General features: G+C 39.2%; 23 protein-coding genes, 1 long non-coding RNA gene and 1 pseudogene across 55 annotated transcripts in view; 13 read left to right on the plus strand and 12 right to left on the minus strand.

The window, feature by feature from the left end:
• fig4a (FIG4 phosphoinositide 5-phosphatase a) overlaps positions 1-25267 on the minus strand; it is a 43658-nt gene extending 18391 nt beyond the window's left edge. For 3 of the 8 annotated variants that reach the window (XM_067481971.1, XM_067481970.1, XM_067481976.1), the window contains exons 1-17: positions 25097-25265; positions 24838-24973; positions 23132-23230; positions 21854-21977; positions 18861-19017; positions 18324-18374; positions 17602-17765; positions 16542-16670; positions 14838-14938; positions 13635-13797; positions 12040-12137; positions 8989-9122; positions 8474-8590; positions 5613-5658; positions 4956-5104; positions 4575-4741; positions 1-106 (exon numbers count right to left, since the gene is read on the minus strand). The exon at positions 1-106 is cut by the window's left edge and continues 33 nt beyond it. In XM_067481971.1, coding sequence (XP_067338072.1) covers positions 1-106; positions 4575-4741; positions 4956-5104; positions 5613-5658; positions 8474-8590; positions 8989-9122; positions 12040-12137; positions 13635-13797; positions 14838-14938; positions 16542-16670; positions 17602-17765; positions 18324-18374; positions 18861-19017; positions 21854-21977; positions 23132-23230; positions 24838-24900 — 1868 coding nt within the window. In that variant the 5' untranslated portion in view covers positions 24901-24973; positions 25097-25265. Of the gene's footprint in view, positions 107-4574; positions 4742-4955; positions 5105-5612; positions 5659-8473; positions 8591-8988; positions 9123-12039; positions 12138-13634; positions 13798-14837; positions 14939-16541; positions 16671-17601; positions 17766-18323; positions 18375-18860; positions 19018-21853; positions 21978-23131; positions 23231-24837; positions 24974-25096 lie in introns of all 8 variants that reach the window. The other 5 variants (XM_067481973.1, XM_067481972.1, XM_067481975.1 and 2 more) reach the window with 4 other exon arrangements.
• Positions 25268-25437: 170 nt separating this feature from the next.
• On the plus strand, positions 25438-39736 carry ak9 (adenylate kinase 9). Its single transcript, XM_067481978.1, has 36 exons — positions 25438-25718; positions 25862-25959; positions 26492-26555; positions 26656-26708; positions 26829-26925; positions 27149-27261; positions 27424-27570; positions 27745-27867; positions 28161-28235; positions 28504-28605; positions 28852-28991; positions 29083-29399; positions 29833-29951; positions 30218-30365; positions 30451-30538; positions 30652-30716; positions 30893-30952; positions 31118-31312; positions 31436-31572; positions 31744-31950; positions 32034-32306; positions 32441-32559; positions 32934-33153; positions 33231-33299; positions 33408-33617; positions 33806-34024; positions 34184-34400; positions 34486-34687; positions 34861-35007; positions 35141-35358; positions 35853-36049; positions 36143-36312; positions 36928-37026; positions 37222-37324; positions 37459-37573; positions 37715-39736. Exons 1-36 carry the CDS (start codon positions 25682-25684, stop codon positions 37936-37938), a joined length of 5187 nt encoding a protein of 1728 aa, XP_067338079.1. The 5' UTR covers positions 25438-25681; the 3' UTR covers positions 37939-39736.
• A 972-nt stretch (positions 39737-40708) lies between these two features.
• On the plus strand, positions 40709-60990 carry si:dkey-119f1.1 (Structural maintenance of chromosomes protein 6-like). Of its 2 annotated transcripts, none has more exons than XM_067482001.1 (27): positions 40709-40802; positions 41378-41519; positions 41646-41775; positions 42243-42348; positions 43001-43137; positions 43248-43309; positions 43443-43523; positions 44004-44105; positions 44590-44709; positions 45170-45268; positions 45688-45834; positions 47195-47283; positions 47369-47533; positions 48134-48312; positions 50758-50959; positions 51346-51460; positions 52547-52707; positions 54049-54184; positions 55640-55720; positions 55883-56053; positions 56780-56917; positions 57194-57339; positions 57941-58066; positions 59608-59713; positions 59952-60104; positions 60257-60354; positions 60610-60990. In XM_067482001.1, the coding sequence occupies exons 2-27, from the start codon at positions 41391-41393 to the stop codon at positions 60713-60715; spliced, it is 3285 nt and encodes a 1094-aa protein (XP_067338102.1). In that variant the 5' UTR covers positions 40709-40802; positions 41378-41390; the 3' UTR covers positions 60716-60990. The 2 variants fall into 2 exon arrangements, with proteins under 2 accessions (XP_067338102.1, XP_067338103.1); XM_067482002.1 differs by having other exon boundaries at positions 40715-40802; positions 41381-41519.
• A 557-nt stretch (positions 60991-61547) lies between these two features.
• LOC137102454 (uncharacterized) lies at positions 61548-64222 on the plus strand. Its single transcript, XR_010911232.1, has 3 exons — positions 61548-61689; positions 61816-62857; positions 64084-64222. It is a non-coding gene; the product is annotated as an uncharacterized lncRNA (long non-coding RNA).
• A 1768-nt stretch (positions 64223-65990) lies between these two features.
• Positions 65991-67967, plus strand: tmem18 (transmembrane protein 18). The gene is made up of 5 exons (XM_067482003.1): positions 65991-66173; positions 66376-66493; positions 67209-67263; positions 67388-67481; positions 67582-67967. Exons 1-5 carry the CDS (start codon positions 66081-66083, stop codon positions 67678-67680), a joined length of 459 nt encoding a protein of 152 aa, XP_067338104.1. The 5' UTR covers positions 65991-66080; the 3' UTR covers positions 67681-67967.
• A 25637-nt stretch (positions 67968-93604) lies between these two features.
• LOC137103069 (ALK and LTK ligand 2-like) lies at positions 93605-99481 on the plus strand. The gene is made up of 6 exons (XM_067483088.1): positions 93605-94851; positions 95340-95701; positions 95978-96031; positions 96230-96310; positions 96430-96502; positions 98597-99481. Exons 2-5 carry the CDS (start codon positions 95410-95412, stop codon positions 96492-96494), a joined length of 492 nt encoding a protein of 163 aa, XP_067339189.1. The 5' UTR covers positions 93605-94851; positions 95340-95409; the 3' UTR covers positions 96495-96502; positions 98597-99481.
• Positions 99482-102004: 2523 nt separating this feature from the next.
• Positions 102005-110879, minus strand: acp1 (acid phosphatase 1). Of its 2 annotated transcripts, none has more exons than XM_067482415.1 (6): positions 110773-110879; positions 109581-109654; positions 108651-108764; positions 105146-105207; positions 104307-104412; positions 102005-102287 (listed from the first exon to the last, which is right to left on the minus strand). In XM_067482415.1, the coding sequence occupies exons 1-6, from the start codon at positions 110813-110815 to the stop codon at positions 102210-102212; spliced, it is 477 nt and encodes a 158-aa protein (XP_067338516.1). In that variant the 5' UTR covers positions 110816-110879; the 3' UTR covers positions 102005-102209. The 2 variants fall into 2 exon arrangements, with proteins under 2 accessions (XP_067338516.1, XP_067338517.1); XM_067482416.1 differs by lacking the exon at positions 108651-108764 and adding an exon at positions 108828-108941.
• Positions 110880-117410: 6531 nt separating this feature from the next.
• Positions 117411-120296, plus strand: fam110c (family with sequence similarity 110 member C). Its single transcript, XM_067482417.1, has one exon. It carries the CDS (start codon positions 117549-117551, stop codon positions 118581-118583), a length of 1035 nt encoding a protein of 344 aa, XP_067338518.1. The 5' UTR covers positions 117411-117548; the 3' UTR covers positions 118584-120296.
• A 1199-nt stretch (positions 120297-121495) lies between these two features.
• fbxo25 (F-box protein 25) lies at positions 121496-132766 on the plus strand. Of its 2 annotated transcripts, XM_067482156.1 has the most exons (11): positions 121496-121634; positions 122456-122585; positions 126753-126856; positions 127163-127212; positions 127342-127434; positions 127519-127612; positions 128112-128296; positions 128653-128835; positions 129577-129720; positions 130717-130743; positions 131851-132766. In XM_067482156.1, the coding sequence occupies exons 2-11, from the start codon at positions 122461-122463 to the stop codon at positions 131935-131937; spliced, it is 1092 nt and encodes a 363-aa protein (XP_067338257.1). In that variant the 5' UTR covers positions 121496-121634; positions 122456-122460; the 3' UTR covers positions 131938-132766. The 2 variants fall into 2 exon arrangements, with proteins under 2 accessions (XP_067338257.1, XP_067338258.1); XM_067482157.1 differs by lacking the exon at positions 130717-130743.
• Positions 132767-134068: 1302 nt separating this feature from the next.
• Positions 134069-148544, minus strand: si:ch211-225h24.2 (uncharacterized protein LOC564539 homolog). 3 transcript variants are annotated; one of them, XM_067482158.1, is made up of 4 exons: positions 148170-148540; positions 143053-143109; positions 136984-137099; positions 134069-135782 (listed from the first exon to the last, which is right to left on the minus strand). In XM_067482158.1, the coding sequence occupies exons 1-4, from the start codon at positions 148254-148256 to the stop codon at positions 135344-135346; spliced, it is 699 nt and encodes a 232-aa protein (XP_067338259.1). In that variant the 5' UTR covers positions 148257-148540; the 3' UTR covers positions 134069-135343. The 3 variants fall into 3 exon arrangements, with proteins under 3 accessions (XP_067338259.1, XP_067338260.1, XP_067338261.1); XM_067482159.1 differs by lacking the exon at positions 143053-143109 and having other exon boundaries at positions 148170-148544; XM_067482160.1 differs by lacking the exons at positions 143053-143109; positions 148170-148540 and adding an exon at positions 140470-140763.
• Positions 148545-154343: 5799 nt separating this feature from the next.
• zgc:193593 (uncharacterized protein LOC564090 homolog) lies at positions 154344-158027 on the minus strand. The gene is made up of 2 exons (XM_067483133.1): positions 157703-158027; positions 154344-156564 (listed from the first exon to the last, which is right to left on the minus strand). Exons 1-2 carry the CDS (start codon positions 157751-157753, stop codon positions 156412-156414), a joined length of 204 nt encoding a protein of 67 aa, XP_067339234.1. The 5' UTR covers positions 157754-158027; the 3' UTR covers positions 154344-156411.
• A 1629-nt stretch (positions 158028-159656) lies between these two features.
• On the plus strand, positions 159657-172723 carry cmtr1 (cap methyltransferase 1). The gene is made up of 27 exons (XM_067483028.1): positions 159657-159833; positions 160735-160839; positions 161158-161312; positions 161454-161538; positions 161980-162084; positions 162703-162854; positions 162950-163108; positions 163220-163312; positions 164101-164172; positions 164380-164474; positions 165504-165576; positions 165699-165897; positions 165984-166102; positions 166253-166349; positions 167293-167425; positions 167692-167871; positions 167958-168014; positions 168113-168170; positions 168297-168365; positions 168809-168940; positions 169379-169504; positions 169773-169864; positions 170017-170085; positions 170466-170513; positions 171020-171132; positions 171343-171451; positions 171586-172723. The coding sequence occupies exons 2-27, from the start codon at positions 160740-160742 to the stop codon at positions 171719-171721; spliced, it is 2826 nt and encodes a 941-aa protein (XP_067339129.1). The 5' UTR covers positions 159657-159833; positions 160735-160739; the 3' UTR covers positions 171722-172723.
• Positions 172724-174634: 1911 nt separating this feature from the next.
• Positions 174635-178853, plus strand: hebp2 (heme binding protein 2). The gene is made up of 5 exons (XM_067483040.1): positions 174635-174747; positions 175044-175131; positions 175998-176133; positions 176590-176770; positions 176944-178853. The coding sequence occupies exons 2-5, from the start codon at positions 175057-175059 to the stop codon at positions 177131-177133; spliced, it is 582 nt and encodes a 193-aa protein (XP_067339141.1). The 5' UTR covers positions 174635-174747; positions 175044-175056; the 3' UTR covers positions 177134-178853.
• A 1609-nt stretch (positions 178854-180462) lies between these two features.
• On the minus strand, positions 180463-275751 carry nhsl1b (NHS-like 1b). 11 transcript variants are annotated; one of them, XM_067483030.1, is made up of 8 exons: positions 275191-275751; positions 201533-201685; positions 198199-198326; positions 195636-195840; positions 191642-191773; positions 186571-189876; positions 185483-185615; positions 180463-183034 (listed from the first exon to the last, which is right to left on the minus strand). In XM_067483030.1, the coding sequence occupies exons 1-8, from the start codon at positions 275507-275509 to the stop codon at positions 182374-182376; spliced, it is 5037 nt and encodes a 1678-aa protein (XP_067339131.1). In that variant the 5' UTR covers positions 275510-275751; the 3' UTR covers positions 180463-182373. The 11 variants fall into 11 exon arrangements, with proteins under 11 accessions (XP_067339131.1, XP_067339130.1, XP_067339133.1 ...); XM_067483029.1 differs by having other exon boundaries at positions 186571-189879; XM_067483032.1 differs by lacking the exon at positions 275191-275751 and adding an exon at positions 234683-235523 and having other exon boundaries at positions 186571-189879.
• A 1970-nt stretch (positions 275752-277721) lies between these two features.
• On the minus strand, positions 277722-287696 carry acbd3 (acyl-Coenzyme A binding domain containing 3). Its single transcript, XM_067482140.1, has 8 exons — positions 287381-287696; positions 285978-286119; positions 285397-285537; positions 283156-283314; positions 282671-282845; positions 282171-282414; positions 281203-281493; positions 277722-280446 (listed from the first exon to the last, which is right to left on the minus strand). Exons 1-8 carry the CDS (start codon positions 287646-287648, stop codon positions 280232-280234), a joined length of 1635 nt encoding a protein of 544 aa, XP_067338241.1. The 5' UTR covers positions 287649-287696; the 3' UTR covers positions 277722-280231.
• A 2986-nt stretch (positions 287697-290682) lies between these two features.
• Positions 290683-292251, plus strand: mixl1 (Mix paired-like homeobox). The gene is made up of 4 exons (XM_067482919.1): positions 290683-290779; positions 290967-291187; positions 291361-291487; positions 291674-292251. The coding sequence occupies exons 1-4, from the start codon at positions 290683-290685 to the stop codon at positions 292249-292251; spliced, it is 1023 nt and encodes a 340-aa protein (XP_067339020.1).
• Positions 292252-292383: 132 nt separating this feature from the next.
• On the minus strand, positions 292384-303276 carry lin9 (lin-9 DREAM MuvB core complex component). Its single transcript, XM_067482139.1, has 15 exons — positions 303166-303276; positions 301947-301979; positions 301367-301458; positions 298329-298442; positions 297605-297735; positions 297166-297291; positions 296842-296999; positions 296284-296417; positions 295179-295307; positions 294559-294660; positions 294384-294464; positions 294151-294276; positions 293832-294014; positions 293479-293576; positions 292384-293370 (listed from the first exon to the last, which is right to left on the minus strand). Exons 1-15 carry the CDS (start codon positions 303194-303196, stop codon positions 293265-293267), a joined length of 1644 nt encoding a protein of 547 aa, XP_067338240.1. The 5' UTR covers positions 303197-303276; the 3' UTR covers positions 292384-293264.
• Positions 303277-304277: 1001 nt separating this feature from the next.
• On the minus strand, positions 304278-314423 carry parp1 (poly (ADP-ribose) polymerase 1). Of its 2 annotated transcripts, none has more exons than XM_067482137.1 (23): positions 314185-314423; positions 313110-313269; positions 312617-312732; positions 312255-312469; positions 310240-310330; positions 310007-310123; positions 309706-309882; positions 309421-309583; positions 309063-309203; positions 308717-308956; positions 308538-308603; positions 308307-308439; positions 307987-308182; positions 307771-307899; positions 307123-307206; positions 306880-307002; positions 306626-306754; positions 306403-306501; positions 306145-306297; positions 305896-306023; positions 305752-305813; positions 305222-305336; positions 304278-305038 (listed from the first exon to the last, which is right to left on the minus strand). In XM_067482137.1, exons 1-23 carry the CDS (start codon positions 314305-314307, stop codon positions 304957-304959), a joined length of 3042 nt encoding a protein of 1013 aa, XP_067338238.1. In that variant the 5' UTR covers positions 314308-314423; the 3' UTR covers positions 304278-304956. The 2 variants fall into 2 exon arrangements, with proteins under 2 accessions (XP_067338238.1, XP_067338239.1); XM_067482138.1 differs by lacking the exon at positions 314185-314423 and adding an exon at positions 313908-314144.
• LOC137102879 (adenosine receptor A1 pseudogene) lies at positions 311034-312115 on the plus strand (annotated as a pseudogene).
• A 949-nt stretch (positions 314424-315372) lies between the features above and the next one.
• Positions 315373-328908, minus strand: si:dkey-206f10.1 (adenylate cyclase type 8). The gene is given in 22 exon segments (XM_067482852.1): positions 315373-316734; positions 317248-317447; positions 317653-317770; positions 317873-317953; positions 318403-318429; positions 318431-318589; positions 318670-318780; positions 319652-319789; positions 319792-319855; positions 320599-320605; positions 320732-320856; positions 320858-320929; positions 321156-321283; positions 321385-321432; positions 321434-321494; positions 321743-321870; positions 321959-322093; positions 322822-322993; positions 322995-323250; positions 323253-323406; positions 323409-323576; positions 325177-328908. Coding segments are annotated over 22 exon segments (2772 nt in total). The 5' UTR covers positions 325405-328908; the 3' UTR covers positions 315373-316542.
• A 148-nt stretch (positions 328909-329056) lies between these two features.
• On the plus strand, positions 329057-352367 carry LOC137102493 (protein EFR3 homolog B). Of its 5 annotated transcripts, none has more exons than XM_067482087.1 (24): positions 329057-329198; positions 329679-329817; positions 338163-338239; positions 339357-339484; positions 340208-340358; positions 341964-342085; positions 342411-342560; positions 344847-344981; positions 346278-346356; positions 346796-346931; positions 347068-347229; positions 347458-347569; positions 347822-347873; positions 348298-348470; positions 348581-348656; positions 348910-349071; positions 349458-349589; positions 349725-349792; positions 349924-350051; positions 350343-350434; positions 350614-350662; positions 350916-351022; positions 351131-351180; positions 351339-352366. In XM_067482087.1, the coding sequence occupies exons 2-24, from the start codon at positions 329811-329813 to the stop codon at positions 351442-351444; spliced, it is 2454 nt and encodes an 817-aa protein (XP_067338188.1). In that variant the 5' UTR covers positions 329057-329198; positions 329679-329810; the 3' UTR covers positions 351445-352366. The 5 variants fall into 5 exon arrangements, with proteins under 5 accessions (XP_067338188.1, XP_067338189.1, XP_067338187.1 ...); XM_067482088.1 differs by lacking the exon at positions 329057-329198 and adding an exon at positions 329264-329533; XM_067482086.1 differs by lacking the exons at positions 329057-329198; positions 329679-329817 and adding an exon at positions 330252-330914 and having other exon boundaries at positions 348584-348656; positions 351339-352367.
• Positions 352368-353817: 1450 nt separating this feature from the next.
• Positions 353818-360770, minus strand: LOC137102793 (pro-opiomelanocortin-like). The gene is made up of 3 exons (XM_067482659.1): positions 360559-360770; positions 357989-358118; positions 353818-357250 (listed from the first exon to the last, which is right to left on the minus strand). The coding sequence occupies exons 2-3, from the start codon at positions 358106-358108 to the stop codon at positions 356471-356473; spliced, it is 900 nt and encodes a 299-aa protein (XP_067338760.1). The 5' UTR covers positions 358109-358118; positions 360559-360770; the 3' UTR covers positions 353818-356470.
• Positions 360771-369555: 8785 nt separating this feature from the next.
• Positions 369556-403327, plus strand: LOC137102447 (tyrosine-protein phosphatase non-receptor type 14-like). Of its 2 annotated transcripts, none has more exons than XM_067481989.1 (20): positions 369556-369988; positions 378968-379383; positions 381846-382021; positions 389008-389105; positions 390131-390198; positions 390660-390730; positions 390847-390934; positions 391053-391141; positions 391310-391397; positions 391639-391721; positions 391896-391956; positions 392604-392682; positions 393574-394049; positions 394145-395467; positions 396757-396897; positions 397990-398208; positions 399617-399745; positions 399972-400206; positions 400749-400912; positions 401326-403327. In XM_067481989.1, exons 2-20 carry the CDS (start codon positions 379210-379212, stop codon positions 401452-401454), a joined length of 3891 nt encoding a protein of 1296 aa, XP_067338090.1. In that variant the 5' UTR covers positions 369556-369988; positions 378968-379209; the 3' UTR covers positions 401455-403327. The 2 variants fall into 2 exon arrangements, with proteins under 2 accessions (XP_067338090.1, XP_067338091.1); XM_067481990.1 differs by having other exon boundaries at positions 369557-369988; positions 393574-394043.
• Positions 403156-413477, minus strand: LOC137102448 (N-lysine methyltransferase SMYD2-B-like). The gene is made up of 12 exons (XM_067481991.1): positions 413214-413477; positions 410829-410892; positions 409291-409401; positions 409137-409197; positions 407708-407832; positions 407512-407579; positions 407011-407113; positions 405969-406079; positions 405721-405841; positions 405360-405534; positions 404881-404989; positions 403156-404567 (listed from the first exon to the last, which is right to left on the minus strand). The coding sequence occupies exons 1-12, from the start codon at positions 413381-413383 to the stop codon at positions 404487-404489; spliced, it is 1299 nt and encodes a 432-aa protein (XP_067338092.1). The 5' UTR covers positions 413384-413477; the 3' UTR covers positions 403156-404486.
• A 17982-nt stretch (positions 413478-431459) lies between these two features.
• LOC137102437 (prospero homeobox protein 1-like) lies at positions 431460-462689 on the minus strand. 4 transcript variants are annotated; one of them, XM_067481964.1, is made up of 6 exons: positions 462232-462689; positions 457421-459496; positions 453600-453707; positions 448491-448685; positions 435998-436179; positions 431460-431624 (listed from the first exon to the last, which is right to left on the minus strand). In XM_067481964.1, exons 2-6 carry the CDS (start codon positions 459428-459430, stop codon positions 431600-431602), a joined length of 2520 nt encoding a protein of 839 aa, XP_067338065.1. In that variant the 5' UTR covers positions 459431-459496; positions 462232-462689; the 3' UTR covers positions 431460-431599. The 4 variants fall into 4 exon arrangements, with proteins under 4 accessions (XP_067338065.1, XP_067338066.1, XP_067338067.1 ...); XM_067481965.1 differs by having other exon boundaries at positions 461946-462689; XM_067481966.1 differs by lacking the exon at positions 462232-462689 and adding an exon at positions 461294-461410.
• Positions 462690-495643: the final 32954 nt, after the last annotated feature.

A 495643-nucleotide genomic window follows, 5' to 3' on the forward strand; every position in this document is an offset into this window, starting at 1 on the left:
TTCTGATGCAGGTAGAAGTCAGTTGGTAGCTCCCACAGGTGCGGCTTGGATTCTGACGGCTGGTAGACTTGGAGAAACAGGTTGATGGCATCCTGTCTGTCGGCATCTAAAGGATTGAGATGGACACAATAAAGGCAAAGACATAATACAAAAAGTATACAAGAGAAAATTTCTACAGTACATACTGTATACTCTAATTGCACATTTCTATTTTTATAAATTGTATACAACCACAATTTATAAAAGTTGGGACAATGTGTAATTTTACACATGAAATTGAATGCAATGATTTGCAAATTTTATTAACCCATATTTTATTCACAATAGAACATAAACAACAAATCGGATGCTGAAGCTGCAAAATTTTATCATTTCATGCGAAATATTAGCTCATTTTGAGTTTAATGGCAACAACATATCTCAAAAAAGGTGGAATAGGGTGATGTTTACCACTTTTTTAACATCCCCTTTTCTTTTAACATCTGTCTGTAAACATCTTGGGAGTGAGGAGACCAGTTGCTGAAGTCTAGGAGAGGAATGTTGTCCCATTCTTGTCTGGTGTAGGATTCGGCTGTAGCTGCTCAAGAGTCCTGGGCCTTTGTTGCCAGATTTGTTGTTTTATGATGCACCAAATGTTTTCTATTGGTGAAAGGTCTGGACTGCTGGCAGGACAGTTCAGCACTTGGACTCTTTTCCTGCAAAGCCTTTTTGTTCTGATGGATGCAGTATGTGGTTTAGATAGTGCCTAAACTGCCCACACCTTAGGCACTAATGCACCCCCATACCATCAGAGATGCAGGCTTTTGAACTGTCTGCTGATAACAAGCTCTCCTCTTTAGTCCACAGGAGATGGCATTCATGGTTTCCAAAAAGAATTTTAGATTTTGATTCATCTGACCACACAAACGTTATCCATTTTGCCTCTGACACTTTTAAATGAGCTTTGGCCCAGAGAACACGGCAGCATTTCTGGGTCATGTTCACATATGGCTTCTTCTTTGCATGATACAGCTTTAACTTACATTTATGGATTGCATAGTGAACTGTGTTCACAGACAGTGATTTCTGGAAGTTTCAGAGCCCATGGAGTGATGGAGCCCAGTAGAGAACCATGGCTGTTTTTAATGCAGTGCCGCCTGAGGTCCCCAAAATCTAAATTGATGATATTATATACTGTAGATGGTAGGATCCTCAAAATCTTCGCAATTTTACATTGAGGAATATTTTTCTGAAATTGTTTTTAGACGCAGTTTTTTAGATGGAGTTTGTAACAGCTTGGTGAACCTCTGTCCATCTTTACATTTGAGGCTCTGCCTCCCTGAAATGCTCCTTTTATACTTAGTCATGTTACTGACCTGTTGCCAGTTAACCTAATTAGTTGTTAAATGCTCCTCCATTTGTTTTTAATTTGCAGTAATCACTTTGAGATGTGTTGCTGCCATTAAATTCAAAATGAGCAATATGAGGAATATTTTCCATTAAATGGTAAAATGTCTAAGTTTCAACATGTGATAAGTTGTTTATGTTCTATTGTGAATACAATATGGGTTGAGATTGCATTCTGTTGTCATTGCATTCTGATTTTATTTAGGTTTTACACATCGCCCCAACTTTTTTTGAATTGCGATTGTATATATTTTTATATTTCATGTTTTATTTAATTTCTGGTTAAAAAAGGGTTCTGGCTGAGCTTTTTTGTATAACAAAAGATTACACACTAATTGAGCCAAAACAACTTAATCAGTTAAACTATTTGTAAATAACTTAAGTAAAAATACCAATAATGTCAACTTTCTAGCTTATTAGGTTTTGATTATTGGCTACACAAATTACATCTGATTCCTGCAGCCAATACATGGTTGACTTACTTAACCAAATAAAATTATTATCATCATCATCATCATCATCATCATCATCATCCGGTTCAAGTAATTGTAACAAAGTCCATTTTTTATGCTTTTGTAGTGCTTTGAACTGTATCTCAACATCTTCATAAGTGGATCAGCTTAGCCGTTTACATTTTAGATAAATTTTGTTATATATTATATAAGTATAATGTTATCTAAGCTCCATAATTATGTCACATCCTTTAAAGATGATTTTGAAATCTATTCACAAAATGTCTTTCTAAAATCAAAAATGAACAGCACACTACGATATTCTCAGTGAGAGTTTGTGTGATCAGTATGTGGCACGTGTTTTGCATGTTGCCCAGTTTGGCGCCATTTAATCCATCCCCCAACTGGAAAGCCACGTGCATGCTGCTCCAACAGTCATGTCAGATAATTAGAGACTGAACTGGGTTCTATTAAATCCTGCTACCACAATTTTTCTCTAGGTAATTTTCAGCCTGGGACTCATCCAGTACATCACAAGATAAGAGTTATGGATGATCTGTGAGAAAAACAAGCACGTGCAACGGATGTCATTGACAAAAAGCCTGGTCTCAAAAGATGAATGAAATGCAGAGAGCAAAAATCAGTCAACACTTTACCTGCCTTTTCACCAGCCCCATCATAATGGGCACTGAAGTTTGCTCCCAACATTTAAGATGCAGCAAAACATCTTAGTGTGAACTGTACGTTTGTGTGTCTGAAATGTATTTGCTAGTCAGAGAAGCCAAAATAGTATTTCTAGTAAAGAAAAGGTTTTTTTTCTTAAACAAGCTAACAGACATTCACTTATTATGGAAGCGTAATAATGGGTTTTAACTGTTAATTAATCGAAATTATTTCTCGATTATCAGCTCGCACTATCTGTCGCCATCTGAAAGAAAAAGGGGCGCTATGGTAGGAGACCCAGGAGAATATCACTGCTGACACAAAAGGCATAAGAAAGCAAGCCTGGAGTCTGGACTGCCTTTAGTTTTGTTCAGAGCATTTTTGGGGTTCTGTGTGAAATTCTGTTTCACACAGAACCCTTCTGTTTTTTTTGTTGTTGTTGTTCCAATACAAACAAAAACAATAAGCACGTGAATACCAGAACATATGCAATTAGAACAATTTTCTGAGAGGAGGGTTACATTTTCTGACAGAATTGCAACGGTGCCAATATTTTTGGCCATGACTGTATAACAACAGTTTTTTCAGTAAGTAGTACAAAGAAAAGAGTTCAAAGAACACTTAAGATTACCCAGAGTAACCCGAACATTAATATTGTTTTCCATTTAGCTTTTGGGACTAAGTTTTATTAATATATATAATGCAAAAAGCGTTAGGTAATATAATCTTAAGTAGGTCTTATTATTTGAAAAGTTAGTACAAACCAAAATTACAATTTAGTATATGATACACGATTGCAAAGTTTTAAAAAGTACCATGAGGTCATTTCAGGGCATTTCAGCTCAGTAACATCACTGTGACTGAGGCAAGTCTGGTAGGACATTAAAAAAAAAAGAAAAAAAGAATCGTAGGTAAATGTATAAAAATGTTTGTGGTCTTGTAAAAGGATGGATTGGCAGCAGACACTAGCAAGTATTCAGACTATGCATTGTATGAACCTTAAATCCCTTGACATTTCAGCCTAAATAAACAATCTGCAACTTTACTGTTTCTGCTCTGCAACCATCCAATGATCGAAAAGGCAAAGACACATTGTCTACTTTGTAGGACAAGTAGTACAGCTCTATTGAATTCACTACACACAACCTCCCCCTTTATTTCTGGGTCTAGTTATGCCACCCTTCCATGTTAGACAGTCACCAGTGTCTCCTAAAACACTACCATGCATGCACATTGTCATAGAGAGACCATCAATCTAAAAACCAGGGCTTAATTTACAATTATTACAAAACAGACAGCAAGCATAGCAAAACCATTTTATCAGGCACAGATAGCAAATTAGATTCTGGCTACAAGTAAGAGGGGAGGTAAAAACATACCAGCCAACAATATCAGAAATCTCCACCAAATATCTCACTAGTGGCAGTTAAAAAAAAAAAAAGTGGTAGTCAGGGAGCTATGCTGATATGACAGTGTGCTGTGGATACTGAAATGGATATGTTCCCATTCTGTCATTTTAAAATCAGCCGGTAAATCACAAGCTGGAATAATAAAAGATTTGTATTTAGTCTTGCTTTTAGATTTTGTTAAGTTTAGAGTGTGTTATGTGCTGCTTCAGACTTGCAAAATTTCAAGTATTTTCAAGAAGTATATTAATTCCTCAGGGAGAAGGAGTAAAACCTGCAGTAACACCAGTCAGTCTTGCAAAACTGAACAGAGTGAGCATGATTACATGCTGCATATGAGAAAGGTTACATTAAAAAATATTTACTAGGAACGCATCACGGTCCCCCTTTTCTTGGAAATCTATATATTGTGTGTTTATTTAACTAAATGCATTACTTTAATTAAACTGTGCCATATGTTGAACCTACACTGATTAGCCACAAAATTAAAAGCAACTGCCTATTACTGTGTACTGTAAGCCCCCCGATGCCACTAAATTATGGGAATACATCAGAGTTAGAATTTAATGCAGCTGAAAAAACTAGATTAACCACAATACTCTAAACATGCTCTCTAGAATTACTTCTGAGGCTCAATATTATAAAATATTATATGTGTAACACAAACCTGAGAAAGCATTGCTGTAGTAGCGTGACAGTGTCTGCATGATGTCTTTAGAGTGCTGAGTCCAGGGGGCGATCTTTCGGTAGGTCTTGACCCTGTGGACTAACTGGGAACCGCCATACTGCAGAGACAATGTGTCCCCATGGTCCTCATACAGCTCCTCAAACAACCTGAAGTATACATACACATTTTTAGAGTTAAGTGTGGAGATATGCTCACAAGATCTCCAGCAGTCTGACAGCTGGCCTAACACAGCTGTGTACTTAATCCTGCGGTTGAAATATTGTATGTACCATCGCAAAAGCAACAACAAGGACACAATACAGAGTAAAACACACATAAACACATAATACACAAAACATTTGACAATGTAAGGAGCCTTACCTCACACAGTCAGTATCAAATTGCAATTTGGGCTTGTCAATCATTCCTAGTGCATAAAGCTGATAGGCCAGTGCACACTTCCCCACCATGAATTGGGCAGTATTGGTCCGATCCAGACAGTCCACACAGTTGGTCCGCAATACACCAGTCTACAATGAACAAGACTTACTGACAAAACCTCCTTCTACAAATATGTGTGTGTGTGTTTGCACAATACAGTAAGCAGATCACGAGTAGCATCACTAACTGGATTATTTTTATCAGTCTACACTCAGTACTTGGTGCCAATTCATATTACAGTATAGAGCTGAGATGATTCTTAGAATATTACTGTACTGACAACCAAGGCTTACATGAAAAAAAACATAAAATATCTCATTTTGCTCTTAGTGCACAGGCATCCCACTAGTTTTGAAGCTTACACTATGAACGCGTGGCATCTTAAAAAATAAAATAAAAAAATAAAAAGCTGTTCCCTTGGCCTAGATATCTCACTGCAATCAACTGATATGTAGGTTTATTACTTTCTATGGTTCAACTAATGAACAGTATCTTTTCATTTACTTTTTTTTTGCCCTTTTTAACATACATATATAAATCATTAAGAAAATACTTGAATGAAAATAGAATTGTGAGATTTAATAATTTTTTGCATACCTGGATTCGTCCACTGGTTGTGATGTGTCCACCCAAATCTCCCCACCTGAAATAAAGATTTAATCCTTATCCTTATTTGTTTTAGTGTACTGTACCTGAGCTGATTTATCCTTGAGTGCCTCAAAAACACAAATGACATACAGTCTGTGCAGGTCCGTGAACTCATCCCTAACACAGAGACTGCATGATCACAGTACTTTCTAAATGTAAAATACACACACACACACACACACACACACACACACACACACACACACACACACACACAGCAGAAAGCGAGAGATTTGCTTACAACAAGAAGAGAGGAAATATCCTGTGATATTGTTAATGCTTTGGGGGTGTCAGAGAAGCTGTCAATTTGCGGGAGATTCGTGGAACTTCAGGAAAAGGTAAGATGTAATTGAGCAGCACATTTCAACCAACTATTCTGTGAGGAACTTACGCACGCACGCACACAGACACACTTCAGCTGGTTGTTTATGATGGGCTCCTTTCACTTGTTAACACAAAGTGAGACATTTCGAATGTTCACATGAATTTCCTTGTCTGGACACTGATGAAAATGAACAAACTTATTTAAAAAAAGTCACTGTAGAAAATATTTGGCAGCTGCCTTAATAATGAGGCAATTGTGTCTCTGTAGTCAGTGTCTGTTTGCACTCAAAACGGGATCCTGCACGGGGCCAATTTGGCAAACCCACATTCTCTCTAGGCTATAATCAAATTAGCACTGGACCTGTTAATATAAGACGTGCAACCCGACTTATATCTGTAGAATAAGCAACCTTAAGTCAATACATACAACATTTAGCCACAATATTACCACACCCAGTGAGGTTAGTATTTTTGAAGACAGGGATCAGCATAGTGCCACACAGTACCTGCAGTCAGTAATAGGCACTTTGAGTGTTCTGCCAGACGTTGATCAGCATCAAATATTTCCCATGTTAATCCATGTCCACCACAACTTAAAACCACCAGCTGATGTTACTGCTGTGGCAGATTGGTGCACTCACTTTTAAAACTCATCCAGGCTCCTGCTGAGCCATCCACTAATCCCAGCATTGTTTGTTGAATTTCCCGGGTTCCCAGACCAGCTGCATAGCAACTTTCCCATTTGTGTGCGAGTATGTGTGTGATTGTGAGAGCAATTAAGTTTATGAGAAGCAGGACATCTCTAGTGCAGACATTATTCCTGACAACTACAATCAGTAAACATGCTTACACAAGTCAGAGTTTAATTTTAGTTTACCATTTTAAATTTTCGTCAATTAATTTGTTGTTGGGCATCTTTTAATTGTTTTCACTCACGTCTGATATCTGTTCTATGTTGTAGTCCATAAAAAATGGCATTTGAGTTCCTTGTAATCAGCCACAACTTTAGGCACACCGGTACAATCTAATGCAAAGAAATACAGCAGCTCTGCGAAGAATTCTATTTTGAGAAAGTCATAATTTCTCAGATTCTCTTTAATATAACTCACAGCTCCACCACTCACTATGACCTCAAAATTCAACACATAATAGAATTATTACCTTTCTGACAGTTTCAACTTTAATTGTCAGAAATTATATATATAGGCTCAAATTATGTTATGTATAGAAATGTCAGTGGTATCTAACTCTTGGGAAAAAAAGGTGTACATGTGCTAAGAGAAAAACATTGCTGCTTTAAAATTTAGGTTACAGAATGTAATATCCAAGAACAGTCCGTTACCAGACAAGGGGCACCTCAGGCTCTTAGTCCTTTTCTCCCCCCCCCAGTCCAATACACATCTCACTATTCATCACTTTCTATTTAAAGTGTTTTCCAAAACAAGCAGTAGGACAGGGAAAACGAAAAATCACTCTAAATTACTGAAGGAGCTTTGAAACTAAAATTAAATTGTTGTTAAATGGTGAGTTTTAAAGCAAAGTGGATGTCTACAAGGTATGAACTCATTGAACTGACTGAGACATATGAGCAACTCTGCCTCAAAATATAAAATATGTATGCGTTGGAGAAAATTATTTCTTAATGTAGAGACAATGTTAACAAACCTTTAATTATCATTAGTTATCAGCTAATTAGTGCATGTGATGAAGATTACAGGTACCAAAGTTTGTGCATCTACAAAAAAACCCTTGTTAAAATTATCTTTGTATGTACATGGGTGCATGGGAACTTTGTGCCTGAATGTGAAGTGAGAGTGTATTACAAAGAAAGTGAGGTACCATTAGGTAATGCAGAAGGAGGGGTAATAAATACAAGCCATAGCGTGGTCGTTGGGTTATGTAACAGAATGGTAATGTTGGGTGAAAGTGATTAACACATGCAGACTGTGGAAGAGCCATGCGCTGAGTACATGGATGGCAATCTACTCAGCTCATTAGCAGAAAACTCTCCACGACACTACTGCCATCAGGCATATTTTCCATTAGGAATTCAAATCTACAGAGTTGCCAAATTGAACAGTTCGATAAATGTATGATTCTGCATATGTATTACACAAAAATGGATGACACACTCACTTATACCGTAGGTCTTACTGTGCAAATGCAGAGAAGATGGTGGTGTGGTGTAGGCCAGTGTAACTAGTTTAACAAGTTTTTTTTTCCCTCGTCACTGCTTAATCTGCTGCTCCCTCTCATTTTAACACAGTGACTTGAAAGAGTTTAAACAATTATCTTTGTAAAAGCAAGTGTGCTAATAAGAGCCTAAACATGTTACTGTTTTTAAATGTGGTTTATATTAGTTTACTATAGAAGGTGTGTGTGTTTTATGCACAACAGCTGACCGAACAAAACTCAGAATCTGGTCCAAAGAGATTTCATAAAAACCACAACAGAAAAATTGCAGTGTAAGATATGAAACGGCTCACCTCTCATCTGGTCTGAGGGTGTGACAATAGAACTCAGATCGATTAATGAAGAAACCTGTTCTTTTGACCACATTCTCCGCTATCATACTCAGACGGTCCAGAACATTGCACAGCTTACTGGAGAAAAGAAAAGAAAAAGAAATTGGTAGGTCAAACTAGTATTTGCTTTAGACATAAAACCCTTTGTGTGTGTGTGGCTGAGTTTGTAATATGCTTTATTTAATTTTTAAACACAAAGGAAGATGAAATGCTGCTTTTTTTTTAATATGCTGATTCAGTTTTTCAGGTCAGTTGAATTTAACAGTAATCCCAAAATCACTCACCTGCTGAACACATGTTCAACGTGTTTCAAATATTAACAGAAAGCAGATATTATGGCAGAAATGTTTCTTTTTTACTGAAGATAATAATGGTAGACAAGCTGCCTAAAAATGCTGACTAAAAGCATTGGAATCACTTTTTAATGAGATATTGACAGTTTAAAAGGTGAAGATTTAAACCGATTACACTGGAACCTTTTGGTGTAGCGGGCCATGTCCCAGGCGATGTAATCGATGCAGTGATCTGGAGGGAGAAACTGATTTAAGTTGATCACCGCTGGGAAGAGCTCTTCACTCAGAATCTTCTCATGCTTTCTTTTTTCCCGTTTCTATAACAGAAAGAAACGAAGTGCATCACTTCAGACAAAATCTGAGCTGCAAAAACAATTGTACAGGGTCCAAGCAGTTCCCACTTTGCACACTTTACTGTATGCTGTGTTAAAGATTTTATTTTAATTAGATAATGATTGCCATTTTTGCACCAATCTACACACACCAATGCACAATGACAAAGAAAAAATCTTACTAATGTATTAAAAATATAAACGTCTCCTTTATAAAAGACTTAGGAAGTTTCTGTAGATAGAATTTGTGTTGATTCATAGATTAGGCCAATAATATACAATAAAATTCAAGCTTTAGTGTTATGAGGAGCATAGTCACCTCAATAATTGTGATGGAAGAAGTGTGGAAAAACTAGTTCTTCAGATATTTAACTATTAAGGCAAACTGAGTAACAATGAAAACCTTGATCAGGCAGGTGATCAGGAAGTCAATCTTAACAGAATTTTAGACATTCTATGCAGAGACAGGAGAACCAGGTAGACCCTCTCAGAAGCACTTAGTCAATCGGGTCTTCATCAATGAGTGGGTAGATGGAAGCCACTTTAAGTAAAAAGCCTTAGAGAGTGGTCGGGACAGGGAGACTGGTCACAAATCAGAAGAGAATTAAAGTAGCCAAATAGAAAGAAGTCCTGGGGAAAAAAAAAACAAACAGCTCGAGTAAATTCGACCCGAAACTGGGTCAACAGATAATCTTTCAGCAAGACAATGGCCAGAAGCAGACAGCCAATATATCGCTGGAGTGGTTCTGGTACAAGTCACTGACTGTACTTAGGGAGACTAAATAAAAGCTTAGACTCAAACCCAAAAGAGCACCTGTGGAGAGACTTGAACATGGTAGTTCAAAGATGTTTCCCAACCAAAATCACTGAGCTTAGGAAGAACTTTTTGATTTATATTGAAAACATGTTTTTGGAGAAAGTGAGTGAAAAAAAAAAAAACTTATGCTGCAAACATTTTATTAAAACAGTTATTGACTGATTATAAAACAAATATATGGGTCTAATAATAACTTATAGAAATATATTTTTATTTAAAAATGTAAATACAAACACAGTTTGTGATCTGTAGTCACACTGACCAAATGGTTTCTCTGCTTTACCCTCCACTGTGCATTTTGACAGACCACCCTTGGTCTTAATCAGCTTGGATGCATCATTTAGCAGCTAAGCACACATCTAACAGTAACAAAGCAACACATCAGCAGTCAAATTACCAATGCACTTCCACACACACACACACACACACACACACACACACACACACTAGAACATGCACAACACGTGCAGATATAAAAGCACACATTTCCTGTTTGCAGGCAGACACCAGTTAATAAATGGTTGTAGGAGTATAGAGGTGCAGTCACAAATCATGAACAAATGAATGACCAACAGTCACATGTTCATTCACGACAAGGCAGGTCATTGACAATTTAATAATGTAAATGTAATTAATTTAATGTACTGTATATAGTTGTGCAGAGGTAAAAGGGTGTTTAATGGATTGTTTCTTTCTTATCATTATAGCACTCTTTTTGTTTGATGGTCTGACAGGGGTTGCTGCCATTTTAAACAGGATTATCTAAAAGATTTCTTGTATTGTCTTTTGACAGGACTGTGATGACAGTAAATTAAGAAATAACACACTTTTAGAAAGTGTGAGGTATCTCCCAAAGATCTAATGGACTCTAATTAAGTTAGCTGGTTGGAAAAATGATTCACATGTTTAGCCATGTGCTCTCTTACTCCGTCACTCTGCCATTCCTAACGTACACACTAAGAAAACACACACCAACCCATGACACAACCATGCGCCCATCCCAAAGCTGACATGGCAACACAGACCTCACTCTCCACCACAGCAAAATTATCTTTTATGGTTTTATGGTTAATTGCCACATCTTCTTTCCTTCTCATTGGCATAAGAGAGAAGGTGTAGTGTATTAGCCAGGGGTCCCCTCCCCTACTCCCCACAGTCTGCAAATATCACATGGCTGTGGCTTGTGCGGACCTCTGAGGTCTGCGATTGGTCCCTGATCTCACGACTCCCTTGTGAGTGACAACGTGAGCGTGAAACCCAAGCTACAGAGTGTATGGCTGCGTGCCCAAGTGTGTCCATGAGTGTGCATGCAAAAAGGCAACACAACTGCTACTAGTAGAGTCCTGGCTCAGATGAGAAAATGTATCAACATTGCAAACAGGGATGAGGATAGCATAGAAATTAACACAAGTAGCTCATGCAGGCTTTTGTTTACTTTATAGTTTATACTTAAACATGAAATGAGTGAAGCATCTTATTAGTGTCATAGTTGCCAAAGTGTCAGTATTACCATTTTTGGAATTAATTTATTTATGAAACTATAATTGTTTTTCATAGTATAAAAGCAGTTTAATAACTAATGCTTATTTCTAAGCCTCATAAAGTGAAGGGACAAGTTAAAGGATGCTGTGTTTGTGTGTTAAAGGCAAGCAGTGAGAGGATTTTTAAGGTATCATTACAACTGCTAACAAACAGCAACCACATGGTAAATCTCGTGACTTGGAAGTTTCTGCAGAAACAACTGGCCCACAATATCCAATGAGTGCTCACACTGAAAGCCAATATTCAAGTATTTTGCAACACAGTTTTATAGAGTTGATTTAGATTATGGAATATCAGTTTCTCGTATATTGCTCCAATGCTCTTATGCAAAAACAGTCCTGAATAAATTCATTACAAGGTCTTTCACTAAAAGTACTGTATAACTTCTGCTTGTGTAAATCACAAGTTTAACTCTAAATGTGTAAGGTCAAGTATTATATTATGTTAACAGTTAAGCCCTTTAGCTAATTTAATTTTTTACTGGGATGGCTGGGATGTTATTTGCCACAGTGATGACCTAAAACAAGTGTTTGTGTGTGTTACCTTGACCAGGTTGAGGATGATGATTGGAGAGCCGAAACGCTGCAGCATCTGGTCAAAATGGAGGGCTGCTACATGGGCATATGGGTCAGCTTGGTCCACTAAAAGAAAAGTCAACAAAATATCTTTTATTTATCAGCTAAATTCAGGGAATGCTTAGCAAAATTAGAACTTTTGAAAGGGAGCTCTGAGCACATACTGAGGATTTGTTTGGGTATTGTGTGTGGACACATTACTGCCAATTCACTGTTAATTTCCATTATTCCATTCTTTCTTTAATTTTTTAAATCATATTTAATGCCACTTATGTCAGGTCCTGCACCTGCACCCTGCTATCAAATTGGACCAGTGAAGGAGCCAGAAAATAGATGAGAAATATTAGGTTAGATCGTGTTAGTACCATACTGTCACTCACAGGCATCGCAAAATTGACAGTACAAACACAGGCTCCAGCACAGTTCCCATTATTCAACCACTACTGTTCCCCCCAGCAGCTGCCCACTTTACCTCTCCTAAGGGCTTTGAGTGTTTATGTTTAAAATAAAGAGATGATTTCTGATAACACTGTTATTGTACACTTATGTAACAATGAGTTTTGACAGTTAGAGTGGAGGGGATCCATGGTGTCTCTTAGCCATGTCACTGACCTACATTTGTCTAATAGATGCTAGTTTAAGCAGCACAGTAAATGCAGCTACTGCATTGAACCTGGGTTGATTAGTTGTCTAATCTGCGATTTTGACGAGTTTTGAATTATTAAGGCTACATGTCAGTTTCACAGTACTGAAAAGTAGTCAAAAGCTGGGGAAAGTGGGGAATCAGCAGTGGACTATACAGTATGTCTGAGCTACAGGCAGTGTCAATGATATCAACCTTCGAGCAAAACTTTGGACAAGAAACAAATAAATGTACTTACAAAAATGTCTAGATATCTGTTTGGAAACTCAAACTGTCTAAACCACACACAGACACACACACACACACGATTAAAAGGTGTAAACTGGGCAACATTTGGGAAATGTCAGATAAGGACTGTCTTTAAGGATCAAAGTAGGGGTCTGATGATGAGGTAAGCTGATACAAAGAGGGATCTTAGGGACACGTTTGATATCTCTCTCTCACTCATGTAAATGTCATCCAAGGATGAATTAAAGGGCAAACTGAGGGGAAAAGATTACGGTTTAATACAGGCATTGTACACATGCAGGCACCAATGTCTTCAGGTGTATGCACGCAGAAACACACACACACACACACACAGCAGTCTCTAGTGACATCAGCCTCAGGCCCTGGTTTTATGTTTCTATCATGCTTATAATGAGATGGAGGGATACAAAGATGAAAACCAAGAGGGGGGGTGTCCTGCCTTCACCTGTTACCTTTTTACTTTTTCTATCTTTGTACCAGTGGTTGAGAAGAACAGTCCTGGTATAAAGCCAAGCTCACTCTTCCATTATAAAGCCAAGCCATGAAAAGGTCTTGGGTCAACATACAGTTTAACAGGTGATCTTTGATATCCTGAAGAAAATACTCTGATGTCAGACAGAGGCTGCTCATGTACAAAGTAACAGACATCCGCTAGATAACAGTAGTCTTACATCGTATAGGGGGTTTTGGCATCATGGTGGAAATGTCCTGGGACCAGTAGAGTGGGACTGAACCACGCACTTGGACATATGAGGAATAGCTTCCCGCTGTGAAAGACATCACTGAGGCATCATGGACAATTTGCTCTGTCTCCACTTCATTGGCTACATCCCCCTGGAAAAAAAAAAGAAAAAGAAAAAAAAACCCAAACAATGTTGATCAAAAGACAATGTTACAAGGTGGATTTAATAGCCTCACATGAAGCTTTTGTTTTTATTGCATATATGTTTCATTGGTTGTTGCATTTTGCTAAACTGTCATGGACTTATAAATGTTCCTCAGTTTGTTTTTTTTAGAGTACTTCAAGAAATTCCCATCTGTGTTGACTTTGGTGGTTCCAATCATGTGCATCTTCTGAAAATCATGTGACAAGATTCCACCTAGGGCTAAGAAAATACAGACTATAAAAGTGGGATACAGCCATTTAAATTGTTTAGTGTTCCAGACATTTTTATCATGAGCGTCTCCAACATATGGACATCATCAAAAGAGCTCAGAAAAAATGGAAATTTCTACAGCTCCGTGCAACTTGACACACACTAAGGAGCTGAAAATCATGTGAAAGCTCCAGAGCAGCTACGGACTGCTCGCTGCAGTGAGACTGGCTTTTCAGCTGTTGTTTCCAAGTCAAGAAAGATCTTTAAACCTAGAGCTTCTACAATGTTTTCATCACTTTTACCCTGTTGTGTAAAAATGTGTTCATATGACAGAGCAAGAAAACCACAGGTGTAGCCAATAATAATTATAATAGGCACAATCTAGCGTCACTACTTCCAGGGTCCAGAGTATGCTGGCTCACTGACCTACACTAAATGGAACACAGCCATTGTTAACAAAAGAATTACTACTGCTCTTACAAATATTGTAAACAAAAAAAAAATAAAAATAATAAAAATAAAAAAGTTACAACTATAAGCTATAATTTAAAAGTGGATAATTTAGCATAAAAAAGGTTACTTTGTTTGTGTAACAGGAAATCACACAAAGTTTCTTGCATCTTTCACCACACCCACACAGTGCACTTGTGCATACTCAAAGAAGCAGCGGGTCAAATTAACCCTCAGTGATGAACCTGAGTCATCTCAATCATCACGGTGGCCCTCAGCCCTAGTTCCACTATCTATTCTTTCCTGTTTCCCTGGCAACTGCTGTACCTCACAGTTGGCTCCTCTTTTGAGGAAGCGAGTCCCGGCAAATTTGCTGGAGCGCCTAGCAATGAGGGTGATGTGAACAGGTCGGCCATAGATCAGCAGCTCTGTAGTTGCTAGGTCAAGGAGGAACCACAATGACGGCATTACAAAATACCTTGTTTGTAAACACACAACTAATTTCTAAATGACTAAATGAGTATTAATATTATTAACAATATCTTTGCAATTATATGCACTGTATTACATGCTATTAGCCAATAAAAGCTTTACTTCTAAAACATTAGTTCAATAGATTAACCACCTAAAAGACCAACCCCATTGGATTTTTTTGGTGATTTCAACATCACTTTTATTTTTTACTGTAGAGTTAACACAAAACATAAAAACAGTTTTGAATCTTAAATTCTGTATTTATGTATGATAGAAATAAACTAAATAATGATGAGTCCCTTATAACTTTTGTTTCACCCATAATGTCTAATGTCTCTATTTCTCTCTTACCCCCATCTTCTCTTGTTGCACCAACTGGCCCTCTCATGCTCTCAAGCAAGCTACACTGAAGACTAAACCATTTCCAGCAATTGTCTAAACTCAATGCACCCGCACCATGTCACTGTGGCAGCAAGATGCCTGATAAATGATGACAGTGTAAAGTGCAGCTTTGCTTATTTACCTGTTGTTTTTTTGTGAAGCAGACAGGCATTAGGTGAAGTTAACATCCCAAAACCTTGCATTGAAATATTATTTTTAAAATCACTAATAAAATATAAAATATTACTTTTTTGAAACACAAAAGGCCAATAAGTTTATGCTGCTTATTATAAAGTTATGTAAAAGGGGGTTGATGGAAAATGGATTGGAATCTATAGGTAACCTAAGGCATACTTTTACCATAATAAATCAAACTGTTTATTCAGCTCCAGTCAAGCTTAAAGCCCCTCTGCAGCTAAAACCCATGCATCAATATTACAAAAGCTTATCAGAAATCCAGGAAATTATTCATGTTGCCCCCAACATAAATCCCTGGTATGCAGTTTGTGTCTAGTCAAAATGTCAAAGCAAATCCAACTGTACCACTCAAATACACATACAAAACACAAGATTTGTCTTTCATCCAAAAAGAAAAGCCATATATCTCATCTGATTGTGCACAGTTTTGCTGCTTTTTCCCCTGCAGATAACAGATGGGGGAGATTATGCAAGTGACAGTGTTTATATACCTGATAAGCATTGATTAACTGCTATCATACTTGTTTTGTTAGAGCCCTAAAAACAAACACAAATTGCATTTGCAGTTTGCTGGTGAATCACACGCCCTTGTTCCCAGTGTAATCCACGTGCTTTGACGGAGGCACAGTTAAGCAGGTGATGGTGAGAGATGAGGGGGAGTGTCGACAAATGATGACATTCAGAGAGATACAGCAGTCTTCTAGTGTTCACACACACACACTAGGGATGACAGATGTTAGGTATGGGCATTTAAATGATATTATTTAAGTATTTATACACATATGTCACAGCTTTCTGGGCAGCTCAGGAGCTACAGTGGGTTGTCCAGTCCCATCCCACACGTTGTGAAAATACTGAGTCAAGTTACCCCTGACTTGTGCATGTGTGTACATAAAAGCATATAGAATTATAGTAAATCAACAATTATGAGTTTACTTTAGCTTTAATACAATTGACTTAACAGTGCTCAAAGGATACTTGACTGGCCACAAAAGCCATGGATTATATACATGAGCCAGTCATGGTGCACTATGTCCTTCACACGCTCCAGCAGCCTTCCATTCCACACGTACTTGTAGTACGGCTCGTTCCGGAGGCCGAAAACCACTGTGGTGGAAGAATTGGAACACATAAAACCTGTGGATCACTATACAGACGCGGAATCAATCTCAACTATAAGTCGGAAAGCAACCAATGGAAAACACCAGATTAGGTGAAATGACGCAGGCTGTGGAAAATCAATATATTTAGAAGTATATGTATGAAGTTGCTGTAACTTAGATAAATCCTAAATCATTGTTAAAAACCACATGACACAACATCAGTTAAGGCACCCAAGCTATTTTGAACCATTTTAATAAGGCAAACCAGCAGCAGACTAAAACTGATCCTCTGACTCCAGCAAATCTATTAATGACTTTACAGTTTTTATGTTCATTGATACCAACAAAAAAGATCAGTTATGCCAATGGCATTTCTAATTTATTATGTGAAGAGACTTAGTCCCACGAAGATCAAAAACAACAACCAAAAGCACTAGTACAGGTACGTTTATGTTTAACATTGACCTAACGATCTGATTTTTTTAAAACATGGATTTAGATGGAAAATTATTACACCTTGAAAATTAATTATTTCTTAAGACAGCTTTTTACATTTTTAAGACTTGCAAAACAGAATATTAACAAGTAAAGCTAGGTAATGCCCTTTCTTGCTTATGTTAGCTCAAAAGATCTAACAGCAGGCAACACTTGATTGCACAAATTGTTGAACAATTTTATTGTTACATGACGCATTTGAGCCTGTAGCCTTCATGTCAGCTATAAGTAAAATTTCAACAATACCGCTGGCCAAAACTAAAGTCCAGTCACTCTGTTGACTCTACTACAGCTTCTACTCTCTCCTCCTGTACCTTACATTGTATCTCATCCATCCAAAACCTACCTACATGTGCTCTCCATTTTCTCTGACAGAGGTCTTCTCCAGCCAGCGGAACAATCATTAGGAATAAAAGGGCTTTTGATTAACTTCTACTCACCTTGTGTAGGCAAACCCTCATCTTCAAAGATGTCAAAGCTATTCTGCTTGCTTCTTGTGTGTACCTCTTCCTCAGCAGATGAAGCTTCTGATGACCACAGGTCATAAGGCCTCTGTAGTAAAGCCAGGTTGTACTGCAGTGAGTGGCTCAGGTCATAGCTGTAGCTGCAGGGGTTATTTAAACAAACACAACAATGTTTGATTTTTCCCAACAAAATTTTTTTTACTGTACAACCCGAAAGTGTATTGCATGGCAGACATAACTGAGTTGTCAACAAAATGTTGCATATGCAAAATAAAACAAAGGTTAATTTCCCTTCATTGTTAAAGCGATTAAAATAAAATACAATAAAAGTATGTAATCACATAAGTCACAAATATAAGTCATAAATCACCATTATTCAAAGCATTCAATAAAATTTTCTGGCGGTGTATGGACTCTTTGTGACAACCCAGAGCACATTTATCAGTTTCAAATTTCAGATATTTGTCCTATGTGGAGTCTGGACATTATAGCACATTGCAAGGCTTGGGGTGAGTTTATGACATATGATAAAACAAATTCAATAATGGAAAATTAATTAAGCAATTTCAATCAACTTGAAAGTATGCATAGTGAAGAGCTGTGTGCAAAGAAAAGGTTTTTACATATGACAGATCTTTTACACTCTATTCAATGTAACACTATGGGAAAACAGAAGTTGAACTGAGAATTTGTTTTACCTGAAGTAGAAGTTGCTGGAGAGGTCCACATTCTGAAAGATTCGCACATATCTATAAGGGGAAAACTCAGTTAGTAAAGCTCACGTTCAAAAAGGTTTTAGCTTGACAACAATATTTAAACTTAATATTCCACTTTAATGTGTTTTATCAAATTGACCAAAACTCATACAAATTTAGAACAAAAATACTTATAGGATGAATAAAATACCTTTTATAGTAAGGAAAATGTGGCATGTTGCTACTTGCACCAGTATAAAAAGAATTTTCAACACAAAAGAGAAAAGTTTCACTGACAAGGAATCAAAGCTTCAATTCTGTCTAAACATCAAATTCTATGTCCTTGAAGACAATAATAGGTTTGTTTGTGCGCAGACAAGGACACCCAGGAATATAACATTACATTTTTTCCTACACGTGTTCAGACAGGGATATTGTGTTCATTTTGAAAACACACACCCCATGAAAGTACAACGTGGAATATGTGGTATAAAAAAAGTCTATAAATGGAAGGGGAGAGCTGGGAAAACAAAACAATACCTTGCTTCATCCGGGTGTGCAACTCTCACTGAGTCATTAGGAATGTAGATCATGCTCGTGTCTTCAATTTTGTAGATGGAGTGGCCCCCGATGTCAGCCATCTTTCTGCGTTTAGTGATAAACACAATGTAGTACCCCTCAAGGAAACGTACAAACCCTATAAAAAAATAAAAATACTTACTTGAAGGGTTTCAGAATAAACTAAACTAATAAAAGGCAATTTTCGTTCAATTAACATTTTTCCCACATCACCATTACACAACCTGTGACAAGTCTGAAGTTTAGAAAAAAAAATTCTTACTCTTCCGAGTAAAAGTTAATTTGTAGGTCAAGATTTCTGCTGTGTGCAAATCAGCTAGAGCTCTGATAATATAACCAAGTAAACAACTCCATTTCCAGTGGCGGATCATGAGTGTTTGTGTGTCATCTTTCATTATATTACTTACGCACTCAGCTGAACAGTCTGCCACAGATGCAATTTTGCAACTGAATGAGAAACCGTTGTGCATGGAAACTATTCACAGATGACCCCGTACCTCTATGCTGTAAGCTGGCTAATTAACATGATGAAGTTATATTTGTTGTATATATATAAAAGTGCTACAAATGTCAATCTGCCGATCCATAAACAACAATTTGCAAAACTTAATTTTAGCACAAGGTTCAACACTAGTCCACGAAGGAAATATTTCAACCTCTGTAATTTCAAACTTCGTGTACAGTATGTGCCTGACTGCATGTCCTCCACTGAAACATGCTAAAATGAGAAGTCCATCATTTTTACATGATGAAGTCAACTGTGGCCTTGTTGACTGACAATTCCTATGCCGTGTGATCCTCACTTCCAGAAACAGGTCAGAGTGACAAAATCAAGGTGAATAAAAATATACTTAAAATAATGGTACTCTGCAACAAGAATGGTGCCACGTAAAGGGGCACTTGGGATACACTGTTCCCTTCCAGGCTGATTCAATCTGTTCTTCCTTGTTAAACAGTGACTTTGTCAAAAAGCAGCTTGTGAACAAAGGTGGCATTAGGGCATCAGAGAAAATAGAATCTAATTTATTTACGCAGATGTCAGAATCTGTCTGTGTCAGTGTGACCAATACATCTACCCTCAATGATGATGCAGAATTTAATCTTAAAATTATACTATTACATCCGGATCTTTGCAATTATGCACAGAAAAACCCTTGCTAATATTAATGAACAAGTACTGTGTTCTTTCTTAGTCAGAAATAGAGATGGATGCACACACACACACACGAAACTAAAGTTACAAAACTCTAGCCAGTTTTAAAATCAACAAAGAGACAACCGTATCATGTACAGATTAAATCATTTATAATATTTTAAATTATGGATTAAAAAGAAAAGAAATTTGTGTCAGTATAAATAACCTCAGACTCAGGTTGAGTCAGGATCAAAAAGGCCTTATGCTTTTTTCAGTTTTGGTATATACACTGTACCCAATACTAAATGATAACATTTAAAATAAAAACACAACCTGAGTAAACACAAAATACACATGGCCACTCCAAAACCTAAATTTGATTCATTCCCATAAACTCATTTGGATTATTGTCTAGCTACATAATTTTTCTCCCCTCATTTATGGCGAGTTGCTCAGGCCCTGACACAGTAAACATCCCTACGTCCCTGCTGGTGGTACTGCTCCATAACCATTCCATGACCGTAACCCAAATTCTGGGTTCAATAAATGCAGTTATTATTAGGGTAAAGGCATTTTTTTTTTTCAGACAGGGTTTGATTTCAATTCATTCTGGCTCATTAACATGGTTTGGCATTGGAATATCTTTGTAGAAGAGGGGCAGCATTTTTCACCAGGTTCACAAGCTGTTATTTTAGAAATGTACGTTTCACTGACATAAATTATTTAGCATGAATAAGAACTGGTCATGAAGAAATTACTAGGAAAGTTTATCAGGACTCAAACCCACTTGTGCAGGCTATATCAGAATGTGTGTAACGCAAAATGTCAAATGTGACATGACTCCGACAGCAACTAATTTCCACACAACCACTGGAAACGCTGTGGACAGGGTTGGCTACACGTGTAATCAGTTCTACAGACTTGTCACATAACAAAACCGAGGCTTTCATATACGGAGCAGACAAAGAAATTATTGACCTGAGAAAATTAAGGGGACCTGTGTTCCATGTTTTGGGTTAACAAAAGGCCAGAACAGAGATATTATAAATTGTAATTTATTCAACCTTATAATTGTGCAAACTGAATCAAGAACAACATGTTACACTGTAATTCAAGTCTGCAATTTCACAGAAACTAAATTAATTACATGTAATTTGTTTCCTCTGCAGCAGAGAGTATTTAATGTGGTTTTTGACACATTAACAGAAAAAAAAAATATGTTATGATTTGTAGGTTTTTAATCACATTTGGCAAATTGAAGAATAAGTTTAATTTGTTTAAGGTTAAATACTAGGATTCAGTGTTGGCAAGTTATGTTACCAACTGACTCACGCAGAGTAAGGCATTCATTTTTCTTATAAATCTTTTAAAAAGTAATATTACATAAAATGACATAATTTAGTACTCAGTATGGAGATTAATAAATTACTTTACCTATTATATTGCTTACTGCCCCTGGACCAAATGATGGGCAACACAACAGTCTACTTTAAAGTTAAACTGAAGACAAACTAAAAAAATACATCACAGTTTCAATATACACTGTATACAAGTATTAGTGATGTGTAACTCCCCCAAACAATATTGCCTCAGTAGTAAAGGTGGTAGCAGGGTTATATTGTAGCAAATTGCATTATACTCCCAGGTGCTCCTTTTATTAAATATCGTTTTCCATTTTCTGCAAATAAATGTAAAACCAGGTCAACAACAACAGCTGTAGAAATAATTCTTTAGAAATGAGGTACATGTTGCCATCATCGTGCCCCACAAAGGTTGTTGCTATGCCACTGAGAAAGAATCCTGAGAGATCTGAACTCACCCACAATGCCAAAGGCTGAGACGGCCCTGGAAAAGCCAGAGGAACCCTTTTGGGCAATTTTGGTACGGTTGCCCAGGTCCAGGCGGCCCAGCAACTCACGAACCTCTTGCTGGTTGTACACATGCTATTGACAAATACACATCATCAGGAGAAAAAAAAAAGGGCATGAGTACTGTATGTCATTTTTACTTAAAATATGCAGCTTTAAATGACAGGTTTTTGACTAATAGGTACAGTACATTATGAGTCAACAATAAATAAATAACTAACAGGCCTTGTTAATTTGATGTTGCCAAATTTTCGACAAGTGTTTAGACTGATCCCCAGCAATTAAGCTAAAAATAGATTCGCTGCTTTCCAAATTCTGTTTGCAGTGTTGTAATGACAAAACACTAAACATTGTTTTTCCAGTGTAAACAGACCAACAACATATATGACAAAGTAGTCATATGAACATCCACATTATCGAACTGATAAACCTCAACATTAATTCCACCTGATGGTGTTACTGTTGTGGTCGATGGGTCCACATGGGGGAAAATGTAATACTGGCCACGGTTAACAGGTGTCAGACACACAGGACATTTGCAGGACTGCAGGGCCACAGACCGGTTAGCGTGCCCATGCTGACAACAACATTAACACGACCACTTGGATTTATTGTTGTGGCTGATGGAGCTTTTACTGACTCGGTTATAGGCAATAACATTTTTGTGTGTACACTTGCTGCTTTTCTAATTATTTACAGTATAATCTTTATTAATCTAATCATACCTTTGTGAAGGCTTTTCATTTTTTATTGCAGCCAACATACAGTATATCTTATATGAACTGAGTGAAAATAAAATTACAGACTGTTTACAGCTTTAAAGGTTGCTCAACTACAAGTCTTCTTCACGTTCTCAAGCTCCCACACTGTTTATAAAATACTGTATTGTACATTCTACTATATCACACTATGCCAATCAAATAAACATGGTTTACCAAGGAGCAGCTTAATTTATTCAGGAATGAGCAGGTGGGGTGATGGATATTTTGTTATGGATGCTTCATAATAACAAACATCATAATCATAATCTACCAAAACACGAACAAACAAATCAACTTTCAGCTCATAGATCCTGGTAATGAGCAGTGGCGCAGAAAAGGAGGTGTCAACCACAACGCACTTGGGATAAGCTGAGTAATTGTACAGTTTCCCCCCAGGCGCACTGCACTGTATTACATAAGCATATATATTCACACTGTATTAATCCTAGTCGAAACTCTACTGCTTACCTTATCATCAATTATCACAAGGTCTTTGGGTTCGGTGCGGTCAATCTTCAACACTCTATGTTTAGTCTGGGCCTGATTGCTACCCACCAAAAAATACCTCTGCAAAGAAAAATAAAATTAGGACTGCACTGTAAGTTATAATCCATTCGGTACAGTTTAGTGATGTTTGCAAAGTCAGCTACGTAGATGTTCTGTTATTACAAGTTGGTTTTCTACAGTACAGTCCCAGTGTTTAAGTCTTACTTGCTTCAGGCGTTTTTTTCCTTACAGTGCAGTGTACATATAGGCAAAACCACAAGCTTACGTTGCTTATTGTTAAAATTTGTCTCTCTTGCATGTATTGGTCTTTCAAGTCATTATTTTTGACATTCTAGGTGGGAAGACAGCTAAGAAGCCTAAATTGGAACACCGTGTATCAGTACATTCGGAAACCATTACAGTCGATTTGTCCTGTTTCACACTTCCTAGTATCCTAGTGAGCTCTTGGTCCATGGTTGAGTAGAATGAGCTGACAGGTGACAAATGTCTTCTTGCCGTATATTCTAAATGTTTGTGACTAATTGTGCTGTAACAGCATTCTTTATTTCAATACTGATGTAATTTTTAAAAACAAAAAAACAGTGTTAACAACACTGTTTCACTGTCAAAACTGTATCACTGTCAAAACAATTGTGATTTGGGTTTCCTTGGCCATATTAAATTAAAGTAGATCAGTGGCTCAGTTGGTAGAGTGGCATGTTCTTCTTAACCACATGTCTAAGTGTCTCTGTGCAAGACACTGAACCCCAAACAGCCAACCCCCATCCCCAGTCGTGCAGTGCCGGTCCCAAGCCAGGTAGAAATTGGGGAGGTTTGCATCAGAAAGGGCACTGGATATAAAAACTGTGCCAAATGCAAACGCGCACAAATTATCCACTGTAGCCACCCTGAACTCACAGGATAAGCCAAAAAGACACACACACACACACACACACACACACACACACACACACACACACACACACACGGAGGTATATGAGGAGTAGCTAATAATCAGACACGCATTTGCTGCCATCTAGTGTTTGCTGACAAATACTAGAAATCATAGTTCCCCATCTTTCTTCAGCAATCTTTGGTTCAATTTTAGAATTTTCTAATGTAAAGAAATCATAGATTACGTCTTCATTCATAACTAGAAAACAAATCACAAAATCCCACATTTCTGCAGCAGTAATGGATGATTTTGATATCTGATGATCCCATTAAAGAGATGGGCTTGAATATCAGAGGTTTAAATACTCAGACCAACTGCAAGAAATGTGTTCTGATATTGTGTCTTGACAAAATTGAAGTTTCACTGTGCCCCTAAAGTGACACTTCCATCACAACTGGTTCTGCTGGTTAGTTCCTAGCTGCAGTTTGTAGATTCAAAGTGAGACTAAGAACCCTATGCATTCAAAGTTGTTGCTGCTAAAGTAGAGTCCGCTCTTTTTGGTTCAAAGAAGTGTCACATCAGTACACGGTTCAATGCACTTTTAGTAAAACCCCAAAAAGCAGTCCTACAAAGCTTTAACTGTGTTAGGAAAACAACAGTCATTTTGTTGGCTACTTACACCCTGTCCAGTGTATGTACAGACTCACTGGAGGTTTCGGGTGTTATGGTCAGATAATGACAATAACCAAAAAATAAATTTTTGTTTTTTTTTAAAAAGAAGAATCACACTTACAGCTCTAGTTTCATACAGAACCATCTTCTGGATCCCACTGATGACAGCCGCAGACTGGGGCATTTTTATTATTTCTGTATTCTTCTATATTCTTCTGTATTCAAATCTTCACAGCTCAGATGAGACAACCGTGGGGCTGCAGGATGCAAAAATATACGCAAAACAATTACTTAACCCTGATAAGGCAGGTTGTTAATTAACCCTATTACTTAAACTGTCTTATTTTGAACCATAGCATTTCCTAGCTAACGTTACTCACCTTTAATTTAGCTAGTTAGCTGCACTGACCAGAAACGATGCCCACTGTTTATAATATACATCTTCTCTAGCAGTCAAAACAACTGACGTTACGTTAAACGTTTTTAATAACGAAAATATGTCTACTGCCTGTTGTTGTCTGCCCGAGCACTGACGGCTAGCATAGCGGGCAACATGAATTTGTTTTAATCAGGTGACTGTCATGAATGGCTTCCCCCTCACGCATGTCAGCTGATACGGTGTCTCTCGCAGTCAAAAAGATGAAGCACGAGAATTTTAAATGAACGCAAACAGTTCTCGTTTTAACGGTGTCATTATTCTATTTTTTTTTTCATTCGCAGATAACCGCTAAAGAAATAGTAATTAAATGTAGAAACCTTTATAACAGAGATAATGCACATTTATTAAAACACCAAAGCACAAAGAGCTCGTGCTAATACAACGTAGAACTCCCCTAGCCCCGCTTCAGTTTATTAGTTGCTATGGTAACCAGTTGCAATAACTTTTGGAAGCCCAGCGTTAACGTTAGGGTAGCTCACAGCTACATAAGTTAAAGCTACGTCAACAAATAATGATAACCATTTAAATGAGTAAAATGGATAAAGTGTTGCCCCAAGGACACGGTGAGTCTTTTGAACTATGACAGCACCACCAAAAAATATTTAATAGGCCACATCAGCGGCCTCATACAAGCCAGCTCTCTAACGCTAACGGCAGTAAATGAAAGTAATGATGTTGTCCTGTCTGTGTACCAATATTTAAAAAGCTCACGCTGACCGTTTTGTGGACCACCTAATCGAAGATGAAGCTGAGAGAGAAACTCTTCTTGCTAAACCCACCTGCTTCCTCATAGTGGGTGGACCGGTAATATGTCTCTCTTTAACACAAACTTCAAATTGGTCTTAGTGGCACTTTACTATACACATAATTACACAATGTTTGGTCAGCATATGATATCCATACAATTTTCCTAACCCTTCATTTCTTAATTAATTAATAAATACTTTAAATATGCAGATATGCAGAATGCCAAGTCTGCTCCTCTTATTTTAAAATAAAGAAATAATGATCATGTGTGTTTCATCTCATGTTGTTAATTAACGCTGGACAAACATGCATGATCAAGGAAAAGGTTATCAAACATTTAACAGCGTCCTTCCAATACTATACAAAGAATTTAGAACCGAGTGAATTCTGAAATGATTAGGGTTGCTGGGGGCAAACTCAGCAAGTTTCAAGGTCTCAGGTTCCATATCTCAACTATAGATAGTTTATAGACTGCTGCCACTAAACCCCAAAATTGAAGCAACACACTCAAACTCTAGCAAATGCCATTTCACGTCATTATACCTACTGTAGTGATTTCATATCAATTTTGTGGAATTCTTTGTGGCAGGGTGTTGGCAAATCCACCTTGGGCAAAAAACTAGCAGAGTCCTGGAAATGTATCTTGGTTGATGGTAAGAACATTTTCAGTATCTTTTGTTCTTTAAAAATGGCCACTTGTTCATATGATTCTCTTGGTGCAAATATTTCACTTCTACTTTCACAATTTTTCAGATACAGATCTTCTCAACACACACATAAACAACAAAACAAAGCAAGGCATAGAGGTGAGTATTCTAGGGTTTGTGTCATCGTTTGGTGCAGAACAGTCAACTGTCTTTGTATGTCATGTGTTTTTATATGTTCCTCATAGCTGTTATGGCCTCTACTGTATCTGATCCTTTAAGCTCTTAGAGATCTTATCTGAAGGGAAGAGTATACCAGAAGACATGGTGCTGCAACTGATACTTGCTAGACTTAACTCACCAGATGTGGAGCACTATGGTAATTCATGCAATCAGTGTTTATATGATCAGACTGAGTTTAGTGATCATTTATGCAAAAAGAGCTGTGTATATTCGAATGTAGTTTGTGGAGTGTGATGAAGTTTAATACATACCACCAGCAACGATAGCACTGGAAGTTAATGCTATTATGTGTTTGTGAGTTCTGTCACTTTGAACTTTATTTATTTGTTGTTTACCTATATTTATTTGTTGTGATACAGGATATGTACTGAGCTGCCTGCCACTCATGTCAGAAGAATATTTGAAGGTTCATGAGCAGATTGAACTGATCAAAAACCTAAAGCTAACACCTGATTTCATCATTAATATCAAGGTTATCTTCGCATATCTATGTACTGCTTTTATAGTTTATGCCAGTAGTTTTGTTTCATTTTCTTTTTTTCAATTTTCAATCTGTTGTTTTTAATTAGATGTCTCAATGTGTCACTGGTTTAACTCTGTACCGCACTTTACCTAACTATTCCATCTTCACCAGTGTGCAGACAAGGACCTGGCCCATAGGCTGTCAGGTTTGAAGCAACACCCAGAGACAGGACAGCTGTACAACATGAAAGTGTCAAAGTCTGCAGAGTTGTACAAAAAGAGGAAAGACAGCATGGATGAGGAAGTTGAGGAGGAGCTGGTATGACTTAAAGGAAAAACACTATTATTTGATGCGGCTTTTGCATATTGAGGATAACAATTTCCCTTCTAACTAAACTTAACTTTTCCAACGGTTAAGTCTTGTCATATCCTGATGAAAACTGCCAATCTGTGACTTTCTCAGCATACCAACAAGACAAGATTTTGTTTGCAGGCTACAGAAAAGGAGCTCAGAAAGGATGCAATTGATCAGATGGTGTGGACACCAGAGAATCTGGTCAGAAATGCACTGCGTAGAATCAACATGTACAAGGACACTGTGCTCAGACCACTAGAGGTAAGTTACTTTGCATTGCAACGAACAACTCACACATTAACAAAACAGTTATTATGATTTTGCGCTTCATCAGTGATGCCATTTGAGATGTTGCTACTAATGTACTTATGGAGCAACAGATGAACACAGTCTAATTCTAAAATTTGGTGCTTACAGTCCCAGTTTAGTGTAACATTCTGTCCTAAATAAAATGAGAAGGTAATTAGTTTAATTACCTCTCAGATAAATGTAAAAACTCTTAACACTGAAACTTTTACTGTAGCATTGTCAGTGTTAATTACCCTTTTTTTCAGAACTACATTGTAGACCACAACCCACTTTACCTGTTGGAGTTAGATGGAAACAACACACCTGAAGAGTTGAATTTGGTAAATACACTTAAGACATATTCCGTAGTATTATGAACTAAAGTATACCACTGTATGATAAATAACAAAAGTTTGTACATTATCTGCCGTTGAATTGATTGTGTCACTCTAGTGTGTTTTAAAATAGCAGGTAAAGTTATTATGGTGCTGCCATGTGAGACATCAGGGCTGTCTGTGTGTGTGTGCTTGTTTAAGTATTATTTATGCATATTTAACTACCAATGTATCCTGTGGCCTGATTTTAGTTTTGTGATTGTTTTGACCATAGTCTGTGATGTCCCGTCTGGGATCCATGGCAATAAAACCTGTATCCATTCCAGTCCTCCTCCACCAGCCCGAAGATGAAGAATTACCTGAAGACATTGATACGGTCTGCCATTCATGGCCATGTTTATATATTTAATTTTTCTAACTGTGTGCATATTGCATTTGGAAACAATCTGCATTTTAGCTATGCATGTACATGTACAGGTAACAATAACGTAATCCTAAATCTTGGTACCGGACTGCCTGTTTTAATCATATACTAACAAGTATTTTAACAATCTTCTTTCCCTGAATTCACCGTTCAAAAATTAGAAGTAGTTTAATTCTTAGTCTATCAATTCTTTTTCAGGAGGACCTACTGAGAATCATGTCCTCCTGCGAGGTGGTGGCCCCTGGCTTTAGGTGGAGAAGAAGCCGGTGGGGCCGGACCTGTCCTGTTGCTCTGAAGGAAGGCAACGTCATTCCTGGCAAGCCTGGATTTTGTGTTGGGTGAGTGCACTTTAGTAGCCCATGGCCCACTCAGGAATTGGTCCAACAATTTAAAAGGGAAAAATTCTTTTTTTTTTCTACCTCTACACAGCTTCCAGGGCAAACTCTACATTCTTTCTTCTCATGAGGCTTACCTAAAATTCATTGCAAGCCCCAGATGGTATCTAATGCCTCCAATGCCCAGACCCCCTTGCAGGGTTGCCATTATTGGGCCTCCTAAGGCAGGGAAGACCACTCTGTGTAAGCTTCTAGCTCAGCACTACAACACATTAGTGCTTGACATGGAGGAACTGGTGAAACCAGTTCTGATGAAGCTGGAGCAGGAGAGGCTTGAGAAAATCAAAGGGGAGCCTACACAGGTCGATATTGAGAAAATTAGGATGGAGCAGCATGAAGAAGAGGGTTCAGGCAAGTCAAAAAATATATTCAAATAATGGATTTACTAGTAAAGTTGTATTGTATTTTTTATAAAAATAGGCACAAGGTCATAGTTTGTTTTAGATAGCTGTAATACAGTATGCCAAAATGTTTTACTAAAATGCGGTACTTCACACATTAGATCTTGAAAATACTATATGTTTTAAGCAGTTTACATAGTGAATATGTACTTTGTACTGTTTAATGAATCATCTGCAATTATTTTTTTATTAGATGAAAACTCTGACATAGAAGGTAAGTGGTCTTTTGTTTATGTGACAAAATGACATGAATGTCCCTTTTTTCCTATCTTTAACTGTATGACATCTAACTGTTTAACTGTCTACCTATGAATCTAATGGTGCCAGAAAAGATCCAGCTGAATGTCAGTGTGAATTTGCGTACTAATGTTTTCGGTTCTCAGTGACAGAAGATCATCCAGAGGTAAAAGCCATGGTGCTTAGTTCGCTAGAGGAAGCCAAACAACTGAGTATATCTCCCCTCAGCCTGTATGCAGAAGCACTGGAGAACTATATTAAAGAGGTATATTAAAGAAGTAAAACATGGCAACTGCATTTACACCATCATGTTCATTCTACTGTAATAAATTTTTGTGTACACATGTCAGTACTATACCTGACACACAATCATACAATACAAGCAAATACAAGAGAATCTAACAACAATTAGATCAGGCTCACTTAAACCCATTCAGACCAAACCAGATATAACACTCCAGTCATCCTCATTCTATGTTTTGGCTTACAATTTAGATCTAGTTTAAAAAGTAAAGTAAGTTGCTGTTACAGGCTGAAGAGGCAGATACTGATAATAAAGTCAAGACAGGCTGGATACTTGACAATTTTCCCAGCAATTTCTCACAAATGGATGCTTTGAAGCAAGCTGATATCCTGCCAGACATGCTCTTCTGTCTTACTAACAGTGATGGAAATGAAGGTAATACACACTATCAAAAGCATGTTGTACTTTAACATATATGAGTGAGTGTTCATGCTGTGTTGCATGTCAATATGTTGAACAGTACTGAAAAGATTGTATAAAATGAACAAGGAGAATTCTGACAAAGCAATAAAGAAGACTTCCCAGGAAGAAAAGTCTGAGAATGAAAAGTAAGTCTTGTGAGTAAATATAAAAGGATGCTGTAAAACAGTTTCAGTTTCTTATATCTTAGCAAGATTGTTTATCTACTGTTGTTTTTGTGTCTCATTTGCCTTCATTTTAGTAATGAAAAGGTGCTAGTATCAGAAGGGCTTTCAAATCTAGAAACATTTGTCGAACAGACTAATGGTATGTATTATGTGTCTGTAGAAAATGTTAAGTTGATGTCATGCCAAGTTAAATTTGAATTTTTATTCATTCATTCGCCATTTTGACAGGATACCCCTGCCTGTAATTTAAACAACTTTTTAGCCTCCTTGACCATATCAAATTTAATCAGGAATCTTTCTTTTTTCTTTTTGCAGAGAATTCCCAGCAATTTGACATCACTAGCTCTGCCCATCCTGGCATAAGTGAAAAGGAAGGTGAGACATTTTGATTACATGTTTTTTTTAAATGTAAATTGGTCTGGAAAAACAAGTCTTCATTCATCATAGCATTTACAAGCCACGAAAGGAGCATTATACTAAAAAAATATATTTTTCCCCCGTATGTGACTTTCGTTTCTTTTTCTCTCTTTGTTGCTCAAGCTTTGGAACTACCTGATTATTGTGAGTTTGGTTATCCAGACGGCCCAGAGATGAATGACTATAAACTGCAACTGGAGCAGTTTATGACAGAATGGGAGCAAATGCAGTCAGCTCTAACTCTCACTCATTCAGTACTGGAGATCGCCAAAAAATGCCCTGAAGACCTGCTTCAAGAGATGATACTTGAGATGGAAAGTCAGTGTAACTACTGTTATGACACGATTTGATATTAGAATATTAATGATGTTCTCAAAAATTTGACACACAACCGTATACCGTATAAAATTACAGTATTTGGTTAACATGCATGATCTACAGAACCATTCCAGTATATTTCCTGGGAGGTATCATCAGTGGATCAGGAAGAGGAGGCAGAGGATTATGAGGCCTTAGCAGAGCTGGAGAGAGCTGAGGAAGGCAGCAGTGACAATGATGCAGCAGAGGAGGAGAATGAAGTCAGTAAACAGAATTAGTAGCTCTTTTTACTTTATTAACTATAGAATACTATATAGTTTCTTACTGTTTAATTAAACTGACAGACATTACAGACCTTTTTACTTCTTTCCTGATAAATTAATTACTAAATAAATCTTGACAAATCTTAAGCATTTTCTTTCTCACAATAGCAGGGGGACATTACATCTAGGAGATTATTAGGCGATACCCATCATTTCTGCCCTGTGGCCTTAAAAATACATAACATCCTGTGGCCCTGTACGGATGAAATTGCAGCCAAGTACCGAGAGAAGACTTACTACTTCTCCAACACTGAAGCCAGAGACACCTTCCTTCAAAATCCTGCACAGTTTGTTGCACAGACTGAGCCGCTGAAGGTATAGGTTGACATGAAAGAGAAATAAAAAGTTGCAGTAAAAAAAAAAAATTCTAACATGTTTTCTAACCGCTTCTTTTCAAGCCTCCTGCCCTGCGTATCTTTTCGCTTGGCCCCCGTGGCTCCGGCAAAACCACTCATGGTGAGTGGCTCGCCCAACAGCTTGGCCTCTTCCATATTCAGTTCAGGGAGCAGCTGCAGATGCTCATCATGGCCAAGACAAAGAAGCGCGTGCCTTATCAGGATGAGGTAGAGCCTTCAGAGATGGCTCGTGAGGACTTGGAGGTCCTGATAAAGGAAGCTATGGGGGAGCAGGAGAAAACAGAGGATAGCTCTAACAGCATGGATGACATGGAGGTCAGCTTTTGTATTGTTTCTCTGTTGGAGTATTGTATTATAATGCATAATATTAATTAGGACTATAAAATGTTTCAGTTATGATTTTGACACAGTCAAAGTTTTATGCATTTGCTTTTGTGTGTCCGCAGCAGAAGGTGGAACTGACTGCTGAGGAAATGGCCATCAAAGCATATCTTTCTGATGGAGAACCACTAACTCCTGTGATCCTGAATATGCTTCTCACCCCATATTGGAAACAAGAGCCATACATGTAGTTATACATGCACACAGAAGCACTTGCATTCTCCTCCACCCAATGTCGTATTTTCTTACTTGCTGAGAAATGGCTGAAGAGATTGTTAGCACTATTAAATGTTCATACTTTACACCAGCAGATTGCTAACAAGGGGAAACAACTACACCATTTTTTGTCGAACTCTGCAAGAAATCAAAAAGCTCATGTCAAAAAATAACTTTCTTTTAACCGCTTTTTATACATTTATACAGTATATCTCACAGTTTCTTATGCATTCGTTTAACTTTGAAAACCCAGTCTCGTGCTGGTCATTTTATACCTTATTTATTTGCATTTAATCCATGTGCATTTTTATTACTTTAACATATAAAATTTAAATCCTTCACTAGGTCAACAGGCTTTATTTTGGAAGGCTTCCCATATCATCCTGATGAGGTGCAATACATGCTGCAGCAACAGCTTTTTCCTGACGTTGTTATAATTATGAAAGTAGATGTGGCAGATGTTCAGAAGCGCCTTTTGCCGACATACCTGGAGAACTGGCGTGAACACCACATTTGTCATGCAGCACAGCTGAGCCTCCTTCGTAATCTACGAATGAAGAACCGGGTAAGAATGTACAATATTTTTTTTTTTGCCATCTCTGCACTAGGGTAGACTGTGTGAATGTCCTTCCTTTGGTGCAGGAAGCAAAAATTGCCAGGAGAAGGGATGAACTTATGGCAGAGAAAGGCATTACAACAGCCAAAACAAAGGTTAGCAATCTTCATTAGCAATCATCATTACCATAGTCATCACTTTTCCATCAGTGTTTAAACCATTTTATTGCTTATCACCTAATTGAGCAGCTTACATTTCATTAGGATGAAGGAGACAATGAACAAGATGAAGGGAATGAAGATGCTGACAACACAGAGCATGAAATAGAGTCAATTCTGGAGCAGGAGTTTCCATTAGAAGAGAATAACGAAGACATTGGAAATATGGAGACTGAGGCCACAGCTGCTAGCAGGATAGCGATGGACATAGAAGAGCGTTTTGTGACAGATGAAAACAACCTTGTTACTTTGACGGTAGAAGAACACACAAACAGATTTAGATGCCCAACTAGCCAAACTATGTATCTTATTATTCAGTTGACACAGCCTTTTTCATTACTGTAATTATTTTATGTTTAGGACAAGTTCTACACTGCAAATCAAATGTACATTACTCATTCATACATAACATATTCTGCTCTGTTCTTCTCTGCATTAATCAGGATCTCCTGAGTGAGCAAAACATACCCAAGGTGTCAATCAATACATCTCGCAAAATGAGGATTGTGCGATATCAGCTGCTTCGTCAAATCCAGCCTTTGCTGACTAATAGGGAGTCACTCTTCCAAAGATCCAAACCCATTTCATACAGCCTGGCATATAAGCTGCTGTTTTCATCATACAAGTTCTACAGTGCCTTTGGCTGCTGGGATCCCATCAAGGTAGGTATAATTCACAAACATGATCATCTATAGGCTGAGGGTCTGAATGTTATTTATAGTACAACTTGTCTCTGCTAACATGTTAACGAGCAAAGCCCTGTCCAGTTTCATGAGCATGTTGTAACATGTTGTTTACCACAAACATTTCCACATCTACAGCAATATGAAGAGAGAGACGTAATCCAACCTCTGCAGTGGCCGCTCAGTAGCACTTACCCCCTGATTTTCCATCAGTATATCTACTTCTTTGCATCTAAGGAGAACCGCAGCACATTTATGCTTAACCCTCTGAAGTACCTTAGGCAGTCAAGGCCCACTCCACCCCTCCCTATTAAAATAGCTATTACTGGACCTCCCAAATCTGGAAAGACCACTGGTAAGGTTTAGTTTTTTAAAATTCTTATGTCTTGCCTCTTTTATATTTGTTCTTAGGTCCTCTCTTTTTGCTTTTGTCTCTCCAGTCGCACAAATGTTTGCTAAAAAATATGGCTTGATGTCGCTGTCCATTGGCAGTGCTATGCGTATGGTTCTTAACACTCGTGAAAACACTGAGCTGGCTGTCAAAATGAAAAAGCATCTCTCTCAGGGTCTAGTTGTGCCTGATGAGCTGGCCATTCAGTGTCTGGAAGTGGCATTCATGAGCTCAGCCTGCAGGAATCACGGGTGAGAGGAGTTGTGTTACAATTACAGTTTACATGTTTTAAGTTATTAAAATGAAAGATCCTAGTTTTTGTCTAAAATAACTAATATTTGCTTTTTCAAGTTGTTTCATGTTTTTACTTGAAAATTTCAAAAGGTCTTCACCTGCAGTACTTTTATGGTTGTGATCATCCTAGGTATGTGTTGGATGGCTTCCCAATGACACTTAAGCAGGCGCAGCTGATGGACTCTCACAGCATCATTCCCATGATAGTAGTTGAACTGGAACTTGACACAGTGGAGGTGCTGAAGAGAGGTCTTGTGGAAAAGTTAAAGCCCAACAAGTCAGAGAACACACTTAAAGAAGCATAAAAACAAACATTATTTTTTATATAGACAACATGTCATGTCTGAGAGCTATTTACAAAAAGTAGCCTCCCAAAACCCTTAAAACTGTTTCCCCTTCTTCCATTGTAGGCCTCACCTGTTGCATGACAACTCAGAGAATCTCTATATTCGTAACTCCTGTTACAAACAGGAAGTGGAGCATGTGAAGAAACACTTTCAAAAACAATATCAGAACTGGATTCTGCTCGATGCCTTAAAGAGTAAATTGTGGATTTGGAGTCAAATTAGAAAGGAGGTTAGCATCAGCATGAAATGTATCCACAATTATCTGGAGAGGACACGCAGAAGTAAGTACTACAAGCTTATCCAGCCATAAAAATAGTAAGGTTTTATGTCTGAAGAAAAATAATATGCTGAATACTGTATCACAGAAGAAAAAAAAACTGTAAACACAGAAATCTTTAATCCAAGATGATGCATTGATTGTTTAAATGCATTATGTACAGTACATCTTTCACTTGTTCATAGGAGTTTGCAAAAATAAACCACAGATGCACCTGCAGTAAAGAAATAAGAAAATGCAAAAGGAAAAAACAGGAGTTCCAAAACTTTTCCTTTAAAGGCTCCTAAATAGTGTTAGCTTTTGGCTGGTACCCCCTTTGCAAGACATCTTAAAAATCTAATAACAATACTAGGAGTGCCATTTAGAATTTTGCAAACTATATTTAATAATAACTCACATCATTGAATCTGTCCTTTCTCTTTCCTTTAATTTGCTGAGGCCCTCCTGAAAGCCCCCACAGAGACTGAATTTTCTTCCTGATGCCATTTTATTTTGCAGGTAACGCAGCCTGCATCAACAGACTGTGCATCACACCGAAGGAATTGCACGATCGACTTGGAGAGTTTGACCAGTATTGTGCTGTATGCCTGGCTCTTTATCGCCACTTGATGGACTGCTCAGAAAATACAGCCTTGACTTACATGGCTGAGTACAAAAGGAAATATTATAAGATGTGCAGTGAAGAACATTTAGAGGTCTGTGCAATGGAGCTGCACTTTTAAAAGACTTTGATCGCATCCTTTTCCTTTTTAAATTCTGACTTTTTGTTGTCATTCTCACAATCACAGAAGTTCCTAACCACCCCAGATGAGTTTGTGACTCCTGGCTGCCCACACACACTCCCACAACCCCACCTGCTACCAAAGAAACTCACAGAGCCTCAGGTGAAGAATAAGTTTCCACAGCAAGCTGAGATGAAGGGCTTCTGTCCTGTTTCTTATCTGGATGGAAGGCAGAGGTACATTATTCACTTTGGGGCAGCATAGTGTTGGAGTGGTTTGTGCTGCCGCCTCACAGCTAGAAGATCGCAGATTTGGATCTCCAGTTATCTGCAGCCTTACTCTCTGGAGTTTGCATGTTGTACCTGGGCTTGCTGGTTATTCGGGATTTCTCGTACAGTCCAAAGATATGTTGGACATGTGAGGTTAATTGGTTACTCTAAATTGCCCATAGGTGTGATTATTATTTTGAATGGTTGTCTTTCTATATTGTATATGTCTCTCTGTGTTGGCCCTGAGACAGACTGGCGAATGGTCCAGGGTGTGCCCTGCCTCCCTAATGGCATCTGGGGTAGGTGCCCCCTTCAGTGCCCCCATGACCATAAACAAGACAAGGGGTTATAGATAATGGATGGACGGAAGCATGGATGAATTATTCACTCTGTAACTAGACAAATTGTGGATAAGACTGTATATTTCTTTTATTTTTTAGTTCTACAATGCAACTCCACAGAAGAAGATTAAATCTAAGTCATATATAATAATGACTCTGTATCATGACTTGAAAATTAAAAGAATCCTAGGTTTTTTTGTAGTTTTATAGATTTTTTTCATGAACTTTTATTTTCCCTTAGGTATGAAGCTCTGGTTCGAGGAAATATTGAATATGCTGTTGAATATAGAGAACGGATTTACATATTTGAGACCAAGCAGAAACAGGACAAGTTTCTAAGGTGCAGAAAAATCTCTTTGTATATTTTCCACGTTTGTCAGTGACTTATGTTTCCTCTTTACAATACAGTACACTAGTCATTATGTGAGTTTTTTCACTACTGCTCACAAAACTGATAAAACAGTGTAATATTATTGTGCCTTGGAACATCTTAGTCTATCCAGTGAAACATTGTGTTCTTACATTATCTATGAAGGAGTCCTGACATGTACTGGGACCAGAAGCTGCCCAGCAAAGTTCCTCCTCTTTGTGCACCTATATCGCTCACCTCCCTTCCAACACTAGGCTACTTAGAACAGGTCAGACACATTTAAATACCCATGAAAAATAAATTGTAATAGTCAAGTGTTAAGAGTGATTTCAACATCATCATTTGATTTAGATACATTTTGAAGTATTTGTCTGGGGCACTGTGCCGACTCTGTTCTTTTAGGGTGTGGGAGTAGCAGTCATCAAGGCTATGACAGCTGTTGGGTGTCTAAAGCCAAAGTATCCCTTCCGCAGTATAGAAAGATCAGCCCACTTCTATGTGGCCCTCTACCTGAAAGGTAAACTACATGTCAGTGTTGCCTGAGGTTAAATAAAATAGCATCAGTGAACTGCTAAGAACTGTTTTATTAATCTATTTGCTATTGTTTCAGTAAAAAAATTAATAAAATCCAACTAATGATTAAAGTCTATTTTTCCAGCTTTCAACCCCAAGAGCACGGACTACACTCGCCAGATGTACAAAAAGAAACTGGCCTTGTTTGAAGAGAACTGTGCGCTCATTCCCTACCTGAGCTCAACAATGAGTGGGAACTACAAGTCTCCCTGTGAACGTCCTATTGACTTTGAGTTCAAACTGAAAAGGTTTCTGGCTTTGGGAGATTTTCAAGTAGCAGATCCGACTCTAGCCATTTTGGTGCCCTAGGTGAGATTATGGTTTGTTGCCTCCTCACCCCCCACCCTTCCGCGTGTACACAACCCCCCAAACATTAATGGACAACAACTGTATAACAAAGGTTTGATTGTTGAAATAACAATAAAACATAAATAACAATAAAAAATACTTAAATGAAATAACATAAATAAAACCAGAGTTCCTGTTTAGGTTTTGTGCAAGTCCTGACACCTCCCACAAGATGAATACTAAAAAGGTACTATGTTCAAACAATACAAAACAGTGCAATATAATATAAAAACGGAATTCAAAAGTTGCAGTGCAGGTTTAACTCAAAGTCAGTCCCAGTGACAGCAAATATTTTTCACTTTTTTTTTTCAACAACATAAATGGAAGTGGTGCTATGGTCAGTAAATACTTTGTACTAGTATTTGGTAACAATGGGTCTTGTAAACATTCCGCCTTACAGAATCCTCGTAACATCTATAGTATCATCAAATGATACCTGCCTAAAAATCTCATGAAAGCCATACCTGAGGGCTTGGATGGCCTTTTCATGATGACGATATCAATATAATAAATATAATATAAGATCAAACTTTATTGATCCCACAGCAGGGAAATCCACTCCTTAAGCAGATCACAGGAACGGTATAAAGCGCAAAAGGCATTTACAAAATTTAAAAAATTGGAATATACATTCTATGAACAAAATCATTTATAAATAAATAAACAAAACAAACTCACAGCCAAGAGAATTTACAGTCATTAAGCATGACCAGAAATATTCAGCTGAAGTGTTGAGTACTGAGTATTACAGCGGTGGGAATGAAAGACTTGTGGTAATGTTACTTCCTATGTTGAGGGTGCACAGCCTCCACTGTCCATAATGGATGTCAGCTTGGCTAACATCATCCTCTCACCCAATTCCTCCACCGAGACCAGCTGGTGGCCCAGGACAGAGCTGGTCCTCCTTGTTTAGAGTTTTCCTGTCAGTTTTGCCTGAACCCAAGTGATATGACTTGTTGACATTTGCAAATAGGAACCGCCAGCTGAGATGTGCCCCGATAACTCGTCTCATCCCCATCAATCAACGAAGGAAAAACAAGAGGAGGGGGGTTGGTTGTGTTTATTTTTTTTGTAATTGTTCATTTTTTATATTGAAGACAGGGCACGAGGAAATTGCGACAGTCAGCACATCAGCAGGGTTTGCAGCAGTTCCCCTATCAGCAGTTGGAGCCCTAGGCGGCCGCCTATAAGGCATCTATGCCACAACCAAGTGTTCTGTAGCAATAGCAGTTCTGTGTGCTGCTGTAGCAGTGTCTACTGTACCTTGAACCTGTCACTGTGCTTATATATGGCAATAACCATTTAAAGTATATATTCTAAAAAAAAAAAAAAGAGGAATCCATTTTTTATGTATACTTTATAAAAAGAAAAATAATCCTGGCAAAATTATAGAATCAATTGCGCAATGATCCTGTTAGGGTTCGTTCAAGTTATTTAATAATTGTTTCCTACATTAAATGTAATGTTTGCCTGTGTGTGTAATGTAATGTATGTTTATGTACTGATGATATCATTATTGACACCATATAGCTTTGATATTTTGCCTTTGATAGATGCCTTTGTAGTTTACCTTTAAAGTTTGTTGACCAATGGTCAAGGAAACAATGCAACGCTATATTATCAATATGTGATGAATTGCATTCCACATTGGCCTGTACTTATAAGGAGTTGTTTTTCTGCATTAAACTCTCTATCTGCTTTGATCTCTGTTTTCCAATAAATAGTGTGAACAAGGAAGAGCCCGGTGGAGTTTGCTGAGTTCAGGTGAAGTCTTAAGTCACTAAGACCCTGCCGGGCTCCCCTTGTGCAAGTAAAATACAAAAGTCGATTCTTGTGTGTTATTTTACTGTTGTTGAACTGTATTTCCAGGTGTAATCAGCGCTGTTGTGGTTGTCAGAACCCAACAGATCCCACGATGGTGGAACAAGTTACCAAACTCTGCACGCTCAGCAAACTCACTCCCAATATAAAAATGGAGACAAAAAGTAATCGTGACTAATACATTTGGAAACAGAGTGTTAACGTTGGGCATAATGGGCAGTAGACTAGAATCCAACTGTGTTTGGCATTGTGCGCTTTAATGATGACATACAACAACACACAAAGTATGTGTGCGACTTTGTCAGTGTAGAACGGTCGTGCACCAACCCCCCCCAGTTGCTGGTTCGATCCCCGGCTCCTTCAGTCACATGCCAATGTGTCCTTGAGTTAGGAAAGTGCAGAACATTTACCATTTACAAACAGGACAAACTGTAGCGGCTATAGCCCAGTGGCTGAGGCAGTCGTCCATGGTCCACAAGGTCAGTTGTTTCACGGTTGCTATGTGTTGAAGTGTTCTTGGGCAAGAAGCTAAACCCCAAGTTGTTCCTGGTGGGTCTGGTAAGCAGATAAGGGCTGTTAGGTTTACAGGTTTAAAATGTACATTATCTGCAGAATATTAAACGTTTTATATTTTATAGTGTACTGTTTTTCCGGTAAAGGTGTTAACAGTGGTACTCTTTTTTTTCTTTACAGAATTATAACCACAGCTGGCAATTATTTTCCGTAAAACAGTTTTTTTTTATTATTACTGTATTGGCATTGATAATCTGCAGTGTGTGGTTTTATTCACAACGACGTGGTTTTGTCCGTAAGGACAAATTACACATACATATTAAAAATATTTACATTTGCGTTTAGTGATATGATTAAGTCAGTAAAGTCCCCCCAAAAAAATGCTGCTCACGCGAGACTTCCTCGGGAAAGACTTAGCGCGAATTCGACGAGTTCCTGGTGATTCCTTTGACCATCAGATGTACAGTGTGCGGCTACGGGGAGGGAGGCAGGTAAAGCAGTCAGTTCCTAAAGCTATCGTATGAGCTGTCGCAATGTCTGATAACGATGTAAAACCAACCGCAAAATGCTAAACTTATTTTCTGTTTAGCATGTAGCGTTAGATAGCTAGCTAGCTAGCTAAGCTAGTTCTGCACTTGCATCTCGTGAACTGTGAACACTTTTCTGATAGGACTTTGCTTTGATGTTTTCACCGTGACTTAGATTTTTGCTGCCTTGTACCTCACTTGTAAGTCGCTTTGGATAAAAGCGTCTGCTAAATGACTAAATGTAAATGTAAATGTAAATGTTCTGTAACTTAACGTGGCTAACTGAAATTTCGTAGGAGAAGTAAAAACACTGTCGTTGTCACTGTTGTCCTTTAGTTGACTCACGGTCGCGACGCTGAAAATCGTTTGCACCTTTAGGTCGCTGAAAGACGCAACTTATTACAAGCTAAATAAATAACAGTATCGTTAGCGTTTTAGAAGGATAATAGCGGCCGCTGTCTAAAATTCAACTATCACTATTGACTCTATGCTAACAACTCATGTCTGCCCTTTCTTTCACTTTCATTTCTCCCCAAAAGTAGGTTGTTAAGGATGTCTAAAAGGAAAAGTAACTCCGTGAATGAAAACCCCCAAAAGCGGGCAAAGAAAGTCCTAGATGAAGAAGAGAGCGATGGGAGTTTTAGTGATGGTGGCCTGGCTGATCATCTACTAAGTGAACAGGTACTCGGTATTTACTGCCGGAGGTAGATCGAATGTTGTGGTGCATATTAAAGTTGGTTGTTATGTGGAATGTAGCATGTGTAGTATGAGAGTGAAATGACATAAATATCTTGTGTTTATGTGCAGAGTGCAAATGAGCCTGTGAGTGATGCAGGGATTGTCGAGAGTATCACACTGAAGAATTTTATGTGCCACTCTCTCCTTGGCCCTTTTGCTTTTGGTCCCAATGTCAACTTTGTAGTTGGTAACAATGGAAGTGAGTATAACCACATAACAGCTGTGCTATTACAGAAAGGAGAATGAGCAAAGTATTTGTGCTCTTGTAGAGAAAAAAAGTCATCATTTCCTATTCTAGAAACAAGGTTTACGGAGTATTCTGTTAGCTTTAAAACTGATGCCCATAACCTGCCTTTCCCTGTCTTTTCACCTTTCACACTCAACTCCCTATGGTGGGACTATGCTACTGTTACCAGTTTTTGATAGGACAGAAAGAGCATTTTCTCTGACTCTGCTCCCACTTTTTTTTATTAGTAAAAATGTTTGCTTGCTAAAAATCTTACACTTCTAAACGGGATTTTGATACTTCCATTAGGCAAATAATCTGTCACATAATTTCAGACTTACTGTTAGAGTTGAGTAGTAATATAATTAACTAATTAATCAGTACCAGCATTGTAAGTTTTGTTTTATCAACTTATTTTTTGTGTACAAACTGTGTGATAGGTGGAAAGAGTGCTGTCCTGACTGCCCTCATAGTTGCCTTAGGTGGGAATGCACAGGCCACAAACAGAGGATCATCTCTGAAAGGTTTTGTGAAGGAGGGCGAAAGGTAGACGATATTTTCATTATCATTTATCATTTCTTTTCAATCTGGCTGTAATTAATTTTTTTAAAGGGCTGCAATTTTAAGCAACATTCCTATGATGACATGTGGCTAAACCCCCTACTTGGCACTTTCCCAGATTTTTTTTCATTCACATCTGAGTGTTAGAAGTATCTAATGCCTTTTTCATTTGAGATTGAAATATAAGATGAATTTGAGACTTGCACTCTTCATTTGCCAATAAGGGAGCGGCTGTAGCTCAGTTGGTAAGGCAGTCGTGGTTCGATCCCCGGTCCCGGCTATATGTCGAAGTGTCTCTGGGCAAGAAACTGAACCCCCAACAGCCCCTTGCCATGTCTAGCTGTGCAGTTCTTGTCCAAGCTCGGTAGAAATTGGGGAGGGTTGCATCAGGAAGGGCATTCGGCTTAAATAAAAACTGTGCCAAATCAACATGCGGACAATGATCCGTTGTGGTGACCCTGAACTCACAGGATAAGCCAAAAGGACAAAAAAAACCCCCAACTCTTCATTTGCAAATAAAATGCTGTATAAAATGTCATATATTTGACTGAAACGCTCACACTCTAAAGCTGTGTTAATTATGTGAAGCATCACAAAGAAATTCTCAAACAAACAAACAAACTGCTTGTTTCCTCAGCTCAGCTGATGTATCGATCACTCTGCGTAACAAAGGAAGGGATGCTTACAAAGCTGAGGTCTATGGCTCAGTCATCACTGTAGACCTGAGAATAACACGTGAGGGGTTGAGAACCTATAAATTGAGAAGCCAATCAGGTAAAAAAAAAACGTGCTATAAAGTATGTCTCAATTTATTTTAAATAAGTATAGCACGACTTTAATAAATTATTCCAATATATTGTAGTATGTTTTTTTTCCTCTTCCAGGTCAGATTGTGTCATCCAAAAAGGAAGAGCTTATGTCAATCTTGGACAATTTTAATATTCAGGTAAGAGCTATGCAAGTATTGACCAGTACAATTTTGTTTAAACATTAACTATGACCAAAAGAAATTCTGCAACCCAAACCAGTTTCATTATCTTTCTAAGAAAGAGTTATTAATCATTTGTTGTCTTCTAAAGGTCAACAATCCTGTTTCAATTCTCACTCAAGAAATGAGCAAGTACTTCTTGCATTCCAAGGGAGAGGGGGACAAGTATAAGGTGTGTTGGAAGTAAATATATATGACAAAATTTAAAAATGTAAATGTTAAAAATGTATTTGTTCAGTATTTAAGTGTTCCCCCCGCTCAGAAGCTTTCACCTTCTGTTTTCTCTGCATGGATAACCAGAAAAACAACTCTCTTACATCAAAGTGAAAACAAATCTCTACAATGTAATATAGATTAATAAGTATAAAACCAAAAATAAATTATTCACCTCCTTAAAAGTAACTCACGTAAGCCATCGCACATGCAGCCAAGGTTTTAGAAAGTACATAATTCATTAGAGGTTACCTGTGTGTGTATACCTGTTACCAGTGAATGTGTTTCAAGGGATTGTAGGACAAATACACTTTCATCTGGAATGTTAAATTACTGCTGAAGAAGTATCCTGGCCAAAAGCTACATTATGATACATGTTCTTTTTTGCACATTGTACACATGCATATTATTTGTTTTCATTTTAACTTGTCTTGCTCAGTTCTTTATGAAAGCAACACAACTGGAGCAGATGAGAGAGGACTATGTCTACATCAAAAGCACTAAGCATGTCACAGAGGATAAAGTTGGTCAACACAGTGAGGTAAGAAATATACTGCCTGTTGTGTTTTTTTTTTTTTTTTTTAAATTACATTACAAGATGGTGGTATCTTTGAAGTCTTTGCAATTTTTTGTTAAACATTTTGCTGAAATTGTTCCACAATTTTTAGACACAGTTTGCCACAGAGTGGGGAACCTCTGCCCACCTTTACATTCGAGATGCACTGCCTCTCTAAATTTGGTCTTTTTATACTCAGTGATGTTACTGACCTGTTGCCAATTAACCTAATTAGTTGTCAAATCCTCCATTAGTGTATTTTTATTTGCAGCAATTACTTTTTTCCCTTTTGTTGCCCCTGCTCCCAACTTTTTTCAGATGTGTAAATGGTCTCATTTTCAACGTGTGATATGTTTATATTCTATTGTGAATAAAAATGGGTTAATGCGTTTTTAAAGTCATTGTATTTTGTTTTTATTCTTGTTTTGCACAGCTCAGTTAATTTCATATGACACTGTTTGTGTTTAAGTGTTTGAAAGAACTGAAGCGCAAGTACCTAGAAAAAGAAGACCGTTACAAGAGCCTGGCATCTCTTGATGAAATGCACACCAAACTGGAAGAGTTACAGAAGCAGATGGCCTGGGCTTTGGTGAATTTCTTTTCTTTTTTTAGTTATTATAACTATTATAACTATAACTTTAATTTCCCTATCCTATGTCCTTATGCACCTGTATTAGTGCAATGACAGGAAGGTGTAGGTGGGGAATCTCCATGAACACTGTGTTTTAATGAAATATGAACTTGAAACTTTGTAGTTTTCTTTTATTTTACTAATTAGCCTTTGTCGCGAACAAATCACAAATGTTTCTTTAAATGCTTAAATGAATTGCCATGTCATTAATTTTGCATTCCTAGATTAGACAAACTACTTTTGTTTGGAGGCACATAAAAATCGCACAGTTGTTTTTAGTTTCATTCTGCACTCAAAATGCAAAAATACTTTGGCTCTGTGCTTAAGACTATATATGTAAAGATAAACCTTGAATGAATTAAAAAACAAAATCAGTATTTGTAATAGATGATTATGAATTTGGGTTAAAATTTTGCAGGTGTCAGAGATGGAGAAAGAGTTGGAGCCATTGAAAGAGAAGCTGCGGTCAGACAAACATTCTACAGAGAAATATGATGAGAAAGTTGATGAATGGAAGGTAATCTGTACCTTTAAAACCATCCATTATCAACATCCATCCATTATCTTAGCTGCTTATCCTGGTCAGGGCACAGGGGGCCTGTCCCAGCTGTCAGGGGGTGAGAGTCAGGGCCCACTCTTGACAGATTGCCAGTCTGTCCCAGTCAGATAACCATTGATGTTGACATTCACACTTATGGTCAATTTAGAGTCACCAGTTAATCTTATCCGCATGTCTTTGGACTGGTGGATTTACACCAGGGACCATATATAGTTGTAGTAGGCAGCATCACTAAGAAGTTATGCTCTCACTATAACATCATAAAAGTATTACTTCTGTTTTAATAGCTCACAACAAAATGTATTACTGGTCCATGTTTAGTCATTCTTTGTTCTCTAACATTAATCTCACTGCTTGTATTGTATGTAATCATGCAGAACAAGGTTGAGGAGGCTGAAAGGAAATACAAGCAGACCCAGGAACAGTTGGAGGGACTCACCCAGCAAGTCCAGGAGCTTCAGCCCAAATGTGCTGAGCTTAAGGCCGAGGCTCAGAGACAAAACTCTCTTTACAAGTCCAGTGAGGTCAGGTTCTAAATATTTTGTACATTCACAGGGAAAAAATGGCACTGTTTGGTTATGATATGTTATCAGATTTCACAAATATCAACTAACACAATATTTTTAAGCTGTTAAAACACAATGGCTCAATCGTGATTTTGTCTTTCTTTAGTGAACACACTCATGCAGAATGCTTAATGAGGGGGGGGGGGGAATGAACCCAAGCTAAGGACATTAAGGATGCATTAGAGTTGTTCAACATCTCTGTTCACAAGTCAACCATACGTTACGGGCATACGGGCACAGTAATCATGCCAGGAAACAAGGGCAGAAGCCTTTCCTTTCCAAAAACAACATTGCAGTGCTCCTGAAGTTAGCCAAAATGGACCTTGACACTCCACTACAGTGCATGGTTAGACTTTAACTTTTACCTAGAGCAGGGGGTAGTCAATTATGATTTAAAGACATCCTTAAATCGTAATTTTAATTTAGACATACATTATAATTTATTTTATATAAATTGAAGTAGCGTTGTCATTGTACTAACATCTGCACTGTGTGAAGTCAATGACTCAAATCAAATGAAGAAAGCTTCATTCATTGCCATTTCAACCATATTTATGTACTGTGGAACAGTGGACTGCAGGGCTATGTATAAAAAATAAAATAATGAAACAACAAATAATAAAAATAAAACCAAAGTACATTTTACTTTCAATTGTGAATAAAGCAAGTAAATGCTATGATTGGAGAAGTCAGTAGAGTTTCCCAATAGTTTTTTTCCCAGTAGAGTTTTTATTTATGTGTGGCGCTCAACAACAAATTGGTTAAAATAATACATTAATGTAGTGCTGACAGACCAAACTCACTATATATTTTTGCATTCTTCATCAACAAAACTAAACATTCATAAAATTTATATATATATATATATATATATAAATTTGAAAAGTAGAGATTAAATTTTATGATTTCTGTGTTTAATGAAATACAGCCACTGTCAAAATCCTATTTTATCATCTAATAGGTCTACAGTTTGTATTTTTTTCAAATTGTTTCTAAGTTTGGTGATTGGACAAGTAAAACACCTCATTAGTGAAATGTTAAGAGATACACCTTGCCCTTCAGCCAAGTAGAGGCCAAGCCTTGGTTGCATTACGTTTTTCAGGATCACTTGGTATGTTTAATGAGCACGTTCAATAACAATTCCTGGACCTGAATTTTGTGACTATAGATCATTTTATGGCCAATTTATACAGAAATTCAGGAAATTGCAAACAATGCAATCATTTTTTTCTAGTAAGCACAAAATTTCTCAGTCAAGACGGTTACAGTGGAAAAAACCTGTGTATCTCCTAATGTTCTCATTTTATGTGCCCCATAGGTCCTTTTCCACCGATTCAAAGCTACCCTGAGAGACCTGGAAAAGGACAAGGTTCAGCTGTCCTCAAGGATAAATGATCTCAAGCTGAAGTACAACCTTTTCTTGTTTTCACGTCCTTTATGCGTTGCATTCAAACTGAAATATGTATTCATATCACCTCTTTCTTTCATCTAGCATCACTCAGACAACAGGAGCAGAGAATCAGGCCAGGACAACACGTATAGAGCAGATACAGACTGAGCTAGAAGACCTGAAACACCAAATATCCACTCTGGGTCAGCAGATTGACCAATATCAGCACGCAAGCAATCGTGCAAAGGATGAACAAGGAAAGATGAGGTAAAAAAAAAAAAGTAATCACAACGAAGAAATGAATGCATGCATGTAAGAGAGTCATTACACATACTTTAAGTGCAACTAAATAAGCTCTGTTTTTTCTTTTTTCTTTATTTTTTGTGTGTGTGTGATAAGAACCGGATCTGACCTTGATATGCTCCAACACAGCAAGTTTTAATCAAACAGTTAGTTGACAGCTCGTCTTCTTCGCAAATGCAGTGCTTTTTTTGAGGTGTATTCAGTATCTGCAGCAAAGGTGTCCTTGATTCATTGCCAACATAAATCACTATGGATATGAAGGTTTCAGAGCAAGTGATGGGAATATTCACCAGTACAGACAACAGTCTAACTCTTGTGCTAACTTTCTTGTTCTTGCCCCAGATCTGTTTAACCAAGAAGACAAGACAATTCTCATTTGAATTCTCATAAGGCATTTTGGTTTCTTTGGATTTGTCATTTGGACTGTTCTTTAATTTAAATTTCAGCTTATTGTCCATAAACATGGTTAACAGAATACAGATTGTTTTATACAGTCTCTTCTTCAGTAGCGCCTGAAAAGGTTTTGCTTATAGTATATTGACACACACCTCCTTTTGTCTTCAGAAGAGAGCAGGAAGTGCTCCAGAGATCTATTGATGCCAGCAAAAGGAACCTTAGGACTCTGGAGAACAGTCGCTCTAATCGGCTACAGCGTTTTGGAGAGCACATGCCTGCACTCCTCAACGCCATTCAGGAAACTTACCAAAAGGGCCAGTTCAAGCATAAACCGAGAGGACCTCTAGGTAAGTCTCGGTGCCCAAATGGGCACAAATGTAAATGTTCATGTCAAGGTTTTGATTCACTCCATATAAATACAAAATAATGGGACAGCATATTTTGCTATAATAAAATTAGTAAGAATTCTTCCTCTCTATTGTCTATGATTCCAAAAAAGTTGGCACACTGTACAAATTGTGAATAAAAAAGGAATGCAATAATTTACAAATCTCATAAACTTATATTTTATTCACAATAGAATATAGAGAACATATCAAATATTGAAAGTGAGAAATTTTGAAATGCCTTGCCAAATATTGGCTCATTTTGGATTTCATGAGAGCTGCACATTCCAAAAAAGTTGGGACAGGTAGCAATAAGAGGCGGGAAAAGTTAAATGTGCTGGAGGACCAATTTGTACCTTATTAGGTAAATTGGCAACATAACTGGGTATAAAAAGAGCCTCTCAGAGTCGCAGTATCTTTCAGATGTCAAGATGGGCAGAGGATCACCAATTCCCCCAATGCTGCGGCGAAAAATAGTGGAGCAATATCAGAAAGGAGTTTCTCAGAGAAAAATTGCAAAGAGTTTGAAGTTATCATCATCTACAGTGCATAATATCATCCAAAGATTCCGAGAATCTGGAACAATGTCTGTGCGTAAGGGTCTTGGCCGGAAAACCATATTGGATGCCCGTCATCTTTGGGCCCTTAGACAGCACTGCATCACATACAGGAATGCTACTGGAATGGAAATCACAACATGGGCTCAGGAATACTTCCAGAAAACATTGTCGGTGAACACAATCCACCGTGCCGTTTGCCGTTGCCGGCTAAAACTCTATAGGTCAAAAAAGAAGCCATATCTAAACGTGATCCAGAAGGGCAGGCGTTTTCTCTGGGCCAAGGCTCATTTAAATGGACTGTGGCAAAGTGGAAAACTGTTCTGTGGTCAGATGAATCAAAATTTGCAGTTCTTTTTGGAAAACTGGGACGCCATGTCATCCGGACTAAAGAGGACAAGGACAACCCAAGTTGTTATCAGCGCTCAGTTCAGAAGCCTGCATCTCTGATGGTATTGGTTGCATGAGTGTGTGTGGCATGGGCAGCTTACACATCTGGAAAGGCACCATCAGTCCTGAAAGGTATATCCTAGAACAACATATGCTCCCATCCAGACGTCTCTTTCAGGGAAGACCTTGCATTTTCCAACATGACAATGCCAGACCACATACTGCATCAATTACAACATCATGGCTGCATAAAAGAAGGATCCGGGTATTGAAATCGCCAGCCTGCAGTCCAGATCTTTCACCCATAGAAAACATTTGGCGCATCATAAAGAGGAAAATGCGACAAAGGAGACCTAAGACAGTTCAGCAATTAGAAGCCTGTTTTAGACAAGAATGGGACAACATTCCTATTCCTAAACTTGAGCAACTTGTCTCCTCAGTCCCCAGACGTTTGCAGACTGTTATAAAAAGAAAAAGGGATGCCACACAGTGGTAAACATGGCCTTGTCCCACCTTTTTTGAGATGTGTTGATGCCATGAAATTTAAAATCAACTTACTTTTCCCTTAAAATTATAATTTTTTTCAGTTTAAACATTTGATATGTCATCTATGTTGTATTCTGAGTTTATGATATTTGTAAACTATTGCATTCCTTTTTTGTTCACAATTTGTACAGTGTGCCAACCTTTTTGGAATCGGGTTTGTATATGCATTGAATAAGATTAAACTTTTCTTGATAATTACTTTTTACAATAGAAATTCAAATGAGTTTAATTATCCATTAATTATTAGGAAAAAGGTAGGCTATTTATGAACTACAATTACTAATTTTATTGTCAGTTTGAAAGTTTGTTGTTTGAAAATACCAGTAATGGAAGTGAAGCACAGCAGGAAAGGTTCTGGCAATAGTTTATTCGTTTGGTATTTTTGGCAAAAGTTAAACCCAAGTTTAAAGAATAACTTGTGTGATTTTCTATCACAGTAAAACAAACAATGCATTACTCCTAATCATTCGCCTCTGAGGTTAACTGTGTTTGTCTATGCTGTAAATCTTCAATGTTGTCCAAATACAGAAGAAGAAAAAACTACACATCAGCCAGACACACAGTTCCACTAGGTAGCATGTTTTGGTTTTTTGTTTTGTTTTCTGAAGCACTTGAACATAAAGTTGTTGGTCTAAAATAAGGAAGCAGCAATTGAGCATAAATCCCCATCATTTAATGTTATGGTAATCGTGGGACAATTGTTTTTTATTACTTTTTTTTTACTACTTAAACTTAACTTGGTGTTACTGGCTGATGTGTTAGTGTTTTTGGATAACAGCTGAGCTCTACAGCTTTATGCACAAGCTAACCCTAATTAAAGACTGACAGCCTGTGAGTAAAAGCATTTCAGTGTTGGTTTTAGTGCCTGTATGAGGTTTATTTAGAAAAATAAAGGTTTCCTTTACAATCACAGGTTACCTTATTAGCCTGAAGGACCCAGAGATGGCTCTAGCTATAGAAGTATGTCTTAAAGGCCAGCTGCTGGCCTTTACTTGTGACAACCATGAGGATGAGAGGGTGCTGCATGGCCTCATGGCCAAAGTGTTCAAAGGAGGACGGAGACCTACCATAATTACCAGCCAGTTCCTTCCACACGTCCATGATACCAGAAGAAAGTGGGTACATGTACATTACTACTATTGACTGATTTTTAATTTAGCCAAATTCCTCTTAAGCACAACAGACCTAAAGTAACAAATATAATAGGCATTGTGCATTTTTAGGCAAAGTAAGAGAGGACTCTGGAGGAGGGGGATTTCAAACGTTTTTTTAATTTTTTATTTTTAATGCTTTTAACCTACTTGGACAAATTCTTTCTATTGGAGTACATACAGTCCTGGCGGTGTCTGAACTGAATTCAAGCCAACCAAAGGTGGCAAGAGTCTGTGATAATTCATGTATACATATTTTTTTACTAGATACTCTCGTGCCTATAACAGCGCAACAGTATCTGAAGACGTCTAACCCATATTTTTCATGGTTTGTTTTGTCTTTGTGTCAGGGCCGTAAATCACCCTGAATACCCCTCTGTGCTTCAAGCTCTTGAAATTGAGGACCCAGCTGTGGCCAATTGCCTGATCGATCAAAAGAGTATAGAGAGCATTCTGATCATTAAGGTAAAGGGCACTTACGTCACAAAAAATATTACTGTAACGGAAGATACCCTGTGTTGCCATTTGATTACAGGTGGTACAAGGGCGAGTGTATGTCTAAGTTTATTGACAAGTTGGTCAGGCTTAAAATTGTTTTCATAAACCCAGACCACATCTCAAGCTGGCCAATGACAGAAGTGACAGGAAAATACTTTACTGAAATGCTAGAAGTTAGATACATTTATTTGATGGTATTAGCAAAATATGTTGTTGATGGTGTCTAGTTTTTTTTTTTTTTTTTTGTTTGATTTATTTATTTAGCAGCTATAGTCAGAGTCCTGCGCTAGGTGACTTCCAAAAAATAATTTTTAGTGAAAAATTATTAACATAAATTGCAGGCACACCAAAAATTGATTGGGTGGGCAGGTACCGGGTGAAATAAAGAATAGAATGAAAACAGAAGTGGGGGAAAATGTGTTCTTTAACTAGTACAGTTTTATCACATCTAATTCCATGACTATAATGCAGCTCCCTAACAGTAACCAGATATGTGGACAGATTATTAGCACAAGATTGGTTTTATTTGTGTCACGTTGCATTACATAAGCAACTGGAGTTCACTGTGCGAGTGTTTTGCACATGTGAATGGAACAGTTTTCTGAAACAAGCCAATCCTGGTTATAAATAGACACTAATGAGCCACAACAGTAACACAACATGGTGATTTATTGTTGTGGTGGAGAGAACTCAGCACATCCTAATGCTGACTGCTATTCACTGGTCAGAACACACCATGAAGCTTGTTGCATATGGAGCTGCATAGCTGCAGACTGGTCAGAATGTCCATAGCCCCATCTGTGTTATGGTTGATTACTGTATGTGTAAGTTTACCTTATGCTACAGCTTCGGGTATAAATATGATTTTCAGACTAGTGCACACGACGTGTCTGGAACCAAGCTTTTGCTAAATTGGACCCGTGCAGGACTCTGCCTTTGATCACAAAAGTTGTATACCAGAGAAAAGTTTATTTCCACTGTTTTAGTTGTGGTATATTGACATGGATTTGTGTGTGTGTGTGTGTGTGTGTGTGTGTGTGTGTGTGTGTGTAGAACCGCACAGAGGCTCGAAGAGTGATGCAAGGCAAACACCCTCCTCAAAACTGTTCCCAAGCCTTTTCTAAGGAGGGAGATCAGATTTTTACGAACCGCAATTATTCTGCTGATCAGTCCAGACCCAAGTACCTCTCGGGAGACGTTGAAGAGGAGATCAGGTTTGTGAGAATGTGCAAGTTTAACTACTCTGGGAACCTCACCTCTAGATACCGTTGGTCACCAAAGTCATCTTTAGCTGCTTTGGGCGTTGTAGTGTTTAAAAAAGAAAAAGGAATCCTTTGAAAGAGTAGATGGACAGCATTAAAAAAAGCTGGGCATTTCAGCTTTCTTTGTAAATTAATTACTACAGGAAGTGGTTGTATAAACCCAATGTTGCCCTAGACAGAAGTTAAATAGAGGTTTTGCATGCACACACAAAACAATTTTGGGTATTTATTTCTCATGGAACAACTTTGATTGGTAAATTCCATGTAAGGATCAAGTAAAGCAAAGTAAATAATAAGATTTATTTATTGCAAGCATATAATTTCTTCTGTATTGGGGGCCTCAATTAAAGCCCTCTGAGATGTTCCTCCTCTAACAGGCTGTTTATGCTGATGGCATATACAACAGAATATTCCTGCCAGTTATGAAAGATAATGTTTAACTGCTATTTTCATAAATATTGTTTGTTTTTGTTTTAAACTGAATTATAATAAAAATAAGTTTAACACATATGAGGCCAACAAACTGGAACTTTCCATGGGTAGTCTGATATATCAGATTCAAATGTAAGCATCCCATCAATATATTTTATCTCCCCTTATGTGTGAAATTGGTTTAACAGCACAAAATCATATTGTCAGACCAAATGTCACTGTTCTGCATTGTTCTGCATCCAGTTTCCGGTCGCACACGCGCACACACCCGCAGAACAAAGAGGCCACAGGGGAGCAGATGAAATATGTGCACTTCAGATGTGTTAATACAAAGTCCTTACTGCAGGGTTGTGTGGTGGTGTGCCCATGTTAGTTTGTGTTTCAAAACGTAACCGCTGTGGAACGATCGGAAAAAAACATTAGATTTCTCTGATTTAATTATTTGATATCGCTAACACCACGTCTCTATGTCACTCCACTGCTGCTCTCTCTCTCACTGAGCTGAGGAGGAGGGGACAAATGACAACAATCATACGGCTAGTTCTAATTCTTCAAGTAAAAAGGAGAGTGAAGTGGGTGCAGGAGAGGCAGTGAAATTTGGACACAACATTAACAAGAACGTCTCTCGGATACCTTCATATCTACCTGTGAGACATTAAAAAGAAGCGGATGGGTTGTGAATGTAACATCACTAGATATAAAAATATTTTTTCCCTGTCTTGTAAGCATGAATGGGGTCTTGTTGGCAAGGCAGGCTGGCATGCTTGTACCAAAGTATAGGAAACACTGAAACCTACGCCCTTATTTCCCTTATTACCTTTTACTTTTCTTTTCTGCTCTTGTTCATATTATTCCTCTCAGACACTTACAGAGGGAGATTGAGAACCAAACTGCTCAGGCAAATCGCTTCAAACAACAGATGAAGAAGTTAGATGATGACGTCAAACAGAACGAAGGGCTGCTGAGAAGAACCCACATAGAGCAAAGAACTACAAAGGTACCTTTTCCTCCAACAAATCAGTATTTACAGACATAGGCGAATATATTGCACGCTGCCAGGACAACTGGTCAATTTTGCATAGACTGTTTGTCGCACATTCAATTCACATAGTATTTAATTTTGCTGTCACTAAGCTGTGAGAACAAAGCATATTATCTGTGATACAACATGGTTGTTCACTACTGCCTGTAACTAATAATGCATAGCGTACAAAATATCTCTGTCATGATTTGACTATTTATCGGAGATACCTTTGGTCAGTGTCACTTAATCTGAGAGCAGATGTGTTTGAGGAGACAGAGTTTGGGGGGTGGATGTGCTAATTCTCTAATTCAACTAACAGTGAAGCTTGTGTGAGAGCGATGTCTATACAAATTATAAACCTTTTGGTCTACTGCTATTGGTGCAATTGGCCTCTAAACTATGCTAAATTTAATGGAATATTGGGAAATATATTAAGTGATAAATTCTTTGCCTTTTGGCCCTCTTCCTCTATTGCCCGTGCCACAGCTGCCCCGGTCTCATTCTCTCTCTCTTCTAAAACCTATTTTTTCTCCTCATTCTTAAGAAAAACAGTCGGGGAGTACTCCATGTCTTCTGAACCCTTTGCTTTTTCCTCACTAGGAGAAAAAGGTGGCAGTGAGTCATTATGGTGTGCTCCAAAACTTTAATATAACGCCTAATTTATAAATTAATATCAAACTGAATCTGGTCACGATTTCTTTCCCTGACAAACATCAGTTACTCTCTTCAATTCATCAAACGAAACCAAACCAAGTATGGCTAATTGAAGGCTAATTGTGTCCTCAGCCACTCAGCCGCTGTGAACAGGAGCTGCTGTAAGCAACTATGGGAGGGAGTTTCTACTCTCAGTTGGTTTCTGTTATACACATTGTCTCTTGCAAGCACACACTATATGTGCTTCTTGACCAAATTTTAAATAATGTAGCCCTTTTAGTAACTCATGGTTTGTAAAGACAGAAGAGAGGCAGCAGGTCTCCACACAGCACCAACTGCCTGAAATTTTTAAACTTAGACTCTTAATTAGACTTAGCCACTTAGCACAAATGCTTAAGCAAAACAATCTGTAACTGTTGTAACAATTCTACACACATTTACTAGTTACTGTAAACAATGTAATAATCCAGAACATACACAGGCGGATCATGGAATCAATGACTGTAAAATATAAAAAGATTGATAATAATAAGTGCTTTGACAGCAGTGGTAGGTGGAGGGGGTAGTATTACTAACTGCAGCGATTTCAACTCTGACACTAGCTTTTATTCTAAGGAGAACTGCAGGTTGGATTTTATGAGCCTAGTCTAGGATAAAACATGCCAATAGGGTGCTCACTGCATAATGGAGTGAAAAAAAAGTCTCTCACTCTGACCCCAGGAAAATGAAATGGTGAGAGTATGAATTTTCTCCTTATTTGTGTATTTGTTCCAGGATAAAGTCACAAAACTACAGCTGGAGCTCACAGACCTAAATAATGTGGAAGAACCTCAGTCAGAGGACCTTAGACCACTGGTTTGTACATGACCTCACCTGTACTCATCTCAGCACAATATGGCAGATATACAATGATGACATAGAACAAACAATCTTACATTAAATGTATTAAATGTTTTTGTAAATGTTATAACAATATTAGAACATTTGTCATTTCTTTCTGTCATCCTTTCACCACAGGAGGAGGACCTTCAAGAGATTGATAGTAAGATCTTGTCCGAGCGTGCTGAGTATGAGAAGGAACAGACTAAGATGGCCAAGCTTAAAGCTTCCTACGAAAAGGCAGATCAGGAATACAAGCAGCACAAAGAGAAGATTAGCAACATTGCTGAAGATGCTGATTCAATCAAGGTAATAATGTTGACAGCCATGCTGTCCGACCTCAGTTTATTGACAAAAGAGACATAGATTAGCTCCTAAGTTATTTACTGTACAGTGAGTCACAACTTTTCTGCCTCTCAGAAAAAAGCTTTTTGTGTTGTTATATGTTATATGTTACAAGTCTATGTGGTAAGTTGATGTTGATAATATATTTAAGCTTTTGAACAAGTACTTCTAAACGGTAGAAACATACAGGGTGGTGGGGTATGTACAATCCCAATTTACATTGTGTAAAAAACAGAATACCTTTGATTTTTGTAATTCAAATCTGAATACTCTGCATTCATTATTTCTGTGTAGAAAATGGCTGTGTTGTTCATGTTACACAGCAAATGTTGCATGTTGCATGTGTACCCTTGACGAGGTCGGAGCTACTCCAAAACTGCAGATCTTGTGGAATGTTTCTAGTCTGCAGTGATCAGAATGCACTGAACATAGTCAAAGGAAGGAGAATCGGTAAACCAGCGACACAGTCTTGGGTGGCCAAGGCTCATCAATGCATCTTACATTTCTATTAACATAAGATTATTTATTCTAAGATTCATATCACAAGGTAGTTAGCGAGTCTTAAGGTATACATCCAAACTAGATTAAGTTTTTCCTTGTGCCTCAAATTTGCAAGAGTTTCAACCCCTGACTAATTGGTGTGGTGCATGTTTTTATGCTTTGTGTGTTTGTCCTTTTGTCCAACAATAGGAGGAGCTGAGTAAAACTGACCAGGAGGTGATGAAGTGCAAGCATCACAAGAAACACTATGAGACCAAGCGCAGTGCACATGTCCAAAATATCAAGAGTCTAGAAGCCAACCTAGAAAACAAGATGAAGGAACTTGAGGTAGACAAGTAGAATATTTATCACTGACTAAAAGCAGAGTGTAGACATTATCTTTTTTTTTTTGTCTTTAGCTACAGAAACCAGAGAAGAACTTTCATGATATGTGTACAAGACAAAACAGTTCACACATTGTTTAGATTACACCATTTACAATTTACATTTTTTTAACTTGGCAGCAATAAGGCTATTTTCTATATTTTGCAGTGCTTTGAGTTTAAAAAAACATCATAATTTTACACACCGACCTCTCAAAAAATGTCTTATCTTGCGGTTCAGGCATCCGTGTCCAAGGCTAGAGAGATTTGTCCCGAGCGGCTGGAGGTCCGTCGTACAGCCAAAAGCCTAGACACTGAGATCAACCGCCTAAAGATTAAGATCACCAACCAGCAGGAACAACAAGGGGACCGTGAGGAGGTTGTGAGGTATGGTACTTTGTGGCATTCGGTGCCTTTAACCAGCAGCACCTTACGTCATACCATTCTCCCACGTAGTTAGGAATAACTATGCTGGCATTCCAAACAAAAATGGAACAGACCTACTTACTGCTAGGTAATGCTCAATTTCTCTATAGTAAGATTCTTAGCTTTGACTTTGAAAGTCTACTTTTGTTCATCCTGACAACCAAATCCTTCTTCATTGTTTCCTCCACCTCCCCATTCTGGGGATTTTGACCTGGGTTTTCAAACTGTAAATTGATTGTGTAAATATACTGTGCTAAATTGGAAATTCTTATCTTGCTTGTGGTTGTTTTAGCTTTTTAAATTCTGGTTATACAATGGGGTTTTGTTTGAACAAGGTTCCTTGTCATTGGCTTGTGGAATAGAATTTTTGTCAGACCACTGTAATAAATGATAGTAAAACAGCTGGCATGGCTAAAATACAACTGAATTTCCCTTTTACTGAAAGTTTACTGATAAGCTTTTCTGCACATTTTGACATAATTTAAGCCAAAACAACTAACTTACAGAGCAGCTAGCACAAAAAGCCTCAACTTTTTTCAACATGTCCTTTACCAACATTTAGGCAGTACCATGAGGCACTGGAGAACTACAAAAACATGGCACAGCAAATGAAGAACCTCAACAGCTTCATCAAAAGTCTGGACAGTGTTCTGAACCAAAGACTTCAGGCTTACGCTGATTTCAGGAGGCAAGTTGTAAAATTACAGCTCACTGTTCAACCCTGTTTCCAATACATGTCAAGCACTTTATTATGAAATAATTTAATCTCATATTTTATAATAAAGTCCAATCCTATCTTTATATTTGCAGTATCCATCCTTTTAATCTCTAAACACTTATCCTGTTAACACGTTGAAGGATACTAGACCCAACCACCGGTAGGGTCAAAGGGCAGGTACACCCTGGAAAGGTTGCTGATCTTTCTCATTACAAGAGATAAAATTGATATAGGGAAAAAAAGCAGATAATTGTTTCAAGTAATAACATAATAACTTATAGTGTTTATGTACAGACTTTCAGACTTTTCAAGATAATGAGAGAATAAGGATTACTGACAAAACAACTAAACAATCCAAAGCCAAACTATTTTTATTGCCTTTTTGATCGATCGATTAATTTATGCTTCTTCTAGATATCTGTGTACACATTGTCTGAATTTTGCATGCGATTAACACTTTTTTTCCTCCAAACTTCCTGTGTTTTTACATATCAGTTCATGTTTTCAAAAAGGTGAAGGCACAAAAATGGGTTTACCCATCATTTGTACACCTAGTCCCTGTACAAAAGTTAAAAGATCACCAATTCCATTCACTATAACACTTAAAAATGTATTAACACTTATTATAATCCGCTTAGTTAAAAATAAACATTGCGGGCAGTGTAATGTTTACTTCACTGTGTTGGCCAGTTTTATCATCTGTGACATGCTTTGATGGTTTTAATGTCGACAAAGTTTTCCGTTTTCAAGTGTTCCCTTGATAGAAAACAAATACAAACATCTGTCAAAGTTGACAAGATAATGATGAAACAGAAAATGACTTTTGTCAAAAAAAAGAGGGAAAAAACATCTCTATAAAATAATCCAAATGATCCTGATGGCATTTTTAGCCAGGATCCTTATTCACCAGTAATGGCTACTGCAAACTTTTACTCACGTTTAGTGCACTTCGTGATCTGCGTTTAACTTTCATTAGCATTATTTTACTCTACAAGACTTGCATAGCTCACACTTGAGTCTTCAGATTGCCCAAGATGGACGATGGCTCTTTTATTTTGGAGAAAACAATCTGACCTACAAAGAAAATATATAAATCCTTAGCGCTCAGAGATAATAGGGTCCTAAGCAGACTTGTGTGACTTACTTCTATCAAAGAATTTAGAAGCATTACACACCACAGCCTCCCTCTTTAACTGTTTAACTGTCTTTGGATTGTGGGAGGAAACCAAGCTACCTGGAAAGAAATCTATGCAGGCAAGGGTAGCACATACAAACGGCTACTGTGCAGCTGTCTGCAATGGCATTTGTTTAGTAAAGCATTCAGTTTTAAACAAGATACAATTTAGATTTACACCAAGCTTTAATGAGCTTTGGAATGTATTGAAATTTTGATTAAAAAAAACTGCCAGTAGTATCTTCTTATTAATCCCATGTCCTTCCTTTTATTCTCATTTCTTGTTTCCCCATCCTCTTCCCCTCCATCTGTACTTTTTTCTATGTATACGCTTTAGGTTCCTCTCAGCACGCTGTAAATACTACTTTGACAGCATGTTGGCCCAGAGAGGCTACACTGGAAGTATGAACTTTGACCACAAGAACGAAACCCTCTCCATCTCAGTAAGAACATTATTATATCTGTCAGATAATTCTTCAAGTAAATGTGCAAATATTACCTGAAATAAGTTATATTTTATAGCATAGCATTACATTGTATTTAAGCTTGTGATTATTTAAATGAATTATTAGTAACATGTGTAAGAATCCTTTACTAAACTATATTTCGTTATGTGTCACATTCCACAGCATATGTTTCTTTGTACAAACCTGACTTTCAGTCATTACATTTTCTTTTTAGGTACAGCCAGGCAAAGGAACCAGTGCAGACTCAAACGACATGCGCTCTCTGTCTGGAGGCGAGCGCTCTTTTTCCACTGTTTGCTTTGTTCTCTCTCTTTGGGCCATTACAGAGGCACCTTTCCGTTGCCTTGACGAGTTCGATGTTTACATGGTAAAGAGGATGTGTTATTACTGATTTTAAGTCTGGATACTAAATGCCTACAGTGTTGACTGAAGTCATCTCCAATCATAGCAACAAATACTAAAGGAATTACAAGAGGTAAGGGGAAATACATTTGAACCTTGGTTGTTTTGTTCAATTAGGACATGGTGAACAGGAGGATATCAATGGACATGATGCTGAAAGTTGCTGCTGCTCAGCGCTACAGACAGTTTGTTTTTCTCACACCACAGAGCATGGGGTAATCACTTACACAGTATCCTTTTTGTTTGAACATTTGTATCAAAGATGATAGACCACCCAGATGCTGATTTTTCACTTAGGTGCTAAATGTTAACATAATAAATGAGCTGTGATGCACTAATCCTTTCAGCAGTTAAGGGCATGTGATTTGTAGTCATGTTTTCCTGGAGGAAAAAAATCATCAATCAAGTCAGTTAAACTCAAAAATAAAGATAGTTTGTCATCTTTTTTTTCTTTTCTTTTTTTCCACCAGTTCTCTGCCAGTAAGCAAACTCATCTGCATCCACCGTCTGAAAGATCCAGACCGTGGCCAGAACAACTCAGATGTCACCACAAGGACCAGTAGTGCTGACAGCTGAAGTCACAATACTACTGTAGTTGCTAAAATCGTGCAGAAGTCTGACGGCAGGTCGAGTTAGAACTTACTTCTTCTCAGTCAAAATGAAAACATGTTTTGTACTTTCTACAAATGTTAATGTTAGTACTAATACGTGAAGGGGCCGTGTATAGCAAGCGGATATTTTATAATAATTGTAAAAATAAAATTTCTTTAATTACACATTTAAACATTTAATATTATTGTTAATGTAGGCAGTGGAGGATGTTCTTAAAAATAAACAACTTGAAAGACAAATTGTGTGTTGCTGGGTCTTTAAGGACATACTGTAGACTATAGTGGACTTTCTTTTTTCATGTTTGACTAGGTAAGGATTCAAGTTCTTTCTTTACAACATTGTTGATGTTTTTCATCTGTTTTGATTATTCATTGCTTAAAAACCATTTAGAATTGGCTCTGCAATGAAACATTTAAATTGAAATCCTGAGACCTGTTTAAGGTCACTCTCATGAGGAGGAAGCATTTGCAACTTTAAGGGCTCTGTGCCAAATCCCCACACAGGGCGGTCCACTGGAATGTACTTCCACTCATGCACATAACGTCTGTTGACAACATACCTGGCTTCCTGAGGAGAGTGGTGGTACTTTATTCAATCCATGAAAACTGAAACAACCAAACAACATGCAGCCTAAATCTCTTCCATCAAGGTTATTTGGAAGAAATTCAGCAGCAGCATCATGTGAAACACTAGGTGTACAAGCAGCAAAATATCAGAGGCAAGTAGACTGTGAGGATCATCTAGACGGTCAGGATCAGTCTGCCTATAATGACAACCAACAAGTGGGAGACGGCAGCAAACAAAGTAAGAAGTGCCACAAAGGAATACACTTTTTTGCAGCTGAGAAGTATGAGCCACTGTTGGATGACGAAGTGCAAGGCAAGGCAAAGGAAGAGAAGAAGAAAAGACGGAAAGAGAAGTACAAAAAAGTGAAAAAGGTTGGTGTGAATTTTCTTTGTGTTTATGTTAATATTTACTGTAATAATTAGGAATTTGCAAATGTGTATCAGTGCTGTAGCAGCCTAACCAGTTCCTAACAGTCTTTTCTTCCCTTTTTTTTGTAGCCTAAGGTTGGGTAAGTTGAAACGGAATTCATTATTTCCAATATGGCATAAATCAGCCTCAATCAAACTATTGTAGTAAATTGGAAATCATGTAAAAACTTGTCACTATCAGCATAAATTAAAATGATAAATGTGACCAAAAGTAAAAACATCAATCGAGGCAGTTGTGCGCTGCAATGCATCAGCCCTCATTTGCCCATAAAATCTTTGGTTGATAATTAATGTACTGTCAAAACATATTTTGATAGCTGTCTTGTTTACAGTTTCAGAGTTCACAGATCATGAAATTTTAAATGCGTGATCGTAGCTCAGATTAAAGCTTGCAACTGTTATCACTTATGTATTACAGTTGTATTCTTTCTAGCATCCAGCATATTTTTAATTGCTGGCCTAAGATCTGGTTTCAAGTTGAGCAAAACAAGAATAAAAACCAGATATTATTTTCACTATAGAGCTTCATATTTTACACCTCTCTGGCTTCTGTTTGCTGCTGCACAGCACACAGCAGAGGAGACAGAAGAAAATCCTGACAAACGATGCAAAAGTCAGAACATGCTGTTAAAAATGGCTTTTTCATTCTTTCCTGCTTGGTTATGCCTCGGTTTGTTTACAGTTATTTTCATTAAAGAGGAAAACAATACATATTGTAAAGTACAGGGTAAATATTATAATTATAAATAATATAATATTATAACCAATTTTCAGATGATTCATAGTACATTAAATGGCTAACAGACTAACCTTATCCAAATTTGCTACAATAAGTGATCGGACACATTTATTTATGGCAACAAACTCATATAAGTAGGTTCTGCCTGTTAATGTTTCCAGTATAGCATCTGGTAAACAAAGTGTATTATAAAAATAACCAGTTCCACTACTGAGTCTTAATGTATTTACAGAATCAAAAGGAAATTAGTATTATAAATATAATAAAGTAATTATTATTAACTTGCATATGCAGTTTGTGAATTGTTGCAATATGCTACTTTAGTAAAATCACATCTAATTGAAATTTTCTTCTCTTGTAGTCTCCCCACAGGTAAGTGGAAATAATGTACTGTAGATTTTTTCATATCAATCAGCTACATTCAGAGTTTTCTGATGCACACTTAATAAAAAAAAAATACAAAGTTAGAAGACTAATGATTTTTTTAAAAACTGTTGATTGAAAATACTTGTTCCAGGAACACTTTGGTTTTGATGAAAACTGATCAAATTAAATTACTAAACCAGCAATGTCATTATCACCTCTACTCTGCCAACCATCCTGAAATATTATGTGCGCACTGACTTATATTCCATGGACCCTGATTGCTACAATAGTTCTAACATTTGGCTAAAGTTTCTGATTATAAAAGTCACTGTAAAACTAAATAAGGTGAAGCTGAATTATTTCGTTTTACAGTGCAGCTTTAGATTGTCACCAATTACCACTTCATTGCTTCTGATGTAAGGGGAGCCTGGAGGGTCCCGAAAAGGAACGTAGAGTTTAGGATTTTCTGCTCAAAGATGTCCATCTGCATAAAGAAAAGCCTGTCTTCATTAAAACTTAATGTCAGTGAATGTGATTGTGATTCAGCTTTAGTTTATCTTTGTTACAGTCTGTATGAAAACATTTTCATGAACGATTGAATTGTTTTACTGGATTTATTGGATAAATTAACCTACATAATGCTGAGGAATACTTGCTTAACACATTTTAAATGTGGTGCAGTATACTGTTAGAATTTAGTGTGATAATAAAGTTATTTAGTGTATAATTATTATGATGCATACTAATGTGGATGGACAATCTAATAATCCGTTCAACTAGCAGATACATTAAGGATTTCTTTTGTTTCTTTTTTCCTTTTTTCTTTTTCTTTTTTTTTTTTTTTTTGGCTTATTTATATTTGACTTCCTGTATCCGGCCAGCCCTTTCCTGTTCAAAGAGCACAGGAGACAATACTGTTTATGGGACCCCTCAACCAGTACCTTTGCTCCTGCTGTGCTATTATTCTAGAGTATGATATATGCAGATTTCCTTGCAGCTTCTGCCTCAGATCATGTTATGACCTACTTCTTAAATCAGTGGTGTGTTAAATCTAATTAATGTGGGGATAAAAATTACAATAGCATTGTAGGGGGTTTCTTTGATAATTTTTAAGATTGGATTCCTGCTGATTTATCTTCTTCTGACAGATTTATGATCACATAGATTGCTATGTTATTGATAACAGTCATTGACTACAGGTTTAATTGTATATCTGTCTGTTTGTCTTTCAGAATATGGGCAAGGCCTTGCATGCTACCTGGAAGTGTCTAATGCTTGGTCTTTACAATTTTGCCCTTGGCTACAGTACTCCAATCACTGTAGCCACTACATTTGTCCCTGACTTTCACCCAGGCAGGAACCCAATCTGAGCAGAGACACAGACATCTCCTACAGTTAATTTACAATTGATACATACCAGTAAATGTGTAAACAATGACCAGAAGTTTTTGATCTTAATAATCTTTGTATATTTGTGGAATTACACTGTTGCCCATAAAGTTGGAATAATTTTGTTTTCAGACACATTCCTCTTTTTTGCAAAGATGAATTGTGGTTTATACTTTTAAACTGTAGTGATTTTGGAAGAGATTGATAAATAAAGTTTTGAGAAGATACAAACTTTATTTATTAAGAATAAATCACGTTGTTACAATAAATTTATGAGAAGAACTAAAAAATATTTCATTCTAACTTTATGAGCAACAGTGTATATGCCCAGAAGATTTAACCTCAAATATATTCATATGTTTGCTATACTGTAATCAAATAAGTTGTAAAATTATTATTTTTCTTTATTGTATACCCTTTTCACAAGAAATATTTTGACTTGTGTCAGAAAAGTGCACTTGTTACTGATAATATTAATGGCGGCTCACTTATATTCAGCTGTTCCATCCATCATTCATTTTATAATTACCTGCTTGTACATTCTCTGCTATGATGTGTTTTAGATCTTACAAAGTTTTTAATTTTTAAATCCTAATATCTTGTTGGTTGTATTCTAACATATATTCTCTTCACCCAGCTGATTTATAGAAATATACACTTATGAATAGGATTGTTAATTGCGATCACCCAGTACTTTCAATTTAATATATATATAATATATTTTCAACAGGTTCTACACACACACTATATATATATATATATATATATATATATATATATATATATATATATATATATATATATATATATATATATATATATATATATATATATATATATATATATATATATATATATATATATAAATATATAAAATTTATGTGCCTTTTTTGAAATTATTGAATTTAAGTGTTACAGCTAAAATGAACAGGAAGTAGTTTTAAAGAACTGGTTGGTGTTTGCATGTGTTTAAAGGGGCAGTGTGTGAATGTAGCACCCACAGCTGGACAGGAATGGCAGAAATAAAAAATGCTTCTTGAAGGGAAAAGATTAAGTGATTATCATTGAAATGCTTTAAAACAGAAGTTTAAAAAAAGTGTCAAATAATGTACATGTGCACAGTAAATAAGAAACATGTCCAATCCTTTGCAGGTAGCAGCAGCTAGACCAGTAATTAAAGTGTTTGTTTTAGTTCTGAAACACTGTAACTGCTTACTGATGATTAATGGTGGTGAAAGCTAAGGTTACATTACTATGGAGTATATATTTAGATGGATTTGCATGTAAAAGCAGGACTTTTTACAGTTGTGTTTGTGTGAGTTTTGCAAACCCTGAAATTTGTGAAGTAAAGTGTAAACATAATCAACATAATAAAATAGGCAGAGCAACACAACTAATTTCGAAACTTGTGGCCTTTGTTTGTGTCTTTGTAATTTTTGTGAATGTTCTAATTACCGACAACAGATATGCCATTGATTTACTGAATGGATATAGTCAAGGCAAGATGCCAAACAAAATTTGAACTGCACTTACCAGTTTTAAAAATCTATATGTATGAGTTAACTATTGGGATTTTTGATGTTTGCTGGTAATTTTTTTAAATTGTAGAATATCTAATTCATATAATAGTTTATAATAGTTATTTGTAATTCTGTTGATTATTCCACTCGGAACTACCGAGTGAAGTCAAAGCCTATAAAATTAATAAACGAGACTCATCCAGTGTAGTGACGTAATTCAACTGCGACAGTCCCACTTCCGTGTTCATCTTGTTTACATGCTAGTTTAGCTTCAGCTAAGCTACAGTTAGCGTTAGCGTTTAGTTTAGTTTTTTCTGAAGATGACAGACCCAAAAGCAATAAACGTTAGCTCTATCCCCATTGATGGATTCAGCAATTTAAGAATAACGTCGATATGGACATTTCTATTGTCTGTAAGTTCAGTTTTATACATTCATTATTAATCTGTGAAATGAGCGTAACGATAGCTGTCACAGCTAGCAGCTACAGTGACACTTTGTAATAAAGTTGTTACATTTACATGTACATTTACAAGTAACGGGTTCAGTAAAATGTTTTGCAAATGAGATTCCTTGGGTGTGTTTATTTGTTTTATTTTATTTATGTTTATTTTAGGTGCAGTGGTCTGAACCTTGGCTTATTGGTTTGTTGGTGTTTCATGTTGTGTGTGTGTGCCTGACCCTGGTTACCTGCAGGTTCTACAGAGCTCAGATCTGCCACTTCCTGCTCATGGGTACGTGGATAATAAAGTTTCCAAAAATTAGCTTAGCTTTTCATGAGAAATATGATCTACTTGTAAACATAGGTGAAAATTTACCAATTAACAGATTTTTGACATCATTTGACCTGATAAACCGACACCCTTTATAGCCTGTATTTATATCCTTGGTGCTCACTGCTTATCCTATTTTGGTTGCGAGGGTGCTGGAGCCTATCCCAGCTGTCATCTGGGAAGAGGCAGGGGTACACCCTGGACAGGTCGCCAGTCTATCTCAGGGTCACAGAGAGGCATAAAAAGACAGACAACCATTCGCAATTTTAGATTCACCAATTAACCTAACATGCATGTTTTTGAACTGTGGAAAAAAACATGCAAGCACCTCCCTGTAATGCACCTCCATGCACACTCCACACAGAATGGCCACTAACCACGCCACCACCGTGCTGCCCTAGAAACATAGATTTAGATCTAATATTTACGTGGACAACATAGAATCAAGTACATATGTCAATACATATACAACATACATAAGTCAATCAAAATCATATAACAGGCAACGTGTCCATTGTGTAGTTTTACACTGTTTCTACAACCTGTTTGGTCTTTTTGCAAATTATGCATTATAGACATATGTGTAAACACAACAGATCTACGTAAAAGCAGTTGAAGTTTGCATCCAGCATTCTTAACCACATGTTTTTCATGATACCACTTCTCTCTTTTACAGTTGGCCTGGTGTATAGTGCTGAATATCTGAATGAACAGGCTGCCATGAACTGGAGGTAAATATTAAGACCATCAGGTTTAAAATCTTCCATTAATGTAATGTGCATTAAGCTTTGTTTAGTGTGTTTATTACATATTAAACAATAAACACTTGCTCATGAAGCTACGTTTCTCTTGCAGGTCATTTTCTAATTTCCAGTACTTTGATTCCAAGGGCATGTTCATATCCTTGATCTTTTCAATCCCTCTTCTGCTCAATACGGTCATCATTGTGGTAAGTTTGGCTGATCATTCACTGTCTCGATTCAAAACAGATATTTAATAAAAAATACTCAACACCTGTTCTTTTGAATGTTTGTGTCACCTAACTACAGATGGTGTGGGTGTATAGGACATTTTCCACTATGACTGAGCTGAAGACACTACAGCTAAAGAGAAAGACTCGCAGAGAGAAAAGAGAGAAGAATGACTAATCCTTCTGCCTATGCATATTAATGGGTTTTACTGAGAATTGCTCTTGGCTAATACTGAATTGTGATATTAGAAAGCCGATTCCTGTTATTACAGATGACTTTAGAAAGAATTGTTAGTCGATGTCATGACCGAAAATCTGTAACCATTGGTGAGTGGTGCTGCTAAATATTCTGTACAGTATGAGATTTACAAGGATCAAAGGATATTGACTGTTTTGTGTTAGATGTGGTTTAACATGTGTTACAAGGTTCAAATATATTGAGATAAAGCATTTTTGATTACATTACATTATTGTGGTGTTTACTTACTCAAAGAGAGTATATATATATATATATATATATATATATATATATATATATATATATATATATATATATATATATATATATCATCTTGCCACTGGCAGAGATAATATGTACTTAGTCTTAGGGGAAGGTATAAGCTTGAGGCCTTCCGACACACAAAGATAGATGATGTCAAGAAAATATGTACAGTACTAAAATGCTATACTTTATGTCTTAATAAGTCAGGTTAAGCTGTCCCATTTTCAGAAAAAAACATTTAAGTATAGTGTAAGCCCTGGAGCAGAATATAAAAGTATAGTAATGTTCTCTTTTTGAGGATTAAATACATGCAACTTTTCCACAAGAGGGCAGCAGCAAATGGCTTGAAATAGGTGTTGGTGGTGTTGTTCTTTGAGAGAATTGTCCTCATTTTAATCTCAATTAAAACTTGTTTTAATTTATATTAGGCCTTATTTGTTTTTCCAAGATCAGATATACAGTATATTTTGCTTGCATTCATCTGTCTGAACCTGTGTGTGAAAATAAGGTAACTTGACTGCAGTCATGATTGGTAGTTCTCTCAGAGAGAGAGAGTTAAATGTGTGTGGGGATATTGGTCAAGGATCACTCTCTTGTGTAAGAGATTCTTTCAAAACACCGAGACTTGATCACCCCCTAAGGTATTGAACAAGGTGAAGTAGAGCAGGTAACACACACATACACTCACTGGTCACTTTATTAGGTAAACATGTACAATCTCTGCTTTCTGGTTTCTCAGTCTTTTTCTCAGTTTTTAAGGTGAAACTGTCAGAAAGGTGATAATTCTACTCTGTTTATTATTTAGGTCAAAGTGGGTAGTGGAGTTGTACTGGAGTGCGTTTTGAGAATAGGTGGTTCTAATGTTTTGGCCCCCACATTCAAAATGAATGAGGTGAGTGAGTATGGCAATAAGATTTTTCCACAAAGTGACATAAAGATGTACATATGTACACACACAGAGAGAGAAACATGCTCTGTCAGATGCCTTAGTAAATGGTATATCACCACTTTAATAGGTACCGTTAGTGTAAATTGATGCAATTGGGTCAACTTGTCCAGACGCCAGTCATGTCCCAGTGACGGATTAAGAATAAAAGTGCACAGCCATGTTTTCTCTTTTCAACAAACATTTAAAATGGATCCTATCTTCTGTTTAAATCTTCTGTTCTGATTGGTGCAAAATTTGCAGCCAAATCCCCCACTTCATATGTCTCAGATATGGCCTCGTTCCTTGGGTTTGTCATGCAGAACAGTGCATTGCACAACAACATCCAGTCAGCTGCAGTCCTGCGGGTGAAAACACTTTAGAGAGAAGGCAGTTACTGGACAAAATATAAAATACATTTCATGACACCCTAAGAAATATTTGGTGATCTCTGCCCAGAAACTGACATACTTATCAAAAATGCATAATTGCATGTGAGTTGAGGTTTACAGAGGTTATGTGCATTCAAAACTTCACAACTTGGGGAATGAGTCAGGTAGTTACACTGTGTGGTAAATGGTGGCATAATCTACCGATACATACAGTAATGAATGCATCTGATCTCTATGGATATGATAATTACCTCAATATTAACATGTTCAATATCAATACAGTCACATGGCACCCAGCTTTCCCCTTATTTACTTACTTTAAAAAGATATTAAAATCATCTGGTTCTCTTCTTGTTGCAGCCCGTCATTGAAGATATAACATGTTTTGTCTTTAGTGAAATATTCAGCACAATAAATGGTGATTTCAAGTTCTGTAGGTTTGAACAATGGTTGGCTCCACTGCATGAATTTCAGGCCAAACAACGAACCCACCAGTGAGATGCCGTTGGTTAAGGGATCATTTTATCCTGGATGATTTAAGATTGCATGCTGTAACAGATGTCAGTAAAATTGCAGTTGCTATCATCATTTTAGTATGAGTATACCCAATTTAAGAACTAAGCCATGGCATGATTATTTTAAGAGAAGATAAATGATGCCATTGAATCTTTGCCCAGCTCTTGTGTATACACAAATCACTTTACTTTTCAATTGGCATCAGATTTATGTATGAAAATAACTGAACCTCTGGACAATTGCTGCATTTGGAAGCGCAGATCAATCCCTAAATTGAACGTCATGGTTCTTATTCAAACCCATAAAACTCCCAGACATAGTGACATCCTGTTGCATGTCGGGCCAATTGGCTAGCAAGGCAAATCCTGAACGCATTTTTTCACTGCGTGTGAAAATATGAAAATAAACAGATGTTGTGTAGGTACTGTAAGAATGGTGTGTTTATATCATGAGTGCAAAAAGGAAATGAGCTCAAATAATGACAGTGTTTGCATCCTCTGTCACAATGTTCTCTTTCTATTTTTCTATGCAGTTTACGTTGGCTCCTACTGTGGTTTCCCACATCTGTGGTCTTCTAATCTAAGGGTAAAGACATTTGTCAGGACTTTGTGTTTATCATAATGTTATGCCAATTAAGAGCACTTTAACCGCTTTATACAATTCCTATACTACTTGTGAATATTAAGTATATTCCTCCACAACCACAGAGCCTGAGTACAGATAATTGTAAATATTTAAAGGTTAAAAAAAATTGGAACCGCTTCCATCCATCCATCTATCATCTTTTGGGGAGGGGGCTGAAATGGTATCAAACTGGGCGTGTAACAGTGTAACAGCAGTTGCATCTCTCCTGGTTGAGTCACACTGTGACTGGGCAAGCTCTGTAATGCAATAAAGAGAAACGAGGGAGCGAGAGGAACAACTGGAGTAACTGATACACAGTGATAGATGACTCACACACTGTGCACCTATAAATGAGTCACTGTGATACACATGATCATATAGATGAATTTTATTAGATGTATTTGCCATACTGGTGAGGTAATGCTGACTGTCCAATACAAATTAAAATAAAAGCACTAATAATCAATAATAAAAGTAGAACACACTTATACTCATGGCACATAATATATATACTTTTCAATTCAATGTGACATATATTAAATGTAAATTAATTTAACTTTCACTAATATCTTTTATGCTTTATCAAGTACCTCTAAAAGCTTGAACTTAGGACTCAGTGACGGTGTCTCAGATTCACTGAGTCATTAATCAATGTGTTGTAAATGCGACACAGTTCGCACAGAGGATGATCACCATCTTTAATCGTCATTTGTCTTTTGAGTAGCAGAAATCGGGAATTTGCCTCTCAAAGATCTTCAGCCAATTTTTTGTTATTGTGGTATTGATATTGAACACGCTCGGTGAAACCTTTCCTAAACACCTACTGGCATTCCCACACTGACCGAGTACTTTCTCTTCCAGGTATCCAGTGACAAGATTGCTGCCAGGTTTTACCCGTCTACGGTCCTTGTCAGAAGTATTACATCACCACAATAGGAATCACTTTCTGTCATGTGGGGACCTACAGACAGTAACAATAAGTGCATGAAGTAACTGATCAATAGCATTTGCAGTCGGTGTTCAATTGTCGATTTTAGCCAAATGTATGAGCTCTGTCTAAGATGCATGCAGTGTCAAGAAAATATGTGAAAGTTTCCAAAGCCGCTTAAAGCTTAACTGTCTGAACCTGGTCGCTATGTTTGATTGTGCACTTGCCAGTAGAAAATGTTATAGACCCACATTATAAAGCTTTAGCCTTTACTACTCTTGTGATGGAATGATTTGGGTGTTTCAAATTTGAATTCTCCTCTGATCCATCATCATCTATTGTCCTGGATCACCGTTTTTCTTTTCAAGTTTTCCACCAAATTCATCACAAAAAAAAAACTTCTTGTCTTTGACTTGAAGATTTGATTTATTGGCCTGTCTTGGAAAAGGGTTTGGTCCCATGGATGGAAGTCAAATCATAACCATCCCTCCCCAAACAATAGTCCTCCACAAAACAGGTGCTGGGAAGGGTAACGTGACTTGGCCAAAAAGAAACCAGAGGCCTTGAGGTGATGGTAAATAAGTGACAAAGAAACAGTATCTGGGAGGCAGTGCATGTTTGACATCCAAGAGAACACATAGATTTCATAAAACATTTCTAATTTTGATAGAAACTCAGGATATCAACATTTAGATATAAAGCTCACAGAGAAAGCAACGGCAGTCGCTCCTGGTTTAGCAGCGGGGTTAGATTACTCAAAAAATGAATATGTTCCCCAAAGAGATACTGCCAAGAGTCTTACACTCTCAACATAATGTGATAAATCCATGGGTGGACACATACAAACCCGGTTACATAAATGCACACAAATGTCTGTGGTCATTAACTGTACAGTATTTATCATAGAAAGATTGAAGACAGTCGACTTTACATGCAGTTCGGCTGAAGCCAGAAAGTAGTCGAATGCATAAAGATGGAGGATCTGCTGAATGAAATAAGCTTATTAATGTCCATTCTCACACATATCCGTCTGTCTGGACAACATGTACACTCTAGGGACAGTGTCTCTATTGTCACTTATGCCAATTTGGTGCTCCTATCTGGAATGCATGAATCACAGCCCATTACTGTGACAAATAAAAGAACTTTGGTACTTGGAGGGAAAAGCCTCATTTCCTCTGTGTGGCTGCAGTTTGCCATCAGTGCTCATAGACTGCAAATGAAAAACTATTTGTCATCCCAACATGTCATACCAGGCCAGTCACCAAAGATGTGCTGTGACGCTGAATAAGGCCAAGTAGGAAGATTCAGTAGCACTGTGGGTAGAAAGTCACCTGAGGTGGCATATAGTTGTGTGACACCTGTATACAGAGACCCCATCCTTTGTTATGCCGACATATGCTTATACCGTTTTTAATACTTTACTATTGTGTTGATCCATGTCAGCCGCGTGTTAGTCAAAGCAGGGGACGTCTCAAAGTAGCTATACTATAGCAAAGTCAGATATTATATTGTTAATTTTTTTTTCAAACCCTTTAAAACAACAATGGGTTGCAAGTGTGTTTTATAGTCATATAGAAATGTGTTCATGGAGTCAACAATCCAACCCACTTCCTGTGGTTTCCAATGTACAAACTATGTTTTCAAGTGACAGTTCCTGGACATAGAAGCCGGAGGTAATACTTTGTGTTGTACCCTACACATCGCAGCAGAGAAGAGTTCCTCTTTCCATCCGCAGTGTTCGTCAGCGTCTCTCAAGCTGTCTCCTCTGGTCTAAAGGTACACCAGAGTATTTTGTATAATGTCATGTGTGCTTTTAGGGCCTGTAAAGCCTGGGTGTTGTTTATGTGGCCAGAAAGGTAAACATGATATAAAGAGGGGGAAAAATCTCTGAAAACCCTCAACACGTTGTTTATCCAGGTAATAGCAATGCCCAAGTAAGTTCTTTACACTATCAAAGGTACTTTGAAACATTTAAATTGGTTCTTAAAAACAGCTGTAAAAGAAGGCAATGGCTTCATTAAAAGGCTCTTTACTCTGAATTCACAGTGACACTTTCATTCCGGCGCTGGCTCTTTAATTTAACACATAAACATTAAAGCGGGACAGCTGCGGCTCAGTCGGTGGAGCATCCACAAAGCGCAGCGTGTAATTCCCACTTCTTCTTGGTCACATGATGAAGCACCCTTGGACCAAACGATGAACCCCCAAGTAGTATCGCCGATCCTGTGATTTTTGGGGACCACAGATGACTTGACAAATGCCCTTTGAATATTATTATATTATAATCCAAATAAAATGCTTGGCTGGATAAAGTCTATGACATGCATACGATAACACTTGCTCTCCTGGTGATGGAGCCTGTGTGGTGTGTGAGGCCTCTCTTATGACCATCGTATAACATTTGGAAATACATTAGTTCCTACTAAGTTATTTTTAATTAGAAATTTCTTCATGTTCAGATACCTTTCATCTTCAAACTAAACATACCATATTTTTTTTATTTCTGAGTCGGAGACGTGTTTGATGTTGAAGAGCTGTTGCATGTGTATGTTTGTGTGAACAGACACACACAAACATACTGATGTGAGAATGTATTTATGTGTGTGTGTGTGTGTCAGTGTGTGTACGGGTGTGTACCACTTTCCAAATGTTGTTCCTCTATTGTTCAAATATCATTAAATTAATATTTCCACAAGGCAAGCCAAAATACACACCCGCTCTTACTAACGCATTGAACAATGTGAAAGATGAAAAGAAGAACACTGGGTGGCTGATTGTGATGCAGAGGATAACATCTGGCTGAGTAGGATGAAAAATAGAGAAAGAGAGGGTGGTGCAGAGGATGAAGATGATAGTTGAGCTGGGGGGTCAGAATGTGTCTGGGTTGCTATTAAAATGTAGAATTTTATGATCCCAAGTCTTTGTTCTTTGCCTTCCTCACTGAGAAATGTCCTCTGTGTCTGTCTAGACCCACTGAGTCATCTTCATATCCATCATGCTGTATGTCCACGATCCAGGTGTCACATCAGGAGGCTCCAACCAGCAAATTCTCACATAGCTTCAGCTCTGTGTATCGGTTCGCCATGTTCATGTCTGGTGGCATTTACAGATCAACTGTCAGTCTCATTGTGTTACATTAGATATGGATGGAAATCTACAACTATGTGCTTCTGCCTTTTCAGCAAAAAGCCTTTAAAATACACATGATACAGTACAAACAGAGGATATGGGGTGGTCACATCCATCAACAAAGATTACACACTCTGCTGTGGTTCATTGTGTGCTCTGATATTAAACGAACTCAAATCAATAAATTCCTTAGAAATACACTGAAATAGTAACATTTGTATTTGTATATTTTTTCACTATAAATGCAAAGAAAGAAAGAAATAGTCACAGCAAAACAAATTTGTTGCATGACAGCACTATGGTAAATTTTGCACGAGAGCACTACAATGTTCCTGTGTTTGTCAGTTACTGCCAGGTGCTTCACACTGCCCCCGTGCACCAACAGAACCACGTCTTCTGCAATGACCACAAACAGAATAATCAGTCAGTATGTTCAGACCACTTTAAAGCTGACTTTATCCCAAAGGACACAAATATCCCACACTGATCCTGTTCCCATGAATCATGTACATATACTGTACATGTGCCAAATGCGTTCATGTGGTAAAATGTGTGACATGAATGCGAAAATGCTGGTGACACAGTCTTTTTACTCTGCGCTTAACCCTATGATGGACTGATGTCAGAAGACTGAAGCCAGGATGCTCTTTCTCAGCGGGACTCCTCTTCCTCAGCATAGACTGAGCAGGCAGCTGGATCTTTGATCTTCTCTTCCCTAGAAAAGTGTAATGGTCATGCTTTCTCATTCTGTTCTTTGAGGTGTTTTTGTGAGTCTGTTGATTAAGAGCTAAAGTCTCCCTACTGATCACCAGGGGCAGCTGACATTAGCATTTCTTTTTTTAATTACTCCTGATTTATCCAGTGTGCCTCTAAACACCGTTTTAGGTTCACTGCAGCTGGTCACAAATACTACCTATGGACACACTATCCCGTCTAGTATTTGTGCTAAGCTAGGCCAACTATCACCTACATGTAGCTCCATATTTATGTTACTGAAATGATAGTGATATTAATCTTCCCATGGAAGTCTTTGCAAGAAAGGGTATAAATGTTTTTAAATTGTTTAATTTTACATGTACGCACACAGGACCACACTTTGGATTTTGTGCATAAGAAATGTGACATGTTATGAGTTATCTTTGGAGGCACTGGTGTTTTTATTTTTTTCATTTGGATATTTCTGGTCTCAATGCGGAGTTAAATGAAGCTTAGCATTAACCATTGGTTGGTTTCAGCTTTGTATTAACCACACCAGACAAGAGAGTGATTGAAATTACTTATTTAATTCTCCAACACCAAGTTCAAAACTTCATGTCCTAAAATTCAAAACTATGGCTTTAAGAAGTTGCAGTTTACTTTAGAAATACACAAATGTTTAATTGCTATTCTCTTCTGAGTTTTAGAAACAGAAACATATCTCAGGATCTGAGAAACGTTAACTCATACTAACTAATGCTTCTCTCCCAATCATTCTTTCGGTTTATTATCTTTTCTCTCCAGGTCAACCTCTGCTGGAGCCAGCCGCATCCAAGAAAACACCAGGCTGACACTGTGGCCACTTTGCCAGTCCATCACCAACAACGAGACAGACATTAATCACATATGTAGACGGTCACACCCACATAGGTCTGGGATGTCTGGGCACTGAGAGGACCACGGAGAGGTGAGAGAAATAATCATTCCAATCTCCTCTGTTAAAACTGTCACATTGCAAACTGTTAAGAATCAAATGACCCAACAAGCGATTCCTTCAAACTTTGGTCAGAAAATAATCATGAAGACCTGCCTTCCCCTCTGCTGACGCATTCCTGCGTCAGCAGCCATGTTTGCCGAGATTTCCTTCTGGGATGAGGATACTTTGTCTTCCTGACATTTCCCCCTGCTAAAACATTTCTGTCACAGGGGGTAATTTCCCACAACAAGACTTACTGCAAACAGCCATAACCTCCTGAAAGCACAAAGAGTGTGCACCCAGTGCAGGCAGAGATGAAAGGAGACATGAGGGAGGGATGCTGGGACCTCCAAGGCCAGAGAGAAAATACCATAACCTTTTTTTTTTCTAAAGAAACAATTGTTAATAATCAATAATAAGTCAGGGTGAGATGTTGTCTCCTTCCTCAAAAGATATCTACTAATTCTTCGGGCTCACACAGACACAGCACTTCAGTACATCCACAGAACAAGTATGCTGGCTGATGAATGGGGCTCATACATTGCACCTGATGTTCTGAGTCAGAGAAAAAAATTGGTTGTGTGCTTTACCCGTCCTGATACTATGATACAATTGAAACAATAATAGTATTTGTGGGAAAGCAGAGACCTTAACGTTATGTCCAATTTCAAATGAATGAATGCTGTAGGAATGATGTTATTGCTAATGCAATAAGCCAAAGCAGTTGTCTTAATACTATGGTGGCATAGGATGATTCAGAAACAATAAAAGAAAAAGAAATTTTGATTAAAGATAAAGAAAAACAACAACAAAAATACAATATCCATATAACTTAAAAGTCAGTTAACCATGTCACTGCCCTGTATCAGTAATGCATTATTGATGCATGAGAGCTTGCTGCTCATATAATTTCATTTACTGTCTCAATGTGCATTTTGTTACCTGTTCACCTGCTTTTAAATATCAAATGAGTGGACATGAATGGGTTTAATGGATATGAAGCACACTAAAGTAGAGTGTTGATTACTCTGAGCATTTTTTTTTACCTGTTGCTCACACTATGGAGCCTTTAATCATGGTCAACCTGCTTTTCCAGAGCTCCCCCAGATGACATCATCTGAACTCCCAACTTCATCCTTCATCTGGATGTTATATTTTAATATAGGGAAGTGAGAGGGAAGTTTAAAAGCATTAATGAACAGTTACACCCTGAACTAAAGCCATAGAAAGCAAGTTGAAAACTGATGAAGTCGCCCTTTAAGTTCCCCTTTTTCTGGGGAATGTATCATGCAAGAGTAAATCACTTAAAGTACTCGGAAAAAAGTAAATTTTAACATCTACAAAGCAGTCCACCCTATAATGATGAAAATTTGACAGAAAGCACAATAAAACATGGTAAATGTTTATCGTTATGAATGAAAAATTTGCAGCAAAGAGACGAACAGGCAACATCTTGTCAGATAGCAGCTTGTCTTTATGACAAGACACCGTCTCTGCTCTCAATGTCCGAAGCCTGTGCCTGCCTGGGTCTCTGATCTATGGGCATATAGTGACTCAGCTTATCTACAGAAGAGAAGGGGGAAAGAGACGTGACGAATGGATCTGTTGGAGAAGGGAAAATGTAGGGGATGAATCAAGAGGAAAATTCCAAAGAACAAAGAAATGTTAAAAGAAAGCTTTGACATGAAAAGAGAAACAATATCTTGTTTACTACTGACACAACTGCAGAAAATGTAACATTTTTAAATGACCAGACAACTTTTGTTTCAAAGTTCAGCTTTGGCTTCTTGATAAGTTGAAAAATAAATTATCTTCATTGTGTTTCATGCTGAAACCTTTATCTCAAACTGCATCTAGTCATGAGTCAGGTCACCAGTGTTTGACCCTAAAAACAAGACGTCACTTAAAAGAAGAGATGACACATTCTTCCTCTTAGAAATGAAAAATTACTGTTTGTAGGTAATGAAGTAAACCTTTGTTAAATTCCACAATATATTAGCGCATGGTTTGAAATGGGCTGTTAAGGCATTAATAACCTTACAGCAGACTGTCAACATGATGGAGCCACGATTTGGGGAGCGCTGCTAGGCTTGTTAGCATCTGTATAATATAATGTCATATGTAAAGAAACATACAGGATAGATTGCAAACTGTTCACTGTTATGATCAATTCCAACTTTATGACTCATTGGTCTAAAAGATTTGTACAAACTGTATAGACTACACTCAACACAATGGCTGGACAACTTAGGGATATATTTGTGTTTTTTGCATTGAATGTTTTATGTCTTTCTTGCTGCATTGACCTATTTATCTTGTCATAAAAGTTGCCATTTACCTGACTTCCTGGAATGAAATGTTTCTGTTCTCCCCTTTTTTAGTCCACGCCATGAATAAATAATGAGAAATTTAATTGAACTTGCACTAGTAGTGATTCCACTTCAGACTTTTGTTTTTCAACCATGTTGTCACAATATATTAAGAAATGTAAGTTTTAGCCAACTGTGTAAACACAAAAATATCACAGCTATAATAGTCATAAGAGTCGTGTGACATCGTAGCAATTAAATCTGGCCTTTTTCTTCTCTGCCATTATACTGTCACTTATTTTTAAACACGGTTCAGCAGTGCATTCATATTGTTTCTTTGGAACAGTAATAGTCCATTTGCTTGTTGTTGTCATGTGATAATTTGTGGTATCACACAAATCCCTAGGTTTGGGGTAAATTCTGTTTTGAGCAACCATGTACACTTTTACACCTCATTTGCATCTTTAAGAAACAGTTTGACACTAAAAGACAAACCAACTGAATTAGGAAAACATCAATAAAACCCTTTGACCGAACTAAAAAGATGCTATTTCCTTTGGAACATTTGGTTAAGACCAGCCAAAAAAAGAAATTATAAAATCATATTTCATCATATTTCATATTTCTGCAAGAGTTAAGACAAATTTCCTGGTTGGCAATTCTGACTACACTTAAACAGTTAAAATAAAATGTTGGCATTGATTCTGAAGGAGAGAGCCAATGCTTTGGTAACAGAGTATTTCATTTGCTGATACTTTAAAACCTAAGCAGCTTGGCCCCACACAAATGAGAGAATGAGTGTTAATGCATGGGCACTCTTTCACTTTGATGCCAGGACATTGATTTATGATTCAAGGACACACAAACTGTTTCACTCAATTCACTGTAAATGTCAATCCAAGGTAGTGTATGTCTTTATCTTTTATTTTAAATCTTTTATTCAAAATAAAACCTATCAGGCATCTAAAAGGCTGAAAATAGACCACTTTTATTTTTCAAATCATAGCTAGTTTGTGGTTGCTTTCTTTTGCTGAAAGTCTGTTTGAAGGTTGTTGATGTTAGTGGTCATTATCTCAGACAGAGAGAGATAGCAGTTGTATTGTCTGAGGTCAGACATTCAAACCTCTGGCTCAAGATGTTTCACCATATTTGGGTCACAAACTGCCTTTACACTCCCACTATCCCTTTTCACACAGCATTTTAGATGGTGTGAAAGACGTTCAAAGTTATAAGGTTGTAAGCACTTTTATCATTTGGTTTGTTTATTGTTGCGATCAACCAAGTTTTCTGTATTGAGGGGCTTTTATAATGATTTGGCCCCACAGTGCATTATTAATAGTGTGGCCAACACATTAGAACCACCTGCTCATGTAATGTGCCTCATATAACACTATCCCCCACTTTGACCTCAATAATAAACAGAGAGTAAAATTATCAACTTTCTGACAGTTTTAACTTAAAAACAAAAGACATTTTGTAAAAGTAAATTTTATTGTAGAGCTGCTGTTAGTTGTAGAGCTGCATTAGATTGTGCAGCTGTACCTAATGAAGTGGCCAGTGAGTGTAAAGGTGCTAATATCAGATTGGTTAATTGTGTTATTTGTTTAGCCATTCAACTGACTTTAACTGACTATTGACTTTAATATTTCCTAAGTTAACCAAATGTGTTTACTGCCCTAAAATATTGCATTGCCAAATAGGAAATACATTGTCAGTGAATACTGTGCATTTATCAATATGCACCTTGACAAATAAGTTAATCAAAGTGTTTCCTTAACATGTTAAAAAAATGGTGGTAGCATAATGTATCAATAACAATGCATTTGCTTCTGTGGGGTTCCTCAGAAATGCTGGCAATAAGGAATGAATGGTGTAGGACCATTAACGGGGAATTGCAGACATCCCCTAACACAAAGCTGTTCATGTGAAAAATCTTATTCTCACTGGGGAGCAATAATGACAGTCAGTGCTTGAATTGGAACAAAAAACAGCCTTTTTCGCGGAGAGGGGTTGCTATGGTCAGTGATCAGTCAGCTTACATAATGCCATAATTAATTAGTTGGACTACTGTGATACAATGCTCTTTCAGTTTTATATCTACACTACTGATGATGTAATATCCCACTGTGACAGTAGCAGCCTGCAACAATATTTGCACTGTACGGCATTTCAAGAATTGAACATGGATCATTGATAAAAATGTCAAGACAAGTGGAAACAAAGTCAGGAAGTACAGAGTTATTGTCTCACAGAAGGCCCGTAATAAAAAGAATACATGAGTTTAAAGGTGTGTGGTTATCTTGTAGCAATTTTTTTATATTTGCACTTTTTGATTTAATGAAGATAAACACAGTGGATGGTGACGTTAACCCGACTGCAGACTAGTGCATGTGTCCTGCTGCCAACATTGTGTCTATCAAGGTAGGATTTAGACTAAGCAAAGTTTGCAAGAAGGCATGTTGGGGTGGTCGATGGGTCACTTTCACAAAGGAGACTCGAGTGTGTGTTCAATGTGAAACAACTGTTGTTATTGTAAGTCATGTGATGCACAGATATATTCACCATTTTGTGCAAGTTCACCAGACGCCTGCCTCTGCATCAGGCGGTGCTATTTCAACTAAACAAATGGTTTAAGAGGTTAGATACAAAGGACCTCTGTCGGGGGATAAATTAATGCTTGGAATATATGTAACATATATTTAATATAATATTTCATTTGTTTATAAAAGTTTTAAAGTTTTAAGTATACTCCTTGGGATAGAGAAGACAGCCAGGCTTGCACACACAGTGCAAAGCATCATTTATAATCGTTAACTTCCAGAACAGATTTCAATAGACAGTAGACAGAGAAAATCAAAGAAATCCAAACCAACCTCTGGCTCAAACTCGCTTGAATCAAAGTACAAGTTACTGTTCCATGTGAGTACCTAACTAGGGGAAAAGTACTGAAATATGGGTCAATGTATAGAAAATATGATGCTAACTAAATGGAGATTTTCTTTACGTTCACAGTTCTTCTCTAACTAAAGTAAATAAACACCGCGATTCGTGTTACTCCCTAAAATTCCTGTCATTTTATTGCATGTGCTGGGTCAACTCCCTTTGATGATTATTCTTCCATGAATATGTCTTGATTCAGCATCCCTCGCGCAAAAAACACCTTTACTGGTGTGATGTCCTTTGATGCTGAGGAGTAGACAGGGCAGTGACACAGCAGAAATGTATGACTTGCTATGACTAACTTGTCTCTCATGAATTTTCTTTTTGACCTCCCACTAACCATAGCTACTAACACCGTGTGTGTGTGTGTGTGTGTGTGTGTGTGTGTGTGTGTGTGTGTGGGGGCGCCTTTTTTTTTGTCATTGAACAAAAGTTAGTTCAAAAGAGAATGTGTATATCATTGTCTGATAATGATCCATATTTCCTTAAATTACTTTTTGTTTGTTTCCAAGAAGAGCCTGTTCCACAACATAACAAAATGTGTTATAAAAATTGGTTAAGTTGTGGAACACGGCGATACAATATTTTGCAAGTTCAGAAGTGAAGCGCAATATGAAAATACATCTAATATGACTGGCATATAATATGATTGATCTTTCTGTGTCTCTGAAGAAAGACAAACGTAAATTTTTTTTAAAAAGAACTTATTTCAGGAAATTCTAGAACTACAGTATTTTGCAGCTGATAAACAGTGTAAACAATGTATCTTACTCGTCTTAAAATCAAAGAAGATGAATGAATCTTACCCACCGAGCTGCTTTGCAAGGTGCTCACCTGAGCCACCCGGAGTTCAGAGTTTTGCCCAAGGACAAAGACATGTAGCCAGGAGGGACTGGCAGTCGAACCACTGACCACGTAGTCCTTGGGAAACTTACCAACTGATATTTAGAGTTCTTCTCCTCCAAATATTTCAGAAGGAAACGGACGAAACAAATACTAAGCTCGGTAAATTATTCATAGTAATACAGACACAGGCTCCGAGCCCTCAAAAGTCATTCCTTACTCTGATTATGGTTGTGGTCTGGAGGCTGACTGAAGGTTGTCAACAGTAGGATATTAGGAAAGTGAGCAATATGAAAGTTGGTCAATTTATTTATTCCTTATTGTTCTTAAGTACTCCATTGACATGATGAAGTCATGGTGCAAGGGGGAAAAGTATTAAAAATAAACAACCCTGACCTTAGTAAAACTGTGACTAAACTAAATTTACAGCTGTGTAATGTGAAGGGAATGGGTGAGGAGTCGACGTGAGAGACACCACACTGACAGAGAAGCTGAAGCAAACTGACCCAAGACTATTTAAAAGAAACAAACATGAGGTAGAATTGTATTTGTCATTCCAATTTGTTTTTTAATGATTGTTCATGTCAGTTTCCTGGGGTTTTAGAATATATTTATTGGAAGGTTTGGCAGAACGGGTGGGTAAGTGTACATTGCTCTTGCATCCAAACCTATAAAAACTCCTCTAATACCATATTTCAAAGAAATTGTTTGAATGAAAGTTTGTGCCCTCACAGATTACGACGTATCACTTTCCAGGTTTTTTTTTTCACCTGCAACCACAGAACCTTTGTAATTTTTCAACTTTGGTTTTATCTTCCCAGATTTTTGCCTTTGAGTCTCAATTGAATCTCCACACAGCTGTTTAAGCTTCTGTAATCACAAAAATGCCTTTTCACCATCTGCCCTCATTCTGTCTTCCGCTTATCTTATTTTCTATCGGTGTTCATTATTTTTATGTTCTTTTGCAACATTTTTCCTTCTCCCATTTGTTGTTTTACAGTCTCTCTTTGGATTTTTGTCCACTTAACTGGGCAGTTTTCTTTGGAAACATAAAGCAAAAACGACATTTTGATTTGGCCAGTACGACAGCAGACAGAGTTCAGTGGAAAATAAAACGAGGCAACTTATATGTTGCATTTACTTTCTGTATCTGTGTGTGCATACAGTATTATTTATGAGTATGCCTTACACCTCACACTGATATCCTGTTTCATGTGAGGTCAGGTTATCCTGCTCTGTCACCAGAATAAGCAGATGTAACAGGAGCTCAGCATACCGTGGCCACGTGACTAAGGAGAACAGTACCCACAAAATGATAAGATGATGGGAATTGTGTATGTCTATGGAGGCTGGTGTCTTGATCAACCTGCTACTCCAGAACTCCCCCAAGATAATTGCACTGTTAGAAGAGTTATTTCAATGTAGGGAAGGCAGACAGCAGTTTAAAGCCAGTCACATGCAGTTTGAAAATTAGTGAAGTTAGCTTCAATTAAAAAGTTTTCAATTCAGCTCAATATTACCCAGATGTCGTTGCTGCAAGTGTTAGCCACCAATATGTTATTAGTAGTACAGAGTTGTTTACCATTTCATGCAGAACTTAAGGAAAATGCTAAGTTGGCTTAGCCTAACTCTGTTTTAGAGATGTCTGATCTGTCATGTGTTTGCCCTCTTACTTCTGTCAAGCGGACATGCCCATAATCTTAGAAAACTATGGTCAAGTCACTAACTGGACTCAGATTAGGTGAATAAATAATGACCAGAGCTACAAAACTTTGACTCACAAATTTTCTTTACCAGCTAACAGCCAACAGAGATGTACATTTTCAAAATAAAAGTAGAGTGTTACCTGCGGGTAACATAAACATAATCCGGGAACTCCGGGAAAAAATGTTGCTGAGCATTTTTGTGATTGCTGTGGCCTAAATTGCCTACATTTGGTATCAGCTTTCCTGAAAAATAGTTTTGTGTGTTGAGACGTTTTTATTGTAAAATTTGGTTAATACACTATTCTGCATGAAATTGTTTATAATGAATAGTAGTAGTATAATTTTATAATAAACCTACAACTAATGAAATCTTTGCAAAACACTAGTGCCCAGCTGTTGACCAGAAAAGAAATGTATTGCACCCTTACCTAAAGGCATATTAAATGTTATGGATTCATTAATTAGCAAAGAGTCTGCAAAGAGTTAAGTGGGTTGATCATGTTTTTGTGCTTTATAAAACCAAAAAGCTTTTTGTAATGCCTACAAGGAGGCATATAAGATGTCAAAGTAATAGTACACCCCCCTGATGTGTTAAGTAATTCCTGCACTGTTGTTTTATTTCTTCTATATCTAGTCCATATCTAAGATATGGATATAAAAGAACTCATCGCAGCAAAGTTGAGGATTAGCTTTCCTGATTGAATTTTCATAAAGTCTTTATGTATGTGTGGAGTACAAATAAAGTCATCTAGGAATCATGGAGTCTTACATAATGGTATAAGTACTACAGTTCTTCCAAGGAACTGACTCCAAGTCTGGCTGCAGCTACAGTAACTGATCCATGTCTGAGTGCATTTTCCGTACAGTGATGGTGAGGCCTTTTCTTGAGAATACACTGTTGTCAAGCAAGAGTCTTCTAGGAAAGAATTAATTTCTCAGATCTAATACCATATATAATACTAAATGCATTCCTCTGAGGTTTTCCTTCAATTTATGAACTGTTCCTGTACTGCGTATCTCTCACACTTTAACTGTCACTTACATGCTCAACATATGGATACATGCTTGCACAAGAAAGCACACTTTCCAGCGTAATCCAATACAAAACCATACCATTTATTGTCCCGGGGGAAATTACATTCACAAAGCTCTCACCCTCTCAAACATTTACAAACACTGAGCTGATGCAACCTCTTGCCTGTCTCTCTCTCACTTCATCCTTCCTTTGGTCTCTTTCTCTCACAAGCTTTTAGATCCCATGTCAGCATTGTTGAGTGGTTGGGGCCCTTCAGGAAAAGTGTGTTAGTATCAATGGCTCCCTTGGGGAACAACATCTGGGAAGTACTCCTTCACCTTTCAAACATACAGTACAGTGTAAGTTTAGCAACTGGATCCTGGACATGAAAGAAGGGCAGTATAGCTCTTCACACATCTTGCAGCAGAATATAACAGGCCAGCTAGGTGTCGTGACCTTCAGGAGTTGTTGGGTGATGATCAAAGACCTCTTGCACGGTTACCAAGAAGTGATACTGTATGACCGCTGAGATCAGGAGCTACCGCCAGGATGCTCTCAATGACACTATGGTATTTCACTGGTATTACCTCAGTACTGTTTTCTCGTATTGCTGTCATGTCTTCAAGTCTCTAAAATAAGTAAACACGGTAAATCCGCAGCCCCGGAAATTGAAAACTGGGAGACACTGGAGTATCTTGCCTAAATAAACAAATTCCACAGTGCTGTCTCATTTGTTGTGAAAGGCTCCACTACTAGGCCAACAAACTATACACTGCAGCTTTCACTCATCACTCTAATGCCCTGCAACATTTGCATTTAAAATGTGAAAGGCAATGGAAGTTTGGTATATGCAGGTTGTAAAAAGTAATCATCTAATAATAGCCGATAATAATATCTTACTGCAAACATACGCTTTTAAGTATTGGCCAAAGACAGGATCCCAATCATGTCTGCATGGCTGGAGGAGCGATCTAGGACTATTCACACACTGCACACAGTCTCACAGCAGGATAATAATCTGATAATTGGTACCATACTTTAAGAGTTATTTTGCATAGGTAGGAACGATGATTAAAGAAAAGACAGCCAACAGTGTGAGGAAGCAGAACAGAACCGGCACAGCCAGTGATTATTTTCTTCTTTGTAATGTTTTTGTTTAAAGCCTTCTGAGAGAATATCCGATCCAGACGTTTACTCACAGGCATTTTATAACAAGTAGACAAATTAAAATTATTGGTGTAATTACTCCTTTGTGACTAAAGGCCTACTGGGCTGGTTTGCATCAAACACTGACTGATTGCATTAACGAATTTATTTGAACTTTCTTCTGTGTAGATTCTCACTCAGAATTCATGGTTTATTTCATACAGCTAAATCAGGGGCAACATTGATAGCTTTAAATTTATAGTATTTATTGCACAAAACATAAACTGTGTTAAAACAAAATATAAATTAGCCTGTTAGCGATTGAGCTAACAATTAGCAAGCTTGTCAGCTGGGAGAGTTTTTTTTACCCACTCTTAATTAACTATTCATCATTCATTCAGTCATTCAAAGCATTTTATAAGCTGATTTTATTTGTTTTTTTTGTTAATTAATCTCTTGTACGTCTCAATTGCAGGTTACCGGCTTGACAGTCCTTTACTGGGGCAGCAACAGTGATCACAAATGATTCACTAACAATCGCCGTCATTTTCAAAATGGTTTGAGACATGTGCTTAGCACATTGCAGAGATTAAGAAATTTGCCAGAAACAAATCATATTTCTTAACTTTGCATAGTAGCCTACAAACACAGACACAAGTCAATGCATAACTTCCCAGACTATTTACTTACACAATATTTGTGTTGGTTTGTTGGTAAAGAAATTTAGAATTTTACTTATTTTACTTTTCTAATTTTACGTAAAGTAATGAACAGGATATTGTGCTCAATGAAAAAGTGTCATGTACTGTGGATGTAATACATGATAGATAGATATGTGTCATTAGGCAGACATATTTACTTTGTCACCTAACACACCAGATATGAAGACGTTTCTTTAAACTATTCATCCCTTTAAGTGGAAGACAGTAATCATCACTATCATGTAACTAATGAAGAAGACAGAGCTTTGAATACTTGCGAGTCATTAGGCTCACATATCCAAAACTGAAGTCAAATGACTCAACATGCCTTAATAGTATTACTGAGGGACAATCAAAGGAGCGAGATTTGTTTTCTTGTGTAAAACAAAGTTATTCAATAATACATACTTTAGCTTTGGCAGCAATGTAGCATTAAGATTCTTACCAGAAAAGCTTATTTATATTGGAGAACATTGAAGGAAACTGAATATATATAACATGTTCAGAGTTTCCTGTTCCAAATACTTCCTGAAACTATTTGCCAAAGCCGCCTTCCAAACTGGAGTCAACTTTTTGCTTTGAGTTGAAACAAGCCGAACAGTAGGAGCTTCATCAGGGTGCAAGTTTACTTTCACCAAAAGGACTGTTTTAATTTTATAATTTTATACAGCAAAAATCTGCTTAAATTAAAATGATGTAAGTAAATGTGCAGATAGGGGCGGCTATAGCTCAGTTGGTAAAGGCAGTTGCTTACGGACCACAGGGTGAGTGGTTCGATCCCCGGCCCTGGCTATATGTCGAAGTGTCTCTGGGCAAGACACTGAACCCCTAACAGCCCATTGCCCCCTCCCCAGCGATGCAGTGCCGGTCCAAGCCCGGTAGAAATTGGGGAGGGTTGCGTCAGGAAGGGCATCCGGCGTAAAAACTGTGCCAAATCAACATGCGGACAATGATCCGCTGTGGCGACCCTGAACTCACGGGATAAGCCGAAAGGAGAGTAGTAGTAAGTAAATGTGCAGATGTGTCCAGTGCACCGCATAAAAAGAGACAATGTTTGCATCTTTAGGAAATTGCATCACCCACTATTAGAGAGTATGGTGATGACTCATCTAACCACATCATTTTTCCCACATTGCTGTAGAACGTTTGTTTTTTTCACAACTGTTTTTTTTCTCAAGCTCTGTATTGCATCTGTAGATGTTTGGTACAAGCCCAAAACCTCAGAAAAATAACATCTGCATTGTTAGCAGCTGAGCCTCAGTTATAGTTTCACTAACTTACTAATAGTTTACTCACTGGAGCTGCTTCTTCCCATTGCTTTAATGTAACAGGAAGAACAGCAGCTAATGTCATAGGGGATAGAGATAGTACAGGCGATTTCCTAGATGCACAATTAATGCAGAGGTGTATTGACCTACTGTACACCTTTTCAATAAAACATCTGGTTAGAATGCATCTCATTAGGTGTTTTGAGCAAATGGCTTTCAGTCCTTCTGCATTCTGACAAGGATGTGCTTACACATTTTCTGGTGACAGCTATCAAATTTGATGCACAAAATGACTATGAGGGTCTCAATTGCAGCAGTTTTAATGCAGCACAAACTCGTCATAATGCTCCCCCCACATGATTGTCTTGCTGCCACATAACATTCAGGATCATACTGAAGTGCTGCTCTGTTTGCAGTGGAGATCCCACTGTTGGGGCTCTAGGCAAAAATGTATGCATCATGCCTGCTATGCTTAAGATATGGAAAATACAATTGAATACACACCATGCCACAATGCATCATAACGTACAGTTGTGATGTTGAAACGATGTGATACCAGTGGGAGTTCCTCTTTTTATGCTCCAAGAATCATAACTCCTCTTCATTTTCATCAGCTGGTTTTCATTGCTTCATTAAGCCTGTTTGTTTACACTGAATTTTGCACTACTTGCAATGGAGTAAGAGTCGGGGCCCTGTTAGGGAGGTCTGGGACTGGTAGTGTCATTGCAAACTTTGCGAACAGTGATGATCAGGGGGAGGGTTAGTCCTGGGCCGCTGCAACTGAGCACGCCGCCATTATAGGCCAAACTGACCTCATCCCTAACACACGTTTGTTGTGGTAGGGGAAACCGGAGCACCCGGAAGAAACCTACACAAACATGGGAAGAACATGCAAACCTCACATAGAAAGGCCCCGCACAGTCCGGGACTCAAACGCGGGACCTTCTCGTTGTGAGGCATGAGTGCTAACCACTCTTCCACTATGCTGTCCTATGGCATTGCTATTGGGTGCTCCAGGAATACACCTACTTGTTACCCTGGGAGCTTCTGATATTGACGCTACAGGAATACTTTGGCATTAGTATTGGACGCTCCAGGAGAGTCACCATTTGACATTGTGGGAGCGACTTTATATACACACAAATGCTGCGTTGGGATTAGGGAAAACAACTTCTGGTTAAGATTAAGTTAAGAGATGAATAACCTAAAAACAACCGCTGTGTCTTGTTGTATTATCCACCACCTCGTCCACCTCCCAACAAAACATTTTCATTTTATATTCTATGTCATTGCTTTGGATCAAATATTGAAGTGTTTCTGTTGAACTACGCTGAAACATTCGTGCATTGATCCCAGATGCATACCATTACCCTGAGCATCAAGACGTAACGTAGAAGGAACCAGACAAAGCAGCACTTTTTGATGCCTCTGGAATGAGAACAGTCTGTCTTCTCACATAGCATTGAACCAAATCAATGCAGAGTTGCAAGGTCACCATGATCATGCGAATGTGTAGTGAAAGGCCAGTATGTCTCCAGCCTAACACTAGCCAGGTGAGTGGCCTTTTTGACTAAAGCCCCTATTATTAATGCCCCACTATTAGGCCTGTAATAGCAGGAAGCGCACATGTGTATTTAATAACATTAATGATAGGAGCATTGACCTTCATCAGTGGCAGGTTTATTGGCTTGGCCTAATGAGCCACGATAATGGAATGGAGCCATCGTTAGTGTTATTATTCTCACCTGTGCTTTTCCTGCTACAAGTCAAAATGTTTCCTGGGAAAAAAGGGTTTGTTATGTTTCTTTACTCGTGTATCCAAGTTCTGTGACAAATTACAGAATTGGACTTAAAAAATTCTGGCACTCATATATTACCTCCTACTGTGTTTTTGAAAAGTAACAGAACAGTGCAATTTCTTCCCTTCACACCATATGACTGTCATACTAAACAACTCACTGACGCTTACCCCCCCCGCTTCTTGTCAGCAGACAATAAAAATGTCCAATGATCCCAAAAGGTGGTCTCCAACAACTAGTGTACTTCTCCATTGTGATGCCGAGGAAATACTAGTTAGTAAAATGGTACAGTGAAATAATAGCACTTAGAAGTTTACTCTTCATGTTCATTCCATGGTACTTTCACCTGTACGGATGTAGCTATTGCCTGGGGGTTTGTATCCCTCATCATGTGAGACCTGATTAAAATGAGAGATGTTTGTAGTGAGTTGACCTGAATTGCGCATCCAGTTGTACAGAGCACATGTGTTATACTTGCGGTAGGTAGTACACAGTTGGCGGAAGATTACAGCAAAGGTTTTGATCACGGCCCAGTCCAACCCTCAACTATTAAGATGCAACAGACAGGCGGGATTTGTCTGCAGACACAAAGAGTTAAGAGCATTATTTTCACTCTCCCTTCACCTTCCTTGACTCCAAACTTTAATAACAAACATGTGGGTCTAACATGGAGGGAAAATGCTCAAACATTCGTGGACTCTTTACAATCAGGAGGAAAGGAGTTGAAATGTTAAAAAAATCAGAAGACCATTCATCACAAAATACTGTATTTCATTGTGCCACACACCATTCCAAGTTGTTCCTATGATTACTTAGACGGAAGGGTTTGATACTTTCAAGAACCAAACCTTTTTTATAGAAGCAACTGAACTGATCTCCCAGTTAACAACTTTACAGTTTTGTTTTACTCCCACTGCTTGCTAAGTGTCATTTAAAGTAAAAACCAAGCACATGTTACCTGGTCAACAACATTTGTGTGGAAATGGATGGAAATTAAAAATGGAGTTGAAAGGAGTGGAAATATTGGATTTATATTCACAAGATGAAACACAACTCTAATGTTGCTCTGTACGGCATCTTGGTAAAAGGACAACACTTTGCTATTAAACAACACGCAGCTTTTGCCTGCTACAATGTCAAGCCATTGGAGGTTTAATTACATTGTCGTCGCTGACCCATGACCTACATGGGTGTAAAGGTTGAGGAACATGTTGCATTGTCTTCATTCAATGGTAGATAAAGGACATATTTCTTACTTGACTCAGCTGTGTTGAATCTGCAACCAATAATCTGCACTTTTACAATCAGAAAACAAGAACTCATTTTTCATTTTGACAGCGAAAGATAATGATGCTTCAAAGTTAAGTGAATATGACCAAACTCTGTAAAGTGCATGTTTGACAAGCAGAGGGAAAATCTCCAAGTGGAGACAACATTAATAATAGACCCAATTTCTTTTTGGAAGTGCAAGTCAAATCTGTTCAGGCTTTGCAAACTGTTTTGCAGTGTTTTCTACTTTATTGTGTAATCAAAAATATAAAGTAGTAACCTTTACTAGACTTCATATTTTCATCCTATATGCCTTTCTGACAACTATCAACTTTTGTTGTAGCTAAGGACACAGACACAGAAGTTTTATATGCTCACATCCTCACACATAAGACCCCTGCTCCCCACTGCCTTTACCAAAACACAACCTTATTGGTAAAGACTAGGAACATGTATTAAGCTCTAAAATACATATTTTTCCCTGCCGCTGTTTGTTTACTGTGCCACAGCCGTCAATATAAATGCTGATGCAGGATGACATGCAGCCAACCTTAGGCTCAAGAAAACCCAGCCAGCTGCTGATAGAATGACAGATGGGATATATACTGCAAATATATATAATGAGAGAACAAGAATCTAGAACATCTGGAGGCAAGACAGATCAGTTTTATCTACATAAGGGGAGAAAGTCTTCCTTGGATACCAGAGGCATAACAGTGATAAGTCATGTGTGGGTTAGAAAAAAGCAGATACCTGATTTCAGTTTCTGAGCTGGGCCTTCATTGCCAATCATGATTGTTTTTTCAAGAAATGCCAAAAACATGCAACCATTCCCTATTTTTACAGACTCTTAAATGTGTTTTGACTTTGCTTGCTTGCGTGTTTCTAACTTAAAGCCATAGGCAGGGTCTATTTACAAGAGCTTCACTTGGGAATATTCTTTCAACATCTTCAATTGCAGCAGAAGCTTCCCCCTTTGCTATGGCCAAGATCAGAGGAAAGCTCATTCTTTGGAAAAATTGAAAACATGCCCTTGAATAACACCTGTGGAGGTAAAACTTGGACAAGAAAGTTAGATATAAAGAGGCCCATTCACGTTCAGTTCAGGGGGAAAAGGGGAATGAAGCAATCAGGGTGTTGAAACAAGTGACCAAAACACTGTCTGTGAAGTTTACCGCATGTGGTTTACCAAAAATCCTATGAACATGACTCAATGGTTTACACATGTCTGACAGCAGAGTTTCACATGTGGCTCTATCAGAGTTTAGAAAGGTCATAAAAGTGTACGATAATTAAAAAGTAGATTAAACAAGGTTATAAGCCTGTGTGACCACTGATAACAGGTAAGGTCATAATTGCTGTTGTTGACATGAGACGTGACTACAGATCTGCAGTAAATAACAGCAGCTATGGAAAAACAACCCTCCGCAGTGAGAAGAGCAGTTGTTTTGTCTCACCTCACCTGCTTGCCAGACCATTAACAAGACAAGTATGAAAACATCCTCCTTCCTTTGTCTTTACTGGACATTTGAACCTTTAAATATGGTCACTTATTCTTTCCAAATTTTGCATGTCTAAAAATCTTGCATGTCTTCTAGGGTGTGAAGATGTGACCCATGAATATGATGCGTTCACACAAAAATGACAAATAAAATAGGTCAGTGCCTGTTATGGGAACTTCACTGGGACGATTTTGTGCAGTCACTGCAGAATGACGCCACCTACTGAAAGTGCTATACCTTTCATCTTATAATAAAAAAAATAAAGTTTTTAATCCTCAAATACATTTTCAAATGTGCATTTAATTAAAAGGAAAGAGCGGATTCCATTGACACATTAAAACAGAAGAAGCTGCTGTCAAGCATTAGACCTTCTGTCACTGTTTTCCTGCATTCACTTTAGTTTTCCACAGGCAGGATCCGTTCTTCATGTAGGTTCCCGCTGTGTTTCATGTGGTAAGGTGTCCCCCTCCTCTCCAATACTCCTACCTGCTCATTAGAAAGAAGCAAAAACCAGACCTTATCTGCGAACTTAAGATGTACAGTCAGTTTAACTTTTTACTTTAACCATCGAAAAGGTTTAATTCACTATTTATTTTATCATTAAAAGTAAATGTCATCCATACTTTTGTCATCATTTGGTCAGTAAAATGAATTAGAATGTTGTGCAACAGTGGAAATCTTTAATGATACCGGAAATCCAAAGACCACTTGCCGTTCAGGAAAGACAGGGGGCCTGGTGGCTCAGTGGTTGAGCATTGGGTTGGGGTGCAGAAGTCCCACCAGTTGTGGCCCCACCAGTTGTGGCCCCACCCAGCTCCACCCAGCCACCAAGAGCTACCTTGGGGCCGGTTCCGAGCACGGATAAGAATGGGAGGGTTGCGGCAGGAAGGGTATCCGGCGGAGAAACGCATGCCAAATCAACTTGCGGTACACGTTCCGCTGTGGCGACCCCTGAAGTCGTTGAACTTTTGACTTGCAGCTCAGGAAAGACTTTTAAAGCTGAGTGACAGTGCGCGCTGTCCTTTCAGCACCAGGCTTTTACGCACGGCCATAAGATACTCACCCGGAGACGCAGTGAAAACAAAAGGGTTTTCTAAGACCTAACAGCTAATGGCAACACATACATAATATGATATGATATGAAACACTGTGGGATACTGCCCGTTAAAATCGTTTTATAGACTTTAAAGTCGGGTTTCATTTGTTTTTGGGTGAGATTGCACTAGCTTTCCAAAACTTTTGTTTCCCCCTCATCTTATTTTCGTAATATGGTCTCACTAGTATCACTATCCTCCGTTTTAAGGGGGGGCACAGGAATTGCACGCCCCGACTTTAAAGAAAGCTAAACCAACTACAGAAGGCAACTACAAATTAATCACAGAAGCACAACCCCCCCTGTAAAACTCAGCTATGGCCTATAGTTTGTAGCTCTGACTAGAAGTGGCAATAGGTTTTAAAACCCGTGCGTAATTAATGTTCAAATAATCATCCTTAAACGGTAATTGTGTTTCGACTCCCTCGATGGATGTAAAGCCACAGTGTCTAAATGGAGTTATAAGTATCCCAAGAAGGATATTTCTGCTGAGATGCCGGTATCCGCGCCGTTTGCTGGCCTGATTACAAATTTCAGTGGAAGTATTACTATGGAAAACGCTTCCTGTAACCGCGCATCGCACAGATAAATGGAGTAACGGAAAGGAGGGGGGCGCAGAAAACTCAGCGTTCAACTGATGGTCAGCCAACTCAACTGGACTTTACGCGTCAGGAGTGCCAATAATGCGTCTTATTATTATCACAGACGCGGCGGAGTAGCCCACAGGGGACAGGTCACCAGGTCTGCGAGACAGAATAAAAAGTGAGTTTTTCTCCAGGGTGACCGAGCTGCTTCCCTAGCGAGGACGCACACGGATCCTTCAGCTGTTTCCCTCTCTCCCTACAGTCCGCCCGTGTTCAGAGGATGGCTACGGATGCTCCGCGACTGCTCTGACTTTACAAGTTTTGCTTATTCGACATAAGAGCAGATTTCAAAGGGAAAATATTTAGGACCGGACTGAAGCAAGGACCAGAAAGAAAGTTGTGCACAGTTCTTCATTTCGTTTTGCTGTTGGACGCACGGGACGTAATCATAAGAGGTTTAAAAGAGGCTACATAGGCTTGAAGGTACTAACATTTTTCTAAATCTGCGTTGCTGAAGATCTTTTGAGACTAACTTGCTTAATGTAAACTGTTTTCATGTCTATCTCGCAAAAGAATTCTTAATCCTGATGTCATTTCTAGCCGAATTCGATTTAGTTAAGCCACATTTAGGTAGCTAAAGCACTTCACACTGTTTCACAGCCAAAGCTGCTGCAAAACACTCAACGATCTGAATTTCAAACGGTTTCAGTAATGTGTGAAATCAATTGGCTTAATCACAACATAAAAACATCCCCATTAACAACAACAGGATGCTTGACATCCAAATTACAGTTGATTTAAACGATAAACAACTTTAGAGTCGTTGCACATATTGCTTGAATCAAAGATGGAGCAAAGAGTACAGTCAAAGTCAGATCCTTGTGTGTATTGTTTGTATTAGAAGCAGTGAAATACTCCTGTTTGTGTAAATGGGGTCTAGATTTGACATCCCTCCTCCATCTCTCTTGCAGGTGTCCAGTTGAGCTTTCTCTTAAAAGCTTTGGATACGCAGTTCACTCTTTTTGTCACTCCACGGAAGCTATGAGGGAATTGCGCAAGCACTTCACTATGGGACTGGTGCTACTGATGTGCGCTCTAACCGGCCACAGCAGCGAGAGCGCGCCCTCGGCAGCTCCCGAGACGCCGTTAACCTGCAGGGGCGTACAGCGGTATTTAAGGCGTGTGGTGGAGATTGTAAAACACGTGGAGGAGAGCCGAGGTCGCCACAGCGCGAGAACTGAAGCCCCGTTCACAATGCGAGCGAGGACGTCTCTGGTGGAGCCGAAGGATTTACGCCACTTGAAAATCAAAAACAAAGGGAAAGAGTCAGTCGGTGAGTGGCCGCTTGCCATCATCATGGGCGTGAACGCAGACTGCATCCCCTCATTATGGAGGTGGTTTGCAGCGGTACAGATGTTTGAACTTAAAACGGCTTGCATGATTAGACAGTCGATTAGTGATGTCAAAAAATGTTTTTCATTTAGGTGAATTTAGCTTCCTGTAAGTATGTGTTTTCAGATGGTTTGTGTGACTTAGGAAGTCATGAGAAAATCCACGTGAATAAGCAATGTAGTCAGTGACACTCCTTTCTCGTGTTCTCGTTCCACAGTCGTGATCCCCAGAGATGTCAAAAAGAAGGAGCCATTTATCAAACATATAACAGGTGAGGCATTATTACAAGCTGTGGTATGTAAGCATCTTTGTGTCAAATGTGTGAAAGTCAGAGCGAGAGAGAATGACCGAGGCGGCCAAAAACAAACGTCAGGTGAATCGCAGTCTTAAATGAAGGCTGTTAAAACACAGATCTGCAGGTGTCCACGGAGCTGGAAATGGTTTTAAAGCTTGTTCTCTTTTCTTTCAGGTCCGCTCTACTTCAGTCCAAAGTGCAGGAAGCATGTGTACAGACTGTATCACCACACCAGAGACTGCACGATACCTGCATGTAAGCTGCAATTACATGATCCCTTTTCAAAGCATACTGAGTGTCTCTTTGTGTTAGTTAGTCCCACGTCAGCACACTTCCACTCATGTGTAAATCTCTTTTTCATCTTCACTTCTCAGACTTCAAAAGATGCGCTCGGCTTCTCACTCGGCTAGCTGGCAGCCCGCAGTGCACAGAGGGGTAGCGCACAAGGTACTGTGACATTGTTCACCTTCAGTTTAAACATAAATGTTTATGTCTGTTTATTTTGAAGGCAAAATGAACAAGGTACAGGGTGCAGGTAGGCTAGATCCCAACAGCAAATTTGTGAAATTGTTCAATTCACAAAAGCAAGTGACAAAGTGGCAGCAGTGAGTATTTAGATCATTTGATTAAGTAAACGTAACAGCAGAACAGTAAATAAACTTTTACAAGTAAATTGATGTAATAAGAAGTATTGGATGCCAACCACATATTTCTTATTGGGGATTTCCATCATGTATGAGTAGCAGAAATGTAACATGAAAGAACAAGAATGTAGAGCATCTGGCTCATCATGTTTTTATGTAATATATGTTGTAGCAATGTGGTGTTGCAGTGCAGTAAAAAGTGAGAGGTACCCTCTGTATTAAGTTACAGTACAAGTGGGCACCAATCAGCCACTGGCACCTGTGGGATATTTTAAAAAGCCAGTGTCAATTATTGACCTTGGGAGTAAGAAAAATGGTATAAGTATAAGGATCCGACCAACTGTGACATAGGCCAATGGTGGCAGCACGACCGGGTCAGAGAGTCTCTAAAAAAAGCAGATCCTGATGGTGTTCCCAGTTTGCATTGGTCAGTACCTACCAAGAGTGGTCTAAGGACAGAGAACTGGGGTCATGGGGGGCCAAAGCCTATTGACGTGGGTGGGGAGAGCTACTGAAAGTGTTACTGTTGGCTGTGATCAGCAGGTTTCAGAACATTAGCATATGGTACTGTAGAACTACAACCTGGTCAAAGTACCCAATACTTAAAGTACATCAAGTAAATCAAATGTTTTAAGTATATTTAATTAGTACTTGGTTACATGTTGTACATTTGTGGCTTCTTCACTTTGCAGCAAACCTTGAATTTATTCCCACACTTGAAAATGGCAGAAATAAAATAAAAAAAATACGAGGCACTTGCATTTTACTTACGTATTTCCATTTTATTTTTATATATATTTTATATATATTTCAGGGATAAATATTTCTTGCACCCTTTCCCACTAGATTTACTGTTAATACATTTGACCCTGCATGAGGTGAACAGCCAGCTCTACCCTCCCAAGCTACAGCAGCCCCACTAAATATTTAAATATTGTAAAATTAATGCAGTGTTATGGATGAAACTACTCCAGAAATATACAAATAAGTTAAATGCTCCACCTCAGCCAGCTACAGTCTTAACATGCTACTTACACATTATTCTATAAGAACACTAAAAAATGGGATAATGTATACGATACAACGGTATTACTTTTGCTTAATTGGAAGATCTAGCTATTGAATATTGAATAAGACAAATATATATATATATATATATATATATATATATATATATATATATATATATATACATATATACACACATACATACATACATACATACATACATACATACATACATACATATATATATATATATATATATATATATATATATATATATATATATATATATATATATATATATATATATATAGTAAAAGATTAAAGTTAATTTGTGCAACTTAAGCTAATTCTAAATCAGTCCTCTCCCCTCTGCCCAGTACTCACTCTCTCTCTGCTCTGATACAGCTTTGCTTCACTCTTTTTGTTCTGCTCTGTTCTGCACAGCCCTTCAGATAGTTGTCATTATGAAATTAAATAAGAATTGATGCTCTTCTCTGATTGGTCAAAAAGGCAAGCCTCACTCAGAAAGCCTTTGCAAGCTAATGTCTCTGCATCACTGCCAGTGATGTTCAGAGTGTGGGCCATGGGAGGCTTTGATAGCACCTCTTCACATTAAGAAGTTATGAAAAAGAATATTGGAAAAATGTTGCCTATTGTACCTTTAAAACTGAATCCTTTGCAAATACAGGCAGTATTAACAATTGTTTACACTAGTGGTTAACTTGCTGTGTTGACACTCACAGGCCTTAGCAGCAGGCACAGCAAGAGCGGCAGATCGATGTCAAATCAAGTTTCTCATATTATTGTTTGTGGTGCTTTTTGGCAAAAGAAATGACCAAGTTCTGCCAAGTGGGAGACAGTGCTGAATTTCACTTCCTTTTCATTGCAGGTTGAAGCCAAACATGAGTTCTCCAATAGAAAAAAAAACTTGGGAAAAAAGTGCCTTGGACAATAAGAGGGAAGCCTAAAATACTCCAACCATCCCCGACTGATATTAGGCACAGTATTGTCCTTCACTGAGGCCTCTCCTGCTAAGGCGTGGATTACTGCCACTACCAGCTCTCACGTCGATGACTGGCTGTCACCACGAGGGAGCAACCCGGCAACAAATCCAGACCAAGAAAAAGGTGGTGAAACTGAAGAGTGGGAAAGGAAAAAGAAACAAGTGAACAAGGCTGAAAGACAAAACTCTAGGACATTTTTCTTTCTTGATGGCATCCAGAGATGTTGCTAAAACAAAAAAAAAGGGATTATGTTTTTTATTGTTGATTACTTTACGAAAAGAACAAAATCCAATTTAAATATGACTTGCCTTCTGCTACTGGTTTGCTCTGTATGAGTAATTCAGGTTGAGCCCATCTTTTCTACTGCAATACCTGTCACCCAGACGAAAACAGAGCCCCAGCTCGTTTTCATAGCATAGCGTCAACTACTCGTGCTCATGCTGAGGAAGAACTGTGACTAAATTATAGACTGCATGAACAACTGTCTGCGTCTTTGCAAGACATAAAAAAAAAAGTCACCGGCCTCACGTGGACGCTGAGTGGTACAGTTTATATTTGTATATATGAAGTATCACAAGGCTCCACTGTACTTAATGCAGGCCATGACCATTTAAAAAAGGAGTAACATGTACATACTATAAAGCAAACCATAAGAGGAGCCCACCTATTTACCATAAATTAAAGCCACTGGCATTTATCAAATGCGTGTTAAATGCACATACTGTATATATATTTAAAAATTGAATATATTTAAATAAATTATAAGATTAGTACATATGTTGTCTCCTGCATTATTTTGTTTTACATTCCCACCCTAGTTCTAGGACTACAGGTTTGATGAACCAAGACTGGAAACTGGAAAACAGCTGGCCTGAGCCAGACTGCTACGACCACAACTGTGTTTTTAAGAACTTAAGAACTTAAGAGCTTATTTGTGGGACAATTGTTTAGTTCTGTGTAGGAATCGGGAAACCAGTAGATACTACAGGAACTGGTCCTGGGCAAAGAAATAATCCAGGATCTTAGCCTCTGTAAAAAAAAAAAAAAAATCAAAAATCAATAAATTATTTTAAATATATTAATCTAGATTTAACATGCTAGGAAGTTGAAGATGCTGGTAAGTGAATCTAATTACTTTTAGGCTCAGGTATATACTGTACAGCGTGGATTCAGTAACTCTCATCTGATTCTCTGTGATACTGAAAAGCATATTTCCCAAAATGTCAAACTACTCCCTTAACCAACTTTGTAGCCATCATTTGTTATTTCTGTCAGTGAGGAACTTCTCTATGATGTGCTTTGTTTCAGGGTTAAATAAAGCACAGATTGGACCACACGGTTTCCAAAAGACATAAAACCACTTGCTTTATACATAGATTTCCACCGAAGTCTGAGAACTAGAGAAAGGGAACCCCATTAAACAAATGAAATATTAAAATGTAAACATTTATTTATTGTGGAAAATTCTCTTCAATATTAAATCAACTGTCTTTATTACAGAGCTTTCAATATTTGTGTGTGACAAGTGTACGAACGTGTGCCTTTATTAACTAGCAGGATCCAACTTTTACAAAAATATAACTAAATTAACCATTCCAATGACCGTCTATAAACACTGCACATCAGGTTGGAGGGATCCTAGCCAGGTTTCTTCTTTGAGGACAGACTCAGCTCAGGGACACTGTTTGGCTTCCTTTTATGAGCTGCTTGCTTCTGGTCTTTCAACAGCATTTCCACAAGATTTTTGTCAGCACTTTGAACAGGCCACTGTGACATTGCTAAATATTCAATTTCTGTTTTGTCTTTGGTAGAATAATGTGTGTGTTTAGGGTTGTTGTTTGCATGATAGACTTTAGTTCATGTATCGATAATTTCATAATTTCCTGTAGAAATTTGAAGAAGTTTGTACAGTTCATACAACTCAACTGTACAACCCAGAATTTATAGCTTCCTCAATAATGGAAAGAGGTCCTGGTCCAGAGGCAGCAAAGCCCAAATAGTCCACACGTCCTTAAGCAAACTTTGATGGGCAGTAAAGGTTTTTTGTTTTTGCATAGTATTGCTTTCCTCCCTGCAACTCTGCCAAGCACATTATTGTTGTTCAATGTTCTCCTGATGGTGGACTCAAAAACAATATTAGCCACTGCAGGAATGGCCTTTAGTTTCCTAAACATTACCATTGGGTTCCTTGTGACCTGCCAGACTCTTACACACTTTGCCTTTGGTCCAATCTTTGTTGGTTGACCAATCCTGGGGAGGGTAACAATGGTTTAGAAAGTTCAACATTTGATCTACGTGACAGTTCACTGGTAAAGTCCAGAGTTATTAGAAATTCTTGTAACCCTTTCCATCCTTGTGGGCATAAACAACTCTTCTAAGCTCTTCAAAAAGAGATTTCTGTTTGACCCATGACACACTTCTACACACCTTTGGTGCGAAGACCACATTTGACAGCGAAGACCCAGATTTAAATCAGAGAGGATCTCAATGGTCAGAGCATTGGGCTGCGATACAGAAGGCCGGGGGTTCAATTACCACCCCATCAGGTATGGCCGCACCCAGCCACCAAGGGCCACCTTGCTGCCAGTTCTGAGCTCGGACAAAAGATAAAAGAGCATCCGGCGTAACAACTCATGCCAAATCAACGTGCAGAATCCCTTGTAGCAACCCCTGAAGGGACAAGCCGAAAGCCGCTGCTCTTTAGAAGCTCCCAGACTCACACCTGGTTCTCATCCTTTCGATTCAAATGGCTGTAATATCCCCTTTAAATAAACTGATCATCCTAGAGGATCACATACTTTTGTCCCACAGAGTGTGTTTTTATATTATCTGTTTAACTGTGTTCCCTTCATATAGTTTGAGGTCTTAGAAACGTGATCACCTTTTAGTTCAGATTTATGTAGAAACAGAGAAAACTTTAGAGGGTTCATAGTCACCACTGTATATCTCCCATGGTCAAAACCTTACGGTGTCAAACTGTCTCACACACTGCTCACAGTTCAGGCCCTTTACAAATACAGTGTTGATATATAATATTTTACGCCTTGTGGTAATTTGCGAAGAAAATATCTGAAGCATCAATTGTTGAACAAAATAATCCTAGAGTGGTATTAGTGAGATTACAGAATCAATGCTTGCATTTAGACTGGCATTAACTTTGACCCCAGTGCCCACCTTTGACCTCAGAATTGTTCAGTCATGCATTAAAATCTGCAGGATATTGTCATTCCTATAAATGGTTAAACATATTCGCAAAGGTTAACATGAATGACTTTCGGAAATAAACGCTGTAATAGTCTTAAATCATTCATTTTATTAATCACCTGAATTTAGGTCTACGAACAGCATTGTTCTAAATGTACTGTGCAGTTTGTATAACATTTACAACACTGAAACAAAGTATTCTATTGATAAGTGCTTATGTGACACAGCCAATATATTTGGTTGATTATTTATGTTTATCCCACAAACTCAGGAAAATTTTCAGCTGGGGCGTCGTTAGGAGTTTGCCTCTAGAAATGCTTTGCAGCAACGTACACACTGTTCGTACACCTTTTCAAAGTCTTCATCATTTCCCTAAGAGACAAAAAAAAAAAAACAGAAATGAAAGCAAATTTAAGCACTCACAGCTGAATCATTAAACAAGTATGTTTGATTATTTTAATTCACTGACACAACATAAAATAAACTATTATCTGACACAACTGTAGAAATGTTTTCTCTGCTTTGTTTTAAAAATACAAAAACTATATATTGTGATGTTATTACTATTATTACTCCCCAAATGACTTAAAAATGTTAAACTGATGGAAAGGAAACAGGTCCCAGAATTATACTAACTACCATCAACTTGTTGTGTGCTAAAACCCACACGCACATTTGATAACACAGCAATAATAATGTTTCATAGATTTGTATGGGCAAACCTTTCACTCTCTTTGCTTTATTTTACTCCATTACTCCCATTATTACAACAATACGAAAAGTTAACTGTTTATATCAGTTGGTATCACAAAGTAGTGAATTCAAATGGGCAAAACTGTTAATTGTGTGTGGTAATAACAGAAATTGTATGGACAGGAAAAATGCATTGGCACCTTATTTGTGTCAATACATTTGCCTCCATTTACACCAACAGGGAGTGTATGGTGCTTTTGCTGCCAGACCATGTGGTTGCTGGCAACAGACCCCAGCCCAACTGTAAAAAGTATGTTCAAACAACTATTGGTTCATGCCACATCACAAATATTTTGACTTTTTTTCCTTCTAGCATCCTACCCCAGAAAACATAGAACAAGCTATATTACTCTTTGGTAATCAAGCATTTAAATACATTTTACAGTGATTTCAAAGTAATTAAATAACAGTTGTGTAAAATATTTTATTGTGATGCGTACTGAATTGGAAAGGCTGCATAGCGAAGTTCTAGGGTAACACATTGTTAATAATTAGGGCACAAAGAACTGACTTGCTGGCTTTACAGTCCACTGTCTTTTGTTTTGGAGCTGTTTATTATATTAAAAAATGCCTGGACATGATCCCATTTCTCCCTGTGGAGAATGAACTCTACAGAACTCCCACATACACCTGAAGACTGACATGTTCTGTCCAAAGTCATTGTCTTTAGGCCAGTGATCAAAATGTTGGGTTCTATTATCCTGTCTATAAAACCATGATAAATCGTGGTTTACACAGGTACTTGCATTCATTGGTAGCAGAGAACATTACAGTTTTCTCTGTTCCTTCTAGACCCAATTGGATTACTCACATTGACCTTTCATCATCAGTTTTAAGCCTAGTTTCAAAGGCCTGAACATCTTTTTTCTAATTTGTTTTCTTTTGTTTTTTTTTTATTATGGGGAATGAAACTTTTAGTCCTTGATGAAGTGTCTATGATCCAGTTAGAAACAGTGATGGGCTGTACTCCTAAGCGGCAACTGTTGCATAAAAATCCCAACGACACTGATAGGGGTTGCTCCTGCCACAGACCGTATTCACACAGTCCCGGTGAAGCTGATTAACAGAGGTTGTTGTCAACAAACCTCATTAAACTCCAAATAAGACATAAATATTTTTTAAAAAGAATGTTTAATTCTAAAAAAGGCTTTCTTTGAGCTCTCAAATCACCCAAACTAAAAGTGAATATATATGTTTAACAAATACTATTAAATATGCTAACAATCAATTTCTTTCATTTTTTACTAATTCAAAATAAGGACAAATACAAGAACAAAAAACACTTGCAAGCATTTTTATGTGACGTGACTCAGTTGGTGTCTGATGTGCCTAATGCCACTGACAGGTGATTCCTTGTCTGGCATAAACGGATGTTGCGCATTTGATGCTGCATTGGACATCAGTGGATATCTAACCTACACAGGCAGCTGACCTGTCCACTGCTTAAAGTTCAGTCTGAGTTTTCATTTCTTTGAGCTCTGTTTAGGAAACCAATGAGCTGCAAAGCATTGTGCTACCATAACAAACAGTAATGCCACCATTTTTAATATAGTGAAACAGTATTTAAAAACTAAATATATTACATCCAAATCATCCATCTTCTTTAGTATGTTTTTTGTAGTATATTTGACTACTTACATAATATGGGTCTTTGATGATCAGCTGCTTCTGAGGGTCATATGAACCAAGAAGCTCAATCTTTGCTCTATGGTTTTTCACAGAGTTTGCCTTCCTTTTCAATTCACTGTGAAGACAAGAGAAAACACATGACTACAAGACAGCAGAAAAGAACACACAGAACACAATAATGCGCAAAATGAGAATAACATCTCAACTTGTTTAAGTCAATATCGAAATGCAAGAGCAAACCTCAAGCTAAAAACACAGGTTTAAAAGTAAATGAAATTTCCATTTGACAACAATGTAATGACAACAATCAGCTCTGTTAAAAGAAAACTAAACATGGAAAGGGTACTCTGTCTAGGACAAGGTTGCATTTTCTCAGTCTGGTCAGCTTAACACTTGTGGAGAAAAAAAAAGTATGTGGGAGACAGAGGAAAAAACTCCAAAGACGAGGCATCCAAGGAACTCAGTAAGCTGATTACAGATCAGATCTGCCACAGGCATGTGATTTCAAAATTATCCCTAAACTTTCAAAGTAGCAAAAATATCCCTCCCCCTAACCTTTGGTAAGAGCTTAAGACAGGGCTTAGCAAGGATATTGCTCATTAAAGAGAGGCATTCACCTACACATTATAGCTCAACGCTACCACCAGAAGTTGCACATATCAGTATCAAGAACAGGACAGCAGGACAATCCAGTTTGACCCATATTCAAGGCAATGTTTTTTTTTTAACTAAAGACATTATAAGTAAGACAGGACATGTAACACACGACACCTGTGTTTTCAGCAACTGTGATACACATTCACAGAAAAAAAAACCCTCACTGCTGCTGTGGTCTGAAATTACTGTACCTCAAATTGCTCTCATCCATGCAGAGAATGTACTCAAAGCTCATGAAGTCTTCTCTGGTAACCTGGAGGAGGAGAAGAAATACAAAAAAAGAAAAGAAAATTACACTGGGCTCTTCAAATACAGTACAGCCTGCAGAGACTCCTGCTTCTTTAAAAAAAAAAAGAAAAAATTTTTGAAATCAATCTACAATACAGAAAACCGGATGTTACATTTAGAAGCAGCAACAAACAGAAATACAGAACTACCACATACACCTAATACATCTAATTTCTGTTGCTACAGTAACTATGGGCGTTGTCAAATCAATTAGGACTGAAAACTTAAGCATACAAACTTTAACATGACTCTGAACTCACAGAAAACTACGTTATAAAAAGGGGTTTAAGTGGCACATCTGTAAGCATCTGGATAAGTGTTGAACAAACAGCAATATAAAAAAAACTTTAAGGTTTATGAGGGTCAGTTTCTAGGAATAGGAATTTTTACAGTGGTACTAAATCCATCTCTGTATTCCCAGAGTGCCTAGTTTTGGCCACTAGAGTCTGATCACATTTTTTTCCATTTGAACACTGTCTGACAAAGGCGTGACATTAACCATTCAGGAATTACAGCCATCTTCATACACACAAGCACACTTTTGCTGGCTCACAAGTGAACAAACTAATATAATTACAAACATAAGGTTTGTCGTTAATACTTTGATGAAAATCTTTTTGACTGCCTGAAGTCTGGAACCCATGGACATGACCAAATGCTGAGTTTCATCCTTTGAGATGCTTTGCCAGGCCTTTACTGCAGCTGCCTTCAACTGCTGCTTGTTTGTGGGTCTTGTGCTATTTAAGTGAAAACCTACTCTATTGGGGTGCGACCAACTGGCTGACTTGGCCATTGAAGAATATCTAATTTCTATGCCTCTTGAGTAGCTTTCGCTGTATGTTTCGGGTCATTATCCATGTGTAATAAGATACAACATCCTATCAATTTTGCAGTTTTGCAATTTTGTTTGGTGGACAAGTTTGCCTCCACCATGTTTGACAGATGATCTGGTGCTGCTTTGGATTATGAGGTGTTTCTTTCCTTCTTTACACTTTTCTCTTCCCAACTGGTACAAGTTAAAGTTGGTTTCATCACTCTGAAGTATGTCATTCCAGGATTGGGCGGGCCTTTCTGTTATTGAGCCTTACCAGTTGTTTGCACCTTGTTGTTAAGCCCCTGTATACATACATATACAAGTACTTTGACTGTACTTTGATAATGACATGAATACCTCCTTTCTTCTTGACTTGACTAGATGCTGTGAAAGGTTCTTTTTCACCATGGACAGAACTCTGTGGTCATTCACTTTAGTTCTTTTCAGTGCTCTTTTCTGTCTTTTGCTGTTGCGAGTCTCCATTTAATTCCTACTTTTTAGACATGTTTCAAACTGTGGAACTGGCCACTCAAAATGTTTGTGCTATGTCACTGGTGGATTTATTTAATTTTTTTCAGCATATCCACTCAAATGCATAGACATCTCTTTAGACCCCATGTTCTGAGTTACAGTGAACAGCTATGAAATGCAAATTTAACTGTCAGAACCAACTTCTGGACCTTTCATCTGCTTGATCAGTGAGTAAAAAAGAAACATGTCATAACTGGCCATGAAACTACGTGTCAGCCATTTGTTCCATTATTTAAGAACCATTAAAAATGGGGTTGTATGTAAATAGATAGATGTAATTTCTGAATGGTTAATGCCACACTTTCGTCCAAGCTATTGAATTAAACCTGAAAATCTCAACTCGCTTAATGTGGTGGTGTCCAGAAACCAAATGCCAAAAATATCTATGACAGGTGAAATTAATGTAATTACAACATAATGGATTTTTGGCAAAAAGTACTCATTCTTAAAATGTTGATTCAATGATTATACATTGAGTGCAAAATTTAATTTCAACTCTCTTAAATGCAATACTTGGTTGGCAATTTTTGATAGGCCACTCCACAAAATATGTCATCTATCACTTTGGATAAAGTTGGCTTTGTAAAACAAACATGTTTGTTTTTTGGGGGGGATACCATGGTTTTTAAAAAACCTCTCAGTTGGCCTGCCCGCTTGGATACTGGCAGCAGCACAAGTTCAGTTCAGAGTAAAAACTTAACAGGTAAAAGAGGAAAGCAAAGACCAAAAGCCACTGAAGAAAATGACAAGGGTGATGAATGAGAAGTGGAATGACCAAAAGACTGTCACTGATAGATCTTGTTGGGTTTATGCCAAGGGTTGAACCTACCCATCCCTGCTTTGAGGAGATTAGATGAGGGTCTGACTGAGAGACAACCCAATGAGACAGCACATCTCAAGCACATAGGAACATAACGTGTTGTTATTTGGGACACAGGGGCGTGAGAGTTGCACTGAGGAGGAGCCAACACAACATAATGCCCTACATGGGCAAACATCTTGCTGTGATTTTAGGCCTGTGTAAGGATTTAAAACAAATGTTGCAAAAGTGATACAACATTTGTTCAAGTGGCTTCATTAATATTTTAAAGGCAGTATAGGCATAGCAGTAGAGCTGGCCAAAAGGTACTTTATCAATTTCACAAGAAAACAATGCATACAAATAAATAAAAAAACACTGCAACTGCTCAAACAGCATTTGCATTAAAGGCATATAGACACAAAGACAAGACTAAATACACAGTAGTATTGGCAAATGCCACCTATCTTATTTGGTGGCTGCAATTTAAGCCTGTATTGTCTGAAGTAAGTCACATGATCTTTTAAACTGTACTGTTGGGTCCTCAGAAGCTAAACCCAGCTGTTGTGCCCATCTACAATTCACCTAACAGTCACAAGAGGTCACTATATCTCATGTTCAAGCTAAACATGCTGTACACTGAACTTTACATTTACTGGTTAAATAATTTCACTAAGTATAGAAGTTTAGAACTTAGAATTTCTTTCACCGTATATGAAGGCTTGAAGGCAGCGGTCTGTTTGATGTAATGTAATGTAATTACATTAAAAAGCTGTCATGTCTGTCAATTACTCATTCAAGACAAAAGAACGTCCCTCAAAAAAGGAGTAATTTTAGTTAACTAGTCAGATGGAAGACATGAAATTCCGATCACATTAGTTATCAATAACAGTAAAAACTATTACAAAACAACAGTTTTATTTTGGGACATAAGCAAACGCAGATTCATGGGGGTTAATACTTTACTGACAGTTGCATATGATTTTAAGTAAAGTGCAAATAAACAGGAATTAACATTCTATGTGCTCTTGTATTGTAGGGTCCATTTGTTCTGCTATGAGATGCTGACATAAATAACAATAGATAGGCAATAGATAGGCGTTACAGGCTGTAAAAAAAATTATTATTATTAAAAAATTTATTAATTTACTTTTTAAAACTGTATTTATTGATTAATTGCTCAGGTAAATAAAGGAAATGAAACGTTTAATCAAAAATTACTGGTCAGATGAGGTGATAGTAGCCAAGGGACATCTGTTTGTACCTGTCGTGCCCTGTGGCTCGTCTCAATGTCATGCTTCCTTAAGCAGGCCAGACCGCGGCTGTCCGGTGAGCTGCCTATATTCCAGTCAGATGTGGCAGCACTGTCTATGACCCACTGCAACAACAGAGAACAAAAAAGGGGGCGCTAGCTACTGGGTGTAGAGGTGGGTGGTCGTACCTGCCTGGCAACATGCCTCATTGGCACGCCATGGCTCTTCATGCAGGCTTGACCGCGGTAGTCTGGAGGATTTCCTATCTCATAGGTGGAAGTGGCAGCACTGTCTATCCTCCACTAGGCAGAGCAGAGCACGGGGAACAACAACACAGCAAGAATGATTCACTCTCTCACACACATAGAGAAGCTGTAGGTGGTACAGCATTTCCACCAGCATTGTTCACTTTTGGACAGAATCAGGTGGGACTTCACAGGTAGATTTGTGGACAAATGCTCTTAACCAAATCCACTACTCATACATGATCATTAAAGGGTGCAGTGAGGGAAATATTTTGTATTATTAAACCATTTCAGACTCTCAGAATTTCTCTGAGACCTCACCGGTACTTCATGTATACATTTTGCCATAACAACAATAACAAAATATTGAATAAACATATCTTCACTATTTTGTGATTATCAGCCAATAAATTGCTATGGTTAAGAGTTTTAATGTGTAACCAATAATCATTTGGTTTCATGGGTTAATAATAACAACCAGTGGAAGATTCAAAATTACTTGGCAGTAAAGCAAAATTAATGTAATTATGTTTGTGACATACTGTCAAGGGTATTCTTGATAGCATGTCATTTAGTTGTACTGAATTGCACACTCTCGAGAATAAATATGCAAAATAATGACGTCCAATTCTAACATTTCAAAATGTAACATTGGAAAAAAACGATACCAATGTAATAATCACATAATGACATTACCTTGTCAACAACACCAGCATCTGTTGTCATCTTTCTGAATACCGCCTCAGCAATGGGAGAACGGCAAATATTTCCTGTTAAAAATCACAGCTTTATTGCATTTATCTATAAATCTAAAATGTTTTTTATTAAAAATCAAGAACTTTTATTTATTTTTTAGAGACCCACAGAAAATCTGTGAAAGGTTAAACAAACTTTCATAAAAACACACAACCCTGATGATGTAGCCGTGATTAATGGCAGAACAGAGGACATTGGAATAGGAACTTTTAAAAACAAAGTTCAAGTTTGCAGGGATATTCTAACAAATAAAACCTCAAAATATGCTAATTTGTCCTTTAAAAAACTGTGATTATGTTTTGGTATTGACATTTTATAGATCAAACCAGTATAACAGGTTCATGGAGAAACTAATCAGATATTAATGAATTGAAATAAAGCTCCTGGCCTAACTAAATTATCGATGGGATAAAATAACTTTATAAAATAAAAAAAAATAAAATAAAATTTGATGTTGTGTCTTAAAAAATGAATTCCAGTTTAGTATGCTTGTCTGCACAAGATTTGTAAACTGAAAAGAAAATAATATTATAGATGGTCTGACATCTTTGATTGATCTGTGATTTATGTCAGACAAACCCCGTCCATGGTAACGTTATTGCAGGTTCTACCTAAACTTAACTACAGCTTAAGTACTTGAATTATTCAGTTGAGCATACAAGGCTCTTGCTAAATTAAAGTACTGAGAGCATTAGCGCCAAGCACAACTGTAAGAAGGGCAATAACTAAGTAGCTTTCTCTGTGGACTATCATACCCGATAAATATATTATGAAACTTTCTGGACAACACGAAGAACCTGAACCCATTTATTTCTCTAAAACTAATCGAAGTAACGTTACTCAGCATCGCAGCAAAACACACTAATATGGCTTCCGGTCACACTTGAATATACAACAACTGTTTCACCAAATTTACCGGGACTTATATGTAGTTAACTTTCATTGTTACCATAACCATTCATGTAACAGAGCAACTTAGCTAGCGTTAGCTAAGACACTTTAACTAACGCTCGTATGTGATTCTAACAACGCTTAAATTAAATTACTATCATATTCTAAATTAATATATCGCTTAATATTTGCTGAATGATTGAGTCATTATATTATTTTTCATTTAAAAGATTTATCATACCCAAGCAGACGAACAAAACAGATTTCGTGTTGTTGGCCGCCATCTTGCTCTTAAAAGGTCCTGTGTTACGTCGTAAGAGGTGGCCAACTAGTGCCTGGATAAAAATGTAGCTTTTTAAGTACTTTTAAGACCATATTTTGTGCGAGGTTATTGAGATATGATGGAACTGCTGCTGATATGCTAATAGCCGTTATAAGTTCTAAAATCAAACATTCTCGCCTCCCATAACTTCTCAAAGCTTTTGACAAAATCTTAAACCACAAGACACTTGTTAAATGGTAACTACAGTAACTTTCATTTGCAGAAGACTAGGCAGAAAATCTTTCAGTTATTTAGATGCTCATTTACTGCCCTAGTTTGCATTTTGAGGTTTTAAACAATTATACTTTTGACCTTTTAAGACCAATAAACATAAGATTAAAAAACCTGGCAATTGTAAAGAAACTTTATCGCTTCACACATCCTGACAAAGGCATCAAGCCAGTTGTGTTGGTCTAGCAACGTTCTTTATGCTATAATTGTTGATGGATTTTGACCTCTTGATTTTGATTTCCTTTATTCATGCTCCTTGGCACTGGGTAAAGTTGTGCCAGAAACAGTTGTGCAGTTGACTTTTCACTTAGCCTACTGAGCTGAATATTTACTTGCTTGTTTTCTTAATCTACCCCAAGACAATTTGAGGCATATAATATACATATAACGTTGCTTTTATTTTACAGCTATAGCTATCAATTACAATGGAAATTCTTATACTAGACTAGTATAGTAGACTAGACTATGTTTAAAATGATTGGTCATAGCATTTAATGTATGATGCAATGTGTCACATGTACATAACATATACAACAACAGGGAATACACAATTAACCAGTATTACTAAAATGATACTTAGAAATATATGCATCTGTAACATAAATTTAGAACATTCCAAAGTGGCCCATTTGTCTTAAGAAGTAATTTTAACTCAATACAAGGGCATTTTGCTTATATTTATATCTTCATGTGTTTGCCAGACAGGAAAGAGCAAATTTTTGTTGATCTGAAACATGTGAATTTGGTTTACTGGTCTGTAACATTTTATTGCTATACAAGTCAACATTGGCTTTGAAGTGCTGATGATAAAAGCTGATGATAAAAGATAAAAAGATAAAAAGATGATAAAAGTAAAGTCACAGCGAAATAAAACAGACCTTTATTACCTCATCAAAGAAGTTCTCAGAACTCACATGTTAAATAGAGAGACAACTCGGCTACCGTTTATCCATTAAAAAGTGTAAATCAACAAAAGTAATTTACAGTTTTTGTATGACATCAGAATACACCATTAACAAATCTGAGCTTGAGCTCACCACAGATACAGCTGGGAGATCTGTGGGATCACTGAAATTCATCCTGTGGCCTTTATCAGACATTGGTCTCACTTTATGCTACGATGTTTGACCTTTGTGGGAGCAAAGGCCAAGACAAGCTAACTACAACTAACTACACAAAACACTTAAATGTTGTGATGTCATAATTATGTTTCCTTAACAGGAGATACTGGAAGGTCAATCTCCACCCACTGAAGAAAGTACAGTAGGACCCAACAAAAACCTTATAGTATGTTACCGCATACTATGTGTGTGGCATATAACATTGTTACTGTTACTGAATGTTTACTGTATTTCCTTTATTTTTTTAACCATTTTCTTACCTTAGAAGATACAGAAATGTTAATTCTGACAATTGATATGCAAAAAATTGAAATAAAAGACAAGATGTGGCTTTAGTATTACCATTTCTGTGGTGATGTCTATCATATGTAATCACAGCATCCTAATGCTCAGTGTATTTCGCAGAGAACAGGTCTAACAAGATCTGAAACGGAACTGAGTCCTAACTACAAAGCAGCTGTACCTGTTTCTCAGCCTTATGTTTGCTTTTTGTAACAAATTAACTTCCTGTATCCAGTACATTTAGCTTGTATGTGTTTTCTGCTTAAGTTTCCTGCACTGGGGACTTTTGGTTATTATAAACAATGAATATGAGAGACTCTAGGCTGGTGTGGTCAAGCACATTGTGAAATGATGCTCAAAATGTTTACAAATTAAAAAACAGACTTAAGCTAGTAGTACTGATAGAACTACTGTGTAAAAATAGTTTTGACAGTTTTGACCTCAATGGTTGAGTCTGTTCTTTTAAACGTTTTCTCAGATTATTTTTTTTCTGATGTCTCTGAGCTCTGACCTCTGAGAAATGGGATATTTTGTTTCCATAGCCTTATTTCTATGAGGAGAGAAAAAAGAGAAAAGAGAGTATGAGGATCTCCTTTAGATCCTCCTCCTCCTTGTCAACCATTTTTATAGACATAAATGGAAACAAGTAAATACATTTTTCTGATCTAAAACAAAATGATCTACATGAACCCAGAAGACTGATTTTACTTATTTTCAGTTCTTTTCTTAGCTGAGCATCAGCTTTATCTTAAGAAAATAAACTAGCAAATGACAGCTTTTCATTACTGGTCATACTCTCACTGAGTTCGTGTTCTCAACCCCCTTCTATGCAATTAGCACAACAGCATTATACGAGCCAAAATGTATTTCCTGCAACGGAAACTTACTGGATTCAATGAACACAATGTGTGACAGACAATGAAAAGAATGTGGCCCCTAGTTGAAACTTGTGTTTGTTTTACCCTGTAAAACGTATATATCTATGTTAGAAGATAAACTGTTTGGACCCATCCTGAATATTATAGTTATGTATTAATGACTTTGTCAGACTTTCTGAATATAATTATATAACTATAAACAAACAGTGTGCTAGGACCAAGTTACAGCCTATTTTCTAACACATACTATATGAAGATTTCTTTCTGGTCACTTAAGCCATGTGACCTTAAGTCCTTTTAGGTTTGGTTTAGTTTCCATGAAGGAGCAACTTGTCTCTTTAGCTGTTAAATGCATCAGTGTTTTCACTGGCTAGTCACTAACTTTGTCTGTCTGCCATTTGCTGCAGAACAGACAGCTCACAATGTTCATAACAGCATGTCAACTAAAACCAGCAGCCTACTGTGGCTGAAAACAAGTGATGATGAGAACAACGAATCCTAATGTTATAGGCTTTAAAACCAAATGAATTGTCCTCACTATGAGCAACAGCTTTTACATTAGTTATTTGAATCATTACGTAGTGAATAGTGAATTTTAGAAAGAAGCCCCATTTTATGTTGGTTTTATGAAGAAGCTGAATTCTATTTATTTTGTTTTTTTGTGCTTAGGCATAAAAAAATAAATAGAATTAATTCAGAATATTTGTTGTACCGTGAAAAAGCATTGCAGCAGTCACTCTTCAAACACAGTTTTCACAAATACAGTAAAATGAGCTTATGATAAATAGATCCTGACTAATTCAGTTGGAGGTGAAGGTGACCTTATATTCCTGGTAATTAGCGCATGCATGCATGATTAGCAATTATCAGTTACTTTACATAACACTGAAACAATAACTGTAAGAAAAGGATGGCTGCAGCAATTATATCTCATAATTTGTGAGTCATTTTTATTTGAGTCAGCCAGTTTCATTCACGTCTCAAGGATGGATGGTAATTATTGTGAATGAATCAATAGGAACACAATTAGCAGATGATGTCTCATATTAAAGTGTAGAATGTGTTTTTCCAACTAGCTGCGTAAGTTAAGAATTAAACAAAGGTGAGAAGGCTCAGGGGAAAAGAAACTAATGGTGTCAGTATTCATGTTTACTCTGCTGTCCTCTATCCCTGCTCCCTCTCTCTTTTATCCGATCAGGCAGAAATAGATCTCTTCTCATCTCATAAGTCAGACAACAAGCCATGTGTACCTATTAGCCAAGGAACAGAAAAAGATTGTACATAGAGGATTGTACATGTATCCTCGTGACACTGTGAGAATATTTTGGACAGGAATCACTTTGCCCGAATCTTCAAAATACTTTTTTAAAACATTTTTTTAGGTAATTTCATGCCTTTGTTAGAGAGTTCTTAGCACGATGAAAAGAAATGAGAGAAGAGAGAGCTAGAGCATAACATGAAAACGGTCTCCTGCCAGGATAAATAAGCAACAGAAGGAAAATTGCTATGAAATTATTAATTCAATATGGTTATTGGTCATTGCCCATTTTCAGAATAAACACTGCGGTAAATTTAACTGGCCAGAATCTCAAAATATACATGTATTACAAGGGACTCTTAATTCATATTCATCAACAATATCCACTGAATTCAAATAAATATATTAAAGCATTCTCATACATGCAAGGAGTAATTATTTATAGTTCTGCATACCTCTGTTTAGGCACATGAAGACACAATCTCAAGGAAATCACGATTAATTCTAAGCAGAGGTCAAGGAAGTTTAAAGCTCAAGTAAACACGAATGAATCCGCCGGTGGCGTGTTCAGTCTGACTTTAGGGAGCCAATCAAAATAAACACACAACTTAATGAATGCAAATACAATGAAAAACAGATGTGGGATTATATGAAACTGAAAAATATAAGTACTGTGTAAATCAAATTACTGAAGAGAAGTCCTGTTAGTCTTTGGTTTCTTTAAGTCACAAGGCCAGTTGTAGAATGTGACCTCTCCCCCCTGTGTTGATGATAGCAAAAGCTGCAGCAGCTCCTGACACCATTTACACGAACAAATACATTTTGTAAAATACTGTAATTGTTTTAGATTATTTCTGCCTACAGTATATTCAGTCAAAAAATAGTTGTAAAACCAAATAACCTTTCTAAATAGATTGTTAGGTCCTGAAAAGTAAAAACCAAAGCCTTCACAGGTTGGGTGGTGCAGCATGGGGGCAAGTGGAGGCAGAGCTTTAAAAATGGTCCCGATCCACCAAAGTGGTGTATGATGTGTTTGCTCTTAAAAGAGAGTCTTGAATCATTAATTAATTAAGCCGAAGTCATTGCAAGACTTTTACACTGTTCATTCTAGTGCTGCCCTCTGTCTTTTGAATGTGTAAACCTGGTGGTCTGGTATCAGTTTGTACACAGATGTTTCTGATTCTGTACCAGTGAATGGTTTTAATAACAAATGTAGGGAGAGAACAGTGAGTCAGTTCTTACCTCCCTAATTGCTGTTATGGGATTTGCAGTTGTTTTGCTTTTATTTTATTTAAATTAATTCAAACCTTGATATTGTGGCTATTAGAGGCCAAGAAAATTTCAACGCACTGGCTGAATGCTGTTGTCCCAGTGGAGATGTTTCAAGTTTAAAGTGGAAATTATAAAAAAATTCAATAAAATAAAAACGCTGTGTATTAGTATACAGGTTTGAATAAATTCATGCTCGTGCTGGTTTCTCTAAGTACACATCAGATTAAACTGCAAAATATAATCCATTAAGCTGTGGAAAATAACCAACTGAGCCTGTGGTCAAAATAGTAGCAAATTTAATCAAATACTCATCCAGTAACACTTGTTGGAAAGTGAGCTGTCTTAAAGTGGACCAGTGATCTATGAGTTGCTGCAACTTCTTCTGTTGGCAAAGTTTTTATTGTTGTTATATGTATGTTTTAACGTGTGTATTTAAAAATAGAAATATTGTCATTATTACCTCAGATCACCATGGTTTCTGCTGGCATTATTGTAGACACCTACTGATTTGTTAAAGGTTCCAGGTTCAAACCCATACTCACACTGCATTAAAAACAGTGTGGAGTTCACATGTTTTCCCCTTAATTAGTTCTCCCACAGTCCAAAGACATGCAGTCACGCTAACTGTGACTTCATTGCCCATAGGTATGGATGGTTGTCTGTCTCCATGCATCTCTCTTTGACAGACTGTAGACCTGTCCAAATTGCATCCCGTTTCTCAGCTTTTGCCAGCTAGTTCCTCAACAACCAGATAAGTGGATATAGCTAATGGACAAATGGATGGATGGATGGATGAATGGATGGATGGACGTTTTGTCGTTTCTGCAAACTGAAGCACATACTGAAATTAGGTCAAACTGGCATTGCTTGAATACACTGATATATGAGTGAGTAAACCATACCAGAGCCTGATTGCTCATTATACTGTACAATACAAAACAACGTTGCCCTGAATGGTTTACTGTGGAATCAGGATTTGTGTCATTATATGTGCTATGTGCTTACTATTAAAATGATTTCAATATTAATTATCATCTATGATAGAGTTAAAAACTAAATATTGATGCAAAAACCTATTAAAGCATTTCCTTTTGATTTTTTTTTTAGAATTGCATAATACTGCTTTAATGGCTTAGACAAATAACTACTCTATAATCTACCTGCCTTTAACAATCTCAGTATGACACATCATACTCACTGTGTAGGTTGGAGTAAACAACTGTGCAACATTACCACTGTAAAGAATGCCAAGCCTATTTCCTGAGTCTGTTTCTCTGAAAAAAGAGTCAGTAAAATAGTAATGACTAAAATAAAATCTGAAACTGGTTTTCTTGGAGGAGATAATGTAACGTTTTTGTTGGGCTACAAGGATAAAACAAGGATAAAAGAGTGTCAGCTTACAGGGCTCTTACTTATGATGGTATCAGGTGTACTTTGAACAGACGTGGGTTTGGTTAAAACTAGCCTTGCACAGGATGGGTGGGGTAAAATGATGTGTGTTTGAACAGACAAGGTGAATTCTCCTATTGTGATATGTGTTCAGGCAAAGAACAGGCTTGAATGGAATCTTTCACTTCAGAGAGACCACACACTACCACACTAGGATACCCAGTCTTTGGAAATAACTGATTTGGATTTTGATTTCAAACCACAATGGAGAAAACCAGTGGTACCACAAAAATCTTGGTGAAGGGTCCTGAATACCTTCGAAAGCAAATGGAACTTGAGAGTGAGACAAAAGGACGTGTCAGTGCTGTGGAGAGACTCGCTGCAAGTAAACTAAAATATGTCAAAAGCCACCAGGTGGTAAACTCAAGTCAGGAGCCAGTAATCAGTCTTGGATCAGCTTCTGTGAGCAGCACAGGATCTTCTAACCAGAGCTCAAAACATGGAGGTATTCTTGTCACAGCAACTAGCTCAACAGACGCTACAAGATGTGCTCAAATCTGCTCACCTGTACAGGTACGTCAGTCCAGCTCCAAAAAAAGACCAGACTCTCTACTACTTTACAGACAGAAATGTGACTTAGTAAAAGGTGCAGCAAATGCCAGGAAACACCCTATAGCTCGTAAGCTGCTGCTCAACTCTGTGAATATAAATGTTGTATTACCTGAGGGCGCAGATAAGGAGTGTGAGTCTAAAGGAAACCAGGAAAAAATCACCACACCTGAGGGAACAGCAAAGGAATGCAGCCTACATGTAGTTTTTTCTCAGTCAGAAAGAAGGAAGAATGGATTAGCAGAAAAGTACAGCACTGAACACAGTGATTCTGGGACAAAAATGACACCTGGTCTCTTAACTGTACCTGAGGTTGAAGGGAGGTCTGGAAAAGGGGTCAGCCGTTCTCACTCCGATATTAGCTCTAGGTACTCCAAAAACTTTGCAGACTTTGATGGTTTTTTTAAATACTGTGGGCTGGACAGTGAAGTCATTGACTCTTTGGGGAAAGAGAACTTCTCTGCACACTCAGATGAAATTGCAATAAACATTCGGAGTGTCAGCGTCTCCACATCAGACGGAGGCTTCTCCAAAAGCAGTGGCGACAGCGATAAACTGTTGGAAGATGATGTACAGGAAAAGATACGTCAGGGGACATCAGTTATTGAACGCAATGCACGGATTATTAAATGGCTATACAGCTGCAAGAATGCCGTAGAGACTGGGAAAACATTACGGGATCTACACTGAGATAACCATTTTTTTTCTACCAAACCCCTTACATAATACCAATTTTATGTATCACATATTGTTAACGACACATGAAAACACATTTTGTCACTCTGGACATCCTATTCCCAGTTTTGGGTTTCGAAAAAAATTAACTCTTGGGCTCATGTCTCTACTGTAATGTATAGTATGGGTTCTGTTTTAATCACATGCTACATGTCTGGTTGAGCCAATTCCAGCTAACACTTCTGATTACAAAATTCAGATTTAGCATGTTTGATTCTGTTCAAACCTGCACACATGACTGTGTTCTGTGTCACAGTGGGGTCAGGCAAGGACTTAGAAACACCTACACAAACAGTGGCAGATACAAACAAATGTATTTTCCCAGCATTTCTCATCCTGTGAACAATTTTTTACCTTTTGTCCACCACTCTAGCAAACTTTCTAGATCTGCCCCGAGTAAGGGGATGCAAGCTTAACCCCAAACCTAACATGATGATTGCACATTCAGATAGTACAAATGTTCTTTACTCGTCAAAAGAAATAAAAGTGGTAAAGGAGTGTATATAATAATGACAATTTAAAATGTTCAAACATCTGCGTCCCCCTTTATGATTAAAAAAATGACTTTAATTAATTTCGATGGAGAAACATTTGTAATAGCTAATTGTGCATTAAATATTATGTTGAGGGAAAAAATTATTTATTTTAGTCTTTTCTTTCAAAATAAGAGGGTGCTAACTTTTGCACTTGACTGTATATACAGGAGGCAACAGCTTGGGATACAAATGTCCATAGAAAGCTGTTGTCCTTATGTGCCTCACATATTATTCTGGTCAAGTGGTTCTTATTGGGAGTAAAGAAACTGGTTTAGTCATTTGATTTAACTGCAGCCAAATTGAAAGGCTTGTAAGACCTGATTATTTTCCAGGCAACTACTCAGTCAGTCCCTGAATCTTAAGTGAGAGGAATGTGCCTAATAATCTGATAGGCTTAAGTCCAATGAACCATTGTAACTGTATCTCCACTTCCCTTCCAATCTTTGTCTGCTTTGTCTTTTAATCACTTTCTCTCTCTTTTTAGCCAACTGCTGTTGCTGATTAAAGCTGAGAGGCTGTGATCAGTGATTAACACAAGTTGTACGAAGGCAAATTATAGACAGAGGGCAGATTATAGCAAACTTTACAAACAAAATTTTCAAAATGTACTACTGGTAAATATAATTGCCACCCACTCACACATGCAGAAACAATACACAGTATATGTCTCTGTATACACAACACTCTGTTACACGCATGGTGTGGACATGCCTTTTATGCTTCTAGAAACCCAAAAGACTGTTTCACTTTAGGGCAAGTTATGTCATGTCTCTGCTTGTCTGTAGCCAGAACTTGAACTTTCTTTTAAATGTTCGGTTGAAGTAAAAAAAAAAAAAACTCTTGTCTTACCAGTGGCCTGTGTAATTCAACCTGTACAGAAATGTAGTGGAGTGACTGAAAAAATGTACACTACTTGCATTTAAGCATTGGACCTGTTGCTTCTTGTTTTGGGATTGTATTGTGTCAAAGTGTTTCTATACTCGCAGACAGCTTTGCCATAGTCGGAAATTGCTGCAAAGTCAAATAACTTCCAACCAAAACCAGAGTTTATCCCTCGCTCAAGGATGGTTTTGCCATTTTTGGTGTTTTCTCCGAAGTATTGTAAACCTGTTACACAAATAAAGTTTTAAACAAATGTCTTACAATGTTATTGTTGCTTTTTTTAAAAAATTCATAATAACCATGTTGAATAGCTGTGTGCACATCATCTTACAATTAGGGCAGGTAGTAGGATAAAATTAGCTTTTGCTTAATGGATATCCAGCAGGCTTCCTTTTTCATTATAATAAAACTTTGGTGGGTTTAATATGAAAAAAACATTTGTAAAACCTTGCAAAAAACATTTACCTTAATCCCAATTGATTTTAATAATACATGTACATGTATACATAGTATGTGAACCAATAACAACTCTCTCTACAGTAAACAGTACTTCAGTGTCTGTAGTCACTGAAAATATTTTGAATTTACTGTATGGAGTCCAAAGGGGGGCAGCATCTAACAAGAAGACTGAACCTACTGACTATAATAATATAGGAATGTTGCTATGTTGCTGGACAGTCAAAGACAACAGATGAAACAACTATAATGAAACAACATACAAAAATACCCAGATGGACAATTACTACATACAAATCAGTCTGTGTGGATTTTTGATACACAGCTTAAGGCTTTTTTTTTCTTAATCTGAGAAAGGCAAGGCAGTTGTATTTATTATGCTTATTTTGTTATCCATCAGGAAAGTTGATATGTTTTACATTTAAAATAAGAGTCATAAAAACATGCAATGCAGTGGTACTGACACATCAAACAGACTTACCAATACCATCAAATGTTGTTATTTAGAACTTTAATTTATTATCTATCAATTGATCTTAAACCTAAATGTCTTCAGCACACATCAAAAAAGTAAATAAAAGAAATTGCTATTCCAACGGTCTTCTCACAGATGAGCATGCATAAAAACCAGAGCTGCAGACTTGAGCAAGTCAAGGAGTTCCCACAATAAAAAAAACCCGCAAGGTCATCTACAAAATTATCGATAATATCAATAATAATATGTTAATATTTATTAGTTTTAAGGCGTGCTCATATTAGTGATATTTTATTGTTTTAGAAATATTCCCTAATAACCATTTCTTCACTAACACAGTTGTCCAGTAGTCAAGTCCCCATCCCCCATCAAAATCAAAACACAAGTACATGTGCGCAGTTCTCTGTCACGTGTGGAAGAAAGTCCCAACTAAACAGAAAAGGATAATAAAAGAAAGTGATTGACACCCGATGGCATCCAATCACAGAACAAGACCCAGGGTAGCAACAAGATAAATTCTGACGTAACGTCCAATCAGAAAGCAGCAGGGGGTGTGAACGAATCCCCTAATATGCAGTGTGTTTACTTCCGTCAACGACAAGCAGGGAACAGAATAAGCAGACAGAGGATACACAAAGGAGTTGCTTGCCTATTAAGGTTTGTTTAGCCATTTTGCATAAACTCTCGTTAGTCTTATAATGACGAAGAGCTTCTTGAAAGTCTTTAGGACATAAATATATACGTAAAATCGATTGACAGCTTCATCTTACCATCATTTGGGACCGTTAAGTGTTGAAACAACTTGATGTCAAACGACGCTGTTATTGTTCAGATGTCCCCGGTAAATGCGCCATAGTCGTTGCTAGGTGTTATGGAAAAGCGCTTTGGCTTAGTCATTTTGCATATAATGAAATATATACAATTATCTATCTATCTATGTATCTCTATATTTATAGCACGTAACTGTTGGCCTAATGGCTTCTTGCTGTCATAGTTAATGTAGCTATGGAAACAATAAAAATTATTATTACTATTAAAGATTTTTTATTTTAATTCCAGGTGAACTGACATTACATCATTGACATTGACATTAGAATAAATACTTTACTTTAATTTTAAAGGCAGTTTCTATTGGTGCAAATTGTCCTGGGTTCCCAGTCACTCATTTGAGCTTCTCTGGGAATCAAATGACTGACTAAATGTTACCTGATTCATTTATTATTCTCAGCAGCAGGTTGTTCAACTTTGAATGTTTCGTTTTGAGGTTTGAATTTCTCCAATTCACCTTAAGTGGCCAGAATTTTTACATGAGGACATGAATGTGGTCAACAGAAAAATACGCTTTTTAGCTCTAAAGAATTAAGAATTACATTAGTAACTGTACTTTTCAGGTATTTAGATTCTTAACACATTATTTAGGTCTAAGATAGCCAAAGGACAGAAGGATACAAACCCTCTCTGCCTTTTGTCTTCCTCAGCTAAAATGCCATTCTTGGGTAAGGACTGGAGGTCGCCAGGATGGAGCTGGACAAAGACTGAGCATGGCTGGAAGAGGATTGTTTTATTTGGGCATGAGTTGGAGGACAACAGAGAGATCGACTTAGAAGTGTAAGAACATAACTTGTTGACTTGTCGCCTAAATCTGCCTTATATGGCATTGTTATACCAGCGGTAGTAAATGAGACACTGATTTACCATTTTAGGTTACAGTAAAACCTTAGGATTTCACAATCACGCTGATGTGCTCAAAACACATGATTGGTTAAATGATAAACCTCTATTAATGTGGTTTATTAAGGTAAACACAAAACTGTTCAAGACTTCTAAGGTTAACTAACTGCATAAGAAAATAAGTACTTTACAAGAAACAAAACTGTTCCCAAGGCTTTTTCGCTTATTCTAGAGAAGTGTTATGAGTCTTTCATTTACATTCGTAACTAAAATTCTTTGCAACTCTGTTCAAAAGCAGTCTGGTTAAAGCTGAGTGACTGCCAAGGTGCACTGTAAATATTGCCTTAGTTATATGATACTTTCTGTTTCGCATGAAAAACATATTTTTTTGTGGAATTTTTGGAGGACAGTAATGACTTAACAGGAAAATAAGAGATATAGATGGGGTTAGATGTGCAATAATGGGATTGTGTTGCCATTAGATGGTTAGTGTAATAAACACCTCAGTATAGGCCACCATGATACTCTGATGCTTGAGTAGTGAGTAGAGACCATCTTTGTTGATGAATTGTTGTTGCAGTTCAATGCATTTTAGTAAACTAGAGCTTGTATGAATGTCTGACTGTAAACCAGATTAAGCTGAAGTTCAAAAAATACAAACTGTTATTTAGCTCTGATATGTTTAATAAACCAGGAGAAAAAGGAGGAAGTGACTTAGTCTTAAGTGTGTAAATAATTAAGGTTTGGAACTAAAATTGCTCAGATAAGGCCACAGGTACATAATGACAGAGAGACAATAATTCATCCAACTCTTATCAGGGCCATAGCAGAGAGTCTTTGATGGGGTGATTAACATCCCACAATTGCGGCCTGTTGTTGATGCCAGAGGAGCATTATGGTTACAGAGTTTATTATAGGGTATGGTTGTGAAACTCGACAGTAATTTTACATGAGACCAACAAGTCAGTTTATCTGACTTAAAGATTCAATCCAAACAATATGTATGTTCACAATATCATTATGGAGAATGAAGTATTTGAGTTCACATATATGTTGTGTATTTTTCACCTCTCTTTAAATCCATATATGAATATCAGATGCTGTGTGTGTGTGTGTGTGTGTGTGTGTGTGTGTGTGTGTGTGTGTGTGTGTGTGTGTGTGTGTGTGTGTGTGTGTGTGTGTGTGTGTGTGTGTGTGTGTGTGTGTGTGTGTGTGTGTGTGTGTGTGTGTGTGTGTGTGTGTGTGTGTGTGTGTGTGTGTGTGTGTGTGTGTGAGCATTAGGTTAACTTAGTTGTGCAAACTATTCCATCATAAAAAATCACACATTATTGTTTCTGAACAAAAAAAATGTCCTGCAAGAAGATTTGTGCCTGATCGGCACCAATATGTATTGTTAGACTTTAAGTTCTTGCATGTTGAGTAGATACTTTTGATCATTTGCAGCTGGTGTGACACATCAATTCTGTTTCATAAGTGTTTGCTTGTACTTGTGTGATGAATGTTAACATACCAGTTCTTTTGACAGAGACACACAAGAATACCCTTCAAGTAAAACAATGTCTGTTGTGTGCTTTGATAATACTAATCATCCCTAAGGCGAATTGAAAGACTTTAATGACCCCTGGTTGTTGAGACCAGCTAAAGTAAAACACATTCTGCTATTTTAGTCTTTCTGGTCTGCACTGTGGGCAGGCTGGGTTTTCTCCCAGCTGGAGGACTCGCCTTTTTATCTACAGGAAACATAATGTTTTTAAGTTTGCCAACTGGTCATGAGTGGTCACATAATGCTTACTTCTTCTTCAAATAGTTTGTGTTGTTTTACTTGTTTTAGTATTTGTTTAAATTGAAAATGCTTAACATTTGGTTGAGCTATTTGCCTATCCTCACTCACCCTTTAATAGTTTCCAATGTTGACTTATTTTCCAGCTTAATATCAGCCATCTTAAAATGAACAAACTTTTGTTCTGAATAATTGCATTCCAAATTTATATATAACTCTCAAAAGGCTCAAAACTGTAATGCTGCTTAAAAGAAAGATCCACCTCTCAGTTCCTGACTAAGCCTCATTTACAGTGTTGTTCTTCTGCTGTTGAATTTGTTAAGAGTGGAATGGCAGCACCATCTCGGGATATCTCTCTCAAGGGCACATTGTTCCTTTTTTATTGATCAACCAGCAGTACCTCACAGTATCACATTTGTTTGTCTGCGGTTGTCTCACTAAAAAGAAAAGGACATGACAACAGACAATACACTATGACACAATCTCTTCAGATTGGCAGCTGTCCAAACCACAAACTCAAGACAGTATGGCCAATGACTTCATGTGGCTGAGGTTCATTCAAAGAAAGCAGACCATTATGATGGTCAATGACATTGTAATGTAATACCCATCAGTTGTTTTCTTCCTTGTTCATACTGACTTCCCTCTTTCTGCTTCTGCTTTCATGTATTTTGGGGGTATAGCTTAAACATCCACAAAGGCTTCTGAAGTTCCCTGCTGCTCCATCATGTCTTTTATTGGCTCTGAGGAGGTGGTGCACTGCGTGCAACCTGTGTAAAGCACCCAGGCTATTGCATTCCTCACTTGTAATTCAGTGTGACTGAGTCTTTGCAGTCAGAAAAGTAAAGCTATGTCTTCACTATTGCTGGAGAAATTCTAAAGTAGTTTCTTTACCCAATAGTATGTTTAGGTGAATATTTTATACAGCATCTGAATCTTATAAACAGAATATATCCATGGTATGCAAACTACTTTATTGATTCCATAGGGACATTTTGTTGTCTTGTTACTGATCTACTGATCAATAAGTAAGAAACAAACCCAGCTAGAGGCACTAGCTGGGTCAGCTGTGAAGCACTTTACTGTGATTGACTCAATCACTGGCTGAAAGTGCTCTTCTGTGCAGCCAGCATGCAATGGATTGGTTGGGAGGTATTGTCCAGTACTGAAAGGCATTTTAACAACATTCTCCTCTCAGTCACAGCTGGAGATGATTGTGCTCAAACCAGTTAAAAAAAGTGTCCACCACTAATTGATGCTCAGTGATATCTCCACCCTGGACACATCCAACAACCGCAGTGTCATCAGAAAACTTCTGAAGGTGGCAGGACTTGAGTTGTACATAAAGTCAGAGGTATACAGGGTGACGGGAAAAGGAGATAAACCTGTCCCTTGGGGAGCACCTGTGCTGCAGGTCACAGTGTCAGACAAACAGTTCTGCAGACGGACATACTGGGGTTGGTCAGTGAGGTAGTCGAAAATCCAGGCAACCATGGGGTTTCAACGAGCATGCTTTTCAATTTCTCCCCCTGCAGGAAAGGCTGGATTGTGTTAAAAGCACTTTAGCAGTTAAAGAACATAATCCTTGCAGACCCCCCAGGCTTGTCCAGGTGTGTGTAGATGTGGTAAGGTTCCACAGCAAAGAGAGAAATGAGCAGAGAGAGATTCTAAGTTTAGTGTCAAACTGACTTGCTTAGCTCCAGCACCACATCCATAAATATAGACAAAAAGACTGTTATGCCTAAACATACATAACATTTTTTGCTTCTGTTGATGTTGAGCCATTTAAAGCTTCCTATGTCAACATGTCAAACCTCAGGTCAGCTGCCAAAATGTCAAGATTCATTTTATGACAAACAACAAGGCCACCATCAAGCAACCAGGCCCAGAATGTCTTCCAGAAATAACATTAGATAGACATCTCATAATGTATCAAGATCTCAGAATGTTTTGCATGGGAAAATACTGTCTGAGTCACTTCTATAATTCTGCCTCTCAGACCCTGATATATGTCTGGCATCTGCCATGTTTCTTCCATTACAGCAGACACACTATGAAATACTATAACGTCACATTCTGGTTGGTCTGGGTCTCTTTCCATTTGTGGTAGGCTACAAATCATCACATCACTAGGTTTTGGGCCAAAGAACTTTACATTAACTCACACTCTTTACCACAAAATATAGTAGCATTTTGCGTTGGTGTTAATACAGGACTTCAGTAAAAAGTGGTTTCTAACATTGATATTGCTTGTTAGGTGCATTGGTCACATTCACATGAAGTTTTATTAACACATTTTTCTCGTGATTTTTCTGTCTAAACAGGCTCTGCAGCCACAACAAAGAAAATCTGTTTGTTGAAGATGTCTGTGAGCTCACCACAACAAAGAGGAAAAAAGACCTATACAACAATAACACCAAATCTCAGTGTGAGTTTGAGCAATGGACAATAATGTTGTTTTTGTGACTAGTTTGTGGTATGAAAACAGATACATTTCAGATTCAGATTCGACAATAAATACTTTCAAATAAATCACAAATGAACCCCTTTAATACACAGCTCTAACAAAATAGTACATAAAAGTATAGAATTTATAGTCATATTAACAAAGATCACATTTGCTCAAATTGTGTATTATTGGTTTGCATTAAATTGCAAAGGTACTTTTATTTGTCCCCTCATTATCCATTGTGTACATTTACAGTAAGTTATTGTGATTGTTTTCTTTCTCCAGTTGTTTTCACGGATAAATGGATTTACGTGCAAAAAGGGAGCACAAAAGAAGTAAGTGCTGGAGCAATTTCCAGAATGTTTGCATTAAAGGAGTTACTGGAAGTTGATTGAAACATCTTTGTTTATTGTCATTTTAAAACTTAAAACAGTAAGTGTGCATGTGTGCCTGTTTACTTGCAGAGACATGGTTACTGCACCCTTGGTGAAGCCCTCAACCGTCTAGACTTTTCCAGTGCTATTCAGGACTTGAGAAGATTCAACTATGTTGCAAAAGTGAGCGTTGATTAGCAAAAAGTTGAAAAATAATCTTTTTAAAAATGTGCTTCCTCTTATCGTGTGACTGTTTCTCTTTCACAGCTTTTCCAGCTTATAGCCAGATCTCAGCTGACATCTTTAAGCGGAGCTGCCCAGAAAAACTATTTTAATATACTGGAAAAGATTGTACGGAAGGGTAAGGGTTATATATAACATGTTTTCAGAGGCCTAAGCCTGTGATTAGTATTAGTTAATGAAGATTTGTATTTAACATAAAAATCACTTATTAACCAGAGGTTAACTCTTTTTATTTACTCCTTTGTCTCGTCAGTGTTACTGCATTGAATGTCTGACCACAAAACCTGTAGATCTAGTGTGCTCTGTCATTATGGGGTTGTGTTGCTTGCTGAAGCAGCGAACAGAACTCAGCTGAGGTTCAGTCTGCCACATGTACTGTATATGATGAAACAGGGTTTTAAATCCCCTTAAAATCTTACAGTGTTTTAACAAAACTATGGTTGTTAAGTACCTTAATCATTCTTTTCAGCAATGTTTTTGTGGTTTTTGTCAAAGTGGCTGTAAGACAAATAATAGCTACTTTCAGCACTGAACCTAATAAGTATTTATCTATAGGTTTGCTTCTTTTTGAAATGTCTATTTTCCATTGTTTATGTTTTTTGTGGGGGGGGATCTAGTCCTAGAAGATCATTACAATCCTCGCCTTGTCAAGGAACTACTGCAGGACCTGAGTTCCACTCTGCACAGCCTGACTGTCCATGTGGGCAGGTGTGTCCTCGTGGGTAACGTCAACATCTGGTTGTGCCGACTGGAGACCATCCTTAAATGGCAGCAACAGCTCAACAACCTCCAAATCCCCAAGGTAGAGAAATTGGATGTGTGTATGTTGAGAATATGCATGGGTGAACTGTACATGTGTGCATGTAATGTGGCTCAGGAGACAGTAGTTTATCAACTGACCGCAGGGTTGGTCACACAGTTGTTCGTTCAATCCCTGATTTCAGTCGTTCACACGTTAAATTGTCCTTGGATATGACACTAAAATCCAAGTTGCTCCTGTTGTGTATATTTGTGAATTGTTTTGAAAAGAAGTTTGTGTGTATGTGTACTGTTACATGTCAGCCTCAGGATAACATGACTATATATATCTTTACACTAAGTCAATTTACCTGTGCAGTTCAACTCTAATTTTGTTTATGATTTTTTTCATTATTGCAGCAAATTTGCAATGGCATGTTATTAAGTGACTTGCCACTGCACATGCAAAACAAAATCCTCTACAAGTTATCTGATGCTTATGACATTATCAACCTGGGACAGGCCACGCCAACCCTGCACATTCTCAGTGAGAACAGGACGCTGTGGAAGAAACTTTGCCACTTTCACTTCTCAGACAAACAGGTGAAATAACAACATATCACATCATAAAACATCATTAACATATAAGTGTGTTGCAGTTTGCAGCTCAACTTGTCATTTTAACAGTAATTTAAAAAAAATATGCACTCAACTTAAATTACAATTACAACCAAATTCATGGTTCTTATTAGAACCATGGATTTGGTTGGTGCTTTCGACACACTGATGACCTACACTCTGTAAAGTCCCATGCTGCTGACATATGGCTCACATTATGTCTTCTAAATACAAACAATGTTAATTTCTTAGCTTAAAACCAACCTGCACAAGGGATAAGTCCTCTTATGACAAGAACATAGTAAATGTCAGATTCCTGGGATGCTGTATTAAATACAGGAATCAGGGAGCTGCTCTTAATATGCTAGAGACCCCTATGTAATATACAAGAGTATAGTACATTAGAGTACAAACTATTCAGTTAAACATCAGTTAACATGTTGCACATGACTGACCCAGAAGGATCCTAGGTAGTTTAGTTATGAACCACTAGGGGGTAGGATTTTCACAGTTTATTCAAAGTTCACCTCTGACTTTCTTTCACTCACACACTGGGACACATGTACAAACAGTCACTCAGGTCTGGGTTAATTAGAAATTGTCCTTGATTATATTTAATTACTCATTGTTCCAGTTATAATTACATTCCCAAATATGCAAAGTGGTTTCAAACTGTTTCTTTCCATCTGTTTGTGTGTGTGCGTGTGCGTGTGCGTGTGCGTGTAGTTCTGTAGGGATTTGGTCCGTAACAAGGCTGATAATGTAGACTGGAAGCTGATGTACTTCACCTTGCAGAAACACTACCCAATGAAAGAGCAGTACGGAGATACCTTGCACTTCTGTAAACACTGTAGCATCCTCTTCTGGAAGGTAAACACACCTGCAACTCCATTATTATCATGTAGGAAGCACCAGTACTTGCAGTCAGTACCAGTTCTTTATAATGCTAGTGAATTACAAGTTGTACATTACATTGGAGGTAAATAATACCAGAAAAGCTCACTACAAATTCAACTGATTTAGTTTAGGTTTTGCTTTCATCCTTGTACAGAGGTCTATTCTGTAAAGTAGTAGAAGCAGACCTAATATCTATGTAATTGTATGTCGATGAGACATGAGGGTCAAATGAAGTTAGAAGTTGGTACCACTACACTTTGTATTGTCTTGGCCAAGGAGACAAAACACCCATTATCATTTGAAACACACAGTAAAATTTTGGTCCAGTCACACAGCTTCTTCCACACTGGTACCTGTCTGTGACAGCTAGTTAGTTAGTTGAATTGTAATTGAAATCCTACCTTTATACTTTAAATATTTAATAAAAAACATATTACCTTTCACTTAGATTAATTTCTGATCAGTTTACTCTTAATTCTTGAGAGCAGATTGTGACGTTGTTTTTCCAAAAAAGAAAAATACTGTTCTATTTACTCAAAGGCAAACAAACAAGTCACACATATAAGCACACGTCAGCACTGCTGATAATCCTGATAGTGCACCAATACAACGGATTCTGTGAGCTCATGAGCTCATACATGTATATGTAGCGGTCAGAGGTCAAACAAATGATTGGTTTTGCCCTCAGGGATGACAGCTCATCTTTATCCACGTGTACAACAAATATCACATTTTAGCAACTTTTAACTTTTGGGGACAATCTCGATGTGCAGTGATATACTGTCCTATTCCTATTTGTTATTTTTGCAATTTTTATTTACTACCCACAATCTTTTTATCCTCCTGAGCTGGGTCCCTATACTGTTTAACCTGTTTAACCTTTGCCCTTTTCTGCATCCCTCTCTTTGCTTGTTTCCCTTCCTTCCTGCCTATCCTCCTGACTTTCTCCTTTCTCCCTGATTCCTTAAGGATCTCCACCTGGCTTTGTTATTCAAGGTACTTCATGTCCCACTGTGCCTTGCTGTTTGCTCAGTCTTCAGTTTGTCTGATGTTTCCCAAATGATCTGATTTAAGACATCTATTTTTCCATGTGCTGAGCTTGGACTTACTGTTCTGTTTCGCTCGATGTTATCGTGTTTTGTAGTGTGTTTAGTAAACACTGTCTTTCTTTCTCTCTGCCTCTAACTACAAGTTCAGATCATAATCTCCTTTAAATGTTGAGCTCTTGTAAAATAAATATGTCAGTCTTCATTTAGTGTAGCACAAATGTTTCTCTATGCTTATAGTATTGTCTAGGCTCAGTTGCACAAAACATGTGTAAAACTATCACAATTTGTTATTCTTTCACTAACTACTGGCTAGTTTAGAATAATTGCATTACTAAATGAGGTTGCAAAATTAAAGCTGATATTAAATCTAAAGCACTTGAAAATTAAAGCAAAATATCTAATTATGCATCCTAAAAAGCCTCACTTAGTTCTTTTCTAATGTTTTTGTAGTTTGAAGTATTCTGTCATTCGCTAACCACATAACTGCTACCTATTTCAACAGTGGATCAACAGGCTACTTGCGTGTAATAGAAATTAACCTACAGAGATTTATCAATGGCCTCTGCAGTTTCCCATTATTATATTGATTTGTTTTATTTTGGTTCCACCTTAACAGTTTTAGCTTTGGCTGCAGCAGTAGCCCACAACCAAATGGCTGACAGAAAGTTAGTGACTAGCTGAAGCATTTAGCAGCTAAAAAGCAAGATATTTATCTCAAGAGGTAATGGAGAGCAAAAACTGCACAAAAAAAGGTTTGGACATAAGGTTTAGTAGATGATTCTAATGGATGGATGTGTTAATAAGTGATATCATCTTTAGAACGTGATGGTAGAACAGAGTTTATTTCCCAGCCTGTTAAAATAATCTCTGTGTAATTGATAGTTTGTAAGGTGCAGTTATTCTCACTCACTCACTTAGATCACAATTAGGCCAACTTTGAACTTACTAACAGCTGATGCAGCTAACTCCAGTGTCATATCTCTAATTGCTGTGTTTCAACATATACATGGCTTCTCTAATTTTTTTTAAAATATGGTTGTGGACTGTATTCCAGGACTGTGGGCACCCATGTACAGCCAACGATCCAGACAGTCTCATGCCGATCTCTCCGCAGCACTTTATCGACCTCTTCAAGTTCTGAACCTTCTCCGTGTTGTTCTCCAAGCGAAGCGTCCTTATCTTCATTCCACTCCCAGACTGTGTCTTGGACTTACCCAAATAAAAAGGGCTTCACGAGAAAGAATTAAAAAAAAAAAAAGTTTCTCTTTCTATACGCACAAATGTTTCCATAATACATAGGAGTAAATGTATATGTTTGCTGTTTTTAAGAATATTGGTGATGCTTAAACATAATGAAGTTTTACCTTTTTTTTCACAGGTTTTTGTCTTTTGGACAAAGAAAGGCTACTTCTCACAGAAAATGAAAAATAATATGTAAAATCAATATGATTATTTCAAAAGATTTATTTGTAAATTGAGTTTTAGTATGGTTATGATCAGTATGTGATAATAGGTAATGTGTAAAGGTTTAGGGCAAAAGGTGAACATTTATAGTTTGGTAAAATGAGATGACTCGTGTAATTGTATATTTAATCAGGTTAAACTATTCTGCATTTTGTTTTATTTTTGTGGTATTTCTCTGCAATAACTAAAAGCATGTCATGTTTGAGTCTCTGTTTACATACTATATGTCATCCTTTGTGAACTCTTGCTGTGCTGTGTGTACAATTAAGACGCAGAATGAAAATAATGTCACAAAAACTTCATTAGCTCTACATGTGTTTAGTACTTTTGTCAGAGGTGTCCAGGGACAGAGGAAATGTAAAACATTATTTATGACCAAAAAGAAGTTTTATATCTCTCCTCCAACTTTTGTAATATTCTTTTACTGTTCAAATACTCTTGTTATGTCATGACTTTTATGGGACAGGAACCAGCTATACAATAATTAAATATTTCTAAAAATCTGTCATGCAGTGTTCATTTACTACTGGTTTATTGGCAATAATTAGTGGGAGAGCTGTGCAACACAGTCGTTTTTTGGTCGCTTCTTCTACCTATCTTCTAGTTTGTCAGAGAAACTCGGTTCAACTTTCATAACAAAATGTAGGTCACTTTTAGTGCACGTGTGCTATTACTTTTCACTTTTGTTACTTTTTCTTTTCCCAGAATATGAATGAGAGGCACTTAAAACTTCCCTTAAACTTCCTGTATCGCCAAGCGGCATAAAAACTTTAATTTATAGATACTTTTAATTTGAGGTACTTTTCGGGTGATTTTTCATCTTCTCCATTAGTGTGTATAGCAAAATGTTGGTGAAGCTAAAGTGGGTGACATCGCACGCACTCTTAACTTCTCAGCTTCCAGTTTTATCAAATTTTTCTTCTTCAATTTTATTTTTAATAAACATATTATACATTTAAAACGTAGGTATTCTTGTGTTCTTCCAGGAAATGTCACTCATATATTGACCGAATTTAACAGTTCTTTCTGTGAGTGTCCAGAAGCAACTTACTCCTTTTTATCATCTTCTGTCTTTCTCCTTTGCTCCATATTTATCTCTCCTTGTCTTTTGCATCTCCTCAACATTTTCCTGTTTTCCTCCACGTTTGCAGTTTTTGAATGTGCACACTTCTCAACTCTCGGCAGCTTCTGCAGCTTAGCAGCTCTTCCACATAATTTCCTTAAAGTTGTCTTTACTACTCATTGAATCTGGATCGCAATGTCCACCGAAAACATTATTGAATATGGGCAAAGTAAATTTTGCAGTTTGTGCAGTTTTCTAAAGGCAGTTAAGTGCTGACTTGCTAGTTAAAACTAGTCTTACCAGTCTAAACTAGTTAAAATGTATTTAAAAAAAATGGTGCAGAGCTTTAAATGCTTGCAGATAAAGGAGAAACATAGAATGTTTTTGTTCTGAGAACTGGCCATCAACGGAAAGCATCTGAGTGTTGAAAGCAAAGTAAATCAAGTTGTGTATTTAAACCAGGCTGCAAAGATGTAGAGTGTAACAGTCTTTATTCTCCTTGAGCAAACGTGACCCAGCTTTTAAATGAATAAATACAGGATACAGGAATCCTTGGGAGTGGAATCAGTATCTGTGTACACTCCTGGCTGCCATGATGCAGTCTGCTCTTAGAGAAATCCAGTAAATTGATTAAACCAAAAGAAATAAGAGCAAAGTGAGCAGCAAAGTTATTCACCTAAAAAAAACACTGTAAAAATACAATCCCTCTTCATTGTCTCAATCCTATATGAAAGATGATCAAACGCAGCAGCAATGTTTTTTTATAATGCACCACACACAAACACTGCTCCTGCTAGTGAAGCTATGAACAAGGGTTTGTAAGTGAAATACGGATATATGCCAAAGCTAATGCAGCACAGGTTCATGCTGCTTTGACCCACCCACACCTGCAGGGATGTTGTGAGCACAAACACGGCAAGTTTGTGCTCAGAGGATGATATGATTTACAGCAAACACATGATGTCAATCTTTTGATTTGAAAGGCACTTGGCAAGTGCAAAAAGTCAATGCCTTTCTTAAGAAACAAGTATAGAGATTCTACATTTTTTCTCTCATCATTCTAATTTTTTTTATAAATATTACATATCAGATTTAAATATACCAATCTATGACACATAGAGATGGATTTTTAAAACATCTGTTTTTGTTACACTGCAATCCTGTCATATGGGGCAGGTTATACATTCAATGTGGGTTAGATTAAACTGAAAAAATGTATGTTTTACCAATGTAAATGGTACCAATGGCAATCATATTAGTTTTGGTTTTAAAGCACTATATAGTCATATCTCTCAGACTCAGTTTCCCAGTCATTATTACGACTTTGACGCTGTGACCACTGTTTATAATAACTCCAGTAATATGACACAAACATCGCATAACCCCTATATTCTCTCTATGCTAACGGACACGACTTTAATGCGTTAATTCAGTTATAGAAACAAGCACCCATGTCCACTCAAACTCTCACTTACTCTGTGAGGACACACATACACTCACACACACACGTATTCCAGACAACATTTCGTTTCCATGATTGTACAGCCCATTAACAGTGTGTATATTAAGACCTTAGCTTCCCATTCCTTGTTCTGATTTGGTAACTGCTAAAATAAGTGAATTATTTAAGTGATTAAGTGAAGTAAACACTGAGTTAAGTGAAAACTATACCTTCAGTGTGAGGTTAACACAGTCTCCATATATTCTCTACCAATGATAAACACAAAATTATATGTAAATTGCTTTTCTAATATGAGGGCAATATAAAATAAATGCCATGCCAATGGATATCCAAGGTGACATGGTACAGTAGATTAAGGCTCATTCATAAGTGATTCAAAAGTAAAGATGTATGATGACATGTATATTGTCTTTATAGAATTAAAAATAACAAAGAGAAACTTCATGTGTTATGAAGGGGGATTCTGTCAATACCAGCTGACAGTAAAATACACTTCATTGAGTACTAGACAACAGGGACATGCCGATTTTTGGTTCAGGTCTTCATCCTCCTTGGCTACTATTTAAACCCCTCCCATGCACTCTCTGACACAATCCCTCTGCTCAATCTGCTGATGCCAGCCAGTTTGACTTTGGCGCGGGCCGTCCACCTGACAGCAGATGTTGAATCGTTGGAGTCCAACAGGTTGGTATAGCGGGAGGAGTCCTCCTCTAGACCATGGCCTCCCCACGAAGCTAATTCCAAGGGGAGGCCTAAAGAGTTGTGGAAGGACCCCTGTGTGTCCTCTTTCTGGTTCTTCTCCTCTAGGACTTCATCAGTAACAGTCTCCGTTAGGTTTTCGAGTTTAGGTGGCTCCCATCCCTCCATCTTCTCTAGTTTTTTAGTAGGCGAGATCTGCCTCATCGTTGTAGTTACGCTATCCCAGAAACAGTGGCCTTTTTCTGGCTTGTCCTTCTTTTCCTTCTCCTTCTCATCATCTTTGATTTTCTTGTGAGACCTTTAGAGGAAAACAGAGAGAGGGATGGAGGTGCAAACCTTAAATCCACTGTTGTACAAAATGTGTACATATAAAACTCTAGGACGAACTAGCTGGACCACTCACTCAATCACTACAAATAGCCCTGACTGGGTGGGGAACAAATGTATGTGAGATATCTTAACACTGCAGACTCTCCCTATACAGCAACTCATTACATGGAGAATTCCCAGTTGTTTGTCACAGGGAGGTGATGGATTTAGATTTTCCTGAAAGTTAATAGCTGAAAGTTAATGGCTGCTGAAGCTCTGTCTGACATATAAGCAATTGGAGAAGACCCCATTATTCATAGTCAGGGTTGTAAATATTTGTGTTACACACACTTGAGCAATAATGTTAATGGACACTGATTAGATCTCTGTTAACACCATGTGACCTAGAAAAAATTGGAGCAGGACTGATACACACTTCAGCACATCATTCATCAAATACACCTAGCAGTTTTGGAAAGCATAAAACACACTTTTTCTTAAAGTGCGTTATCAAGGTTACCTGATCATTGGTCATCTAATTGTTTAGATACTACTGTATATCTCAAGTCTTTCCATTTGATGCTACTTTAAACCACTATTTCACAACATTTCAAAACAAAATAGATTTTTTGAAATGCAACATTCATTTCAGTAAAATTAACAATTGTTTTGCAGATTTACATGTTGTACACAAAACAACATTAGTTTAAATTAATGGTGCATTATTAAAGATTACACTGTATAATAAACAAATAAAATAAACTTCACCTGAATTAAACATCAAATATTTACATAATATATTACACAGTGTATAATATATTCTGACGTAATGAATTACGTGAGGTAAGGTATTAGGTGAGGTAATAACTCATACATAAACACATGGCTTTCAAAGTTATAACTTTCAATATTATGGCTTTTATATATATTTCTTTCACTACTGCTTCCAGGTACTTTAATGCACAGTAACGTATTATCTCATAATCTCAAATAATTACTACAATTAATGAAACAAATCTAAAATGCCGTAGATGTAGAAACCAAATGGAAATACTCAGATACTGAATATATATGTTGATACTGTCTTTATCATCCACTTCTGATTAAAATACCCTTAAGCACAATTACCAGATTTAGGTGTCTCTAGGATAGTTACTTGCAAGATGTAGGTATTGTGTGTGTAACCTCACCCTCTGCGGTCAGCCATCTTCACTCCGGTCAACAACATATGCTCGTCATCTTTGGAGGAGAACATTTTCTTTTCCTTCCTCTCTTTCTTAGACATCATCTTCTTCACCTTGGCCTCCTGACAGAAACCAGCAGACAACAGCATTTGATTTCATGGCTAAAATAAATGGCCTCATGTGGTGCCTGTTATTGTTAATGCCTATTTGGGGGAATTTATGCCCCCTGAACAGGCACAATTCATCAACTCAGCTTCACAGGAGTTTTGAAATGCAGCCATGTTCAAACTACTTAAATTTGCATTGTTTGTGTTTATGTCCTCATTGGATCTGGACTAGTAAAACATACCATTGTTCAAAACTAACAATCAATACAAACCCTTCAAAAACAAACCCTTCAAACACCTTCAAGTTTAAAAAAGGAAAAGTGAAGTTTTTTTTACACAAATCATAACCTATTTTCATATTTACCATACAGATGGCATCAAGCTAAGGGAAAAGTTAACCAGCCTCATTCCTAATGCAACAACAAAACTAACCTACAGACAATGCGAAAGTTCACTATTTAGCGCTTCATATTTCATATGGTTAATGTGTAGGAAAACGTGTACTGTAAAAACATTATTGTGATTGTGTGGAGGATTATGTGGTGGACTACTGCTGGTGAAATTGTTCCACCAATTTGCTATCCTGTATAAAAGGGGCAATACCAACATGTGGGTTCATTGCTATGGAGAGGCAGTGATTCTTAATGTCTGTAAATAGTACAGAGACATACAAAACTGGGTATTGGGGGTAAAGCGGTAGGAAGTTTTCATAAAGTTTTATTGTGAAACCAGCCCCCAGGGTTATTTTTCCTCAAAGACTCCTCTACATGAGCTGGAGGAGAAACAGCCTTTACAACACAATTCAGACTCAAGCAAAGTTGTTCAATGATAAATCATTAGTGATTACAATCAATTTTCATTCACATTCATTGGAAGAGCAACAAGTAGTCTCACAAAGGAATGCTACGACAAGCAAGAGGCTGGATGAAAGCAGCCTAAAGGGACAAGAGAACAGAGTTTCAGGCAAAGATCGCGGACTGCTGACTTGGTCAACAAGGAATCTATTTTAGCCAGAAGTTGTTGATCTCAGCAGAAGATGGACCTTAAGGCAAGGATTTGTAGGGTTAGGCAAAACCACTGTCCAAGGCAATCAAACCTCAGAAGCAATACCAAAATGCAATTTTCTGGTAAAAGTGTCTCAAGTCTCAAAGTGGGTGCTCAGCTACTTTTTGGTACCTAATGTGTTGTGATACCTAATCTGAGTTGAACGTTTTTCCAAACCCAATCGGTTACCTCTGCATGTTTGCCACATGCTGCTTGCAAAATAAAATAATTTATGGTCATGTTGTATTAATTAAAAAAAACAACAACACTTTGATTGAAGCTGGAATTAAGCTTCCCATCTAACTCTTGGTAAGAAAGCAAGTGTATTTCAACACTATTCCTTTAGAGCATTATCTTATTGCTGTTGGACAAATCCAAAGCAAGTGTATTTCAACACTATTCCTTTAGAGCATTATCTTATTGCTGTTGGACAAATCCAAAGCCTGAGTTGCACTGAGTAGGCAGTAATGTTTGGCACATTGGAGTGGAAGACCCACCACTCCCTCTGAGACTCCCTCAGACTCCCCCACCACATCAGAATTCCTCCCTGCCCTCGCAGCTTTCACAGATACCACCCTCCTCCTCAGTAATTGTGGAATAAACTTTTGGCTCAGCTTTTCTCCATCTGCCTGGGAAGAACTCCCAGTGTCAAGGTTATAACATCTACTCCTACTCACATCCGAGCCTGCCTTTGCTTTACTGTTATCAAAACTTTCTGCATTCACAACATGATTTGATGAATGTCTTTGTTACTTCTACGTTTTGCCTATCGAGGACCTGTGCTCAATCCAAAACCGAACACCAACACCATACGTTTTATCTTGTGTTGTTCATCCTCTGTACAAGAGACCAGAGGATGTGGGAGCAGCTACAACAAGCAAACAACTAGCTGCACATCAAAGCAGTCATCTCTCAGACCAAACAGGAACACAAACAATAATATCTGTCACCGTGTTTGAGATCAAGCTTCAGAATGCTGGAGTTCAGATGACCTTAAAAGAACACTGTGTCCTATGTGTGTACAGGCTACAGAAACTACATGTATTGTTTAACACACATGGGAACACTCGTGATTTCTTCTAATTTTTATAACTATATGCTATTTGATGGATTTGTAAAAAGATTACTCTGGCTTACTTACTTACTCTGGCTGGCTTATCTCAACCTCAAACTTCTCTCATCATTTTGAAAATTCCGGTGGAAAAAAATGCATCAATTTGAGTTTGAATTTGAGTTTATTATCATCAAAAATATTTACAGAATTTCACCTCAGCTGTTTCAACACCCTGGTTCTGCTCTCTCAGTCTCTCTTAACTTCCCTGCTTGTTTCCTGTGTGCTGTGAAGTGTAAACTATGGATCTGGTTTGCCCTGCTTTGAGAAACCAGAGATTTCAAAAGAGACTGACTCTATCTGTGTGTGTATATATATGCTTATGTGTGTATATATAATGTGTGTGTGTGTGTGTTTGTGTGTGTGTGTCCACGTGTACACATACAGAAACCTGCCTATTCACCATTCTTTTCAGCACTGACCTCTGGGCCACCAGATCCAAAGCAGCTCAGTGCCCAATAATCTCTCAGGCCAAAAACCAGGTAAACCAAGCAGCTCACTGTGGCTCGCTGTGTGGGGGAGCTTTACCTACAGCTCCATGCCTTGAAGAACAATAGAGCTTTTATTGGACCAAATTCTTCCATAACTCAGAGCTGTAAACCAGGATTAAAGAGCCATATAATTCTAGAAATATTGAATGAATTGGGAGTCATATAAAAGCCTTACCTTTGGTATATTTATTTAATTTTGGTGGCTCCCAAATATTAGGCATACTGTTTTGATCATTTACATCTTTTTCCCGTGTTTCTCTGCTTCATGTATTTGGGTTCCATCTAACAATATTTTCCACAATCAATTAACAGTTGGAATCTTTGCATGAGGAGTAGCTTAAAATCTGGGGGAATGCTCTTACTTTCATGCTGAAATTTAGATAAAAAATATGAAGCTACCTCGGCAAGCAGTTGTTTCAAAGACTTTATGTAAAAAACATTTTATGTATCATGTGATATAAAAAATTGTCAGATTATCGGATGCTCAACAAATAATCAGGTTTGTTTCATAAGCATATAAGTAAACAGCAGAAAGACCATTAATCATGTTCCTGCAAATACCTTGAGTCAGATTTAATAATGAAATTTTATTAAAAATTGTGCCCATGGGTAAATCACATTATGGCACAACATAGAAAGTGTGCAGTTTCCTTACAGCATCTATACAGGTGAAGAACTATGTGTTTGCAAAGGCATATTTATGTCTGAATTCATCAAGTAGTACATGAAAAATAGTTACATGATACTGAAGAGTGAAGCTGCCTTGTCCAGCTGAATGTAACCTCTTCATCAATCCATGTTGTGTGTCCTAATATGAACTAAACAACCTATGGTGGAAGAATCATCTACAGTGTCTAAACAGACTATGGTTATTTTGAGCCTTGTTTTTCTTCCACAGTCATTGTTCCCATCCAAATGGCCAAGCTCCTCGAAAGAATGCCGTGTTTCCTTCCTTTTGCTTTTCCAGCCAGCCATATCCTCACAAACAGATCAGTCCTGAATTGTGTCCTGTGAACTAAGCCGCCTACTGTAGCTATATACGTATACAGTAGGGAGGCAGCCAGAGGTTAAAGACAATACACTGAGAGGCTTACACACAAGCTTTAAGCAATCAGGAGAGCTCTAGCATGACCCCATCTATGTGTAATGGTCTCAGCACACATCAGAAGATGTTACATATGATACATGAACAAAGACGCTGCACATAATCTCATCTTAAGTCAACTGCACACACACACAAAGGATGCTTGACCTCACACCTGCATCATAAGACCATGATTTCCAAACGGAAAGCTTAAAGTGACGATGACAAAGTTTTCCTAGGGCTATGAAATGTTTTTCCTATCCTAAAGTGTTATTAGTGGATATAAAAGGACATTTTTTCTTTATTGATTTTAAAAAATGTTTCAGATGTAGGCGGGAAATCAAAGTCAAAGAACTTACTATATACAGTTCCGTGCATAAAAATATGAAGAATATGTGGATCAATTATTGTAAAGAAAGACAATTCCAAATTTAGACATTTATCTTATGGAACCTATGACACAGTCCAGTTCCGTTTAATGGTACTTTATAAAACAGTTTAAGAGAAGTGATGTTTTTAAATCCTGTGGAAATTACCATATATGGTTCCTTATTCGATAAAGGGTTAAACATACACTCTCTACATTTCTAATTCTGGACTCATCTGTTCTGGGTTTCAAACCATCATAATTTGGGTTTTAGAATTGGGTTAGGAGACTGCATGACGGACTGCAAAGATCTGAAATGTGACAAGCTCAAAAAAAATTGTAATCAAACAAATGTCTTAACCTGAAACCTGCAGCATCAAGAGCTACCAGGATTAGCAGTTTTAGGGGACAACTGATATTACAACCTAAACTGTCGACCTTTTGTAGATATAGAGTATTTTGTTTTACTGATTTCACTGACTGTACAAGCACGTGTAGACGACAACATTTCAGTGTTATTTTGTTCGTGGGTTTTTAGCTGGTGGGAAATATCTGATAACACTAGTCTCTCTAGTTTACAATGATGACATTAAGCATTTTGAACAAGTGTTAGGTCAGATACTGCACGTTTACCATATCCTATTTTTGCTCAATGTGTAATATACAATGATCAGTCAAAACATTAATACCGGTGGTCTTAATTATGGCATGGAGGACAAGGGTCACCAAGTCCACTCTAATCATTCTGCAGCTACACAGCCCTGTATGCAATAAAATAGAATATACAGTGTGCAGAGGTGGATGAAGTAAATAAACTCAATTCTCAAGTAAAAATGAAAGCAAAATAACATTGGCCTAAAAAAAAATCTCTTTTACAAGTATCACTTAAAATATTTTCTGAAGTAAAAGTACAAGTCAGAAAATCTACATTTGTCTTAAAGTACAAAGGTAAAAGTACTCCACTAAGAAAACAATTTATTTTAAACAATATATGATGACACATCAGCATTTAATTATATAAATCATATAATATTTTTTTAATAAAACCGCCAGGTTAATGTTGTGGCTGATCAGTGTAATTACAGGGTTTGTACTTATAGATCCTTATAGTTAAATATATACAATATATAAATATATTTTAATAAGTAGTCAAGTGACAATTGCTCAACACACAATAAAAAGGGTCTCCTTGTTTTGTTTTGTTTTTTTTTTAGTTAGTGTGTGTGCTTTAGTTTTTTTCCCTGTTTTCTTCCTCTATGAGTGTAATTCTTATTCTTTCATTTCTACCTTAAACTACAGTCCCAACAGCACCAACTGAAAGCTTGAACAAACTGACCTTATGCCACAGTTCCAAACAGGGAGTTTTGGATAATCATAAAGGTACCATATGAGCCATAACAACAAACAAGACATTTTTCGAGAGATAAGAGATAAGAGTTAGGAATAAAGCAGGGAATGATAGCTGAAGGCTGGTGTGTTTACAGATAAACACTGCAGCCTCAGCAGTCCTCTCTGAGTCTCCTACTTTACCTCAGTTGCACAGTGAAATGCTTTGTGGTCATCTGCCAAAGAGAGTATGTGTGACTGACTGTGTGACTGACTGTGTGTCTGACTGTGTGTCTGACTGACTGTGTGTGTATGTGTGTGTGTGGATGGACTCTTCTTGTGTTACCTTGGACGAATGTCATATGTGCAATGATGTACATTTACGAGTGCGTACAGTCAATGTGTGAGAAGATACTGATGGATAAGTACATATGTTTAGGGAGTAACTGTCAGAGGTAAAACTGTGTAAATTTAATATATGTTTGAAAGCAGACAGGGTGTTTCCATCTGTGTTATGTCCAAATTGCTGTGAAGTTGCTGCTTACCTTGGACACTCCACTGACAGCTTCCTCCTCCTCTTCCTCTCCTTCTATGTCCTTATCCTGAGACACACACACACACACACACACACACACACACACACACACACACACCAGTGAGTATATATAGCAACCCCCCAACACAAATACACACGCAGACCACACCAAAAAGTGGCGATGTGTGAGTGTGGATTGTGTGCAGGCTTTCCTGTATAACGGAGTCACACCTTTTCACAGCTGTAACATAAACACATATGTTTGGATGGTAAGATGGAAGGATGGATGGAGGACAAGGGGAAGTCACTTGGCTCAGAGGGCAGATTTAAACAAAAGAGAAACAAAACAAATCCACGACCTATTGCCTTAGCAGGACCATGTGGCTATGTAAGCACATCTATTTTAGTTTGGTTGTGCTTCAGTCTCCATATTCATTTTTCTACAGTCCTAGTAAAATATTTGTTTTACATTTTTTATTATTTAATTTGAATTATTTTGGTAAATGTGTTCCAATGGGTGCTATAAATCTGTTAATGATAAAGACAAATTAATATAAACTGCTGTAGGCCTGACACTCGTGGTTTATAAATTGAACTGACCTGGGCTTCTGTACAGTGTGGATATTAACAACACTGAACTATTTACTTTATATGTCTCTAAGGACTTTTTGTGCATATGTGTATTTATTAGACAGATGTAGTGGAGGAGATGTTATACACATATTTTGTGACAATAAAGTTTTATAATAAATTATATTATGAACCCATGGCTTACTGTAGAGTAAGTAAAGTCTCAGATCAGCTGCAGCTTTGCATCGTCCCACACACTGAATATATGTAAACTCATTCCAGTTATCGAAGAAACCAATAGTTTCCAAACCAAAAGAAATCCAATAGTGTATGGTGTACTGTTGTCATAGACTTGCAGTGTGCATTTAAAGACTTATTTAAATATAAAATGACAAGAAGAGGACAGCAGATGTGCAGCTGAACCTAAGATTACTGAAGTGGAGCCAGAATTCCTGTAAAATGATCAAAGGTGTATGACCTTCTAACAGTTATCAACTCCATGAGAGAGAAGGAGAATGGTGGTTAGACATGTCTGAGCAAAGACTGCTGGCTCTCTGCCATGCGAGGGGATCAAACACACACTCCTGCACCAACAGCCACACATACTGATTGCTGACTTCTGTTTTACAGCGTAAAAAGCATTAACCTGGAACAGAAGGAGAGAGTGAGTGGAGATGAGATTAAAGTGAGCAATGAGTTTCAAAAATGAAGACTTCTGCTTTCACACCTCGGAGGGGGTGGGGGTGGGGGTGGGGGGTGGGTGTCATTGTCTTCCTTCTCTGATTGCATCTGCATGTAAGAGTGTACATTTAACAATGTTGTCTTTAGAAAAAATTCTAGGAAATAAAGATGCACTGTGAATTTTAATACCAACACACTGATAGTATTTTCACAAAGGCTACAGCATAGCAAAAGTACTCCCCATTCTCCAAACATAGTGACTTTTTTTCTGCCGTTTCAGCTTAACTACACCCAACACATCAAATATATTCATTCAACATTTTGGGAAGAATTTATGTCTTTTATTCCATCAGTGAGCTCAAAAGATCCATACTACTGAGAGTTATATTCACCTTCTTGTCTAAATCTTAGGAACATCAACAACATTGGCATCATGTTAATTTGGTTTAAACTTCAAAGACAAACATCACAAACATTTGATTTCAATGATGTTAACTCTGTCCCTTTCAACAGATTATCCACAGAGCTTCACCTTTCTTTACCTCCTCACTGCTAATGATTTATGTGCGAGGTCATCTGAAGGTACTGCACAGACCTGATCCACGTCTCTTCCCAAAGTAGGCCCTGAATATTAGTGGTTTTATTGAAGTGTTCAGGTGAGTTACCGCTTTAAGCCATAGACAAACACACACATGCACCTCCTGCAAGCTTACAGCTGCTTCTTACAGCCTGTTGAACATCAATAGACGGTGAGTGAGGAGAGAACAACGCTGCTGCAGAGGGCCTGCTGTTACCCTAGAGCACTGTGGAGGAAGAAAAGATATTGACTTCAAATCCTGCATTTTCTCTTCTCCCCTCCCCCATTTTCCCCCTTTTTACCCCTGTGTGTCTGTGTAGAAGTTGTATCCCTCCATAATTATCTGTCTCTACCTGTCTACCTGCTTGTCTCTGATGTCCAGATTTGACCGACTCTATGAGAACAGCATGTAAACCATACGTTATGCCATGAAACTAAGCAGAGAAGGGATTTCTGGCACAGCTTCACCTCCTGAAGGTGTGTGGAGAAGGGGAAAGAATCTGAAGAGGTCCAAACTCCAGCACAGCACGCAGCGTTGAGAATAAACATTTTGTTGTTATGCTAATGTGCTTTGTGTTGTGGCCTTCATCGGGGTCGATGTAGATAAAGGCCACAAGTTGAAACGCGTCTGTCAAACAAAATGTTCTTTATAATTGCTGCTCCCATGAAATGTAAACATAGATAATATGGGGCAAAATCCAAAAGAATGACACCCATTGTGCTATGTTACAATGACAGTAAGAACACAAATCATTGCTATTGTTACTATACTTGAATATTATGTTGCATAGTCAGAGTCAGACAAAACAGTAGTAGCCTTAAGGTTACAGAAACTGGGAAGCGCTCAGGGTGCCCCAGAGAAAGGCCACCTATTGCCAGCTCCTCCAGTGGAGCAGCAAAGTAGTCAAGAGATCAGACTATGGTTGTAGAGAGTCTGAGCAGTTTCCTACACCACCCCGCCACAAAGGAGAAAGAAAACCTACGAATCAACAGACCCAGTCTCTACAAAACATCTAAATGTTTTTTAATGTAACGTTTATTTTGCTTTATTGCAATACAAAGTCAGGTGATATGTTTCACCAATTAATTACATTGTGTACATGTAGTTTTTCTTTTTAAGAAAACTTACCCATCACACCTCCTTTTCCCAGATAACAGAAACTAGTCTTCAGCATTCAGTAAAACTGAGGAAAAGTAAAGTGATGTCCCCTTTGTTTTAGTGGCCAATAAACAAAACCGCTAAAACAAGTTGCTCATTAACTTCATCAATTCAAATACATCAGGAGAAAATGAACTGTTCGAAATAGTGAACTGTACATACAGTCCATTAACTGAAACTTTGGGAAATTACAGGACAATAAGCCATTTTCTCCATTAATAACTAATTAAAAAGTTTTTTAAAACTCTGTTTTGATTCCTGCTTTCCCCTTACACCATGCAGCTTTAAAGTTGGTTAGCCAATATTTTTGAATATTTATATTATTTTGATTACTTGAAGGTCTCTGAAAGAAAACAGGCAAAACAGGTATCCATGTAATGTGATCATAACACGAACATAATCTATCTTTTGTTCTCTCCACTTCAATCTCTCTGATCAGAGGCAGCTCAGACAGTGCAGCTACTGTACCGTGATTTGAATAAAGGGAAGCAAAAGATTGCATGTCCAGACTCTGTTATACTTTTTTAACCCTGGTAAATCACTGGGATCACTGCTGAGTTAGATCTGCTTTTAACATTTTATGACCCAACCTCTGACCCCTAGATGTACTTCATTGCCATGGTGACATGAGGAGACCTCCCTGATGACTTTCCCAGCAATCCTAAGGGGATGTCTCCAGTCTAATCTCAGATCAACTCCAGCATTGCTGACCACCGGGGACAGAGTCAGAGACTGAACTCAAGCACACTCCTTCAGACGTAGATTAAGGCGCACAAGCATTGGTTCCCGGGGGGAAGTTAAGAATGGCAAATAAAACCCAGCCAAAGGTTACAGATCTCGACATTATCACAACAGCTGATGAAAAATGTTGGGAAACGGTGTCATATTCAATTTTGCCTGCTATATAATACATGTACACATTCATTGCTGCCTTAAGACGGATAGGACTACAGTCTGTGAATAAAATATGGCATTGGAATGGTTTATCACAAGTTCACAGTGTTAAACTATGATCTCTGAGTTATTTGAAAGTGTTAACTTTGTCTCCTCTCTTTGTTAATATGTAGTTCTAAAAATTCTAGTAATCAAATACATGTCCTATGACGTTCATGTATTCATGAAAACATATATATATCGAACAGTTCGTATACAACCCCCCTACACACACACACAAACAAGCACACACACACACACACACACACACACACACACACACACACACGCTTCATGAAAAAACACACGTCAAAACCTCTTAACCCTTAAAACTGATTGAATGAGAAATCGACACCTAACCTAATCTAAATTCCACAGATTGAAAAAAAAGTGGAAAGGATTTTACTCCTACAAGCTCAACAATAAGCTTCCTCACAAGGTTGCTACTTTTTAGGATCCAGTGGTGAAGGCCTTTTGCTCTTGGCCCCATACACCTTGACGCAGCCTAGCTGGTTGCAAGTGAAGTGCTGATACGTAAGACCTCACTACTGCTGCGGGAGCTGTGGGTTTGTACACATGAGCTTTGGGTTTGTGTGTGTGTTAGTGTTTCCTGTTCCCAGTGACTCAAACGATTGACTGAAAAAAGTAATTATAATAAACACAACAAACAGATGGCTGAGAGCTGGTGGCTCTTCAATGACTGCTAATCACAACCTGACCTGACCTTTACAGCTACAGTGACTTTTGTTACTTGTGTTCTCCTATTCTCTACTAATAACCCATGAATAATTCTTCCATGGTTCTTTCTGGGGAGGCAATGAACTGTCTCTACTTTTTCTCCTCAGCTGACATAAGTTTGAGCACTTGTTCTCCCTCTGCTCCACCATCATTAGCAGAATTAGGTATTATTGTTGCACTTTTTTGAAAGTTTAGTAGCTCTTATTGGAAAAAAAAGTTTTATATTACAAGAATAATTAAGAAATTTTGCCCAATTAATGATGCTTTACTTATATTATAATTTAATTTCTTACATATTTCTTACCTATAATGAGGCCCACTATAAAAATCTGTCTCCAGCTGATTTCTTTCCAAAGTAAAAACTGTCATTTTCTCCAAACCCAAAGCGGTTGTTGGTTTTGGGTTGAAAAACATGTGACATTAACAACATCAAACGCCATTGTTTCCTTTTCATCCTTCTCATGATTACCTTGTAGGAGTGATGATAATGCCAGGACATGTCCTCTTCCTCTGACGCATAATCCACCAGTACTTTACTCTTGCTTTTCTTAAACATATCTCCGCTAGTTGATCCGCTGCCTTGTCTTCTTTGAAAACACCTTAGGAGAAGTTTGCTGTTCCGTCCCTCTTTTCTGGAGACTTCGCAGCGACGCACCACCGAAGCGCGTTCCTCCTTTGTGATTACTTCTCCAGCAGCAAATGCAGAAGACTTTTTTTCCCTGAAAACAGCTTATTCATTCATGGAGGTGCCAGGAGCTGGGAGGGTCCAGCCTCGTTTACAGACGCTTACTATTCGTTCCGTAAGTGTTTGGCGTGTGTTTGATGCGTTTTTACGCAGACTCGGCCACCTGGATCCCAAACCGTCGCTCCTCCCATATCCCCCCCCCGCTCCGCTGCCATGAAGTTACCATGGCAGTGAGGGGAAGGGGTCATACGTCTCATCTCTGGCCAATGCAAGCACCGAGCTGCGCGTTCATGTTAAATAAGCTTTTTCACATTTAAATAAGATGGAAACTGAAAAAACAGGGAACCTGACATTTGGAAGTTCTTGTCATACACATAATAAAACACTTAACCTCTTCCGTTCATAGGTAGTGACATTTTACAAATACAGAAACCTGTTTTGTGTAATTAAGCTATGAATACACTCACCTATTTAATAGCGGAAGTATTTAGATCATTAACTTGCATAGGGTTAAATTTGGTCAAAATAATCCTTCACAAGTGAAATTTAATGGAAGTAGATGTAGCCACTATATAACTATTATTAACAAAAGTGAAACAGACTATCAGAATAAAAATACTTCACATATACAGTGATCATTTATTTATTCAGTTGTTGTTGGAACATCATGTTTACACATCTTTTATCTCCCAAACTTCAAATCAAACAAAATATGCTGCAACAATAATCAGTTCTTCAGTCTGTAGTTGTCATATCTTCTGTTGAGGAGTCCTTGCAATAAAAACAGCTGGGTCACAGGTTTGTTTTTCTAAAACTGATATCGTAAAGACAGACAGAGGTAATTTGTTCTATTACATAACAATCCACAGTTCTCTATTTAGTATCTACTAGTGACAAAATAACTGCAGGATGAGTGTGAATATGAAGTTTTATGAATGGAAAAGATTTTTTGGGGTTTGTGGTTTTGTATTTATTCAAAAATGAAATCCCTCTCGCTCCCTCTCTCCCTCTCAGAGACCACTGACGCCAGGGGAAACAAATGACACATTATGCTAGTGGGCTGACCTCTTAAAATAGCCGCAGTAGCTCTGGTTAAGCCACTCACCTGATTCAAGGGTTCTAAATTCCCATTTCAATCTCCACATTATACAGCAATATAGCTAGTCAGTAAAAGTGTGATAACTTACAGGAAAACCAAGTATGAGTTTTGTTTCTTTTTCCCAAAAAAGTAAGTATTTTGAGACAGTGGTGTTTATAGTAACTTAAGGTTACTTGTGTAATGTAGTTTGATCTGAATTTGATCATTTCTTTCCTGGAGCTCAGTGGTAAATTTCCTTAAGTCTTAGATAAAACACCCAGTTTTAGGTGGTGCTGTGACCTTGTTATGAAGCTATTCGTATGGATACATTTTGATCTTGGTTTTCTAGTGTTTGTGAGTAACTGCTGCTGCACAGTTTTAGGTCGGCGCATTAGAGCCAGCTGATACAGGCCATCGGTGTAAGGACATGTAGATTGCCTGTCAACAAGGAGGTCAGTGACCTTTAACACTGAGGGTCATCACTGGGTCAATTGTTCATTTGAGACCCTTTCTTGACCACAAAATCTCTATAGAGGCGATTTACAGTCCCTCCCTAATCAATCGATTGTCTTTCTCCTCAGAATGAGCAGGATTTACAAAATTCAAACATTTGTTTTAGAATTCATAGATAATATATTATAGACTGACATGTACTAAAAAGAATAAATTATGCATTAGTTATTGACCTGACTATACTTGATAACTATTCCATATTGGGATGTTTTTCACAATCATATTGGAGATGGACTAAAACCTGAGCAGTAAAAACAAAACCAAAAAAATGCTTAGTAGATGCTATTTTATTATTTATTCTCAGTGCTAATGGTTTGTAGTAATATTAAGAATTTCAATTTTCTGGTGGTTGTAGTATATTCTAAAAATGATATTTTAGGGTAGTTATTGATTATTGACAGTATTTCTTACCTGATGAAGACAGGTGTCTTTTATTTGTTAGCTGCGAAGTTGTTGACAAATGCTGCAGTTTGTATTAAAAGTGTATAAAGAACTATAAACCATGAATTAAATATTCACATACTGCACATAAATGTTGATTAGTGGTTAAAATAAAATGCTAGAGTCGCTACAAACTTATCACTAAAGAGCAGCAGGGGACCCTATCCATTATATTTTCCCCCTGAGGCCCTCTAGTGGCTAAAGGCTAAGGATGACTATTAGGTTCGATGTGAATGAGCTAAAATCAGGTTGTGAATTCACACAAGTTAGTGAGTAGACACAATTCAATGTTGGTTTTAGTCTTTTATATCTGATTTGGTGACAATTATGCAAACAAATAGAAAATCACTGGCATTTTCATTTAGACTACAGCCCCTTTACTATGGCCCCATAAGTTCTGGGGAGCTTTGGGATCTTTAGGTTCATTATTTAGATTTTACGCTCAGCAGCTTTAATGTTTTGATTCAACCTGATGGAGTTGTTTTCAGCTGCACCAGGCAGTAGAGGATTTGGGTTACAAGGTTCTTCAAGGCTTCTATTAGTAAATTAATAAAATATGAAGACATCAGTTACCTATTTTTTATTTAGCTATGAAATATGAGGGTCATTTAAAGATTTTGGCCTTTATATAGAACATGTTAATATGTTCGTGTCTCTAATAGGAATCTGTTTTACTTCCGGCCAGTTGTTGGCAATTGTAAGGAGCCAGCTGAGATTAACTGTGACTCAGCAACTATCCAATGAGATCCGCAGGTCACAGGGTTCCCCAGCACAAACCCATAGGACCACATCAAAACTTGTTAGCCAGAAAGAGAGATTAAAGCTTTAATCATGTTCACAGGCCAAAGATGCTCCTTAGAGACTCTTTGCTCGATGGTGCCTCAATGTACAGTTATCATCTAAAAAGTGAGTTAAGAGTTCCTGGCTAATTTTCTTTATTTTATTAGCAGTTGATTTAAATTTAAGGCTTCTTGTTTTTTTTTTTTTATTTTGATTCACAGATACAGAATATGTTCAGGCAAGTTAGAGTAAGAAAGGTATCTTTATGAAAAACATTTAGTAGAAAAAAAAACAAGTTTCAACAGGAGGCTGTTAATGCCCCTAAACCATTTAATAGTCATGCACAGCAAATATTAAAGGTTGCAGCACCTAACTCTTTAATTACAAACCAGAGGGTCATTGTTATTCTCGCTCAATGCTATTCAAAATTTAAAAAAACAACATTTATCATTAATGTCATAATGGTGAAAAAGTAACATTATGGTCTTAAGCCTGCAGGAAGGTAGTTTGAGTGTTTGACACCCATGTATTTGAAGTGCTAAACGATTAGCACAGCTTTAGTATAAAAGCCTGGAAAATACGTGCTTTTTCTTCATGTAGTTGGGTTTTATTGTAATTATAACCTAAGATGTCTTTTCCGTTCCTTCCTTAGGTAATTATGAAAGATTCTTTATACTGTATATCATAGGCTTTAAATTATCCATTTGATCCATTAACTTGCCAGAGGACATTTTTAAACAGCATTATCAGCGACTTATAATTGGCTACTTATGCACAAATGTCACACCTCATTCGTTTTCCACGCTGGGCCTAAAATAGACTGAATGTGTGTTGGCATACACACCTCCTTGTGTTTTGTAACAAGCTGCCAGGTAACATTACCCATCCAAACAGCTGCTATTTCCTCTGCCAGTATATAAATCAGTGCATGACACAACACACAAACAATTACAATGGCAAACGTTATGCATTGTAAGATTTTTAGGTTATTTGCCTGTATCTTAATTACACAAATGTTTATTTTCTGTCTTTGTGCATGATGGCATACTTTTGTGTTAGCATGGAATATACTAAAAAAAATTTGCTTATGTACATTTTAATGAGCTAAAGGTAGCCAACGCATATAAAACAAAGATTAACTCTTCCGCTGTTTAACCCATTTAAAGGAAGGAAGAATAGCCTGCATCACTGAGGACTCACACATACATGCACAAACAGAAAACACACTAATTCACCAAGTTAAAAAAGGAAATGTCCTTTATTATTAAGAAGTCAATCGATAAAGTATGTTTGTCAGAGGCATTTTTGCCATGAGTATATTTTTATTCTTTGAAATCTAAATGCAGACACAAGAATAAATAAATAAAATTAAAAGTCAAAGTAATATTTTAGATGCTATAGCCTGAAGAAAAAACAATTAAAAGACCAAATCTAATGCAATATCTACTGCTCTAGATTACAGGCTAGATGCAGTAATGACAATACTGAAAATATTACACAGAGACATACGGTACAGTTGGATGCAAATGTCTGCACCCCCTTATTTTGAAATGGCAAAATAAGCAAATCAGACATTAATAATAGATACTGTTACTTAGCAGGATAAGTCATTTTGAAATCTAATACTTAAAATATATAATTTGATATGACAACATATTCTGTGACCCCTGAGTTAAGAGCATGTCTCTTTTTACAGGCCCTGTATATCATCATCTTAAGTGAAGGCTTGACATCAAAGAGCCATACTCCAGTATCAAGATTCAAGGTCTTGGTTGAGGACACATCACTAAGGTGTTTGCTAGAGATTTGCCACCATAGAAACTGAACCTGGGAACCTGGAAAGACAGCAATGCATGTTTCCCACCTTGTATGTCAGCTGAAATGGATTTTTCCTACACTGACTGATCATATTTGTGCTCTCTCACTGTTTTATAAGCATTGATTTATAAGGTTTTTATTGAGGCAACCAAACACAGATGAAGATGCAAATGATACACAGGTACTGTATAGGCTGCTCTTCGTATTTGCTACATGTATGATACTGTAAAGAGACATAACCTTGCAAAACCTCCTGTCAATCATTCTTTCTCATCGGTGGCAAAGACATTCAGCTCTTTATCATTGGATGTAGGAGAAGGTAAAAAGAGCCTCCTGGAGACAGGGCTAAAACAGACACAGACACACAATAGACCCCTGTGTGTGTGTGTGTGTGTGTGTGTGTGTGTGTGTGTGTGTGTGTGTGTGTGTGTGTGTGTGTGTGTGTGTGTGTGTGTGAGAAAGGAAATTTGGTCTGCCTGTCTCTGACTCCTGACTCCTCTCTTCCCTGAGGCTGGGAACCTAATAAAAACAAACACAGACAAACAGGTGTGTCTTCCTGCTCAAAACGCCTTTGAAACATACAGCAACATTTTCGATGTTTAGCATGTCCCAAAAGTTACCAGACCCATGTTAATTACTGCAGGTACTGTTAAACTCCCACATTAAATATAGACTAACACAATCTGACTGGCTCCTAGTGTGCTAGATTTGGGCTTTTTCCCAAAGCAATTAGACGCATAACTAGGTCAGAACTCTGTGTCATAGACTTGACCGTGAGTTGCCTACAGCTTACAGCTAACAACAGTAACTGTCTGATAACCAGATTAACTTGCTAAGCTGAACAAGCCTTAATAGGCAAGAATAAACCTATTTCGAGTAGAGAGTGACAAACCATAACCCTCAAATGTGAGACAAAGACTTGGAAATTCACTGATTTTTCCAGGAAACAGGGTGAAAATGTTCTTAAACATTTTTCTGGGCAATTGCGGAGTTTACCCTGTGTTTGAAAAATGTTGAGCAAGATAAAGTTGGCAGGATTGCTGTAGAGTTGAACTAATAACTCCTGTTCTTTCCTGGGATTTGTTTTGTGCTTGTGTGGGGATCAGTCAGGTAATTTCCTGGTAATTTCCTTCAATCACACTTTGCCCATTTGCTCAGAGACTTCCTGCCACAGTGAAAATGAATGAAATCTATGCTGACATCTAGTGAATGAAGAAGGTATTTTACTGTATTTTATTATGCGACAGTAAGCTTTTATTCCTTACCGCAGTTTTAAGAAAGGCGACACAAAATATATTAGAGGGTTTATTAATCTAATGATGCACAGACATAATTACATAATAAAAAAACACATGTTATAAGGTGCTTTGCAATGCATTTATAATGCCTCTGGATACTAAATGTAAATAGTGGAGTTGAATTTAACCCACAATAAAAATTTCTAAAAAAAAATTTGAAAAAGACACAATAGCCTTCGGTATATATGGACATAATACAACTGAACTATACATTAGACAATTTCAAATCAGCCTATTTCTAAGATAAGCACAAAGCCATGTAAAATTGTTCTTTAAATGGGTATTTGAGACATTTTTTAATTTATTTAAACCACAATGTTATAAAGAAAAGTGACAAATAGGCCTATGTTTTTCCAAACCAACCTTCCATTATGTGTGCCGCATGTTCATTTGAAATCTCTTCTTCATTTAGAATATAGTCACAAGCTTAAAAAAATGATCATAAAAGCGTCTGTGAGGGCTCACAGTATCACGGCACTTTCCTTCAGATCTACATGCGAGTCTTTTTTCATAAACCTCAATCTCTCTTTGCTTAAACTACGAGATAGCAACACAATCATCTTTACAAATACAGTTTAACTGCTAATCGCCATTCCTTGTCAATAAAACATTCATAAGCTGTCAAAGTAATATTTTTTCATCAAACAGCAAAGATAACTTCTATCTATGTTATGAGACCACTGCGGTCATTCATCTACATTCATCTTGTCTGACAGTGGTGTGCAACTGGGAGAGATCCAGGAGGATTAACATGTTGGTTCAGGTGTTATCCAGGGTGGCTGTCCTGGTCCCTCTGCCTGACAACACAGTGTAACTGTCTGTCAATCCAGCCAGATGTCACCCAGTCCAGCTCACAACACAAGCTGGGAGCACTTCATGTCAAGTTCTACTAATCTCATTCTGCATCAAAATGATATGTACACCATGTGTACAATTTATAATGTACACAAACAAGTGCAAAGTAGCATTGGTCACACATGAAAAGTCATACATTCCTTATGTTTCTGCTTTCAGAGTATTTTTTCTGTGGACCTTCAGGACTTTAATGCACTCAATTTTTTTGTGCAGTCCCTTGTTTGCTCCTCTGGTCTGCTGTATGACATATCTGAAAGTCCAGAACTCATACTATCAACTCCAGAATCAAGACTGACATCCAATCAGTTGTAGACTTAATTCCCTGAGCACAAGATATTTCTGATGCGATTTCTCTCTCTGTTTCTTGTTTGGTCTTACAAGACCAAAAAGAGCAAACGGGTCAATTCATTACAACGCTGGCTTTTCTTTAAAAGAGGAGTGACCTGTAAGCTTAGTGTTACGTCATGGAAATTTCCAAAATGCCAGATGAAACGTAATGGTGATTAAAGGACTGAGGAATTTGGAAGAGACATCTGCCAGCTTAACCCCACTGCATTTGGAAAAGTGTCCAATATATTTGAAAAAGTACTTTTAAGTACACTTTAGCCTGTGAATACATTTTGAAGATTTTGACTTCTCCCATGATAAAGCACGGGAAATAGACGGAGAATTTGGTTCAAGTTCAACGTCAACCAAGTTTACCAGAAACATCAGCTGCTTTTCTCTTTCACTGCATATCACACACGAGAGAAAAAACTGCATTGTAATTAGAAGGAGAGGTAGGTTCCAAAAGGGGGCTTTTTACTCTTTACTACATTGAGAGAGCCTTTTGGCAACATGTCAAACACAACGAAGTCATAATAAAGCAAGAACAAGGATGACATTAAACTTGAACCACGGGGCGGTTAATATTAGTATGGATACACAGAGAAAAACAAAACAGAAACATAGTATCTGTTAAATTGTTTCCTTCAGTTTTTTGGTTTAATATGTTGACATTAAATGAATAGTTTAACATTTTTTGAAATAAATGTTTTTGGTTTCTGGTGGCACAAATTGGTGCAACTCTTTGTCTTTTCAGTCTAGTTGCTGGTTTGATTCGCTTAGGACAAAGAGGGCAAACGGGGAGAAGCTGCTCATGTGGTTCTGACAATCTGTAATGACCAGAACCTTTGAAGCTTATAATGTGAAAGTAATATGTGTGGGTGTGTGTGTAGCTTGTGTCAATGGTCTTTCATCCGTCTCATCTAAACAGGTGACTTGACGGCTTGTAGTGAAGTGCGAGTTGGCGGGAGCTGTAGCCAGACATGCCGATTCCCATGAGACCTAGCAGGATGGCCATACGCGGCATTGCAGGACCCTCCTGGCTCTGCAGCACAGTCTGGGCTGCCTGAGTCTGAAAGAAAGAGCAGGGGTCACCACTATTCGCACCATCGCCTCCACCACCCATGCAACCACAACATTTCCCACCAGGTACAGACGTCATCAAGGACGATGATGACAATGGCTGTGGACTGTTAACGTTCTTCCTGGTTCTGGCTGCAGTAGCATCTTTAAACAGGTGGCTTTGGTCAAACACCTGTCGCATTCCGGCGATGGTCTTAGCATATGGGAAGAGCCGCAATACAAACTCCATTTTTGTCAAGTTTCAATGCATATTCATCCAAGCCTTGTAGTCCTCTGCAGGTGTGGGGACATTTCAGAATTTTAAGCCAATCTAAGACATGTCCTTAAGTCATATACAGTTATTTTCTGAGTTCATCATCTAAACCATAAATAAACCATCATATGACAAACACAAAGTTAAACAGGACTATTCTGTAGCTTTGTTGTTATCACAGCACAGTAACAATGTAAGCGTGTTCTGTATACAGAAATATATACTTATTTTATGGCACTGAACAATGACCTACAATAACATCTTATGCGCTAAGACACTGATAAAGAGGCTTTCCAAATAAATAAAAACCACACAAGTCCAGCGGCAGGTCTCCAAAACACCCACTAGCATTACTGGGAACATTCCCCTGGAGATCCAATTAAAGGGCATTTACCTGACCTCTAAGGTATCTGATCCAAATCCAGTCAAAGACAGGCTATTGTAATCCTCTCTTCTAAATCCTGTCATGAGATACACACAGATGGGAACTGTGTGCAAAGTGATGAGTCAGTGGTATTGGTTAGCAATAAATTAGCTTCAATTCAAGACAAAATCATTATTATAATTAATTATTATTTTCTGATAATGCTAACTTTTTCGGATAGATTAATTCAATCTCTTTGAATATGAAATACACACCAAAAACATCAGGATGTTTAAAATCTGCACACTTCATATCTATTCAATTTAATAGAAAACTATTGTTAATCAAAGCACCAGAAAACAGGAAGGACCTGAACTCCTAGCTCACCAGTTGTTCACTGTTGTGCAGCGGCATAAGTTGTGTACTTGTGCCGCTGCAGATGTCCCTTGATGTCCAATACTAATAATTAATCTATTAAGAAAGAAAATTGCCCTAAAGCATCTTACACACCTGGAGGTATCTAATATATCCAGGGGTCAGTCGAGGGATGCGAAAAAACATTGTTGTTGTTCTCTCCAGTGCTTCACAGCTGAGACCACAAATACCCCACTGCAACCAACCCTTGAGGCTTTCTGTTAGGCAACTTTATCACAGTCAATCCCTCTCCTCCCTCGCTCCCCGTGTGTCTCTCTGGCCTTTGTCTTCTCACCAGTCGGAATGTGGGAGCAGCAGCAGCTCTACTCTGTGTCTAAACACACACACACACACACACACACACACACACACACACACAGAGAGACACACACGGCTCACTCTCTCAGTCAGATACACCAAAACACACCTGCACTGTGATGATCTACCCTGAGGGAGACCAGCACCTGTTGGTAGTTTATAAAGCCTTAGCTTCATTGCGTAAGCTGGTCACATGGTCACTTTGTTTGTGTATGTGCCTTTGTGTCTGTGGGAGATTAGCGAGAACACTGGAGTTGTGTGGATTATTATATCAAGAGAAAGATGTTCCAAGACCAATAGCAGTCAGTTGTTAAGGGAAGAAACATACGGCCCCATTGACGAATGACAACGCTACAGTGACGTCTACAAAGGTCAATGACAGGCAGTTCAACAATTAGGTACAATTAAATGACAAATTGCATTAAGGCAATGAACCAACTGATGCTGGCACTGGTGCCTGTAGGAATTAAAAACAAAAGAACAAATGTTATGTCTAATTATTCATCCATCTATCCATCATCTTGACCTCTTATGCTTTTTGGGGTTGTGAGGGCTGGAGCCTTTCCCAGCTGTCATTGGGTGAGAGGCGTGGTACACCCTAAGTTACACAGAGACCTACACAGTGAAGTAAACAATGGAATAAAGTTACTTTCTTAAGTTATGCAGAAGAATTGGATAATTTGATGCTGTATGATCATAAATTCTGTTAGTCAAACAGCTATTCCAATGGAGTGGAAGAGCCAGAAGGGTGGCACCCCCTGCCAGGGTGAGAAGGTGGTGCCTGCTGTAGAAAAATGTCTAGATCAGATACTTGATGCATTATTATACATTTAATCAGCGTGAGAAAAAAAATTGAATGTTTCATGTCTACAGCCATAAAAGTTATGCTGATGTGCTCCTGCATGTCTTTTCCCACTTCTGACAGGAAATTAAAGTGACCTGTTTTCTTGAACTGTAGCAAAGTACCGTTGGAAACAACTTAATTGTTTTGATGGACAGTTTAAGATCCCTTAATGCACATGCCAAGGACAGATTAGCCCAATCTAAGAGACATGCAAGACTGTTTTAAAGGAAATCTAATCAGTTAATCACTTAGAAAGCAGCACAATTAAACCAAAATTAAATTACTCTAAATTAATGTTATTCTTAGGTACAAAGTATAAAAATTGCTTAAAGGTGTCATTAAAAAACAATGAGTTCAAGCTGTTTACTACAGTGCACTAGCTGTCCCAAGTAGGAAGATCTTTTAAAGGGTTCTGACAAGATTGTTTGTTTTTTTTAGCTAAATTATCTATTTTTGACTTTTGTTAATGCTGTCAGAACTGAAAAGGATACTCTACATGAGTATAATTTTTTAAATAGTAAATTAATACTCATGGACCACATATGTGGGAAAAAGTTCAAGTTGAGGGGGATCCTGTGTTGTTATTGTTAAGGAACATAATTGTTTTGGACCTTGAAAAGTTTTTAGGACTGGCTTAGACAAATCTAGGTACACTATTTAAGAAGGTAAACTGTTTATGATTTATTTTAACAAAATTTAAAGATTGCATATCTTTAAAGGAGTTCAGTTGTGCTCTAATATAACAACGTGAAAAACAAATAATCCAAACAAGAATTGCTCATAAAATGATTTTATGAGGAATACAACAAACTAAATTTAGAAAAACCAACAGGCATTTATCTGGACAGTCATTGCGACACGCTTGTCATCAGTGTGTGCCGTTAGTTATGGAAGGACCCCTGAAAGCTCTAAAAGGAGAACGCGGGCTAATTTCCCTAACTGTGTATTTATAACCAAGATTTCCACTTAAATAAACGTTTATCAGTGAAATCTCGAAACATATATGGAACAACGTTGTGTCGACACTGTCTCACCACAGAAGAGTGAAGTTTTCCTTCTGAGCTGGTAACAACGAGCTGGCTAACTTAGCAAAAAAAAAAAAAAACAACAGCTAACGTTAAAGCAGCTATAGCTGCGCAGTTTTGGTTCACTGAAAACACCCACACTTACACTCAACAGCTATCTCTGGTTACTTTAGCTTTGGTTTCCTTCTAATCTGTATATTGGAGAGTGGCATGGGCTGCTGCACGAAGTTTATCGCACATTGAGATTTGAGATAAATGCTATTAATTTATCGCCAAGTTGTGACAACGTGGAGAAACAGTCATTGAAACCAAAAGCCTGTTATATGTGATGGTGACTGACCACAGTTTACGTCTTTATTGAATGTAATTAATACCCTTACGTTAAAGACGATACCTAAGGCTAAATGCCCAACTGAGATGTATTTATTATGTTTTTAGGTTAAAATGTTAATAATATAGCGTTACATTTTTGATGGCTCTGTTGCTTTGCTTTAAATTTGATATAACGATAGAAAATAATATCTAACATCTAAACATACATGTTTTAAAATACATTAATAGTTTGGTGACCCAGGAAAAAAATATCAAAGGACAGAGGAAGTCCGTTCTTCCTGACTTAAACAAAAAAATAAAAAATAAAAAATAAGTATTTTAGTGGAGGGTCAGCTTTTGCCAGGGTCACATTTTATAGCACTGATTTACTCGTCTCCATATTTATGTTGTTTTGAGAATTCATATAACAAACTTTATAATGTGCATTGCTAACCATGCACCAGCCATTAGAACTGGTTTAGTCCACCTTTGTTGTTTAGGTACCAATAGTTTAATTCAAAATTACCTTAACTCCTAATGTTTTTTTTTTTTTTTTTCATCTGTGTGCTGTTGCAGCTCATCTGTCAGATTGTGTCTTTTTTCTTATTGTTTTTTCTGCATTTATTCAGTCATAATGAAGAGAAGAGCTGAGGCAGCTTTAGCACCACTGCAGGGAGCAAAGAGGCACCGTGATGACAGCAGCTCAGATGAAGAATCACAATTATCCACCCACGGTATATAGATTAATATTACCCCTCCAAAATATGTTTGGCATGATTTGGTAGACTGTAGCCTGCTGATCTAACAAATGTCACATGGAAGGCAGGATTGGTATAAGATTATTGGTATAAGACTACATGTTACATTTTTCAAGTCTACCAAGAAATAATTTCAGAGTTTAAAAGAACAATTTAGTTTGGACTCTGCGTACAGTACAGATTAATCCTATCTAAGTTTCAAGTTAGTTTTTCTTATTTTATTCATCTGCCTATTCCTGTTTATTAAAAGATTTTACGTGTGTGTGTGCACGTGTTTGATTCTATTGTATCCAGATTCTAGCCAAAATGAGTCCTTCAGTGACCAGGAGGGTCCCAGACCAGGATTCTCCATGCCATCCATATCATCCTTTGATGCCCAAAACACAGATGTCCCCTCACAGACCTCCTCCAAGTTTTCTATGTACCACAGTCCAACACAGAAGCTCACGGTAACATACAGGAAACTTCACTATGTCAATGTGTTTTTCAGACAATTTGTCTTAGAATCTGTGTTGCAGAATCTCACTTAGTATATATTATCTTATTACAGAGTTAATTTCCCTCATTTTCTTGTTGTCTTGCACATTTAGGCAAAAGTGGGTTTCCGTGAGGGCGAGGGTCTGGGGAAGTTTGGCCATGGACGCAGGGAGATTGTGGAGGCCTCTACCGAGCGAGGTAGAAGGGGTCTCATCTTACACCTAAACATACATGTTTTCAAATACCTTAAAAGTTTGGTGACCCAAAAAAAAAAAACACCATAGAACAAAGTGTCCGTTCTGACTAACTTTTTTTTTTTTATTTTAGTGCAGGATCCACTATTTTTAGGGTCACATTTTACAGGCCAGTTTTTCTGTCTTCATATTTAGGCTGTTTTGAGAATTCATATAACAAGCTATAAAACATATGCATTGCTAACCATACACCAGGCAGCCTGATAGAACTGTTGTAGTCCAGCGTTGTTTAGGTGCCCTTCCTTTTTTTCTAATGGGGTTCAGCTGTTGCAGTCCTTGGTTTCCTTCTGACATCATCTGTGTGCTGTTGCAGTTCATCTATCAAAGAGTGTTTGTTTTTTTTGTTTTTTATTTGTTTTTAATTGTCTTCTCTGCATTGTTTCAGTCATTTTGAGGAGAAAAGCTGAGGCGCCCTTAGCACCACTGCAGGGAGCAAAGAGGCAATGTACTGAGAGCAGCTCAGATGAAGAGTCCGAATTGTCTAGACACGGTATATAATTTAATATTTGCCTTCTAAATGATGTTTAGCATGATTTAGTGGTCTTTAGCCTCTGTTGTTGATCTAACATGTAACACAAAAGGCAGGATTGATATAAGATAACACTACTTTGTCCAGGCGACTGTGGCGCAGGAAGGTAGAGCGGTTGTCCACCAATCTCACAGTTGTTGGTTCAATCCCCACCTCCTCCAGTCACATGTCGAAGTGTCCTTGAGCAAGACACTGAACCCCAACTTAGTTGCTCCTGGTGAGTGTTGGCCACTGCATAGCAGCTTCCCCATCGGTGTATGAGTGTGTTTGTGATTGTGAGTGTGAATGGGTGAATAAGAAGCAGTGTAAAGCGCTTTGAGTGCCAATAGGTAGAAAAGCGCTATATAAGTGCAAACCATTTACTTTGGGCTGTACTTAGAGTAACATAAACTATATGCCAAGAAATGATTTCCAAATTTAAAGGCACTATTTAGTTTGGACTCTTCTGGGGTTGTTGAATCTTCCAAATACAGATGAATCCCATCTAATTTGGGATTTTTCTTATTCGGTTCATCGGCCTACTCTTGTTTAGTAATGAAACTTTGTACTTGTGTGCGTGTGTGGTTTGGTTATATCCAGACTCAAACCAAAATGAGTCCTTCAGTGACCAGAAGGATCCCAGACCAGCATTCTCCATGCCATCCATATCATCCTTTGATGCCCAAAATGCAGATGACTCTTCAGAGACTTCCAAGTTCTCTATGTACAACAGAGTTTCACAGAAGCTTATGGTAACAAACCTAAAACTTCATTACTACTTTTTAAAATCTTTTTGCAGAGTTTTTTTTCTTTTCTTTCTAATTTCGTTGTTGTTGTACACCTTCAGGCCAAAATGGGTTTCCGTGAGGGTGAGGGTCTGGGAAAGTTTGGCCAGGGACGCAAGGAGATTGTGGAAGCCTCTACCCAGCGAGGCAGAAGGGGTCTTGGCCTCACTCTACAGGGGTTCCAGGGCGAGCTCAATGTAGACTGGCGTGATGAACCAGAGGTACACAGCATTAAATAATAACTATAATATATTTTCACTCATGAAATGAGAAACTGTAAAATGTACCTGTTGCCACAATTTGTGATGTCTCGCTTCTGTTTCTCTGTTCAGCCCAGTGCTGTAGAGAAGGTAGATTGGTTCCCAGAATGCACCACAGAAACTCCAGATGCAGATGAGCTGAGGGACTGGATGGCTATTGGAGCGGTAAATCTAAACCTGGGACACTCAGTTAAACTTTTACTTAATATGTCCAGGATAATTTTTTTGCTTCATAAAAATATATTTTGGTGTTCAGGTTAGATATATCCCGATATCACTTTTTCCCCGGCCGAGTACAAATACTTACCTTTGAGTATCCCGATACAGTACCGATAGAAATACTTAACTGTTTTGTTATTGGCATGAGTTGCTGGACAGTAAAATCCTCATCAATCCACTGCAGTTAAGCAAATCCTGAACAGAAATTCTTGCACAATCTTCTGCCAAAACAAATAAGGTGGCATCCGGTGTTTAATAAACAGAGCAACTTTTGCTGAAAAGGACAAAAAGAAGAGGAAAAAGAAAAACAAAGCACAGTTTTGCGGTAAGATCCTGGATGGAAAAAGGACTGTGGAGTCTACACAGGAATATAAAGGTTAAATAAATTAAAACAAAGCGAACTTCAGATAAAGCTGTAGTTACTAGATATAACCCTTGTTGTTGCAGATGTTAGCCCTAAATATTAAACCTTTTAAAAATATTCTTGAGAAACATGAGACTTTAGCACAGCAGAGCCTGGAGTCAGCTTTACTTTTGCCACTGTAAATGATCAGCTCAAAACCACAGACATTTTTCTACATCTACCTACCTGCAGAAGTTCAATTGGCATCAGGGGCAGTGTCGGAGAAGTTTTACGAGTACAAGTATACAACCGCAGGATCGTCCCTAATGCCCGATATTGGTATCATCCTTGGGACATCGCTAATTATGGTTTTGTTTTGAACTGCTTTCAGAAAAAACTTAAGATTGAAGATGAGACAGAGTTTTGTGGTGAAGATCTACTGCACACTCTTCTAAGATGCAAGGCAAGTAAATTTTTATCTTTCAGTTAAACATAAACATGATCTATATTAAGATATATCAGCAGTTTTTTTTCACATTACGATGGATTTCTAATATATCATTAAATATGACTTTAAATCAAAGGGTTCATCTTTGTATGTAGGTGTTTTTCTAAGTTGCTTTTCTGAATTTCCTGAGTTGTGTAACCACTGTGTCTGTGTGATGTACAGACAATATTTGATGACCTTGAGGGCGAGGAAATGAGAAGAGCACGAACTCGTTCCAACCCTTACGAGACAATCAGAGGAGGTATCTTTCTCAACAGGTCAGTTTTTAAGTATTTTATAAGAGTTGAAATGTAAATGTAAATTATTTGCAATTTTGGGGGATTTGAAGTAGAGAGCCTCTCTACCTCGACTTAATGGGTTTATTTGAATAATGCTGAAGTGAGGAAAAAGTAGTTGGCTTCGAAAGTTTGCATCCCCTTATTTTGAAATGGTAAAAAAACTCCAACAAAGATTTATTTCGTCAACATATTGATTTTACATTGAGCTAGTACAAATGTTCCTTCGTCAGAAATGAATTTGTATTTATTGTAATCAATTTATGAAGGGTAATGTAAACTTTTGCACCACTATAATTTGCATTATATTACTGTAACTTTCTGTTCATACACTCTGCAACTCCTGTTTTTGCTCCAGATAATGAAAATTGCATTATTATATTTTTAGGGTTACTTTTCATCCCCTTATATGCTATATCAGTTTATGGTGGTGCAAAGTTAACCCTAACCTAATAATAATGCACCTTTTACCAGTACAAATGTTCCGCCATCATTAGACAAAAATGGTAAAGGTGGGTATTTTAAAAAGTTACAGTATATTAGTGAAAATTATATTGGTGCAAAAGTTTGCATCACTATTGATAAATTAATTTAAAAAAAACTTAAATTAATTTTTGATGAAGGACCATTTCTACATGCTCAATATGCAATGATTATTATTAATAATAAAATATTATTTATACATTTGTTTTGCAAATTTTGCATTTTAAAAATAAGACAATGCAAAATTCTGCACCCAACTGTAAGGGGTACTGAGTGTGTCTTGATGCACATTTTTGTATAAAATTTGTATATTATCAAATCTGTTTTAATTTACACAATGTATGATTCTCAATGTTGAATAACAATAAAACATTATTGTGCATGGACATTTAATTTTCATTAAAAGGTAGAATGAAAGATTTTAGGAAGTTGTGCTTTACTTCATTTTTATGTGGCTTAATGGGACAGGGTGACAATCCTTTAAATACAATGTTATACTAAGTTGTATTTTGTGTTCTCTGTATTTAGAGCAGCTATGAAAATGGCAAACATTGACCACTGCTTTGACCATATGTTCACCAACCCAAAGAATTCACAAGGGGTGAGTGGGTCAACGTAACTGCTGATGTGTGTTGCACCAAACTTTTGTTAGCTCAGGAGCCACAGGCTCATATAAACAGATGGTGAGAGCAGCTGATGTTTTCTCCCACTCTCATTATGTAGCACTCTCTGACAAAGGACCGTGAGGGTGAGCTTCTGTACTTTGGTGACGTTTGTGCGGGGCCTGGAGGCTTTTCAGAGTACATACTGTGGAAAAGGCGCTGGCATGCCAAGGGTTTTGGCATGACTCTGAAAGGACCATGCGACTTCAAACTGGAAGATTTCTATGCAGCTCCGAGCGAGCTGTTTGAGCCTTACTATGGTACGCTCAGAATAACCTGGACAATTTTCAGCAGATGTTTCAGGTGACGAATGGTTCAGTGAAAGCTTGACCTATGTGTTTCCCAGGTGAGGGAGGGGTGGACGGAGACGGCGACATTACTCGACCAGAAAACGTGACTGCCTTTAGAAACTTTGTACTGGAGAACACTGACAGAAGAGGGCTGCACTTTCTCATGGCAGATGGAGTAAGATTATATCATGTGTTCGTTTTTTGGTACCAGTGGAATAGTTTCAAATCATGCAAAATGGTTATTTATTCTTTTTGAGGATGAGCTTCCTGCTTTCTGATTAGCGATTGAATCTGTTGGTTTAATCAGCATCTCTTTCTCTGGTAGGGTTTCTCTGTGGAAGGTCAGGAAAATATTCAGGAGATTGTGAGCAAACAACTGCTGCTCTGTCAGTTCCTCACAGCTCTCTCTACGCTCAGGACAGGTTTGTGTCTGTGTGTGTGTGTGTGGGCATGCTTCAATTTGTGAATGTTTGTGTTCCTCTGTGTAATAAATGCATAACTGTCCATTAACAGCTCTGAAATGCGTCTGGCAAATTAGAAAGCTGCTGATGTTTTTGAATTCAATTATCTGAATTGTCCGCCTCATAAAACCTTAAAATCTTTCAAAAACTCTCAAACAATATTTTGATATGTTTTATAAATATTGATGATGTTAAGGTTAAGTTGTTTTAATGTTTAATTTGTGTATGCAATTGAAATTAAGAGTTGGAGTGTGAGTAATTTGGGGGCACCAGTGCAATTAAGTCCATTAAGTCTATTGGCAGCTGAAGAGCGCAGTGAGTGAGATTATTCGAACTGAAAATCACAGTTTTTATGCAGTCTCTCCTCTCTGCTCTTTGTGGCTTAGGAGGCCAGAGGCCAGAGTGACCCTACAGGTGAATCAGCATGATTTATTGGACGTGTTTAGTTTTACCTATGCGTTCCTAAAACAACAGCTGTGGCACTAAATTTTGGTCTCTGCTCCTAAAATTTTTTAATTTGTGGGCACAGGCCTTTAGTGATGCCATTCAAAGATGAGACCACTTTGTCAATGTGAATGTGTCAGTGTCTATGGTGATACACGTCAATGTAACGTATGTGTTAAAGCTCCGCTGCTGCATAGCTTGCCTGTTCTTCTCTTCTTAGCAAAGCTCAACTAATTTTTTAACTGCTTCCTGTTTTTACCAATAAAATTTCAGAGTGTGGATTTAAATTGGGCCTTAACTTCCATTCAAAGTCGTCTTAAAATGTTTTTAAAAGTCTCAAATTGTACTTTTTGAAACTCTGCAGCAACTCTGCACCTCATGGTTTGTGTTATTTCACTCACCATCTTTATATTTGTGATGTGAATGTGTGATTCATACTGGTACTCTTTGTCTTGTCTAGGTGGCCACTTTGTCTGTAAGACCTTTGACCTCTTCACTCCTTTTAGTGTGGGTCTGGTTTACCTGCTCTACCTCTGCTTTGACAGGATCACTCTCTTCAAACCTGTCACCAGCAGGCCTGCCAACTCTGAGAGGTGGGACTGCATCACTATGATTTATCGTGTGTATGAATGTGGTCACACTGCAAGGGCATATGTTTGATTCTGGTTGTTTATTCAGGGCAAAATGATTTTAAATTTTGACTTTTTAATATTTTTAATAATTGAGCAAAATTGGCAGATTTATCTGTATAGAATAAAGTCAGCAACACCATAAAACATTGTATTTACTGAATATTAAAAGAACCGTGTCTGTTTTTATTTACACTAAGAAGTGTTGTCTTAAATCTGCAAATCTACAGATACATTGTGTGCCGTGGCCTAAAGCCTGGTTCCGACGCCGTCAGGGAATACATGTTCAAAGTCAACCTGAAACTAAACCAGCTGAGAAATACAGAAAAAGATGTAACAGGTGTGGTTCCTCTGAGCATCATCAAGGAAGATACCGACTTCTACCATTTTATGATGAACTCGAACGAGAGGTAGAGACACACCGTAATCAAAAAGGCTTTAATTATTGAATTTTGCACAGAGTGACTGACAATGATTGAACTCACTGTCACTGCAGCCTGTGTGCAGTCCAGATCAAGGCCCTGGCTAAGATCCACGCTTTTGTTCTCGACCCGTAAGTGAACTTTATTTTTACTCACCCCGTAATCTCTATTGTAGCTGTATGTGTGAGATGATGTTTATGCCTGGAACTGACTTTATTGGTATCTCTAGAACCCTCACAGAGCCAAGGCAAGCCGATATCAGGAAGGAGTGTCTGAAGCTCTGGGAGGTGGGTAGAGAAACTATGATATTTGTACCAAACTGACAGAACTAACAGCAACAGAACTGTTCTTGTACAAATTGCTGTTTCAGTCCATATCATTCCATCTCTAAAAACATGTTTTTCTATTTGCAGGTGCCAGACAAAGCCAGAGTAACCCCTGCTTCGTCAGACCCAAAGTCAAAATTCTATGAACTTATTAAGGTCAAGTAGTAAATCAGGGATTGAAGGAACCATACTGGGGGAAATACAACGTTAATAAATGTGCACAGTTAGTGTTTTTCATGTGTTAGTAATGACACTAAACACACTGTAGCATATAAGTGCACTTTAATGAATCCCACACTTTGTTTTCCAAAAGGTTGAGAAATAAGTTGTGGTTATTTACCTTAGTATGTGTACAAGTGTAAAACTTGCATGTGGAAAATATGCAGCTGCACACAAATACACCACTCAGGAAAATTGAAAATAAACACTTATACACTAACTTTAAGTAACTAAGACTGAAAACCAGTAAGTATAAAAATGCATTTTAGCATGGAGTGAAATGGTTTAGATGCTGCTCAAAGAAATTGTAGTAGAGATAAGGACTGTTATGAGTGGGATGATAAATTGTGCTAATTTTGTCTTTATTTGTTGGACCTCAGAATTCAGATATGGACTCGTTCCAGTGTAAACTCACTCCTCTGAACTCCAACACACTTGATAAGTTACGTATGATCCTGGACTACAGGTGCATAGTGGGAGGCGGAGAGCAGATCTTCCTTTTAGCTCTGGGGGTGAGTCTTAAGAGATAATGTAGGAACATATGTTTAGCCTTACTTTATTTAGGAAATGTGTCTTTTAAGCCTCTTGCACAGTTCTCTTTTGTAGAATCAGTGGGAATGGAATTAGGCTCTTTCAAGGTTTTCCTAATTTTATGTATGAAACCCCACCTACCCCAATTTTTTGGAAACCAGCTTTCCTGTTTACATGACAGTAAAGAAATGACCTCGTTACTTAAGTACATGTGAATGCCCTGAAAGTTTTATGTGCAAGATTGATCCATTTCTTTTGGAAAAAGATAAAAATACGGCAGGCAGATAACTTTCTGTGTCATTTGTGGGTATACTGGTGAGTGCCAGAGAAGCCCAACTGTTTCTGTGCTCAATGACCTGTTTATTTTATCCTGTTCTCATTTTGTTATTTGTTCTCTTCATTTCTGTTGACTTGTGTAGAAGTCGCAGATATACACCTGGGATGGGAAGATGCCCTTGCGCTGGAAGAAACTGGAGAATTTTAAGCTGGAGCTGCCGAGAGATACACTCCTTAGTGTGGAGATTGTCCAAGAGCTGAAGGGCGAGGTGAGAAGAGGGACTAGAAAGATGCAAGGCTAATATGGAATGGAAGGCAGTGTTGCAGTCTCTTTAAATTTGGCTCCCTTTTTAATGTGGGAATAATCAGAACTGATTTCTTTTGTGTCATGCTTTCTTGACCATTTTCTCCTAAACCACCATTTTCTCCTAAACCACAATTCAGAGCCCAGAGGTTGTAAAGATCTGTGATACGTGTTGGAGTTTGTGGTCACGGTCATTGTTTTACCTGTACAAATACAGTATATTTGTTCCTCAGGGCAAAGCCCAGCGTAGAATTAGTGCAGTTCATGTAATGGATGCACTAATACTCAATGGCACCGATGTACGAGAACAGCACTTCAACCAGCGGTAGGAAACTGTTACTTGCTCTTTTTTCTTTTTAAATCAGGGACCATGTTTGAATTTTACACCATGTTCAGTATAAGCCCGCTAAGCACTTGGAGATGGACACTGATTAGTGTTTACTGTAGTCTACTAAAAGAGAACCATTGTGTGTCCAGGATCCAGATGGCTGAAAAATTTGTGAGGGCAGTGGCTAAACCAAGCAGACCAGACATGAACCCTATCAGGTATTCATTTGAATGAAGTCATCCATTTTTTCATGCATGTGCTGGGACAGAAAGCACTAGACAGATGGACAGCATCAGACGTGGAGTCAATCTATATAATAAAACATTTGGAAGTATTATCAAAATCTTAATATGAAGCTTAGCTGCACTTGTTCCGACGTTAATCAGAAAAACCGTGTCTCTTTTTTTGTGACTCCCACGGGTCAAACACTGCGACTTTTCATAAATATTACATTGTTTATTATTATGTATGTGTAGTAATTGTTTTGTTAATTGTCTTAAGAATATTATCTAGGGAAGTAGAAGCTTCTTCTCTATCCTATTAGTTCCTGGTCATCATGATAATAAAGTGCATCATTTGTTTGTTTGTTTTTCACCAGAGTGAAGGAGGTGTACAGACTGGAGGAAATGGAGAAAATATTTGTCAGGTATAACGAGATAGATGTTCATAAGGGAACATGAACTACTAAGGGATACTTTCACTCATATTGAATTTGCATTTTTTACTTCTAGGTTGAGTAGTACATACAAATAATGTCCCCTCTGATTTCCCTATATCAAAATATCTCTACTTCTAACTGAAAATGCCTCCAAATGGCATCACTTGGAGGAACCTTCAGTTCAGATTACATAATCTTGTTGCCCAGAGCTCCTACAGATGGCCTAATTATGATAACTTCCCCTGGGTGATGTCATTTGGAGGATTTGTTTCAGCTAGAAGCAGAGAAATGTTTTAATGGGGAAATCAGAGGGAAGTTTATAAGCATTAATGTACATTTACACACTAAACAAAAGCCATGAAAGCTAGTTGAAAATTGGAGAAGTTGCTCTTTAGATATCAGGCTAAGTTTCATATAAGTATTGAGTTTTTCTAGTTGTTTTGTAACTTTAGCAAAATTTGTTTTCATTAGTTAATTTCCTTTTCCTCGTGCAGACTCGAGATGAAGGTAACAAAGAGTTCAGGAGGAGTCCCTCGTCTGTCCTACACAGGCAGAGATGACCGACACTTTCTACCCACAGGCCTCTACATCATTAAGACTGTCAATGGTGTGTAAACGTTTGTGTGCACTGTAGCTCAGTGTTATGACAACATGACAATTTCTGTTTGTTCAACTGTTATTATGTTTGTTGTTTTAACTGTGTCGAAGCTTTGAGCCAATATCATTTGTCAAAGTCTCCGAACAGCCATGGACAGTGGTTGCTTTTTATGATTTTAGGAAACTTCAATCCTCTGTCTACTCTCTCTCACCCCATCAGAGCCGTGGACAATGGGGTTCAGTAAGAACTCCAACAAGAAGTTCTTCTTTAATAAAGTAACCAAGGTCTCCTCCTATGAAATGCCACCAAACTCTGCTGCCCCCTTCCAGTATGTACTGATCTGACCTGTTACACCAATCAGTAGAAAATCTTGAGTGTTTCACTCTCAGTTGTGCAGTATTAAGTATCTTCTGGTAGTCATTATTATGATGTGAATGAACACTGTCTTGTCTTTGTCCTCAGTGTCTGCCACTCTGGGCGGCTCTTCTGGGCCTGGGTGGACGGGGTCATAGTTCATGATTCTCAGACCCGGATGGATCCTGAAAAACTGTCCAAAGATGATGTTTTGACCTTCATCCACCATAATTATCAACATTGAAACTCGAGGACCTCGACTTGATTCAATCTGAGAACAATGGAGGAAATATATAGACTTAGTTCATTAATTGACAAATATTTTGGCAATGCAACAGGGATTATTTAAAGGACTTAAGAACTGATTGAAATGATAGTCACAGTTATTTACAGTTTTTATAAATCTTGTATTTACATACCAGTTAAAAAGTGCTTTATGACCGTTGTCAGCACGCTACAAGATGTAAGGAAAGTTCCTCTGTAAAATGCGACAGAGAAATTAGCAGGCTGTAACTGGACTAATCTTTAAGGTGGTGAATTGTTTGCTGCTGTTTGTAGCAATGATATCTGAAATTCCTGTAAGACATTTGACAAACCAGTCTGTCTTTCTGCCTTTTCCACTGCCCTTAGCTTTATGAATTGTAATAAGCAAGACTTATAGGACAATTTCAAAACATAAAATGACTTTCATTGTCTCTACACTGAATTGCATGTCCCTGTAGACCCAATTTTCCACACTTTGTAGTCTATGCCATGTTTGTGTGTGTTTGCATACATCACATTAGCAACGATGGATAGGGTTACAAATGTTGAACTATGCATCCATATCTGCATCTTGCTTGCTTTGCTCTACACTTGCTTTAAACACAGCTGCTCCCGTTGTTGTCTGTGATGAAATTTAATGCACAGTTTTACGCACCAGCAGACTTCACTGCAGCTGAAGCCTAAATACAACAAACAGGTTGGTCATGTTTTAAATTATTGCTAAAAACATTAGTTTTCATTCGGTCATTGTCACGGAGTATGTATGTGTGTTTGCGTGTCTGAAATGGGTAAGGTGTGTTGGTAGGTTTCAAGTTTTTACCCTGACACCTGTTTGTGATTTTGCCTTATGTCACCTTGACTGTTTTCTTAAATGCTGCAAATTAATTTTCTTTTTTCTCCTGTAAATGTAGCTTTCAAATTATATGATGTAAATATTAATAATATAGAAAAAATAAATGGGAAATACACATCCCAGAACGTACCTTGAACTGCATGGTTTTATTTGATTCAAAAGTTTTTGTGAGTGATGATGTCTGTGGCTGGATTAACGTGTTTAGAGAACCGTCTTTTCCGCAGCTTCATTATATTGGCTCTTGCACATTATCGCAGCTTCACTATATTTGCTTTTCTACCTTGATCAACCACTACTACTGCATATCAGTTTGTACTAATTTTAACAAAATTCACTTTTCTTTTTGTCAGCACAATATATTATTACTATACTATACTTCTCTGCTTCTAACTGAAAAATGCCTCCAAATGGCATCACTTGGAGGAACCTTCACTTCAGATTACATAATCTTGTTGCCCAGGGCTCCCACAGATGGCCTAATTATGAAAACACCATCTGGGTTATGTCATTTGAAAGAGTTTTTCAGCTAGAGGCAGAGAAAAGCATTAATGTACATTTACACACTAAAGTAAAGCCAAGTCTGAAATAGGTAAGGTGTCCCGGAACGTTTCAAATTTTTACCCTGACACCTCTTTGTCATTTTGCCTTATGTCACCTTGACTGTTTGTTTTCTTCTATATTACTGCTTATTTTCCATAGTACCCACTGCTGATTACCTGATCAGGTGTGTTCAATCAATCAGAAGTTGGAAAATACCAATTAGCTTCGTCTTTCCTTGCCCCACCCTAATTCTAAATGGTATCTTCCAGCCTCTGATTGACTGAACACATTCAGGTAGCACACATTGCATAGTGCAGTGACAGCTGGAAAACAAGCAGGGCAGGTGTCCCTGAGAACCAGGGTTGTGAATACCTAAGACAATTCCCAAACACATTGCAACTAATCAAATGCCCCCAAAAAGCTGATACAGAAGCTGGTTTATATGAGGCCAGAGGCATCTTCCCTTCTCATTAATTTTTAGTCAAGCTACATATATTCTTAATTCTTTGTGTGAAGCTTTGTGGCTGTACTTCCAACACTGTTGGTTGTCTGACAGCAGCTCAGAACCAAGAAAAGTCTGCAATAAATCCAAAGGTGGTAAGTAAATCTATTTACTGCATTTAAGTACTTTTTGAGATACTTCACCAGAAAATGGGCCATTGTGTTACTTTTACTTAAAAAAATGCAATCAACCAGTAAATTATGTCTTGATGGTGGGTACATCTGTGCCTTCAGTCAAGTATAAATGTTGCTTCTCTTCGGTCACCTTTTCGCTGGGAAAATGTTCAACTTTCAAAGCTTGTCAAACTAAACTGTTTGCTTGCACTTTAATCCAACAACTGTAAACATCAAATTCAATCCTGTTTATATAATGCTTTAGTGAAGTACTTTTAAGTACCTTTTTAGAGCTTGAACTTAGAACTGTTGTTTTAGAAAGAAACACTCCCTTTTCACCTTTGGTTTTATTACATTGAATCGTGGCTGAATTTAATTTGACGTTAGCTTTTTTTTGACAAAAGCACTTTCATGTCAAAGTAAAACCAACTAACTGTACACACAACTCAGCCCAGGTTCTTCATGTCATAGTGTTTAGTCTGATGGCCAAAAGGCGTAATTTTATTTTTGAGACCGTAGAAACTACACACTTGACTTCAAAACATCCCAAATATGTAACAAACTATGGATAAGATTTAATTTGAACTTTTTTTCCCTCATTGCCACTGACCCATAAAGCTTTGGCTGCTGAGGAACCTGGGTCTCCCCCATCTCAGCACCTGAAGCTTGTGTCTCCTTCAGAGGAATCAGTGTCTTGGTGGCTTCCTGCAGGTTGCTCTAGGCAGGTTGTTCCATGATTGCTTTAACTGTGTTTCAAGAGACATTTGATGACTGTAGCCATCATTTTATTAATTTTTTTAGGAATCTTTTTGCAGAGTTATTTGTAGGGTTTTCTGTAGGGAGTGTAGAGTCAACATCCAAATAAAGGGCTCTTATTTTGAAATTCACACGCTTATGCAAACGCATCTCGGGTTTATGTAACCGGAAGCGATGTTATGAAAACATTACGGAAGGCATCCGCACCCTCACCGCTGGGACCAAACTCGTGAAACTTAAAGGTAACTCTTGCGTTTGACATCATGTCACTTTCCAGTTTATACAGTCAGACGTGTTCTTTCAAAAAAGTTGAGTCAAATGGTTAAAAAAAATATCTGGTTGCAGATTATTTGTTTTTATCTGAAGATGCGTTTACATAGTTGTTGTGCAACTTAGGATGCGTTGGATACATAACCAGTGTCACGTGACTTGCAGCAGGTTACGCACCTGTGTGAGGTTATATATCGGTACCCCGCCGCTGCTTTGACTGTGGAGAGATTTTCGGTATTTTTCTTTTAAAACGACATTTTCCAACCAGCTCCACACCAGCCATGCTGAAAACCCTGGGACAGGCGCTCTTCTCCACTGGACTAGAGAACCCGAAGTTCACAGCAGAGGAGGGAAAGGTAAATGTTTACTCGGATCGATTTGTTTTAAAAAAAAAAAAAAAAAAAAAAAAAACGCACTGGCCTTAAATATTTAGTGGACGGGCAGAAATAAAATGTAAGACAGGTTTGTCTATTACAACATACTGTGTTTCCAATGAACAATTTATTTAACCCTGTATCTGGTCTCTCACTGGAATATGTCCATGTACATCAAACAAAGCAGAATGAATGTGAAATAGAAATATTAAAGATAAAATCAGACAAATGTCTCAGAACTACAGGTGTTTGTAATAAGGAGGTGTGTGGGTGGGGGGGTTATGTATTGAGTCCACCAGCTCTAACTTTTCAAAATTGTTGATCGACAATGTTCGACGACGCTTTATGACTTGTTATAAATTTAGCAAGTTTACGTGGGAACATGTTTGTGAAAAGATTCTAAAGAGTAACAAATGGGTGTCACCCTGTTCATCACAATGAATGTTGTTATATTGCGGCTCCATCTTTAAATTGCGACTGGAGCTAATGCAACAAGAAACCTGAAAGCAACTATATGGAAACCTTCACATTCAGTTTCACTCTGTGGCTCATGTATAGTTTTTTATAAAGACAGTTTTTCTAGCGAGGTCTAAATCTTTACTTCAGTAACCTGTGGTGCTAAAATGCATGCATTTCTGTTTATAAGCAGATGAGGGTGAGGAAGGACAGGAGGATGTTTGTATAAATGATAAAGATTTTATTCATCAGGACACGTTTTACCACTTGCATATAGACTAAATGATGATATTGATATTTGTAATATTAATCAACCGAGTTATCATTCATAGAAATAATTGTTTTTAAAAGTAATTTGCAGCAATAACGAGTCACATGTCTGTGCTTTGCAGGGACAAGACTATGAGATCCGCACCTACCACGCCACTAACTGGGTGAGCACCTCGCTCAGTGGGATGCAGTGGGAGGCAGCCTTGAGTGGTGGCTTCCGCAAACTCTTCAACTACATCCAAGGCAACAACGAAAACAGTGAGGCTGATTCGATTGTCTCTTAATAAGCCACATTAACACAGTGAAGGCCAAAATAAAAGCAATATTGTAGAAACGTGGGTCTGAAGATGTGGGAGTCGATGAATAAATGTAAAAGATTTTAGAAGAAAGTATGTTCAGCAGTTTACACCAGCACCACCACTTTTGTTTTGCTCAGCAGTTTCCACCAGCATTATTTATGAGAATGAGAATATATACTCTTTGTGCTGTGGACAGTAAGGACTGCAGTGTAAGGACATTTTGATCTACAGACTTGGTGTTTAATTCTCTATATCTGCCAAGCATCTGTTCAGGCACCTGGCAACTGAGGACTTGTTTAGAAAATTAGAGAAAATAAGCTGATCACATGACAATATTCAGCCTGACATGTTTTTACTTTCTCTGATTATATTCATGCCCATTCTTTCTAAAATCCTATGTTATCTGGCTCCTCAGAGGTCAAAGTGGAAATGACGGCCCCTGTGTCCTGCCGCGTGGACCCTGGAGCTGGCCCTGCATGTGAATCTCAGTTCACTGTGTCCTTCTACATCCCCGAGGCGCATCAGGCCAATCCACCAGAGCCGAGTGACCCAGATGTGTTTGTTGAGCATCGCAAGGAGTTCACAGCTTATGTCAGGTGGAGTAAAAGCCAGGCTAATTCAGGCCGAGAATGTGCAAATGGTTTGTTTTAATTATGCTTAGCTTTAATGTTTTTATCACATAATTGATGGGACAAAAACCTTAAAATCCCTGCTATGCAGAACTTGATATCAGAGTGCTCTTTTATTTTTCTTTTTTTATTGCTTCCAGGACATATGGTGGTTTCTCCAATGAGAACATGAAGCGGGAAGAGCTGCTAAAACTTCTGGAGAGCCTCCAGAGGGACGGAGTCCCATACGTTGATAAGCCCTTCTACGCCGCAGGGTACGACAGCCCATTCAAACTGACCAACCGGAGGAACGAGATCTGGATCCTCAAGAAGAACCCTGAGGAGCAGTAAAGAGTTCATGGTCACATCAACCCCCCCCCCCCCCCCCTTTTTTTTAAATTGTGTTTTTTTTAATTTCACTAACATTTTTACATGTGTAGAGTGGTATTTCCAGCAGAGGGCGCTATTAGTCTGAATATTTCTCTCATTAGGTGCATCTTGTTAAAGAGTACCACCTCAGATTTTCTTTGACTTAAATCCACACATTTTTTGCTATTTATTTGGTGTTTCTTAAAAGTTCAATTACGACAAAATTTGAGAAAAAAATGCAATGCAGTTGACTCGGTGCTAATATTAAATTTTATACAAAATTATTAAAAAAGGGTCCATAAATTATGGTACTTATTTGTCCTATATGCTACATTAATACTATGTGTATGAAGTGATAAACAGCCTTAATAGAGACTCAATAACTGTTATTTCATTAATCTGCGGCTCCTTCTCTCAACTCAATATACAAATTCTAGCACCCACGTGTCCTTTTAATACAAAGCCTCAGGTTGACTAAAATTATTTTGATATGATGTAGTTTTAACCATTCAGTTTACAAAGTAATGCTGGTCTGTATCTGTAGATTCATAGAGTAAATGATGGGGGGACAGAAGGACACTAACAGGAGAAACTTTCAGTTCCAGCCAGGAGTCGTTTAGGATTTTTTACTTTACTGACATTTTAGTCTGAATCAAAGTCTTCAAAACACCAGGTTGGAATCTGCATACAGGTTCCAATCTGCTACACTACTCGCAAAAAGTTAGGGATACTTGGGTCAAATTTCAGAATGCACCTAAAATGAGCTATAAGCTTTACAGGTAACTTTAATTTGACCTTCTCCAAACTTTGAATGTACATGTCCAACTATTCAGCGTTTCAGTACTTATTGCATAACCTGCTGTTGTTTAACAAGGTGATTAACCGCAAAAATCACAACGTGAATCTACAACTAAATCTTCTGGTTCAGTGACAATTTGTATTTAAACAATCCTCTTTTATCATACTATTGACAAGTTATATTGAAATTTTTTGTGTTGTGCCACCTCTGTTAATTTAGCATGAACTTTTTACATTTCCATAAATTTCACCTAAAAGTCGAATATCCTTAACACTGAGAACCAGGACTTACACTAATATTGCATTCGGCAAGTGTTTAGTCAGAAAAAAAAATTAATAATTATGCACATCAGTTTTATTTACTTTAGAGTAACATACTAACCCACAACAGAAATTATATACACAGAATACCTAAAACGTGGTGCTAATCAAAATATATAAAGTAGTATTCACTTAATAAATAGGCAGTCTTTCAGTCTAGTAACTTGGCATGAATGATCATAATTGTATTTGTAACATTCTTCTAATGATTTACTAGGCTGTGTGTCTTTAAAAGCTACAATACGCCATTTTTGGGACTCAAACTATTGATGGCATTAGACTCTGCATTAATCCACTGCACAGGCCTTTCGGTGTTAGTCTTAGGAAAATACAGAAATAATTGGCTTTAACTCATTGGCTCAGAAGGAGCTTTGTTGTGTGTGGATGTTTTGGAGTCTTTTATTTCTAAATCTGATCTCATTTCAGACGCCTTGTGTGACATTGTTTTAACATTTTCATCTCTAACTCCTAATTATACTTGAAATTGTGTGCCTATTTCTAAGTAATCTTAAATACCTCCAATGTAAACGTCTGTAAAATGTTTTATCTAAACAATAATAAACAGAACAAATAATTATATGTATTACCACTTGTCTTTAATGTGTTTGTTTCATTTTAGGGTTTGTTTTTTTTTATAAATGTGGATTGAATCACAGATGCAGAAACTTGGTTGTTTAGCTGACCTTTAAGAGTTCAGATTGTCCTCCACACTCTAGTTGTGACCTTTTTATCAGTCAGACGAAATCCTCACCCCAGTTTGTCGCCCTTCATTGTCCCTCACCCATCCCTCTCGCTCTCTCTCCCTCGATGTCATCCTCACATCTGCTGAGTCATTCGTTTCATTTGCACAGAATTGTTCTTGATATCATGTTCAGGCACTCTGCAGAAATTACATCTTTCTTTTCTTTTTATATGCACCTTATCTTCATCTGTTGTTCCGTGCTCAAATCGATCTCATTGGCCATGCTCAGTGAGGTGAAACTTTGCTGTGCACAGTAAATGTATAATGAGGCTTAGTGTTTTATTCCAAACACCACAGTTGTGGATTTTTATCTACCCACCCCAGCCCGGGGGAGACCTCGAGTTGATGAGGAGAGGGTGTAAAAATAATTCCATGGCAAAACTAATTTTCTGGTTAGAGAAATTCACTTAGGAAAATGAATGTGCACTTTGCAGTGGTACATTGTGTTGCAGTCTTAATTTTTAACAGACTATGTGAATTAAGTCTGTCTCTTTGTATTTAAGGTTCCAATTTCTTCCCACATCTCATATTGCAAGTCAACCAGATACCCTTAATTTCCAAAACTGGAGGTGTCAGTGTTCTTTGCATGTTAAATTTACATTGCTAGCAACTGTTTTCTAAAGCAACTGTTTTGTTAATTTTATTTCTTTCAGGCTGATAGTTTGTTCATTTTACAGCATTTAAGATTAGGTTTGCAACAGATTAACCCCTTGTGTGACTATTCCTTTAAGTAATTGGTTATTTGTTTAGTGTATGAAATACAAAATGTATTTTAGTAAAGTCGTCCTCACAAAAGCCGGATATGTCCACAATCCTAACAATAACCCAAATTTACTGACAAAAAAGCAACAAATCACCATATTTTAGAGCCTAAAAAGAGCAAATGTTTGTGGATTAATTTTTGTTGGTTAGACGCTTTGGTAAAATTATGTAATTCTTTCACTTTGCTCAAATCAGTTCGACTTCACTTATTTCATTTCTTGTAAAGACACTATATGGAGGCTCCTGAATATGTAGAAGGGAGGGAAAATGTTGAGTCAATAGTGGGAGGAGTTTGTATTGATTCCTGTCTGTCAGCCAGATGGACACAGCATCATCTGTGGAGCATCAGGGAACAGGTGACTGCTGAGTTGAAGCTTGAAAAACTTGATTTTAAAATGCTGCTGTTTGGTAACAATCACGAAAGTTGCACAGGTGCTGGAATTTTGAAAGGGCTGTAGCTGAGTCAGCCAGTGTCAGGATGGTTACACAGTCTATGATCCCGTGTGTCCTAATAATAGGATGTCCAGAAGGAGACATAACTGATGACGCCACGTTAGGGGGGTGGGGGAGGTTAATGATGGGCCAATGTGGGTGCCATGGTGACGGTGCTAATGAGGTGATGATTTGGGGGACTGGGTTGGCAGATGGCCATGAATCTAACACAGACAGAAATGACACAGACCCACTCTTTAAATCTCACGTTTTTATTACAGACATACAGAAGAGCGTTAGCAGCCTGCCTTTAGCTCCACTCCCACCACTTCACCACTGCTTCTTCTGTCCTCCTGTCTTCACACTTTGTGTGATTGAGATGTTTTCTGTCATGATTCAAGTCTGGGCCCCAAGTGCTCAGTCATGGTAGGGTGGGAGCTGGTGAAGAAGCACTTTGGTCACAGGTGATTAAACCACAGTATGTTATTGGCTGTTGGGAGCTTATGAAATCTCACGCCTGTCACCTCATTTTATGACTAAAGAGACCACATTTACTCAGCTGTGAACACCAGCATGAGATTAGCATTATTCAAGATTAAGGGCACTAGAAGGCCCAAGCATAAATATTGACAATATTACAACTTTTTTACCTTGAAGCACCTTTAAAAGAAAGACGTGACCTGGTGGCAGCACAGTAAATGTGGTCATTGTCCCTCCTAACTCTTCTTCCCAGAGTCTCTAACAGCCTGCCTTTTGTTCCTAACCATCCTACTACAGCCCTGCTATGTGAAAATAAATAATCTAGAAAAAAAGGAAACCACCCCCTTCAGGCAAACACAGGGCTCTAAAATGTACAGAGTGTTCGAAAATAAGACAAAATGTTGCTTAAAACTAATTTCTCTATGTATTTACATACAGAATAATATAAAACTGCAAAGGGATAAACAGAAGCATAAAGATCTATAACAGCATTATAGAAATCCTTTGTCTAAGGGTCTCAGCAAACTTAATAACCTGACCGTATGCATGAGGTGTCGGTTCAGACACACACTCAGATTGTGTTTGTGGCCAGCTATAGTTTTACCTTTTCAGCTCTTTGGTAAACCAATATAATCACTACAAGACTCAGGAAGTAATACACTTCTTGTCTAATGTAATATGTGACTTTACATTTATAAATTCATATCTAACTCAAAACATTACTTATTTATTAAAACAATCTTTAAAACATACTTTGTAAGTCACAGACAAAAAGACCTATGGACAGTGCAAAATCTACAAACTTAAAGTCATTGAAGAGGTTTATGAGCCTTGAGTAAATTTGAGATTATTGAACCCTCAAGTAATCGGCAACTTCCTGCTCAACACTAGGTGGCAACGCTGAGCCCTCTGCACTTACTAAGGACCCCTGAACACACCAGCTCTTCAAACTTGTACTAATGACGCTAAGGGCAGAAATCAAAACATTGGTGATAACCATAGCTGAATTTGTACACTGGAGCTGTCTGTTATACCACATCCTGCTTTTCTCTCCACAGTGTTGGGGGCTGTTCAAAGCCAACACTTGCAAGCCATGGTGCTTTCGAACACTTTCTAAGGCCAACACGAGCAAAGCAGAAGTTGAGAAGATGTACAAGGCGTCCAGCACGCCTTCACCTTCCACTCTTTCCAACCGCCTAGCTATGTAGCATCACAGCAGCAAAGTTAAGCAAACGACCTGTGACTTTTCAGTTCCTTCTATTCACCTTAGTTTGCCATCTGAACACTGTCCTTCAAACAAAATGGTTCCTGTGTGTTAAGGACTGACTAAAATGTTAAACAGCAAAGAAAAAAGAAAACAAAACACCAAGGGTCAAATAAACACTGTTCTTTTAACACAAAGGGTCAGTCACCAAACGAAGAAAAGAGTGAGAATCACAGGAGTCTTGAAAAGCTGCAGCAGAACCAGTTCTCCACTTTAGTCTAACCTCAGACCAGTCCGTGATGGGACGACGACCTCTGACTTCACATCAGGACCTTACATGTCTGCTTACCCAGAGGCAGCAATGATCGGTTGGGGCTAAGGAATTTGTCTTTAGAGAGCCTTCTATCGGCTCCTCTTCCTGCCCCCTACCTGAATAGGACAAATGGGTTTAACCCCCAGAATCTAGGGGGTGGTCCTTGCTCCTTAACTGTTGCTCTCCTCAGTTAAAGTGCCATTGGAGTTTTGGAGAGTCTGAGAAGTGGGACCAGATGGAATTTCTGCAGTGTCTCCATACTCGCTCTCAAATAGTTCCCCCTCACGCTCACAGATGACGGTCATTGGGCTGCTAAGGATTCGGCTGCGTGCATTATATTTGCTGCTGGCAGCAGAGGGCGGCGTGCGAGATCGCCCATACCTAAATCCACTTATTGAATAGGATGGTGAAGTTGGAGAGGACAGAGCCTCATAACGGCTCCATTCTTCTGGCGCTCGTTTGCCACGGCCAGGGGAGGCAAAGGGACTGTGTGGTGTTGTCGGGGAGGAGGGTGAGGCAGCTGGGGGATCTAACACAGACTCTGAACGTGTTCGCTGGGAGCGTGGGTCAGTGGAGCGAAGCATCTCAGCAGCTGACATCCTGAAACTGGTCTCAGAGCGACTTCCCTTCTTCAAGAGCAGGGCCTTGAAGGTGTCACTGCTGGTGGCTGACTTGCGGAGGTTTCGCTGGATGGAGCCACTCTGCCGTGGTAGCGAGGACACCATTCCTGGGGATGTTCCTGTGGGGGTGGTGGGCGGAGACTGTGGGTGGCTCACAGTCCGGGTCTTGTCCTCTTCAGATTCCTTGCGACCTAGGATCTTGCGTTTTGACCTAAGGCGGAATGTGGAAAACCAGATTAATGGCATGATTGTAGAAACTCTGCAGTAAGAAAGCAGGGTTAATTTATAAAGGCTAAAATAAGTTAGGCATAGTTGAATTGACAAAATGAGAGGAGATCTGGGGCCAGTTAGGAATTGAGGACATGAAAAAAACTTATTCAAATTTGAGGCTACAACATAAGGGCTTTTGGGGAAAAAAAGATTTCACTTAAATACATGTCCCCAATCTTTGTCTGAAATTAAAACCGTAACGAGCATTCAGTGGATTCTCAAAAAATATAATAGAAGTTGCAGACACTGCAACTCTGAACAAAATCTTAGATGCAGTACAATAAAATAAATTTAAAAAAACAAACTAGGAGAAGGGCCTAAAGCAGTTTTGATCATACAAATATAGGATTCAGTCTCTTTTCAGTAAGGGGCAACATAGTGTTTAACTGCACTCAGTCTACACTATCTCTATTTTCTTCACCAAAGCATTACAATAAAGCTGCAACTGGCAGAAAAAAGGGATACGGGATTGATGGCTAACAGTCTTATTAATCTGCAGTACAAACGGGTAGCAAGGCTTGCTATATAAAGGGAAGGGGCTACATGCCACTTCGCACCTCTCTATAAAGGATGCACCCACCCACTGCATGCCCCCTCTGGACAGGGGAGGAGAGACAAGCAGAGGGGAGACACAGAAGATTAAAGGCATGAAAAATACAGATTCTGTGATGAGGGACAGGGATTTGATGCTATAAAGGTACAGAGGAGTGAAAGACACGGTGAGACAAAATCCTTAATCCTCAGATTAGATCTACAGAACAAAAATCTTCCCTAGAGGAAAACTAAGATATAGAGCGATGTGAAGGTCAAACGAGGGAGAAGTGAGGAATGTAAATGTTTTGTACGAAATATCCAAGTCTGTTTTTTATGGTTTAGAAACACTGTCTGTGCCCTAAATTCAACCTCCATCGAGCTTCATTCCCTGTGAGCCCCCATACCACATTAGCCCACCAGCATTACATAAGACTTTACTCACACACGATCACACGTGTATTCTCTCACATACACCTGAACTCAGTCAACTGAGACGTGCCCATACTGAACTCACTGTGACAAATACATAAACACTTGGCAATGATACAAAATATTTATGGTGTAAACAAGGCTCCAGCTTGGAGCACCAGATCAATTCCCCTCCCTTGGCTGTATTACATTTAATCTAAAGCATCTCCCTCTAAAGAATTGGTATTATCTGCAGCTGTGAAGGCATTTTATTTAAGATTTTTATTCCTCTTGTTTTTGTCAGACAGAGAGAGAGTAAGGCAGTAAACACGGAAGCGTAATGACAGAATACAAAACAATGGGTATTGGACAGGTGTAAGAAGGGGAGAGAAAACACGTTAGAAATTTTAAGAATTAGTTGAAGCAGGAGCAAGTCGACAGCAAGACAACTGCCATCAACTAAAAGGCTTATGCTACAATGTATAATGTGCATGTTTTTCATTTTAAAAATGACCTAAAAATCTGTGCCAGCATTTCAAAAGAATATTTAAAATGATTTCAGTTTGATGCCCTAGTTTTACCAAATTAATACTGCACACAATATATTTTTTAAGAGCTATTGGCTGCTCTAAATTTAACCGCACCACCAGGAATTCATCATCACTTCCCCACACATCAAGAATCTGTAAAATTATAATACGTTCTATACTGGTGAGGTGTGATGGAGGAGGAGCGGACTAAAAGGGTGAACACACACAGATGCTTGCACAATCTTCAACTTGTGTGCATGTGACTTGACAAATACATAAACAATGTGCCACTGCTAGAAATAAAATCCTGTGAAATTAAAGCCTGCAATGCTCAAGAGAACTCAGACTGCTGCTTCACGAACGTGAAACACAAATCAACTGGCTGCATAAGATATTTATGTGTGTGCTCCCGTTGAAGCACAGGAACGTGCATGCACTATATGTCAGAGATTGCAGTATACAAGAGAGAGAAAGAGAAATACACAGCGGAAGTGCAAGTCACTCTCTGGTGGCCTCTAACCCAGATTAAGACCAGAGGGTGTCAAGTAGTTAAATAATGGATGAAGCAGAAGCCTTTTTTCTCATGCTGAGAATGAGCAACTGTAAAGCACATACACAAATGACTAATGTTGCTCCCTGAATTCTGCCAGAAACAGAAAAAGTCTGGACTTCAGAGACCAACTATATGACACATGCATATGCTTGCAGATGGGACAGCGCTCGGTGAAGTTTTGACTGAAAGGTGGGGGGCAGGGAGAAATGGAGAAGGATGGAACGAGATAAATGTGTGAAAGGGGGAAAGACCACTGTAAGTTTAGCATGATAAGATTGTGGTTTATGGGAGGGTGACAAAGAAAGATGCCAACAGAAAGGGAAATGAGCTAGAGAGAAACAGTAAAAGAAGTGCATCCTGGTACCTGTGAATGACGGCAAATAGGTCCTCTGTGGTTCGGGGTCGTGTGGGAGTCGGGGTCACCATGTTCTCCTCGGAAGCCCCGTTGGCTGATGGGGCCGGAGACGATTCGGCCGTACTGGAGTCAAAGACTTCACCTGAGGCAAAGAAACATACACACAATTACAAAAGAGTAGACACAGTCTTCAGGCTGCACACACCCATAAATCCACCGTCCTGTCGCCTTAACCTGGCAGCCTATAAAGTCTGAAGTGGTACAGAGGAGGTGCTGTCTTCTTACATTCTGTCTCCTTTCTTCTCTAGTTAAGCCTCTATCTTTCTCTCCTCCTCGCAACCTCCTCGCTCATGTCCATTCTTTAACTAACTGAGCCGCTGCAGGCAGTCTCACTTTACGCTCCCCCTTCACCCTCTTACCAGATGTGCCCCTCCCCTCAGATTTGATAGAGCCCCTCCCCCTTGTCCCTCCAACCACAAAGAGCATCTCCCCTGGGACATTTGCCCCCTCCCTTACCACAGAGAGATGAAGGGCTAGACAGGGAGAAGAAGCAGAGAAGCGCAGACGGAAAATGAGAGATTAACCAGTAAGAAAGATAAAAAGACAGAGAAGCAAAAATAAATACTTGGAAAAAAACGCATCGTTAGTGGAAAGGAGACGAGTAGACCGTGAATGCTTGGGAAAAAAGCAATGCGGGTAAAAGGAAAGGACAGTAGCCACCGGCGATCTCCACATATAAAATACAGAAGAATTAGTAGAAGACAGGGAGTAAGGATGAAAAAACAGCAATGCTGTTTCAGTGATAAGCTGTCCATCCCGTAGTATTTTCAGTTTTTAAACCTTTAAAACCTTGTGGTTTCAAGTTTGGCTCTTTTCCTTTGGAGGGCAAAATGAATTTCACAGCTGCCTAAGAAGCGTGCTGCACGACAGGCAGCAGCACCACTAACCACACAGGATTCTGGCCACGGTTCTCAACGAAAGGTAACTGAAGGTTTTAACTGACTCCACTTAAAACTACTGTTTACTCCTCACTAAGTCTGGACTTTTCAAACGTTAATTTGGGATGGGGGAAAAGTACATAAATCACTCAGATTTACCTGCATCCTCCTCCTTGGAGCTGATGGATCCAGTTGTGCTGCTTGTTCCATCTCCCTCTTCCTCCTCTTCATGAGTCTCCCCATTAATACACAGTTCATGGTCAAGACTTGTTTCCTGGATGCCAGAAGCAGAAATTTGAGAGTCATCCTGGATATCTGTGGATGCTTCGCTGCTCTCTGCTAATGGCTCAGGGTTCCATAAAATGCCCCCCTCCTCCTCCTCCTGTTGCTCACTTTCAGTGGCTATCTCCTCATTATCTGTTTGTCGTTGCAGAGTCTCTACTTGTTCTTCTGTTTGGGACAGGCTGCTTGTATGTTCCTGCTGCGATAGAAGCTGCTCATTGATGGGTTGAGAGGTAAATGGCAGTCGAAAGGGAAGCTTGGGTTTCTTGGAGACTACTGGGGGCTTCTGTTTGACAGGGGAGCTTTGGAAGCTCTGTTGGGGACTCTGCAATGATTCCCAACCTCCATCTGTTTCTTTTCCATTTAAGTAAATATAACTATGATCTTCAGCCTTTTCATTTAAAACAGTGCCATCTGGTGTCTCATCTTTGATACTGCAGTGTAATGACAACTCTTCTAAGGGCTTTGACACAGGTGATGAGTTACGCGAGTCGTCATCTGGGGAGCTGTCAAACACAGGTAACACAGTTGGGTGCTCCTGGAAAAGGGACTTTTCCAGGGTTGGTGTCTCTGTTTCCTGAGCTTTGATGTCATCTGATTTGCTGTTTATTTCCTTCTTGGACCGTTTAATAGAGCGAAGTTGAACACTCTGCAGAGCAAACGGGGTGATCAAGGGCTTAAGGGAGTCTGTGGGGTTGTTGGAAATAGCTGCTTTGGGAGCATCTTTGACTGCCTTCACAAAAGATGGGGAGGATGAAGGTGGACCAAAATAAGGCAGTGGAGGAGGTGGATAAGGCGCTAAGGAGGGCAAAGGAGGGGGAGGCGGAGGGGGAGGATTGAAGCTCCCATTGAAAGATGAACTCGGGTCAATTAACATTTCAGGGGATGGAGGAGGTGGGAATTCTGGGGACGTGGAGGAAACATGGAGTTGTTTCAGAGAAGTGACCTGTGGCGTGGTTGGCAATGGGGGAGCTGGCGGAGGAGTCCCTCCATTGAAACCTTGTGGTAGAGGAGGAGGAAAGGGTGGAGGTGGGCTAAGAGGGGTGTTTGGAGCGGAAGATGAAGAGAGGGGAAGGGGTGGAGGAGGGGGTGGAGGAGGACCTGAGTTCTTAAGTGAGTCTGAAGTGTTGGAGGAAAGGGAGGTTGAAGAGGAGGACATGGATACAGAGGAGAGGAGAGAAGACTTTCTCTCAGGCACTTTGGGCTTGGGCCTGCTGCCCGAGGGAGACATGGACCTAACAAAAGACGGCACCGGGGTTCCAGCTGTGGGTGTGTTGGACTGGCTTGAGTAACCGCTAGATGGGGAAGTCAGTCTGTGCACCCTGTCTGGTGAGGATGTTTTGGGCTTCACTGCTAGCCCTCCCTCCTGGCCTGGAGCTCCAGGGTCCTGACTGTTCTGAATTTCACCTCCACTCTGTAGGTCTTCTGCGTGAGGCCCAGCTGACATCCTGTGCGTGGCATTTGCTGGAGGGGTTTGTGCTCTCTGTTCTCCATGGCTACGGGGGTAGTCAATATAATAACCCCAAGAGTCAGCATAATCTGAACGCAAGCTGCTAGTGTCACTGTGAGCAGGTGTCACTTGGCATAGGGAGTACACATTAGACACAACACCACCATTTGCATTAGCTGCCAGAGATGCTGCAGAGCTACCTGCACTAATACTACTCTGACTGCGTGGCCGCAGCAACCAAGGGTCATCATAGTCGCTACTTGGACTGTGGGAGGGTGAAGACGGTGAAGCGCCTTTTCCTTTCCCTCCCCTCAGCCCCATCTGTAGGCTCTGCTGCAAGCTAGCTATTAGAGACTCATTAAGCATGGTTCCGTTTGATATGTTAGCACAACTGATGGCGCCAACGCCTCCAAGGGGCTTTTTCGCAGCAGGCTTGCGTCTAAGAGAGTCTGTACGGGCTGGAGGCAGTGGAGGTTTCTTGGACTTGCGAAGAGAGATACTGCGTGATAGAGAGCGATCACTGTATAAGCTTCCAGAGTCTTCCTGATTGGCCATCTCGCGGGATTCGTACATACTGTGTCTTGTGGCACGAGCAGCTGATGCCCCATGCCCACTGGTATGGCTGCGAGAGCGCAGGCCTGAGTCCAAATGCATGGAGGTGTAGTACCCATCGTTGTCCTGGGAATAGAGGGAGCTGGAATCAGTGGTTGTCCTGGAAGAGAGCTCCAAGCTGCTATACAGCTGGTTGATAGGAGTTGAGCAACTGGAGGTCAGAGTGCGATGTGGTACCACCACATTTTCTGGTGTGTCGTAGATCCAATGTTCTTCTGGCAAACAGGTTGGAGGTGTAGGAGCCAAGGTGCTGTGGCTGTGTACACTGCTGTCTGAGTGCCCTGACTCGCTAGCAGGTGCTGCAATGACCAGACCACCATCCTGTGCTGTATGAGTTGGGGTAGAAGTGGCTATGGCTGGGCAGGTAGAGCTGTGGGCAAAGGCTGCTGGGTTAGACATCAGGGGGTCAGTGTTGGTGGAAGAAGCCAAGCTGAGTGGTTGAGCTGTAGGGTAAGCTGATGCTGGGGAGTGGGGGATATGACTGGACTTGTTGAGGGCAATAACTTCAGTGGACTTAGACATGGTGGCATTGGGAATGAGTGAGGTGGAATAAGCAGCATGTGGCGAGACAACACAAGCTGGCCCTCCACCCCATTCACTGGACTGTGTTGCCCTCAACTCCTGAGACTTGGGCCTTGGCAGGGTGCCGGTTCTTGGGGCATTTCTCATGTGCACCACTGTGTCATCAACTTGAAGTTTTCCAATCTGTCTCGAAGGTGTAGTTTGCTCCTCTGACTTGACAGGGGTGCTGCTATAGATGGGATCAGCACTGAGGGACACTCTGGCTCCCTGTCGAGGCAGACTGTGAAAACGGGAAGGGTCTCCGTTAAACTGATACTGGAGCATCAAGATCCCGGAACTGTCACTACTGGAGATGGATATACTTCCTGTTGAAGAGGAAGCAGAAATGCCGGCCATCTGAGCAGCAATTCCTTGTCCTCTTTGTGCTCGAATTCTTCTCATAGACGGGGGAACAATCTTTACTTCTTCTGTCTGGCAGCTGGAATCTCTGGTCACTGAACGTCGCAGCGTTGAGTTCACACTTCCAACTCGTCCCAAAGTGGAATACTGTCCTGGGATGAACATAGAATGTGGCCGGAGCTCTCCACCACGTCCCTTTGCTGCTGACAAAAGAAGAAATAAGATTAATGTGACCAACTAAAATATCCTTATCCTCTTGTTGTCTACTACCCTTCTTTTTCAATAATTTATTCCGCGACAATGGCTTCTGCTCTTTCAGCTGCACTGTTAAATAAACTGCGGTTACAGAGAGACAAATTAATTTGATTTGCTGTGATGCTTTCTTGTGCAGTAATAGTTTCTGTTTTTTTTCATTAAGAAGGGAAGGCTTAGAGGGGAGACTGAGAGAAAACGTACACCCCCTACTGCTGGCTCAGTCCGACTTTCAAGACAGGCAGCTTGTGGGGCACAAGAAAGCCAACAAACAAGCACAGACACAGACACAAACATAAACAAAGACACATCTGCATACCCTAACGGTGTTGACATAGTCATATAGGATGGAATATGCAGATGCAAGAAGAACCAGTAATGCAGATTTTTCCCCACAGACACAGACATTTAACATACCATCTAGTAAACAAAAAATTTGAAGAATGGGATGTAAAGCAGGAAAGGTTGTCTAGTGTATCTCCCATCTGTGGAGGCTCTCCTGTTGATGCTCATATTCCATAACATTCACACTCTTCTGTCCTTTCTTCTCTCTTGCCCCCCGCATTGCTCTCTCTAAACAACACATACACTCTTTTCCTCCTTTGCTACAAGCTGAAGTGACAGCTTGGCTGCTGCTGATGCTGATGCTGCTGCTGCTGCGATGGATTAAGCTGCAGGTTTCCTTCACAGGCAGCTCTAGAGCAAGGAAAGGGAGGGATGGAGCACTGGGACAATTATCCCAGCCCAGTAATCATGACATGAGGCTATCGTCAAGCCAGGCACTAACCAGACTTTAAAGCTCATTCACTATAATTTCCTGTCTTGGTGATCTTATCGCAGAGAGAAATTAGAAATCATATTTTAATGCTTCTTCCATCCTAAACCTCAGAGATGCATACAGAAGCATCAGCCATGTAGTGCCATCCACACAGCACAGTGTGAACTTAGTGAGCCTAGTCCTTACTTAACATCTATCTCAAGTAACTAAGGGTGAGCGACCTCTGAATCCTTTCTACCTGTTATTCAGGGGCAAAAAAGAGGGTTGTTTTTAGGTACTCGGGGCTAGCTGTCTAATTCTCATTACACGTTGGTGAGTAAAACACAAAAGGGACACATACGTTTATCAATATGGCCTGAGGATTAAGAGACAGACATACAATGAGCATACACTATTCAGAGAAATAGAGATAAAGAAAGTTGATTCTTAAGAATACATGTTTGGTATTTGCAAACTCTACGCTTAAAATCTCATATGTGACATGATTTTCAAAACACTAGAGTATAGAAGATTATTATATTATTATTACTACAAAAAAATCTAGAGGATAAAAGGACAAAATTAAAGCCACAGAACTACTAAAAAAAGGATTTTAAAACTGATTCCTGACTGTGCTGAAAGTTAAACAGGGTGAAGGAGAGCAAATGAGGACATTTGGTGTGCAGAACTGAAACAAAGAGAGGCTGAACAGCTGCAGGGATTTGATCCAACACTATGGAGTTGCATGTCTCATTTTCTCCTTCCCCATGTAAGATACTGAAATAAATACTGAGTGAGTTAACTGTTGGGTCAGTATACAAGTATGTTTAAAAAGCATAATTGGATGTAGAGCAAGGTTAAACAAAGAAACGAAAGAAGGAGGGATGCTCGTCCATAGTGTTGGCACAGGTCTATGGACAGTTGAAGGCAACATATAGCCCCACGGTGATCCATACCTAGCTCCTGGTTGATGTTGTCAGGCAGCCCTGATATAGTCTTTCTGCGTTTGACCTTCTTGGGCCGACGGGACACGGTGTCAGTGTTAATGAGGGAACGCCGGATGCTCGCCTGTCGGTCAAACACTGCCCCTAGTAGCCGGAAGGGCGAGAGCAAGGCAGGCAGACACACAGGCAAACAGCAGTTGGTTAGTAGAAAGAACAAACTCAACATGCAAAGTTTTTTTTTTTTTAAACTAGAACTAGAACGTGCAACAGGACAGGAAGCGTGAGTGTTGGGTTGACCAAATACTGAACGAAAATAAAATTTCTTACATCCCTCTAGTGGTACTTAAACAAGCAGACACTTTTGGTTTTATATGACCCAGGTTTGAGATATGTTTGATGAGACTACCCCATTAAAGAGGAGTTAAGCAGCAGTTGGATGTTTAAAAGATTTAACAGCATTATCTCACTCCAGAAAGAAAATCTTTTACTGTTGATTATCCACAGAACACACTGAATAATTTTCTTTCCATCTTATTCTATTACACTGGTTTAAAAAAAAAAAAAAAGTTTCACTTAGAACTATTGCTACACACACACACACACACACACTGGAGTTTTGAGGGTGCTTTGCAGTTCCTTAAACTTATTTTTACAGCTGTGAGATGGATTTCTTATGTACACAGATTAAAATACATCTGCAAATGTACTATAATTGCCAACTTTTTGAAAAAGCTAGTTCATCAGTCTAGTTTCACAAAATTTTAGTTATGTGGACAATCGTACCCTCTAACATTTTACTCCACCAACTAAAATGCCCAAAATATTATAATATATAACAAAATTAACTGTATATAATAATATATGACATTATTTTATATTTATAATAGAAAAACCTAGGATATGTTAAATGTGTCAAAGGCTTGCAAAGAATTTTTTTTTTGTTGGTGAATGGTTACAACCTTAAATAAAGAGAAATGAGATGTGAACATACAGCATGTGAAACATGCTCTTCTCACAAAAACAAACATGCACTGGAAGGTTATAAAAGGGAAGCATGCACACATACACACTCACTCCCATTTATCTCAATATCCTTCTCACTCTGTCCAGTTTCCCTGAAGGAAGAGCAATATCTTACTATGAACTGCTCTGCTTTCTACTGTCTGCCCAGCTGGTGACAGCCTGTAGGCGTTAGGGAGATATAACTTGTTATGAGGGCAGATCGTGTCTATCACATCCCCCTTCAAAGTGACAGACATGTCCCTGATCTCTCTGTCTTTTGCGGTCTTTTTCTGAGTAAACTGAAGTGACAGCCGATGGAGTCTGCAGTGATTTACGTGGAGTGGGACCACATTACCTACTCATTAGTGTCCAAAGGACAATACACCTGCAGTTATATTGGCCTTGACACAAGCAAAATTAAAATCGATACTAAACTGGAAGATTTTTTTTGTCTTTGCACTGTTGCTCATCTGTTTTCTACCTTATTCTTAAAAAATACAAAATGGCCCCCAGCCGACGTGAGTTTATGTTTTACAACTCCAATTTGAAAACATTTAAAAAGATGTGAAAACATAAATAAAAACAATGGCATGATTTGCAAATCTCACCAATCCATTTTTTATTCAGAATAGAACATAAGTAATATATCAGATGTTGAACCTGAGATATTTTACCATTTCATTAAAGTATTAGCTCATCATAACAAAAGGGCCAACAAAAGGCTGGAAAAGTAATTGCCAAAAAGTCAAATGGCGGAGCATTTGACAACTAATTAGATTAGTTGGCAACAGGTCAATAACATGACTGGGTATAAAAGAAGCATTTCAGAGAGGCAGAGCCTCTCGAATGTAAGGACGGGCAGAGCTTCACCCATCTTCGACAAAAAATTGTGAAACAATTTCAGAAAAATGTTCAATGTAACACTGCAAAGAATTTGATCACACCATCTACTGTATATAATATCTAATCTCTCTGCACAAGTGACAAGGCCGAAGGTCAAAACAGGATGCCCATGAGCTTCGGGCCCTCAGGCACCACTACGTTAAAAACAGGCATGAATCTCCACATGGGGTCAGGAACACTTCCAGAAATCACTGTCTATGAACACAGTTTGCTGTGAAATCCACAAATGTATGTTAAAGCTGTATCAAGCAAAGAAGAAGCCATATGTGAACACGATCCAGAAACACCACCATGTTGTCTTTGCCATGTCCTGCGGACTAAAGAGTCCAGCTTTTTATCAGTGGACAGTTCAAAAGCCTGCATCTCTGATAGTATGGGAGTGCATTAGTGCCTAAGGTGTGGGCAGCTTACACATGTGGAAAGGCACCATCAATGCTTAAAAGTACATAGAGGTTTTAGAGCAACATATGCTCCCATCCAAACTATGTTTCTATTAAAGAAGGCCTTGAATATTTCAGCAAGACAATGCTAAACAACATACTGCATCCATCACAACAGAAGAGTCTGGGTGCTGAACTGTCCTGCCTGCAGTTTAGACCTTACCCCAATAGAAAACATTCTGCGCATTATAAAACAAAAAATCTGGCAACAAGGGCCCAGGACTGTTGAGCAGCTAGAGTCCTGCATCAGACAAGAAATGGAAAACATTCCTCTCCTAAAACTTCAGCAATGGGTCTCCTCACTTCCCATATGTTTACAGACAGTTGTTAAAAGAAGAGGGGATGCTACACAATGTTAAACATCACCCTCATCTAACTTTTTAAAGAGGTGTTGCTACCATTAAATTCAAAATGAGCCAATATTATCCATGTAATGTTAAAATTTCTTATTTTAACATCTGATATGTTGTTTATGCTCTATTGTGACTAAAATATGGGTTGATGAGATTTGGAAATCATTGCATTCTGTTTTTATTTAAGTTTTTACACATTTTGCCACATTTTTTGGAATTGGGGTTGTAGAAGTGAGCCATCAGACAAGTTCCAATGTATTATATTTAACAATAAAGCTGGCTGAATAAGATGTTTAATGTGTGTGTGAATCCTGAGTGGCAGACAGCTTTGACTATGTGATGTGCAAGGGAATAAGGGAATTGCCTCGACTTGTTTTGCTGTGTATGGGTGTTCATCTGTCAAACACCCTGTGAGCTGACATAAATTCAGTGAAAAGCCTTGACCCTTGGATAAGCTGTCAAACAATTTTCACACACAAACGCTCGCTCACACAAATAAAGGAAGGTGAAGGTTAGTCTCCAAGGAGCAAGATGGAAGGCAAGAAATACACAGAGGTACAAGAGAGGAGGCAGACATCCATGACAGATGCATACAGTTTTTTCCTCTGTGTATGACTGGTAATTGATTAGCTTATACCCACTCATCCACAGAGGCTTGATTAAAGGAACATTCTGACAATTTTGTTTATTTGACTCATTCTCTGTTTTGCCTAACTGGGAGTTAGCGCAGACAATATAATCCATTCTTCATATAAATTTTAATTATTATTATAAGTATATGATGTGCTGAACATATCAAGAGGCTTTCTCTAAGTTGTTCTCACACTGCACACATTTGCAAGCTCTTAAACTTATTGCAAAATTTCAGGTTCTGACAAAATATCATGGCAACAAAAAGTCAAAATGTTTTGGCAGCCTGCAAATAGCACTGTGCAGACAACCTCTTTATCTGTTTTTCTCTGACTTCTTTTTTCCTGCACCTAAAACATTATCCTCTTACCTCCTGGAGAGACAGATAATCAAAACATGTCAGAAAAGAAACCATGCATAATGTGTAAATGTTGGTGAAAGGTTAATATTACAGGACAGAAAACATGGATGGATAAAGCCAGATCCAACTTAGTGGAGTTTAATCATCCTATGTTGCTACAAAACATGGAACTAGAGGACATGATCATGTGCTTTTCTCTACCAACACTGATGGGGAGTGGCCAATACGCCATGTACTCTACAGTATGCTACACTCTAATGGGGGAGGGATGGACAAAATGGTTTAATGAGCACAACAGTCAGTAGTTTGGGGCATACCTGTGACATTGATTGCAACTATATCTGTGGGCACGGCCTTAGCAGCCCGCCTCATCTTCTCCTCTGGTGTGGGGAGGGACATAGTCTTGTTCCATACCACTTTTCCATCAACCTCTGACTCCTCCCCTTCTTCGCCGCCTCCCTGGGGGGTTTGGGGCCTCATGGAGAGCTCTGATTTGTCATCCTCCACTGATGAAGCTGTAGACTGGAGGTAGAAAGGGGATGAGTTGACAAGATATAAAATATTAAGTAATAGACAGGAGTGGAGAAAATGCCATGTCGACATGAAGAAGGAAAACGTGAAAAAGAGTAAAGGGGACAGCAGAGCAGAGAGCAATCATAAAGAATAATAGAAAAAATAGAATAAAGAAAAAAATACAGAAGATAAGAAAGGAGAAAATACAGGCAAAGAGTGACAGACGTGGGAGAAATGAAACAGGATTTGGGGTAATGAAAGGCATTGAAAAATATTTAGTCCAAAACCATAACTGAGAGATTATTTAGGCTGTATTGGCAGACAAAAACAGAGTTTAATATATCACGCTGCTTTGACCTTTAGAAATGTGTGGTGCTGTAAACATGCTCCATGATCAATCAAAACCAAATGGACACCGGTATACAATGTCCCACACACAAACACCTATCAGAGTAAATTGACCGAGCCGTTGGGAGATGGCAGGATAAAAGCAAGAGAACAACCGCCAGGGGAAAGAGAGAATCACTCATGCATTAAAGTGTTCACACACTAAGAGTTCTCCACAGCAGCATAGACTTCACTGCAGGAAAGAAATAAAACACCATATTAGTGTAAAGGTTTGGCTTGCAATTGAGCTGTTTGTTAACAATAAGACCTTTAATTGATCCCTGGAAAATAATGACTAAAATAAGTTACATTTTAAATTTGCTGAGGTAAATGTCAAAGTCCCTCTGAGCTATAAATCTTTAAGCAAGTAATCCCGGATTTGTTTCTTGTTATAAATCCATTTCAGGAGCAAAACTATCCGTCTTGACTTTTACTGCATCACATATATTTCACCTGCTCTCAGAGACAGCAATTGCCAGAACAAGGTTTTCCAGAATCTCCAGAATGTAATACCAGCTTATCCTGACAATCCCATTTACCACTGAGCTGGCTAAAAGTGATGGCTGTTAATGCTTTCATACAGATCACGCATGGGTAGATGCCTAACTAAGTGGGAGGCAACAGAGAGCAGAGGGGGGATCAACCCTTAGTGAGTTTAGCTTCTTGTATGGGTTGTTATTTTGCATCATTCAGACTCAACCAGGAGCCCTGTTTTTTTCTTTTGAAACTGCTGCCAGGCAACATTAGGCTCACTGGCCTAAGGACAACAGGAAGTAATAGGCAAAGGGGACGAACGGTGAGGAGAGGAAGGGGGGAAGCAAGGCAGAGTGGAAGAAGACTGGGTAGAAAATAGGGGGTGAGGGCACAGACAGAACACACATAATGAGAAATGGGAGTTGACAGTTTAGAAGGACAGCCGCATGTTATGGAGTTCAGGGGGTGAGGGAGGCATGACTGGCATGAAGGGGCTCCAGGGGGAAAAAGGGGGACGGCTGATTATGACATTGAAAGACCCCCCAACCCTTTCAGGACCCCAAATATCACTTTTGAATGTTTTCCATGTGAGAGAGAAAAGAAGAGGTCAGGAGAAGAGGCATATCTGTCTGTCAAAACCATTTACACTTCACTTCACACTAATGGTCTGCTGAAAAGAAGAGCAATAAATAACTGTTTTTCTGTCCCCGTCTCATTTTCCTTCTCTGTTTCTCCTTCTTTCTGTCTCTTCTGTGGTCTCTCCATGTATTCCACTCCAATGAAATCACAGGCCTGTGACATTAAATAGGAGCAGCATGGTGGTTAGCATTGAAACATCACAGATGGGAGGTCCCCAGCCCGAATCCCTGGCTGCAGCCTTTCTGTGTGGAGTTTGCATGTTCTCCCCTCTGCTTGCATGGGTTTCCTACGAGTACTCTTGTTTCAAAGACATGCATGTCAGGTTAACTGGTGACTCTAAATTGCCAGTAGTTCTCAATGTGAGTGTGAATGGTTGTCAGTCTGTTTACGTCTCTCTGTGTTGTCCCTGAGATAGACTGGTGAACTGTCCACGTTGTACCCTGCCTTTTCCCCAATGACAGCTGGGATAGACTCCCATGGGATAGACAGCCATCCTGCATCCCAAAATAGGATAAGTGGTTACATAATGGATGAATGGACATTAAACGAACAGCCCCACCAAGTGTAAGAAAAAGACAAGTGCAATGAAAAAACATCAAATGTTAGCAATTTTTTAATTTTTTGCTCTGTCCGAGTTTTAAAATGTTTTTAAGATCTAGAACTGCTATTTTAAAGATTTATAAAGTAAACATGGGAGAGTTTATATAAATTTGAAAAGCAGCAGTTTGAGATAAAGGTTTAGATAAAAATGTGGATGTGCACTGTATGCACACAACCACTGGAGGGCAGAGTGACACTGTCTAAGTGGATGTGCTGCTGAATCAGCAGCGCAAACATTGTGCTCTCATTGTAATCAAATTTAAATACCTTCTTGTCATTTTCATAATCTTCATCATCCTGCAGGCTGCTAGTTGACTGAATAGGGTCAGAAAAGGTGGGCCCTTGAGAGTAGTACTGGGAGCTCCGGAAACCATCCTTCCTCAACTTGTCACATTCTGCAGGACAAAGACAGAAAAACAGACAAATCAGAAATTTTGATAACCTCTTTTTGTTGTCCCAAACAAGATTTCTTCAAGTTAGCATGTTGAGCATGTGGAAACATATTTTTCATGATCAAAAGGTTGTATTTGATAAGAATTTATTATTAAACACTAGGAATTCTAAATATTGCACACTAATTTGTTTCTATGTAATAAAGAATAATAAAATTGATGTAAAAAGGATTTGTGTCATATTAATAGGACATAGCTGTGTAAGAATAACTCAACTGAGTGTATCATTTGTTCTCTATCTGTGTGTTTTGTGTCAAACATGTGACTGTGGTTTTTAGTGGATCCAAGAGTTGCTCACACCATCCATCGTCACCACCTGTTGAGATTTAGTTGTGGTTTACGCAAGTATGGATTTGTGATAAGAAGATGGATTTATAAATGAACATAAGTGTGCACTTATGTGTCTATTTTTTGTCAGAACCAGTTTTTAGACTTTCAGACTTCTGAAAAGTGAGGAAATGTTGTCCTATGACACAACTTCAAAGGTGTTATTGACGATTAAGATGTGGTTTCAGGGTTGTGGCTAGAATTGATATACAGTAGTGGTAGGGTTAGGCAGTGGTGTTTGAAGTATGGGTTATGGACTAGGAATCCATTTTGTCAATGACTGTCCTCGCAAAGGGAGAACGCAAACGTGTGTTTGTGTGTGTTACCAGAGGAGGGGTATCAGTTTCAGTCTGTCACACACAGATGGCGGAAGCGTTCCTCTCTTTCCTCCACACACATCTCCCAGGGGGCATTTGGCATATAATCTCTCTCTCAGCTAAAAGATCTAAAATTGTTTGTCTAGGTTTTTATAAGATTGTCACTAATCAAATAATACAATTTCAAAACTTAATTATGAATTGGTCAGGCAAGCCTTTTATGTATCTAAATAAAGCACTTTATCTTCAAAGGGTGTAATTGTGTCTACGATACGAACATTTTTAGCATATTAACATACAAGCATTCACGTGTTTCCTTACGCCTTTCATCTTGGATATGCATTCACTGTATGATAAGCAATCAAAATCTCTTTTCCAACATGTACAGCGCTATTAGATCAGCGATGCTGCTTTTGATCCATTTGTGTCATCTATCTCCATAGCTAATTACAGACCATCTCACGGATGCATGTTACTGTCAGTTAATGGACCCTAATGGGGCTGGTGAATGTAGCTAGTGTAACAGCAAGCTGATGTGGTAGTGGTGTGGAACAACTGATTTTGAAAGCATGATAATAAATTAGCCCTGATGAGCAGGGTGCTGCATGTTGCTATGGAGAACTGAACGTGGGGGATTGGTAAGTGACACCAGAGAAGCAATAGCTTAGCATAGCAATTTAAAGCCTATTCAGTTATCAAAACAGGCATGAACAAGTAACGTATGGAAAAAAGAACCTCTTTTGTGTAGTAAGCTGTAATAAACCATACAACTATTTTAAATATATTTTGTTGTCGGTTTGGTCTTCCTCCAGTGACCTTGTGTCTTCTCGCTCAAGTTGTATAACGTTTCTTTAAAGTTATTAAAGTAAAATAAAAGTAAAATATACATTTTATTTGCATTATTAAAATATTTATAAATAAACAACAGCACTGGCAAAACAAACGGGCCTAGCTGTCATTGAATTTTATCACTGATAAACACAATTCGTGGGACATTATCGACATTGTGTTATATAACTTTGTTGAAGTACAGATATGTCAACACATTTTCCGTAACTCACAAGCCACCAGTTTCTCTGGTAAACACAAGCTGAAACCCACGTGAGTGTGTAACAGGAGGATGCATGTTGTCATCTGATTGGTCATTGATTGTTCTGCTTTGCAGAGGGCAAACTTGTGTATCTTTCTATGATCAGTTGGTGTCACTGAATACTGTGAGTAGTTGAATGTGCATAAAAGAAAGCCCTGCACATGGTTTCATCTTCTGATATAAATGATAAAATATCTTTTTAATTATTGTTACTACTGTCATGTCTCTGTAAACACCAGAGGTTTGTTGCTGTAGAGCACCACATTAAACATCCTGGAATTAAGGAGAAATTCAAAAGCTACAACACACAACAAGACTTAAATGAATAGCACAGGTGGTCCCATTGGACACCTGTTGGCTTTCAGTTAGAACCCCTGGGGCTGGGTGGTGATGAGACGATGAAGGAAGGGGGGCTGGATTAATCCCACCTCCCAGGTGCTGTTTGTGTCTTTGCGTACCAAGCAACATCAATACTGCAGGAAGCAATACGCAAAAGCAATAATGACATGGTAGTCGAACAATAGGAAAGACAAGGAATGCTTGCAGTTCTGTGTGTGTGTTTGTAGGTGACTCACTCACACTGTAAGCATCAGATTACAACCACCTCTTCCCTATTTATCTCTCTTCTTCACTTTATCTCAGTGACTTTTATCTGCTGACACACAAGGCCAACCTAGCATGTAAACAGCAGCCTTTACAGTAAAACACCACCCATGTAGACACACACTAACACGCTGCAAGAACTTTTCTCGCCTCTGAAAATGTTATCTGAAAAAGGCATAGAACACAACTTTCCCATAAACTGAGTGTAAATTTGGGCCAGGTATTTCCAATTCCTGTCATGGGAAAGTTCTATTTGAAAAGAAACTGTCACTCTGCTTAACTTGCATCTGTGTTTGTATGACAACAAGGCTGTGTCCGGTTGTTTCAGTTTTTTCTGGACAAACAGGAAGATGAGGATCTCAAACTGTTGTTGGTGAAACACTAAAGACAGGCATTATGATGGCATTATGACTATTTCCCACTAGTTATATGTTGTGTTCAGTTTTTTTAACAATCTGAACAGCAAATAATAAATGATTTGTGAGAGTCAGCTACAGGTATGACCCATAAAGTCTGGAGAAGCCTTTGATAATATTCATGTTTCAACTTTAGTTGCAGGTAAAAACCATAAATGAAATACAGTTAAAACTCTTACAGCATATTACTAATAATTTAAGCTCATTTATCAAATTAACAGATTTGGCTTGTCATCGCTGATTTCTCTGGATAAAGAATGATGGCTATGTAAACTATCAACATAAACACAGTATAAACCTTCTCTCAAAAATAATTGTTTCTTCTAATTGTGATGTCTATGCCCATGCTGGATATTCACTAATTCTGGTTAGAGGTGCAGTTAAAATTATGCCTACCTCGCAGGGCAGTCTTGAGATTGACTTTGGCCTGACGATGGAGGTCTTCTACACAGGGCGGCCTGCTGCCTGGTAGGAAGACATTCTCTTGCTGGTGCCACGGAGCCGTATAATGAACTGTCCACTTGCTCTCCTCATCCAGATTGGACACCGCTGCAGAGAAACAAGGAGATTGGAATTACTGAATGTCCTTACCAATTAGTTATTTGATTACAATGTTTGGGTCCTTTGCAAAAAAAGTAGAACATGGATCATAAAATGTCCCATTTCCTTTCAGGAGGAGAGGAAGGGGAAGGGGAGTGAAGTAGTTTGCATTGAGGTGACAGTATCCACGCCAACAGCGTGACACCTATCTGAGACATCATACAGATAGTAGGCCACACAGCTCGGAGGGGGAGGGACCAACTTTAGAGGAACAAATTGGAAGAAAACTGTGTTGATATGCAGTTCAAAAAAATTCCAACAGGCTGCCTAACATGCACTGAAGGAATGTATCTAATTCATTAAAAAAGTAATTTCAAGATACTGTGCATTAAAGTATGACTATACTGGTAAGAAGTGAGCCATCTGGCTTACACTCTACCCACAGTAAACCTCTAAACTGCACTAAATTGAAACTTTAAAAACAACCAAGCAGAGAAAACTACACATGGAACACAACTAGCTGAAACTAATTAAAGCTATTTCTTTGTATGTTGTTTTTGTATTACCTAGAGCATCAATCTCATTCAGACATGTCAAATTAAACAAATGAAAACATAACAATGATCTTTGCATTCTTTGCTACTGGTGAAATGCAATGCTAATTACTGTATCTTAGAACTGAAGCTTTATCCAGTGTGTTCTGTCACACTGTGTAGCCAGCCCATGACTACAGTGTTAATGTAAAAAAAAAAAACAGCCCAAAAACCCAAAATTTAGGCTTACCAAGTGAGCGTATCCAAGCCAAAGTTGGTGATCGTGGATGTAGTACCACCTCCATTTAAACTGCCAAATGGTAGTCAAAACCTACATCTGGATGTGCCTGTCCTGACCAAAACAACATGTCCATCTGACTGGGAGAAGACTGGAGGAACCAGAAGGAAGGGGGCTGGTAATAAAAGGAGGGCTGGAAGTGTGTGTAGTTTTTGTGTTTTTTTCACAGGTGCTAATGAGACACTGAAGACTTTAAGTGTGATTGTGTTTTGGGGGAGGGTCCTCAGAGGTAGGAGTATGGGACAGGGGCCAAATAATGCAAATTGGTAATTGGTGGAAGTGTCAAACAACTGTTTTATATACATAAAACGTTTGATAGGCTGATTTCAAAAGCTCCTATGTGGCCATTCACTTTCACCACAAGAGGACCTCCCTCTCATGGATTCAGCAAAGTTTAACAAAGTTTTATAGACGGATTTAGAGGAGACAGTCCAGTGGACCAATCAACAAGTCCCACTGGTATCTATCTGTAGACTGTTGAATAGTAGGCAGCTGTTAACTGCTTCTCCAGCAGAGGAGAGGGGTACTTTGTGTTTATTCATGTTCTCACTCTGTTACCAAAACACCTTTTTTCCCATTCATTCACAAATCACTCCTCCCTCTATAGATAGATTCTCTTTCTTCTCTTACACATTCATTACATGCTGTGTCATGTAAGAGTGCAAATACCACACATGCACAGCAAGCTTTGGTACAAGAATGCTTGTTTGCTTGAAGCTATAACAATCATATAGGTGATGTGTAACAACGATGTGCAATCCAAGCCACAGAACTTGATGCAGTCTCACCTTAAATAATCTTTTACAAGAATTACATCCACACAGATTAAGGGTCATTGAAAACATGCAACAACTACTGTTTGTTAAATACCTACATTATTAGCAATCTGACATGTACAAACATGGGGTGTGTGTATTTCAACTGACTGTACTGTGTATTGGTATCGTTGCTTGCTTTCTCGCAGTGTGCTGGCACTGGTTAAAGTAATCAATCACATACAAAGCATCACAAGGCAAAACCCGAGAGCTGCACTAGACTGCCAGACAAACTCATCAGGTTACCCTAAAACACACTCACACACATTTCAGCAGTAAACGTGAAGGTTAGACTAGTAGCAGTTTGAGTCTGCGACCATGACCAGCTCCTAAAGAAGTCATAACATGCCTTGGAACAGACACTTACATACTCAATTTCTTTACACATTCAAACTCCCCACCCTAGACCTTGCCCTTACATACGACATTGAAATTGATAATTTAATAGGATTTCCTAATAATTCTCTTTTATCTGACTATTTTCTAATAAAATTGAATTTACAATAATGGACTAACCAGCAGTTAAAATCCTCTAAAGCAGGTGCTTAAGTGAAAAATGCTGTGAACAAATTTAAAGAAACTATTCTTTCATCATTTGCTTCACCATGTGTCAATACAATTGAGAGGAGCCATCTTAACGTTACTCCTGTACAAGTGGATTTTCTTGTTGATAATTCCGCAGCCTCACAAAATACAATACTCGCTAATGTTGCCCCTCTGAATAAGAAGACAAAAAACCAGAAGATGTTCAGCAGTACAGTTTACAAACTCGCAACTTAAAGCAGGCTAAAGAAAAGTTAGAAAAGAAGTGGTGTTCCGAAAGGTTAGAAGAATCCCATTTAGCCTGGAAAAACTGTTAAAAATTTACAAAAAAGCCCTCTGGGATGCCAGAACAGCATATAATTCATCATTACTAAAGAAAAACAAGAACAACCCCCGGTTTCTTTTCAGCAATGTAGTCAGGCTGACTAAGAGCCATCGTTCTGTTGAGACTAGTATTCCCTTAACTCTGAGCATCAATGACTTCATGACTATTAGAGAAAGCCACAGGTCTATAAGGTAGCTCTAATCAAACCACTACTTAAAAAACCCTGTCTTGACCCAGGTGTTTTAGCCAATTACAGACCAATTTCCAACCTCCCCTTTATTTCTAAAATCTTTGAAAAACTAGTTGCAGAGCAATTATGCGACCAATTATGGGACCAACCCCCCGACACACTGAGCTCCTTTCCTCCTCTCGTCCCTCTCTCCTCTCCTCTCACCCCACAATTGTGAGAGTTGTCTTTCTCCTTCTCTTTCTCCCTCTCTCTGTCCCTTTCTGCAGGTGTCCCGGGCTTTGGGGCTGTGCGTGTTCCAGTTTGCAGCTACTGGTCCTACCAACCTGGCCGACGTTTAGTTGTTGCTTTTGTTGCTCTTTTCTTCTCTCTCCACTTTCCACTCATCCCAACCAGTCAAGGCATACTGCTGCCCACCCTGTGCCTGGTTCTGCTGGACGTTTCTTCTGTTAAAGGGAGTTTTTCCTCTCCACTGTTTCCTAGGGCTTGCTCAAGGGAGAATTGTTGGGTTTTCTCTATACATCTTTATAGTATTGACTTTATTCTGTAAAGTGCCTTGAGATGACTTTGTTTTAAATTGGTGCTATATAAATAAAGTTGAATTGAAAAAAAATTAACATGCTCACTAACAGACACCCAACACAGGTAGCCCTCCCCCACCCTCTGACTATGGGGTTTAAATAGACAAGCTAAAGGCAGACCAAAGACATAGAGACTGTGGACACAAAGAATGTATTGTCCCTCTGCATCAGTCTCCACATCAGGCCTTTCAGGGCCCAATACCCCCAAGCCCCTCATAACCCCCTTCAACACACAAGAACACACACAGGACTGTGGCGCGAAACTCTTTTTAGAAGTCCAATAATCCCTCTGTCCATCCCAGCTCTCCCTATGCCCATTTAAAATGCAGCCTGAGAACATTGTGAAACTGAATTGTGAAAACTCTGAAAGACATAAATTGCAAAGACTACATGTAGTAAAAAAGCTCTGCATAAACATACATGCACTCAGGCATGCACACACACACACTCTTTTACAAACACATGCCATGCTAGCTGTCTACTAAATATTGTACTGATATTTACATCAATCCTAAACCACGTTCCTACAACATTCTGTTTTTCATCAAGGAAACATTCAAATTAATATTTGAATTAAAAAAGGAAAAATGTGTTAACATTTTTCCTTTTTCCTAAGTGTCAGTGTTACAGTGACCCAGGTGAACCACAGAGACCCAATAAAGTTCCCAATCAAAGTGTCTACAGTCCTGAACTACAGCAGGGGGTCAAGGTGCCCAGCTTAGAAGCAAAGTGCAGGCATGTGCAAGATAAGATGTGCAGTAAAAAAAAAGACACTGAGCTAATTTTTAACATCACCCGAGTCTGAACTTCAACACCAATGCAATAAGGCTATAAAGACACCTGAGATTAGTACAATCAGTTTGCCCTCCCTCAACTACATCTTTGGAAGACATCCACACATGCTTAATACAAAGCCATTGATAAAATAATAGCCTTGGAGCATTACCTAATCCTTCTAACCATAATCTACTGTTCACACATGTCACATAAACCAAGTACAGCTTCCTTTAAAATCAAGCTTAAACTAACCAAAAGACTTGGATCTGAAATAAACATAATAAATCTTAAAAAAACAATGCAACTTCTAATAAAGTGGTTGTGATTTAAAGTGCCTCTGGTTGCCAACTTTACAAATAGTTGTATGTAATTTAGTGCTAATAGTTGTTGTTCCGTGAAGTCTTGACCCAGTGGTTACCTGGTAACAGAGTGCAACAGAAAACCAAGCCTGCTTCAGCAGAGGCAGTCGTGAGCCCGCAAGTCCACAGGAAAACATAAGTTGTAACAACATTATATAGAAATTATTTAGATTGGTAATAATCCACTTAAAACACAAATAGTCTTAACAAAGTCATATAATATTAAAATGGCTACCATTAATGAACGCAAAAAAGATGCAAAACAAGATAGACGTCTCTTTCAATATTTATTCTAAACTTTATTTCTGATCATTTAATCCAGTTTTCACATAAAGTATAAGTCACAACTACTAAAAAACATACCTTAAAACCCAGTACTGAACAGAAGTAAAAATGTCTTACCTTTTCTTTTGAAGTATTTAATCACAGATTTTAACGAGGTCCCAATAAACACCATTATTCCACTTCAGTCTCTCTCAAATTAAAAGTCTTCTAATGAGGAAAGAGAGAAAGAGTGCAGCCGTCTCACTATACTCGCCTATTCTCACTATACACCGGCTTGGCTGAAAGTGTGTGTGAATGTGTAGTATGCCTAGAGGACAGCCTCTACCCCATCTCCTTCTCTAAACACATACACAGTCCACCACTCCTCCCTCAGGCAGTCAACTCTACAGAGACATACACAAACACACACAGTGGGAGGGGTGTAGGACCAGCCCCTCTGCTCCTCTGTGCTTTGGTTACCAAGGAGTCCTGGCTGCCTCTCCCTTTATTTCTCATCATCAGTCGTTCTCTCACTATCTTGTTCTCTTTATTCGTTGCTCAGCAGGAACCAGAATATAGCCCAAAGTGAAACATGTGTTATTTGAGCAAATAACCCCACTCAAGTTATTTTTTGGTGAATGTCACTTATTTTGTTCTGTAGTTCTCCTTTACATAAAAAAAAAAAAAGGGGGGGAATCAGCACGTTGGCACTACCACTACTACAACAGACCCATTTCAAGAATATTCATGCATCTAGTTAAACTATCAGCCACCTCTGCAGGAGAATATCTTGAAAAAACATAAAACAAACAAACAAACAAGGAAAACAGATGCACACAAAAAGGTCACCCTTTCCACAAGGTATTCTCCAGAGACTCCAGCAGCTTTCACTTGCATGCAACAGAAAGTGCAACAGCATCATTGCACACATTAATGCAAAAGTATTTGTCTCATTACTACTGAAGACCATCACAGATTCAGTACATATTGTCATTTAAATCATTCAGAAACTGGCAACAATTAATTATGCTTATTATCTAAAAATAAATCAAATGTGTTCTCTCTCTCTCTCAGGATGTTTTCTGTTAACCTCTCTTTCTCTGTCTGATCATTCCCAGCCTGCTGTGTGCGCACATGGCCGCTGAATCTGTGCCACATGAATATAGATCAGATACAATCCTCCTATTGTCCAATCCGCTCACAATCTATCACTCACACTACTCTGGCAGACACCCATTCAAACATGCACACTACACAAATACCCATAAGTGCCAGACAGCCCCTCCTTTTGCAACCTTTTAATTCCAAATGGTTGAAAAGCAGAGAGAGGGTGAGTGGAAGGGAAGGAGGGAGGCAGAAGGGCTGCAACAAGAGCTTGAATAGGAGTGAAAATGATCCTTGAATTTGTGGGCAAAAAGGATTCCCCCCCCCCCCCTTCCATTCTTCCCCTCCAGACCTAGCTCATCTGAATCTTGCAGCGTGTCTCTGAAGTGCAATTTGGTATTGTCTGTGTGTATACTGTTTAGTAACATTCAAGTGTATATTTACTGCATGAGTTAAGCGCACTTGTCCTTGAGTTATAAAGCACTGAATGTGGATACTACGTCTCTTTAAATGCTAAAATCTTCCTAAGATTTTAACCTGCATTTGAACTTGTCATATACTGCTAATTTTTATTTTTAAGACAATATATAAAAACTATGTGTTGACTTAAATGTAACTACAGAAATTCCAGTTTTCCAGTAGTGAATAGTGTTATACACAGACACAGCTAAACAATTTTTCATTTAAAATAATTCTACAACAATGTGATTTATTATGCATAGATGGTTTTTGAGCAAATAACCAAAATATATACTGTGGTTCCCTTATGGTTCCCAAATGTTGAAAACATTTACCTTTCCTTGTTATATATCAATGCTAAATAGGTTCTGGGATGTTTGTTGGACAGTATAACCAATATGAAGATGTCACTGTAGGCATACTGTCTGGCACGCGTACAGTATTAGGATAATCTAGGCAAACACAGACCCGAGCAGCATCACTCATTAAAGAGCCTATTGTTCTCAGGGCAGTATCAACACACGTAGACAGGTCAACAACTCTATCCGCTAAAGGAGGGTTCAGATGTAGGCCACCTCTAGGATTAAGGCTAGCCCTCCATTCACCTATATATCCACGCATTTATCTGCTAATTCTCAATGAAGAATGAAAGCACCTGTTACACCCTTCATTATTTACCAGTCTTTCATCTGGTTGTACTCTAGTAGCACATGAAGGAAGCATGCAAGGGATGTAGAGTGGACATCAGAGGACGCACTTATTTAGATTTTTTTTTTGTCCTTCAGGCCTGTCCTGTGAGTTCAGGGTCGCCACAGTGAATCGTTTGTCTGCATGTTGATTTAGCACAGTTTTTACGCTGGATGCCCTTCCTGACACTACCCTCCCTAATTTCCACCAGGCTTGGGACCGGCATTGCCTGGTTTGGGATGGGGGTTGGCTGTTGCGGGGTTCAGTATCTTGCCCTGGGACACTTCGGCATGTGGTCAGGAAGAGTGGGGCGGAACCTCCGACCCTATGGTCGGCAGGCAGCCACTCTACCCACTGAGCCACTGCCCCCCCACACTTATATAGCAAATATTAGAGATTTTTATGACAGCGATTAGAGGAAATTGCAACTGATATAGTACTGGGTTCTTCAGTTAGTAAATGTTACTAATTAATTCAACTGATGCAATAATTGTTTTTGTTCTGTTTTACAAGTTAGATTGTTTAACAATTGCAAAATTGTGTGGTTTTCTATTCTGTGCTAATGTCGATTATCAAATTGACTATTGAGTAATCACTGGCATTCAAACACTAAATATGAACGTGGGTTTATTAGCATTACCCTAATCTCTCTTCTTATAAAACAAACAGCAGTGTGGTGCCCACAGGAAAAGGGAAAAATTAGTTGACAATGTGAAAAATTAATATTTAAGACTTTAAGGCATAAATAAAACGAGTGACTGAGTTATAATTAAGAAAATAGATTAATGAGCGACTATTTCTCCTATCATCTCATCTTCACACCTCATTTGGATCTCCACATCAACTTGGCAGAGGCAGCTACACAATCTCCTGTACACATCCTAGTCTTTAGGTTTGTACACCAGACTACTGATATTAACTTATGTGCATTCAAGCCCCAGTTCTACCCTGTGATCACGCCCCAAAACTAACATCTTCTGTTCAATTTTGCAGATTATCAAATGTGCATATTTTAATCACAGAGACAGCCACACAAACCTACCCTTCATCTGAAAAGGCTTAGCTTTTATTTTTCTAATTGGATTTAACAAGGGAGGGGTAAGTCTTTCCTCTCCTTCCTTATTCTCCTGGCATCCCAAATTCTTTTCTCTTCTTCTCCCTCTTTCTTTAAGACACTTTCATGACTGCTAATGTAATCTTCCCAGTATTGATTTTACTCTCTCCACTCCCTTTCTTTTCTTATGCCTTCTTGTTCTGGCCCTGACTTTGCACACCATTGCCTTGGTTGGTAGAAAACCTGTGGGGAGGAGATAAGCAGGAAAATGTGAACCAAGTATTTGCTTACACAGAGTGTGCAGAAATGCTTTGCATCTTTGTGTGTGCAGTTTTGTGGAACACACAAGATACAAGAGTTTTCAAAGAGTCCCTAAAACTATTGAGGGTATATGCATTTGGCAAGGCATTAATTTTACATCTGTGCAGAATTCTAATGAACTACCATTTCATGAAATAGGTTCATATTTCATGTTCAACAAAGCACTTTATATTTCTATTTTTTATTTTTTAAATGAACTTGCTCTCACATCTCTTCCCTCTTCTTACATCCTTACAGAATGAAGGTTAACATCAGAGGTCAAATGGAATTCGATCGCTTCGGTCTCTTCCCTGACTTATAGATCAGGTCATAAGTGTGAAGGTAATCACATATATTGCATCTTACTGCTACTAACTTCATGTGTTAATAGGAAAGGTTAATAAATGTCACCTGTAATTATCTTGTTCTCAAAAGAAAACAAATTTTGTGACTGTGCCTCATATCCTTGGTTTGTGAGAATTTCAAAATGAGGTTAATGACAAATGTTCTATTAACTATCAGACGGAAGAAAACCGATCCAGGAAGCTATATATTAAAAAAAAAAAATTATATGAAATAATGAAATTTACAGAAGTGCAAACGTTTGCATAGCAAAAAATGACTTGATTTCTGATGAAACAACATTTGTACCAATGTGCATTAAATATTATATGTTGATGAAAAAAGGAAAAAAAAAAGAAAATTAATAAAGTAGAATATGTGATGTTTTGATGTTGCTGATGCCAAGACAGGTAAGAAAGAAGTTATCACAGATAAGTTGGACACAACTCTGTATGTGCTGACAAACAGGCAGTTAAGCAGTTAAACTTCAAACTCCCTCCTGAACAAACACTAACTCTCACTCAAACATAACACACATAAAAGTGACAGAGAGGCTAGGCTGAGTAAACAAACTGTGATAGCTGTTTTTCTGAAACTAATGATTGTAGCACAGGGTAAAGTTCTCGCACATGTCACACATGCGCACACAAGCTCTGCAAACTCCCACACTTGCTAAATGACCCCTTTCTGACACCAAACTCATGGTGTCGTCCTCTAAGCCTTCCTGTCTCCTTCTTTTCTCTGCTTCTGTGTTTCTCCTATTCCACTGTCTGTCTGTTCAGCAGAAAGAGGTTACTGGGTAACTTCCCTCTTCCCCCTTCATCCTGCTTCTTCAGTTTTCCATCCAACTTCCATTTAAGCAGCTGCTCTTGATACACACACATGCACACAGCCTATGCAATCACACAGACAACCTTGCTATCACATAACTACCCTCATTCTATGGCATGAAGTTATAAATTAGGACAAAATAATTTAGTATCAGTTCACAATGTATTAGTCAGCATGATTAAATGCAGACTATGGCTAAAGGAGGTAAAAGAGGTTAGGCTGATTATGAATTTATAAAGCCGGTCAGTAAAAATGTTCACCAAGCTTTCGCTATGGAATCTTTTGTGAATTTAAGTTTACAATGATAACGTCTGTATTTTGTGTCTTCATTCAAGCCGGGTTATTTTTCTTAATGAAAAGCAAGAGGGGCCTGCCTCTATAGGTTGTTCCTCCTTTGTGATCCATGACAATAGCTTCCAATACTGGATGACACACTACAAACTAACCCCCCAAGCACATACACACACACCATCAACATAATCAGACCCCACTCTTTGTGTTGTTGTGTGATTTCTGTTTATAATATGCCAATGTACTAACCTTGATGTGGCGATACGTATGTTTGCGTTAAACACGATGTAGCTCCTCTCACACAGCTTAGTGTGTGTGAATGTGTAAAAATCAGAGAAAAGGAGCAGCACAATACTGATGTGGGAGTGGTAAAAAAATGAGATGCTATCAAAAGCAAAACTTTGCGCAAAGACTTTGAAGAGAGGACAAAAACGATGGGAAGCAAGGTTTGTCTCCATAAAACGAAAGATTCCTTGATGTGGTTGAAGCAGAGTCATTCTGCTGAGTAGCAATGCAAAGCAGGATAGCAAAGACAGCATTTAGAGGGACAAAAGAAATGGAAGAGAGCGAATAAAGGCAACTGGGACATAGAAGTCAAATGAGCAGAAATATGGAAGAGATAAAGATAGAAGGGATAGATATACTGTAGATGAAATCTAAATTCAAAAATGGCCATACGTAGAGACCATATAAAAACAGATACACAAAGGCCCAGCAGGCTTGTCGGTCATGCCTAATTTTCTCTCCACTGGCGTCTGACCTGGGCGCTCCCTACTGCCCCCCTTTGAAATTCAATCTAGGATAAAAGAGCAAGGTCGAAAGAAAGATCAGATGGAGTATATGCTATGTGCCCATGTACTATGTATGGGCAGACAAGACTGCAAATAAGTCAAGTTTGTACTGAACAACATAATTGTGCATTTCAACATCAGCATAGTAGAGAAACAAAAATGAGAAAGAAAAGCTGAATCACAAAGTCAAGGTCAGCTAATAGAAATCACAGCTGACTGACTAATGCATTTTCTATACATGTATTTAAAGAGGAAACTTTTACAGCCTAATGTTATTTTGTAATAAAATAAAAGGCAGGTCACTGTTAAACTGTTTACGCCCGCTTTTTCACAAGCAGGCTGATTTGTGCACCTAAGCTTTTTACTCCTTTGCATTTTTTTATGTTCATGTCAGGATAGAGTTGTAGCAAACCATCTATTACTTCCCTGGCAACAGAGCTTTAAATCAAATGCAAACTAACACCACTGGCCTGTCACACAACCCCAACTCCCCATCCAAAGGTGGCAGGACAATAAGCTAAAAGTAAAACTAGCCTGTTGTAAAGCAGAACATAGGTTGGCAGGACAACAGTTATTGGATGCTCTGCTGGTGTTTAAATGGGCTTGAGCAAGACCAAAGTAGCCCAAGATTAGTATTTGTTTTTGGCTATGGTAGCATCACGGCTCTATGGATGGCAATGACAATCAGTCAGCAGGTCTGTTGGACTGTCTGTCCACCACTATGGCTCACATTAAAAATCTAAAAAGCCACACAATTTTGTACAGAGCCACTGCCAGACAATCCTACTGACAGGTATAATACACTGACTTTTGATTTTGCTCCAAATTGAAGTTAAATTCTGGCTGGTTTTGAGTAAAATGTATCCACAACTATTAAACAGAGACATTAAGGACATAATTTCAATTTGTCTAATAATCTTATTTACATTTTAATAAATTTGGTTTGACAAAAGCCTACATTGTTTTTAGGAAATTCTACAATGGTAAACAAAGTCTGCAACACATTAGCATGTTAGGATGGTCACTGTGATCAAATATGATGATCATTATCTCAAAGTGCTGCTCAGACTACATTAAGAGCCATTATGCTGTCTCCGCTCATATTGACTCATGGTCTTTCTCACTCTCCACTGTACCCTCTGAGGACCCACCAGATCAATAGGCACTAAGCCTAAATTTGTTCACATGTGGGTACAGTTTCTTTGTATCCTAGGCATAACCATGGGATGTTTCACTGGCCCTTTCCTTTTTAATGGCTTAACACATTATGCTTCATGCTGTTTTAACATCTACTGTAGTTAGACAACAGGCCTCGACACTTTTAGACCATATAGGTATTCTAATCAGCTTTCTCCAACTGCACATGTGCGTAACCAAAGGCTGCAGACAGTACGCTGCACGCAGCTGAAAGAATGAATGAAAGGAGAAATCATAAACCAATTAGCAGTTTACACAAAGTGTCGCGTAGAACTCTAAATAAGTTTATATAAGGGTTTCTTAAGTCCATGTACATGTGCCTCATGCATAAACCTCAACAAACTTCTTTACTTTAACAATATGACAAATAAGCAGCAATACTTCACTATACATTTTATAGTTCTATTGAACTTTATTTATATAGCACCAATTCACAACAAAGTGAAGGCTATGTTTTGATGCTCCAATTACAAGTGGTTTTAGATGACAAGTGTAACCATCTACTTTTTTATTCTTTAGAAAAACACATCTTGATAAAGCACATAAAAAGTAAACAAATCTACACATCAGCTTTGGTATATAATAGTGTGTTTCTTATGCTGTTACCATGCGCATGGTCCTACACTCGAGCTGCTGATGAGAGGGTCTTTTTTCTGATTTAGACACAGAAGTACAAAGACAGTCTGAGCTAATTTAGGTTAAGTGCCTCCAGTAGCTCAAGGGCACAAAGCAACAAGCCACCTGGGGCTAGCCTGCATCACAGGGAGAAAAGCCAGACAGGAAGTGGGTTATAGGTGCATCGGCTACAATGGGCGCATGTATGTCTATTTGCAGGTGCTCCAATACTGGAGTAAAACTGACAAATTTTCTATTTGTCCCATTTCCCACAATGGAAATGGGACATGAGGTGCAACCTCATAAAAGGGAGGGGGGGACTCGCAGAACCAAAGCCTCCAATCAAGAATCAGAAATGCAGCCAATTGATCAATGACCACAAATTTAGGAAGTGAGGGAGACAAGCCTTGAGGCTGTAGCCCAATCAGGAGGTTAGATTTGAAGTTGGATGGAAGTTCTGGTGGTTGGCATTGATTTACTCATCAGCCAACACAATTACAATGCATCACTCCGGCTCATCAGATTTATTCAATTGACAACTCCTCTGTGTTACTTGATTTGTGAGAGTCGAAACCCCACAACGTATGAGACAATTTTATTGGTATGTGGATTTAGTTATTCAGTACTTCAGTGGCTCCATAAATGTTGTGGTAGTAATGAAACCCTGTCATAATATTAAGCGGGTAGTCCCAGGTTAAAGGGCAACCAATTTTCAACTTGCTCCCCATGGCATTAGTTTAGGGTGTAAATATACAATAATGTGTGTAAACTTCTCTCTGACTTCCCCATTTAAAAAAATGTCTCTTCTTCTGGCTGAAGAATGCCTCCAGACGATATCACCTGGAGGGGTTTGACATCATTAGGACTTCAGATAATATCATCTCGGGTAGCTCTGAAAAAGCAGGTTTACCACGATCACAACCTTCATAGTGTGAGCAACAAGATGACATAATCTAAGTTCACACGCATTATTGTATATTTACAACCAAAACTTTAAAGATAGAAAAGGTTAAAATGTCTCAGGACAGGCTTAGTGGTCACAGGATGATGTAATGCTATGTGTAAAACACACACACACACGTGTTAAACTCTGGTATCATTATTGATAATCCTATGTTGAGACCTCATCTGGGAAAAAAGCAGGACTCCAAATCAGTAGCTCCCTTGCCCCTTGCCCCTCCCACTCCCACCCCCCTCCCCTTCTGTACCATCAGAGCAATAATGGATGTAAGGAGGTATTAATAGAAGGCACAGATCTCTCTTGTATGCAGTGAGTGCACCTTCCTAATGGGGCCTCAGGGAAACAAGACCAGCTCCCTGATCAAATACTCCCCGCATTTAAGACTGCCATTATTCCAAATTAAATGGTGACAGCCTGTCTCTCTTTTCCTGCTGATAAATGGTGGCATACTGTCTGATGGGTAATTACCTCAACTGTAACTCCATTTGGTAATTACCACAATGCTATCAATATATTCACTTTGTGTGTGCTTTAACTCTATTTCTTGATGAATCAGATTATTAACTTTAAAAATCTGGGCTAGACATGCAGCACATTCACAAGACTCTCTGCTCATTTGTATAACAACGCCACCTTGTGGTTAGTGTGGCCAACAGCTGACACAAATGTAGCTGGTTTTCCAGTGTCATTCCACAGCACTTTGAAAAAGGTTAAGAACAGTCTAGAAATGTAGCTTCTACTCTAGACAAACACAATTATCATCAAGGCAGGTCCTGCCTTTGGTTTTACAACCAAAGATTATGGCTGTAGCTTCTTCTACTCTACATTTGACTACTTTTTTTGTCTTTAAAACTCTTTTTAAAAGAGTTGTTGCCATGGTGAGGACAACTCATTATTAAGACAGCTTTTAAAATCACTTTCTCCTCTCTCCTGCCCTTCACTCTGTCCTTTTATAATCAGTCTCTATAGGGAACTCGAGCTTTTCAGAGGCTCAGCTTTGTTTTCTGAAGCTTAATGAAAACTCCAGCTGATTGGAACATAAAGGGGCCTGCAGCTGAGAATAAGGCAAGAAGAGAGAGACTCAGGGTGGGGTACATGGTAGAGAGCAAGAGGTCCTTGGCTGATGAGAGATTTGGAGTGAGTAAAGATTAAACAGACTAGACTGTAGAGCAAAATGACCGAGCAGAGCAGCCAGTTTTGTTTGTGGTCCTATACATGTGTTCTACTATGGTTTTCTGGACTACTGTTTCTGGAGAACACATAACGTACAAGGCAGACTGCAGTAGATGGTGGCCCAGCAATATAATAATATAAAATATTACAAAATTAAAAAAATACTAAGAACACTGCATATCACTGATGATCACTGCATATTTATATTCATGTCTTGACAAAAGACTGTTTAGGATGAAACATGGTCATATGCAGTTAAGAGGCTCCAGTTTTTTTATTTTATTATCAATCTCCATTTTTCAGGCTTTGTTAGTGTGTACAATGTCAGAAAAATGCATCTTGTCATTTGCAAAGGTTTTGTTTTGACTAATCTGAGATATTTCATTTCCAATTAGAAAAGCAGCATATCATAATCTTTTAGAAGATAAAATTAGGTTATTATTTAAGGATAAGTCTATGGTAAATTGTCTGCCATGCACTCAATGATTAATGGATTTACAATCTTACAACTACCTCTGTGAACAGTCTACTTCACTGTACCTCACATGTATTGCTTTTCCTCTATAGACATATTTCTGGGTTACTGTAGACTGTGCACTTTCTGTGAACAATACAAAAGAAGTAAGGAATGTAACTGTGAATGCAGAAAGGGAGCAGACTGGTCAGCAGGGAACACAGGGCCAGAAACCTCAGAGTACCAGTCATGAAGCAGCATGGAAAAAAGCCTCCTCTAATAGCAGCGCATATTAGGGAAATGAGCTGTGACCAAAGTCGGTGCAGCCATGGAGCAATTACACACAGTTATCTTTCACTGTGTTACAATTAGATTTTTCAATTACTAACAAGAAGACTGCTGAGCTGACTGTGGCTAAAGAAGAGGGCAAGCACTGTTGCTGTTTTTGGGTTTGGAAATCACATTTATATGAGGTATGTATACATTTATTATAAGACAAATTATTTTCATTAATTGTTTTTACATTGTAGATCAGTTTTAGTTTATCACAAATTCCTGTTTTATACAGTCTATTAAGAAATGTATGTTTTTGTCTTATAAATCACTAATGATCCAAATTGATGCGTTTCATTTGACAGCATGCATGTTAGATTTTAAAAAAAAAACATACAGGAAAGACACTTCACCTCTGTAATTAAACACACACATACCCCTTTATCAGTTGCACACTTTTTTGAGGCAGCAGTGTAAGCTATAATGTAATAAGATGTTGCAACACAAACCCACATCACCACATAAAGGAGATGAGAAAAGAAAAGGAGACATCTTGATTTCAAGAGCTGTCTGGTTACCATATTGAGCAGTGCTTGGACTCAACCTCCAGGGGGCTCTCTATATCAATGTACTACAGAAAATGAAATTGCATTTACTCAGCAAGGAAAAGAGTTTTTATCGCATTACAGTGATTATCTGTCTATTTTATCCTGATGTGATAATCCAGCCATTATGTAAATGTCAAATGTTCACATATGGGGCCTTGAGGGTCTCCAACACCTGATCCCTCCTGAAATAGACACGGTTTTCCTTGACTCACTCGCATCTTCCATTGCATCCAGTCCCCCAAACAAAAAGCCAGCTGAGCCCTGTCCGACTTCATTAATTTGACAACCTCATCTACAACATATTGAAAGACAAAAGTGTTTTCCAAGAAAATACAAATATATGCTGTTCTCTTTTTAGAATCTGGGGATTTTCTGTCAGGATAACGAATGTAATAAATTGGGTTCTGTTGGTTGGATAAAACAAGCAACTCTATCTCCCAGCAACACTAACTCAAATGCAGGCAGTGGATAAAGTTGTATCTGTGAAGCTCCAGATGTGAACTCCACAACAAGAGAAAGCAACAAACATGAAGAAAAAAAAAAAAAGAATACACACGAGCAGATCAGGATCTCAGCCAGGACCTCAAGGGTGCAGACACAGACTGAACACTATCCAACTCAATTACCTCCCAGTATTTGTCACTGATGGCTTCATTAGCCATTAGTCACACATTATGGAGGAGCACCTGTTTAGCTAATCACTAGCCAGCCCTACCTATTAGGCCTTTACCAAGCTGAGAAGTCTCCATCTGTTATACAGAGAGAGCCAGTGATTACAGTTCACCTCTCTTACTTTCTATCCAAATTAGTATCTAAAGGGACGCAACCGAGAAGATGTGAATGGGACTGCAGTAGATTTTACATTCAGGGTGGATAGAAATTTAAACTGAGCATATATGCACTCAATTACAGACATAAGCAGGGTTAAAGAGTTAACGAATGGAAAAAAGAGAGGGAGGGAGATGGAGTCACAAAGATTGTGGTAAACAGGGTTGATTTGAAGAAAAACAGAGCCTTAACCCATTTTGCAGTTGAATGACTCAAAGCAAACCATGACCCCCAATTCTCAGAAGTGTTGAGAGGGGGGGGAGAGAGAGAGAGAGAGAGAGAGAGAGAGAGAGAGAGAGAGAGAGAGAGAGAGAGAGAGAGAGAGAGAGAGAGAGAACTCCCCTCATTTTCTTCATCTCATTAAGCTGTGTGTCGTGCTTTCCATTGTTCTTCTTCCACCAACCTGCTATGGGTGGGGGTTTTTGCACATTCAGGACTAAGCATTTTTTCTTGTTAGTCATCAGTGTTTGAGACTATGAGAAAGAGCATCTAACGTATGCCATTGTGTTTTTGGTTTTTCACTTCACCTAGAATCCCTGAGTCATAAAAAGATGAGCTGCTTTAACTGTTTTTTCTGCAGAAGGTGAGAAAAAGGCCAGGCCAGTGCAGCACCATGACCTTAAACCACAGTTTAGGACACTGATTTAGAATAACTAAACTGGGTTAAGATAAAAAAGGATAAGGATAAAAAAGGAATAAAGAGAGGAGAAACTTTAATCTTGCTTTTCTTTCTTTTTTTGTAAGGCTAAGAAGGAACTACTGTAGATAGACGCTCATTGCCCTCTTTTACAGCATATGTATATGCAATTGACATACTTTGATCTGCATTTTTAACAGCAGTACCATTACTGTATTTTAATAGATGGGAGGCTCGAATAAAAGCTGATAGAGCCATCTTCACTCAACTCATTGGGTTTTTCCTACATTGTAAGTATGGGAAATGTAGTTATATAATTGGGTGATGTGAAGAAAATAACAAAAAGCTAAAGAGGAGATCAAACCACTTCCAATTCCTGGTGCCAAAATGATATTACCCTAAATGATTTTTGGAAGTGATTTCTCCATAAATGTAGTTAATCCATTTCATTTGCCCTTAGTCTGGCCTTCCTCAGGTGCTCTTCCCAAGGGAGCCATTGGTACTGATTGGTCGATAGCTGAACCTGCCTCCCCACTGAGGGATTATGGGGGATCTGCTGGAACACCTGCTCCACCACTAAACCGATAAATGAAAAGCAGGAAAGAAGAAGAGGAGAGAAGTTCAGTAAAGAAAAAAGTTGTCTTTTCCATTCTGCTGCTAGGAAAAGTAAGATTTATTTCTTTAATAGGAGAGTTAAACAGAAAATTGGAACATATAAGAGGCATCAACTACAGACAGACACAGCAGGCACACAAAAAGACAGAAACAAATGCACACAAAAGATGTATTAGCCAGTTTGTGCATGGTTGTGTGTATAAGGGTCGTTTGTTTAGTGGTGCGTGAATACAGTGTCACTGGGAGGTTGATTAAAACTACAGAGCCCAGACAATACTGTACCCATGGCTGCAACATCTTGAGCTGTCAGAGCGTGTTAGTCAAAGCAGGCATAAGCATGGGCTGAACTCATCTGGCAGCAAATTGTTAGGCCAAATGCAGAAATAAGAGATGTGGTATGAAAAAAGCAAACATGCAGAAAAACACTAGAGATTAGTTTGTATAAGTAAACAGACAAAGACTTGAAATTGGACAATTAAAAAAATAAAAAAACGAATAACTGGATGTTAACCCTGCAATAACAACAACTTTGGTTTATGGTGTACATTCTACTTTACGTTCACCGATCACTGGCATTATAAGTTCTCCCTAATATGTCTATAGTATGGTACTAAATGATTATATTTTGAGTTCATCATGAGACAGAACAATGTGAAAAATAAATCTCAAAATGGGTCAGAGGCACTTCTTTCAACTTCTCTTTTATCCTTCACTGCTCTCTTATCTCCCTGATGGCTCCTTTATTAGTAGAAGAGGTGAAAGTGGGTCACCTCTGTAACCCCAGTGGTGTCAGCTCTGTTACTCTTCCCTCTAGGCCTGTATCATCACCTCCAGTTGCTAGCTATTGTGTCTTGTTCCCAGGGGTGGCCACCCAGGGGACCAATACTGCCCCAAATAATGATGTGGCGTGGTCAGAATGCAAGCATAAACATGGATATTTGTTCATTAACAAATAAATGTGAAAACACAGAGGCTGAATTAACAATGCTAGCTAATAATATGTGCATACATGAAAGTGGCCCACTGCCTGAGAAGAAAGCCTGTAAATAAACCAGAAATAAAATATCACCACACAAACATAACAAAACCCAAATTTCACTGATAACTAGTCCGCCACTTTGCAAAGTTATGCATTTTTGAGAGTATTTATGAAAATCTTTCTCAAAGGGTCATCTAATGTTTGGCCGGGAAACCCTCTACCAGCTCTCTGAATCCAAAGATCACAAGCTACAATGTGCAATGTAATCACACTGGATGCCAAGTGTAACACACACACACACACACAGGTAGAGGTGCACACTTGCACACACATTGACAGACGGCAAACATCACTGAGCTACAAAGGGGATGGAAATCACCTAATAGGAAGAGACAAAGCCTAGTTTGGGAAAGCTTCAACAGCATGTGTCTTGACTCTGACAATGTGATGTACAACATATAATTATTCAGTTCAGGTGACTTAAGTAAATTCAGAACAGTGCAACATAAACCCCAAATAATAACATAGCCAAACAATTTGGTGTAGACTCTTCAGACTAGAACCCTATAATCACAGTATCTATGAGTTTAAAGGTCTACTTCATCCCTTCTAGAACAGGGCTACTGTAAAATGTAGACAACAGTCTAGAGTGAAAATGAGCTATAAGGCTCGAATGTTACTCGTTAGTTTTTCTGATCCTAACTAACTGTGCCATCTCCACAACTTGTTGAGTCTGCTCTGCTATCTGTACCTTTGGCGTCTTGATACGTTTGCGTTTTTCCCAATGAGCCTGTAGCGATGGGTCCAAGCATTGGTTTGGGTGTCCAGAGAGAGTCCTGCTTCTGGTGAACCTTTGACACCGAAAGTAGACGTTTGCGCAGGCAGCCCTCTGGCCTGGTGGGCTTTGGGCTGGGGAAGGCCTCTGCCTGGAGGCTGTTACCCATGTTGTTGGTGGGCTTGAAAGAGCACAGAGTTCGCTTCTCACTAGAGGGGTCCTCATAGCAGGCTCTGTGCCAGCAGCTGACCACTAGCTCTGAGGAGAGGCAGTGCGCATATGTAATCATGGTCGGCTAAGACCAAACCCTCCCAGACAAGGCACCCTCCCCTGCTCTGGTCCAGGACACAAGCCCCCAACTCCTCCTTCTTGCACAATGCTCTCTTTCTCTCTCTCCGGACCCTCCAACTTGAGGTGGTGCGATGGAAGGGTGACCGAAAGGTTTTTGTGGGGGCGAGTGTGTGTGTGTGTGTGGGTGTGTGTGTGTGTGTGAGTGTGTAAGACCTCCCCCTTGCTCCCAAACCACCAGTAGTATTCCCCCTATCTTTATGGGAAGAGAGGATTGAGGTTTGGAGGCTCACAGTTGACCCAAGCCCCCTCTGTCTTCTCCTCGCTCTCCTCCTACTGTTTTTGTCCTTCCTCTCACTCTCCCAGGGGATTCTATTGACTCGCATCGATTTGCCTGACAAAGGAAGGCTGAGTGCAATTTTAGATTACAAGATTTAATTCCAGAACAAATATTCCAAAGAACTATTGTAGCATTATTCCATTACAAAATCCTACACAATTGTTAGTTGGCTGTCTGGTGAACAACTTGCAAAAACAGGAATTCTGACCCCCAAAATCCACCACAAAAATGTGAACAATACTCCAAAGATGCAAAATTTAAGAATAAAAATAAAGGGCAGGGCATTATTGAAAATTTTGAACAAGAAGCATCCACCACAGCCTCTGTGAAAGAGGATCTAGAAAAAGCCAAGGAATCATATGTCTTAAAAGTCAGTTCATTTAGTAAATCAGAGATAAGGTTAGACAAATCAAGAACATCCTTCTTCATCCTTCTGACACAGAGCTAAGACATTGACCAGTGGCATCCACATGGCCTCTCCTACCAGCTCCTCCTACTCCCTCTTTCCTCTTCTCCAAATGCTACTCTTGTAATCTCTAAACCGAGATTATCCAGCATCTAGCCCCTGATTGTGACAGACACACACACACACACTACAGATGGACAACAAGCTGTGGATAATTACCTACATTAGCACCACAGCTCCAGTGTGTGGAAGACTTGCCATGTGGTCAGCTGGTTAACTCAGATGACCTGAAGTGTGAAGAAAGCTTCATATGGGCCAAATACCTACCACTATGTCAAGTGTGGCTTAACTGGTGCATGGGTCAGTCCTAAAATATATGGATCCAAATGTTTTGACGTGGACAAAACAAACTTACTTTTGAATTTTTTGATGAATTTACCTTTATCTGTATTACCAAGAGGTAATACAGGTGTAAGCACAGCAGAAACCAGATAATAAGCAAAAAAAGTGGGTGAAACTAGCCAAAGGTGGTAAAAACTAACCTGCCATGTGCAGGTGTGTATATGTGGGTACAGTCCTTGAACAGCTTGACTGTGGAGGTAGGCAGATTTTTTGGTATGGCCAAATTAAAAGGCGGAGATCAGTAGAGGATGGGACTAGGAAAAAAAAAAAAAAAGACTGGACAAATACAATGACGGCTGATCAGTAAACAAAAGTTCAGTCACTGAACAGAAACGGAGAGGTTCCATTTCCAAAAACAAAGGTTAAGCAAACTAAGAAGTTACAAGGGGAGGGGTGTGCTTAAACACTAAGGACAAATGTCTCCCTCTGGTGGTGCCAAAGTAGTGCTATACACCCGCGTGAGTACACTTCATGCATATGCAAATACTTAAAAAGCACCACTATTAACTCTATTGCAATTTTGTGGAATAGGGAATTTTGTGTGTGTGTGTGTGTGTGTGTGTGTGTGTGTGTGTGTGTGTGTGTGTGTGTGTGTGTGAGATCTTGTCAAAGGCTCAGCAGACAGCCAGAGGCTAAAACAGCCATTACTGATGGTTATCATTTCCACAGGACGGTGAGTCAGCCAACACACAAGCTGATTACAAAACCAAAACCACGGTACACAAAGAAACACATGCACATTGGGAACAAAATGGACAAACCACACTCACACGTACACACGAGCCACTCAGCCAAAAAAATTCTGACTGTGGCCTAAATTGCACTTAACACTGTTGTTGTTGCCCTAAATCCATAAGTACATGGACACAGTAGGTCATCCAGTTCACACAGAGAGCAACATCAGGGGGTATATAGTCATGTATAACAGCATCATCACAGCAGGGTTTTTCTTTACAGTGACACACACATAAACATACATTACCATTTCACAGGCAGGTGTATGCAACATGTATGTTAGGGGTGGTGAGAAATCACATGTGTGAATATCCACATAATCACATACAAAACTGTCAAATGTCATATGTCTCAGTGTCTGCTGTTAATGATTAGGTTTTACCCAGTATGCAATGTACTCACAAAGCCCACTGCCCTAGCATTGGGATTATTACTAGTCAGCATATGTGTGTGTGTTTTTTGCGTATATCTCATTATTCGGTACAGTACAACATCCATGTTGGGACAATGTCCACTGTGTGCATCTTAATATATGCTTTTGTGCATTAAAATTCTTCAATGTGTTTATGAATAAATACCTTTCTCTGTAAGAAATAGGAAGCCACTGCAGACGGCTTTCAGTATAGGGACAATAGTAACCATGGCTACATGTAGGTTTGAATGGAGTGAGAGCACCTTCATGCTGAGTTAGTCCTCTGTCGGGGTAAGTCACATACTCCTATACAGGGAGTTGACTATGGTTTTCTCAAACGTCACCCAAAACCTAACTTTTCAAGCTTTGTCCCTTGAAGCATCACAGCTTGACTCTCACTAAGAAACTATGTCTCATTCTAAAAACAAACAAAGCCCCCCTTACCGACTTCTAAGCAGCTTCCTAAACTTCCTGATTATCCAAAAAAGCTATTGTTTTGTAAGCTCTTTTTGGTGGACAAAAGGTTCACTGGAGTCCTCGCTATCTATTTTTTTCTATCAAAACTAGAAATAAGCTCAAATTATGGAAGACAGTGACTTGTCTACAGATGCAAACCTATGGATTTGTGAAGTGAAGACTGAAAAATTAAATTAGTCAACAAACCCAGAAGCAACTGTTTCTAAACTTAACTGGAAAGTTAGCTAAATGAGGCAGATTCAACCCTAATAACAAATTGAATTGGATTAAGTAGCTAGAATAAGTGGAATAAATTCTTAATTTGTGGATTCATTTCAGTCCAAATTCTTAAAATCAAAGTTTTTATTGCATTAACATTTTACATTATTCCATTTATTAATATTAATATGAATTTCTTTATCCCCTAAAGTTGTGTGATGTTTTCTTGGTCCACAGTTAAGCAGCTTTAAGTTATAGGTTAACTTAAAAAAACAGATAAGAATCAAGTTTGTTGACAAGTAGGTTTTCATATAAAAGAAAAGTGTCTCAAACTCAAAAACTGAGAAATAACAAGAGACAAGAACCAAAAACACATAAACAGATAGTAAACATAAACAGAGATAATACAGAGTTCTGAGGCTCAAGACTGTCTATATATTTATAAAAGGTCTTGTTATGTCTATCTAAGCTGGTCCTGTATCTTGATGTAGATGGACAAAAGCACTAGTTTTTACCTACTCTGTTGTCTAAACTTCTGTACCTCTGGTACCCCTGTCCTGTCTCTGTTGTTCTTCTCTTTACCTCCAAAGGAGATAAGCAGCCTGCCACATCGATAGTGAGAACATCCATCAACATCCCGACCCACAAGGCCAGAGGGCAAATAGTGGGGCAGCTTCAGTTCAAGAGGTCACAGTGGAGCCACAGCCACACAGCACAGGTGCAATGTTTAATGAAGGACTGTCCTTTTACAAGTTCAAACAGGTTAACAAGGGAAGACTCTAATAGGTTTGCTAAAATAAGGTGCTGACACCTCTATTACTTAGGCATAAGAGAAACCGCTCTTCCTCTCATTTCACTTTTAACTGGTCAGAGAAGTAACAGCCAACACATGGCCCCCACGTGATTAAATGTATTTACATTCCCATCAAACTAACACAAGAAGATGTTCTTTGTAAATGTAAATTAGCTGAATGAATAAAAATGTTGCTGGTTAGGTTTCTGATGACTGACTCTGTTTGGTATTGTTGTTGTATTAGTTAAAATACTTAAATTAGGTTGAAAATCAGTTGCACATCATTGACTAAATGGGGTAAAATACACTTTTCATCATTTGAATAATTCTGAAAGTACGTCACTTTATGATTTAATTAGTTTAAACAAGTTTACACTCCTTTATAGGAGGATCTTGATCACCACATCCGCCCTTCACTTTCAATTGCTGTCCAGAACCACAACACCTGAAGCTGCTGTAATACCCCTCCATCTGAAAGAACTGCAATCCGAGTGCCTGAAAACAAGTAAAAGAAAAGTTTGAACCAAGTTCACCTGAGCCAAAGACATTTTTTGCAGACGGGACAAGACCTGAGTTGCCCATAAATGACCTCACAACAAGGTCAAATTAATTCTCAGCAATATTTCTTGACAGAGCTAATGTTCCCTTGACACGAAGAGATGTTGCAACTTCTAAACCTTTCACACTGCAGATAACTTCTGAGTAAGAAGGAGGTCTCCTAATTATTATTATTGGCTAGCAAAAGGGTTTACACTAAAATGCAAGCTTTACTGTGGAATAGAAGGGGGGCTGAGTGCATGTGTGGTCAAAAGAGATGAGAGTTCACTCTGGCCACAGCTAGATGTGGAGGAACATGGACTAAAAATGTGCAAAAATCTGCCTTAGATTTGGCAACTAGAACAGTCCGAATTCAATAATTTAAGCGAACATTCTGTTACTGGCAACCAATGTAGAGTAATCTACTGGTCGGATCACAGTGTTACATGTAATGCAAAGTATTTGGGTCAGTGTACCATGTGTTTTGGAGCCGGAGAGCCAAACTAGTGCTTTTGTTTTTACAGCTAATGTTGACTAGAAGGTATGTTTATCAAGTGCAGACAATCATGTTTAAAAATGGTCATTACTTAATTTAACGAAATAGATTCTTCTGTCTAGCATCTGTTTTTCTCCATATTTGAACTCTGCTCAGCATTACACTGTGTGGAAACTGTACAACTAACAACATAAATTACTTCATACAGCTGATGAACTGGAATGCTGCCACAAATAGTTGCAGTGCTCCGTTTATTTGACCTCATTTCTTAAACCTATAGAAAGAGAAAAAAATTATCATTTCCAAAAAAGAAAAGGATTTCCTCATTTCTAAGATAAGAACCATTTGGACGGTTTATTAGGTTGCAGCTGATTTTGATTTCACTGCAGCATAAGAGTTTCACTGCAGTGCATAAAGAAGTGATGATGACAATAAGTGTTCTCTTCTATCATGGAGTATCCTGAAGCCTACTGGGCAGTTTTTGCTGCTATTCCTCACATAATGTTGACACTGAAATCAGTCTTTATGTTGGTGCACATGTATGTGTCTGTGCATGCATTTGTACATATACAACAAATATTAATAGAATAGCTAGAGTCACAAGCATCTACTGTAAAATGGCACTAGAGTGGGACAAAAAAGACAAAAAAAAAAAAAAAACTGCCAGTAATAGAGAAACCGCTCTTCCTCTTATTTCACTTTTAACTGGTCAGAGAAGTAATAGCCAACACATGGCCCCAGTCTGCAGGACAGCAACCCAGCATCTGCTGCTTGGCCAGCTGTTACTATGGACAACAGTCAGACACAGACATCACTCGTCGCTGGTAAAACAGTCTCCTTTTAAGTTCAATAAAGCAAACTCAAAGCACATTTAGTGAGTTGCATAAACAGCTTTCTATGTTACTACCTCATTATGTTTCCACAAAGTCAATAATTAGGACAAGAAGAGCAGTTAAAAGCAAAAAGAGGAAAAGTCAGGAAACTTGAATGAGTGAGAGACTGAAAGGAGGAACTGAAGGAACAAAGGAAGAAGTTCTAAGAAAAAAACAAGAAGGTTTTCCTTCACTAAAAACAAAAATCAGCTTGGGATACCGAGTAGGTGAAGTTGCTTTGACCGAGATTCCCTTCCAGACAGCGTCCAACTTTTCTTTGTCTCAGAAAGTCTAACGCCAAAGTCCACTCCTGCACTAGGACCGTACTGGTGTGTCATACCGGCACAAACACTTACCTTTCAAACAGAACATGGCTCCTCCGCATGTATCCACAAAAAACAAACACCAGCTTCTTTTTTCCTCTGCTTCATTCTCAGTCTTTCCTGATTTTTGCTCTTTCTTGCCCTCCTCTCCCCCTTTCCTCTACACTGCTTGGTCAAAGCGTTCAAACACAGACACACAGATCCTGACTCACACGCTCCTGTTTCTGCTTGCTTCCTCTGCCATCTCCCTCCCTCAAAGTATCCCCTCGCACACATACACAAACACACATGCTCTAAGTGGCTGCAAGCCAACTTCTACACTGCAGGAAAGTGGTTTGGAACCCCCTCCCTCCACTCTACTTCCCCTCTCTTTCTCCCTACATCTCCGACTGTCTCTGTACCACACTGAGCCCCCTAATACCTACAATCTCTCCATCCTATCAGCATTTAAGAGGTAGAGAGTAAAAAATCCAACCCTCAACTCTTATAGCTCTCTGGCCCTCTAACTGGTCTACTTAATGCTGATACAAAATTACAAAAACAAGTATGTAAGTACAATAACAATGTTTGAATTGAGCATACAAAGTTATATATATATATATATATATATATATATATATATATATATATATGTTTACCAGGGCATTAAAAATAAAAACTAAATTACACACATAATGGGTGTGCCTCGTTAATGACTGCGATTGTAAAAAATCTGGGCAGTCAGCAGTTCAGAGTGAGGCAGGGGCCCCTGGCTTGAGGCTGATCCATTGTATGCCCATCAAATATAATCGCTTTAATCCTCACAATCCAACTGTTTGTTATCCGAAGCAGCTACAAGCTTGGTATATCCCAAACCTTTCACACTGGCTGTTCTGAATGGCTACATGGAGTCACATGAAAGGGAGACAAAAATACAGTACAGACTCACTTGCAGACTGTGGAAACACAAGTAGTCAAATAGAAGTCTAAATACCATTTGTCTTTGGGTGTTTAGCTGTTGCTTATATCTATTACAACTTAATGTTTTTGCCAAAACATTAGAACCCTCTCCTTTTATAATGCACTCCAGTACAACTCCACTACCCACTTTGACCTCAATAATAAACACATAGAAGAATTATCACCTTTCTGATAGTTTTAACATGAAAACTGAGAAATTATAACCTTGCAGAAGTAGAATTAATGGCAAAGCCACTGCATTGGATTGCAATAAATTGCACAGGTGGTCATAATGTTATACCTCATCTGTGTATGTCATCATTGTAAAGGTTAGTAACAGGTTAAACAATGGTCCTTATTTGACACAGAAACAAATAAGGAAACATTTTAACATCAAGTTATTATTGGAACAATATGACAACAATGCATATATTGTCTATAATAATCATAAAAGCAGTACAGTATTTCAAACAAACACTGGTAAAATATGTTGCTAATTGAAAGTGATTTGACTGTGTTTGTACACACAAGTCTCTGTCATGTACATGTTAATCCCACCCACAAGCCTCTGCATGCTGTAACACGTCTACCTTAACTAGATGTCATGAACAACAAGCTGACGGGCATCTGAGTGCTTTGGAAAGTGTGTGTGACTGACATAGAACTCCTCTGTTCAGATAAGTGGATAAAAATCAGCATTCCACAAAAACACAAATGTGGAAATAACCAGTAATAGAAAACACGCAAACCCTCAAATAAACCTACCTAACCACTCAATAAAACTAGACTTCATCCAACCTCCACCTTAATTGGTGGTGGCTTCACTCAAATGGCTCTAACTGTAAGCTTTATCATAAAGGCCTTGGCTCTAAAACTATTTGAGGTCTACCTAACCAATGTTTTCACAAAGCCAAAGCAGTAAAACCAAAGAGGTGGATTTAATTCTCTGGTCTTAACCAATCACATTAAAACAGCTGGCAGTATGGGAATACTGAAAGTATGGGAAAGATAAAAAACATACTTTTCTGATTTACCCATTATCTGACATGATAAGGTATAAAGCTGAAAAAGGTTGTAAGGCTGATGAAGGTTGCAAGACATGACTGTTTTCAATGGATCACAGGCCGGAAAGACTGGGGACTGCACCACACTAATTGAAAGGCATATTTCACAATGCAAGTAATTTTTTTTCTTATTCCTTGCATTTATTTTAATTTAGGTTTATAATTTGTGTCATGTTCATGCAGTATATTGGTTGTGTTTGATATGTCTTTTGAAACTGAATCTGATCTGTTCAAGCTGTGATGTCTGATGTTGCTTTTGCAATCCAACACGTGGCAAAACTCCACTGGTTAAACAGCAGTCTTGTACTGTAACTACAGGATATAAAAACTGGATTCAGACGGATTCCAGCTGACCACTGTTGTCGTTCTCCAAAATTCAGTCTCTCTACAGATAGAAACTATAATATCGGGCTGAATAATGTGCTGCATATGAAAAATAAAAACAATATAAACAGGCAATAAAAAGAAGACATGCATGATGAGGAACTTAGAGTTGGAAAAGGCCTAATTCTACCAGGCCTCTTGTTTAAAAGAGATCAAAACAATTAGTTTGGATTTGTGTTAAATTACTGGAAAATATAATTTCATTCACATGACATTGTCACAGATTTTGAGTATGTGCTGAGGAAGATCAATATCATTATAATCCATCACCTAAGAATTATATTGTGGCCTGTGTTGGGACAACATCAGTGCATCCTATCAACCTAAGTCGTGGATGTTTATCCTCTTACCACCTGAAATCACGTTTAAAAAATAATAACTTGCTTTCCTCTACTGCCCCTTTTCATTGAGTCACATCATTTATAGATTATATCCCAAATACAAACGTAATAGGATACATTCAATGTCATAAAGAAAAGATGGGTAATGCTGCAAGTCAGAGATTAAGGTTTTAGAGTAAAATAACGATTTATGCGATTTAATGTGTGAGACAGGCTTTGCAGGGTTTGTAGGATACAGTAAGTCTGATAAGGGATCAACCCATGGAGACTTAAAACAGAGGTTACAGGTCAGAAATAAAAAGATGTGACTTACCTGAATATAAATGCATTATTGTCAACACATAGGACAGAAAGAGAACAAAATAAGTAATTAGAAAGAGTTCAACACCAAAAAAGTAGGACGTTTAATATCTTTCCTTTCAGATTTGCGTAGATGCAAGATGTGTGCATGTAGTGTATATTTTATGTACATTACGATTGTTTGTACATCCTGGGCTTTTGGCCACATCCCGATTTCTGTCTGTCTGTCTTTTAATGAAGCCTTGCTGGTTTATTCATGATCATCTCTCCCCTACAGCAAAGTATCATCTGCTAATCTGGATTTACACATGGAATACACAATGATGATGGGGTGTTTCTGTTTGTGTGGAATGTGTGCATGTTATGCAAGAGTTCAGACTGATCTGTATCCTCAGTTTTTTATATTTGTCAAACCCAGTGCTGGTTCTGGCTAGGGTTACTATATAGGTCAATTCACTTATATGAGAAAGGACACATTGACAAAATGTAGATACAAAAAATAAAATACAATAAATCACATCACTGACCAAATTCTAGTAAATCCTAAAATCCAAAATTGCATGTTAACATATTGCAGTCACACTTGCCAACAGAAAAACAGTAATGAATCCAAATCTGTGTTCCCTATACTGTGTGACTTGATGTACACCACATATAAACAGTATATAAGAAGCAGTAAAGTAATATTATAAAGCCCAGACTCCCAGATGTCACACAAGCCAGACAGGGATTCTGAAATGCTGAAGGGGGCCACAGTGGCCTGGCTGGGGTCTGACTGTCCTATCTATTTCTTAAGAACAGCCATCATGGCCACCTACCAATTGATTTAGACTTACAGCCATATGTGGGAAATCAATGGGGTTGATTGAGAACATTGATTAGGTTACTGTATCTCGTGTGTGTGTGTGTGTGTGTGTGTGACAGACAGAGATGAAGGATGTGGTAAGTATAAGGAATAGTCAATTTCAATCACATTTTATTCACCATTACCTAACTGCTGCCACACAGGATTCTGACCTTATGCTCAGAGCTGTTTCCCTTTAGTACATAAGCAAAGAAATGGTCTACATACCTAGTAATACCAAGCAGGTTTTTGAGAATGTAGCAAATATACAGGCGTGAGTATGCATGCCTAAAGCTCTCAGTGAGTGTACTGGTGATAGCCACTATCCCATACAAAAATTCAGGAGTTTCTCCATAAGTGGATGATCTGGAAAACCCTTATAATGACTGAATGACATCCCCAAAATCTTTGTCCCAATTATGGCCCAGTATTTTCTAATAATGCAATCAACTGCTGCAAAAAATTAAATTAAACTCTGAATGGGAATGATACAGCTCAAAACATCTTGCTGAGATATATAAAATCCAGTCCAAATTTGAATCATTAGTCATTATTATATTATATATATATATATTATATTATTAGATCATTAGCAGGGCGGCCAATAGCAGCTTGTGTGGCAGAGGGTTCTCTTGCATTTGTCTCAAGGGGAAGGTCAAACTGAACCATACACAGGAAACACTTATACCCATTACCTCGGCAACTGAGTCAAACGCCCGACCAGTCGAGCTGGAGGCTGCGTGAAAATTGCAGGTTTTTAGAGCCACAGGCACTCATTTTAAGGCTATATTTACACACAGGCACATGTGTGGCTGCCCATGTGTCTTGTAATAGGCCCTGCCTGGTGTGTGGTAGCAAGATCCAGCTTTTATAAATACTTCAGCTTCAAACTAGAGAGGTGATTTGGGATGTTTTCTCTGTGTGGTGCACAGTGTGTATTTGTACAGCAGTGTACAGTGTGTGTGCTGTAAATAAAAAAGTTTTATATTGACCTGTCTATGACACTGGCTTTGGGATTGAATTAACTATAAAAAGACTGTGTGTAGGTCAGAAAGAAAGAGAGAAAAGGAGGCTGTGTAAGGCAGAAAAAAATAGAGTACGAGAGCATCAGTATGTGGAAAACAACTATGTTAACAGAATGACTTGAAGACATCAGGTTCTGTAATGTTTTTCAATCTCTGGGGAATTATTTCCATCTCTAAGCTTTCCTGTTAGCTAAAATCTCACAAAAAATAAATACTCCCTCTCCCCTTCTTAAGGAGATTAACATTTTGCAAGTTTTATCATAGATTGTAACTGACTATCAGAATCTGTTTCTTGAGTCTATTTACTATATAATCAATGAAGAAAAATCAAAGCTATCAGCCTAACAAATATGGACATTAAACAGGGTCCATTACACCCATTATATGTAAAAGAGCTTTCCTGAGAGCTATGTGAGGAGCAAACATGGAGAAGACAGGCAGGTAAAACATACAGGATAATCTTATGCAAGATAGATCACACAGAGAAATAACATTAATAGTACATTCAGATACATGGACATTTTCTTCACAAATTAAAAGTTCTACAGATGGATATTTAACCTTCTTTTCTGTAGTAACATCACCTTGACTCAACAGCACAGAGACTTAAAAATGCACACATTCTGAAGAGAGCTTTCCGTTTTATGTATATAAGGACATCTCAAAGTTGAATCAAATGTCTAAAAACAAATATATTAATGATAATTTTACAGCAGCTGGTGTCATAAGACAAACACCCGAGACCGTTTTCATCTTTGCTCGACTGAAGCTTCTACTTTGACTTTGAGAAAGATGTCAGGATCTCAAACCATCCCAGGTATGTGCAGCCCTGAGCTGTTTTTGGTTCAGAGGTGATAGATGATTGAGTTGTGTAATAAATGACAACAACAGTGACAAGCTCAACATTTCTGAGGCAAGTTTCCAATTTCCACTTTTGCCTAGGATACTTTTAAGAATACAACCACTTTTCCAACTTAGCAAAGAGTACAAAATGTTTCAGATATTTGAGATTTTTTTTTATTTCCATATTTTTCACTTAGATCTTTTAATGAGCAAGTGTAAAATGTGCAAAAAGTGGTAAATGGAAAATGACTAATTATAATCCAAAGATAATAAAGGTAGGCAGATGTGCATATAAAGATGAACACAAAAGTATACTAGTAAGCATGTATGCACATGAGCACAACAGATACATCATGGTATTTTACTAAACCTACTAAAGGTTTATGATAAGATTTTTTTCAATTTAAACTAAATATTTTAAATGATTTTAAATCAACAAGCAGACAAATGATCCACTTTGTCGCGCAAACCTGACCTCACAGGATAATCCGAAAACATGAAAAGAAATGATTAATGACATTCATGACAGCAGCCTGTCCTGATTTACAACTGGAGGAGCATTGGTATGGTTCAAGTTAATAAAGCAAATTGTAGTGCAGCACTGTTGTCATTTTCCATGTTAGGCTACAGTTACAACCATTGTCACTTAAGTCTTATTGATGTTGCTACCTAAACAAACGCAGAAGCATACGCACCTAATTAAGTGATAAATAAATAAATACCTTAATCCAGAAACTCAATACCTCTGTAGTACTGAGATACGAATAATTGGTGTTCTTACCACAAGTACACTGGTATCCAAATGAAGTTCATTCTTAAAAAGCACAGTTCTACAGTGTTATTACTTGCTCCGTGTTATGAGCTGTCCATACACACAAACACACCCTCTCCCTGGCACCAAACTAAGCGCTCACATCGCCACCAGCCTGGGACATCACCGTGCCTGTGACATCACCTGTTTCCGGCCTGACGCACCATCATTTACCTATGGTACACACAAAAGTCCCCTTTGACTGCCGAACTGACCGTATACAGCTCCCACTCACTCCCTATAGCAACCAGGAAGTATCGGGGGAAAAAAAGCCGGAGAAGGGGCCATAAAAAGACAGTGACCCACTTCTTGCTTTTCTTCTGCATGTAAACAAGTCATTCACTGGCTTCCTGGTTGAGAGTCAGAACAAAAGCCCATTCAAATGAGCTCAGAGTACTGCAACAAGTGACACGTCAAACCCAAACCCTGTCATGTGGTTTGTTGGATATGTTACAATCGTTGCTCATCCAACAAAAAGAATTCATAGTAGTGACATAGCATTTACTTCCTTTCATCTTACCTATTTTGTGTTGAGGCTGGTAAACCCAGCTGTCATCATCATCATCTTCTTCTCTGTCAGCTGTATGAAGGTGAGTGTGCGAATAGGAGTATGTGTGACGGTTGTGGACAGCATGCAGCTCGTTCTGGCTGTGGAAGATGCGTCTGCTTTGGCGGGAAAGGTTGGACACGCTGAGCCAGCTGAGAGCTCGAGACAGACCCACTGGCTTCTCCTTCCGAAAGGAAGCAGACCGCCTGTCCCCTCTCATCCTTACAGACGTTGGATCAAAAATGTTTTTAAAACCCAGACTTAATTGGGAAAAATAATCCTCAGGTTGTTGAGTAGATATTCAAACTAATTCCAGATCATAAGATTTCAATCATTCTTTCTATACAACACCCAGATCTGCACATATGCAGAAAAGTTTCAAACTACGTGTATTAAATCAGTCACAGAAGGAAGTTCAGCCCACTTTTCCTTCCCTTTGATTACACTTTTCCACTTCATGTCTCTGAACCGGATAGCTTTCAAACATGTTTCTTCCTAAATTCATCTGTGTCAACAGTCAAAAACCAGACAAAAAAAAAATCTCCTTCCCTTTCTTCTCTTTTGTTGTGCTCAAAAACTCCAGGCTTGACTCCTAAACCCAAAGGTGTAATTAGGCAATCCACCAATCTGGAAAATCACCGCCCACTGTGGCACACACTCAGATACACACATTTATATGTGCAAACACAAATACGATATACCTTGGTGGTTCTTGACAGGTTGGAGAATTTTCCAAATGACATTAACTTTCAATCACAGCGAGTCAGTGTTTATTGTTTACGACCATGAGTGCATGAGTGTTTCTATCAGTAGTTAGCACGCACACATGCGCACACACACACACACACACACACACACACACACACACACACACACACACACACACACACACACACACACACACACACACACCAGCTGACAGGCACCGTTTCACTACCAGACCTGTACGTGAAAAGGTTTCAGTGCCCTTGGATCTATTCCCAGCGTGATGAGGTTACATGCAGCCTCACACACTGGCATAAACACACTCACACGTGAAATTCTCCTTCCAAAATATCCAAACAGTGATCCTATACTTTGTGTGTGTTTGTAGATGCCAAGTGGCAAAGATGACGGCACAACTCAGGGTTTCCAGGGACTTTTATCCAGTGTCTTTTCAACACCTTCTCTTTATCTTCCGCCTTTTTGACCTGTTTCCCTTGAGTATTGTTGTCACTGCTGGATAAGGAAGAAACATGCCAAGTTGGTCGATGTTATGAAAAAACAAAGTCCAGGTAATGACAGCCACCTGGATGTAGCTCTCCAATCAGCTGATCAGCACAAGTTATTCAGCAAAAATCAGGAAGTGAAGCCCACACCTGCTAATCACATACACACAGTGTGACACACTGCTCTTGGTCAATCCTCAATCGGTAACAGCAGGAGTTGACTGTGTGCTTTGAGTCAGGGTTAAAATTACACCCAACCCTTGAAGCCACGGTGCTGTAATATGACACAGCCCGTCCCCTCTTCCCTCCCTTCTTTCTGTGATCTATGATCTCTGCCCCACCCATGTATCCGTTTGCGGCATGGTAACCACTCCTTTCACCCTCCTTCACTCCTTTCCTCCCTCCCCCACACCTTTTTTCCTCACTTGTCCGCTCTGCTTACTTTACTCATAACCCTGGTTGTTACTATACTGAACAAAGAATACCAAAACATTTTTTTGCGTACTGATTGACAACCTGAGACACCAAAACCATTGTTAAACTAAAATCCTTACAGTATCTGAAGAAGATGCTGAAAAAGGCTTAAATACTACTGTTTACATCACCTACTGTTTTTAATACTGCAGCCTGAAAACCACCACAAGCCACAAAATGTATCAAAAATAAAGGAATTACGTTTTCAACATTTGTATGAAAACTAGACAGTGTGCACATTTTTGTAAAACAAAATCTACTAGATGGTATATGCCCCTCTTAGAGTTACAATAAAACACAGAGTTCCTCAGGGATGAAGTCTTTATGGGAAACTACAAGTTTGTTAAGCAGGTGGAGTTTTTCCACCCAAGTGTAACTGCAGAGGGAGTTTTTGACCACCAAGGTGCGACAGTAACCCAGTGCTGTCATGTATTTGTGTATCGTCCACATATCACAGCAACCCTAAAACCCTAATCAATCCCTTTTACTTGTTTCCACTTGTGCATTGATTCAACCTGAAGTTAGAAAATTAGACCAAGCTAATCTTGTCTACACAGACTTTGAAGCTATAACTGCTCACTGTGAATTGCCATTCCCTGTTTAATTGCTAAACTAAAAGTGGTTGACCCATTTGAGTTTTGGTTGAGTGTAAATCTAGATTTAAGCCCCCAAGATCAGTTTCCAGACCTCATTTTTTTTTTTTTTTTTTTTACTTACTTAGCGCAAACAAATTGCCTGTTGTCCTGTTTTACCGTACTAACTCAAGCAAATCAGGAACAGACACACACTCATTGTACATTACACACACTTCACACTAGTATGTATATGTACACCCACCTTTGTCCATACTGATACACATAATGCATAATGCCACAGTCTTAATAAGTAATCAACAACACATAAAGTAAGTTATTAAAGCAGCACAGGGCAACATGTTAACTACTGTATCTCTGATGAGGATGAGGTGATTAACAAACCAATGCACCAACATCAATGACAGACTAAAATAAATGCAAGACAAAAGAAGTCTATTGATTTTCCCTTTTAGGAGGAAAACCAATTTTAGTACCATAACTCCCACAGGGAATCGAGAAGTCAAAGGTCACCCTAAGTGGCCAGCATCCTGGTCAACCCCCTCCATTTCATAAATCTCAATTTAAAGCAGTGACAATAATCAATATGTTCAACATATATAGTGGACATTCAAGCTTTAATTTTGTTGCTTCTGGTCACAGGAATATATCAAAAACTTCAGAAATTTATGATACTTAGCTTTTGGATAACTATCTACAAAAAGAAAAAGTTAAATATACAAACTTAAAATAAGAATATGACTAACAGATAGAAAAAATAATAATTTTGAGTGTTTCTCAACTGATCACTAACCAAAAAACAGGGCTGTTTTACTGCAATCTTTACCATCACTTCACAGGTTAAAGTAAAAAAAATAGAAACATAAAAAGTATTTGGTGTAATGTACAGTGGCCCTGAGAGCACAAAACCCCTGCAATTTGAGAAAACACATGCAAATGGACAAAACATAAGCAAATATACAAAAACAACTTCACCAATTTGACAACACAGGCACAGCATTAAGAAATGCGCTGCAAAAAAACACAACACAACAAAATTGAGAAAAGCGCTGCAAAAGCCAGAACATAACTAAATTGAGAAACAATAGCACGCATGTTGGCTGCACTATCAAGCTCTTTTATATATATTCCAAAACCGCCGCTGCATTTTCCACAACTCTGCCAACTTAGGCCTTATTTGTGTAGGCTACAGAGACCTTATATTCATTACCAAAATGCTCCTTTAAAAGTCTCTTGGCCTTTTTGTATCTTTGGTCAAGTTCAATGTAAAAACAACTTTTCTCTAGGTTGCCCACATGTATATTGCTCTAAAAAATAGGGCTGATCATTGTCATTCTTTTAATCTCCACCCCTTGCTCAGATGAACAGTCTATAGTCCAGAGGGTCTCCACTTAAGTTCGGAATATTTTGTGGAGGTAGAGTAGACAACCTTTGGTGTTTAACCAGAAATTCGTCATTCTGGTGCTGCATTACGGTGAGCAAAGCAAGCTGACTTTCGGAACCTGGAAGCTGGGTAGCAGCACTTGCTTGGGAACCACAGTGGCCTGTTTCTGCCTTTGCATTCCCAGTGGACTTAGCACTGAAATACCTCATATTAGGCTAATCGCTTGCTTCTTCTAACTGGTCAACAGCACTGGTAACAGCAGTAACAGGTACGTTATCCCTTGCACTTGTTGTATATTTATGATTTGATTTGAGATTGTCCTTGCTGTACTTTGAGCCACCCCTCACCACAGAGCCTTCATATTTCTGCAAGATCTCAATTTGAGCATTAGTAGCGGCAAGAGCAGCATTCACTCTAATTTTATATTTGAATTCTTCCTTTTTTGCGTTACTTTTTAATTCCAATTCTTCCTTTTGTGTTTTAATTTTCTCCTTAAGGTTAACTTCTCGCTGCTCCTTTTCTGCCTTAAGCTTTGGTTCTTGTTCCTATAGAGCATGTAATTTTGCCTTAATGGCTCACTGGTTCAACCATAAGGGGTACTGATGAAGCTGAAGATGCAACAGAGCACCCAGAACTTGTTTTCGATGTTCTTGAGGATGCCACAGAAACACTGTCTTCAGGACTTACATCCTTACTTGCCTGGTTTGTTTCCTCTATGCGCAAATGTGCTTCTTTAATCCAACAAGCAGCACAAAGTTTTCTGAATTAATTTGCTCTTGGCTCAAACCAGCATATCTGATCTAATTTCATTCCCTCTTCTAAGCTGCTGGAGTACCTCTTTTTCTGAGATATTTATACCACAAAACTCACCAAACAGTGGGTTGAACTCTGTCATCATTTTGGTTTGCACCACCTCCATGCGGCAATCGTCCATTAAACAAAATATCTTACTCTTTTTCTCCGTCAGCTGGCATACTTTGGCCTTTCTTGCATTTATCTGACTTTTCAAAGCATTTGCCATGGCCTTAAGAGTGGCTTTGCCTGTCGTTTTTTAACTAGAGCTGGATTACCTTCCCTTTCTATTATTCACACCATATGTAAATCCATGTATTTAGTCCATGTAGAGATGGCTTCTTACTAATGTAGAGGCAGGCTTACTCGTGTCTGGTGGTCCAAACAATTATCCACTCCAGAGGTCATTGTATGACAAAACACTGAACATTTATTGAATTCCACGTTCCATAATTGACCTAACAACAACAAATTGATCCCACTAAACACGGTAAGCAACAGCTGCACACTCAACTTTCTACTACTACCTTGCTGCTCTACTACTCACCAATTTATTTTATTTCCATGACAACTGGCTAGGCTAACTTCAAAGGCAGTTAGTGATGTCATTGCTGACATCATAAGTACACTTAAACGTAGACTTCTTAATTTACATAACCTTTCAGACACAGCGACTACACACAAAACAAAGTGTAACAAACAGAGAAAACTTCCCTTGGCTCATACACGTTTTCGCAAATTTTAGTGCTTTGAGCTCTCAGGGCTGCCGTAGTAATGGCCCATAGTCTATGACATTTTCTTTTACAAATACTCTGTTTTAGAAATGTAACACTGTTGTAACTTAGTAACTCTGTGTTTTAGAAGTGTAGACAGAATGTAAAATTTTTGTGCAAATTCATTCTGACACGTCATATATCACTTACTTTTAAATGTCTTGCATTGTGATGACTAAAGAAATTCATACACTGGTGAGGAAAATTTGAAGTTAAAGCAATGCAGTTTCCAGGTAATACGGTAGATTTAGTTTAATGGCATCGTGTTGTCAAAGAACATAACCATGATTATATCGTAACAGGTGATTAACGGTAAAATAATGTCGACCATAAACTAATCAACAGGCTGACCACATCCCTAGTTTGGAAAATTCCTCTCATGAGGAAGAAAGGAGACCAGAGGCAAAGACCAGACTGGCATAATAAAGCTAAATTACATAAAATCATGTGAGATTAAACATTGTTAAGAGATAAACTGGATTTGCACAACCTTGCATTAAAGCTACACTCCACAAAAATAAATAGCAAATATGTTTGACTGTGTGACATTTCTCCACAAGCGAGTATAAAGAGCCGTGTAAAACAGAATCTATAACTACACATTCTAATGGCAAAACACTAAATGACACAGTCCTTTGAACCTGCTGATTATCGAGATAACACATTTGAGTCTGTAAAAACTTAATCCTGTAATTTCACTTAAAATACGGGAGAATGTGCTAAATGGAATAAATTACATATCCAACTATATAAACATCACATTGCTGAGTATATATTTTAACTTTGTGCATACACATATACTTGACATGCTGTCACCCCATGTGACAGAGAACCACATGACCACATGGAAGATGCCACAATCCAATTCCTTATATTCTGAACAGATCATGACATTTCACTCCTATATGCAAACTTCACAAGATACCTTCAAAAACCCTACACAACACAGATGCCAGTTATGCCAACAAGCCAAGAAAACTATCTACCCTAACATAAGTGTGTGCTGATGGGACCATTTGCTTGCTCCAGTGGTTATTTCTAGACTGGCTATACTCTACAATACATCCATAAATTCTAAAATGAAGATAATTTAGATTTTAGATTGTGACTTTTAACCAGATTGTCCACCCTTACACGACAGTGAGCTGGTTGTCAGAAATTAGGGGCTGGAAGCATCTGATATTGGTACACGCTGACAAGATACTGTCACAAATGAAAATAATGCCGATAAAAAACTAAAGTAGATGTATAAACATATACACACTAAGAAAGTAGCATTTAGTGCACAGACGAGTCCACAATTGTCTTTTTTTTTTTTTTTTTACTACTTAAAACTCAGGCTTTTTGTCTATTCCCAATTCTAAATCCAAGTAAATAACAGTTTCACAGCGTGTGTCTCTCAGCGGTAACACATTCACCAAACCATTTAAACACAGGGATTCAGCTCCACCACAGAGGAAGGCTTTTATTACTCAGCACCAGCCCACAGTAACTGGGACAGTTTTATGGTTGTTGGTGTATGTGTGTGTTTCTGTAGCATTTTTAAGACAAACCTCCTGCCTAGGGACAACCTGTCTTTTTGGAAATCTAACTGGTTTCCCCAATTTGGTTTCACTACAACCACATTTCTGCTTGGGACTGGTTTTAGGTTAATGTCTAGTTTAAGAAGCCAAGTTAGGCATATAATACTTGTATAACACTTATGGTTTAAATTAGGGTACGCCTCCAGGGAAGTTATGTGGCCTTAACCTCCAAGTTTGTGTGTATGTGTACTCTACGTTCTATATTATGTGCCTATAGGAAGTGTTAAAATCTTCATTAAAGGGTAATGAGAACCTCTTCTATTTGCACACAGTAGATATTTTGTTGCTTTATCACAACATACAAAACACCAACATGATTACAACTACTTGGGACTAAAAGATTGTTATTTTGCCAGATGTATGTAAGATATTGTGTGTAAGAGTTTTAAATGCATTTTAGTATATGTAAGGCCAAGACTGTGGTGTAAACCAACTGTATCTGTTGTCACATTCTGACCTCTATTAGACCAAAAATGCTTGAGAACATGACAGTTTAGCCTTTACCTCCAACTCTTCATATCAATCTTTTGTTATGTTGCTGCATTATAGTACGTTTCATCTATTTTATTCAGTTGTTTTGTCTTACAATGCAACATTTTTTAAATCTTTATTCAAAACTGCTCTCTGTATGTTCCTTGAAGTCACTTTACATGTGGCAGACACATACTTTAACAGGATTAATTAAAAAAACAGCACTAAACAGCGAGCAAAAAGCAGTATTAAATTGGATTTTGGGAGCATGTGTGCATGTGACAGAAGAGCTTCTTCAGGCCCCCATGAGGTTTTGCAAAGAGGCGATGCATCATTCACAGTGACACGTGCCATTTGTGGAATAGAATAAATGTAAGGTGCCCGCATATGTCCCAGAAGAGGAAATTTACCACACGTATTTGTGTGCATATGCTGTTGTGTGGATGTGTGTCTGTGCAGGACAACTCACTCATTCGGCCATCTGAGCCCCAGTAAGGTCACTGGAGTCTGTAGACTAACCTCATATGGTGGCGCAGTGCTTTTAAACTGCCACTAATAATGATGGGAGGTTAGTAAGGTGGGATGGGGTTGACCTTAAGATTGTTTTGGTATAGTGTGTCAGGCGCCTGAATGAGGCACCAACAGGCCATCAGCACAAATGAAGAACTCACTTTTTTTTAAAAAACCTAATCATGACTATACCACAGTCCGTGTGGACAGAAAATAAAAGCGATTAATACACAAGATAATGAGTAGGAAAAATAAGGAATAAGGTGACCCACAAAGTCAAAAATGTCTCTTTGTTCCTGACACCTTCACACCACCAGAGGGCAGGGAAGGACAGAGATAACCTGGTTCAAAGTTACAGCCCTCTGGTGAGCCTCTAGGATAAAATAATTCTGTTACCTATGACTGCACCTACACCCCCAGCAGTGACAGTAGAAGGGGTTTAGGAGAAGCACTTAATCCTTGTTGATTACTACTTCCAACTACTGGGGATGTCATAAGACTAACATCTCTGAATAACAGTACTTTCTGCTGGTCAGTGTTATTTTCAATCTTGATTAAAATTTTAAATGGGCCATAAAATGTGCATCAATTTGTCTGTTTGTTTGTATGTACATTTCTAACACTTTCCCATCAGACTTATGTCAATAAACAACACTATCTCATGGCCAGAAGGAAACTGTTAGTGTGTGTGAGCAACGATTACAATCACAAGTCAGAGATAACCACGCTATTTCAAACATTCAAGGCCTAAATTTGGCCTCTGTGGAGCAGCCCTTCAAGGACTCTAACACACACACACGCACCCACACACACACACACACAGACAAATGGTCTCTCTGGAGTTTTTAAGACAGCAGCTAAGCTGGTCCAAATCCCTGGAGTCAACTCTTGTCAGTTTACTCTGGTTAGAAGAGAAATCCCTTCATTCCTCCAGCCACACGCTCTAACATCTATGATTCCGCCAGAAAGCACCGTGTGTGTATGTTACTTTATTCTATTCCATTCTAATATAAAAGCTGTGAGCTTAGATACTCTTCCCTTGTGTGATCACTTGTCTGTGTGTGTCTGTGTGTGTGTGTGTGTGTGTGTGTGTGTGTGTGTGTGTGTGTGTGTGTGTGTGTGTGTGTGTGTGTGTGTATCTCTAAGAGTTGTTTTGAGTGCAGTTTTTATCCAGAGAGAAAAGGAGAAAAGTAAAAGCGGTATTGACCTTTGACACCTCCCCCCAGCCCTAACTATAAGGAGCAATCATGGGTTTAACTCCTGGACACACACACACAAACAGACTTCTTGAACAAATGCACTGTTGACAAGTCAGAAGAGAAGCAAGAACAGACTGGGACTGTATTTGAGGCACATCTGTTAAACACTCAGTCCAGCATGAAAGGCTATGTGAAGATATGTGACCTGCACAGCTTGTATGTAAGATTCCCACTGTCTATACTGTTGATTTATGACGTGAGGCTTTATCTTTGTAAGGCGTTGGAAACAAATACACTGAACAAAAGGCTGAAAAAAAAAGAGCAGGGAAAAGGACAAGAGCCGTGAGGTAAGGCTATGAGACCATGGCATGAAAAGAAGTTTGAGGAAGGCGTGGCACTATAACTTACAAGACAAATGAACTCCGGTAATCTGAGCGGGGCATTCACACATTCAAACACAAACACACACCCAGCAGGCCTTCGTCCAGTGGTTGAAGTGGAGAAAGGGTGCGGTCGACTATGTGCATTCCTGATCAGTCATGCCTGAGTGGTGGACTTGGTCCAGCAGACCTGGGGCCAGATGTGGTCTGCATATACATTTCACAGAGTATATGATATTTATAAAACCATATACAGATGGTGAATCTGGAAAAGTGTAAAAAAAAAAAAAAAAGGACTATGGGTTTGTGAGTAAAAATTTGCAAGTTTGCAAGTGTTAAGATTTGTATTTAGGGTAACATATGTACTGCAATGAAACTTTTACTTTGTTCTATGAAGTCTCTAAACAACCTAATATGGAACAGACATGACAGCTAGAAAATCCCTTTCCCAAGCACATTATGAAACCTGAAATCTGGCAGAAAACATACAGTTCTGAGTAAACCAATATTGCCGTGCAAATAACACACAGTGCGTGCACAGATAAAGAGAACCCGCTAAGCACCTCAACCACTTGGTATCATGTCTGATGAGGTCTGGCTACCACATGGTGTCCCTTACTCCATTTGAAAAAAAAAAAAAAAAAAAAAAACAGGCAACATGTTTGTCATTGTAACAGTATTTAAAAAGGGCTTGTGTAACTGTGACTGAATGTGGTTGAACCGGTTTTTAAATCTTTAAATCACTAAGGTAGGACTGCACTTAGTGGAGAGAACATCTCTGTGTGCTTGTGAGTTTTTTTAATTTCCCAGCCCTGTGTGAGTGGTGACAGTAGTTTCGCCAACAGTTGTTTGAGGGAAACCACCTGTCAAAGTAGAGGAATTTTAAGTTTTTCTACATGTGCCCATACAGGAAAACAAACATGCAATACATTCACACACAAATTCTTTGGCCTTCAATTCCCGACATCTAATAAGATGATTCAGCTTCAATACTAAATAAAAAATATCACTTCCTGCAGATACTTGATGAAGGTACACAAAAAAAGGTCACACACGCTAATATTTAGTTAGACTGACTGTGCAGAAAGTAGAGCAGTTGTCCACCAATCCTAGGGTTGTTGGTTCGATCCCCAGCTCCTCCTGTCACATGTCGATGTGTCCTTGAGCAAGACACTGAACCCCAACTTAGTTGCTCCCACTATGTGTAAGGCAGCTGCATAGCAGCTCTATTATCGGTGCGTTAGTGTGATTGTGAGTGCAAATGGGTGAGTGAAAATCAGTGTAAAGCGCTTTAGGTACCAATAGGTAGAAAAGCTAAAAAATACTTTAGCTATGATTATGGCACACATTTGCCATGACAACATTGTCATGTGAGCTCATACTCTACATATTACAAACAAGTTGTATGCAATTAAGTTATATTCAATTGTTTTATCACTACCAGCATGAATGCAGGCACAGATGCAGTTATGAAACTCATGCCATTACTCCAACCAGTCCAGGCAGATGGCTATCCACCCTGAGCCTGGTTCTGAGAGTGGTTTCTTCCAGGCAGAGGGGAATTTGTTGGGTTTTCTTTATAATAATGTAAAATCTTGACCTTTCTAGGTCTTGACATTACTTTTGTTGTGATTTGTGGATTTGTGAAAACAAATTAAGCTTAAAAACATACTTTTATAAGAAACCCCATTGAGCAAAGGGACACAATTACTGCTTAAACAAATTAAGACTTTACCATCACTTTGTTATGATACCATTGAATAATTAAAGTGGAGCTTGAAAGAAAAAATATGTTATTTATTTGTGACCAATCAATAAACCACTATGTTTTACTACCTCAGGTGTAATGCAGACAAAGCCTCTAGTGTCCTTAAACTTAAAATGGACTACACATTTTTCACAAAATAAAGGTGGACCCCCAGGGGAGAAACCTGCAGAATCAGAAAGAAGGAGGGTTGGACTGTAAGACAGAGGTGAAGACAAAGTTCAGCTCATGTTTTCACAGCCTATCTGGCAACCCACCAGGAGTCCAATCTAGCAACCCCACCATCAAACCCCACTGCGCCTGCTTACTACAGGTGCCACAGCCTTCTGCTGAGCCCTCTTGTTTTGTGTGTAGGACAGAGAGCATGCTGCTAATATTAGGTGAGAGGAAGCTAGAGTACCCTAAGAAAAAAAATACTGTATCAAAAATATGCCAAAAGATACAAGCTAAAGTATTTTTACTCAGCATGTGCAGGTTTACAGGCTGCTAAGAGGTGTGAGTATTATATGCCATGTGTTTACATATATAAAGCCTTTTAACAAGCACACAAGTGGAACACAGTGAGAGGAAAACTCTAATAAAAGCCAAGATGTGTGAAATAACAGTAGCAGAAGCGTCACAGCAGAGCCTTTAAAGTCTGTATGTGTGTGTGTGTGTGTGTGTGTGGGGGGGGCCCTCACTCATAATGCCTGGACTGCGGGAATGTGTAAAAATGTGTGTGTTCCAGCAGAAAAATGTTTTCTTATCTGCAGCACTGACATTAACACTGATGGAGTTCATACAGGGCAATGTGGTAGAATGTAAGATGAAAAGAAGCATAAAGAGAGCAGGGGAGAGATGAAAGACAGCACATGACTAAACAGAAAGTAAGAAAGGGAGAGAAAGTGACACAGAATAAAAAGACAAAAAGAAAGCACGCGTAAGAGACAGAGAATTATGCTGATTTAGCAGATGTCAAGCAGACGTTACTGTGACAATAGAGGCCGACTTTGGGTCTGGCATTTTGCCCTTTACAGCTGGGATCTGTCTGACACACACGCACAAACACACGCACGCACACACGCACGCACTACATTAACATCATTTGTACCCAGGCTCATTGCACTACATCAACTCAGTGCAAACCTTCTATTAAGAAAGACCTACTTTAGTTTATACACACACACACACACACACACACACACACACACACACACACACACACACACACACACACAGATTTTTGTCTTCAACCTCCTCAGCTTCTCTGGCTCTCCTTCCTTACTCCTGATCCAAGAACAGCTCCCAAGCATAGTCATCACGTTAGTGTGGGATTTAAGAGCAGAGTCCAGATCAGCAGTTGTTGGCCAGAGCAGCTGGCAGCGTTGGCTTTTAGCCGTTATACTCTGGGGTTTCAAGGCACATTACAGACAAACCACGGGTGTAATGGGGAGCACACGCACACAATAGATGAACTCAAAATAGAGCGTCTGAGTGAAACACAGCCACATAGAGGAATATAAACAAAGAGGGAATTTAAATTTGCTATGCTAAGATTAACCATATAACGCAACTACACTGTCAAAACATATGTATCCAAACACACATAATTCAGAAATAGAGTTCCCTAAAGATATTCCTCCCACTAGCTGTCAAAAGTTTGACAACGGAGTTCCATCTGGCCACCCTCCATTTAAATCCCTCTTTCCTTCTCCCCATCTGTCTGTCTACATCGCTCTACTTCTCTCTTTCCCACCTTTCTCAGTCTCAGGCTTTCCTTCTCAACTCTCTTTTCTCTGTTTGTCCATCTCAAATCACTGTTTCAACATTTCTCTTTGTCTTCTTCCCCTATATTTTGGACCTCCCTTCTCCTCATCTTATCACACAGTCTCATTTTTCTAAAACACAGCAAGTCTTTGTGTCTCTTGTGTTGAGGGGGTGGAACACAAACTCTCAGCCCACCTTGGACTCAAAGCCAAAGGCCAGTGTTCGTGGCCACCCACCCACAGTGCACACCAGCACAGTTGGGACTTTCCATCTGTATGTGTGTGCCTGTGTATAGCTGGTCACCATGCCTGTCTGTCAGCATGCATGTGTCCTTATAGGTGTCTATGGTCTGTGTAAGCTTTTCACAGTGACATTCTGTGTGAGTATTTGCATATTTTGTCCATGCATGTATGTGCTTGTACTAGAATGTGTTTTCATTTGTGTGCATTTCAAATACTATTGATTGGCCACCTCCAGTAGCAGGTAGAAAAACAAAGGATCAGCTAATCTATGAATTTACTTTTGCACCTCATGGACACTATACATGTATTCAAGCTGCAAGCCAAAGTAGCACAACTAGAGAAATATGAAGTGCCCCCCATCCATTGTATCATTGTTTCTCAAGTTCCACCACCCCTTCTCTTCCTCCAGGGCCTAAGTGTTGAAATCGGCTTAGAATTCTTGAGGGCTATGGGAAGGAACAGGAGCTTGACTCTTATTTCATCTGCGTAACCTTTGCACAAGTTTTACAGTAGGTTAGCATTTCAACAATGACATTAGTGAGCTCTTAATATAGCAAATCAAAGAACATTTGTTTACTACAGGTTGGTACATTCTGTTGGTTTATTCTTCATGCTTTCAATGGTTCTTTTAAGATGCTGATGACAGTACTATAAGATTTTCCAGACATACAATATACAGGAGAGTTAGTTGTGGATCTTTATTTAAGCTGGGACACTTACAAGGGACATGTTTTTTTTATATTGTTAAAATAAAAGCAGCAGAGGCAGAGAAAGCAGAAATGAATCAGGCTCAGCCTTCCCATGAGGCAACCCGGTGGGGTCTTTTGTCATTATTCCCTGCCAGGTAAATTCTCAGTTGTTTTATAAACTTCATCAAAACCACAGAATATATTATAAAGAACATCTCTGATCCTTATGTGTGAAACCGTTTAGGTGTAACATGTTTTGGTTTATCCATTTAATTAATTCTCAATAAATTAACAAACTTCATCGTGTTTTTTGTGCCCTATTCATTGATTCTATTTCTTTCCTTTTATATACTGTATATATATTTTTGTCATTTATCTCTTATTATCTTTATTTTTATATCTTTGCATTAGTCTCATGTATTACAGTTTGTTTTTTTTTGTCTTATTGCCCTTATTTTGTTGCTCTTGTTATCAACTTCTCTTTCTTTTATTTAATTCTTTCTGTGAGTAATAATATCATAGTTTTGACTGTTTGGTATATTTTGGATATTGTTTGGTATGCTTTTTCATCAAGTCTTCAATCACTGCAGTAATATGCATGAAAGGTGCTATATAAATAAAATTGATTGATCATTTTGAGCTACAAATTACATCCACAGTGAAAAACCCAAAGGTATGTATAGCTAAGATAGTAAAACACACATGTACTGTATATGACTGTATATGTATATAAACTTTATAGTATGGGAAAAAACAAATATGAATCTTGTTTCTTGGAAGTCCTCATATTGTCTATATAATTGAAAACTTCACCAGTTACTTGCAATTAGGCACATAGATTTTTTATTCTGTTACCAATGTATACTAGCCAAAACAAGCAAATGCTTGCTGTCCAAATATATATATACACTGTGCTGCAAATGCTTCACAGATTAAGCACGATGGCAATGCTGAGCCTCATGTAATCTTATGAAAAATCCACCACCCTCATGTTTTCATTCAGGCTTTCTCAAAGCCCGAGAAAAACCCTCAGTATTAAGTCCAGGCTACATGTGACCGAGTGGTTGCTGCCAAAAACTATTTGGACAGAAGAAGATGAGCTTTGGGCCTAATGTAGGAGGACAGTGAGAAATTAATGCGTCTGCTGGCAACACATGGAAATAACAGCATATATCCCTAAATCCCTCAAAGCTGCTGATAAAAGGCTAAGACAATAAATGGCTAAGAAGAAAACAGCATTTATATTTATTAGGAAATTGTAGGCATCTTCCAAATGTATTTTTTTCAAATTAGAAAACTCCATAAATGAGTCAGACAACTAATGTTTTAACAGTTCGTGCATAATTAAGCACCAAGCAGCCTTAATAGAAGTAGTCCATACTGTACCAATGACCCACAACTATGTGAAGAGTGCAGCCTTGGTTTATCTAATAGTTTAAGTACAGGGATCTGTGGCTGCCATTCACTCTGTCACTATGTTTCAAGGGGCAAGCTATCCACCTCCCACTTGCCTCATCAAAACAACACAGTCACTCCATCTTTAAATCATCTGTAGACTGATACAGATGTCCCGAAAAAGGCTTACGGTATGTCTCATATCTAGCTTTGATTTATTGTTAAATATTACATGGACATTTTCAGTAAAATATTTAAATACTTGCTATTGATGACCTTCAATTTGATTTGCATGTTGTATGTGGTAGCACTGTTTACAGGGAGACAAAGCAATGTAAAAACCCCTGAAACCTTTGTAAAACAGTGACAGTCACTGGCTTTAGATGTTGACAGTTCTAACCACTCTGACATGCCTGCGTATTTACAGTAGATCTAAAATATGCAACTTAAGTTGTGCTAGCATGGGACTTGAAATCTGCTCTGCCCAGCCCAGCCTCTCCCTGCTCCCTATGCTCTACTACTGTCTGCCATGCTGTGCACAGCTCTTCAAATATAAGCCACTATGAAAACAATAAATAAGAATGCAGTTAAACTTTCTGAACAAGCAGAAGTCATTAAAATTCTCTGATTAGTTAGAAATGGGAGCCTTGCTTAAAGACATTTAGAAGAAAGTATTTCTGTACTGCTGCCAGTACTGATCAATAAGTCTGACTTCACCTCTCCACAATAAGTTTTAGATAAATATTCTACTATAAAAAGTTTTTAAATCACATGCTGTACACATATTTTTCAGATATAAAAGTAACCGGGGCTTTAAGATATACTGATTTTGTTTTCATGATGTCAATAATTTAGACACTTAATGACTGAGCCAAACACTCCAAGAGAGAAGAACTTTACTTTACTCTACTTTAGAACTTTACTTCTTGCCCACAGCCTAGTTGAGTAATGAGTTGAGAATAGGAGTTAATAACCTGTAGAGACACAAATGAGTCACTGAGCAGCCCACATCATTACATTACACATGCACAAATCCACATACACTTGATCTTATTTCAAAGTAGGCAAGCCCAGTTTAAAACCCCTACATCTCACAGCATATTCATATCTGCACACAAAAACACTTGTAGAACATCAGTGTACAATGTGTGCAACTTTCCTCTATTTTATTTCTAATTAAAATAGCAGAAATAGTTTGTAAATCTTCTAATCTAATTGGCCAGTTGGACTGGTTGCACAAATCAGCTATGGGTACAGGCTGTTGGCAGGAGAGAAAGAGGACCAATGTGAAGAGAAGTTCTATGGGTCAGAGGGGTGTGAGAGCAGGTCAGTACACTACAGTGAGAAGCTTTATGGTGTGCAGAAGGAACCGGAGTCTCTATGGGTAGTTACCAAAGGTAGGATTTGTGTGTGTGAATTATACAGAGAAGAAAACAGAACAGCGCCTGTGGTATAACACTGACAAGACACTGAGGTTAATGATCCATCTTTCTTTACTTTAGACAATTTCCATTTCTTGTAAAGCACTGCTAAACACCCGCACACAGAGAAAATACACCTACTCCAAACACGACACAGTTGCCCTCACTTATCCAAATTCCCAATCACACAAATCTTCCAGCTATGTGGGTATCACAATAAAACAGATTTATAAATCATATATGCTGTCTCGTGAATGAGATTGGCATCTCGATTCATCAGCCACTAAGACGGTATCTGGGAAGTGTATCCTGTAAACTGGAGCATACATTAGGGAGTCATGGAAAGAGATGGTGATAAAAAAAAAACAGGCTGGTATTACAGGAACATCTGGAGTTTAAAAGAAAGCAATGCTGGATTATGACAGTGAAAAAAACAGTCACAAAGAGCTACGGTGTATCAAATAAAAGCACTTACCTGTTGGGTTGTGACAGCAGCATCATAGAGAGGTCAGATAAAGGTCAGGTGGTTAAAGCCAAGACCGAAGCCATATGGAGAGAAGAGAAGAGAGAACATTTGACTACGTTCATCTGGCAGATGCTTCTTTTATATATGAAATGAGCAAATCAGTCCCACATAGTGAGGTATACAGATTTTAATTTGGTAAGAGAGAGCCCTCCCTACTCAGTAACAGATTTCCTGAAATGGAGTAGAACTGCTGCATTCCTTATCAAACGTCATAACACTAGAGCAAACATCGTAAGTTACCGCGGTTGGTTTCTACTGTAAGTACATGCAAATATTGCTTTTGTCTGCCACCTTTTGTTCATCTGTGGTTTGCTTTACGTCGGCGTAAATTTCCTCATCATTCATCAACAATCTGTCGCCTCACAAACAGGATGACTTAGGTGACACACCTTTGTTAAGGCACATCAAAGACATTATTATGTTAATATTATGTTTTCAAAAAGGAAAGTAACCAGATTGTAATTAATGTATTTATCACATTTGGGAATTTATTGGCCATGGTGGCATATTGATCAGAGCAGAGCTGTTGTGATGTTTGAGGATCACACGTTGCCTAAAAGTAAAAGCCTCTGAGAAAACATCCAGAATATATAATAAGCAAAAATACCCTGAGGTGAGTTTTCTTTGCTGCCTAATGCTTCTCTAGTACATAAAACCTTGTTACAACACGTTTGAAAAGTTTAATAAATAAGTAAATGTGGAACGTCAACACATTGCAAAATAAAGAAGTGACACATCTGACAAACACTTAAATATACAATGATTAATGACACGGCAGAAAGAGGAAATGTTAGTTTACTGGCACTGAGATGCAGGATGTTTCTGTGCCAGTCAAGAAACAATACCCATACATGGCACGGGATTTGAGCATCAAGAACCAAAAGTCAACACTTCAACAAAATCTCTACAGTATTCGGAAGTATGAATACAGAGGTTGTCAGCAGTGCCATCAAGACAGAGGTGAGAAGAAGAAACATACAGTGCATTTACATGGACTTAACAAGGTTACAGTCAGCTTTTTCAAAAAAAGTGATTTTACTAACTGTCAAGTAAACAGGAAAGCTGGTTTCCAAAATCGGGGTTGGAGAGAAAACCTGATTTCCACAGGTAGATTTGTCCTGAGGAACGCATATCTCTCTGCTACACGTAACTAGGATTCTAATCAGCTTTATCCCCAATAGCCCATGTGAGTAACAAAAGGCTGCAGATGGAAGCAAGCAGCTGAGTAAAAGACTGAATAAAAGAAGATATTATTAACAGAGCAATGCAGTCTTCTTTTTAAAACAAAATCAGGCTAAAGTCTGACAGAAAATGTAACTAACACAAAGCACTGTGGATCAGCTGCAATGCTCTCTCTTTTGCCTTCTGTCCCCCTGTGCTGTCACTATGCAGCAGCAGAGACACAGCCAGAAAAAAGAAAAGCCAGCAACCAGTCATTTCGGTCACTACGCGCTTGAAATCTGTGAGCCAGGCTCTCCTCTACCTCTGACTTATTTTTGAAGCCTTGAACAATTTAATCTGTATAGTGACAGAAAATGCTGTTTTTGACTTTTCATTTTTCATGTGGGTTTGTTCATGCCTTAGCAGAGTGACAGCACACATGTAGAAAAAGGAGATACAGCTCATCCATAACAGGAACTGTCTTAATTTATAAAAAAAAAACAACATAAAAAAACTGAGGGGGAAAGTGACTTATTTAGGCTTCCACAAGGCAATTTGTGTTAGTTCATTTTCTGTTTGACTTTAGACAGACTTTGTTTTAAAAATGAGGTGGCATTGCCCTGTTAATGATCTTTCCTATGATTTAACCTTTCATTCAGGTCCGTTTATCTGTCTTCAGCTTTTTCTTATACACGTCGCAGTTAAAAAGTTAAATGCTCTGATTATATATAGCGCTTTTTATCCAAAGCGCTTTTCACATTTGCTTGTTATTCACCAATTCACACACACACACACACACACACACCAATGATGTCAGCTGCCTTGCAAGGTGCTCACCTGACTCACTGGGAGCAACTTAGGGCTTAGTGTCTTGCCCAAGGACACACGGCCAGAAGGGACTAGGAGTTGAACCACTGTCCCAATGAGCTACCAACTGCATTGGGGAAAGCTAATTAGAAAGCTGATTAGAAACCTGGTTACGCGTAGACATGGCAAAGAAATCGGTGTTCTCCAACAGAAATCTCCCCAGGAAAATAATGGGGCACAACATGATAGAAATCATAGGCGGGAAACGCTGTTTTGAAGATTTGTCTATTCAGTAACTTTAAATCCTCCTGACAGAGCAGCGTGCTACATGTACATGCTCATGTACACAATACAGACATATTTATTTGACTTTTTCCGCATATCAACTGATAACGCTTCATAAAATAGAAGACTTAAAATAGAGACTGTGAAGAGTGTGAGACAGAAATGTGTTGATGAATATTATGTCTTGTTGTTCTTACAAATTAACGTTATGACTTCCTAGATCCATGCTTGAGAGCTTGTAATATAATATGTCATAAAAACATTGGTATGTGCTTGTTGTGGTTGATTTAGCCAATCCACACTCATAGATAGCGTGGACAAAACAGTAAAACACCTGTCAGTATAAAACAATAGAGCACAGCAACAGTCACTACCTACAGCCACCTAAACACCATTACATCTCAACAAACAACTGAACATGATAAACATTATATTATTGCTTAACTAGATCACATTAGATTCAGGTAAATGTATTTTATGAACAGCCAATGCATTTGAAAGCATTGTGTGTCACGTATTTCAAAAGATAAAGCCACTGATTAATAATACAATAGTTCAGATTAAATTACCAGTGCAGCCTGGTAATCAGTTAACACGGTAATAATGTAGCCCTGTGGTACAAGTTGTGTTTGAACTGCACCGCAGGTTACATCCACTGACTTGCCAACCCAGAAACCTTAAAAATGCCACTTTGTTGCATCATTATAAAATCAGCAAGGACAACTAAGCTCAACATTATTAAAATCATTTGTCAGACAATCTATGCTCATCTACAAATGCACAAAATAACATACAGCCAGCCAGACCAGTGTATTATAATTAAATTGGTCAGATCAATTAAGAACACTTGTTCCACCTGTTACTACAAAAAAAAAAATCCATCAAGTTTTAGCACAAATATCAAATACTATGCGAATAAAAAAAAACTAAAAAACTTCACCTGCATTGACAAGTCCATCTATCTCTCCATCAGCCAACCATTCAACTCAATCCAGGTTCCTGGTGCTTTTCACTGTGTCCTCCTCATCAACCAGCCGCCCGAACAAAGCCACAGCTACACTGATTATCTCCAGCTTTAACTCTTCCTACACGTCTTTTCCAATTCACACGTTCACACATTTATTTTTCTATTTTAGTTCCTCATCTCACCCTCAGCTTGTTTATGCTTCCAGTGAGTTCACACCATTTCCTTGCATTTTTTTCATGTGACTTTTTTTAATCATTATTCCCTGCAAGGACTGTTTTTCTGTTGGAGCATTAAAGTTGTGAATGTGTGCACATACAAATAATACAAACACACCTACCTGCATAACCATTCTTCCTTTGCTTTCGGCTCCAAATCCTAATCCCTGTAACAGGCATGATGTTATCTGGTTTCTACACCTCTATAAACACAATGCAGGTTTGGTGCCCGTACAACACCAAAAGTACCATGGCCCTCCTAAAATAAGTTAAAAGACTGCACACTCACAATCACATTCATCAACCTCTGTACCACCTCGCTGCACACGTGCAGACCCCACACACACATTAGCCAATCCAAAACCTCTCACAAAGAAAGAGGGGTGTGTGAAGAGGGAGGGGTGCATTCATAAAGGCCCCTAACCAGTGACCCCCCAACCCAAGGTTGCTACGGTGATGAGGTTGCTATCTAGCAGAGACTGCTGTTGCCAGGGCAATGTATCATGGCCCGCGGTCTACTCTAGCAAGTCCTAAGGCTACTAAGTTTAGGGGCCACTAGCGCAGTGCTGAAAAGTATTGAAGCTCCTGCTGTTGATTTTTAAGGTGATGCTCATGCTGCATTTTCTTTGTAGACAGGGTGTTACATCCCCACATGAGCTAGAAAAGTTGCAAGCACACAAATTTCAAAAACACCACTGACAATCGGTTAGCAACAGTCAATGTTCTGCTAAACAGGTTTGTCACACTAGACACACTAAAAGGTGGTTGGTTCTTGGATTGTTTGCACATCACTTGAAGTTAAGACTGAAGAAATGAACCATGACCGGTGTTTAAAACCAGGGACAAAGTAATTATGTGTGTGAGCAGCTCTCAGCACCATGCTTACATTGTTTGCCTTAATCATAACTTTGAAAGCATCCAGAAACCCTCTGAATATCCCTTTTCCTTCAGCCGATTCATCACTGCTGTCTACTTTTCCAATCCAGCAGGATGCAGTGGTGAGAGACGTGTCACATCCTTTTGCTGGTGACGCTCCCCTGGACAAGGGAACAATTAGAGGGAACAATATGATGGAGGTGATTGGATGAAACAGCTGTCTGATAAAGAGCAACTTTCCTCTGAGGTCTGAGTATGCGGTCAAGGGTCTACGGTGCAGGCAGGACAGTGACATGGACAGGAAATGAAACAGGATATAGTTGACAGCGCCATCTCCCACAGGATGCTGGCACATACATGTCTGACAAAGAGTTAGGATTTACTAGTTCTCTATCTTCACAAGTTGGTTTGTTTGACTGAATCTTGGTCGATCCTACAACTGTACCACTTTTTTTTCCCACATACATTATTTATTCTTCATATGCATCTTTTTTTTTTCTTCACATACTATTTTCTTCCTTGTTTTCTTCCAGGGTGTTTATATCAACAATCTGGTATGTGTGAAAATTCAGAGAGCAGCTGCCAAAACTGCACTGACCAAATTTCTACAAAGTAAGGATTTCCTCCTCCTTTTCATTCTTCATGCATTTCCTCTCCTCCTTTCTCTCTTTGTTTCCCATGTCTTACCTACCTCTAACAAAAGAGGAACTGAAAAAGTCAAACATAAAAAAAAACCTCAAGACCTCCAGAAATGCCAAATGCATTAACTACTGTTAAAGATGTGTTTTGAATATGAAAAAGAAACACACAAACACACACAGACAGACAGAATGAATCTGTGTTACTGTGGTTGAAGAAGTTTGGTCTGAACTGACACGCAAAGTGAAAACACTGCCATATGGGCTGCCTTGCATTTTAACTCTGCTTTTGCACTGCGTGTGTGTTTCTGTGTGATCAGACCTTTTCTCACCCTTCGCAGCATTCAATGCCAAATTCACACTCATTAGCATCATGAGAAAACTTGACAAAACCTTCAATCACACACACACAAAACAAGGAATAAAATCTTCAGGGAGGAAGAAACTCAAACATACAGTGAGGACAAGCTTTAGTGTCTGGCACCAGTTAGACCGCAGAATGAAGCAATCAAGACATTTGATTGAGCTAAGAAAGATTTAATAATAGTTCCTAAGTCATATTTAAACTAAGGGATAGACAAAGGAAGGAACAAGAGAAAATGTGCACATGACATGAAAACAAGTACAAATCTGTCTAATATCTGACACTAGTTCTAAAAAGAGCTCCTGCAATAACAGTCTGTATTTATGTGAATTTGTGTCTGTGTCTGGACAGTTTCAGAAAGCTGCAGCAGAAAAAACAAAAACAGTGTTATCAGTAACAATCACCAGCACACAGTAGCAGGGCACTCCGATCACACTGTGCTGTCTTAAGGTTTAAGCGCATTTTAAATGCTACAAGTGAAAGCAATGGCCATGTGTGCATGTCCATTAATCATTTAAACATTTCTGAACAATAAATGCTATATGTAGCATAATTCTTAAATATAATTGGTAACTTAAAAGGTACCCTGTGGAGTTTCTACCTTCTATTCTCCCCCTGGAGCTGTGTCTTTACAAGTGGGAACCCATTTGTTTGCACACCAGATGCACATATCTTGCCCTTGGTATCACATTGCAAGCTAGCAAACATGGATGTAAACAATCCACTAAAGATAGGCAATATAGAATTACAATATAACTATCATTAGAATACAGTCTTGACAAACATGCAAATGAAGATTAAGTAGGCTTAAAATAGAATAAGAATTAATTATTTTCTCCACAGCATGTTGCATCTAGGGTTCTTTTTTTTTTTTAATCAAACACATAAATCTCTCCTCATCAACAGTTTGGATTGGCATAATGATCATATCTTTAGTGTGCCACTGCCTCTGGCAAAGTGTTCCAGTGTTTCTTTTCTTCTATCGTACAGAAAAACCATTGGCAAAACTCTTTTGAAGTAAACCTTTGTAGATTTGCTTACTTGTTACCAGTCAGCAACCAATTTAAAGAGTGGATTTGTTGTGCAATTTAGTTTCTTTAAGAGGACAAAAAGACTGGATGTCATAACTCTATCAGATTTAATTAATGTACTCTGTCATCTGCCTTTAAGTAAAACTTAACGTCATAAGCAACACTCTTTGTTTCTTCCTCATACCGCCATCAGTCACAGACAAGAGGCACTAAGCCAAACTAATGTAAAGTTCTGCCAGTGATCTATTTTTCCTAATTAGTTTAATTTATTCCTTTTACAATGTTGACACAATATCCAAACAGTCCAATAAAATAATTAAACAAACTACCAGAGAAATTAGTCAATAACTGGGCTTATTAACACAGCACACATTATCTAGCCCTTCCCCTTTTTTGTTAGGGTCATTTTAGCATTCACTATAAATAAAAAATAAAAAAAATAAAGAAGGGGAAAGAACAAACTCAAACCATAATAAAACATTCACCCAGATTTCCTTGAGGGTGACACAAGACACTGAGAAAATATGCATATATACACACACCTGAGGTAAAAGATATGATCCTTGAAGAGAAACCAGATGTGATATTTATATGAGGTTAAGCATGTGCACGTGTCTTTACATGCAAAACAGGAGTGCAAAGTTTGGAAAACTAACACTACATCTGCTACAATGATACTAAAGTCTTCATCTTTCTGGACTAGAGTATGGAAATATGACCTGATTCCATTTACAGTGTCCCAGTGACCCACAAGGAAAAACTCACAGAGAGCAAACTAGTGTGTGCGTACGTGTGACTTATGGTGTTACTACATCTCCTCGTCTGTGCTGTAGTTGGTAGACATGAGCTCATACAATGGGCTTCTGTGTGGGACCGGGTGATAGGGAAGAAAGAGAGCGGCTGAAATGGGCAGGGCTGCACCACTTGGACTGATTCAAAATAAAGCAGTCCATTCTGTCAATGTAAACGTAGAATGAGTGTTATGGTTCGTTATTTGCAAAACCCCATTTTTCATCCTACTATATAGATTTATTGCATATTTATAAATAACATGAATCTTATCAGTATACGTAATGCATATCCACTTGTATTCAATCAGGGTTTTGTGTGAGTGGGCTAAAACTCTTAAATGTATTGGGGTTCAGCCTTTAATTGCTTAACCACACATGTGGCAAAACTTAGTCAACTACACCCATAGCGCTCCACCCAAACTTTGGCAGAAAATAGGAAACTATTGGGGCTGAACCCAAACCACAAACCAATGTGTTGCTGCAAACCCCTGAAAAAATATGAACCCTAACTTGTGCAAGTCTTGAGCAGAAACAAAGGGATAAGGCAAGGAGCAGGGAAAGAGGGAAACTGCTTAGAGCTCATGTGTCACCTCCCTGCTCCTGTAATTGCCTCCCCTCCCAGCTCTTCTCCAGCCCATAACAACCACATGAAAGCCCTACTGGGCTGGGTTCCCATATGGTGAGGAGACAAGAGGGAGTGTGTATGTCTTTGTCTATGTGTGTGTTTAGATGGCGTGGCTGGTTAAGGGGGCTTCCTCTGACCTAGTGCCCCCAGCTTTAAGAAGCCATGCAGATTTCCTGAAGCGCCTCTTACTCCCTTTAACACACAATCCTCCCTGCCCAATTAGGACACAGTTATGTTGTGAGTGGATATTTACCATAAACTCGACCCGCTTTCTTTCCTCTCTTCCTTCATCCTGGCCCTTCCCTCCTGACCTCTCCACTTCTTTTTCCTCTCAGTCCTCCACCCACCCCCACTTGTCTTCACTCACTATGTTTCCAGACTGTAGGAGAGCTGTCCTTGTGGGCCTTCATTTTTGCTATATTCATTGTTAAAACATACAACTGAGATATAGCATTGGCCATAACGGGTTTAACAATAAATTTCTGTTTTCCTTGTTGATAAATCTGCCTATTACTTAACTCAATTATCTAATTAACTGTTCAAAACTTTTTGAAACTGAAAAACAGTTATCACAATATTCCAGTACAAAGACACATAGGTGAATGTTGTTTCATTCAACAGTGGAAAACAGAAAATCACTCAGTTTATCATATATAAAGACTAAGAAAAGTAGCAAATCTTTCCCTTTGCGAACCTGATGCCATCAAATGGTTGTTATATTTGCAACGAAAATTGATATTAGTAAACAATAATATAGATCTAACTGTGTCTAACCAGCGAAAACAAAAATGCTATGATCCATTCTGGATTCTGGATTCGTAATATAGATGAAACAAACAAGACTCTGTTTTATGGTTATATTCAGTTGAGTTGCTCTTGTTCAGCTTGTGTTTAAATCATTTGCTTCATCAATAATCACTGAATCACTGAAAGATGACATAACCTCATAAAACTATTTCTTATTTCTATATCTTTACCATCTTCCTGTTCTTTTATTTAGCTTTCTCTACCACTTTGTAAAAACTTTTTAATCACCTCTCACCTTCACGGCTCTTCTAATTCTACATTCTCTTATTTCTACAACTGCCCTCCCTGCTTAAACTTGCCCATTTCTCTCAGCAGCTGCTAAGCTGTGACTATTGCTGAATGGTCAGTATAGTGTGAGGGCTCAAGATTGGCCAACAACTGAAACACTTGAAAATCACATAAAAAGAGGGAGAAAGGAGGAGAAGAGAGGAAAGGGGAGAAGGGGGAAATGCAATGAGCTAAATACCACTGAGGTTCAAAAGTTTAGCTAAAGAATGAAAGTGAAGAAAATGAAGAATAATACATTTCTATGTATTCTATGTTTAAACTATAAAAGAGCTCTATAAAAAAATTTGCTTATACTTTAAAAATGGTCTGTATTGTAGTTTAAAAGTCTGAGAAGATGTGTATTTATAGATAGATAAATATCTATACCTATCCACTGTGTCTAGTGTGCATTTAAGAAAGATATATAGATCTTTCTATCCTGATAATGTGTGTGTTTGTGTATTAGATTTTTTATATTTTATTTTTACAAAAGGTTACATTTTTCTTTATCAGTCACCAGAGAATCTGGAAGATCTCACAATGTTTGGTGGACATTTAACTCTGATCACATGTTTTGGTAGGCTGAGAGGTTATGGTCATGTACTGTAGCACTTTATTAAATCTGAATTTCACAATGAATCCTCCACAGTGGTAGAGCTACTGTATATGTTGCCAGCATAGACTGTAACATGATGGAAAGCAGAATGTTGCAGAAACATGCTGCTACAACTTGAACTTGAAATCTATGATTTAATTTTTTATTATATGAAACAAATGTTTAACTTTCACACTTAAAAAAATAGTAATGCAAAAGACAAAATAGCAAGATGGGTGAGGCGATAGGTAGACATAGCACAAATACCAGGCTCATTCATAAATGATTGATAAAAGAGAAAGATTGATGGATTTATCTTTTCCTTGCAGCCCTAGGGGATCTGACATTTCCATCCACACTATCTTCACCGCTTCTGTCTTTTCACAACAAAGACAGTTAGTCTCAAGACCTTCAGGGTCTTAGGGCCACATAGGACCACTGGTCTCCAAGGACAAGAGCCCTTACTGGGCTTATTAACCTACTTCACTAAACCCCATCGTCTTTGAGGACCTTTGGGCCTCCAGACCACGTTTTTTTTTTCTTCCAGTCTCAGGGGTTGGGGGTGGGGCGGAGATGAGGCCCTGAGAGTAAGAGATGCAGCTGGTGTGGTGATCTCAGTCCCATTCTAACAGACAGTCACACTAATGGCATTGAGGGTGCCTAATTGAAAAAGGGGTGCGTGCGTGTGTCTGCGCGTGTGTGGAATAGAAATAGCTAGGTATGGTTTGGTTCAAGGAGTAGAGCGGGCACAATGAATATTTAAAAACATTAAAAGGTCTCGGCCATCTGACACATATTACAAAATGCACAACCACTGATGTAAAAAACTAACAGGTTTTAAAAATACACACTGATGGACACAAATCTTAACAGCTTATTGTTTCAGCTCTACAACCATTCTTTCACATCTCTCCACACACAAAAAAACATTTCTCTCTTATGCAACAATCTGCATCCTGTACTGGGACAATGATCTGATGGAATGAGGCAAAACAAGTGAGGTTTTGGACTACAAGCACCTCAGTTTCAGTAGAAACAGTGCAACACAAAACACACATATCGAAATCGCAGACAAAATGCAGATGGCTTGGAGGTAGAAACTGGATCCTTAACAAACAGCTGTGAATTGAACAGGAGTGAAACTGCCCTGCAACATCAGCCCATATGACACCACGGACATGTTCTCACTAACAGTTGCCTGACACACCAGTATCACTGTACAGTGTGTCTATATTCTAGACTAATGTTTTTAGTATATCCTTTAAACATTTTTAACGTGTTTATTTTTAAGCAAATAATCTTTAGTTCCAGCTTCTCAGACTGGTGGACTAAAGGGGACCTATTGTTAGAAATCAAATTGGGTTAAAGGAAATTATAAATCATTATTAATATAACTATTTTCAGTCTTTACAAACACTGAATCAAGTAACAAAATTACCAGCAAATTAATTAATTTGAATAATCATGATTATAGTGGAAACGCACACTAGTGTGTTTATATATATATATATATATATATATATATATATATATATATATATATATATATATATATATATATATATATAGAGTTGAGTTTCTAATAGAGTGCATAATAACCATAGGTAAGAAAGCTTAATGGAAAAATAGAATAAAAAGAAGCACACATGTGTTGTACACAAGTAGGTACTGGGCTTAGCAGAGATTCGTAGTAGATATTAACACCTGAATGTATGAAGCCATGTGTACTAGCATGTCTGACAAAAACGACTATTTTAACAATTCACTTGTACCTGTAAACATGCCTCTAGGCTTCAAGTCAATTTTTCTGAAATCACACATGTACCCACAGTAACATCATATTGGGCTTAAAGAAGTAACAAAGCAAGAGTGACCTACATGCTAAATAGTATGTGAGGGCTTTGTTGAACCTGCATCACCAGCATCATTACCACTTTTGTGGGGAAAAAAAAAAAAAAAACACACCTGGAGCTAGGGAGCACACCATATAAAGATATATCAAATCGTATTGGTGTTAGCCTCCCTCACTCAAACAGCCCTTACTCTTTTTACCCAGACACTGAAAACAGAAGGTCAAAACACAGCTGAGTCAATATGCCAGAACACAAGCCAGTAAAAGCTACAAAAGGTGCAGATTTGTGACCAAAACTTTCACTCCATCATCAAAAACATCATGCACTGTGGCTGAAAGAAAATTCATTCGGTAATGTTTTTAGGTTTAGATTTATAATCTAACGCCATCTGAACCTGCCGACTAACACAAACCTGTGTCTGGGACAGAATAAAAACTCAGGCCAACAGCAGCGGTGGTGGTTAACTGTGGCCTTAAACACATAAGCAGCACTCACTCGCAACACTATCCCGGAACTGGATTAGCATCCCACATTATAAAACAAGCTTAAATGTCAACATTCAAGTAACAAGCAAATAACTTGTAATTATGAATATCCATAATTACATGTCTCCACCCCATCTTATTTATAAATCTAAAAATGCATGTACACACACACACATACAAACAGGTTGTTTCCCATCATATACTGTCTGCTCAGTTTCAAACTCTCTGAAGACTCCTTTGCTGGGCTGTAACAAGAATAGGCGTGTAGACTCCAGCAGGGCTTAAGGAGATTAACCATTCTGTAGCTGTATAAAATAATATTCCTCATAATCCTCATCACTGACTCCGAAAATCCCCTCTCGCTGTGTGGCATGGGACAGCCTCTCTAAATGTGCCCTCTTGTTCTTTTGAACACACACACACACACACACACAGATCAGGCAAAACATGTCAGACGAAAGAGCTTAATATTTAGAACAGAAATATGCACACAGATTTGTAGATACTTTTTCTCTGTGCTTTTTATTAACAGCCTATAATTGCCAAAAAAAACTGTATAAAGTAGTGAATCAACATAGTGATTCCTTCTAGGTTCTTTCCCTCTTTATTGACATATACATACAGTGCATTTTTTAGGATCCCACTGCACAATTGGTTAATGTCACATGTACATCTTTTTGTAATTCAAGCTAAAAGTGGCTTTTTTTTAATGAAGCTATTGTTTTTAATAATCAATGACACATCATCCAAATGTCAAAAAATAAATTTCAATTTACAAGATAACAAAGTTAACAGTTAAACTTTAGTTCAACATGCCAAATACGATGGCCATCATATTCCATGTGTGTAATGAGCGACAAAATCATGACAGCAAAACTGTGATCCCACAGTGGCACTTTAAGGCTACTTCTGTGTGTGTGTTTATTTGTTGAAATTATTGATCAGTTGGAGTGTGCTAATATGTGTGAGCACAAGCTGCAAACCAGCCTTTAGTTTCTTCAGGGAACTTTCATGTTTAATACACAGTATCAAAGCCATAAAAAGCAATCGTTTTCCTGCAATTCATACTTGTATGTTCAGCCTGGTGCTGAAGCAGATTAGATTCTTGTTCTAATCCATCCTTCCAAAAGTTTAGAGAGCATGAGGACAGTCAAGAGTTGAATGAGGTGAAGTAAGTCAGGCCTGGGTTTGTCTTATTAGAAGGTTTTTTTTAGTCATAGGTGGGTTGTAGTTGTGTAACACATGTAGATGTTGACAGAGAGTGAGAAGAAACATATGATTAGAGGGAGGACATATTATATGGAGAGGAATAAATGGAAAATATAACACACACACACACACACACACACACACACACACACACACACACACCTGGCTAAGGCCAGTAGACAATAAGGAAAGGGAGAATGGAGAAACATTGTATTCTTGTTATTAGAGGACACAAATGGTTTTTCACACAAGGATTAATGAGGGCTAAACAACATGGCAGCAGAGCTTGGGCCAAACATTTGCATTGTGATTACTCAACATTACAGGTCATACGGACAGGAGTAGGCCATGTAAACAGTACTTCAGTGCTAGTAGTCTGTGTATATTTGGAATACTGACTGAATACTTTGTGGGTCAGTAGGGCCAGTTTAAACTTTGCTTTCCCTTAGACAGGCCTATAATCACACTATGGACACACATTTTTTTTCTTACAACAGTTGGCGACAAAGACATATTCCACCCATGTGTACTACAGAATATGATGGCAACTACTGGACAATAGCCCTAGTGAGAAAAATGCTCCTTTATTTGCTGTATTTGAATGAAAAAATAAATAAATAAATAAATAAAAAATCACAAAAAGAAAAATAAACTGTATGACACAGAAGTAGAGTATGTCTGGAACTTGTACAGTCAGTGCACTTGCAAAACAGAGTAAAAATTCTTCAACTGATCATTGGCTTTGTTAAGATTAATGTCACAGATACTGTAGCAGACACAGAAAGCATGAACTTTACAGGCCTTTTGCAGACATTTGCATGCACGTACACACATAAACACACATACAATGAGATCTCTGTGGATGAGGCAGCTAGATCTGCTAGAGAGGAAGATTTAGAAGTCAACAGGGATTCCTAAGTGGAGTATGTCATATTTCACAGGAACAGATACTTAGGCACACACATGGCAGAGTTCTGGGGAGAACAAGACAGATTATATGCCCATCAGCCGCTTCAGGCTAGAGATGGAACGACAAAGGCATCTAATTATGGGCTACTTGTTTTGAGTAATGTTAGCCAAATTAGCACAGTAAATCAATCAACTTGAACTCTGTATGTACGTATGAGTGTGTATCTCTAACTGTTGCACTCAAACATCATATTGTGTCAGAGCATCCAGCTGCAGTCTGACATTCAAACCAAACACATACCCAGACTAACACATGACAACATAATGTCCTCTAATAGCTTTGTGATGTCTTCCCTTGATGCCTCATAAAAGTTAATACAATGTAATAATGAAAGAGCAACATGCAGGTTTTTTTCCAAATTAATACTTAATATTTCCTGCACGACCATTTAAAACGTAAACGATTTTTCAGGTTATCTAAGATTAAAGGGAAGATATTCTAAGGGAAAGAAAGATTTTATCTATTGTTCTTACAAAAAAAAAAATTCCACATAACATTAAAATTAATCACAAAAGGGACAACAACTGTCTGAGCAGGTACATTGTCATTAGTTGTTCTTTTCCAGTTTTCTTAGCTGGCAAATGAACTGAGCTAGCTTAACATCTGTGCCTAGGTGAGTTGTTTCACTGTTGCATTTACAAGTGGGTATTGAAGCCAGGAACATGTGACAGTCCACACAAGTACTTAGCAGTAGTTTCTTACATACAGTAATGTTATCACTGACACAAGATGATGCTTAATGTTTCTGTTATGGGTACACAGCAATACTCCTACGAGTATTTAGACCAGAAATTGTTGTTCTTTTATGTTCCTGGTCATTTTGACACCTTTTTGTCTTTTCCAAGGCAGGTGTACAACTCACTATAACAATTCCAAATCCTATTGTAGTATATTTTCATACCAATCAGCCATAAAATTATTACCACATATTTTTGCGATATGGCAGGGTGCACTATCCTGCTAAAAGAGGCCACTGAATACGTTTTTTTCATGACGGGCTGTACTTAGCACCAATATTTAGGTAGGTTTTACGTGTCAGCAACAACACCTACATGGAATGGAAGGGCCCATGGTTTCCCAGTAGAACGTCACACCACCTCCACCGGTTTGCCTTCTTCCCTTAGCATTATCCTGGTGCCATCTCTTTCCCAGATAAGCGATGCAACTGGTAATCCACACAATGTACAACAAAATGTGATTCATCAGAGGACACCTTCCATTGCTACATGTCTCAGTTCTGATGCTCACACACCCACTGTAGGCTCTTTTGGCAGTGGAAACAGCTCAGCATGGGCAACCTAACAGGTCTGCAGCTACTCAGCCCCTATAAGCAACCAACATTGATGCACTGTGTTCATGTTTTGACTATGTAGTCTCCATACTATGACACTCTGTGTTTATTTTAAACTGCACTTTAAATAACACCAACAACAAAAACAGAAACAGCAGTGAGAGAAATAGGAGGAAAAACCTCACTAAAACAATGCCACCAACAGAGTCAGAGGACAATCAGTCTTTTACTGTATTGTTAGGCTTGTATGTCTTAGTGGCTCTACAGTAGATACTGTATGAAAACAAAATAATACAAGCAGGTCTGAGTGTTGCTGTTGCCACTCAAAATAAATAAAAAAATAATAATAATAATGTTTTCCAAACCAGAGAAAGTCAGGATTTTTAAGGCATTACTGTGGGACCATAGAGTGTTGTTTTCACTACATTCAATAGCCATATTATCCACAGAGAAATTAAAATATATCAGCTCCTTTAATCAAAAAAATTTCTGGAGCTAACGCATGCTGGTAGGACTGCAAAATATATCGTTTGTACATGTACTATATTCAAATCACAGGGCATACAATATCAAGTTAGGCTATGACAGTATTTTTTTTCCCTGCAATATATAATGCAATATGAAAAGAATAAACACAGAAATGTCAATCTGATAACTTAACCTACGTTAAAATAAAATGATTATAATGATTTGGGTGAGTTTGTATGTTAGTGCACCAAACACGCTCCATGTTTCACTTAGTGTCGGTTTATTTTGCATTTTGTCTTTCTTCTCCTCTCAGTGTGAAACTTATTTTGTTGTTAATCACTTTCTAAAATTGCTAAGAAGGTAAAACAAAGTACATTGTGGTATTTATAGGGGTTTAATAATCACCTTTGTACTGACCTTTATCGTTTTTCCAAAATATATATGAACATAACTCATCCACAGCAGTGGCATAATACCTTGCCTCACAACATTCAAACACTCCATATAGGCTTCCTTACTGCCTCAAATGTGGGACGGTTTTAAAACTGGGGAAACCCTTCTGCCTGAATCTAAACCAATCACCGTACATTTAATTTGCTGTTCAGACATCCATTTGATGACTTTATCAAGCAACAAGTATTGCAAGCAACCAAAGAGGAGATCAATTGACAGGCCGATGAACTGCACAATTCGCATGATAGAACAAACAATTTCAACACTTGGTTTTTAGTTAAAACAAGGTCTTTATCACACCCAGTTTGATCAGACAACTTGAATTTCCTCAGCTGAATAGTTTCAGTGTACAATACTAAAAACATTCCTGAAAACAACCCCCAGACAGCTGTTTCTAGGGAATTATCTGCTTTCAAATATAGCCAAAGCTTCTCATCCTTGGATGACTAGTTTTAACATGCAAAAATGTTCACCATTATGCTAAATTCAAACGTGTACATGGACATGTGTTTGTTTCCATGTGTGCATTTGTTATGGCAAAAGTAACAGATGTGGCACAAAATCCCCGTTTATTTTTCCTGCAACAGTCATACAGTCAGAGTGGATGTGTGCATGTCTGTTTTTAAACCTTGAGCACAGTAACGTGCAGACACAAGATAACAATTTTATGCTTTTGTAAGATGATGTCCCACCTGCTGTTTTATGTCACTATGTACTATATAGATGCATGTGCATGTCTATCTGTCCACTCAACAGGATTCAGTAAATCCTATATTTTACTACCACTAAAAAGTCTGTTATGTATCTTAACAGGATTTGTTTTATTCTGCCACATCTGAAAAATTAAAAAGGTTCAAAAGAAAAATGCATCATCAAGCAACATCTCATTAGGAAAGGTTACAACCCCACACAATTCAGCCGAACATGTTCATCCTGTATTCAGACTTTCAGTTCCAATGAACAACAGGTCAGGTGCCCTGTGTTTGTTCGCATTTGTGACAATGACCACCACCACGTCCATACAGATGAAAAGAATGTGTTTTATGGAGATAAAACAACAAAGCTGTACAATGAATAACTGCGTATCTTAATGATAGGATCACTTAAATTACACATTCAAAACGAGTCAGCTGTAAAGACCATCTACACAAATACCACTACTATAGTTAGAACAATACTTCCTCAATCTGGTTAATAGCCAGGCTCATAATTACACTGACTAGGAGTAAATTCAAAAGGAAAATAGTCCATATGATTTTTTTTATGATGCTCAGAGGTCCTTGACATGTTACTACAAATATACAGTAACAGTGGCCCATATGTAAAACCTGACAATTATGTATAAAATCCACTTGAAAAAAGAGCATGTTAATGAAATGGATAAAGGCAGGAAGAGCAAATGGGTAAGAGAGGTAGAAAGTAAAATGAACGAAACTCCACAGGATAATCTGTTCTCACATTTCGCCCGGCCCCTGTTGTCAGTTCAGCTCGTTTGGCTTTTCAGAGAACATACTACTTCTCCAAAGCAATAGTTCTGGGCTATGACCTACTCTTCAACTACAGGAATAATGGGCTGCAATACATCTAAAATGGTAAATAAAACTATGTACATTACATAGTATATTCTCTATTCAGTATGATATGACTGTAGATGAAACTGCATAAATGCATTATGTCCCTATGCATTGAAAAAGTAATATACAGTTGACAGCTGTTGTGCAAACTGTGTGTAGAGTTTTGAAGAAACATATGATCTTGTGCCTGTGTGTGTGTCCAAAAATGCATTACAATGTTGGCTGTATCCATGACTGCATAAAAACTTCATCACAGAAACCCAAATAAGAATTTAAAAAAAAACAAAAAAAAAAAAACATTGAGGACTGTCCCAATCTATCTCTGCATCTTACTCCAGCCAGAGGTCACCACATGAATGAAATCAAAATCATCTTTTTACACCCTAGATTACCCTGTAGTACCCACAAATGCCAACCTGCAAGGCCTATTTTTGGCGTTTCTGAGTGTGAACATAGGCATGTGTCTGTAAACCCAGAGACCATCTTGATGTTATTTTCCACAAGCCTTCCCTAGTGGGGACATAGTGTACGAACAGCGGCTATTTCAAGAACATATATCAGGACTCGACATTAACGCTTGCCCACTTGCTCAGGCAAGTAAACAATGTTCGGCCAAGTGGAATGCATCATGCACTTGCCCGATCGGAAACTAAAAAAAATAAATGCGACAGTCTGTTGTGTTTCCCAAACACTGATTTTACTGTAGCGCTTCTTGCAGCGCAGTTGATGTTAAAGAGTGTCTGATTTCAGGTAAACTAGAGATGAGGTCATTTTATTTTTCGTTTGATGCTGTCCTACCCTTGTTTACCAACTTCACCATAACATCATGAAGCATTAATATTGTGCATCTACACTACAAATGAAGCGTTCACTCGGTTTTGTCATATTAATGTAACTTACAACTTTCTGAAGAACCATGGGACCTTCAACAACTTTTACAGACATGAGCTGCAGCTGTCATTCAAATGTAGCTCTTCAAAATTGGATCTGTCAGCTCCATTAAAATGTAAAAACTCCAAATGTTTATTACAAACGACATTCATAAAGTTTGGGATATTAGCAATTTGACCATATGGCTGAAAATCTTGAGCCTGTTAAAACTTGGCAATTTGCCATCTAAAACACAGGCACAACCTCCTGGTATCTCTACTGAATCTGTATCGAAGGAAAATGGGCCAATAAATCAAGTGTTTTAAGCAGGATATTTGTTTTCCCACTATTAAATGTAAATGTAATAGAAGGGTGGAATAGCACTCCTGGAGGCATTTTTCAGCCAGAAGAAGAGAGTTTTTTTAATTTAGAGAAGTCAAAAAGAGGTTGAAATTCATCATTGTATATTCACACCCTAAACTAAAGCCATAGGGAGCAAGTTGAAAATTAAAATGAAGTTGGGGGTTTTTGCCACTGAATATCTCATTCTTTCGTTTTATCCAGCAAAATGTACTGATACTACATACAATCTTTTGTTTTCCAACATTTAATACAAAAGCATACATCTAAATACAAATTCAGTAATTGATTGAAAACTAAAATACCTTAGTCAAATGAATAACACAATGCTTTTTTATGACCCTGAAATCAATGTGGAACTGTAGCTCAGCTGGTTGAAAGGGTTTTAAACTATCCGTAAAATACAAAAAACACAGCTGAGCAACTTCATCTGACAGGGCATGAAATGAGACAGACACACACACACACCTCTAAATTTAGCCATTTCTTATTAACTTTACTGTCTCCAACCATCAAGAGCAAATCAGTCCCTGAAAGATTTAGTTTTATTAAGTAGAGGAAGTCAGGACTGTGCTGAGTTGAAGCAGCTGTAGTAAGGCTTGATTATCAACAAGAACTATATGAAATTGCTGACAGACTATTGAAGGAAAAGCTTTGGTGTATACAGAACATACACATAAGCAAACACACCAGACAGTTTTAGGAACAGCACTTGCATTCATCAGTCATCTCTTCCTCCTCTACTTCCAAATACTCCTCTGTGCCCAGGCCAGGGCTGCATTCACATCCTAGGAAGTCCGCATAAAGGCGTGAGAGAGGGCAGCAGCAAGTGTACACAAACAGTCCAAGTCAAATATGGTCCGTGGCAAAATCCCACAACTTCTGGAAATGCTGCCGTGCTTTCCCACTCTTTTTCACCATTCCAACCCATCTCTTTTGTCCTCATTGGACCAGGTCAACCTCTAGAACCAGGCCAGGCTCTACTTGCTGGAACAAGTCCTGTGGGAACTGACTTGTAGATTCTGTCTGCGTAAAGACTGCGCTCTATAAATGAATGAAAGAGACCACGGCATGAGTGAATAGTGACTAGGGGGAACTGATTGAATGGAATAAACAGGGGTGTGTTGTGTGTGTATGTGTATGTGTGCGTGTGTGTGTCAGAGAGAGGGAGGCAAACAGGAAAAGGTAGTCTGAATACCATAAACAGAAATCAGCTTATCCAGGCTTGACTGAGCTTTGTTATTATTTGCCACATGTTAAAGAATTAAAACTTGATTCATTTTATATTATCATTCCTGAGTCCTACTGTTTATATACACTCATGGCCAATGTACAGTACTTACCAGAGTACTCAACAGACAAACTAAGCATGTATACACCCATACACATACACACATGCTTAAGAGGTACTTGGACTTAACCATGATATCATGCTATATATGAAAGATAAAAGATCAATCAAAACACACATCTATAAATATCATAATTATAGGGGAGGAATGCACAGTCCATGTGTGAATATGACAGAAAGATGGACTGTGGATATTAGTGTGTTTTTAATAGGGGTCTATTTCAAAACCCTACAGCAGCAAGTCACTAGTGGAGGCAGCAAGATATCTGACAGGGAGGCCCCAAGATTCTCCCAACTCTAATTAACCTTCACTTGTGCAACCTACTTTCAACATTAAAATAGCATAGTCCCTATTTAACCTATTTCTATATTTGGTAAAGGAGGCTCATTATTTACCATATCATTTAAAAACACACTTGACCTAAAAGACAGGTCAACTAGTTAGGCCAATAAGCCTGGACTTATAAAGATAAAGTTTTTTGATCCATCGGTTGATTAACAGAATGTCATTCTGAAATTTAATAGACTAAATAACTGGGTTTTTTGAGGAACCCAAAATCTGTTAAGTGAATGCTGGTCCTTTTTCACACTATATAAACAATAGCACAGTAGTCCAGAGTTTATCTGAAGGCTCTTTGACTTCAGCATAACTTACATTACATGATAACATAAATACACCATCTCTGCCTGAATTACATTGTCCTGTCATTTTCCGAGTTTTCTTAAAGTCATTAATGCATCTCTTTGGTTGTAGCAGCAATCCTTGATGACCTTTAGCAAAATTCCAAGCTGAGCAAACTAGACTTTGCTTGAACTCCTCACTCTGAGTGTCAGGTGTTCCCCTCTGAGAGTGAAACGAATGACCTCTGACCTGTTATCTCTTGGTAATTTGGCACAAATGGATTAACAATGGCATAAGACAGTGAAAATACACATCTGCCTATTGTGTCCTTATTCAAATTCCTGATAATTAAAATCCAATAACCCACACACACACACGCTATGCTTTTATGTTAGCCCCACCATATTCTCACCGGTAATATGATCCATCTCTGTGCAGAGGTTACAGTGGGAATCCTGACCCACCAGTCACATTATACACACAAAGTATGGATAACAACTCCTGATTACATACAAATTTTAATAATAGAGTGTTATTATTATTATGCAACAAGATCCAGATACAAGACAATCTGTCATGATGTCTTATCAAAGTTTGGAAATTAACATTGGACACATCACTGCAAGAAGCAGTTAAATGTGTAGATTATTACATTGTAAACCAGTAAAGAGACTGCTACTGCAGCTGTAAAAAACATGTCAAATGTCTCATCAAGTCATGTGGTATACATTAACATTTATTCAAATGAAGTTAACCAGCTGTTCACTGTTTTGTGACACATTCAAATCCAACACTCCCTTCCTGGATGAATGCTGGAGGCGGACTCAGAAGGCATTTTTTTTAAAGACAGGTGATTGTGTGCAAAGTTAGAGCTGTTTATGTCATAATGACTCTAGAGGCAATGCTTCTGTACACCCAGTATTGGCCTTGGGGTTATGTACGAGCTGGCAACAGCAGTTTACTACATAACACACCACATTCCCGTGTACTCTCACACCTTGTCCTCAGCTGCTAGCTTCCACCGAGACTTAAAGGGAACAGAACTTTGAAAATAGGAAATCCCAAACTCGCTCAAGAGCGTATCAACAAGTACAGACGAAAGGACAATTCCAGTCCCGCCATGTGGCAATACAGGAGATTTGTTAACTGTCGGTTAGCAAGTGTACTGTAAATACAGGTTCATGGAGAATAGGTCTGAGGGAGTTCAATCCATGGCTCATCATACATCATATTCAACTGTGTCTGGGAACTCTCGGCTCAGCTTATCATTAACAATCGGAATTGAATCGGTGTGAACGTGTCTAAGTAAGAGAGTGAGTCATAGTCTGACCCAAGACACGGAGAATAGATAGGAAAGAGGATGGTAAAACAAAACCAAAGGCACATGAGTCAGAACTCATATCCTCCTCCTTCACTAATACATTTGGGCTTGTCTTCTGAATCCTACTTTGCAACATATTTCAGAGGCAAATTAGATAAACAAAGAACCTGTGCATGGAATAAATAAGACACATGATCCCTTAACTACCATGTTTATAAACATTACCACAGAATCTATTGAATAGATTTAATAGATTCTGCACATAGATATAGCACTGGTAAACCATAGCAGATATGTGCTCACAACAGGTTGGCATCTAACCAGACAAAATGAAAGGCCTGTCTCTATTATGTTCATGTAGCTGGAACAGTCACCATAGTCCAAGTCTGAGTTAATATATAATTGCCATGTGTCAGACAACAGGAGGTGGCTTTAAATGGGCAAGCAAACATGTCGCATCGCAATAAAAGCGTGCACAGAGTACACAACATAAATGGATTTTCCATTATCTTTGTGTTGACTGATATTGTTTGACTAACCTGTTCCTAGGAATAAAATAGCAAAATGATATTGGGGATAAGGTTGCAAAATCTTCTGTATTTTCAGTGTCCTTGCAACCTAAACACAGATGGTCAATACGTTGAGAGCAAATCCATCATTTGTGACAGTTCTCAACACCCCTTACTAAATCTGAATGAGACAGACAAAGCCATGTGTTCAGGAGACACCGGTCACTCCTCGCTGGTTCTTTCTTTGGGCTCAATGTGACAGTCACCTTGGGCCTGATCAGTATCTGTCCAAAACAGTGATTAGGTCATAATGACAGAATGGCAAAAGCCTAACACACACTTTTCAGGTATATTTTGAGCCAGGCATCTCATATAAAAAGGTGCTTCCTGTTTACACTGTATATCTGCCTGGAATTAGCTAATATCAGCCTGTGGTACCAACTAATGGCACACAAATATACTGCATGCGCATCCATGATATGTAACGTTATATTTCATGTTTAAAGGAAGATTTTTGATGACCAAACTTTCTCGCAATGCAATGTGACCAACACTGCAAACTTACGGATCTTGATTTTCTTGGGATCAAACTGGCCGACTTCATCCAGCAGAAACTGCAGTCGCCCCTGAATCCTGCAGGACCTTCTGAACACCAACCCTGCCTCCATCTCGATGCCCAGGAAGATCTCGCTGGCATGTCGAGAAAGGTCAGAAAGTTGGTGAATTATGTTAGTCAATATTTGACAGCTAACCTCATCCAAAGACGAGAATAAAACCGGCTTTCGCAACTTGCGTCTCCCGGTTTCTTCCCTGGGAAACCATCCATCCCTCGGCGATAACCTACTCACACGCCTCGGTTCAACAGTCCTCTGATGAAAGGGCATATTTATTTCACACCAATAATTCCAGCTGGATCGAAAATACCCGCGATTAAAACCACTTGCAGCTTTAAAACAAAGCCAATACGCGTAGCCTTCACACAACTCGTAATATCTGCCGGGCCGTATAATCCTTCAATCCCGCCATATTTTGGATTTTCAAAGCATGGGACTTTGTACTGCTCTACACTGGATACGTTGCCTCTCAGTCTATTCAAATGTAAGCACACACAGTTTAGGCTGGGGAGCACGGGGGAAAGAACACGGAAAAGTAGGGAAAAGTACAACTAAAAACCCGGAAAATACTACAACCACCTGTAGCGACTGGACTCGGAGCCAGATCCACAAAGAGTTTACCTGCCTTCTCTCAGAGTCAGGGAAGCGGTTTGATGGAAAACCGGGATCGGAGTTCATCCTCAACTGAACCGGGGCTTCACTGACACACTGAGAAGTTAGCAAATATCACAGCTTGAGGCTAAATTAAGTTATTTTATTCACTTCCTATTGGTTCTTTGAATATTATTTTATTAATTAGTATAATTTATTTAGCTTTATAGCAGTCGCTCAAAATTCGAGGTCATAACACTAAAATAACATTTAGTCTTTTTAAGCTAATTCCATTTATTAAAAAATATATAAAATAACAACTCCACAGTAACTAACCAATACAAGAAAAAACTGCTCTATAGTCAAAATGTACAATTTGCGGTTCCCTCTTGTAATAATAACATCATTTAATGTAATGGAAACAAATAAAACTGACCTGTTGGTGCTGTACCGTTATGTTTCAACCTGCCAGGCACTTGTCCGTTAGCTAGCTAAGTTAGCGTTAACTACTACTAATATCAGTTGCGTTAATGTTAGCTTAGTCCGAAATAAAGCCCATTCTCTGTTACTTTGTGGAGTTTATAACAATTTAAGATGTGAGTGGCTACTGATTGGAGATTGATTGCATTTATTCGGTAGCTAACTTCGAAGCAAACCTAGCATTAGCTTGAGTTAGCTTGAGTAATTAGCTAATTAACGTTAGTCATTAGCGCACGTTAGATTTAGTTAAAGGTTTGTTACTTCAGACAAGAGCAAGAAATACCGAAGGTGTGTTTTTACAAAAATCATAAACTAGCCAAATGCCTAAAGCTGACAAGAACATAGACTTAGATAAATGCATATATTATTAGCTTAGAATTTGTATAAATGCAAGTCATTTAAACGATTGCATTGGCCACAGTTACTAACGTTAAAGGAAGAACGTAGTGAATTTGAGTTGTTTGCTCGTACCTTTTAAAATACCCCCCTGGCCATCACATATTCAAGTCTACACTTGTCTATGGTTTATCTCCAAAGTATGTTTGTCCACAGCCTTTGTCCAGTCCACTACCGGACATCCACACCATTACTCTTTAAATTCCAAAGAGCAACCTCTCACCATTAATAGCCCCGTGTCTCCCCAGCTCAGTTTTAAAATATATAGGTCACAAGGTCAAGTGGATTCTTCTGCAGGTCTGCTTTGCAGCGTCTAGCTGTTACAATGTGTCTGCAGTTTTGAACGCGCCCCCTGGTGGCTTTGGCTGAACTAAGCAACTTCAAGATGCCCGTGTGACATTTAACTCCAGGCCAGAATTTCACTCTTAGGTTCTCATTACTAAGAAGCTATGTGTTCTGATAGCACATAGTTTAGCAGTTCATTCAACAGTGAGACTGTAAAAAGCCTATACAATTGGCTTCTTTAGAATTGTTCTTCACTCTGGACAATTTGTGAATTCCAATGTGCATGGTGGAAAATGGGGAACGCAAGGTCCATCATCCTGTTACCAATGAGTAACATCCGCATTTGTCCCTCCCTCAGCAAGAAATGTGTTTGACAGGAAAGCAGCCTGAGGATAACACATTCACCGCTGGTGGAAAAAGGAACAAACTTAATAGAGTTAGTTATCCCAGTGTGATTTCTGGTGTCCTCACATTCCCGACATTGCTTTTCTTGTCAGTTTCAAAGGTATTACTCTGAAAAAGTTTTCCCATTGTGTTTAAAGACAATGAGCCCTATGTCACACAGCAGTGTAGGTAAATAACACTGATTAAAGCTGCACTTCTGACTTACTGGGGCATAACTCAAATAGAGCTGAGTCATCATTAGTTTCATTAGATTCACGTGGGGGTTTTGAATGAGGGTGAAGTGTCTCATGTGAAAAATTGTATATATAGAATATCAGTTTCAATCAATGATTTAACACATTATTTTAATATGAATAAGCTATGAACAAAAAAAGGCAAGCAAACTGCGCAGTTTTAGAGATGAACATAACTTTAATCAAGATTAAATATATATGCCAAAAAAAAAAAAAAAGATTGCAGAGATCTAAGTCCCCCAAAAAACAAAAAACAAACACTTTATGTCTTTCATGTCTAGAGACTCAGTTTTATACTTCCTAGGAGTTTTGGACTTTGATTTAAGCTAAAATGCATACATATATCTCATTCACCATATTTTACAGTGCATTGATTCTCAAAACCATAACCTTCTTCCACATTTAGAAAACCCATACATAAACTCATTTGTAGAATTATTTACATACAAGGCTTTAACTTGTCTGCTAAAAACATTTGGTGAGCAGTTAGAAACCTAACAACAAACATCACACAACAGCAGAGAAATGTTGAACTTTGTGGGAACTTCGTTTAGCCATTGGTAGTGATATTTTCTAACACAAATCACTGCATTGATATGAAGCAGAAGAATCCATTCATTAAATAATGTGATGAAGTGACACTCGCAAGGACACTGGAGGAGTACCGAACCTGCAAGTTTGTCCACCTGTATTTAAAGTTTGGCTGCATACACACATAAAAATACACAAACACAGCTCAGTAAGCATGAGAAAGTGAAATCATACACTCTCCATTCAACAGCCATCATTCAGATTCAGACAGAGCAGTTAATAGGACACGGCTCATAACGCATCCAAGTGGTACATACACAAAACATGCATATGCAATGTGTGTGGGGTGGGGTTGTGTGGGGTGGGGTGGTGTGGGGTGGGGGAAATGAATGAATGAAGTTTGAAACTAGAAAATATTTTCATGTCAGACCTAAGTTAGTAACTGTGTCACCCAGGACAAAATGTTATATCATCTCAGTTTATTCACAATACCATACTTAAAATGACAAAGTGAGTAAGTTACTACAGGAGGTAAAAACAGAACAGCAACACTGTATTTTGTGTTATGAATGTTTGAGCTGCTGAGATGTAACAGTGTGTAATGAATCGAAAACCGAAAACTACAGATTCTTTATTTTTAAGTGCACTTGTGTGTCAGAGTGTAGAGTTACTCCAAACACACAAGATGATAAAAGACAAAATGCTGGGTAATATTAATTTAAAAACTGTCCCAATACTAACTTGCTTTTTTCAATTCTTATATAAAACCTTGATGGGAAAAGGACAGTTGATAATTTTATGTGTTGTAATGCATAACCATACACACAGCGGCTCTGTCAACAAGCACTGAGGAAACATGGGACAAAGTGAAACGGCATCAGGCAAATAAAAAAATATTTGTGGAGACATATTCACTGTCATTGGTTTTTAAATGTATTATTTTGTATCACATGAGATGCTTGTTTACAAGGCCAGAAGGCCCACACAGCTCATACAAATACCATGTGTATGTTTTTTTTGTATGTGTTCTCTCTCCACACACACGACTTCATCTGGAGTTTTCCCTGAACCATGCAATGACTTCTTGCCCATCTTTCTTACTGTAAATGTTGTAAGTTAACACACATACACTCATTCACACACACACACCTGGTGCCAATCAGAAAATATCAAGAAAATTAAGTGAATGACAGACAGACAGCTTTCACATGGGACTAAGCCAAAAAGAGCACTGCTTCCACTAAATAATTCTCTCAGATCATCATATATGTATGGTAGCTAATGTTGTACTGTTAGACAACAAAAATTTATTATTATGTTTGAGTACAATGGTGTTTTTAATGTGTGTGAGACTTGGCAAAAAAAAACAAAAGCTCTCTGTGAGTAAAAGGCATAGTGTTATAAAGTATGTCTGCAACATAATTTAATTTGAAACATTTTCTGTGTTCTCATGGGATAAACAACCCCCACTACCACTGAACAGGAAACACTGGCTCAAAGAGTAGATGCTGCAGTCACCAGGTTTCCCATTAGGCTTATGAAAACATCACTCAGGGCAGAAGCAGCCACGAGGCTGTGCTGGACAGTGTTGGTGACAGAAGAGGAGCCCAGAGTAAAAAGTGGTGCCACACAATATGAGAGCCTATAGTCCTATAATTTCTTTTATGTAAGCGCAACAAGAACAGGTGGTGAATATGCAACAAGGATACACACTCTTCTTCCAAGGGCTCGATGACAGGATCTAGCATGAGTGTATTCTGAGAAATGCATACACATACGGTACATACACGCTAGTCCAATCTCCAGACTTGGGCTCCAGTTGTGTCTCTTTGTTGCCCTCTGGTGGTTCACTTTCCAGAATAGATCTAGTCTCATTCTCACGCACGTGCACGCACACGCACACGCACACGCACACACACACACACACACACACACACACACACACACACACACACAGGCTGCCATTGCACAAATCTCCACCTACAAACACACATATACACACACACACACACACACACACATTTATATGAACATACACACTCCTTGGCTCTCCATGTGTCTGTAGTCAGGCTTATCTGGTGTAGTAGACTCTGTAGTAAACGCTCTTGGAGCGCCAGAGTGAATAGGAGTTGTCAAACTTAAGTAAGTAGACTCCACGCCCAGGGTACTGGTGGCTGCCAGCATACACCTCCTCATGACAGTCCCGCCGGTACACTGGCACAATCTCATCCACTTGTGGCTTCCCTGCCTCCTTCTTTGCCTTCTCCTCCTCATTTGGAGCATCACCTAAGGAAAAAAAGAATAATGCATGTTGTTATGGAAAAATCTTTGTCTTTGCTTAAAACTTTCCCTGCTACATCTTCCTGCACTGCTACACTGTGACATGCTCTGTCCAGCTCTAAAGGTACTGCAATAAATGAGAATGCTCCAAAAGTGATCAAGCAGAAAAAATTAACATTGTCCAATTGGTTAGAAGGTACGTTAAAATCCGAACATCTGGTCAAAGGAGCCACCTCTCCACATTAAGATAAGTTGTGCATCCATCTTCAAATTAACCAACAGACCCGCTGCAGTCATACTAAACTAGGATACAGTTGTAAACACGAGAAAAGAATAAAAGAAATTACATAAAACTAGTTATTCATCTCTCCAAAGGGCAATATGTGAAGCAGTATTGAAAAAAGAATGGAAGACATTTCTTTTCAAACCAACTGCTTCTATTGCAAAGAGGGAAAAAGAAAAAGCCACAGCGGCTTGAGTAGGTCATTAATACATCTAATCATAGCCCAACTAGATAAACTTAATCCCCATAACATTAATTAGTAAACAGCTATGTTCAGTTTTTATTTTGTGAAAAATAGATAGTTTTGCTTATTTTGTGTTTAAATAATCATGATTTAGAAGAGCCTACACCCGGCACACAACTTCAAGCAAAACTGACACTTTACCAAATTGTTTCAGCATTGCTGACACCACAAAAAGAAATATTAGAGATATTATTAGGCAGGCTTATTTCACCCATACTTCCCACCCACACCTCACCATCATCTTCCTCGTCCTCGTCACTGGACTCTGACACATGCACGCTGACCGAAGCGGAGGCAGCATCTGTCCATTCGAAGAAGACCCCAAAGCCGATGTCATAATAGTCTGTAGCAAACTCCCAGAACAGGTAGGAGCCCTCCTCATGGGTGGGAACACGTACTGTCACCACCTCACCGCGCCCCACAGTAATCACACTGTCTGCGTCCTGCCGGATTTTCTCCTTAAAGTCCTTGATCTGCGGCCTTGTCCACATGGAAGGGGCAGCTATGACCGGTGGGGAGTCAGCAGCTGTGATCAAGGGATGAGATACTTATTAAATCTGTAAAAATCTGCTGATGCAGATTTCTGTACAGGAAGAAATATACTATTTAGATTTATTAATAACTGATACCCTACCAGGATTTACAGTCTGAATGCCTAACTAGCTTAACCAACAGGCCTCTTACTGTATATCAGCTGTTTATGCACTTAGTGACAAAAACAGAAAGGGAGGGAGAGTATTCACATAGGCATGTGACCATTGGCACGGTGTTGCAATCTCAGCTAAATGTCAATCCAGCCATCTTTTCCCTAAACATCATTCTGAGAGCGAGCAGGCAGCTGCAGTGGATTCATTTGCCCCAGGATGTAAGTTTTGGACTAAGGCCATGGCATTGTTCATTTTTGGTATTCTCCGCTGTAAGCAGAATATGTGGTTGGATGCCACCTAAAGCAGTCCGCTATCATGTATCCTTTGTTCCAGCTCTTCTCCTTCCTGGCCTCTAAGTCACATCAACAAGGTCTCACCAGATAAGAATCGAGTTACATGTTTGGTATAAACCTTTGTTTGTTTAAATATGAGATACCCTTCCTGCTCTGTAGCCCTTGGCTGCATAAAATGGAAAAATGTACATTCTTTCTAGATAAAGTGACCTGCAGATGGTTTTGCTGCTTATATAAGATAAACACAGTGACGGCCAACCAACCTAATAGAGGTCCATTCTCTGAGACCTCCTCTGCTGGCTCAGGCTCTGGCTCTCTGTCCATGCTCTCTGAAAATGTATCTGACTGGCCTCCATTGAGTGTAGGAACCTCCTCACCAGCGGGTATTGAAGCTGCACATAATGGTCCAGCCACTGAAGCAGGAATGGGGTCCCCACTGTTGAAGCTCCTGGATTCCATTGCATTATGAATCATTGTATCTGCCTGCTGCTGTTTCTGTAAGGCCGCCTGGGACAAAAAAGTCCATTAAGTGAAAACAATTAAAAAAAAAATTTAAAAAAAATCTAGGGACGTAAAACAAACATTTTCAGTTCCCGCAATTCTGTAGCTGTCAAAGTACATGTTTCCTAAATACCACATTAGGCTAACAAGATTTTTTATAGACATTTAATCCTTGGCCCCTTAAAAAACATGGTTAATATGGACAACAAAGTCTAAACATTAATTCTATCATTCTATCTCTCTGTCGGTGAATGCACACTACCTGTTGCTGGGCCAGCTGGACCTGGTAGAGCTGCTGCATGTACTGCTGGTAGTGCTGTTCCTGGAGCTGACGGATGAGGCCCAGCTGTTGCTCTGGGCTGTTGGGGTACTGCTGGGCAGCATATTGTTGGAACTGCACCGCAGTTTGGGCATTCAGTGCTGCCATAATCTGTTGTCTGGAAAATAGAAAGACAAGGGAGAGTTAGTGAGAATGGATAAACGAGAAATGATGGATAACAATGGGGTTATAAAGTGCTTTCAAAAACATGAGAGCTGTATTGAGCTCTTTTAACAAATTATTTGCAAAACACTGACCCTCCAAAGGTGAACTACAAGGACAGCGTTTTTGTCACAGCTCCAAGGCTAAAAAGAAAATACCACTATAGATATCAATGGGAGGGTTGGTAATAATTACGTAGAAGTAAAATGGATATTTTGAAACCCCAAACACAACGTACAAACTCTCAGTAACACAGACACACATACTTCTGCTGCTCAATCCGTAGCCTCTCCTCCTCTGCCTGTCTTCTTTCTTCTTCCTCTCTCCTCAACCTTTCCTCCTCTTCAAGCCTCCTTCTCTCCTCTTCCTGTCTTTGTCGTTCCCTCTCCTCCTCCTCCTGCCGCTGTTGCTCCTCCTCCTCTTTCCTGTGCAGGAGCAAAGTCAAGAAGTATAAAATAAATTATATAAATGGTTCTACAAGCAGTACAAGTCAATAAATGTCCAATACTGCACCTGTTGCATCACACATTTAGCTTGGGCATTGCAAAATAAAGGATACAAAGACCCAAAGAGTAAAAAAAGAGGTTGAGAAGTTTTTTTACTAAAATAATTAATAAAATGTTAGAGGTGTAGCCTTGCATATAGATAAAATATTGAAATGTAAAGCTAGTTATTAATGGAATTAAGAACTGCACTGTAGTACGTAGAAATTTACTAATACTAATTAATACTGAAAGATAATAATTAGTTATGTGTACAGAGCACCAGGCTCTAGTATAGATTTATTTAAAGATAAATTAGTAGGAATGTATAAAAGGTGATCAAGAAAAAAGTTGTTGTTTGTGGTAACATTAAGACTCTTAATTAAATTAAGGAAAATGTGTATGATGTATGCTGCTACTTATTATAAGTGATCATATACCAGTTTTTATAACTTGTCAGAATAATTCTAACTAAAATGATCGGTACAAATAAATTAATCGGAAACAGATCACATAGTTTCATATCATTTGTAAATGGTTTTATTGGGAAATGATCAATAGACTCTACCAACATACGTTCATATGTTTTTACTCACATTACTGATTGTGTGGTCATGTGCTGTATGTGTAATGTGTCTACTAAAACTGGGTATTTCCAGACCAGATGAAAAGAGCCAGAGTCCACACTTTATATAAGTAACACCGACATCCTTTTTCATAGTGTAGGCGAGTATTATTGCCAAATTATTAGAAAAACTGTTTGTGTTCAGGTTAGATAAGTTCTTTGACAAAAGCTAAATTCTATGTGACAATCAGTATCAATCCAGTGCCAGACTTACACCCACCAAAAGACACTGTGCATATTATGACCAAATAATTTAACTTTGGTCTCCTCAGACCTCATAATCTTTTTCAAAAAGTTATTAGGTTCGTTCACATGCTCCAAGAGATTCCTTGAATGAACGTTTAGTTCAGATAATGTTTTCTTGTGGCTCACACTATGGAGTTTGTAATCAGGGTCAACCTGCTTTTCCAGAGCTCCTCCAGATGATATTATCTGAACTCCTAATAGTAAAGACACTTCTCTAGGTGATGTTATCTGGAGGGGTTTTTCAGCTAGAAGCAGAGAAATATTATAATACAGGGAAGTAGGAGGAGATAGTTTATAAGAATAAGCATTAAGCATTATAAGTAGAAGTTTATAAACATTAATGTACGTAAATTTACACCCTAAGCTAAGGCGATAGAAAGCAAGTTGGAAATTGGCAAAGTTGCCCTTCAAACAATCTAAGTTTATGCAGACTGTGCTTGACAGAGATGTGGACTTATTGCAGTTGCCTTTAAGGAATTTGTCAGCTCCCCTGCTGCTTGTTTTGGATTTTTTGTAGCTATTGAACAAGTTTCTGAGCACTTTGAATTATTTTTCTTGGTCTTCCACTTCTTGGAAGAGTCAGTATATCTGTCTTTCTTCCACCTCTGGATTATGGTCTTCACAGTTGGTATTGGTATTGCTAAATGATTTGAAATATTTTATTATCCATCTCCTGCTTTATCAAGCATTACCACTTTCATTTTTAGGTCTTTTAAAAACTGTTTATGCTGATTCCATTGCTTTTGTTGTTCTCAGCAAACTGCCTGAGACTGCCCCTAGAGATCTACCCACTTGCAACTGTAAAGTGCAAGCCCATTTTACCACACCCGGTGCCAGTAATCAAGCAATTCATGTTGACAGTCTTTTTTTTTTATAAAGTTCAGACACCCGATTTTACATATTCAAGTTAATTACCTAGAGCAATTATCAAGGGAGATACAAACTTTTGCACTGATATTCATTATTGTACAATAACTTTATTTGTATACGCTCCTTGACCATTTTTGTTGACATTAGTACCAGCTATACTTTGGAAAGGTGTGTATACTCTGTTCGCCATTTCAATGTAAACGGATGAAAATGTTTAAGTCAAGAGTATTTAGACACTGCTGTAGAGGGATTTCCCTCCTGGGAACTGAAGTTGGGCACCTTACCTTTTCCTCTCTTGTTCCTCCCTTTCAATCTTATGTGACGTCACATAGGGAGCGAAAAGGTTACAGCACTTGTTAAGCAGCTTGACAAACTCCACCATAGCCTCATCCTTTTCCAAGTTACCCAGAGACGCCCACTCTTTCCTGCACAGAGTTAAATGGAGGCAAATACAATCAAGAAAAGCGGGCAAATTAGGTTAAATGATTTAATATTAACTGATTTCTTTAAAAGGACTTGTTAGTGCTTTACAATAAAAAAAAAAAACAAGGTACTCCTAGATCTGTAGCAACCATTGTTTCCTTGGAACATAAAAAAGGAATAATTTGAGTATTTTATCAATTCAGTTTGAACACTTTTTTGCAGTAGTAGTAAGTAAGTAGTAAACCTTTAAGAAAATTAAAAATACTAAGTGGCAATGAAACAAAATTCAAAATTCACTGGAAGCACACCCCAACCTGTAATTTTCAACTTAGTGAAAGGAGAGGTGTTTATGTGTATTTCACGAAACACAGTTGAATTAATGGAATGCCTACCAGAATTCAAAGATCACATGTGCAGACACACATATTTCTTCTGAGGTTACCTGCGGTCATTGCCAAGGATGTCAAAGAAGCCGACCTCCGGCGAAGCATCTGGATTATAAGGGCCCAGCGACACCTGTTTGTGAAGAGCCACCAATCGAAGCTTCTCCTCATATGTCGGGTGGAAGGCCTTACCATCTTTGTCTACGGGCAACAAGGCAGGAGCAATTAGTTTGCATGTATTTGTTTATATATTCTGCAGTGACAAATACAGGCCATCTCTGGTTTTAGTGCCAAGTGGTAGTAGATACTGTACTACTACATTTTTGTTTAAAGTCTGTAGAGTAAGGTATATAACTAGTATGATGCTCCTTGTCCTTTCATGCTTTTGAAAACTCAGCAACACTTTCATGGTTTGAATTTATTCTACAATGATCACGTTTTTTCTTTTAAAGATCAAACTGCCACTGCTGTTAAAAGGTATGATATAACAATGGATACATTAATGTATACAGGTTAAGCAAGTAAACCTAACCCTAAGAGACCAAAAAATACAATGCAGAGATTGCATTGTATTTTTTTTGCAGAGACAGCGATTGCAAAGAGTGTTGCAACCTGCCCTAAACCTGTTTGCACAGTTGTCACCTATTACGCTGTATCAAAAACAATACACTTAGCTTACAGCTGTATGCAAATTAATCACTGACTACATTTACACACAAATCACATAAGGTCAGCAATGGACAGAATATTAATACTACTTATACTTCAAAATATATTTGGGGTGTTAATTACGCAGTCTCACGCATTGTATGCTTGCAAAGCGTCAATACAAGTAATTCAGCTGCACTTGTTCTTGCACTTCCTGAGATTTGAGATGGTCAAAGACTCTTTAGGCGCTGAAATCGGCAGCACGGGATTTATTTTAAAGACAACAGGCTGAGATGGACTGGAACAACTGGAATCGGCCAGCGTCTAAATCTCTGTAAGCAGCTGACCAGCAGGTTCCGTTCAGCCTCAGCAGTGGCAGGATAGGGCGTGTTTAAAACACCCAGACAACTCACTAGCCACGGTTGAATTAGCGTGGATATTTAACAGGTGCCACTCCGATATTGGCTACCGCTAGTTGATGGAGCAGTCGCTTGCGTGTTGCTGTGCCGAGCTCCACATTTAGTACAAACAGACAAACGGCAGGATGAAACGTTCTCAGCCCACGCAGTGATACAAACTCTAGAAGTGCTGTGCTTGTTTCAGTCTTTAACCGTCAGCTAACAGCTTGTTAGCTCTAAAGTAGCATTGTGGCTAATGCAATGTTGCGGCTGACAGCAGCAGCCCATACGATGACAGCTAACAGCGTTAGCAAACTGCTAACCTCACCCACAAAGTAATTCGTCTCAACGATCGGGTCTCGTGCCGGCCGTTTTTTCTTCGTCGTGTTAGTATGATTATCGAAAATGTAAATTACCTTTAAAAAATTTAAGGGCCATTCCGTACAGCTCTTGTAAAGGAAAGCCCCATTTCCTCTCTATCGCAGACTTGGCAGTCTCTCCATCTTCGCCTCCAACGTCACCCAGCGCATCAGTCTCGGGCTCCGCGGAATTAGGGTCCAGCTCTTCGACCTGGCTCTGTTCACCCTCCGGGTCGGGACTGAGAGTGAGGCCATCGATGGAAACTTCGAGCCGGCTGGAAGTAGCACTGTCGAGGTCGCCGCTCTGAACCTCTGTCGCCATCATGTAGGTAGACTGTCAGCTGAAGCAGCCACGTACCTACTTCCGTTTAGACTGGGCGGAAGTTCCGGGAGATTTTTCCTCCGAAGTAAATAATGACGACCCTTTCACCGATTTGGTTAGATAACTATTTACAGGAATCAGCTCTTTTACACGCAGGACTGTTTCAAACATTATATTTTTTTTACATGGTTGTTGTATTATAAGAAGATGATATTAGAATTTAAATAAAGAAGTAGTGACTCTTATTCAGGTGTCGAGGTGAATCATCTATTAAGAGCTTTTTAGATTACTGACTGCTAGTGGACAAATATTGTATTGCAAACATCACAAGTTCCTGGTGCACAGCACAAATATTATGGCAATGTAGCTGTTTATATATATTTTAAATGAACTACAGGCTGCTTTGGTGTGATAATATTTGTAGGAGGTTCTTGGGCTCATGCAGGTTCATAGAGGGAATTTTTCCTGATCTGGGAAACTCTAGAGAATAGCTGGGTTTCTGCAATAATGAATGTTATAGTAGCATTAAGTAAAGTGATAATAAAGTTTGATTTTAAGTAAAAGAGGTGTGGAGGGGTGTCTCTTGGCCTTTATAATTCTGGAAATGTGCTATCTCATGCACAGCGCAGTAGCATAAATCCTCAACATGGATGAAGTGCTGTTGTAGTTAGTTTTTTAAGGCATATCAAGCAATTAACCTGCACAAATAAATCAACGATTGCAGTGAAAATCGCTTAATGGTTGAATGCATTATAAAACTAGACAAAATTAGGTGCTCCTAAAAACTAAAAACAAAGGGAAAAAAACAAACCATGTATTCCAGAGTACATTCTTAAGTAATGTGAACATTATTGACCTTACTGGAGAAATCAGTTAAATATTTTTTCAAACAGGGGTATTCCTTCTCTTTCTCTGTGGCTCTGGGGCTTTAAAAAACACCAATACCAATACAATTCCAAAAGCTAAAATAAGCCATTCAGTATTCCAGGGTTATTTATCAGTGCCACTCAATAACAAATTTGTTTTTCAGGAACATTTCTGTGTTTACAAGGTATTATGTACATAACTATAATCATAACCCACTTTGTCGAATTGCTTCTAATCATTTGTAGAAACCTTTACATTGAGCATAATGTTTTACTTTGGGAATTATTCTCTTGTCTGGAAATTATCCCTCAAATACACAAAGACTGAACACATAACACAGTGGTCATTTTAACATATACCTGCAAACTTGTGAGGATAATTTACCTGTCTGTCTGCAGGTTAAATGTATAGTGGTCAGGTGAGACTGGGGGTGTAAGTTGTTAGTTTTTTAGGTGTGAATATGCTTTTGTTTGTGTCTACAAAGGCAGCTGCCTACTTGAAATGGTCAGTACAAATCCCAAAGTGTTTGATGTTTGAAAGTGCAGTCTGCCAAGCACAATATTATCTATCAGCCTCTAGAACTGCATTCTTCTAATCTAATTAGAATGATTAATCGAGACCATCAACAGAAAATTAGGACTAAAACAAACACTAAAGCCAGTGTTTATTATTAAAATACAACATGCAGTGCTTATTTCCTGTTTTTCATGTGGCCACAGATGATCTTACAATAGTTTAGGAACTTTAACAGTTTTTTTTAACAGTGATTTTAGCATAGCAAAGTGATTCATGCACACAGGCAATGTCCAATTAAGGTCTTAAGGACAAAGTGGCTTGTGATCTGAGATTTATTATTGCAACAAGCACATCCTACCTAAACAATGGCGCATGTGTCAAAGAACAGAGAACAGAAAGTCACTGTTGCTGCTATGAAATAACACAATGGCTAATATTTCCCACAAAAATCAACAAAACATTTCAGGAAAATAAAAACACTTGTTTCATGCTCTTTTATGCAAGTTCTTTAGGAAGCATGATAGTTTAACACTGGCTCTTTTTTGTCAGTCATTTGGACAAATGCTCAAACCTCTCCCCAGTGATGCATAAGAGCTGTAGTTACTAAAACCTATGACCGGGAATGTACAAGAGTTTACAGTATGATATCATTTACAGTCTGATATCAATTTACATTGAAGCAATCATGTCAACCTAAAACACACCTAAAACAATTGCAATTGAATCAGAACAATGTGTATAAAAGCGTAAAAGCTAATTCCTGCATTTGTCAAAATATGCATAGGAACAATTTTTAGTTTGCCTGTGCCTGACCTCTCGACTGTCCCCCCCACTGAATCAAATGAAAGACAATCTTGATTACTTTTGAACTTAGGTTTGTGTATTGAGGCAACTGCAAGGGCACAGGAAGCATCAGATCCTACACATTGTAAGTAAGTGTTGGGGAGCAAACCTGAAGAGAACCTTAACCTTTATAAAACATTTATAAAACATTAGTTCCCTGACCTTTGTCTAAAGTATTTAGATGCAACCATATACAATAATGCATATGTTTTTGCACTATCTATATATAATTCAGAATACAAGATCACTTAAAGCATTTATAAATAGCTATTTATCACATGCTTAATACTGTGCAATATTCTGTGCATGAAGATCACACAAGGGGGCTTTACAGTCTAGTCAGATTATTCTTGTGGACCTATTGATGCAAACGTAATATTAAATTAGACTGGAGATCAGCGAAGACTGAATTATAAATGCGGAATTACTGAGAGGATCAAGCACCAAACCGTGGTCCGTTCAGGAAAATGCCAGTTTCCGACTGCCCCGCTTTGAAGATCACAGGTCCATTACTAATTCATCCATTCCAAAGCGGATAAATGTTTTCTCTGCCGATGTGTATTCAGCATTCAGATTCCATTAAAAACTCTTTAAAGAGGCCTGCGGCAGGTCCAGCGTCTCAGGTGTGATACCTTCACACCTCCAGCGGCCTGCAGACGTCTGAAGTTGCAGCACCGCAGTGCCAGCCGACGCTGATGGCTGCGCCATTCACACATTCAGACGGCAGCACCTTTGATCACTGGGGGATTTAACGTGAGCGACCGGCAGCTCTCAAACTCTATTGCTCGGTGGAGATTGGAGGTAGAGGATCATGTCTGCACTTCAGGGGAATATGCGTGTCGGTGACTTGAATCACTTTCAGGTGTATCACGAAGGAGCTCTGCAGATGAACAGCGTGGCAAACCCAGGTTTGTGGTTCAGAGTTCTGCTTTAACCTCTTGTGACCCCGTTTACAACAATGTAAGCTAACAGGCCTTGAAGTGTTCACAGAGGAAATAAAGATCCTAATGAACTGAAGCGTAATTTACGAACACGACCAGTGTCAATCGTTTCTGAATTCTATTTCTCTGCTTAAAACAGTTTGTGTTTTTCCAGATTATGGGACGTCGGATGTTGCAAATTACTTCAATTCGGGAAACTCTGCACCGAGGGAAGATAAGTGTGTGGCAATACTGACTCACAGGAGAAAGAGGACCAACTTCACCCAGCAGCAAATCGAGGTGTTGGAGAAAGTTTACTCTGACACTAAATACCCGGACATCTACCTTCGAGAGAGACTGGAGGCTCTGACTGGGCTGCCGGAGTCTAGAATTCAGGTACAGCCTAGTTTATGTGACACTTTTAATGGCTTATTTTGTGCCAGTGTTGACAATGAACGCGGTCAGTAAAGTAAAAAAAAAAAAAAAAGTTAGACCACCTGAAAGTGTCTTATTTATTGAACTGTGAAATCTGGCCTCATGGTTTTTGTTTTCTCCTTTGCAAATTCCAGGTGTGGTTTCAGAATAGAAGGGCCAAGTCTCGTCGCCAAGTTGGCGCGTCAGTCTCAATGAAAGCCGCAAATCCACCAGCAGCTGCCCCCTTCAGTCAACTCCACACCAGGATTGGCACAGAGAAAGGTGAATATTGGTCGTCTTTAGACTTTGTAAATTCTAAACTAATAACTCTATTTAAAGTCACCATGTTTACATAAACTCCTCAGAAATCTACTACTCACCAGTCTTGGAACGGATCAAAATAAAAAAAATCAAATCAAGATCCAAAAACAAAAAGCATAATGTTTAATAACTTTTCCATTCTTTCAGTTTATGACAACAACCGTGGTACACAGCCCCACAGGATAGGCGGTTTTAGAGTGGAAGACAATTTCAGGCCTATGATGCACCAGAGCACAGAGGACCCACACAGGACCAGTCTTCCTAACAACCCCAGCAGCTATGACCACACCTCTGTCCCCTACGTCTATGAGAGGGAGGGAGCCAAAGTGATGCCCGAGCAGATGCAGCGACACAAGCTCAGTGTTAACGTCCCATGCTGTAATGTTCATCTTTATCCCAAAGAGAATGAGCATCACCCCAAGATTGAGGCCAGCATGAACGAGAACCAGGGTCAAAACGTTCTGGTGGAATATGACAATTTCCCACCTAACAAGACCATTGGACCAGAGATGAAAGTCGTAATCCCTCCGATTCCAACCCAAGTTAGCTTCAACAGGCCGTCTCCAAAGGACACCAGTTGCCATATCCAGTATCCACAGGCGAGGACAACAGTGGACAGGTTCAACCATTTCTCCTCACTTCACACCGCTGAGACTCACGAATTTACTGACTCAGACTCTGACTGGGAAAACGAAGCTATGGCTGGCTTCAGTGGTTTTTTGTGATATTTTGTAAGAGCTGGTTAAAAGAAAGTGTACAGTATTGTAAGACTAAAATATTTATTGAAAAAAATAAGTAATAAAATGACTGGTTTAATCTGTTAATAAAGAGTAAAAAAAAAAAAAGAAGACCAAATCCTGCTTTGTAATATGTTTAATATAAAATGACAAACATTTCTATACAACTGCCCTGAGGCATTCCCATATACAACTATACAAAACTGAAAAAGGAGATTCTTGCGGGAAAACTGACTTGAATTTTTAGGGGAACATCAGTGTTGCAGGCTTAGTGTAAGGGTTGCAGCAACATGCCAAATGTGGAAATGCTAACAGGGAGTAAAAGGCTTCAAAACCGCAGAGTTCTCCTTTTATAAAAATACCAAAATCTCTTTTCAGTGCACACAAAATTACAAAAAGCATTTCTGAATACATAGCAGAAATGTTGACATTACTCCTAATAATCAGATATTGTACAATTATCTACATTAAACAGTTATATAAAACATTCTTTAACCTCCCCTGTGCTTAAGAGCAGCGGCGGAGCAACAGAACACAACACATACAGCGGGAATTTTAGAGTTAGCAAAATATTGTTTCATAACCATACACATCTACGCAAAATAAATAAATATGAACTATAAAAACTGTAAGAATCAATGTTTGGCACATGAAACCAATAAATAACCACTGAGTGACTTTAGAGATGTGGATCTGTGACATAAAAGACTTTTGAGTTTGTGTTTGATTGGGTGCACAAACATTTTTCATAAGATAAAATGAGTGGGTAAAATACTTATGACATCCTGCCTCCTGTCAGGACAAAGTTGCAGGGACCTGCAGCTGTTTCACTAGGAGTTCCAAATGCAGATTGCACAGAGGTGGTCCACAACATCCATGCAGGCTTTTGTTCAGAGTCAATTGACAGCTTTGGGTGAAAGCACCGTCTGAAAAGGCAATATTAATGGACCACACCCCAGTGTTTGTGCATGCAACTGTGTGTAGCGAGGACATACAGGTACTCAGACTGCATTGGTGTTGTTGGCAGCAAATGCATGCAGATTGCCCAGCTGACTAAGGCCACTCTGGATGTGTGCCACGTGGATCTCGACATTGTTCTGGAAACAACTGGAAAGACAGAAAATACAAGTCGGGGTCATTGATCAAACTACATTTGAAGTTTTTCAGAACTATCCCATCTACTGGGATTACAGCACCCTACACACACACACTAACCTGATGTTGGAGGGATCAATTGTTGCCTTAATGTCATTAAGGGAATCTGTTAGAGATTTGAACTCGAATGAATTCAGATCTCCTCCATCTGCAAGACACTGAAACAAAACAATAACATGATCAAATCATCACTGAAGCATATAAATGTGTTGAAGAAAGTTAGTCATTTAATATATAAATGTTGCTGCCATGTTGTACAGGACCCTAAAAATTAGTTAAAGGTACAAAACCTTTTCATGAAAGCAATGCATGAGAATCATATCACCATGTGTGTCATGATCACTACTGGTTTCATTGTGACAATTTGTGGGGAGAGGTGAATGCTGTAGCTGGGTTGCTTATATTTCCTCCACCTTGATCTGAAGAAGCAGAGCAGTGAGGCGGGAGATTAGGTGCGTGAGACTTGGGTTTGTCACACTCTGCTGTCCGTCCTTCAGGGAGTTACTCAACTGCACCATCTGCTGGGCCTCTTCTTCACAACGCCGACGCAGCTCTGTGGGATGGTCAGCTGGAACCATGCCCTGATCTGGGGCAAGCTGGAACAACACATCAGTGAGCTCTACAAATTTCTTTAAATTTGTCCAGATTAACATAATATGTCAAATGTGAGAGCATGGTATGAAATATCACAGGTAGGCACTCTTTAAGCCAAAAGTGCATCTATTGTCTTACCTCACAGCAGAACTGCTGAACTTCATGAAGCACCTTATTCAGATCTTTATTGAGCTGCTCCAGCTCAAGCACAGTGGTAGCATATCGCTTTTGGAAGTCTAAGTCTATTTGCATCGAGTACGACTTCTGAACACAGAAACACAAGCAAAGTTTAAGTTTGGCTTGATGTATGCATCAAGTTTTGATACATTTTGAAGCAACTTTTTATTACAATTTTATTACAATGACTGTACCAGCTTCTCTGCCTCTGTGTTCATTTCTTTAAGGTGCTTGATGTGCTCTTTCTTTATCATTAGAATCTTGGACAGCCTTGTCTAGACATGAAAAAAAGGACACACAATTTGTTAGAACACAGTTTTTAAAAAGCTTTAAAATATTACCTTTTAAATATTCCATTAAATTATTTACCACTTGGACCAGGAACTTGACAGGAAATCCTCCTAGAGTATCTCCCTCAGCACTAAGCAGTTTGTTTCTCCATGGGGACTGATTGATAAGAGGGTCATTGTCCTGTTAGGAAAAAAAGGACAATGGAGTCATTCATTTTGATAAGCAATCTAGAGGAAGAGATTTGCATTTTTAGTCTTCTCCTGTAGCTGCAGTTTAAGGCACACTTGTTCCAACACTTTATACATTTCTTTTCATTTATTGTCTTCAGCATAATGTGATTAAAGTGTTGACACCAGGAGAAAAAAAATTGATTTAGCAGAAAGGTCAATCAATGCAATTTCAGCTTGTGTGCTGACTTAATTAAATTTGACACTTCCTGATCTGGTCTTATACAATGCATTTCACCACTGACATCTTGATTTATATTTGTAGATATACAGTTTTCCTTCCATTAGTTTTGTTAAACCAAATGCTTTTAGAATAGCTGGGTTCCTGCCATAGTAACTGTTAATAAATAAACCTACTCACAACTAAAGCACATTTAAAGCAGCTATGAGGTCATTTCCGGTCATGCTCATGTTAGCTAAGTGTAATGGAATGATGCATATCATTTATCGGTGCATGTAGGTTCACATTACCATAAGGACAGGAGTAGTAGCGGACGGGTAGGGCGCTCTGGGTGGAGTCATGAGATTCTGCATATAGCGTGTTGTTCGGTGCTTCTGCGCAAAGGCCGAAATGGGCATGGTCTCATTGGGTTCATTGCTCTGAAAAAAGGTAGAAGAAAAATGCATCAAGAAATTCTATTAGCACAGCTAGAGTGCTTGTTTTACAATTCCTAATTACACCACATTATCATTTTTAGGTGAGAAATAAGACAAGGAGAAGTTGTTGTATCCACAAATTTCATAATTTAAATGACAAGGCTTTGAATTTAATACATCGACACTAATATGTTATATACTTATATGATTACTGTCAATTGCTTTTTCTAATAATTAAGTATTCCTATCTAGCAAATGCAATTTGTTTTATACAAAAGGAAATAACATGGTAACTTTTCTTACAGTTTGTACACGGAGAAAAGTAATACATAGTCATGCCCGTAAGTATTTAGACACCATTTGCACATTTTACAAGTAAAATGAAAATGGATTTTAGATGGAATTAATAGATTTTACGCTTTTTGCCAATAGAGAAGCTTCTGATGGCTTACGCACAAAGATTCTGAGTTGTAATTACTGCCAAAGGGGCTTCTACAAACTAACAAACAGATTCTGATATACTTATGCAAATTATGTTTCAGTTTTTTATTTTAAATGAATTTGCTAATTTCTTACATTATGTTTTCGCATTGTCAGTATTCAATATTGTGTGTTAACTGATGGGCAAAAAGTTTTTCTATTTCGAAATAAATTTAAAACCAACTACAATGCAAAAAAACAGTTACTTAATCAACAATGCAATTTTTAAGAGTAAATAGCATTAAAGTCAAAATAATTTTAAGTAAAAATATTGTTTTTCTCAATACACCCATGAAATGCACACCTATGTAAATGAGTCAACATGAATTTAATAAATGACTTAATAACACTATAACTGCAACTCTAGTTCATTAGACCATATGGAGTTGGGAAGATAAAGGGAGAGCCATGACTGTGGCTTAAAATGTATACTGGTTTTATACAAATCCTCAAAAGCTCTCAGAGAGGTACCATCTTAGTAAAAAAAGTCACATTTTACCAGGACTTCATAGTCAGGCACTGTGTGTGTTCCCAGGCCACTGCGATCAAAGGTGACACGATATGTGGCAGCACCTGTGTCCACAGCATCAATCTGTCCTGTGAACAACCCATCGTGGACACCTCGGAGCCGAGCTGCCAAACAAAGGAAAAATAACATTACAATAACTATTAACAATAACTATTTTTAAGAACTGGCGATGCTAGTGCCTGTTTGCAACCCTTCCACACTTTTCTGGGCCAAATAAGAGATACCACAAAATAAATAAATTCCCTAGATCTTCGACTGAAAATTGCATATAAGAGACTTCCCTGAACAGCTTTTTTTTAACTAAATGGCTCATAATAATAGTTACAATGGCATAACATGGATCCAGTAGTATATATGGCTAAGGTTTTGCACTCTTCACAAAAGACAAAATATTTTGTTGCTAATATTTGTATCATTATTCAGGAATATATTTATACTTCTGTTGGACATGGATGAACTGGGTTTCTTTGCAAGTCATTTGAATACAACAAGTAAAAACTATGTTGAATGTAATCAGGGCTGTCTTACCAGTGACTTTGGTTCCTATGATGAGAGGCAGGGGGATTTCATCAGGGAGGTCTTTGCAGTTTGACACATCAGACAGTTTTCTTTGCTGCAACAGGCGCATTTTCTGTCTCTTCTGTCTCAACGCTGTTCGTTCTTCAGCAAAAAACGCTGATGAACACCTGGACAGAACAACAGAGCACCGTGTTGTAGCATCATTACCTCCTTTTCCCCTTACACATCACACCTTTAGGGAAACCGTTTAAGACAAATGAATCAGAAAAAAAATATTAAATCATGCTCGTTCTCCCTCACACACGAATAGTGTGTAGAGGCATAAATAAGTACCGTCTAGGTTTCCCCATCAGTCTCCTGATTGTTCCCCATTCCACTCTTGTCAGCTTTCTTGTTTTCAGGTTGGGGAAAGACTCCTTGAGACACAGGCAGAATTCATTGTCACCCTCAAAAAGTGGTCTGAAAGAGAAAATAAAAAGAGAAAAATATAAGAAACAAATTAATCAAAATGTTCACTTTAAATTACTCAATTACAGGTAATTACTTAAGCTTCTAGAAGTCTTTAAATATTGTTAATAGTTAATTAGTGACTGCGTCACTGTAATACAGTGTAAAAAATAAAAATAAAAATGAATGACTGGGTTACTTCTTTGTATATTGGAAACATGATGATGTATCAGGTTTATTAGGTAGCTTGATGTCTTTTAACTTATATTTAAATGTTCTTATTTAGGACGATTATTATCTTCTCAAGGTGAAAACGAAATTTTACCTGTCAATATTCGAATAAAACCATTCATAGATGCACCATTTGTGAGCTTTGGGTAGCTTTAAGAGGTTTCTTAACCTCAGCCCTATTTTCTGGGATGCCTTCTTATCTGGTGTCACGACACTAGAAAACTTCTGTAAAGACAAATGCCAAAACAACAATCAACCCATGTATGTAGAGTACATTTGTAGTTTTGTACAATGAAAACACTGTAAAAAAAAAAAAACATGGCACGATGAAAAATGTTTCTTATTTCAAAGTAATTTCAATGAGAACCTCAAATATGCCCGATAAACTAGACAATATACCTTTGTGTTATAACTCAGAAAACAAAAGTAATCTCTGACAAAACAGTGGAGCCACTAGCTATAATATAATAAACGGCTAAATAAACTGTGCCTGAGTTAACTGCAGCAGGCCTGGAGCCAGTCACTTATCTTTCAGTATAAGCTAAAAAACTTAAAAATGTTGTGTCTGCTTATATCAAAAGTAAGGCTGCAGCACAGGTGGCACTTTCCCTGCTGAATACTTCCCTAAACATTAACACCCCACACTGGGCAGGTATATTCACAAGGCCATATCTAGAGCCAAAACCTCAGTAGAATAAAGCTGCATAAGATCTGCCAAACAATCTCAATCCACACTCTCTACACAAACAAATCAAAAGTAATGTCTCATTATTCGGTTTTTTAAACTATGACTCAGACCCATGGTGTGTAGGATTTACCTGCGGTGTGGTTGTTACTCTCTGGCTCCTCCGAGGAGATCGGGAGGGGACACGCTGCTGTGGCTGCTCATCTTCCTCCCGAAGGAAACGGCTCCTCTTTGAGCTCCGAGTGGGCTAGTGGAAAAAAGGTGAGCAAAGTTAATGAATAATTCCAATGATAGTGCAGAAATAAAAGTTACAAAATACAATTGTAAAAAAAAAACACGTAAGTGTAGCTAATAAGACCATCAATGAACAAATTGACCATAAAATCCTCAATAACTAAGCTTTATATCGCAAACTTTTATAAAATACAATTTTAACACACTATGAACATTTACCATTTGTAAATGGCAGAAAAAGGCAGTTTTCAAGGGTGTTGTCTAATGTGTTTCACAGCGATGTAGCTGCAGAACAGTATGCCTGACACATGCATCAGTAGTGATGGCTTCAGAACAGTTCAGGTGGATTGGAGGAGAGAGAAAAGAGGGGGGCTTGTCATGTACGTAAACAACAGGTGGGGTCATACTGGTCATGTTACTGTGAAGAGTTTGTTGCCCAGAAATTGAACTGTTGACGGTGGACCATCCATACTATATGCAAAGAGTTGTCAAATGCCATATTAATCACTGTCTATATTCCGCTTCCTCAGACGGTGCATGTGACATCATACACTCTGTTACAGCCAGAATCCAGACCCGACATCCCGATGCCATCTTTATGATCTCTGGTGACTTTAATCATGCAACTCTCTCCAAGACCCTCTCCACCTACACACTTTATGTATCATCAAACCAGGGGTGAGAGGACACTGGACCTGATGTTCTCAAATGTTAAAGAGGCCTACAGCTCATTTGCCCTTTTGTCCCTGAACAGGTCTGACCACAACCTGATCCATCCCTGGTTCAAAGGTGGCGCCCCCAACGCCAAGTGAAAATATGGGATAAGGGGCCCATAAATGCCCTGCAGGGATATTTTGAGGCACGGATTGGAAAACACTCTGCATTACAGATTACATCAACTTCTGTGTTGACATCTATAACAACAAAGACTGTCTGCTGCTTCTCAAACAATAATCCATGGGTCACCAAAGACATTAAAATAATCCTGAATGAGAAGAAGGCAGCATTCAGGTCAGGTGAAGCAGTGAGGGAAGTCTAGAGACAGCTGTCGGTAAAGATCAAAGAGGGGATGAGGCTTACGGAAAGAAGCTCTAACAGAGGCTCCAACAGAAGGATACCAGAGCAGTCTGGAGTGGCATGAAAAGCATCACTGGATATAAGACCAGCCAAAGGACAGAGGGGAGTGTGGATATTACAAATGATTTTAACACCTTTTTCAATAGATATAATGTGCTTCAGATGCACACCGCAAGGAGCTTCACCACAGGTGCCCTTGTCTCACCCCTGGTGAAACGATCTCTGTACCCGCTCCAGTTTGCTTATCAGCGTTAGCTGGGGGTGGAGGACACTCTCATCAACCACATGTACACCCACCTGGAAACCCGGGTTATGTTCTTTGGATTCTCCAGTGCTTTTAACACAATCCAGCCTGTCCTCTTGGGGGAGAAATTAAAGAGCATGCTCGTTGACACCCCATGGTTGCCTGGCTTTTGGTCCATCTCACTGACCGACCCCAGTATGTCCATCTTCAGAACTGTTTGACACTGTGACCTGCAGCACAGGTGATCCCCAAGGGACAGTTCTGTCTCCCTTTCTCTTCACCCTGTATACCTCTGACTTCATGTACAACTCAAGTCCTGCCACCTTCAGAAGTTTTCTGATGACTGCGGTCGTTGGATGTATCCAGGGTGGAGATATCAAGGAGTATTGATCAGTGGTGGACAGTTTTGTTAAGTAATGTCCAGCTCAACATCAGTAAAACAAAGGAACTGGTGGTGGACTTCAGGAAGTCCGAGAATCCTGTCAGTCCTCTCTCCATAAGGTGAGAAGGGGTGGAAGTAGTTTCACAGTACAAATACCTGGGTATCCTGGACAATTATCCAGACTGGTCAGTTAATGTAGCATCAATACACAGGAAAACCCAGAGCAAGTTGTATTTTCTAAGGAGACTAAGGTCTTTCAGCATCTGCAACATGGTGCTGCAGATGTTTTATGAGTCTGTGGTAGCCAGCTTCATCTTCTATGCTGCTGTTTGCTTAGGCAGAGATATAAAGGTGGTAGACAGTAACAGACTAGACAAACTAATAAGAAGGGCTGGTTTTGCTCTGGGGAAGAATCTGGATCCTCTGCATGTTGTGGCTGAGAGGAGAACATTTCCAAACTCATCTCAATCCTGGACAATCCCTCCCACCCCCTCCACTGTGTGCTGACTGCAGAGAGGAGCACTTTCAGCCAGAGACTGATCACAGTCAAGTGCTCCACAGAAGAGCACAGGAGATCCTTTCTCCCTGTGGCCATTAACCCTTTCAACTCATTCCCTTTCTGGAAAAAAAGAGGGGGACTAAATGGTCAAAATGGACAAAAAGTATTGTTTTTATTTCCTTTATTATTTTTTTTTTTTCATTTATGTTTACTCGCCTTGCTGGGTTTTTTCTTACTTATTGAACAGTAGTTTGTACTTGTTTATTGTCTTGGATTGGTGGAAGTTTTTCCTTTCTACTTTTCACGCGGATAGCAGCTGTAACAAGTAAACACATTTCCCCTATGGGATCAATGAAGTTGTCTGAATCTTACTACTTTAACAAGTTAAAGATGTGAAATAGTACTTGTGCTAAATTTTTGGGCTAATACTTGCACTTTCACTTGAGTATCGAGTTTGGGTATTTCTACCACCTTTGTAAACGGTGTATCACATTTTGATCTGTATGGGGCTGTGTAACCGCACACTGGTCAGAGTGGCCCCGCTAACCCTGAATATGGTTCTTATTCAGCTTAGAAAGTATCTACTCTAGAGAAGGAGAAGAAGAAACAACATTGTAAAAAGGTTTATGGTTTGTAGTTCCTGCGGTCTGGACACAGGATTAAGGGGAAAGTTTTGGTTATAGTTTGAAAAACTACAATCATTCATTCTCTTTAAAAGTGCCCTATGTCTCTTACCGTGTCCATTGTGAGGGAGGAATGTCGTCCCCTGGTGTTGTGAGCTCTTGGGAAGCTGTTCTTTTCATTCAGTGTGTTGGACAAGCTTCCTTCTGTAAAAATAAAACCTATTCAGTTTTTCAAAATACTGTAAAGATACCAGATAAAAAAAGACCACAGTGAGCCCTCTACAGTATCTAATCTCACACTAAATATCATCCTCAAATTACAAATGTTTAAATGAAATTTACACTTACAAGTGACACTGAAACATATCATTTTCTCACAAGCCATAACTTGCAATCAAGCATCTTTGCTGATACAACAGATGACATTGTCTCCAATGTATCCGAGACTGCATACTTTCCAAGCAATTTGGACCTTTACTGTAAGCATGTTATTATTGAGTTATAGTGAGAAGTACAGACTATAATCAAATGAAGGACTTAATATTCCCTGACCACATTTAAGCATCAAATCTACCATGTCAGACACTTACAGACAAGATAAACTAAAACCAAGCCTGACTTAAGTTTTTAATGGGAATTATACATTTTTACCAAGAACAAATGTACAGAAAATAAATACACTGCTCACATACCTTTCAGACTGACAAGTGCCTCTGCCGAAGAGCCTAATGAAGAAAACAAATTGGGCTACATTACAGTGTCACAGTACAGGATTTACCAAACGCATATTATGCAGTATAAAATATTGTAAAGGTTTTCCTAAATATCTCATTGTGCCATGTCCTGTAATTTTAAGTTAATAGTATGCGCTTACTGTGGCTATAAAATAAACAATGTGTGGTAATAATGGAGGTCTACTGCATTGTCCTTAAACACTGACAGCAACCAGGTAGGTTAAATAAAGGTATAGCTAACACAATCCATTAGGTCCTAAACCCCAATTCGAGATGTCAAGCACAGGTGTTAATATTGTCTGGATATATTATTTTTCTTGGCAACTGTGGCACAGGAAGTGAGCGGTTGTACATCAATCCCACAGATGTTGGTTCAATCCCCGGCTCCTCTGGTCACATGCTGAAGTGTCCTTGAGCAAGACACTGAACTTAGTTGGGTTCCAGTGAGTGTTGGCGAGTTACATAGCAGCAACCCCATTGGTTTGAGTGTGTGTGTGTGTGTGTGTGTGAGAGAGAGAGAGAGAGAGAGAGTAAATGGGTAAACAAGAAACGCTATGCAAGTGCAGACCACTTACATATGATATTAAAGAACTGAGCTAAGCAAGCTAACATTTCACTGTGTTACAGCCTGCAGATAATATCCAACTCACATCGAATAAATTGGTCATTTCAGCTGTTAACATCCAGATAACACTGCCAGTTTCAGTTTCAGCAGCTTGTCAAAATGATATACAGCGCCTTATGATGTGACGTTAACCGGCGAGAACTCCCATTAAATACGGAAGATTAAAAACTATAACCAGTAAAGACATATAGCTAGTAGCTAGCCTGTATGCATTAACATTAAAGACCGTGCGGTCATTCTTTTGTTATTACAGCTTGCGATCCAAGGTTAGCAGACGTTAGCTCGTAGCTAACGTTATTTGTTTACCCAGTTGGGCTGAAGTAACTTGCTCAACATTAGCTATGGTTAGCCTCTTGTGCTAACAAGCGTTAGCTGACCTGAAACGACCGGTATCTCTTTGCGTCTAAAGATGACTTTATGGACTCCACCGAAAACTTTCAATATTGATTACATGGTCAATAATAACTGCTTATCACCAAATGTGCATTTTATCAGCACGGGGGCGTTGCGTATTCACAATGCTAAACTCCTTCAATTTGTGTTGTTACTCACTCTCGTCTAACAGCTGGTCCATCTCCGCCATCTTGAATTAGCCGCGCCGCTTTTCAAAGACCTTGTCAGAATGCATTCTGGGTCGGGACGCTAACTGGAGGGTGATTTAAGAAATCAAAAAATTCCATAATTTACCTTACCATGGTTGGAAAATTACTTTCCCCTAAACGTGTAAACACACGTTTATTTTGAATTAATATTATTCCAAAATGTAGCCCAAATGTTACTGAAAATGCTAGGAAAATCATTTCATCCGTTGTCATAAATGTAATATTTCTTCATTGTATAGAAGGGGGTGTCAATGCCATGTTCTAATTAAAATTAAAAAATTACAGACTTAAAGTTTCTTCTTTCATGAAAAACAAAAAACACTAGGCTCTTTCCAACATGATTACTTTAGTGCTGTATGTATACAGTGTATAGGCTATAAGCAGAAGGGCTGCCATTTCCAATATCAACCCAAACTCCTATCTTCAGCAGTCCTACTGGATCCTGCAGTACTTACAGTGAAAGTTTCTGAAGTCTTTTGAAATTTTTGTGTTGGTGAATTATTAGAACTTTCTTAGTACATTTTATGTGTGATTTATTTGGTTGGGTGTTCTTTTATTTATTTATTTAAGCAGGGTAATCTAGTTTTAAGACTTGCATTAAAAATCTGATTGCATTTTAGGTTACATTTATGCAGAAATGCAGTAAAGGGTTCAGAAACTTTCAAGTGCCATTGGAGAACAATAGGTATTGTAGAAATAGGACAACGTGAGGTCACTTAAAGATAATAACTTGTCTATGCCCCTATAGATTGTATAAGATATGACATCCAGATATGCTGTTACCTTGTCCCTAATCTATTATTACAGTTGCATTCCAATGCACCTTCCCTTTTTAACACATTGCCATTTGAACATACTGTATATTAATTTTTAAATATAGTTACCATTGTAATCTTGAATTTTAGAATCAAACAACTTTTCCTCTCACCAAATATGCAGGGAGTTGCAATTTCCTGTCATTGTATGTAGCCAAGTGCTGCAAAAGTATAAATGCAATTGTGATCAAATAAAAATTCCAAAATCATTCACCACCAAATCAAATCACATGCAATTACAACATGTTTAAGAACTCTCAATGTTTTATTTAGTTTGACGTAAACAACAAAAACTCAAAGAAAAAGTGTACCATACATCATGGCAGTTGTTTCTTTTACAGAATACTTCATAGACCAGAATCAAACTTTTTATTTCCTTCTTCATCTGCAAGAAAGACAACAACAAAACAAATATATACATGTCAACACTTGTACAGTGTCTGGAAAGACTACAGTATGTTTCTGATTGGCTGACGTATAAGCGTGGGATTGTAAATGGTTGTTCACAGCTCCAAACTCTTTCTAAACTTGCAATAATATGCTTTATTACCAATACGTTTACTAAAGCATGGACAGTAAGTTGTTGCTACATAAGACAAAAAAAAAAAAAAAAAAAAACCCTACATTTTCAGATTATTTTTTTTAAAAATTGAACATTTTTAGCTAGTATGCACCACACGTAGACTACAATACTGAGCTGTGATTTGGTCTCTTACAGTATATGTCAGAAGTAGGCGCATTATTATGAAAGGCTGCCAGCTAATAAACCTGATGCAAAAGTAAGTGGCTAGAAATTTTCAATTGTTATTATACTGCAGGATACACAATCACTCCTCTGCCAAGTATCTTTTGCAGAGAATAAAGCCCAGGCATTTGGAGGCAACTGTTTTTTGCTTTCACTGAAGAGGGATTGGGCACTAACGCTCTCACCACAGCGATGTCTGGTAGTTAAACTTGATTTTCAAGAGATACTTCAGGTTTACCTGTGCTACATCATACACAATGTACCTGGAGGAGCAGTGGTTAAGGAAAATAAGGAAAATATAAATAAAAATATGAAGGTTTTAGCTCTGCACACATTTACACACCACTTTAAAAGAATTATTTATATGACAAAGCAAAAAACACGTGGGGCCATTTAGCGTAATTATTATCAAAACCGCAAAAAAGGAGATAAATATTAAAGGATACTCGTTGTACAGAAGACTTGTTTCATCAATATTAGTGTGGACTCCTTTGCCCAGAGGTACTTGCACGCCTTCTAAATTAACAGTAGCACCTGGATCGGGAGCAGTTCTACCCAAACCTAAAAATAAAATATATAAAATAAGAAGTGTGAGAGAAACAGTCTGATGAAGACAAACCAAAGCTCTCTTTACATATAAATAATACACAAGAGGCAAAGGTTCTGCCTTAATGGTGACATTCATAATAATCAGTATTTAGTCAGCTAGCACATCACTACGCTAAATTCTTTTCACAGTAAGTGTATTTTATACAAATTCTGTTATTCAGCACATTCAGTTTTATTATTACTGACAAAAAAGACAAGTGCTATAATTACAATAATCTGCTCTTAATATGGAGGGAGCCTATGGTGTAAAGATAAATTGGAAGAAACAAATATCAGTTGCTAATGTTTAATTTTCAGTACTGAAAACTAAACATTTTACCTAAATTCTATGTTATTTACCAATTAAACAATCACATCGGTTTCTCACCTTTGACACTGTGTTTGCCCTTAGGTAACTTTGTAATGTGGGAGGCTTTCTTCAATTCATGCCTGCAAAAAAATAAAATAAATAAAAGCTAGATTAATTTACATGTTCATCAGAAAGGCCAAGAAAATATTTTCAGACACTTACATGTTACCAAGAGCAACCTCAGCCAGCAGTAGAAGGCCTACAGGGTCTGACTGGGAGGTGTGACAGTAGTTGGCACTCTTCGACACCATGTCAGCAAAGTACACACCTTTGCCAAACATATAACCGGTCTACACAAATGCAGAAAACACACGTTAACTTAAAACCACTGAAACACATAAATATTTATGAATAGACAGGTATTGGTTTTTTTATTAAGAACAAATGAAAGTCAGTTCCATAAACACTCACCACTGGAGCCTCAGGAGGGGCAATGCGAAGACCCTGAGACAAGATGCCAGCATAGTTGGTGGTGCGAGATCCGTGCCACAGCAGCTGGCGATTGTGTAGCTCCTCAAATGGACGGTAACGTTGGCGCTCTCCCTCCCTAGCAATTTTGAAGATCTAAAAATGGGAAAAAATAAATAAAATAAAAAATAAGGAGGCACTGTAGTTATTCCACTTAAATGTTTTATATTGTTTAAACAGTAATTCACATTAATTACTTACTTCTTGCACTTCCAGTGTGTATGTGTTGTGTGTAGCAGCATGGGTGTTCTTAACATATTGCATAATGATCTCAGCCTCCTGTGTGGTCTTGTCAACAACCTGTGAAATAAATATATGACATAGTGTAGTGTGACAAAGCTGGAGGAAAATGCATGCATTTCACACACTTGTCCATAACTTTGAGACAAGTAAAAAAACAAAAGAAAACTGTTGCATTTCACACCTTAATCTTCGTTTTGAGTTTCTCATAGTTAATATCAATGGGATCATGCTCATTGTCTTGGGCACCTCCTCTCAGGAGGCTGTAAGCCACTTCAATATCCAACAGGTTGTCCAACATCTGAACTTTTGCCTGGAAAGTGATTAATGAAAAGGTGTTTATCCATCTGCCTTTTTAAATTCAGCATTTGTCTTATTATTGAAATGAGGAAAAAACAGGGTACGGTGTACAGTTTAATGCAGTATATGTGCCCTTACTTGAATGTAGTCCAAGGTGTTGAGTAGTGGAGGCTTCTTCATGCCAAAGTCGTGTGGTATCAGGGTGTAGAAGCGATTGGAGAGATCCAGTATCTGAGCCTCAGGTTTGCAATCCGACACAGCCTATGATTAAAAAAAAAAAAGAAACAAAATAGTTAATGTCATTAAAACATTATGGGAAGCATAAATACACACAACAAAGGTGAAATCTGAGGTGACCCATAAGGATTTTGGAGAACTTACCTGCTGTACTTCAGTAAGGAGAGCGTAGGCACTCTGGATCTGCCTTTTACTCAACTTTCCAAGGGGCATCTTTTGAAGGTCAATCTGAGACAGGAAATGCAAAATAATCTATATGTAATTAAGGAAATGCTCAGTTGGTACAGTGGCCCCCTACCAACCATAGGGTCAGAGGTTCAAGCCCCGCCTTTCCCGACCACATGTTAAAGTGTCCCCGGAAAAGACACTGATAACTGAACCCCCATTCCCATCCTCAGCTGTGCAATCCCGGTCCAAAGCCCGATAAAATTTGGGGAGGGTTGCGTCAGGAAGGGCATCCGGCATAAAAACTGCTGTGGAGACTCTGAACTCACAGGATGGGAAATAATAAATTAAAAATAAACTTTAAATTTATAGTGCTGCTAATTTTAAAAAAGGTTAGATATACAAATGTTTTTAAAGTAACGTTTCTTTCTTTCATCGGGATGATTTAATTAATTTTATTTGCTTTTTAAAAATGTTTTATTAATCCCAGACTGATTGTACTGGCTGTTGTAATACATGCATAAAAGTGAAGTCATTGAAATGTATTCCATTGCCTAGGAGCCAAACTATGAACACTTTCATAGTCGTTTTCTAAATCTCGTACTATCTTCAAACTATTTTACTTGCCTCAAATTCCACCATGGCCTTCTTCATGCTCTCCACATCAAAGATCAGCTTGATGAGTTCCTGGACAGGTTTGGCAAGCTTAGACTTGGCACCAGCAGACGCCGTCAGCCTCTTCACTGCTTCCTCATCCTGTCCAACAACATGAAAAACAAACACTAGTCAGATGAAAAAATGTACTACAAGCTTCCTAGTTTGTTGGTGTGTATTTCTGCATACCTGTCCATAGTCAATTTCAAGAGGATAGAACTTATTAGGATATTTGGTGAAGTTGGAAGAGCTCCAGTCATTGCCCGTCTTCTCTCTGTACACACACAGGAAGTTGTCTAGGGCAGAGTTCTTGTCATGAAACTTGTCCAGCTTGTTGCCTCCAATGGTGGTGCCCACTCTGCCCCATGACCTGAACACCCAGTATCTGCACAGAGAACAGATGTGCAGCGTGACAAAAATAAAGGTAGCTTTTGTACAGAGATTAGGCAGAATGTTCCATTTCTTATTGACCTGAATGTTTATTAAACAACCAAAAGAAGGGAAATTACCTTTTCTGTACATCATCCTCCAACAGCTGCAGTTTATAGTAGGAGTTAGTTCCTCTGACAATGTCCACAAGACCCAGTGTGGCACTGTACATCTTCCCACTCTGCTCCAGGACATGAGCAGTGTTCTCCAAACCTAAATACAAACAAACAAACAAACAAACAACTTGTCAAAGTAAAAAATACAAATACAGAGATAATATCAGAGATAATATGCATGGAAGTTACAAGTACCCGAATCTGGATCCACAGCAGCTCCTCCTTTAACTGTTAGTTTCATCTTCTTTGCTTTGCTACTACCTGTAAACATGTAGATATATTATAAATAAAAAGATAACTATATGTTCCAGTTCCTATAAACAGATCCATTAACAACAGCAGCCCTACTAGCCACAGTATCAAATATCCTTTACCTTCCTCCTCCTTCACCCTCCCTGTGCTCTTGGTAGCCAGTGCTCCAGACTTGGAGGCCACAGATGGAGCCTGAGCCTCAACTTTGACCTCTGCACCCCAGGGTGAGATGGCGTGTAGGGAGACCAGTTCCTGGAGAGCTTTGCCTGATGATTTGATGTCTGTGAGGAAATCCTCTGAGACCACACGCACACCAGCTTCCCTCACTTCTTCCATTTTGTTACCCATCTTCTCTACTTCCTCTGTTCAAAAAACAGCACAAGGAATGTGTGGAAACATTACCTACACATAACATCTATCAATCCATCCATGTTTTAAATGTCAACATCGTACAGAATCATTACTCACTCTTGGTGCTGAGGCACAGAGAAGCTTTATTGGCTGTCCCAGTGATCTTTCCACCCAACTCCTCTACAGCTGCCTTCAAATCATCCTTGTTCTTGGTCAACTTGCCCACAGACATCAGCTTCATACCAGTGAGAGGTTTGTCTATGAGACAAAAACACATAATGTCAAGTTCTTATTCATAGATTAGATTATTTTCTATTCAATGTTATTTAACTTATTTAAACCCTTGTTGTTTTGGTACATTTACAGTAGCACATCAGCTGAATCATTCAGCATATACATTACAGATTATTACAATACACTCATTTAATTATTAATTACAAGATATTAATATACTCCCTTAAGTTTCTTCACTGACCTGAAGGAGCTCCTTCTGGCAGTTGCTCATTTGGGGCACTGGAAGCACTCGCTTGAGGCTCAGCTTTGGCTTTCTTCAGGGTTTGGGTAGGAGCCTCCTTAGGATACAACCTGTCCTGTCGCTTGAACTTGAACTTTTTCAGAAAAGGAACCTCTCCAAATTCCTGCAATACAAATTCAGTGGATGCTGTACAATATAACAGGAATAAATGTATTTAAGTGTTTGTCTGCTACAGCACTCACTGAAAATACACTAGATACTAATTTCAAAATCGAGACGTCCTACCTTGGGAATGACCCAGTTTCCGCGAAGAGGTGTTGTGGTTTTGAACACACACTTTGTCCAGGCAGAGATGTTCCCTGTACAGTAATAAGCATCACCCTTGAACACCAGCTGACCCATGCACTCTTTACAAGACTCAAGAGCACCAAAGGCCATTCCATCAGCCAGGCAGTCGACCACCTGATAATTAAAGACCAGTCACTAATTACTCTTTGGCAAGTGTCCTCATTTCTGTGTACACAATAACCTAAATTTAAACTGTGAATAAAGTAGTTATGAGTGTTTAGAAACTAAAATCTTTTACATTTGACTCTCCAGAGGGAACCTCCTGGCCATTTGCAATCAGCAGCTCCTTCATGTCATTGATTGAACAATGCTTCCTCAGCTTGTCCTTGATTCCCCAAATCAGCTGACTTTGATTCTACTCACACATGAAGGGGAAAAAATAAATAAAAATTAAATATAAAAGAAAGGTTTGTTAAGACCATGTTCAAAGAATGTATATTAAAATGAGAAACAAAACATTATAAAAGCTACCTTCAACTGCTCTTCCTGCTTCTTCTTCTCATCCTCCTCTTCCTTCTTATGTTTCTTTGATACTCCATCCATCTCATCAGATTTACGTTTTCTGAAAGAATATATAACTTCAAATCATTTTTTTCCCCTCCAAACTTTGTTGTTTTGTTTTTTGTAGTTCCAAAAAGGTGGTGGAAAAAAAATAATCAAAATAAACTTCCTAAATGAGGCCCAAAGGGACGCTGGATGACAGCCAAGATTGGGAATAAACATGTCTGATTGTGACACCTTTATTCATTAAACAAACTCATTAGGGCCCCATCAGTTATTAAAGCACATACATACACACAAGCTGGTACACGTCCCCACAATCCCAGGTGGCCATGCTGATATTATCCACTCTGCCCCTGACAAGAAAATGTATTAGCTCCCCATAAGACCGGATCCCCACAGAGCACGCATATTAGTTAATGACAGCCTACTCTCAATTATCCGCTGTCTGATCTTCAAGAGTGAACAATAAAAAACATCCCTTATCTGACAACTTGTGACATCAAGGGGGAGGAAGGGAGTTCTATAAAAGCATGTCCTCCAGTCTTGTTAAAAGAAAAGCCATCTTTAATGTGTGGGTAGGTGTACTAATTGAATTTTGCTGGTGTCAGTATGACCATGATAAAGTTGCTGGTTTCTTGAGAAACAACACTTATATTTAACAGGACTGTGTGACTGCGGATTGGTGAGTAACTTCACTATATTACCATACAGGGCAGTTTAGCTGATTTCTAATGTGAATCTTATTTCTCTCTTTAGGAAAACTATGGAAAGAACAAGTGCATCATTGAATGTTTACATCTTCCAGCAAACTAGAAACTCATCTCATCTTTCTTCCTCTGTTCTGCAACATTTCCCAAACTCAACTCCTTCCTCCACCTCATCCTCATTTCTATCTGCTAATTTGGCGATACCCACTAATGTGCCATATATGGCGGCTGAGCTAGTCATCGCCTTTCTCTCCACAGCCGGCAATTTACTGGTGTGTGCTGCTGTGGGCCTCAACCGCAAGCTTCGCACTGCCACCAGCTACTTCCTTGTCTCACTCGCAATCGCCGACATCTGTGTGGGTGTGATCGCCATCCCCTGTGCCATCATGACTGATATCGGCTTACCCCGTCACAATCTCTACCTGTGTCTGCTCATGCTCAGTGTGTTGATAATGTTCACCCAGAGCTCCATCTTCAGCCTGCTGGCAGTGGCTGTGGAGCGCTATGTGGCCATCTTCATGCCGTTCCACTACAAGGTTCTGATGACATCTCGCAACGCAGCGCTGGTGATCCTCGTCACATGGCTGATGGCCTTTCTCATAGGGCTTGTGCCTCTAATGGGCTGGCACAAGACCCCACCTGAGTCAAGTTACTGTTTCTTTGTACTGGTAGTGGACATGACATACATGGTCTATTTCAACTTCTTTGCTTGTGTGCTGACACCACTAGTGATTATGTTTCTTATCTATGCCCAAATCTTTGTCATGGTCAAGCGCCAGGTGAGACGCATCGCATCTGAACATAGCAGCAGAGGGGAGAGACAAGTTAGGGCTGCGGCCATCATGCGCCGGGAGATGAAGACGGCCACTTCACTTTTTCTGGTTCTTTTCCTCTTCACAATCTGCTGGATCCCCCTCCACATAATCAACTGCTTCCTGTTGTTCTGTCCTCACTGTCCAGTGCCGCTAGAGCTGCTGCTCACTGCCATTATCCTGTCACATGCAAATTCTGCCGTCAACCCTTTCCTGTATGCATACACAATGAAAGCTTTCAGGGACACCTTCAAGGCAATTTTCTTGTGTTGTAGAACAGTGGGGGACAGCGAGGTGTCAAATTGGGGTGGTGGTGGTGACTGAGAGGGTGCAACTACCTGAAATGGACACCACACCTGACCAGGGTGGTGGTCGCAAAAACTAAACTCTGTCAAAATTACACATTCTTCATAATTCTACAATTACCCAGCTTGCACAAAAGACACCATTTTCCTTGTCTCACCCTTCAGATTTGACAGCGGGTAGCCTTTTCTTAAGTTCCTCCTTGTCTTCAGCCCGTAGTGCATTGAAACCTTTCAGCTGGGCAGCGCTGTATTCCGGTTTGAAAGCCAACTCTTCCCTGCGGCTCACAAAGCATGCTGTGTGGTACCAGCGATCGATCAGACCCAGTTGGGGCTTTTCAGGGTCTACAGCTTTCCTGGACACTCGAATCTGATCCTGAAGGCCAGAGACTCAAAAGCTTTAGCAAAGCAATGCCAAAAGATTGGACTTATAACACACAACATCTAATACTTACATAATAAAAAAATAAATAATGGTATTTAAAATAATTCTTGTTCTGTGTTTAAAACTACAGCTGCTAACCTTTTCTATTTTCTGCTCACAGCCTTTGCATGTGCTGCGGTTCGACTTGGCATATTCCACTGCAAAGTCATTTAGCATCTTTTCCCCTTTGGCTCCACTCTTCTGTTCCCCTTTTCCTATGGAAAGAAAGTTGTCATACTTCTGAGGTTTAATAATAATTGTTATAGAATAATAATCATTTTTACTTAACTGAGAGGTAGTGTGTGTATTTGTGTCAACAGGAAGGAAACCTACTTTAAACTTCTGTATTTATTTAATAAACCTTTTTGTTATTTCCTGCTCTAAATTGACATCAGTTTCTCTTTCTCATATCTGAAATATTTGTACAGTGATAGAATCTATTCACTACTTGCTGTTATGATGCGCTTATGTATGATGACATCCACTGTTACACCTGTAACATTCAGCACCTAATGCCGCTATGTGAGATTGTAAAATGTTTACTAATCAGGGGCCATGTAAGTGACCATGAGATTAGGCTCTAAGTACTAACCTGTAACTCCACCACTTTCAATGGCTTTCTTGACCTTCTCCTGGTCTTCCCAGCGGAGTTCAGAAAAACCTGCGATGTCAGCGGTGGACTGAGGTGCTGCTCGCTGCCAGAAGCAGGAGAAGTGATGCCAGTGGGGGATCCTACCATCATACACAGGGGACTAGTGGATAAAAACAAACAGGAAAGGTTTAGTAGAGTATGTTTTTTAATAACAAATTTAATCTGGACATAAAAGCACATTATGCTGTTTTGTTTTTATTGTGACAGGCAACATTGATTACCGACAAAATAAGGCCTACAACAACTATTCAATTAAATCAATTCAAGTAAAAAACACAAAGTGTACATTTAAATGTACACATTGCGTATAATTTCAACAAGGATGTTTCCCATTTTCAAGCCATAATTTCCCCTTGTTTTTAAATAGAAAAAAGTTTAAGAATAGACATATTTTCTATAAAACTAATGTGATTTGGTTCATACTTTGTAGACTAGAATGCAGGAAAACCACCGATTCTATATAAAAGCTAGTGAAATGCTGTAAGCTACAGTATGTTAGGCAGTCTGACTGGCCTCAAATGATGAAAAATCTGGATCAGCTCCAAGGGCCATGAATAAGGAGGTAGACTTTTCGCAGCCACGTAACAAGGTTTCTCGTAGCCTATTAGTAAATTAATTCTGTGTAGGGGAGCAGCAGAATTTAGATTTAGTGATGCTGTTTTGGTTTTGCCTTTTGACACTGATGCTCTGGACAAGTGTTAACTAAGGCACCGACATGCATCACATGTAGCAGCATACCTCTCTTCGTGGGCTGAACTCGTGGGCCGGAGACGATCCGGCACGAACGAAGCCTCAGCAGCTCTTTGTGAATAAGACTCAGTAGACAATGTCAGCCATTTAAAAGCTAAACGAGGCCCGACCTACTCATCTGAAACCACTTTATAAACTATAACGTTATGTTGATATCCTCCGAGGAGTTTATTATAGCTCAGTTTATATGCACGATTACCACTTGTATAAAACAGGGTTTTGCTGGTTTCTTAATATAAACTGATTCCGGGCGCCGCTACCTTACCTGCACCATGATGGCCATTCTCAACGAGTCTTTCGCTATGTTTTCTTTGCATTTTTTGCACGATGCGCGGCCGCTCTTGGCATATTCCACCAGGTACAGCTTGTCCCCCTGAGAATCTGCCATAGTTTCTTAATATTCAAGCAAAATCAAACGAACTAACTGAGAGGCGAACTTTCTCCGGATGCACGGAGCCACAACAAGCACAGGGGAAGCGGAGAATCCCGCGTGCCTGCGCGGCACCACAGAGAGGCCAGACAACTAAAGACCTCTTACTCTGACAGTGTTCCCGGACACCAATAGGCCACTGATTACATCCAAACATTTACAAATACCCAACAATGAATCGTGGGGACTTTAGAAACCATTCATTTCATAAATGTGGAGCTGGAAAAAATCAAGAAACAAAAAGTATAAATAAGACGCATACTATAAACGCATATTTAAAGTTTAGCTACATCCATTTAAAATATTTAGTTGAAAATATTTCTCGTGTCTCTCCTTTTTTGTCATCTTTGAAAGCAGTATTATGGTCATTCGGAGAACTGAAAGACTTGGAAAACCATTTGTTGTATCAGGGATTTGTGCAGTATAAATGTTCTTATGTATCTGTATCAAAAAGATCAAACAGCTTAATGCCCAAGACAAACTTCGAGTGAGACATCTTTCAGAATAGACGATGAATAAGACTCTCGAGGAATACCCGCGTTTATGGCAGCCAAAATTAATCGAATCCGGAGAAATCGTCCAGAATCGTAAAGTAGGATAAGACATTTACTATTTGAATTTTATCTATCTATCTATCTATCTATCTATCTATCTATCTATCTATCTATCTATCTATCTATCTATCTATCTATCTATCTATCTATCTATCTATCTATCTATCTATCTATCTATGCTGTGTAACATAAAGTGGATGGGAATTTCTTTTAAATATTTGTTATTTTTTATTTTATATATTTTAAATACTTACTTTTATTTTCCTCCACACCCAACTGTTTTATATAACACTTGAGTTTTAATTAACATAATGCCTTACTTTATCAGATAAGACATCTAAATCACTAAGACTGCAGTCTTTGCCAACGGGAACAAAAGTTGCTTAAACATCACATTTTCGAACTGAATGCCAGAAACTGACTCATATGAACAATTTACAGAAAAGACCACTACTCAGTTTATGGTGATTGCTGATTTTATTTTGTAAACACTAGTATCTGAAGTATGGCAGGGGTCAAATCTACCTGCCTGCCATGGACATTTTGTGTGGAATTTGCATGTTCTTGCTGTGATTGCTTGGGTTTTTTGGCTGTGTTGGCCCTGAGATAGAATGTTGACCTGTCCAGGGTGTACCTCACCTTTTGCCAATTGCCCTGTGAGCCTGAACAGGATAAGTTAATCGATGGATGGAATTTGATATATAAAATTAATGAAGCCTTTCGATTACTTTTGTTTTACATTTTGATGGTGTACTAGATAGATAGACCCACAAACTACATGTTAAGATCAATAGCAATAGTCAGATATTGCCAATAACTGTAGAAAGGAAGTCTCATAGAGCTTGGCAACCTTTACGTTAAGCAAAAATTTACAATAACCTTGTGTGTCCTTTGGTTATCATATGGTGAGGTGGGGTGGGCCTTAAAATTGATTCAAAAGCTAAACTTTACATTTCACAAATTTTATGCCGGAAATATGAATGTAACTGAAGTAAAATATAGTAGTTAAAGTACAAAATGAAACCAAGCGGAAATGCTGACTTATTTGCTGTTTTGGTCTGTGGTCATATAAAATTAATATTTAGAGAATATTGGATCTTGGAACAGTAGCACAACTCAAAATATGAAGTGTAATGGAAAATTGTTATTACAAAACATTAAATCAAGAACACAATGCAAAAGGCCATAAATAGTCAATGAAAGGTTGAGTTGGTTGTTGTCAGGTATTCAGCATAGAAGTCTGACATCTGGCAGCAGTATTGACCCAGCAAACAGAAAACACATCTTTGCTTCGTTAGCTTTGTTCAAAATACACTAAGCTGACATATAAGTATAGATGTGGCAATAAAAACAGCTTTCAAATGCTTAAAACCTACATTACACATTTGGGACAGTCTTCCTGCACATGTTGATTAAGATACAGGCCAAAATATTAACATTTTATTTTTATGGAAAGATTTAAAGCTGCAGAAGACACACAGACAAATGCTCTATTAGGACTGGATCCTATCACCTGTGTGCAGCTAATATTGTTATGGCAAAGTGTGAAACAAGAACAACGAAACTGTAAACAAGTAGAAACACGTCGCTGGATCCCTGCAGTTATCTGACCCCAACAGTTTCTGAGGAGTACAGGGAGTCAGTCCAAACACCCCATGGCATCTCTCATCGTCTCCTTGTGTTTCGCCTTGACGAGACCAAACACCACTTCTGCAGGAGTCATACGTCGTGCTGTCTGCCCCCTCATGTGGCCATCTGTTCCAACATCGGCCTTCTTACTGCACATGGTGCTAATAAAATAGGTGCGGATTTTCCCCTGGCACTTTCTCACCTAGAATGACATGAATGGTCATACAATGTCTTTCCAATGACCTTTAAGAAATGTATAATCAGGGCCTCTTCAGAAATATGGTCGTACAAGTCATTAATTTCTACACAAATACACCACTGTCCCCTTCCTGAGAGGCTGTAAGCTTTGCTTTGATCTGTTATGCTTTTCCACCAGCAGATGTCTCTCTTGTTTTAATTCTTTTACAGCAAAATAGGGTGTATCTCTAAATACTGATTAGCGATATAATTTAATTCTCATCACTCCAGAGAAATTTGAGTGAATGATTATCACTCCTGTAATTTGTCAGTTAGATCCCAGTGCATTCATTTCTTTTTAGAGGCTAATTGATATGACTAAATGTTCTTGTGACATACTCACATCAGTCTTTCACTTTAGTTTGGAAGGTCACTCCTGAAGTTGTTCTCCAGTTTACTATGCTACTATGTATGGACTGAATGATCAGATATTCATTCACTAGCAAACTAAGTAGGTCTCCATCTTTCAGTCACCAACATCCTAGACAAAACATTCTCCACATAACTCAAGAGCAAAGCCAAATTCTGAGAGGAGCCTGTGAGTGGCCTCAGGTACTTGAATGCATTCACTCACACCTGTGCTGTCCATGCGGCTAGCCAAGTTCACTGTTGCACCCCAGATGTCATACTGTGGCTTGGTGGCATCGATCATACCTGTGACCAGTGACCCATGGGCAGAGCCCGTTTCAGTTACAAAACACAGATAACTATTTACATTAGAAAAAAATAAATGAACAGTAGAGCTATGACAGTAGGTATGTTAGAGAAGAGTGCATTATCAGCAATACTCTGTGTGTGTGTGTGTGTGTGTGTGTGTGTGTGTGTGTGTGTGTGTGTGTGTGTGTGTGTGTGTGTGTTTGTTAAGGTCAACCACTTAGCCACTCACCCACACGCAGCTGAAGGTTTTGGGCAGAGTGCCCATTAATCTCTTTCAAGGTCTCTTGCATTGCCAGTGCAAACAAAACAAGCTCAAGCTGATTCCATTCATCCATCACAACCTGAGAGATAGTAGATGGATAGGAAGGGGGGGGATGTAGATATTAAAGCAGCTACCATTGAACTGTAGTCGAAATGCATACTATGTAAGAGAAGATCTCCAACAATTTGTCTAGAGTGAAGCCAGAGGCTGCCATGTAGCAGCCCTCAATGGTCTTAAACTTCTCCACGCAGTGGAAGTATGACTCCTCCAACAACATGTTAGTAGAGACATTAAGAGATTAAATAAATTCATAAAATTACACAGTTATCCTAATTGGACGTTTGACATTTCTAGACTGACTCTGGACTCACTATAATAGTTTACACAAATTAATTATGAAATTATAGTATTAGAAATCATTTGAACACAGGGCACATGTACTGTTACATTTATTTCAACATTTAGGAAAAGCCATAAACAGCAAGACTGATATACAGTATATTTTTACAAAACTAATAATACTATGAAATAATTATGATAATAATTGATGATAATAACTAATTAATCATAATAATATGAAATTAAATTGCGTTGTTTTCATTCTACTTTTGTACAACCTTGACAAGGCATTGCAGGTCAAATATTCTGAGAAAGAAATAATGCATTAAAGAGCTGGGATCAGAAGTTTCAGGGTGTTTCTGACACCTAATTGTTTTTGCTTTGGTCCAGAAAATGTTGTGCTGAACAACATATGCACAGGCAGGATATTATGTAATAAAGAATTGTTGTGTTCCTGCAGCTCCCTCATATCCTCCACTTCCTGTTGGGTGAGGTGTGGCTGTGAATAAAAAGAAGTGATGATTAAATGAAGTACAGAAGTATTTTAAATTACAATCATTTTCTTTACAGTTATACAGAAAATAACTTCATAGTTTTAAAGTTTAAAATTTTATAATTAGTGTGTTCTCAGAGACTATACACTGACTTGTCCAGCAGATCATGACGTGTGGAAGTGAGGAAGGCCAAGTGGATGAGGTAGGAGGATAGAGCCAATGCAGTCACCATGGGAATCATCACACACAACACAAAGGCCTGAAGGAATATTAAAGTTAGAAAGACATTTTTTTGGAGTAAAAAGAAAAAACAAGATCAAGATCACCTATTTATAAGTACAAGACTAAATGTGTGCAAGCAGGTATTATTAACAGTACATAGTGTTTGTGTTTCTGATCTTTAGATGACAACGTTTTCATACTTTGTTAAATCCAAATGTAAATTTCTGTTGTCATTACCTCAGGGTACACACAGATAGTGAATGGACATGAAACTTTCCTATTACATAACCTCTGTTTTATCTTGAGAATGTACCATGCCTACACCAAGACACAAACCAAAATCATTTTTAATTGGCTTTAATTAGTTGTCAGGTGCTTTATTTATATTAAGGCATCTAACAACTGATTAAAGCCTATAAGGAGTATGGCAATCAAACAGATGCACACTTCATCTTCACAAAGTTGCTTTTTGTATATTTCTGTAATCTATGCTGTCGGTTATCTATTTGGACCACTATTAGAATGTAATGTCATTGCAAAAGATAGCAAACTGATTTAAAAGAATCATCATCATGATTGTGCCTCCATGCCTGTGGTTCTCTGTGTTATTTACCAAACAGTTCTGAAAGCACAGTTTGCCTGTCATCTGAGGTGCAGTGAAGTGTGACTTTCTTCTTTATGAATATGCATTTCAGAAGGATTCTAAAAATAAATATTAAAAGTGTGAATGATAGCTCTTTTTTTGGACTTATATCCTGCATTATCTGAGAGCCACCGTTAAGAAAAGATTGCTTCCTTTCCAGAGTGCATTAAATAGCATTAAAGTATAGAAAATAAAGTTGTCAGAGAAATAACCTTTAACAAACCCCTAGCATGTTTGTAAATCAGGCCCATATTTAGTTTCTCACCATGTCAGTAGAGGCCAAACCAAAGTTGGTGAAAATGACAGTAAGAGTGAGAAGGTTGCGGGCACTGTTGTTATCATGAATCCAGCAGCAGAAGTGCTGAAGTGCTGCAGAGCTTCACCTGAACTCTTCAGCCAGAGCAGTATCAGCAACAGCAGCATGTAGACAAACAGCGAGAATAAAAACGGAAGAAACACTGGGAACAGCCTGCAGAGGAACAACAGAGGTGAAGGACAAGTGGAAAAAGAACATCAGCAGAGGTCAAAGTACGCTTGACCTTTGACCTCTAAATGCAACTCAACAAATCCTCAAGGCTTATGGACATTTGTGTTGAAGAAATACCTTCATGGCAGTCATACGATATCATATTCACAAAAATGGATTGGATGCAAGGCCATAGTGACCTTGACGTCTGACCCTTTACCATCAAAATCGAATTTGTTTATTATTGAGTCAAAGTAGATACTTCTGCCAATTTTGAAGAAATTCACTCAAATCAACCATAACTCAATCCAAAAAAGTATAGATTTAGGTAGAAGAGGAATTAATAAAATAATATAATACTACTAAATCCTCCACAGTGGCTTTAAAATGAGAAATACTTAAAACTATTTTTAGTATGATTACACCAACATGTTCTTAAAAAAGATAGTTTGTGACAATTTGGCTAAATTTGATACTGTGAAGTATCTACAAAGATGAAGATTACTTATGACTTTTAATGAAGAATTCATTAAATCTTAAAGCTACCACCTTCTACTTTCCTGATTTATTCACAGACAGGAATGTTAGCTTTAAAGTGCACTTTAAAGCATGACACAAATTTCTAGAAATTAGTTTAATATTTATTTAAAATGCAAAGGCTAATAATATGTTCAGGTTTTTGTCTTAAGGGGGGTTTAGAACAAGCAATTATTCTATTCTGTAAAGTTATAGCAATTTTAACTTACACAAACACTTCATTTACACAGCAAAAAGACTGACAATCAAACAATCTGAGATAGTGGAACGACGCAACAACACAAATAAATTGGCTCAATGTGTATTCAGTATAAATATATATTAATAGATGGTGGGATTAATATGTATTAATATGCTCTGTCAAAGTGCTACTCTGCTGATCACTTGCATTAACAGAGACACACCCTGGTATACCTGCCGCCTCCAGCATGTTGGCAATTCCCACATCCCTGTAACGGACGTGAAACTCCACAGAGGACAGAGCCCGAGTGGATCCCGCTCCTCATTTCCATGCCGAAGTCAGGCTGCTTACCCACATACCTGGTGACAATGTTACACCATTATTACATATTATTGTACTTAATTGCATTGGGTATGTGATATAAGATAAAATATGGTAAATTACTGGGATATTTCCAATTACAATTCCAGAAACATTTATCCTGTCTACATTCCAGCCCCCTAACATGCAGCAATAATATATGTTTGATAAGTTTTATGTCACTGTCTTGCATGCCTCTCTTTTATTTACCAAGTCAAGACTGACCGTACGGTGTTGATCATTGCCAGGCTCATTTCAACACAGTAACAAGCATGAGCAGGCTGTGGTTCAGGGACCCCAGACACACAGTAGTAACAATCTCCCAGTATCTTTATCCACAGCCAGTGGTACTCCTATCATAATACAACACCAAGCAATACACAAAAACAGATTTGACTGAATTTAAGTCGTGTCAAAATACAAGATTTGTTATACAATGTTCTCAGGTCTTTACCTCTGGTAATGAGTCAGTGCGTCCAAATACTTCATTGACAATTCGTATCCAGAGCTTGGGCTAACAGGTTCATAAAAACAGTGAAGCCCTTGATGTCTGCAAACAGGATGCTGCAGAGAGTAAACAAAAAGAAAAGAGCTGTAAAAGAGCTGACAAATTTTCAACATTCCTTAATTGACATTCCTTAATTCTGTTAAACTGTTTTGTTCCACACAACTAATTAACAATCTAAGAGTTTACCGAAAGACAAACATATTTTTATAAAATCTAAAATAACATATGCTGTATTTTTTATTTTATTTTTAATATCTCAGCTGTGCAGTAAATCAGATGTAAATAATTGTGTATGACTGTTTGCCTAACGTCTGTTTACTGGTGGATATAGGCCTTGTCAAATGCTTGAGGACTGACCTCATCCTTCATAGCACGCATATCAACGATCATCTCCAAGGCAACAAAGCAAGGCAGGATTGACAGCACCAGATGCTCATGTGTGGTGACATTGAACCAGTGTGACAGCGTCTGGTATAATGGCCATTCATTATAATTTAGTCTCATTAACAACAAAAATTACCTGTCTGTGGTTCTCTCGGTCTAGTTGGAGGCGACCTACAATACAGCGTGGTGTTTCCAATAAAAGGTCTGTCAGGTAGTAAATGCACAAGCGAGCTGCAGTCATACCAAGGAACAGCAGGCATTTAGCAAACACCTGCATCCAAGAGACCAATGATCTTTGTTTAACAAGGAAAATCCAGAGAACATCAACTAAAGTTAAATGTCATGTGTACACTTAGCTTGTAGCCATTATCGCAACATAGTAAAACAGTCATGGACCAGACTAAGCATATACACAGTAATACCATGTATAGTGTCTTAAAATGCTTTACTATCTTACAGTTCTACACTAACCAAACCATTGAAAAATGAAAGAAACCTTAAGTGAGACAAATGATAAAGAATCATCCTTTGACAGGGCTTGATTTGGATGGCCGAAAATTAAATGCCGAAAGAAGATATGTAGTGTGGCTAACAGTAATTAATGCATCAATAAGCTTTTAGTAATTCCAAAGTAAAGTATAAAGTCTAATTAATTAAGGTGCAGTTTCTTGATCTGCATCTGCACATGTTTATTTTAAAACAGTATTTACACTGAAAAAATATAAAACTCTGAGAAATGGGAAATGCACAAAAGTATATGCCAATATTTTATATTTTATATTTTTTAAAATATTAATGAGTTATTGATAAGGCTTTTGAATTGTGTACTTAGCAGGTTCATGTAGTAAAAGAGGATCTGAAACAACTACCATGAGCATAAAGTATATTAAACAAACAACATTTTATAGTTATATGTTTATATTACATTTTAAAATAATAGTTTTTGACTTTGTATTGGATACTTTGTATTGAATAATAAATGCTGTAGAAATAGCTCACCTTTCTCAAGAGCACAGCATCATTGTAGTTGAAAACTATCTCCAACAGAAGGTGCAGTACTGAGGTGATGGAGCCAGCACAAATGGCCTTCAGCAGAGGTAAGAGAAGCAGTGTGTATGTAGCAAATAATGTAAACACAATGTACCATGATAGGTCCTTTTCCGTTCGATACCAGCCCTCCCAGCACTTGAGTGGTCTGTGACAGCTACCAATCTAGGCCACCAAACTGAAGCCACTGTGGGGACATAGAGTCTTTTAAGCTTATCACTACTATGCACACTGCTAAAGCCAACACCACAAAACACCCATTATGCAGCCATGCATAATAGGTACTGTCTGTGACTGCCTCAGGGGCCAATGCTAGCTACAGAACCCAAATGTGCAGTTTGGACTCAGCATCAATTGCATTTCTGATAACTAGAGAGCTGCATTTTGGTGAGAAGAGTATTGCTGGTAGAAGTTGTCCTTGTCCAGGTCTTGAGTCTTAAATGTGTGCCTGTGGGTGTGTATGTAGATGCCACAAATAGTGTTACCCCAGTACACAAAGAAGTCTGCATCACTGGTGTAATCCTTAAAACATCCTCCCCAACACTGCAGTGTGTGCTGGTGGAACTACAAGCCTGGGAAGGGTGGACTCTAATAGTGGAGGAGCAGTGTTTTGTGACCCCACGTGAGGCCTTGATGCAGATTTTTCTGTTGACCTCCTCTACGTAGGCATCTTTCACAAACATTTTGCATGCTGGATCCACACCCACCTGTTAAAACATGACAGAATACCTGATTTTGTTGCAGTAACATAAAGCAGAGTTCCCACATGTTTTGTTAAAACAATCATTGAATTGCATGTTAGACACTGATCTAAGAGTAGTCTTTGAGTTGCACTGCTCAAAGACTACTCTTGCACTGCACTGCTATTCTTTAAATAACAGCATAGACTCATACACTTCAAGTGTGAGTTTTGTTTCAGTTCAATTTTCACTGGTAAGATGTGGCAGATTTTTAGAGGACAACATGCCCGTTCAAGTTCACCCAGGCCACGAGGACAGGGTGCACCATGGTGATGACCTTATCTGACTTCAGCTCCTGGTCTTCCTGTCCTGGCTTCGGTGAGTAGAGCGTAAAGGTCAGCACGGCTACTACTACTCAGACTATGAAAACAGCTCTAAAAAGTCCTGTTTCAACACGTGGACCTGATAAGCTCCACGTGTTGACACAATATCTGCATGAAGAAATGTTGCTTTCCAACTAATTATCTCATAGCCAGATTTAGACCTGAGCTGGTTAATGCCCAGAGTTTAACTCCTCCATCCTTCTGGCTCTAGATGCTGTTGTCCCACCCACTCACTGAAGACAGTCTGATGTTTACACTGCATAGACTGCATTAGAGAGTCTCCTGCTTGGTCTTATGGCTTTTATGCCTTCAATAAATGAAATGCATACTTATTCTAATTTGGGTCAGAACCATCTCGCTTCACAGATTCTCCAAACTATTCCCTTCCCATCTTTTTGTGTAAATGGGATGATGTACAGCTATTTCTTAGACATGTTTTTGACAAATTTATATCTTTGGAGATTTACAAATTGTATAATCCTTTGATAAATATTTTTACTTTGGTAAAGTCTTCTGTGCTACTTTTACTTTTTTTTTCCACAACAAAGCAAATTTGCTATCATCCACAGCAGTAGTTTGTCATGGTCTTCCAGATCTTTTAGAGATCCTGAGATCAGCCTTTGTGGTATGTATCTTTTCAAATGACTTTTTCCACACCTAATATTTATTTTGCTCTTGGCTAGAGATTTTTGATTTTTGAGCGTAATGATGACCTGGTTCACAGGTATTGACAGCTCTTTGAACTTCATATAGATGATTAACAACAACTGATTAGAGAATGCAAATGCCACACTTGAAATTTCATTTAGAACGTTAATCTGATTACTTGCAAATAACATAATGAGGGAATAACACACACTATGCTATCCAAAAACTGAGCAGACAATTATGTAATTACTTTTGAACCCCTAGAGTGGGGAGTTTATGGATAAAATTGTTTTACTTTTTACATGGTTTACCTTTAACCTCTTGAAGAAAAGCTGACAGTTTACTCTCACAACACATCAGTTTTACTTCAAATATGCTATATTGCATATAGAGCCAAAATCGTATTGTCCAAAATCATATGGACTGACTCTATAACACATAAGACTAAATAATATTAAAGTAAAATATAGATTAATTCACACATTCACATTTTATTACATGCACATTTTAAACACTGGCTCCCTGTTTACCCCAGTCTGCACTTAATTCTAAAGGTAATGGGTAAAAAGAGAGAACAGAACAGAAAGAAAACTTACCTGTATTGTTTTACATATAGTGTGTCCACTCCCCATGTCCAGCTTTTGTGTTAGAATATATTCGGCCAGCTTGTTGTAATCCAGTGTCACTGATGCCATCACACAGAAAATGTATACTGATCGGAAAAGGATTGCAAACTCCTTAACATGCAAAATTAACTTGTCACCACTGTTACGCAATATCAGAAAACTAAAAAGGAGAGGGAGATAAAGGTCAAGCCAAGACATATAGAGTTTTTCTAGCAGGATTGTAGGTCACCACCTATAACGAGGTCAACAAATGCCACAGAGTAGAGCTGCGGGAATGAGAAGTGCAAAGAGGATTAGTTAGTCAGCAGCCACTCTCACACACTGAGACAACACCATAATTTACCACCATTATTCCAAGTTAACCAAATCTTTAAAAACCATTCAGATTTAAATTATCATGAATCTATTTTCTTATGCCTTCTCTTCCACACACTCATACATCATTCTTTTTCATTTGCTCATACAGAGTTCTAAAGACACCACAGAAGAAAAAGCTGAGCTGCTGGCTCTTCATTGCCTTCCTAATGCATGTAGTGAGAGTATTTATCTGTGGAATTGGAGACACAGGGGATCCTTTGAGGTTGTGAACAGCCTGCAAAATCAGGTTTCCTGTAAATGCAGGGATGCTGAAACCACCTCCAACTGGTACCAGCAACCCGCAGTGATTCATAATCCAATGGAGGCAAAGCTTAGCATTTAAATTTGTATTAGAGTATGACATGATAGCCTAAATAAATAATTACACACCTGTGTGATATTTTGAGAAAATTTTGGTGTCAGCTTTTGGATGTTATAGAAAAAACACTAGTAGCATATAAATCTTATGAAAAATCCCATCATTGTTCATTTGGATGTAAAGGATAGTCAATTTTTGACTTTTTAAAACATGAAGCTTTTTTTCTACTTGTTTTTCCATGCAGAAGAAAACATTCAATCTACACAAAATCAATCTGGTACAATTTCGATTAACAGATATACTTCTTTTTTTACCCCTTTATCAAGGTTTGGCATCATGCACAACTGATTTTGATTTTCTTTACAAGATTTTAATGCAATTTACATAAGAGGTGGCATTTGGGCCACCACATTAATTTTAAACAGGAGGCAAAAACTTTAGAAACACCACCTCTTAGAATGCACTCTATTACTGAGGTCATAGTGAGTTGTGGAGTTGTACCAAACAGAGGAGAATTATTACCTTTCTAACAGTTTCAACTTAAAAACTGAGAAATTATAACATTGTAAAAGTACAATTCATGGCAGAGCTGCTGTATTGGTTTGGCTTAAACTGTACAGGTGTACCTAATAAAGTGGCCAGTGATTGTATAAAACTGTGATGAAGTAAATTTATATCTGCTGTGTTATTTATTGGCTAGGAGGCCTGTCAACTCAGTGCAAGAGCATTAGGTTGGGCTGCAGAAGGCCACGGGTTCAAGTTCCACCCCACCAGACGTGGCCTTGGTCCGGATAAAATGAGAGAGTTCCAAACTCATGCCAAATCAATACGGAGAACATGTTCCGCTGTGGCCAAACATGTCGCTATTGACTGCCTTAGTCGGGCTGTTATGTGTTGGCAAACATCTAGAAGTTTTTTCATCGTTATATCAAACAAATGTAATGACTCAGACGGAAACTCAGGAGCCGACAAAAGAAAAATATCGGGAAGAGCGACAGATGTGCAAAAGGCCTCAGTTTTGATGATGACAGGCCTGTGGTGTCTTTGGTAAACTGATTAATGTTTTTGAGCTGTGCTTTGCTAATTGTGTCAAGACAACACACAAAAGTGCTTAAGGCTGATCTAACAAGTTCCCATCTGTCTCACTATGATTTTGTAGACATTACAGACATTTCTTGCTGATTATTCTATCTAAAAATAGCCACCAAGCCTCAGACAGTTTGTTACCACTTTAGCATAGCACTCTGACACCTGGCAAGCAGGCAGTCTCTTTAAAATGGATATAATGTGATGTCTTTGTTTCAAGAAGGAGAGTGAGTAAATCAGTATAGGTCATTACTGAACATCGTTCCATTTGTGTTGTTTATAAGCACTTGAAGTTAAAACATTTCCACCGCACACATTCAAGTTATAATTTTATTTAGTGACCCTATTTGCAATGCATTAGAACTTGTGAGGAGTTAGGATGAGTTAGACCACCATGGGCAAAACTCCAGAAGCTAATTAGTGTTGAAATGAAATGCGTTGGCTGTCTAGCAATGAGCTGATTCTCATACACTCCAGCTAAACCAACAACAAAATAGATTGTATATCCTACATGCTTGCCAAATGTTTCCCTCATATCAGACACAGAAATTGATTTGTTTGGGTTTGTGTGTTTTACAAAGACACACTCAAGTATGTGAGTGGCTAAAAACTACTGTTGCACAGCACATTCATTGTCGCTTTTATTGTTGGCAGATGGACAAAGTGTCTTCTGAGTGAAAATGTTAGACAGGTCGATTTTAGTCAAAACAAAGATTTTTCTGAAATAGTTTCATAACAACACTCAAACCAACATCTTAATATTGCATCAAAAAGATTTTCACTTAACCGGGAACAGACAGTAAGATGTTGGGCTCATGTGAACAGTCCCTCCTCCCACTAAAGACTAGGAACTAATCCCTAAAGATGAAAGGCCCATATGGTGATAGAAAGGACACACAAGGGCCCTGCTTGAGGACAGCCAGATCTTGTGGGCTAATGCATTTTAGATTTTCTACTAAAATGCATTAGCTGAAATTAGTGAAAAGTATATCCTGAAATGACTTCATAGCAAACTCCTTTGTTTTACACACTAGCTTGGTGTTCATTAGCTTCACATAAGTGTTCCACTGCAGGAGGTGCTGGCCCATGCAAAGGTGTCGCACATCAGCTGCTATATAGTGCAGGCTGAGCAGCTGAAAGCAAGCAGGAAACATGTAGCCTCAGGGACCTGATGGACTAGTGGGATCAAGAAACCCTAGGAAATAAATGCCTAGTGTGCCATGTGGTCCACTCAGAAGCACCAGATTTAGACTTCAAAAAAAGGGAAATGTGACGCAACATCTCCACAAATTATGATACACTTGTCCTGCAAATTGCCCAGTTTGGGTTATGTTGAATTTAAAACAAAACGTTATGGCTTAAAAGAAGATTACTCAGATACACTGTTGTCACCAACTGATGGAAGAGAAGCCTCCTTATCAATAAATAGTTTTTGTCTGCATATCTCTACTCTATTATCATCCTAATATATAGTTAAATAGCCTTTTCCTTTTTTATCTTTATTCATTCTTGAGATGTAGACATATCCTTTTAAAGGTCTGGATATCTATCTCCATCACCCTTTTGCAAAAATAGGATATATAATCTGAGATTATATGAATGAATGCAAAGAGTAGGGCACATTCTTAATAAGTTAAAATGAGCATTTTCTAATTCAAGACCGAGCACGGAGTCACCAGCATATAGATGAAAAGCCCTGGCACACTGTCTAACTAGGTGCTAGTTAAACATTAACACTGCTTCATAGTTACACATTTCTAGCAACGTTTTATTAATTTTGTTGTTGTCCATTAATCCAATAATATTCAATAAATTGGCTCAGGCATTATGAGATCAGTACCTACTGTACTAACTGTACCTATAAGTTGTTATAGTTACATTTTTCCCTAAAATACATGATTACATGTACATTACTGTAATACTGAAGCATTTATTTGATCTAATATTAGTTGTATGTTTTATAGTTTGTTCATGTTTTCATTATTGTTAGGTAGACGTAACGGTAACGCGTGTCTGGACAGCATCTGTTTAAACGGGCTCTTGCTCCATTACCTAAGGTTACTCTGCAGTGGTGGGCTGTCACATATTAACGCTAGCTCCCCACTGTCAGCTGGTGGCTCTGACACCACTTGAACCATATGTTTGGTGCCCTAGTTTCGCTAAACTGTGCCTGGCGTTAACAGCCCGTATGCAACAGATTTTAAGTGATTTTATTTTTCTTCACTTCATGGTAAGTAATGGGTGGTGACACTGATAATTCGTATTCAAACGGGCGGAGCCGGGCAAGTCAAGAAGTTAGCTAGCGATCGTTAGCATCGTTAGCCAGCAGCATATAATAGCTTAGCTTAAGTCAATACAGACATGTCTGTATTTCGTTGATATTAGTTAGTCTTGTTAGATTCGGCGGCTGGATCTTTGTGTCTATACCCCTTCGACATCACGGACAAATAGCGAAACGTTTAATTAGCAGAATACAAAGTTAAATAAAAACTGGTTGACTACAGCTAGCATTGCTAATGCTAAATTCATTTACTGCAGCTGTTAACACTTGGGAATGATGTGCGGGTAGGATGTCAGAGACGGTTCACAATTCATCTTTTCAGGCTCAACCTTAACACCTGTTTCCCACAATCTGATAGGCTCATATATGTCCAGCTATCAGCTTTATTTAGTAGCGCATCGGCTAATTTGGCTATCCTAATTTCCACAGGCCAAAGACAAACCAGCGATTTTCCTGACTATCGAACCGCCGGTGGAGACTCCGCTTGGTGCTGAAGTGCTGCTCATCTCCCTGCTACTGTGAACCTTTTAGAACAACGCCGCCTCCTGGCCAACAAACAGCATGACAGGTGATAACCCCCCACTTATTGGACACCTGTTTAAGGAGCGTCTATAAAAGACACATCGGCAATATAGTTGCGGGCGGAAAAATGCTCTTTTAAGAATTTAGAAGTATAAGCTGCCTAATACAAATATGCAGCAAATAACTGCTGATTGTGGAATTGCTTTGTGAGAATAGCTTGTCATATATGTATGTATGTATGTGTGTATGTGTGTAATTAAGCTGTTCTTGCAAGTGTGTGATGTAAGAATTTGCACAGAAATCACTCACCAGACTTTTTTTGCCTGGGTTGGCATCCGCCGATGGCCACATTCCCTAAACCCCAAGACCGCTGACTGAATAGCTGCTTCACTGTTCCCCTGCCTCTCTCCGCCCTCTGGTCTCTGTCTCTTGCCCAGAGAGAGACTTATAATAGAGAGTGAGGCCCATTGTGTCAGTGAGATGTTTATTAATGAGATAGGAAGACACACGCACAGAGCAGAGCTGCTGTTGAAGGACTCATCGCTAATCTCGTCTTTAATACAGGCAACCTGCGGATGTACTAACCTACATTTCTAAGAAGTAAGACAGGGGCATACAAGTTGGGTACAGCAGGGATCTTGAGTGAACTTTTGAGTTTGTTCTGGTGTATACTTTCCACAGAACTTGCAGTTGGCTTTTCTGTTCACATTTGAATGAAGACAAGCTTGTATGTTTACATGTGCGAGGGTTTAGTGTTTTATTACAGTCAAACCAGGCAGTTACGGATGCATGTAAGTGAGTAGATTTCTGCGTTTATTTTATCAGGTAAGGAACCGTGAAACTGACTTTAATTAAATTGTTTGGTATTATTGGTAGGCATTTCAAATTTATTTTACAAAAATATTTCTCAGCAATTAAGGATTTTAGGTCTGATGCTTGTAGTCTTGATTTGATTGATTTTGACTTTAGTTAGGAGTGTTTTGGTTTCTGTGAAAGGAATAGTGTGTGCCTGAGTGTGTTTGCGTGCTTGTGGGCTGTTGTGTGTTTGTTTGCCTGCCATGCCCTTGCCTGCGCCTGATGCACCGGCCTCTCAGAGGCTGGCACTGGACTGTCGTACCCTTCTGGACCATCGCGTTGGCAAGGGTAAGTGACAACAGCACCTTCTCTGTTCTGTCTCTGGCTGCTTCTCGGTTTCTAAGTCACATTGTAAGAGAGGATTATTTCACTGAAGACTTGCCTCCATAATGTTCCAGGATGTCAGACAACAATGTGTTATATTGCAAATAAAAGCTACTCATTTTTAAGTTGCTGTGAACTGCCAGCTCATTGCATAGTTTTTTGAGGATGTTGTGCCACCACTAAATGTGACTACAAATCACTGCTACACTATTTGTGATCTGTAGTCACAACTTGCTCAACACAACACAACAGTGTTGACTAAATAAAAGAAAATATATAATATATTATACTGCTTTCAGCTTAAATCTTAACTGATTTAATACAATTGTAGATTTACAGTAGTTCTACAGGTTATGGTTTTCAGAACTACCAGCATGCAATAACAAGGGACACAAAGCTTGGATATGCATAATTGCATTATGCGCATTACTCAGGCAAAGTGAAATCACACAAGTGGCCCTGTACATCCAACAAGTGGGGGAAAAAACATAAGCCATATATCTAAGTGTAAAGTAAATGTCTCATTTTTATATGAAGTATTTTGACTAAAGCTGATCCAAGCTGTTGTGAAATGCAGTGGATGAAAGTGCCACTCTTATTGCAGAGTAAAGTTCCACACATTGGCAGCTGATAAATGTTTAAATGTTCAGATTGAGATAAATGTGTTTTTGTTGTTGTGGGTTCACTAGCAGAGAGCATTTTAATACAATCTCTAATTCCTCCACAAGCACTTTAGGGTTTCTGGTTTTGTTGGAAATATTTGCATAAGAGTCAGTATTGTAAACTACATCAGATTTTATGTCTGTTCTAGCTATGGCTGTGTGGTAATGTAGATAAAAGCATGAATTGATTTGAAAATTTTGCTTGTGTGGTGTATTAATACTTTACATTACATGCAACGTACATTGTGTACTGTAAGTGAGGATTTCTGTCATCTAAGAGATATGGGTCAGCTGCTGAATGGTAGTCTATAGAAAATTAAACCTGGTACAGAATGAGTAAACTCTGACATATTTCAAAAGATGGCATTTCACAGTTTTTTAGTTGTGCTGCTTTCAAAAGAAAGAAATACTAATACAGAGTTTATATATTCACACATTTTCCACAATGGTTACTGTACAGAAAAAAGGATTGCTGGCATATTTGAGGTTCCAAACAGGCACTGTCGCTAAATAACGGAAACTGTGGCTGAAAGTAGTATAAGCATGGAATAAAAACACTAAAGGAAGCAGCAGTAATGCAGAAGGATGGGGTAGATGAATGATGGAGAGGAGGGAAAGAGTGATGCTGACAGGAGGTGGAGAAAGGGAGAGCGGAGATTGCGTGGGTGGGAGGTCTTCTCCCTTTCTTTCCCTCGGGTGCACATTTCTCTGTTTCTGCTTCTCTCTCTGCAACTGAGAGAAATAATTAGAAGTGAGGTTGGTTGTGTTTGTGTATGAGACAGCATGTAAAATCTGCAGTAGCATTTAAGAAAAAGCACTGTTGCAAAAGACAAACAGGAGAATCCAAGGTCATCCCGGCACACGTCTCTCTGACGTTTCCTTTAGCCCCTTTTTGTGCATGGATAAATGTATATTTGCCTCTGCGTGTGTGTGTGCGTGTTTGCCTGTGTGTGCGCATATGTGCATGCGCGTGTGACATTTATTGCATCGAGCGACGCTTTGCACCAATCACGGTGCGCATTCATATGAGTTTTAGCTCTAAGAACACGTGCAGACATTTATCCCAGAGTGAGCGCTGTGTGGGTTTCTGTCCATTTTCAGTGCCTCTTGGCACAGCAGCGTGTCTGCATGAGCGACTGAAGTGCATTGGGGGTGAAAAAACAGCATCTTTAGTGAGAGACTCTAACATCAGGATTGATGTACGGTAAGAATTAAAGTCATTCTTCTGTTGTGTATTTGGGTGTGTGTTCTCATCTGTGTAAGCGTGTGAGTAATGTCAAGCAAACGTGGTTCAGCCAGTTTTCCTACATTCTACAAACACATTTCCTTTTTGCTTACTTGTTAAAGACTGTGGATTTCACTCCAGTGTATTGTCTCCTTAAAGCATATTATGGGAACTTGATCTCTCACAAGGTTAGATTACGCTTTTAGCTGAGAAGGAGCGAAGATGTTTATTTTTGGTAAAATATATATTTTTTGTATTGTTTCTTTTTGTTAATATTGGGGTTGGTAAGCTATCTTTCTCTTGTAAAATATTAAGGTAACTGTTGTATGTGTCTGAGATTTTGTTAGCCTTACACTGCAACTGTTTAATTATCTTGATAACCTGTAATAGTTTTTGTGTTTATTCTTTTAAGTAATACGTGTAGATAACAGGAAATGTAGCATTTTGCTGCTTTCTGTAAAATGTAGAGAATATGAGCAGATGCCTTCGGGGAAATTATACCATTTACTGTAGCTGTGGTGTGCTGGTAGGATATATGGTTTATTGATTAGCTCTACTTAAACATGTAGGCATGCGTCTGTAGACTGTTGGGAAGAAAAGGCTTTGGTTAGTAGGCTAATCACTTACAAGGACAGACACTGCACTGAATGATCATACTCAGTTCACTGTACTGGGCATTGGTGAGCTACTGTATGGAAACAGGGCTCTAGGCTTGAGTCCCTTATTGGCCAGTTTCACTGTCTGCTTGACTGTGTTCATAGTGTATAGGATTGGCCTCGTATGCTGGGGATTTGTGGTCAGCTGGCTCTGTACATCAGTTTGTTGCTGTCATTTTACCAGTTTCTGCCTCCTACGCTCAGAAATGCATGCTTTGAATGTGACTCAGGGTACACGAAAAGACAATTATATGCTATGCATATGCCTCTGCAAGATGTTTAAGCAGTGTGGATGCGTGTCAGTAGCCTAGCTACGTTTCCAGTAGGTAGGGCTCGTCGTGACAGAGAAGATGGGGATAAATTGACATTGTGGTTATGTTTGCACTGAAGTTAATAGCTGTCATTCTAACAAAACGTCACGTTTCTACCCAATGCCATTAGCCTTTTTTTGGTGCCACTCATCTCCTCCCCTCAGATGCTGTACATCTTTCAAAACTTACTGAGTTACAGCGCACATTGAGGTAGCTGTTCCACGAGCCTCGCTCATTATTTTTTGTTTTCTTACATCATCCGCACCTCTGTTCTGGTTGCTTTTCTGAGTTTGTAGATTATGCTCCATGCTGGCATTTCACAGCATGAATCTACTGTTTAAAGATGACATTTTTAATGTAAAAATAGCAGGAATTGATGTCTCTCCCCCTCCCTCTTATGTAATAACACCCCTAAAGGGCAACATCCTTTGAAAGCATTATGGAAAAACAGGTATACATACATTGATTAAAATATGGTTGAAGTGAGTTACAAAATGCATACTCTGCTTGCTTAAGTATATTTGTATGTGTTTGTGAATGTGGCTTGTAAAATCAGTGTTTTGCATGACCCCAGATAAAGGTGAGGTCTAACTGTGTCTTGACAGTCCAGCCTTAAACTCACACAGATAAAAAAGTGTTCAGTATTCTCTTTGCGGGGCTTTAGGACTATATTTACTCTTTCTTGTCAGCCACATGATGGTGGGTACAACAGAGCAGCTTTGGAACAGCAGGTGCAGACAGGACACTGCAAGATGCACTGCCCTTCATGTCCCACTTCTGTCGTGTTAGTGTGTGTGTGTGTGTGTGTGTTTTACAAAGAGTTTTACTATTATACTCTTTTAGATTCAGCCCTTTCATTTTAGACATTGATGCAATGTTATACAGTATATTGTGGTGAGGTCTAACTTTTCTCCGGGGTGTTCCCTTGTCCTAGTATTAGTCCTAGCACACTAAAGCTGTTTTTGTAAGGTGTAGAGATTTTTTAGTTATGTACAAACATGTTTTTAGCGCTAGGTAAATGTGTTTGCCCCTGTTTTCCTCACCACAGTTTTCTCCCCTCTCTCACCCTAATGTGGAAACATTAAGCTGATATCCTGTGGGAAATGGAGAGCGTAATCTGTTAATGTACCAGTCCATTGTTACAAAGACAAAAATAGCATTGTGATTGGCTGCATCCTTGTTGGGATGATTTGAGAGGTGTTTAGCTTCCAGCCGGTGAAACAGATATTTCACAGACAGAATTCACCAACTTTGGTTCACCAGGATTCCGAGATATCGCGTTCTCATTATCTTGTTCTATCTACAAACAACCAGTAATTCATTGTTCCTTGGTTAAACACTTCTCAAAGTGTGTGTTATCATGTTTACTGTGTGGGTTTAGGTGCTAGCGTGTATGAAAGTGTGGAGGAGCTCTATGTCCAGCCCCTCAATGTGTTGTCAGCTTGCCATGCAGAGTGGGTGGATGTCGTGAGACCCCCCTGGTATGTGTGCTTTTCACCGCTGTCATCCAAATTATTGTCCACCCACCTTGTTGCACTCTCATAGCTCTTACACATTAACCAACCATTACTAACACCAGAGACACAAAACAGTTTTTTTTTCCACCAACACAACTCGGAAAAATGCTCCAGTGAGGCAACTGAAGTAATTTCTGTTTCTGGTACTAGAGCACAAGTTTCAGGAACGTGCTTTAAGCCAAGATGCACCACAATTAAACATTATCTGCCCTTTTTGCTTGGTTACTTTACATGTAGAAATTAATTTTCTTCTTTAAACTAAATATGCTTTATTTCACAAGTACAATTCATGTGTATTATTCTATTTGGCTGCCAGATATAGTATATCACAAATGAATATAACTTGCAATGAAAATGCACATGTGTACAGGGCACCACACAAGCATGAAATAACATGTAACTGCTTGATTCACTGAGTTATTAAATGTTATTGAGGATGGTACTACATGGTACTACAAACGAATTTCCTATGAAAAATATATCTCGTGCCCAAAGTGTCTTTCCCTGTTGCTGACAGTACAGGACAGATTTGTACTGGACAGAGAAGAGGCAATAACAGCAATAATCTGTGACTCACACAGTGCATCACAGTCCATCTCCATCACTCTTGAATCTTTGCCTTTTTCTTTCTCCCCCATGTCTCTTTCTTTCTCCTCCATCCTTTCTTCATTTCACTTGAGACCTGCTACATTTTCATTAATTCATTGATGACTCCTACACTCAGGCCCTGGGCCAATACAGCTAGAGTGTGAGAAGGGGGTAGAGGGAAGTTGGATGTGTGCAGGATGGAAGAAGAGATGCAAAGGCCTTATTAGTGTTTTGAAGTGATGGAAGAAAGAGGATCACAACTACGAATAGAAATGCAGCTGTCATATATGAACCTGAACACCATTCAAGTTCCTAGTGCAGATTTCAGCTTGAAAGTACTAAGTACTAATATGGCTTTTCAAGGACATCTTTTCTATGGTGCCTCTCCTGCTCCCAGGTGCAAGTCACTGCTAACATACCACAATTCTTGGGAATAATTGAATATAGCCTGGAAGAGGGAATTTGATTTATTTAGGGACACAGTTCTTATTTTATTTTATTTTATTTTTTGGTTTAAAGGATGGTGTCCTTACCGAGAAGCTCGACGAATGTGTAAAGAAGGTAAAAAGTAACTTCAACAATTCTCAACTTGCTTTCTGTGGCTTTAGTTAAAGGGTGTAAATTAACATGAATGCTTTTAAACTTCCCTCTGACTTCCCTATATGAAAATATTTCTCTGCTTATAGCAGAAAAACTCCTCCAGATGACAATACCAAACATATATTGTCCTAGTGCCACAATTAAAGGGACAGTCAGTGTATCCAGTAAAATGTAATGTGTGGAAGTTGGGCAGCTAGAAATCTTGTCAGTGTCTGGTCAGCATGTTTTAGTGCCCCATTAAATGATATCTTTTTAACAGCAGTTAAATCTTTTTTCTTTAGGAAAATGGAATGAAGTAAAATAACATTGGGGGAGAGGAAGGATAATCTGTTTCTTAGCAAATTGATTTGTATTGGTCTAACTAAAAGTAACAATACCATGACCCACTGTTGGGATGGGTATTTTTGACCCAAGAATATAATGGTGCAATGGAGATCTGTATGAAGGGTTAAACACTTTATTTAGGTGTTTTTTTTATTCAGGTTATCCCCTTTTTAAATGCTTTTTTTTCTCCCCATCCCCTTATGACTCACCACTGCTGAATACCCTCAACCAATCAGAATCCAGCTCTCTCCAGCTCCCAGCTTTCTCCTAATGCTATGTCTTGGGGGGGGGGAAGTGGTGCTCTGTTTGTTTCACGATTCTGTTCCAGGCTGACGTTTTTGCACTGAGTGTGTGTGTGTGTGTGTGTAATTTCTGAAGTAGCATTGTTGTGATGAAAAAATTCTATATTTTGTTTTTCTATATGCGTCCAATCTCAAATGTCTTTTTTTGTCATGTAAGTGCCTTCACTTACCTACTGTGGCGTGTGTGGAGGGAAAATAAAGTCTGTGACTTTATGCACGCCCTCCCATGTGAATTCTTCCTGCTCTGCACTTAACCTGACCGTTGTACTTACAGTAAGCTAGAAACAGCTGTACCTAATAAAATGTATTGTATTTATATTCAAGTGAGCTAAATGAATGAAGCCCATCAATAATAGTGACTATATAACTGTCACTGCTTGATGGCATAGCATTAGTATTCTTTTATTTTTATGTAAAGATAATATATAAAATCAGAATGCAGTGATTTGCACATCTCATTAACCCATATTTCATTCACAATTGAACATAAACAACATGTCAGATGTTGAAACAGAAATTTTACAATTTTTATGGAAAGAATTAGCTCATTTTAAATTTGGTGGCAGAGGCACATCCCAAAAAAGTTGGAACAAGGGCAACAAAAGCCTGAAAAAGAAAGAGCTGTAAACCACAAAGCATTTGAAAACAGGTTAACTGGCAAACGGGTATAAGTATATAAAGAGTATAAAGTATATAAACTATGTTAATGTGAAGTTATTTGTTGCTGTCTTTAAAGTTATATACATGTATCATAAGTTACTGATTAATGTCCCAGTGTTTAGTGACAATAAAGAATGATTTACTTTACCTACCATTCCATGTCTCTGACATTACCTTTGGAAGACATGAATGCTAGACACAAAACATTGCTTTGGTTCTGTGTTCTTGTTCATTTACCCAGACTTACACAGACAGTGCAACAGAAGAGGGACAAGAAAAAAGGTAATTTTTATTGCATTTCTATGTACAAATCTAATTGAACATCTTCCTTTTGTTTTTCTCCTTCCTCCCTCCCCCTTCACTTCAGGTGTTTGTGGTTGTTGCGGGGCACTCAGGCCTCGATACAAGAGACTGGTAGACAACATCTTCCCAGAAGACCCAGAGGTGAGAAGCAGTCAGTTTCTGTTTCTTTTGTTATGTCTTTTATAACTGTCCTCGAGTCACCTGAAACTGAGCATCTAAACAATGTGCTCAAAAATGTGCTTTACTGGAGTTGGCTGTAGTCCATCATTAGGTTAATATAAATACAGTGTTTTATTTAGGATAAGTGAAGAAAAGGTGGGAAGAAATTTTGGTTTTAAACCAAAGATCTAATGTTTGTAATTTTTTCCCCCTCTGATTGAGATTTGATACAAATGATTAATAAAGAGAATTTATTTAGGTGGAGAAGGTGGAGATTAGACCACCGCAAAGGAAGCTTTGAATAAGTTACTCTATGCTGCTGCAGTAACCCAGTTTAGCTTTCAGATCTGTGTCCAGAACTGATATTCCCAGGACATTGCAGTTTTGGCCACAGATCTGACAGGTAACCCTAATTCCTAGTTGTGTGTGAGAGTGTGCTCCCAAAATAATGTGTAAGTTTGAGTGTAAGCTGTTGTGTCTGCAACTGTAACTAATGCTTTTCCAGAGGGTTGGAAATAATGAAGACATTTGAGGAACATTTACTTAATAAATGTGCCTCACTTGTAGTTCCCTTTGGATAAAAGCGTCTGCTAAATGACAACATGTAAATGTAGCTAGAGGGTTTTTTTTCAGTCAGCTGCATTTCAGACTGTGATTGATTCAGAGTTCCAGCCACGAGAAGTTTCAGAGAGAGAGTCATGATCCTGTGCTGATGTCATCACAGGTGCACTAATGACACATTACGCAATTTTTCACAACTGAAAATATCATATTATCTATAGTCTGTCATCATTCCTACCAGTGTATTTAGGTTTTAAAGTGATTTCCTATTTATTTTTGGGAGTGATACCTCATTGACTGCAAGGTTCTCTTCTTGTCTGAATGTGAAAGGATTTCAATGGACTGGATGTTTTTAGCTCTCCCCTCCCACTGTCCAATATGAAGTGCAGTAAAGCAGGTTAAGGACAGAAAGTAGGAGTGTAACACCGTAGTTTTACTCTTCTAGAGTAAACACTACAGTACACCCACAGTTGCATTTGCTAAGAAATGTGTGAATGAGATCCTTAAACCTGAAACTCTCCCTCTGATACCCTGTTAGGATGGGTTGGTGAAGGCCAACATGGAGAAGCTGACATTCTATGCCCTGTCAGCTCCAGAGAAGCTTGACCGTATCGGAGCCTACCTATCTGAGAGACTGTCAAGGGATGTGGCCCGACACAGATATGGGTGAGTATTACCAGTCAATGGTCGCTCAAATGTTTTACACGTTTTGTGTATTATTTATTGTTTTCCACAAATCGACTATCATTATTAGTTTGCAATGAAGAAAAGTGTGGACTGCATTCAATAATAGTTTTTCAACTGGGATTTACACTGACAGTCCATCAAATAGGTTGTGCTTTTTGGACTGTCTTATAAGAATATCCTACAAGCATGTGTACCCCACATGTAATTGTGAGAAAGACCAGTAAAATCTTACCATCATATCTTCTAAAGCATGTGTTCTTGACCTTTGACTTTGATTGTTTATCAAGCACTCCATGCAAGTACAGCTGAATAGACAGAAAGGGAGGTCAGTCTGTTTTAACAAAAACAACATGGTGGGTTTTGATCAGATGTTTGTGTGCAGTCTGTACTTACTTTATATGCCAAAGAAGTTGTTGTTTTTCATGACTCGTGAATTTGGTGCACTGCAACGATTCTTGCCAATATAAACAGCCTGTACTGATTACATTTACACTTGGCAGTGTCTGTCTGAAATCTGTGCAATATGCAAGACTCCAGAGTTTGTCTGGCAGAGCTTTCTGACTTCTGGTAAACTCCAATTTGCCATTTTGTATATGCATTTATTTAATTGTTCATAGACGAGATGCATCTATAGCTTATATTTGCCTATAGGCACAATGCTCTAATACAGAAATCCCTCCTGTGGCTTTTCTTACTCATCAGGTATGTGTGCATAGCCATGGAAGCCCTGGACCAGCTTCTCATGGCGTGTCACTGTCAGAGCATCAACCTGTTTGTGGAGAGCTTTCTTAAAATGGTGCGCAAACTGCTAGAGTCGGACAAACCCAGCCTGCAGATCCTAGGAACCAACTCTGTGAGTATCCAGGATTTTTAGTTTTAGTTTAAAGAGTTCATATGTTTGCAGCTATGAAACAATTACAATAGGAAATTTCTTGTTTACAATAAACATTTTCCATTTCAGCTGAATCTACATTACTATTTTTTTTAATTTTTTTTTAGTTTACTTAGTTTAACGTTATGTTTTATTTACCTATTTCAGTGAATTTTGAGGTATTGCTTTCCCAATATGGTGGCACAAAGCAAGAGTTATAAACCTAGGGAGGAATATTGCATTAGCATTTCGAGTAAGATCAGAGCTCTGTAAGAAAGTGGTGGGCAGACAGAGCTTGAGTTATGGGTATCCTCTGATGTGGGAAGAAGCTATCAGCACTGACTAGGTCAGCAGAGAACATCTAAAGGAAATCAGATTAGCTAAAGACCAGATCTCCACAGATCCTTGAGACACACCAGCTTTTCTCATAATCTTCCTGCTATCAATCTTTCTTGCACATATTCATGAGTGTGTATTCAAGACAAACGTAGGGCCATATTATGATACATTTGTACACAGACACACACCTCAGTACTGCATAATTAATTGTGCACTGTAGTGCTGTTTACCACCATCAATAGTAGAGGAATTCTGCGAATTTAAAGCCTAATAGCTTTCTGAATGCCTGTTGGTAGACATTGTGAGGATGTTGATTGGGATTAATTTTGCTGGAATCTTTCAGTCTTAATACACACACACACACAGGGCGTATGAAACCCCAAGCTTCACTATATAGGAACATTTATCTCATAATTTGCGCATGGCCAGGTTTTCTCACGCTCTGTTTCGCTGACTTATACAGCAGAGCCCACCCATCAGTACCTGAATCAATACTTGTGTGAACTTGGTGTTACTTTTTAGGGATTTATCTGTAATGGAAAAGACTTGAGGCAGGGGTTCATTTCTCCTGTTTTAGCTTTTGGATTATAAATATAATCTTAGCTCTCTATCGCCCATAGTTTTAGATCCTTTTCTTAAAGCTTTTAGGAGATACAGTGGTCTGTTTCTGCTGACACATACTTGATACATCAAGACCTCTAACTAATACTGGGCAGCTTCCAGGTATAAACTACTATAGAAATTTACTGCTGAACAGCTACACAGGAGCAGTTATTGGTTCACTTCATTTAATTTGCTTTGTGTACACGAAATGGATCCCTCAGGGCTTCTTTTAAAAGTACGTTTTCTTCATAAACCATACTCTTTTTAGGTACTGCATGAATCCAGCAGTTTATTATTTATTTTTAAATAAAGGAGTTCTTACTTTACTTCATGTTCCTCATTTCATTATTATTTAAGGTAGTTTCCTTTCTGTCATGATTCAAAAGATATCTAGTGAATAATTTATTAATTGTAGTTTGGTGTGAAGCTAAATGTCAGCATGCTTAAATGCTGACATTTTCTAGCCCAGTGGGAGAGCCCCCCTCTTCCCTATGCTTTTTACTCTTAATGAGATGTTATAGCGCTACAGTTTGACTTCACTTTGTGAGATATTCACTGAGGATTTACTGTAGGCTCATTTCATTAAAAGGTTTTTAATTATTCTTATAGTGTTTAATAAAAAAAAGTATTTTTCTGCCTTCCCAGTTTGTAAAGTTTGCCAACATAGAAGAGGATACACCATCATACCACCGCAGTTATGACTTTTTTGTGTCACGCTTCAGTGAGATGTGCCACTCTAGCTTCGAGGACCCTGACATCCGCACTAAGTGAGTGGACAGATGCTTGATTGCGTTACAGGCAGAATTATTAAATGCTATTTTTAGAATACTTCAGAAGCTGAAAGCTCCATTTAGACTATTACTGCCCCTAGACCTTTCTTCTAAATCTTCTTAAAGTGAAATCTTTTTGAAGTGATTTTGTTGTTATTTTTGTCATCTACTGAAACAAAATGAGATCACCTTAAAAAAAAAAGTCAAACACTTGAGAGAAAAAAAAAACTGACGAAAATAAGACTTCCTAAATATAGTCTTCCATTTAGTGTAAACCAGTCATATGATTTCTGCTGTCTGTTTCTTTCATTGTTTCCACCAGGATCCGCATGGCAGGTATTAGGGGTCTGCAGGGTGTGGTGAGAAAGACCGTAAATGATGAACTTCAGGCCAACATCTGGGACCCTCAGCACATGGACAAAATCGTTCCCTCTCTGCTTTTCAACCTGCAGAGTGGAGAACATTCAGAGAGGTTGGTGATACAAGGACAATGACAACTGACTGGATACCAAATGTATATGGTAATATGTACAGGATTTTATAGTGCCTGTTTTAGCCTTAATCACGACAATCTTTGGGCTTTATATTTTCTACATATGGCTTGTATATTTGCAATTAATTTAAATGTTTTGCACGTAAAGTAGAAAATTGACCAGAACCAGAAGATTAAACTGTTCTAAAAGCTGTTAATGGGTGGATGGATATAATGTTTTCCATGTTTAACATGATTTACAATCTGCTATTAACACTTCCAGTTTATTAATTATACCTAATACAACAGTCAGGCTGATGTGAGAAAATCACCATAAAGTTGTATCAGTAATTCTCTGACACTGTTCAGATAGGGCTACTGCAGTGGTAGCTTTAGCTAGGTTCACCTAATAAAACTAAAATACTGTAAGCATTTTTTTTACCTACTTAAAAATATTCTGTTTTCAATTCAAAGCAGGATTATATTGCCACCACGTTATCAAGTCTACACACATACTCATCACAAGCAATTAGCGTGTTTGCCAACATGTGATGTGAAAGTTAAGGACCCAGAATGGGTCAGTGTTGACCTGGCATGACTCTGTTACACAGACATAGCGCTGTACCCAACTGGTGCTGTTTGTCTTACGTTAGGCGATATTTGTCCTGTCAGTCTAGGCAGCCATCACCCCGTCATTCATCATCATTGTCATCACTGAATGAGCCCACCGACAGCTCTGCTGCCATTATGAGCATCTGTTTGCCCACCTGCAACATTCAAGGACAAAAACAGCAGGGGATGGGAGAAAATATCAAGGTTAAAGGGGTCAGTACAAAATGGTAAAAGCATGAGCAGAAATATTACAGTGGCTGGAGAATGAAAGCTTCGGAAGCAATGAAAGGTAGACTGTGAGTGAAAGGTAGCCCTTCTTGTAACTATTTCACATACTGAAATTCCCTTTGACGTCAGTGACGATATCTTGGGGAGGAGGAGGGCAGAAGGAAGAAGGTTGAAGGACTGGGTGGAGGGTGAATAATAGAAAGCAATGTCATGAGAACAGTGAAGTTGTTGAACAACATAGACAGATGGACAGAAGGAGACTAAAACAGCCCAACAGAGAAACACATTTCCCTTTAAGCTTCCCTCTGCTCTCTGTGTGTTTTGAGGGCTGTCCCTGCTGTGCCTCCTCAATCTCCTCTCACACTGAGTTTAGCCAGTCTTTACCAGCCCATAAATCCACAGCATTCAGTACAGAGTTTAATTAAACTCGCAGATGGTGCATTTATTCTACATTAATCCCTACGCACATGACCAAGTTCATATAAAGATCAACTGGAAGCATAGTTTTAGCTTCTGATAGTTGAGACTTATTTCTGTCGAGTTTGTGTCTGGAGCTTTAAGAACAAGTACCATCAGTGATTGGGCGTTAGTGAGGTGTAGATTTTATGTCCTTGAAGCAGTCTTTCCAGTTTTCCACACATTTCCTTGGCAGAAAATATTTTATTTGAAATGATCCTCAAATTAAAAATGTCGATTGCAGATTGTTTGATTAAAGAAGAAATGAGGCTTTAGGTTAGGTTTAGGTTTTTAGATACTGATTTTTCCACATACCATATGGTTTCTTGTGAGTTTACAAATAATTCGACAGAACTGTGCAGTGCGAGCTCAGCGTGAAGGCCTTTGCAGGTGTTTAAAATGGCCTTTTCATTAGGACAGAGAGCAGAGATTACAGCTTAGAAAGTTGTTTGATTTTTATGCCATTGAACTTAGGCCATTATATTAGTAGTGTATTTTTCTTTATTTAGTTGTTTTCCATTCCCTTCCATTGCAGTTAGAAAAACAGTTTAAAGGCAGGAAGTCACATTTATTTCATCCCATCAGTGCAGGAAAGATGAAATACCCGAAGCTACTCATGAAGGGGGTTTTAACAATGCATGGAAATAAAGAAAGCCTGGACCTAATGTGAATGCCCGCACACACACACACACACGTCAGCCGAAGCAGTCACTTACTTTGTGGTGCAGACATGCTGCAGAGGGTAAAGTCACCTTAGGAATTAAGGTGGCAGTGACACAGCAGCCTAGAAGATGTTTTTGTGAAAATGTTAGTGTGACTGAATCTAAGTGATTCCAAACTCTTTCCTTTTCTCACCCTCTCTCTCTCACTTATTCACCCTCTCCCCTTCCCCCTCCCAACTCGACTTTCCCTCCCTCTTCTTGCTTTCTCCCTGCTCCTTCCCCTCCTCTGCCTCTTTTTTGCTTTCTCACCTGCATCGCTCCCTACCAGCCGCTCCCCATCTCCGCTGCAGGCAACGGAGAAGGAGAAGGAAAGCCCGGTGGAGCTGACGGAGCGCTGCTTTAGGGAGCTGTTGGGGCGAGCCGCCTATGGCAACATCAAGAATGCCGTCACACCCGTGTTGATGTGAGGCTGCCCAGATTTATTCTCTCTATTTGCTACTTTCTTTAATGCATTTTTTAAGAGAGGGGTTGTTTTTATTTATTTAATTTTGACTTACTGAAAAAGGACATGCCTCAGGGTTTTGTTTTGTTGCATTTGCATCTTTACTGACATTGGCCCAACTGGGCATGACAAGGTCAATACAAGGTTGCATAATTGTTTCTGACTACATGTAAACGCATTATTTACAGATTTGAGATTTAAATTGCATATCGTTGCATTTTATTTATGTCTGTGGTTTAAGTTCTGTCATTATTACAGTTATAGATCCTTTCTGACAAGATAATGCTTATGCTGCTCTGTTGTTTTAAAGCTTCTCATATAATTTTGTGATGTTTTTTTTCCTTTCCTTCTCATTTAAATCAGTTCACCTGTACTGTTTTATCTGTTTCATCCTGTTAATTGTATGTGCTCATTTCCCTTTATTTTACTGAGCCCTAAACATATTAACCATGGATTATTTATCACTCCTGCTTCATACTGTATTATCAAGTAACAGGCTCAAATTGGGGCAGTGAAACAGAGATATTCATTTTGTTGACCAGCATTTATACATGTATAATGTGCTTGCAGGAGTTCAGCTAGATCCCTTAGCCTGCAACAAATGAACAGATTTTTAGGTTAATAATTTTTTAGAATTAAAGTCTCATGAATTAAATTTTTAAAGTGGGTCTGGATAAAAACATATAAATTCAGCAAGGAAAACAATGAATTATGTGTATTATGATGAAAAGTGCCTGGTATTGATCCATTAATGATTTTTAAATATTTCTCTTGATGCAACTCTATTTACCATTTACTGGTGCAGTTATATATTAAATTTATTTTTCCTATTTCAAAATTGTTTCTCAATTTCCCCTTCAGTTTGTCTTGCTATTACTGTGTGAGATCAGCTCTTTCACTCTTTAAGGGTTTTTGAGACTTTGTCCCTGCCACTGCATCTCTACATACATAACGATTGTGCAGTTTGACCAGCTATTAAGTAGTAATGACCTTGTTCGTGTTTGATAGACGTATCCATGTTTTTATTAAGTTCTTGCATTTTTGGGATCTTATAGATGCTTAAATGTTGATTGTGACACCTATTGTTTTAATTATATAAGCTTCTTGCACTTACATGTTATGTAGTGTACTTTTTTTTTTTAATGTATCAAACACATAATCCATACTATTAATGGATGTAGTAGTGTCTTTCCCCGCTTGTTGCTCTACATCAGTACTAGCACTGTATAATAACACCTCCTGTCTCTGCTCACTCAGGCACTTAGATAACCACTCTTTGTGGGAGGGAAAGACCTTTGCAGTGTGTTGCTTCAAAATCATTATGTACTCCATCCAGGTGAGTGATACTGTACTTGCATATGCTCTTTCTAATCTCTTTCACCTTCTCTTTCTCTTTGTCGCTATCATATCCAGGTCTAAATGAAATTGCCAAACATTGTGTGTGATTGTTGCCATCATGCCATGCTTTTGTTAGATGAATAAGGGGTACACAGTAGAAACTCCACTATCGATGGGGTTTCCCACTGGTTTATTACTGAAATTGGACAGAATATGATAGATGATTGCTTATTCCATGTGGGCATAAAGGCTTCTTCTCATAGCTGTGGTTAGTTTTTTACAGAATGAATATTATAAAGCTTTTAGGTTGCTAACTGGTTAAATTACTTTCTGCAATTTACCTGTTTTCTACTACTTACATTTCTTTGTCTCATTTTCAGCATTATTCTTTTCTTAATCTGGTTCATTATTTTCATTCCTTCCCTCTTTTTTTCCAGTCACAGCACTCTCACTTGGTAATCCAGCAGCTTCTCGGCCACTTGGATGCTAACAGCAAGAACTCAGCCAAAGTGCGAGCTGGAATAGTGGAAGTTTTGCTGGAGGCAGCTGCCATTGCAGCCAGTGGCTCTGTAGGTGAGCTCAATGTAAACACACAAACTAAGGTACTGCCTGGCATGTTGCAAGTGGGTTCTGACAAAATTTCTCAGATGTTAACTTTCATTTTGTGACTCTTTTTTTTTCATAATTTGCTGTATTGCTGTGTGTGTAGGCCCCACAGTGTTGGAGGTGTTTAACACTCTTCTGCGTCAGCTTCGTCTGAGTGTGGACTACGAGTTGACTGGCTCATATGACGGCAGCACCAACATTGGCACCAAGATCATCAAAGCTCATGAGGAGAGGCAGCTGCAGGAGGCTGTTATCAGGACCATCGGTGAGTCTGTCAGTTATATGTCTGTGCGTTTTGGTTTGTATGAGGGCGGAAAAGAGAGAAATAAGGAGGCTTCACAAGCTCTCTGTGGTGCATATGTTTACTTTGTTTGTGCTTTTGTCTGTGTGTACATTTTCTTTTGAGCAGTATCTTCTTTGTTTTTTCCTCTTTTCTTCTTTGGCTCTCAATTTGTCCTTCTATCCATCTGATATGTATTTCTCTGTCTTTTAGGTTCATTTGCCAACACTCTACCAACATACCAGAGGTCAGAGGTCATGCTTTTCATCATGGGCAAGATCCCTGTGCCTGGAAATTACCCAACTTTGCCCTCAACAGGCTCTGGGTAAGTTACCTTAAATCCATATTATATGCAAGTGTATGTTCCAGTTATATTGTTGATGCCCAGGGCACACCAGGCAGTGTCCTAAACAATCTGCACGAGGCAGTGTCCTAAACCATCTACACCAGGCAGTGTCCTAAACAATCTGTTTAATTCTTTAATGTTTTTCTTCCTTATATCAGCAGTGGTTTCTTAGCAAATGTGTTGGGATCTGACTGTTTAAATTTGAATCTGAATTTGCGTTTACCTCCCTAGGGCCGAGGGTACCAGAATGATTCAGATTATGTTACTCAAGTCCTTGGTTCAGGTACTGTGGGCCTCCATGCCTAAATAATTTTTGATACAGAATTTTTAAAAAGAATGTGGCTCTTTATAAATGTTAGGTAAGGAACTTTTTTATCCACATAGTGAAAAAGTGTCTTCCGCTTCACTGAAAAGTTAAAAATGTGACATAATTTATGAGATGGTTAAAAATATGACAATATGCAAATGCAAACCACACAACACACATCCATACATAAACAGGCTGATTATGATCACCAGATGTATATAAGAAATCTGAAATAATGAGGATAACTGTATGTTAGATTTCATCCTTCAGGACTTGAATTACTTGACAAAAATGGCAGTGATAGAAAGGCACTAGCTCACCACACTGTAGTTAAAATGCATTTTCATCTTGAATTGTTATATTGCAAACTTAGAATGACCTGTGATTATCAATCTCTCAGGTGACGGCAGGTTTCCAGACCACCAACATGCTGACAGCGTTGCCCAGCTCATTCCTTGAGCCACTGCTGTCCTTCTCCTTGACCGAGGATCCAGAGGTCCGACTGCTGGTGCTCCAGATCCTTCTCAGTCTCATTGACAGGCATGACAACAGGCCCAAGTTCTCCAAAATTAGGTGTGTGGCTGTGTCTAAAGGATCTGGAAATTTGGATTTCTGAATTATGGGGCTCAGTCTATGAGTGCTGTATTTTGGCTTTGTTACATTTGTCCCTTCTTTTTGTGCAGCAGTATCTCTGACATCTCTGTGCTCAAGCTCAAAGTTGACAAGTGTTCCAGACAGGACAACTTATTCATGAAAAAGGTACCCTGTCCCTACATCTGTTGTAAACTCAACTGCTTCTTCTTCATCATTCTTATTTAGCTTTTAAACAGAAGTGTTATGTCCCCACAGTTTACTTGATTTGATTTTTCTTTATTTAAATGTTTTATACACATAATGAAATGGATAATTTAACTTTTATTGGATAAATTAACATTTACACTTGCGGTGTACATTACTTTTGCTCCCTCTTTTTCCTGACTTGTCATTCTCTCTGTGTATCCATCCCTCACAGCACGGCCAGCACCTGTACCGACACATCTACTTGGGCTGTAAGGAGCCGAGCAGTGGTCGACAGCACTATGAGACTCTCTTTGCTCTGTTGGGTCTTCTCAGTGTGGAACTGGCCAATGAAGAGGTGGTGGTGGACCTCATTCGTCTGGCCCTCGCTTTGCAGGTTTGGTTGAATGTGTATGCAACAAAGTCATGTTTTATTTTAGACCCTTATTCAAACAGAATTTTGGCTCTCATAACTTCAGCCACAATTGTCTGCTAACATTATTATGCTTGAATGGTTAATATTGTAAAAAACTAATAATTTAATTTATGTTTCACCTATCTAAGCTCAGAAAGAATTGACAAGAAGAAAAAAGCAATCCACATAACACAAGATGAAAAAGTGGTACACATGAAACCCACGTCAGCAAAAACAATATTAATAATCTAAAACCTAATCTAAACTAAAATTTCTCAATGCATTTTAAGAAAATATATTGTATATTAAGGATTAATTTGCATACTTGTATACTTTGCAGTGCTCATGTCTTATTGTGTTCTCTGCAGGACCTGGCTCTGTCCACTGATGAGGCTCTGCCTGTTTATAACCGCTGTGCTGTTCATGCCCTCGCCGCTGCCTACCTCAACCTTATCTGCCAGCTCACCACCGTGCCAGCCTTCTGCCAGCATATACACGAGGTCTTGGCGTGGGGTTCTTCGTATATATAGATATATATCTATATAGATGTGTGTGTGTGTGTGTGTGTGTGTGTGTGTGTTGTTAATCTGTACTAACAGTGTCTTCTAATAATGTCTTTCTCCTCTGCCTTTTAGGTCATTGAGGTGAGACAGAAAGAAAGTCCTTACCTTTTGCCTGAGGATGTCTTCATTGATAATCCAAAGTACGTATCATCCCCATTCCATTTATCTCTCTGTTTAGCTATACCAGTATTAAATTTGACTTTTAAAATTAACAGTAACTTACACATTTCTACTGCACAAAATAGTTCCTCTCTCCCTATTTACATTCTAGGCTGCCTTCCTCACTGGAGAAAGTTGAAGGGGAGGTGTTGTTCCTTCAGTCAAAGATCACCGAGGTGCTTGGAGGTAGCGGTTATAACACAGAGAGACTAGCTACGCCTTATGTCCCACAGTATACAGGTGAGCAGCTTAGACAATACAACTCTTGAGTTGTAGTGTATGGCTATTTTCAAATATGATATTTTATGATTTGGGGCTATTCTACTAGAGTTGTTGACATAAGGGTCAATCTGATGTTGGTGCCAGTTCAATAAGAATTTGTCGGACCATCTGCAGTACAACTCTCTGTTTTAGGATTTGGGTTTACTTAGTTTTTAACTGTTCAATAAATGCTGACAAATTGCAAATTTGGAAGCAAGTATTGAGTATATTGAGTAAAACGTAAAATAAACAGTGCTCTACTTTTTCCAGATGAGGACCGTCTGTCCAAGAGAAAGAGCATTGGTGAGACTGTCTCGCTCCAGGTTGAGGTGGAGTCCCGAAACAGTCCAGAGAAAGAGGAGGTAAAGGGAACAAATCATTGCCAAAAATTGTATCATCATATCAGCTCAAACTACTCGCCACTAGTTTAGCACTTCAGTGTAAAATTCAAGTATGGGGCTCTGTGCCTCTCGAGATATGATACCATATATACTGAATCTCACAGTTTCCAATTTCTTTATGATGTAATTCTGCCCTTCAGAGGACTCCAGCAGAGGAGATCACTTTTGAAACCCTGAAGAATGCCATCGGTATGTTCACTCGAACAATAGCTTTTATGGTTTTATTATTCAACGAATTGCAAACTGACAAAGTTTCACTGCAATTTCTTTCTTTTGATTTTTATTGGTGGACTTCATTACAAGAAATTGTTTGAGTTTTAATTTTCATTACTTTTCTATGAAGAATTAGTTAAGCAGTAATCCACATTGTCAGTTTCGGTGTACAGTGTACTGCAGAAACATGGATTATTGAAATGTAATTATTGTTTCTGCCTCCCTCTAGTGGACAGTGTGGGTATGGAGGAGCAGGAGAGGGAGCGGAGGAGACAAGTGGTGGAGAAATTCCAAAAAGCCCCTTTTGAGGAAATAGCTGCCCACTGCGGTGCCAGGGTACAACATTTTCCTTTTATCCATGCTTTTTTTCTATTTCAAGTAGTTTTTTTTTTTCTTGTTCCAACGTCTTGCTTTTTCTTATGTCATTTATTCTGTCCTTTCCAGGCCACACTACTGCAGAGCAAACTAAACCAGATTTTTGAGATTACAATCAGGTAGGAGACCCTGCTTCGAGATATTTAAGTAAAAGTTTGTTTATTTAATAATCTCTATAAGTCATTCATGACATCAAAGGTATAATAATAATAAAATGATGAATATCGTCATTGTGTTGACTCATAATTTTGATGATGCTGTCTGTTTCCACCTTCAGACCCCCACCCAGCCCATCTGGAACCATTTCGTCAGGTTATGGCCAAAGCCAGAGTCGATCTGTACCTATTTACGAGATGAAGTTTCCTGATCTTTGCGTTTATTAAACCAGAGAATCTACAGTGGGGACAGTCGGGGACAAACCGGTTCTTACTGTAAAAGCATCTTGACCAAGGACTCAAACAGCCACAGGGCATGTGGGGGAGTGGTAGCTTAAAGCCAATTATAGAAGAAGCCCTATTTTAAAAAGCAAAGCTCCCTAAAATGACAAAAATGTTACCCTGTGATTGCAGCCAGCTAGCTAAAGTTGATCAAAGCAGAAACTTAAATTATTTAAATTCACCAGTTGGATTTTAAAAATGACAAATAACAAAAATGTTGACTGAAAGTTATTGTATTGGCCTTAGAATCAACTGACCCATTACATGCCCTGTAACTGGAAGTTATGATAGCATTATCATTTTCAGACATTCTTTTGTCCCTTACAGGGTGCCAAACTACCCTAGATCAATTAAATCAACCAGTCGCACTTATTTTCTTGTGAAATTTTTATGTTTGTATGACCAAAAGAGTGTATGGGAATTAGATTCATTTTAATGTACTAGACTGTGTATCTTTGTGTGTGTGTGATTGAAATATGGATAGAAACCAACATGATGCCATTCCTCCCATCTATCATGCTACTCATGTCTCTACTGTTTACTGTAGTTTTGTTATGCCTTTTTAGTGTTAGCCAAATTAGCTTTTTCTTTTATGATGGGCATTTTTTTTTTCCCATTTTAGCTGTGGTTTAAATGGAAGATCTGTTGATCTGTGTGCTATTCTCTAAAGTGTGTGTGCCTTACAGGTGACTCAAAACATAAAACACACTGCACCACAGTCATGACTGTAGTAAACGTCTAAAGATCAGAGTGTTTACTGCGATGATTACCAGTTTAAACACATAATTACAAATAACACAATTATCCTTTATTTTTGTTCTTCATAGAAATGTGTGTGTGTGTGTGTGTGTGTGTGTGTGTGTGTCTATATATCTATGTCTATATATCTATATCTATATATATATCTATATATATATCTATATATCTATATATATATCTATATATCTATATATAGATATATATATATATATATATATCTATATATAGACACACACACATATATATATATATATATATATATATATATATATATATATGCTGATGTACAGAGTAGAGATGTTTTTTTCTGTGTGTGTGTGTATATATATATATATGTATATATATATATATATATATATATATATATATATATATATATATATATATATATATATATATATATATATATATATATATATATATATATATATATATTCTTCTTTTAGACTGCTGTTGCACTGATTGTGTCCATAGATAAGTGAGATGACCTAAATTTAAGAGACTTTTTGTTAAGCTCTCAAATGAGTAACCAGCAACACATAAAATTAAAATATATACTGAAAGGAAAATGAAAAGTTCACAGTGTAAATCTGCATCACGTTGAAGCCAGTAGATCACTGAAGTGAAGTATTAATAAACCCATCTGTTAGTCTTTCAAGAAAGAAATTATTATTTTTAACTGTCCTTTTGAAACCAGTTTTAGCACTATCATTGCAACCTCTGTTGTTGCCATCACATCCTGAGTCCTGCTGGAATGAATGTGCACTCTTTGTCTGCCAAAGCTTCTAAGCAGTGCATTTGTGTCACTCAGCAAGATTTTGGATAAATAAAGCCATTTCTGTGTTTCCACAAACACACCCAGGTATAAAAATATAAGGTATAATGGCAATAATTTGGCGCTAGCCTGGTTAACACGGTCCAACTGTAGGTAGCAGATCCTTTTGTGTGGTTTGAATCCTACGTTTTGTTGTTATGGTTCTGTGATGGTTCAGGTTTGTGATGTTTTGCGAGGATGACTCATTGGTGAATTATCAGACACCTGTTGCAGCTATCTTGCGACCATATTATTTAATGTAAAGTGAAGAGTATTGTCTCTGATTGTCTCGTGTTACAGTCCAGTTTCCCCCATTATTTAAATTTTTTAATTTCTTTTAATTTTTCAATGTTGTATAGGTATGTCCACACATGCCAGTCCAACAGATTGGCTGTTCGTGTTTACTCTTGTCAGTGCAAACGTGTCGAGTGAGTGTATTTGTTATCATCTATCTTTTTTTTTTTCTTTTTTAAATAACCAAACTCTTCAGACACAGTTTACAGTTTTTGTCCAGTGACTTTCCATTATGTTAATGAAGAACAAGAGCAATGTGCAGCTGTCTAAACCTTCCAGTGGCACCTTGTAAAACTGTCTTTTCAGAATCTTGCAACTTTGCACTGAGGATGTAAATCTTTCAGTCTGCTTGTTGTCATTGCATAGTGCAGTGTAAAATTAACTGACAGTAATCCAATATTACTTTTGCCATTAAATGTCTGGTTAATGGATCTGTTTAAAATGTAGTGCTGTAGGTCAAATCTATTCATTCTGTGAACTTTGCACTTTAAAAACTGGTTCCCTAGTGACAAGGCAGCTTTTACATGGAGAAATGCCTTATGAGCGTCATGACTGACTTTGCATGCTAGTGATTGTTGCTGTGTTGTACAATAAATTTGTCTGTAACCAAAACAAGTCTGACCTGAGTTTTTTGGTTTTTTTTTTCATTCTTTAAAATTTTTGATAAAAGTGAAATTGATTGCTGAAGGCAGCTGTCATTATGCAGCATCACACAGGGAATTAAGAATCAAGATATTTGACCGCAAACACATGACCGTTGGTGAACTTGAGTCATCTGTCAAACAAGGTGACACAGTATTCACAGTATTCAGCAGATGTTTAGATGATGTTCTGCTCTATATATCTCTTACGGCTAGTGTTAAGTTGCCAGTACACAGCTCAAATGAATGCCTGTATTGTGTATTTGCCACTGGTGTGTTAGTCTGATGGTGAAATTCAGTGTGTATTCTACATGTGTCTTTTGCAGTCTTCAACAGAATATAGTACAGATATTAAAGGACCTTAAGAACTAGGATAGACTGGCAGTAAAAAGCAGTGCGCTGAGACCCTCATCACTGTACGCTCAGGTTGGTTTGTCCTCTCCGACCTCTCGCAGGCTTCATCATTGGCAGTGCTTTGTTTATAAAGCTATTCTTGGGCTGCTAGCAGCATAGATAATAACTAGGCAGTTTGTCCACAGAGCTGAGTTTGAATCAAATTTGGTACAAAAACTTTTGCATATGCAGTTCCCTCTTTCATTTTAATATTAATGAAAGTACGTGATATATCTGTATGTGTTACTTATTTTATGACTGAAGCTTACTGCCTGCCTTGGCCAAGAGATTTTTTTCCCCCTAGTAAAATAATGTTTAGCTACATAAATTTAAAAAACTGAGGAAACAAGTTAATAAAGGAACAACAAAAAGTGTCACATGGCCATTTCAAAAGCCTTAACAAGATTCTTTTGAAAACTAAAGGGTCAGTGGTCCAGAAGGACTAGAAATCTTAGGCCCTGTCAAAATGGCAGATGTTAAATGAGATAAAAGGCTTCACTGTTGCTACTTCCTTAAATAGAAAATAACAGAGTCATCTGCATCTTTCGCTGTCCCTCAGATGAAAGAAAGACATCTTCAACTCAACATTTCCACCATGAAACTTCTACTTTTCCCAGGCAGACCTTCAGTACAACAAAACATTAGTGTCAGCATAGGGCCTACAGTTATTGTCCCCACTGAACGTTACTGACCACACGTCCTTTGTCTCAAGGGCATTCAGATTTGCTTTCGACGTCAGAAAGTTCTGACCCTATCTTCTGATTATGCAAACTAACTCATTGTGCATTCTGTCATATCTGCAATGCCCTGATGATTGGGCTGTCAACATGCACAGTCAAACCCCTTCTAGACGATGCAAAATGCAGCAGCACATCTCATTTTTAATCAGGCAAAAATTAAACATCACACCACCGTTCAGACCTCGGCACTGGCTTCCTGTAGCCGCCCACATCTGTCCCATCACCACACAAAAAATACCAAGCAAAAAACTTCAGCACATTGGTCCCACTATGGTGGAACGAGCTCTTAAACTCTGCACGCTCAGCAGCCTCACTCCCATTATTCAAAAACTGCTAAAACACAACTCTTCCCCAACTTTCTAAGCCCTTAAATATTAAAAATAAATACATTAAAAAATTCTTGAACTAGCTGATGAAACCGAAAAACCTCACACAGCACTTTCACTTTGCTTTAAAGTTTTCTCCTTGACTTAGATTTTTGCTGCCTTGTACCTCACTTGGATGCAGGCATCTTCTAAATGACTAAATGTAAATGTATGTTGAATGGTATAGAGTGTGACTTTGTTATTGTGTCCTTAGTGCTCAGTAAAGATGGCATCTCAGGCTTGTGTTTATTTCTCTATTATTTATTTAACATAATGAAAACCGTTATAGTAGACTTATTTATTGCATTGAAAATTGACAAAAGTGGTGAATTCCCAAGCTTCTTTTCAAGCAGACAAAATTACACACAAGCTAACATAACTCACATTTTGAGTGTTTTTTGTTGTAGTGTAATGTCCTGTTCAGCCAGTGTTGATATGTCATTGCTCTCGTACATCTATAATGTTATATACAGTATTTTAGTCTTAGTTCCAAAAACACCATCCCCTTAACAGAAATTGTCTGGAAGCTTTTTCATAGCCTATCCCAAGTGGCTTTAGTAATTTCTTTGTAGTATGTCGTGAAATCCGTCAATTGCCATTTTGTCATAAATAACAATTATAATTAATGATCATTTCCCCAAATTCTATATAAATGAATATAACTGTTTTTTAATCTTTCCTTTAAATGGAATGGGATTCAGTTGAGTTTCGTAAAAATATTCTGAGAAATACAAATTGAAAAAGTAACTCCTAGGAAAGCTTTCAGTTAAAGGCCAAGAAGGTCAAGGCAGTTGTTGGGTGCATCATTGCTTTTATTCAACAATAAACTGCCTTGTTTTTTATCTTTAGTAAAGGTGTTCATGAAATAAACCTTTGGCTCACAATACATTCAACAGCATGCTTTTGTTAGTTAAAAAATCTGTAAAATTAGGATGTGGGCGGTAACATGCAAATGTTTTGAGACTACTACACTAACCCACCCTCCTCCTCTTTTCTGCCCCCTATTTGTCCCATGACCCTCTGTACATCTTTTACTATAATATTCCTGAAGGCGTTGACCATCTGGCCCTTAGTTTCTCTCTCCCATGGCTTCATAAATGCATTGTTACGTTTAGAAGCAGGTGGGCCCCCCCATCTAAAGTGACTCATGTTATAGGTCCCATATTTTCTGCCCTGCAGACTCAATGGGCCAGATTTTTTCAAGCTGACCTTCATCCTCTTCAGTTGCTGGTCTTGAGGACTATTTTGAGTCTGGTCCTTCTTTGCTTCCTCGCTCAGCTGCCTCCGAGCCAAAGGGAGAAAACTCCCCTTAGAAGTGTCCCCTCCCTCTAGTGAAGAGGCAAAGGCTTTGATAGGCCGTCGTTTACGACCAGGGGGTTTCCCCCAGCGGAAATGCTCCATTGTATAGGAGCGTCTGTCCTTGTTGTTAGTCTTAAGCTTTTGTATCTTGTCTGCTGAAGGTTTTCCCCAGCGGAAGTGCTCCATTGTATAGGAGCGTCTCTTGTTGTTTTGGGCCCTCAGCTTTGGCTGTGGTGTCTTGTCTCCTGAGGGTTTGCCCCAACGGAAATGCTCCATTGAGTATGAGCGTCGCTTGTTGCCGTGAGATTTCAGATCTGGCTCAGATGGCTTGTCTTTGAATGCCAGGGTAGCCAGAGTGATGCAGAGTAGGAGGTCTTCATCATTGTTGACCTTCAGGGCTAATGGAAATTTGTTCTGCATCACAGACAAGCAGAGATGAATACAGTCCTGTGTGGAGGAAATCCCAGAAGCAACATATTACAGTCAAGAACAAGTAGATTTATATTGCAACTGTTTATCTATAGGTCATAATAAAACATTTGCTGATTCTTTTCCTTGTTTTATAAAATGACACGATAGAGAAAATGACCGTTGTGAAGTATCCAGTGGCATCTTCAATGTTTTCTCTTTTTTAATTTACTCCTTGTGACCGAAATATACTGAATCATTCATTTAAAAGTAACAAGCCTGCAGACTAAAGGGAGTCCAAACCTAGCGAAGCTGCTTTTAGTATTGCACTTTCCTATGTTTAAATCAAAGCTGAAAACATGTTTGCCACTTTGAGGTAAGATTTAGTGTAAGCCCTAAATAAGAGTGGCTTTATCTTTATTGATTTAGTTTCTATTAATTGTCCATTCTTCTGGACACGTCTGAACACTGTCAGAGCACTGATGATCACGTGGTGTGATCAAAAGTTTCAGAAAGGCTTTTCATGGACCTTGAGTTCACATTGTTTCACATCTGCTTCCATGATCAACAATTTTGACGCTCCACATTTGTTCTGTTACTTTTGAGGCTAATTTGTTTTCTTGACTTTTCCTCTTTCCATAGTCCGTTATTCACAATTGCTTCTACTATGAGTGAAATTTGCTACACAAACAGCTCCCTCGCCCTACTTAATGATGGCGGTATGAGAGATGGAAAGAAAAGCAACAACACAAACAAGGAGAGAACAGCTTAACCTACCACAATCCTGCCCTTGTTGCTCAGGTCATTTGAGATAGAGCTGTCCCTACACAGTGACCCAAACCCAGGGACGCACGCACATACCATGATCACCACTGTTATCCAACACAGACACACCATCTTCAGCCCGCTGTGGAGGACAGAAACACAATGAAGGGTTTGAGCAGAAAAAGAGGTAATGTGACAGCAGGGAAATTCTCCTTGGAGCATCGAGAGCTTTAATTGCACAACAGTCCCAATATGCACAAATATTCACTTGATCTTTCCCTGAATAGCATGAAAGTGGTGCTTTTGTGAAGAAATACAGTAGGTGTCTTGATCAATGCACTTAAATAACATTTCTCTCTTCCTTATGTAACTTAACTTGTCTCACCACTCTTTAAGGTGATTGGTTCTTTTGTAGCTGTGTGTCACAGCTGAATAATAACTGAGCTCAAATACCAATGAGCAGCATCTCATCCAGCCAACATCATGGCATATCTGTCAGATTTGAGTCTGGGAAGCCCTGTCCCTTATTTTAAAGTAGAAAAGCTGGGTTTTTAACAATTAAGGTCTGGTCTGCGGAATGTCCCTTTATGACCAGGTGAGAACAGTTGGGAATGTGTAGCTGAAATTATTGCAGCAAAAGAGGAATCATGTCAGTTACTAAATGTGCAGGTTTAATTCTGCTACAAATATTTAAGATTGGATCATTTTCAAAAATAATTTTCCTTCAATTGGTGTGAAAAACAGATCGGTCTCTTTTGGTCATATTAATAATAATACAAAAAATAACATTTTGCAAGCTTTCAAAGAGATTGAAATTGCCATTTACTGTTTATATATTTGACTATTACCTCACTATTATTAATAACTTTTCTGTCAATTTCAGAGCAGGTCTGGCCCCAAATGCAGAAACAAGGCAAGTTCATGTTTGAAGAAGTTTATTAATTAAAGATCACAGCCACGCGAGCTGACAAAAACATGGGAACAGGACCCCAAACAGGAAAACATGGGATAAGATAAATAGCTAAACACTCTTAGATTCAAGCCACAACTTCAACAGGTGACACAGAAAAATCGTAACTGAGTCAGGTAAGTAACATTAACAGTTTACCAGGAAGCTGGTAAGTAGTTACAATTTCAACATGGGGAGAGATAAGTAACTTCTCTCAGTCGATAAAGCAAGACAATTAATGAGGGCAACAAAGTTTTTGGCGAGTAGTTGGAGTGACGGAGGTTACAACATAAACAGAGCTGAGTATTGAGTCATGTGTACGTGCGTACATGTGTGAGCAAACTAAGGGCTGTTTATATGTGTAAACCAGATCAGGGGACATAGGAGACCATGGAAAATAAAAAGTTCAAGGCAAACATTAGGACAATTTCATTGGTAGTGTTCAGTCTTCTACAGCTATGAGAGTTTCTTCAGAAGGTCATATAAAAGTTATTTTAAAAATTATTAGTTTCATGTATAGTATGAATTTTCAGCACAACCCTCAGCTAATAAATTACTGCAATGAGTTGAAAGAGTTCACCTATTCCCGCCCAATGTACTGTAAGTGTTGATAAATATTTCTGTTGGCTCAAACATCTGTTTTTTTCAAACTCTATCGTTCATCTTATAGCTGAAATTGTGACTTTTTCTATCATATTGACCTAGAAATCAATGTGATGGCAAACAACTTGATGCTTTGACAAAAAGAAATAATTTATTGAACAATAAACAAAATGTGTAAGCCTCATTGCCCACCCAGTTATTTTCATATAGTCCATAAACTGTGTTGATGTATCAATGATTTTTCAAGTGGCTCAGCATTTGTAATGTAATATAGTAATATGTTTATATGAAGTCACTGAATAGACTTCTTAATTTTCCTCACATACATTTTTGATATTATTAATCTCTAAACCAAGAACTGAAGGTCGCTGTGGTAAAACTTTTATTAAACTGATTTTGTGAGTGAAGTGAGCAAGTGTAAACCTCTCTGCCACAAAACCAGTGGCACTGTTACCATCTGAACCCCTTTTAGAAAAATCCCAACTTTTCCCATTTCTTAGGCAAAATATCATTCTGGTGGGTTAAATTTCCAACTATGGATAAATGTCTTTTCTCTCCTTTGTTGGGAAATAGTTTCTCCCACCAAGGAGCGACTCCTCGGTGGGCCATCATGACTCGGACAGAGACTCATCTGTACACATCCTACAGTATGAGTCACTCAGCTGAGCTCTGCACAGAATTAATCAGTTAAAAGAAACCTCGGGGGAAGCAATTAAAATAAAATGAAAAACTTAATGGAATATGGAGTTATTTAAATGTTTTATGATTCACATCACTGTTTGTGGAAAAGAAATCCAAATATAACTGTGCATGCTCGTCAAAAAGCTGAAGGGCAATCTGTGTGAAACAGAAATGCACTTTAAACATATCAATGCAGTTGCATGTGTCAGACAATCATAAATCAAACAGTCTGCAAAGGTCTTTAATGATTGGATCATTGCGTATTCATTTAGAAAAACAAGAAGTTGCCAAAAATCAAACAATCTGTTATCCATGCCAAAACAACAAGAAGACGGCTCGATTGCTTTACCTTTTTTACACGCTTCCCTTGTTGTCCCTGTGTTTGTCCACAGATTTTCCACAGTGGAGATTCTTAAACTGTGATCCCTCTCCCTCTCCTGCGCTCTCTCTCCCTCTCTCTCTGTGATGAAATCTTCAGTACGAGAGGGTCGGCTGCTGCTTCCTTTTTATAGAGGCAAGAGGTATGGAGATTGGTGTCTCAAGGCCTTTGGGTGTGATTGAGGTAAGGGGTCTCCTGCTCTTCTCTGGAAGGGGAGGAGTGTATATTAGTGTGTTTGTGCGAAGGCCACCCACGCAGATTTTAATCAGTGGAGCGGCTCACGTCACCAGACAACAAGTGAAGCATTTGCTGCACGTTGGGACTCAATCCTAAATATTGGGATGGTTGTCTGTGCATGTTAACAACGTTATATTTTTACAAAAACAGCTTTTGTTGTGGACTTATGTCAGCCCTGACTATCTAAACCTAATTATTGACATCCTAATGATGGGAGCTACATCCTTGCAAAAAGGTTTGAGCTGCAGTGAAGTGTGCAAATCAATTTCATTGACGGGATCATTTTTCAGTGGTTGTTGTTAACAAGTTGTGCATGTGTCCCTGTGTGGAAACTTCATTAGGAGGATGTGAGTCACTGTTTAGACATCATTATTACACCTTGAGCAGAGAACACACACACACACGCACCCTCATAAACAAAGTCAGTGCTTTATAAAAGAAAAGTTTATGCTGTCGAGAAGAAAATCTCTCCTTTGACCAGTTTTATTTCGCTACACATTCAGCTTTCTGTTTATTGCACAGCTTTATGTACAAATTAGGTTTAATGCTTTCAAAATGAGAAATTCGCATGTAGAACAACCACAACGAAAGAAGTACAAACAAGAACAAAATGACAAAGAGAAAAGACTAAAATCAACATAAACAACAGCTAAGAGTTCTTGGTGGGAACACTCATGAGGAATTTGACCTGTTACGCTACTGCATGATTAAACATATTATGATAAGATTCGGCTTACACAGAGGCAACATCAATCTGGTCCGGAGGAATGTTTTTCATATTCCAGCTGGCGAGGGGTCTATTGAATTTTCATTTAATCTTACAGATTTTTTTCTTTGGCACTCAGCAATAACATTTCTCAGCGTTTATCAGCATTGCCATGACTATAGTTTAAGCTGAGGAAGATACTCGATGTGCAGAAGTTCACTGGGAAATTCATCTCATCCACAGTATCTGTGATAGACATGATGTCATTTGGAAGAAGACCAGGTGGACTGGGAAGATGTGCCTTTCTTTAAGCCACATTTAAAGCAGTGGGGAAATTTCCGTTACAGTATAGTAACAGTAAGTAATATTTTATTATATTTTTAAGATTCTGTTAAAGAGTAACACAGATGGACAGCAAAGAGAAGACAATATGGCTAGAGGTGGACGAAGGACAACAGAGACCACATGTCCCTGCTTTAGAGGAATAATAAGTATCGTTATTTTGCCGTTTCCTTAGACAATTTTTACTGTGTCCTTAAAGGATGAAGTGACTAAATAATGAATAAGACTTGAATAAATATTGAAAAATGTTACTCAAAGCACAGCATGTACCTCTCATGACTAATAAAACGTTGAAATGCCAACAGCTTCCTGTTTTCCTATCTACTACTGCAAAAATGACACAGTTACCATGTATAGTAAACATGTAATTTAATAATTAAAGTGTATTGATGAATATTTAGCATATAAAACATACTGTGATTGTTTTATTGGCTCCTTTTTGTACAATGTTACTTTAGCCTGGTGTATTAAGGCATCTCGTTGACCCACAAAAATGCTACAGTCACACAGTAAAAGAAACAGCAATACAGGAAGGTGCCCAAGAATGGCATCAAACTAAAAAAGCACTTAATAACTTTTTTACGTACAAACATTTTGTATAACATCATTGGACATTTTTACTAAAAAGAATTCAAATAGATGCAGTAGAATCTGAGAGGTTGTGTATTTTTATCCCATGCTTTCTTCTCTCTCGTCAAAACCTGGTGTCTACATTCCCTTGACTCCTGTGAGGTTAGTTGGAGATTTTAGGAGTTTAGTCAGCTATCCTTGACCCATATATGTTTTTTTGTTCAAATATCTTTGTTTCTGCTTTTCTGTAATTGGTCTGTAGTGCCCCCCTCTACGAACACTGTGTGGTCGCCTGGTGAGACTGTCAGTGATCCTCTCCACTGTGTTGATGTGAACCTAAATTTCGTGCAGCATTGCCGCAAGAAGATGGGGCTGGATGGTGTTAAACACTGTTAGGGCTTCAATGAAGAAAGGATTTACTTCAATTACACAAATGGGTTGTTTTTCGGCCACAAGTTAAAAATTGTTTCGTGAACTTGTGGCCGGTTTGTCTTTTAGTATTTCCGAGGTCACAGTGTTTCTGACCTTTCACGACCAACATCAGTTCATTCTTGACTTCAAGTGGACATTTGTGCCAAGTTTGAAGAAATTCCTTCAAGCCTTCTTGGACCACGGCAATGGGACAGACAGATGGACAGCAACGACTTGTAAACTTGAATCAGTCAGACAAATACTACACTTTGCGTGCACATCTCACCTTTTTATGCCACTTTGCTTGTACCTTTTCTTCTTACTGGCCTTGTACCTCACTTGTAAGTTCCTGTGGTGCTGTAGTGACATGTTAAAGATGACTCAGGACTGAAATGCAAGTGGGTGTAATTCTCTCTTCTCTCTCAGAAACAAGTGACAAAGGCCCCACAGATTTAACCTACTTAACCCCTGTGTGTTGTTCCGCTGTAGGTGGTGTTTGTTCTGGGCAGCTCCTGCTTGTGGATTTGAGTTACTGCTGGATATGAATGTTAAAAAAAACAAAAAGGGGCCTGCTTACTCAGCCACCTCTTCAGTTGGATGCTAGAAGTTAAAAACAAATGGAGATGATGCGTTCTAACAGCACTTGGGAGTGTAATTCATCTCTCCGTTGATGTGGCTTATTTCCACCGCTTAATAATACCAATAATACAACCCCCAGACATGGCTGTGCAGGGTGTGAATCACTGCCTAATAAAGGCTCTGCCATTTAACCAACTGCCATTTACACAGTATTATCATCACATCATCTGCTGTGTTTTTAGAGACTGTGAACAGAAAAGACTTTAACCTGCCATTTTCAGTTCCGATCGTTGTTGTTGCAGATGGAGATGACATATGGCTTCTTTCCAGTGCATCTTAATGTCCAAACAATGCAAATAGTAAGAGAGTAATTTTCTGTTTCAGATACACTCTTACACACACATTATTTAAAATGTGAGAGCATCATTACTCTCTGAATTTCAAACATACATGGTGCAATATAGGGTACAGATTTAAGTGACTCTAATATTTAACTGTTATGAATAGAGACAGAGAATATCCCAAGTGTAACTTCTTTATACTGATGTGCACTATTTTCAGGACAAAACTGAATCAGTCTTTGTTAAATGGTAAAATAAAATGTCAATTCAAATCACGTGTTATCACGTGGTATTTTGTTGTATATTGTCTTTTGCAGATGTTGGTCCTGGGCTGCTGCCTTTGCACCCAGTTGGATTCCAGTTGGACTCTTTAAATTAAGCAAATTATTTCCCCGCTGTTCATTTCTTTAGCTCATTATCTGGATTTCAAAGAAGCCCCATGGGATTTTTGAAGATTACAGAGTGAATTCAGTGCAATTATTTGTGAATTCTGCTTTATCAGTCTACCACCTTTTGACCAACATTGACCTTTGTCCAGGATGTTGTCTCCGAGGACTTAAGGACACTACCAGATCCACTCTCAATGTCTGTGCTAGACATTGACATGTATCCCAAATAACTCAGTGAGGGTGCTGCTGAATTTGCCAAAACACACAGATTTTGTTTCTGTTTTATCCTTTTTACAATATTGAAAACTGTGCTAGATGTTAAAACCCAATGGGGAATAATTCCAGTCTATTAAAGTATCCGCTGTTTAATGGGACCATGGAATCACACTTTGGTCAGTGCTAAGGACTCCAGAGTAGCTTAGATCATCCTGCCCAGTTGTAAGTTTCTATGAAGCTGTTGTTACTGTATCAAAAGTGGAATAACGCTGTGAGCACCACTGTGTTTTGTTTTTTCACAAATCTTTTTTACTAATCCCAAAGGAACAAGACAGCCAAAATAGAAAAGCATTTGAAAAATCGGATGCATGATTTCCGTTACAGAGTCAGAAATCTTAATCATGTGAAAACAAGGTTTTTTTTTTTTAAGTTCAACTTGGCTGAGTCTAATTATATCCCCCTGAACCTCTGGAGCTGACTATTAGGTTGTTAGTCCTCTAATGATCAACCTAAGCTTGGAACATAATCCCCCTACTGTACCTTTACAAACCAATAACAAACTTTGTGTGAACTATTTGTAATACCTCTTACAATGGAAAGCAATCCAATACAAGCTCAGCAGTGGGTTGTACCATTGTGCGTCATGAATAGGCTGACATCACTTTAAATCACTGCTGGAGTGAGGAGGAGCACCCCTTCTGACAAACATCTGTTGCCCTTATTCCGACCTGGTGTCATGGGATGTTTGTAAGCTGCCAAAGATTGCCAAATGTCAAATTGTTTGAAAAGCTCTATTTAAACTCTGGTGTGAGTGAGGTGTTTAGAAAGTTATCACCTTGGAAAAGCATTTTTAGAGAAGGTGAGTTTTTGTGGGTGGGAAACACTGGCTTAGAGTGGATGAAAGAACAGAAGAACAGTTTTCAAAGTATCCATTTGCTGTGGCCATGACCTCTGCAAACAGTGAGAATCCACTGCTCGTCATCTTTTAGGTCACCCCAAGACCAGCAAAGGTTTACAAAACGCCCACAAGTTTTCGTGTCCCTGGATGAAGTTATCGTCAAATCCTATAACACAAGACTCAGATAAGAACTGCTCTGGCTTTTAGCCAGACATCAGGATCCCTTAAGCAACCTAAAGCACCAACCAAAACACTTTACAGGTAACACAGAGGTGTGCATTAGTATTTTAGTTTAGAAAATATATCTATGGCTCAGTGTCCTGAAAAAAAAAGTTCATTAGACAAAATCCTTTCTACCATTTTATTTTTTACCCCTTTTATTGGTAATTTATAGTACTTAAATGTACCATTTTATTCATAAATTCCTTTTGTACTTTCACCAATACATGGTCCACTTCTCCCTTGACTGTAAAGCAATTTGAAACTCACTAGTTCTTTCAATTTATTTTGTTTGTTTCAAGAGTTTTTCTCTCCCTTGTTTAGGATGAGGTTTCAAATGTCACACAGTTTTTTTGCAATTTGTTCAGTTTTTCTCTTATGTAAATTAGTTTCTCTGCAATGTTGACTCTGCTGCCATAGCCAGTGCACCTACTGCAGTTTTTGAGCGTGATTGTTTTGCACAGGATTTGTTTGCAGCTTTTAGCTGCAGCTGTGGGACTCATCCAGCAGCATAATTTTTAAATCACTGATGTCCAACAATTTGCTGCTAAGACCTAAGAGCCATGGGATTTTCATTCAGACTAAAGACTTCAACAGAAGAGAGACACAAATCAGTGAAAACCTAACACACAGCCATAAGGGGCACATTAATTGAAGTGGTTTGGCTAATGGCTGGATTGTTGAAGCATGAAGGAGAGTGCAGCCCTAAAAGGTCAACTTAGGTCATCTGAGTTTCGACCAATTAATCCCACTCATGTCTGAACTGCTGCGCTTCTGCGCTGCATTCTTTTGCCCTGTTATGTTCCCTTTGCCACTTGTTCAGATTCAGTGTACACTTTTTTGCTTTACAGTCAACAGGTGGTTATAATTTCTTTAATTGAGGTATTACAAACCTAATATCTTCTGTGCTGGAAAGTAACTACTGTACATGTATTTGTGTAATTGTGTGAGCTTGATCATGAATATACAATAAGCTAACTGAAAAAGTAAATAACTGCGATAAACACAGTGAGGAATATAGATAGTTTCTCAGCCCTCTACAGAAGGGACACTGAATTCAGTGTGACAATCGAGAGCTTTGTTTTTGCTGTTTTTTGCTCTTTTTGACTTATATTGCATAAGTTACTCCTCTATGTAGGACCAGCACCACAATGTAAGTCTCTTAAACAAGTAAATACATTTCTCAAATATGAAAGTCATATCAGAACACCATCAGGGAAGCAGAACATAATTCACACTGGATGGAAAAGGTCTGAATGCTGGTATTTTACTTTCCCACAGCATCTCCCACAGGACATCTCAGGAAGTACAGCCCTGGGCTTTTCCCAGAAGCCTAAAATAGAAAATAAAAAACATATTGTTTTTCTTGGATTTGAGACTGAAAGAGTTGATAACTGAGACACACCCTTCGGACTTTTAAAACGCATGTTGGAGCCTCTTAGACTGTGTTTATTTCTATATGTAGACTATGTTTATTTCTGTATGTACTGTATAGTCATTACATGTGTTGTTTATTAATTCCAGGCACTACACAGTGTTGAAGTGTGTTGTAATTTGTGTCTGTATCCACTTCACTTCAACCCTTTGCTTCTTTTATTTAGACATTGCAGCAGCAGTGCCATTGTTTTTTATTGGAGAAAAAGACAAGAATTGAAACCCATCTCTGCATTAGCATTGTAGCATATTGTGGCCTGGTCCATTTTCCATACATTTTGGTGGAAACCTAACCTAAAATATTGTACATGTGTATGGTATTTTTAATGTCTGTTTTATGCACTTCAGTGATTTATTAAATGATGGATATATTGTGGGCATTTGCTGCTGTGCAAATTGCATGTTTGCCACAAGAGGCTGCAATTTGGTCACAAATAATTCAGCTTCATCTTCACTCTGCTCCACATTCACATTTTCTTTTTCACTGCATACTTTGTTATGCACTCTTCAATTAAAATACCACCATTTTTTGATAGCAGAAGTTACATTGCTTGGTGGGTATTTGAAAATGTTGTTTTGCTTGTTTACAAGATGTTAAATTCAAATGCTGAAGTGTAAAACTTAACAGAATTACAATGATCAGCTTGAAGATGGTGTTATACAGCCCCTTGCTTTCTTCCTAAACAGGAAATCACTGTGAGGTGTTGTTAATAGCATTGCCTCTTTAAATGTTTTTGTTCTTTCTGCATTTTTACTCTCCTGTGGCATCATTACATGGCTCACTGATCTGCTTGTAGGATGGAGGAATTCATAATTTGCTGTGGTATTTATAAAGTTTGCTTTGAAAGTGTGTAATGAGGCCACTATGGAGTATAATTACAAAGTCATATAACAGCATGACTACAAGCGGGTGAGAGCAGGATATTAACTGGTAAAAACTGACTTGGTTAAGATGGTTTAAGGTAGCAGGGTGAATCATTACACAAACGATCACAACAACATACAAATTTGTTAATTATAAATAATAATTTTGCATACTCTTATTCTGCCATTACTGTCATAACCTTTGATGGTAAGAGATGCAAAAATTAAGAAGACAAATTATGCATTATTTTTTTTGAAAGTCTCATGTGAATATTTGTTTGAGTCATTCAAATGTTAGTTTTAGTGACAATAAAATAACTAAAGTTTTAGTAATAAATATAACTAAACTTTTTGACTCATTTTCATTATTACATGTACAGAAAATATTTCTCATGGCTTCAGCTTTTTTTAAAGAACCTTTTACATAAATGCATTAATTGATGACTGCTTGTGTCTATGGGCAACCCCCTATATCAGAAATATTCTCTGTATTGTGTGAAATAGTGTCCACATTTGTCTATGCATGTAGATTATGCAAATATATTGAACCACTGAGGTTGTAACTCATCATCAGCTAAAACACACACACACAAAAAAAGAAAAGAGGGGGTGGGACATAAATATGTGAGGGGACCTCCTTTGTTCATCGTTTAGTCACCTCCGTGGCCCCTGGAAAACCATTAAACGGGGAGAACTTCTCCCAGGAGCCCGGCATTCTTCAGATTCCTCCGGTCTGATGTCAGAGCAGAGGGGACGGCGCTCTAGAGGCATCTGGACCCACTGCTGCATTCACGGCCCGCGCCGCGTCATGGGACGTTTGCCTGCTCAGTTTATTAGCTCTCAAGATGTTTTTTAAATGTTTTATAGTGAAAATGGTATTTGTTTTATTTCCATATAAACAACAATTTGCAAAAGTTGTAGACACTTATGAAAATATGCTAAAAAGTGCAGAAAACCCCCAAACCTGACAAGTTCTATTTTTATTATGTTTTATTTGTCTTATATTTATCTTCTTTCTTATCTATATTTTTTTAATCTAAATTTTAGTTTGTTTTACTGTGTTCTTATCTTTTTTCATTGATTGTAAGTTTTATATATTTTATCTTTAATCTTTTCTTTGTTTGAATCAGTCTCACTGTCTTAAAGTCTCAATCATTATTATCATTGTTTTGGATGTTTTATGTTTTATTGACTTTGTTTGGTACAACTTTCTTCAACTTTCAGTCATCTGTAAAGTACATCGAAATGCATTAATACGTACAAAGGTGTCATATTTATGACGTTTTGATTTAATGAATGATCGTTTTACAACAGCACCACGTTTACTTGGACGCCTTAATTTTGCCAAAGTGTATTCCCAGGTTTATTATGTATTATTATTGTTATTATTATTGATGGTATAACATGTGAACAGCAAATAACATATTTAGTACATGTAAAAATGAGGTTTCAGTAATATCCTGCATGTAGTTGAGGACATGTAACGTCCCACACTTCCTTACAGATTTACCACTTCAATAAATCACCATAACATAAATCAGTTTTCACTTACTTCTTTTAAATATTTGTTTAGTTTAAATAATCGACCATTAAAAAAAACTCATGGACATATATAATAAGGCTTGTCACGTCACCCTTTGATTTGTTTTGGGACCGTTTTGGGATCTCAGGGTCCTGAACAAACACGCCTCCGTTTTGGGGACTTCCACCGTAGCCTTCACGTTTCCGATATTTTCTGGAGAGGCTGAATGCATCACAAGCTTCTCTCCCCCCCAGTGTCCTGAATGTCTCCATTGGACAAGAGGGACCACTACTATAAACATACCGGGAGTCCCAGCGAGAGGAGGAGAAGACCACGTCGTTCATAACCACGGCCAACTTGGACAACTTCACTGACTGGTTTTCTGCTTTTCGTGCTCCTGAAAAACTCGGAAAACAGACAACAAAACTTGGTGCTGAAGCAGCTGCGGGACTTAGTTTGCGTCTACATTTGCGACTTTTTTTGTTCTAAACTTGCGCTCATATATACCAGGGGCTCTTTTAGATTTTCCACATGGGAACTTAAACATATGTGAAGACAAATAAAAAGCTTCATATTGAGGATTATTATCTACTTGCTGTGAGGCTCAACGCCGTCGAGCAAAGGCGCTTCTCCATCGCGGAGCAGAAAACGGCATGTAGCGCAGGATCCAGGGTGAGTTGTCCTGCGGAGAACAAAAATCTCCTCTGGCAGATTTTAGTGTTGCTACACATTGTTCCCAACGTGCGGAGACGTTTTGATGTAGAGGAAAGTTGTGTGAAGGAGTCACTGAGCAGTGCTAAAATGTAGGCCAAATGGCTTTGGCCACGTAGGACAAACCGGGGATCTCAAATATTTTAATGCCAAGCCCCCACCCCCTCCAGCAGATAAACATGCATTAAAATACAGACCCAGACTCTTTAGACTACAGTAGGTAAGAGGTGGGTGGGATTTCATAGGTTTCATGGGTTCATGTAAGGATGGACAAAAGTATAATCAGAGTATATTGTTCTTCAGAATTACTGAGATTATGGTAAAATTATATTTATAGCTACATAGTAGGACTTCCTAATGATGCAACTTGGGCATCTAGAGTATTTAAATCTGCTATTACATTCAGTAGGGACATTCTTACACTTGGAAGGTGTAGCAGATCTGGAGTTATGTGGCTCCTTTGCACATGCATTCATCTCCAAAGTGATTACAGTTTTACACGATGAGGTAAACAAGCTTGGAGGACTTGGTGTGTTTGGGTATGAGCATTCCTCCTCTACAGCCTGGCGGTGATGACACTATGACTTTGTTGCTGAACCGTTTGTCCTGCTCACGCCCTGCTCCCACTGTGCATACATGTTTGTGTGAGAGTATGTCAAAGATGTGTTTGGACATGCACCTTGGACTGCCACTATTACTGTAAAAAACAAGGGGGAGAGTTGTGTAGAAGCAAATCTAGCATAGCTGCAGGAGGCGTAGGCTATAGACACACAGACACACACACACACACACACACACACACACATCTGGCTGTCTTTATGTGCTCAAAGGCATGCTGTATAAATTATATGGTGCCAGAGCAAGTGCTGGGGAGTACACAGCAATTCTAAAACACTGGTGTAGAGTTTAAAGGATCAGAAGTCAGAGTCGTTCATCTTGGCTTCTCATCACATTACAGTCTGGCCGATTTGTGCTCACCTTATCTAAAAACAAAGGGCAAGTTGCTGAAATTGTAACACACATGCCTAAAGAAAAGCATGCAGTGTGGTATGGTCAGCATGGTGAGGCTGTGAAAGGTGTTTATGGAAAAGAAAAGTGGGTATTTTTTGTGTAGCCAGTGGTCATATGGGCCAAAAGGCCATTTGATTAGTACGTGGGGTAAATATACCTGCAATTTTGGTCAAGTTTTGATGCTATATCTCATAAAGAGAGAGAGGGAGAAAAAGGCAGGAGCACTCCCTCTTGTTATTGTTGTAGCAGTTTAAATGTAGGCCAAGAAATGCACAGAATTCCTTCACTTTTGCTTCTCCTGTTATTATACAGCTGTGGTGAATGAAAGAGAGTACAAGGCCACAACCTTCTTACTTTTTGACTGAATGCTCTCAAGATGAAACAAACCAAATCATCTTCATATCAAAACATTTTACAAGACCAGATTGTGACAATTCCAGCCCCAGTTCTGTTTAACATGTAGCTAGGGAGTATTAATTAGTCAATGAATGAATGAATTAAGTGAATATGTTGGTTCCACCATCCTCAGTGTGCCCTTCTTTGTTGGCACTTTAACATCTTGTTTGTTGCTGGGAGCTGGGCAAGACACCGACTCCCGAGATAGTAGCACCTTGAATTTATCAGCTGTCCACAGCAGTTTTCCCAAAGATCAATAACGTATATCACATTAACCAATGTATATATTATAAATAGCCAGTGATATAAATATATAAATAAAATATAAGTTTCAGGCTAGCAGTAATTTACAAAAAGTCATTTACAATACTTGAGTCAGAGCGACTTCCAAATATGCGTTTTGTCAGTACTATGCTCTCTGGCAGCTGGCAGACAACAACAGAGTGGAGAGCGTGTCGTGACCTGCCACACTCTCCCACACTCCAGCGCAGGCACCTTCCAGGTGCTACAGGTGAGCTGTCGATCACTGCTGGGCATGCCCACCCATGACAGGTCAGAGCCCTCTCCCTCTGATCATCAGCCTGAAACGTCGCAAAAATGACTTTTTCCACAATGTACTTCACATATGGGCCCAAGTGTACATTAAATGGGCACTGTATTTTAAGAGGGATATGTGAAGAACTGAAAATCACATAAAGCAGAGAGAATTTCCATTTGATGTCGTTTAAAATGTGTGAATTTTCCTTTCGTCAGAGCTGTTAATCTATGTTAGATACAGCCGGATGTAAACAGTAGCAAACCCAAGTGTAGCAGCTTTCATTGGCCTGTAAACCCAGTCCTTGAAGTCCTTGTTAGTGTTACTGCCTGAGGGTTCAGCTGTGAGAAAACACTCTGTGGCTTTTTGGTGATTGAGCATGTGGAGTCGCCAGTGTGTGTATGACTGTGTAAGTGTAGTTCCCATGAGGAGGAGGGGGTATGGAAAATGTGAACAGCACCGTGGTTTGGCTGGAGCGGACGCGGTGGCCGGTGGTTGATGATCTCGTCATGTTTCTGTTATTGAGTCGCAGAGCTGCCACTATCAGTCTCACCGTCCATGTTTCCTCGAGCCTTCCCTTCATCCTCTCTTTATTCTCGCCCCCGTCGCACATCCCCCCTACTCCTGACCAACTGTACCAACATGATAAGATGCTGAGAAAGGCCAGTGTCACATCTTCTCTTCCCTTTGTTAAGTTCTCGTGTTTCCTCGTTTATCTGAAGCCTTTATTTTCTCATGCAGCTGTAGCAAATCCCCCCGTGCATTGTGTGTACATTTAGAAGTCACGCATACACACATGCAGTCACACACTGCAGTCCTTCTTTTTTGCTATTGCTTTTATTTCCAAACTCTCCCTGCCTCCATTACATCCATTCCCAGATTTCACAGCCACAGAATGAGTCTGCAGCACTGCGTCATTTTAGGTTCGGAAACCAGTCTCTGGCCAGTGTTAAGCTCCTCTTTGATCCTTCCCCCTTTTTCAGGATGTAGTGACAGAGTTTAGATGCCTGTGCCAGCCTGAAATACTGGGCATTCCCTATCTGTTACTGTGGCTCAGTGCTACAGCATCAGGTACTATTTAAATAGGACCTGCTGCCGAATTTTCACCCTCAATTGAGCCCGTGAAGCTGTGCAAAAGTGTGTGTCTGACAGAGATAGAGGGGGAGCTGTTTTCCTGCATGCTGATAAAGACAAAGCTCCTTTCACATCTGGATGTTGCTTCAGTGCGAACACTGAGTTGGATATGTTTGTCACCATCCCTCTCACTATTCCCATATAGTAGAGAGAGTGTGTGCATGCAAGTGTGTGTGCATCTTTGTATGAGAGAGGAATCTGAGGAGGGGGGGAACAAAGAGAGAGCTGGAAAGTGAGATGCAGCAGATGCGCCCGTTAGAAACACACTGTCTGGCCGCCTGGCTCCACCATCTGTTTGCAGCTGCTAATGTTTGTGTGCGACAGACAGGATGTGTGTGTTTGTCAGTGTGCATGTGCCTTTATACAGCACAAAAATATGTGTACAGTTCATCCTGTAAAGTGAATGTTTATGTTCATTCCTTTTAGGCAAGTAGATGTAAAGGCAAAGACTTTTTTAAAGCGTGAAAACACACCCACACACACAGATGCATACACTAGCTCCTGACAGAAACAAACAAGGCAATTGTGTCAAATAGCATGGGGGCCCAGGTTGTGTGTCCTGCTGTCTCTTCTTGATTGAGTTACACACGCTACACTTGCGTCCTCAACCCTTGGCGGCCTACGTCTAATGGTCTTAGCAGTAGGTGACAAAGTGGTGTTTTGTTCCTGCTATTGTGTGGATGTGAATGGAGCAAAGTGAGAGGCGGGCTGCCCTAAGACGGTGAGGAGAGGGAGCACGCAGCACCCGGATCAGCAGCTCTGACACATTTTGTCAATAAGAAAAGTTTGGTTTACAATTTGCCTTTTTGCCAGTTGTGTAAGGATGCACAAAGTGTTGTCTTTTAGATTCCATGATATAAAACTAAACACTTTAAGTATTCAATGGGATTTTCTGTGGCGTTCAGCCTGCAAATGAGCAACTAAGTGCAACAGTCTGGTTGGCTTTTCATTGTGTAATGCTGCCTGGCCGGCTGCGGTGTTTGTCACAGCATGTTTTGGTTTTGGTTATAATTCTCAGGTGGCCCTTGTGAGTTGAATTCACACCTGGGTTGGTAAAGAAGTCGCTGCATTAAAACATCACACCCTGAGGGGAAAACCTGTGTCATCAATATTTTTTAACCGATTTTATATCCTTGTTTTGTCAGCTGTTAGCACTTAAAATACCCCAATAGTTACTGTTGCTACACCTGTCGGCCTTTTCTTTCCCGCACAGCACAAAAATGTTCGCACTTCAAATTTGTGTAATTGTAAAAACAGAGGGTTTTAGATTTCTTAATTAATTTAATTAAGCTCTTGATGGATAACAAAATGCTGTCTCTGACTTCTTTAAGTTTCCAGCTGACTTGTGTTAAAACAAAAATCCAGAGAAAAAGATGAGGACTAAACAATGTGTTTAACAAACGTATTGCTATCTCGCACTCTGCGGAACTAGAAAGAACAGTTTATGCTGAGTTAATAATAAATACACAGCTAATTAGCTCACCATGCTAGCTATTGCATTAGAATGTGTTGACATACAGTTTGTAATGAAATGGCTTGTCACAATAAAATAATTAACAGAGGCTCAGTTGGTAGAGTGGCTGCCTACAGTTGCCAATGCTGTGGTGACCCTGAACTAGACCTTGAACAAAAACAAACAAACAACAACAATAAAAAACAAACAAACAAAAATATATATTAAATTGCAAGATTACAATTTAACGTTTAATTTGTTTTCTCAAAAGTTCCCCTTCTTCTGCAATATTCAGTGCAAACAAGCCATAATTCATAAGAATACCCAGGCACAGAATATCATATATAGTCAAACATCACCTAGACAAATGAAAAAACTGGACACACAAAGGAAAACCAACATGGAATGCAATCCAATAAAACTTTATTTATATAGCGCCAATTTAAATCTTGGTCACTTCAAGGCACTTTACATGATCAAGTAAAGACTGTACAGATGTTTTGAGAAACCCCAACAAATTCCCTTTGAGGAAGCCCTGGGTGAGAGGGAGGTGGAGAGAAAACCAGGAACAGAAGAAACCAGGTTCAGGGTGGGCAACCATCTGCCTTGACTGGCAGGTTGAAGCCTAGTCCCTGTCTCATGCTGACAGAACACTGACACTGGACTCCGACAATAAACTACATTGAACTAACTCTGTGTTTTGCTTCTACGTCCTTTAGAGTGATGCTCCCACACATTTTAGCCACGTATGCCTGTCAGGTGATACCTGGATTAGCTGAGCCTAAAGTAATGTTGGACGTTGCATTCGAAGATTTTTTTTTTTTTTCAAAATCAGTAACTTGTCAAACACGGCCTACTGATACTTTTTAGTAAATGCTGGAGGATGTTTGTCACGTTACGTGGTGTGGACGGTTCAGCAAAACACATTATTCTTGCTGTACATTCTGTCGTTTAAACTTATTGTACTTTACTGTTTCTCTTTGTATGCTCTCTTGCTTGTCATTAGAGGAGTTTGCATTTGCCGAGGCCTTTTTCATTGTGGTTATCAGCCCCAGAGTTAAACGTTTTGGTATCTATAGCTTCAGACATGGACTGGAATCCTGAGATAATAATCATCAAGATAATATCCAGAGGGGCTGTGAGAGAAGGCAAACCTCCGAGTCAGTTGGCCGGGACATTATGCAGATTTTATCCTAGATCAGGTACTTATCTGGAAAATGTCCCTGCTGTGTGCTTCAGGTTTGAAAGAAGAACTCCAGAGAATGAGGCTATACATTTTCTTCCTCTGGGGGTCAGGGTGTAGGTGCAGAGGTGCAGCCCTTCACTAAAGTAACACCTTTTACATCTGCCTTTGTCAAAGACTGCATGTCTTTGTTCAGGAACACTACAAAATGTAGGTCATCTGTGATTGGTGGAAAACAGCTCTTTGAAAGGCATTCGTTGGGGGGGGGGGTTCAGGAACAGTGCCACGTGTAGATTGTTTATATTTGCAATTTAGTGAATCACAAACACAAAAATGCTTTCCAAAAAGTAGTCTGAGCACCTGGCCTGGTACTCACCGAAGGCTTTATTAATATCATGTTTGGGTATACTGGTTTAAAGGTAGGTAGGGTCATGAGGTCATTCTGATCTCATTTAAAATGCACTTTGTTTACCCTTTTTATAAATCCACTGTAAAGATATTTATCTTGATTTATTTATATCCATTTTTCATGTTATCTCAGAGTGCATCTGCAAGCAGTGTTGACTGCAAAAAAAAAACATTTCACTTTGGTTAATGTGGCTTAAGCCCACACAGAAAAAGAATTCACCTTTTTTGCTGCTTGCCACACCACTTTTGGGAAGAAAAATAATAACAAAAGATGGGAAAGGTTTCATATATATTTAGCCAACACTCACTACCCTGAAAAAGAAACAATCCTCTTCCCTCAGTTTTCCCTCTCGTTTTCTCTGAGCCACAAAATTACAATGTGCAAATTCATAAACGTATATGCTGTTTTTGCACACTGGAAATAAACACGACGGTCAGGAGGGAATGTTGCTGCAGCACTGTTATGGCATTGAAGCAGCATTTTATTTTATTTTTTTGCATTGAGGAGTGGGTTTGGTCCCAAGCTATTGTCTATGTGTCTGTCTGGTTTTACTCAACCACACACTCATAACCGTGCCACTGATTACTAGTTTAGAGTTCCACTAACTGCTGTCTGGTCCATTGGCTAACCTCTAAAGAACCTGGTGTGTGTGAGAGATCTTGTGTATATGTTTGTGTGTCTGTGTTGTGCCCTGTTCACACATGTGTGTGTATATGTCAGTATGCTACACAGTGGAAGTATTGGTGTCTTTGCATGTTTATATTCATTTCTGTACTTGTAAAAAATCTTGCCGGCCTGTGGCCTTGAGGGCATTTCTTGAGGCATTTTGGGGAGGTCTTCCCGTCAAGATGTGATGTCACTTCGCTTAAGCCTGTGCAAGAGGGGAGTGTCACAGTCTGTGGTTCAGGTCAGGTGACGACTGGGGTCACGGTGCCCACATAAGCCAAAGCAAAGCTGATTTACTTAACTGTTGTAGCCTAGTTATTCACATGGTGGGGCTTTCTCACTTGTGTGTGTGTGTGTGTGTGTGTATGTTTTTGTGTGTTGGTATGAGCACACAATTAAAAAAAATGCCACATCACAGTGAGCTTTCTTAGATGGATTCTGGAAGAAGGAATGTGTTACGGATCCCAAAGGGGCTTGGCTGTTACAAAAGACAAGCGTGAAGCAAGCGTGGTTTACATTGTAGCAAACAGCACTGTTTTAGGTCAGAGGTTTGTATCTTCTTGCCTTCTTTCATTCACGAGTTACTCCGCTGTCTCATTTTCTCCGATTTGATCTCAGCCTCAGGCACACACACACACACACATACACACACACATGCGTGCGCACAAACTCGCACACACTTTCCTTCCTTATGGTGCATACTTGCGTCAGGTGTGCTCTGTTTTTCCAGTCAGGGTAGAGAGGAATCTGGGCTGGGGTCCAAGCTGACTATCACCAGCGCATTACCAGAGCCCAGGACAAGAAGCAACACATCCACTCCATCTTTACTCCTCCTCCTCCTGCATTTCTACTCCCCCCTTTTTCTCTTTTCCTGATCACTGGAGCATTGTTGTGTCATATTTTGGTCTTTTCTCACATCACTTTGCTTCATTTTCAATGCCTCTTCCTATTTTCGATCTCTGTCTTCACACATGTTCCCTCTTCCCAGTTTTGGCACTATTATGTATACAGGAGAGGGTTTTCTTCCCCTGCTGGGGGGGTGTGGAGCCTTTATTTCTGGTTTTGTGATCTAGTTCCTGTTTAACAAGGTTACAAAGTAGCCACCTCCCTTAAATGCCTTCAGCTCTTTTAATTTATTCCCAATTAACAATGCCAGCTATTTTAGAAATTGGTTTGAGACTAAAGCCCTCAGTTTAAATCTTATATTTTAGAGGAAAATGTGCAGAATACTACAAGTTTGTATTTATACCTATATGTGTGATTTGCCATTCTTAAAAGCTGTTTCCTCATCACACACATGAAAGCTAGGAGTTGATGACTAACCCAGAGATGTGTTCAAAGTGTTCTCCAAAGACCTGTCTCAGCCACAAAACCACAGTGTGTGTATCTGCGTGGCTGTGTGTGTGTGTGTGTGTCTCTTGGCTTCATTATGATTTTTCACCTGCGTTACGCTAATTAACATTTTCTTGTTGACAATGTGAAATCAGATTTTGGCTGACAAAAAATGGGTCTGTGGAAGCATATGTGCCACTGCCACGTGTGTGATCTTACACATTACTACCATGTACGCTACAATGTCTGGCACTGTGCTGCTTTTGGGCAGAGAAAGGGAGAGGGGAGATAAAAAGAAAAAGAAAGGCCTCCCACACAGGCAAATATGGGACTTAGAAGCTCCATTAGTTCCTCAAAGCCAGCTGCCGGGCTCAGATGGATGTGTGCTCCCGGGCTGTTTGATGTCCATTCATCCATAGACTTATATCTCTGCCTCTGTCTCCTAGTTTTACCCGACATTGGGCCTCATGGGGCTGGAGAGAGCACAGCTGCCATACCTATAGGGTAAAGCTGTCTGCCACCGGGTCATTCCTACCTCTTTCTAATGCTGCAGCACCACCACAGCTGCTCTTATCACTGGTGACTCTGCTAGCCTTGCCTGTTTTTTTTTCTGCTTGTTTATGGAATGTAAGCAGGATGATATTACTAGGAAATATGATGTGGGAGGGTTTTATTGGAAGACTTTACTGATTACAGCACTATGTAAATTCCTGTGGGCACAAATGTGAAGGGGAAGAATCCATAAAACTATCTGTAGATGTTTTTCAAGAGTTAAATGTTATTGACTAACCCTCCACTTTTTTTTTTATCTCTCTCCACAGCACTCCTCCTTCCTCCTCCTACTCACTGTCATCCTCCTCCTCCACTCCGTACATCTTTGGGAATGGGCCAGCACCTTGCCAGGGTGCATCTCTCCACCCAGCGGTGTGGCTGGCGTCGCGCAAGAGTGAGGAGGGTAGCGTGCAGGTCATAGAGCCTGCCCACCCCTCTCTCTCTTCACTTGCTCGCAAGAGACTTTTGACCTTTGACTCAGTCTTGACCCCGCTGCAACCTCTGGCCAGCCATGCCCTTCCGGCTGAAGCTGCGGCGCACGAGGCGCTATAATGTCCTGAGCAAGAATTACTTTGTGACACGGATTCACATGCTGGACAGCAATGTGATTGAATGCACCCTGTCAGTGGAGAGCACGGGACAGGAATGTCTGGAAGCGGTGGCCCAAAGGCTGGAGCTACGGGAGGTAAGTCTTATGTGATACTGGTAAATGCAAATATTAGAAAATACATATTTGGTTATTAGTTATCTTTGCAGCATGTTTTTAGATTATAATGAATTGTTATGGGGTTTTTTTGGTGTTTGAACATTGCAAGGTGTAATGGTAGAGCTGACATGAGAGCTGCTGGCTTTTAGGACAAAAAAGTGTCAAAGTTCTATTTTGGGAGATACAGAGAGAAAATGTAAAAGAAAGAGGGGACCGATGAGATTCAAATGTTGTGGTTCAGTGGTTGGGTGCCTTTTACCCTGAGGCTCGAGTGTCTCAGTTCTAAATACTTTTGCATAATGAATCCTTGTAATTTGGGGGGCATGTGATTATGAGTCATTATCAGATTCTGACATTGGTTAGATAGACCTTTAGACATTTCCACAGAAGAACACTAGTTTATGGGTTGACTGATTGTGTGCATGTTTGTTTGCCACGTGTCTCTCCACACACCCTGCATTCATGTGTCTCTCCTGCAGGGTCCTTGTCAGTCTCTAATGAAGCGTGTCTAGCTTCGTCCTCTTTTCACTGCAGGATAAAACAGATACTGCTATCCCCCCCGTCCCCCTTCCTCATGTCCTTTCTTTTGAACTTGTCACCTCTTCGTCTGAGTCACATCATTTCATTGGTTAACCGCCAGTTTGCGCCACACAGGTAGTCTCATACAAAGGAGCAGAATATGTTAAATTGCATGTTCTTTTTTCCTTTATTTACCCCTCTGAATCTTGCATTTTATGTTTTGCACAAGATCTGATGAGTTGATTTGCAGTGGCTTTTGGCTTTTGGAATGTTCCGAATGTTGATTTGGCCTGAGATTTGGTCGGATGCCTTTCCTGCCGCAACCCTGGGCTCGGGATTTGCACCAGGGTGACCTTTGGTGGCTGGGCAGGGCCTCACCTGGTGGGGTGGGATTCAAACCCACGGCCTTCTAGATCTCAACCCAATGCTCTACCACTGAGCCACCAGGGCCCCTTTTCTAGATAAACAGAAGAATGTGCGTTTAAAGGTAGATTGATTGAGTGTGATGAATGTGTTTGAAGTGTTTTTCTGCACCACCTGGAGCTGCAGACAAAGTGAGCGAGAGGGGTGGTGTAGTTGTGCGTACTCACATAGTGTTGTGGTATTTTCCAGGTGTCAGTGATGTTATAAGAATGGTGGTGTGACGCCTCAACTTCAGCTGCTGTCTGCCATGTGCATGCACGCTATGTCAGCGCTTTGTTTGTTTGTGTGTGTTTGTGTGTTTGCGTGTCCATCTGAATTTGGTGTCCTATCTTTATTGCCATACCTGAGGCCCCGACGGTGCCTCAGGTGTTTGCACGTGAGAAAGATGTGTTGCGTGGGAGTTCATAGCCTTGCAGCTGCAGCTTTACAGCTTTCATTGCAGTAGAGTCAAACCACATTGGTGAAACAGGTGTGCTTACCTTTATGTCCTACCAGTGACACACAAATCATATACACGCGAAACAGCCAATGAAATATTGTGTTTTTCTGAATTACATAATCACCCTTTAGTATTGTGGGGGATAAAACTGTAACAAAGTTTGAAAGCCTTTATTTAGACATCAAATTCAGATGCAGGTCAGCATCCTTTTTCATTAGAGCCATTAGAGCATTTCTTACATAGATTGCACCTTTGAAACATTGTGCTTCATAAAAGAGAGATGAATGCAGATGAATTTGCCTACAGGAATGCCCCCACGTGCTGCAAATAGGGTATTATAGTAATAGGGTATTCAATTTTGATTGATTGAACAGGAAATTTTTGCATGTTGCAAATTACAGAATGTTCACATCGGCCCCAGATTCTTATAAACAGGTTATAAGATTTATAGCCTTCCTCCTGAACATTAGAAACATCAGGCATCAATAAACTATAAAGCAAATCAGTATTCTTAGCCAAAGTTGTAGTAATTGCTCATTATAAACGGGGTAAAACAGTTCTGAGCTTTTCTACTAAACCATTCTCTCTTGTTTTGACAGCTATTAGAATCTTTATAGGATATTTTACAGGATACATGACATATTTTAATTCTGCTCAGTTGTGTTTCATTTTTAATTGGCATACAACTCCCTTTGATGACATGCTGAAGACTTGATTTTTTTTATGTTTGTAGTGAGATAGGCTCAGTTTCTTCTCCGTGGGTAGTCTTAGTGGTAATGGCTCTGGCCGAATGTTTATGTTAAACAGAGTTACGCTTGTGACGTCAAAGGTTTAATGTGAAATGTCAGCTTGTCTTATTGCATCTGTTTATTAATCTCTTCTGTGCTTGCCTCACTAATCCCCAATGTTTTTCTCAGCTCATTTCCTATTTTCCCTCCCGGACCCATTTTTCTCCATCCGTACAAGCCTTTTTTCTTGTCATATCTCAGCTCTTCTTTCCCTCATCCCTATTCCTTGACCAAACTTACCTTTCTCCTGTTTTGACATCTCTCATCTTTAGACCCATTACTTTGGACTGTGGTTCCAAGGAAAGGCCCAAACCCCGGCCCAGCGTTGGGTGGAGCTGGAGAAACCCCTCAAAAAGCAGCTAGACAAGTTTGGCAATGAGCCACTGCTCTTCTTTGGAGTCATGTTCTACGTGCCGAATGTCTCCCGTCTGGAGCAAGAAGCCACCAGGTAAAGCGTCTTCAAGCAGCCACTTAGAAAACCAAAACTTCAACATGGGAAGCTTAATGGCATTTATGTATATTTACTACGCAAGCTACAACCAAAAGAAGCAAGTTGAAAATCAGTGAAGGTGTCCGTTAAAAGCAAATATCTCCTCATTGCTGCAACAGGAAGGATTCACACACATACTCTGATTTTTTCCTTTATTTTTTGTATATTTAATCTATTATTAATAAACCCGTATTCAGACATTTTATGCTAATCCAACTGTGTGTGTATGTGTGTGTGTGTGTGTACACATATGTCTGTGAGTGTGTAAGAGAGTGTAAATGAACATGTTAGCTAACTGTGAAAAAGGCATCCTGGGATGTCTGTGTAGTGGACAGTCTGCCATCTCAGCTTCCTTCTGATACACACTGACTCTCACTCTACTGGTCTGCCTCACACTGCGCTGGTGAATTTGCGGTTTCAGTCTCACTGGATGTGGGAAAGGTCGATTGCAGGTCACAGCTTAATGTTTTGATGCTTGAAGTAAGGTGTGTGTGTGTGTATGTGTGACTGTGTGTGTGTGTTAGCCATTTCTTCAGTATTTTTAAGAGGCACGACCCCACGTGTTTTTTGTGATTTAAAATTATGATGTCATGATGCTTTATCATGTGTGTGAGAGAGACTACAGAGTGTGTATCTGCGTGTTCGTTACATAGACTACAAGATCTGCTCTGGTCAAATTATGGTATTTCAGGAATCCCCTGAGGCTTTTTTAGCTTGTGTGTGTGTGTGTTTATGTGTGTGTGGGGGGGGGTTATGGGGTTGAAAGGGTTATGATGGGGTCTTAGGGGCAATTTAGGGAACAATGGTTGCCTCTTTTCCTTCAGCCCTCTCTCTCTCTTGCAATTCCTGTACATAGTGTCACCCCTACTCCTTTTTATCAAGCTCGAACCTCCACATCCCTCTTGTCACGCATTTATACTCTTCTTTCTTCTTCATCCTCATTTTCTTTTTTCTTTTTCTTTCTCTTCTTGTGTTAGTCAGGAATGTTGGCACAGCCGTCCAGCGTAGGAGGCAGACCACACATTCCTCCCAGCAGAAGTGCTGGGGGTAAAGAGGGTGGGGGATGTCTGCTTTACAAAACACACATACACATATACGCACACACTTACACACACTCTCACCTCACACACCTTGCACACTCCCCCAAGAATCCTCTCAAAAGCCAGCTGCAGCCCTGTCAGAAGAGTTAGGCACAATACACCACTTTGTAAGAACAGACCTGCACCCTGAGGCAAGCTGTTCTTAAAGCGCTGGCCCTTTTTTCAAGATGAAAACAATCTTCACACCTTTTTTAAAAAACTCAAGACATTTTTATCACCCATAATGCCTAATGAAGGGTTTTTAAACATTCAGATATATTCAAAACCACTTTTTGTTTGTATTTTCTTTTGAGATCTCCCCTCAATCATTAAAGCAAAGGATGTAGAAAACTGTAATTTTCAAATAGGTATAGGTCTCAAATAAGTAATTTATTTACTGAAGGTTGTGTTGGGTCAGATCCAGGGAAACAGATCTTTGCAGGGTTTTTTTTACACACCTGGTCTGAGTTTTATTTTTTAAAAGGTTTAGAGCATGATTTAGAGAGAAAATGACAGATATAAAGATGTAAAGTGGGGACAGAAAAAATAAAAGTTTGGCAGCAACACTTTGTACCTTGTACTCTGTTATTTATGGTTGTCGCTCATTGCCTGTTTTTGCTGGAATGTATACATATTTCCATGTCCACATAGAATTTTCAGTTTATGCTTTTGGACATTGTGCTTCTGTTTTAAAAAACCCAGACTGATAAACATATGTTACAGCCTGAGGTGTAGATAGACGTAGATTATTGTTTGGTTTTTTTTAAGCAAATCTTATCTTATTTGGTCTAAAGGTTTCCATATGACTTTTACTTTTTCTATTAAATTAAAAATAAAAACAAAGGTATTTATTTAGGTGAAAAGGTTTTAGAAGCAAATTAATCAAAACAGAGAGACAGTTAAGTCTGTCCTGTCACAGTAAGTGAGATTTACTTACATAGTAATATGAGTTTTATAACATAGTGCACTCTTTGAAGTTCAGTGTTTGACTGATGTGTAACCTGATACTGGATCTCCCTTTCTTCCCGTCCATCCATTCATCTGTTTCTCCATTCCTCTCTTCCTCCCACCATGCAGCTGTGAGTAGGGGGCCTGAGTGTGTGTTTTTTGTGTCTTCACTAGTTACATATTTACGCTACTAATCCAGTTATCGTGCAATTAAAGCAGCAATGCAAGGAAGCTGGAGCCCCATGTATAATTAATGTAATTATGCTCATAGTTGTTGTAATTTTAATTACTGGGAGATAAAGTGAGTAGATTTTTACACAACTTGTCAGATTCGGAAATTATAAACACTTTACCGATTTTTACACTTTAATAAAATTTTTGCCACATCACAACTCTGTCTCAAACTGTCTCTGCAATAATCAAGTGTAAACACTCTCTACATTCATGAGGCTGTAAAAATGAGCAGAACTCTGTAGACTGTAGAATAATTGGTGATTGGAAAACATTTGTTGATTGATAAATAGTTTTGAGTGTTTTATCGAACAACATGTCAAATACTCACTGGTAGCATTTCAAATGAACTTGCTACTTTTATTTGTAACTTGAACTGTTACTGAGATATGTTTGGGTTAAAGCGTGGTTGCCAGACTAAACAAGCAATTTGAAGACTTTGCCTTGAACTTTCAGAATTCATAATGGACATTTTCCCTGTTTTTGTTCAGATCTGAGAATATTTATCGAAATTAATAAAATGAAAATAGGTATGTGCAGTCCTACTTTGGCCTTCAGGCCAGCTATGTATACAGTAATACCCATCTCACATTATTGTTCATAATTAAAATGTTGCGAGTCTTGGTTGGGAGACTACCTCTTTTCTTTGTGTATGATACAAAGAGATGAATGCGCTTTGTGTGTGTGAGTATCATCTGCAGACGGCTTGGTGGTCACTGACCTCTGAACTGCTTCTTGTACAAATCCTGCACTACTTACTTTAAATTTCCCACTAGGAACTAGATGCCCATCACTCTCAAAGGGGGGGTGCAAAATGGCCCAGGGAGAAAAAGTGATGAACCTAAACAGAGAGCTGTTGACCGGAGCGAGGCCAGCTGGCCCCAGCAGCCCCTAAGTCTAGTAGCACCAGCAGCCTTGAAATCCTAGCTTTGTTCAGCCAGTTATCACACACACACACACACACACACACACACACACACACACACACACACACACACACACACACACACACACACACACACACACACACACACACACACACAATCATACCCCTTGCTGATTCAACACATTTCAAAGTAAAATCTTCCTGCCTCCCATACAAGCCGTCTGGAGCCATCACAGGGGCCTAAGGGGGTGGTCAGGGTCGCGGCACTGCAGAGGTTGCGGGGGTGGAGGAGGGCTTGAAGCATATGTACACATATGTACACACATACTCACATTCATGCATGTGCATATGCTTGGAGCCTTGTTGTCCAGGTGGCTTGGACATCTGGCAGCATGTCTTGAGCAAGGATTGAACATGCGTGGGTATATAAAGGGCTCTTTGTGCCTCTGCTGCCTGAAGTGCCAGCAGAACACTCTGCCAGGGTGGATGTCACAAGTAGCTCCTAATAAGTAAAGCTCAAACTCATGTCTGCATATGTGCATTCACCTGCTATTACTACATGGTGATGTCGGTCTGACATTAGTGCCAGGTGTGGGCTAATGTTAGGACCACTTGTTAGAACATTACAACATATACACATATGTTACATAAAAAACAAATCTAATTATTGTTATTATATTATAGTTCTGCATATTTACTATGTCTCGTTTGGTGGAAACTTAAGGAGTTGATGTTAAAAAAAGATTTAATCCTTTCTGATTTATGTATCCCCCTTTTGTTTTAAGATCTTTTATTGTTATTAATCGTCTCAATTCCAAATTAATGTCAGAATCAGATATCACAATATATCCTATATAACAGTGCTTCAGATTTTATTGAAGCCATATAACATTGTAATGCATCTCCGGAAAATTGTGGACCTACTACAGAATTTAAAATAAAGTGCTTCGTGTTGGTGTTTGTAATGTAAAGTAAAAAGTAATGATCCCTTTATTTTGAAAATATTGAGACATAAGCTTCAAATGTGGTTTCTCTCCAAATGGATGTGTATCTTTTTGTAATTGAATCCTACAATATGGAGCATGTGGATTTTATATGTGGCTAGGATAATTCCATATAAAAACATTTTCCAGACTCCTGTCAATTTATTTTAAGCATGATGCATTATTCAAGTATCAATCTGCTTTACATTGTGCCTCATATAAGTTAAATTCTGCCTTTTTTATCCAACCAAAATTAACCTCATTTAGTAACATCCCAATTTTAAAATGTATTTTCATGGCTACATTAAACAGTTTCATTTATATTTCTTAAATGTAAACCACAGTTTTTGCATCAGCTGCCCAATAGTGATGTTTGGCGGAGCTAAACCTACAACACCACAAGACTTGAAGAAATGTCTTTTTGTTGTATGGTGTATTTTGTACACACAGAGAAATTGGTTGGAGTAAACTAAAGCAGATGCAAAAGTTGGATTAGGGTACCAATTTAAATGCCATTAACATCACCCATTCATGTTGGCAGTCTCCAAAGTATTTAGGATGTCAAATACCAACGTATTTTATCTTAATAAAGATTTGTCTTTTAATTTGAGATATTAGACTATTTATTCCCATAATGCAAAGACTCATAAATTCCCACAGTATTAGTGATTTCCTACCCATGGTTCACAAAGCAAACATTGGGGCTTGCAAGACTGCTTACCAAAATTGCAAAAGTTTTTAAATAAAATGAACAAAATGATAATCCTGTATTTGAGCTGGTCACAGCCTGTAGACAAATATAACTTATGTATAGGACTCAGAAGGACACACGGGTTTTTTTAGGGCATGTGATGAACTTCTTTTTCTTGCATTTCACTAGTTTTCACTTGTTCAAAGTTATTTCAACAGTTTACTCTCCGCCGCTGGCCTCACATATATTTAAAAACCATCGTGTTGTTAGCATTGAACCCTAAATAAAATAAACAGTGTATGCCAACCTCAACACTTGCTCAGACCCCATACAGAGAGTGCTGGGAAAACACAGCAAGTTTGTAAAAACAATGGCCACAATCATTTGAAGGGGATTTGTGTCCTACGATGGCTCCGCCCCTCCAGACCGCATCAGGCCCCTCCTCCCACAGCAGCAGCGGTGGTTGTGGTTGGCTAATTAGAGGGTTGCCACGGGAACGGAATGGCAGCTTAGCCAATGGGTGTAATGACAGGGTGAGGGAGGAGGGCAGGGTCAGATTATAGGCTCGGGAGTACGCTGAGTGCAGCTCAAAAAAGACAAGAAGTTGGAGAGAAGGGGACAGAAATGGTAAGAGAATGTGAATAAGATGTGAGAAGGAAAAAAGACTGTACTGTATGAAGGTTAATTCAAAGTATGAGAAACAAATAAAAAGGAGGAAAGGAAGACAAAGAATAACTGAGCATGTATATCTCAGTAGTTTCCACATTTGTGTTTTCACTGGCTTGAATTAACCCATGTGTCCACTCAGAACATTTTCATGATTGTGTGTGTGTGTTAGTGTGCATGTGAATGTCAGGAAAGGTGCCACATCTCACAGCCCACATTGGAAAGACTCTGCCCTCGGTCACCATGGTAACAAACAGGAAACAGTCTTTGAGTTTTTATGCAGCTGAGCATGGTCACCCTGACAGTTCTCTCTTTCCTCCTGTGTAGCCACTCTGTTCTTCAAAAGACAAACATCCACTTGGATCAAGGCTAAAGGCAGAAAAAGGGAGCTCAGAAACCTAAGGAGCGTGGTGTGTTTCAGTGTCTTGGTTTTGGGATTAGTAGGACTTTGTGAAATCTATGTAGAAAATCTGATCAGTGTTTTCACATCAGCTTACATTTGGCAAAACCACAGCACACTGAGTTGCAGTTGGCCTCACATTCGCATCCCATCGTAATACTCATGCCCAGTTGGTGTTAGTTGTAGCTGAGATTAAACTCAGTTGTTATTAGTATCATGCTTGCTGTAAGCGGAAAATTTACAGGCTGGTATATATTTGGCATTCCTCTCAAGTCAAAAATGAGTCGCTGCTATTTCAAATAGAGGTGATTCACTCATTCCTCACTTGGATTCTGCAACATGTTTCTCTGGCATTGTTTTAACCGGCTAATGCTGTTGCCAATACTGTCTTGACGCATACTTTCTGTTGCACAAACCAGAAGCAGAAGAATATGTCTCTCTGCGGTGTCTCAGTAAACGTTTGCAATTCTTCACTTGCTAATGTGCAACTCTGTGGGAGCAGCTTGTCTTACTTTCTTTGGACTAATGTGATGAAATGGGACACATCATGTTTTCCAGTTTGATTTTAAAGAAGTGGTGTTCAGAGACAGAGTGGCTAGTTGGAAAAATGACATAAACCACTAACCAAATTCTGGGGAGTTTCTGAAAGCTAATAAGAGTTCCTATGCTACCACCCACATAGTCAGTTTTTGTACAGTTTGATTCTCAAAATGGTGTGGTATGCAGTCTGATACATAAAAACAAGCAAACATCAACATGCTAACGTGCACTGACTGCTAACAGTTGCCACTTGATATCAGATTAAATATCATGTGTTGTGCAGGTGTTTAGTTATATTCCAAAGTACATTTTTGGTCTGATGGTGGTGCTTGAGGAAACGTGGTGGGATCCCCAACATTATTAGAGTTCATCTTGAGGTGAACATTATTATCTGTACCTAATGTCATGTCAGTGCATCCAGTAGTTAACACACACATTACAGCATCTCATCTGAACAATTCATTTTTTTCTCACCGCCTCACCTTTTTGCTTCCCTCCTTAATTCTTTCCTTTTTCGTAGGTATCAGTATTACCTGCAGGTGAAGAAGGAGGTGTTGGATGGACGTCTCCACTGCACAGTAGAGCAGGGGATCAGACTAGCTGGACTAGCAGTACAAGGTAAGACACACGAACACACACACACACACACACACACACACACACACAAGAAGAAACATCTCATGTGAATAATCAGCCAGAAGGAGACGGGCAGTACAAGAGAGACAGAGTGAGCACAAACTCATACTTTCTCAGGTCATCTTGCCTTCACTACCTAATATGGCTGCATACCACAGGGAGAGCCCAGTCCACTTGAGTTCCTATGGTATCAGTCTTAAAACACACACATACACACAACTTCACTCCATCTTCTCTGTGTTGTTCCTGGGTGCTGTCTGTGTCTGGGGGTGGGGGGTGGGGTGTAAACACGCTATTAGCTTATCAATCGCTCCAAGGTTAACCATAGCAGCACCAGGAAGACCCTTATCTGTTGGGAGGCAAGGATCCTCCACTCCACCGCTTCTTGTCCGACAAACAGCAGAACAGTACTTAGGATGCACTTACAGGCCCTATCTGAAGGACTGAGCGGGTGTGTTAGGGAATAGGTGTGCATGCCGGGTGCCTTGTTTCTGTGTTGTAGACATTAATTCAGGCAGCATTTAACAATAAAGGACACAACACAGTAGTTACAAGGAATGAGAATAGAAAAAAAACACAATGAAACGTATTATAATTAGCAAAAAGAATTAAGTGTTATTTAGCAATTTACATAAAATCACTCTTTATATCACAATGTTACTAGAGCGAGGCAAAGATGTTTATACAAAATATACTTTTTACCATGGAGATAATTGGAATTGTCCTTCTATGTTATTGTGTCTTCTTGTGTTAGCATCTTTGGTACACTCATTTCTGTCGGACTGATTATTGCTTTATCATATCATGACCTGTGTAGATAAAGCATTTTAGATGAGCAAAAACCTAAAGTTAACCTTTAATAACAAATGCAATGCATTGCATTCTGCAATCTGTACTGATGTTGAATGTGAGTGTAAGGATACAGATGTGGCATTCAAACACACACAAGAATGAGCTCCCAATTGTCTTTTTTAATTACAAAAACATATGTGTGTTTGTAATTTTAGCTGACTTTGGAGACTTCACTCAGTTCATGTCTCAGGACTTCCTCAGGGAGTACGTGCTCTTCCCCGTGGTGAGTCCTCAAACCCTCACTGTTCAAACATTTCAGTGTACATTGCCTCAAGGCACACATTCCTGTGTCACTTCGGTGCGTCCTCCCTCTTTATACCTGATTGACAGGCAGAAAACCAAGCAAGAATAAGACACAATCTGAGTGGTAGTATGAGCTGAGATAAAAATCTTGCAGATACCAAATGGTATAGTCGTAGTGATAGTGCAGCAGTAACATAGAAGCACTATTTTACTCTCTTGCACTGCTATTTGTGTGATGATCTTTGCTACGCCACTGTTCACAGTTGAGCTGCAAGTCAGTTTGACAGGGTGTTGGAGGAAAGAAGCAGTGTTATATATGCTTAGGATTCTCTTTCCCATTAAGACTCAACAGTTGACTTCCCCTTTCCCTTCCCTGGATTAATCCTACATTCCTGTTTTACTTTCTGCCAAAATATTCATTTCACTTCTCTTTTATCTCAGAACTGGCCTAATGGAAATGAGGTGCTGGAGGAGTGGACTCAGAAAGTGGCTGAGGAGCACAAGAGTCACTGGTACTGTCATTTCAGTGTATACTGTTAGTACATGTTTAAACATATGAAAAAAGGGGAGAAAAACATAGGCAGACAATGACATTCTGGGTCCCTGGTATTCTGTCTGTTCTTTCCAGTCGAATGCAGACTGCTGAAGCGGAGCTGCTGTACATCAAGGAGGTGGAGAAACTGGACAGTTTTGGCCAGGAGAGCTTTGCTGCTAAGGTAGATGGGTTGCAATGCTCCCCCTAACCTCCTACGCAGACACACAGTCACTTTGGCCTTGTCTTCAATTGTAAGAAGACTTTATTGTGTCTTCACAATATTCATTCTTCTTCCACAGGACAACTACACCAACGATATTTTTATTGGTGTGTCCTTCATTGGGGTGTTTGTAAAACACAGAAATGGCAGATCCATCATGCTCCACAAGTAGGTCCCGCCTCCTCCTTTAAAGAAGAATTCTGATGGAGTTTATGCAAATAAGTGAATATGCAGGAATATTTTATTGAAATGCCTGTTAGAAAATGTGATCCTTCTGTGTATTTATTCAATGTGTCTGTGTGTTTGTGTTTGTGTGCATTTCCATGTGTGTGACAGGTGGAAGGACATTGGTACCATAGCGCACAACAAGTCAGCCATCACAGTAGAGATAACAAGCAGAGATGACACCATTATTTTTCATATGGTGAGTGTTGTGTCTGCAGGTGGTCTCAGCACACATACATGCACACATACACACACTTAGTACAAGGTTTCAAGTGGGAAGTGCGGCTGAAAAAATGCAACACATTCCCAGATACCCCTGCAAAGAGACAAATATGTAGGCCAATTTGGTCTTTTTCTTGAAAATATTTTCTTATTTTTTAAAAATACAGCTGCTGTGTCCAATTAATTTTATCTGTGTTTTTCTTTTCTTGCGTCTGCAGGAGGATATGGAAATGGCCAAATATGTTGCTCGTCTTTTCACGGCCAGACACAAGTTCTACAAACAAAACAAGATCTGTGCAGAGTAAGTCTCGATGACACACACAGAGGACTATAGAAAGCTATTCAAACAGTTAAAACTACCATTGTGTGTAATTTAATTTTCAAATGAGGTCACCAGTCTGTTAAACGTTATGCAAAATAAATGATAAATTATTCAGAGAGCACTGTACTTACTGTAGTTGGTGTTTCCCTTTAGGCCCACTCACTCACCCGCACCAATCAGGAGGAGACCCACATGGACCCACCGCCTCTCTCTGGTACCTTCAGAAGCATTTTCTCTGCTTTGATATGGTTTAATGTCGCTGGTTATTGCTCAGACGTTTGACACAGTCTTGTTTATTATTGCCTCTGGCCTGTGTAAATGACACCAGAGGCTGGAAAACCGAGGTAGAATTTAGGAGGGAAGACAGAAACAGCCGTGGTTACAGAGTTGACCCCGCTCTCCCACTCAGGGCAGCGCTTAATTGTGCCATGGAGCCTTGGTTTTAACGTGCGTTGGTGGTGTGGTTGGTGTTGTTGGAAAGTTTGCAAGGGTGTTGCTTGGTCTCATTTCCGGTGCGACAATGAAGGCATTGATTTGTTCGTCTCCCTCCCTGCTGGCCAGACAATGCCTAGGCTAAATGTGGCACAATAGCTGTTCAGTCACTCCGGTCAAGTGCTTAGATGTCTGTCTAGAGAAGCACAGCCATTGGTGTTTGACAACATGACTTTACAATGGGTCATAGTTGGTTACAGTTACCTGCTGAGTAGATGTGTTAATTTTATTTAGATTTAGGTTTATTTAGAGTCTGTGTTTGTACATTCAAATTAATATGGCATGCAAATGTTAATGTTTTAACATGTGCTGGTTTAACAATTCTCTGACTCTTATTAACTGTGATTCATCATGTGTTTCTCCATTCAGCCGAGGCCACAGTCCTGTAACTTCCAGTCCATGCATTCCCAGTATGGAGATCATTATCAGGACACACAGAGCTCTCAAGGTAAGTGTACAGCACAGACACACACACAAAATATATTTAGAGTAAGTTTCATCACTTCCCGCTCACTGCTTTGACCACAGTGTGCTTTGACATTTTTATATCCCCCCACAATGACTGGAGCATTTGAATGGAGCTAATTGTGTCCTTCGCATCAGACATGTGACTCACCGCCCATTTGTATTTTAACTGTCTCCAGCCAATTAGAGCCCAGCATTTGGGATGCAGATCAGTGACCTCACTTGTGCTTCGCTCTTTCATTGACATGTTCACACACTCACTCCGCCTTGTAATCTGACAGTGAAACAGATCAACATGGAGAAACATTCTGGGTGTGCTACTATGTGTGGGTGTGAGATTATTCTGGAGTGCAACCTCAGGCATCAAAGTCCATTTGTGTGGATGGATGTCCACACATTTGTGTGCAGTGTTAGTCTGTCTGAGATAGTTTCACATGGGAGAATAGTCATAATAGTTCAATAAAAAGCACAACCACAGCATGCACACCACTGTCTCTTTCTTTGGGTGGGAGAGAACATTTCACAGTTTTCTAAGGTGGTTGGCATCACTGTGTTACCAGAAAACCAATAATGATGGTTTTTGCCACATCAGAAACACCTTGGGGATGCCACAGTGTGGTGATAGCTTATGGCTTTAATACAGCTAGGAGAGAACTACTGGGTGGAGGCGCATTTCTCTTTTTCATTTAATGTACCCATGTCTCTTTTACATATTCTTTTAGGTTTAGCATTTTCTGTTTTTGTTTGTACTGCTGCTGTATTATGGAATACAAATGTGTAAAAATGTACCAACACTAACAGATTCAGAACCATCAGATTGTTTGTGGAACTGATTTTGACGTTTTCATTCATCCCATCTTAATTTGCTCTTTAGACAGCATTTTCCATGATGACCCCTACTACAAGTCGGAGACCAGTCTGGACCGCTGCCCGGTGGATTTTCCTTTCCGCAACGGCACCGTTCCCAATGGAAGCATGTACAGCAGCCCCAGCCTGAGCTCCCTCAATCATTCCCAGACTTTTATCCCTCCCTCGCCCATGTCCTCCAATCTGAGCATCCCCAGCAGTGAGCTCATGCGCCCAGATTACATCCCCAGCCACCGCCACAGCGCCATCATTGCTCCGTCCTATCGGCCCACGCCTGAATATGACGCTGTCATGCGTCAGAAGAGGCGCATGGTCCCCGCTCACCATGACCTCCACAGCCAATCTCTGCGCAGCCTGAACATCAGTAATGCCTGTGCTTACCGCCAGCCTGAAGCTCTGGTGTATAGCCAGCCAGAGATAAGGGAGAGAGGCCCTTATCATGGCCTGGGGCCAAGCCCCGGACCCTACGCACCACAGGTAGAGGTGAATAAACATATAAATAAATGTTTTTTCTGGTTGTTTTCTACTCTTTTTCTTTTCTACATTCACATTGTTTTTTGTGACTTCCCACCTTACAGATCAGCTACAGTAAGCCAGTATCCCATGGCCCTCATCAGGGAGGACCAGCCAGCAGCCAGGGTGCTTGTCATTCACCTTGTGTTAATGGTGGTGGAGGAAGTGGTGTAGGTGGTGGTGTAGGAAGCTCCATCTCTCATACTGTCAGCACACCTGAATTAGCAAATACCAAACAGCAGGGGACCAATGCAGGGACCTATGCAGCTACAGCCAACATGCTGAGAAACCACATGTCACGCCCTCCTCCACCTTACCCTTCTAACTCTTTTCGCCCGGCCACTAGCACGCCAGATCTGGCCAGCCACCGTCACCGGTGCATTGGGGGCAGCAGTCCGGAGCTGGTTACCCGCATGGTGCAACTGTCGGTCAAGACCTTCCAGCCAGACAGTTCAGCCGTAGTGCATCAGTCGCTACAGGAGGTTAGTGAACCGTTAACTGCAGCTGCTAAGCACCGCTCCACTCTGGGTAAGAGACACAGCATGGAGGTGATCAGCAGCATGAGAGGAAGTGGAGGAGGAGGGATGGAGGGCTTAGTGATGAAGGGCATGAATGCTCCGCTTCATCGGAGGAACACTCTTAGGGAACATGTGATGCCACCTCAGCCTCAGTCTGCTCCTCCTCCCCAACAGCAGCCCCCTCAACCTCAACCCCCGCCGCAGCCCCAACCTCCCCCTCAGCAGCCAAAGGAGTTGCCTATGCAGATTCCTGCCCCAAAAGCACCAGAGGCATCTGTAGTGGCACCTGCCAATGTGGCCTATCAGCATCAAAAGACTCTCTCTAATGCTACTATGCTCATACACAGTAGTGAGAGTGAAGAGGAGGAAGAAGAGGAAGACGAGAGGCCTGAGCTGGATGTTCAAATTCCAGGTCTTAACGAGGACATCAGTGCTCAGCTCCAGGCTGCTCTGGCCAAACTGCCCAACAAACCCCCTCCAGAGTACCCAGGTCCCCCCAGACCTCCTAGCAGTGCTCAGATTCGCACACACACCCACAATCAGAATCACCACCACAACCACACTCAAGGACCACAGGGGAAACAGGGACCAGTGGACCCAAATCAAGCCCAGAGCCGAGCCGTTAAAACTGCTCAGAGTCAGGGTGCTGGTGGTGGTGGGCCTGCAAATGGTGTTGGTTCAGGTGCAGGTGGGACGCTGACCCGAGGAGATCAGGCTGGGGTAAATGGGGCAGTTTTAGGCCCATCCATTTCAGAACCAGACCTGACCAGTGTGAAGGAGAGGGTGAGGAAAGAGCCGGTTAAAGAGAGGCCTGTGTCAGAGATGTTCTCCTTGGAAGACAGCATAGTAGAGAGGGAAATCGCTCAAAGGGTAAGAACATAAGCAAGACATTGTTATGGCCATTTTTAATACGCAGTTTTATAAACTACAGAGATGAAAAAAAATTAATGAGCAGGCTAGTACAAGATTTAGTGTGAGTAATTATATGTGAAAAGTTTACAGTGTGGAAGCATTAACTGTATTAATAAACATAAGTAATGCATTTTGGTATCAATAACAGGCTTGGTCATGTCATATTATGTATTTGTGATGTTTAAAGGAATGATATGTATGCAAGCTTTCTAAAAAGATTTAAAATTATTCTGTACTTGACAAAATTACCCGGTGCAGTTTTAAATGTTACATTTTATTGTTTGCCTGCTGGTTTCATAGCTCCCGATTAGCAGTAATCCAGCACCTGAGAGGGTAGCACTAGGCTCTGATTCCCCCCAGGCTGCTAAAACCCTTATAAATCCCTCAGATTATTCTTTGGGTTGGGTGTTCTGGTGTAGGGCAGCTCTTTGTTATGGAGCAAACATTTGATTCAGCACCAGAATCCAGGTATAAATTAAATCATATAATCACCTCGGTTGCACTAAACCACACTTTCTAACACTGACCTGGTGTGTTTATGGAGGTGGTGTTATGTCTATCCAAAACACCAAAGCTAATGTCTTTAATTCACACCAGCTGGATTGTTAGACATTGAGGGTCCCCCCATGTGACCACCAAGCTGTTGTTTTGGCTGTCCCACAGGGAAGCAAGGAGGTGGAGAGGAGAAGGGTGGAGCTGCTTTGGAGGCTTAATAGCATCAGAGATTAGGAGAGGTAATCCTTGGAGGAAGGAGGGACCATGCAATGTGGGTCAGAGTTTGGTGGAAATAAAATGATCCAGGGTGACAGAGGGAGTGTGTGCTCTGTAAAGAAAAAGAGGTCAAAGAGCTAGGTGGTAACAAATAAATGTTTGACAGATTGAAAAATTGGGAGGAAGGAAAAAACAAGTATTCAAGGAAAAGTTGAAGGCAGCGATATAGATAAGAAGATCTACTAGTAGGGTTCATATACAAATCTTGTTAGTTCACATCTTTGGACAGAGTAACAAGGTACTGGTACAGCAAGGTTTGTCCTACAAACAGGACACACACACACACACACACACACACACACACCCACACACACACACACACACACATACTGGCACATGCACATCAGATTCTCTCCACCCACGTGTATTTATGTACATGTGCGAATACACCTTACTCAGGCCACAGCAAGTCAGTCAGACTAAAAATGCTGTCAGTACCTAAAACCATGACACCGGGATTTTCCTCTCTCTTGAAGACGCTGGAAAGACAGAAGATGTCTGTGGACTCCATGAAGAGACCGTTGATGATGGCTGCTCTCAATGGTCTTTATGTGGCACGAATGCCTGTCCCTGAGAACCCTGCAGAGGACGGCACTAAAGCTAATACTGATGAACGGGTAAGATGCTTGCTCACACTTTACAAATTGTGCAAAGTTCTCTGAGTCTTTAAGAATTCACTGCTGTAACTGAGCGTGACGAATATAGTATTGTTCATTTTTTTTCTTGCATTCTGTTGATCGGTTTGTGTCTTTCATTAATATGTAACTTCAAAAGAATATATTTGAAATAATTTCAAACTTCAGTTTTTTTTTGCTCGGCCCAAATCTACTGGACTGCATTACAGTGTGAAACCTTTTAGATGGAAAGCAAGTTTCGCAGAACGTCTCTTATTACACTTATTATATTTGCACAAAATGTATGTAAACAAATAGAATATGTAATCATAGGAGATTATACATCTAATTCTAGTGTGCACTGTCTACTCATTTTCAATTAAAATAATGTCTAAGCCCAAATTATACCTACACAAATTGTGTTTTTATGATTTCAGGATCATAATAACTTGAGGACCTTTTAACATTTTAACAGCTTTCTCACCTGTTGACATGAAGCAGTTGACCAGTCAATAATTTAACGAGTAACATTTCCCAACTGCTGTCTGTTTGCTCGCTTCTGAGTGAGGAGGTGTGAAACGCCGCCTTTGTCCCGACGGTTGCTAAGCTAATGGGGGCAAGCCCTAAGTGGGCTGTGGAACGTGTGGCATGGTGGTGCTTATCGCCTCTAGGCCCATTGGTATGTTAAGAATGTGACCCGAGAGAGTGAGCGAGCCGCAGAGACAGAGCGATAGAAAGAGACAGAGATGCTGCCCTCTGACTGGCTTAATAAACATAAACCCCCACCAGGATGGATACCACCACTGCATATTCCACTCCTTTGCAGCAGTGTTGATCCATTTTACGTGCTTTGAGTTCTTTGATAATGAAGTCAGCATTCAGCTATGATTGGTGACGAAAGTTTAAAAATGCGAACGTATATTATAATGAGATTTCTGGATTCTCTTGGTCTGAATAGTCTCTTAGTTATGGTGGAATGTAAACGAATAAAAGCCCCTTTGGGGAGTGAAAGAGAAACCGCTCAATGATGTGTTGTTTGGTATTCAGTGACTAACACCCCCTCCTCATCCCCTCTTTTTCTCTCTGTCTCTCCAGTGTAAGAATTTGGAGTTAAAGCTGGAAGAGGAGCAGGTCTTCACCGAGTATGAGCAGGTGTCCAAGAAGAGGGCAGACCGTGTTCTCACCACAGCAACTTTGCCTGAAAATGCAGAGCGCAACCGTTTCCGTGACGTTGTCCCTTATGAAGACAATCGGGTTGAGCTTGTGCCCAACAAGGAGAACAACACTGGTTATATTAATGCCTCGCACATCAAGGTGGGGTCATGGCGAAAATAACAAAATGTAGGAGTCTGCTTTAGGGATTATTATAGGGGCTATCATTCCGTAATCCTGACTTTTATCTAACTGATTGTGTCACTGTGTTGAAACATGGGTCATTCTGCATATTCTATCTCAGTCTGGGAAAACCATGTTATTACACATGAGTGGACTTTTCATGAACAAAACAAGCAGAAGTTTTGACAAAGAAAAGGGTTTTCATTTGGTTTATTTAGCTTAAGAAGCTAAATCCACAAATTAACACTTCAGTATATACAAATTATAGAAAAAAATTCTGCACTGCACTGCACTGCAACAATAGTTGTTGTATATACTGTAAAGGTCACATCATACAACATTATATCCATACCTCCTGATGGCTCATATGTTACTGTGTGAAGATGACACATTGAAGGTGACATAAGACACAATAATCTGTCAATTGTCAGTGTGACAATAATATTGTCAGGGTGAAAAGTTGTAGAAAAAAATAATTGCATGCTTTTTAAGCTTTATTTATGGCTTAGTTACATTCTCAAAGTGCTTGGCAACACCCACATTATACAACAAAATTTGAAACAAGCATAAACTTGATACATTCAGCTTTGTGCTCATCTTTGTTGTGGTCATTTCTAAACATGTCTCGAAGGGAAGCATGAAAGCCAGCTATTGAAAGCTGTTGGGCCTTTAAGCTCACAGAACTCGCGGAATTCCCAGAGAATGTGGTCCAAACTCCAAACCCTCTTAAGTCAACCTGAGCTGCTCTCACTAGCTCTCTATTGCTCATTATACTTGGTTGCAGACAGCGTGCTCGCACAAGCTTGTGCTTATGCATAAGTTTGCATTTTCTGTGTACGCAAGTTTGCAGTTTGGTATGCGACTGTGATCACCGGACTGAATCGCTGCCTATCGTGGTGTAACCCTCTTACTTCCCTCCCGTCGCTTAAGGTAGCTGCCACAGAACAAAAGGCCCTGTTTATTCCACATCCACGTCTTAATACTGTGTTTACAGTCACAAGGTGGCCTGAGGAATCGGCTGGGACATGCTCATTATACAATGGCACTAAGAAATCTCTGTGGTTGCAGGGTATTGAAGATGGAAGGTGTTGCAGTGCTGTGTGTGGCCTTATGATTTTTAATGAGGGAAATCAAAAGAAAGTTGGAGAATTGGTGCTGGTAGAGAAACGAGGCCCCGCTATGGGTAAAAGTAAAGTGTTTATACTGCCCCTCAGTGGTAACGTGCCGTGTTTTAAAATATAGTTTGTTAATTTTTTTAGGCTTTTCTTTTGTATTTGGCTCAGATTAAACTTGTTAGTTATTTTAGTGAATTAATTTGTTTACATGTTTGTGCTCAGTCACTATGATCTTCATGTGCACTAATGGTTATGGATGTGTGGTTTTCCAGGTGATAATCAGAGGAGAGGAGTGGCACTACATTGCCACCCAGGGCCCACTAGCCAGCACCTGCGCTGACTTCTGGCAGATGGTCTGGGAGCAGGGGGTCAACGTCATTGCTATGGTTACTGCTGAGGAGGTACACACACACATAAGCACACACATGGCACACACAGATGTAGATATTTTCAACTGCTGAGTGCTGGTGTCTGCATGTCCGTGAGAAATTAATATGTCAGTGAAAGTTTGTGTGCCTGCGTCAGACATTGTGCATATCTCTTTGTTCTTACAAGCTTCTTCTTTTATTTCTAGTATTCAATTATCAATCAATTCTTGTCCTTCACTCTTTGTCCTCCTTGTTCCAGGAGGGAGGCCGTTCCAAGTGTCACCGCTACTGGCCCAAACTGGGCTCCAAACACAACTCAGCCACACATGGCAAGTTTAAGGTGACCACAAAATTCCGTACCGACTCCGGCTGTTATGCCACCACAGGGTTGAAGGTGAAACACCTGTTGTCTGGCCAGGAGAGGACAGTTTGGCACCTGCAGTACACTGACTGGCCTGAGCAGGGCTGTCCTGAATATGTAGCGGGATTTCTTGGTGAGTGGTACCGCTTAATATTAGAATCCGTTTATGTGAATTGCAGGACCTAGATGAAAAAACATAGATGAAAAACTCTGGCTTACATTATTTACTGTTTAATTGAAGTAGTATTAAATAGGTTGTTATTTTGTAAGTTAAGCTTATTTAGTTTCTTGCACATAATTGGATAAGAAGATTAACAACACTTACATTTGTATGGTAACTGTGAAGCTGGAGACAAAGCTATCTGGAGTGTTCAGTGGTAAATAAATTCACTTGTAAGCATGCTAAAGACCACCAATAATTATATTTGTTCTGAGTTCTTTAATGTGTAAATACTGAAATGTATTTCAGTATGTTTGTGGTTTTACTTTTAGACACACTCAACCAAGCTGTTTCCACATCTGTCAGTCTAAACCATCCATTGCTCTAGCGTCATATTTATCAGACCTATGACAAAGGCATTGATATTTTTCTATAACTCACCACATGATAGATACCTTTAAGGTGCCACACCCTGGTAGAATGAATGCATCAACTATTTCCTTTTTTTATTGCAGCCTACCTAGAGGAGATCCAATCCGTAAGGAGACACACTAACTCCATGCTGGACACGTCAAAGAGCCTCAATCCTCCTGTAGTGGTGCACTGTAGTGCCGGGGTGGGTCGTACTGGAGTGCTCATCCTCTCTGAGCTCATGATCAGCTGCCTGGAGCACAATGAGGTGTGTGGTCACATGATGTTGAGGGTTGTATTCAGGGTTCCAAGTTTGATTGTTGTTTCAGTCAATGCAAGATCACATTTAGGCCCACAGCTCACCTTTGAGAGGAGGTGGTTTTAATGCTTTGGCTCCCTCATTCATTATCAATAGGTTTCCCAAAACATTAAAATTACCTGTTTTCATAATGCACATGACGCACTCGTCGTGCACACTATGACATCAATAATAAACACATAGAATTATCACCTGACTGACATACAAGACGATACATTTTGTAGGATGCAACAAGACCAGACTATATTTTAAAATGACACATTGCATTTGCAACACAAAACAAACACTTTCATCTATCTCCAAGGTAAATCCAGGAACCATTTTTGACCAGATTTTTAATTATCCTCTATCCTCCTTTTCAGCAAATAGAAGTTCCCACCATGTTGTCAGAGCTGAGGCAGCAGAGGATGCTAATGGTTCAGACCATCTCACAGTACAAATTTGTCTACCAGGTCCTCATCCAGTTCCTCAAGAACTCCCGCCTCATCTGAGCCCAGGCTTGTGACCTTTGACTTTGCATGATGTGGCAGAATAGGATGAAGACAGTGGTACTTGTGATCATGAGGACTGATAGAACTGAGCATCAGTTTGCAGCAATAGAAAACTGAACATGAAAGTTGCTTCTATGTTACAGTTTATCTATGTTACAGTTTATTGAAATCTGTAGATTTGCAAACTCACCTCAAGGGAGGAAGGATTTTTGTAGGTCTGTGTAGAATAATTGATGATAAGTTTTCCTAATCAGTGTGTTCACATTTTATTGTTTTTCTCTCTGGGGATTTAATCTTAGACCTTTCTGTTTGAAGTGTGCATGTTAGTGCATTTTCTCCATGCAGGTCAGGTGAATAGGCAGCTTGTCTTACCTACAGACATGACATGTATGTCTGTCTATGTGTGTGTTGTGACATTTCTCAAGACACATTTTCAGAAATCAAATTTCATTTACAGTGTGGATTGGCTGCCTGCCTACTACATTTTTCCTTCAATTATTTAGCCATTGCTAGAAATGGCACCATGCTGCAAGAACAGTAGGTGGCAGCAGTATTATTACTGTACTCTGTGCTCTGAAAGAGTTTGCCAAACAAAAGTATTCTTTGAATCCCTGTTCTAAAAAGTTTATTTGAACAGAGTATTGTTTAATGCAGCAAATATTTACGTCAACTTTTAACAAATGTTTTAATTTATTTCTATCAAGATGGTGGTCGAATTTACAGTTCAACAGAGCATTGACAAGCATGTTGATCATTTAGACTTGTCTTAATTACCATATTATTCAGAAAGCCTTCTTTGTGAATGTCATAAAGACTCCCATTTTCCTTCTGAAGTTGCCTCCGTTCAAACATTTCTAATAGTAACTCATTTATGCTACATACATTTGAAATATTTGAGTTATTTCTTGAATCACAGGTCCTTGAGATCAAATTTGTCTTATCACATTTCTTACTTAAAAACATTAAAAAAGTTTTTGTCCAATTAATTGGAAATAATTTATACAGATTACACAGAAAACTGTGTCCTTATACTGTATCAATGTGCCTTATTGAAATATGAAATGAAAAGAAGCAGCCTGATACTTAGGGTCCTGAGTGGGTTTGGTTAACCAAATTAATTTTTGTACCTCCAAAGGTGAAATCTTTAAATCAGTATTTAACAGTTAGCTTGTTCTTATAAGAGCAGCTTTTCAGATCATTTACCTAACCCACAGGTAAAGATTTGGAAATAGAAAAATACTGATGTCTTGGTTTATTTTTGAAGGAAAATTGTTTAAGTGTGATGCTGTCTATTCCAAATAAGTCAGCTGTCTGTTATAATCAATCCAAAAACAATAGATTGTGTTCATTGATCCTGTTTATTAAAATTAAAATAACTTCCTTTTTATGTTACATTAAATATACTTTTTTATTTTTCTGTTTTGTAATGCAAAGCCGGACATGTCCAAACTATCTTTGTACATAATGGGCATGTGAGAAAATGTTTTATATAGTTTCCTTTTTCGACTTGGTACCCTAAAAATACCGCAACATAATAAACTATGCATGCATTTTTATATTTTAATGTATATATTCTCAGATAAGTATAAGCTTTATGCTCTATTGATGTATAAGTGTTTTGTTGCACTCCTGTTCTCTTTGTGGCAGTATCTTCTCACATGGCATTCCACTATTTGTTTCTATTTAATTTTTCCCCTAACATTCTATTTTTTTTTTTTTTAGGGCAAAACTCTAACACACATTTCAAAGTATGTGTACATATGTTTTGTATATGCATTTTCAGTGAAACCAACCTTTGTTTTTCTCTCCCCAAACAATGTCTGAAGCTCCCGTTCTTGCGTATTATGCAATAAAGCCTTATTTTCTTTAAGACCATGGCAACAAATTAATTTTCTTTTAGAATTTTTAATCAGTTCTTTTTAGCCGTCAATACAGTGTTTGTGTGTGTGTGTGTGTGTGTACAGCAGACACGTGCCTCTTTCTTCATATTCAGCTTAAGAGATCCAAGATCTAATGAATAATGCTGGTTCTTTTAATGTTGAATTAGGTTATTATGTTGGTAAACACATTTGAAGTGTAAAAACCTGGGAACAGATGAAAGTAAAGTTACAACAATATTCTGCAAACTGGTGCCTGTGTATTACCACCAGCAATAAACTATCATTGACTGTGGAGACTTTATTGCAGGTAAATGCATTTAAAATGCAACATAATTTTATTTTTCTGAATTGTGTTAACCCACCAGTTAGTAACATATACACAGAATAAGTGGCCTTCTGATGATTGAATACTTTTTGCCAGGTATGTCATCAGACTGCTACCGGTGAGTGGAGTGTGCTGTGGAGCATGTTATTCAGTTACTCAGTTCTTGTATCATGCAACACCCTCCACATTATATGTAAACACACATCTCCTTATTTTCATCAACTCACTTTCAAAGGATTGCTCGGTTAAGAACAGTGCATTCAAGTTTGTTAGACGTCCCTGTTCATCACTGTTCAAATCTGAGAGGTTATCCTGTGTATACTGACTAAACCTGAGAATAAACCTGCTAAGTAGGTTGGAGACTCTGGATCTGTTGCCAGAAAAACAAGCTTACCATGACTTTGAAGAACCAACCAATTAGGGATCATATCAGTTTTCATCAACATTATCCAGCTAACCTGTTAATCCACTTACGAAGAGCAGGGCCCTGGTTGGCTGATAGGGAGTTAGTTTCAGTGACTCCCTACAATACGCGATAACACCTTGTGGCCACTTTGTAAAAACACACTTCTCAATGTAATAGTTTCATATACACACAAAAGTGTAACATCATTGGTTAGACAAAAGTATCCCAGCTTTAATACATTTAAGTTGCTGCATACTAAAACTAACAAAGATTAATCCCAAAATAAATATTTGCGCACAATTTTCCTTTACCATTGCCTCAGCAGCAATGTCCGTATAAAATGGCTAAAGCTTATAATCAAAAAGAGTGTATTCAGTCCATTGCAATCAACCATGTACCGTAAATTTCTTCCTTTTGTGTTTTATTTTTCTGCCATCTCTTTGCGCAGCTCTTTCAAGTAGTAGTGATTCTTCCCATGAGCCACCTCCATTATGGGCAATGCCTGTACACACATACAAACAAATATGGTTCAGAGCATTCAAGTAATTAAAGACCATGATTTTCTAGATGCTTTCATACCACATTAGTAACTAAAATGTGTAACTTCCATGGTTAGACAGTTAAATCTTTTTATTTCAGGGTAATTATATTTAGACAGTAACTGAATGGCTTCTTGTATGTAATATTCATTGTATGTATTGTATTTAATTTAATATTTAAGAAGATTATTACTTCGACTAAAAGGGTTCTCATTTGTTATAGAGATGCTTTGTTTGGGTACGAGTCTAATCTAAGAGCTTGGTAGATAATGTCACCTTCTTAAAAGCGCTGATGCCCATTGAGTGCCTGTCTACTCCCATGTACAGTCTTCCCAGCTTCAGGTACATGGATGACACATTCAGCGAGTAGGGAGGATACAGCTGGCTGAATGGTAAAAATATAATACATAGTTACATTGCTCAAACACAAACACACACACAAATAATTGCTCTTCTGTAAAACCGATTAGATCCCAGCAAGCTGACTAAAAAAGTAGTATCATTTCATATAAATGAGATATCACACATATTCCAGTAGGTTCCAGTTTTTTGGGTATAGGTCAAATCCAAACTCACACGAACCTACAATTCCCATAATGCATTGTCCAAAGAAAACCACTGAATGGCTATTACATTACACGAAAAACCTGCACTTCAGATTCCTACAGCCCTTAATGTCTGACCTGCAGGTAATCAGGCACGAGGGCAATGTGAAGAAAGCTGTGTACTACTGAGGTTTCACTTTTTCTTAGTACCTGTAAGGTTTAACGATCTTCTCGCCATATCTGATTGCGCCATTTGCATCTTGCATGTGGATACACACCCCCATGGCCTGGTACATCATATGGAGCATGTAGACATTGGAGTCCTCGAAGACCGCCCCCATCTCCTCCAGGCTCTGTTCACACATCTCCAGCAACTCACTAGGGGGTGTGACAGAGTCAAGGTACCAAAGCATGATAGGGTTGAACAGATATCAGACAGGGCATTTGACCATAAATGCAGATGCTTTCCATGCTGGGTGATAAAGAATAACATCCGAGTTAGTTCTGTCCTCTCAGAATCACCATGTAAACATAATTTGTACAACATGAAAGATTTTTATACAAAGGATATTTTTAATGCGTTTGAAAGCTTTGAGTTCTCTGATGGTTTTCCTGGCATAGCGTATCATGTTGCTGATGACCTCTGGTTCGATGGGGTCACTCCGCTTACGTACTTTCAGCTTGGCCTTGTCCTGTAGGTGAAGACAGGAACTATAAGGGGCAATTTCTAAATTTTGAATGAATTATAATGTAAGTTGGTTGTTGCTTCTGTTTGATGTCTAAACTATTTCCCCCTTTCACTTTTTTATGTGATCTTACTTTGGACTTGCTTTTACATTCCTGGCAGTCACAGGTGAAATAGTAGGACTCTCTCAGCCTATTATTGCGGTCATCTGTAGGATAGAGGAGGTCTATGTAGCTGATGAGAACCTACAGGTGAGAAAACACAAAGCACATGACAATGCATAAAAATTGACATTCCTCAAATAATAAGCTTTACCCAGCTGCTGTATGAACCCCCTTCAAAACCACACTATATGGTTTTAAAGGTGTTAAAAAGAGTACAGAACTGCAACCTCTGTCTCAAGACATAAAACTGCAGAGAGTAATGTCTGAAAGTTCAGTTATTTATTTGGCTCTCTCTCTGTCTCTCTTTCTCTGTCTCTCTCTCTCTATATATATAAAATTAAATCTGGAGCTTGTGTAGATAGATGCTGTTAAATAGTGAAATTGGACATCAATTTCCACTGTTTGTTACTAAACTGCCTGCCAACAAAGTCACACGCTCTAATGTTATTTAGCTTTGATTTCGCCATGCATTTGCCGTGGCATCATTTTGATGAGCTCATGCAATGTCACAACATTTATTTCATTCATTTATTTCCACCCAGACTGTGTATTAACGATGGGAGAATCAGACCAGTGTGTAAAGTCTCCTCCAGCACATCCCAAAGATTCACAGTGGTGTTAAGGTGGCAAATCCGTGTGTGAAAATGACTTCTCATGTTTCTTAAACCGCTCTTTCACACTTTCGGCCTGATCATTTTTTGCATTGTCATCTTGAATTATGCCCGTGCCATTATGTATGAAAGAAATCGATCGATTCACATGAGTTAAATAACTTGTTGCCAGCTGCCAGCTGCCATTTTAATTATCTAATGAGAAGAGCTTACTTATTTGAAGACTTGGTTGGTCCAGGTAGTGGATTTATTTTTGCCCTGGCAGTGTAGTTTAAGAAGTTAACCAGCCAACAGTCTGACTCACATACTTTGCCTTCTCACAGGAAGCAGGCTCCACACACGCACACAAAAAAAGAACAAGACCCAACCCCCCTCTGAAGACAGCTGTCCCCTTTCCTCACCTCATCTCCAGGCTTCATGTCCTGCACTGCCCGAACCTCAGCTGATGTCCCATTATATGTGACAATGACACTGGGAAGACAGCTGTGGTTTATTAGGGCCACACTGTAAGCCGAGATAGACAGACAGGAAACATCAAGAGAAATCAAAATACTTTATCTTTCTAACAATGAATGTGGTAAGAAATGCAATACTTTTTATTGCTAATAGGGTTGACACAACACATATCCACTTAATATTTACATGGTTGCTGTGACTGCAGAGGGGGCTCTAATTTATGATAGCGACTTTTCTGATTCTTCATGGTGCAGCTGAAGACGCCGGAGCTTTACCAGTATTTATTACCAGTATTTACCAGTATGTATTTCTTGACATAAACTGTTCTAAATATTAAATTTTAAAAACTATACAAATACACAACGACTGTCCATTGTATCAGCGTCTCCCATACACCATTACAGTGTGGTCATATGAATGCATGTGAGTTTAATTTTCTTTCTTACTCTGGGTAGATTGCAGTACCCATGTGAGACAGTTCATCATCCTCAATAGTGAAGCCATTACAGGCAACCTGTTGAATGGAGGCCAAAGGGCAGCGAGGGTGAAAAACAGTAATTGATCATGGCCAGAAGCAGAAGAAAATGCACAGCCATTTTTCTCACTAGCTATAGGCAAATAGCTGGTTCTTCTCTCTCTTACCTGAGAGAAGAGTGTGAGCAGGTCTTTGTGGTCAGGCAGTTCCAAATGTTTGGAGTAAAAACGATGTAGTCCAGCAATATCTCCCTCGTGCATTTCTTTTATTTCATTATCTACATCATCCACATCTGTAACAATAAGAAGCACATCATGCTCTTTGTCAGAATATTGTTGTTTTTACAAAAGAAAAAATATAAAAAACACTTTTGCCCAGCTAAAGCTGCAACACTGTATACCATGCTATCTTAATGTGAATATACACTTTTAGCCTAGTGAAATTTTATATTTGGTAAAACTATTAGTAGGAAATCTTATCTGCACATGGATTACTCTAGAGACTTGGACTAGGAAAAATATGGGCCATTAAGACCAGATTGTCATCTGAGCGTCGGAATCATCTTTTCATTCTCAACATCTTTACATTTGAGGTAAAGACACAGTGTGACATGTATGTTCACTTAAATTAAACGGAATTGCTATTATGGTGTGAACCTGATCCATTATCTGTGAGCAGCTCCAAAAAGCCGAGAGACAATCAGACAGACAGATAGACAGAAGATCAAATTCACTTGCTCGAATGTATGTTCCTACTTTAGAGAGGGAATTTCAGCTCCATACTGTTAAAGACTAACTATTGTATTAACTGTAGAGATAAATAGCTCCCCTTCCACTCTTACTATGCCGTGGCAGGAACACATTGTGACCACATCATTCACATATACTTTAATCTGTCACCCTCTGTGTGTCTTGTCCCAGAGCTGTAACTCTATATTTGGTTTATCCTCACACATTAGACATTCACAGTGCCTCAGCATTTCAGAGGAAAGTTGAACCTCTGCTTCTAGACATAGAGACAGACTCAAGTCACACGGAAACACGAGTACACCACAGAAACTATGACCATTTTTATCATTTTACTCTTCTTAACACTGCACATTAAAGGATGCCAGTTGCAAAGAAGTAATGTAATTGTTTCATAATTGTGTTGACTTGATTTAGAAAATCTCAGAAATTCTATTATCAAAGGAAATAAAAGCCATGAGCAATAGTATATGTGACCTAACTCTGAAAGAGTACATTCTGAAAACTGACAACATGTGTGGTTGAACTTGTTTTTCAAGCTGGACAGGTGAAGTAGCAGATTATAGTCAGCACTGTGTATTTATGAGGCTGGGGTGCCTGCCTGCTTTTCAAGTAGTTATGCATGTTATGACCACTCCGACCACATCTTTAGGATATATATATATAGCTGTAGGCATAAGTGTTTTCCTCAGTCTAATCTGAATCAGGAGGGCTTTTTAAAGCGAGAAGATGCAGAGTCACTGAGCCCTTCATCCAGAATTTGCCCAGCCACTTTGCTGGTGGGTTTATAAGGCTGGTCTTTAATTAGCAACTGAAACTGGGTCAGTGTGTTTAAATTGTAACTACTTACGTGATTGCATATCGCCTATTAGCAAGATTCTTTCAGAAGCACATTTTTCTTTCTGCATTTTCTAAAGAAAATAAGACATGGTTTATAGAAATCACTCCAGTCAAAAAAGAACGTGTCAGAGAAAAAGCAAACAGACATTTTGTAACTGACCAACCTTCTTTGCGAGGATCCGGGCAACTAGACGGGACATCTCTGATGGGCACCAGTTCTCTCTGAATGCAGTCATTGCTGAGCATTCCAGTTTGTGCATAGGCCAGTCTCCTCTCTATACACAAACACACATAATTAGGAAACAAATGCATTCCAGGTCAATATCAATAAAATGTTTCACTAATTAGACTATAATGAAAAATCCAACTGCAAATGACAACATTATACCCTTCATTAGTGAGATTCCAACCTTTATTTTTTTTTATCTTTGGCTATTTTCAAGACTGATTTGCTCCTCCTGGGCAAAGATGATGTTTTGCCTTTCTTCCCAGATTGTTCTTGTCAGCTGCTTAACTGTTTGAAATACTCCCAAAGTGTTATCTTGGAATCAGTGTAGGGAAAATAGCTTTCAGTTTTGTTGTTCTTTATAAACTCTTTTAACCATTTTTTTTTGTTCTGTTTGAGATCATTCTGATGCTGGATAACCTCTGTCCTTGTCATCTTCTTGACACTATGTGCCTGCTTTGGGTGTACAAACTTGCATTCACAGTGACACCTGTAAATGCCATCTACCCTTTAACCTTTGCACTTATACAGCCCCATATTAGGACACCTGCAGCTCCATGTTTCCTGTCAGCCATGTGCAGTCACTGTTGTAGTCATGAATAGGTCCCTGCCAAACAGCTATGGATATTATCTGCTGAGGGTGACTTCAAGTAATCTCTTTCACATTGTCTGATCAAGTCATTGAAGCAACGATTTGCGCAGATCATTATAGTGCCAAGTATATGTAAAATAATGACTCTGTTTAGTGTCACTTTTTCCAGGACAGCCACTGCAGTTTGCGTTATCTTCAGTATTGCATCAGTATATATTCAGTATCATTAGTCAGCATGTTAATTTGGCACAGTTTTTACGCCAGATGCCTTTCCTGATGCAACCCTCCAAAATTTCTACCGGGCTATGAACTACATTATTCTTATATTAATATTATAAAAATGTATAGAATGGCTTGAAATTAGTTACAGAGAAAATGACATATAATTAGCTAAAACACAAGGGTTCTTTCACTCTTCCATTGCTATCTTAATACATCTGACTGTCTCTTTCAGTCAGCTCTACAGTGTCAGACATTAGACATCACTTGTACTTTGTCAGCTGTGACTGTGCTTACAAAATGAATTGCTTGCAAAGTGATGGGAATTATGTCACTGGTTTCAAAGGCTAAGTATGCTATTGTGAATCCATAGGACATCTGATCTACTGGTACCTCCATCCTCTGGAGACCTCCTCATTACCAAAATTGATAACAATCCATCCAATTATTGTTAAAATATTTTGTTTTGCTGTCTGCTATATATATATATATACACACACATATACATACATATATATATATATGTATATATATATATATATATATATATATATATATATATATATATATATATATATATGTGTGTGTGTGTGTGTGTGTGTGTGTGTGTGTGTGTGTGTGTGTGTGTTGCTCATGTTCATGTTACTGCCCTACACGTTTCCCACCTGGCATTTTACATTGCAGTAGAAAGCTTTCTTGCACTTCCCACATCTTGCCAAGCCTTCTTTCCTACAAATGACAAACATTAAATATCAGACATTAAAACTCATGAGATGTCAATCTGCATAACAAAGATCCTTCAGAATATATTACAAATCTACACAAAATACAGTTTGTAGATGCTAGGTAGTGTGTGCCCATTTAAACATCCCACTTCATTTCTCTGAGACAAGAAGCAGCAGTTGCTGCTGGCCTGTCGTAACTGATAGCAATGAAGGGCTTTAAAACATTCTGGGATATTAATAGAAATGACCTTATGATGGACCAGCTGCCTCTCTGGCACACTGAAATGGAATGATCTTAAAAAGCTGAGACTTAATCTTTTTATTCATTCATTCCATCAAATAATATAGTCATGTGTTAAAACGTGTTGTATCAGAAATGTTGGATTATAGTCACTTTTAACAATTCTCAAAGCAATGTAGTGCTCTCAAATAATCTGTGACTGTACTATGAAGAGATTGGCCCATAAATGTGGGATTTTTAAACTTTAAACTTTAAGCTGAATTTCCATACATACATTTAATATTAAGTAAGGTCAATCTTTATGCAAGACTAAAGTTACAGTTATGTGAGTAAGCCTCGCTGCTTCAGGATAAAAGGGAGGTCACAACTACAACTAGAGCTAAAGGTAAGTTGTGGACTTTCTGACACCTCATCCTGTAGTTAAGGGCAAAGGTTTCAAATTTTGAATTTTTTAATTCGAACAATCTGCTTTTACATCACTAAGTCCTGGCATCACAGCTTAAAATAGTCAAAAAACATCAACAGTTTTCAACTTGGCCTTTCTGGGGTCACCACATAACGTGTTCCACATGTTGATTAGGCATGAGTTTATTTTTTGTTTTGTTTTTTACACAGGATGCCCTTCCTGCCGCAACCCACCCAATTTATCAGGGCTCAGGCCCAGCACAAAGGTATCCCTTGGTATCCCCGCACCTGGTAGGGGTGGGATTTGATCCCACAGCCTTCTGCATCTTACCCGATGCTCCAACCATTAAGCCATCGGATCCCCTCACAGCTTAAAATAGTACTAATAGAAAATCTGGACTAGAAATCCCAATCAGCACACAGGTTGTAAGTGCTGTCATGACAACTCATTGGCTTAGTTTCAAACTCACCGGCTGGCTAGGCCCTTTCTGTATAAAGTTTGCTTGATGTCCCCATGCTTGTGTGGGTTTCCCCCCAACAATCCAAAAAACATGCAGGTTAGGTTTATTGATGACTCTAAATTCCCTGTAGGTGTGAATATGTGCATGTATGGTTGTTTCTATGTGTGGGCCTGCATGTTAGAAAATATTACCTATGGTTACACTAGTAGTGCAGTGCATGTTTTTGAAATCAGTGTAGACTTTGTTTATGATTGCGTAGAGTGATTTAAATATATGCCTCTGCAAAAGAGATTACCAATATGATAGTATTTGCAATTTATATCCTCTCAATACGCTCATCTAGAACTACAGCTGAAAGTAATTGTATTATGTAATTGTGGTGATACTCAGGTAATAGAATCTCATAAACTCTTAGGGTGGGTATAGAAAGAATTTGTAAAAATGTGCAAAATAACACTGTCTAGACTAACTATATGAACTACCAATTAGAAACATAAGCTACAAACATGAAATTGATTTTATGAAGAGCAAAAAACCCATGTGGTAATGGGATCTATAGTAGGCCAGCCAACTGGTTTTCAAAAGAGATGACAGAAGTACACAAACTAAATACTTAGGAAAAGTGCAAGAATTAAAAGAAAGTACCACCCGGACGTCTTTACTTAAATTGAAGCACAAATGTACATGTTTTTAAATGTACAAAAGTAGAGATTCTCCTTAAAGAAAACCAGGTATTTTCAATAGCAGTGAATTTGATGCTGTTGATAAGGTTCTGCACATAAAGTGGACATAAATTTAAACTCTCGTCTGGATTAATTATACAAATTCTTAAAATTGAAAAAGGCAAAGTAAAATTATGGTAAATATCTACAAATAAGGGTCAAAGTTAGTTAATTGGATTTTGTGTAAGGAATCTTTATCTGTTAAAATGGTAACTAGTAACAAATTTTGGAGAGTGTAAGTCCAATATTTTCCTCTGAATTGTATTGAAGTAAAAATAAAAAGTAACTTACAATGAAAATACTCTACTAAAGTAAAAGTAATCCAAAATTCTACTTAGGTACAGTACCTGAGTAAATGTACTGTACTTGAACGTTACTTAGCAGCTCTGGTTTTCAGATCCAGGGACAAATACATCTTATGTAATGAGATGAAGTTCTTTATGAACTGTATCAAGTAGCCAACAGAAAGAAAAAGAGTTGTGGAATGGCCATTTACCTGCTGAAGCAGAATTCACAGTAGCAGCCTCTCTCTTTTACTGACAGCACATAAGAGTACGCCGGGCAGGAAAACAGGAGCTCTCCGGTTTTAAAGGCTTTGGTAACGCGGAGACCTCGTCCTTTTCCAGGACTGTCAAACTTCTCAAGTCCCTCGATGCTGCAAGTCATTGCGCCTTCTCTGTGTTTTCTTCCTGCTGGATCACGGATGTGCTCTAAAAGATTTTTTTTTTTACTGAGAGGGAAGAAGAGTTGGATGTGAGGAGTGGGATGTGGCATCCCAAGACACGCTGCGGGGCGTGACCCTCCACAATAATAGTTCGTAGTGGCACCAAAACGCAGAGTTTCAGAAGCTCCCAGCTTTTGTTGTAGCACCAAAGTAATTTCACAAGCGTCATCTAAAATATTGAAAGAAATAAAAGAAATACAGGGGAGGTTGTTGCTCCACCCTCCCCTGTATTTCTTTTATTTCTTTCAATATTTGCTCTTATATAAGAGCAAATATTGAATATTAATATTGAATTAATATATGCTCTTTCTACCAATTTATTGCTCTGTCTTTCTGTATCTCTGCTCAGTTTCCTTGCTGTGTTTTTGTTGATCAACCCGTTTTAATATGTGTTGACACTGACTAGACCATGTCGTGCAAAGCCTTAAATTATGTGGAATTCCCTTTGTTTTGCATTTGTTTGTGACTTGATCTGAACTGTAATTTAGCGTCTTAATGTTTGTTTCGTCTTTCAATGGCCAATCCAAGTTGCATAGGAAGCTGTGTGATGTATATTTTTTATCCCAAGAAACAAAGTGTGCATGTCACCTATAACTTATAGTTTGTGGTTTTCTTAAACAGTGAACATACATTTAAATGTACGTGTAATTGTATAAATGTGGTCTTTTAAGTCGGTTAATTGAATGTTATGTGGTTATTTTTCCACAATGTAACAGTACTATAAACTAGAATTTTGTTTTTAAAATGAATCACTGTCTCAATTTGTTCTACATTTCTGTAGATTACTGACTTTGACTTGTGTAAACTTTCACTGTTAACACTTGAAAGCTTACAGAACTAAAGTGTTATGTGTAGTACAGTTTTTTTCATACTATTTCAGATGTTTATGATTGAAGATTGTTTTGTCTGTCTTTCTCTGAGCCACTATTCTTTTTTCTTTCTTGTAGGCGTGTGGTTCCCTGTCCTTTCACATCTTTACTATGAATGTTTGCAAAGGTGTTTCAAGCCTGGGAATGGTGGCTACGATGTCAGCGAATGGTATGATGATAGAGTTGTCACTCTTTCTTTACACACACACATACTCCTACTTCATACTTTATGCCAGCAGGCAGTAAGGTGATAAGGAGGTGTTCTGACTCTGTCCATCGATTGTGGTTAAAGAAGGCATCAGAGCTTTCAGGCTGTGTAATCTTCCATACACAATATATTGCATATAGCAATTTGACTTTGGTATCATAGTAAGCATATATAAGATTGTATGAGATGAGAAGAGAGAGGATTGGAAAGATTTTTTTAACATTGCACATCTACATTAAAATTTTGATGCTGACTAAAGATTCTGACTCATGCCAAATCATTTATTTTTGCCAATTCAAGTTATGTAAAAACAAAAAATAACCTACAATGACTTAGTAGTTATGAATAGTTTGCAGTTGGTGCTCTTACTTTACTTCAATAAGGCCATCTAGTGGTGATGGCTCAGAATGTCTTTTGAAGTTTATAGAAACTCTTGTGCAGTTTTTCTTAAATCAATTGTGAAAAAGTTAACTGAGCTGATTTAAATATTTCAGATTTCAGTATTCAAATGTACACTAGTTTTAATTGCAATATTGCCATATTCACTGTACAATCAGCAGTACACAATACATAGTTGAGATCTGAAAGTCAGAAACATGGATAGAGCCTTTACGTTCCAGGTCAGTGTCCATGTTTGTCACATTGTGCCACCGTGTGGGTGTTAAGCGTCAGTGCACCATCAAATGACTGAGTTTTCCATCCATAATGCATCACAGTTCACCAGTAACCTTAGTAACATGGATTATCTGATATCTGTGCTGAGTGAGTTCCTGTCGGATGACTGAAACTGCTGGTGTTTTACAGAGGTAGAGAGATAGAGAGAGGGACGGCTCAGGTCAGGGACTTGATCTTGAGTGAACTGAACTATTTCAAAAGCAACTGTGCAAACACATCACATATGCATGCACTATCACACACACACACAAACAAGCACAAACCACTGTGAAGATTTGTCCCTCATCTGTATCTAAAGGCTTATCCAACCTTGCCCCAGTTTCCACCCAGATTTATTATAATTCCATTTTTCCAATCTTTCAATCTAAAGATTTGTTCCTCCTCATTTTTAATAATGTGCAAGCAAGAAAAGCATGTCCCTGGGAGATTATGTCGTCGTCTTTGGCGTCTCGTCTTGATTACATCAGAGCAACCTGATTTGATTTGGAAGAAACCCCCCTGTTTCAGTACATGATCTCTTTAGACCTCTCCACTGTGCTGATTTCTTGCTTTGTCAGACTGGTTGATCTTGATGAATATGATCTGAAAAAGAGGGAGGGAGAGGGAGATTAGGTGAAAGGATTAAAATTTACAATGATGAGAAATAATAAGAAACAATAAATCCTAAGTAGATTTAGTTCTCAAGGAAACCCTGTTAACGTAAATCAACAGAATAAGAGACAGAACAGTGGTATTAAATAGATCTGGTAGACCTGAGCTGTTTGGTCTGAGACATAACGTATTTGAAAGATCACACAATAACATTTCTGTAGATTTAGAAAAACTTTGTTTTAAACACCAGTTATAAGTTAGAACATATTGTTTTGTGTTTTCCACAGAAAGTATTTGTGTACATCATAGTAAATTGAATGTCTTCAGGGTTTGTGTTTCTTTGTGGACTTTGTGATATTGTGAGTTTTGTACCCGGAGACGACCTTCTGAAGACTCCTGGAGAAAATTCTGAACCAAAAAATGATTTCAATGTTTATTTTCTCCTGTCACTGTCAATAATATTCGTATAGTCGGTTGACAAAAATCAATGGGAATTTGTCATTCTTTGAAAAGTTATTTGGCAAACATTTTGATTAATGCCAGACATATGAGTGACCTTTTAGGGCAAACCTGACATGTGATTTTATCGCCAGTCTTCTGGAGCATAGTCTTTTGTACCTACAAGATAGGCTGCACAAATTACTTATACTAAAACAAGTTCAATATAAATAAATACATTTTAAATCCTTGTTGTCAACTCTCAAAACAGCGAAGACACACTTTTTCAATCCAGTAAATTATGTTGTAAAGAAAGCATACAGGGTACCATACTGGGTAAAAAGGGCAACATACTGTCCAGATTAAGCCATAAAATCCCAGACATTATAATGAAGTGTTTTGAAGGTCAAGGATAGGTGTACAGGTTTAGTGAGGAGATGCTACAGATTGGTAGAATTGTGTAATATTTTGCAGTACTAGTGTAGTAGCAGTGGTGGATGAAGTACTCAAAAAATATTCTCAAATAGAAATAATACTCTAGTAAAAATATAAGTACCCACTGACATTTCTACTTAGCAGTAATAGACATGAACAATGGTTTGAATCTGTTCTAGCTATATGATTTGATGCTATATTCAGTTTTATTTCTAAACTACTTCACATAGTGTCAGTAACAGCCTAATTAACAGCACCGGAACTTCAAGAATAAAACACTGATACAACCATTGAACTATCCAGAGAGCTGGAAATGAGGATAGGTGGCACAGAATTAAAGAGCCACAGAAGTCTCTTAAAGAGGAAAATATGAGTGTAAAGAATTTACAACATTATTTTGTGATTTGCACCTGATTTAATCCAAGTAAAGACAGTGGAGGAGGATCAGTCAATCAGTCATATTAATGTATGAATCAGAAGGGACCACTGTCACAGTTGTCAGTGCATTAAAACCAAGAACGCTTTACATATCCCCCTTTTTATGTGCATGGCACAGAGAAGGAGAGGTATTAGAAATGTAGTGGAGTGAAAAGTATAGATATTTAATCTTTGATGTAGTAGATTTAAAGTCAAAGTAACCCTAATCAAATCTACTCAAGCAAAGTGTGGATACGTGAAAAATGTACTAAAGCATTCTTGCCACCACTGGTTCTTTGTGTATTTTGTTACAGTGTTCAGCGGATTAGGTTACATGCAAAAAACAAAACGCTTACCATTTATCTACATTTTTTCTGTCTCATATTACATTGGCATGTTGTCAGAGCTCCCTTCCCCTTGCACCTCTTTAAGGATCAAACTACAAAGATTAGACTGTATAGAAGACACTGTATAACTTATGGCTATACTGTTAATGGATGTACGCGGAACATTGTCACATTGGGGACCTCGTAAAATGGCAGCTGCTAATGCTTCTCTGACAAGAGGTCTTGGATGAGGGTTGTGTGTGAAATCCAGTGTGGTTAAAGGCCTTTACTACTTTTGGTCTTGCAGTAGTGTTGAACTGAGGTGTCTTCACCTCAAACGCATGACCTTGTCATCGCAGGCCGTTCCTAGGATGCTGTGCTAACCAGGGGTCGTCAGCAGGGCGCAGCTTGAGAGATGAATGGTGCTGTATGTTCTAGAAAACAGAGTGGGGACAGGGTAAATGATAATTTTGGACTGTGTTTTAGGACGAGGTGCATGCCAAGACCTCATGTAATTGTCTCTACATTCCCCTGAGCTGAGCCTGGGCAATATACAGTAAATCCACATTCTTTCTGGTGACCTCACTGACTTGACGGAGACAAGGTCTACTGCCCTGCCTTGTCCGTTGGCAGCCAGTTAGATAGTGAAGCCTTAAGTTATAGCCCCCCTGTCTCCACTCCTGACTGGGGAGAAATGTGACGCCTGCCTGCCTGCCCGCTCGCCCGCTTGCCCGCTCGTCCGTCTTAGCCCTGTGGGCTTTGTGAGAGCGGAGTCTCTTCTCACACTGTTTATCCATGGGTCTTTACTTTGGCTCAGACCCTCTGCTGTAGGCCACCATGTGCTGAGTGGGGTCCACTGCCCTGTATCACCCACATAAGCTTTGCTTTCACTGGTGGGCTTATCGCCTCACCCCTCGACCGCTTTATGAGTAGACAGCTGGGCTAATCTGTCTCCCTCTTACCTCCTCTGTCTCTCTCTTTCTTTCTTCTCTCCTCAGGTCGTATATCTTTTTTTAATTCTACTGGTCCTCCATTGGAATTCTACTTTGCTCTGGTGTCCTTTAAATACGAACATGGTGGTTAGTTGTTCGTTTCCTCATGTTGCACGCACATTCACATGTCAGTTTTTGGGCGCCTATGTTGATTTAGTTTTAATAGCCAAAACTGGGTTTACCCATTTATGTATCTCAATGGCAAATAAATATTTTCTGTGACAGATAATATTTGCTAAAGATGTGTTACTGGTATCATTTCTTGGCCAGAGGGAAACACAGGAATCTGAAAAAAAAAAATCAAAGCTCCTGATGTAGTTTTCATTTGGGTTACTTTTGCTATGTCATAATTGGAGTTTTATATATATTTTCTTTAATGGCTTAAAACAGGAATGAATTCTACAAGTGTTCATATTGTTAAAACTGAACATGATGACTTAAGACTTGACTAAGGTCTCTAACTTGACTCAGGTCTCTAATTTGAAGTCTATTATGGGTTAAACACATAAAAGCAGTGTGAACACTTCACTTTTGACTCTGGGAAATTATAATCATTTTCCACTAATCTGTGATGTTTTACTGATAAAACACTTAATGAATGAATTGTAAAATAAGCACAGATTATTCAGTGATGGGTAATAATCACCAGTTGGAGTAATACTCCTGAGACAAAGTTGTTTGCATTTTGTAAACACGGGTTTCATACACTGACATCATGACACTAAACCAACTCAGCCCTTCTTTCAACTCACTCAGCATTCTTTCCATCTTCCATTTACATCCATTTTAACCTCCAACCTACAACATCCCCTCTTCTGCCCTTCCTTCTCTCATCTTTCTCTTGTACACCTCTCCACCTCCTCCACTGCCTACGTTTCCTCCACCTCTTTCTCTTCGCTGTCCTCTTCAGTCGTCTAGCTAAACTTAGAAGTGACAACAGTTGCAGGGTGACACCAAGAGCTAAATAAGACCAGAACAATAGCATCCCCCCTCGCTCCTCCACTCACCCCCTCATCTCCCCCTTTAATAGACTTCCATTGTTCTCTCCCTCCACTGTTGCTCTTTCAGGAGTTTGTTAGCTATGCTAATGAAGGTTGGGCTTGTGTGGGTTTAGCGAGTGGGGATTTGATGCTCTTTAACTGGGCACTTTTAGAAGGGAGAGGCGATCATAAGTGTGGCCGAGCGGCTATTTAACACCAGTCAAATGTCACAGGCGTGTGGATGCAATACAGTGTTGGCAGTACATAAAAGATCTGTTACATTTCCCAAGCACTTGGTTTTATTTGATATCTGTACATTGAAACGGTCATAACCACAAGAGTCAGCAAAATGTGTAAGAGAAGGTATTAAGCGGGAATATGTAGCACTGACCCTCTAATGCACAACGTACTGTATGTGTCAGCATGTCAAAGTCCTTGCAGGAAAAAGTGTTGAGTAAGACAAGACGCAGAGACTACTGTAAGTATAGTGCAGTCAGTCATCCAATCAGTCGGTAAGTCTGTAAATAGCCTGGCCGATGGCTCCTTTGAGCTTTCCTCTAAGAGGAATTCTCTTTCTCCTTGGTGTATTAATAGTGCCTGGGCATTGTTTCCTACAGCAGCACTGCTGCAATCAAAGGAAGTTGGCCTGCCAAGTATACAGATATTTTCCTTTGTCCCTATGTTTAGCAGGCACGTAAGAGTCAGTTGCGTGCACATGCGTATGTGTGTGTGTGTGTTTGCCTATGTGTCTGTGTGACGTGCATGAATGTTTATGTCCATGTGGCTGTAAGAACAAGTGTGTGCATGCTCATGGGTATTATGTCAGGTTGTATGTTTATTTATATGTGTAATTGCATATGTATAGTGATACATCCTTTAATTGTTTGTGTGTGTCAGTGTGAGTGGTGCTGTAAGCTGCTCACGGACATTGTGACCTTTTTATTTGAGAGGTCATGTGCTTGGCTTGGTCGTTGGTACATCGGTATGCTGTGTGGAAATGAGCTTCTGTTGTGTTCACAGACTCCAGGTGTGAGATGCAGTCAGAAATTCTTTAATGTGCAAAAAGCAACAGTTTAATATGATTATAATTATTTAAATTATTAATAAATCTTTCCCCTTAGTGAAAAGGACATTATAATCAGATTTGGCTGATTGCTTTATAAATGCTTTTGATAAAAATTAGTTATTGTAGCCCACCTTTAAATAAAGTAATTAACTCTATTTGAATGGAAACTATTACATATTAATGCTCTCTGTGGCCCTTTATTTCCACTACGATTAATGTGCCCTAGCAGCCAAAATATGAGTCCTGACATTTTAAATGTCACAAAGATGAATTCAGTAGTTCTAGCAAAAAATTCAAAGCCTTGAGCTGTCATTGTTGCTGCGTTTCAAATTCTTCCTGATTTGGGATGCAGACCTTAGTTGAACTGTTCCACGATCTCTTTCACACTCAAACACACACACTGTAAAACACACACCACTACACCCGGTTCGTCGTCCAGTGTTCAAGTGATGGTGTTGAGGCATCATCGGTCACTTGGAGTCTGCCAGTGACTCACCAAGGGCACAATGGAATTAGTGAGATTTTCTGAAATGTGACAGCTTGCTCTGGCTAAATGGTGTAATAATCTACCCCTCCTCTCACAAGCCTCCGGCAGCACATGCACATGTTTCTACTTCTGTCTTTATGAGGACGCTTCTGGACATAATGCATTACCTAACCTCTAACACTAAACTTAAGTTAAACTGCAATTCTAACCTGAACCCTAAAACCAAGTCTTATCACCAAACAGCTCTGTAAATGTGTCCGAAAGTGAGGACTGTCCAAAATTTCCTCACTTCGATGGTCTAAAACTCAAATATGTCCTCACAACGATAGCCATACATGTATATACTCAAACACACACTCATTCACCCCCCTCCCTTTTGCCTTCCCCAGACCAACTGGCACAGATAACATTGTCTTAAGCTATAAAAAAAAGATTTTTTTTCCCCTCCCTCCATTGCGGTAATTATTGAATTAATGCAGATGGAGAGAGACATCTGCATGTTAAAGTGTTGGCCTCTCTCTTATGCACAGCAGATGTTCCCCTGTCATTTACTCAAATTACGCTGCTTAGATACATGGAGGGAGAGAGAGCGAGAGAGAGAAAGTTAGCCGCCAAGGCGACATTGTCTTACAGCCTAGCGAGTGTCAGCAACCGAATTCCACATCTGTCCTTAAAGTTAAGCCCAACTTTCTGTCCTCCAGACGTCTTTCATTGAGGGTTATAATGTCTTATTTACTGTAAATATTATTAGATTTATAGTTTTATTACTAAAACTAGGAAAGTGAATGTCATGTACGGATGCAATAATGCTTCACATGAGACAAAAATAAAACATAAAAGCATAATTAAAGAAAAAAAACACATTATATCCAATTTTAGTACAAAAATAAGTTGCCATAAATTTTGGAAAGGAAAGGAAATCAAAGATCCATAGTGAAAGTCTAAACAAAAGTACAGTATTTTGAACCTTGTTAATCGATATTTAAAGAGGCAAAAGCTGAGGTTCATTTAAATAAACAGGAAGTTGGTTCTACAGTGGACAGGTAAATTCAGCTCTCTGAGTTTAGGTTGTAGTCACTCCCATAGCAATATTTTAGGAATTATTATTACGTGTCCTAGTTTATATTTATTCATATATTCTAAAGAAAGACACTTGAAATATAGTATCCTAGCCATGAACTAATGACTTGACTTGCCTTGTACCTCACTTGTAAGTCGCTTTGGATAAAAGCGTCTGCTAAATGGCTAAATGTAAATGTAAATGTAAACTAATCCTTTAACAGAAATGTCCTTCTATTTACAAGCTCACTTCCCTGCTTAACTCAACAGTTGACCTCTCAACCCTCATTGCTGTTGGGGATGTTGCAGTAAAGATGAGACTGAAGGGACAACATCCTCTTGAAGAGTATCAGTTGATTTGAAGCCACAATGAGACACAAAGAGACTGTGTACAAGTGTGTTTCCATAAGTGTGTACTTGATGATAACCAAGGGACCTTCTCCTTGGGATTATATTCCAGGTTGGTTTGGATTCATCTCTCTGGATTATGTTGATAAAAACGTTCTTGTATTATATTTTCTGTGCTTATTGTATTAATACTCTCAGGCAGTTCCCTGAAAAAGCTCCGTCCCACGCCTGCTTTAAGGTAATCTTCTTCCACTTGAGCTTTTAAAATGTTTTTGGGGGGAGGGGGTGGCTGTCTTTGTAATACCTATTCTCTCCTGCTCTTGAAGTTATATTTAACCTCTTGTCTTTAACTCAGTTGCACTATAATCATTCTACACGGTACATTATGCTGTATCTTTAATAAATATGTGGATTCAGGTAGTGCCTGACTAGACTTGTTCAGTCAGTATACCCAGTAAAGGCTTAGAAAGCACTGAAGGCACATGGCTGCCCTAGAGGTAGAGAGATATTTTTTTTTTTTTTTTTTTTGCCTATTTCAAAAACAGACATTGCGTTAGATCTAAACACGTCTTCAGGATGTTCTATTATTGTGCTGTAATGAGAGGGTTTAGCTGTTACTGACTACATTCATTTAACATTTTACATTCATCACAGTCTACTTTGCTTCTTCCTGTCTCCAAAAGCGAATCAACGTGCATTCTGTTTGTGAAACCTTAAGCCTGGTATAAAGCTGCAACATTATTTTATTACTGCTGATTGTTTACTCAGTTAACTGATCAATTGGTTTGTCTATAAAATGTCAGGAAGCAATACAAAATGCACATTAAAGTCACATTTCTTCACAATATTAGGATATGTCTTATGTACTTATATACATATTTCACATAAAGCAACAACTCATCTTTCTGTATGTACCTTTAAATGTGCTGTGGAATAACAATTGATGCCCTAATTTCAATTTGTTTGGACCTTGACCTTAAGCTTAGGTCACTTAAGATACAAAAATGCTGACTCATATGCACATGTGGCATGGCCATAATACCTTTTATTATACTTGCATACAAATAAACCCTAACTCTCAATTCCAGCCATTCACGTTGTTTATAATACATCTAGTTGAGTGTTGGCTCTTTTAACATCTGGCAAGTCTTTTTGATGCAGGGTTGGATCCCAAGTTGAAACTACTCGTGACTTTATCATATGTGCAGTTGAAAACTGGATAATGAGCATTAGAAGTGTTAACCACAATGGCTTAAAAAGGATGTAATCTACAGAAACCCCAACCACATCAGCAAAAAAATGGTACAAAGTAATAAGACAATTATAGAATTGAATGTCATGTTTTGTCACTTTAAACTGAGGTTTTAATTTGTTTTTTTATTTTTTTATTTTGATATGGTTGAGCAGCAATACTGCACTTTGTTTGTTCTCATGTCTCTGCGTGCACTTGTTCTTCATTTTCCTAAGAAGCATTCTATGAATCAGCTCATCCACACACAAACACATGTTCTTTTTCTACCTCTCTACAAAATCCAACAATCCAGTGGAATCTATACAACTTTCTTCTGTTCTCAAACCAAAAGCCTTAAAGCCAGCAGATGCTTTCACGTTATCATCACCAGTTATCACTCTTAGCTCCCTCTGAAAACACTTTACTTTCTGACCCAGATGTTAAGGAGTTCAATTTATCAGATGCACCAGAGGAGCGGACAGGGAGGTAGAGAGATGAGTGAGCATCAAAAATACCCGCAGGCTTGAGAGATGAGAAGCAATATGCCTTTTTTTTTTGGCCTGGTGTTGTTTCTGAAGCGGTGTTAGTGCAGTAAGGAGCTCAGCATCTAAAGAGGCTTTGGTATGGGGGAAAGATGGGCCATATTACAGCGAGGCCAGAAGCCTGCTTGATTAATGGGCCAGGATAATCACCTCATCAAATCACTCTCACTTATTAAATCTTGTTTAATATCGTAATGAGGGTCCTCCTGAGCTGCTTTGGTAAATTCCCCCACTCTCCACAGCTCTCCGTGACTCTCACTTTCCCTCTTAGGCCTTTCCGCTTTAACAGGAAGAATGACAATGCTAAGATCCTCTCTCACTATTTTGCTCTCGAAGTCCCTTGTCTTCTCTCTCTCTCATCAGTCTCTCGCCTTTTTCTTTTACCCAATTTTGTGTTTTTCCTTTACAGTCATGGAATATGTGTTTTAAACTAAGACTGCAGTGGTTCAACTGTATACACATTTTCTGGGGGTAATATTGCTCTATTCTCAGCCCCAGTCTCTTAATTTAATCTCTGTTATTTATGATGGATGATGTGCTAGATATTATCATAAATCACGGTGTCTGTGGGTAAGGAGTAGCTTAGACAGTGATACTACTACTCAAAGCTTTGGTACACTGGAGTTTATGGAAACACTTTAGGTGAGGGCAATATCTCTCCTGTCTCCTTCATGATTTGTGATTTCTATCTGTAGCATCACAGCATACCAAGTGTTACTTCTCGTGTGTGCATGTGTGTGTGTGTGTCTGTGTGAGGTCTCTGGAATGGTCTTCCATTTCCTTCACTTGACCTTCAGGCAACCACACAGTGTGCCTCATAAGAAAACAACATGCCATCATTTATTTATGGTCTTCCATGTGTCACTCTGTACCATCTTGGTAGCAAAGCCATAAGTCGCGCACTTCTTCCAAGGAAGGGAAAAAATTTCTCCTCCCCACTATTGCCCTTTGCCTCTCTACGCCCATTTCAGTTGTGAATTATAGGTGGCTTTTCGTAGCCACCCCCTTCCACCACCCTCATCCCAAAGTTGGACCCAACCCTTTGTTGTCTCTGAAGGCAGGCAGTCAGGAAACAACTGACTCAAGGTGACCAGTTCAGGCTTGAGAGCGAGGTTAGAGCTACATCTTCCCCCGAGTGCCTACCATTTTTTGCCTTTATTGTTGGGGAGCAGCTGTTGTGTACCTGGACCCAATGAGTGGCGCCTATGCTGGGTATCTTGGCAGCCAGGCTCCCTAAGCTTTGGATACCAGAGTGAATCAGTTCTTAAAGATGACTGTCTGCATGCCATGTCACATGGACAGGCCCAAAGTGAAGGGCTTAGGGGGGCTCTCGAGCTGGAATTTTCTTTGATGGAGGGGCTGGAGAATGAGGAGGGAGGGGAGGAAAGGAAAATACAGGGAGGAGATGGTCCCAGTGTGCCAAGGAATGCCCTTGACAGAGATAGAGGGGTATTGTTTATATACCCATGAACCCTTTTGGACTTGGGGACTTATAGATGATGCAGCTGCAAAGGTGATGAACATCTTAGCATCTTTTCTGTTTTCATAAATGCCATGAGCTACTTGGCTGTATGTTGTCATTTCCTCCTTTTTGCTGTTAACTCCATGTTGAAAGTTGCTATAAGACATGGTATGTGCAAACAGCTTAGCATCAAGCAGCCGTGTGAATGTGTAAAGGTTAGCCAATTACTGGATTGCTGATATAGCACCTGTGTCATAATACCCATAGAACCACACTTTGTTTATACAGAGATTGACAACAGCTGAGCATATTAAGATGATGATGACCCACCTGGCTGACAAGCCTAACCTGCCTGATGTCCACTGCGAAACCTGAGAAAGTGAAGATGATAAAGGAAGACAAAAACAGATTGGCAAATAAGCAAACCTTCATCCTCCCACACTCTTTCTTTCTTCTTACACCCCTTTGGAAAACAATACCCTTAGGATCACCATATCCCTACCTCACTACCTTGGAAAAGGTAGGTTTATTAATAGTTCAGAGCAGGGTGCTTGGGGCAAGCTGCACTAGAAGGTTAAGGATGAGGGGAGTTAATAATCTAGGCTCAGCAACCAAAAGCAGCAGTAGCAGTAGCGATGTCTTTTTTAGAGAGTCTCATGGCTGTCCCGTGTCTGTATCCATTTCATGACAAATGAAATACCACAGGCTCTGTCCAGAAACAATGGCTGGTTTGGCTGGTTCGAGGCACTGTGGGAGGTGGTGGTGGTGCTGGTGGAGGGTAGTGGGGTGGAGGTCTAAGACTGGCTTCCAGCCCCTGCAGCTGTCCCGGTTGTCACTCCTTGTCTTAAGGCTCACTCCTGGCTCAACACTCCATCCCATGGATCAAGGGGATGTGTGTTGCTGCATGTGTGTGTATGTGGGTGCATCCCGATCCCCTGAGAGATACTGTGAGTCGATTCTCAGTACTCAACAGTGTCTGAAAAACAGCCCCAGACACAAAAGGCAAGTTGAACGGTGTTAAGACCCCTTCGGAATGGAGCAGACCCCAGGCATGAGGTCATCAGCCTTGGTTTAGCAGCCTTTGTCCCACTGCCTGATTGACAGGAGGGGTGACTAGCAAAGACAATTGTAGCCTAACACACAGCCATGGATGTCATTCAAGATACACCAGGTCTCTAATAAAAAAATCCTTGTAATAATTAACAGAATTTAACCTGGAAAAATGATTTTTCATTAACCAAATCTGATGCATTTGGGATAAAAACAATCAGCTCAGATGTAAATTGCATACCAGTATGCAGTGATGTATAAGCTTGGTAATTTTTTCACACCTCCACCTTATAGGCCTCACCTTGATATGAATAATAGAGTAAATGTTTTAATCTTTGTTGATAAGAGGTGATAAGCTTTAATTTGCTGCTACTATTCTACCAATGAGCCTGTCTATGTGTTGCAAAGGAGAAAGACCAATCTTTTCCCGCCTCTCTGTCTCTCTCTCTTTCTGTCTCCCTTATGTCTCAGAGATTAGCCTTTGCTCAAAAACCTCCTGTTCATCTAAGTAATTAAAACATTAGAATTACCGGATTATTAACTGCTTTTGATTTAATCCAACACTCGATGCTCCCACCATCTTGCCAAATGGGTCAATAGGAAATATAATGGGCCTCTGTGATTTCAGATTCAGGGATCTGGAAGAGGCAAAGGATGCCAATAATGGCTATTAAAAGAGATATGTGTTTGTGTGTCTGTTTGTGAAAGAAAGCAAGAGAAAGAAAGAGATGGAAAGAGACACAGGGAGCCCAGATCGCCTTTGCTCTGAGTGCCATCTGTCTTAGACCCAGCAGGCCCAGTTTAGACTGGAATAGGCCAAACCAGTTCAGCCGCTTTACCCCCAGTGCACAGTAATTTGCACACAACCCACCCACACACAAACACACCCACACACAAACACACACACACACACACACACACACACACACACACACACACACACGCACAACCACACACACATGCTCCCCATGACCTCTTACTCTCATGATATACTTGATATACTCTTGTGTATATCAAGTGTGTTTCTTTGAACATTGTTTTTGAGAAATTTACCAAGGGCAGGCTACTCTGCTCCTCTGCTATTTGTTTGTATATGACCTTCACAAGACCCTGTAACAGGTGTTTACCTATGGGGCCCCCACTGCATCCTAAAAGACCTTGAATCAATGAATGTTCTGATATAACTTATATAGCATTTATCCTCCCATTGTCTTCCTCCAAACTTCTCATTAAATTGTAAGGACACTTTCTCCCTTCTTGCTTCTCCTGCCTCTCTTGGCACTCAAAAAGAAGTTGTGGGGGATTCACAGCTGTTGTCTCCTCACCTACACTGTCTCTATTAATTTACAGTATCTCTGTGTGCCTGGCAGGATTCGTATATGCTTGTCTATTTGACTTTAAATACTTTATACTTGTGGGTATGAGTGTGTGAGCTATGTCATTTGCAGCATATTTCTGCCTCCGTGTGTGTGTGTTCATTATGGTTCATGGTCCTTGCAACAAGGGGTCCAAGTTGACACAGTGACAGTCCCTCACAGAGCAACAGAGGGGCCCTGCCATCCAACAACAGAGGCTTTGTCGCTCTGCTTCTCTTGGCTTGTTATGAACTTCCTTCTCTCTCTCTCTCTCTCTCTCTCTCTCTCTCGCTCTTTCTCTCGCTTTTGCTCCCTTTTTTATTGAGCCCATTTTCTTGTCTGAAGTCTTAATTTGGGGTGCTGGCCAGTGGGAAGAGGGAAGAGAGGCGAGGGGACCAAGGGAGGGAAGAAGAGGGGGGAGAGAGGGAGAGGAGGTGCTGAGTGGTGATGGCTGCAGACGGACGGCCCTTTGTTCCTCCTTTCCCAGGCTCCTCTCTTGAGCCTATGAGTCTCCAGTTGCGTTGAAGCCTTCCAGAGAGAGAAGGGAGAGGGGAGACTGAGAGGAAAAAAGGGGTTCAATGATCTGTCCAACTGGAATCTTCCAATTCCACAAAACAAATGCGCACATACAAGCAAGAGATGTGGCGCTGGAAAGAGAGGAGTGGGTAGAAAAGGAAAGAAAACTACAAATGATTAAATGAACAAAAAGAGATCAGGAACCAATAGGATTGTAAAAGACAATTAAAAAAGAAAAGAATAAGGATGGGATAAGGAGGACATCAAAAAAGGCTCAAACAGAGTGTTGGCTGCACATGCTGACCACCACTAGGTGTCCCCATCACTGATGCCATATGTGGGCATCCCAGAGTCAATCCCATATTGTGCCAGTGACCAGCGTATTGCTTTAGTCACAACAGATGAAATCTAGTGTTTAATTACAAGCACATGAAGAATATATCCATAAATCTGTACAATGTGTAAATGTGTTTTCATGGATTTTGATTGATGATTCCAGTTGCAAAGGTTAAATTAAAGTTCCAAAAATAAAATAAAAGCAAATTTAAGAATTAAAAGGACACCCAATCACTTAAGTAATATCCTGCTGTTTTAGTTTTAAGCCCACAGCCATTTTGCAGGAGTAGGTGTCAGAGTGGTTTAAACAGCGGACAGCTCATTTTGGTAGTTGGTAGGAGGATTTTATATAGAAGAAATCGAACTGAGGTCCTGAGTCCTTGAGTTTCTTCATCACAAAAGTTCGTCAGCATTGGGAGTTACATCAGTGCTTGTGTGCGGTGATATTTACAAAAAAACATTTCTCTTTGTTATTTGGTTGGCATGCTTCAATTCCCCCACTGCCGCCAAGCTGTCAATTATAAAATAGAATAATATTAATATATATAATATTTTACATTATATTTTATATAATATTTAAACTAAACATTTCGAGCTGAAAGGAATTACTCTTTACACAAAATGGAAAATGTTCTTAAACCTGAATGTGTGATATAAAGCAGTCTCGATTGGAGGAGGGACTTGGAAAGGGACCTTGGGGACCATGTCAACGTTTTCTGTGCCGGAGCAGGGACAAACATTGGGCAAACATTGGGAAAGGCTGGCAGCCTTTGAGATAGTGGGCCGTTGATCTAAGACTGAGGAGCTGAAGTCCACTATCTCCTGTCTGATACAACAGTCAAGGTCTTGCTGACACACAGAGCCACAGAACAAACATGGATACCTGAAGACAATGACCTTTGAACCCCCAGTGGGAGAGTTGGAAAAAACAGGAAGTGGTGAAAGTGACTCCAGTGACTTTCTCCCTGAAGGCCAAGATTGGATCAGGTGGAAAGATTTTAAGTACGTGGCTCATTGTACATTAAAAACAAATACACATGCACGAACAGTGTTCAGGAGTAGAAAGCACAGATGTGGTGTGTGTGTATTAGAGGAAGTGAAAGAGTGAGTCTTCAGATGTAGCGACAGATGGTATTTGATTACAGAGCAGACGGTCGGTGTTGTACAAAGATGCTGTCTCAGCCCAACCTAAGGAGCTGTAGCCTCCGGTTAAGGCAAGCGGAGGGAGGCAGGCGGAGGACGAGAGGGAAAAAGGAACACGAGAGAGATGGGGGGGGGGGAATAAAAGCAAGCAAGCAAGAAAGACACAAAAGAAGCAACTCCAAAAATGAGCATCAAAGCAAAAAGAGTGAAAAGCAGTGAGGCAAGAACCAAACAAAGAAAGGGAACAGTGCAATGAGCAGGCATGGTGGAAAGCACAACAGAGGTCATGATGAGGAAAGAGCAAAATGACGCAGAGAACACTGAACCTTACAGAATAGTTTTAAAATGTACAAACTTAACAAAATAAAATAAAAAACAAACAGGCAAATGTCTTTTAAAAATAATTTTAAATGTTATTATTCCAATCAAATGGGCTATTATTAGTTTTTAATGGAATCAGAGTCTTCTAATTTAATTTCTTCTTTTTAAAGTGTAACATTTCACTAGTTTGAATAACTACAACCACACATTGTATTGGTGAGAGCTAGAGCTTCAAATAATAAAAATATAATCAATCAATTATATTAATTTATTATTGATTTATTTTGATGATTTTTAAAATACAAATTTGAAATCTTTTCAGTTTGACCTTCATCAAATGTGACATTAATTTTGTAAACAAAAAGATATTTAAAGTAAGATTAACTGATACTGAAAATAAGAAACCAAATGAATAAGTTGTTTGTCTTTTAGCTGTTTTTTTTACACTTTTATCGAACATTTAAATTTTTTACTGACATCTGACTTTTACTGATATTAACACATTTGTTAAACGACATATGCTTAATTTCCCCAAACTTTTAGAATGATTTATTTATTCAGCAGATATCTAGGCTGAATAGAAGATTTGATTGTGTGGGTGATTGCATTTAGCTGGATGAGGCGGCATCTGCAGTCGTCCGTGGAGTCCGTGCAAAAAAATAGCTTGGGATGTTGGCGCTCCATAGTCAAACCTCTCATTAGTGTGTTGAATCACGCAAAGAGAAGAGCAGCACTAAATCCGACCAGACAGAGTACATCTAAATGGTCAGTCATGCATTGTTAACTAAAGTTTATAAACCTGATAGGCGATATCAAGGTACATTAATACCTCACTATGTGAGATATATGTCACATTCTTGTTAATGAAAACATTTCATTTCTGTTGTGCATGTAGGCTTTCGTGGTGGAATGTGATATTAATAAAGCACAAAAATATATTTTTTTTAAACTTTATTTTTCTTTTTTTTTTTTATTCATTTTGCACAAGCTTGCATATATACTGCACATACATTCAGTTCATTGAGGGTGAAGGCACAAAAGGCAATTTGACTACTGGTTGTTTTTGGGCTGAGCCAAAGCAATACGGGGAAAAATGTCAAGAGAAAATACAAAACAGCTTCAAACTAGTTTCAGCTCTGTAGCCCACCCTCGTCCTGGTCCAGAAATGAAAAAAAAAAAAAAACTTTTTCTAAACTGTGCAATTCCATTTATCTGCCAAGATCTTTATTTTTTTCAATTATGAATAGACTCTTTTTTTTTTTTTTATAAAAGTTTGGGTAGGTAAAAATTAACATCTTAGCTTGGTTCTACTTAATGAAACGCAGTACAGCCTTCCCTGTTTGAAAAACAAAAGAAAACAACATCAAATAAATTAGGATAAATTAAACCAATAAATTACACAAAATTTGCAAGACAATTACACACTGGTAACAGAAAAAAGCAGCCATGTCTGAATTTTATTTTAAAACCTGTTTGTAATTATTCAGACTGCATTTCAAACACGGCTGTTCCAGCTGGAATTACTGCACTAAAACTGAATAATAATGTCATACAAAAAGCATCAACAAAACACTATTTACATAACATATTGCTAAGTTTTACAAAGGCAGTATTTATCATTGTAGGTCATCATTGATATTTACAAAAAAGGAGGAACAATGTAATAATAATAATAATAATAATAATAATAATAATAATAATAATATAATAAGAAGAAGAAGGAGAAGAAGAATGACTAATGAAAGCATCAAAAAATGAAAACCCCTTTCAAACAAGTCAAAAGAACAGATCAGAGAAAACTCACAACACACTCACACACACACACACACACACACACACACACAAACACACTCCAAACACACATTGCAAGTGCTTAATGAGAATCATTTACATGTCAGGATGGTACTCCCAGGGGTGGGGGAGGGGCCACAGTGTTGAGAATTGTGTCACTCACTGGTTCACAGATTCTCATAATCGGTCCTTTCTATTACTCACACACACACACACACACACACACACACACACACACACACACACACACACACACACACACACACACAATGCTAAGTGTACAGAAATTCCAAAAAAGTGACAAAAAAATGGTATAAATCACTTTTTTCTGTCTGCAGTCTCTCTGTTTTGTAACAGTTATTGTACAAGTGCCCCCTCCATGACACTAGTCTTCTCATGACAGTGCGCGTTTCTGTCTTTCCTGTCGTGTCCCAGGTCAAATCTAGAGCTACGTCGGCAGCAGTCTGCCCTTGTTTTTGGATGAGACTGGATCCATAGACTGGCAGCCGGCTGCCTGTGACATCATCATTACCCCACTGCTAGCCTAATGCGTCCTTCTGTCAGCAAAAATTCAAGAAACGGATGCTGGTTCAACTTAGAGGGCACTGCCAACAGGACACAGACCCCCATTAAAATCATGGCAGGGAAAAAACTCTAGGGGTTTTAAAAGAGTATTTATAAATCCAGTTGGAGAGAATGGATCATCTCTATTATTTTCTAGCCTTCTTTTTTAACCACTCTTAGCCGTCCTCCTCTAGCACGCTCAGTGATAATAGAAAAACTGTACAGCTATTCTTTGTCTCATCCTGACAGTATTTACAATAGCAATAACATTTAATATTCCAAAAATGGGTTCCAAGTTAATTTTTTCTGATCTCAAAAAAGACAGCCATTCAACATAATACAAAATAGGTAAGGAACTAAAAGGAAAACTGGTCACAAGTCCTGCAAAAAAAATTAAAACTATTGCTCCTAATCTACCAACAACTCACTTATTCAGACTGCAGATATAAAGAAAGCTGACACTGAAAATACCCTCAAGATTTCTTGTGAAATAGTTGCTAACAGTGCCTTTCAAGAACTTCAGAACTTCCACTACAGTATATATTTTTTCCATAGACTTATATTTTACAATTCTTAAAAAAAAGGCTATATAGTTCAATAATGTTTTTCTAAAAATGTAACGATGCCAGAAAAGGAAAACTTGACAAAAATAGTTTCAGCATGGTATTAAGGTGTTTCTATTTTTTATTTTTTTATTTTTTTTTATTTTGCACACAAGTCTTCATCATCCTGAATTATTCTTTTTAGGTGCAGAAACTGTTTAACTTTAGGGTGGAGTTGCAGGAAGGGGTGGGGGGGGGAGTGATAATAATCTGTGCATCAGACAAAAGTGTCCTTTCCTTTTTCTTTTGTTTGTGGCACTTTAGAGCCCTGGGCTGGTGCTTTGAGACTTTGAGACATACAGGGCTTAGCCCATCCTTCAGTGAGAAAAGTGTCCAGCTCGCTCTCTCAGGGCTCCAGATCTTAAGAAGAACACTGTCCTGAGAGGAGGAAGGGGGGGAACATAATGAAGGGAGTAGCTCACTGTCTTTCTCTGCATCCTTTTGTCATGCGCTTTGTCTTGCTCACACAAGTCAGCAGGTTAAGCAACCTGCCCCCTTTGATCTTTTGTGACACACACACATACACACACACTATAAGCTAATGTCAGCAGGGCGAGATCAACAGCTATCTCGCACGCACTCTACAAAGCATTCAAGTTTTTGCTTCAAACTTATCTCATCAAAACAGCAGCTAACACTAACTGCTCCATAAAAAAATCTTAAAACCCTGAGAGGGCGGAAGAAAGTACTAAAACTCTAGAAATACATGTTGAACTTAAGTGGAAAATTTGGGATTTGAATCTCAGGCATAAGAGATAGGAATGGGCGTTTAACAAACTGGGCACAGTGGCTTCAACAGAATCACGCGTTGGGTCTTAAGCTGCTGGTGTGTGACAGTAAGACAGAGCACAGGGTCTCAGGTGTGTGTTGCTCCTTGCTCTGTGCCTTTGTCCCAGCTCTTTGTAGTGCTGAGAGCTTCTCTATCTACCCCTGGGGTGAGTGCTCACCTTCAACCTCATATTGTTGAGAGGAGAGAGGAGCTAGATCACTCAAAGGCAGGTGAATGCGGAGGAAAGAAAGGTGTGTCTGTGTTGTTTGTGAGGGAAGTTCCTCTTCAAGCAGAATTAACAAATCCCTGTGTTTCAGCTTATACTCACCTCTCTCTCTCTCTGCCCTTTTGGAATTATTTTCCTCTCTCTGATGCTTCTATTTGTATGTCTTCAAAATCTACTGTTTCAGCACCAATGTACTTTAGATTGCCACCTTGCTTTTGATATATTCAAGTATCAAATGCAGTTGTAATATCTTCATAAAGTAATGCACACCTTGTATATGTATAGTCACAATATAAAATATGTCATATAAACAGGCTGACTTCATGTAACACATGAGCTAATTGATGAACAGTGCTTAAAAAAACTGTGCAGTTAATATTGTGTATGCTCACCAGTCCTGAACAGATAATTAGATGAATGAGATTTATTTAATAGCTGATAAAATGGCTCATTTAGTAAGAGCAGTTTAGTTATCACAGCTGGACTGGCTATAGAAATGTAGCTTTCTGAAACAGAGCAAAACGTGCACCAGAAGGCCACACTTCTGCATCCGTCTATACTTCTGCACGATTTACTTCATGTTTTTCTGTAACCTAATGCTATTCCTAGCATTGTTGCCAATCTCGTCCTGTGCAGGATAGGCTAATCACTACAGGCATTTGGAGAGGCCCACTCTGATTTGGCCCTCAATTAAAACCAAAAAAATTGGAACCTTATTCCCTGACCACCCCCCCCCAAAAAATGTTTTTAACTAGATATAATAAACTAATACAGAAAGTCCAGTGGAGACATGGGCAAACAAAAATTAGTGTAGGGAGAAGGATGGAAGTAGGGTCACAATATGTCAGAATCTAAACTCTTCATTGTATTAATAGCAATAATTTATTTATTTTTGCAACGGCATCAAGGGACAAACAAATCTTGAAGTGCCAAACTTCAGCAAGCAGTGATGACAAATCAACAACATCAACAATAATAATCTTAATCAAAATAATAATGTACACCCAATAAACACAATACCCTAGTTGCAGGGAAAACACACTTCAAAACATGGTAGAGCTCAGTAGCTATTTGAAACCAGTCCAAATCCCACATACCAGTACAGACCAGAACCTTTAGTTCAGTCATAGTCCAGTCAATCACCTCACTAGGCCTTGTTTTTGTGTGCATGTGTACATGTCAAGGTCCCATTACTGACATCTTCTGTAGCGCAGTCTATTTGGTCCCCACTTTGCGGGGACAGTTCATTTAAAAACCCACTGGATTGGGGTTCACCCCTTGTTGCCAGGAATACAGTCTTTAGGGAGCCCAGCCTATGTGCTAATAGTGTAAATGTGATCTCAGAAAGTCCTTCCACACACGAGGACTTAGTTAGTGTTCATTATAAAACAGGCCAAAACAATTGAGGGTTCACACAGTCCCTCCCCCCAAAAAACACCCAATAAGTTTAGAATCTCTTCACTTCCATAGAATCATAGAAAAACAAAACAAATAATAACCATCATCATAATTATCATATAAGAACAACAAGACAATAGCTAGGTCATTTAGGAACTGCCATAGAGGCTTTAAGAGTGGGAATGCTACTTCATAATTTTCATACATTCAGAAATGAAAAAAAAAAAAATTTGAAAAAATCAAAAGTAAAGTTGGGGAAAAGGAATAAACAAAAGAAAATATCCCTCTGAAATTCTATGAAATCAGAGAAAAGTTATATAAAAGCATAAAGCATCGAGTGAAGAGGATAAGAAATTTACTCGTGTAGAAGCTCTTGGAGACAGTTGGGGGACTTAAAGATTTCGGGGACCTCGCTGTCCAGTTTGCAGATGACCTTGTAGATGGCCTTCTTCCAGGACGGGTCTATGTCTTTGCCGGCCACAATGGCATTGAAGAACTCTCTCAGTGTGATTTCAGCAACCTCCAGGAAGCGATCAGGGACCTTCATGGACATATGGAGGAAAGAACTGGTTAATTACCTAAACATGTTTGATCGTTTCATTGTCCCACATTTCCCTTTATTAACAGTTTTATATACAGATACATGTCTTCTTCTTCGAATGACATCCTTAAGCTTACTCATATTTTAATACTAATAATTTAACATGATCAGAATTTTAATCAGATCAAATGAGCCACTTAGTAGATGTTCATCTAAACCTCGAAAGATTTCAGACTGCTGGCTTTAATAAATGAACAGGATTTTTACTTTCTGAAAACCCTGAACACAAGACTTGTCTGAGATCACAACTTTATTGCATTTTACAGTCTGCAGTAACTTCTTTGTATAATCTTCAATAATGTGAACTTCCCAGTTGGAAAATATTTTTGTATTTTCACAGTGCATGTAAAACCATAAATCTCCAATCTCTTAAATGCCTACTTCCTTAAAAGCCAACTAAGTCATCAGCCTGAGAAAATTACACTTCTTGTGAATTCTCAGATTTCTCACACCCCTCCCACTTCTCTCCCCACAACACTGTGAGCGCAACATCTTTATGAGTCCCACTGTAAATCTGTGACCAAACAAGAGAGCGGAGCTGAGTGAAGAGTGGCACAGAGGTGCTGGCGAAAGAGGAAGTACTAAATGCTTTGGGAACGGGGAGACACGCTGCCTCTTTAGTGTCCCTGACAGCAGCGCTCACCAACACCATGGAGATGATTAGTCTGGCAAAGATCTGTGACACCTTCCCCCAAGCCAACACTCTGTCACACACACATACACACTCGCTCATGCAGGCGTGAGCGCATACACCAGTGCACACACCTCCTTGTGCCAAGGAGATGACACATCCTGTACTGTGACAGAGCTCTACATAATGCTCATTGTACACACACTCTAGCTACCCTGGTGTATTTGGCTGAGTCTCTTTCCTTGACTCAAAGCTCCAGGGCGATGCAGCCTTCAGGGGTCACCTGCTTGGATAATGCTGACTGTCTACCTGCCCACCTCCCACGATGGTCATGCGTGCGCGGGCATACACACACACACACACACACACACACACACGCGCAGCAGCAGCAGTTTGCTTAAATGCCTGACAGTGCGTACTCTGCTCTGCTCCTCTCCTCCAGTGTCCTGCAGATACTCATCAGGAGTGTCAGGACACAACAAGGTTAGCTTCCACTGGAACACATATGCACAGACAGACATGTGCACACACAGGCAGGCCTCTTCACACACATATACACACTTATACACACATGGGACAGTCACCCACCCCCCTCAGGGTGATGAATGGAGGCTAAGATGCCTGTGTTTTTGGTGTGTAAGTGTGTGTGTATATCCCTGTCTATTGCTCAAGTGAACCACTGAATCGTGAATAAGAAGCTTGTATGCTTTAAGTGTGTGTGTTTGTTTGACAGAGGGAGTAAGAGAACACACACAAGCTAACCTATTTCCCCAGATAGTGAATGACCCTCTGGTAGGATAGAAATGGATATAATTCATTGTTTGTCTCTAAAATACTGGCACAATGACCCCGGTGTGAGGGCAACTTTGTGTACGCTGTGTGCTGTCAGTGTTTGTGTGGGCATGTCCACGCTTTTCCCATAAGACCTTGCTAACTGGCCGGTGCAACCTAGCACAGCGCCCTAGCCGTTAGACGCAGGGAGTGCCGCATTACTAAGAATATTCCTGCATGGAATTTCTCCTGACGTTTTGACTATAAAAGGACAGCAAAACGCTGACTGCAAGGAGAAAGCAATGTCAAGGAGAAAAGGGTATTGGTATTTCAGATCCTCTTGACTGAGAGAGCGAGAGAATGAAAGTGGGAGGGAGGGAGAGAGTTGGCGAGAGAAAGGGGGGGCTGAGATGAGTCTAAGGAGAGAGAGCCAAGCGACCGGACAGAGGGAGTTATTCCTGTCCCACGAGCTTTTGTTTTGTGAGTATGTGTGAGTTGTGTATGTGACGGAGATGCCTCCTGACCTGCAGCCTGAGCCTTAACTGTTTAAACCCCGCCCTCACTCCCCCCTCTTCATACTTTCCCCTCTCTTTCTTTCTCTCTATTTCTCTCTCTCTATCTCTCTCCCTCTCTGGGGTCAGCTGTTGGGCCTTTGTTCCAGAGGCATTGTGGGGGATTCTCTAGTGTGGCCGTTCATTCGCTCGGCTGTCCGGTAAATGGGGCCAATCGCGTGGCTCACAAGCCTTCATACATATTTCATAGAGCTTTTTAGCAACTTCTCAGTAGAGCCCAAAATTAAAGAACAGATGTGCAAAAAATGGAGACGTGAGGAAGGCAAAGGCAGGAAAAAAATGAGTATGAATAAAGAGATAGAAAGAAATGTGTGTATATGATGAGAAACGATGACTGGAAAACAAGGTGTCTACACAATGCTACACAATGCTGGCTAAATTTGAGAATGCACCGTTTTCAGTGCACCTTCCAAAATAAATCCCTATTAATATGATCAGTTTTGGACTTAACAGTTTAGGAAATTTCTTTCCCCTGTAAGGTGCAACAGGGTGCATTTCTGATCCACCATCAAATATTTTTTGTTTTGCACAGTTTTGCAGTTTGTCAGAGAAGATGACATTTAATCACTGTCAGATTGGTCAGGTGTTTATTGTGGATGGGGATATTTTCACTGTTAAATTTCAAATTTTCAAATTTAGCTACTTCAGTGTAAAGGTAGCATAAGTGATAGAGGACAAGCTTGACAGCATCTGACTTGTACAAACACCCTCTGTTGATAAAGTCTCAGAGTCTAGTCCTCTTAAAAATGAATAGATATGTACTGACAGAAGGTGTGAGGAAGACGGATAGGAAAGAAGTGTGTATGTGTGTGTGTGTGTGTGTGTGTGTGCGTGCGTGTATGTCTGTGTGTGTAGTGGGGGGGGGGTCCAAAAAAACAAAAGCTCTCATGAAAAGGGATATTACCTTTGCTCTACCCGTGTGTAACGCAATATGAATAGAGGAAGACGGGGAGGGGAACAGGGATAAAATAATCAGCAATGGGGATAAAGCTGGTCTCTTAAGACACACACATTTTCCTAACTCTAACATTATGCCGTGTGTTTGGTAAATACCAATTAAGAAGAAAGAAAGAAAGTGGGACTTCTGTGACAGCAGCTAGGCAGTTAATCACTCTCATTCACTGACTCCCCTCTCTTTCCTGCAACTCTCTTCCCTATTCTCTCCACCTCTCTACATCTCCCTCTCTTGTGACAGGGTGCTTTGAGACAGGAGGATAAGGTCTTTTTCAGAGAGAGGGAATCGGATTTCCTGCTTTTTGATGAGATAATAAAATATGACAGAGGACAATAGGAGCCTGTGGACAGCTTGCTGGGAGCTATTCACTCCAACAGCAGCCCTTGTCTTAAGACTGCTTAGACAAACGTTTTAAAAGGTAGCCAGAGGCCCAAGCCCTCAAATAATGGACACTGTACACACATTGTGTGCAAGTGCACGTGTATGCGTATCTGCATACTGTATGTTTCGGTAAAGCCTGAGAAATCTCTTCTCTCTCTGTGACTCAGGGTTTGTTTGGCCAACGTGTTTCTGCCCCTTGCTTTTGGGAACTGTCAGGAGATGTATTGCACCTTCTGTTTGCACAGCGTTGGCCAAACAAGAGGAGACCCTGGAAGATAAGGCTGTGTATGTAAGTGAGTGTATGTGTGAGCTGTAGCCTTGAAGGATGAAATGCAGGGACACAACATTAACCCCCGCTGCCAGCCAGGTTAATTCCTAACCTCAAAAACCAGCCTGGGAATACCAACACTTCCCATGCTTTTGGGTCACTGAATTTCATAAAAGTTATTGTCTCTTAAGAATATTCTCACTTCAGCTAACAGGCATTAGTTTAAAATTGAGTTGAAGCTCAGTTAAGACCGCTTGTGACATTTAGTGATTCAATCCAGTACTTCCTGAGCCTCAAATATACACTCACACATAGGCCCCTGTACCTCACGTATCTGCTCCAATCAATAATCTACAAAGGCCTCGATAAGCCCTTGGCCCACACTGTCACTTTAGGCAAACACAACCCATGTCCCTTTTCTTCCTACCCCTCATTGCACTTGTCCCCACCCCCCTCTTGCACTGATAAGATGTGCAATGGCTGAAGGGTCCAAACAAGTGAGAAAGACCTAGGTAGTGTCACAGTGGATTCTTCATTCAAATACTTAATTTTCACAAACTTCAGTTTTCCCTAGATACTTTTCTATTCCTCATAATCCTAATTTGTGAAGTGTTGATCAATTCATAGGAGACTATTGGGACGGGAAACAGGCCTCAAAGCTGAGCAAACATTTGCCACCCGCACTCAACTGATAGCCTTGAAAACATGGAGCCTTGAGGGGCTGTCGGGTTTGTGTGTGTGTCTTGTGTATGGACATATGTGAGCATGAGCACTAGTGTCACGTGGGCTCCTCTCAAGGTGCACCTCTACCGAGGAGCCAAGGACAGGACAGGGTCAAAGACGCAGATGAAGTCGCTCTCCTATCAAATCCACTTCTAACCCCCCCATCTCTCCAAACCTGAGAATTATATCAGGGCTTCTTTTGACATTTTCCATCTTGCTGCCCCATCTTTACATCAGTTTATAGACATTTGGGGTGGTTAGGCTGGTGCTGACTTTATATCTACCAAGTCACATAAGACCAAAAAATTATTCTACATTATTATAAATTATATTTCAGCCCTCATTTAGGTACTTAGAAATTCATTGCCTGTGCTTGTATAGTGGACACAGGCTGAGAGAACTCTATCTAAATGATGGGGGCTCACAGAGAGCTTTAACAGGGCCTCTGGAGGTCAGGAAGTCAGCTTGGCTCAAAGAGACCAAGAGAGCAGGAGGCAGAAGGGAAAGAAAGGAGCAAGGGAGTCTGGAAGATAGGAACAGGACATCTGGAGAGGAGGAGAACGGAGGGAGGGAGGGAGAGGAAGAATAGAAGGGTAGGAGGGAGGAGGGCGTGGGTGGGCCGACAATAAAAGAGAGAGAGAGGAAGGAGCTGCAGTGAAGGAAGGAGGATGGAAGATGAATAGATGGGTAGAAGGAGACAGAATGGAAGGGCAAGTAAGGAAACACGATGGCAGGAGAAGAAAGAAAAACAATAAACTGCAGATTAGATTGAAGGAGGGAGAGTTTGGCATCAGCAGGGGAAATGGGATATGTGTGTGTGTGTGTGTGTGTGTGTGTGTGTGTGTGTGTGTGTGTGTGTGTGTGTGTGTGAAAGAGTGAATGGGGGTTTGCTCTGACACATCTGCAGCTCTGATGCACGCCCTGGTCATTTTGGCATGAGTCCCTTTGCCACGCTTCATTAGTCTCACACACACACACGGAGGGAGACCAAAATGGTCCAGAAATAATGACATAATCAGCAGCTGTGCCACAAAGCAGGCTGCCCCTCACAAGGTGACCAGGGACAGGAGGAGGAGGGAAAGAAGGAGGGAGGAGAAGGGAGAAGGATTGAGAAAGAATAGGGGGGGGGGGGGGGTATTGGTAGAAAAGCAGAGATGAGGGAGAATAGAGAAGACAAGTGTTGGGTGAGAACAGGGAGAGAGTGTGTGTGTGTGTGTGAGACAGAGAGGGGGGGGGGGGGGGGAGAGAGAGAGAGAGAGAGAGAGAGAGAGAGAGAGAGAGAGAGAGAAAGAGAGCAGGTCAAATAAATGAGACGGGGGATCATGTAGTTCTTTATGTTTAAGTGATTCCTTGCTACCCACGGTGCTCTAGGCTTTACCATCAGCTCTGGTCATTTAATCAGGGCACAGAATAAAGTGGCTTCTTCTTACATACACACGCACACATATGAGCGCATATACGCCACACGCTGAAGAAGAGACCCGCCAGGCTACATCAAACGGAGGCCCTCAATAGCCTGCAGCTATTCACTGAGAAGCATATGATCCTGCTTTCTATTCTTTCTTTCCCTAACCCTTCTCAGTAAGACAGTTAAAAAGCCATAAGACAAGTTGGAAATAAAGCTTGTGTTGCAGTAAGTAAGTAACTGAAAATATGTTGGAATCTTTTGTAGATTCGATTTGCTACTGTCAGCAGGTAGCAGGAGGCCTGAGTATAACAAAATCAATAGTGTAGTTAGGAGGCATTTGTCAAAGGTTTAATTAAGCAAAAGAAAATACATTTTCTTAATTTTCTGCAGTGGTATCTCATTGACCCACAGATTGGCTTTTGCTATAAGTTGCTCCAGGACATGATCCTTTTTCTTAGCAACTATCTCTGATAAAAAGTAGTTTAAATGAAAATGTCGACAGTGTGTTCTGTGCATTATCTAGAGTAAAGATTTTCTTATGTAAATTTGTATTCAGTTTTCAATGGTTGAAACAGAACTGGAACTATTGTTTGTAATTTGATTAAAAAAACCTTTTAAACCTATTAGCATCACAAAGTACCTAACACTAACAGAGATTTGACTACAGCAACACAGCGACACAAGTTTGACTGAGAATGTGATAGGTATCATATTTTCTTGTTAAATACCATGTCACAGTCTGCATCTGTGATCATCTGTCAAGTGCATGATCCAGTTCACATTGAACATTCTAAGTGTAAGATCCTCGGGTCGTCATTAGTATCCTAATTGTACCATCCTTGTAGAGGCTGGTGTCTCAGCTTGCTCTGGTGGGAAAAGCAAGTGCTAACAAACATACACAAACATTGTTGCATGCATGTGTATAATGACACCAAGTAGTGTAGTTGACATTATGTTATACAGATGTAATGTGCATGCGATAAATGTGTAGTAAAGGATGTTTGGTGTGATGAGATGTTTTCTCAATGGGAGATGACAGGAGATACTGCAGATTTGAGGGGCAAGAAGAGGGTAAGATGAGGTGTTTGTGTGTGTGTCTGTTGTTGTTGTTGTTGACATAAACCCACTGGCAAATTGTATCGGCTGTATTTTTGGCAGCTCTGAACCTAAATCTATACCGCCAGCTTTTCATCTTTCTCCCTCTTTCTTCTACCCCTTTCTGTCTTCAGTCGCTCTTCAAAGAGAACCCTAGAGCTTTTTTAGTGAAAACGCAGCACCTGTGTGCAAGTCCATGTTTATAGGTACTTACGAATGTTTATACACGTGTAGCTGTGTCTTTTGTTCCCAATGCAATGACCATGACCCCTCTCCACACACACACACACACACACACACACACACACGCGCACACACACACACACACACACACACACACACACACGCACACACACACACACACACACACACACACACAGACACGATGCTCTATGTGGCCAGAAAGACCAAGAAACACTAGGAATGAGGGAGTGTATGACAGAGTGGGGAAAAGCAGGAGAAAACAGACATTAGCCTCTCTGGGTGGAGAACAAATGGAGCCCCAAGAGGGACGTGAAGAGGAGGAACGAGGGAGAGAGGGGGGAAGGAGAGGTGAAGCACACAATGCTATGGGGCACGGCGGTTGGACAGACAGCATCTGCTCTTAGCTCTCTGTGGCTACGGTAATGGATGGAGAGTTGTAGAGACACCGAGAGAGTGGGAAGGAGGGAGATGGAGCGACAGAAGGAGGAAAAGCATGAACAAAAAGAGGGAAGACGAGAGGATGATAGAGGGCTAAGGGAAAGGACGGAAGAGAGGAAAGGACTTGGAGCGTAAAAATCGAACCTGAGAAAAGGCTCTGTTATTATTTGGTAACTTTAAAACAAATAAAAAATCTACGTGTGTGTGGAAAGGTGACAGACGTATGGATAGACAAAGGAAGAAAAGGGACAAAAGAAGTGACACTTCTTTACGAAAGGAGAAAGACCAGCTGATAAGGGCAGACATATGATACCTTCAAGTGTGTGTGCCGACCAAGGCTTCTCATCGCTTTTGCTGGTACCTCGCTCTCACAAAGAGATCATAGGGACTTCTCTTTTAAATGCCGAGGTGTGTATGTATCCATGAGTGTGTGTATGCATCTTCTGAGGGAGGAGTGGCCACTGACAGAGGAAACTTGGCCTTGTCTGTCTTTTGGAAATCTGACAGTTTCCCAGAGCCATCATAAAACTGCCTCTTTATCAGACCCCACCTCTTTTGCTCTCTCACTTGCTGTCTCTAACCCATTACCAGGTCAAACACATTCCTGTCTTATGAAAAATGATGTGTGTTGTCATTGCGGCTTCAAAGAAAGACAGAGGGGGCTGTAGAGTAAAAAAGAAAAAAGGACACGAAGTGAGAATTTTCACTTGAGTCCTCACATGAAAGCGCCACTCGCTCAAAGTCAAGGCTTTGGGAGGCCGGTTGTGTTTTGCAAGACTTTGATGGCAATGGACGGAGCAAATGAGAAGCAGAGAAGAAAGAGAAGAAGAGAGGGGATCAGGAGGGGGCTGAGAAAAGAGGAAAGTAGAGCTGGGGTCTAGGTAATTAACGGCAACCTCTTTAATTACCGCTGGTGTTCATTGTGCCAGAAGGAATGTGACAATTATGCCATTAAAACTTCCTAATGGGAGGAAAAAGCGAGGGAGAGGAGGGGGGAGCATAACGGAAGACATGCAAAAGAGGAGGATGAAAGAATGAAAGGAGAGAGGCAACAGAAGGAAGAGAGAACCACGAGAGGGAGTGAGGGAGGAGGGATATGAAAGGAAAAGGGGAAACAATCGCGACAAAAGAGGAGCTGGGAGGGAGTTGGGGAGCGTATTAGGCCAGCACAGTGACAGAGCAGATTAGCATCAAACAAGAAAGGCTACAGACGTGTGTGTGTCTATGTGTGTATGTGTGAGCACTGAAACAGAGGACATATTCATTCCAAAGACGCCACCAAGGTGGATGGAACTTTGATGATGCAGAATCTGGCAAAGGGAAAACTGTGTGTGTGTGTGTGTGTGTGTGTGTGTGTGTGTGTGTGTGTGTGCGTGTGCTGAATCTGCGTAGGCTCCTGTTTCAAGTGGTGGTGCAGGCAGGTAGGGGAGGAAGAGGAGGAGGAGGAGGTGGAGGAGAAAGGGGAGAGATCCACAGAAAAGGGCCTTGGGGGCATCCTGATACACATCCAGTACATTTTCATCTCCATGTTACCTCTATGACTCACACACACACACACACACACACACACACACACACACACACACACACACACACACACACACACAAATATAAGACAGAAAAACATAACAAGTGCGTCCTTGCACATATATAATACACACAAAGGCACCATTCCCACACAAACATCAAACAGCAAAAAACACACAACCCACGCTCCCGCACTCACAAACACATACGGTCATACACACAAATAACACCCACACACACATCAAAAGTCCACACACAAACACTTACATGCAGAGTCTTCGTGCTCACCAAGGCGGTTGGTTTGTCAGGGGGGTTAGAATTTGCATGGCTGGGCAAATTTTCCTTGTGCTAAACTCTAATCAGCTCCTGTATCTCTCAGACACCTGCCCAGCAAAAAAACCTTAATATGCAAAACACCTCTCCTCCACCCTCATTCCCCCACTACTGCAGCTCCTCGGCCAACAGAAGACTTATTCACCTGGCCTCTCTCGCTCTTTTCCTCTCTGTCTGCCTTCTTGCAAATTTTCACATTTAGGTATGCAAATAGGCTGTTACCCTTAAGCCTGTTTCAACAGTAGCTTCCTGGTGCCAGATGAAGAATGATAGTCTTGTCTGAGGTGTGACGGGGAAAGTTATGTTTTAGAAAGAAAGCGTTTGTCAGGGAGAAAAGGTGGCGTGTTACTAACGTTTGGGCAGGGATGGCATATTCTGCTGTTTGCAAATTATTTTTGGAGTCACTTCCTAGAGGTTTTCAACCTCATAGTGGCCAATCGTGTCAAACCTTTCTAAGAATCTCTAAACCTGTTTAATTCCAAATTTCTATTATGTCTACACAGTTTGTATTTGGGCCCAACTTTCTAAAATACAAGTCTCCCATAGTTGTACTTGCATTTCCTTACCTTTAGGGCACATAATAGAAGCTGTCCTAAACTCTCCATCCGATCAAAAATATGCTTTACTGTGCAGACTACGGTAGTAGATTCACATTCGTTAGCTGTAGGGGTAACAATCTCAGTGCTCACATTAAATCTGATTTTAGGATGTGTATATGTATGATCTTTTGACTTGTAAGCCAGCTGTGGTTTAGTGTGCAACTTCCACAATTGTGAAAAGCCGAAACCTTCAGTACACAAAAACTGAGGAAGTTAAATTTTATGTCACTGACTGAAGAGTAGATGACATTTTTAACTAGCTACATTTATTTATGTGTGCAAAACAGATCCAAATCCTTATTCAAAGCAGAGTATTTCTCTCTATACGGAATGTTAAGCTTCTGTTCAAAAACATGGTCCCAAAGAAAAAGGATATAGTTTAACAAGCTGTGTGTTTTTTGGGGAGACAGCTTTCCAATTGAGACTTCTTTTTCTTGTTATGGGTGATTTACCATAAGAAGTGAACATTTTAAACTTTTTATTGAAAACAGAAACAAGCCGATTCAAAGATCAGGTGTTCTCTAAATGAAGTCTGCCTCTGTGTAAATATCTCAGTTAAGGCTGCTCTGAATGAGCTGTGGCCAAATGTATTAAATCAGTGCAAGGCTGAAGATGCTATAGAGTTACAATTCAAACTTATTTTGCAGTCACAAAAATAAATAAAAAGTGCACCAGCCATGAGCAGCTGAAAAGAACAAATTGTGTCATTTTTTTCTTTGTGACTTTAGGATGTCATATATACAAGTGCTTCTGCTTGCCAGAGTCTTTCAAAGGTTCCCTGAGAGGACTGAAGATGGATGGATGTGGGGAAGTGTGTGTGTGTGTTTGGGTGCACACAGATGAGTCCCAGTGGACAAATAACGGACAGAGAAAGACGGAAACAGGGAGAAAGAGAGAGAAGCACTTTAAATGTGAGAGCTTGCAAAACTCCCACTGCTCGCAAGGGCACTTCTCTCCTGCACGTCATCTCTCTTTCCCCCCTCTCTTCTTCTATCCTTCTTTCCCCCTTGATCCCCCCCTTCATCATTTTCTCCTTTGTCTCTGAGCACTCACCCTTTATCCCCTATCTATCCATCTCTCTCTTCCCTGTCTCCCCCTCTCTTTCTCCCCTTCCTCTCACTAAAACAGTAGGACGCTTCACCTTGATAACAGTGAGATTTTTCCCCCCTCAAAGTGACACACACACATACACACACACTAGAGAAGTGCTTTGCCAGCATGCCAGGCCGGTCCAAGGGACGGCTGTACCCTTCGAGGTGAACAGGACACTGGGAAATGCAGCTACAACAAAACACTCACACACATCCCTCTATCATATACACACACTTAGATCACTCCAGGTCCTTCTTTACACAAGCCTTTTCAAGGTCTATTGCCAGCTGACATTGAGAAAGCACTGGCGATCCTGAAACGTTTCACACACATGCACACCTTTACATGCCCACTCTCTCTCTCTGTCTCACACACACACACACACACACACACACACACACACACACACACACACACACACACACACACACACACACACACACACCTACACACACACACACACACACACACACACACAGACACACACACAAAGGAGAATGTGGCAAAAGGAGAAGTGTGAAAAAAATTAAACATGTTAAAGGTGAAGTAGCCTGCCAAGAATTTATGGTTACAATCCACTGACACACACATAAACGTCTCACAACGCATAATGGATAAACGAGGACAGGGAAATAAAATGTAGTTTCTAAACCACAGTAAGTCCTACTACTGATGGGAAATTAAGAGGTAAAAATGAGTTGTCAATAAGGTTTCATTTCACTGAAATGAATTAAAAATTTCCCAAATCTCTGAATGGCAGGAGGCTATCATGCACGCTTTAGAAAAACAATTTCCTTGAAATGATTGGAGTTCAGTGAAAACCTTGTGTCTCCTTATTTGTAAAGGTATTAATATTTATATTTTCAGGTAAAGAGAATGATTCAGTTGAGAAAATTGTTCTGCTTTTTGGAAAATAAAATAGGTGTTTCTGAGAAAATACATTTTCACAAAGCTGGAATTTGGTCTATGTTGCAGATGGTTTTCACAGGAAAGTGACAATATACATTAGTCACAAGGTGCAGAGTACAGCAGGATGTATATGAGACTATAGGAGAACCTAGCCAACAGTCTCAACAAGGCAGTGTCAGAGAGGACACAGTGTCACACTACCCGTCTGTATCACCAGGTATCAGATGAAAGTCAACGTTTTTTGATATGAACCATGTTAAGCACCCAACTCCTACTGTATTTTCACTGAGCACATATATACAGCATTTACAGTTTGGTCTGTAATCATTTACTGAAGGTGGTTACCTCAAAGTCATTGGCCTTATTGTAGTGCATGTTTAGGGCTCGAAAGAGCTCACAGTCACGGCTAACGCTTAATTCCTCAACTCCGGTGACTCCGTCGTTGATAGCCTGGCGGGCAAACTTCTCCATCTGGATGTAGTAGAACTCTCTGAAGTTGCTGAACCACTTGATCAGCTGGGAGGTTATGCAGCGGTTAAACTGCAAAAAAAGATGAAAAGCTGTTAGCAATGTTTGGGATGTCAGCCCATGTACTTTTACTTTCAAAAAAACACTTGAAATCTAAAAACACTTTTAGTAGAAAAAGAAATATTCTCCATGAATATTCTTACAGATGGAAGACTATGAGGCAAAACCTTATTGAATTCCTAGATTTGAGCATGAGGAGGAAGAGAAGAAATGTAAAGATGACAGCAAGTCGCTTCACATCAGTGATTTAAGACTTGAGACAATGACTTAAAAGAGGGGGGAGAAACAAAAAGAGAAAGACGAAAGACAAGAGCAATAGAGAACACAGGTCGGCGAGTGAGGGAAGATAATAGAGACATTAAGAGACAGCAAGCACAGAGGGGGAGAAAAGAAATCACAGAAGAGAGAGAGAGACAGAATGTTTGTGTGTGTGTGTGTGATGGAGGTTGTGTTTGGTTCATCTTCCCTACTGGGAGCATAGCTCCCCCCTATCATAACCCTGAGAGTGGATGGAGAGGTGGAAGGGAGGGTTGACCGCAAACACATAATTGACCAGAAAAACGATTAAGTCATCATCTGAAGCGCCCTGGCCCGTAGGGGGCTCAAACATGTACTTAACCCTGTTCACCAATTACACCCTGATTCTCTTCCCCTCTCCGCACCTCCCAGCCTGGAAGAATGGATAAGAAAAAAGAGCAAAACAAAGAGAGAGAGAGAGAAAGAAGTGCTGCGAAGAAAGCTCTGGCTATTTGATCTATGCTGCTTGGGTGGATTCAATAGGGCAGAGTAAACCTATTAAGACCCTCGACCAGTCTCGGCTCTCATTCCGCCTGGTGTCAGCAGTAAAAACACACTGTCTAAACATCCAAAACACTAGATAAGGACCTCGGGGGTTCAGGATGGCAGACTAGTGCAGTCACCCTAACAGGCCTGGTGAAAGCTCAGATCTAACTTGTGAAAACATACAAATCATTTACTTCACTCCTCCTGCTCACAAATAAAAAATTCTGGCTTCTGAAAACTTGATACCCCTAATCATCGCCCACACCCTTCTTCCACACAAACAGACACACAGGCTCTCACTCCTCCCTCCCCTCTGCTCTTTTTGTGGTGCTGAAAGAATGGGGGGACAAAATGCTACTAAATGCTGAGCGGACTGCTCACTGGGGAGGCAGAGTGGTTTTGACATGGAGATTAGGCTCTGGCTATTGTTCGACAACACACAGACACACACAAACATGCACACACACACTCTTCCAAATCTGCGATGGTAGTCAAACACACAAGCACGTGAAGATGGGAGGGTGAGGCAACAGAAAGACAGGCAGAAAAGTTGGCCAATCAGAAGAGGCGAGATAGTCGGACCAAGGTAGGATGGGGCTAAAGGAGAGGGCTGTGCCTTTCTGGAATGATCAGTAGATGATATAATGGTGGAGTGGAAAAGAATAAGTCCGCTTGACATTGTTTTTGCTGGGGGAGAAGAGGTGTATCATGGTGTCTGTCCTAAAGTGCAGGGTGAGCATAAATGGGGAAAAGAGGGAGGGAGGTGGGAAAAGTGAGAGAGGGGCATGGAGAATGGGAGGACGGGTGCAGGTCAGCGCTGTCAGACAATGCCGTTTCACTAGTGGGGCAGGGGGTGCATAGGGTCGGAACGTGAGCAGTCAGCAAGCTGGGGTCGTGACATCAGAGTGTCAAACAAACAAACTACTGACACTTACAAATATGTCGGCTGCACAGGAGCTATTCTTAAACGCACACACACAATGCAGCAGACAGTTGGAGTGTGACAGAGCACAAACACACACTAACACTCACTTTTCCTTCGTGGTTTAAAACTTCCCTTGTGTGTAAGATCAGAACAACTGGGGGTGAATATGAGATGTTAGTGAAATGGTGTGGATTCGTGCAAGAATGTGCACGTAAATGCATCTGAGCTCATGAGAGACTGAACACTACATACTGAGATTAAAGTCAGTGAAAGATGTACCATTACTCATGCGGGAGACCTTTGGTGTCACTGCAGCCGAGTAATGGATAGATTTGTCACTTTGGACAAGGATTACTTTATTATGCCGACAGCTCAGGAGAAGATGCATTAGGTCCTGTACAACTAAACTGAAGAGTGGCTCAATCAAATCAAACAGTACAAAATGACAATATATGTACAGTATATGCAGTTAAATACACTGAACTATATTATATCCACATCAGCTGTACCCAACACACTCAATATACAATATACACTATTTGCATGTCCCCACATTAAGTTGCTGGTGGTGGACGGAGACCCCCGATAGCAGCGATGTGTTCAATGTAAAAGAAGAGAATTGGTTAAAAGGAGCACAGCACTGCAGCTCCTTAATCAGAACTGGCTGAGGTCAGCAAGCACAAAACTGAGATGCAGCGAGAGAAATGTGTGTGTGTTGGTCTGTGTTCCAGTTAGTGTGCTGCAATTAAGCATATAAGTGATTATATAGGTGCGTGTGTGTGTGCGCGTGCATGTGTGTGTCGTTTTGTGTGTGTGTGTGCACACACTTCTGGCTGAGAGGCTGATGAGAGAGAGACAGCAAGAGCGTGTTTCTCACACTCACACTCAAGAGCCAGTTAAAGGTCAGTGTTTAGTTCTAACAGCACAAGATAGAAAGTTGCGTGTGTACACATACACACAGACATATGTTCTGTTCATGCACTAATGCATACTTCCAGAATAGGAAACACTCAAGTATCCTTGTTCTAAACGTTATATGCCGCCTGCCAAAAGTATTCAGGCATGTTCACCATATACACTGTGTCAGCTAATTGATGTTAAATAAAATCTTCCACAGTTTTATATTTCGGTAAGTTCAGCTAAGAAGTATTTGGATGAAACAACAAAATGTGACTCTTGCCAACACTTTCTGTGACATTGTGGTCAACAATTGAGCAGAAAACACACAGATGACCTCAGAGTGCTAAGCTACATCCAGAACAACCAGAGAGGAGAGCAGAAAGACAGAGAAGCCTGTACGGGCCTCCCTCTCTCTCTTTCTGTTTCTCCCTCTCTCTCTCATAAGCCCCTTCACAGTCATCAGGGCTTTCCAACGTTTCCTGTTTTTGCAGGGGTGAATTGTGGGAGATAATCTCCGGCTGCCTATTGGCTGACTGCACACAAAAAGCAGCCCTGGAAAGCGGGCTTTTGTTACTGTGGCGACTCAAAATCCAGCCGCTGGCTTTTCTTTCACCCTGGCCCCGCCGAAGCACACATACCATGCAACACCATCAGCGAAAAAAAGAAAAGAGAAGGAATGACATATAGAAAAGGGAAAACCCTCCTGACCTCTGCTACTCCATGGCATGACTGCCCTAAATACTGAGGCTTGTCACAAAAAAGAGCCACAGAGAGGTAAACAAAGAATGCAAGGTTTGTGTCTGTGTATGTGACAGACACAAACAGTGTTTGCTTAAAATGTAAAGAAAATGTAAACCTATGACACACCAAGGTCCAAACAGACTGTAATTAACAAACCTATGGCTTTATTTTATTAGTTTATTCTTCTTCACCCTTCATCAAATCATTAACTGAAATAATAATGAGACATCTTAACCACTACAAACTGTCATTAGCTGTACCAACAATGGTATTATGATACATCTGTCAATCCAGTTAATACAAACGCAAAGTCAAAAGAAGTCACAGTAATGTTAGAAGGAGCTTAATCAAGTGGGTTAGGGTTTGAGGACAGTCAATTGCGATGAGGTTGCGCTGGCTAAATCTAGTCACATAGTAAATAGTCTGCTTATGTATGTGTCTACTAATTTATAGCTTGGGTCCATTAAACTCTGATGAAATTAAAATAATGTGATTCATAATGCTCTTTACTATCTTAACCTTTTTTTAAATATCTGTGGAGGCCACCTCTCACGAAGAGACCACCTCCCAGGGAATGTTTGTGCTGAGAAATAAAGAGAATAAAACTTTGTAATAACAATTGTTGCGGCGTTTTTTTAACAACAAAAATGTAAATTAACAAATTAGTGGGCTGCTGTGGGAAAGTGACAAATCACCATTTACAGTTCCCTACCAGCTTTGTCAATCTAACCAATATCATTCTCAGAGAAAGTCATGTGAGGCCTGAGTCGTGGTTAGTGGTGATGGCATCCAAGAGGGGGCAGCTGGGAGAATAGGGAACCTTTATCTGATGATTTGAATAAGATGGCCTGGATCTGTCACAGTGTTTACCCCTCCGTATGGTCCGAGAGGGGCACACACACAAAACAACATGAACAAACTTGGCCGTGCACACTACAACGGCCATTGTGTAGTTGTTCTTGTTTTTTTCTGCAGCTTATATATTGTTCTTTGTTTTCCAGATTTCCTTTATTAAAGTCCCAGTGCAGCTAACGCACATCCTTGCCATCTTCCCTAAACCGTCTCTCCTCGCCCCTCCCTCTATCAAACCATCCTCCCTACACCTGCTCAGATAACCACACCTCTGTCTCTAGGCTCCATCCTCCTCTCTGCCCTCTCCAACCCTCCATTACTCATCCCACTCTTTATCTTTAGAATACTCATAGGCTCTCTAGTTCCCTCATGTAAACCCATTCAACTTCCTCTTCTTTCATCTTTTGCATAAAACCATAACTTAGTGAGGGAAAGGGCCTCATTTCAAGACAGACAAGCTCACATTGTTCACAGCAACTGAAGCTGGCACTTCGCAATTAACAAACCAAACTTCCCCTTTTAAAGCAGGTGCATTTACAAACGGCAAAATCAGTCAGTATTTCAAAAAGATTAAGGTATGACAGCTGTTTTTAAAAATAGCAAAGAAGAATAGCAATTATATCTCTTCCTAAATTAAAATGGAAGATATTGGAGGATATCTGACAAAAATGTTAAGTTTGTGAAGTGAAAGAAACTCTAAAGCGAAAGAACATGTTTGGACTCACCTTGACATCCGAGAAAAACATCTTGAGCATATTAGAGCTTGGATAGCGGGTGTAGAAAAACATTAGTTTGGCCTTCTTCAGATGATTTGGGGAAAGACCTTCCTGGATCTGAAAAAGCTGATATTAAGGAAATTAACAACAGCTTATAAAAGACAAAGCCAATGTAACAACTGATGTCACTGCAAATACAAAACAGACTTGCTTATAATCAGCAGTAAGTTTGGCAAGAAAATGCATTTGGATGATGGGTAACCAAATTTACTTTTAGGCATGAATGCAGGGTTGCTCGGGGGGCCGAAGACAGTGCACCAAAGCAAAACCATTTGCTTGCAATTAGCATCGTCCGTATCAGGTGTGAGAGCGTCACGGTAAATAAAACACTGGCCAGCACTACAGCCGATTCTTTTACATAAGGAGGCTCATTTCACAGTCAAAGTAAGCAAACGCCTTTGCCTACACCCTGCACTAACCTCCACCCAAAAAAAGGAAGAAGAAAAAAGGAGACATTTGCATATCACAGACAAAGACAGCAGTTAACGCCAGTGATGGGCAAGAAGGCCTAATGGCTTGGCTACAACACATGCCAAGCCTGAATATGACTGTGTGATGTTGGCTTCTTATCAGTGATAAAACAAGGTCTAGGAGACACTGGCCCAAGCAAGATGAAAAACCTTCTCACGCTCACATAGGCCACATTCAAATACATGTCTGAGGCCTTGTCTTCCTAATGGATCACCTGGATTGAACAGCAGAGAGGATGGAGATGGGCTGGTGGGGGGCACCTTGAGGGATAGTATGGTTCCAACCTTCAATTACATCCCCCTCCTCCTCCCTCTGCTCCACCCCTACCCCCCCAGGCTCTCTGCCTTGCTGCCAAACCCTTGGAGGAGGAAAAGAAGGAGGAGTAGAAGGAGAAGAGGGGCTCTGAGGCTTTGGACTCAACCAGCGATGGGGGGACTGAAACACATCTGTGCCACTGAACAGCCCAAGCCACTTCCATGGTGAATTAACAGCCGTATAATGCATCTGATAATATCAATCTGGAGAATAAGACATTGAAAAGACAGAAGGGATGGGGCAGGCTGCATGTTAAAACCTCGGGCTGTTTCAACAAAGGTTCCCATCAAGTAGAAAGAAGTTGGGGCTTTTAAACAAAACAATACAATCTACAGCAATATATTCAGTCCAAGTTGACAAAATACATTGCTTGAGATGATTTATGATGTACAGGGATGGCAGTGACCATTAAAATCGGTCAAGTGTCCAGATGTAGCTTGAACTATAGAGTGGGAAGAAGGCATCAGCTGCTAGATTGGATTGCCCTTGGCCTCAGGGTTACACAGCAAAGCCAGCAAATGTTGAACCACGCTGGGTTGGCTCCTTAAAGACCCTGTCTACTTTGTCTGATTCAGTGAGAGAGGGAGAGAGAAAGAGAGAGAGTTGGTTGTATACGCAGCAAGGGTCTTGTGGGGGAAACCCTGGCAGACTGGTGTTACTCTGTCAGGCCTGGCCAAAAGAGCAGCACTTCACTCTCCACACCACACCATCTGCTCCAAGTGGAGGGGATACAATGGATCCTCAGACAGAGGGAGAGGGAGAGACAGAAAAAAGGGGAGCTCTGTTTCAGTAAGGCAAGGTGGGATTTGTTTGCTGTGAAAGCAGTGCTCTTTCATTTAGATTGATTTTATTTTTGCGTTTTCAATTAAGGATTAGCATCACTTTCATTGTACCAATGAAATTAAGAATTATTTTAAAACAAAGACATTGAGGTTTTACCTCTCTAGCCATAAACGCAATATCACCTCCCTTCAGATGACAATTAAGAAGCTTCATATCTCCTCATGAGGCATTTTCATCTCCAATTCACTCACAGCTTGCAAATGTAATTGTGATTGGACTTAGGGGTGGCATGTAAGGCTATTATTTTGGCATGATGGTGCACTCATACCAGCTGGCCCACTGTTCGCCTGCCACATCTGACAAGACATCATCATTCTCACAACACTTCCCCAAAGCCCAAAGTCATGAGAGGGAAATAGCTACTCCACTTCCTAATTCCAGGTGTAAGGACAAGAATATTTGGAGTCGGACTGAAAACAAATGAGGAAAATGATAGGAGCCATCTGCTCCCCAATGCTGCCAAGAGCTGGTGAACCTGAACACACCTCGCAAAATGTCTGAGTTTCAGAAAAGAAGGAAAGCAGAAACAAACTAAGAGGCATCAAAATGAACTCCTAATTATAATAGAATCCATCCCAAAAACACTAAATTGTTCCTAAACATGTAGAATTATCCAACTATCACAATTTAACGTAAAAATCTAAGAAAAACAACACATGTGGACATGTACTGCCTATCCTTTCCATTTAGGAGAGTACATCAGTTAATGCCCTGAATTTATACATGCTACAACGAAAGCCAGAGCATCTGGCATATGTGGTTATTGTTTGATTGTTTTTTACTTTCTCTTAGTCTCTTCTATGTCTCTCTCTCCCTTTTCTCTTTTCATCCCTCCATCGGGAGTCCGTAGAAGCAAAGGATTATGGATCTCTGGAAAGCGTTCACCCTTGGGTCAGAAGACAAGACAAGGCGAGGTAATGAAAGATAAACAGCTCGCTGCAAACACCTGTTAACGTCCGCTTCAAAGAAAAGACAGGGAGGAGGGGGGGTTTGCAGGGAGGGAAAACAAAAAAAGAAGTATTTGGCTGCCAAGCAACAGCCGAAGGGCCCCCCAGGCTGTTGACAGATCTTTATGAAATGAAAAAAGAGAAAAGAAACGACAATGATTGTGGTCTTTTTACAACAGCGATGGATGATAAGAGGAACACAAGAGAAAACACAAGCAATCATAAATATACATCTTTGCTTAGTCCTCAGGCGAACCTTTTGTGACATGCACATACACAAAGACTAACACAGATGAAAAACACGACACTCAGGTGCATTCAATATCAAAAACAAGGGATCTAAAGTGTTAAATATATAAAGTTACTTAACAATTTCAAAACAGGTTTAAAGCTGTACAATTCATTTCTTAAGCATGTAATGAATGTTCCATGCTCCAAGACAAAGCTTTGTAAGGACAGACAGTACTACGCAAATCAAACTATCATAAGGGTTAAGAGTGTTGCATACTTAGGCACTGAGGAGGTATAGAGGCAACAGAGAAAGGACTGACTGTATCTGTTTAAGCTATTAGTCCTGAATCCCCAGGGGATTCAATTTAAGCCTCCCATAGGGGATAGCCTCTTTTACCGCAGGGCATGATTGGGGCACACTGGGGTTAAACTATAAGGGAGGCTATATAACACCATTGTGAGCCAAGTTTTGGGATAGTATCTCTCTTCTTGTTCTCTAAGGCTATTTTTTTATAAAAGGAATTGGGGCAGTAAATGTGAGGACCTAATCTTTAGGTGTAAGTGATATGTGACAAGGAAACTTTTAAAGCACTTAGGTTTGAAGATGGAAGAAAAGGCTGTACGGTGCTGAGAGAAGGAAGGGGTATGGGTATAAAAATAAATACAACAATCCAGTACAATGGAGAAGAGAACAGCAGTGGGAGGAAAAGTGATTCATCAACAATTTTTCAGTTTCTTAGGCTAGTTTCAAACAGGTTAAAAAAGATTTGATTTTTAACAGTTTGTGGTCCAGGTGCAGTGTTTTGCCATTTTACCGGGAATTACCAACCATAGTAATATATATTCTTTCTGGCCTATGCAGGCATGATAGTCTGAAATGGACTGAATGGGTTTCAAACATGAGGATCGCTGTCACATATATTTATATAATTATTAACACACTATATATTTTTTAAAGGATACATTGCTGCCTGAGTAGGGGGAGATGTCAGCCATGTCCTGGAGATCACTGCACTCAGATTTGATGAGTGACAGGGATAGCCCCTCGGCTGTGCTGCCAGGGTGTGCTGGCGAACAAGAGCGATGGTGATGCCCCAGGTGATGACCTGAGGCCATCTTGGTCCTCAGACTTGTGGTTTCCCGTGACAGGTCCATGGAGTCTGGAGAAGAACGATCTTTGCCTGGGTAGCCACCTGTAGGTGCACCGAGGGGACTCTGGAAAGGGTAGCCCATGAGAGGCAATGGAAAGGGGTGTCTAAAGGATGGTGGGCTGAAGCCCATAGAGGCGGAGAGCGAGGAGGGGTGAAGAGCAGGGTGGTGGTGACCACCATGGGCACCCACAGCTGAGGACTGGTGATGGTGCTCACTTGGTGTCTTCCTCACGACTAAGGGCAGTGCCTCAGTTTGGTCATTGGTGGCACCTGGCATCCCGGGCATGCTAGCAAAGGAGTCTAGCGGATTGGGAATTATGACATCGCCGAAACACTGGAGCCTCTGGTTGGTAGTGTGGAAGTTAGGGTTGTCTCCATTGACAGCAGTGGGAAATCTTTCAGGAGGTAAGGAAATTGGGGGGAAGGCTTGCTGCGGTGTAGGCCGCGAAGGCTTGGCAAACACCTTAACCACTGTGTCCACAACTTGGGTCATGGCTGAATTGAGTTCCTGCTTCAGAGTTTCTGCCAGCTGTTTACCTTCAGCATGCATTGATGAGCCTGGAACCCCCTGTGCTTTGCTGCGACTGAGCCCCTCTCTTCTTGGCTTGTCTCCATCGGCAAGCAGGGCCTGCTCCCGAAGCAATGCCCGCGCCCTGTCCAGGAAATGGCCTGGGTCGAGGTCGGACATCTCATTGTCAGAGCGCAAGTCATCTCCACCTCGGTCGTCGCCACCAGGGTCAGACCTTGCTGGGCTGTCCTCGGACATGTTTCCTAAGTCATTGTGAAGTTCACCGTGAAGCTCATTGTGTTCTGAGTCATCAGTGGAGTCATAGATCTGAAAGAACTTCTCCTGCAGCTGGCGTAGCTGTTTCTGCATGTCTTCCAGCTGCAGCTTCAACTGCCGTCGCTCCTCCTGCTTCTGTTCCTTCCTCTGGCACACCAGCTGGGTGAAGCTCTGCTGTTGCTGCTGAGGCAAACGCTGCTTACGCTTGTTCTCTCGGCTGCTGCTGCCACCGCTGCATACCTCACCTCCCCGTGGACTGCTGGGGGCTTGCTGCTGAGACTGAGGTGGTGGGCAGTCTAGCTCCATCTCCCGTTCTCCATCCATCTCATGATCACGCTCATGACGGGAAACAGCAGGCACCACTACACTGGGTGAGTGGCTCATACCACGTATAATATTCTCTACACGGGCTCGCTTGGCACGCAGGTGTTCGTCGTTGAGACGTTCAATGTCAAATGTGGCCAGGCCAGGTGGTCGGCCGAATGGTGACAAACACTCTTGAGGGGTGCTGTCCTGGGAGGAGTTACTGCAGGCGTCCTCCTGGGGAACATCTGAGCTTGCATTGGAAAGCCCTGATCCAGGGAAACCTGACTCCCCTCTATCACCCCTATCTCCTCTTTCTCCTCTCTCAGGTCCTCCACCATTTTTAGCCATATTATTCTTGAGAAGCTGAGAGATAATAGTGGTGCCAGGAAAGGGCATCATGGCATCCTCATATGAGTTGGCCCTCTTCAGTAGCTTTCGGAGTACATTGGATTTGGATTCACTGTCACCGGCTGATACAACGCCAGGTCCACCATGTGGCTGCACTACAGAGCACTCCATGGAGTCTGTGTCTGATCCGTGGTGAGAGTGGGAGCTCAGAGAGTTCATGGCACTGAAAATGGCTGCTTTGGCGCGGGCAATGTTATCAGTGGTTGTTGTTGTGGCTGCTGCTGTGGAGGAGGCTGTGCTGCCTACGGTCCTCTTAACACCAATGTCCACACGTCTTCGCTTGGTCTGTCTGTTCAAGAGGGAGTCGCTGTCATGGTCCGGCATCACGGGCTTCTGCTATTGGGCCATATCCCACAAACCCAGTCCTCTAGGATCAAAGGTTCTGTGTACCTGTGGGCAAAAATTTACAGATAAATGAAAATGAAAAGTTTAAAAAAGTGAAAAAACATTTTCAGAATATCTGTCAGTGTGCTCTCCTTCAAAACAAAATCTATAAAAATAAATGCAACATATTGAAAGTATTTGATAAACTAAAACTCATCCACTATAGAAGTGCATTAGCTGACATTATAATGTAAACATAAACTAAAGAGATATAAAGAGTTTTGTCTCAAACGAGGAGGTAGTCCCCTCTTGTATGTTTCTATAAGGACAGGGACATCCTTGATTACATTTAGCCGGTAGGGACAAATGACTGAGGGGTAAAGGGAACAGGCGAGATGGGGTCAGAATTAGGCCTTGGCTCGACATTCCAGGGCAAAGTCCTACATTTTATCCTGTCCCCTGATACACAGCGTGCAACACTGAACCAGTTCCCACGGAACACAAAGCTGCATAAAATTATGATAATTACTTAAGTACTTGTCCTCATTTCCATGTTTGTGTGTTTTGAGCCAACATAGGGGCTATTTATCATAAAATAAAAATAAATAGGGTTAAGATTATCTAAAAACGAATGGTGTAAAATGGGAGGAAATACACATCGATTATGTTGTTGTACATCATTTACTCAGTTCTATTCAGTAACAGCTGTCGTTTTGTCAGTTCAACAAAATGTTTTGCTAGGTTTACAGGTTGCATAATTCACATTAATCAATATGGCCATCATATCTTAAGCAATGGGGGGAATGACAGATAAAAGAAACACAAAATAGGCCTATTGATTTTGGTGCCCGCATGAGCTCACTTCTGTGTTTTTTGTTTGTCTTTTCATCTGGCAAGGGCAGTTAATTCTGCTCAAATGAATAGGTCACAAGGGTCAACTCTAGCAAGGAACAACTTAAAGCGCTCATACAAAAACCCTAATGCCCCTCTGAAAGCAAAACGTTTTGTCAGTACAGGCCAGCATCAATAACGCTATGTAAGCAGCGATGGCAGTGTCATAGTCAGATCCATATCAGATGCATCCAGTCTAAAGTGTAGTGATAGTATTAAAAATTATTTTATCTGTATATTTTTTTTTATTTAAATATTTCTGAGATTAGTATATTTATCTTAGTAGTTTACAATGTTTTCTCAACTGTATAGAAGTGACAAAAGTGCTGTAACAATTAATATCTTTACATAACTATTTTTACATTTTTAAGAAAACAGCAACTCTTAAACTCACAGTGAGCTCGGTGAAAAAAAAGTCAAAAGTTGCACTCTGCAAAATAAATGCTACACTGATCTATGTTGACGTGTAGTTAGATCTATGAAGTAGCAATAAAATGTTTAATGTTAAGTCCAAAAATGTCACATGACTGACTTAGATCTATATTTAATTTCTATATGATATTCGAAGGCAAATGTCATTCAAACATATTTCATTTATAGGTTTAGTTTCAGAAATTAGGGCAAACAAGCAAAGAAAAATGTCCAGTTTTGACCTCCTTTTAACTAAAAGAAATTGTATAATTTTCACGTTTTCACTGCATGTGAAAAGAAAGGCTTCGTTCTTGTCTCTAAGCCTCAGGCTCATTCACACTGAACACACACTAACTTTGTTGCTGGCTTTGTTAAAAACTGTGCAGTGTAAGGCACCACGTAAGTGACATTCGTTAGCAGTTGATTTACTCCCTAAAAACATTTTGTAAATGGACACTGAAACATAACAATGTAAAACTTCTCATTTGCTACAAGAGCAAGTTAGATCAAATGAACACCAGGATTCTATATGACAATCTTTGATAAACAGCTTTGGCTCACGTTTTGACAGTCATATGCAGCAGTTCAGACACCAGGTAATACATCTCTTAAAAAACGTGACTTGATCGCCTCAGGATCTTAACAGTGAGCTTGAAATAGTCACCAGCACCTGTCTTTTCTGACGGCGCACCTGTCTCCCATTGCCCATGCGCACACACTCCCTCTCTTTCTTTCTCTTCTAAAAAAAAAGCAAAAAATAAAAGAAAAAGAACAACTTCCAATAATCTTAAGCAACTATGAACTACCTACATAAACATTACAGCTTTAGCAACTAAGTCCAACGTCAAACAGTAAGTCCAACTACATTTGTTTTACGGAATAATGAAAGTGAGACCTGCCTGTTTCACTGCACATCTGGTTACCAATAGCCAGCACATTTGAGAGACAAGAATTGAATACACTTACAACAACAAAAGCCAAATTCACAAAGCAGGAGAACTGACAAGCTTGGACAATGAGTATTGAGCAAATAAAGGGGCATAAATGGGGTTTTGAAATGAGACTTAGCCCAAACAAAGTAAGAGCACATTCACGGTTGTTTAGCACGCACAAACTAGAAAAGCAAATACAAGTTTATCAGAGTTTCCTAAGAAAAAGGTCGTAATAAATCTGGTTCCCCGTTGCAAAAAGCCCACACGCTTCGAAAACTTACTTCCTAAAGTTGCAAATCAACTTGATCTCCGCTTTGATGAGGAAGGTTGGGCTATCGTCCGCAAATCATCCTCGCAAAAATACAGGCTGCTCTCGCAACTCTTAGCACATATCAAGACGAGCGGAAGACACGGAGCAAATAATGTCTTATAGACATGATTAGCTGATGATCAACAGAATACATTTTCCACTTAACGATGTTTGATTTGTTTATTATTTTTTTCCGCCCACCGTGCGCAGGCGAGGCAGAACAAGAGAGGGAGGTATCCAAGGACAAGGTTACTTACCCTTTAGATGAAGAGGGGGGCAACCTGAACTCCTACGGCAAAATAAGATATTAAACGCAGAGCACGGCGGATTGCTGGATTGCTGGGATATAACAATTTCTCAGAGACGGAAGAGCTGGAAAAAAGTCAGCGACGCGAGCTAAAAGAACATAACAGGAAAAATATAGAAGATGAAAAGAGCTCTTGGCTGTCGGTGTCTCCCTCTATCCTCTGCTGTGACTACAAGAGTGAGAGACATAGAGAGAGTGCAAGAGAGAGAGGGAGAGAGAGAGCGAAACGATGTGCGTGCGTCTCGGAGGCGCACTGGATGCAGAGAACTGGATGCTGGAGCGCTCCTCCGCCACTAAGATTCACTTTAAGACGCGGCTGAAGGAAACAGGAAGACGTGCGCGTCATGAGCGGCGTGATGTAACTGTCGCAACCTACCAATAAGAAGCGTCCGTCCGGCCCGGAGAACAACGCACTGAACTTGACCAGAGAATGGGACTTGAGCATGCAACTAAAGAGAGAGAGAGGAATAAAGGAAATACTACTCTTACTAATCTCTTTCTTCTCAAATCACCGACTGCGCGAGTAAGAATCGTTACGCACTTTGACATTACACCACTTAAGACGCAATAAAACATATCTACATCTTATTCTCATATTGAAGTCATGCATGGGAGAGCTTTTATTAGAAATGAAGCGCTATTTGATTATATAAGGTAATTGTCGGTACCTTGATTAAAAAGGACGTAATAATTTCAAGATTACATAAAAATCATTAGACAAGTTGATTTGATTGGCAGCTACTGCGACAATATCTATCACTGCTGTCGATTTATTCATCACCTTTAAGAAAAAGGGTATTTTTTTCAAGATTAATGCAACAATAAATGTTTGTTTTTTTTTGTACAGCTTAAATGCAAATGTTTCCAGACACCATTCATGCTTCCGTATGGCATGGAAATTACAAGTTAACAGTCTATTTTAGGAGCTTTTAATGTTTGCTCTAATTCATGGTTTGGTTAGGGTTATTAAAACGCATCTTCAAACTCAATCATTCTAATCATTATTAACTTTATAAGTATCATTCTTTGACACGCAAAACATATTTATATTTTTAAGACCACTTTTTTTTTCAGAGACCACTCTAAATTAAGGCGACAGTATCTCACAAATAACACCAGTGGGTCACTTGTGTATTTGATGTTCAGAGTGGCATGTAGAGATAATTTACGTGAAGATTTTTCTCATTGGTTGCAGCAAAGTCTGATTTATGAACAAGCACAGTAGCACAGAAGCTCTCAGATTTGCTCTGGAATTCGGGTTATTCAGAGAAGCCAGTATCTGAGGAGAGCTAAACGTCTCTTTGTAAAATGCTCAGCTACGAACTGAATATCATCATGAAACGTCTGTCACTGAATCCACAAGCTTATGTCACTAAAGTATCCCCCTGCGTAAAGACCGCACTGTCATCAAAAAAGATTATTAACAAAAACGAACGGTAAATAAACACAAACATTCAACTTTATGTATTGAAGCCCCACGGATTTTTAATACATTTAAGATTTCCGTGTCTTTCAAAACTCCCCCACCTGTAAGGCTGAACCGGGCAGACACTGACATCTGAGCCTTTCCAGAGAAAAACCTGTTTGTCGCTTCTGATTTATGAAATAATGACGGCTGCTTGACATAATCCTCCTGCATTCTTACAAATTGGATATTTGATACTGCAGTTTTTGCGCTCTGCAAATATTTTAGCCTTCGACCTTTTCCAACAGGTGTATACACAACAGCTGTTAGGTAATATTGTTAGGAAATAATTGTTATTTGTGCTACTGAAATTACCGTTTACGCAGATATTTTTATTTCATCGAGTGTAACTAAATTTGTGCATAATGGAGGATACACTTATCTATATTTCGGCTCAGCGTGCATTTCTGCAACAAGAGAAACAATACGCCAGGGATTAAGTACATGCAAGACAATTTATATGTATTCCATAACGAATGTATTAAAACATGATGATGATGATGACGATTATTAACGGTTAAGGACGTTACGCTTATTCGTACAGTTGTATGAAACCAGTTAAAGGGGTTTTCATTCACGGGATATCAGATGGCCCTTGCCCTTTTTTCCATTTTTTTTTTATTACTTTGTGTCCATTTGTTGCACACATATTCTTCTTTTTTTATCCCGTGAACAAACAGGATCCTAAAGCACTTAACGAGAAATCTTATTTTCCATATGCCCCTCTGTCAGGTGCCAAAGGAAAAGGCGAGTCTCTTTTCCATGTCGCATGCAAGTGTTTTTTAGGACGAACGAATTGCAACGAAGTCAGCAAAGTTTTGTGTCTGGAGTGTCTTTTCCAAAGCAGGTGTCCCGGTACCCAGCTCCCCTCACTGGCCTGTGGCTGATTTGGCCTCTGCTCCCCTGGGTGCCGTCGATGCGCACACAGGCTGGAAAAACAGGCCGGGACATTAAAGAAGCGCGTGTTTGGAAAAGGAAGACTCGGATGAGGTGTAGAGGAAACGTGTTGGTTAACACTGGCTGCTCTTATCGCGGCCCACTCCAGGCGGATCAACGCGTGTATTTATTTCAAACTCACTTTCCCCCCTCTTTTGGGGCGAGAGCGACACACCTCGATGCCCAAGACTGATAATGCGCTCTGGCATTGCGCGCTGATGGCTGAACTTATTGACATATTTATTAGAGCTGGACTCAAATGCGGGAGAAGGAAGGCAGTGAAAACAATATTTCTCCCAGAGGCGTTATAAAGGTACGTTTTTTTTTCTAATTCTGACCACAATTAAGTGGTTATAAGTGCGCGCAAGCGGTGATGGTATGCCGGAGTGGAGAAAAGCCAGTGGCCTATTTTACATCTGTAGCTTATTAATTTTGATAAATAATAAGAACAAGAACATTTATTATTATTACTATTATTAATTTTTTTATTAAGTTTATTTCATCTCATCCAACTAAAAGAAGCAATAAAATATTTCTCATGAACTTCAGTTTCTTGAAATATTAATAAATGAATAAATATTATTTGGGAGAAGAAGCAATCTATTGGACAGCAGTAGTTATAGAAATGGCCCTAATCATATAATGACTTGATGAGCTCCTACAACAACTCCTTTTCTTTTTCACAGACCCAGTTTTTTAGAGAAATGAAAGAGGGAGGGAGAGCTATTTGCAAAAACACAAGCAGAGAGAGAGAACGAGAGATGGAGAGAGATGGTAGCGCTAAAAGCTGTTTAGTTCCGGAGAGGTCTCCGGGTTCCTGAATAAAAAGGTTTAGGAGACAGGGCAGAGGAGAGGAGGATAGCTACAGGATTTGCCCGAGAGTAATAAGTGAGTAGGCGTCTACTCTTATATCCTCTAAGTCCTCGCTGGGCCTCGTGTCCAGGACATGACGTGTTCAGCTTCCACCATCCACGACAATGATGAGGGTTCTGCAGGAAAATAAGCACTTGTTTCTGTTGTCAAGGCAAAACACATTTCGAAAAACCAACTCTGTTTGACCTGGACTTGAAATAAGAAACTTCTATTAGGTCTAAGTATTGAAGTAAAATAACAGCAATTTACATATATGTCATTATCAGTGATATTAGTTCTTGGTTGCCAGGGCTGGAGTAGCTGGCACAACGTGGCCCCCCATGACCCACATCCCTCTTTCTAGGCTACAAGTACTGATTATGGAGGCGAATGTGAATGTGTGTGTGTGCGTGAGAGAGGGAAAGAGGGGGAGAGAGAGAAAGAGAAGTTGGCCATCCTCTGTTGCCCGTTTTAATGCCGTTCAATGAGACGACAGCGCACACGATACATGCACGCTCTCAATATTTGCATGAATGGGGGCTGGCCAGAAAGCAAATGTGTGAGACAGTGTAAAGAGACAACACATAACGTGAAATAGAAACATTTCTGTACTGCAAGAATTTACATTGACGCGCGCGCGTCAACCATCACACACACACACACACACACACACACACACACACACACACACACACACACACACACACACACACACACTAGATCCTCGCGCAAGTTACAGCATGGCTCTCGGAGTATGACTTGATAAAAAATAGAATTTTGCAACACCTTTTATGACAATTGCCGAGCCTGTTTAGAACATTTAGATATAAGCATATTTGCTCTAACAATAAAAAAACATCCACTATCTGGTCTGCGGGGAAATAATAGGCAATTAGGAGAATGCTGCTCATTGAGGCTGATGGGAATACGGCTGCTGTCACGCTCATTAAAACCACACATTCCGGACATTGTAAAAATAATTATCTTATCCTTATGTACAATCCTCGAAATGATCTGTGAATTGGACATTTCTTTAGCGGAAATAAGGCTGTAAATTCTGCAAGGTTTGAGTAAATTCAATGTGTCTTAGGAATAACCCTGAAATATTTTCAAATCACTTCCTGTGAGAGGAGTTAGACTAAAGTCAACAGGAATGAAGGTCACGCGCACAAACGTGAGCACGCGCATCAACACACACACACACACACACACACACACACACACAAACACTCACACACACACACAGCCCCTTGGAGGTGCTTGGGCGGACATACATGCTGGGAAATCGCCTGGAACTGTATTAAGCCTGACGTCCTTAAAACAAACAATGGCACCATGAAATAAGGGCTTATGCGCTCAAAGTCAAAGAGCCCCTTCAGCAACTCTCCCTGTTTATCTCTGCCTGGGTCTGACACACACATCTACACACACACACTTACACACAACACTCACCATTTCTTGGGGGTTACACACTCAGACTCACAACTCCATTGGGAGAGGACGAACTTTGTTCCTATGAACTCTCACCTGTCAACATGGAGCAGAGGACTTTACTTGGTAAACACGACAGGACTTTCGCTGTTTACTACTGGCGGTGACTTAGCCTATTTTACTCACTGCAAGGCCGCGGCCGCAGCTGGCTCTGTGGGGTGCTTTGGATGCGTTTCAAGGCGAGGGCAAATCCACGCCAAACTCCGTTCAACAATGCAACAGTTTCAATTTGGCCTTTCTTAGGCTACATATTTTGTAAAGTGTGACGTCTGGTTTGTCTGGGAGTGTGTAATCACCCGGCAGCCAGCATCCGGCATACATCCAAGTTGGCCTGTGTTCTACTCTATAGTTGTGGGTCCTACGTTGGGTCCACGTTTGCTCTCTATCGCCTCACGGTGTAGGCGATTTTTGCGGGCGCATGAAGTGATAACAGTTAAAAACAATTTCACTGAAATAGGCGTCATATCATCCATTCAATTGATGCCGATTTAAAGAGTAACCATCACTGATCCTTGTCGTGTCTTGAGTGTTTTTTTTTTTGTAATGTATGGATGTGTGGCGGCCATAAACAAGACGCAATGAATTTGCACATTTTCCAGCAAAGTGTCGTATAAACATACGAAGCGCTGCTCTCAGTGCCTTTCTTTTCACAAGCCTAATGCACCGCTGCAACTATAGGCAACTGCTTAAAAAAAAAAACAACTCGGGCTGCGGCAGATAAGCGGTGGTCTGTTTTCGCTTCTCTGATCAGTGGTAATTATATTTGTTGGCGTGGAGGTAAGTGGTCCTCCCCGAGGGGGGCGTATTGTACTCGACTCACTCCATGTCATAAAATAAAATTACAAGGAAAAGAGAAGATATCCTACAATAACAGAGGCGAGTCATAAAATCAAAGAGTGGTTAAATTAAATCTGAAGGGAAAACCCTCACGGAAAATACATTAGGGCTATGATGGACAGGGGCAGGGTGCTTCAAATAAAACGCAGGTTAATGAGTTTTTAATAGCTTCGACGACTATATGGTTGGTTAACAGGCACACACACGCACAAAGCTTTCTCTAGCTGACTGAAGCAATTAAGAGCAGTTAGTGATTAGTTACATGGGCTTCAGTCTTTTTTGCACTCATCTAGTTACTATAAAGAGAGGTATATAGGGTATAGTGTGACACGTACATAGTTGAAGTAGCTTCAAAGCCCCCCTTTCTGCACACACAAAAGTCTCCAGTTATAAGGTTTGCCCCTTGCTATAGTCTGCTCTCGTGTTACAGCAATGTACATTCACACGTCTTGTACCTGTTGGCACCCTCTTGTCCCTTTAATCTATCTTTGTAACCTTTGACCTCCAATGTGGATGCCTGGTCTGGGCATTCCCACCACAGTGGCCTTTCTAGTGGCCTCTCCTGACCTCTCACTGACCTTTCACACCAGAGGAGAATCGCTTGCCCTAGGGCAGGTCAGGAGGAGGGAAATGCTGTTATAATTGGCCTGTAAACACACAGAAACACAGACAAACACACACACAAACACACATGGTTCGAGGAAAGGGATGTATTTCTGTAAACCTGTTAAAAATGCCCCCTCTCACAGACTCTTTTAAACTGGGGTAGTTTGCCGATTTTGCACAAAAACAGGTGGTTGATTTATACAATGTGACGCATTGTTAGATAGAAGTAGAAAAAATTACAGCAAAAAAATTTGTTAAAATGAACTTCAAGTCAACCAGCTATAACATTGAAAATAATTGTACAATTATGCATCAGTAATATTAACAGAACACTAGTAATACTGCCATTACACATAATGAATATTAATACTATTAATATTTTATACTTATTTTTGGGATGTGTTCTGATGCAGGTAAATCAACATATATATATATATATATATATATATATATATATATATATATATATATACACACAGTGTTGCGCTACTACTTACGTATATCATCAGAATACAACATTTATCACTGTGTAACTTGTTTTTAATTAACTCCCTATATCCTTGTCATCTCTGTACTTTGCCTACACAATCCAGGGGTTTTAGTATACTGTAATGTATGTGTGTTTACTGTAATTAATTAGAGTAGCCTAACCATCTATCCTCCGTTAGGTCATGCATGAACATCCTCCAACCACAGGTTACACACCAGCACCCTATGAAGTGTTCTTGTACATGGGCACCAGTGAATGCACTCACACATAAAGACACATACATCAGGCAAGACACCATCGAGGCCAAACACAGTAAGTATGTACTGTGCATACACTACTTTATGCAAACACACACACAAACACACACACACACGTGGTATTTTCAAAGACTTCCCCGTGGACAGAGGCGTCTGCCAGCGCTGCTATAAATCACGTTGAGGCTGGTGCTGAGGGCAAGGCGCACCTTGTCCACGTCGCTCCCACTCCTGGGCTGAATAAACCATAACATCCTGCCTCTCGTGCTGCCCGTCGCCCTCTGAGCACAACCCTAGAGAAGGACCCCCCTTCTTCCCCTCCATACTGTGCCCCAACACCCCACCTCCCACCCGCCTCCTCCCTTCCTCCAGCTCATCTCTTACTCAGTGCCATTGTTCCTCCTCCTCTTCTGTCTAACTTTAGGAATTTTAGTGGTTGCGTTGCACAGGTTGGGCAGGGTTCGCCTTGTTTGGAACACACACACAACCCCCTCCCCATATTAATTTAACATTTTTTTTCCATACCAATGACTTCCTGCTTGGAGAGTGGGATGACGGAGAGAGAAAGAAAAAAGAGCAGAAGGAGAAAGAGAACAGCAAAACAGCAGGAAGCAAGCGTTTAACAGGAGGATGCCGACACCCTCATCCTGTCGTGTGCCGACTTGGTTCAGGTGCTCGGAGCCAATCAGCTCCCTCCGCTCCATTTACCTCAGGGTGTGCTGAATTTGGCTCGGAAGGTGCACCTTTCCTCCATGACCCCCTCTGGAGTAAGTATAATGTTTCTGGAAAGAAAAGGAGATGATTTTACTGCCTGACCAGAGGAGCCAAGTGTTCAGGCACATAATAGAGCATTAAACCCTCCACCACCCAACAGAGACATAAAAGCGCACAAAGAATAAAGAATGCGTGAAGTGTTGGGTTATCTGCTGATTATTTCCTTTGATTTTTACTGCTGCAGAGGGAGAAGCAAAGCAAACAACTGCACAGCGGTTGGTTCTTGGCGTTCCACTTGAAGGTCTTAATATAGACACGACCAGACAAAAAACACTTTGGAAAAGAACATCTCTGAAGTGTATTGCTTGGCATGCAGCTACATAAATCGTTACTTCCTGTAAAATTTAACTTCTAAGTAAAAGGCTCAGAATTCACATTAAATGCACTGATATGCAACAATGTGTTTTAATTTGTGAGAGGAAGGAGAGAAAGGAGAAACAAGTTTTTGATGTTGAAATGTTTTCTTTAGTCACATACAGAACACACACACACACAGTTGTGTTGAAAATCTTTCCCTGACCCCTCATATGCCATTGCACATCCACCAGAACACCAGAGGAGCCTTGAGAGGACAAGAATAGCGAGGCATGTGTCTATTTGTGGCATCATTGTCATAGAGATAAAACATCTCACTGTTACGCTTAAACACACTCACACACACAAACATACAAATGCATAAGCAATTGTGCACTGAATTCATTACAATATTATAAAGTCAAGGGGAAATATTTACTGATACTAAACCTAGTCAGGATTTTACCCATACATGCATGTACAGAAACACACAGACAAACATTGTGCAAGCATTAGCCAAGAGACTCGCCGATGCACCGGGCAGTTAGTAGAAGAGACAGTAGAATGATACAGCCTGTTCAGTACAGCGTGTGTGTAGCTGTATGTGTAAAATATACACCACAGCTTCTTGCCCCAACTATGGGTTAATCTGCCTATAAATGAGTCACGGGGACACTTGTGCCAGTACAGATCCAGTGTCTGGACAAATAAGAGTCTCATAACAGGATATCTTCTCTTTTGTTCCATTTGAATAATTAACTTGTCTAAGAATAATGTCCCATCCTAACTCCTTTAAAGTCCTGTCTCAAGGTGCAGCTTGTGCAGACTTCTACTCAGCAGGGAAAGTACCTGTGTGATTGATGTGATGAATGAGACAATGTGTCTTTATAAGGAGGGCTTCTAATCTACATTGCAAATACACAATCTTGAAAACATACTTATTAGCATAAGAGTCTACTAAATCCTCTCAACCTTGTCAAAGTATACAAAATGTATTTACCTGAAGCCATTAAGTTCTGTGCAAACCATTTTAAATAGAAATAAAAATAAGTGAGGGAAAAAAGCATATAGTAATGTTTAGTAATGCTGTAAACTAAGTGGATGTTGTAATGCAAGAGTGGATATTTTGATGGCAAAAATATATTGTTTGGGAGAATTTTGTTGATACTTGTATAGAGTGACCTTTTCGTGAATTTATCTGAAACAGAATTCTGCATTTGTGGTTAAGTTGTGAACAAGCATAACTTTGCTAACATGGCTCTTTGGTGTTTTAGGATATTGGCATCTCTGTAAATTGGTTTATTTCATCTCAGTCTAACTAAGAAGTTTCTATGGTAAACTCAAATGTTACCATTCAAAAGAAAAGTATACATTTGTTCAAAAGAATTCAACATTGACCAAAGCTCAAATTTCTTTAAATCTTCTTTTACTTTTGACATTTTGTTGTCTGTTAATGCAACAATACATCCTCAGAAAGTCTGCCTGGGGAATCCAACTCCAACTTTTATTTTGTTTAAATATTCATTTTGTTTAAATAGCATAGTCATGGTTGCATTACTCTTACCCAAACCACAGCTTCACACACACACACACACACACACACACACACACACATGTAAATACATAGACACCAGTTTACCCCCACTGCAATGTCTTTAGTGTCTTTAGCTAAGCCAGAGGACGAGTGATGCCCAGGGCCTTTCCTGATCCTCTTGGCCTTTTCCTTGCAGGAATCTCCTCTTCCTGTACGGAAGTTTATCGTGGTCAATGTGCCTGTCACTGACGCTTCCCAAAGGAAAGTGACAGAGGCTTTATTCACCCGCTGACCCGTAAAAACGACAGAGGAAGAAAAAAACTCAGATAAGATGTATGTGTGTAACCTGACTAAGGGCTTCTTTTCTGTCCAGTAAAGAGACATGATGAATCTTGTGCATTCAGCACAATCTCTGCATATGTGTGTGCAGCCAGTATCATGTCATTTAACCGACCCCTGCCAACATAAATGCATCTTTCCTCTTTTTTCTTTATGTTTTGTGTGTTCAGAAAGAAAAAAAACAATAAATCCCCATATCAGCCAAGTTTACATGAGCTCAAAACAGATAAGCTCTTATACTAAAATTTTTTTCTTCAGCCTTGAAGAGAGAGACAAAGATAGATTGATAGAGAAATTGAAGGATGGTGATGTCCATCTGCTCTTGTGATCTCTCTCCAACTTTGTCTGGCATCCGTGTTTTTCTCCATCTCACTCTGGTCCCACCAGACCCAAAGGACCCAGGCACTGGCCTTGTCTTGACCCAATTTAGAGCTTCCATTCTGGGCTTTCTGATCCATCCACTCTGCCTGTCCGTGTGGGGTTCAACTGAGAATCCTGAGATTATTGGATGGTCACTTAAGAGGGAGCGAGAGGGAGAGTGCTGTCCACTTAGCCGAGATTATCCTTTAAAAGGAAGGGGATGGCAGCAGATATGGAGGAGAGAAGGAGAAAAAAGATGCGGCTAAGAGATGGATAGAGGGGGTGGGCAGAAGGAGAGATTGCGAGGACAACCAGAGAGATGGAGGGAGGGCAAATGAATCATATGAAGATAAAGTGGGTGTGGGAGCAGCTTAACAAAAAAAGGAAGGAGGAGGAAATACAGCATAGAGAGAAATGTCTAAATGAAAAGCTTAGATGAAGGTGATGGAGCGGAGGAGGGTTATAGAAAGATGTAGAGATGGAGGGATGTGAGGAGTAAGTAGGAAGGACGAGAATAAGAGCTGGATTAACCAGAAATGTTTGGATTAACAAACTGTGATTATGAAGTGATTACAAACTAAAAACCCTTCCCTGTGTTTTTTGGGGTGATGGGGTGCGCAATTATACAAGCTTGGATCAAACATTATCAGTACAAGTGGTAACCTTATCTGATTTATCTTAATTACAGAAATAATATTAGTATTTTTGTTTTTAGTTTTACTTCCATGTCTTAAAAAGCTTGTGGTTGATCACATTATGGCCTTTAACGTTTTGAAAATAAAGGCTCATTGTTTATTTGCAATTGCTGAAACAACATGGTAACATTGCTACAACAATGTATGAACTGCAACAGTGTTAGTTTAGTAAGATTATCCAATTCAGCTCTCTTCTTTATAGTCCTCATCCTAGTTTCTCTGTATTGTTCGATCTAATTTGGGCCATTTTCCTCCTGGGTGTTGTCTGCTGTATAAATAAGTCTGGAATATGTGCTTGTTTTCGGACAAAAATGCTGAAAAAAGCTTTAACCCGAGAACATTTAAACTCCCCTCATTCATGGATTTATGTGAGTGAATGAAGTGGGAGTGTGTGACTGACACTTTGGGAGAAAGAGAGAGAGATCATTCTCCATTATTTGATTGGATCAGTGATCTTGCCAGTGTCCAATTAAAGTATTCCCATGGCACAACGCAAACACACACACATATTCGAGCTGATACTGTGTAAATTCACCCCACACCCCTGCACAAATAACTGAGGGCTAAAAGCTCTGCAGTCTTCTAGTCCTACCATAAGCTCTTCATGACTCTCTCTCTTACCCAGTGCATGATGGGAAAGAGGACAGTCTCAGTGGAAGAAGCAATAGGGGTTCAAGGATGAGTGGGAGAAAGAGGGAGACAGAGGGAGAACCCCCCCCACCCCCCCACCCCCATGTTAATCTCCTCATTTTCATTCTCTTACCATGTGGGATTAGAATGATTTTATTTAAAGTGTCAGCTTGAGCTACCGGATTGAGAAATCTGGATTTCACAGGGATTATTATTACAGAGAAAAAGTGTGTGCAGGCGTGCACGCACACACACACTGATTTTTTTTCCTTTTCTTTCACTCACTAATGACCTGCTTCGCCAGAAAATAATATTTATCCTCATATTTATTAAAGGGAGGGAAAACAAGCACTGACATATACTGAAAATTGTGTGGTGTGTGTGTGAATGTGTGTTTAATGTAAAGTGAAAGACACTGTCCAAGTTTTCTCATGAAAACACACTTTTATTTTTAGAAGCCCATGCAGTCATAAGTCATACGTTTAGAGGCACATCGTGTGGACACCATCCTTTTTTTGCATTCTGCTTTCATGAGGACATCGTCCGATGAAGTAAAATGAGGTGAACAGACTCTATCCACACCATCACCCTTCTGTGTGTCAGATTTAACATCTCATCTACATTAGGATAAGGCTTTCATCACTAAGGGGAAATAAAAGAAGAATAAAAAAATGCCATCACCTTTTCATCCTAGGGCCAAGCCTTTTATTCCGCCTCTTCTCATTACATTAAAGGATGAGGGACGGCGTACAGTGGCTGAGCGGTATTTAAAGATACCATCCCCTTCATCTGTTTAATTTCTCTTTATTTATGAGACTCCCTCCTCCCTTCACCACTTCCTCCCTCTGTTTAATTTCTCTTTATCTAAAGACTCCCTTGCTTCATCTGACTGATTGATCTTTGTCTCACTGCAAATGACATGGAAGAGTTAGTTACTGCAAGGTCCTTAATCCAACCTTTGTGATGAGGACGATGTGCGTGAGTCGAGGCAGGGCATTAAAAAAGAAAAAAGTACAGGTGAGGCATCTGGGACAGTACACAACCTGTTTCACTGTATAGGAGACTCTTAAAAAGCTCTCTACATAACTATATACTATTACGTGCAGCAGTGCACTTTTGGGCAGACAAATGCACCCCATTTACCCATCACCAGCTGAGTAATCATACATGTACATCCATGAAGAAATACACACATTTTAAAAGTGTATAAAGCAGGCCAGGTTCACCTCTCACTGCTCTGTCTCCAGTGTGAGGGATGGGTGATGAAGGTGGTGAGGGCTGATGGTGGTGGAGGGGGAACAGCAATGGAGAAATCTTCTAGAGGACATCTGTCACAGTGAGCAACTTGTGAGCTGCTTTTTTCCAGCCCGCTGTGTGACCCGTAGATTCTCTTGCATGACTGATTAAGAACTATGAGAGTTATAGAGGGGCCGTAGGCCCTGCACACAGCCTGAAAGACCCCATATATGAACCCGGTTAAATTAAATCACTCAGATTGAGCAGACATGAAGCACATCACTGAATAATACAGAATCTGCACTTTGATCATTGTATACACTCTTCATGTGTCCACATCTGAGGATGCTGTTAGTGCTGAATAGAGAGGTGTGCATTGCAAAAATGCATGCATGAGAAAATATCTCTCCCTCCCGCAGGTGTTTAAGCTGTACAGTAAACAATAAAACACACAAACACACAAGCACACAAACACAAAAGGCTCATTGTGTTTGCTGTGTGTCTGCTAACCCATTCTTGTTAATCTGGGATTATGGTATTCCCATCATGATGGTGGCATAGGAAACAATGCTTTATTTCATGGGAGGAAATGTGCAATAATGATGTTAACACCTCAGTCTGCCTTATTTAACCATCACACACACACACACACACACACACGCACACACAATTCATAGAGGAAAAAGGCTTTCAGTTTTGCTGCACCTTCTTCATGGAATGAGTTGCAAACAAAGCTGAAATTTAACAAATTGGTTTCATTGAATATGTTTAAAAGATTGTTAACTATCTTGGAAAAAGAGTCATCTGATTGTAGATGTTTTACCTGACCAACCCTTTAAAGTTTTTTAATTTGATTCTAATTATCAATTGCTGGTATGGTTGTTTTAAAGTTTTTTGCATTTAATGGTTGAATGTTTGTTTTATTGTATGTTGGAATGAGTTGATTTTGTTGCTGCGCGTCTTGGCCAGGACACCTTTGAAAAATAGATTTTTTATCTGAATAAGGTTTTTTCCTGGTAAAATAAATCTAAAACAAGTAAATAAATATATGCAGACACATGGTTTTTGTGACCCTTTTTCTAAATCTCTTCAGAAATTAAATCTTATATTCCAGTTTTCTAACAACAAAATATTTGTGTGTATGTGTATATGTGACAAGGAGAGCGTGCCTTTGAGCCTTGCTGTGAACATTCACTTTACAGTATAGCTGCTCCCACGGGACGTAATCTGACACTAAAATCGTCCATTAACACACTATCAAATCTATTCTTCTCTGTTGTGTCACACTTCCATGAGCCATTTGTGGTTTTAGTGCTTTGGCTGTCCAGTGTCTTTAATGTATCACAGTGTGCAGTAATAGGATGCTGCCCTAAAGCCAAAACTCTCAATGTGTGAGTTTAGGTTTTGTGGGAATATTAGAATATAGTAGAAGAGTACATCATCGTTAAATTAGATTTAGAGTTTAGAATAATTGTAAAAAAATTAACTAAGCTCATGTTTTAGTAATATTAAAACAACACTTATCAGATGCCACTTGAATCAGTGGATTGCAGAGGGTGCTCTTGTGTTTGGGAGGTGAAGGTGTGCTGATCTGTGAATAAGACCTCTGATGATGGCTGTATTTTTATTGTGAGGCCCCAGGTGCTGCCAGCGTCACACATGGACACTCGTGGCACTGGTATCCTGGCGCACGGCGGCCAAACAGAAAACGGCCAAGACGTGGTGTGTGTGTGTCTGAGAGAGAATGCAAGAGAGTGTGTGTAGATGCATATGTGCTTTCAGGATACATGGCTAAAAGTCATGTCCTATGTAAACCTGACAGACAGTCAGTAATTGGATTACACATGAGAACAATGATGTTATTGTTAATCCATATATTTTTGTCTATATCTTTGTTTTATTTCTATTTTCTTGGAGGACTTCAACAGCTATCTACTAGCTTACTACACCTAACATCTATTTTATGGATATCAGGATGCAAAGAACCCATATGTAGACACCAGTTCTACTTAAGGCCTCGTACAGTTATTTTTCAGTGTTTGTTTCTGACCATTTAAGTCAGGATGCATTAATCTGAAGCATTGTATTGCAATAATAGTGCAGTTGTGAGTGCATGTGTATGTATGTTTGTTTACACATATATGTATGTGTGTTTGTGTGTGTGTTTGTTTGCACCAGCTGTCTGATCAGTAATCAGTTAGCAGTGGGCTAATGCAGCCTCCTTAACCCAGGGGCCTCATAAGACCGCCTCTGGCCCAGCCCCTCTCTCTGCCAGGGACAAATCCATTACCCAAAACAAGGACATCAAATGTCAACAAACACACACACACACACACACACAAATGATTGTCATGAAAGGAAAGAGTCTTTATGAAATGCTGCAATTACTGTAGCATGGGAAGGAGATACAGTGGCAATTATTACTGACACGCCTTTGTGATTAGGTTCTAGTTTAATGCCAGTTGTTAGATAAAACCTAGTGGTGTTACCTATGCTTACATTGTGGATAATTGATTGCTACATTTTCAGTGGCAAATTCAAGCTGGCCACGATTCCCCTGTTAAAAAATTAACATGTAATTTTGACTTTTTAGGAATAAAAATTGGGAGTGAATTAAAGAAAAGATCTTTTAAGTGATATTTTGAACAAGGGGGACAGTCTTTAAAGAAAAAGAAAATCTCTCCAAAGGGATCCTGGGCATTTTGTCAAGCGCCCTGTGACCAAACCACTATTCTACAAAGGCTACCATAAATAGCACATAAACTGCACTGAAAACAGCCCCTTAGAAGTGGCACAAAGACTGCGGCAGCTCCCCAAGGGCCTGAAAGTAAGCAGCAGCGTTTACATATCAGTGGCCCTTGTAGCATGTACAGTGATCTGGCAGGTTGGAGAGCTTTGATGCTCTGTCACCCAGCAGGTCGGGTGTATCGATCCCTAGGGCGGTGCTGCTTTCTGGGCTGGCCTGCCTGGGTGACAGGGCCCCCTCCTGGAAACCTCCCCGGTGCCCGTACCCAGCAGATGGCCTCAAAGAGGGACCAGAGACACAGGGCTAACATCCAACTCTCAAACTGAGGAGCAGAGGAGCAAATGGCCTGTTAATATTTCATACAAACACTCTCACTCATCTCCGAGTGAGGAAATGAGGAAATGGACCGAGTGCACAGCATGAGTGTGTACGTTTGAAGAGGGAAGTGTGTGTGTGTGTGTGTGTGTGTATGTCGAGCAAAAATCAAAGACGTTTTGATGAAATTTGAATAGTTTTTCCACTCCGAGGTGATTCACAGACTCCTTGTGCATAGTAATGAACAATCACACAGTTGTTTTGCAAAGGTGAGATTTCGGGCAGAGATTTAACAAAAATGCATAATAAAAATTGGACACAATGCTTTTAATAAGCATGTAAAAAACTTTCTCCATCCTCACCAATACGCACATGCACACAGACACACACTCGCCTCCCCAATTACTCTCAGCACCAGATCCTTCCTTAAGCCTCTGCTGTATCTTGTGAGCATAACCTGCCCACTAATAGCCCATAACCTCTGTACAGATCAGTGGAGGTTATGCTATTTGCTGGTCGGTAATTGCCCTCTTCATCAGTACTCTGTCTGCGCAGGCAGCAATGCGGCCAGCCCCGGGGTCCTCCTGATGTCATTAATGTGTGATTAGGGCCAGTGGGGAGCAGCAGTTAGGAGGTTAAAAAGCCCCTGACAACCCTCATCATCGGCGAGGAAACCCTGAGACTGATGCAGGGGCCACGCAGATGGGCGAGAGCGAGCGGCTGCCAAAGCCCTAACTTGTTATTCCTCCTCACCTCCAAAAATCAAGTTGCGCTAATAAATGGCACTGACATTTGCATGCACATGTACAGCTGCACATACATCAAGAAACATACACACAGTACAACACCTCATCAGGAAAACATCCTTACTTGTTCTTCAGTGCGAAAGAAATAATGTTTCAGTGAAAGCTATTAGGAGAAATCTGGGACAGGTGCCAAAGTGTTCATTAGAGTTTAATACACCTAAATGCACAAAGTTTTGCCATTCTTTTAAACATGACTCTGATTGGACTTGAAATGATGAGCTGGTCGTGGGAATTGAAAGCTGACAAGTTAAACTTGACACAAGCAATCCAAACTGCAACCAAAAGTGTCTGCCTAAGTGCTCAATCATGTCAGGGCTTCAGGATTCCTTTAAGTTGTCATCTTTAATACATGAGACGATTTCCAGCCCCGGCTGCGCAACAAAGTCATTAGACTGGGAGGAAAGATGAAATATAAATCAATCATCCCTCTCTGCCCCCTCCCCAGTGAACAGGTGGCTGAGTTGAATGAGAGGGTGCGCTAACTTGGCTGTCACCGTGTTTTCCAACAGAACCGCTGCCTTCTAAAGCCAAACCACAGTGAATTATACATCTATGGCAGTAATTCTCTCAGAGGAGAGAGAGAAAGAGAAAGTGAGAAGGGGGGCTAAGAGAGTTAGAGAGATTAATGGCTGAAACGGTTGTTTTTGACGCAGCGATCCTTGGCTCCGCTTCCCGCCCGCCGCTTATTGGCTTTTCAGAGCACATTTATTTATTTCGTTAACAAGAGAGAGCGGCCACGTTGCTGTCACTTTTTTGGCACGCTCACTGCCACAGCAGACTTGTCATCTCCTACACCGTGGCGTGCGCCTTTGAACCCTGCCACGGACTACAGAGTGAGAATATTAATAGTGCAACAAACAAGACTTTAAAAATAGCAGGGTTCTATCAGAGGCCGGGTGTCACTGACACTTTTTTGTAAAATGACCTGTAGGGGAAAAAAATGTTGAGGGTAAGTACATGTCACATTTTTTCTGACAGCTATTTAAGTGAAGCAACCTTTTACCACTAAAGTATAAACCAATTCTAATCAAGCTTTTAGCTGTTTTGAAAGCAACTTTCTTTAACTTCATCTCTTTACAATCTTTATTTTGGTTTGAGGGAGTGTGAGGGTTGCTGGAACGATTTTGATCAGGTTTCCAACAGGTGCCGAACAAGAAAATCCAGACATTTTGATGTAACCGCAAATTAATTAGACCGGAATATTTTTCAGTTTCTTTTTAAAGGCGCTCATTAGAAGTGGGACACAACCTTATAAATAATGAATCAAGTATCCTTCACATCATTTCAGTAAAAAAAAAGAAAAAAAAAAGAGTGTTGCTATATCCTCTGATTTTAGCTCAAGAATTCCTTAAGCTAAAATAAGGGCACTGAGTAGTGACTTCTGCTTAGTACAATGTGGACAATATGAATCATCAATCCACGAACTAATCTGTATTCAGTCTCCTGAGGGAGTCCACACAAAGGGCCGTCACCTGCTTTGCCAATAAACTTATTCAAGTCAGTTTCAACACAGAGCAGCATGTTCCAGCATAATCTGTCCAGGGGGTCGTGACCTCCACATCCCCTGCTTGTGGAATAAAGAGGACCTCAGGCCGGGATGACAGGAGAAGTCTTCCAAGGAGTTCATGTTACCACATGTCATAATAACAAGAAGCTACTGTTCCCCTGCCGGGCTCCTTCCCCCTTTGTCTTGGAGGGGCTCTGGACAGGGGCAGACAGGACTCGCTGGCAGAGCTGAAACTGAATATTATCATTGGGGGGAATCTTGTTTCATGTTACTGAGCGGCTAAGCTGGCTAGCTGGATGCACTGTCACCTTGCCTGACTGGAAGCGTTCACGTTCAGACTCACTCAGAGACAAGTTTTTAACCATAAGCTCCCGTCAAAATACATAAACATTTTCCAGTTTCCTTCCTTGTTCTTTCGTATTTATAGGCTTTACACCCCTTTACACACACATACACACACACACACACACACACACACACACACACTCCCTCTCCATGGCGATTGAGAGGTCAATATCTCACTTTACCACCAGCTACACTTTCCTCTGTCACTCACAGCTCCCACTCCATTCAAACAGTAGGTTAGCCCAACAAAGGAGACTGCAGGGGAGCTGCCCGAGCCTTCTGCTTACACACACACACCCACACACAGACACACTGACACAGCATGCGCACATGCACACAAACACACACACATAACACGGACAGTGAGAGCTGCAACTCTGCTCAGAGCTTGACGGGTGCTTTGTGCTTGTCCGTCAGCCAGCCCCTGGGTCCTGAAGATACCTTCAGTCAGCGAGACTGGCTCCCTGAAAGGAAGAATTCACACGGCTTTGAAAAATTGATGTCAGGAGGGCACCTGCAGCACGCCGACCTTTTGACCTCACCTTTACCTTCTTAGAGGAGGACAGGAAGTAATAGGTGTGGCCAGGTAGAAACTTGCTTTGCTAATGACATGAACATCTACAGAATTGTCACATTACTTTAATAACAGCTCCTTTGCAGGAATTCCGTCTGCCAAAAAGTTTATACACACATTTTAAAAATCATTACCTTCATTTAAGAGAAAATTTTCAAAAACACTCAGTAGAGGACAGACAACACAGAGTTAGCCTTTGACTCTAGGACACAGAAATGGAGTGATGAGAGGGAAAGATGGAGAGGGAGGGAGCGGGGAATGGGTCGGAAGTTTGACATTCCTGTGGGCGATGTGTGTCTCGTCAGTGAACGCGTTTGGATTCTTTTAACGGGAGTCGATACCCCCTTCCGTTTCCCAAGCACTCACTGTGAGCTGAGCCGGGGTAATGCCATTGAACAGGGACAATGGGGCCTCTTAAAAGGCAGCTTTTAACTGGGCGTGTGCACGTGGATATCAATACAGCCGATAGTTTTCCATGTAAGAAGATCAAACGCAGAGACACTGGGTGAATTCTCAGTGAAGAAGCATACAGACAAATAAATGGAATGACTAGAGGGAGTTTTGGGAGAAAAGTGTTTCTGTTTTGCTGTTGTACAACATGCAGGCGTTCACCCTGCATCCCCCCCCCCCCTTTCCCTTTTTCTCTCTGTCCCCCTTTTTCTTTTTGCTCACACACATGCTCCAGCGTCAGCTCTTCAAGTTTAAAGCATGCGTTTCAAAGGGGCTTGGGTGTCTGTATCAGTGCTTTAGACAAAAGGGCCAGCTCTTAGGAGATAGAGGGAACATCTGAGGCAGAGAGTGAGGGGGAGACAGGAGCAGAGAGAATGAAAGGGAAAGAATGAGAAGTGAGAGCAGGGCTAGAGAGACAGAGGGTGAGAGAGGGAGGCTGAGAAGGAGAGAGTGAGGGAGACAAGGGAAGAGAAGGAGGGGGCACAATTGCACGCTTTCAACTGCCTTTTGTGGGCCTCTCTGCAGATGTCACCAGCTGTTCCCCTGCACGGAGGGTTCCAGAGTGTGGAACATCGCCTCCGGCCCCGTCCTCGGCCACCTTTCAAGTGTCAATCAGACAGGAGGGGTTGGGGGGTTGGTGACTGAGGGGTGAGGGACCGGTTGAGGGATGCAGGAGAAAGGGGGACTTCGGTGGAACGGAGGCAAAGGGGGCCAGCAGACTGGGCTTCGGTCACTGTCCTGAGAACAGTGCCAGTGATTCGTCATTGATTTAGCCCCCCCTTCCCCAGCCCGCTCAATAACAGAGAGAGGATGGAGCCAGCCGTGTGCGGCGTGCAGACAAAAGAGGCCCGTGGGCAAGGTTAGGTGGAGATCACATGGCTGCTAGGCTACTGCTTCCACAGCACTACCGTTAGCCACAGTGTTAGTGATTAGCCATAGCCGATGCCCCCGACTCAACCCCTCCTCCCCGCCAGCGCTCCTTGGTTCAACACTCGCGGAACCGTGAGGGTGACCTACGATTAGATGTGTGTGTTGCATCGGGGAGGAGGGAGCACAGCGGAGCAAGAGAAGTTGTTATTGCAAGTGCACGGGCAAACATAAAAGAGGCTGACATATGGCGTGATTGACACTGAGACAAACAGTGTCTAACGAGGAAGAGAAGGTGTGCTTAACACCACTTAACCTTGGAGCGTCTAGGTGGCTGACATTACTCCACGACATTTTTATTGACTACATCAATATCTACTGTACGCAGCTGTGTGTATAACCTTCTGATCCAGCCGGGGATGATGGCGCTGAAACCTGCAGCACAGAGCCATTTAATCACCTAGATAGGGTCAGTCATAGAAACCCACAGACAGGAACCCAAACAATTCTTCCCCAGTTTACATTGGCAGACAGGTCTGCATCCAAAAAAAAATGGTGACACTGTCACATTGATGTGATAGAATTCAAAGCCTGAAAAAACAGTCCGATTCCCTCATTTTATTGACAGTCTGAAGTGAGAGTTGTGGACTCTCAATGCATCTTATCAGCAGTGTAAGTAGTTCTATTATACACACTATTGCCGCTGCCCTGCTGATAACCTCTGTGCCGAGGCTTTAAAACAAAGGCCTTTGAAGAAGAGGGGAACCACTGGATTTGATGTGATTTATGTCTTCCAAAAACAAGATGGCTGAGCAGAGGTCCTAGACCATGGCTGACCTTAGTGCTTCCTGTCACCGCTGCGAGTAAAACTGTGTGTGCTGTTCTTTGTGAATAGGTAGAAAACAAAGGTTTTGAAATTACTAACATTTGTTCTGAAGAGTAAAGACAGGTGAGGTGAGTAAGATGTCAAACAGGGGTAGAGAAAACAATAATTGCTCCAGTATCTTTTAACCCTTTATAGGGCACTCATTGAAATACTTGGAAAGTTAAAATTTAGATCCTGGAGTTTTATTAATTATATGCAGATCAACACACATATAAAGATGAAGGAACATTTATTTACAAATTTGTCTTATTTGTCTTATGCAACTTATGACACCAGTGTCAAAATATCATGCAGACGAAACAACTGCAAAAACAACGGCAATAAATCACTACATGTAACCAAAAAAAATAGTGAGAATCATTTCTCACGTTATGTAGACATTGGAAACAAATAAGTCCACCCTCCAAAAAATCCTAGTTTAGTAACATAGTAATGTAATTGTGTTAGAAACCTGCTTTCAAACAAGTACACTCTGATCACCTGTCACAGTCAATTCCAGTCCAGTCCTGCTTAATGGTACTTCATGAAGCAGTTTGAGAGAAGGGAGGGTGATGTGGGTCCTTGTCCGATAAAGGGTTAAAAGGCAGAGCTGTAGTGTGTGAGCTGTCACAATAAGACAAGAAATGCTGAGATCTGTTGCATTGTTTGTTTGCACATATTCCAGACTGACTGTCTCGCCCCAGAAAGCCACGGTAAGAATGAGAGGAAACTGTTTATATATAGTAAACCTTTTATTTTTAGCTCTGTGCTGAACATTTGATGTAATTTCAATGACGTCTGCTAATGTTAAGGAACAGCCCTGGCAGCGTTGTTAGACAGGTTAAAGCTTTACTTGTACTTTTTTAAACATGGTTTTTGCATCTTTTATCAAAACAAAATCCTATTTTTTACCACCTATGATAGAAACATAACCATGAATCATTCAACTAGTTTACTCTTTATGGTTTGGACTCATTATAAAGTGATCAAAAAGACATTTCCTGACTTGTGAAAAAGAGATAACCCCTTTTTTACATCTTCTTCGCAAAACAAAAGGAGGCCAAATCGCTCCCGCCTGTCAGACGTGTAGCAAAACACAACTTCAGTCAAGGGGGCAACACTTTTTCCAAGGGGTAATATCCTTGGGCATTAATCACCTCAGCCATAAATCAAAACAGCGTGACCACCCCTCCACTTCAATGCCCCGCTGCATCCCTCCTTCGCTTCTCATATTTCCCCCACCCCTCCATGTCCCCTGCTGTGCATATCCTCTGCAGTCTATGCAGTTAGAAAAAGTTTAAAAATCATAAATCAAAAGAACGACCTCAGTTATCCTGCCACACGCCATCGCCCGTCCCCCCCTGTCCATGTCCCCCTCCTGCCACACCATCATCCTCTCATCCTCCTCGACCTTCTACCCATCAGAGTTCATCAAACGCGTCAGAAATCAAGAGTAGCTTCCTCAATATTTCCTCATTATCCACCCTCCCGCTTCATCTCCCCAGTTTGTAATCACCACTGACCGAATCCTACACCCACCTCCAGTCTGAGGTTAGGGGGTCACTGTGAGGTCTTGTGGCTGACCGGCTGAATGTGTCTTTGTCTCATCCAGTCTGAAGCACTGCTAACTTTGGGAGTCTGCTTGCGGAGGTGGCCCCGTGGTCACTGAATCCCATGTTTTTCTGATCTCCCTCCTGCAGAAGTGAAAAATAGCAGGAAACGTATATCTGTCATTGTCCATTCAGGGGATCACCTGTAAGGAAACGAAGCGGCCAGCAAGTGCTGACACAATCATCCCTGCGCCTAGCAACACATCCTGGTTCCGGCCCAGACGCGAGGGACCGTACAGTACGTCTGAGCTGCTCAGCTTCCTGCCCCCACAAGGCAGAGGGAGGGGGTGGGGATGGACGTCAGGTTATCACAGGCTGGAGGGGGGTTTTTTGTGCTCTAGGGTTAGATGAAGGATTGAAAATAAGTTTCGATGAACTAAATGAGATAATATGAAAACAACAGTCAAACAAGAAATCTTGTATAGTGGAAATAAAAAGCCACAGGAAATGTTACATGTCCCAACTTTTAATAAAAAGTGTAATTATTACTTGTTACATAGCCAAAATATAAACTAGTTTGAAATAGAAAATGACCTTGTAAAACACTTCACATGTGTAATTTGTTGCCCTGTGAAAGCTCAATAACCCTGCCTAACAGTGCTGTTGATTTACTGCCATCAGTCACGCATGGTTTTGAATCGACTGGTGGTTTTTCTTAACCCTGACTCAGCAAATGACCACCGTTTGATCTTTTCTGCTGTTGTGATGTCGTGTTCCTCCCATTACAAAGAGTACCAGGAAATGGTGGCCCCTGGAGGCCCGAGAAAGAGACCCTGTTTATCCTGAGCAAAACCCATTCACGTGATTACAACCCAGCCCTGCACCTGGCCCCATGACATGCCAAGTACACACACTTTGAAAACCTCCCCAACCACACACACATCACATCTGCCTCCACGCACATGGAAGAAGACTTGCAAGGACAAGCACAATGCAACCTTCCAAATGTACAGATGCTGTAGCTCCTTATGCTTCCATATGTTCATTAAATGTTGGCAATGTTTGATGCTAAAGTGCAGATAATTATGGGCATAATTCTGAAGTGATAGACTTGTGAGGTAAAGCATTGTTACACAATATTGCTGCAGTCCTGAAAGAAGCAGCAACACTAGTCAAAGTGCGGATCTTGCTGACCTTCAGATTTTAACTGTTTACTACATTTTATTATTTAGTTGAGGTATAATACATTGAAATTTGGTTTATATCTGACAAAAAATGGATCTCTAACTCCACCCCCTGACAGGTTACTCCCATTTAGGTATCTTTGTGTCTGACCATGTCTAAAGGCAAAAGTGTTGATACAGAAGCAGTTCAAATGTTCACTTCTAAAGTAGGAAGTAGTGAGGGATGAGACGCTGGACGATATTTTTGAAAGTGATTTTGGCTTTTGGGTTTAGACAGAAATTAAAGTCACAGCCACAACTAAGCAGACAACCTCCTCAGTAGTTGAGGATAATTAAGTGATTATAAATTATTTATAAAAGACACACACACACATACACAAACTTGTTTTTATTATACATTGGAGACTTTCGATTGACTTATGCTTATTTTTTGAGTCTGACCTTAACCTTAATCTGAACCAGAACTTAACTAGTCCTAACTATTACCATAACCTTAAACCATGTTGTAACTTTAAAGTTCATTTCTGGATTAGTGGGGCCCACAAACACACACACACACACACACACACACTGCCGCACTGGGGCATGCTTTCTAAGAAATTTGATGGGGGGGGTTCATATTGACATGTCTTACCAGAGCTTAACCTTATTGGGAAGCAGGCCACAGACCAAAGGGAGTATTTTATTTGTATATGCTCTCACCCAGGAAACCTTACACTCTTACTTAAAATACATCTCCAGAAACTACCAAATATGTTGAATGGGGGCCACAGAATCCAATTTGGCAGCATAGGCTTGCATTGTGTAGCCGGTGTAAAAAAAAAACAGAAGTGCTCTGACATCTTGTCTTTGTGCTTGTGAGGAGTCACATTGCAAACCGGTGGAATCAAAGACTCACTGACAACTTTGAACAGTCTTTTCAGTCTTCTTTTGAGCTTTGAGAAGGGTGTAGCTCCACATCTTTCATGGTCTTTTTTATTTACCTATCCTTTTCTCTCTTTCTTCATTTTTGTAGTGCGTCAAACTCCTTTCTTGTTTTTGTATTTTTTTTTAAGACCACTTAATCACACCTTTGAATTTAAGCAAAACTTGGCAAAAGAATAGATTTGGAAAGTTTCTTTTTTCCTAACTCTCTTATGCACACAGTTACGAATGGCTCTTCTTTTTGTTTCTCTCTTTCTGATGTGCTGGCTGCCAGCTCTGGAGAAGCTCTATTGTCTGTAGGAGCAGCACCTGTCACCACAGTGTTAAAATGCAGAGGAGAGGGTCCGTATGGAGTAGGACGCCCTCAGCAGGCCACTGGATATGTGTGTAACTGCTTCATTTTGCACACACACACACACACACACACACACTGGGGAGAGATCTTGTGGAGGTCATTAAAGAGGTGTATGTGTGTGAGCGTGTGTGTTGGGTTGGGGGGGTTGCGTGATTAATCCACTGCGCAATGACAGTTTGAGATGTGAAACAGCTGAGTGTCAAAGGGCTTTTATCATGGCGAGTGGCGCCTGGACTGTTGCACACACATTGCTACAGAAAAAACACATCAAATTAATCTGCATCCGACATTCACACACACATGCACCACACAGTCTTGTAAGTAGATGTCAGAGGTATCATTATCATACAAAAAACTTGTTCAGAACACACACAAGGACACACAGACACACTTCCAGGTCCAGGGTGCTACTTCTCACTTTGGGAGTACATGACAAGACCATGTGATGAGGACATGCAACAGCAGTGTGTGTGTGTGTGTGTCAGTCATCTTGAAGCCTCATTATGAAGAGTCCCAGCCACATCACTACTGTCTTCTTCCCATTGCTTTTCTGTCTTAAACATCCACTAACTTTTGGATGCACATTACCAACTTTATTGTTAATATTACCAGCATTTATTATTATATAGCGTGTCTGACTTAACTGAAAATCAGATGAGCAGTGCCCTGCTAAATAAAGAAATTATAGCTCCTTAATTTTCAGTGTCTGTTATTGGATTAGTTTCTGGTGAAATCCCATGTGACAACTAGTTAATAGGCTGCTGTTCATGAACTAGTGGAATAGTGTCTAAATGATAACAATAAAAGTGACTTTCTGTGTACGTTGTGGCCAATGGGTTTATTTTGTTTTCCTTTCTCTTTTTACTAAAATATTGAAAATAGATGTGAAGTGAAATAGACCAAGTATGGCAATGTAACATTCTGATATCCTTTGATGAAGTAAATGGGGGATGCTGAAGAACCACAACCAGGTGCATGTATTTTTGTAACCTAAAGTGTCTGTAGACAAGATAAACAAAATTTCTCGGAAAAATTCCAGCTCATTCCAAACTGGTTACACAACGCAGTGGAGCTATCACTACATGATATTCCATTCACCATGTTGTCTGCAATAAAACAGGCCATATTGTTTACATCATGTGTACAGATGTATGCAGCAAGTGGTGTATTAATTCCAGATGAAAGCTAAAGAGTTAATAAAATTACCGCACACATATTTTAATTCCCAACTTCTAAGCATAAAGACAAGAAATAAATGTCTTGTTTATCTTTATTTTATTATCTAAAAAAATGAAAATAGATCATGTTACATTTTTTTCTCTGTTTCTAATTGAAATTTTCATTGGCTGCAAAGGACAAAGATCCTTTCATCACTGCAGACTCATCAGATATATGCTATTTTTGACCAGCGTTTGCAGAGTGATCACATTTACTAATGCTTCCATTGTGAAAAGAGACACGTGTTGCTGTCCTTAGTCACTGCAACGTTATCCCTTCACAGGAGCTGTAAGTGGCACTGCAATTCTAACCGCAGCAAAGGGAAATAGACTGACAACTGGTTGCACTTGACTGCATACATAAAATCAACAGTTTGTCAGATTTGAATCTGGTGTCAACAAGGTGGCAGAAATAATAACATGTCAAATAGTAATGTGTTAAATCGGATGTTTGCCTTCAAAGTCCAACAATTGACAACAGTTCACTAAACTGTATAACAATAAAGTAAATGTTTTGTGTTTGGCAGTGGCATATTCCATAAAAATGTAATCGGTTGCATACTGTTGGATATAGTCAAGAAAAGAAATAGTCAAAGAAATTTGCTCATTATCCCTACTCGATTACTGACTTTAAATCCCCTATTTTGACATTTTGGAGTTTCACGACCCTACTTTCATCTGTTGCTGTACATCAGTATATCACCTGAAGGCAGGAAAGTTAAAAATACCCCCAATAACAGTAACACATCACAATGAGAACAAGCCTCGCTGTCCAGTGCTCCTGACATTACAATGTTGGATAAATATTGTAACCCAAGATTCTGTGAATAGGGTGCAGCCCTCTGGGCTTTTGCTACTGCGTCTCATCCTGCCTCATGCCAGCAGCTGAATAGAACCTTATCAAGACCCACCTGGCAGTTCGGACAACATACACAGCACAGTTTTTCTGTTAAGCCCACTGGTTTGAAATCTCTTACCCACAGGCTACAAAATCTGGTGTGGATCACAAACACAGCTTGTGATTCATATCAAGACTTAGTACACATCACCACGCTCATAGTTGGCAGAAATGGGCTATGAGGCGATAAAAGGTTACAAAGCATAGTAAAAATCATTGAAAGACATTCAATATTCATGAATCATTATTCACAAGTTCAAATGAGGTCTGGGTTCAGTTAGGGAAAAGTTGTGAGTCCTTTTAGTGGGACTCAAGTGTGACACAGGTATACCAACTCCAGAGCCTGTCTCTAGCTGTGGCAAAAGTGTGTTTAAAACAATGAATAAATGGTTCGTAGGAGGAAGATGGAGACAGGCTGTATATTGTGACTGAAGGTCCATGCATTCATACACACAGCATTCCTTCTACTTCATTATAAATGTGTCATATCTGAATCACACATATGTGCAGACACAGACATGTATCCAGCTGCACGCTTGCCTGCACACAGAAACACAGATACACTTACAGCACACACTCCTCCCCCCAGTATAACCTACATCTTTATCTAAATAAAGGCATGTTTCAGATTATCATGTTAATGCGGAGGCATTGTTTACCAAACCATTTTCCTCTGGCCTCCTAGACCCTCCTCCTCCCTTCTTCTCTCCCTCCTGTCCTTTCCTTCCCACCCCCCATCTCCGTGTGGACCTTCTGATTGTGCATTTGCAGGGCCCAAGTCCTCCATCCAGCCATTATCTCCTCTTATCTTTTTCTAAGTCCCTGTCGCCCCTGCCCAGAAAATGGCCTCATATTGTTGCTCAGGAGGAGTTTAGACGCTCTCTCTGCCACACTAAAATGCTCCCAGCAGATGTTTCACCATTTGAGCGTTTTTATTGCCTGGGCTTTCTTCCTTTAAGAGGTGGAGGGAGGGACAAAGAATAGGATAGATGGAAGAGAGCAGGGATAGATGAAGGGGAGGAGGTTTTAAACATTAGAAGGCCAACAGCTGGTTGCTTCTCCCTCCCTCTGTGCATTAACCTTTTTGGCCCTCTTGCAGCAGCGCCAGTACAAGGAGCCTCTCAGCATCTGGAGCTTAAGTAGAGCAAAAATATCACTGTCACCACGGAGAGAGAGCAGCAAATCCTGGAAACAGGCTATAAGATGGAAGAACAGGTCATGCCACCACAAATGTAGGAGAAACAGCAGGTTGATGAGTGCCTTAGGCAGCATACGATTACATGCTAAACCTTTGCTAAAAGAAGAAAACAACATTTGAAATAGGCTTTTTGTTTCTGCACAATCTTCTTTTAGTTTATATTTATAACAAATTAGCATGTTTGCGCTGATTATTTTTCTTTTACATACATGACTATCTCAGGAGACTATTTCACTCACATCAGTTGAGACAAACCCCAAATAAGTTCTAACATTGCAGTGTGTCTTGGCTTCGAGAAAGTAAAATTAATATATTAAAAATTTTATGAGTTGGCATTTTTGTGCTGTTAGTCACTACACAGCACTACACAGACTTAAAGTAACTCCCTTAAATGTCTAATCTGATGTGTCAACATATCTTTGATTTTCATGCAAATATATACATGCACAAAAGCACATAGTACTAACGCAATTCCCAAGAAAACCAAACTATCTCCTTGAGCTTCAGATATCTGTTGAGGCATTTAATCCACTTAGGTTTGTTTTGTTCCCAAATTCCATGTCACAGAACAATATAATCTGCATTTAAACCCCCAAATTAAATAACAAACAGAAAGGTGATGTTAAATCAAGCGAGAACCCGAAGCACTAATTGCAGACAGTATGAGAGGGAACTGAAGGCACTCCTGCTGCACACACACACACACACACACACACACACACACAGGTCAGCCTTCATTCAGCAGCCGTCACTTTGAACATCCAAAGTGTACCTTTTCTTGAGTAAACAGGCCAATTGTATGTCCCTCTCTCAACCCCTCGGCAGCTGCTTCTCCTTAAGCCACTGCCATCGCTGTCATCATTACCACCATCATCAGCATCATTATAATCACCAGCCTGCCTAAATACAAGACAACAAAGGTAGAAACACACAATGGGCTTCAGTAGCTTTGAGGAACATATCAAGGCTTAGTGAGAGAAAAGACAGAGCATTTACTGTCTTTTTTTGAATAGCCAGCCTTTCCCTCATCCAGGGCTTGGCCCCTTTCTTCATCTTTACTCAGTATTGGGTGTTGTGTGCTCAAGGGAAAGGTGTGTGAGTGTGGGTGGGTGAGAGCTTGACAATAGAGGCAGGTGCTCCTGAGTTTACCTTCATACAGTTTGTTAGCTCAGGGAACAGACACACAAACACACGGTGCTCAAGGAGAAGCGTTCTCTCTCTGACACTTGCACACTCCTCTGTCATCGGTGTCATCATGATCTTTTCCTTTTGAAATGAATGTGTATCACATCACTCGTGGCTTTGCCATTGGCACAAGTAGAGGACAAGTCTGGACTTCCTGTGTTAAAAAGACACAATACACTGCCCTCCCTGTTCAAATTAGGCTATTTAATTAATTTAAATGGGCACTTCATAGATTTTTCATATCAAAGTCATTTTCAGCACTCTGTGAATGCAGTTCTTCAAGCTAACACAATTTCTCAAGTCTCAAGCACTAAAACTTTTAAAAAACACCACCACGTTTCAATGGATACGAGCACACTATGGGCAACTTAAAGCCACGCTGTATTTAAGGGGGCAATGCACTGTAGCAGAAGTGTTTGTTGTATGGTTTAATAGCATCGAAAACCATTCCAGACACACCTTTCAGATGTAAGAATTCAGGACGCTGTGTTCAAATATAAATAAGTGAAAAAGAAAGTGAGACTTTTTTCACCGGCTCACAGTTTTCTTTCAAATATTCCTTTCCCGTTTTACGTGTGACCAACTCACTGCAGGAGTGTGCACCATTATAAATGTAACATTAAGGTATAAGGATTATTGTGTGGCACATTTCTTTTCTTTTCTGACCTTTAGCCTCTGCTGCTCTTACTATAATTTGATCATTCTTTGATTATTTAATCAGTGCAACTGTATGCTTCCAAAACTGGCATCCAACGAGCACATCAAAATCCTGCAGTGAGTGACTCTTATTTCCATATTTGAATGATTATCACATGTTGGCCTATGTGACAGCAGGGTTTTCAGCCCACCTTTGGGTGCAGCCAGTCAATACATGTTCCTTTGGACTCGGCACTGTGTACAAGTTAATTATTTCTTTAACATACCTCAGCAAGCTCTCTGGACAGCTGATGGGAATCACGGCTGCACGAGGTGAATTTAAGTGAAATCAATATTCTCCACAATGAGCACCTGTATGCACATTATTGTGTAAACTTTCTCTCTCACTCTTTTTTAAACTCTGACTTGCCTTGTTTACTTCTCCTTCTCGAAACTCAAGGAACATTGAGTCATTTATTTGGCAGCCACAGGAGATCCCCGTAGCTGCCCAGAAGCAGACACTTCCAGGGCCAAGTCTCATACGGCAGCACAGCTAGAAATTAATTAAAAGAGGGGATGAGAGTGAGAGAGAACAAGAGAGGGGTTGAGAGAAAGAGAGGGACAGACCAAAAGGGATCACAAGGAAAACACAGGCATGCAGAGTAAAAGGATGCTGTGTATAAGCATTGTAGCATGTGTGTGTGTTTCTGCGTGCTGGCTCACATGTTAACACCAGTTGTCCTCTCTTGACTCTGCCGCAGACAGACAAGGGGAACAGTGCAACCCTGACACAAATCCTTGGTAAGGGTCCTCTTTCTGCCCTCCCTTACCCTCTTCTCTTTGCCATCACTAAATCCGGGTTTCACTACAACTTAAGCACTTAGCTGTAATCCCCATGAAGAGGCGATAGCCCTGCACAAGTCACTTTTCCACCAATAAAGGCATACAATAGGGGCGTGTTAGGGACTCACTTAAATGGATTGAGCACAAAGCCCGAGCTTGATAAGTTTTTAGCTGGGAAGAATCCGTCGTTTACACCCCTCCTTTTGTGCATTCTCTTAGATGTACTTGTCTCAACAGTCTAAGCCGATTTTATCCCTTTTTTGCGTTTGTTTAATTCCTGCAGCACAGAAAGGCTTTAGAATATGTCCTATTTCTTTCTTTCTCCCTCTCCCTTTTTTTCAAACAAATGTCACAGCGAAAGATTTACAATGGAGGATATCTCTATCCACTTCCTACAAACTAAACACAGGGGATGATGGCTTCTTCTTGGTATTTCCCAAGCTCTCCCTTCGAATTCACTCACTGTTTCTAATCTTTTAACATAGCGCATCAGCTGGACTAAGGGAAAGTGTTTTGATATGCTTGTCTCACTTTTGGACAAAGGCTGCGGAGGACATGGACTCCAGACTCTTCAGCAAAGACTAATACCCATCATCCACTAGGGGCAAGGAAGAATGTGTTCTGATACTGCTTATCAAAGCAAGAACACTGAAGCACTAGCAGCCAAGAAAGGAGGCTGGGGACAAAACAGGCATTGTCACTGCTCTTTATTTGCACACTGACCACAGAGGAACATTTTGGAAAGTCCTTATCTGCAGTTGTTGCATCTGAAATCAATTAAGGATACAGCCCGTAAAAACACCAAGATGGTGGGGTATTCATTCTGGTATGGCCCTAAATGAGTTCCATTGTTTTGGAAAAGCCATGGGGCGTGGGACTAGATACAATGAGGTCATAACACAAGTTGTGCAGGGCATATTCCGAAATACCTAAACAGGTTTTTCTCCTGAGCTGCTGAATTTTCGGCACATATTTCAAAATAAATTGCTGGTTCTTGCCACTAATTATCTCTCACTGATGTGTAAAAACAGTCCAGTGTTTCTAAAACTCATTGGTAGTAGTTTGCATGCATTTATCTTATCTTATCTTTATCTTATCTTTTTAAAAGGCTTCTAAAGAAAGTGCTTTTAGTCCAGCAGACGGATACAGCCTCACAGAGAGCAGAGAGGAGAGAAAGCGAGAGGGACAGTGCTAAGTCTTCGCGTGCTGATCTAATCCTCAGGTTTGAGTGTTTGCCACTGCCACCATGTCTTAAAGCAGATCTCAGTAGGAGGTGGTGAGATGTTCCTCAGGGCTCAGGACTCTAATGGTTTGATTAAGCTCATACAGCCAGGCTTGCACTGCGGAGACTAAACCTCCATTTAAGGACCAGACAAAAGCAGGACCGTGGGGATGGATAAGAGTATTAAATCTAACTGCTGGGCTGAAAAATAAACAGACGTAGATGGCACATAACACAGACAGAGCCAGTGATGATACATTGTATATGTGACACACACAGCAGCAGCTGTCCTTCCATTATATTGTTTGTCTAATGTTGGTTATTTTTACTCTGAATAACTTTGTGTTAAAGCTAGATTACTGTACTGTAAAATATAGGTAAATGTCATTTTTTTGCTGCAGTGTATGTTATGGAGTGTGTGTTGTTTTACAGTACAGTAAACACCATGTCCATCTCAGACTAAGAAAGCACAGTAAGGGGGAATTCATGCTGTCTGCAGCTCCATGTTCATCATTTTGTTACTTCCAAAGTCAATGAGGATCCAGGTGGACTATGTATGAACGCGCATGTGCAGCCCAAAAAATTATATCTGCAGTTGTTTAAGCTGCGAGTGAACTTATTGTGCATGCCACACAAGGAAGCTACACACTTGTTTTATGCATTGTAGGAATGTACTGTTTATTTTAATGACACTGATGTTGTTCAGTCAGATCCTTCTTCATCTCATGGTTGCTACTGTCCAGAGTTACCTTCATGTGTTTGGTGCATGTTTGTGGAATGTGTCCACGTCAGAGGAGAGACATCCGGATTAGAAGTGCAGGAACATGTTTGTGTGTCTGCAAACTGAGCATAAGTACACTGATATGAAGCATCAGTTATGAA

This window comes from Channa argus, chromosome 17, assembly GCF_033026475.1.
Source record: "Channa argus isolate prfri chromosome 17, Channa argus male v1.0, whole genome shotgun sequence".
Classification (NCBI taxonomy): Eukaryota; Metazoa; Chordata; class Actinopteri; order Anabantiformes; family Channidae; genus Channa; species Channa argus.

What these genes read in the sequence shown, in the direction of transcription:
- ak9 (XM_067481978.1), top strand. Translation starts at nt 25,682, where the DNA reads ATGAGTAAAATGGATAAAGTGTTGCCCCAAGGACACG. An exon ending in GCATGAAGAAGAGGGTTCAG is followed by an intron (nt 29,400 to 29,832) that starts GCAAGTCAAAAA and finishes TTCGGTTCTCAG; the next exon opens with TGACAGAAGATCATCCAGAG. An exon ending in TGGAGAACTATATTAAAGAG is followed by an intron (nt 29,952 to 30,217) that starts GTATATTAAAGA and finishes TTGCTGTTACAG; the next exon opens with GCTGAAGAGGCAGATACTGA.
- si:dkey-119f1.1 (XM_067482001.1), top strand. Translation starts at nt 41,391, where the DNA reads ATGTCTAAAAGGAAAAGTAACTCCGTGAATGAAAACCCCCAAAAGCGG. An exon ending in AGAGCATTCTGATCATTAAG is followed by an intron (nt 51,461 to 52,546) that starts GTAAAGGGCACT and finishes GTGTGTGTGTAG; the next exon opens with AACCGCACAGAGGCTCGAAG. An exon ending in CAGAGGACCTTAGACCACTG is followed by an intron (nt 55,721 to 55,882) that starts GTTTGTACATGA and finishes CTTTCACCACAG; the next exon opens with GAGGAGGACCTTCAAGAGAT.
- tmem18 (XM_067482003.1), top strand. Translation starts at nt 66,081, where the DNA reads ATGACAGACCCAAAAGCAATAAACGTTAGCTCTATCCCCATTGATGGA. An exon ending in CTGCCACTTCCTGCTCATGG is followed by an intron (nt 66,494 to 67,208) that starts GTACGTGGATAA and finishes TCTCTTTTACAG; the next exon opens with TTGGCCTGGTGTATAGTGCT. An exon ending in TCAATACGGTCATCATTGTG is followed by an intron (nt 67,482 to 67,581) that starts GTAAGTTTGGCT and finishes ACCTAACTACAG; the next exon opens with ATGGTGTGGGTGTATAGGAC.
- LOC137103069 (XM_067483088.1), top strand. Translation starts at nt 95,410, where the DNA reads ATGAGGGAATTGCGCAAGCACTTCACTATGGGACTGGTGCTACTGATG. An exon ending in CAAAGGGAAAGAGTCAGTCG is followed by an intron (nt 95,702 to 95,977) that starts GTGAGTGGCCGC and finishes CTCGTTCCACAG; the next exon opens with TCGTGATCCCCAGAGATGTC. An exon ending in ATTTATCAAACATATAACAG is followed by an intron (nt 96,032 to 96,229) that starts GTGAGGCATTAT and finishes CTTTTCTTTCAG; the next exon opens with GTCCGCTCTACTTCAGTCCA.
- acp1 (XM_067482415.1), bottom strand. Translation starts at nt 110,815, where the DNA reads ATGGCGGCCAACAACACGAAATCTGTTTTGTTCGTCTGCTTGG. An exon ending in ATGCTGGTGTTGTTGACAAG is followed by an intron (nt 108,765 to 109,580) that starts GTAATGTCATTA and finishes CTGTTGTTGCAG; the next exon opens with TGGGTCATAGACAGTGCTGC. An exon ending in ATGGATGAGAGCAATTTGAG is followed by an intron (nt 104,413 to 105,145) that starts GTACAGTAATTT and finishes TTGTCTTCACAG; the next exon opens with TGAATTGAAAAGGAAGGCAA.
- fam110c (XM_067482417.1), top strand. Translation starts at nt 117,549, where the DNA reads ATGGAGAAAACCAGTGGTACCACAAAAATCTTGGTGAAGGGTCCTGAA.
- fbxo25 (XM_067482156.1), top strand. Translation starts at nt 122,461, where the DNA reads ATGCCATTCTTGGGTAAGGACTGGAGGTCGCCAGGATGGAGCTGGACA. An exon ending in GATTCAACTATGTTGCAAAA is followed by an intron (nt 127,435 to 127,518) that starts GTGAGCGTTGAT and finishes TCTCTTTCACAG; the next exon opens with CTTTTCCAGCTTATAGCCAG. An exon ending in ACAACCTCCAAATCCCCAAG is followed by an intron (nt 128,297 to 128,652) that starts GTAGAGAAATTG and finishes TCATTATTGCAG; the next exon opens with CAAATTTGCAATGGCATGTT.
- si:ch211-225h24.2 (XM_067482158.1), bottom strand. Translation starts at nt 148,256, where the DNA reads ATGTTTAAGAAAAGCAAGAGTAAAGTACTGGTGGATTATGCGTCAGAG. An exon ending in CTGTCAGTGGAGTGTCCAAG is followed by an intron (nt 137,100 to 143,052) that starts GTAAGCAGCAAC and finishes GGTTTCTGTCAG; the next exon opens with GAGGCCAAGGTGAAGAAGAT. An exon ending in AAGATGGCTGACCGCAGAGG is followed by an intron (nt 135,783 to 136,983) that starts GTGAGGTTACAC and finishes TTTCCTCTAAAG; the next exon opens with GTCTCACAAGAAAATCAAAG.
- zgc:193593 (XM_067483133.1), bottom strand. Translation starts at nt 157,753, where the DNA reads ATGTTTTTTCGCATCCCTCGACTGACCCCTGGATATATTAGATACCTC. An exon ending in GATATATTAGATACCTCCAG is followed by an intron (nt 156,565 to 157,702) that starts GTGTGTAAGATG and finishes TCTTTCTTTCAG; the next exon opens with ACTCAGGCAGCCCAGACTGT.
- cmtr1 (XM_067483028.1), top strand. Translation starts at nt 160,740, where the DNA reads ATGAAGAGAAGAGCTGAGGCAGCTTTAGCACCACTGCAGGGAGCAAAG. An exon ending in ATCACAATTATCCACCCACG is followed by an intron (nt 160,840 to 161,157) that starts GTATATAGATTA and finishes TATTGTATCCAG; the next exon opens with ATTCTAGCCAAAATGAGTCC. An exon ending in TCTCTCTACGCTCAGGACAG is followed by an intron (nt 166,350 to 167,292) that starts GTTTGTGTCTGT and finishes TGTCTTGTCTAG; the next exon opens with GTGGCCACTTTGTCTGTAAG.
- hebp2 (XM_067483040.1), top strand. Translation starts at nt 175,057, where the DNA reads ATGCTGAAAACCCTGGGACAGGCGCTCTTCTCCACTGGACTAGAGAAC. An exon ending in TCACAGCAGAGGAGGGAAAG is followed by an intron (nt 175,132 to 175,997) that starts GTAAATGTTTAC and finishes TGTGCTTTGCAG; the next exon opens with GGACAAGACTATGAGATCCG. An exon ending in CCAAGGCAACAACGAAAACA is followed by an intron (nt 176,134 to 176,589) that starts GTGAGGCTGATT and finishes CTGGCTCCTCAG; the next exon opens with AGGTCAAAGTGGAAATGACG.
- nhsl1b (XM_067483029.1), bottom strand. Translation starts at nt 275,509, where the DNA reads ATGCCCTTTCATCAGAGGACTGTTGAACCGAGGCGTGTGAGTAGGTTA. An exon ending in CAACATCAACCAGGAGCTAG is followed by an intron (nt 189,880 to 191,641) that starts GTATGGATCACC and finishes TTCTTTTGTCAG; the next exon opens with CAGCAAAGGGACGTGGTGGA. An exon ending in CTATTTGCCGTCATTCACAG is followed by an intron (nt 183,035 to 185,482) that starts GTACCAGGATGC and finishes ATTCCGCCTTAG; the next exon opens with GTCAAAACGCAAGATCCTAG.
- acbd3 (XM_067482140.1), bottom strand. Translation starts at nt 287,648, where the DNA reads ATGATGGCGACAGAGGTTCAGAGCGGCGACCTCGACAGTGCTACTTCC. An exon ending in GAGGAACAAGAGAGGAAAAG is followed by an intron (nt 283,315 to 285,396) that starts GTAAGGTGCCCA and finishes GCTCCTGCACAG; the next exon opens with GAAAGAGGAGGAGGAGCAAC. An exon ending in TCCAGCTGGCCCAGCAACAG is followed by an intron (nt 282,415 to 282,670) that starts GTAGTGTGCATT and finishes TTTTTGTCCCAG; the next exon opens with GCGGCCTTACAGAAACAGCA.
- mixl1 (XM_067482919.1), top strand. Translation starts at nt 290,683, where the DNA reads ATGTCTGCACTTCAGGGGAATATGCGTGTCGGTGACTTGAATCACTTT. An exon ending in GAACAGCGTGGCAAACCCAG is followed by an intron (nt 290,780 to 290,966) that starts GTTTGTGGTTCA and finishes GTGTTTTTCCAG; the next exon opens with ATTATGGGACGTCGGATGTT. An exon ending in TGCCGGAGTCTAGAATTCAG is followed by an intron (nt 291,188 to 291,360) that starts GTACAGCCTAGT and finishes TGCAAATTCCAG; the next exon opens with GTGTGGTTTCAGAATAGAAG.
- lin9 (XM_067482139.1), bottom strand. Translation starts at nt 303,196, where the DNA reads ATGGCGGAGATGGACCAGCTGTTAGACGAGA. An exon ending in GGACCAGCTGTTAGACGAGA is followed by an intron (nt 301,980 to 303,165) that starts GTGAGTAACAAC and finishes TTTCTTCATTAG; the next exon opens with GCTCTTCGGCAGAGGCACTT. An exon ending in CTACTACTCCTGTCCTTATG is followed by an intron (nt 294,661 to 295,178) that starts GTAATGTGAACC and finishes TTTTCCTAACAG; the next exon opens with GACAATGACCCTCTTATCAA.
- parp1 (XM_067482137.1), bottom strand. Translation starts at nt 314,307, where the DNA reads ATGGCAGATTCTCAGGGGGACAAGCTGTACCTGGTGGAATATGCCAAG. An exon ending in GAAACTGGGTCATTCCCAAG is followed by an intron (nt 309,584 to 309,705) that starts GTAGGACGTCTC and finishes TTTGTATTGCAG; the next exon opens with GAATTTGGAGAGGTTCCTTT. An exon ending in AACTCAAAACGAAGATTAAG is followed by an intron (nt 306,502 to 306,625) that starts GTGTGAAATGCA and finishes TTTATTTCACAG; the next exon opens with GTTGTTGACAAGACCACACA.
- LOC137102493 (XM_067482085.1), top strand. Translation starts at nt 330,830, where the DNA reads ATGCCCTTGCCTGCGCCTGATGCACCGGCCTCTCAGAGGCTGGCACTG. An exon ending in TTGCCCTCAACAGGCTCTGG is followed by an intron (nt 347,570 to 347,821) that starts GTAAGTTACCTT and finishes TTACCTCCCTAG; the next exon opens with GGCCGAGGGTACCAGAATGA. An exon ending in GTCTTCATTGATAATCCAAA is followed by an intron (nt 349,793 to 349,923) that starts GTACGTATCATC and finishes TTTACATTCTAG; the next exon opens with GCTGCCTTCCTCACTGGAGA.
- LOC137102793 (XM_067482659.1), bottom strand. Translation starts at nt 358,108, where the DNA reads ATGGTGTGTCTGTGTTGGATAACAGTGGTGATCATGGTATGTGCGTGC. An exon ending in GCAACAAGGGCAGGATTGTG is followed by an intron (nt 357,251 to 357,988) that starts GTAGGTTAAGCT and finishes TCCTCCACACAG; the next exon opens with GACTGTATTCATCTCTGCTT.
- LOC137102447 (XM_067481989.1), top strand. Translation starts at nt 379,210, where the DNA reads ATGCCCTTCCGGCTGAAGCTGCGGCGCACGAGGCGCTATAATGTCCTG. An exon ending in AGTACGTGCTCTTCCCCGTG is followed by an intron (nt 390,199 to 390,659) that starts GTGAGTCCTCAA and finishes CTTTTATCTCAG; the next exon opens with AACTGGCCTAATGGAAATGA. An exon ending in CTATGGTTACTGCTGAGGAG is followed by an intron (nt 399,746 to 399,971) that starts GTACACACACAC and finishes TCCTTGTTCCAG; the next exon opens with GAGGGAGGCCGTTCCAAGTG.
- LOC137102448 (XM_067481991.1), bottom strand. Translation starts at nt 413,383, where the DNA reads ATGACTTGCAGCATCGAGGGACTTGAGAAGTTTGACAGTCCTGGAAAA. An exon ending in ACTGCAATGTAAAATGCCAG is followed by an intron (nt 409,402 to 410,828) that starts GTGGGAAACGTG and finishes GTTTGTGTATAG; the next exon opens with AGAGGAGACTGGCCTATGCA. An exon ending in CCCGGATCCTCGCAAAGAAG is followed by an intron (nt 409,198 to 409,290) that starts GTTGGTCAGTTA and finishes TATTTTCTTTAG; the next exon opens with AAAATGCAGAAAGAAAAATG.
- LOC137102437 (XM_067481964.1), bottom strand. Translation starts at nt 459,430, where the DNA reads ATGCCGGACCATGACAGCGACTCCCTCTTGAACAGACAGACCAAGCGA. An exon ending in CCCCCTACTCAGGCAGCAAT is followed by an intron (nt 453,708 to 457,420) that starts GTATCCTTTAAA and finishes CAGCTTTTTCAG; the next exon opens with ATCCAGGAAGGTCTTTCCCC. An exon ending in CTCCAAGAGCTTCTACACGA is followed by an intron (nt 431,625 to 435,997) that starts GTAAATTTCTTA and finishes TTTTTCAAACAG; the next exon opens with GGAAGGCTGTACTGCGTTTC.